General features: G+C 46.9%; 1 protein-coding gene across 1 annotated transcript; it reads right to left on the bottom strand.

Annotated features, from left to right (window-relative positions):
* Window positions 1-95,597: 95,597 nt before the first annotated feature.
* Window positions 95,598-416,473, bottom strand: ITGA2B (integrin subunit alpha 2b). Its single transcript, XM_086923897.1, has 30 exons — window positions 416,251-416,473; window positions 381,461-381,591; window positions 352,427-352,524; window positions 337,584-337,749; window positions 326,764-326,813; window positions 305,425-305,470; window positions 285,197-285,319; window positions 285,062-285,106; window positions 270,685-270,728; window positions 268,150-268,209; window positions 264,183-264,235; window positions 252,443-252,651; window positions 247,847-248,029; window positions 244,737-244,782; window positions 241,243-241,350; window positions 227,028-227,083; window positions 213,437-213,588; window positions 212,143-212,268; window positions 209,542-209,609; window positions 184,318-184,465; window positions 177,629-177,718; window positions 177,304-177,383; window positions 172,505-172,585; window positions 172,128-172,233; window positions 161,421-161,570; window positions 160,217-160,345; window positions 147,542-147,655; window positions 120,204-120,305; window positions 116,891-117,013; window positions 95,598-97,481 (listed from the first exon to the last, which is right to left on the bottom strand). Exons 1-30 carry the CDS (start codon window positions 416,418-416,420, stop codon window positions 97,413-97,415), a joined length of 3,126 nt encoding a protein of 1,041 aa, XP_086780023.1. The 5' UTR covers window positions 416,421-416,473; the 3' UTR covers window positions 95,598-97,412.
* Window positions 416,474-576,716: the final 160,243 nt, after the last annotated feature.

Below are 576,716 nucleotides of genomic sequence, written 5' to 3'. Positions count from 1 at the left end.
CGCTCTTCGGATGCGTGGGACGGCGGCGAGGGCGTGGCTGGCTGATCGGAGGTGGCGTTTGGGAGCGTAGAAGTTGATTCGGTTGTTGAGGTAGCTCGGGCCTTGATCGTGTAGGGCTTTGTGTGCGTGGGTGAGAAGACGGAAGGTGATTCTTTTGTTGACGGGGAGCCAATGCAGGTCTCTCAGGTGTCCGGAGATGTGGCTGTTTCGTGGGATGTCGAGGATGAGTCTGGCTGAGGCGTTCTGGATCCGCTGGAGTCTCTTCTGGAGCTTGGCGGTGGTTCCGGCGTAGAGGGCGTTGCCGTAGTCCAGTCGGTTGGTGACGAGGGCCTGGGTGACGGTCTTCCTGGTCTCTGTGGGGATCCACCAGAAGATCTTCCGTAGCATGCGCAGGATGTTGAAGCACGACGAGGAGACGGCGTTGACTTGTCTGGTCATGGAGAGGGTGGAGTCCTGGATGAAGCCCAGGTTGCGTGCGTGGTCCGTCGGTTTGGGTGCGGTGCCCAGGGCGGGGGGCCACCAGGAGTCGTCCCAGGCGGAGGGCGAGGAGCCCAGGATGAGGACCTCCGTCTTGTCTGAGTTCAGTTTCAGGCGGCTGGTCGTCATCCACTCGGCTACATCTTTCATCCCTTCGTGCAGGTTGGCTCTGGCGGCGGCGGGGTCGTTGGTCAGGGAGAGGATCAGCTGGGTGTCGTCGGCGTAGGAGATTATGTTGAGGTTGTGTTGGCGTGCGATGGCCGCGAGGGGGCTCATGTAGACGTTGAAGAGGGTGGGGCTCAGCGAGGATCCTTGAGGGGCGCCGCAGATGACTTCGGTGGCCTCTGACTTGTACGGTGGTAGGCGGACTCTCTGTGTTCTTCCGTCGAGGAAGGAGACGATCCATTCCAGAGCCTTCTCCTGGATTCCGACGTTGCTGAGGCGCTGCACTAGGGTGTGGTGGCAGACAGTGTCGAATGCCGCGGAGAGGTCTAGGAGGATGAGGGCCGCTGTTTCTCCGTTGTCCATCAGGGCTCGGATGTCGTCGGTGGCGGCGATGAGGGCGGTCTCGGTGCTGTGGTTGGCTCGGAAGCCAGACTGTGAGGGGTCGAGGGATCCGTTCGTCTCGAGGAAGGCGGCCAGCTGTTTGTTGACGGTCTTCTCGATGACTTTGGTTGGAAACGGGAGGAGCGAGATGGGGCGGTAATTCTTGAGTTCGGTGGGGTCTGCTGTAGGTTTCCTGAGTAGAGCGCTGAGTTCGGCGTGCTTCCAGCTCTCAGGGAAGGTGGCGGTGTAGAAGGAGGTGTTGATAATGTCCCGCAGGTGGGGTGCGATGACAGCGTCGGCCTTGTTGAAGACGTGGTGAGGGCAGGGGTCGGTCGGAGATCCGGAGTGGACGGAGTTCATCATGCGGACGGTGTCTTCGGTGCTGATCGGAGTCCAGGCGCGGAGGGTGGTGGTGGGCGTCGTTGCTGTGGTCGTGGCGTGCGTCGGTTGAATGCTGAAGCTGTTGTGTATGTCCGCGATCTTGTTGTGGAAGTAGGAGGCGAGGGAGTTGCAGAGATCTTGCGATGGGGTGATGTCGTTGTTTCCGGCGTTGGGGTTGGAGAGCTCTTTCACGATGTTGGAGAGTTCCTTGCAGTTGTGTGCGTTGTTGTCCAGCCGGTCTTTGAATGCAGTTTTCTTGGCGGCGCGGATCAGTTGGTGGTGCTTCCGGGTGGCATGCTTGAGGGTGGTCAAGTTGTCCGGTGTTGGTTCCCTTCTCTAGACTTTCTCGAGGGCTCGGCAGTTCTTCTTGGAGCTCTTGAGTTCGTCGGTGAACCATGGGGCTTTCTTGCTGGCGGGTCTGCTGGGCGGGTTCCTCAGAGGGGCGAGTTCGTCCGCGCAGTTGCTGATCCACTTCGTGAGGTTGTCGGCGGCCTGGCTGGGGTTCGCTGAGCTGGCAGGAGGGTGCTGGCTCAGGGAAGCGGCGAGCTGGTCGGCTGTGATCTTGTTCCAGCTTCTTCGGGCAACCTGTGGCTGGTGGTGGTGGATCGTCGCTCTTTTAAATGTGAAGTGGACGCAGCTGTGGTTCGTCCAGTGGAGTCCTGTGGCGTGGCTGAAGGCGATGTCTTTGCTGGATGAGAAGATGGCGTTGAGTGTGTGTCCGGCGAGGTGGGTGGGGGTGGACACCAGTTGCTTGAGTCCGAGGTTGGCGAGGTTGTCGAGCAGGGGGATGGTGTTGCGGTCGCTGTTGTTCTCCAGGTGGAAATTGAGGTCCCCCAGGAGGATGTAGTCAGCGGAGGGGAGGGTGTGCGGGCTGATGAAGTCGGCGATGTCCTCGCTGAATTGTGTGCGTGGTCCCGGGGGTCACTAGATCAGGGTGCCTCTGAGAGTGGTCTTCGGGTCGGTGCGGATCTGGAAGTGCAGGTGTTCGGCGGTTGTCAGGGTGTCGTCGGTGTAGGTCGTGATGCGGATGTTGTCCCTGTGGATGACGGCGATGCCTCCTCCCATCTGGTTTGCGGAGCGGTCCCTCCGGGTGATCTTGTATCCCTCTGGGATGGCGATGGCGATGTCGGGCGCTGAAGAGGCGTTCATCCAGGTCTCCGTGAGGAAGGCAACGTCAGGGGCTGTGGTGTCGAGGAGGTTCCAGAGTTCGATGGCGTGCCTGTGGACGGAGCGGGTGTTGAGCAGGATGCACTTGAGGTGGTTGTTGCTGGTGTTCGGCTTGGCGGGTGCTGGTGTAGGGCAGGTCCGGATGCAGGTGAACTTGCAGGCGTGGCAGCTGAAGAGTCCGTGGGCGCGACGTGGGTGGCTCGGTAGCATCCTGGGATTCGGCCGGTGTTGAGTGCGTTGAGGGAGGCGGCGGTGTACGTCAGGCGGGTGGGCAGGGGTCCTCGAGTGCCAGGGGTCCTGGCACAGGGCGCGGTCCAGGCGCGGACGGGCGCAGACGGGCTTACCTTTGGCGCGCCTTCGGCGCACAATCGGCGTGCCCGCTGCGCGTGACCGCTGCGCGTTCGCACGGTCGCCATATACAATGCAGGAAAGCGAGCACAGACCACGCCGCTCGATGGCAGGGGGCGTGGTCACGCGGCGGCAGTCAGAGCAGAGAGGCAGGTAGGCGGGGAGGCACACGCAGCAGCTGGTGGCCGTGCGGCGCAGGGGTGTCCTAAACTAGGTCACACTCACCTGCGTCGCACGGTCGCCATATATGGCCAAGTGCAAGGGGGGGCGGAGCAGCTGGGAGGCGGGAGCGGGGAGGGTACAGAATGAAGAAAGGGGCAGGGTTAGCGGCGGTGGCGGGAAGCGGGGAGCGGGGAGGGATGAGACGGGGGCAACCAACAAAATAACAGGCAAACAGGCAATATGGGGGACAAAATACAATTTGCACCAAAAAACAATTAATACAAAAACAGTGGTACAATGCAGGAAAGCGAGCACAGACCACGCCACTCGATGGCAGGGGGCGTGGTCACGCGGCGACAGTCGGAGCAGAGAGGCAGGTAGGCGGGGAGGCACACGCAGCAGCTGGTGGCCATGCGGCGCGGGGGGTGTCCTAAACTAGATCCTCCGGATCAAGACTGACCAGCTCGACGAGACCCGGATTCCCTGGCATCTCTGACCTCTACCTGCATCATCAGCCCAGCTGAGATTCGTGGGTGTGACGAGACCTGAGGGACCGGCCATCTTCAAAACCTGCGCGACGCTTAACCAGCATGACCGCTGAGGGATCCTCGAGTGAGTGCACTGGGGTTTGAGAAGCCCCAACCCAGAGCAGCTCCAGCACCGAAGTCCAGCCCCCCAGCATCCACGAGATCTGCGTGGGGCCCTTCTGCTCTTTGCTGCTTACTGCGTTGTCCGGTCACTTGCCCGTTGGCTAGTGTCCCTCCTGACGATGTACCACGACGATTTCACCGCTGGTCTGGTTGCTCCAGACTCGCCCTTGCTCCCTTCCAAAAGAGGAGCATCCCAGACCCTCCTGGTCCACTCCAGACGCCATCTTGACTCCACCGCGTGGGCTTGCCTTTGCCAAGGCTTGTTGCTCCAATCCTGGTTCCAGCATCGCCGACAGCAGACACCCTTGTGGGACAGCTCGCACCTCCAGCCTGGTCGCCGACAACGCCTCCTGGCCCGTGTGACTGCAGAGTCCAGCGTCGCCCACTCACCTGATCGCGGTGACCTCATCCGGTGCCAACCTGGTGCCCACACAATCACTGGCTAGTGATTAAGAACTGAGTCCCCTCTGCTTTCAGGTCGTCTCCATCACCGATCCAGGCTTGGATCACACCAAACATCTTCACTGGTCGCCTGCCAGCAACTTCTTCTTTCAGGCTCCATAGACTACAACGAGGATTCCCGACGTCTTTTGAACCCTATGCAGCCGCAGCCCCTGGGCTAGGTAACCCGAGCATTTCGGTGCTCCAACGCAGGTTCACTATCCAAGTGTCCAGATCCTTTTTCGTTTTAAGTCTACCTAGTCCGGAAACAGTAACTTTAGAAATACTAGCCTCCATAGACTTTGTCCCGCAACCCGCGTGAGAGTGCACACTCTGCACCCGATCTCCCTAGGGCTCCTGCTCCTAACCTTAGAGTTCAGTAGTGTAGTCCTAGCGATCCTGAAGCCTCTGGATCGAGTTACTCACCTGCTAGTATTTCGCATTCCACTTTTAAAGTATATGGTTTTTCGTGCCCCGCGGGCATTTGTGTAAATTGTGCAACTTGAAGTATTTTCGTAAGAGTTTTGTATTGTGCTTAGCTCCCTGACTCATAAAGAGTTCAGGGTAGACTTGTTATTAATAAATATACTTTATTTTTATAACAACTTGTGTGGTGTCCTTTCACTTGGTGTTCAAGGGGTATATGTGATGGTAAAACAGCTGGCTTAACACGCCCTCTAGAGTTTAGCCTGAAGACTGCTTTTGTCCACGCTACTAGGATAGCTGGTCTATAAGGTTGACTTACAACCAATCATCAATAAGGGTTCGTTTGGTATGATACACAGTGATCACTTGAATAGTGAGCACTATATATCAGGCCAACTTCTCACATTGGTGTGCAGCAGTTGGGATTTGAGCTTGCTGTTGTTTTACCTCGCACGTATCCTAAGAATATCATTTAAAAGATCACATAAGTACCAAGGTACATATAACTTAGCTTAGAATACTCTGAGTTCTACTGAACCAGCTGTTGTAGTGTAACAGGGCCTAGCACACCCTGACTACAACTCTTAGCAAGGGATCAGTAGGTAAACCCATAGTGTAGGTAAGTGCACCACTTACACCTCACTAGAAGCATGTCTACCCATGGAGAGTCTGCAAAGACTCCCCTTGTGGTTATTGACCCTCCACAGGTCATTTCCAGATATGCAGCCCTTAGCTTCCAGGAGATGAGACAATTGTGTACCTCCAGGAAACTAAAACAGGGTTCTAACCCTACCACTCCTTTTCTGATAGGTCTCTTAGAGACTTATGATGCCAGGAGGGCTTCTAACCCAGGCCCTTCTAATCCAGATGGGAGCATGCCCCCCTTAGAGGAAACCCTTGGGGACCCTGACCTCAACCTCAAAGGAACAGAAAGTGAAGAGGAGGAAGAGGTAACAGAGTTGTCAGGGGATGAGGCAGAAAAAGGTCCAGTAGTAGTCAGTAGGCTCACCAGGACCAGCTTAAGCATGCATGAGAATGGAACTGGGGGACCCCCAGGCCCACTCTCAGGTAGGTTTAACATTGGGGATAGACCAGTTAGGTCTCGCTCCAGAGGCTCTAACAGATCTATCCATACCCATGTCTCTCAGGCATCTTCTCACAGAGGGATGACATCCCCTCAGAGGAGAGAGCATGAAGCTAAGATGAGGGAAGTCAATCTGAGGACTGAGAAGGAAGAACTTGCCCTTGCCAAAGAGAGACTAGCCTTTGCCAGAGAGCAGAAATTGAGTGGGGCAGACCCCACTGGTGGCAGCATTATCCCTAGAGATAAGGACAGGAGTTTTGATACTAGACACCTGAGTAAAATAGTGCCCCCCCTTTAAACAAGGGGATGACATCCACAAATGGATGACTGCTTTGGAGAGGGCCTGCACTGTCCAGTGCATCCCCCAGAGTCAGTGGGCAGCTATTCTGTGGCTCTCCTTTGAAGGTAAAGGTAGAGATAAGCTCCTCACTACTAGAGCTGAGGATGCTAACAATTACCAAGTCCTGAAGAATACACTGATTGATGGGTTTGGCCTAACCACTGAGCAGTACAGGTTGCTGTTCAGAGATACCCAGAAAATTCAGTCTCAGGATTGGGCTGACTTTGTTGATTGTGCCACTAAGGCTCTAGAAGGCTGGCTATTGGGTAGTAAAGTTACTGACTTCACAGGATTGTATAATCTTATTATGAGAGAGCAAGTCTTAAATAATTGTCAGAACCAGTTATTACACCAGCACCTGGTAGACTCTGATCTGACCTCTCCACAAGAATTGGGTAAGAGGGCAGACAAATGGGTCAGAACCAGGATTAGGCCTAAGAACCAGGGTGGTGACCAAAAGAAAGAATCAACCAAGCCTCAAGAGAAGGGTGGGAATAAATCTTCTGATCAAACCACAGGGCCCCAAAAATCCTCTGAAAAGGGTGGGTCCCAAAATCCTTCTAATACTCAAAAGAAACCTTATTGTCATACCTGCAAACAGGTAGGCCATTACAAAACTGATAGCAGTTGCCCAAGGGCCAACGACAATAAGGAAAACATACCCCCAAGTAACACTTCCAAGCCTCCTGTTACTACTAGTAGTAATCCCCCAGGTGGTGGGAGTGCCCCCAAGAATTTGGGTGCATTTACTTTGGGAGTTACTGGGGACTCTGGCCTAACCAGGTCCCCTGACTTAGATACTCTTGTCTGTGAGACTGGCCTGGAGGTTGCCAACTTCACAGCTTGTCCCAACACTTTGGACAAGTACAGACAGGAGCCCCCATCAATGGTTCAAAAGTTGAGGCCTACAGAGACACAGGGGCTAGCATCACCATGGTGACTGAGAGCCTAGTCCCCTCAATGCAACTTATACCTGGAGCCACATACCAGGTGACCAACATTGATGGAGTGCAGAGAGATCATCCCATAGCAGTGGTAAATCTCAGCTGGGGAGGTGTCACTGGCCACAAGAGAGTGACAGTGTCACCAAACTTGCCTGTAGATTGCCTACTGGGGAATGATTTAGAGATCTCAGCCTGGGCTGAGGTAGAGCAAGAACCCCATTTTAAAATGGTAAACCTCCATGGTAAGGTTAGTGGGGCAGTGATAGCCACAGCCCCCTTCCAAGATGTCCTCCCTGAACAGGTCAGGAGGGCTGTGCCAGTCACAGCCCAATCTCAGACAGATTCCTTCCCTGAACAGATTGGCAAGGCTGTGATGGTTACAGCCCATACCCAAACTGAGTCCCTTCCTGAAAAGGTTGGTGGAGTTGTGATGGCCACAGCTCAAACTCAGACAGATAATAGTGTTGTGAAGCCTGAAACTATGGATCACTCCACTCAGACAGAGAGCATTGAGGGGGAAGAAAAATCTCCCTCCCACCAGACTTTAGGAAAGGATCAGCCTCCTCAGGGAACTGATCTGACCCCTTGTGAAGAAACTGCCCCAGAGGTAGTCAGGCCTAGCCTGGCAGAGCCTCTGATGTTAGTGGACTCTTCCAAGGTGGGACCCAGTCTGGAGCAGGTAACCTGCCCCTCTCTACCCTGCCTCAGTCAGCCCAGGGCTTTAGAGGTCAGGGAGGCCAGTGGTGGACCCCAAAGGGCCCCCTGTCCAAAAGACCTTCCCAATCAGCAGATTAAGGGCATTGAAGCTAGTAGTCCTAGCCAAGTGAAAATAAAACAGACTCCTGAGGGATCCCCCTTAAACCTAGTTAGGGACCTCCCACAGATGGACACTGCTGGGCACAGCCAAACCTGGGACCTGAGGGCCCCAAACATGACCTGTCCCTCCAGTAAGCCAAACAGAGGGACTCAGCCTCCAGCTTTAGGTAGCCAGAGGTTGACCCTGAGAGCTCACAGCAACTCAGTCCTGGAAAGAAAGGCACATATGGTGGATAGTGATTGGAGGGAGTTGAGCCCAACATTAGTGGAGTCTCACTTCAGTACTCCATCCCAACACCAGCCTTTTACTTTGCCAAAACACACCACAGGTAGAGATTCCCTATGGTGGAGACCCTCAGATACCCTTAGGGTGAGGGATTGCTTAGTGGACCATGATATAGGGGGTAACCATGCCAGTGCATATACCACCTCATATGGCCACTCAGGCAATATAGGCTTACCTGGTCAAGGATAGCCTTATCTCCTTTCGTTTGGGGGGGGGGAGGGGTGGGGTTATGTAGGAAGGTGGATATCTGACTATGGTTGCCCCCAACTTTTTGCCTGGTGTTTTGCTGGTTTTTCGACTTAGTTGACCTGGGACCCTGCCATTCAGGGCCCCAGGCCCACTGCTCTCTCTGTAAAATGGATTCCATGTACCTTAGGTACATATCTAATTGGATACTGAGTCACCTTATCAGTCCCTGTACAGTGTACCTTAGGTACCCAGGGCATAGGTGTACCCAGGGCCTACCAGGGGTTGCAGCATGTATTATGACACCCCTGGCTGGCCATCCAAATCTGACACAACTGGCTGCACGACAGCTGGGGCAAGGTGGTGTAATCACCCTTTGCTTTAGATATAGTATTCCTATATCTAACCCTAAAATGCACACATGTATTCCTATCAGTCACTCCTATGGCAGGCCTTATCAATCCTAAAGGCAGAGTGCTTGGAATTATGTGAGATGGTGCTCTGGCATGAGCTGAGCCCGTTTGCAGCTTGCGGAACCAAATCCTAATAGCTGTTCCATGATAACGCGTACCATATACTCTTAAGTGCATGATAATCCTCGCGGTTATTTGCCAACTTTGGTATCGCATTATCAAAACATGTCGAGTAAGGTGTCATACGAATTGGAATACTAACCCTTCGCCAATTCTGGCGACGAGGTTAGCATTCCACCCTTCTAGAGGGACACGACATGTATGTAACTGTGAACCCCGGTTAAAGTTAACTCGAGCCTCAGCATCACAACATGGATGCTGCCACCACAGACACAAGTCTGACCTCCTGCTGCTGGGAGTCCTTCCAGTGAGGAGAGCTCGGACAAAGGGTTTCCTGTCAGGGGCGGTGCTAGCACCATCCCAGACAGGGTTTTGTGTATCCCAGGTAGGCAGGGCAGAGAGGAAGGTGACTGCAAGTGGCACCCCCGGTGCTCACTGTGCATATGCTGGCTCAAACCAGTTCCAGGGGCACCCCAGCCCTTGAGCTGGGGGGAGTCCGGACCAAGGAGAGGGGTGTAACCACCCCCCTCCTGGTCCCACCCATGGGCAGGACCTAGTCGCGTGCCAGCCCCTTTTCTTAGGATAAAGGTAGGAGCGGGCCCTCTTCCCATATTAGATAATCTTGAATCTTGAACTACTTTCCACGAAAGGAACTCTTGACTTTCTTTGAAGACTCTCCCTTGTGGCTAAGGAGTAGCCACCCTGCACCCGCAGGTACCACCTAAGCATCGCGGTTTTGCTGCACGTCCATCCTCCGGATCAAGACTGACCAGCTCAACGAGACCCGGATTCCCTGGCATCTCTGACCTCTACCTGCATCATCAGCCCAGCTGAGATTCGTGGGTGTGACGAGACCTGAGGGACCGGCCATCTTCAAAACCTGCGCAACGCTTAACCAGCACGACCGCCGAGGGATCCTCTAGTGAGTGCACTGGGGTTTGAGAAGCCCCAACCCAGAGCAGCTCCAGCACCGAAGTCCAGCCCCCCAGCATCCACGAGATCTGCGTGGGGCCATCCTGCTCTTTGCAGCTTACCGCGTTGTCCGGTCACTTGCCCGTTGGCTAGTGGCCCTCCTGTCGACGTACCACGACGATTTCACCGCTGGTCTGGTTGCTCCAGACTCGCCCTTGCTCCCATCCAGAAGAGGAGCACCCCGGACCCTCCTGGTCCACTCCAGACGCCATCTTGACTCCACTGCGTGGGCTTGCCTTTGCCAAGGCTTGTTGCTCCAATCCTGGTTCCAGCATCGCCGACAGCAGACACCCTCGTGGGACAGCTCGCACCTCCAGCCTGGTCGCCGACAACGCCTCCTGGCCCGTGTGACTGCAGAGTCCAGCGTCGCCCACTCACCTGATCGCGGTGACCTCATCCGGTGCCAACCTGGTGCCCACACGATCACTGGCTAGTGATTAAGAACTGAGTCCCCTCTGCTTTCAGGTCGTCTCCATCACCGATCCAGGCTTGGATCACACCGAACATCTTCACTGGTCGCCTGCTAGCAACTTCTTCTTTCAGGCTCCATAGACTACAACGAGGATTCCCGACGTCTTTTGAACCCTATGCAGCCGCAGCCCCTGGGCTAGGTAACCCGAGCATTTCGGTGCTCCAACGCAGGTTCACTATCCAAGTGTCCAGATCCTTTTTCGTTTTAAGTCTACCTAGTCGGATTCGTCCGGAAACAGTAACTTTAGAAATACTAGCCTCCATAGACTTTGTCTCGCATCCCGCGTGAGAGTGCACACTCTGCACCCGATCTCCCTAGGCCTCCTGCTCCTAACCTTCGAGTTCAGTAGTGTAGTCCTAGCGATCCTGAAGCCTCTGGATCGAGTTACTCACCTGCTAGTATTTCGCATTTCACTTTTAAAGTATATGGTTTTTCGTGCCCCTCGGGCATTTGTGTAAATTGTGCAACTTGAAGTATTTTCGTAAGAGTTTTGTATTGTGCTTAGCTCCCTGACTCATAAAGAGTTCAGGGTAGACTTGTTATTAATAAATATACTTTATTTTTATACCAACTTGTGTGGTGTCCTTTCACTTGGTGTTCAAGGGGTATATGTGATGGTAAAACAGCTGGCTTAACACGCCCTCTAGAGTTTAGCCTGAAGACTGCTTTTGTCCACGCTACTAGGATAGCTGGTCTATAAGGTTGACTTACAACCAATCATCAATAAAGGTCGTTTGGTATGATACACAGTGATCACTAGAATAGTGAGCACTATATATCAGGCCAACTTCTTACACTGGCTGGCTGTTAAATCTGTTTAGTGTGGCAGTGCGCTGTGCCCCTACTGCTCTCACAGGCTTGCAGTTGAGCTATTAATTAAGGCTGCTAGCTGGGTGAAGTCTCTCACTGCTACAATGTATCGCCTTGCATCCCGCTGACTGCTGCATGCAGCTCGCACTGGCCCCGCCGGGCGCTATCAGCCATTGTCCTTAACCCCCGCCCCCAATTCAATAATGCCGGACCTGAGGGAATCTGAGAGGAGTGAGTGACCTGGGTTGCAGCGGCTGCCAGGAAAGAGTCTGCGTGTGTCCAGCTCCGGGACTCACTGGCCTGCCAGCCTAGAGGGTGACTATAAATTGAGGCGGCCGGCCGGCAAACCCAAATTACCATGGGGTGCAGTGGCTTGCGGCCTAAGTGAGCCTGCAGCCACTGACTTACAGAGAGACGGCATGTCAAGCAATTCTTGGAGCGCTACCCGCCACACTCCTCCGGACTCTGCGATACTGCCCAAGTAAGTGCCACCAGCCTGTGTGATTTACACAATGAATGGCAGCGCACGGTCAGGCAGCTGCAGCCTGCAGTCAGTGCCTGCCTGTTTTAGTACTAAGGTCAGAGGTGACAATGCGTGATAGTTTCAATTTCAAATATCCTGCTGGCATGGGCCCCCAGTTGCTAATTTCATATTTGTGCTCGATTTCTTGCAGTACACCAGACAGAATGCTTGTGAACACTACAAATCACTTCAGTTTCATCCCACACTATTGCTTGCTTGATGGATGGACTACCTATTAAACACATGAGCTGTTGTCAGGGGAAATGTGCTACATATAACATTTGCTATACTGGCGTACCCACGAAAGAGTCATTCTGTTGGTATGATGTGTGTCTGATGTAAAGTGCCCTGATACCCTACACTGGTATGAGCAGCACTATTAAACAAATGAACTGTTTGTGAGAGAGGAACCGAAAGATGTTAGAGTGCTATAGAAATGAAATAGATGATATGAGGCACATAAATGATTGACACTACACGATGATGTTGGGCCATATATGATAGACAAAGAGCATTACAGTAGAAATTAGTGCAGTCACCAATATTGAGTAACGGCAAAGCCATAGCTCAATTGCAGCAGTTTTAAAATCTTCTTAGAGTTTCTCGTTTCCCAAATGGGTGCAATTTCCTATATTTATATGCTTCCCTCGTCTTCATTGCTTGATTTTGCTTGTGCAAAAGTGTCACTCATAGTCATTGAAATGTCACTCATAAGTACAATGAAATTATGAAAATGTCACACATAAGCAATCTGAAACCTTGGCAGCTATGCTTGTAGTCTGAGACAATACCAATTAGAGTACGTTCACGCACTAGTTTTCCCTTCCTCTGCTTAAATGGAAGAAATACGGAAGTCCTCGTTCTTGAAGAACGTGTGGGATGGGCGAAAACGGGCAGAAAACATCCAAATCGCTCCTGTTCGACCGCTGAACAGTGGCCCCAGCCATTTTGAAGAAAGTAATAACTTCTGGCATTATTTTGTACTCTGTCCTGGTCGTGGAGAGACAACGCCGAATTAATGTGGTTGCGAACGCCATCAATTTGAACCGGGTTAATTCTGAAGTTTCCTACTGCACATTTATTTAATTTATTTAATTTAATTTATTTATTTTATTTAATGCGATTTTATATAGCGCAAACTTTACCCGAAGGTGTCAGAGTGCTTTACATAAGAACCAGTTGCAAAAGATAAGAATTAAGGATTACATGCGTTACATAAAAGATACAAACAGAAAAAATTGCAAATGTAAAAATAGTAAAGTTACTCAAGGAAGAGATACAAATGGATACACTCTAAGAGACACATAGGAATGGTAGAGAGTACAAAGGTCTACTACATATACTAGTGATTTGAGTTATCTCTATATACATATATATATACACATAGTAGATTTTCTCAGGTCAAGACCCAAAAAAAATCTAGAAGAGCAGAGTTCCATTAAGTGGGGTCGGAGGGGGACGCAGTCACAGCACCAAGGGAGGGTGGGAGGGATACAAGGGTATGGAGAAAAGGCAAATCAGAAAAGGGAAGAAACATTTAAGGATCGTCAAGGGGGAAACAAGGGAAAAGGGTAAAGGACGAGGGAATGGACAAGATGGTGAGTCGGGGTCCAGAGAAAAGCGTCCGAGAGCAGCAGCAAAATGGCGGGCAGGACAAAAGAAAAAGTAAAGAGGTTCATGAGAGTCCGTGGCGGGACAGGCCGCTCAGATGAAGAGTGTTCTCTGGGGGCCTGGGGTGGGTATGTTCCGGAAGGTTTGGCCAACTAGTTGCTGCTGTCATCCGGGACCTGGCTGACCTGCTGAGGTCTCCCACGCGCGGTGCCTGCTATGCGCTGGGGCCTCTTGCCTTAATTGCCTCACCATCGCCGCAGCCCCCGGGACCTTGAACTGTGAAGCACTGTTTGCCGCCAATCACCGCTGCAGCCCCGGTACATTAGGGAGGCTGCCTCGCCGCCTTCTCCTTTGCACCTGAGGCTCTGCCTTTCGCTCCGCAACGGCAATCCCTGTCCTCGCTGTCTAGGAACGGAGCAGCCTTCACCTCGCTCTTTCCCCTGCCGCCGCATCCTCACATGTATCGCGCTGCGTGGCAGTGGGGAAGTGTTGGCGCTCCACTGGTCAGCGGAGCTGAAGCGACACCTAGTGGTGGCATGTGTGTTCTACAGGTGGAGCTGTAACGAGCATTAGCGAAAACACACATACGTCACTGCAGTGGTGTGGTTGAAGCGAACTCTAGGGCAGACACAATTGGATCACTGCACCGGAGTCTACGGTAGAGATTAAGTGAGCCCTAGTGACATCACGAGGCTGCCTTCAGTTCCCCTGATCACTAATGGAGGACCTGAAAGCAAGCCCCAGTGAGGTGCACGTGTATCAGCGCACCTGTACGAGACAGTGGAACTGAAGCAAGCCCTAGTGAAGTTACATTTGATCACTGCACTGGCGGAGCTGAAGTGAGCCCTAGTGCAGTTACACTTGATCACTGCACTGGAGGAGCTGAAGTGAACCCTAGTGCAGTTACACTTGATCACTGCACTGGAGGAGCTGAAGTGAGCCCTAGTGAAGGCACATTGGATCACTGCACTGGAGTAAACAGTGGTACTAAAGCAAGCCCTGGTGATGGCACACTTGGATCACAGCACTGGAGGAACAGAAGCAATCCCTATGTGGAAAAGTGTAAATTCTATGTTAGCATAAGCCGCAGCCATTTTGTCTGTCACGCCCATTTAATTTCTGTCATGTTCATTTTACCCTCTGCTGTTCACCTTTCACCCAGCCTGTGTCCTTAACTTTAGCTGACCTCTCTGACATGGTCAATCTGATGTACGTGCTGGGGGGCTGCAGCTGCCGGTGCACCCGGTGGTCTTAAATGTTATCAATTGATTGCTTATTGCGGCCATAAACATTCCTTACTCCCCCTCCTCATCTCCTGACCACCTGGTCACCCATCTTCTCTTGTTTGCCTGTAGCTATTTCTGTGTTTAAACCTGTTCCCTCCAGTTTTCTCTCCCATGCGATTACACTGCAACAAACTGTATATAAGGGTGATGGTTTTTGTATTCAATGTACTTACCCCCACGCAGTCCTACTCATGAACATTTAATAAACTTGGTTTGTTTTACTTCACTCCAGTGCCAATCTCTCTTTTGATAGTCTTCGGACCCGTGGACGAGAGGGTGACCCTGCACCAGTGTGCCCTCACAGGGTACATTTCCACACCTAGTGAAGGTGCACTTGGACTCCTGCACTGGAGCAGACAGTGGAGCTGAAACAAGCCCTGCACATGGAGCTATAATGTTACGTAATAGAATCCCTGATCCGATCAGATTGAGCGGCAAACACAAGTGTGGCCATCTTGTACTTTTATGAGTCCACGTGTATGTGTAAATACCGAATCGATACACAGTGGGCTGCCGTTTAGTGTAGCTATGGAACTTGAGCCTTACTTATGCCGGCATAACCGTCCTAACGTGAACCTGGACATCATGGGATTGTCCTTCTATTTGATTAAGCATTTTGGACTGTAAACTTAATTAAGAAATATTGTGGCTGACTTTCATATGACTATGTATCTACTCACAAAGGTGTAGTATTGGTATTACCTTAGACACAATGCGTTGTCTGCTCAAGTTGCAATGTCTTTAAATGCTATATGTGGTCGGCGGTTCTATGGCTATCATGTTGGACTAGAGGTGCACTCTATAATGCTGGGCATAGATACATTTCAGCACTTTGATTATTGCCATGCTTTTTATTTTAGGCATGGGACACAAAGGAAATTTCGAACACAAGATCATATACTCTACATAAATGGTGAACAAGGCCATCAACACACATAGCATGTTGTACATACAAATGGATGAAAACTCCATGGACAACCATGCTTGAGGTCTTATGGTCAAGCCTGGGATATACCGCTCCAATAAATTTCAGAAATATTCAAATATTCCAAGTTAGATAGGCAGATGTTAGAGAATCTCGAGTCCTATAACATCAGAGCACTAAACTGGAGATTTATCGGAGATAATCCGCCAGCGTGTACATTTCACACAACAAGATTGAGTAAAATATTGGATTATACCTTTATGTCACTATCCTTATTTCAAGAAATTGCCTCATTTCAAATAGGGGAAAAAGCTGATAGCAACCACTGCCCTCAGGAAATCATACTCAATATTAGTAAGCCTAAATTTGAGCTATTCTTGGTACCTAAAGATTCAATTTATACCATCAACTACAAAAGGATCAAGTACTCGACAGTGAATGATGGAGGCCTGCAAGAAAAGGCAAAGCAGCACTTTGATGGAAGAATTGGCGCAAGCAAAGTTGAGAAATGGGAGAGTTTTCTAACAACTATGGCAGGTTACTCCACAATTCCAAAGTTCCAAAAGGGGCAGAACAACAGCAACACTATTCCTTTTACACAAGAATATAAAGTGAAGATAAAGTTTACAAAAAAAAGCATCTTTCACACAATGCGTCAACTCAGGTATTCACCAATGGATACGGCGAAATATGACCTTTTACGAGAATGAAAGGCATCTCTGAAAAAAACAAAATGGGAAGCGAACAGAGCAATGGAGGACAGCAAAACTACATGCAGTTACCAAGCAGAATGACGGGGCAAGATTTTGGAAAACCATCAATTCCTTTAAAAAAACCAAGGCATGACGGAGTCTCCTCTAATATCACCAAAGAAGTATGGGCAAACCATCTTAAAGATCATTTTAAACAACATAGAGACTTCAATTTGGAGACGGAAACTGATAACAACAAATCAAAGCCACTGCACGGGATTCGCTACAAACGAGAAGGCGTATTGCAACCACGAACATAGGAGTGACAAACTTACAAAAAATAACTACGTGCAGAAGAGAGGGGGCGCCAGGCCCAAATGGGATCCCTCCCATTCTTTACAAACAGAATGAAAGTGAATGGGCTGCAGCACAGGAGCCACTATTTTTGGAAATTAAATAGTTCAATATACTACCTGGTTCCTGGAATGGCTCTATTATTTCTCCAATATTCAAATCAGGGGACAAGTCGCTACCACGTAACTATAGATTGGTTGCCCTTATGGATAACGAGGAAAAGTATTTTGCTGGGATACCTTTGGAGGAATTGCAGGCATGGGCCACAGAAAAATCCCTAATTCCTGTAAACCAGACTGGTTTTGCTAAATCAGTTTGAACAACAACCAATATTTTAACTATGGGTCTGCTAATTGATAAAGCCAAAACTACTAAAATGCCAATCCACTTGTGCTTTATAGATTACAAGGCTGCCTTCGACCATATTAATCGGAATCTTTTATGGTCCAAACTGAAGAGGATACCAGGGCCATTGCTAGACCTGCTGATTAATTTGCATACTGAGACATGGATTCAGGTGAAGCTGGTCGATGGCTCTCACTTGTCAAGACGTATTCCAAACAATAAGGGTCTCAAACAGGGATGTGTTTTGGCCCCAACGCTTTTTAACTTGTTTTTAGGTGACTTTATTCCTATCCTTAATAGCTGCAATTCTCATGCACTGAAACTAGGAGGACTAATACTGCCAACGCTACTCTATGCGGACGACATAGTTCTAATCAGCCATACAAAAATAGGACTACAAAATCTTGTGGATACCACACAGAGATACTCTGATGCAAACCAATCAATGATGAATTTGGAGAAAACTCAGACAATGTCAATTAACAAGAAAGGGAAAAATCCGTACGGCTGGTTCTGGAACAACATCCGTATAGAAGATACAACAATGTATAAGTATTTAGGAGTTAAAATTGACAATGGTGGCCAGTTTATTACTCAGAAAGCCAGCATCAGAGGTAAAGGCATTGCTATAGCAATTTCTCTAAAAAAAACTAAATAGCAGACTTGAGTCCATCTCTTCTGCCCCTGTCACAAGTTATACGAGCCAAACTCTTGCCCACAATTACTTATGGGAGCGAAGTACAGAGAGGAAGAGATGCAGCGATTTTGGATAAAACTGTGACAGCTGTATATAGGATCATCTTCAGCCTGCCAAAATATACTTCCCCGGCTCAAATTAGGCTAGAGTTTGGCAGTCAGAAACAGCTACTGACAAGACAGGGGGCATACATAACCACTTGGGACAAAGTCCAGAAAGCCAAAAAGGGAACCTTAAACAACTACTTATGGTCGGAAATAGAGCGAAATCCAGCCTCGCCATCCTCTAAGTATCTGAAAAACAGCCTGGCGAACCTAGGTTTGCACCAACTGTGGGATACCCCTACTAATCATGCAACGGTAAAAAAATTAGTAAAGAAAACAATTAAACATCTTTCATGGGTTGAAGATAAGGCGTCTATTGCTAAGAGGTCACATGGATGGATAATCCTAAATTCCTACGCTAAACAGGGTCAACAGAGCTACCTTGACTTGGGGTACTCCAAAACTACAAAACTGAAGTTTTTAAAGTACAGATTGGGCCTGTTACCTTGTATATGCCATTTTTCACACTGGCTTAAGGATAAAGCGGGATCCCTCTGTCGCTTATGTGGCATGGCACCTGAGGACATGCCACACTTGTTGTGTTCCTGCGACAAATTGCAAGAGGAACGGAAACGTTTGTTAAAATTTCAATTTAACCAGCGAGGAATACGCTCACGAAGACATGCAGTTCTTGCCTGCTTTGCACCCAACGACCCGCAGTTGAACTGTAGTTTGGTGAAGTTTATGAAGGTGGTGGAAAAGAAGATGTTGAAACTTGACCCTTCATTAATCTCTTAGAGGACATTAAAATCAAGCTGAATCTTATTTAATAATGTTAGTTTAGAGAAGTGTGGCTCAAGTGGTTGGAGCGGCAGACCCTGATGCAGAGGTCTGGCCCGGACCAGGGTTCAATTCCCCGCCTCGGCGGGTCTTGGGCTCAAAATTTCCTCGGACCTGACAATTCTCGCCTCGGTGCCTATTCCAATCATGGAGTCCCACTCTGTAACTCTGGGCAATAGCTTGCTTAATCTCCACAACGGCCCCTCGCAGCGGGATGCCTGGCTTTCACCTTGGGGATGCCCAGTAATGGGTTATCTCGCAGGGGAATACCAGGACGGGTTCCCTAAGCAAGCGCTGGGACGCTTTCGGGCAGCCATGCGCTCTACAAATCAAATTTCATTTCATTTAATTTCAGTTTAAAAAGTATAAATTTTGTGAAGGTGGTGTAAAAGAGGATGTTGAAACTTGACCCTTCATTAAGCTCTTAGAGGACACTAAAATCAAGCTGAATCTCATTTAATAATGTTCGTTAAAATGTATAAATTCTATGATTTTAAATGGGTAATCTGAAATAGAATATATATTAATTTTATGCAGATGCAATTTTATGGTTATGATGAGAAATGTATTGTGTGCAGATGAATTTATTTTAATGGTGATATTGCAATGGTTTTAATTAACTATGCAAATAAAAATGTACTTACTTACTTACTTATGGTCAAGCTACATTAGATGAGGGTATTTTAACTTACCATGTACTACAAGTGTAAGAGCAGATATTGACATCTGTCATATTAGACATAAAGAGCCTGATTCACCAAAGTAAACTTACACTGTTTTGTAAAGTTACAATTGTTTGCTATTCACAAAGGGATTTATGAGTAGTATCTTTTTTGTGTGTAAATCTGTTTGTCTTTTTTGTTTTTGTCCATGTAAAACATGAAGGAAGGGAGTGTTACATACAGAGGTACAATAAGAGCAGGCCCCAGAACAAGGGGTGATTCAGGACTGTAAGGCATTGCAGTTCAAATGCAATAAGCACGAGCACTAAACTAGTTTTTACAGCAAGTTATGGATATCAACACCAGTGTGTGCACCTCTATGCCTCACATGCACATGTATATAATACAAGACCACTGTTCAACAAACATTAAACAGGGGAAATGGTGTACAACAAAATGAGGACAAATAAGGCATGGAAAAGGTTAACTGAAAGGCGAGGCACCTCCCCCTCCCATGACCCCCCGCACCCACCCAGTTCTAAATTAGCAGAGAATTGCCCCGTGTAATGAGTATGTAGTCGCCTACTTTGCAGAGCAAAGCTAGAAAATCTGTGGTGAAGGGACCTCATAATCCACTAGGGACAGTTGTGTGCTCCCAAGCTTGTCAACCCAATAGTTGGCTCCTTCTCGGTGAATGAACCTACTGGATCCACAGCATTGAACCCCTGCAGGGACGCTAGTATTGCGTCCCAACTGGCGGCTAGAGGGAATGCGCGGAGTCCCAGCAAATCTTCTCCATGTAGGGCAATGCTTTCCGCCTCGGCCAATGTCAATAAAGAGCGGCACCATGCCACTATATGCGGAGGCATAGGAGATTTCCATTTCCTAGTAATAAGAAACTTAGCGACTGCCAAACCCAGACCCAGGAAGCAGGATGTAACCTTATACCTTTTACCTATCCTAAAGAGAAACAAAATATGGGTCTCCCAAAGAAAGGGAATGTCGTGCTCGGTGCAGTAAGCAAGGGTGCTGGCTACTGTTCCCCAGTATACATTAAGAGCGGGGCAGTGCCACAACATATGTAAGAGATAGGTGTTAACCAATTGGCACCTGGGACAGGCGGTGTTGGCACGATGGAAGTACTCATTGATTTTAGCTGGGGTGACGTACGCACTGTGCTGTAGAAAAAATTGTATCTGGCAGAAGCCCTGCTTATGGGGAATTTGTGTGGGGCTCTACTGCGCCTCTGCCCACTCCCTGTCCAAGAAGGGACGATCCAAGTCCTCCTCCCAGTGAAGCTTCAAGGGGTCAAGTGTAATTGCAGCGTGCTGTCTGAGAGAGGCAGCAAACACCGCGTTAGGTGATCCCCGGTGGTCATCATGTGTAAATACTGAACTGGGAGGTTCTGTAGTCAGATCACACCAAAGGGCTGTAAGGGCTGTTATTAGAGAGCGATTTAAAAGAAAGAGACCCAGATGTAGTCCCTCCTCAGAGACAAAGCCATCAAGAATTTGGAAAAGTTAGATCATCTCCTCCACTAACTCCCTGGTCCCCCCTCAAACCCAGCAATACAACAAGATCTCAACCCCAGGCCAGATGGAACACAGAGGAACTCAGACTGATGAAATGCCACTGCAAATAACTGGGCCACAAATGGAGAATGAGCGAGGACAATGCAGAGAGGAGAGTGTTCAAATACACCCTGAGATGCTACTACCAAATGATCTGGACCACTAAATGGATTGCTTTGCGGGGCAGCATGAATGCCAGACCAACAGAAGTGAAGAAATCGCCATTGTGAAAGATTTCACCACAACAGCGGCCTCCAACTCAATCACCCCCTTGCAAGACCACTGCAACAATCTCTCTCAATTCTTCAGCAACAAAATCACCCACATTATATCAACTTCAGACTGCAACCGGACCGGAAAAACTCATCAAATTCATCCCGATCTTTATCCAAACAACCAATTCTAATCACACAGTCTATCATCACCCCAAAGAAACCGCCGCCACCATAAAGTCTATCCACTCACTGTCCCATTGACCCCTGCCCCCAGTATGCCTACCTAAGAGGACTGCAACATTTCAGCAGAATGCTTACATCGATTCTAAAAACTTACACCTCTTCCACACCCTTCTTAGATTCTTGGAAACACCCAAGTGCCCTCCCATTGCTGAAGAAATCCTCTGTGGACCATTCAACACTTGCCACTCAACACTTGCCAATTACAGACTGATCTCCCTGCTACCATTTCCGTCCAAGTTCTTAGAGGAAATCATAAACAGATTCCCAGCCAAATACCCCTACAACTACCAATTCATTGACACCACTCATTTTGATTTCAGACCCAACCACAGCACTGAAAGTGCCCTCATCACAGCTATGGATGACATCTGCATGACTCTGTATGGAGGAGACACAAAGGCCCTCGTGCTCCTGGAACTCTCTTCAGGCTTTGACATGATCTCCCACCCCTCTCATCCAACACTTACAAGGCATCCAAATCTAATGACACACACTCCAACAGATCCTCTGCTTTGTACCTGGAAAGACCCAGTCAGTCTGCCTGGCCCGGTACACTTCGCACACCCACGTCCCCATCTACGTAGTTCTGCATGATGCTCTCTGAGCTTGAACTTCTGCAATGCAAAAATGATCCCTCTATCCAGTATCATCTGCTCTCCCAACATCAACGTCCTCTCCTACGCTGACAACACACAACTCGTTCCCTCCCTCACGGACAAGACGCCCAGTACCAGGATCAAGTAAATACTTGCATGACTGAAATTTCCCAGTTGAAGAAGACCCACTGTCTGAAGCTGAACACAGATAAGACCAAAATTGTGATCACTAGTAAGCATGGGCGAATTTTGCGAATCTGGCGTTCGCGAATTTGCGTATTTGCGAACTCGCAATCCGCAAAATCAGCGAATTCTCGCGAATGTGCAGATTTTTTTTTTGTGTACGCAAGGGTTTCTGCCAGTTCGCGAGGGTTTTGTACCAGTTCACAATTGCGAACTTACTTGTCGGCTCGCAACGGTCGCGACTTTGTTGTTTCTACATCTGGTTCATCATCACAGGTTCACAGCACCCTCTGTTTCACCACTGCCACCCTCTGATTCATCACTGTAGATTATGGGGGGAAAAGCAAGCACGCCTGCCCTGCGTGAAAACTGACATGAATTAATTTGGGGTTAATTAATGTGTCACTGATTTTAAACTTCCTGTCTGGAACCTGCTTCCTTATCTGTAATTTGCTTTCTGTTGCAGTGCAATTTTTTTTCTCAGGACCTTTGTGGCCTACTTGTAGCTATTCTATGAGCCTGCTGTGACGGTCAGAGCAGGGTCATAGAATAGTTGCAAGTAGGCAACTGAACTCTGGAGGGGCCCCTCAGGAAGCACTACAGGGAATGGTTACTAATGATGAGTTTGAACTTTTGCACCTGCTGAGTGCTTTCAGTTTTGCAAAACTCGTTTTTCTGCAGAACAGCAACTGTAATGCCCCAAACAAACATAGGCAACTGAACTCTAGAGGGACCCCTCGGGAAGCACTACAGGGAATGGTTACTAATGATGAGTGAAATTTTGCACCTGCTGAGTGCTTTCAGTTTTGAAAAACTCATTTTTCTGCAGAACAGCAACTGTAATGCCCCAAACAAACTTACTTGTGAAAGTTGATTTCTAATCCAAAAGTGATCCAAAGAAAGTCAAAAAGGCCTCAAATCCAAAAAAGTGCAGGCAAATGTCAACCTGAGGAGTTATTCTGATAAAAATCATTATTTTCAGAAGGTTTATGCTGCTTGCTAGTGGATTTCTTGTGCAGAATTGCAAACTTTGTAATTTCGTGAGTGCGAGATTGTTGCTGCCCGCCGCATCTACATGTTCGCAATTGCGAACTCTCGCGATGCGTCGCCATACTCTACGCAGGACCCCGCAGCAATATCTAATATGGTGCAGCACTCGCAAAATATCGAGAAAAACAACTCGGCAAACGCTGAATGACGGTAAGTGAATGCCGCACGCCGCAATATTGTATCACCAAGCAAAAAAATCCGCTGTGTGCGAATTTTCGGATTTTCGGTAAATTCGCGAGAGTTCGCAGATTGCGAATTTACCGAAAATCCGCAAAATCCGCAAGCAGAACGGATTTTCCGCCCATGCTTAATCACTAGGAAGAGCACTTCACCATTGGAATCCTCCTAGTGGTCAACAGAGCTAGGACCGACAAGGCCAAGGATCTCTGGATCATCAACAACAGCAAACTCAAATGCCAGGATAAAAAACAACAACTCACCAGAAGACTGCAGACAATTCCAAACTATGTAACAAGAATCACTCTCAACCTACCACACCATACTCCCACATCACACCACACCTGAAGGAGCTCCACTGGCTCCCTATTCACAGACAAGCCCATTTCACATTCCTTACCTATAATTTCAAGGTATTACATAACACTGTCGCAGCATAACTCAACAATTGCATCGACGTTCCCAAGTCTTCCAGACACCACTGGTCATCAGGATTCCTACTTGTACACATACCACACACAGAAAAAATTGGAGTTTGTTATCGAATCTTCTCCTACATTGCTCCTAAAGCGTGAACGACCTGCCACTATGCAAAAGAGCCTCTTCCTCACTTCTTCAATTCCCCTAGAAGCTAAAGACCTGGCTTTTTGAATAGTCTCTCTAGGCTGCTGGTTTATCTTCTACTCACAACTGCTAAGCACCAGGATACCCGCCAGTACCCTAAAAATCTGTATAATTAACATACCATAACCTAGCCTGCCACCTTGAACAGACTCTATTTTGCAAGAACCTTCGGACATACAAAAGCAACCAATTTTGCGGAGGGGAAGCTGATTATATATATACCAACAGTGGTTCACCAAGAACTCAATTAATAAAAAGAATTATTGATCAGCCCATTTAATCACTGAAAACAATAAATATAAGGAAAATAACATTTCAGTGTAGCCTAGATCATTCAGTAACAACAAGTTTATTATCCATAAACAATGAAGACAAGGAAAATCTTTCAGTTAGTGCTTAGCACGAGATACCGAGAGTAAGACGGGTAGATGCTTAATGTCTGCAGTGATCTCACAAACGAGAGCAGAAATATAACAAACATATAGAGTATATATATATATACAAAAAACACACAATATAATTATATTAATTCAGCACAATTACTTTTAAGTAATAGTTGTATTATGACTATCATTTTTCCTTTCAACCATTCCCCTTTTTGCATTATATATGTTGGTATTAGGTATATATGTGGAAATATAAAAATGCATATTTATTCATACTATCATTCAGTGCCACGTGATAATCAAGTTAACTTGAATATACTCATGTTATTTCTTATGAGCCAAATCTCTTGTTCTAGTGATTGTTTTGAATGACAGACATGGTTTCATGACACTGTTTCATGAAATGTATAATTTTTAATCAGAAAGCCCAGTTTTACATAATGTACCTAATCAAAGGATAACAATTTTGTAAAGGTCTATAGTCAAGTGAGAAACACAAAAATAATGAACCACAAAATAATGTAAACATCAATGTGTACTAATAGATAAACTCACCACTCACTAGAGTATAAACATTATTTTATATAATTTTTATTTAGTAAGGAAGGTTCTTTTTTTCGTTTTTTTGAAAATATTCTTTGTGTACAAACGTATCTTTTTTCATTTCATAATATATTTCTACATGAGATTGTATATAATTCATAAAGATTAAAAACCATTAATAGACAGACATGGGACACAACAGGTGATTAATGCAATATGGCAAGGTAGGTCACAACTCGCGTTTCGGCTGGCTAGCCTTCTTCAGGTGGCCAAGTATTGCACTAAAGTAGGTTGCAAGAAAGCCTACACGTCCTTTCCGAATTGAATTTAGAAATGATATCTTGAAGATTAAGATTCCACCGACTTGATATAATGTGGTATGATAGGATATCAGTTTCCTTGTAGGTGTTTTAAAAAGGGCTAAGTGGCGGGCATGATGGTAATCCCATATAGTAAATATTAACCGGGTCGAAATATACAGCACGGTAATGTTGAGCACAGGCGATTATTCAGTACAGGTTCAAAGGCTCAAGGAAAGTTGCTCAGGAGGATTCCTAATATGCTCTTGAAAGGATTTTCCGAGAGTCAGGGGTCAAAGGTAGCTTGTAATTCATGTGTTCGAAACTGATGATAGATGCGGCCAGCTATGACTCTCGGTTCGAGTGCGTGACGGCGTTTCTGCAGCCAGATGCCAAGGCCTCTTTGGCTAATTGATAATTTGGAAAAATTCAACAATGAATAAACAAATTATATAAACTAAGAACAGAGTGTGAAAATGCCATAGAGTCGAGAAGAGGACATATACTGAATTGTATCAGCTCCCTTTGCAGTAGGGTGCCGGCATGCACACTTAGCCTTCACTCTGTGGGCTTATCAGCCTTCCTTTCAACGCAGATGAGAGTAGCAGATGCTGCTTTTTTACTGTACAGTGGCTTAATAGCTCAGAGGAGGCATACACGTGTGATCCATTTTTGCAACTCGGAGTTTCGCTTTTCCTCTCTTGCTAAGGGTAGCTTAGTTAGCCAAATAAGGGGGTCATTAGGATCGCGGACGGACTTGAGTCCGTCCGCGACCCCAGAGTGTGAGGGAACGTCCGCATGTGCTGCGGCCTTCCCTCTGTGCAGATTAGGATGTGACCGCCAGGGTGGTGGTCACATCCTCAATCTTTAACATTGCGGCGGGTGCAGCTTCAAGCTGCACCCGCCGCAATGTTAAAAATGCATGCACAGCATTTGCGTGCACCAAGCGGCAAGCACCCCGCGGTGCCTGCTGCATTGTGCACGCAAATGCAGGGGGGTACCATAGGTACCCCCCATGTGCACCCCCCACCACCCCTTCACCCAGGGGGCCCGCAACGGGCCCCCAAAGTGAAGGTCCGTATGCTTTTCCACGGCTGAAAAGCCGCCTTGGAAAAGCATACAATTGCAGACATCCTAATATGCCTGGTGGTGTCTGATAGACACCGCCAGACATGTTATTGCTTTTCCGCCGCGGTCGGAAGGCGACTGCGGCGGAAAAGCTGCGGACAGAATATCAGACCCACCAGCCATCCTTATTTGATGGTGGTTCTGTGGAGGCCCCGCAGTGGATTTCCCTCATCCTCCGGGCCGGCGGTGGCTTCCGACGGCCCGGAGGATGCGGGAAATCCGCAATCATAATTAGCCCCTAAATGGGGATAAAGATTTCAATGTACAAGAATTTTATAATTTCAACAATATTTTAAAAATAATATTTCCTGTTCAGTTTAAGATTTTGCCATCACTATTTTGCGAATGGGTTACCACCTACTTCAAGTAGGTGGTAAAAAGCGAATGTTTTGTGACTGTTTTATCGGTCACCAAACATTCATGCATACCATTAGGATTCTCTATTTGGAAGGAATGCCGTAAACACGCCCCTTCCAAAACCGAATCGCAAACCCATTTTACGAATCGGTAACAGGTTACCAAATCACAAAATGGGTTTTGATACATGTATCAACCATTTTTTGCATTTGCAAATGGGACGAATCAGCCCATTTGGTAATGCAAAAAGGCGTTTTACATGTATCAAAACTCATTATGTCATCCTCTTGTATTGATCGTAATCTGAAACGCATCTAATACACATAGTACTCATGGAGCACCATAACAAATGTTCTTAGTGCCAGGGTCTAGCAAACCTATTCCCAGGCTGTGTTCTGGAAAAATTATCCAGAAAATGTATTATTAGCCAGGAGTCTAGCAAAAGACATCTATTTAGCCAAATCTGTGTGTCATACTTGTTGACGGCTTTTCAATCCCTTTTAACGTGTAGAAGGCTCATCGGATGAAGGAAATGCGGGACACCTATGTGAAAAAATAGAAGGCCAATGATGTATTAAACTATATTAAATGGAAGGGCAAGAAGGCTAGACTATAATACATAGATAAAGTACCGGCACAAGATCAAGGGACCACAGTCTCAGAGAGGTGGCATCGATCGAAACCTAAAAAATACCTAAAAGTTTGGGTTTCCTTTTATGTTTCTTCTCTACTTTGTACGATCAGGGGGGATGCGAAGCACCTACCCTTCTCTCTCTCACTATTGTGTGCCTAGCACTAAAATGTTTTTTAAACATTTTGTTTGTATTCATCGTTTATGGATAATAACCTAATTTTATATATTGCGCAAACTTGACCTGAAGGTATCAGAGCACTTTTCATGAGCACCAGTTGCATTACAGAGGAATGCATTATTTTTTTAGGCACAGGGAGATTACGTGATTTGCTGAGAACCAAAGAATGTTTGGGCCTCCCGCCAGACTTGAACCTGGTTTCCCAGCTTTAAAGTCAGCCACTGTAGCCATTAAGGCACATCTGGACTGAATAATCTAGGCCAGTGTTTCCCAAAGTCATGAGGCGATTTTTGGTGGGTCACGAAAGGCCAAATAACAAATGAGGATGCCTTTAAATTCTGTATTTATCTTGTATTATTTGCCACGCTTCAAAGAGACAGAGGTGAAATGTCAGGCTATGTCTTCTGACAAATTGCTGCTTATTTTTTTAACATGGTGATTTGTGTTTACAAACTTTGTAGTCAGAGAAAGAAAAGTACAACGAAATATGGAAGATCTCGTTGGGGTAATGGCAGGGTTGGATCCTCCGTTATGGTGGAGGAGCATCACCCCCACTGCTGAAAGCCAGCAGAGGTAAAGGACAAAAATAAAATAATGATAAAATATTTGTATTACCATTTTATTTTTCATCCTGCAGGCTGCCACTGGGAGGGGCGTGGCCACCCACACTGATACTGCAGCTGCTGCACCACGGAGAAGGGGGGAGTAGTGGGCACTGCCAAGTGCGCATGACGGCCCTCTGAGGCCGGCCAAACAGCCATGCGCACTTGGCATTTCTCCACTTGAGCTGGCATTAGGAGCTGGGAACCTGTGCAGTGTGCAGAAGTTCCTAGTCGGGACGCGGACGCTGGGCGGCGGCTGTCGGAGCAGGTAAGTGCAATTTTCTTTCTTTATAATTCTGTTTTTTTGTCTGTGTTCCCTCTCCCCATTCCCACCACTTCGTAATATGAGTGGCCGCTACTGGGTAACGGTAATGTGAAAATAAAGGCTGTAGGATGTAATCTTTTTTAACACACAACATTCTTAATGAACATATTCAGCAGTTAGGAATTCAAAAATTAAGCACTTTTTTGTAATTCTGAAGTGTGATGAAAACAAATATTTTAATAGGATCAAAACAAATCAAGACACTGATGCACAAATGATCTCTTCAGCGTAACCCAATTTCAACACATTATAATTTGAGTACAATATAGTTTTATCAGTAAAACTGTATTCCTGTGCAAAATGAGTACCCATTTCAATGGACAATGTGCTGTCTGTAAAAGATGCTCTAGATACCTTAGAAAAAGCACCACCTTGTGTCCATTAAAGGTGGCAAAGGCTTTGTCGTCCTAAAAACTGTGTCGTGCTTATAAAAAGTTTAGAAAGCACTGATCTAGGCTAGACTGAAATTCTATTTACCTTACATTTATTTTTCTCAGTTTTTGAGAGAACCGTAATTATTTATTAGTAAGTCCTTTGTGAACCACCGTTGCCCGACATAAATCTGTTTTGCAGGAGGCCATCTTCATATCCCCCTTTTCATGGGTTGCCCTCCCGAGGTCTTAGTAGGGAGTACTGTGAATTTCTCAGGGTCGGGAGAGTTCGGGAGTATAAATAATATATATTTAGACTATTGAGAATAGTTTTCATTTTTATAAATAACTCCCCTTGCAGCTTCAACAACTCCATACATTTTTCTGCCATTTTGTGTGTTTTTTCTTTTTAATTCTCATATATGTGACTAATTATTACTTCAAGCCCACAGTTCTGCCTATTCAATCAACCCGCTTGTCACTGTTCTGATTCTGCCTTTAGACTGTCGCACAATCCTGGCTTAGCTTTCTTGCTCCTGGCAAGGACCCCCCATATCTTTGATCCGCCCCATCGTATCGCCCACCTAGCTCGAAGTTATATGTTTGTACGAAAGTTCATTACTTCAGACTGCAGCTTTCTCTGGTGTTCAGGGGTGGCTGGATGAGTCGTTTGTACTGTGGCCAGTAGATGTCACTAGCGACTGGTAAATAAGGATTATGTCATACAAGCGTTTCTGCAGTCTCGGTTGGACGTTAAAACATCACGAGGTCACATTGCAAGTGTCTGTGATGCCACACAATGTTTACAAATGTGTACAGATGCTGTGGTGCAGCACAAAGTGACACCATCAACAGCTTAGTCAACCTACAACCACCCGCAAGGATCTCAGTCGGCATGACCATGGCAGCAACAAGAGGAAAACAAGAAGCATTAGCAAAACCAAGGCATCTGGCTTGCACTTTGCAGAGAGCTTTCCAGAGAGCTTTCCAGAGAGTTACCTGGAGAGAGATGCCGTCAATGGTAGGAGACAGGGCAACTGCAGCTTGAAGAGTTGTTAAGCTCCAGTGTGAAACCACTGCCAAGGACTGGAGAAGATACGTCTGCTGAGGACAGATCTGAGCCAGCTGTGTGTGAAGTAAGTAACTACTCTGCCGCATCACCAAAGTCATAATGTAAAGTCAATTGCAAGCCTGTTCTAACCAAACCATCAGCGAATGCTGTGGCCCTTATTTGATCCCATGAGTGTTGCAACAGAAAGCTCCCTGTGTCTGTAGCCAGACGCTAAAAACGTAAGCAGGGCTTTAAGAGCGCCGCTTACTTCCCATACTGTCCACTCCACTGCCCTTCACCTTAAGACCTCAGCAGCAAGTCTCCCAATGTCTACAATGGATAAGCCCAGCGGTGTCACTGCGATCCAAAGGGTGTGCGATCTCCCGCGCTCTTGAACGTCTGCTACCCCCTGCATCTTGGTGATTACCATGTCTTCAACTAGCTTTTAAAGCCTTAGTAGTGGAAGACCCACTAGGAACTCTTCAACAGGGCAGCAGGAAGCACAACAGACATAGGCATATGCTAGATGTTCCCACCAATGCCACAAGAGTACCACTCTAGCCTGGAGATTTTGTCTCTCTGCGGCTAATCCCAGTGGGGTAAATACATATATCTGACCTAAGTCAGTATAGTTCTGAAACCCACTGGCTTGGTTCTCTGATCTCAGAGTTTACAATTCATATGAACTTCACGTAGTCTATTTTCTGACCTCACCATGCTAGCAGTGGGATGTCCCGTGTTGTATCTGTGCGTAAAAGCTCCTGCATTGGAGATATGGAAGAAATGTATCCTTGAAATCTGGAGTTTCTCAGTCCGTTTTATAGCAACTCTGAAAGTTGAAGGGCCTGTTTGACAAGGACTTCTTTATAAGTGTCTTACTCTAGGTGCAAGTGTAAGTTAAACTTGAATACCCGGGCCTGTTCTAAAGCATCATTCATATATGTCTAAGTGTTTCTTACTCCAGGGTTAGGTGTGACTTTCTTATACATTTTTCCTAGACTAGGACATGCCTACTCATGGTGTCTGTAAGTCAGAATGTCTGAATCCCAGCAATTACGTTTCAGAAATAATTTGTGAAGAGGCCTGGACAATCAGGTGTATCTCACATCTTGGACATGAGTAATGTACAACTACTTGTAGAAAATGTTTTGTCAATTGGTCTGAATATTCTGGTGTAATATTTAAGACAGGAGAAAGACACAACTTGAAAAAACACAGAGTGAACTGGACCTTAGGTGCCTGAGTCTCTGACGCGGAACTTCCGTGGTGCATCTAAAGCCTCATTCTGGCTCACGCAGCTCTTTCAGTGAAACAAGCAGGGTCTGCCCTCCAAACTGTGCTTTTTACAACAGTCTGGGAAGTGTCTATAATTTTAGGATCCCTTTATCCTTACTGTCAGAGAACAAGCTGCGATAAAAGCTATCTCAGTCTCACTCTCTCTATCCCTCTTGTCGCTGTTCGTGCTTGCACAGAGAACTAAATAGTTATTTATATTCTATTTATATTCTGATTGCCTGTCTCTGACAGCATACAGCCCTCCTCCTTAGTGTTTCCCAAAGGCCCCCTGATGCCTGGTTACTAACCAGAGTTCTAAGCTTCTAATGCCCTTGCTCTGCGGCCCCAGACTCACCTTCTGCTTAGAACAGCAGGGTTAATGTGGCTCATCACGAGGCAGAATATTTCTAATATACTTTGGAATACAAGGAACGACCTGGAACCCAAGATCGCATCACCTCTTACTCCTCAGACATTCAGGGAGCAAGAGGTAGGATTTGTCAGCTTGCAAAATTGCTAATAAGTATAATGATGATATAAATTGCAAATTTTGTCACATGACTCTTCTCCAGTAATGTCATTGCCAGAGGGGGGCTACCACCTGAAATCCCTATACATGCTGCAGTGTGCAGTGAGTAGAAACAGGCAGACCTTCCCTGGCAACAGTTAGAGGTGCACAGACCCATCAAGAAGACACTGAGGGGTATATTTACTAGGAAACTGTCAGAGCGTGGAGTTAGAAGGCTAACGCGTGCTCCAACAGTTTCTTAATGCAGGGGTGTGCTGAGAATACAGCGCACCCCTGCCTTTCCCTTGGCGCTGGTGTAAATGTAGCTGCCTAGCGCCAACACAGGCACTCTTGCACCATCATGCAAGGGGGCTTTCATTGCAGGGAAAGATTGTTTATGTGCAGGAAGCTGTCCCTTCCTGCACATGAACAATCAGTAATGGCATTTTGCTGTTTCTATGTGTGGTGCACAATTCAGCACTTTTGTGCAGACACAGCAAAAGTGAGGGGAAATAAATCATTTCTCCTTGTTTTGCCATGTTAAGTTTTCTCTGGTCTTAATTTGGGCTCTGTCCCATATTTATGCCACCCTTGTAAATATGAGGCAAAGTCAAAATCAATGGGTGTTGCAGTGTAACACCCACCACAACACCCATTGCCCACCTCTTTCATGCTTAGTATAGCTAGAAAAGGGGGCCTTATTCACAAGGCGGCGTTAAGCCAAGTTAAGTCGCCTAACGCTGCCTTGTGAATAAGGCATGGCCCCTATCGCCACAGGAACGTCGGAAAAAGAGATGTTTCAGTGGAGATAGGGGCTTGTACATATACCCCTTCGGGTATGATTTAAACTTCAGTAGAGAATGAGAGCCGACAGAGTACCCTCTCCACCAAAGCTAAGTTCTGTCGCCTCATTTAGAGTCTGGTGAAGCTACAATATGGAGGCTTCAGAGATTTCGCCGTCTCCGCCACCTACAAGGCCGATGGCCTGATGGAGTAAGGGCTGTCGGAGGTTTGACTGTGTGTCCACACACCCTATTTAGATTGGGCAAACACATGGCCAGTTTTTGCTTTCACATACCACCATGCAAAACATGGTGGTATGTGAAGACAAAACATTTTAAATAAACAGCCACGCCATTAGATAAAACTCTCATGGCGAGCGGGTCATTGCTTTTTTGTTTTAAAAAACAAAATCTTGCTTTAGGAATTCGTTTTTGAAAATAAATAAAAGTAAAAAATTAGCAGTATGGCTCCATCATGTTGACAGAGCCTTCCACCAAACTTTCAATGCATTACAGGAAAGGACCACCCTGACAGCGCTTCCTGGAAATATAAGAGATGTCCACAGGGCCGGCTGACATCTCTAAATTTGACAAGAGGAGTATCTTCGCCACGGTGGGTGTAAAATATTCCACCACGGCGATGGTACACACTCCATCCGCAATCTCAAAAGCCGACCTTTAGTCAATGCTCACAACCTTGCCCCCAATCACACCGAACTCAGAGGCTCACCTGCAAATTCATGATACCTCGGGCTCTTAAAAACAGTTCTGCCACTGAGCATCAAATCACCAATTGTCAAAAGATATTCGGTGCAACTGGACTCATCCTCCTTTTCGTCTCCCTCCATTATGAATCTCTTCCACCCTTCACGCTTCTATCCTTCGCTCCTTAACGGCACTCCTCTCCCCAACCTTTCTCTTCCACCCCAAGCTGCCATGCAAAATCGTGAGTTTTTCTGCACCTGCCCTTTAAACTCTGTGAGCTTGGCCTGGAATCCAGAGACCTAGCTCCACTGGTGCAACTGGTGCACTGGCACCCGTCTGCCAGTGACGTTTGAGCTACCTGCACCTGGCATGCTGGAACATGGCAGCCCATACTTACCATTTTCAAAGCAACACTACAGGTCATTGAATGAAATATGCTGGGTTGCTTGAATCCATTACATGTACCATGGGGCCACTTGGCTGTTATACACATCACATACGCAGAATACGTGCCCCACCGCTCATACCTGCACGGACCGCGGCTGACGAGGAACTGCCCGCGGGACAGCTTGCCCTTTGCAGATCAGTGAGCTGAACGACATGCACATATCCAATAATATCATCACCAGTTCTTGATCAAATAACCTAGAAAAATGGTGACCAATAATCATTTAGTGTCATTGTTAAGATTGAAATCACAAATACTAACATAAGCAGACAAAACTTGATAACAGGAAGATGAATTAAGGCTTCAGGATTGAAAGTAAAGGGTCAAAGTGTCGGTGCAAGTCTTACAACCATGAGCACAGTTGACTTGACTCCAGGGTGAAGGCCCTCAGTGCAGATGCTCTGGGTCGACTCACAGCACATTTTGACCATTGCAATGCTAAAGTAGGTGCGAAAAGAAAGCATGCAACTAATATAAATTCCCTATCCCGATTCACAGAAACAGAATTTTTGGAAATTTAAAGTCATAAGTTGCACATATGAATGCAGATGTTCTGTCCATGTGATGAATTGGCAGCATCTGCAAGCTTAGAAATACGCGAAGGACTGCTAGTGTTTCAGAGTGAAGCCTTTGACACTCGGATCCCATCTGTTGGCCTTCCATACACTTATATACCCTTACATACCCACCTTTACCTTCAACTCAGAGATCTCCAGACCTGTGCTCAGGAGCTCAGAGCACTACTGCTCGGCATAGCTCTCAGCGCTATTACTGATCGCCATCATATCAATCTCCTGCTCATGCAGATCCTTCTGCTGGCTCTCAGAGCGCATCTCCTCATTCCCTGAGCTCCTCATACACACAGGCCCTCTTCTTGACCTAAGACAAGTGTTTGCTGATCCATAAGTCTGCTGCACCGCGTTTGGTAGCCCTTGACTTTCCCTGTCAACTTTAGCCCTAAGAGCAACTTTATCCCTTCCTGGCATTCTTATGGCAACCAAACCCCTCTTTACCCACACTCCATACTGCATTAGAAACCATTGGCAACTTTCTGAGGGTTCTGTCTATTCTCAGACCAAAATGGCTAAAAGACAATGAGTAGCTAAAGGCTTCAAACAAACATAGGGCACTTGCTAGCTATACCTGAGCCCCACGCCGTCAGCCATCACTACCCCTATGTTGTCAGTAACTGTTCACACTCTGAGACTCCAAAAGATACCCATAATCATCTCTACTGGACATCAACTCTAATTTTTCTGAGATCAGGGCTGTTCTTTGGGCAGGTTGAAAAATGTGGAGTGGTCTTTAAAGGCTGCATGGCCTATGAAGCATAACTAAGAATTGTTTACTAGAGACACCTCTGTAACTAAGGCATGTATTTGTACTTTGATCCTCTGGTTCTCATCATCCTGGGGATGCTCCTCTTGCACGCTCACTTTCTCCAATATCTAGACATCCTCTTGGTCATCCTATCTCTAGTCTACCTGGTAACAGTGGTTCTGATCTTCCTGATGCAACCAATGGTCTTGTCTTGGCCTTGCTGGTGGTCCTGGTCGTTTATATGGTCTAAATCTTCCTCCTCATAGTGGTCCCAGTTCTGGCATTCCTCTTCGTCTGCCTATTCCACCAGGACATTCAGGCACCCTCTTGGTCCTCACATTTCTCCTAGTTCTGCAGGTTTTCCTGGTCTGAGTCCTGCTGCTCCCGGTCCACAAGACCCTCTTGATGTTCCTAGACATCCAGGTGGGGCTGGTTCCTCTCTACCTTGTCCTCGTCCTGTAGGTCTGGTCATCCTGCCAGTCATGGTCCTTCTCCTCCTGGTATTCCTGGTCCACACCTACTGCTTATCCTCTGCACCCTACTATTGCTTGCCTGGCGGATCCGAGTCTCTTGCTCTTGGTCCTTATGATTTTCATTCTCCTGGCCCGGATTCTCCTCCCGTTGTTTCTGGTTCTCCTCAAAGCCTCCACCTCACACAGGTCCTCCAACTAACTGATCCTTGTCTCTCTACCTCCTTCTCCTATTTATCATGATTTCCGTCTTCCTGTTGGCCCGATCCTCTTTTTCCTTGTGGGACTCCTCCTGGTCATCCCCCATCTGGTCCCCCCTGCCATGGTACTCCTGGTCGTCTTCATCCTCCTGCGCCTTCTAGTCCTCCAGTTGATGCTACTCCTCCAGGTCTTCCTGGTCTTGGTCTACTTGGTCCTGGTCTTTCTTGTGTCCCTCTTTCGTCTGATGACCCTTGGCCTGCTGTTTGTGCTTTTGCTCCTCCTCTTCCTTAGACCTCCTTGCCCTGCTCTCTCCTGGTGGCCCTCCTGGCTCCCATCTCCTGCACTTGGTCCACCTTTACCTGGTTATCTGGGTACTGGTTCTCTTCATCCTCGTGAGGTCCCTCCTCATCCTGGTGGTGCTAATATTCCTCCTCATGGAATTCCCAGTCCTCGTATTCCTCATGGCCCTCTTCCTTGTCCTCCTTCTCTTGGTCCTGTGGATCACCCTGGTCCTGATTGTCCAGTTCCTCAAAGCGGTCCTGGTGTTCCTAGTTCTCCTGGTGGCTGGATTCCCATCTCCTGGTTCTCATCTGTCTCATGTCCACCCGCTCTTCCTAGCCCTTCTCTTCATCCTCCTGGTCTGCTCCATCCCCATACTAGTCATTCTAATCTTCATGCTGTTGGCCATTATGTGTCCGGTCCTCCTCTTCCTCCATCTTTGTTCTCAGTGTCCTGATCTTCTTGGATGTCCTGTTCCTTCTTGGGTACTCATCCTCCATCTTATGGTGGTCCCATTGCTGGCCTCCCTCCTGATCTTCTGCCTCCCAATCTTCCTAATCCTCCTTATGACTTACTGGTTCTCCTAATTGTGGTATTATAAGTCCACCTGGTGATCCTTGCCCCTTTTCCTGGTCTTCATATGTTTCCTGTTGGCGCTGATTTTCCTGGTGGTGCAGGTCCTGGCCACCTTTGACCTGGTCAGGGTAAATGTAAATGTAAATTGATACTTGTATAGCGCACTACTCATCCGCAACGGTCTCAAGGCGCTTGTACGAATACCGCTGTGGAACCCATCCTGGCTTTCCCTGTGAGGCGTCCATTCCTGGGCACCCCCAAGGTGGAGGCCAGGCATCCTTAGCGTTGTGGGGGCCGTTGTGGAGATTAAGCAAGCTATTGCCCAGAGTTGCAGAGTGGGACTCCATGATTGGAATAGGCACCGAGGCGAGAATTATCAGGTCTGCCGCTCTAACCATTGAGCCACACTTCTCCGAATATCTCTCCCCTCCTTCCTAGTCTATCGAGTCTTCCTTTTCGGCATGCACCCCCTCTTCTTCGTTCTCATGTATATGGTCCTCCACTTTGTTACTTAGTCATGTTTGTCCTCTTTCTCCTTCTCCTATCCCTCAACTGTAGTTAGTTATGAACTCTAAGCAGAGACATTCTGGGACCTTTTGATGGCCCTCTCACAGCCCTGTAAACTGGGATTGAGGTTAACCTGTGAAAGACAAGTAGTTACGAGCCAGCTAGGAGGAAGGGACTGCAGCACAGATGTCCTGAAACACTCTCCTCTGGAATTACCTTTTCAGCTTTGTAGATCCTTGTAAAGATCCCTCTCAGTCTGTTCTCTCTCCCGTGCAGTCTGTTCGCTCTCCTTCTCAGTCTGTTCACTCTCCCTCTTAGTCTGTTCACTCTCCCGTGCAGTCTGTTTGCTCTCCTTCTCAGTCTGTTCACTGTCCCTCTTAGTCTGTTCGCTCTCCTGTGCTCTCTCTCTAAGTCTGTTTGCTCTCCCTCTAAGTTTGTTTGCTCTCCCTCCTAGTCGGATTGCTCTCCCCCCCAATCTGTTCACTCTCCCATGCAGGTTGTTCACTCTCCCACACAGTCTATTCATAATCTGTTCGCTCTCCTGTGCAGTCCGTTCGCTCTCTCTCTAAGTCTGTTTGCTCTCCCTCTAAGTTTGTTTGCTCTCCTTCTCAGTCTGTTCGCTCTCCCTCTAAGTCTGTTCGCTCCCCTGTGCATTCTGTTAACTCTCCCTCTAAGTCTGTTTGCTCTCCCGCGCTGTCTGTTTGCCCTTCTGCACAGTCTGTTTGCTCTCCCATGCAGTCTGTTCGGTCTCCCTCTCAGTCTGTCTGCCTTCGCTGTGTCCACTCTCTTCAGACTGGCCTCTTCTAACTCTGCTAGCCACTCTTCTGTTCACTCTCTACTCGAATCGGTCCACTCTTCCCATCTTTCCAATGTCCACGCCAGTCTCTCCCACCATTCTCTCCTCTCTCCCCCAGAATCTCTCCTGCGCATTGTTCTGCTCTCCCCTAGACTGACTGCTCTCCCTTCCAATCCATTCATTCTCTACATTCTGACCTCTATTCCTTCTTATTATCTGCTCTCCCTCCCAGTCTGCCTGTTTTCAACCCTCTCTCCCCCCAGCCCGCCCTCTCCCATGTCAGCTTGCATGCTCTTTGCCCAGTCTCTACTCTTTCTTCTCCAGTCTTTCAGTTCTTCCCAACTCTCTTCACCCTCCCAGCCTCTCTGCTGTCCCCACTTTTCTCTTCGCTCATTTCTCAGCTTTTCCCCCGACTATCTCTATCTCCCATTTACTAAACTCTCCCTCATCTTTGAGCTCTCCCATTCACTTTGACAGTTCACCCTCCCCATCTGTCCTTGTTCAACCTAAGTCTCTCTGTTCTCCTGCAGCCAGTGCACTTTCACTGAGTCTGTCTGTTCTCCACACCATGCTCAGCTCTTACCCAAGTCTACTTGCTCTTTCTCCTAATCTCTCCCCATCTATCCATTCAAACCCCCCTCTCCCTCTCCACAGTATCTATGCTCTCCGCTCAAGATCCTATGCTCTTCCCACCAATTTCTCACTTATCTCTCACTGTCAAGCCCTCCCCGAAGCAGGCATGCGACAGCAGACAGAGCATGACATCCCACAGGAGCAAGAAGGATTGCAGAGATAATGGCAGGCTTTTGCAGTCCCTTAACAACAGGCCTGAGCAGAGGTCTTGCTGGGTAGTGGTCTGGAGAAAGATGTTCCTCACTCGTGCTTGCCAACTGAGCATTGGCGAGCACAAGCGAGGAAAAAACTCAGTTCCGTTCGGAAGTTCGTGCGCTACACGCAGTGGGAAAAACTCTCCAAACTTCGCGAGTGAAGCAGAATTTCACGCCCAGGCCTACTAAACACACTTACCTCATGGCGGCCAGTCCGCCGGTGCACCCTTAGGTGGCAGTCCTCTCCTTGAAGACATGTTGGGCGACAACTTCAGCATCTCCCTCTTTCTTCTTTTTCTTCTTCTTCCTAGAATCCTTTGGAGAGGATTTCTGGAATAGGTTATGCTGCCTTATCCAAGATGGCAGTTTTTTCCATTCCTTCCTATAGGATGTTCCCAATCCAATTTGGTGACTCATTCATTTCCTGTGAAGTAATTCCTGTCTTAGGCCTGTATAAGAGGGGTTTTCTATTCTTCCATTGTGTAGCAATGCTATCAGGTCTCCTGTGGTGCGTTCCAGCATTTCTTTGGTTCCTCCAAGAATCTACTGTCTTCTCGTATTAGGTCACAGTTTGCCTTCAGTTATCTCCTCTTGGTTGGATTCTCAACCTTGGTATCCTGCCTCGAAGTTCATCTGCATCTTGAAATTATCTCTGCAGTTTTTTGACCTCAGGTTTCTTCCTCCTTCCTGGGGCCAATTCTGGAACGCACTTTCTGCCTATGTGCTTCCTATGTCGGCAGTAATGTGGCTACTGGAAGGGGTTGCTCATGTGTCTGGCAGTCAAGAACTGTGAAAACCTCGGCCTCCGGGCCAACTCGCAGCCAAAGACTCTCTGCCAGGTGTCAGCATCATGAAACTTGCTTTGACCACACTTGGTCTTTTCCCTCTCTCCTCAGTCTTTCTTCTCGGACTTGGTGCACTCCCATCTGTCCGCCTCATTCTGTTCTCTCTCCCTTTAGCCTATCCTCTCAGTCTTGCTGCTCTCACTGCCTGTCTCTTTGCTCTATCTCACCACGTCGGTACTGTTCTCACTCCCTTTAGCCTCTCTCTTTAGGCCTGTTACTCTTTCTCCGTTCTCCTCCTTGCCTCCCTCTACTGTTCTCTCGCCCCAACACTTCTCCTTATAGCTTCCCGGTATTCCTGTTTTCCCTTTTTGTCTCTCTCATCCTTGCCCTGTTCTCTCTCTTCTCAGCCTCTTTTCTCAGTCTTGGCACTCTCCCTGCCTCTCTTTTCACTCACTCCCTACCACCGTTGGATAGTCCTCTCTCCCAGCCTCTTTCCTCAGCCTCTCCCATCAGTTCTGCTGTCCTCCCTGCCACCCTTGTGTGGAAATCGAAAATAATTTCTGTTAGCATACGCTGAAACCATCTTGGTTATGGCATCCATTTGGTTGGCTTTGTAATTCTACCATTCTCTGCTGCTGGTCTTTTTCCCTGCCTGTGTTGTCTATTTTAGTTGCCTTCCTGACTCAGAAAATATCAATATGCATGCTAAAGAGTTTCTAGCTGCCAGAACATCTGGTCTCAGACTCAACTGTCAATCCCTTTCTGCTGCCATAAGCACTCCTGCTCCTCCTCCCACTTTGCTGACTAAGTGATTTCCCAACTGCCCATGTTTGTCGGTAACTATGTCTGTGTAGGCCTGTACCTTTCATTTGTATCCACGTGCTTACCAGTGCAGAAAAAACTGTATATAAGGCTGGTGTTCTGTGACTTCAATGTACTACCTCTGGTAGCACTCAAGAGTGCTGTGTGGATGCAGTCATACTCATGAGTGAGTATTAAACTTGTTATCTGAATTCCAGCTTCAGTGCCAATCTCTATTTTGTTGGTATAAGGACCCATGGACAGAGAAGGGTAACCCCTGCACCGGTGTGCTCATTGAAAAGCACATTTCCACAGTTTAGCGCCCAACGTGGATCCTCATCGGAGAGGCGGCCAACCAATGGAGAGGTCTTGACAGAAGAATGGAATTTTACTGAGAGTTGTCCTGCATGAGGAGACCCTTGTCTTTGCAGCTAAAGTGATTTTTCCGTTTTTCTTGATTTGACCCTCCAGGTGGTGGCTGGTCCCGACTGAGGTATCTTTTGGCCTACATTTTTGCAGTGACCATTTGGTCGACCAAGCGATTGGCATTTGGAGGTTGGAGACTTTTGTCTGGTAATGTCCCTGAAGCAGCACTCTTGATTTGCTTAGCAAAGATTCTGGCTTTGTTTGTTTGATTTATTTTTTGCAAAAGATAAAGGCAGGTATTGTGGAGATTTTTCTCTACTTTTGAATATTTTAGATAAGTAATATTTTACAAAAACTTGGTAGCATGTCTGTTTCCAGAACACTCCGTAGGCTGTCAACGAAAGTCCTGTGCACACGTTATCCGAGGTGTATATAAATGTCATACTATTCAAAGAACAATTTGTAATAAAATGAAACAAGGTAGACACAATTAAATGTTTCTTTTAAAAAAAAATTATTTGACCTTCCTTTCTGGAAGGGTGACATTGAAGAAAGCAACCAGCCGACACGTTTTTCGTCATGCGGGCAGATACCTGTGACTCTTCAGGGCTATAAAAGGTCAAGGGTGAGGGTCCGTGTAGCCAGTGATATTTCAGACCCGGGTTTAAGGGATCGCATAACGTGTGCACAGGACTTTCGTTGTTTGTACTGAGTGGGCCCTTGCCACTCTCTGCAGAGGTTTTGGGGTCTCCTCTGACCTTGTAGCACCATTCCATCTCTTTTGCTTTTCACTTAAATACCCACGTTACCAGTTTAAGGCGCCTCACTTCCTGCACACGTGAAAACCCTCAACAGAACCCTGACTCCGTAGGCTGTGTTGCTGTCTCGGAGGTACCAAAATGGATTTAGAAAGAAGTCAGACAGCTCCCCCAGAGGGGACACCTAATAGGCATACGCACATTAAATACTGTATTTCTTTCATAATGTATAGTATACTGTGGAACAATTATACGAAAAGGATCCTGATTTACGATGGCCTGTGAATGGGTCATTTGACTTTTAAAAGATTCAATATGTAGAGTAGTGTTTATTCAAGAAAAAAAGTCAACAAGATATGTTTGAATGTTTACGAATGTGGGAGAAAGAAGTGCACGAGAGAGTGAGGAAAGAAGAAGCTATAGCAGAAAAAGACCAGTGTAAAACAATATATCAATAAGCATTGGAATTAAAAAATAAAGAGATGATGGCAATAAAAGAAAAAGAGGAATGGGAGTGTAGTTTAGAGATAACTGGCCAGTACCCTACTAGGTGCCCCATTTATCCCACACTTAATAAACCTCAGGATGTTTCATCTTGTTAGATCGACCTACGCCCGTATAAATTTCCCTCTGCCCCTGAGAAAGATCTTTCAGATGAAGAACATCTTTCTTCCGACGAGAAAGACACAGATAAGCAAGATGGGCTGCACACTCGCTCTACTTTGACTGTTGATGAAAAAGCCACTATTATATCCACTGCTCGCAAAGAAGCTCATGGGACTACTTTTGCTCCAGACCTTATAGCAATGGTTCAGCAGTGAAAAGATTTAGATCAGTTATATTTTGCAGAGAAGTTTACCTTGGAAGTAATACTTTGTTTTAGAAATGTTTCTGAAAACCTTAGAGCTCAATGATATTAATTCTGATTATAAACAATGAAGTGATGGAACTTTCCTTTTTTCAAATATATCTGATCTAATTCGGCGACTAGTTAAATTAAGACAAGATACACAACGTTTAAAAGCAGAGCAAAAATCGGCTGGTAAAGTTAAAACTGCATAAACAGTACAGACCTCAGAGCAAAAAGAAGAAGTTTTGGGGACAGACAATGACCCTAGTGATATTGTAATTGCTGTGAAACCAATGCGTGTAGCTGCACCTTTGTATGTTCCCCCAAAGGGTGCGGACACAAATGACAATAAAGATTCAGATGATGCAAAGGGATATTTTGTCGATAATTGGGTCTATACTCCTTGGAGTAGAGCAGATGTTATGGCTCTTAAGGCTTCTTTGCTCGATCCGCGGAAAAATCCGGCTGCTTTTTATGAAGAAGTGGAAGGAGCCATTAGCTCCTGCACTATGAACTTGCGAGATATTGATATGTTTTTTGCACTTATTTTGCCTCCGGATATGTGGAGAACAATTCAGAAAATAGATGATAATGTAGCCTATGGTGATACTTGGGTGCATTTAGAAGCAATAGATGCGGCTAGAGAACCTGCGCAGAACCCACAACAGGATATTAGATCTTCCCAAAGCTATTGTACCTTAGTTGAAAACCCTCATACCCCCTAAGAAAATAGATTGGACAACGTTAGCGTCTTGTAAACAGAAAGCGGATGAGTCAGTTTCTGATTTCTTTACACAATTTGAAGAGACATTCCATGACTTTAGTGGGCAGTCATTGACAGATGATACGGATAAGCATTTGTTCGGCGACAAATTTGTCGCTAACATGTTGCCAGAAATAGCTAGTCGCCTCAAGGCCAGTGAGAGTTCGCGGACTACGTCTTCCCCAGTCTCCTTTTTGACTATGGCCCAGTATTATGAGCATCAGCAATTGGAAGCAAAAGGCAAAGAGGATAAGAAGGTTAAGAATTTAAAGACGAAAGTTATGTTGGCTTAAGTATATGGTCCAACATTCAGAGGTAGTGGTAGAGGCGGCCGTGCAGTATATACCCCTGGAATACCCCCTTTCTGTCGAGCAACTTTGTCTTGTGATCAGTGTGCTTATTGTAAAGAGATTGGACATTGGCGTTCTGAGTGCCCCTTTAGCGGGCTCAGCAGTATCAATGGGATAGAGGAAGCATGAGAGGTCGCCCGGGAAATTCGGGACAAAGGGGAGGAATAGGAAACCGTCCCAGGTTTGAGGCAGTTTAATATGGACCAAATTATTCTAATACTTTTGACAGACGGAATCAATATCAAATGTCAGATTATGCGGCTGATGGTTTTGGGGATTCTGATTATGCATTAGAATGCCTAGGATGGGGTAAGGAACCGGTTGAGGTCCCAGTAGATCAGAAAGGTCCTTATGTTGATGCAAATGTTTTGGGTTCTACTGATCGTTTCTGGTTGACACAGGAGCTACTTGTAGTGCTCTGTCTAAAAAATTGGTTCCTAGGGCTCTCCTGTCTGGGTCAATGATAACATCAATAGGATTCGATGGGACACCTGCATCTAGCCCACTGTCACAGCCACTTGCATTTAGGCTTGATGAATTCACTGCAGAATGTCCATTTTTGCTTTCCTTTAACACGCCTGGATAATAATGTGGATATCGATATGCTAAAATATTTTCGTGCTACAATGCGTTGTTCCCCAGAAGGTGTGCGTGTTATTTTAAATGATAACTATCCAATGGTTGAGAGGTCTTGTCTCATTAAAGAAGATATTGCTCTGGCATCTTTACCTAGTACTTTGTGGGCTACATCAGATACCGATGTGGGACAAATGGTTATCCCAAAAATGAAGAAAGGTGCTTCATTGCCTTAACTGCCCCAATATGTAAAATATCTCGGGAAGGCGAAGAAACATTGGCGCACAATGTTCTGGATTTGATCAAGGTGGGGGTTGTGGAAGAAGTCCCTTAGAATAACTGTAATAGCCCTATCCTTCCTATTTTGAAAAACGACACTGATACTAAAATTTACAGATTCATTATTGATTTACGAGAGGTTAACAGAATTGTGGTGCCCAATACCCGGTAGTCTCTGACATCAAGACACTTCTTCCTATGGTTCCTCCTAATGCCACTACATTTAGTGTCATTGATTTGAAAAATGCATTTTTTTTCAATACCTATTCATCCTGAATTGTTCGGCTTCACTTTGAATAATACAGATTCTGTAGAGCTCCACAAGGGTATATAGAGAGTCCTAGCATTTATAGCCAGGCATTGAAAAGGCAGCTTGATTCTTTTCCTGTACCAAAAGGGGTGGCTCTTAGTCAATATGTCGATGACATCTTGTTGGCTGCCGATACCCCTGAACAGTGTAAAGAAGGACCATTGTCCTTGTTATCATTTCTTGCCTCTTATCATCACAAAGTCTTTTGGAAGGAGTTGCTATTTTATAGATTGTGGGTTACCTATTTAGGTCACTTCCTGTCTAAGGAGGGACGTGCACTCACACCAGATCACATTCAGACCATTTTAGACACTCCTGTGCCCCGTACTCAGAAGGATGTCCATGCACTAATTGGCCTTACTTCTTTCTGTAGGCAGTGGATCCCTAACTTTTCTTACAATATTAAACCCTTGTTGGCCCTCTTGACCAGGGGTCTCCAAACCGGTCCTGGAGGGCTGGATCCATGCCAGATTTTTAAAATATCTACATGTATCTCAATGGGTATATCCCAAAAATCTGGCATGGATCCGGCCCCCCAGGACCGGTTTGGAGACCCCTGCTCTTGACTAAAGACACTCCGATGCCTCTCCCATGGACTACTGAATGCAAGAATGCCTTTCAACAGCTATGTCACGCTGTTTGTTCGGCACCAGTATTAGGAACTCCAGACTACGCTAAGACTTGAACACTCTATGTACATGAGAGGGAAGGTTGTGCTCTCTCGGTTTTAACACAGATACACGGTGATAAACAACGTCCTTGTGCATATTTCTCAGCTGTCCTTGATCCAGTTGCCCGCGCACTGCCTGGTTGTTTTCGAGCAGTGGCGGCAGCAGCTGTGTCTATACCCCAGAGTGAGGGAATAGTCTTGTCACATAGATTGTTTTTGTTAGTACCTCGTTTAGTCGATGCCTTGCTAAATCAAACAAAGACAGCATCTGACTAGTGCCCGTCAGACAGGATATGAATTGACACTTTTGGCCCCTCATATCACATTGAAAAGATGTTTGACTCTGAATCCTGCTACATTATTAACACTTCCAGCTACTCAGTCTTAGTCACAAGAGTTACATGACTGTATATCTCTTACTGAAGAACAAACAAAGGGTAGTGTTGAACTGCAAGATACACCTCTTTCTAACATTGATGGGGAATTGTGGGTTGATGGGTCTTCCCTGAAGTTGCCTGATAGCACTACATCTTCTGCTTATGCAATTACAACGCTTCAGACAGTAATTGAGACAGCTCACATCCCAAAGAAGTCAGCTCAAGCAGCTGAGTTGATAGCGCTAACAAGAGCTTGTAAACTTAGTACAGATATGCTTGTTAACATTTACACTGACAGCCAATATGCTTTCGGAGTGACTCATTGTTTTGCAACTCCCGAAGGAAAGAGGCTTCCTCACTTCACGTGGATACAAATAGTGCATGGGGAATTAGTATATAATCTCCTTACTGCCTTGCCCTATCCTAAGAAAGTGGCAATTGTTAAATGTAGCACACACAAGAAAGTGAATGATAAAATAGGAGCAAGCAATGCCTTTGCGGATCACACAGCTCGGTAGACCCCAATGCAGCGAGGTACCATATCTATGTATGTAGTTAAATCACAGGCTGAACTTTGGCATGAGACCAGGCAAGAAGTGCTGGACATGCAACAATTTGCCTCTGTTGATGAATTAGACCAATGGTCCAAGGATGGAGCATTGGATGATGAGGGCTGTTGGAGGAATAATGAAATGACAAAATGGAAGTTACCCTCAGCCTATTTACACCCTATGATTCCCATGACACTTGGGCCGGCACATGTTGGAGCATCCTCAATAGCAAAGCAACTTATGTAAGTTTGGGATCATCCAGAGATTGTAGGTATGGCTGAGAAAATAGTCCAGTCCTGTCTGATCTGTGTCCAGTATAATCCTGGAAAGGGAACACAAACTCCAACAGTAGGGTTTTCAATAACTACTGCACCTTTTGAGGTCCTGCAAAAGGACTACATCCCGCTTCAACGTTATAACAACCTAAAGTATGTCTTGGTAGTGGTTTGTGCCTTTAGTAAATGGGGGGAGGCATTCGCTACAAAAGATAATACAGCTCTTGACTCAGCAAAGGTGCTCCTAAAGGAGTTATTTCCCCTATTCGGCGTTTGCCGAGTTTTGTGCAGTGATAACGGATCCCATTTTATTGGGCAAGTTGTTTTGTATCTCATGAAAGGATTGGGAACAGAAGTTTAATGCTGCTTTTAACCCACAATCAGCAGGGCTGATGGAGCGTTACAACTCTACCCTAAAATTAAAATTGGCAAAAGTACAGGCTTCCACATCTGTAAAATGACCTGATGCACAGCCTTTAGCATTGCTATCTATTAGATTGATACCACATACACAATCGGGCCTCACACCATATGGGGTGGTTTTTGGAAGGCCAATGAATATTTGGGGGATTCCTAAGCCATGCCCTATACATGATGTATCCTATATATTGATGAATGACTATATGTCTCAGTTAACTGACACTTTGTCTTCTATTTATCAACACGTTGGGGAGACTCTTCCAGACAGGTCGCAAGGTGAGGGCCACTGCTGGCGTCCTGTTGACTGCATTGTCACAAAGTCCTTCCAGAGAGCCAGCTCCCTAGCACCGAGATGGTTAGGCCCTGAGCAAGTGCTGCTGGCTACCAGGACTGCAGTTTGAGTGATGAATTGGAAGAACTGGGTCCAAGCGACACACTGTTGGAAGGTGTTACAAGACCTAGTGAGCCCAGCTGCGTTGGCAGATCACTGCGCCATCTTGGTCACTAAGAAAGGACAAGCTACGTCACCTGAAGGACCTGAGGAAGTCTTCCCGGACCACACGATACCAGGTAAATCTCGATATCAGCTGCGACCCCGGAAGAAAGACACTTTGTTGCTGAAAAAGACTGTTTGAGCCACTCTCCTGGGTGGTTAAAGCCTAAGGGGGAAGCCTTTTAGTGACTGCTCGTCTCAACCTCAGTGAAGAAACCAACGTCAGCCCAGGACCTTAGGGCACCATCTGTTTTGTTGTTTGTCAACTAAATGAATATGCCTAAGGAGAAGAAACCAACTACTGCAGGAGTTTGTAGAAAAAGAACAATAATTGCTACTGGACTCGCTTTGACTGTTGTTATTGTTGCTATAGTAACATGGATTGTAGAGGAAGTAGCTCCCGTTCAAAATCTGCTTCCCATTGAACATTATTACTTTACTCTTCCTTATTATGAGCAGAAGCACAGCATGTCCTACCTCAATAACCCTTTCATTCAGATGTTGCACCATAAACACAATGCTACGGAACATTGCCAATTGCTGGGTATGTGGAATGATGCCAGCTCATCAGAAAAAGGGAGGAACGCCTTCATTCCCTTGCCATTTTCACATAATGGCTCCTGCAGAACCTGGTTTGCATTATTGTGGGCTTCAGAAGTTGCTAACATTACGTATGCTGATGGAGGAAGACTAAACGCTAAGTTGAATAAAAATTGTTACCCTGATGAGGAAGGAGATCCACAAGCTAATGGAACTGTATGGGAAATGGAGGAGTATCGTTGAGGAAATTTCGTGCATGCTATGTTTTCCCTAACACTCGAACATCCAAGAGAAATGGGCCTCCTGTTATTGCTGTCACTAGAGCTCGAGTGGATCTCTGTGTGAGCAGACTTGGCAGTATACCTGTGGAAAAAAGTGACTGTACTTTAGTGTTGAATATTATTGGAATAAACAATAGTAGTTTTTTGTTCTCACATAATACTTATTTTATTTGAGGAAGTAAAGGTTATTATCAGCTACCTATTGGTTGGTCAGGTAGCTGCTACGTGTCCTTTTTGCTTCCACCTGTGTTTTTGGCATCTGCATCCTACCATGAAGACTATAAACTGTATAATGACATTTCTAAGAGCTGATTCAAGAGGACAATAAATAATGATAAGGTGGATCAAACTGATACTGTACTGCAGCAGTATATTGACTTTAACTTGGGACTATTCTTCTTTGTTTGTGTGGTCTTAAACAGCAGAAAAATTAGACACTTGGCACATGTTGTAGAGGCTGTAACCAATCATACACCCATGGCACTTGAAAATTTCACAGAAGTACTGCAAATTGCGAGAATTGCGGCACTCCAAAACAGGATGGTCCTTGATGTGATCCTGGCCGACCGTGGTGGACCATGTCGCCTCATTGGGAGCAGCTGCTGCGTTTATATCACTTCTGTTTTGCTGCAATCTCCAAGATGCACAAAATAGCCACGGAAATCCACAGGATTCAGGCACTTGGATTTTGACTGGATGCCTATGGAACATGTTTACTCTATGGAGTTGTAAACTATTGTCAGCCCTATGTATAATTTTTGCTATTCTTTTTACTTATTGCCTATGTATTCAATGTGGCCCAATGCTCTGTTCCCTATGTATTTCTACTTGTACCTCACGTATACCGACTTAAACGAAATGTCACAAATGTAAATGCTCGCTTGGCAATGGGCCAAGAAATTACTGAATTAATGCAGATAGATGTGCATGAATTTTACCTTACTCCCTCAAAAGTATCGGAAGATGTCTTCAGCATATGCTAAAAGGGCTGTCTGTGGAAATCAAAAATAATTTCTGTTAGCATAAGCTGAAACCATCTTGGTTATGCCATCCATGTTGTTGGATTTGTAACTCTCCCAACCTCTCCTGCTTGTCTTTTTCCCTGCCTGTGCTGTCTATTTCAGTTGACTTCCTGACTCAGTTAAAAGCAATATGCATGCTAAAGAGTTTGTAGTTGCCAGAACACCTGGTCTCAGACTCAACTGTCAATCCCTTTCTGCTGCCATAAGCACTCCTGCTTCCCCTCCCACTTTGCTGGCTAAGTGATTTCGCATCTGCCCATGTTTATCTGTAACTATTCCTGTGTAGGCCTGTACCTTCTATTTGTATCCACATGCTTACCAGTGCAGAAAAAGCTTTATATAAGGCCTGTGTTCTGTGACTTCAAAGTACTACCTCAGGCAGCACTCAAGAGTGATGTGTGGATGTAGCACCACTCATGAGTGATTAATAAACTTGTTATTTGAATTCCAGCTTCAGTGCCAATCTCTATTTTGTTGGTCTAAGGACCCGTGGACAGGGAAGGGTGACCCCTGTACCGGTGTGCTCATTGAAAAGCACATTTTCACACTTGTTCTCTTGTCTCTGTCCTCAGCCACTTCCTCTCAGTCATACCACTCTCCTATGTCTCTCTTTTCAACCCATGTTTCGATCTCTTGCTCTCCTCAGCCTCTGTTTGCTTTCCTCCCTGTCATCTTTGTTCTTTTCTCCTCAATCTTGCTGCTCTCCCTGCCTGTCTCTTAGCTCTATCCTTCCATCTTGATGCTGTACTCTTTCCCCTACACCTCTATCTCCAGTCTTGCCAATCTGTCTGCCAGTCTCTTCACTCTCCCCCTTGCCTCCCTCTTTTGGTCTCTCCCCCCTTTGAGTCTCTCCCCAGTTTGGTCGCTATGCTTTCTTCCCTGCCATCCCCATTCTCTTCCCTCTCTTCTCAGTATTGCCACTCTCAGTGCCAGTCTTTCCACTGTTCCCTGCCACCCTTGGTCTGTTCTCTCTATCCCTGCATCTCCCCTCACTTCTGCTGTGCTTCTTGCCCCCTCATTCTTTTTTTTTGCCCCCCAGCCAATCCCCCTCTGTCCCCGCACTCTCCTCCCAGTCTCCCTCTGCCACCCATGGTTCATTCTCTATGCCCTCAGCCTCCAATTCATCTCCTCCTTACCGCCCTTGTTCTGTTCTCTCTTTTCTCAGGCTCTCACCTCAGTCGAGTAATAAAAGAGCTACCTCTCTAACCAATGGACAGGGGTTACAAACCAGAACTAAAAGAGTGTCCCCCTAAGAAAAAGTTATTACTACGCACTACCATTCAACACTTATACACATCATATACTGCATTTATACTTCTTAAGAAAATCTAAGAACACTGTGAAATAACCACACGAATATCTAAAAATATATTTAATATTGGTTTAACAAAGTATGTTAATTTGTTTGACATATATATCATAAACCATATAATTCTTTTGAAAAAATATCAGGGACATTTTTTTTAAACTAGGCCAAAATCAATAACCATTAGACTAACATCACGCCCACCAGTTGACTTCGCTGTAAATCATAAATAGGGCTCCCGGTTTTATGGTATTTATTTTTTTAACATATTAATTTTTTGGTCACCTTATTGGTTTTTATCCATATTTATTTTGCATCTTGAGAATAAACAGAATTGTAAAATGGTATATATTATTTAACTGATAAATATGCATGCGATGCCTGTCGAGTATTAGCAAATCAGGCAGCCAAATATAACAAAACACTACAACTACATTATATACAAATATATGTTAAGTAATGCCCGTATTTAAGGAATTCTCATTCTGTATTTAAACTTGACAGGCTTTGCATATGCTCAGATGTTGGCCTGGAATTCATGAAGGACAGCATGGAAAGTCCCTCACAAGAAGCACAATTGTCTGTATTTTTCCGCTTTTAAATATAAATACAGACAGAAAACATATTGTTTTCGGACTGTATTTATCTGTAAAAATCAGTCAAATCTGAAAACTGGGAGCCTTAATCATAAATAGGAATGGTAGAAAAAGGAAGATGTAGGTAGAGAATGAGACGCAGAAAAATAGGTAGGGTCTGATTCACAAGGGGCCCCCGCACTTGTGGCGGGAACCTCCCCCCCCTGCAGTTACTCATTGTGGAGGTATCCCCACAAGTGTGTGGCCCACACCACGAGTGCAGGCCCCCTGAACGGACTGCGGGGCCTCCGTCACAAGTGCAAAGGCTCTTTGTGAATTGGGATGGTAAAGTTTTATAGTGGAGTAAAGAGAAGCAGAGATAGGGAGTAGGAAATGCAATGAGGTGCAGAGGAGTTCGGTGGTACAAGGGGTGAAAAAGGAGGAGAGGAAATGTAGAAAAAGAGGTGACATAAGAGAGAGTCAATGGCAGCAAGAAGTAGGCGGAGACGAGGAAAAACAAAGAAAGGCAAGGTAGCGAGAGAGAGCAAGATAGGAAAACGGATGACGCAAAAAGAGTAGTGTAGAACACGGAGAGGTAGAGAGAGGGGTCAATGGTAGAAAAAGAAATGGGGTGTAGAGCAAAAAAGTGGAAGCTGAGAGACATAGGTGAAATACAGAAAGAGAGATGAGGTTTACACAGAGGCAGAGTTGTGAGATATACTAAAGGGTGAGGTAGAGAGGGAGGTAGAGAAAGAGGCTGAGGGAGATAGTTGAGATAGAGGTAGTGAGATGCACATACAGAAGCAATTCTGGAGGGAAGTGTTTCTGAGAGAGAAAGAGAGAGAAAGAAACAGAGAGGGGCAGAGGAGTTGACATAGAAAACAGGTAGAAGTAGTCAAATAGAGGTAGGCAGGAAGAAGTAGGATATTTAGAGAGGTGAATGAAAAGGAACAGAGAACACTGGAAGGCGGGGATATAAATAGGTGAGGTATTGAGGGAAATGTGAGTTAGAGAGATGATGGGAGTGGTGAGGTAAAGAGAGAGATGGGGTATAGAAAAGGGATCAAGACTGATTGCCATAGAAATAGGAATAGGCTACAGAGAGTGATAGAGAGAAGTAAAGTTGAGTGAGGTATATCTGTGGGCCTCATTTATGATAAGTGATGCATCGCAGCATGAAAACAACGATGCGTCACTTTTCATTGCACCCTCCTTGTAACATGCTAGATGCGTCATATTTACAGCATATCGCAAGGAGTTACACATACGCCAGTATTTCTGACGTATCTGTAGGTGCAAAAAGAAGCATTGCTGGAGTGTGTCACAAAAGTGACGCACCTCCAGCAATGGGTCATTTCAGACGGGCAAGTCCCATTTCATATGTGCCAGCGTCAGTCTTAAGCCTACTGTGAGGCAGGCGTAAGATATTGACGCATTTGCGTCCTAGAAGTGGCGCTAGATTTCACTGCGTCACTTCTATGATGCTTACTTGTGTCAGAACGCACACCCTGCATACAATATACCTGGTGCAGGTAAAATGTGGCGCAGGAGTTTACAAAGTGACGCATCTAGATGCGTCACTTTGTAAATATGACGCAACACTGCACATTTTTTACGCCGCTGGTGCATTACAAAAAGTGACGCACCGGCGGCGCAAAAGTGACGCAAGGGCTCATAAATAAGCCCCTGAGTATATTGGGAGAGAGGTGAGGTAGACAAAGGTCAAGTAGAGAGAGCTGAGATAGAGAAGAGGAAGGCATATAGAGAAGTAGAGATATAAAGGTTAAGAGAGAGAGTTAAAGTAGAAGAGGTAAAGAGAGAAAAATGACAGAATGGTTTATTTTCTGTTTAATTGCCACCAACTGCCTCGGAGCGTGAGAGTTAAGGCTGGACAGGTGAGGCACACACATTAAGTGGTAGATTTATTTTTTAGCCCAATGCAGCGCAGTCATCAAAATGACTCACTCCCCTGAATTGCACTTTGGAGTGAAAGCAGTGCAGAGCCACATTTATTAAATTGCCTAAAACCTTGTACAGCCATTTTAACTATTGTGCAGGGGTGTGTCCACTGTCTAGTTAAAGATTTGTGCTGGAAGCAAACGGTACCCCTCCTGGCCAAAAACCTGTGCCTGGATACATTCTTAGACATTTGCTGTTCTCCCTGCCAGTCTCTCCACTTTCGTCCCTGCTGCCCTGAATGTGTAATGTAAATACGGTGCTCATGTAAAGCGCTCCAGTACCTTCGGGTCGAGTTCGCGCTATATAAAATATGCAAAGAAAAAAACAAACAAACAAACCCATGTTGTGTTCTCTCAGAGAGAATCTCTCTTCCTTCGGACTTGTCACACCCCCTGTAACCCTCGTTCTTGTCTCTCTCCCTTCAGCTACTCCCCTAAATCTCACAGCTCTACTTCTTGCCGCCCCTGCCCTTTTCTCTCTGCCCTCACTTTGACTGCCTCAGAGTTCTGAAATCGGCATGGTGATATGTCACGTGACTAATTGATCACGAGATGCCTGGTTGCTAAGGAAGCAATTCTCCAATGAAAACTTAGCTGTGTGAATAATAAATAATCTCTGCTGTTCAGGCATGTCACAGGCTAAATGGCAGAAATTATATACTATTTGGTCGACCGCCGGGTTAATAGATACTTACTTTCCTTAAATGTGCTCAGATGCAAGTGACTGTAATGAAGCTCTAGCGCAGTGCCTGCTCTGCTGTCTTACGCCTTTCGCACTGCTCTCTTTCGGCCTTGTCTGTAGTGACATGCCAGAACCAGTTTGTGTACATTTATTAGGATTCAGCCTCAATGACAGCCTGTATGAGTCTACCACCAGAATGTGGTCGCTCACAATCTATATTTTATGGCAAGGCACGGAGGCCAATATTATGCTTATTTCCTCTATTTCCTCATATGCAGCAACAACAAATGAAACTCAGAATTAGAATTAGAACATTAAATATTCTGGAACGTGTTAGAACATGCATATAAGCATAGAACGTGCAGCCATCTTCCTTCTTTGTTGCTGCTCATACACAGATAAGTATAAACGTAAAGGTTCTATCTTATGTGTATGAGAGTGGTTCTTATCTTGATATGTTAGAGTTGGATGATTGAAAGGAAGAGTTATAAAATGCGCAAGACTTGCAGGCAGTATTTTGGTTATTGGTATAAGTAGAATACTGTTTTATGGCTGGGGCTGAGCACATTTGATTTTGGGGGAAGGTGTTTAACTTATACCTTGTTGGGGCTTGGAATTTGCTTTTTTTGATTGCAACGTGACGGTTATCAGTGCAAGGGCTGGCTCTGTAATGAGCCGGGTCAGCATTTGCAGAGGGGGCGAATCGCAGGATTTTTAAAGAAGGTTGCCGATTTTGAGAGTATTTTCCATTTTGGCAGAAAACAGTATTTGAATGCGCAACAGCGCGCAGTGATGAAAAGATGTTAGTCTTTGTTAAGAATGACACTCAATTAATCTTGAAGGTGTAACTTTATTTTCTGTCATAAACGACACACCAGTAAGAGAGAGCACTCCGGTCACCAGCTCACAATCATGGCCAGTTCAACTGTCAACCAACTGTCAGATCGCTATCTGACGTAATGCATGCAAATGCGGGGAGTCGCGCGGCAGGGACGGGGGCATGCAGGGGACAAACGCAAACGGGGAAAGTACCAAGGTACACATCTCCTTCCGAAAGGCAGAAAGAAAAAGAAGGAAAAAGTAGAACATATAACTGTTAGTCAAAGAAGACATCCTTGTGCTCTATGGGTCAGTTCACAAGGCGACATGTCGACGCTGGTTACTGGTTTCTTCAACATTGTCATCATCTGTGTATAGTCCAACTTCGGACCTCCAGTTGTTCTTAGTTCAGGATCACGGGTGGTGTTGCTGTCAACAAGGTCTGTTTATACCGTAATGGCCTACACTAAGTCCTGTCCATCCTCCCACGTGGACAAATGAATTTCACAGGAGGATTCGGCAGTGTCCTCTGATCCGCTGAACTTGTGCTCTCCAATAAACTCGATATGCATCCAGTCAGCTCCTAAGTTTTCTTCAGGGTGTGGACATGTAGGTGTTTGTGTGTCTCCTCACCCTCATTCTCTGACTCCTCATAGTACAACCCGCCAAAGTAATCCTTTTTGTTATCGTGCTCTTGTCCTCCCTTACTCGTACCATCTTCTCCATACAGGTCAGTGACACCCGCCTGAAGACCCTTTTCCTTGGGATATTTCCTGGACCAGACCACACTGGGTCTACGCCTACACATACAACTGGTATCTTCCCCATCGTCATAACCTGTGTTAGGTCTAACGTCGGTCCTTTTATTGTACTCTGTACCAGAGCCACTGGTAATTTTCTTCCCGACAAAATCCACTCCATCCTTATGAGTTTCATCTAAGACCTGTCCTTCCTCCAATTTTTACGAGTGAATTTCGCAGGAGGATACGGCTGAGTCTTCTGTTCCACTTAACTCGTATTCTCTCCTTGACTCCATAAGCATCCTGTTCTTTCCTAAATCAAGTTTGGGGTGTGGACATTGTAGGTGTTTGCGTGTCTCCTCACCCTCATTTTCTGGCTCCTCACTAAGTAACCAGTCATAGTGATCCTCTTTGTTGCTGCACTTTAGTTCATCTAGCCTCAGACCATCTTCCCCTTCCTTGTCTATGACACCAACATTTTTCTCCTTTACCTTTGGCTTGGTCTCAACCAGTTCCGTAGCATGCCACTCTGCCCCATTTTTGATGTGGGCAGAATAACAAAAATCCTCCTCTATCCCAATAGGTTGTGTAACGTCCTGTACTTTACAGAAGCGGTCGCTCCCTCACGCTGCTCCCCGCTCTGCCCGACTCCTACACTGCTGTCTGCTGCCTTCGCCTCTGCCACTGCCTGCACGAAGTACCGCAAGTACATTGCAGCGCTAGATAACCAGATAATTAATTAATACTTATTCGCATTTTTGATTGGTAGCTCATTGATTGAAATAACGCCTTGATAGAATTTTGAGCAGTGCTGCGCCGAGTGTTTGTATTGCTGATTGCTGGCTGGTTGTGCCGGTACCACTGCCACTTGCACCGCGTTGTTCCCGTTTGCGCCCCAATCCTGTTTGCCTTCTGGCCTGCGACCATTTTGTTTGCCTTGTTGTTGTTGTGGCTCCCTACCCGAGTCTCCACCCCCGCTCCCGCCTCCCAGCTGACCCTCCCTCCCACTGTTAGCGTTAGCACCGCTCCCCCCGCTGTAGCGCTGTGACCGTCCTGTACTTTACAGAAGCGGTCGCTCCCTCACGCTGCTCCCCGCTCTGACCGACTCCTACACTGCTGTCTGCTGCCTTCGCCTCTGCCACTGCCTGCACGAAGTACCGCAAGTACATTGCAGCGCTAGATAACCAGATAATTAATTAATACTTATTCGCATTTTTTTTTTTTTTAAACCTTTATTGACATTTAAACCAAGTACAAGTATGGGCCTACAACCCCGGGGGCCGGCCGCTAAGCAGTTAGATTAACAGAGAGCAATTTTATTCACATGCAGCACCTCGGGGAGCAGAATCTCCATGTTAGCGTACTCTTGGCCACTGAACAGCACAATTAGAACAACAGGATATAAAAGGTTTTCATTTTATAATATAAGATGGAAGGATCAGGTGCCGAACGATTTCCCAGCAGCGAAAATGGCAGGCAGAATAGTAAACGTATCGACAATAAACAGTAATCGATCAAATCAATGGCGCTGAAACAAGAGGTCAGGATGTGAAGGAATATTACGGTCAATTCGCGCCTGCAGTTACCTGCCCTAAAACCCAAAAAACACCACGAAAATTGAGGCACAGGTGAAAAAGCAGGGATTGATACCAAAGGAAACCCACTGCACTGACCCAGAAAAGAAAAAAGACAAAGAAAGATAAGAGAAGGGAAAAAAGGCCATAGAAACAAAAATAAAAATGAAAGATCCCCTCCCCCAACCCCCCACCCTGCACCCCTGCAGATGACTACGCCCCCCCCCGCAGTGTGCCTGTCGCCCAAGAACCAAAACCGAAATATAGAAGAAGAAGAGAAAAAAGAGAAAGAAAGGAAACCCCACCTAACGGGTAACGGGGAAGCGGAGGAGGGCGATAGTCTATGCACTCCCGGTCTCTCCCCCCGCCCTATCAAAGGGGCCCCCCTAAGCCAACACAAGTAAAGTTGTCCACCATACAAAAATACCCCGGGGGGAACCACAAACCCCCCGCCCCGGAATCCGTCCGTTGATGAAGCAGTCCCATTACCAATAGATCCATCGTAAACGATTCAACCCACCATCTCAGCCTTGGCCCCGTCTAACAAAGTTGCAGTGTCCCTCGGATAAGAAAAGCCACATCCCCGGAAAGTCAATGTTCACACAGAAGCAGCCGGAGCTTGAGTCAGCAATTAGGAGAGGAATAGCAGGTCCCAACGCACACAGCTTGCACCAACGATGTCCCTCCCCGTCCCCGAAGCCAAGCAGCGTTTCATCCGCCATATTGGGAGACCGATTGGGGAGGGGGTGCGACTCGTTCCGACACAGATCAAAGGGTGGGCCAACAGTGTCCAGGATGGGGGAAGCAGTGAAATGCTCCGATAACTGTAGGACCGATGTTTCCGAGAACTTAAGAGAGTCACCAAACTCAGCACACACGATGAATTCCGTTTCTTCGGGGGCAGGCACAGCTTCCAGCACCGGGTCCAAACACACCAGTAGGGCTTCCAACAGGGGGCAAGTCGGCTGCCGGGTCTCAAAGAGCAAGTCAGGGCTCGTTCCGGTCCTATGATTCCATCTGTTGCCGACAGCCAATGATTGACCTGGGCCCTCACCATCGCGTGAAGCGCCGCAACTTCCGCCATTACCATCCGCAAGGAAGGGCCACATTGAGTCCGTTCCGCCGGGTTCCATTCGGCCGCAGGCATAACGATCCCCAGGGAGAGGGTCCCTCTCCGGGGCAGGATAAGCCAGAGCAGAAACAGGCCGTGAGGGACGGGCCAGCAACATGCAGCTACGCGCGGCGGGACCCCTACCCCGGGACCCCTACCCCGGGGCACCAGCAGTGCTAGTGCCGGGCCTCCGGGCCGGGGCCCCCCGCGACACAGCACCTCGCACCACTCGTCGCCCCACCTCAGGTACAGCACCAGGCAGCAGATGGTTGCAAAGTAGTTCAGAAAATTTTTTGAAAGTTCCAGGGACCGGACCCAACCACCCACGGCCGTCCGTTGTTGTTCACTTTGGACCCGGGTAGACCAGAAATCGAGACCCTGGCTTCCAGTCTAGGTTAGGCCTCAAAACATTTTCGATGTTACTTCACACCAGAACATCAGAAAAATTCCGCGATCACACCATCGGGATGCAGACTAGTTCACCCACACGAATCCGGGGCAGGAGATCAGGATATTTGACAGGATAAGCGAGCGGAGGACGGGGGTCAGCGGAGCCGGGAGACTATGCGGCCATCTTGGTTGGTGTCGTAGCTCCTCCCCTTATTCGCATTTTTGATTGGTAGCTCATTGATTGAAATAACGCCTTGATAGAATTTTGAGCAGTGCTGCGCCGAGTATTTGTATTGCTGATTGCTGCCTGGTTGTGCCGGTACCACTGCCACTTGCACCGCGTTGTTCCCGTTTGTGCCCCAATCCTGTTTGCCTTCTGGCCTGTGACCATTTTGTTTGCCTTGTTGTTGTTGTGGCTCCCTACCCGAGTCTCCACCCCCGCTCCCGCCTCCCAGCTGACCCTCCCTCCCACTGTTAGCGTTAGCCCCGCTCCCCCCGCTGTAGCGCTGTGACCGTCCTGTACTTTACAGAAGCGGTCGCTCCCTCACGCTGCTCCCCGCTCTGCCCGACTCCTACACTGCTGTCTGCTGCCTTCGCCTCTGCCACTGCCTGCACAAAGTACCGCAAGTACATTGCAGCGCTAGATAACCAGATAATTAATTAATACTTATTCGCATTTTTGATTGGTAGCTCATTGATTGAAATAACGCCTTGATAGAATTTTGAGCAGTGCTGCGCCGAGTGTTTGTATTGCTGATTGCTGCCTGGTTGTGCCGGTACTACTGCCACTTGCACCGCGTTGTTCCCGTTTGCGCCCCAATCCTGTTTGCCTTCTGGCCTGCGACCATTTTGTTTGCCTTGTTGTTGTTGTGGCTCCCTACCCGAGTCTCCACCCCCGCTCCCGCCTCCCAGCTGACCCTCCCTCCCACTGTTAGCGTTAGCCCCGCTCCCCCCGCTGTAGCGCTGTGACCGTCCTGTACTTTACAGAAGCGGTCGCTCCCTCACGCTGCTCCCCGCTCTGCCCGACTCCTAGACTGCTGTCTGCTGCCTTCGCCTCTGCCACTGCCTGCACAAAGTACCGCAAGTACATTGCAGCGCTAGATAACCAGATAATTAATTAATACTTATTCGCATTTTTGATTGGTAGCTCATTGATTGAAATAACGCCTTGATAGAATTTTGAGCAGTGCTGCGCCGAGTGTTTGTATTGCTGATTGCTGCCTGGTTGTGCCGGTACCACTGCCACTTGCACCGCGTTGTTCCCGTTTGCGCCCCAATCCTGTTTGCCTTCTGGCCTGCGACCATTTTGTTTGCCTTGTTGTTGTTGTGGCTCCCTACCCGAGTCTCCACCCCCGCTCCCGCCTCCCAGCTGACCCTCCCTCACCCCTCCCCCTCCACCATCCACTTATGACAGATGCCTCTGCGTGCAGCGTTCACGCGCAGCGGTCGCGCCGAAGGTGCGCTAAAGGTAAGCCCGTCTACGCCCGTCCGCGCCTGGACCGCGCCCAGCGTCAGACCCCCTGGTCCTCGCAAAATCCACTCTTCCCATATAACGTACGACGCCGCTACCCTCTTTGCCCTTAACCCCCGACGCACACCTCAATGCTGCGAAGCTGCCCCAGGACTCACCCATGGTCCATTCGCCTGTCAATCCTGCAAGTTCACCTGCATCAGGACCCACACCAAACCCACTACCTCCAACCACAGCCCCAACTCCAATAACCTGAAGTGCATCCTGCTGAACACCCGCTCGGTCCACAGACACGCCACTGAACTCTGGGACCTACTCGACACTACATCGCCGGACGTCGCCTTCCTTACAGAAACCTGGATGAACGCTTCATCAGCACCCGACATCGCCATAGCCATCCTGGACGCTTACAAGATCATCCGAAAAGACCGCACCAACCAAACAGGAGGAGGCATCGCCATCGTACATATGAATACCATCCGAATCACGACCAGCTCCGACGATTACCTCGCGACCACCAAACACCTCCATTTCCAGATCCACACCAACCCTAGGACTACACTTAGAGGCACCCTTATCTACAGACCACCAGGATCCCGCACACAATTAATCGAAGACATCTCCAACTTCATCAGCCCACATGCCCTATCCTCCGAGAACTACATCCTCCTGGGAGACCTCAACTTCCACCTGGAAAAGAAAAACGACAACAACACCACCACTCTTCTGGACAACCTGGCTAATCTTGGACTCAAATAACTTGTTGACACCCCCACCCACCTTGCCGGACACACGCTCGACCCTATATTCACCTCCAGCAAACACATCTCCTTCGATCATACCACAGCTCTCCATTGGACAGACCACAACTGCGTTCACTTCAGCTACAAAAAGACCATGACCCACAACCCCCCCAACCTATTCCTCGAAGGAACTGGAACAAAATCACCACCGACCAACTCTTCACATCGCTAAACCAAAACCTTCCTGCCATTTCATCAGACCCAAACCAAGCCGCCATCAAACTCACACAATGGATCACCCACAGCGCTGACGTATTAGCACCCCTGAAAAACCATCAGATCAAACAAGGTAGCAAAAAGGTCCCCTGGTTCAACGATGACCTTAAGAAATCCAAGAAGTTATGTCGTACCCTCGAGAAAACCTGGAGAAAAAACCCAACCTCTGACAACCTGACCACCTTCAAGGACGCCACCCGCAAACACCACCAATTAATCCGATCCACCAAGAGGATCGACTCAACAACAACACCCACAACAGCAAGGAACTATTCAACATCGTCAAAGAATTTACCAACCCCACCGCCGGCACCAACGACATCACTCCCTCTCAAGACCTCTGCGACTCTTTATCCTCTTTCTTCCACAACAAAATCGCCGACATACATAACAGCTTTGAAAACCAATCCGATGAACAACCCACTCCACCCACCTCCGAACCTAAACAGTACTCTCACAACCTTTTCACCTGGAACCCAATCACGACTGAAGACACCATCCACCTGATGAACTCCATTCACTCAGGATCGCCAACCGACCCATGTCCCCACCACATCTTCAACAAAGCAGACTCCATCATCGCACCCCATCTCCGCGACGTCATCAACTGTTCATTCAACTCCGCTACCTTCCCGGATAGCTGGAAACATGCCGAACTCAGCGCCCTTCTGAAGAAACCTACAGCAGACCCCTCCGAACTTAAGAACTACCGCCCCATCTCACTCCTCCCATTCCCTGCCAAAGTCATTGAGAAAGCCGTCAATAATCAGCTCGCCGCCTTCCTTGAATCCAACAATTCCCTCGACCCTTCACAGTCCGGCTTCCGAGCCAAACACAGCACCGAAACCGCCCTCATCGCAGCCACAGACAACATCCGAACGCTACTGGACAACGGAGAAACAGTTGCCCTCATCCTACTCGACCTCTCCGCCGCCTTCGACACTGTATGTCATAGGGCACTCATACAATGCCTCAACAACGTCGGAATACAAGGAAAAGCTTTAGATTGGATCATCTCGTTCCTCGCCGGAAGAACCCAGAGAGTCCGCCTTCCCCCATTCAAATCAGAGGCCACCGAAGTCATCTGTGGTGTGCCACAAGGATCTTCCCTCAGCCCCACCCTCTTCAACGTATACATGAGGTCCCCTTGCATCCATCGCGCGCCAACACAACCTCAACATCATCTCCTACGCAGACGACACCCAGCTGATCCTCTCCCTCACCAAAGACCCAAACACCGCCAAAACCAATCTACACGAAGGCATGAAAGAAGTAGCCGAATGGATGAAGAACAGCCGTTTAAAACTTAACTCGGACAAAACGGAAGTCCTCATCTTAGGATCATCCCCCCAGGCCTGGGACGACTCATGGTGGCCACCGGCCCTGGGTACAGCACCCATACCTACAGACCACGCACGTAACCTGGGCTTCATCCTAGACTCCTCCCTCTCGATGACCAGACAAGTCAACGCCGTCTCATCTTCATGCTTCAACATCCTACGCATGCTCAAAAAAATCTTCCACTGGATCCCCACCGAAACAAGAAAGACAGTCACCCACGCACTGGTCACCAGCCGATTGGATTACGGAAACACCCTGTACGCCGGGACCACAGCCAAACTACAGAAAAAACTCCAACGCATCCAAAACGCCTCAGCCAGACTCATACTGGACATTCCCCGTCATGCTCACATTTCCGGTCACCTGAAGGATCTCCACTGGCTCCCCGTCAACAAGAGAATATCGTTCCGTCTCCTCACCCACGCACACAAGGCCCTCTACGACCAAGGACCGAATGCCTCAACACACGACTGTCCTTCTACACACCCACCCGCCAACTACGTTAATCCAATCAAGCCCTCGCCGCTATCCTGCGCATCCACAGATCCACCATGGGAGGAAGATCCTTTTCCTACATAGCGGCCAAAACGTGGAATTCTCTCCCCACTCACCTCCGACTTACACAGAACCACCTTTCCTTCAGAAAGCAACTAAAAACCTGGCTGTTCGATAAGTAATGCACCCACCCTCCCGCAAGCGCCTTGAGACCCTCTGGGTGAGTAGTGCGCTATACAAATTCCAGAACTTGAACTTGAACTTACATTGTCCTTTTTTTTAAACACTCTCTTTTCCACTCTCTCCTTCACTTTTTTTTATCTCGAATTCATCTCTTATATGTTTTCCTTTATCTTTTTCCTTGTATGTACCTTGTTTGTGTTTGAATTTATCCATTTCTGCTTTGCTTGTCCATTCAGTTCTCCTTGCAGCCCTTTTCCATCCTACATTGTCCTTAGATCGGGGTGTTCTCCCACTTAACAACTCTAAATGTGTATTTTGTGTACTTTCGTTTACAGCCAATCCATTCACTGTTTCTGTACTGTTGGGATTTAGCGTTATTCTTAATTTCCCCAGCTCTTTCCACCCCAGTACAGAGGGTCCATTTGCTGAAACGTATACCATACTCCTTCCATCTCTCTGCATCCAATTATTTCAATGTTTTCACCAGTGTATGTTTCCAGGGATATTTCGGCTTCCTTTAATTAGTTTCCTAGTTTTTCTACTAATTTACTCTTCCATATACTCTTGTTAACCATTGTACAATTTGACCCTGCATCAACTATTATATCTATGTCAACACCTCCTATGGTGATGACACACTCGGGATATTTTTGACCTTCATTCTCATTCTTTTTGGTATCTCCTTAACTCCTGTCGTATTTGTACCTGTGTACCTTGACACCCACCTCTGGCTTATAATGAGCATCCAAATCTTCCATTGCTTCCTCAAATACCCTCCTGTCTGCTCTTTCATGGACTTTCTTTGCAATGTTATTGTACACTTTCAGACCACCTGCCCCCAAACTGTGTAACAACATTTTTACTTTTTCCTCCGGTTTTAATGGTTCATTCTCCTTCTCAAATATGGATATATAACAAAAATATTCCTTCCACTCTTTCCATTTTATATTTGGTGTTCCATCCCCTTTCAGAAATGGCTCAGGTGGTTGTAAATTATAAATGTTGCTGTTAGCCATGTTTCTAATTAACAGTTCCCAGTACTATCCCTTTTTTTCCCTTTAAATTTCTGTTAATTTTGCTTTAAAATTCACTTTTTCCTTGTTATTTACTGTAAATGATACTGTTTTTTGTACTCTTCCTGTTGGTTTCGCTGTTAAACGATGTTTGTTTGCTTTGCACGCTATTGGTGATGCGTGTTAGTCTAGTTGTTCTTACTCTCAAAATGGCACCCAGCGCGATGACGTCATACGCGCCGAAGCACAGTTCGCATTCTCCTCACGTTGCTCCCTTAGTTTATGTCCGTACAAGATTGTTCGTTTGAAGTGAGAATTCCGCCTTTACACTTAACTTAAGTATATTTTTACTTACAGTTTCCTTGTATCGAATGTTTTTATATATTTTCCTTTGAGGTAGTTCTTGTTTCAATCAATGTCTCTGCCAGTAGTTTTGTTTTGTTTACTTTTTGCCTTCAGTGCTTACGCCCCATATGATTCAGGCTCCTGAATTATTTTTGATTTGTTACATGCGTTTCATTCGTCGCTGTCCCTAGTTTAAAGTCGTTTTGTTTTAGTTTTTATTCACTTTTTCAATGAAGTTTGAAATTCATTTACTTGTTTTCAGATATTCCTCACGTTTATTCTCCTTGTAACTTCTGTTCACTTGTAACTCATTTATTTATCCCTTTTATTGTTTATAAACAGTTTTGGTGCTTTTAGGTTATTTACTTCCTATCAATATTAACACACGCGTTCCATTTGCTTCACAACGCAGTGACTACCTCTCTCAAAATAGCCTCTTGACGCCAGTACGTTATCACGTTTGCTCTTGGGTTTACGCTGTAGTTCTGAGGAGAATCTCACTTCACACGCTAAATGCGCCGCTTAAACTCAATTTCAAAATGCGGTTTCAGAGTATTAACTATTGCTCCTTGCTCCGCTCACTTCTCCTCCTCCCAGCATCCAAGGCTCACCTCATACACCTTGTGCAGATTCAGTGTTCCGAAACTTTGGGTCTTCCTTATCTTTACAATTTCATTTCCTCACGATATCCCAAAGTTCAATGTATATTCACCGGTTACACTTCTTCCGCTCAGCATCAAAGGCTCAATTTATCAACTTCACTCAGATGTTACAGATATTAAACTTCAGGTCTTCATTTATTTCTTTTTGCTTCTCAAATTAACCCAAGGTTCAATCTGTACTTGCCGATTTCACGGAGACTGCTGTTTCCTTAACTCAATTTAACTTCGTGTATGTCCATACACATTTCACGATGCCGTTACGCTTCTTCCCTCTTCACTTTAAATTATTCCTCAAGTTGTGGGTTCTCCGGTGTGCCGTCTAGGTCGCCAAATTTGTTAAGAATGACACTCAATTAATCTTGAAGGTGTAACTTTATTTTCTGTCATAAACGACACACCAGTAAGAAAGAGTGCTCCGGTCACCAGGTCACAATCATGGCCAGTTCAACTGTCAACCAACTGTCAGATCGCTATCTGACGTAATGCATGCAAATGCGGGGAGTCGTGCGGCAGGGACGGGGGCATGCAGGGGACAAACGCAAACGGGGAAAGTACCAACGTAACTGTCTTTGAAAAGCATACTCACAGGCTGAGTGCGGTGTAGGCAGGGTGGGTGCGCGAATCATGGCATGGTGTGCTTGGCTCTCGCAAGGCATTGAGTGTAAATCTGTTTGGTACATTAAAGGCTGCCATAAGCTCATGTATGCGGCAGCCATTTTGAGTAGTTGGGACCGAGCCCATAACATCAAGGGTAAAATGGAGTTTCCATATTTTGGGCAAATAGCTTCAGTCAGAGGACGGTTGCCGGACAACCGTAAAGTGCTGTTTGGAGATGCTGCACATTTTTTTTTTTAAATATGTTTTTATTGCAGAATTAGAAACCATTGCATACAATAAATCAACCAGCACACTCATGGTGTCCCCCCGCATGGATCGAGTAAAGCATAGATCATACACAGCCATTCAGCCCGTATCCCGGGGGCCGGGCGGCGCAGCGTTCCAAACTTCCAGCAAGAACATCATAGTGAGCATCCCTGAGGGACAATTGGTCGATAATCTTTTCATGTATCTGCATTTTACCCCCTAACGCCTAACCCTCCCCCAACACCGTCCAGCATATTCTAACAGCCCAGTCACATGGTGATATTTGCGATCCTACCCCCCAGTCCGTCCAGTGGTGGGCCTTATCATAACAGTTCCATGTGTCCCTGCCTCTGCTCCGCCATCTATCCAAGCTCTCCAGACCCGCTAGGACAGTTACAGCCCCGGGGCTCACCGCCGCTTCCCAACCTGGATCCCGGTGCCCAACCCGCCCCCCAACAACCCCAAAACAACCCCCATCCCCTCCCCCCCCAGCAACCGCTAATGATGTGGACCATGTTCCTAATGCCAGTATGGGTCCCGCTACAGATCTACTAATACCTCCATACTCATAAGCCTCATGGAGTCCTTATGCACTATCCATTCAGTCCTCTTCGTCCACCATGGAGTCACGCAATGCCTGCACTATCAACTCCCACGCTCGCGCTGATTCTAGGCTCTTTTCATTGTCGAGCTTGACTGCTTGTCTCATACGGAGCACACTCTCGCATTCAGACCACCTCAGCAATTCATTCATCCATCTCCTCACAGACGGTCCCTCCCTGGACTTCCAGTGCCAGGTGATCTCCCAGTGCGCCAGTATCAGCCCCAGGTCAATAAATTTACTCGTCACCTTAGTATTTTTCGTGTGTGGGAACCAGAGCAACAAGCACGCCGCCATGTCAAACTCCACCTCCCTGTCGGTCACTACATTTAGGAGTTCCCCAACCTCCGCCCAGTAAGCCTCCAATTTCGGGCAGCCCCATAGCAGATGATCTAAATCTGCCTCCAATGCCATACATCTCGGACATCTCGCCTCCTGCACCTGGAAATACCGTTTGATCTTCTCCGGGGTCAGGTAGGCCCGGTGCAACACATAAAAATGTACCTGCTGAAAGCGTGCGTTCCTTGTGCCCTTCCACGTACGCTTAAGGATATGACCCCACACCGTGTCCGGAATGGGCCTGCCTATGCTAACTTCCCATTTCGATTTCAGGCCCAGGAGCGGATCCAACCCCTCATGCAACATCCTATTATGGAGGCAGGTCACCGCTTTAAAGGTGCCAGCGGCCATCACTACATACTGGCAAGCCATAGTCGTTTTCGGTTCAATGAGCCCCCCTTTCCAGTGCTTCTGCATGGCCGCCACCACGGCCGCATGCAAGAGGAAGCTCCCCTCCGGCAGCCCAAACTGTTCTTGCAGCGTCTGGAAGGGGACCAGCGTCCCATCAAGATACAGATCCCCCACCACTTGCAGTCCCAGCTCCTCCCACTCCAGTAATGGAGACCAATCGCCCCCATGCGGCAGCGCAGTCAGCATACCTATCGGTATCTCTGGCGCATACGGTCGGGACGCCTTCGCTCTCCTCAGACTCCTCTGCCAACATAACCTGAGCGTCTTCTCCTCCATGGTGAGGCCTCGCAACTCCAGTCTCTGCTGCATGATAATGTAGGCCAGGACATGGCGTTGTATACCCTGCTCTCGGTCGTGCTCTGGCCCTCTGAATACCCTAGCCACATGCTGTGTGAGAACCTGAAGCTGCGCGGCCAAGTAGTACAACTCAAAGTCAGGGACCGCCATCCCCCCCTCAAGCTTGGGACGAAGCAACGTGTTCAATGCTACTCTACGGCGACCATGCCCCCAAAGGAAATCGATGACCATCGTCCGCAGGTCCCTAAAGATCCTCTGAGGAATCCAAATGGGTAGCGTGCGAAAGTAATACAAGAGCCGCGGGAGCGCTACCATCTTCAGCAGAGCTATTCTACCCAACACTGACAAAGGGAGGGAGGCCCAAAAAGACATACAGCCTCTCAGCGCCCTTATGCACCGCCCAATATTGCCCTCCAATAAGTCCACGACCTCATGGTAGATTCGGACTCCCAAATAAGTAAAGCAAGATGGCTCCCAGACCACCCCTATATCGCGAGAGGGACATGGCACGTCCGCCCTGAGCGGAAAGACACAAGTCTTCGTCCAGTTAACCCTGAGGCCCGACAACCGACCAAACTCAGACAGCATATCCATCGCCCCTTCCAGAGCCCGCTCCGCATCCGCCATGTATAGCAGCAGATCGTCTGCATACAATGATATGTAGTGCAACTGCCCGCCTCTATCGATCCCCGCGTACATGTCTCCCGACCTGGCGCGCGCCGCCAATGGTTCCATCGCCAGTGCAAACAGAAGCGGGGAGAGGGAACACCCCTGTCTCGTCCCCCTACCAACTGGGTAAGCCGCAGACACCAGAGTGCCCAGACGTACTCGCGCCGTAGCCGAGGAATACAACACCTTCGTCCATCTACGAAACCCCTCACCAATGCCGAACTTTACTAGGACTTCGTCTAAATAGACCCACTCCAGACTATCAAAGGCTTTCTCAATATCCACAGATAACACCGCCTGGGCATCTTCCACTTCCATTGCACCGTCCAATATCCCAATCAGACGTCGAATATTAAGCGCCGTGCTCCTCGTAGGGATAAACCCAGCTGGTCCCTGTGCACCAGCCTGGTCATATGTGGGGCCAACCTGGTGGCCAAAATACGGCTCAATATCTTGTAGTCCACTGTCAACATGGACAATGGCCTATACGATTTCACATCAGTCGCCTCTCTGCCGGGTTTCAACAATGGCACTATCAACGCCTCCCTCATTGATTCGGGCAGACTCCCCAGCCTGTGAGCCTCCCCATACACCACCAGTAGTCTAGGTGCCAAGCTATCCACATACTTCTGGTAAAATTCAATCGGCAGGCCATCTACCCCGGGTGTTTTCTTCCTCGCCATATGTTTAATGGCCGCCCTAATCTCGGCGAGCGTAATAGGTCCTCCCAAGTCCTTTGCATCGTCATCGTCAAGCACCGGGAGCTGCATCGATTCTAAGTATTCAGCGATCTCCCAGGCCTCCACCCCTAACTGACTCTCGTATAATTCAGCATAGTAGGTCCGAAAGCATTCCATCACCGCTGTTTGTGAATAAACCGTCTCCCCCAGTTTATTTTCTATGCTCAAGATCGGGCAGCCTCTGAGTTCAGGATTAGCGAGCCTGGCCAGTAACGTGCCTACCTTATCCCTTTCAGCATGCGCTTTGATGGCATATTGTCTGTAATCATAACTCCGCAGCCGTTCCGTTTCGGTAGCCACCACCTCCTTGGCTTCCAATAACCGGGCTTGTAAGTCCGGTCAGTCCGGTCTACGCTGTTCCAGATCCCTCAACTTCTCCTCCGCACTGGCAAGCGCATTCAACACCGACGTTCGGGCATTCGAAAACCTACCCATCACCACCACTTTCATCGCGTCCCATTCAGTGGACCTACAGGTTGCTGTCCCCTCATTCTCATCAAAATATTGATCTATGCCCCATTGGACCGCGTCACTAAACACCGAGTCCTCCAAGGTGTCGGGCCGGAGCCGCCATGTTGGAATCGCGGAACGCGCACGCTGCCATTGGACGTGCACCAGCAAAGGATTATGATCCGAGATGGTCCCGGCCAGGTACTCCGTATGGGAGAACAGTGGGGCTAGTGATCCACTGCACAGGACCCAGTCGATCCTAACATGTAGAGGGTGGAGGGCCGAGAAAAAGGAGTAATCCCTGCTACCCTGGTGTTGTTCCCGCCACACATCCAGCAATCCCCATCTTTCCTGCCAATCCTTCCTGTGTGCAGCTAGCCTATGTACAGGGGAATCGACCAGTGGTGGGTGAGATCTATCCAAGGCTACATCTGTGATCGAGTTAAAGTCCCCTCCCAGAATCACAGGACCCGCTAAGAAAGAGGCCAGTGAGCAGGATAAACCATCAAAAAAGCGAGCCTGATCAACATTCGGAGCATATATACAGCATAAGACCACATCCCGACCATACAACCTTCCCTCCACCGCCACATATCTACCCTCAGGATCCACCAGTTGATTCAACATCTGGAACGGTACCCCCGCTCGTACCCATATCAGTACCCCTCTAGCAAACGCAGAGTAAGTGGTTCCAAAGACCTGACCTCGCCATCTCTTCTGTAACGCAATGCATTCCTGTTTCGTTAAATGAGTCTCCTGCAACATGGCAACCTGGACCCCCCGCCTCACCAAATAAGCATGCACTTTGTGGCGTTTGACCATAGTTCGCAGTCCTCGGACGTTCCATGTCAGGCATTTCAAGTTAGGTAACGTCCCCATACCAGCACAGAATGATCCAGTTCAAGTGTAGCCATGCATTGCCCACATCGTAGCAGTTGCCCCCCCCAAACGAATCATAGAAAAAACTCCCCAAACCCCACTCCCCAGGACAGAGCCCACAAACCCAATTTCAGCCCTGATCCAAACCTTAAACAAAACACACATCCGACTAATCTGTGGTCGCCACCACAGAAGGCCTTAAGGGCCCCGAGGGGGTGAGTTATCGCCGACCCAGGGCAGGCGGAGCCCGCGCCCCACGCCTTCCATCCCGCAATGTTGATGCTTCACCCTACCTGGCAGCCCATCTATTACCAACGGTAAATAGCTCAAGAGACAAAAGCAAAGACCTCTCTGAAGCAAAGTTGTTTTATATAAATTTAGAAAAAACAAGGAAAAAACGTACATTGGAATTACTTCATTCCACTAAATTCATAATAGACATTTCAAATTTGTGAATAGTGACTGTAGTGATCCAAGTGACTAGTGCAAAGCATATAGTGACACTTATATACACAATCTATATACAATAAAATCACAAGGGGGAAGAAGGGGGCAGGACAAAACGAATTGTTCTTTGTCGTTATGTGGCCAGTATTATCAACATGAATGTTCCAAGGAAAGCAAATGGTTGATGTCCACGTTCCTGGAATTAGCTTGGCCAGAGAAAAGCGTCGACGTTTCGACCCTAATTGCGCCCCAGTTGGTGGTCGCGGCGGGTCTTTTTCAAGACAGGGGGGAGGGGAAGGGGATGGTCAAAATGTTGATTTAATCCAAAGAGTAGCCCGTCGGTCAACCCTCAATGTGTTGTTTGTACAACCGGAAAAGCAGCGGTCCCGAAACGGCAGCCAACACTAAGCTGTCCGGGGAAAACGCTCGACCCAACAGAACCAATTGTTTCTTAATCATATATACCCAGGTTCTGAGGGACACAGGGTCACCCCTTTTTTGTTTAAACATCTATTACCAACAGCGCACCTCCCCGCAAGAAATACAGTGTCCCAAGTCCCATACATGAGGCAGCCATGAAAGATCTCGTCAGACGTCTGGGGGGTAACCACCGGGCCCTTCAAGCTCTCCGCCTCCGATAATTCCTCTCCAGTCCTGCCGCCGTCCTCGCCAGAATCCGTTACAGCCATGTCACTCTCCTGCTGCGATCTCGTGATGCTCGCCGTCGCTGCCAGCGCCCCTCTCTTGTCCGCCGCCATTTGAGCCTCCCGTTTTGCTCTCTGAAGCTTGTTGCGGGAGCGAATCCGCTGTGATTTCCGGACCTGAAGCGGTTTAGGCCTCCCTCGCTGACTTTTGTCAGTCCTGTCCGTGCCGGCGCGATACAATTCCAACCAGGACCACGCTTCATCAGGAGTCTGAAAAAATTGAGTGTTCCCATCCAGGATTACTCGCAGCTTGGCCGGAAAGAGCAACGAGTACTGGATGCCCTCCTCTCTCAGCTCCTTTTTCACCGCCAGGAAGGATGCCCTATTCTTCTGGACCGCCTGAGTATAATCCGGGAAAATCGTGACTCGGCTATTTTCTACCTCATATGGACCCGAAGCCCGAGCTTTCTGAATTAACAGGTCCCGATCTTTATAATGGAGGAGCTTCACCACCATCGGTCTAGGGGGGGCGGCCAAGCGCTGGCGGGCGAGCCGGCACCCTATGTGCTCGTTCTAACGTGAAGAAGGAAGTGAGACCCTCCGGTGCCACCACTGTCCGGAACCAGTTCTCCATGTAGGCCACCGCATCCTCCCCTTCAATTCTCTCCGGCAGGCCTACGACCCGCACGTTGTTCCATCTATTGCGGCTTTCGGCATCCTCCGCTCGTCTCTCCAGCGTGTCCAGCCGGTTCAGGATGTCCGTGATCTTATGTTCCGCGGTCACCACCGCCGGTTTCAGGTCTAAGAGCAGCTGCTCATGGTCCTTAACCTTGTCCGCCAACTTGGCATGATCCGCCCTCAGGAGACCCAGCCCCGTAGCGACCTGCGCAATGTCCTGCTGCAATGCCTCCTTGGTCGAGGTGATGGCATCCAGATTAGCATCCAGGCGCCGGTTCAGTCTCTGCTCCTGTTCCATCATCGGCGGGGAGGCCTCACCGACCTGGGATAGCGCGGTCGAATCCTCCCGGCCCTGCTCCGTGATGGCCGCTCCTCCCGCAGCCGCCATCTTAGGTGCCTCTGTCGTCGTCGCACGGACAGGCCCGGTCCCCACCAGGGCCCGATATCCTCCGCCCGGGGGACTAGCGCCAGCAGTGATCGTGGTAGAGTGCCTCCGCTGTGCCTGCAACTCTATGAATCAGGAGTGTCAGCACCGTCCGCTCCACTGTCGCCAGAACCGGGGGAGGGGGAGGGGGGGAGGCAGAAACGAGTGCGTACACCCAGTACACCAGTCCACTGTTGGTCGCCAAGCCCCCAGCTCCACAGGTGTGCCAGCAAGCCCCTGTAACTCCGATCTCACACAGGCGGGCCACCTCGCAGGCCGATGCCAATTCTCCTCAGTTTTGAGTCAGAGACCATCGACCCTCACCGCCGCCATTTTCTTCGCACTCCGGGCAACACCTCGGGCGTCGTCTTTCAAGGTCTCCGTGGGACTAGCGGCCCCCCAAGAGCTCTCAGCCACTCTCCAGTGGTTCCCCAACACCTCGCAGGCCAGGTGCGCCGACCGGGGGTCTCCCCAGGTGGAGTTTTCAGGAGAAATAGCGGGACCCTGCGCGGAGCTGCAAGCTCACGCCGCCATCCCGATCGGCGTCCAAGCCACGCCCCTTTGGAGATGCTGCACATGAGAGGAACGGTTTTGTTTTGTGAGGAGAGAATAAAGCAATTGAAATGTCGCTATGAAGCCAGTGGAGGATCAATCATTAGATATTAAGGTTATGGATTATGCTAATAAGGCTTTTGGTGATTTGGCAGAAAATTTGAATAGGAAAATAGATGGTTGTGTGGAAAGGCACTTAACTAAAAGGGAAGTATCTAGGAATGTGGTAGATGATGAGAGGTTTTGGTCAGTGGAGGAAGTTGAGCCAAAAGCAGGTGGCTCAAGTGTTGTTGGCCAGAAACAAGGAACACTGAGGTGCATGGCTACAAAAATGCAAGATGATCTGGGCATAATTCACCAGAATTGGGAAATGCTATAGAGGCAAAAGGCAAGGGTCCCAATACAGAGGCAAGTGACGGAACATTGAGTAGCGGAGATGTGGAATTGAGCTGTTTACCAGATTTGAATGAAACAGAGGAGGATTGTGAAAAACTAACAAAGAGTAAAGTTGAACAGATAAAGAATCAATTTGAGGATAAGGATTTAGTGGTATACGGGGGGAGGAGATGTTGTAGCAACCCTTTTGATTCAGCACCCTTTGTCACCACAGTGGATGCTGGCTGAGCATGTAGTTGGGTATATGTCATACTGGATACAGCAAGAAATACCCAAGGAGGTACAGACATGATTGAAGTCTGAGTGTTCAAGGCCTACGTTGACATAAACACCGGAGTTGGACCCTCTGATGTTGAGTTGTTTCAGTCAATCTGGCTGAGACCATAGGAAAGGGTTGGATAAGGGTCTTAAAGGTTGCCAAGATAGGCGTTTGGACATATTAGGCCAGTTGATTAAGGTGTTTGACTTGTTTGAGGAGGCTCACATTAATACGGGCATAGATGTGGTGGAAAGGAGCCAGTGGATCCAGAGGGCTATATGCCTATTGGGAAATACAAATGACACTCTGTGTTTGGAGCGGAGAAACAGTATACTGATGAAAATAGACCCAAAATTGGGTAAGAGTTTTACAGAGATATGTCAAGCTATTTGGGCACATTTAATTCTTTACCAAAGGTACAGAAAGACATCAGGAACGTTTTTGGAGGGGCAGGGAGAATGCGGGGTGGATTCCTCTGCCGTGTTCAAGGTATCACTTATGGGTCACTTACATGAGGATTTAGACCCTATGGTTACAGGCTCAAGTCAGAGCAATGTGGTTTTTACCCACAAAGGCAGTGGATAAGGGCACAAGGAAGCCAGAGTGAGAGGAGATCAAGAGGGGGAGCAGGTATGTTTAAAGGAAGACTGTTTATGTATTCATGTAAATCTGGGCATCAGACTAGCTCAATCCGTGTTACGGTGGAAGGAAATTACAAACGACCGATGGGTGTTGAGGACAGTGCAGGGGTATTAAATAGATTTTGTGGTGACACCCGTGCAGGACAGACGTCCAAGGATGTTAAGATTTCAAAAGATCAGGGGAAGTTTGTAACACGGGAAGTGGAGGCACTTCAAATGGAAGGTGCAATAGAGAGAGCAAAGGACTGTCCAGGGTGTTTGGTAAGCAACAGCTTTCTAGTGGAAAAATGGCAAAAGGTAGGAGGCCAGTCATAGATCTGAGAGTACTGAATGATTAGATGTGTTACAATCTCTTCTAAATAAAAGGCATACATATGTTAGGAGACCTTTTGAGGAAAGGGGATTGGCTGACATGGTTGGACTTAAAGGATGCTTATTTGACGGTTCCAGTATGTCTAGAAAATAGGGACTTTCTTCAGTTTTGTTGGAAGGGAATATTTTGGAGGTTCAAGAGCCTTCCATTCAAATTGACTTTGGCTCCATGGTGTTTTACGAAGGTCATGAGGCCAGTACAGTCTTGGTTGATGTCAACAGGGGTACGTTTGATAGGTTATCTGGACGATGTTCTGATTTTGGCAGAGACAAATGAGTTGGCATTGGAGCAGATGAAGTTGGCAGTGCGAAATATGGAGGATTTAGAATTTGTGGTAAACAGGGAGAGGTTGTGTTTAATGCCCAGATAGAAGATACATTTTTTATGCTTTCACATAAGGACCTTGGAGGGTGTGTTGAGATTGCATATGGAGAAAGTGAGGAAGATTCGCAGGGAGTTGAAGAGAGTAGAGTGAGCCAAATGGATTTCTTTATGCCAGTTGACAAGGTTGTTGGGTTTAATGTTGGCGTCGATTCAGGCAATTTTCCTAGCACCTTTGCTGGCAGAGCGCTTCAGAGGTTGAAGGCTTATCACTGGCGTATGGGGCGAAATATTCACTAAAGGGGAAGTTGATTCAAGTAGCAGTGCAGGAGGTGAATTGGTAGTTGATGAATTTGGAAGCATGGATGGCAGGGCAATTTTTGGAGGGATTCCAAAAGTGGTGATCAGTTTGCATGCAAGTCTACCAAGAATGGGAAGCCAAGTGTGGTTTGTTGAGGACAGGGGGACGTTGGTCAGGCAACAAGAGTGGAATGCATATCAAATGCCTAAAGTTGTTGGTAGGCTCATTCATGGTGAGGAGTTTTGTGAGGGATCAGGTGAAGTGTTGTGTGTTGTTGATGATGGACAATGTTTTAACAGTGAGGTATGTCAACAAGTTGGGGACCACGGTCGAGAGTGCTGGCAGAAATGGCTAAATAGTTTTGGAGTTATTTGCTTAGACGAGAATATCATGGTTCAGACACAGCATATTCTGGGGAAAAGCAATGTGGACATAGATTGGAACTCAAGGAATTTGAGGGATTCGTGCAACTGGAGGTTGAACAGGGCAGTGTTTTTGAAATTGAAGAGGAGATTGGTCCATTGGAAGTGGATCTGTTTGAGAACATAATGAATGCACAACTTCCAAGTTTATACAGATGGAGATCAGATCCAGAGGCGAGAGCAGTAGATACATTTCTACAGAAGTAGGAGGAGGGGAGGCTTTATGTGTTTCCTCCTTTCGCAGTGATTCAGTGGGTCTTATGAAGGTCAGGAGAGAAAGAGCAGATATGTTGTTTCTTTTGGCAGGCGCAGGTGTGGTTTCCAGATGTAATGAGTCAGTTGATATACGATCCAGTGTTGTTACCTTGTTTTCCACAGTTGCTGGTAGATGTTCAGGAAGGATATCACACGTTGGTAGAGACAGGACAGTTAATACTGATGGAATGCATATTTCAGGAGAGTTTGGCAGGTGTCTGGATTATTGGAGGAGGCTTTAGAGCTTATCGAGGGGTCTTGGTCAGCAGGTACCACAAAGGCATACAGAATGAGAAGGCATACGTAGAAAAGGTGGAGTAGTTGGAGTTCTGCAAGGGATTTGGATTCTCTATCAGCATCTGTAGTGGAGGTAGCAAATTATTTGACTGAGGTATTTTGGTAGCTGGGGTACCAGTAGGACAACAAGTGTTTACAAGAATTATAATTAAGAGTGTTCATATGGGGAATCCACCAAAACCAAAGTATTCTTCGTTACGGAAGTACACTGGTATTAAAGGAGGTTGAAATCTGGGGAGTGTTGAACTCCTTCAATAGAAGTTGTTATCTTGGAAGGTGGCTGTTCTGCTTTGTTTGGTTTTTTGAAAAGGGTGTCAGACATAAGGGCTTTGAAATAGTCTTCAACACGCTTTCAGCCACATGGTGCATGTTTTATTGTAAGATACCCAACAAAGATGATGTCAAGGACAATTGTTTATCCTAGGATGGAAGGTCATGATAATTTGTGTGTAGTGAGTTGCTTGAAGAATATGACAAAAGAACTTTAGGGTTGAGGGTTAATGGATGTACTCATTTATTGATTTCTTTTAGGCATCCCTATTGCGCAGTGTCAATGGCAACACTGGCTAGATGGGTTAAGGAAGTAATAAAAAAGTCAGGGATTGATGTGAGTCAGTTTGGGGCACATAATGCTACAGAGGCAATGACGAGAAAGGTTTACGTGGTGGGCAGTAGTCTTAGCAGTATTATGAATGCAGCTTATTGGTCAAATGATTCAACGTTTAAGAAAAGTTACTTTAAACTGGAGGAGAAGGCTGTGGAGAATATAATGGATAGTTTTTGAACATGCATAATATCGGCCTCCGTGCCTTGACATAAAATGCTGATTTTCCACAGTTTTAATGGATAGTAAATCAATATTTTATTAAAGACACGAAGGCTGATATCCCTCCCTTTGTCTACCCAACTCAATTGATGTGTTTGAATTTTGGTTTTTTTCAGGACTAAGTTAAGAAGATGTCTAAGGAGAAAGGAATTGTTATGGAAGAGGAGTACGGACAAACAACAAAAGTGGAGTTATTTTCACGAGTTTGGATTGAATTTTGAGTTATTTCGCAGCAAAAACAAGGAAGAATGCTGTGGGTTCTAAAGCTATTATGCATGATCTGAGAAGTTCTAGAATGTTAAATGTTCTAATTCTGAGTTTCATTTATTGCTGCTGTGTATGAGGGCAATAAATAAACTATGCATAATATCAGCCTCTGTGTCTTTAATAGAATCTTGATTTTTTCCCCATTAAAACTGTGGAAGACCTGCATTCTGGAATCTAAGGATGTAGCCAGCTAATAAGAGCACAGCCTATCCTTCTTCATTAAATGATAAACAAAGCTAAAAACAAACACACGTTAAAGCAAAGAAAATAAACAGCCTACACACCAACAGCACAGAAATGGTAATATGCAAGGGGCAGCCTAGGACTGCCTTAAATATGAGTCACAACACAAGTATTGTAATCAATATTATAATCCTTAAATGTATTGGGATGTTTTAGGGAAGGAATGGCATACCGAGGTATTCATAGATTTTTTTTTAATTTCAAAAATAAAATCTCGGTTTGGGTTTTCTTTTTTAAAATAAAAAAGAATGGAATGTGTGCTGTATGGTTCCGTCATGTTGACTGAGCCGCATGACACACTTTCAATGCAGTGAGATGAACCGCCATGATGGCTGTTCCTGCCAATGTAAGAGATGTCCGCTGGGGCAGCAGACATCTCTAATATTAGAGTGGCGTTACTCCATCAGAATGGCTGAGTTCAATACTCTGTCGCCCAGACGGAGTAACTACTCTAAATAAGGCCCATTGTTTTTGCCATCTCATTGCAGGTTCACCATGTACAGGTAAAAATGAGATTATGTTTGTAGAGTCCCAGGTTTCCCCAATGACTACCAGGGACACAGGTTACCGTTCTCAGGAATACTCTTTATTTATAGTTTACACACAGAGAAGAGCGCCGGTCGTCTTGCTGTGACCACGCTCTGCTACGCTCTGCCAAGGCGCGAACAGCCGTTCGCGCATGCGCGCTGCCATGCGCTCTCTCCGAGTGCGTGTTACGTCACACGCACCTCAGCGCGACTAGAGCGCCGACACCACATATCTCCTCCTTTTACACAATGGAAATGTTATAGTTCAATGTACAATGTTCATCACTCAAAGTCTCTAAGGTGTGCCGGTCTGATTATCACTCTCCCAGCACGCGTGCGCCTTACCGGAGTGGATGCTCCATGGACACCCTTGGTAGCTGGGCTCCCAACCTTTTCACTCCTCTGACCAAGTTCGTTCTTCCGGGGCGTCGCTTCCTCGTTAGTCGATGACTCCCTCACACTCGGCTCACTTAGCTCTCCACTTTCCATGCACGCTCCTTCTTCTCCATGGCTTTCACCGCCTAACTCTCTCTCTTCTGTTTCTCCTTCTTGTCCCTGAACTGTCACGCTATTTCCTTTCTCCTCCGGCCACTGCACGATCTTATTTATCTTCGCCATGCGATCTTGGGACCACACTTTGCCATCGCTAAGAAGCGCTGCTTTCCTCAGTACTGCTTACTTGACTCTCACCCACTCCCCCTTCTCCAGGACCGAATCCTTCACTTTCCTTCTCCGGTTGTAGTGTTCCGTGTACACTTTCTGGGCCTTCTCCAAATTGTGTTGGACCACGGCAGGCGACCATTTACTGGTGATGGTCTTTTCTCTCCATACCATATTGTCCTTAGTGAATGGATGCCTGCCCCTTAAGATCTGGAAGGGACTATACCCTGTTGCAGTGGGGGTGATTCTGTATGCCCACATCATCCTCTGGATCTCTGCTTCCCAGTCCTTCCCTTGCATGATGGCCGCTTGAATGGACCCCATGAGGACTCAGTTAAATCTCTCCACCTGTCCATTGCTTGCCGGATGGTACACCGAGGTGTGTTTACACTTGATCCCGTTCCTCTCAGTGTATCGCAGCCACTTGTCTGATGTAAATTGCGGGCCATTGTCTGTTAATATTGTCCTTGGTATGCCTTCCCTTAGGAACACCGAGGTGAGGAACTTGATCACTACCTCCGAGTCCATCTCCTCTTGTACATGTAGTTCTGGCAATTTGGAGTACTTGTCAACCATGAGGCAAAGGTATTTGGCTGTCCCTTGGCCGTCTAATATCGGTCCCAGTATGTCAACTGCCAGGTCCTCCCAGGGATTACGGGGTTGTTCAAATGTCCCTAGAGCAGGCCTCAAGGGCTTGAGCACTTTGTCTGACCCCTGGCATTGGTCGCAGTCTCTGACATGCCTCTCGATCTGGATGCCCATTCCTGGCCACCAGTACATCTGTTTCACCCTTGACTTGGTCTTCACGATGCCCAGGTGACCTTCATGTAGCAGGTTGAGCAGGGTCGGAATCAACTTTTACGGTGATACTACCTTGTCACCACGATACAGGAAGGTTCCTGAGTCGCTCATGGACAATTCTTCCAGTACTTCATATAGTTGCTTCTTTTAAGCGTTTCTTTTCCGGCCATCCCTTCACGAGGTTCTCCTTAACCTCCTCCAGGTTCTCATCTTCCTCATACGCTTGCTCCCACTCCTGCAAACTGATGGCCCTTTCCATGTCTTCCATCACCGCTACCATCTCCTCATTCTCTGCTACTGGTGTGGGCGCTTCCTCCATGGCTGAGGCCCTGCTGAGGTAGTCCGCCACTTTGTTGCGTGTCCCCGGGATGTACTCTACATCGTACGTGTATTCTAGGAGCTTGAGGGTCATCTTTGCTATCCGCGGGGTGGCCGTGTCGTGTCCACTGGAGGTAAGTACTTTAACCAAGGGCTTGTGTTCAGTCTGTAAGCGGAACCTTGTGCCCCATAGGAACTGTCGGAACTTCCCCATGGCCCACGTGACAGCTAGCATCTCTTTTTCTATTATGCTGAACTTTTGTTCGGTGTGCGACAACGCTCTGGACGCAAAGCTGAGAGTTTCCACGGTGTTGTCGTCTCTCTCTTGTGCCAGGACCGCTCCCAAACCTTTTTCACTGGCATCCGTGGTGAGAATGGTATTTCCCGCGGGATCATGTCCGTGTAGAGGCACGGCCTGGCTGATGTTCCCTTTGAGCTCCTCGAACTCCTTCTGAGCCTCGTCGTCCCACTGGAACGTTGATTTATCTCTTATAAGTTGTCTCAGTTTGTGCGTTTTTGTAGCAAAGTGTTGGACGAATTTGCTGTAGTACTCGGCCATTTCGAGGAATGACCGCACCTCGTCTTTGTTGGATGGAGCTCTGGCCTCGCAGATTGCTTTCACATTCTCCCTCTTGGGAGTGATCCCATGTACATGTATGTACATGTATTTATATAGCGCAAATCACCAACCGAGGTCGGTATCTAAGCACTTGCTTAGGGAACCCGTCCTGGTATTCCCCTGTGAGATCACCCCGGCAGGCTATCCACAAGGTGAAAGCCAGGCATCCCACCGCGAGGGGCCGTTGTGGAGATTAAGCAAGCTATTGCCCAGAGTCGCAGAGTGTGAACTCGTGAGTCGAGTAGGCACCGGAGCGAGAATTATCGAGTCCGTGGAATTTTTGAGCCCAAGACCCGCTAAGGCGTGGAATTGAACCCTGGTCCAGGGCCGATCTCAGCTTCCGGGTCTGCCGCCTCTAACCCCTGAGCCACACTTCTCCGCTTATCTCGTGTCCCAGATAGGTGACGGATGTCATCCCGAATCTGCACTTTTCCCATTCTGCCGTCAGTCCTTTCTCCTGCAGCACGCCAAGCACCTTGTTCAGTTTGTCGTCGTGGTCCTTACGATCCTTCCCCATTATTAGGATGTCATCCTGGAAATACTGGATGCCATTGACGTCTTTGAACAGGCGGTGCATGAGTTTTTGGAACACCGCTGCGGCGGACGCTAGCCCGAAGGGCATGCTGCGAAACTGGTAGCATCGATATGGTGTGATGAAGGAAGCGAGTTTTCTGCTTGACGGTTGCAGGTCAATCTGATGGTATGCGGACGTGAGATCTATAGTGGAGGACAATCTCACACTTCTTGTCTTAGCCAGCATTTCTTCAATTCTAGGGAGCGGGAATTTCTCTACCACCAAGCATTTGTTTAGCTTGCGCAGGTCCACGCACAGGCGCACTTTGCCATTGGGTTTCCTGGCAACCACCAAGGGGGCCAACCACTCCGAGCTATCTATTGGCTCTATGATCCCTTGTTCTTCTAGTCGGCGTAGCTTTCGTTGCACCGCTTTCCTCACGGCTATGGGCACATTCCGGACTTTGTGGGACACTGGCTGGGAGTTCTGTTTGAGAATGATCTTGTACATGAACTTCTCGAGTTTCCCTACCTTTCCTCCGAAGACCTTGGGAAAATCTCTTCTCACCCTCTCCAAGTCCGGACAGCTTTCATTGTCCGTGAGCAGCACTTGCTCCTTGCCCCCTGGGTCTAGCTTGATTCCGAGGTCTCCCTGGTCTCTCCATCCTAGTACCGATGGGCCTTTCTCTACCACATACAACTTGCATGTCGCCGTCCTCCCTCTGAACTCGAACTTCAGGCTTCGGTATCCAACCATTGGGATTGGGTTGTTTGTGTATGACACTGGTCGTATGTCCGGCGGTTCTATTTTGGGACCTAGGCTGGGTTCGAATTCCTCTTCCCATACTGACCTCTGCACGATGGTGTATGGGGATCCTGAGTCAATCGCGATTCTGATTTTGACTCCCCCTTTTAGCATGTCCGCTCGCGGTTTGTCGTGGCGCCTGGTGTCAATGCCTAGCACTTGTTCTTCAATGCACAGCACTCTATCGTCTTCATCTGATTCTTCTTCAGCACCCTCCTCAGGTTGCGGATGCTCTATGTATTTCACAACTGACTTCTTCTCTTTCCTCCGACACACTTTCTCGTAGTGGCCTACCAGGCCGCAGAACATGCACCTCACGAGAAAAGCCGGGCAATGTTTGTCTTGGGCTGCGTGGTTCGCACTCCCACATCTATAGCACGTGGACTTGACGTGCGAGAACTGTTTCCCTGCTTGTCAGGGTCTTCCCGCCCATTTGTTGGTTCCTCTGCTGTCTCCGGGCGCCATCTTGTGTCTTCCCGACGGCTCCGCGTCATCTACTTTGTTGACCACGATTCTCTGCGCACTCTCTTTCTTTGCTGCTTCAGCACAGCGCTTGGAAAGTTCGGCTTTCTTCACCATCGCGATTACTTCCTTTAGTGTTGCCTCACCGTGGGCCCACAGCTTGTCCTGTACATTCCTGTTGGTGGGGTGCATTACGATCTGGTCCTTGATAAAGTCTTCCTCCGACGCTCCATACTTGCACGTGACTGCTAGTCTCCTCAGGGCTGCTACCTAGTCGTCAACCGACTCTCCTTCTCCTTGCTTCTTCTGTTGAAAATTGTACCGATCAATGGAGACACACACCGCTGGGCGGTAGTGTGCGTCTAGATCTTCTAAGGCTTGTTTGAAGACGTCTGCATCGGCTGCTTGTCGAGGTGTTGTTGCTATGTTTGTGAACACCCTTATACTTTCTGGGCCCAGGTTGTGCAGAAATATATGCTTTCTTCTTGCGGGGGTGAATTCGTCATAGGATTCGTCTTCTAGGGCTTCTAGGTAGTTCTTAAAGTATTCCTTCCAGTCCTCCCACTTCATCTGTGGTTCCCCCGGCCTGGGTAGGAACGGGATCGGTGCCGTGAGTGAGGACGCCTAGTTACTCATTCTGGCCTGTCTTTCTGTCTCTCCCTCCTGATTCCTGGGGCAGCCGGGTGTGCTGACACTCCCTGCTTGCGATGTGTTGGAGCTTGGATTCCCTTTTCCCCCTTCCTCGTGGTCAACCCTTTCCGCCAGGGCCTTGATGAGGACGCTTGCTTGTTCCTACCGTGCTTCTGTGCAGGCTCCTGCTCCGCTGGACTCTTTGCCACGTGGTGTGTTTGTCCAGGTCTCTGCGCCTCTGCCGCGCTCTTCCTGTGCTTCCTGCGGCGGTATTTCTGTGCCTCACCACCTCTTCTGTCGGGGGCGGTGTTGGTTGGTGTGTCTTGGGTCCTTCCTTCTCTCCACTCAGATGTTCATCTTCCTTTTTTGTTTTGCGTGTTGACAGATCCCACTCCTCGTCGCCACTGTAGAGTCCCAGGTTTCTCCAATGAGTACCAGGGACACAGGTTACCGTTCTCAGGAATACTCTTTATTTATAGTTTACACACAGAGAAGAGCGCCGGGCGTCTTGCTGAGACCACGCTCTGCCAAGGCGCGAACAGCCGTTCGCGCATGCGCGCTGCCGTGCGCTCTCTCCGAGTGCGTGTTACGTCACACGCACCTCAGCGCGACTAGAGCGCTGACACCACAATGTTTGAGAGGCACACGTTTGTCTTGAAGATGTAGAGGAAATGAAAAAATATTCACAGCATACAGCTGTCTGTACATTTTGAAAAAAATATATTATGGAAAGTCAAATCCCCTCGGGTAATGTAGCATTTTGAACTGACCAGGAAAATAAATTCATAATGCACATGCAGTATGTTACTGTAGGAACTCATGGAGAAAAATAAAAATGTGTGCTAAATTAAAAATAAGCAGCCAAGTGCCCAAACCAAGATGGCGCCCATATAAAGTTCTGAAGTGATGCGGCAACATGTTTATTAAAAGGTAAGGAGGATGCGGGATAGAAACCAGATCCAAGATGGTGCTCATTCAGCAGTCTACGTGATGTAGATGAGAAGCGGGGCAAAGGAGAACGCTTGTAGAAAAACAGCTGCGTAGTCTTTCATGCGCACAGGATACAAGGGGAAATATTTACAAGCCTCTAACGCCACCGGAGAGTCACTTTTTCTGATGCGCCGGTGGCATTGCTCCATACAATTTACAAAGTGATGTAGTCACTTTCCGCCGTCAATTTCCGTAGTGACATGCGGAAGCAGCATTAAGTGATAGGTAAATTTATTACGCATTAACCCCAACAACAGTTACATCCACGTCAGTTATCTTGTAACTGTTGACAACCAGAATGTGGTTGCTCACAGGCACACTACATTGGCTAGTGAGAAAAAGCGGTGTGCTCTGGCTGCATGCCCCTGTGGCACGTCTGCTCTTATTCCGTCAGGACCCTACGTTTTGTGGTGTGAGAGGTGCGTGGTGATTGTGCATGAGGGGTTTCTGCACCATTGTATCTTTTGTTGATTGCAGCTATGTTTGCTTTTTGGTTCAGCAGCTACATGCTCAGTGCACTTCTCAAAACAGACGAATAGTGACATCTAGTGGGCAGTAGAGAATACAGACCCATACCAGTAAAGAAGTAGCTTTCATTGTAGATCTTAGGGGCATATTATCAAGGCAGGCAAAATGACATCATCGCCCTATTAGCAAGCTGTCGCTAAAATCAGTTAGCAACAGCTTTTAGGCGTTAGCGAGCGGTTTGGGGCCCACTTTGCATGTCAGCGATATTTATCGCTAATGACATGCAAAGTGGGCGTACCCAAACTGTTAGCGACTGAAAACAGTCGCTAATATCGCTATCGCCTATTATCAACGCAGGCGTAGCGATGGAAATATTCGCGCTAAGCGCGAATATCTCCAAAAACTAATGCCTGCTCAGACCAGTTCTTAGCCATTATATCCAATGGGGGGTGGATATAATGGCTAAGACCCTGTTAGCGATAATGTGTGAATATCGCTGTATTCTCAGCGATATTCACGGATTTCGCCGCTATCGCCGGAAATAATATTGCTTTTGAGATATACATTGCTAATAGCACGTTATCTCAGCGATAATATCCGGCGATGCGCGGCGATAAACAAATTGCCGCTAAGCCTACTTAGCGATAAATATCGCTAGTTGTTGGTAATTTGCCCCTAAGTTTTCCCCAAGGTAATATGGCTGTGTTGGAGACAGTGCAGTCAACCGTACAAGAACATATGAGGCAGGCTGCAGGACTGCGTGCAAAGGGTTTATTCTGAAAATCACGACACGCTACCAATGTGCTGACACTAGCAGAGTCTGGTCGCACTGACCTAAAATCTCCCAACTTATACCACTCAATTTAAAACAGAACGTTCATAGTATAGGTTTTTATGGGCAGGAAGACAGGCCACAATATATCTTCCCATTTAAAAATGAAAATACAGAAGAATGCAAACCAAGGACCTGGCTTAGGAAAGTAGAAAGAGGGGAAATAAAAATAAAGAAAGGAATATCTTACAGGACACAGAATAATAGACAACAGGAGAGGGGAAACAATTCATGTTATGAACAATGTGACCCAGAGCAATGATCCCCACTGAAACTCCAAACAGGAACAAATGCCTCTGAAATATTGGGCAAGGGTTAACTATCAATCCAGATGTTCAGGGACTGGCTTGAAGGATTCTTGTACAAAATGTGGAGAAAACATGGCTGATGACAAGGATATGTTCGTGACGTCGAAATTATTACAACCTTTCTAGTCTAAGGTGGGCAAAACTATGTCTGAGTTTCTTCAAGAAACTATAGCGGTAAGCCCCACTCGTATTGTATTTGGGGTTCTCGGGAAGGGAAGAAGGGAAAGAATGGTATTGTCCTCCAACTTGCGTAAGCTTTTGTTTTATATGATACGGCTTGCTAGGAGGGAAATGTGCAACAAGTATTTACAATGCAATGGTCTCGGCATTGTTAAAGTTAGAGCTGTTGGCATTGCTCATGACATTACTTTTATTTATGTTTTTGTTTTTAAAACATAAATAAATGGCATTGTCATTTACAATGCCAATAGCTTAATCGCCCGCAAATGCGAGACCTATTGCATTTGCACCCACACAGAGCAACACACACAGAGGGGGAACATCGTTTACGACGCGGTTTTTACACCGCAGTGTAAAAACCGCAGCTATTACAATGCAAGTCATTACTACGACTTGCGCTGTATGGCGCTGTGGGATAAGGAATCTTTCAATTTTATATTCCAACACCTTCCCTACTGTTACGGGGACTGGTGTTGGAATATAAAATTATAAGGTTCCTAAATCCACGCCCTCGAACGCAAGTCGTTGTAACGACTTGCGTTGTAAGACTTGCATGGTAAAGGCATGCTTTGTTACAACATGCGTTGTAACAACGTACATCCCACACAGAGCCACACACACACACAGAGCCCCACACACACACACACAGAGCCCCCCCCACACACACACAGAGCCACACACACAGAGCCACACACACAGAGCCACACACACACACACACACACACTCACACACACACAGCCACACACACACACACACAGAGCCACACACACACAGAGCCACACACAGGGAACAGAGGCCAGAAAAAGCGTTCTCAACAAGGGAACAGAGGCCAGAAAAAACACTCACAATGAAGGGGCAGGAGAGCAAGCACAGCCAGGGGGCAGGAGAGCAAGCACAGCCAGGGGGCAGGAGAGCAAGCACAGCCAAGGGGCAGGAGAGCAAGCACAGCCAGGGGGCAGGAGAGCAAGCACAATGAACAAGGGGGCAGGAGAGCAAGCACAATGAACGAGGGGGCAGGAAAGCAAGCACAACGAACGAGGGGGCAGGAAAGCAAGCACAACGAATGAGGGGGCAGGAGAGCAAGCACAACGAGGGGGGGGCAGAAAAGCAAGCATAACGAGCAAGCACAAACCCCTTACCTGCGTTATCCAAGCTGCGGTCCATGACCAGGAGAGACTCAGCGCCGGCTCGAGAGGGAAGTGTGCTGCACTAAGCACAGCCAGGGTTCAGGAGAGCAAGCACAGCCAGGGGACAGGAGAGCAAGCACAGCCAGGGGACAGGAGAGCAAGCACAGCTAGGGAGCAGGAGAGCAAGCACAGCCAGGGGGCAGGAGAGCAAGCACAGCCAGGGGGAAGGAGAGCAAGCACAGCCAGGGGGCAGGAGAGCAAGCACAGCCAGGGGGCAGGAGAGCAAGCACATGCCATGCCATGCCACTGCACAGTTACATTAGGCCCACCCTTCACCAACCAGTGCTGGCCGGCAGAGGGGTGGGTGGGTGCTAACCTCAGTGGAACACACACTCGCAGTGATACATAAAGTGTGGGTGACAATATTTGAGCTAGTTATCCATGGACAAGGGGTGAACTTTCCATTCTCGTACGTCATATAGCGCCAGACAGCGGGACGCCTGGGCACTGGTGGGGGGCTTCAGCTCTGCAAGCCCCAGCCATCTGATGGGCACCCTCAGAGGGGCACTCTCCACTCCCAAACAGTCCCTCTAGACAGGTTCCTTGGCTTCTGCAGCTTCGAGTCGATAGGTTAACCACCTCCTTAAACCCCCAGGTGGGTTACTGCAGACGTCGGCCCACAGGTGACCCCCGCTCTCCCGGTCTTATTCAGCCCGACCCCTAGGTGAACCCTCTCCTTCTCCTCAGCCCCGGCCCTCGGGCGCCCCCGCCCCCATCCCTCCGGTGATGCACCTCCCACCCACCTGCAGCGCCGTTCTGTTGAAGCGGTTCCTGGCGTCGGCACTGGCCCTGTCCTGCAGGAGGCCGCGGACCCGCTGGAGGTCCCCGCGGGCTGCGGCCGAGCTCAGCTCATCCCCCAGCGGCTCGGCAATCCTAGCCCATCACATCTCTTATCAAAGAGAGGCGCACATGAGCATATTCAGCCCTGCACACGGAGTAGCAATCAGCAGTGCAATGAGCATCGCACACAATCACTGTGCATTGAGTAACATGATACAGTGCTGCACTTTGCACATACCACCCTTACTGCTGATTGTGCAATGGTTTATATGCATCCTCTACTGCACAAGAAGTAGTATTCTGCATAGGACACCGTTCATCCCACATCTTCTCATACAGAGGCGCACTTGAGCATAGTCTTCCCTGCACATGGAGTAGCAATCAGTAGTGCAACGAACATCCCGCACAATCACTACACAATAAGTAGCACGATACAGTGCTGCACTTTCCACATACCACCCTTACTGCTGCATATGCAAAGGTTTCTATGCATCCTCTACTGCACAAGAAGTTTGGCATTTAGCAGGACGCACGCACGCAGTGTCCAGTATGAGCGTGCACTCACAGTGTTTGCAGTATGCTAATGCGGAAGTAAGGGGACCGAGCCGAGTGTCAGAGGTTCTGGCATGAGCAGGGGGCTTTTCCTTATGCGTTTTCATAAATACAATACCCTCCTGAATCCTGTTTTGTGCACAGCGCTCACCATGGGTGAACAGAAGTGTGAATGTGTTAAGAAAGCTGGTACTGCGCAGATATTAACGTGCCCTTTTCTTATGCCTCGCAGGATGCTGATGAAGGCAGAGTACAACACGGAGGAGCTGCGGCCGGACTGCCTGGGCTACACCAGCGCCACCTGCAGCCCCACCAGTGGCAACTACAGCATCTCGGGCAGCATCCACTATAGCGCCGGCTACTCCCCGGCCAGCTCCTGCAGCCTCTCCGGTGGCAGCAGCTTGGGCAGCAAAGAGGAGGCCCCTCGACCCACGGGGCTTGACCCGCAGGCCCCAACAGGCAGGCGATGTTAAGGTTGTAATAAGCCCGATGGAGACATTTGATTTTTGTCCCATAATCTTTTGAACTGCACACCTGATGAATCGCGTGTGCGAGATATTAGGTTCAAGGTTGTACAAGAAGTGAAAGTTGACTATCTTCCTTAAAGACCAATTCCGTTGGTGGGTAGTCCCTTGTTTTCTGACACAAGATGTTTCGCTTTACAAGTCCATATTAAACTGTGGGTCTCCTTAGCCAACCCTGCCGGATCCTACCTGCATTCTAAAGCGCCCGCTAATCTCTTCTTATTCGGCACTCACAGAGGCAGCTTGCACGAATAAATAGCAATTGCACATACATAACTGCATATGAATGCATCAGTAATGCACATGAAGTGGCATACAGCATAGGACCCCGTCCATCACATCTCTTATCAAACAGCCCACCTGACGAAACAACGAAAACAAAAAAAGCAAGGCAGAGTCTGCTCACGCTGCCTACATGCGCCAGTCGGCCCTCTGATTGGTTAATAAGGAACACCAATCACAAATGAACGCACTGGTAATGCACACGAAGAGGCATTCAGCATAGGACCCCGTCCATCACATCTCTTATCAAACAGCCCACCTGACGAAACGACGAAAACAAGAAAAGCGAGGCAGAGTCTGCTCACGCTGTCTGCACGCGCCAGTCGGCCCTCTGATTGGTTAATAAGGAACACCAATCAGAGTGCTGACGCCCCCGAATCGGAAAAAGACGGGGCTTAAAGGGAGTGACTTCCCTCTTCTCCAATGGCTGGCCAGCATTTACGAGGCCAGCCATTGGAAAAGAGGGGCGGGTTCAAGCCCCCATACTAAAAAACATTAAATCTCGGAGCGAGACTGCGCAAACGCAGCCTTCGGTCCGAGACCTAAAAACTGGATTAAGGCAAAGCCCCCACAAGATAAGACCTGGCTAGAGTTTGCAAAGTATGTAAGCACTTTGGGCTTGCGTTGTTCTAATTAGAACAAGCATTTGCAATGCAATAGGTCTCGCGTTAGTGAAAGTTTGAGCTATTGGCGTTGCTAATATTAATGGAACGGCATTAGCTCATACTTTCAGTAATGCTTTGCTGAAGTCATCGACGCCATATCATTGCGCTGTGACACTCTTATAAACATGTTCTAAGTAACAAGAACTTACTAAGAAAAAAGGTGCCCAATTTGCTTTCACACACCTTATGTAATAAAAAATATTTTTTTTCTCTAGGATTGTGCCCTTTTTCCGCACCACTAAAACCATTCAGTATTAATGTAGTACAATAAAAGTGCTACAGTACTCATTTTGCCAACTTCCGTATGATGAAACGCCGAGTCAGCTATCGCACACCATACAGGACCCCTTATTGGTGATCCGCAAGAGTTGAGAAAGGTATTTAGGCTGAGACTTGACACATTAGGAATGAGTGTCAAGGGCACCCGTGCAAAGTTTCCTACAATGCCACATTTCAATACATCCAACACAATATCCTATACAGGGACTATCAAGGCTTCACAGCATATTTGGATATGCTTTGTATTGTTAGTGGTGTCAAGAACCAGATGCAGATATGGCACATATGTAATGAAACTGACCCACTATATTGTGACATTAGGTCTTGGACGGGCCGGCTGTCGTTACAGGTCATGTTGACCTCTATACCATGGCGAGTGGGGTCTTGGGAGCCCCACAAATCGCTTCATAGACATGGCAATGCTGATGGTTCATTGATTGATTGCCATGCACTGGAAGGCCACCACGCTGCTCGGGTTGGGACAATGGCATGCAGCGACACTTATGTGTGGTAGGGCTGAATCGGTAGCGCTTAGGCAGTAAGAGGCTCAAGGGCTGCGCAGGATCCCCGTAGCAGCTGACTGGGAAAGCTTGTTGGAAGAATTACAGGAGGAGCTCCCTGCACAAGAGAATGAGGTGCCCACCCTTCTGATAAAAGGCGCCAAGCTAAGAGGCTGGCTGAGCTCCAGATGGACTGTTGTATGTGGTTCCCCTTGGGGCGTGACAGGAGGGCGGTGGGAGTACTACAAGGGTTTTATTTGAGGCACATGGGTGACTCCTTTCAGGATGGAGTGCTGCACAGCTTGGAACAGGTGCATGTGCAGGAGGACACACACTTTGATAGCTTTGTTTCATTATTTTAGGGCGCATCACACGGTGCTTCGGGTATTAGGGGAAGGTTTAAAAGAGCCTCCATAGTTGCCGGCCCTGACTTATCTGCTGCAGACTGTAACTCACCAAAGCCTCAATGTGAAACTGTACACAGGCTCGCAAGACACGAGGCTGCCAGGAGACACTAAAGATAGGATGGAATGGCAAAAAGAGTTCGGTATAGTTATCAATGATAATCAACGGACTTAGTGCTCTTCCTGAACAGCCTGCACCGGCTGATACATTTTTAAATATCTTAACAGATTGTATTACACTCCAGCCTGCCTATTACACTATGGGTCAAGGGACACATTGTGCGGCCTTAAATATGGAGAAAGGGCAAGCTTTGCTCATCCCCTGGCAGAACCATGCCACTTATGGCACTGTTGGGATGCTATATTGGGAGAGCTGTTGCTGGTGAAGCATAAAAAAGCACTGCACTGGACGTAGGGACTTCTGCTGACAATACAGGAATGGCATCTGGACAGGACATATTGTAACACTCAATCCAATGCATACGATGACCTAATGCCAATCTGAAGCCGTCTGAAGGACATCTGTAGACCCTATCAGGCATACCGGATTCTGACAGAGAATACGGAGACCAACAGCACTGGAAATGGCGCTGTGGTGATCAGTGAAGCTGCTTTGGAATGGATGCCATTAACTCCTGTGAAGCCCATGGTATGTGTGGGGGTGGCTTGTGGAGTTTCTGGGGGGTCAGTGAACGATGTGGTATATACTGCACCCCAGATTGAAAATATCGGGAATGTGTGTCCTGTAGCCCCACCCTGTATGATGTGGATGTATTGAGTGTGTGTGGCAATGCTGAAATGTTCCAAGATATATTATGCTGAACCCCTGAATGTGTACCCACTAGACATGTAACTTTAACTGCTTTAATGTGCTTTGTGCGTGCAAAGTGTGACACATGTCATTGCATTTTGTATGGTTGTCACAAATGAAAATAAAGTTTAAAAAAAGTCTCAATACATTCAAATAATCCCATCATGCAAAAGATGCAAACTAGATGCAATGGATGTAAGAAGTTGGTTGCAGTAATACAAACGAGCAGCCCACCTCTCTTTCCTACGTTCATTTAGTTGCTTCCCAGTGAAATGGATCAAAAACAAACAAGGCAGTGAGTGGTACGCGCGCGCGGGCCGCAGCGAGACATGTGGTTTAAATTATCGCGCCAGTGTCTGGGCATGATAATTGAAACCACATGGAAGCGGTGCGTGTAACCAACACCAATTGTGGAGACGTGTGGCTCAATGGTTAGAGCGGCAGACCCTGATGCAGAGGTCTGGCCCGGGACCAGGGTTCAATTCCCCGCCTCAGCTGGTCTTGGGCTCAAAATTCCATGGACCTGATAATTCTCGCCTCTGTGCCTATTCCAATCATAGAGTCCCACTCTGCAACTCTGGGCAATAGCTTGCTTAATCTCCACAACGGCCCCCACAACGCTAAGGATGCCTGGCCTCCACCTTGGGGGTGCCCAGGAGTGGACGCCTCACAGGGAAAGCCAGGATGGGTTCCACAGCGGTATTCGTACAAGCGCCTTGAGACCCTTGCGGGTGAGTAGTGTGCTATACAAGTATCAATTTACATTACATTTACAATAGGCCATGGGCGAAGCAATGCGCCCGCCTTTGGCTAAATGCTTGCTGTCTTTGATAAAAAGACACACGCAAAGGCCAATAGCGTGGGCCAAAAGGAAAAGCACACGCACGAGCGTGTGCGATTCCTCGGTCCGTTTGCAAACCCTCTACATGAGGTCTCTTGCTGCGCGAGCACTGCTACGCACTGCAACGCTAGGCACAAGACCTAAAATGTCTCAAATCTGGGACTCATTGATAAATCGTTGGACACCCATCCCTCTGAAAGTACAATGCTCATACCAAGATGAAGGGCCAGGAAGAGTACCCATGTGAGGGCTGGGACAGAAGGTGTGTCCCGTGTCTGATTGTGAAGAGCTGACCAGGCAATTGTTGCCACCAAAGTTTCCATCCAGGGTGATATAAGGACTAAAAAAAATCCAGATGTTCTGATTATGATTGTGAAGATTTAGACATATTCTTATTTTGCTATCCCTAAACGTAGCCACTCTGACGTCAGCCACTCTAAAGCATTGATCTTGTCAAGAACTCCAATCCTCAACAACTTGTCCTGTTCCTCCTTTAAGGTTTCCATCATGAAATAAAGTACTCTCCTGTCCTTATGTACAGTAGTCTTGGCATTGCTTATCAAAACTATTTTATGCTCAAAATCCTTGAGGAGTACCAGCTCTCTATAAAGAACATCAACACACTCCTGAGTGATATCAACATCCTCACTTACACTATTCACAAGGATTAATTTGTCATGAGAATTGGGATTCAGGGTGATGAGCTGCTCCCTCTGGTGCCTACATTCTAAGAGGTTGTAGCCCCATTTGGCCACATGAAGCTTCCCCACAGACTCTCTGCCTTTGAGGGAAATCTTAATTACAGAGAAACCAATTAGATCAATCTTGATTCCTCCAGAACTCCCAGGATTGGTGCCTGGAGGTATCATTCCACACAGGTTCTCCCCAATCCCATTGATACTCACAATAATGATTCTCCCTTTATTTCCGTGATTGTGCAGGAGAACTCCTTTTTTCATGTCTGGTGAAATCTTCTTTCCACCTACTACAATAAGATATGAGCCGAATTCTGGGAATCTCATTCATACCAAGGGCTTTGGATAGGCTGCATATTACTGCTATTATCCCTATATGTGGACAATATTATCCTGCACATTACAGAGGTTATACAATTCGGAGTCTATTCTAGACTCCAAATTAACTGGGCTAAGTCTGACATGTTTCCGCTAACCAACATTACTGCGTCACGTAATACTGCGTCTCCCCTGATAGAATACCCTCTGTGATAGAAAGCTGAAATGGTGAACACTTGGGCATTCATGTAACCAGAGACACATCTGAACTGCTACACAACAGCTTTAGGACCACTTTAGATTATTTCAGAACTCGTGTGGAGTGCTGATCAAACTGGTAATCCTGACCAAATTTTTACGCCTTTTTGTAAACATTCCTGTCTGCATTCGGCTGGAATTCTATTATCAGCTGCTGCAATTACTCACACGTCTTAAATTGGGAGGGGAACCGTTGTGTGTGCGATGGTCTATATTGACTCACTCTATGAAGGATGGAGACGACTTATACAATAACTACTTGGTGTCACAGGCTCACTGTGCAAACATTGGCTGCAGCCGCACCCACCGCTAATGCATGCCCGTATAGACTGTACCTTAATACTCCATATCCCTCTACACTCCGCCGTGTCGCAGGCCTTCGAGTAAGAGATAAGGTTGATGGGTGGGTATGGCATGTATGGCCTGATGGGACTTAGCGACTTTCTTCACTTGCAAAATCTACTACTCTCTGTTAATGCCCGCTATTCATAACCCTTTAGTTCACCCCACACTAGAATCCACTGCTGCTTTCATCCGCGTGAGAGTGAGGGTTTTGGGAGACTTATTTCCCAGGGGTGACTTCCTGTCTCTTCAAGACTTGATTATGAAGAAAGAGGAGGTAATACCCTCTTAGCTATTCTGTACTATCGCCAACTGCGTTCAGTAGCAAAAGCTTTACTTTCAAACTTTCCCAAGCCCCTACTCTATCAGACAAACCATGGACCTATAGTTGTGCTCAAGTTAAACATATACCATTCACCTACACACATGAATTAAAATACCCTTCAAATTCTTGCACCTCTAATACTACACTCCAGAAAAAAATTTCCAAGGTTACCCCGGATACCAGTTTTACTTGTAAAAAGCGTGGCCATCTGAACATGGGCTTTTTGCAAATGGCCTGGTCCTGCCCTAATCTACACAATTACAGTGACAATGTATTTGCAGGGATGCACTCCATGATGGGCCTTCCTCCTCTTGACTTGGACCAGAGGCTGATGCTGCCTGCAGCCAGGCGCGCAGGCAGCCCCACTCCCCATTTTCTAGACTTGCTGCTTTGCATTCAGGTGTTCTGTATAGCATTTTAGGACCCTAGTGTAATTTTCCCGATTCATGCCCTTATATAGGTATAAATCACCTTGTCCTTATTTAGGTATAGAAATCACAACCATATTTAGACATAGCCCATGCAGTCCAAATACGGCATGGCTACTTCCACTAGTTCCGAAAAGCCACAACGATTTCTTGGAAAACTCAGCTTCAGCCGTCAGGGACTTCCCCTTGCTTGAATATTGATTTGTCCAAGAACTCATGGAGTTTTCAAAGAACTAAGGGCTAGATGTAGGTAATTGTAAATTACTGATTCAAAAATACCGAATTTTACCGATTCGATATTTTTTGAATCAGTAATTGCAATGTAGATAATAATTGTGTAAAAAATACCGAATCGGTAAGATTTGGTATTTACCGAATCGGTATTTACAGATTCGGTATTTGCCATTGATTCCTATGGGCCTGAGGCCCATAGGAATGAATGTCAATTACCGATTCGGTAAAATTGGAAAAAAGTCAAGGGTGGCAGGGTGGCACTTTGACACCCTGCTGCACCCCTGATTAGTGCTTGTGTGTACATGTGGCACACATACATGCCCTAAGGGCATGTATGTCTGTCACATGGCACAGGTGTGAATGCACATTTATGCATTTACATAGGAATTCCTTATTTACCCCCAACAAATAGTTGGTGGTAAATAACGAATTCTTAAAGCCCAGAAGCACTGTTGACAGTGCTTCCTACATCTAATTTACCGATTCAGTAAATACCGAATCGGTAAATGATGATTCGGTAAATACTGAATCAGTAAAAACCGATTAGTTATTTACAGAATTGGTAAAATGGCCTCCTAAATAGGAAAAGCCTACCTACATCTGGCCCTAAGACTCTTTAATGACGTTATTATGTCCACCTTTACGTCAAACTCGCCACCTTCAAGGTATAAATATGCCCACACTTGCCCAAGCAAACACATAGTGGTGTTTGGAGCAGTTCGATTATCTACTTGCCCGACGCATCTCGCTACAGCAAGTGCTGAAGGAAGCCAACCCTCAAGCTGATGCACTGAGAGAGACGTTGTCTTTTCTCTTGACGAGAAATCCAGCTCCAGTGTTTCCAGGCACCCCTTGCGGGGTGTTGGGAAATCAAGTCCTGAGACAGAGAAATACAAGACCTCCTTCATTCTAAACCAAGGTACGGAGCTGATTAGACCCTAAGAGAAATCTTGGATAGATTCTTGGCAAAAGAATACTGAACTTATGCTACACAACACTTACTTCTTCCCTCGTACTAGACTTAGGTTAGGTACATCGGGGTAGGCGTATTTTAGAAGCACCAGTTGAGTACTTTTAGTCTTTATTTATGTATGTATTTTATGGCTTAGAAACCATACCATGCTTTTACAGTATTATTTTATAATACTCCTCCTGCTGCACGCATTATACTGTACAGCCAGTCTTACGATTGTAGCAGTTAATTTCTTCTGCATGAGAAAGAAGACCGTTCAATAAATACTTTTATTGAAAATATCCGTCTCTCTATTTCTCTGCACCTCTGGTGAAATGAAGCATGCACGAATGACTGAGTGAAATATCTATCTATTGTTTCCACGACTCTGAAGATACGTTTTATCTTGGGGAAACAAAGTTGTCATGTTTATGCGGTTGTCAGAAACGAATCCCTTCTTGTGAATTCGAGAACGTTTCTAGTGACCTCTGAGCTAGCTGGCACTCACAATTAAGTTTAATATATTCGATAGCGACCTAGTAGACATAAGTCCTATGTCACATCTATAGGATATATTATTCCAATGCGCAGAGCCTATTGGGAATATAGGAACTACACTACAGGTGAACCCAAAATGTTTCAGTACAGAAGACAGTGAAGCAGATATCACGTTAAACTTCTATGCGCTCCGTGAGGTCAAGCGGGCAATGGCTCATATGCATCCCGTCTCAAGCGGAACAGCGAATGAAGATGCTTGGCTCAGGCACCATCTCTCTGCAAGGTGCTCCACCGTGGGGTGATCCCACATCTCTTCAATTCTAGAAAATCTACACATTTCTAAGTGTCTGACTTGACTCCAGATATTCTCTTGCGTACCAATGTGATTCATAGGTTCATAATAGTTTCTTTGGTGCACGTTCTCTCTGAAATGAAGAGCCACTCAATCGAAGGTCAGTGTAATCGCCACGAGGACTACCTTCTCCAGCAGATGCTCCCTTCTCCTCTATAGCATCCTGTTGACCAAGTATCAAGAGGCCTTAGGTGTGAATGTGCATCCAAGAAAAGATGAAAACGAAAACAACAAAAAGTGTCTGATGGCCAATAGGTAAGATTTATACAACGGTTCCAGGAAAAACACAGTGAATGAGCTACGACCAGTAGTAGCTATCTTACACAGGAACTGATGGGCATCAGGAAATACACAGTGAATGAGCTATGGGCAAGAGAACTATAAATAGCAACTGGTGACCATCATGAAATTCACAGTGAAATGGCCATGGCCAACAGTGAACAACATTGTATTGATAGCAAACAGGGAATGCATGTGTGTTGAGTCTGAGAGCAGATATATTACAGTACCTTATTGTCAACAAGAACTACCCAACAAGTCACCTGTGGCCAAGAGCAGATGTCACACCCTTGACATCGCGAGATACGCACTGTCACTGAGTGAGCTGTGGGCAAAATTGGATATCAGGATATCATAGAGTTACTGATGACCAACAGGGAATACACACTGAGTGAGTTAGGGCAAAGTGAATATATTTAAAGAGCATGAGAGCCAATGATAGACAAAATGGGAACACAATGGGTGAGCTGTGTCTAAGAGGGCATCCTTCTTCACAGGAAACAAGACTGAGTGCCCACAGGGGATACACCTGGAGTGAGCTAGGGCAAAAAGTGGCTCTTTCACACCTGCAACGAAGCACACATAGTAAGTGAGTTGTGCACAAAAGGTAATATTCATACCCTGCCAGTGTGTACAAGAGAAATGCATCAGTATGTGTGTCTGAGTTTGCCACAGCGTGTGGGCCTGAGGGTGCTCCAGCAGGTGGACCAGAAGATGTCTTGACGCATGTGTCTGAGCGTGAGTGGGTTCCATCGCACATGTATCAGAGCATGGCTCCAAATGTTTAAGAGAGGGCGCTCAGTTCTGTGTATCGAACAGTTCATCCTCGTCGTCTGTTGGGGGTCTGGTCCTTTGAAAAAAGCCAATCTGCAAGGAAGAAAACAGACGCGTTAGTAATACATGTCAAAACAAACATCAACCCACAGAATATGAAGGGAGATTGCCTCTATTTTCCTGGCACACAGCTCGCATTTGGTATGCGGCTCTACACCTGCTGTAAACCATCAAGTATGCAGGCGAGAGGCTCATAGTGAGTCCAATACTTTAAACTGAATTCTGCATGAGGCCTGCAGCTCACATGTTCAAAGCCTTGCAGTGCGGACTCAATGCTTCTCAGCTCAACAAACTGAGTTCCATTAAAGTGGGTAATAGTAGCAACTGTTATTTATAGTGCTGCGAAACAGCATAACTGTGGCAGCAAGAGCTAAATAAGAAACTAGTATTTGACACCGTGACCTATTCGATATGCTCATTTTCTTGCCACCAAGATCACCTAGGGGGAAATTTACTAAGATTTTGTGCCGTGTTTGTGTCACAAAAGTGACGCAAAACACTGCAAAATCTTTTTTTCCTAATTTACTTTCCAGCGCGCTAAAAATAACGTAAAAGTACTGCGAAGCAGCACATAGTGCTGCTTCGCATTACTTTGCGCCATGGGGGCGTGCCAAGGCTGGTGCATGGGCATTCCCATGCAAACACCCACGGTTTCTCAAGCTAAACCCAATTTACCAAATACAGTAGATTGGGTTTAGCGTGAGAAAACTGCGCCCTTTTATACTAGGCGCAAGGATGCTTTTGTTTCTCCTTCCTTTTCTGACTTTGCATGCGTGCTGCACTGTGCAGCTCGCATACAAAGTGGGAAAAGCTTTCCCTCGTGTCAAGGCATAGTACTTTGTACAGGAAGGGTATCCTTCCTGTACAAAACCTATGCTGGACTCACACACACACCCTAGGGCTATGGCGCTAAGGTGTGTGGGTTGTGCACTTCAGCTGTAATCAGCGACGGCGCAAGGGAAAGGGGAGGAGAGAGCCATATCTTTGAAAATATGGCGCTCTCCTGCTCCCTCCCTGTCGCGCTACGCAGCGCAGCCTCGCGGGGGGGCGGCGCTGCATTGAGATTTGGTAAATCTCTCCCCTAGTATCAGGACGGAGCAGAGATCAAAAAAATCCTCTTGAAAATGTATTACTAGCAGCTCCTTATAGCACTACGTTAGCACACCAAGCATGCCTCTCTAGGAAGATTTCAGGGCGTTCTACATTCATAGTTTGATTTTGCTTTTTTATTTAGAAGTTCAGCATATTTATTTGTGAGTAAAATTGTAGATGTTTTGAGGTTGACATATTTTGCTTTTTTTTAAAGTTCAATATGAAGGCGTTCTACATTCAATAATTTCTTTTTTACTATAGAGCTGAGATATGAATTGAAATTGTTGTGGCACTCAGCACATTATTCAGGTCCAGTACTATCAACAGGGCCACTGGAATTATGGGATGGTGTGGCCACTGCAATATTCTGATGATTATAGATTTGCCGCAGTAGCCACATAATCCATCATCTGCTGCATAATCTGAGGATTTTAACAAAATATTATTTTTTTCTAGCTCAAACGGTTCAAAAGTTACTAAAAACATAGCAACACGTGTTGTCGCTCCATGGAAGGCCATTTGCAAAGGTTGACTGGTCACTTTTGTGTAGCTTATTGCTGGGTTTGGGTGTTAAACTGGAACTAATGAGTTGCAACAAAATCCCAGACAATGTTAAGAAGTTTAAAAAAGACAAAATAATATGAGTGATACTATCCCAAAATGAGCTGCATAATGCCACATAGTATGACTTTTCTTGCAGCATGATTTATACAACCCTGCCGCAAAATTTGGTCCTCCCCTGCAGCATGATTCCAGGAGCCCTTACTATGAGTCAACGTTTGCAACTGCTAATTTAAGATCTCCCTGTCCTGCTTAAAGGAGAAGCATCGAGGCTTGTGTCTTCATTCAAAATTGCTGGTAACACGCTATTGGCTGACGCTTGACCCCACCTCCTTTTGGCCCCACTTACTGCAGTGTAGAATTGGGCACACGATGATGTGGAGCAGAAGCGACATATCAACATACAAAGTGCGTAACAGACGTGTAGATAGAAGGACGATGGCAAGGAACGCTGCTCGATTTTGCTCCAAGTTCATAGTGCTTGATTTTATGGGAAAGTAAAATCAATTTTTTCGAAGCATTAATTTATGGCCAGAGAAAGTAAGGCAAAGTTGGTCATTAAAATTAGATGAATACTCCAATGGACCTGCAGTATCCCAGTTAATTCATTCTGGAAGCTGAGGTGCTACAGTTGAGCCAGGACTCTGAATGCCTGATACATCAACTCAGTTTCTCCAGACACAAGTCTAACAGAATACCGTCATTCAAAGGGTAACACAACTATTTATGTACTGTAAACCCAATCTCCCTCCCTCCGCTTGGGTCGTCTTTTGACATCTCATACTGTACGGTTCCTGTCAGAGAGCAGAGAGAAACCAGAGGGTACAAGGAGAGGATCGATGTGTAGAAAGAGCGGTAGTTGAAATAAGCATTGGCAAAGCCAACAGGTCTCTACTATGCAAGAGCTACTGGCTTTGCCAATGTGTTTTATCAATGTTGTAGACCAGAGTGGCTGCTGTTCAGAATGGCTAAAGGTTAGTGGCATAGAAGAGAGTAGCATGGAGGGCAGTGGAGTGGTGTAGAGTGGAGTAGAGAAGAGTGGGGTGGTGTGAAGTGGAATTGTCGTGGAGAGGAACCAATTGGAGTGATGTAGAGTGGCATAAAGCTGAGTGGATGTCGTGTCTATGAGGTGGGCACTGCGCAGCGCAATCACTCACGGACACAGGTAGGTGTGCTCACGATTCTTTATTTAATTATTGCATACAGCTGGTCACATTCACGTCCTTCTTCTTGGTCGTCCTGGTCGAATCTGTCCTCTTCCTGTCCCCTGACCGGATGTGGTGTCCGGTGACCTGGTCACCTCCCTCACGACCCACAGGGTCCTAGTGTCTGCTGTCCCTACTGTCCTGTCGCCTTGTCCGTCATCTGTCTGTCAGGTCATGACATCTCCCCCTTTGTTGCAAACAACAGTTCGTGTCCCAGTTCTACTAATCACTCCGTGTCACTACTATTTGCATCATTGCTCGTCGTTGCAGTGAGAGGGGTAGAGAGAGAGAGAGAGAGAGAGAGAGAGAGAGAGAGAGAGAGAGAGAGATTGTCAGTCTCGTCGATTTTTCTCCCCAGTCTCTGTTTCCTACTTCTTTCTACGTAGTCTCTTTGTCCCTTTGCATCCCTTTCTTGGTCGTCGTTTTCTGCCGCCATCTTTCTTTCTGCTCTTCAGTTGTTCTCCGTCTTTTCTCAGTTTGCCAGTCGCTCTTTCTCTTTGTCGTTGTTCTCTCCTCTTACTCTTCTTTCCGTCCTTCCGTTGTCCTTCTTCTGCTCTCTTTTTGCCGGCCTCTCGTCGCCTTGATCGTTGTTCTTTGACCTCCGTTTGTTTCTTGCTCCTTTCTTTCTACAGCCGCCTCCTGTTGTATTTGTTCTCTCCATTATTCTTTTTTGTTCTCTTCCTCTTTCTTTGTTCCCTGAGTCTTTTCTTTGCTTGCTCTCAACATAGCTGTTGTCTTTTTTGTATGTCATTGTTATAAGGCCCATCGTTTGGGCGGTGCTGTTGCTCATCAGGCATGGCCCTGGGACATCGCCTTGTAGAACATGAATGTCCTCCTTATTTATCTTGTCATTGTATCTCAGTTCCTCTGTGAACTTCCCCAAGTTAGTTACTTCTTTCCTTGCCCCCCAAGTAAAGATCTTTACCTTGGACGCTCTCAGGGTCGGCTTTACTTCCATTCTCTCATACTCCGATGCACACATGACATTGCAAGTTGCACCACTGTCCAGTACAAAGTCTGTTTCATGCACTCCTACTCTTATCTTTGCATGGTCTGTCTTTCCTCGGGTGCTTCTGTCTGCTGGCTGTGTTTTTTCTCCTGTTTCTTCTTCCTTGCTCTGCTCGGTGTGCACCTCTGACATGTGATATAGTCTTTCTACTTTCTCTACTTCCTCTTCTTCACCTGACCCTCGTGATGAACTCCTCCTTTCGTTGTCAACATACCTGACATGTCCTGTGGTCTTCCTGTTCTCACATTGTCGTCTCTTAATGGGGCACCTTGGCACATACTGGCATAGTGATTTCTTCCACCATATCTTCTGCACGTCTGGCCAAAGGCGGGGCATTGACCTCGGTGTGGAAATTCCATTCCGCACTTGTAGCATGTTCTTTCAGGTCATCTCCTCTCTTTTTGTTCCCTCCAGTCATTCCTTTGTTGGTCTGTGCGATATCTGCTTGTCGTAAAATGTGCGTTTTCTGTTTCAACGCTCTTCCCTCTTTCCATTTCCTTGGCATGTTCCGCTGCTCTCGCCTCTGCTCTTGCTAGTGACAGGATGTTCTCCAATGAGGTTGGTTCCTTAAGTATTCTTGCTCTGAATCCTGTGTCGCGACAGCCTTCTATGATCCGTAGCCTGATTGCTTGCTCGTTATCAAATTTATCAAATTCACAATGTATCACCAATTTCCTCAGCCGTGTCGCGAAGTCGTCTAGTGTTTCGCCAACTTGTTGACATGCGATGGTAAAAGTATATCGTTCGAAATCAATGTTTCGTTGCGGGTCGAATTTGGCTGTTAGACATTTCTTTAGTTGGTCATATGTTTTTGTTTCATCAGTCGGCAGTGTCACCAGAAGTTCTTCTACGTCGTCCCCTGCCAAATTCAATAGTAGTTCCAGTTTCTTTCCAGCTGCTACATCTGTGTCGTCTACATATCTTTCAAACCGTCTGATCCACTTTTCCCACCTTATTCCTATTTGTGGCTCCGATAGGTTAAACGGTAGTGGTCTCCTGTATTGTGCATTAGGCTTTGGATCTGCCATTCTTTCCTTCTTTCTTTATCTGTTCGTTCCTCTTTTATTTCCTCTTTTTCTTCTTCTTCTTTTGTTCTCTTGCTTTATCTTCCTTTCTCTTTTGTCTCTTATCTTCCCCTTGTTTTCTTCTCCTTTTGCTTTGTTTTATTTTAATCTTTCTACTTTCCTTTTTCTTATGTGTCTTTTTTATTATTTTCTTTTGTCTTTCTTCGTTTGTTTCTTCTTTGTCTTCTATTTCTGTTCTTTTGTTTTTGTTTCTAGCCTTTCTATGCTTTTCTTGTCTTTCCTTTATTGTTTTCTGCTCTTTCTTCTTTTTTGCCTGACTCCGTGATGGCCACTCTCCTTATTTCTATGCCTTTTACGTTTTTGTCTTTTTTCCTAAAATGGCCGCCACTCTTCTCGCGAGATTTCACGTTCAAAATCTCGCTTGCCTGGTCCCAAAATGGCCGCTTCCCCGTTCTCGCCTCTGATTGGCCTAGCCGCCTGATCCCAAAATGGCCGCCGAGACTCTCGCGAGAGCTCGCGGCTATTTTGAGATTTCGCGCGTTCCTTCGCGCTTACCCCAGTTTTGCCGGATTGTTCGTCAGAGGCGGTCGGGTGGGCTCCGATGTCGCTTCTTTTCACTCTTCTTCGCTCTTCTTCTTTTGGGCACATCCAGGGTGGGCACCTGGTTCTTCCGATGTCGATGTCGTCAGGATGCACGTCGGTTCTCTTCACACCCTTCGTCGCCAGTTGTCGTGTCTACGAGGTGGGCACTGCGCAGCGCAATCACTCATGGACACAGGTAGGTGTGCTCACGATTCTTTATTTTGTTATTGCATACAGCTGGTCACATGCACGTCCTTCTTCTTGGTCGTCCTGGTCGAATCTGTCCTCTTCCTGTCCCCTGACCGGATGTGTTGTCCGGTGACCTGGTCACCTCCCTCACGACCCACAGGGTCCTAGTGTCTGTTGTCCCGACTGTCCTGTCGCCTTGTCCGTCATCTGTCTGTCAGGTCATGACAGTGGAAGGGCATAGAGTGGACAGGCATAGAGTGAAGGGCCAAAGCATAAAGTGGAGTAAAGTGTGTAGAATGGAGTAGAGTGTTGTAGAGTGGAGGAGCTTAGAGAGTAGAGTGGCATAGAATGGAATGGCATAGTGTGGCGTAGAATGTTGTAGAGTGGAATAGAGTGTTGGCGTAGAGTAGAGCAGGGTCGCATAGAGTGGAGGGTCATAGAGTGGAAGGTCGCAGAGTGGCATAGAGTTGAGTAGAGTGGTGTAGAGTAGAGTGTCAGAGTGGAGTGGTGTAGAGTGGCATGGCATAGAGTGAAGTGTTGTAGAGTGTCATGGAGGGTCATAGAGTGTAGTGGAGTGGAGTGGCATAGTGTGGAGTAGAATAGAGTGTCATAGAGTGGAGTGGAGAGGCGTGCCATTGAAAGGAGAGGAGTGCCATAGAGTGGAGTGGCGTGGCATGGCATGGTGTAGAGTGGAGTAGAGTAAAGTGCCGTAGAGTGGACTGGAGTGCCATGGCATGGCGTAGAATGGCATAGAGTGGAGTAGAGTGAAGTGCCATAGAGTGGATTGGAGTGGTGCGGCATGTTGTGGTGTAGAGAGGAGAAGAGTGGAGAAGACTGTCATAGACTGGAGTGATGGAGAGTGGAGATGTGTAGAGTGGAGTCATGTAGAGTGGTATAGCATAGAGTGGAGTAAAGTGTAGTAGAGTGGAGAGTCATAGAGTGGAGTGTCGCAGAGTGGAGTAGAGTGGAGTGGCATAGCGTAGAGTAGAGTAAATTGTCACTGAGTGGAGTGGCATAGCGTAGCATAGAGTGGAGTAAAGTGGCTTTGAGTGTAGTAGAATGGAGTGGTGTAGAATGACACAGACTGTGGGCATGGTGTAGACCGGAGTAGAGTGGTGAAGAGTGTTGTAGAGTGGTGAAGAGTGTCATAAAGTGGAGTGTCTTAGAATGGTGCAGAGTGGGGTAGACTGACGTAGAGTGGAGTGGTGTAGAGTGGAGTGGCCTGGAATGGAGTGTCGTAGAGTGGTCTTAGAGTGAAGTTGCATAGAGTGCAAAAGTGGGGTAGAGTACAAGAATGTCATAGAGTAGCATAGAGTGGAGTAGCGTGGAGTGGAGTAGAGTGCAGTAGAGTTGAGTGGAGTGGTGTAAAGTGGAGTGTCAAGGAGTGGAGTAGAGTAGAGTTGAGTTGCATGGAGTGGAATAGAGTGTAATAGAGTACAGAGGACCAGTGGGTTGGAGTGGAGTGGAGTAGATTAATGGAGTCTGGAGTAGAGTGTTGCGGAGTGATATAGAATGTTGTGGAGTGGAGTGGCAGTGCCAGACGTACAGTTGAGTGGCATAGTAGACGGATGTAGAGTGTCGTGGAGAATAATGTTGTAAAGTGGAGTGGCACAGAGTGGAGTAGAGTGCCATAGTGTGGAGTTGCATAGTGACATATACATGGTGTGGTAGCGTACTGCCATTACAGATAATACGTTTTCAATTGAAATGACCATTACATATTTATGCACAAACATACAATTATACCGATCAAACTATACACAAAATATAATGTGTGGAAATGGCATCACCTAGTGTATTGATTTGTTTTGATCGTATTAAAATATTTTTTTTTACCACACTTTAGAATTACACGAGATGCGCTACATTAATACTTTCCTAATTCTGATATATTCTGAAACATTTGCACAGTTCATTTACAGATATTTAAATGTTGTTGTGTGGTTGGGGTGGACAGGCACTCTCCCACTGGCAACACCACTATGGTTTACTCCACAACTGGGTCTGCTGGGCTACCAAACGGGTTTTGATAAATGGGATCTGATCAGGGTGTCTACAGTGAGAGATTTGGTTAAAAAGGGGGCAATACTGACCTTTTAATGAGCTCCAGAACCAGTATCAGCTGACACAGGGGGAATTGTACAGCTACATGCAAATTAGACATGTGTTGCAGACAGCGTTCCCATCTCCAACAGACATACCGAAGTCGTCACCCCTAGAGGACAGCTTGCTCGATGAACCGCTCGACTCAAAGGCTAAATCTTTGATATACAAGAAACTGAATAATAACCTGCCAGACGATTTCCCGAAGCTTAGGGAGAGGTGGCAAAGCGACATAGGACCCATAGACGACGAAGACTGGCAGGCGGTGCTAATGTCCCCACGCTCAGCGGCAATTACCCAAAGATTTAAACTGATTCAGCTTAGGATACTCCACCGATCATACATGTCAGGGACGGTTCTAGCTAGGATAGGGTCTAGGCCCAATGATTGCTGTATAAGAGGTTGTGACCAGAAAGCCACATTCTACCACACACTGTGGTCCTGCCCCATTGTACGTCCCTTGTGGGAGGGAGCCACGACTTGTATGTGCACAGCTCTGGGGAAAGCTATTGTACTGACCCCACAGTTGGGAATCTTAAATATCTGGGAGGCCTCTGACCTGACTGAAGTTGAGCAACAATTCACTACATTGGGATATACGCTAGCAAAGAGAGAATTGGCCGGGGGAGTGTAATCCCGCCTCGTACCACCCTGTGGTTACAGATATGGACAGATGTATGCTGGTGGAGACAGAGGTATACAAGGCTCGGGGATGCCCCAAGAAATGGGACATGAAGTGGTCGAAGTGGAATAAATACAGGGGAGATCTTTGTGTGTCACCAACTGTTGAAATGGAGATGCGTCGACAGGAGAGACTTGTGGAAGAAATGTAAGGTGCACTAGTGATTAATGTTTTTTGTAGGAACTTATGGCTAAGAGATTGTACTATGTCGTCCAAATATGCACTGTATGTCTATGATTTAAATCAATAAACAAAGTTTTAAAAAAAATGTTGTTGTGTGCTGGAAAAAAATAACTTTGTACAACCTTCCTGCAGCACACCCCAAGTAACAAGCATGATTGTCACATAAATCCTCTCACTTTGAAGTCAGAGAAAGAACATTTAACACCAAGCTACCGCCGAAGACAGGGTCCGACATTTGACCTCTAACTTTGAATGAACAGCAAATGTGGCAAGAAAAGAAGACAAATTAAAGGCCTATTTAAAAAAAGTGAGCACTCCTGGAAGAATACAGTAAAGAGGATATGCTCCATAGGAGGGACAAAGACATACTGGACAGTCTAAAACATAACGCCAGCAAATAGAAAGCAAGCAAATGTGAGTTACAAACAAAAAAGCCAATGATAAGCAATGAGCTAAATGTATTCCTGGGGAAGCTTTCCAAATGTCCCCAGGAAGTCTTTGCAATGGGCTTTCACTTAAAGAGCAAGGAACAGCAAAAGAAAGTGCAAACTGCCTCCTGATGGAGGATCTATGTACGTGCATATATTTGTATGTAACATCACATGCGGTGTCAGTGTGGTCTCTGCAGCACAAATACATCTCCATTCTCTCACCCTTTCTTGGTGGAGAAACCTAGTTCATGTGTTATTTATTTACGCTCTTGATCTATTGCGTGAAGACCTTTTCAGGAGTCAGTGCCTAGAATAAGTAATGCCAATACGCTGTCGACCATTGGAGCAAAGTATTTAAAATAGAGGAACTACAGTGTTCAACTGCTGCAACTGGTCAACCTTGACTCTGCATCTATAGGCCCTGAGAAGTTCAGTCCCTTTTTCATGCAGTGCTTAGTAGTGGGAGGAGCTATTTTTAAAGAGCCCCACATATGGAGAGAGACAGTAACTTCACAAGAAACTGCATACAAAGGCTGAGAAGGAAGACGCCCCTTCATTACAATTGTAGGTGGTATTTACAAAGTTGCCCAAAAATACCTCCTGTTTCTGTTGCATTCAAGAAAAGGAGGTAGTAGTGTTAAGATGGTGTTTTTGTAGCGGTTGCTTCCCCAACTGGCTGCTCTTTAAAAACTTTTTGAAAGCTTCCATACCACTAAACTTTGACATTAATTTATGTTCAATATAGTCCAAATATCAACCTAGTGCTTAATTTTCAAAACAAAAACAAACGTGCAAGGCCCAAAGTTTTTCTCATGAGACCGCTGTAAAGTACCAGGGTTGCCGAATACTAATGCTTTGGTGTTTCAAGTGCAATGTATGTCTCTTTCTGCCCTGCTCCACATCATCGTGAAAATGTCTTCCTCCCCCGGAAAGATATCTGTGACTTTACAAATCTAAATTCCTTCTGTGATTCTTCTTCCCTAGTGAGAACTTTCTAAAGAAAACCAACAAAAAACTCAACCCTGCTGCCACTCGTTCAATGCCACTCGTGCCACTTGGCCAATGTGCGTATATTCTCATCATCAATAGATTTGTCAATGCTTGTCTGTTGGCAGGAGACGTCCCTAACAAACTCAAAACACCCTGTCATAACTCTGCTTTTGAAGAAAGCTACATTAGCCGATTACAGACTACATTTGGGCCCCACAATCACAAAAACCCTGGAAACTGTAGTAACCCCACAACTCGAGCCTATTTGGAATTAAGTTTCATAAGTGACTTCCATTCAGGTGTCAAACTTCGAACAGGGACTGACGTTACCGTACTGAACATCAGAGAGAATCTCCTCTCTGAAAGGAACAACGGAAGGGTAATGTCTTCATTTCCCTTTGACCTGTTGGCAACCTTTGACACCACTGCCCTCAGCCTTCATTCATTGTCTTCAATAGGTACAGGTCGTTCCCTGCTAACCACCACCCCCAGGGAAAATTTTGCCCCATACATCTAAAAATCACTCGTGGACAACCGCGTTTCTCATGAGTCCTTGTCGCCATGAATGTTGATGTTGCCCAAAAACACATCAGAACCCCAGAGCGAAGTAAAAATGAAACTGCACAACTACTTCCAAGGAGTGTAAAATAGAGGCCTAACAAGCTGGTTTGCTTTAACGGCACTGAAGCGGACATCTTGGTCACTCGCCCTGGATAGCTCCAGGCTCTTTACAGAGTCTGGCTCTCTAGGCGGTCCTCAAACTCATTCTAACTCTCGAAGAAACCTTGGAGTCCTTGAATACAATAAATTGTACTTCTCGACTCAGGTTACTTCTGTAACCAGGCATGTATTATCCACCCCCACTGCACACATGAGGCTCGTCTGCTGCTACAAACTCAAGACCCAGCCTTAACCCCTTTGTGTGTCAACGAATGGACTGGAGTTCATGGTTGTCTCACAGCTGAAACGTTTACCAAACTACTAAGAACACATTATTTTACTGCTCACCTCATTTTCTGTTTAGAAGGAAAGAATCATATCACCCCATTTCTATAACCACTGCACTCTCTCATCAAATACAGGATCAACCATCTGCTGGTGCCCATAGCCTTGCAGGGCAGAGACCAGGTCTACCTCTACAAATGATCAATTCTATATCACCCTATCAGATGCCTATGGCCGACTCCCAGCACGCCTCTTAGTGCTCCTACCAAGGTTGGAATGGTTTATTGGCCGGTCTCTGCACCAATAGGAACTCTCCCTCTGGACCCTCCGCCAATGCGCTTAGCAATGAAACATCAGGTCTTCTGGTCAAACAATTACAGACATCTCGGCATCTGCTTCTGAAAGACTTGTAACCGAGACTACTTTCCCTCTTTCACTTCTCAATGGACTTTGTGGTGTCCTTCGGTCAGAAAAGCACATTACACAAACTCCAAATACAATAAATAAATAAAACACCCCTGGTGGCTCCTCCCTGATCAGCCCAGGGCTCCAGCAGTCGGTCTCAGTTACAATCCAAGCTCCGGCACTCAGAGGTCCCTTCCACACAGCAGACAGCACTGGAAATACCCGAGTATCCCCATGTGATATCCAGAGATGGACACACACCTGTACAATGGAGATCAAATGGGCGTGGCACTGGGGGTGGCAAACTTCTGCCCATTCACGGATTGGCTTTGCCTCTTGCTTTCCCAGAGGCCATCACAAGATGGGCGAAAGCCAGAGCTCAGAAGTGGGTACCACTACAGAGAAGCGAGAACTAAAGTCCTGAGTTGGCGGGGGATTGACATTTTCACGACCTGGCACACTTGTGAACCAGGAACGGCGCACATTTGCCAAATTTACATTGACGTCTTCCAGGAGTAGAGATCTCTGGCCTCAAAGCAGTTACCATCAACCCCCTTTCTGCTGGGAGCTCAGGCCATCTGCACCCACCTCATCAGCACTGCGTGAGAGGTCTTGTTTTTGTACCAACGCCCCCTGCCCCCACAAAGAAATTTTGCCTTTGTCAAGGCCTGGTCACCCCTCCTGCCAGCCGCCACTCCTGCTGCCTGCCAGCTCCTGCTTCAGCGACCCAGCCGCCGCTGGGCCGCCCGGATCACCCCTCCCGCCTCCCGCGACCTCCTTCAGCTACAGAGCGACCCAGCCGCCGCTGGGCCGCCCGGATTACCCCGCCTGCCGCCTCGCCTGCCCCCGGGCCAAGGCCGCCGCCCAGAAGCTCCCGCCGCTGACTCCCTGCGGCCCCGCCCACCTCCATCCCATTCGCCGGCCCCGCCACCCAGCTGACCCGCCCTCCCAGGCTCCTCACTTAAGGGGCCAGCAGGGGAAGAGCCAGGAGTGACCACTGTGCCTTTGTCAAGGCCTGGTCACCCCTCCTGCCAGCCGCCACTCCTGCTGCCTGCCAGCTCCTGCTTCAGCGACCCAGCCGCCGCTGGGCCGCCCGGATCACCCCTCCCGCCTCCCGCGACCTCCTTCAGCTACAGAGCGACCCAGCCGCCGCTGGGCCGCCCTGATCACCCCGCCTGCTGCCTCGCCTGCCCCCGGGCCGAGGCCGCCGCCCAGAAGCTCCCACCGCTGACTCCCTGCGGCCCCGCCCACCTCCATCCCATTCGCCGGCCCCGCCACCCAACTGACCCGCCCTCCCAGGCTCCTCACTTATGACGACCCCAGAGCTACCGCGCAGCGGACGCGCGCAGCGGGAGCACCGACTGAGCGCAGAAGGTGCGCCAAAGGTAAGCCTGTCCGCGCATGGACCGCGCCCAGGGCCAGGACCCCTGTTCCCCGCATACCCCAGCCCGCCCGCCGGACGTACGACGCCGCCACCCTCAACGCACTCAACACCGGCCGAATCCCGGGATGCTACCGAGCCACCCCGAGACGCACCCACGGACCCTTCAGCTGCACGCCTGCAAGTTCTCCTGCATCCGGACCTGCCTCGCACCAGCACCCGCCAAGCCGAACACCAGCAGCAACCACCTCAAGTGCATCCTGCTCAACACCCGCTCCGTCCACAGACACGCCATCGAGCTCTGGAACCTCCTTGACACCACAGCTCCTGACGTTGCCTTCCTCACGGAAACCTGGGTGAACGACTCCTCAGCGCCCGACATCGCCATCGCCATCCCAGAGGGCTACAAGATCACCCGGAGGGACCGCACCGCCAACCAGATGGGAGGAGGCATCGCCATCATCCACAGGGACACCATCCACATCACGACCAACACCGACGACACCCTGACTACCGCCGAACACCTACACTTCCAGATCCGCACCGACCCGAAGACCACCCTCAGAGGCACCCTGATCTACCGACCCCCGGGACCACGCACACAATTCAGCGAGGACATCGCCGACTTCGTCAGCCCGCATGCCCTCACCTCCGCTGACTACATCCTCCTGGGGGATATCAACTTCCACCTGGAGAACAACAACGACCGCAACACCATCACCCTGCTCGACAACCTCGCCAACCTCGGACTCAAGCAGCTGGTGTCAACCCCCACCCACCTCGCCGGACACACACTCGACGCCGTCTTCTCATCCAGCAAAGACATCGACTTCAGCCACGCCACTGGATTACACTGGACGGACCACAGCTGCGTCCACTTCACCTTCAGAAGAACGACTATCCACCACCACCAGCAACAGGTTGCTCGAAGAAGCTGGAACAAGATCACAGCCGACCAGCTCGCCGCTTCCCTGAGCCAGCACCCTCCCGCCAGCTCAGCGAACCCCAGCCAGGCCGCCGACAACCTCACGCAGTGGATCAGCAACTGCGCGGACGAACTCGCCCCACTGAGGACCCCGCCCAGCAGACCCGGCAGCAAGAAGGCCCCATGGTTCACCGACGAACTCAAGAGCTCCAAGAAGAACTGCCGAGCCCTCGAGAAAGCCTGGAGAAGGGAGCCAACACCGGACAACATGACCACCCTCAAGCTTGCCACCCGGAAGCACCACCAACTGATCCGCGCCACCAGGAAAACTGCATTCAAAGACCGGCTGGACAACAACGCACACAACTGCAAGGAACTCTTCAACATCGTGAAAGAGCTCTCCAACCCCAACGCCGAAAACAACAACATCACCCCATCGCAAGACCTCTGCAACTCCCTCGCCTCCTACTTCCACAACAAGATCGCGGACATACACAACAGCTTCAGCCCTCAACCGACGCACGCCACGACCGAACCACCGCCCCCCACCACCACCCTCCGCGCCTGGACTCCGATCAGCACCGAAGACACCGTCCGCATGATGAACTCCATCCACTCCGGATCTCCGACCGACCCCTGCCCTCACCACGTCTTCAACAAGGCCGACGCTGTCATCGCACCCCACCTGCGGGACATCATCAACACCTCCTTCGACACCGCCACCTTCCCGGAAAGCTGGAAGCACGCCGAACTCAGCGCCCTACTAAAGAAACCAACAGCGGACCCCACCGAACTCAAGAATTACCGCCCCATCTCGCTCCTCCCGTTTCCAGCCAAAGTCATCGAGAAGACCGTCAACAAACCGCTGGCCGCCTTCCTCGAGACGAATGGATCCCTCGACCCTTCACAGTCTGGCTTCCGAGCCAACCAAAGCACCGAGACCGCCCTCATCGCTGCCACCGATGACATCCGAGCCCTGATGGACAACGGAGAAACAGCGGCCCTCATCCTTCTAGACCTCTCCGCGGCATTCGACACTGTCTGCCACCGCACCCTAGTGCAGCGCCTCAGCAACGTCGGAATCCAGGAGAAGGCACTGGAATGGATCATCTCCTTCCTCGACGGAAGAACACAGAGAGTCCGTCTACCACCGTACAAGTCAGAGGCCACCGAAGTCATCTGCGGCGTCCCTCAAGGATCCTCGCTGAGCCCCACCCTCTTCAACGTCTACATGAGCCCCCTCGCGGCCATCGCACACCAACACAACCTCAACATCATCTCCTACGCTGACGACACCCAGCTGATCCTTTCCCTGACCAACGACCCCGCCGCCGCCAGAGCCAACCTTCACGAAGGGATGAAAGACGTAGCCGAGTGGATGACGACCAGCCGCCTGAAACTGAACTCAGACAAGACGGAAGTCCTCATGCTGGGCGCCTCGCCCTCCGCCTGGGACGACTCCTGGTGGCCCCCCGCCCTGGGCACCGCACCCAAACCGACAGACCACGCACGCAACCTGGGCTTCATCCTGGACTCCTCCCTCTCCATGACCAGACAAGTCAACGCTGTCTCCTCGTCATGCTTCAACATCCTGCGCATGCTAAGGAAGATCTTTCGGTGGATCCCCACCCAGACCAGGAAGACGGTCACCCAGGCCCTCGTCACCAGCCGACTGGATTACGGCAACGCCCTCTACGCCAGAACCACCGCCAAGCTCCAGAAGAGACTCCAGCGGATCCAGAACACCTCAGCCAGACTCATCCTCGACATCCCACGACACAGCCACATCTCCGGACATCTGAGAGACTTGCATTGGCTCCCCGTCAACAAAAGAATCACCTTCCGCCTCCTCACCCACGCACACAAAGCCCTACACGATCAAGGCCCGAGCTTCCTCAACAACCGCATCAACTTCTACGCTCCCAAACGCCATCTACGATCAGCCAGTCACGCCCTCGCCGCCGTCCCCCGCATCCGAAGAACGACAACAGGAGGAAGGTCCTTCTCCTACCTGGCCGCCAAGACCTGGAACTCCCTCCCGTCCGACCTGCGCCTGACCCAAGACCACCTCTCCTTCAGGAAGAAGCTCAAGACCTGGCTGTTCGAGCAGTAGCAGCCCCCCCCCCCCAAGCGCCTTGAGACCCTCCGGGTAAGTAGTGCGCTCTATAAATGCCTTTGATTGATGCTTCACAAACAGTAAAAGAAAAGAAGACATCTAACGAGCAGAAATAAATAACACATGAGGCGAGATAGTAAAAAGAGAAATAAAACAAGAGCAAAGTAGAGAGGAATAAGTAAATGAAAATGTGAAAGGAGTCTAAGAAAGACAAACGAAAAGAACAAATGAATGTACAATATATTGAGAGACGTGGAAGGCCTGAGGTTAGATTCCTATGGCAGAAGGCCGTAGAAATATTCGGTCTTTATGTTCTGATGAAAAATCCCCAACTCCCCAAAAGATTTTAGCGCACAATTGAATGGTACTTGCATGATTTACCTTGGAAAAATGAAAAGGCTGAACAGCTGGCTGAGTTTTGAGTCTCATACTCTTGATTTGTTATGTTATGTTAATAACTTTTATTCGGCGCACAGCTGCCCCAGCGAAGGGGCGTCCTGGCGCCTGATCAAGTACCACAACACAACAGGTCAGAGCTGAAAAGAAAGGGAATCAATTAGCAGAGGCAAACAGGTGGGTTTTAATAGCGCGTCTGAAAAGAGTCAGGCTATTTAGGGCACGAATATGTACAGGAAGGGAATTCCATAGTCCAACCGCCAAAACACGAAAGGAGCGTCCTCCCATCCTACTCAGTCTGAACCTAGGCTTAATCGCCAGATGGTGAGATTCAGACCTGAGAGACCGCGTGGGGACATAGGGAGAGATAAGGCCCGCGAGGGCAGGAGGAGAGGAAAGCTTCAAAATCTTAAATGTCAGACAGAGAGCCTTAAATTTGATTCTCTGTCTGACCGGAAGCCAGTGAAGGGAGGTCAGGACAGTAGAGACAGAACACCGTCTCGGAAGGCCAACAATGGCCCGTGCAGCAGCGTTCTGCACCCTCTGAAGCCTAGTAGCCTCAGCCTGATTAATTCCAAGCAACAGAGCACTCCCGTAGTCCAGCCAGGAAAGGATAGAGGCCTGAACCACCAGTTGCCGAGTGGGAGGGTCGAAGAATTTGAGGACAGGTCTCAGTCCTCGCAGAATACCAAAACAGGTAGCTGAACTCAGTTCTTCGCAGTAGGGCTCAACCCATGAAGCAACAATACTTATGTAATTCAACACACACTGCGCATATTAATTAATTAATTTATTTATTATAGTGTTTTATATAGCGCAAACAAGACCCTTGGGTATCAGAGCGCTTTACCTTACATGAGGTAGGTTAGAGATAAAACTTATATAGTATAACGATTCATAATGATAAGAGGTAGGTAATTATACAGCCATAAGGAGATAAGCATATATATATTTACAGTGACATGTGGTAGAAATTAGGATACAGCTTGGTATCAATGTGTACCGACAGTCCTGGTTCATGAATCGTATCGTACAGCAGTTATCTCCATTAACGCCGGTGACTTTCTCTCTACTTACAATGATGTTCTGTATTGGAGCATCTATGACTCAGTGTTAGCGATGAGTTGTCTTACCTATGTAAGGAACTTACTCATCAGGAAGATCTTCTCTTCCTTCTTAAATGTTGCTGAGTCCTGAATTTTCCTAATGTTTGGAGGGAGTGAGTTCCAGATTCTGGGGGCTGCTCCTGAGAAAGCTCTATCATAAGTTTTCTTCTTCCTGAAAATGGGTGATCTCAACAACAGCTCCTTGGCACTCCTAGCTGGTCTGCTTCCTCCTGATAATTCAATATTCTGGGCAAGGTATCTTGGTGTATTGTAGTGGAGCGCTTTGTGGGTGATACATGCCATTTTTAGCTGAATTCTGGCTTCGTAGGGTAACCAGTTTAATGCTTTCAGGTGAGGAGAGATATGGTCGAGTTTCCTCGATCCGGTGAAGAGTCTTGCTGCTGCATTGAGGCATGCTTTTAGTGGTGCTGTGAAGATTTTTGGTAGACCTGCTAAGGTAGTGCATCCATATTCAATCCTCAAGATAACTAAGGATTGGACTGTCAGTTTGAGATCCGCCTTAGAGATGAATGGTTTCACTTTTCTAATGTAGTTCAAATGAAAGCAGGCACTTTTTGCCATTGATTTAATGTGGGCTTTCATGTCTAGGTTCTCATCCAATGTAATTCCTAGTGATTTCGCTGAGTTAACTAGAGTAGGGGTGCAATTTAGCGCTGTCACCAGTTTGGTCAATTCCTTCACTTCCGTATGGTTCTTTGGGGGTGAATAAGTAAGAACTCTGTTTTATGTGCATTTAGCTCCAGATGATTGTTTGTTAACCATTGCAATGACATTTTTAAGGCCTCATTCATTAACATGATGTCTTCCAGAGACGCGATCTTGATATATATTTGCGTGTCATCTGCGTACATGTGATAGGATATCTTTGAGTTTCGGAAAATTTCTGTAAGGCGTTCGACATACAGGTTGAACAGAGATGGAGATAATGTAGATCCTTGAGGGACTCCAATTGAGTTAGGGAAAGATGGTGAAAGTGATTAGTTGACACAGGAATCTTTGTGTTCTATTCTGAAGGAAGGATTCAAACCATTTCAGCACATTTCCAGACATTCCCATCCTGTCATGGAGCCTGGTCAGTAAAGTTTCGTGATTTACCGTGTCAAATGCAGATGACAGGTCCAGGAGGATCAGTAGGCATGTTCGATTTTGGTATAGGGCCTATAGTGCGTCATCGACAATATGAAGGATTGCTGTTTCCGTGCTGTGTCCTGTTCTGAATCCCAATTGGCAGTCGTCCAGTGGGGTGAAATTGGTGATGTGTTGGCTCAGTTGACCTTGCACGCATTTCTCAATTAGTTTGGCAAGTAATGGAATATTGGTCACTGGGTGAAAATTATTAGAATCTGCCAGGTCCGCTGTAGGTTTTTTGATGATGGGGACGACTTGTCCTGTTTTTAGGCAATCTGGAAGGATCCCTTGGGATAGAGAGGCATTTATTATTTTCTGTATAACATCCAAAGCCAGGCCCAGGAAACGTGCAGAACGGGTTCCAGGAGTCTGCCATATATTGAATATTAGAACTTGAAGTAGTGTAAATTTCTCTACACATTTCAAGGATCAGATCAAATAGAAATTCATTAATAAATGTTCTAAGGCTTAGCTCGCCGGATGACAAAGGGAACTCTCGCTTTCACGAGGTATAATGGCCGATCACTAGGAATTCTTATTAATCTTGGTAAATGCCACTATTATGCATACAGCCAAACTGGCTTATACAGACCTTGTATATGCAGAGGAAAGGTGGAGACAAAAAAAATTAAATTACATATTCAGAAGGGGATGGGTGGAGTGAAGGGGAGATGGTGATGTAAAGATTGGGGAAGAAGTCGGTGAATGGGAAGCCCTACTAGAAATGGGAAACCGAAAATGATGTGCAGTGCATGGGGAATCTGAGGGAAATCAGAGTGTGGTTGAACGTGGATAGAGAGCAGACAGAGTTCATGATAGACTGACACGAGCTGAAAGCACAGCTGAGGAAAATTATATTGACTATTTACTAGTGATATTTACAGTGCTTAGAAGTGTAGAAGGAAGAGCTATATAAGACACATTGTTATAATTGATGTCAAGTGTGTAGGTCACTATAGCAACTCACCTTCCACATGACGAAGATGAAGACCGCCAGCAGCAGGAGACCGGCCAGCACCCCCAAAATGATCCACCATGTGGGGATGGCCTTCTCCCCGTCCGGGTTCACCCACAGGACACGGGTGTCCGTCTGCAACAAAAAAACTGAAATAATACCTGGACTCAGGTCCGTGGGAGAGCCTGAGCCAAGTGCTCAGGGGGTGGGTGGAGGGGATGCAAGGCCAACAAGGAACAACTTAGGAAAGAGGAGAAACACAATACACGAGCGAGGAAAGACAGAGCAGACATGAAGGGGTGAAGATGCTAAAAGAAAAGATAGCGGAAGACAAAGGTGAACTGAGGCCAGCGGACGAAGGAGCTAGAGCACTGATGGTGAATCCGGCTAAGGCTATTGGAGAAAGGAGCCTGGGTACTGACGTTGAAGGTGGCTGGGGTCATTGATGAAAGGAGCCTGGGTACTGGCAGTGAGGGTAGCTAGGGTCAGAGGAGGAAGAAAGCCTGGGTACTGACGTTGAAAGTGGCTGGGACAAGTTGAGGGAGGAAGCCTGGGTACCAGCGATGAAGGTAGCTTGGGCCAGTGGTGGAATGAAGCATGGGTACTGACATTGAAGGTGGCTGGGGCCATTGAAGAAAGGAGGCTGGGTACTGGTGGTGAAGGTAGCTGGGGTCAGTGGAGAAAGGAAGCCTGGGTACTGACGTTGAAAGTAGCTGGGACCAGTTGAGGGAGGAAGCCTGGGTACTGACGTTGATGGCGGCTAGGGCCATTAAAGAAAGGAGCCTTGGTATCACTGTTGGTGAAGGTTTATGGGTCAGTGGAGGAAGGGTCTGAATACTGACACTGATGGTAGCTGGGGACATTGAAGAAAGGAGCCTGGGTACTGGAAGTGAAGGAAGCCCGGGCCAGTGGAGGAAGAAAGCCTGGGTACCAGCGGTGAAGGTAGCTGGGGCCAGTGGTGGAAGGAAGCATGGGTACTGACGTTGAAGGTGGCTTGGGCCATTGAAGAAAGGAGGCAGGGTACTGGTGGTGAAGGTAGCTGGGGTCAGTGGAGGAAGGAAGCCTGGGTATTGAAGTTGAAAGTAGCTGGGACCAGTTGAGGGAGGAAGCCTGGGTACTGACGTTGAAGGCGGCTAGGGCCAATAAAGAAAGGAGCCTTGGCATCACTGTTGGTGAAGGTGTATGGGCCAGTGGAGGAAGGGTCTGAATACTGACGCTGAAGGTAGCTGGGGCCATTGAAGAAAGGAGCCTGGGTTCTGACAGTGAAGGAAGCCCAGGCCAGTGGAGGAAGGAAGCCTGGGTACTGACGTTGAAGGTGGCTGAGCTCCAGTATCGGCCGGTGGTGGGAGTGCTGCGGGCGGGGGTGGAGCAGGGTGGGGGGTAGTAAACTATGGAACTAGGCCCAACAGAGGTAAGTAAACAAATATTTAAAACAAATTTTGTTGCGGCACTGCATCGCAATTGGCAATGCAGCGAGCGCAATTAAATGTGTTTTATTTATTTATTTGTTTACTTACCTCTGTTCAGCCCTATGCCATAGTTTACTACCCCCCACCCCACCGCCCGCAGCACTCCCACCACCGGCCGCTACTGTTGGGGTCATTGATGAAAGGAGCCTGGGTACTGGCGGTGAAGATAGCTGGGGCCAGTGGAGGAAGGAAGCCTGGGTACTGACGTTGAAGTTGGCTGGGGCCATTGAAGAAAGGAGCCTGAATACTAGTGGTGAAGGTAGCTAGGGTCAGTGGAGGAAGGAAGCCTGGGTACTGACGTTGAAGGTGGCTGGGGCCATTGAAGAAAGGAGCCTGGATACTGGTGGTGAAGGTAGCTAGGGTCAGTGGAGGAAGGAAGCCTGGGGACTGACATTGAAGGTGGCTGGGGCCATTGAAGAAAGGATCCTGGATACTGGTTGTGAAGGTAGCTAGGTTCAGTGGAGGAAGGAAGCATGGGTACTGACGTTGAAGGTGGCTGGGGCCATTGAAGAAAGGAGGCTGGGTACTGGCAGTGGAGGTTGCTGGGGTCAGTGGCGGAAGGAAGCCTGGGTACTGAAGTTGAAGGTTGCTGGGACCAGTTGAGGGAGGAAGCCTGGGTACTGACGTTGAAGGTTGGCTTGGGCCATTGAAGAAAGGAGCCTTGCTATCACTGTTGGTGAAAGTGTATGGGCTAGTGGAGGAAGGGTCTGAATACTGACATTGAAGGTAGTGGGGCCATTGAAGAAAGGAGCCTTGGTACTGGCAGTGAAGGTAGCTGGGGCCAGTGGAGGAAGGGTACTAGTGATGAAAGTGGCTGGCTAGGTGGAGAAAATAGACTGGTAGGAGCATTGGTACCACTGTTAACTGGCGGTGATGGTAGCTGGGGCCAGTGGTGGAAGGAGCCTGGGCACCGAAGTTGAAGATAGCTGGGGCCAGTTGTGGAAGGAGCCTGGGCAGTGACGTTGATGGTGGCTAGGGCCATTGAAGAAAAGAGCCTGGTACCAGGGGTGAAGGTAGCTGGAGCCAGTGGAGGAAGGGTTTGGTTACTGACGTTGAAGGTAGCTAGGACCATTGAAGAAAGGAGCCTGGGTACTGGGAGTGAAGGTAGCTGGGGCCAGTGGAGGAAGAAAGCCTGGGTACTGGCGATGAAGGTCGCTGGGTGAGGTGGAGAAAAGAGACTGGTTACTGTTGATGAAAAGAGCCGGGGGCAAGTGGAGGAAGGAGCCTGGGTAATGGTGGTAAAGGTGGATCAGGGCAGTGGAGGAAGGAGCCTTGGTACCACTGTTGGTGAAGGTGGCTGGGCCCAGTGGAGGACAGGTCAGGGCACTAATGTTGAAGATAACTGGGGTCGTTGAAGAAAGGAGCCTGGGTACTGGCAGTGAAGGTATCTGGGGCCAGTGGAGGAAGAGTACTGGTGGCGAAGACGGCTAGCCACAGTGGAGGAAGACATCTTGGTACTGGTAGTGTAAATGTCTAGGCCCAGTGGCGGGAGGAGCCTGAGAAACGGTGGTGAATGTGGCTAATGTTACTGGAAGAAGGAGCCTGGGTCGAGGTAGCAGAAGGGACCTGGGTCCAGTGGAGGAAAGAACCTAAGCAGATAATTAAATTGAGAGCAAGTTGGGTGCAACAAAGAGCCGTTCCTGTCTCCTCTGATTTGAACCCTTTCACTCCCCTATGTAACTCTCTTCCCCCATTTACACTCCTTTTTCTGCCTCTGTCACCTCCACATTTACACACTGTCTCTCACGTTTTCTCCATCCAGTTTCACCAATCAGTTTCTACTTGCCGCCATTTGCTGCCCTGCGCACGAGAAGCCCAACCCACCCAATCAGAGCTCCCAATTGGATGGACCTTACCGTTGCCGTGCCACTGTCCAGTCTTCTTGGCTTGATACTGTATGGCATACCGGTTACTCTGTAGGAAACCTGTGATTGCAGAATAAACTGCTGCAGCGGCCTCTAATGAGATGAAGAGAGAGAAGCAAGGATGAATGACTGACTGCCAACCACAAGATGCCCTGTCTAGTCTGCTATACCCAGTGCAAGCGTGCTGCTGCTCCATTTCATGCTCTAGTGGCCTTGGGCAAGTCTGTTCATATGATGCTCTCTGAGACCAGTGCAGGGCTGTTTCATACCATGCTCACTGGGCCTTGTGCAGTGTTGTCCCATTCCAGGTTCTAGGTGCAACATGCAAGAGTTCTTTATATCATGTTCTATGTGACCAGTGTATCGTATGTTCCTAATGTTCCATATGATGTCCTTTGCACCCAGTGCATGACTGCTTCTGTCATACATTCAGTCCTAGCGCAAGTCTGTTCGTTATAATGCCCTCTGTGGCCAGCGCAAGATTGCTCCATGCTACGTTGTACATAACCAGCGCTAGACTGTTCCATATAATGCCCTCCATGTCATGCTCTTTCTGACAAGTGCAAGACTGCTCTGCGTTATGCTTAATGGGCCTCATGCAGCACCAACCGATATAATGCTCTATGTGTATTTTCTTATGACCTACACCCTCAGTGCAAGAATGTTCCATGTCATGCTCACTGGGCCAAGCTCAAGACTGTTCGATACAATGCAAGTGATGACCAGTGACAGACCGCTCTATATCATGTCTTTGAACCAGTAGAGGCATGCTCCCTGTCACGCTCTCTGGGCCTAGTGTAAGACAGCACTATATCATGCCAAGACTGCTCCGTATAATTTCCCTTGTACCCAGTGCAAGACTGCTCCATGCTGTGCCCCCTACGCCATAGCATGCCCGTCGTATCTTGTGCAAGACTGCGCCATAGCATGCCTGTTGTATCCAGTGAAAGACTGCTCCAAATCATAACTTATAGATGTAGCTCAAGTCTACTCCACAGCATACATTTGTGCATAGTGCCAGACTGCCATAGCATGCTCATTGCAAGCATTGCAAAACTCAGCCACAGTGTGCCCATTGTATCCAGAGCAAGACTGCTCCATATCATCCCATCTAGGAGTAGCTCAAGACTACTCCATTGCATGTCCATAGTGTCTAGTCTAGGAGTACGCCATAGCGTGTCCTTGTTTCTGCTGTAAGACTGCACCATAGCGTGCTCTCTGTGTCTAGTGCAAGACTACTCCATAGCATGCCTGTCGTGGATCATATTGTCGGGCATGTCTCAGAATAAGGGAGTTAGAATAAGGAGAAGAGGGGAATCTAGATGTGTAGATGTAATGTAGTGGGACTTTGAGTGCGGTTGGTTATCTGCTCCAAGTGCCATTGAATATTATAAAGAAGCATGATGTTTAGCTTTTTTAGGATATTTGGGTCTGGGGGCAGCTGACAACAGGGAGATCTGCCCCCTGGGAAGGCTGGGAAAGTGGAGCAGTACTGCAAGGGCTCCGGGTTTTGGGCTTGTTTAGGCTATGAGATAGCCCAGGGTATAAAACACAGCCATTTTCGGTTAACAGCCACAATTTTGTCTTGGTGACATGGTGGTTGGTATTAGGTCCTGGTAGCGATTTTGGTCATTGCGATGAGTTACTTAGTAGGTCTTGTATAGCCCCATAGTGTGTAACATTTAGGATGTCGTCCGCTTAAAGGGTTGTGCAAGGAAGAGGCGGGCGCCTTGATCTCCTGGCATCCAGTGAGGTGAGTGGAAGACGCACGGCATGTTGGGACCCTCAACGGGTCACCGCCGCGGTGATGGCATGTACACCGGTGAGCCGGAGCTCTGCTGTGGCCAGAAACTAGGTAAGCAACCGGGGGGACTCTAGAGTAAAGAGAGTGGCCCCTAAAGTAAAGAAAGCAGGCCGTACAGTGGAGGCTGGGCCCAGGCGGCCTGCATGTAGTGAGGATGAGACAAGTGTGTGAGTCCCCTGTGGAGAGTGGTGAGGTGGGGGCCAACTTTTATGAGTGAGAGTGGCGTTTCAGGCAAGGAGAGGCCTCGTGTTCTAGAGCGGTGGGCGGGGCCGCTGTGAATGCACGTGCGGCTGCAGTGAGGGGGAAGAGAAAGGGTGGAGGGGAAAACCAGTGGGTCAGCCCGCAGTGAGCAAATTAAAATGAAGAGTGCAGCGAGAGCGGATGGCAGAGGGGACGGGCATCGCTTTCAGGCGGGCACCAGTTGGCCTGCGGGTGGAGAGGATGAAGAGTATGAAATGGATGCAGGGGAGGCAGCATAGGGTCCAGGCGAGTTCTTGTTATCTGTCGCGCTGTGGCCTGGGGGCACAAATAGGCACAGCGTTGCATGCACGGGGGCAGGCGCGCAAAGCGATGAAAACACTTAACCCCGCAGGCCACGCCTGGCCTGCGGATGTGGTGGGTACTTGTGAGTTGGCCACTAGACCGCCAACTGTTACATACCTATCCAACTCAGTCTTTTTCAAAACAAACACAGTGTTTTAAACGTCTCAACTGACAAGAGAAAATAGTCTCTGTACTTGCGTGGACCTTGGTTGGTGGTGTCCTGATGCCCTCAGCAAATAAAGTCCCTCAGTCGTTGGCTCGGCGAGGGTTCGGTCTAAGGCTGTACCGTTGGGGGCCGGTGCGCACCCCTGTGCCACCCAAACCAGTGTCCTCGGAGCGAGCCCCAAGCTGATGGGAGGGGCTTGCCTTTGTGGTCTCTACAATTCGGCCACTTCCTGATCTTTCCTCGCGGTGTTCCGTTGTGGCAGCAGTTATTGGACTTGTTTGGTCACTTTAGGTCTCTTGGTGATGTTCTGATGTGACCTCCTTGAACCATGAGATGGTTCAGGACACTTCCTCTTCTCCTCTTCGTGCAGTTACCATGGTGCAGTGGCTTGCAGGAACTGTCCAAGTGCCTGACTCGTAGTTCGTCGGTAATTTCCCTCCCGGACGGCGGTCTCGTAGGATGGCGGTCGCTCATGGACGGATCGCTCTAGAGGTGGCACAACGGCAAATGCTCGCATCCTGACAATGTCGGATCCTTCTCTCTTGGACCTCTCCTGCATCCAGTGGGGGTGATGCCCACCCTGGGCAGGTGGGGAGCAGGTCTCTTCGGGGGCCATGGAGCATGAGTGCCCATGGGCTCCTGTGAGTTGTGCAGTGGGGTGTACTTCGGTATTCCCTTAGAAATTCATAGAGTCTTTGTTCTGGGTCCGCTTGTTCAATGACCCGTATGCGGAACATCTTGTTCAAAGTGCGCATGAAGCGTTCAACATCCCCGTTGGTTTAGGGCCATTGAGGGGTGATCCGTCGGTGAGAGATTCTTCGCTGTTTGCGGAACATGGCAAACTCTGATCCTTGGAATGGTGGACCGTGTCGCTGCGTACTTTTTGGGGAAACCCGAACATGGCGAAGACCTTCTCCAGTACAGGTCCCATGTGGTTGAAAATTGCGGATACAACGGTTTCTACTATGGGGTACTTTGAATAGGCATCTATGATTACCAGCGTGTGCTTTCCTCCCGGGAAGCTCCCAAAGTCTATGCTCACTTTAGACCATGGAACGGTGCAGGCTTCCTCGGTGATGACTGGGATTGGTCTCTCGGGCCGCTTGTCAGCTGACACAGTGAACAGCATCGGACATATTCCTCTACCATGTCCTCCAGTTCAGGGACCCAAACTTTCTTCCGCATTCGTGCCTTCATTTTGGTTACCCCATGATGTCCCCCGTGGGCTAGTTGGACTGCCCGATGTTTGAGGCTTTGCGGTATCACCAGCCTGGACCCTCTCAGCAGGATGTCGCCACTGGTGGCGCTGAGCTCATGACGTATCCGCCACATTTTTGTTAGGGTGTCACGTTCCTCCAGGCTCCAGGAGTAGGCCTGACGAAGGTAGTTTGTCCACGATCCTTCATGCACAGCATGCAGCGTCTTGGTGTATACTGCATCGGTGGCGGTAGCCTCTTTCAAGTCGTCCAGCGTCATGCTCCGGGGACAGGCCGCAAGGGATATTAGGTGTGCATATTGTCCGACATCCTTGGTCTCTTCTTGCATCTCCGATGGAACGGGGTGTCTCGAGAGGAAGTCAACAGGGTTCTTAGATCCTGGTTGATATACCACTACCATTTCACACGGTTGCAGTTGAACTGCCCACTGCTCGATGCGCGAAGGTGGGTGAGGTGCCGTCCCTCTGAAAAGGGGCACGAGGGGCTGATGGTCCGGACGGGCGTAGACGGGCTTACCTTTGGCGCCGAAGGTGCGCCAAAGGTAAGCCCGTCTACGCCCGTCCGCGCCTGGACCGCGCCCAGCGCCAGACCCCCTGGTCCTCGTAATGCCCACCCCACCCGCATTACTTACACTGCCACCACCCTCCTAGTCCTTAACGCCGGTCGTTCCCCCAAATGCGTCCAAGCCGCTCCTGGACACACCCATGGACCCTTCTCTTGCAACTCCTGCAAGTTTGACGGCTCAAAGAACAACTCCTCATCTACGATCACACAACAGATATCCGACCCCAACCACCTAAATGGCATCCTGCTCAACACCCGCTCGGTCCACAGGCACGCCATTGACCTCTGGAATCTACTAGACACCATCTCTCCGGACGTCGCCTTCCTAACAAAAACATGGATGAATGCCTCTTCAGCCCCAGACATCACCATTGCCATCCCGGAAGGCTATAAGATCATTCGCAAGGACCGTACCGGCCACACAGGAGGAGGTATCGCTATCGTCCACAAGAAATCCATCCGCATCTCTACCAGCTCGGACGTCAATCTCGCCAACTCTGAACACCTTCACTTCCAGATCCACATCGACCCCAAAACCACACTCAGAGGCACCCTCCTTTACAGGCCACCAGGACCCCGCGCACAGTTTAGTGAAGACATCACAGACTTCATCACTCCACACGCACTCCCCTCTGAGGATTACATCCTTTTGGGAGACCTCAACTTTCACCTTGAAAAGAACAACGACCGCAACACCACCACCCTTTTGGACAACCTCGCCAACCTCGGACTTAAACAACTTGTCACTACCTCCACCCACATCGCAGGTCACACACTCGACCCTATCTTCACCTCCAGCAAACATGTCTCCTTCAGCCACACCACAGATCTCCTCTGGACTGACCACAGCTGCGTTCACTTCACCTTCAACAAGCCCACTTCCAACAACCACCCCCAACCCACTCTGCAAAGAAACTGGAACAAAATCACCATCGACCAGATCTCCTCATCGCTTCTTCAAAACCCCCCAGCCCACTCCTCAAACCCAGACCAAGCAGCCACTAACCTCACCCAATGGTTATCCAACACCGCCGACATCTTAGCACCACTGAAAAAAGGACAAATCAAACTAGGCAGCAAGAAGGCCTCCTGGTTCAACAATGATCTTAAGAAATCCAAGAAACTCTGCCGCTCCCTTGAGAAGGCCTGGAAAAAAGACCCAACCACCAGCACCAAGGACGCCTTCAAAAACGCCACCCGCATACATCACCAACTGATCCGGACTGCCAAGAGAGCCGCTTTCAAGGACCGACTAGATAACAACGCCCACAACAGCAAGGAATTATTCAACATCGTCAAGGAATTTACCAACCCCTCGGCCAACTCCAACGACATCACCCCCTCTCAAGCCCTCTGCGACTCCCTAGCCTCATTCTTCCACAACAAAATTGCAGACATCCACAACAGCTTCGACAACCGACCCGAAAACCAACCCACCCAACCCCCTGCAGGATCCCGACCCCCCCTGAACATCCTCAATGACTGGAAGCCAATCTCCACTGAGGACACCATCCGTCTGATGAACTCTATCCACTCAGGATCCCCCACAGACCCATGCCCTCACCACATCTTTAACAAAGCAGACTCCATCATAGCACCGCACCTCCGAGACGTCATCAACTGCTCCCTCAACTCCGCAACCTTCCCGGAAAGCTGGAAACATGCCGAACTCAGCGCCCTCCTGAAGAAACCCACAGCTGACCCCACCGAACTCAAAAACTACCGCCCTATCTCACTCCTTCCATTCCCGGCCAAAGTCATCGAGAAAGCGGTCAACAACCAGCTCGCCGCCTTCCTCGAAACCAACAAATCCCTCGACTCCTCACAATCCGGCTTCCAAGCCAAGCACAGCACGGAAACCGCCCTCATCGCAGCAACAGAAGACATTCGAATAATGGAGACACAGTCTCCCTCATCCTCCTCGACCTCTCCGCAGCCTTCGACACAGTCTGTCATAGCACCCTTTTACAACGCCTCAGAAACGTTGGAATCCATGGAAAAGCACTGGAATGGATCACCTCGTTCCTCACCGGAAGAACCCAGAGAGTCCGCCTCCCACCATTCAAGTCAGAGGCCACTGAAGTCATCTGCGGCGTACCCCAAGGGTCCTCACTCAGCCCCACCCTCTTCAACGTATACATGAGCCCCCTCACGGCCATCGCACGTCAACACAACCTCAACATCATCTCCTACGCCGACGACACACAACTGATCCTATCACTCACCAAAGACCCGAACACGGCCAAAACCAACCTGCATGAAGGAATGAAAGAAGTAGCCGAATGGATGAAGCACAGCCGTCTAAAACTGAACTCAGACAAAACAGAAGTCCTCATCCTAGGCACCTCCCCCTCCGCCTGGGATGACTCTTGGTGGCCAGAGGCCCTTGGAAAAGCACCTATCCCGACGGACCACGCACGCAACCTGGGCGTCATCCTGGACTCCTCACTCTCGATGAACAGACAAGTCAACGCCGTTTCTTCATCTTGCTTCAACATTCTTCGAATGCTCAAGAAAACATTTCGCTGGATTCCCACCGAAACTAGAAAAACAGTCACTCACGCTCTGGTCACGAGCCGACTGGACTACGGAAACACCCTCTACGCCGGTACCACCGCAAAAATCCAGAATAAACTCCAACGCATCCAGAACGCTTCAGCCAGGCTCATATTAGACATACCGCGTAAAGAACACATCTCTGACCACCTGAAAAACCTCCACTGGCTCCCCGTCAATAAGAGGATTACTTTCCGGCTCCTAACCCACGCACACAAAGCACTCTACGAAATCGGACCCGAATGCCTCAACACACGACTGTCCTTCTACATCCCCTCCCGCCAGCTACGATCCTCCAACCAAGCCCTTGCCACTGTACCTCGCATCAACAAAACCACCATGGGAGGTAGATCCTTCTCCTACCTGGCAGCTAAAACCTGGAACTCACTTCCCACTCATCTTCGCCTTACTCTGAGTTACTCAGAACCACCTAGCATTCAGAAAGCAACTTAAAACGTGGATATTTGACATATAATTCCCCTCCCTTTTTCGAAGCGCCTTGAGACCCTCTGGGTATGTAGCGCGCTATACAAATCTATTGACTTGACTTGACTTGACTTGACCATGGTGAATGGTTGTCCTTTAAGGTACAGATGGAAATAGCTGCAGCCCCATTTTATGGCTAAAGCCTCCCGCTCAATCTGAGCGTATCTCGTTTCTGTGGGCGTGAGAGACTTGCTGGCGAACGCTAGGGCCACCCAGTGGCCGGGTTCGCGTTCTTGAGCTAGCACTGCACCCAGTCCTACAGGGCTTGCGTCGACCAATACTTCTGTTCGCTTTGAGCATCGAAGTAGGCTAGCGTGGCTTCTCCTAGGAGGGCATCCTTTATTCCTTGGAAGGCTTCTTCCTCTCATGGGCCCCAGTGCCAGGTTGTATCCGTCATTGTGAGGGCTCGCAGCGGTTCTGCTTGGGTGGTCAAACCAGGTATAAACCTCCCACAGTACGTGGCCATTCCCAGGAAGCTCCGTTCTACTGTTGGTGTCGTCGGTGCGGGGGGCATCTTTGATCGCTTGTGACTTCCTTGGGTCCACTTGGATGCCTTCCTGATTGAACACATATCCGAAGAACTCGAGGGATGGTTGGAAAAATTGACATTTGTCCTTGTGTAGAGTTGCTCCATACTCGCTAAGGCGCTTCAGTGTGTGGCGGACGTGTCTATGGTGATCTGCGGCCATCGCTGAGTGGATGAGAATATTGTCGCTCACGTTAAACACCCCAGGTAGGCCTGACAATAGCTCTCGTATTGTGTTCTGGAATACTTCCGCTGCTGAGGATATTCCGAAGTTTAGACGCTTGTATCTTCGCAATCCAAGATGAATGCTGAATGTGGTGATGTACCGGCTTTCTTCGGATAGGGGCAGCTAGTGATACCCCGCGTTCAAGTCGATTTTTGAGAACAATTTGGACCCATTCACATTTGTGATGATGTCATCCATCGTCGGTGTTATGTGGCGTTCTCTTCGGATAGCTTTATTCGGTAGTCTCATGTCAATGCAGAGACGTAAGGCTCCTCGTTGCTTCGGCTTCTCGGCAATAACCATCGGGGATACCCAGGGTGTGGGCCCAGATACTTTTTCGATGACTTCTTGTTTCTCTAGGGCTTCTAGCTCTTTCTCCACCAGTGGCCGTAGGTGGAATGGGACTCTCCTATGCCGCAGGGCAACTGGGGCAACCGATTTGTCAATGTGGAGCTTGATTGGGTCACATTTCATGCATCCCAGTCCTTGGAAGAGTTCGGGAAACTAGCTGAGTAACTCATCTACTTGCAAACAAGATGAGTTTGAGATCTTCTGCAGTGTGGCTGCTCAGGAGGGTGTCAGCTTCCCTGTCAATTACATGGATGGTAGCCATTACCTCGAGGTCATCTGCTTTGAAAGGCACTGATATCTTCCCTTTTAGTGGGAGGGGTGTGTCAGTTCCATATGAGTAGATCCGGGTTTTCGACGGCACTACAAGAGGTCGAGGTCGTAGGCGTCAGAACTGTTGGAGGCCCATAACATTCACCATCGCTCCTGTGTCGATGACTGCTTTTATTTTGGTTCCCGCAACGTGGACATGCACGTTGGCTGTGGCCGGCGGCGTTACTTGAGTTCTCTCGCAAAGGATACCAGGAACACCTCTTCCTCCGCATCTTGACTTTCAGGTATCTGCCTTCGATCTCCTGACTGTATCTCCTCTGGGTCTAGTCCGAATCGCATCTACGTGTTCCGTCTTGATGGCGTTGGACTTCGCTTGCGGTTTGATCAGAGCTTGATTCATCTCATTTGCTCTGGCAGCAGACAGATTGTGTGATCTTGCTAGTATCAGCATATCCTCAAGCGTGATTTTCGGCTGGCGTAAGATGACCCCTCTCAAGGTCTTGTCGCAGCACCCCTGGATTATCTGTGCTCTGATTTCTTTTGGCTGGTCGTCTTCGGTGCACGTGCTGGCAAGCTCCCGGAGTTGCGCGTAGAAGGTGTCCATAGACTCTCCTCTCTCTGGCAGGCTTGTCTGAGCTTGAATCGTTCGAAATCAGGGTTTAGCTGTGGGTCAAAATGGCCGTTTAATGTTGTTACCGCCACCCGGTGTTGGGCAGGTTTAAAGATCTCGTCCCCGGTGAAGTGTAACAGCAAGGACCTCTTTACTGCATCGTCCATCTCCCTGGTCGCGCCAAAATAGTTGTTGAGGCACTCGATCCATATCTTCCACCGGGGGAGGCTGATGTGGGATTCTCCAATTCACTGAATGGAGGTAGGGCCCCTGAGGGCACAGGGTCAGAGCTGATTTGCATATCGCCATTGTCTAACCCGGGGTGGTGTGGAGTGCAAAAAAACGATGGATTAGGACCCGGATCTTTTGACTGGGTTGAATGTGTGACATTGATCCACATTCGGTCCATCACCTGTTGTTTTTGCAATTACCGCTCTAAGTGTACTGGGGATGCCCAGACGTGGGTCCCAGGCACTCCACACCACTGGAGTCAAGCTAGCCGGGCTGATGAGAGGTGTAACCTCGAAACCGGTCCGGTCCTCGGATGCTTGATTCCGTTCTGGGAAGGACATGGCTTTTGTAGTTCGGACTGGACTGTTCCCATGGGGCAACAGGGTCAGAGCTGATTTGCATATCGCCATTGTCTAACCCGGGGTGGTGTGGAGTGCAAAAAAACGATGGATTAGGACCCCGATCTTTTGACTGGGTTGAATGTGTGACATTGATCCACATTCGGTCCATCACCTGTTGTTTTTGCAATTACCGCTCTAAGTGTACTGGGGATGCCCAGACGTGGGTCCCAGGCACTCCACACCACTTGGAGTCAAGCTAGCCGGGCTGATGAGAGGTGTTACCTCGAAACCGGTCCGGTCCTCGGATGCTTGATTCCGTTCTGGGAAGGACATGGCTTTTGTAGTTCGGACTGGACTGTTCCCATGGGGCAACAGGGTCAGAGCTGATTTGCATATCGCCATTGTCTAACCCAGGGTGGTGTGGAGTGCAAAAAAACGATGGATTTGGGCCCAGATCTTTTGACTGGGGGAATGTGTGACATTGATCCACATTCGGTCCATCACTTGTTGTTTTTGCAATTGCCGCCCTAAGTGCGCTGGGGATGCCCAGACGTGGGTCCCAGGCACTCCACACCACTTGGAGTCAAGCTAGCCGGGCTGATGAGAGGTGTTACCTCGAAACCGGTCCGGTCCTCGGATGCTTGATTCCGTTCTGGGAAGGACATGGCTTTTGTAGTTCGGACTGGACTGTTCCCATGGGGCAACAGGGTCAGAGCTGATTTGCATATCGCCATTGTCTAACCCAGGGTGGTGTGGAGTGCAAGAAAACGATGGATTTGGGCCCAGATCTTTTGACTGGGGGAATGTGTGACATTGATCCACATTCGGTCCATCACTTGTTGTTTTTGCAATTGCCTTCCTATATTGTCTGACACTGGGACTTTCCCTCTATCTCCTCCTTTTTCTCTTTTTTTTTTCTTTTAATCCTTCTCAGTGTCTCCCTGTTGGGGCCTCTGGCAGATTGAAACTGAGTCTGGGCCTGCTGCTATGCACTTCAGGGGGCCGTGGCCAACGTGCCCAGCGTGTGGAAATAGGGCGCTTTGCTCCCTTCCCTTGGCGCCGTGTCGTATCGCACTGACCTGTTCCCGGCTCACCGCCTCGTGTGCGGCTTTCTCCTGGGTGAGGGGTGGGGCGCACACTCACAACGGGTGCTCAATTCAGTCCGCGTTGCACGGCACACAGCCGCGGCGTGCAGCTTCTGATGTGGCCGCAGTGCGGGCTGTTCTGTGTTTCGAGCGAGGGTCTGACTCCATCCACTCGTCGCCAGTGTCGTGCTGTGGCCTGGGAGCACAAATAGGCACAGCGTTGCATGTGTGGTCGATGCGTGTGAGTCGGCCACTAGACCGCCAACTGTTACATCATCAGCCCCCTTTGAATTTGAGAAGGGTTGCATGCAGGGCAAGAACAGGAAGGTGTGAGGGGTCGCTGGACCCCAGCCTCTCAGGAAAGGTGCCAGAGGGGGCGAGGGTGCAGTTGGAGAGGTAGGTCACAGGTGTGGGGGTGATGCTGTCACAGGGTGTCTGGGGTCAGGCATACCAAAGGGGGCAGGAGCGAGGGGTCCCTGCCTCCGTGCTAGTGGCAGCGTTATTGGAATGTAGCGACGGAGAGGATGACGAATGGGAGGGTGAGCCTGGAGAGATGCAGGAGGGGGTACAAGTGAGCTGAAGATGGGTGGAAGCCGTTGAGGGTATATACCAGGACAGGCCGTGGCGCTAAAGGGGTGAACCTGGTGGCAAGGTGGCCTAGCATATCGGGGGCCCAGGACAAACAGAGGGGAGTATAAACAGTGCAAGGCAAAGGGCATGGCAGTGGGTGTTGGTTGCCGATATGGGGGCAACCCCAGTTCAGTGAGAGGTAGTTACCTGCACACAGAGCCTATACTCTTTTTTGCAGGTGGAACAGTGCAGCAACTGGGTGGATACAGGAGAGCACATTGCAGCTCCAATACTCTGAGGAGAAGTGGAGGCAAAGCCTGGTATGGCCAGCCGGAGGGCGGCATTGGATAGCAAAATCACTGCCCCAAGAATGTCCATAACGTCTTCGACGGTGAAACCAGTGGGACAGTACTGTGCTAACCCTGCAGCACGGGATGCGGTGTCCTGCATCTGCGGAGAGATTGGGAGGACACGGTACAGCCCCTCAGCATACCTTGAATTAGATTGCATGTATAAGGCATGGAATAATGTCACAGTGGGGGGCCGCACAAGAGGTCACAAGGGCAGAGGAGGCAGAAGTATTAAAGGAGACAATGTTGGACTATAATGAGGTGAGCTTAGAGGAGGGTGATTTGTTGGAGGATGACGTGCCTCATGTAGAGGAAACAGATGGTAACAACATGGGGCAGGCAGAGACAGGGGTGTTCACCAGTCGTGCCACAGTGTCTCTCAGAATTCAGGCAATGATTGGCATGTTTTTTGGAGGACATGTAGTGTCAGAACAGAGGGAATAGCTGGCGAGAAGGAAGGCCCTGAAGCGAGCACCAACCTTGGCACCAGGTTAGGATGGGCGGAGCGGGCAAAACACTGCCAGAATGGTATCAATTGATGTGGATGTGAGGCAGTCCCGGGAGAGTGGAGTGATTAGATTGAGGAAAGGATTATATGTAACAGATAGGAGGGTAGGAACGGAGGAGCAGGGCACAGCCAGGAAGGTAGGCACAGCGGCTTGTCAAGGAGATAGTAAGCCAAGTAGAGGGCTTCAAAGGGAAAGACAAAGGGCAGCAGGAGCCACAGAATGAGGAGGCAGATAAGGGTGTGGAGGGGGACAAGGGGAAGGAAAAGACAGAATGGAAGACCAAGGGATTAGAGAGCAAAAAGTTAAAGATTAAAAAGCTGCCCTAGATGGAGATCTTTAGGCCTTTGGGGGAGTGCCTCGTGCTAGTGACCAAGAAGAGAATATGGAAAGGAGAATATGTGGTAATTCTAAAATTACTACATAGAGAGCTGAGGGATAAGGAGGGCTCCAAAGAGGAGGAATATGATCTATCCAAGTTTCCAAGAGTGGCACTGACCAAAGAGAATTGGACAGCGGCCTTTCTAATCTATGCAAGTGTATATTGTAAAAAATATACAGAGAAGTGATCAGTGATCTTTAAAAATATGGATGTTATAAGAAAGGCGTAAATTAACTATGGGGGCTTTGCCTTGCCCAATATGATAAAGAGTTTCATGCTCACATGGTCCTAGATTTGATGCACTATGGGGGGAGAAAGACTCAGATCTCTGGCAACATACAATGGGGGCCCCCAAAGTTGGGGAAGACTATTTTTAAGGCAAGCAGGCTACCTGTATTATACTGGCCTTTTCAGGTCTGCCTCTCCCGGCGAGAGGTGGGTTGCCAGCAAAGGACAGAGTAGTCAGACAGGCGCATGCTGGGATTTTATTAAATGCAAAACAACAGTTGATGGACAGAATGCAGAACAATGTCATACATTCACCCCAGTACAGAGATCTGGACCTTAATCCATCGTTTTTTGCACTCCACACCACCCCAGTTCAGACATGGCCATATGCAAATCAGCCTTGACCCTGTGCCTCAAGGGAACAGTCCAGCCCGAACTGCCAAGCCTAGACCGGAATCAAGCATCCTAGGACCGGTTTCTGGCTATCAGCCGTCTTCAGCCGAGATAGCTTGACTCCAGTGGTGTGGAGAGCATGGGACTCACGTCTGAGCATACCCATCCCACTCGGGGTGACAAAATGCAAAACAACAGTTGATGGACAGAATTCCAAACAATGTCATACATTCACTGCAGTATAGAGATCTGGGCCTTAATCTATCGTTTTTTTGCATTCCACACCACCCCAGTTCAGACATGGCCATACGCAAATCAGCCTTGACCCTGTGCCTCATGAGAACAGTCCATCCCGAACTGTCAAGCAACGTCTTTCCTGGACCGGATTCAAGCATCCTAGGACCGTTTTCTGGCTATCAGCCGTCTTCAGCCAGGATAGATTGACTCCAGTGGTGTGGAGAGCATGGGACTCACTTCTGGTCATACCCATCCCACTTGTGGTGACAAAATGCAAAACAACAGTTGATGGACAGAATGCAGAACAATGTCATACATTCACCCCAGTACAGAGATATGGGCTTTAATCTATCGTTTTTTTGCACTCCACACCACCCCAGTTCAGACATGGCCATATGCAAATCAGCCTTGACACTGTGCCTCATGGGGACAGTCCAGCCCGAACTGCCAAGCCATGTCTTTCCTGGACCGGAATCAAGCATCCTAGGACCGGTTTCAGGCTATCAGCTGTCTTCAGCCAGGATAGCTTGACTCCAGTGGTGTGGAGAGCATGGGAGTGGCACTGGAGAAGACAGTGGGGCCTAGTATGGTGCTGCCCTTCTTGGGAAATAAGATTGATTCGGAAGCAATGGAAGCCCGCCTGCCAGAGGATAAGACACGTAACAATGCAATTGCTTCTGGACACCATGTTGGCTAAAGCCAAGGTCACAGTTAAAGAAGTGCAGGTGCTTCTGGGACATTTGAACTTTGCCTGTAGGGTAGTGGGAGCAGGGAGGATTTTCTGTAGGTGTCTAGGGATGTCCCTGTCTGGCTTCCCATTGCCACATCATCATGAGCAATTGTCAGCAGGGGTTAGAGAAAATTTAAGAATGTTGCTCTTCTGCTTGGAATCTTTTAGCCCAGTGCCGGTAGTGGCACTGAGAGAGGTGGAATGGGATGGTCCAGATCTACTCCAATGCAGAAGGGATCGTCTTCAGGCTTTACTGCCAAGGCACATGGTGCTCGGAGGAATTGCCACGCGCATGGGAGCGAGGGGGTGGCATATCGCCCTTCTTTTTTTTTTGAAAACAGATTTTATTGACTGAAGACACATAAATAAACATGCAAAGCTCTGTCATCCAGAGACCACTGCCAGAATCATAACATCAATGTCCACTTCAGTAGTTTACACATGCGAATACCAAACGGAAAAGGAACTTAATTACCCCCACCCACCCTTCCCACCCCCCCAGGGCGCCGCTGCTTGCTCAGACCACAAAAATTTGGAACGTATACAAAATAAGCCATGTACATCAATCATAGTCGTAATATCCTACCATAGAACTCATAAGGAAGGTAATCGGGCATTGTCATCCAGTGGCGGGTCCAGTTCCAGGCTCCGATAGTCCGCCCACCTTTTCCATATTTTAAAATAGGAAAAGAGGGCAACCCCTGGCCACAAAGATGGGCAGTTCAAGCCCCATGCAGAAGTCCAGCCCATTCTTCCAGGCCGCCAACGGCGGAGCCCCAGGCGCCTTCCACGCTTTCGCAATGTCGCGTTTTGCCAGCGTTAACCCTAGCAAGAGTAAGTGGCGCTTATATCTATTGCCCCCTACCCCGGCCAGAACATGGAGCAGGGTTAATCTAGGATCCCTCTGAAGTTCCCAAGCCAGGACCTCCTCTAGGCAGCGGAATACCCCCGTTCAGAATCTCTGTAGCGCCCCACGGTCCCAAACTGTATATAGCAATGTGCCCTCCGCCATTCCGCAGCGTAGACAGTCAGGAGACGCCACCATACCCGCCCTCCATAAGCGTTGCCGAGTGTAGTATATGCGGTGTAGATATCTAAATTGAATAAGGCGCAGGCGCACGGAAATAGCCGCCCCTCTGGGACTCTCTAAGGCCTCCACCCAATCCACCTCGTCTAAATCTCCAACATCCTGTTCCCATGTAGTTTTAAGCCTCTGCAGATCCGTGGAACAGTGTCGTACTAGAGTATGGTAAATGCGGGACACCTTCTTATCGGGCAATTCCCCCATGAATAATTTAGCTTCAAGTGGGCTGAACTCAGGGAGTTGTTCCAAGCCAGCCAAGTATGGCATCAACGCGTGGCGGAACTGGAGGTACTTATAGAACTGAGTATGGGGCATCACATATTCCTTCCGCAGTGTTTCGAACGACTTGAGGACGCAGTCGACATGACATCTCCGAGGGTAGAGATGCCAATCGCATCCCAGCCTCTGAAGCCCGTCAGAGTGTCCATATAGGGCAGCCTACCATTGCGCCACAGCGGGGTCTCTTGGGTTAGCACATTCCACCAGCCCATTCGGCGTAAGGCTTGTCTCCATACCTGAAAGACCACTTGCGTGACCGACGGGAGGGACTTTCTGAGCGGCGCCGAGTATAATAGCGTGTGTAGGGACGCAGTCCCCATCAGCACCCACTCTACAACGTAGGCTGGATCCCCCTTATCTGCGTACCACCAATCATTCAGTACCAGCAGGTGGGATGCCTGATAATATGAGAGCACATCCGATGTGGCCAGCCCCCCGGTGTACGTTGACAGGAAACACGTTCGTAAGGCCACTTGCATTGCGCCACCCGCCCACGAAAACCCCGTCAACGCCGAATTGAGGCGGCGAAACCAACGGGGCGGAATCACATGGGGATGATTCTGTAGTTGATAAAGCAGGCGTGGAAGTGCCACCATGTTGAAGATAGCGGACCTACCCATTATAGTCAGTGACATTTTAGACCACACCTTCAGGTCCTCCCGCGTGCGGTCCCAGACCGGAGCAAGGTTACGCTCATAGGACAGTGCCGCGTCTTCCGACAAAAACACTCCCAAATACTTCACCCCCTCAAAGGCCAATTGGAGGCCCGATGCCCAGTCCCCAACCGTCTGCCGACCTCCTAAGAGCCACAGTGTGGATTTGCTCGGGTTCATGTATAGGCCCGACGACTCACCAAATATTTGTAGAAGGCGCAATAGGCACGGCCCAGACCGGTCAAGGTCAGTGAGGAGGAACAAGACGTCGTCGGCGTACAGTGCAATTCTATCTGCGTGGCCCACCGACCACCTGAATCCTTTAAGTTGGGCGTCAATGCGCACCCATGCCGCCAGGGGCTCCATCGCGAGTGCAAATAGGTATGGGGAGAGGGGGCAGCCCTGCCGCATCCCACGCCGGATCGGGAACGATCGAGAAACGCATCCACCCACGCGCACCATTGCTGTGAGATCTGTCTACAACAGCCGAATATAGGCCAGGAAGCGTGGGCCGAGATTGAGGCGGCCCAGCAGCGTGAATAAGTATGTACAGCTCAGAGAGTCAAATGCCCTGTCCATGTCAGCCAGGAACAAGGCTGCTCGCTCCCCCAAGTGCCCCCAGGCCGCGACCGCCACCTGGGCTCTCCTGATATTGTGGCGAGTGGCTCTCTGCGGCATAAAGTCCGCCTGGTCGGGGTGGACTAGTTCTGAGATAAACGGCTTAAGCCTATTTGCTAAGGCCTTGGCCAGTATTTTGGCCTCCCTGTTCAGGAGGGATATGGGGCGGCATGATGCATGATTCTACGGGGGCCTTACTGGTTTGAGGAATACTACTACCTCCGCATGACGCCAGTCAGGGGGGAGTATCCCGCGCTCGCATGCCTCCTCAACCACCCGTCGGAAGTGAGGGCCCAATTGCGCCGCGAACCGCTGAAAGAACTCGCTTGGGAACCCGTTTGGGCCGGACGCCTTGCCGGGGTTCAGTTCGCCCAACGCCGTGGTGAGCTGTCTGTTAGAGGATGGTCTAACAGGTCCCGCTCCTCGTCCGAGACGGCCTTCGGTGGTAGGTCGTCTATGAATCGTGGTACGACCTCTGCCTCCAGGCACTCCATGGGCGCATACAGGCCCTTGTAGTACTCGGCGAAGCTCTCGGCAATCGCCACTGGTTTGTGAATGGGCGCATTTCCGGGACCCACTATTCGGGGTAATGGTTGGGCGTGCATAATGCCTTGGCACAATCGATGCAGCATCTTGCCGGACTTGTCCCCCCATTGGTAGACTCGACTGCGTGTGGCCACCCAGGCTTGTCGGGCTTCATCCATCAGCACTGGCGCGTACTGCTGTTGGGCCAGTGCCAGTTGCCGCCTGGCGGGTGCGCCACCCTCCTCCCGGCCCCTACGCTCCAATGCCTCCAACTCCGCCTCTCGAAGCACTAGGTCTCTGCGCTTCTCCCGCCGCGCCGCCGCACACCACGAAATGTCCACCCCCCGTATCGTGGGTTTCATTGCCTCCCAGACGGTCGCCGGGGATTACACCGCACCCACGTTAGCCGTGAGGAAGTGAGCAATTTCGGAGGTTATGTGTGTGCGATAGGTATCCTGCGTTAAGTGCCAGGCCGACATGCGCCACCGGAACGGCCGTCTGGCGCCCCCCGTATCTAATATAAGGAGTAGCGGTGAGTGGTCAGACAGCGCCCGGGCAAGATCTCCACTGACAGCACTCTATGGACCAGGGCCCTGAGCACAAACATGTAGTCCAACCGGGAGAAGAAGTCGCGCGACGTGGAAAAGTACGTGAAGTCCCTGCGAGACCCGTGTTTGTATCTCCAAGTATCAACCCAATCCAGCCCGGTTGCTAACGCCTGCCGCTTGGTGGCAGCACCCCTGTCCTCCCCCCTGCACCTTGGAACACAGCGGCAGTCCACCATCTATCAATGTACTTATCCATCACATCATTCCAGTCTCCCCCTATAATAGACAGGGCCGTCGGCAAGGCATCCCAGAGGGACATAAGCTTCTCCACCAGTGACCACTGCAGCGGCGGTGGGGCATATATGCTGCCAAGGATCACAGTGTCGCCCCGGATTTCTCCCTGCACCAAGACGTATCTGCCCTGTGCGTCCGACCATGTGCGCTTATGAATGAATGGTATCCTATGGTGTACGAGGACCACCACCCCCCTGGAGCCCCTGGTGAACCCAGAATGGAATGCATGTACATAGCCAGCGTGCTGGAGGCACAAAGCGTGCGTCCCAAGCAGATGAGTTTCTTGCAGGAATAGGACATCTGCCCCAGCCCTCCTAGCATACTTAAAGACAGCTCCCTGTTTCACCTTGTCCAGCAGCCCACACACATTCCAGCTCAACATCTGCATTGTACCCGGACCTAGTCGCCCGCCCACTCCCGCATTAGACATTGGGACAATACAGCAATAATGGACACTTCCCCACCCTTATCTAGACTGTGTCGTACATAGCAACCAGCAAGAAGGAATGACAGCGCCAACAATCCTTTCCCCCCAAACCCCTCAAACCCGATCCCCCCACCCCCCAACCCCCCACCCTGCACCTCCCAACATGGAAGCACCTGTCGCGGTCGGATAATGGCCAGGTCCCCAACGGGAGACCAAGAACCACCCCTTCCAATGGATCCCCATGCAGCAGCCCATGGAACTAAGCTGTCGCTCCCTCCCCCAACTGGGCTGGATTAGACTCCCAGCCTGAGTAACAGAGCACCTGGTCATCTAAAGTCGGCATGAATAAGGTCAATGGTTCAAACCATAAATGTCAAGGCACATCCTCCTGCTGCTCCTGAGCCGGAGCTTCTTGACGGGTGGCCTAGCTGGGCCGCGAGCCACTGCCCGGGTGGGATCTTCTGCGCCTCCGCCGCTGGCTTCTGAGGCCACCCCTGGCGATACTGCTTGTGGAGGAGTCCGACTCCCCTCTCCGTGCTGTGTTAACTCAGATCTTCACTGTTTCATAAGTCCATTGAAAAACCTCCTCAGGGGTGTCGAAGAATAGCGTGCGAGACTGGAAGATGACCCGCAGCCGTGCTGGATAGAGCAATGCGTATTGGAGCTTGAGGCCCCGGAGCCGGGCTTTGGCCGCGACGAAGGACTGACGCTGTTGTTGCACTAATTTGGAGTAGTCCAGAAAGATCATAACAGTAGCGTTGTCATATGTCAAAGTGCCCTTCATGCGCGCTTGCCGCAGGATGGTGTCACGGTCAGCATAGTTCAGGAATTTAGCAATAATGGGCCTTGGACGTGCACCCGCAGGAGGCTTTTGTATCAATGCTCGATGTGCCCTCTCAACTACAAAACAGCGTGAGAGAGCGTCCGCCGGGATCCAGCTCTCCATGCATTGGGTCAGAAAGCGCTCCGTATCAGAGCCCTCGCAATTCTCAGGAAAGCCCACAAAGCGGAGGTTGCTCCTCCGCGCGCGCACTTCTGCATCTTCAGCCCGCATGCCCAGGCCCTTCTGCACTTTTTCCAGTGCCAGCACCTACTTCTTGAGGGTAGAGACGTCATCCTCAACCTCCGTTATGCACGTCTCAGCTCCGGTAATGCGCTCCACTACATTCCGCAGGTCTTGGCGGAGGAGCATAACGTCCGACCCAACTGCCCCGATTTTTGCGTCTAGCGCATCCCTCGATTGTGTGATTGCCGCTAACAGCGCCGCGTTGTCAGACACCGTAGTCTGCGAACCCCCGGGGCCCACCGCCTCCGTGTATTTGTCAATGGGGCCCTGCTTGCCCGGACTTCCGCCGGCTCCTCCACGCGTCATGGTGTCCAGTGATCTAGGGGCAGAGCTCAGCACGTCTACAGCCTACGCCTCTTCGCAGCCGCCCTGCCGCCTTCCGGGCCGTGCGTCCCCAAGCCGTCCGAACCGTGTGGGCCCAAAAATGCTGCTGAGTGTCCACCTCAGGGGGGGCAGGGGGGTGGTACTATGACCGGTTGTCAACCCCAGCCCCTTAGCTCCAGATCCCGAGATCAAGGGGGAACCCCAGGGGCACCGCCGCAGTTAATGGGGCCACTCCCACTGTCTCGGGGGCCCTGGAAGCAGCAACAGTCCCAATGGGCTCCCCGGGCCGGGGCCCGATCTGACCCCCGTGGCCCCAAACACGCGCTGCCCAGACTCACCGCCGGTCACTCGCAGCGGGCAGCGGTTCCTCCAAATGGATAGGGGGGGGGGAGCCCCAGGAGCACCACCGCTGGATATGGCGCCAATCACACCGCTCCGTGGCCCCGCAGCAATAATGGGCCCAAATGGCTCCCCATGCCGGGGCCCGACCTGACCCCAGGCACCCACATCCCCGGACTCACCGTAGGACACGCATCACCAGCTCCGCCGGATCTCTAGCTGGCCTCTCTCCGGGTCTGCACCTCAGCAGTGCAGTGTAGCAGCGCAGCCGCCCCAGCCCGTCCACAAAATGGCGGCAGCTCTCCGTGATCTCCAGGGGCCGGTCACCTCACCTGCCAGTAGGATCCGCAGCACCTCTCCACTACTTCCCGGAAAGAGGGGGCTCGTCCGCAGCGCCCACGGTCACCAGCGCTCTCCGGTGGGCGGATGTCGCAAACCCCGGTCTCCACCACCGATTGTAGCGGCCGGGCTGTTCCCGCTCACCGGGCTCCACCAAGCTTTCAGCCACGGCTTCCCAGGCCCAGGCGGGCCCTCCCGGCTCCCGCTCGTGTCTGGGCTTCACTGCGCTCCACCGGAGCCATTTTGCCGCTTTTGCCTGCGTCGGAGGATGCCCCGCGGGTCTGACAACAACCCTGCATACGATGTGCCACTTCAGATGATCAGGGCCAGGATTTTTATGCAGGATAGTTCCAGGCTGGTTGGAGCTCGTGCTCTACACGACCGCCATGCTCGCCAGTCAAGCCCGCATATCGCCTTTCTTGAACCTTTTCCCCCTGGTAGTAGGGGTGGCATTATGGGGGAAGCAGTTGCCACACAAGAAGGTCATTCGTCGGATTGAAAATATGACAGTGGTGCAGGTGGTAAACTGGCAGTTGGTCAGAGATGTTCATGTGTTGAAACTGCTGCAGGTTTTTGTGCTGAGGTATTTGAAATATGACATTCTGTTTAGAGTTTGCCTCATTCAAAGAAGGAGAGATTCCATGGGCTGACCACAGTGGAGAACAGAGTCAGGGCCAGGGTGCCACTGGAGCTTTGGACAGTAAACAAGAAAGGATGCTGCAGCTGGTGGTAGAGTCACTGGCCATGTCAACAAGAAGGGCATACAGTCAGGCCTAGTTAGCGTTCTTAGAGAGGGGGCAGAGAGGAGGCAGAACAGATGGGCTAGAGCAGCGAGATTGATGCAATTCATGTTGTTGTTAATTAAGAAAGGGCAGTCGAGAGTTATAATCTCAGGAGAGATGGTGGGCATAGCCTTCATGGGAAAACTGCTTTAGGGTTACTCTCTTTCGGCCGGGGAAATGGAGAGGAGGCTGGAAGGCTGGGCCAGGGAAGCTGGCCACGAAGGGCCAAAGAGGAGACTGCTGGTTTGTTTTTTATGTGAGCGTAAGTTTTCCCAGGATCTGCGTGGGAAGATGAAGCAGTGTTTTTCACCGCCTTGATGACATGGATTTTCTTTTATTTCATTTCGGGTGTCAGAGCTAATGGGGGGGAAGGGGACTAGTAGTGTATTGTGGGAGGAGGTACGCCGGTGCAAGGCGGGTCTCTAAGTTTAGTTACACAGGCAAAAGATGGACCAGAGCGGTCATGGCAAGACCGTTTTGCTTTGAGAATAATCAGTGGACAGTTTCTGCCCGGTAAAATGGGGTACCTCCCTCTGGGCCTGGACGCAGCTGGCAGTGAGGAGAGTTTTTCAACACATAGACAGTAGGCCTGTGACGGCATTCCAGCTGTTGCCCATCTTACGCAAAGCGCCCGCACATTTAACTGATGATGCAAAAGGCCACGGGACGCACTCATTCTGCATAGGGATGGCGATGAAAGGGGGTAGGAGAGGATGAAGGGGGGCAAACATCATGGGTTTGGGTAGATGGCCTTCAATTGTTTCCAGTGCTATGTGCGGGTGGGAGTGACTGAATGTTGAGTCATTACCAGTTTCCAATTGTTGTTGTTTTTCAGGTTCGGTTCCAGGTTCGGAGGTCGCAAGACTGTCCTTATGGATTGTAGGGCATTCATTTGTTAAGTGGATGGAAAAGTAGGCAAGACAGAGCAGTCATGGTACAAATATGGGTATTGACCCCGGCCTGTTCCACGTGCGCTGGCATGGCAAGGGGGCATGCATTGGAAGGAGCTTCTGTCCCGTTTAAACACGTTGTTGCTACAAAGGATGTGCCCAGATGTTTTGGTGTTACATTTAGGTGAGAAGGACTTGGTGATAGAAAATGGGTTGGCATTTATGAGAGCCATGGAGGAGGATTTAAAGGAAGTACAGGGTCAGTAGGCAGGGTGCCACATTATATGGATGGAGTTAATTCCCAGGAGAATATGGTGCAGGGCTAACAAACCAGCAGCAATAGATAAGGATAGAAGGAAACTCAATAAGGAGATGCAAGCTTTTGCAGGACTTGAGAATCGGAAGGAATGAGCATTCAGACTTATGGTATGAGACTGTCGAGTTTTTCCAGGGTTGACAGGTCCACTTGTTGAACTATGGCATCAAGATGTATGTATTACAGTTGAGAGAAGTGTTGGCTAAGGCTTTGAATATTCATCGGTGAGGTGCGGGAGCTAGGGCCTTTTTCTGGGTGGCATTTGGCCGAGAAGGTGGCATGGGTTAGTAAAGTTTATTGTTGCTGACAGCAGCATTCCAGGCTGAAAGGGAATGGGTAGACAAGCTCACGCTGAGACGAGGAGGGAAGTTTGTGGTTCATTAGGAAGTTAAGTTAGTTAGTGGTTAATAGTTGCAGTCAAACTGTGTGGGAGATTAAAGGTCTCGATTGCTGAAGATCAGTCCAGGAGTAGGTAGAGACTTGCACGTTTAAGTTTTGTGGGGAGGGACATTTAAGGGTGTGTCTGGTAGTTTAACATAGGTGAAAATATTGGTATAGTGAACTTTTAGTTTTGTAAGTCGAAAGGCCTAGGGTTATAAGTGATGTGCACCTGTTTCAATAAAAAAGCAGCCCTTTTCACACAAATCCAGTGTCAGTCGTCTGCGCTGCTCCCCCTCTTCCCCAAGTTATGTTGTTTTTTATCTTAAGTATTAAATAGTCTAATGTTTTAGGACTACTGTTATACTGGTTTCAATGTCCAGTTTTTCTTCTCTAGAAATCTGAACTCTCATATATTGGGTACCCGAAATGTAAAGATAATACCTTGGGTTTGAAAGTGAAATGGTCAATTGACTTTACTCATCTTGCTTAATGTACAATGAAGAAAGTTGGAATCACATTTATGTCTTTACTTGCTCAGACTGTCATTGACATAAATCTTAGTAAAAAATAACAAGCATTGGCAAAGCCAACAGGTCTCGCTTTTGGGACCTTATAAGTATTTAGTTATGCAGCACAATATCCTTGGTGCAACAACATCAACTGTTGCATGGCTAAACACTTAGAAAGTCCCAAAGGCGAGACCTAGTGGCTATGCCAATACTTGTTTCGCTACTGACTTGACTGCCTGTAAGCAGCAGTCTAAACCAGGGGTCTCCAAACCGGTCCTGGAGGGCCGGATCCATGCCAGATTTTTAAAATTACTACATGTATCTCAATGGGGATATCCAAAAAATCTGGCATGGATCCGGCCCTCCAGGACTGGTTTGGAAACCCTTGGTCTAAACCTTTGGCCCTCCCGGAAAAACTAGTTGACGGGTGCCTACAATATGTGCAAATCACACAGGTGCGGTTAAATGTCTATGCAAAGGCTTAGGTGTCCTATGAAAAATACGGTGTTAGTGCTTGTGTGAGAGACACAACTGGACAGTTACAGCGAGGATTTGTAAGCTGGTATTAGAATAAATATATAACCTCTGCTTCTCTCAAACCCAATGTGCACAACGTTGTACGGGAGTGGACGTTTCCTCGCATTGTTTTTTTCTGCTCCTCTCTATATATTATGCCCCAAATGTGTAGACAAACAAAAAATAAATTATAAGCACAACATTCCACAATTGATTGCGGAAAAATGCATACTCCTAAAAACAGGAAGAAACACGATCAGCTGTGCACAGATTTTCTAACCCCTTTTAGTGGTCATCACAATTTTACACGGGTGGGTCATGAGTTGTTAGGCTGATGTGTGGAGTATGCTTTTTTGTGTGTGTATGTTTTGGAATTCAGGTTTATGTACACTTTATTGTTTCTGTACCTATAAGTGGTTGTATGCAGGTTATCCAGAGGCCCCCTGTCACAGGGCATAAACAAGTACCCGGACTGACCTTTTATTTTACAAATTGTTTTCAGTTGCATTTAATCCATAGTTTATTAAGGGTGAATGAGGAATACAACTCCCAGGATGCATCAGTTTGTTAAACAAAAGCCTACAACTGAGGTATGCTGTTCCCTGTGATGCACATAACACATCTGAGGACATTGCGTGTGTAGTTACGGTCTGGCAATGGTGCGTTTGTAGCTGTGTGCGTGGGGTCAAGATTTGGATACAATAGAGTATTCTGTTAAATCTCAACCACTGATCCCCGTCCCTGCTTCATCTCCAGCCTTAGAAGAACAGGATCCCCCTGCTCGTGTCTGGAGACACCTGCCGTTTAATAACGGCACCTGTAAGTGATTTATTTCAAAACTAAGGATCGGAAGTTGGCAACAAAATAACTTTGGAATGTTACAAAGCAAATACATTTAAAGAATATCAGGTGTACTTCAGGATTGTTCGGGTAAGACAAAATTAGTCAAAACAGAGGCAGCTGCAAGCTACGATGTGGAGACTAGGAAATACGTTCTCATAAGATATGATAATAACGATGTAACCATACAAAACAGCTTCTTAACGAAGGAAGAATAAGTTACAACCTAGCGACAAAAAAAAGCGTGCAAAGGTGCTCTGATTTGCGGAAATACGAAGAATTTAAAAGAAATCAAATCTGGCTTATCAGTCCGTAATTAAGCTGATAATTGCGTTGCATTCGACAGCTTGCACCACCATTGACACCCACATACAAAACAAGAAAAAAAGCCCGGGAGTGCTGCTGGCATGCGTGCGCAGCCTGCTGTTTTTCTAAGCACAGAATTGTGCTTGTGGCGCGCCCCTGCGTGCTCCCACAAGGTGTATGCTGCCACAAGCACGAGTATGTGCTTAGAAAAACCGGTGAACGAAGGCTAAAGGTCTCCTATGCAGCGCATGCCCTCTGCGTAGGCGAGACCTATTAAAAAGAAATGACTGCATTTAAACTAAGTTCACTGCCCGTACAAGTATCTGTCTCTATGGTTAGCTCGCACATGCCCCTCTTATGTGTAGTTAAGCTCCTCCACCTACGTGCTGCTCCAATCTGTGGTTACTTCTGATTTACTGCTTTGCAGTCAGTTCTAATGTTCTGTTTTCCTCTATGGTTGCTTCCCATTTGCTTCTTATCTCTGCAGTTATGTTCCATTATGCACTTCCTCTCTATGGTTAGCTTTTATGTGCTGTACTTATCTATGTTTCAATCTCATATGTTCTCACTCAGATACTAATTTGTCCATGCCCCTCTCTATAGCCAGTCCTAAAATGCTGAACCTCTACATGATTAGTCTCAAAATGCTGCTCAAGTACACAGTTAGTTCCTGTAGGCTGTGGTTATTCCTCATAAGGTTCGTTACCATGTACTCCCCCTCATTATGGTCCATTTCCATCTGCTGATCCTCTACGGCTACCTCTCCTGATCCTCTATAGTTACCTATTGTGATAGTTACCTATCGTGATCCTCTACGGATCCCTTTATGGTTACCTTCATGATCCTCTATGGTTACATCTTATCTTGTGCTCCTCTATGGTTACCTCTTGTGATCCTCTATGGTTACCTCTCATTATCCTCTATGGTTTCCTCTTGTGATCCCCTATGGCCACCTCTCGTGATCCTCTATGGTTACATCTCATCTTGTGCTCCTCTATGGTTACCTCTTGTGATCCTCTATGGTTACCTCTCATTATCCTCTATGGTTTCCTCTTGTGATCCCCTATGACCACCTCTCGTGATCCTCTATGGTTACATCTCATCTTGTGCTCCTCTATGGTTACCTCTTGTGATCCTCTATGGTCACCTCTCATGATCCTCTATGGTTACCGCTTGTGATCCTCTATGGTTACGCCTCATGGTCCTCTATGGCTACCTTTTGTTTGCTGTTTCTTTCCAAATGTGGTTTCCATATACTATGTGCATCTACTTAACAGTTCGTTTCTATATGCTGCTCTGCTCAACTGTGAGATACAACAGGAGGCTCCCATTTATAGTTCGTATTTTTAATGAATTGCTCCATTTTATAGTGGCACAGATGATGCTACTAAGTACTATATACAGTTAGTTGCATCTCTCTATCGTCAGTTTCTATTTAGTTTTTCAGTTCTACGGTCAGATCCTATATGCTGACCCTCGCTAGGTTTAAATACTGTGTGTTGTTCCTTTGTACGACTACTTCTTACAAACTGTGCCTCCCTATGTTTAAGTCCTATACAGTATATACATACCTCATCTCTTTGGTTACTTTTCATATGTTTCTCCTATCTATGGGTTGATACTGCTCCACATAAGGGGTTAGTTGTGTTCTACATTCATATCAATACTTAATTCCTATATAATGGTCTTCTTTAAAGCAAATGCCCACATGATGCTCCAATCTAGGTTAGTCCATACAATGCTACTAGTAGCAGTTTCTTTCCATATCATCCTCACTCCTACAGTCATGTCCTTGACAATGTTCCTCCCTATGGCTAGTTCCTTGATGATGCTCCTTTCTGCTTATTTTCATCATTGTACACCTGAACTCCTGTTTACTCTACACATGTGGATTGGAAGGGACTATCCATATTCCTCGTACCTTCATGAAGCTGTCTACCCACAGTATTGAACGGATCTTCATAGAAACTCGCTGGCCCTTCTCCAGCCTCTCCAGGGAGCAGGTGATGTTAGTACATTCCGCATTGCTGCAATTCTGAAATGAGACACCATGTGAAAGGCTATGGTTAGCAGCCACTCTGCATTCTTCAGAAATCACATCTTCTTCTTCCTTATGTTTTTTAGAAACTCCCTTTGCTTTGATTGGAAGGACTTTTCAGTAAATGATTCTGAGTTCGGAGTTTCTACTGTTCAACAATAAAGACCTCATTCCGAATTACACGGGGTGAGGAGGGAGTGGAGAGTAAGATCCACCCCAGTACTGTGCAATTACAAGTGAAACTCATGGAATGGGGAATTACTGTGTGGGGCAGATTGTTTTCAGTTAATAAAACCACATGCAATTCCTAATACTAAGAGTATTAACACCCACGTTCACCCCCTGCTTAGAGCAGGTGAGCGCAACCTCTGGGTGGGGTGGGTGAGTAGAGGATGGAAGGCGAATGCATTTTCTAATGGGGGAGCATTGAATAGTGGAGCAGCACATAATTCTACTCTATCAGTAAAAAAAGAAGGAATACATATTTGCTGCTACAGCATCCAAGGCCTCATGCAACTTTACCATGCTGAATTCAGATGCAGAAAAATCAACACACTTGCAATCAGACATGGCAGAATTCCAAATGCCAATTCCACCCTGCCTGACACATGATGAAGGCCTAAGTGGGTTCTCACAAAGTTCTTTCATCGCCAGCCTGTTCCATCAATTATACAATCGTTTTTACAGCCTGGGTCAAGGCTAATATATGCTTGAAAGTTAATAAACTATGGATTGGGTTCTTAGGTCACCTCATGGGAGAATGTCCGTGTCATGAATATCCTCAAGGAAACTCTAGCACCACAGCTTAACAGCTCAGTTTCTGACCCTACTGTATAGAGTGACCATAGTAATAATAATAATAAACTTTATTGCGTGATTAATAAAAATCTTTGCAATGACTCTTTTAAAAAAAAACATTGGAGTAGATACATAATCAAAGGTTTTACAAAAAAAGTTAAAACAGTAAAAGAGGGTAAAAGATATGGACGAAAGATCCGTGCAAACTGATGCAATACATTGTGTTTGTAAAAGAGAAAAGCATTTTGAGATTTACTGAGTCTTTGTTAATCAAAAGAGAGTTTCTTGAGATGCAGAAGCGAGTCTTATTGAGTCAAGTTCAATCGCTGGCCTCTGGGTTTTGGATTGTGTTAACAGTTTTCATGAAGCGCACTAGGCTGCAGGCTAATTGAGTATCTTCTCCCTTGAAGCTGATCAGCAAGGCTTGCCTGCGAGTTCGCACACCTTTTTGATTCCAGAGCTGTGTTAATTTGCCGCTTCGAGCACTGACTGTCTAGAGCTTTGCAGCTACATAACAAGTGCAGAACGTCCTCCTTCGGATATTCGCAAAGCCTGCAATTGGAATTCAGTTCCAAGCGTTTCCATGGGGGAAGATGCACTTTTGACGTAATTACCCCCATCCTCAGCCGCAGGAAATCTTCCTTCACCTTCCTTGAGAAGCTGGTGTTGAGGTATGGCTGAGGTAGGGCGCTAGTGCAACCTTGGATCACAAACCACCCATGTGATCTCCTGGTTAGGGCGGCTTTGTCTTCTTCCATGGAAAGAATTTTTACTGACTTGTTGACAAGGCGCTTGAAGCACTTGTGTGAACAGCTCGAGTGCCACAGGTCTTCCAGTGCAAGGGATTTTTTAGCTGCTTGAAGGTACACTGTTGCGGGGGATCCCTTGTTTGTCTCCTGCTCTTTCCAAAGGTGGGCGTTCAAGGAGTCTGGTTCAGCATTCTTTATTTTGTTCCAGCATTTAGCATATGCACCTTTACGTGCTATTTGCTGCTTCTTATAGAGTGACCATGGGGATCTTACACTCCACTATCCCATATACACCAGCAATGGTTGTTAATAGTCTAAGTACCAAAAAGCTAGTTTCACAGTCCTTCGTGTGTGGTAATCTTCCAGGCTTGATTACTCTAACGTAATCAATGTTTCAATACAATCCTCAGAAGATTAACGTTCTCCAAAATGGTTGAACCATGGCCATAGAATAGCCAATGTTCAGGAACCTGAATTTAGGTTTGAAATGCTGGTCAACCCGCACTCCATGCCATCAGGGGAAGGAAAATGTTATTAGCTTCGTAAGTACCTGGTCGCAGTGTGTGGTGTTGTAGATTCACATGCTCTGCATGCTCCTGCTATTGGGCTCGGATTTTTGCAAGTTATTTTTTTCAAAGAAATCCCCTGAGTCACAAGATGTGATGTCACTCCTCACCCCATTCAAAAAAAGCATGGGCACTGACTCCATCTTAGATTGTTTTCACAACGGCTGTGAGAGTATATGGAGTTTCGAGTGAGCATTGCTTGGTGCACCCTGCATATAGTGCACTGTGAACTGGGAAATATAGTAAGAGATCTGCAATCATCACAAGCGTTCGGGAGGAGGGCGAGTGAATGTGAATCTACAGCACAACACACTGCGAACAGGTGCTTACAGGGTAAGTAAGAATTTCAGATCATAACGTGTGGCCGTAGATACACATGCTCTCCATCGACTGTGAAGCAGGGCCCTCCATAAGCTGTGGCTAGTGAGTAGATGATGCAGATGGATGGAACGCAAGCAATAAAACTCGTCGGACCAACCATAGCTTGCTGGAGGGCTAAGAATTTCTAGCAGCAGTACTTTGTGAAAGAGTGAAGTGTTAACCTGTTGTAAACATAACAATCAAATGAAAACGAGGTGTGTTTCACTCCTGTCTCAAGAGAACAAAAGGAGAGTAGATTCAGTGCTTTTTTTTGTTCTCTTGAGACAGGAGTGAAAGGCATTCTTGATGCTATATATGAGTGGAAGCAAGCTCGTTTTCATTTGAATGTTATGTTTACAAAAGGAAGAGGAGCAAGCTTATCTCAACTTCTCAACCTCTTGTTTTGTTTTCATGTGTTAAACTGGTAGCACTTTGCAGATGGCAGCTGGGAGGAAGTTCCCTGAGAAAGCAATGGTTTCTTATGGGTGGAGCGCACCTGGGTGGAACAGGTAGGATCTCTTAGCTTTGTGGAAGCAGGATTGGATGCACATAGTTATCTCTCTTGTTTTACCTGCTTTGGAGATTGGAATTACCCTTGTACGGTTTCACAAAGGTTACGAATAGCTGATCAGCCTTGTGTAAGGGCTTGGGCCTGTCGATGTGATATATTAGAGCTTTTTTAGCATATTACATGTACAGGGCTCTTTCCGCTATTGAATCTGGCTGCGTAAAGAAGACTGGGACCTCTATAGTCTGAGTGAGGTGAAAAGATGAAATCACTTTGGGGAGAAACTTAGAATTGATCTTGAGAGCAGCACTACCTATGTACAACTGGGGGTTCTTTCAAGGTAAGTTCTTGCAGCTCGCTAATGTGTCTGAGGGATGTTATGGTCACTAGGAAGGCTCCTTTCACTAAAGGAGCTGTAGGGGGCATGATTGTAAAGACTCAAATGGTGGCCCCATGAACAACACTAAGACTGCACATAGGGGCAGGAGGTATTCTGGGAGGTATGACTCTCTTAAGTCCCTCCATGAAAGTCTCAACTCTAAATCTTAAAGAGGGATGAATGTTCTGTGTTTTACATGTAAGTAGCTATGACAGCTATGTGTAATGATGTGTAGGTGAGTAAATGGCCCGTGTAGTGGGCCTACGAGCTTTCAGCAGAATAGTCTGGTATCCCTGGGGAAGATTTAGATGCCTCAGATCACTAGATTGTGCTGTCTGATCTGGGCTGCTCCTGATGGCTGATGGATATTCCCAGAAGCATAGAGTACCAGAACTGCCTGGCCCAAGTGGAAACCACCAGGATGGGCATCACGGATGCTTGTCTCTTTTTGCTCACCATGTACAGGAGGAATGGGACGGGAGGAAAAATGGAGGCAAAGATCCCTGACCAGTTCATCCATAGTTTATTGCCCATGGGCGTGAGAGTGGGTACCTGGAGGCAAAGATTTGGTATTTTGCATTTTCGGGGTTGGCAAACAGGTCTATTTGTGGGATGACCCAACATATAAAGTACCTGTAGAGGACTTGAAGGTGGAATTTCTACAAGTGAACTTGTTGAACTGTTCTGCTGAGCAGGTCTGCAAAGTTGTTTTCTGTCCCTGGAAGATATTCTACTAAGAGTTGTTTGTTGTGGTGGATCGCCCGATGCAAGATAACCTGCTCTCGTACAGATAGCTGGGGAGAATGCATTACATCCTGTTACAGCAGATAGTACATGGCAGTCATGTAGGCCACCTTGATGAGGACTACCTTCTCCCGAATGACCTGGAAGAAGGCTTTGAAGGCTGGCGAAGGCCAGTAGGTCCAGGTAATTGATGTGTTGGCCCGTTTGTTGAGGGGCCCACACCCAAAGTATGGTCATGGCGTTGATGTGTGCCTCCCAGCCTGTGACGGATGCATCCGTGTTAAATGTCACATGCTGAATAGGGTCTGATGAAGGCTTGTCCTGCAACAAGTTTTTGCTGTTCCACCAGTGGAGAGAGCAGGGATTGCTGACCTTTATAAGTACTAGATCATTGACATAGGGGGAAATGCATTCATGGAAACAGAAATACATTCTTCACACTTTTGAGGACTTGTTAAGTTTGCTACCCCAATCAAGTCACATGTATCCTGCTCTTGGAAAACATACAAAAACTTATGTGAATAATAGGGAATGGTATGACAATAAAGGCCTAAATGAGAAAATGGCATTGAGGGAAGCCCCGAAAAAGGCATTTAAATCTAATGAAAGAAGAAACGTTGAGACCTAAGGAAATTGTATAATCTTCTATGCAAATATAAAAGGATCCAGGTGCTAAAAAGTGTAGGAATTGGTTAAGTCTGCCTTGAGAACCAAGAACTCGAACGAGTTTTTGGGTACCTGAGGCTCACGGGGCCTCTCTTAAATGTGGAAACAGGAGTTGGCCTCAAGCAATGACATGACCTTTTCTCTTATTTATATCAAGTTATCAGTACTTATGACAGTGCCAGTTTAATACAGTGTGAATAGTGCTGGGGACCCCTATTTTTAAATAGTTAATACTATTTAAGCTGCAAGGGGCTTAAGTTGGTAGCCCCTTTGCATCGCTGACAAACACCCAGTGCAGCACCAGAGACCAGGGCCTGATATTAAAATTTGCACCCAACACAACTGGACCCGGAAGTAGACATTTGAGGCCCAGAAGAGTTAGTACCCCTGAGGATTCTGCAGTATTGGGTGTCTGCTTGCCCCGTGCAGACTTGACTTCTACCAGGACCTTGAGGACTTGAGATATGCGGCAGTATGGCCAGGAACGCCTTCCGTCCCTGCTCGTGGGCAGAGGCATAGTTGAAGACCCCCATCAATGCATCACATCCACAGAACCCTCGAGCCTTTCCAGCATACTGAATCCTTTGCATAATAACAGATAGGTATGGGTGACCCGATTTCCCTTCCGTTACCCCCCTGGTTTCCTGCCATCCTTGCATACCTCCCATCTGGTCTTAGACCACGGCCTGATAATTCTAGTTCGGTAATCGGACACTACCTAATCTCCAGCCCATCTGAAGACCCGCCAATCAGACATACCCGGCCCTAATGTTAGCTCACCACTGGGGTAACTGGCGTTAAAGCACTTCAGCAATAACCTGGTGTAGTAAGCACTACATAAATAAAAGAACGAGGGCCTGTACCAACCCACCGGCGAGCAGAGTACAGCAGCCAAGGCTCCCTGCAGTGACTTCACCAGGAGGGGGTGCCAGGAAAGCAGACAATCTACCCAAGTCCAGGTGGAAGAGGGGTGCATTAAATGCCAAGTGAACCAATACCTTACTAGACTTTCACTTCTTCAATGTGAGGTGGCACTGCACGATCATTTCTGAATGCAGTTTCACGCTGAAAACACAAAAAAACAAGCGTACACCGCCTTCGAGGGCAGCAGGGGGAGGGGAGAGAGGAGGGGGCCAGCGCGATTCCCTCGCGGGAGCAAGGGGCTAGCGCCCCGTTAATTGATAACATTTGGCGCCAGCTGCTCGCTCCCGCGAGTGAATAACCAGACTTGCACGCGTTGCCATTGGAAACAATGCAACACGTGCACGTTTTTGCAAGGAAAGCTGTGCCCATGACATAAGGTCCCTTTCCTACGCAGCGCATGCGCGCTACATAGGCCGAGACCTAAAAAGAAAGGTCTTGACCCGCTTTGTTAGTCCAACTATCTTCCTATTTCTCTTCTTTCTGTGTTCTCTAAAATTCTTGAACAGCATATTAATACATTACTCTCTTCTTTTGTAAGAACCTCTAATTTGCTTCATCCATCTCAGTCTGGATTTAGACACAGTCACAGCACTGAATCTACTCTCCTTGGAGTTACTGAGCATCTTAGACTTCAACTTGACTTAGGGGGAACCTCTGCGCTCATCCTGTTGGATTTGAGTGCTGCGTTTCACATGGTGTCTCATTCCATTCTGTTAGAACGCCTTGACACCTGTGGTATTATGGGCTTTGCTCTGAAATGGTTGAGGTCTTTTCTTTCTGACTATACATTTTAGTTGTTTTCTAACAATTTGAGATCGCACACGTTACAGCTAACATCTGTAGTCCCTCAAGGCTCTATTTTGAGCCCTTTACTTTTTAACTTATATGTTCGCTCCTTGGCTGACATTGCGGAAAAGTCGAGTCTGACTATCTTCTCCTATGCTGATGATTCTCAGATCGTCTTCTCCCTTTCTGCTGCTCGGCATCAAGATCCTTCCTTATTGCAGTGTGACTTGAGGAATGAATCTGCCTGGTTGACCAATAATGCTCTGAAGCTTAATGGTTCTAAAACTAAGGTGCTGATTTTGGGTAATAAACCTGAGCTGTGGGGTATCCAAAAGTGGCTGACGACGTGGGCCCTGTACCTGTTCCTGTGTCTAAAGTCAAGGATTTGGGTTTTATTATTGATCAAAAGCTCTCTTTTAAACCCCAGGTCTTCAGGGTTGCTTCATCTTGCTTTGCTGTTCTCAGATTAATCAAAAAAATCCTTTGGTTAATCCCATCTCAGAGAACTGTTTTGCAGGCCCTGGTGACATCCATGCTGGACTATGGTAACGTCCTTTCTCTGGGTGTTGATAAAGCCTCTTTCCATTGGCTACAGGTCATCCAGAATAATGCTGCCCGTCTTCTTTTTTGTCTGCCGAGATTCGCCTTCGCTTCTCCTCAACTCTATCAATTTCACTGGCTTAGAGTCAGTAAGCGTATCGAATTTAAGTCCCTCTGCTACATGTTTTGCATCAAATGGATCAAATGGGGCCTTGCTCCTTCTTACATTCAAAACCTACTTACACTCTATGTTCCGGTACGACAACTGTGCTCGTCCAGTCTTTCATTGTTTTCAGTTCCCAGGTTTCAGCTGGCCCGTATGAGGGGTCACTCCTTCTTTTTTCTTGGCCCCCAGCTCTGGAATTCCCTTCCGCTTGACCTCAGAAACTGTCAGTCTTTGATGGCCTTCGGTAAGAATTTAAAGACGCTTTTGTTTAGTGACTCTGTTTGACCTCTTTGTTTTTTCCTCAGTAGCCCTTTCTTTATTTCTGTTCAGATGTTGCAGCCTCCACACGTCCAGTGCCGGGAGTGACCCTGTTGGGTAGCTGTGCGCTTTATAAATGTAAAATAAAAATGTAAATGTAAAACACAGGTACAAATGGAGGTGAGAAAGATCCCTCCTCTTCTTCGCAAATGATACAGTACTGTTGGTACAAACCAAGCTAGCTATGCATCGTTTACAGAATGGTTTTGAACTTTTTTTGTGACATCAAAAAACTTACCATCAATGTGAACAAAAGAACATTAATGATCCTGTTCCCTGAAGAGAACATTCCACATCAGAGGAAGTGCCTTGGAACGTGTTTAAACCTTTGATGATATGGGCATTAGTTTCGACCATAAATTATCTTGGGTGAAATAATTGAAGAAAAAGGCGACAAAAAGTAGCCAGAGCACAAGTGTTCTTCTGCGCCTTTAGATCAATGTTGGTAGTGAGTCAATACAACTCATTCTGCAAGTATACATCATGAAAGCAGTAGCTGCATCCAGACTGTGGGGCTGTAGATGAGCAACTGAGCTACAGAAATCTGAGAACTGCTTCCTACGATGTGTGCTGCCAATCGAATGGAAGTCTTAAGATTAGACTTGGGCGTAACCAGCACTGATCAGATTATCCATTTAAACTCAGGCTCTCCTGTGCTATAATTTGGACAAATCCTGAACCTCAAGTCTATCTGAAAGCACTTCTTCATTTCCAGGGAAACAAAGATTCATCAAAAACCGAATGGCTGTAGCATATTAAACATACCCTAAGTGAGACTGGCTTGGCAGATACAGGGTTGTTAGCCCTGTACACACCCCTGGAGTATCCCTTGCAGGCCTGCTGATGGAAGATGTGCTGCTGCCTCTGACAAGTCTGCGGCTTTTCTGGCGAAGTGACATTGTTTCATCTCCTGGGATGTTGCTGTCAGTGCAGGAGTTGGCAGGGCACCCATAGACTTGCCAATCTCTGTGTCCTTTTTTAATTTTTTCTAGCATCTTATCAACTCTGTTTCCAGAGAGATGCTCCTCGTTGAATGGGAGATTGAGAAGATGCTGCAGGACTTCGAGTGTGAGCCAAGAGATGCAAAGGCAGGTGTGTTGTCTGAGGAAGGCACAGTTGTTAATGTCCCTGGATGCTATGTCCCCAGCATCGAGTGTGCAACTAATGGTAGTACTCGCGATGGACGTGGCCTCCAACACTAACTCCTTCCATCACCTTTCTGTACTCCTTTGGGCATTTTTTATGAGTTCCTGCCTCTACTTCTAACGGGGCCTGATGAACCTGGAAAGAAGGCCAGTAGAATTGGAAATGCACCAGTGTGTGCTGCCTCTACGGCTTCCCTCTTGCCCACAGCATTGTCTTTTTGCTATTCTTATCAGGAAGCAAGTCTTCACCTGTGACTTTGGTGGAGGCTCTCTTGCAGGCGGTGTGGGCGACCAGGGAATCAGTGTGGACCTGGTCCTTGATGTAGATAGGGTCGCTAGGTGAGGGCTTACATTTTTTCTCAACACTATGTGTTCCTACTTGTTTACTGCCTCTTTTAAAGTGTCTGGGGCAGGTGGGAGCATGCCTTTAAGCATGGGTGAGAACTGGACTGACCGTTCAGACATGGAAAGAGTATCCACTGGAAAGTTTTCATCCCCTTGAAAAATGTGCATGTCGATTTTATGGTGTGCAGCAGCCCTTCGAATGACTTCATGGTAGGCTGTGTTATCATCCAGCAGGGATGCCCTTACCAGGTAGTGGTTCAAGTCAGATTACCCAGGAGGGTCGACGTTATAATCTGTGGGTCCTGGGGCTTAGGGCTGGCCATATCGGTTGTTCTGATCATAAGGACAGCCTGGATCCAAAATGGTGCGTATGGACCATTCAGGTGACTCTTCCAGAGACAGAGGATGCGGTGTATGTGAGCGTGGTGATACAGGTGGTGAAGTTGGTGGCACAGTTGAGAGAAGAGGAGACGAAGGCATAACATATGGGAGAGGGCTTATAGCTTCTGAGGAAGGTTCTTCTTTGAAGGCAAGCCTTCTTTTGCAAGCAAATGTCTCCAATGGCTTTGGCAGAGGTAGTTTGCTGAGATGTTCCTGGTGACGGGGTGAATGAAGAGATGCTTCAGCCTGGGGTCAAGCTCTTGCTAGAGTCACTCCAGAATCAATGCTTTTGACTCCTCAAATCTGGCTGTCGACTACAATTTCAATGTTGATAGGATCTTTGGTGGTAATAAGATCTTCTGGCACCGTCTTGAGTGGGACATTTAGTAGAGGCTTTAGATGAGAGTCAGGATGCTTGATGTCCTTGGATCAGGTTGGGGCATCCATTGAGTATCAACACCCATCGGTGAAGCCGTAGTCGACTCTAAAGCCTAGTCTTGTTGCTGACTGCAGACCAAATTCAGTGAGGACTTTGGAGGTGGCAGTCTCAAATGTCTGTGCAAGGGGCACAATGCCAGACACCTGTGGGAGTGATGCTCTACGTCAGCATGGCGCTTTCTATGCAACCATGTTTGTCACATGGGTTTGAGAGACAAGTATGATATGTTGCGAGCCGGTGGTCTTCAGGATTGTCTTAAGGTCCTCTTCCTCATGCTTTGATGTACTAGAGGGTATTGTTTCTGAACTGGGCATTTGCTGGGATGCCGGGATTCCAGATTCCAGATGGACATGCATCTTTTGCCTTCCTCATTGTCAAATAGATCTTTATCTCCAAAAATAGGTGGAGTTTCAGAGGATGCATGTTGTTATATGCCCAATGTACCTTATGTCTTCTTTGAGCCAAAGGTGAAGCAAGACTTACAAGAAGCATTGTAGTGTTCGGGAAGATAGACAAGTTGCAACAGTTGTGGCGATTTAAACAGGAATTCTTCAAGTTGCACTAGGGGCAATTTTGGATGGAAGCCCATCATACCCTTATTTATTTATTTCCAAGGTTTTATATAGCTCTACTGGACCCGGGGGTATCAGAGCGCTTTACATGATAGGTAAACAATTACGACAAAGTAAAACAATGTGCATTAAAACATGAGTTACATAAAATAGGGTAATTGAATGTGCTGGGGGAGTAGGGGGGATGGAGATCATTAGGGGGAGGGAGTGTCGAAGTTCAGAGGGAGAAACAAGTGTAGAAAAGGGGATAGGAAGAATGAGAGGCGGGGAAGGGATTGAGGAGGAGGCGAGAATCAGGGAGCAAGGAGTGTACAGAGTCAGACATCAGTGAGGTTATTCTCTGATGCTGATGGATGAGGGATGGAATGCAGTCCCTGAAGGGCGAGAGGAGGACCCTGGTGCCCAATGAGCAGAACATCAACTGGTGGCCTTCCAAAGCATGTAAAGAACACAAACTAAGAGCCCTCTCATTGTACGTCCAAACCCAAAGGCGGAAGAGAACAATCTAAAATTGAGTCGGTAGTTAGGGGCATTGTGAACGAAGGGAGGAGTCACAGCTCAGAAAAATTACTTGCATATGTTCAAGCCCAACCCTAGATGGCAGGAGTTTCTATGACTTATGTATTTACAGCCACATATGCTACGAACAAAAATGATACTCTGCCAGTCTAACAGAATTTAGCCCTCATCTGGTTTGGTGACGGTATTAAAAATAGCAAGAGTTAAATGTTTCTCATTGGTGTAGTGTCATAGCACTCGCTGTTAGTCTGAGGCTTCACCTGCTGAAATAAACTCTGCCTGCACATTCATTGTGCGCCAACCTATGCACGCTTTAGAGGTTTACCTTAAACATCGGTCTTTGTTGGGATGAATCAATGGAGCGAGGCATGTCTGTGGCAATGACTCCACTTTCAAACACAATTAATTTTATTAATCCTCCAAGCAGAGTCTTTTTATTACAAAAATTTATGGCAGTGGATACTCTATATAAGCCAGCACCTCTGTTTTGTTTGCACAATCAGTCAGAAAAAATACAATTTGTTTTGAGCGTGCTCTATGCCACTGCACAGTGCCACCCACAGTGCCAATAGTCATATACAGAATGTTCTATATATAAACAACAATACAAAAAACATTTGACAGAGCACAGCAAAAAAAGTATGAACCTGGCTAAAGTAGTCAAGAAAATTATTTAATATACACAATGACACATGACACTTTGTTCAGCATATAGATTTCCACCCCATTGCTTGGTTGTTACAGCAATGGTACAGCCGGCACGTGTTTCGTCGCAATTTGCGACTTTTTCAAGGCTTCAGTATCTGTATGAGGGAAAATTCTCGTGTAACGGACTCGTCCTATGGTCACAATTCAAAATATACTATTTCTATGGATACCCGTCGTCCAGATCCCTGGCGCGATATCGTTTGTAGCTAGTAGGCTCAAATATTACAATTTCTATTTCACGTTTCCTTCCTCAGAACAGTGTATCCCAAAAAGCATAGGCAGACGTAACTCATCGTATTGTTAAAGCGGGTATACCCGCCAAATCGGGCTAGACTTTAATGTAGTCTCCCGTCTATCCCCCGGCGTCGTGTTTTCACATCGGTGTAGTTGGAATCGTCTTACTCCCAAGTGGGATTTGTAAAATTCCCGCCGTATATTCAAAGAAAGTTACTCGCCCATAAAGTCTTGCGTCCGTCTCCCAGTGTCTCGTGTCCTGCGCCGGTATGGCATGCTGAACAAAGTGCCATGTGTCATTGTGTAAATTAAATAATTTTCTTGACTACTTTAGCCAAGTTCATACTTTTTTGTGCTGTGCTCTGCCAAGAGTCTTTTTATTATATATCTCGGTACACACCTTACTGCTGTCCCTTGCCTTCTCACGTCTTCAAATTCTCTCATACTCTCAGGCACCCATCTAACACTGCACGGTTTTTATTAACTATACAATAAAGAATTTACTTCTGGTGGTTACCACTGAACCATCCACTCCAACCTTCCACTCCTTTTAAAATTCCATCCCTTAAGAGGAAACTAACATTAACTTCACAGCATGGCCTACCACCACAAGGACGTTGATATTTTGCATGACTAAACCTCAAATTCAACTACATGTCTTTTCAGTCACTACTCTATTGGTTCCGCAACATCATTTACTTATTTACTTACTATTATCACAGGCTCTTTCAAAAGAACTGTCTCCATCTTTGTGTCTTCCCCAGTCTTCTTTTCCTCCCTTCTCTCCCTCTTATGGTCACTCCTGTTGGGGGACTCCGTAATGGACTGGCCAATCTCCAGCTGAAGCAAAAAACACAGCATTATCAATGGCAGCCTCCACCAGAAGAGTCTTCTATATTCTGATGTGCTGATCACCAATTCAAGAGTACAATGCAACAGACCAGATTGAGAGTAAGAGGCAATTACAGAGCCTTTTTATTACCCTTGTAAATTGAAAGGATTCAGTGGATCCAGATCATGATGCCTTGGCAGATCTGTGCGGAGCAGTGGTTTCTGATTTACAGGTGGTTTATAGGCTCAAACCTGAGATACATTGGTAGTGATAGGCAAAGGGCCCAACCATTGGATTAACATGGGGTTCACCTGGTCAGCATCATCTGAAAGCTCCACAGAGAGATGTTTATATCTAAATAGTATGATTCTCCCTCAGATATTTACTTCCATTGGACTGTACAACTTTTTAGGAGAGAAAATGCTAAAATGGAAAATTATCTTAATCTACCCAAGGAATTTCATCTCAAAATAGGGAGTTTGCCTCTGAAATAGGCAAGGTTTACTGAACTAGCATTAAGGTGAATTGGGAGAGCGATGTGATGTACTGTATCAGCAAGTTGGCCATCATGTTAGATCTCAGGCACATTGGTAGAGATATGCCTCGATTATGGTATAGGGATGCGGTAGGGTACCCTTAGGGCAGGTCGGAGGTATATTAGGCGAACTCCATGTGCATCCCTAGCATTGCTTATCAGGGGGTTCATCAAATCAAAGTCAAGGTTTTTGTACACAGGTTGGAGGAGTGAGGGACTCTCTTGTATTGGATCAGAAGAGTTTAATCAGACGAGAAGTAAACTATACTAGCTGAGGGTTTGAGTTTAAGTTCATCAAAGAGAGAGAGAGAGTGCATGTGTGTTTTTTTAACGTAGTACTAGGTTGAGGTAACAGAAGCTCTTTCAAGGAGGTGTATCAATGCACAGTACGGCTACAGTAGAGATACTGCATGTCTGGAAGGTAAAACATTGCAAAGGCCAATACATTGGGCAGTTGCTTAAGTTGACTGTCACTGAATGAGGACACTCTTCAAAATTGATGAAGCCCTCCTTCAAAAAAGATTGTAGCCCTTAAACCCCCTTCTTACGTCACTGGGGTTTAGCCTCGAGCTGTTGCTACACGTGACCCCACTATCGTGATCCAGCTGTAAAAGGTACAAAAAGAAGTCGTCCTGATAGCGATCAGGAAATTCCAGTTCCACATCCACTTGAACGTCTCCTGGTCCTGCGTTGTGCAACTGCATAGAAAAGAAAGCAAACAGATAAGGATATTGGGGAGGAAGGACTTCCGGTGTTTAAGACTATACGCGAGAAGGAAGGATGCTGTACTCAGCATAAATGCACAATTAGTGTTGAAAACATCTCAGTCCAAATGTGGAGGACTCAGCATCCCCTGTCCCACACAATCTTTTACTAAACACTCACTATTCTGATGAGAAACTCACTTGCAACCTTATCACTTTACACATGTAATCAAATCACCAGCAACCTTGACATACTATATGCTCCCTCAACAAAACAGACGCAGTACTTCTACATAGTGATGGCCCAGTTACAACCAATTTCTTCCATAAAAGTAATACTGGGAACCCTCACATTGTACCTTGTAACTTTACTATGCAGCACCCCAATATGAGAAGCACTGGCACGACTAGTTACAATACTTACTGTTGGCCACTTCTTCATCCACTGGCTCATTTTTCCCTCTTTCAACATTTGACAATTGGACTCCATGGGTTTTTTATCTTCCAACCTGTCCGAAGCTCTTTCAAGCATCAGCCAAGCATCATTGAAACATCTTCCTAGCATCATCCCTGTTAATTCCTTAGATTAATACGTACATGACTCTTCCTTATCTTCATGATACTCCAATACCTTAGTCCTAGCAGTTAATTCCTTATTAGATACAATGTACACCTCTTAGACCCAATGCAACTTCTGGGGGAGAATCTTTGAATGACCTTTCTAAGACCATATCAACCCAGACCATGTTTCACATCTGAACTTGAAACACATTCCCATGCCAAACCTTAATGGGAAACTGTTTGGCTGAACTCTCTTCTTCATTTAATTCAAGCAATGGCACTTGCTCAACACTCGCTGCTACCAGCTCACCTAATCACTCTGGGCAAACATTTGCGACAGCAATTGCACTAGGTAACTTTACAAATATTGCAGCTCCATTAGCACTGTGGTGGAATATTGTAATACCCTCATAAGACTTGCCCACCTTACACAGGTGGAGGCCTCACTTTTGTGTTAGAATAGATGACTCACAGCTGCCACATGGACCAGCATTTAATGCACAATCAGCTCTACAGTCTGCTGCCAACTAACAAAGGTTTGCATCAGTTTAGCCTGATGCTATACGCTTGCAGCACTGCAGGGCCATGAGCACCTTCGCAAGCACTGCTCACATCTTGGAAGCATGCTTGAGGAAGTTATTAGTTGATTGTATTATGGACAGAGTAGTCTACTTTATTTCTACTTCAGGTTTAATTACTCTGCCTGATGGATTAGGACAGTTGTGACTACATAGCTGATGTGCCGTGTTGGTGGAACCTGAGTTATTGTATAACAGTTGGATCTCAGCAGACGTTCCGTTAAGGCACGCATGTCACCCTCTCAGTTTTAACCACTTTTTTGGGAAGCCAGCATGTCATGAAGCACATGGGTTGATAGTTTGAGGAGATATTTATTGACCTCTAGGGGTAAAAGGTATTCTGATTAAACGTAGCAAGGTGCTACATTTCAATAATGCTTGGTGGCTGAAGGGTTGAGAGCATTCGAAACATTTCCTATGCTGCATGATGGTGATGTAACTGAGGATCTGGGACTTTTCAACAGAAGATTAAAGAAAAGGGAGGACTATTTTGGTTTGAAGATCAGTAAAATGGAGGAAGGTGGAACTGGGTATCTTGGGCTGCATCACATTTTAAAGGAGAGCAGTGGATGTGAGAGATACAAAGTACTTTTAAACTTTGCAAAGCATGCCCAAATTTGTGGAAAGTTATGTGGTGAGTCTGAGGGACTTGATCACTACATACACAATTACGTGATTGACCAATGAGTATTTCACTAGCTTGCACGATTGAAAATTACAAAGTAATAATAGACTTGCTTAAGCACATCCAGAATAACACGAGAAGATAGTCCACTTTATTTATATTTTTAACACTACTGTGGTTTTTGGACAAAGGCGATGTGTCTGTCTTTAAATAATGGCATCAGAATTGAAATGAAATGAAATGAAAATTGCACTTATATAGCGCGTAACTACCCGGAGGCCTCGCAGCGCTTTAGACTGAATACTGGTGGCGGGCTCAGGGTAGATCAGCACGTCTTTGCAAACAAGTGCGTTTTTAAAGCCTTTCTGAAGGACAAGTGATTATTGATTTCTCGAAGGGAGAGGGGAAGGGAGTTCCAAAGCCTGGCCGCGGTATGGGAAAAGGAACGACCGCCCCAACCGGCTTTGTTAATTCTGGTGGCGGTTACAAGTTGCAGAGAACTAGAGCGTAAGGCTCTGGACGGAGCATAGGGTGTAGCTATAGGGTGCAGAATTGCCGGGCCAGTACGGTGAAAAGATTTGTGCACAATGCACATGGCCTTGAACTGCACTCTGGCCACTACTGGGAGCCAATGAAGCTCTTTCAGAGCTTTCTTAGCTGACTGCCAGCGGGGGATGTTGTACAATAAACGGGCAGCACAGTTTTGTGTGACCTGAAGCCTATGGGTCACTGCAGCTGGGGCTCCCATATAGAGGGCATTCCCATAATCCAGGCGAGAGAGGATCAGGGCCTGGACCATGATCCTCCTGGCCTGGAATGGGAGCAGGGGAAGCACCTTACGGAGTATTTTCATCATCCCGATGCAAGTGGAGGCGGTTTTAGTGGCTTGGGCTGAAAAATCAAGCGCTTTGTCCAGCCAGATTCCCAGGCTCTTAATCTGGGGTTTGGGAGGAGGAGGCGGGCCAAGAGATGGAGGCCAGATGGATGCTAGGGCAGATGGAGAGGGGTTGCCCAACAGCATAATGTCTGTTTTCTCCCCATTAAGTTTGAGGTATGAGGATTGCATCCATCTGGCAACAGCCTCTAGACAGGGACCTAAGGTGGAAGATGATCCCGCTGAGTGGTCAAGGGAGACCACCAGTTGGGTGTCATCTGCATAGGTAACAATACGCACACCGAAGGGATGGACTATCCTCTCTAGGGGCTTCATATAGGCGTTAAAAAGAGTGGGGCTCAGGGAGGAGCCCTGGGGTACCCCACAACTGAGAGGATGTTTAGGGGAGAGCGCCTCGCCCTCAAACACCTAGAAGAATCTATTATCCAGGAAGGAGGCAAGCCATTCCAGGGCCGTGCCCGACACGCCCAGACCACTCAACCGATGTAATAGTGTAGAGTGGTTGACCGTGTCGAATGCGGCACTGAGGTCAAGTAGTATGATGGCAGCCTTACCTCCCTGGTCCAGCACAGCTCTAGCTTCTTCCGTCACCTCCACAAGAGCGGTTTCGGTTCCGTGCTGAGGGCGGAACCCTGTCTGAGAGGCACGGAGCAGGCTATTGGACTCGAAATAGTCCACTAAGATGTTATTAACATGCCTCTCAAGTAGCTTACTCATCCATGGAAGTAAGGAGATGGGGCGATAGTTGGCCAAGTTGTTCTGGTCCAAAGTCGGCTTTTTCAACAAAGCTTTAACCATCGCGCACTTCCATGGAGGCGGAACGGTTTTGGAAGCAATGGCGGCATTAAGGACATCTAAGATGACTGGACGAATAACGTCTATGACCTTAATGAGGGTCTGGGGGGGTGCCTGGTCATTAGGGGATCCCGAGGTGATCTTAGGGATCAACCTATCTAATGAGGAGGGGTCAAGAAGAGGGAATTTTTCGAGCATACATGTGGTGGGGGGATCAGAAACAGGAGGGGAGGTGGGTTCTATGTTGTCATCACCTGTGGTAAATGAAGAATAGATAGCCTGGATTTTCTGGGAGAAAAAAGTAGCAAGATTGTTGCACCGGGTTTGTGCGCCATCTGTTGATGGACACTCAGGGGGTGGGGAGATTAAAGATTTAGCTATTTTAAAATTTTCCTTGGGCGCATTAGCAGCCATATTAATTTTCACATCGTAGAAGCAAGATTGTGTGGCATAGATTGGTTAAGCCCTGGTGGAGTGTGATGTGCTTCAGTGTGATTTTGAGGCATTTGGGCGAGTCATGCGGAGGGTGTGGAAGATTTCAAGCAGGAGAACCTTGATGAATTTTACTACAGCTAAGTCATGGATAATTTTTTCTCAGGGTTAGGGAGGGAAAGGCAAGGCACAGGGAGGGAGTTAGGGCTAGGGGGGAGTGGTGGGGGAAAATGGGGGCCAAGAGCCAGCGGGAAATGCAGGGGAAGAAAAATGGAGAAAAGGGGAAAACACTGTCACCAGAACACTTTGTCTGGAGGAGATGGTGGGCTTGTATACTGTGCCATTAATATAGTTGACATTTCATTAGCCAATTGAAATGTAAAAGTGAGAATTTCAGCCCAAATAGGACAGATGTTTGCATAAGAGCTGAAAGGTATAGGGCTAAAAATCTATGTCTTCAACAAACCCACATTGTAACAAACAACACAGTGTACTTTACCTGCTTGAGACATTATTTAGACTTTGCAGAAGGGATACACCAACACAAATGTGGAGAATATCCCGTCCACCATATTCCGAACGTATTATAGTCTATAGCACTTGTGTAATACGGTGGACGAGATATCAGACACGCTTTGACAGAGTATCCTGTCCACCAAACTCTAAATATCTTGACAACAAAATGCATCTATCCAGGGGATGGCTACATTGAGGAAGCATGATTGTTGTGAAGTCTGACACACAGCCTCTGATAATCAGGGTAGATAGGCTACTGCCCAATTTGGATGCTCTGTATGTGTACTCTTTGAATTATGTGCCATATATGGACCTAACTTGGACGATTCTGCATAACTCAATTTTTTAAGTAGAGAACTTGCATCATGGGAAGGAAAGGTCATAATATGTGGAATTTTAATTGCTCCTTGAATAGAAGCCAGGAAGTAGTGACTATCAAGGGAGGGGGCAGAATGAGTAAAATCAGGACCTCCATTCACCATCTTGTTTATACCCATGGCCTTATTAATTGATGGCTCTGCCTAGAGGGTGCTAAGCCTGGGTTCACATTCTAATTTACTCCATGCAGACAATACTCATGCTTAGATCAATTTTGTGTTCAAATGAGCTATTATCTAACAGTGTCCCAAGGTCAGCTCAGATGATAACCTGCGGATGTTACAGTTTAAGAGACTGATTCACAAAGGGCCTCCACACTCGTAGGGGAGTCCTCGCAGCCAAGGCAGAGATGACTGATGTCACCGACCACGTCATGAGTGATGTAATATGTGAGGTCATATGTAGTGCATTGCGAGAGCGTAAGTTATAGTTAGCTCAGATAACTATAACTGCTGAATTTCTATGGTTTTGTACAAATGAAATCTGAGCCTAACTATAACAACACTGTAATCTTTTTTTTTTCAGTGAACTTCTAAGGTTTTTTAAAATGTTATTTCCTAACTATAATGTCCCTGTAACTTTTGGATTTTTCAGTGTGTGAATATGTATACACAGATATATATATATATATATATATATATATATATATAGATATAGCTATATATATATATGACACAGAATCCTCAAGGTTCCGTGACCCAAAGCCAGCACTAGTACGTGGCAAGGTTTGAAGAACCCCCGAAACATTACCAGTCGACCTTCGAAAACTGCCAAGTGTATGGGACACGCACTCGCTTCATAAAGTCAATAATACAATTTTCAGTTAATTCATTTATTTAATCTTCTGCTGAACACCAAATGCGTTTTGACATGGAGAAAGCCGTGATAAATGTGTATTCCATGCCGAAATGCATTGTGTTTTCGGCAGAAGGTATCAAATAAGTAGTTATAGTTAGGACTAGGTTCTATAGGAAAAGCGTTTTTGTTTCGTTAATAACTTTCAAAACTATTTTGACATTCACTTCAGATGCTGTCTGTAAAGTGTTGGGGTGATTCATCAAGCAGGGCAAGAAAATGGGAGGGTCCCAAAAAATGTTTTCCTCATGTAATTTCCCATAGGGATTTTAGACACGATTATAGCTCGAACCGCTGAACGGAATTACACCAAATTTGGCAGAAAGCTAGATCTTGGTCCAGAAAAGCGTCTTTTATAATTTGGTGCAAATTTGTTTTAGAGTTATTAAAGAAAAAACAATTATGTATATCTAGAGACGCGGATCCACAGCAGAAAATCAGTGGATTCTTACGCCTACAGTAATGCTGTGATTGGCTGACCCCAATCTGAGAGAAAAATTGTGGCTGCAATTTTGTGTATCAGGACACGGTCCCTGTGGGGGGTGGGAAATAAAGTAGAAATAGGATATAAGGGGTCAGGCTAGATGTATCCGGACCCCATGGGATGAAGGAGGGGTCTGTAAGATATCCCTCATGGGAAATAAATTGTGGGAAAATGATCTTTTGTGTGCACGAGTATCCATGGATCCACCATGGCACTCAGCATGGCACCCATGTGAACCTGAGGCAGATCCGTGGATCCAGACCACAATAAAAAACACATATACCCTCTCACAGCTCCACACAGCTGCCACTCACACATCCATTCATACACTCACACACCCATTTGCACACACACACAGCCATTCAGACACCCACTCAGACACCTTATACAGTAACTCACAGACCCACAAATCCACTACCACATCCACTCACAGACCTACAAGGCCACTCCCACACTCAATTAAATATTAACAAACTCACACACCCACAAAGCCACTCACAGAGCCATGCACCCATTCATACAGCCCCTCAAACACCCACAAACCACTAAAATCTGAACCTAAATATAATATTGCTGTAACCTTTGTTTTTTCAGTGAGTTTTCAAATTTATAAAATCTTATTTCCTAACTACAATGTCCCTGTAAACTTTGTTTCTTTCAGTGAATTTCTACATTCGTTAATGCTATTTCCTAACTATAACCCCCTTGTAACCTTTTTGTGTGAGTGTGTGAATGGATGTGTGAGTGGATGTGTAAGTTGCTGCTTTGGTATGCAAGTGGGTGTGGTAGTGGTTTTGTAGGTCTGTGCGTAGCTGTATGGATGTGTGAGCAGGTTTGTGAATTGCTGTGTGGGTCTATTAGTGGGTGTTGTTGTGCTTTTGTGGATCTGTGAGTGACTGTGTGAGTGGCTATATTTTTGTGGGAGTGGCTATGTGGGTGTGTGTGTGAGTGTATGTGTGAGTGGGTGTGTGAATGACTGTGTGGGTCTGTGAGTGGGTGTGGTAGTGGCATTATGGGTCTGTGTGTGGGTGTGAGTGGCAGAGTGGGTGTGCACATGGGTGTGTGAGTGTCTGAATAGGTATGTGAGTAGAAGTGAGTGGTTGTGTGGGTGTGCAATTGGGTGTGTGAGTGGGTGTGTGTGTCTGTAAGTGGGTGTGGTAGTGGTTTTGTGGGTATTTGAGTAGGGTGTGAATGCCTGTGTGGGTGTGTGTGTGTGAATGAGTGTTTGGATGGCTGTGTGGGTCTGTTAGTGGATGTGGTAGTGGTTTTGTGGGTCTGAGTAGGTGTATGAGTGCTGTATGGGTGAGTGGCTGTTTGAGTGTACAAGTTGGTGTTTGAGTACGTGAATGGGTGTGTGTGTGAGTGAGTGGCTTTGTGGGTCTGTGGGTAGGTATGGTAGAGGTTTTGTGAGTCTGAGTAGGTGTGTGAGTGGCTGTATGGGTAAGTGAGTGGCCCTGTGAGTGTGCAAGTGGGTGTGTGAGTATGTAAATGGGCATGTGAGTGAGTGTGTGAGTGGCTGTGTGGGATTGTGAAGGTGTGTGGTAGGGGTTTTGTGGGTCTGTGAGTGGGTATGTGAGTGGGTATGTGAGTGACTGTATGCAGCCACTCAAACACCCCTTCACACACTCACGCACCCAATTGCACAGCCACTCACACACCCACTTGCACACTCACACAAGTTCAGGGTTATCCAGCAAGAGTCGCCTGAGAAAAGGGGGGGGGGGTTAAAAAAAGTATTTCCAATGTTAATTCCCATAGGAGTTTTGAACACGACTACAGCCCAAACCACTAGACAGAATTGCACCGAATTTGGCAGAAAGGTATATTTGCTTATGTAGATAAATAAAAAAGGAAATCCAAATTTGTGCATCGCTGGCTGCAACAACTTTGTGAATAAAAAACAGCTCGTGCAGGGATAGGCAGGGATAGGCAGAGCTCTGATTGGCTGCCAACACTTCAACCAGGAAGTGTTGGTAGCCATCTTGGGACTCTGCTTCAGCCGCCACTACACTGTACACCACTCCACTCTACCTGATTTCACTGTATGGCACTCCAATGCACACTACTCCACTGTACGCCACTTCACTCTACGCCATTCCATTCCACGCAATTCCCTTTGATGACATGCCACTTTGCAACACTACACTATATGCTATTCCACTTTACCCCACTTCTCTCTACACCACTGCAGTATTTGCAACTCCACTGTATGCACTACACTGGGCGCCAATCCAGTCTATGCCACTTCACATGAAAAGAACTATCCTGGCCCGCTGCGGAATATTTGTACAAACTATCAGTGGTGCTATGTACCCTGGCTTGGCCTCCCAACCCAGCCCTCGAACTGTCCAAACGCGGATACTGGATTGTTTTAAACAAAGGCCTGCAAAAGAACATTCCCCTACACAGTTGCAAAGCACAAGCACTTAACAAGAAAAAGAGTATTCAAAAAGAATAGAAACCAAAGTAGCCTTGGTGACTTGAAGGAGCTATTCGGGTGATATTCTCTTATGGGACCAGCTAATAGGCAATGCCAATTTGGAAATATGATAAAAAGCTCCTCGACAAAAGCTGGCATTTAACTATTGCACTTTCCCAGATTTCTTTTTACCTCTATGAGTTCTGATGTCCTTTTTTAATGTTTTATTGTAAGGTAATAGTTTTAATTAACTTACGCAACCAAATAAACAAATTATTCTCTTGTTAATTCTTGTCACTCCACTGTACGCTACTCAACTATACACTATTCCACTGTACATCACTCCACTGTATGCCATGGCACCCTACAATATTCCATTGTATGGCACTACACTGTATGTCACTCAAATGTATGGGAAACTACTATACAACACTCCATTCTATGATATTGCATTGGACGCCACTACTTTGTATGTGACTCCACAATGTGGCATTCCACTTGATCACACTGCACTGTATGCCACTCCAGTCTAGATGGCTCCATTGTATCCTACTCGACCGTACCCTACTCCACTGTACGCCACTCCACTGTACTTCACTCCACTGTATGTTATTCCAATGTATGTCACTCCACCCCACGACTCTCCAGTCTATGGTATTCCACTTTGTCAATCCACTCTTCTACACTCTACTGTAAGCGGTTAGACTGTATGATATTCCACTGTAGTCTGTTCCACTATATGCTACTCCACTGTATGATACTCCACTTCATGCCACTACAGTATATGCCACTGCACTCTACACAGCTCCACTGTACGACACTCCTCCACTCTCTAGAACTGCACTCTATAAAACTGCACTGCGCTTTTATGGCACTCTACGAGACTCTACTTCGGTCTATCCATGTACACTCCACTGTCTAACTCTGCAGTCCAATCTATGCCAATACACTCAATTGTACAACACTGTATTCCACTAAACAACACTTTCCAATACTCTACAATACCGCACTCCACTGTACCACAAAAGCCACCACTCCAATTTATAAGACTCTACCCAACTATATGCTATGCCATTAGACTATAATCAACTCCACACCTCTCTACTCTACCGCATGCTGATACACTATATTATACTTTACTTCACACTATGTTATGCAACTCCACTGAACTCTACTCCACTCTACTCCACTGCATGAGACCTTACCTCGGCTCTACGCCACTGTCCAATCATTCAATCTACGCAGCTCCACTGCACAACACACTAATGCACTATATACAACTCCAATCTACAATGCTCTACTACACTGTTTCCCACTCTACCCCACTACTTTGTCCTCAATTCCACTATACAATACTCCCCTCTACAACACTCAACTGTAAGACACTCTCATTCATTTTACTGTACAATACAAATATTAACGAGACCTTAATAAATAACACTCAGTACTACGATCTGAAAATTATTTTCATTAAAATAGTAAAAGCCAATTAAATTCTTAAATTAACAAAAGTAGAATTTGCACACCACCTTCTAATTACTATAAGTATAGCACCTACATACACAGTGTTACTTAAAACGTATATTTTAACTTAATGCACCATGTTCAAATTACTTTAAGTATGGCATCTCCATACACAGATACAGACTGGGGGGTAGGGTTACACTACGTAAATTGCTTCTTTAACAATTCCTCCCTGGGTTCTGTTTTGAGGAAGCTTTGGGCAGAATCTCTCACAAAAAGAGAATGAGATAATGGCCTCAGGTCTTAAGAGGTGGGGCCTTATGTATGGTGGTGATCAAACCCAGTAAGGGCTTAATACCATCAGTTGCAAGAACATGACAATAGCTTATCCCATGTCAGTGTCTCCTCTCTGACAACAGTCCCACAGATATACAAAAACATAATTTCAAAGATATATACATTTTTAGCAGAGGACTAATTCTTCCTGGATCCAAACCATGCAGCGGCAAACCTTGCATCACCATGAATTAACATCTCCGACCCCCTTACCTCATAGATATGCACCACCTCCTCTCCATGGTCCCTGGGTTTCTTGGAATGCTCCATGGGTTTCCAGTTGGCTAGTGGTAGCACAAGCTCGGCTGGCAATGAGCTCCTGCACAAGATGCCAAAGAAAGACTATTCTCAATGCTCAGGTTCTGGATTCAGCACAAAGCGCTACCGTGCGTCGGTGTAGCTCACATTGGTGTTCATAAACTTCTACTTTGGATGGTCATTCACATACACTGGTACTCTCAATGGCCATATATGTTGGCTTTGATATATGATGCTCATGTGACATTTGCGGCATTCTAATAGTAACCTGGCCTTAATATAAATTTTTGTAGATGGATGGAATTAATTCCAGACTTTCACTGTGGGCTTACCCCCGCAAGTCGAGCGTAGCATCAGCTGCAACCGGAATCTGCAGTGTCTCCACTTCGCTGTTGGGATTCTGACTGTTCTTGCTGAAGGAGAGCGATGTTTTAGATAATAACTTTGTGAATATAATACAATACAAAAGACTTATGAAAGGGACAAAGAACACCTTAAAATGGTCTCCAGCATCCTACATTTCATAAACTTCAATGCAATCTCTTCCCATCCTTCTGTCTTAAAATACATCAGAATGTCATCATCCAGGAACCCATCTTTGCTGGGAAATTAAAGTATACATTGAGTCAAAGGTTTCTGTTTTTCTTGCTCACCCTACAAACTGTCCTATAAAATGAACCCAAGCCCAACACTGAGGTAGAGAAGCTAGCATCCTAAATGCAAAAGAGGATACTGCTTCCGTATCAATGCAATACGCAAACACACTCTGAGATCTCAAACTAGGTGTGAAGGTTTTTAGTCTATATGAATGAATGAATGAATGACCTGTACTTATAAAGTATATACAGTATGCCCATTTATTTTTAGGCTACTCTGAACTAGAAATACTGTAAAACGAAAGGGCCTAACGTTGTGCTGACAGACTTTGCTACCAAGGCCAGACTTGAAGTGAGTTTGTATACACACACTCATACACACACACACCCACATGTGCACACATATATATATATATTTTTTTTTAGAACAAAGGAGGCGGCACAATCAGGAATCGATTTTAAGCCTTATTTATTTCAAGACTTCACCTCAGCCATATGGAGCGCGTCCATATGGCTGAGGGATCACTTTGGATGCTGACATATATATATATATATATATATACATACATTACCTACTGGCGGTCGCCAGTAGGTAGTTATAGTTAGGATTTTTTTCAATGTTAAATCTCAAAATTCTATTTGGAATAACTTTGGCACCGGTTGACGAATCTGCCTGAAAATTTCCTGAAAATGGCCTCGTCGAGCTCCTACGTCAAGCGGGGGCCGAGATAAAAGGGGGGTCCCAAAACGCGTTTTCCCCATGTAAATTTCCATAGGGCGGTCGATTTTACTTTTAGCCCGAACGGCTGAATGGATTTCCACCAAACTTGGCAAAATTGTAGGGACTGGTAGCCCGATGTGCCTTTGCTATGTCTCAAGATATGTGCTGCAGTGGATTTTGAGTAATTTAGGTGCCAAAAAATATATATATCTATAGGCGCTCTCCGGTGCGCGCACTGGAGTGCGCTCCAGGCGCGACACGCGACTTGCGCGCAGGAAGCTGATTGGCTCTTGGGTGTCTGTAAACATTCTAAACAGTCTGGAGCGGCCGCCATCTTGTGTCTCGGTAAAATCGAGACACAAGGGGTTTGAAAAAAAAAGGGGCAAATGACCATAAGGGGGAAGAGTAGACCCCCTCTGACCCCCTAGGTTTGATGTAGGGGCTAAAATAGGGTCCTGCGGGGCATTAAAATTTTTTTTTTTTTTTCGTTTTGCGCGGGGGAAGCGCATGGTACGCGCACCGGCGAAGCACGGGGAAAATTCAGGACCATATTTATGAAGGCCTTGCGCTGCCAGTTTTGCGCCTCCTGTGCGTCAATTTTTGTGACGCACCAGCGGTGTAAAAAAATGCGCATTGTTATGCAATATTTAAAAAGTGACGCATCTATCTAGATGCGTCACTTTTTAAATATAGTGCAACGAGGCACATTTTTTTACACTGCTGGTGTGATGCGTCACTTTTCTGTGCGCACTCCTTATGACATTCCAGATGTGTCATATTTAATGTATGACGAATCATGTTGCAAGGAGTTACAGATACGTCAGTATTTCTGACATATCTGTAAACATGAAAGTGACGCGAGGCAGGCGCAAGATTTTGACGCAACAGCATCCTAAAAGTGACGCAGAGAAATCTCATAGATTTCAGTACGTCGTTATTACCAAGCTTTTTGCGGGGGAATGCCCCCTCTGCATACATTATACCTGATGCAGATATAATGTGGCGCAGAGTTTTAAAAAGTGACCCATGTACCTAGATGCGTCACTTTTTAAAAATAGTGTCAGGTATAATGCATGCAGAGGGGGTGTTCCCCTGCAAAAAGCTTGGTAATAATGACGCAGTGCGTCACTTTTAGGATGCTGTTGCGCCAAAATCTTGCGCCTGCTTCACAGCAAACCTTTCACATGGTGCTTTTTCCATGTGAAAGGACACATTACTGGAGTTGCGTCACTTTTGTGACGCACTCCAGCAATGCGTTACTTTTGTGTTTACAGATACGTCAGAAATACTGACATATCTGTAACTCCTTGCGAATTGATTAGTCATATATTAAATATGACATATCTGGAATGTCATAAGGAGTGCGTCCACAAAAGTGACGCATCGCTGTTTTCACGTAGCGATGCGTCACTTTTCAGAAATGAGGCCTCCAGTTTATTCACTGTGTCATAACTTTCTTTTCTAACACTCACCTTCTTTCATTCCTCCTACTTCACTTCCTTTCACCTCTCATACCTTTCTGTTCTTTCTTACTCATTCTCCTTTCAATTATCAATGCACTATATTTCACTTACTCTTCATTTTTTTAAGAATATAGCTCTTTGATGAGAATTGGAGGTAGTTCTGAAAAGAACTTTTGGTTTTCTTCTTTTAACTGAACAGGAACAAAAACAGGGAATGGAAACTGCTCAACAGGAGCAAAAAGAAAACAAAAAAATTAGGGGTGGGAAGGGCAGCGATGGTTCTCCAATGCTCGAACCATAAGCAGGACACTTTGCTCCCCATAGGTGAGGAGTTGATTGCAGTATCTGCATTTGACGACCCCATGGTTAAATGCAGGTTGTATGTTTGCCACCTGCTCCTGCGATTGTTCTCTCCCAGAAGAAGTTGCTCCTCCGGTTGATGTAGAGGCCCCATCTCTGGGAACCTCTTGTGCCAGAGCCCTGACACTTTCCCGGGCAAAATTCTGGGGGTGCCACCTCTCCACATGGCGAATCATGGTGAAGTTGCCAAAAGAGTACTTTTTTTGGGGGTTACCCCGTGACAGGACCTGTTTGCAGATCCTGCACTCTACTTTTGGTGCATTCACCTTTTTCTGGTCTGCTGGAAACTTAAAAAATTTCCAGATGAAATGCTCTTTGACCTTCGGCTGAGGAGGGTCTTCATCAATGAAATCATTGGAGTCATCTTCACTGCTGGATGGTCTGGCAGCCATGATTATCCAAGAAATATGCAAGAGCAAAAAGGCAGGTCTTTCAGTCACAAAAGTGAAAGAAGAAGTGAAGGAAATGGGTGGGGATTTCATTCATTGTAAAAAAAAACTGTTAGCAACCAATGAAAAGTGTTATTTTAGGGTCACATGACCCGGCGCGTTTACGCTGCGCGCTCCGGAGCACTTCCGGTGCGTTTACGCAGCGCGATCGTAGGCGCTTCCGGGGCGCAAACGTGGCGCGATCGTAGGCGCTTTTGCGTGCGTTTATGCGCCGCGAACGTAGGCGCTTCCGAGGGCACTTACGTTGCGCGCCGAAGTGACGTCATCAAACTTTTACAGAAATGCATAATCATTTTCCTTATTAAAAAAAACTAATTTTATTTGTATGGTACGAAATGTTTTGCATTATTATTAACTTTTCATTCATATTTTTTTTTTCATGAACGACAGTTGCGCTCTGGGTGCGCTTTCAGATGAGCTCACGGAAAAGCTTACCGGAGAGCTTAGCTGAAAGCTTCCCGGAGCGCGCACCCAGAGCGCAAAAGAAAAAAATTATATAAAAAAAAATGAATACTTTAAAAAAAACAGAAAATTGTAAAAAAAAAAAAAAGGTTAGAAACTCGATATACAAAGGAATTAGCATTTAAAAAACCTATGAAATTCACTGAAAAAACCATAGGTTTCACACCAGTTATAGTTAGGAATTAGCATTTAAAAAACCTATTAAATTCACTGAAAAAACCATAGGTTTCACACCAGTTATAGTTAGCTGGAAATTTTACTGATATAAAACCATTGAAATTCCCACGTTATAGTTAGATGGACTCACTATAACTTGCGCGTGCAATGCACTGCTGATGATGTCTTAATAAGCCAGTTAACCAATCAATTTTTAAAAACCATCCATTTAGACACTTATTTAAACATTTATTCTTCCATCAACTTTTACATATACATATATAAAATATATTTATTTTTCAGAAAGACACACATTCACTGGATGGTGTCATCAGTGATGTCATGAGTGATGTCACTGACCATGTCATGAGTGATGTAATATGTGATGTCATCAGCAGTGCATTGCACGCGCAAGTTATAGTGAGTCCATCTAACTATAACGTGGGAATTTCAATGGTTTTATATCAGTAAAATTTCCAGCTAACTATAACTGGTGTGAAACCTATGGTTTTTTCAGTGAATTTAATAGGTTTTTTAAATGCTAATTCCTAACTATAACTGGTGTGAAACCTATGGTTTTTTCAGTGAATACATATATATATATACATATATATATATATATATATATATATATATATATATATATATATACACACACACACACACAAATGCATGCAAACCCACTCACACAAACATGAGGACAGCACATACACAAACGAATGCATGTTTGCACAAACATGAACATACCACATAAAATGCATGCATGCATGTACAAGCTAACACATCATTTTAGATCAGTGTCTATGAACTCTCTCCTTTTCTTCCAGTAGGAAACTTTTACTGAATGTATTTTGCCCCTAGAGGCAGCTACTCTGTTTGAAGGAGAAGATTACAAAAGGGGAATGTTCTGCCTCTTGGATTTACCTTTTTATCTGCAGTTGGAAGGTTATGTTACTTCCTGCCTCCTCCAGGTTATTCACACTGATCAATAGGCCGGCGTGCACCTGATAGAGGGCAGACACAAAGAGGGGGAAGGTTATATGCAGAGCAGGTCATTGTGCATGTCAGAAAAGTCAGTATTTATACACGTGTCTAAGAATGATTCAGATCACTGTCATTTCATGTATTTTTATAAGGCCTTCTTTGACCCAGTCCCAGAATTTCTCCTTGAGTTGACAAATTGAATGGGCAACAATGAGTGCCTTCTTCTGGTTATATTAAACACGTTTATCAAATACTTTGTACTCACCGTGCCCTTCTTCATGGGGTTCCCCAGGTCACACACCACCACGTGGGTGTCATTTTCTTTCTTCGGAATGCAAATCATCTTTTTGAATCCCTAAAAAAGAATTGATAATCGAGTACAAAATGTATTAAAGTGATCTCTCATTCCAGCTATTCCCTTTACCATCTTTCCCTCTTAGGGGGTCTCCTCAACCCCGGGAGAAAGCCTTTGTGACTTTTCATGGAGTACAGTCAGCAGGGCCGGACTGGGATCGGAAACCAGCCCGGACAATTACAGCCAATTGATCCGGGGAAGGGGGGAGGATGGGGAGCTGGTGGCAAAACTGCTGCTGCGCTTTGTTTACAAGGGGCCGAACAAAAACAGCCCCCACTGGTCCAAAACCGGCCTCACCCATTCAGCCCACCGGGGAAATGCCCGGTGCCTGCTACGGCCAGTCCGGCCCTGACAGTCAGTTTCTGCAATGTTGAAGACTAACATGGAGGTTCAAATCTCTACTAGTTAAATGCACTGAATGAGAGTTTCTACTATAATTGTCAATGAGAAGATTTATCCCAAAATATGTGAGAACTACCTCCATGCCTCTTACAAGTCCCTGATGGAAGTGGCAATCAATGCTCTTTAAGCAATAGCCAGAGTTACAAGCGTCTATCTCTTTGTTTGCGCTTCTACACGGAGAACTATTACAGGAAGTATCCATCCCTTACAAGAACAACTTCTAATGAAAGTGTTGGTACGACCAAGTTGGGTTTTAGAACTGGATGAATTATTTGCATAAGCGGAACCAGCATAGGAACATTAGCATTCTGAACAAATAGGGGTTATAACTGCAGACCAATAGGAGCTCGTCCTGGCACTCCGGACGCCAGTGTATGCTCTTTCCCTGCACTTCATATCTTGTTTCTCCATGCTAATGGTCAGGTCCATGTGTCTCTTTGGAGAGCTAAGGACAGAGGCATCCTTGCCCTTTTGGCGGCAGCTGATTATTAAAGTGCACATTGCTATCGAATAATGTAAGAAAACACAGATTTTTGCTGATACCCCTCACTTTTTGCCCCCATTTGGACTACTAGGTGCTGGTTTTCGACTCTGACAGTGCTCTGAAGCCTGCTAACCAAGCAGAAGTGCTCTTTACCTAAAACTGGTGTGCGTGAATTGGTAATCCCCATTGACAGAGACGTTACCCTCTTATAAGTCCCCGATATATGGTACCAGGGGTACCCAGGGTATAGGTGGTAAAGGGGTCCTCAGGACTGCAGCATGGTTTTGTGCCCCCCTGGGTTACCTGAGCAAACTACTGACATCAGGCTTGCCATTGTGGACTGCAAGAGCAGTGCAAACTGCTCAAACTGGACTGTGCACTCACCATGTGTGGCACAGTCAAATGCACTGCTTTTAGTATATGTCAGTCACCCCTAGAGAAGGCCTCCCATGCCCAGGAAGCAGTGTGCAGTATAGAAAAAGGGTAGACATATAAGTGCAAGTTTATATAGCTGTATAGTGTCTTTACCATTAAAGTACACTATAAGTAATAGGTGGTCCCCAGGGTAAGATAGGACCTGAACCCGGGCAGACCTGGGTTGCTAGCTCCTTTATTGTACCACCTTAATATGTCGAGTTTGGTGTCAAACAACAGTCTTTCTCTCCCCTGACATGAATCTGGTGTCAAGGGAAGGCTGGCATGCACGCAGGTAGCACCTTAGAGCTTGCCCACCTGCTTGCCCCAGCTTTACAATGCTCTGGCTGACCAGCCCACTTTTTCCTGTGCCTGCTGCTGCTAAGACAGGATTTTGACCTCCTGCAAGGCACATCCTGGAGTCAGAAGCAAAGGCTGGGCAAGAAGGAGGTCACACCTCCCCCCTCCCTAGCAAGCTAGTGAATTGACACATCAGAGCAATGAGCTTCAAAGGCTGCACCACCTCTGATATGCATCCTGTGATTGCACCCAGGACAGGCGGAAAACTAGTATGCCGGAGGTGTACACTTCCATGAAGGCTGGCCCCACCTCCAGGGTGAGCAGACTGAACTGTGCATCTAAAATAGGATTCTGCCATCTTTAGAAGGGAAGAAATAGCAGGTTCTGGGTAGAAAAGGTGACCTACACCCCAGATGTGGCCACCTTAGGGGCGGGTTAGCTGCAGGGACTAGTTGCCTATTTGTTACTAGCTCCCACAACCCTAACTCACATAAGTCTAGGATTTGGGGGAGTTGTAGTCCCATCCGTCCTGAAGTTTCAGGCAGCAATCTCCCTCCCCGACACCCAGTGAAGTTTCAAAACCTTTTCCTTGTGCTTACCGCTGCCAAGGTTAGTTGCTCATCAATCTGGTAATCGGCCCCCACACTCGACCCTGCATCTACAAGGAACACTGTGCAACCATCAACTGAAGTCATCAACTGTGTTTCTGTTATGTTTTCGCATTCTGCTTCTTGCAGCACTGAGTAAACGATAAAATCAGCACCACTGCGACTCCAGTTCAACGCCAAGGTCAGCCAGAACAACTCTGCACCTGGACTCCAGGGGCTAGGTAAAATTGATCTGACTGTTGTGGCCTGGTCCTGTGGCCCGCGTGACCGTAATCCTGTAAGGGCTCCACGTAACTCAAGCTGCAGGTGACTGATTGTCACTAGTGATTTCTGTCATTGACCGCAATTGAATCGTTTTCATGTATTTCTCTGCAGTCAGTTAATATTGCTTCAAAAATCTATAACTCTGGTTGCATGTATGCTATTCTATTCATTTTGGTGTCTAAATTAAGATAAAATACACTCTATTTGTAGAAATTGGTGTTGAAATTTCTGTCTAGCTGTGTAAATTACATATCGTCCATGTTGGTAGTCTGAAATGCTTAACACATGTTCTTATAGTAAAAAATGACTGCTCTTTGCCACACTACCACGACTGAACTAAGGATTTATTAGTGTGAATATGTGGGAAGCCTACCCAGCCATACCACAAAATATTCCACTTTCCTACAAATAACATCTGCTAATGGCATTACCTCTCTAAGGATCACAGAGAATTGCTAACAGTGCCATACGCCTTCAGGAAGACATGCTAATGAAAGAGCCAATGACGCTACAAAGACAGTCCAGATCCTTCTAGGGAGAGCTCCGTGTGATGGAGTTCATGCCTCTCCAGTGGCTATGGCTAAAGAACTTGATATGCCACTTCAGGTAGAGTGACTAATCAAAGTGACCATGCCTTTCCTTGGTACACTTCTAATAATCAACAACAAGGGTACATGGTAGGGAAGTGGTAGGTGCAATTAACAACGAGACAGAAATAATTTTAAAAGAAAATGGTGAAATCCAAGCAGCAGAGGGGCACTAATAAACCTATCAATCTGTACGTGGTCCATGCTCCATAAAAAAGGGATTAACACACATAGGAGGCATAAGGGAGAAAGTGAAGCTCCCACCCCTGACAAATGAAAAACAGGGAAATGAGGGTGACATGGAAGTCTAGCAATGGTAAGTATTGGGCAGGCTCAAATCCCTTTTTAGTTTTTTTTAAGAAACAAAAGATTGTTGCAAGTGCATGCGCGCTGTTGCAGGTTTCAAACTAAAAACTTGCACATTATGTACCATTTTGCAGGCAAAACTCATATTCATTGAAATTATCGAACATGATAAATTCCGAATGGGTCTGTTTCAGATTTTATTGTGTGCAATAATTCTAGCACAGGAACCAGGGCACTCATAATGAAGGTCAGTGCGGAGCACCCAATCGGGAAATTGCGTCCTTCTCTAGGAAACAGTTCCAAGAAATTAATGTATCTCTAGTCTTTGCACTTGAAATGTTGTCTTTAGATGTTGTTCACCAGAAAAGAGAGACCCACACAGTGGAAGTCTACTGACAGCTTTGGGCAATCAAGGAACGAGCGATAACAGCATACCATTGCAAGCACAATCATCCCCATTACTCTTACTCAGGCTGACCCTCACTGACCAAATACAAGGACACCAGGACTCCATGATTCTGGGTAATGGAAAATCCCAGAACTGCAAGGAAAGGGTGCCCGGAATCTCTAAACCATTGAGACAAATCAACAGTAGTAATGCGTTATACAAATACAAATAGCATAACATACCTTCCGCCTCATTCACGTGGCCTATAGTATTTATCCAGTTTATGGTACTGAGACATACTTGCTTCTTATGGATCTCAACTCTAACATCAGTAAAACGTTGTGTAAATGTATATATTATATATATTATTTAACTAGTAAATGCAAGTGATAAGAAACAAGGGGGACGATTACAATGCAGCTCGTAAACACTCCGACCTATGGTCGGAGCCCGCATCGTAATGGGCCATTCGGTTTTCTTTCCAACCGCCTCATTATGATGGAGGCAGTCGGAAAGGAAACTGCCTGGTCATTCTGGCAACCCGTCCGCCAGTCGGAATCTGGCCTGTAACCTCAAGGACAGGCCTTTCCGTCCTTGACATTACGAGGACAGTTTCTGACATGGTTTTCATGCCCGCCTGTCCGACATAGAAACCATGTCGGAAAGCGTCTTTGGAGGCCCCCAGCAGGGCCCCCTTGGGTGCACAACATCTGGTTGGAGGCCGAGGGGGCACCTATGGTGCCCCCTGTTCATCCCTACACATTGAGGTCTGCACCTTGAGATGCCTGCCACGGGGTGTAGGGATGAACCCACCTCCCATTTCACTATGGGAGCCTGCATTACAGCAGGTTTATGGCCTGAATGCATGCTGCCATAGTAAAATGTAGGAATGCGACCGAACAGTGTGGGGGTCGCATCCTAATGAGGCGGTCAACACCGCCAACCGGATGTCGGTTCATCCCATGACCGTTGCAGTGTCGGGTGGAAGTGATTCTGCCCGACATCATAATGACTTCCTAAATATGTAATTAATTCACATTAAGGGTCTGATAAGGATGGAGGATTTTCCGCATCCTCCGGGCCAGCGGAAGCCACCGCCGGCCTGGACGATGCGGAAAATCCTCTGCGGACCCACCAAGACCCACCGCCACATTAGGATGGCTGGTGGGTCCTGGTTTCCGTCCGCAGCTTTTCCTCCGCGGTTGGCTTACAACCGCGGCGGAAAAGCACTAATATGGTGACGGTGTCTCTCAGACACCGTCAGCCAGATTAGGATGTGCTTGGAAACATGCTTTTCCGCGGCGGCTTTTCCGCGGCGGAAAAGCATGTGTAACTTCACTGCGGGCCCCCTAGGTGAAGGGGGGGAGTGTGGGGGGTGCACATGGGGGGTACCTATGGTACCCACCTGCATTTGTATGCAGAAAGCGGCAGGCACCGCGCGGTGCCTGCCACTTTCTACATTCAAATGCAATGTGTGCATTTTTAACATTGCTGCAGGTGCAGCTTGAAGCTCCACCCGCTGCAATGTTAAAAATAGAGGATGTGACCGCCACCCTGGCGGTCACATCCTAATCTGCACAGAGGGAACGCCGCAGCCCATGCAGACGTTCCCTCCTACTCAGGGGTCGCGGACGGACTCAAGTCCGTCCGCGATCCTAATGACCCCCAATGTCTTTTTTGACACAATTAAAAAACACACAAGTGCAAAATGTGCGCCTTTACTCTAAGTAAGCAATTCAATTCAGGTAAGTTTACGTTTTTCCCATGTTTGTGTATTCACCTTTCTTTAATTGTATATTTTTATTTTAAAACACAATAAATGGGTGCCCATTAGAGTTAGCATACATATTTAAATAAAAACGTTAATTTAAACACAATTAATTTAGTCCATCAATGTAACTTTAATTGCAATACACATTTTAACTTATGTTGGGCGGAAAGCTATCTGGCAGCTTGTCGGAGGCTTTCTGCCCCACATCAGAGTTTTCGTCTGACTGCTGTATTATGATACTTGCAGTCGGAGGGAAACCCATGGAGGGAAACCCCATCGGGCTGGTTGTCGAAAATGTAATCTACAAATGGCAGCGGAGCCGGCCTCGGCTCCGCTGTCGGGATTACAATTTCCCTTTCTACCTGCCCTTTCACGGTGGTCTGCCCACCATGAAAAGTCAAGCGAAAGTGACTTTGGGGGACCTTAGCAGGGCACACTTCCACTTGGCCCTCCAATATGGTACCTGTGATGCCACCCTAAACATCCCTGCACTGTGTGCCTGCCACACCGTGCACAGATGTTTAAACTCTTCATGTTTTCCATTGCAGCTTGTGCTAAGAGTGGCAATACAAGTAACAAAGGAAAAAATACAGGATCCGACCACCAACATGGATATCAAAACGTAATCTGGGAAGCAGGATCTCCGACTCCAAGTCGGGCAGTCACACTTCTGCTATGATTCTGGTCAGACGTGTGTCCGACCGGCATCGTAATCAGCCCCTTAGTATTCCCTTCGCCTACAAAGTTGATGAGGTCAGGAATCCTCCCTCTCCACTACTAACTGTGTTATGGTGAAGATGAGGATGTCACGCAGGAGGGGATGTGTGGAAGGATTGGGCCACTGAAAGGCAGCCCGAAAGCTGTCAGGCAGCACTCCACCTACTGCCCCTCTAGCATCAGAAGCGTTTCCTGCAGCTGCGAAGGGCTGCTGAATTGATAAACTTCATAGGCAGTGTACTTCCTCAGCTTGCAAAGCTTACAAAAGCAGAAAACTATGCTAAGTTGTGAGTTGTCTGACTTCGCAACTTCGCATACCCCCAGTACTGACCTTGATCGGTATATGAAGCTCACCTACCTCAGTGTCGCGAACAACCTGGGAGAAGTGTGCATGCGCTGGTAGCTGGACATGGAGCTCCGCCTCGTAGGCTCCTTCCCCATCATTTATTGCAATAAACGTAATTCGCAAAATATTTTCATCTCCAATAAGAAGGGGATTCTGGATTCTGGTGGAGAGTAAAATAAAAAGTTGTTGTTATATTCGTTATTCTAAACGGTCAAACTTTTGTACCATGGCAGAGGTGGTGCTTCCCTCAACACGGCAGGCAGCATAATTTTGACACCGCCATTTTGTGTTTTTTAAAGTGGTTAATGTGTTGGTCTGATCAAGTTAATATTCTTCTGCTTATCAGCAGTGTGAAAACAGAAGAAAATCCCACTTTGCTGTGATGTCAAAGTCTTGACATGGCCATATCCATTCTCGTGAGGCACTGTTAACCAGGATGGAGGATTAAATCCACACGTGTTCCATCTAGTGCCTGTGGCATTTTTCAATAGTATGGTGCATATATATGAGACCTCAGCTCTCTTCCAGTCACTGTTTTTAACCACATCAGTGCTAAGGGAATTCCCCTCCTGTGCTGAAGAATCAGATTTACCATTGTTCATGACAAGGTCAGCTCGTCATAAGCACATGACCAGTATACTGCATGACGAGCTGACCTTGTAAATAGCATGGAAGGGGTTAAGACTAATAGCACCTAGCAGTATGGTACTCGTTTAATTTTTTCCATTACAGTTAAAGGTCCATATGTACCAGCATTCTTTCCATTTCAAAGCTATGGAATGGGTCCTGTTATCATCAAATATGTACTGCACATTGGTTCACTGACATGTCTCAGCGGTGTAAACTGTTTAGTAACAGAGGTAGTACATGTGCTAAAGGCAGTGGCTCAGCTGTTGGAAAGCATCATGTCTGTAGAACACTATGAGCCCATTCACAAAAACACCACGGGCCTCATTACAATCAAATCCCCCAACAACCCTCGTGAACCTGCTAAAGTCATAGCTACAGGGAAAAGACAGTATTCTAGTTGAGATCAGGAGAGGGGAAATAGGAACATCTGCCTGCTGATAAATGTTTTTTTGCTAGAATGATAATACTAGATCTTAGCATGGCATGTTTATATCCTGATTGCAGTGTTTGGACTGTGCTAGGGCTTGTATGGAGGGGTCCAGGGATGCCCACAGCCATGGGAGTCAAACACCAGTGTCAAATGCATGTTAAATCACCCGTAGGATGGCTCTTTTCGTGTGGCAATATGTCCTACACCCACATTGCAGCGAACCTGACTGCTGGACCATGTACCTTAACACGATTATGACTTATGATGTTTCCTTTGTATTCAGCTTTACGTTTTCGCTATGCTAGAAACACATTTCAATAGTCTAAAGACTGTGATTCTGAAATTACATTGTTATTCAAAACTTAATATATTAGTCTAGCTACATCCATAGTAGGTGTTTCTGGGTTAACTGTGTATTACACTAGGATAGTAAACAAGCATGCATGTTTAATGGTGAAAAATTAAATGAAACTTCTACTGCTTTAGCTGAATTGCTATTGGGTGTTCAGGGAACAAGAAATGCTGCTTTACAAAATAGAGCTGCTATTGACTATTTGCTTTTAATACATAACAATGGTTTTGCAGATTTTGAAGGAATGTATTGTTTCAATCTGGCTGACCATTCCACATCTATCCATTCGCATCTTAATACATTGCATGAATTAGTTAAGGGAGTGAAGCAAGATGGGGACAAGGGGTGGTGGTATTGGTTATTTGGATGGTTGCCTTATTTCGGCAACTCCGCAATATTTTAAGTGTAATTTTCAATATCATTTGTATTTTGTTATCTATTTGTTGCTGTATGCAATGTGTGCCTAACCTTATACCCTGTTTCATCCTAGAGCTATAACTTCACACCTAGAGTTATGCTAATTATTAGTCAATGGTCAAAAGGTGGAGTGTAATGCTACAAGCAGCCATACATTGTGAGATCGTGTATTGACCACTGACCCCACTTTACTCTAACTACAATTGAGAGCACGGTTTCATCTTGTGTCTGTCTGACCCTGCCTTTTGGCTCCGAACGCAGGCAGGCACAGGTTACTTGCGCACACACAGATTGTTTATGTTTCTTACTTCACCAAGCGAAAGAGATAAGCAGCTAGAACAGAGAGTGTGGGATGAGTACAGTGTCCAAGGATAAGAAAGTGAAAATGTTTGCCTCAGCTCTCATCGGAGCCTGTCCAACTCTGTTGAGTGACCTCAATGCAGAGAGTGTAGCCAGCAGCTACAGTGCAGATGAGGGGAGGGCAAGCTTCTAGAAGTCTCTCTCCATGTTAGTAAAGAGTATAAAGATAGAGACCTCTTGGCGCTTTGACAGGAACTCTCCTAAAGTGTATGCCCTCTCCTAAAGTGTATGCCCTGCCCAGGGCTTTTGTGTCCGGTTTAGAACAGACTGCCTGAGACTGCCAATAGTTTCCCCAGTCGTGCCGGGAAGGATGAACAGACAGCTGTTGAAGTATTCCAAGTTCTTGTTACTTATTTAGTTATCTTTCTATGCATTCATTCTTGTGTGTATATATACACAATATTTGTATTTATTTTTACAGGTGAAATATTGCCATTTGATATATGGAAACTTGCTGCAATAAATATTCCCCCTTTTCTTGGCAAATGAGTGTTGAGCTTTGTTTATGTTGTATTTTGGTGTTCTAAAGTGGATAGAGTCCTATTTTAAAGAGTGTTCACTTTGTGTCCTCGTATTTTCAAGTTTTGCTCAGGTGTTCTAAAGAGAAATCAAGACACCCTGGGATACTGATAAGAAGAACACACGAAGAACAGGAAATGGCATGCTACAACCAATAGAAACGAAGGAAAAGTAAGCGGCAAGCACACTAACCAATGAAAAGCAAGGGTAGGATGTAAGCCCCTTTTAAGATTTATATTTACAATAGATTGTAAGAGCACAGCACAAGCGCTGTGCAGGCAAAACCTAAATATAACAAAAAATAAAAACAACAATCCAAGATGAACAACATTAACAGAAGGATTGGACTTTGAAGGAGTCAGATTTACTATTCTAATACCAATTTAAGCAACAGTAGGGAAAGTGTTAAACTTTCAAGGGGTTAAATTTAGCATTTCAACTTCACACTGAGCAGCAGCAGGGAAAATGTTGGACTTTGGAGAAGTTAGATTTACTATTCCCACTCCACTCTAAGCAACAGTAGGGAAAGCACTGGACTTTGAAGGGGTTAGGTTTACAACTCACACTCCAATCTAAGCAATAATTGGAAAACGTGTTGAATGTTGGAGGGATTAGATCAGCCATACCAATAGTAAACTCTTTTAAAACAATCATTTAAGCACATAAAATAATACAAATATTTAAACATCTCTACATAACAAGCATTTGCAATGCAATAGGTCTCGTATTAGGAAAGTTTGTTTTGCTATGTTTTGTTATGCTTTGCTTTGTTATGCTATGCTTTGTTATGCTATGCTTTGTTGTGTTTTGCTATGTTTTGTTTTGCAATGCTATGCTTTGTTATACTATTCTATGTTTTGTTTTGCTATGCTTTGTTTTGTTATGCTATGTTTTGTTATGCTATGGTATGTTTTGTTGTGTTTTGTTATGCTATGCTTTGTTATGCTATGCTATGTTTTCCTATCCTATGCTTTGTTTTGTTATGCTATGTTTTGTTATTCTATGCTGGTGAGGGTGAGTGAGGGTGGGTGGGTGAGTGAGTGAGGGTGGGTGAGTGAGGGTGGGTGAGTGAGTAAGTGAGTGAGGGTGGGTGGGTGGGTGAGTGAGGGTGAGTGTGCTAGAGCGAGGGTGAGGGTGAGAGGGTGAGAGGGTGTCGCTCCCTTCTGCCCTCGCTGCCTCCCACTCAAAGCTGCCTGGTATCGTGTGCTTTGCGCTGGTGAGCTTTCCCTATCCCCTGAAGTTGCTTGCTCCACTGCATCTGCATGTTAGCCTGCATAGCGCTGCTGGCCTCACTTAGCGCTTTAACGTGCCTGCCTGCTTGTGCGCTCGATTGTTCCTGTATCTGTTCACTGTGTGTTCTGTTTAAAAATACTTTTGCCAATTACCTCCGCATTTCCCCCAACCCGGTCTGCCCTCGCGTTGCAGCCGCCATTTGCTGTGCTGTTGTTGTTGTCTTGCCTTGAGCCCGCCCCCTCCACCACGCACCCGCCTCCCATCGGATCCTCCCTCCCACTTAGAGTGTAGGCTCACCCCTGTCCACTCTAGCGCTGTGACCGCCTCGACTACGTTGGGAACGGTCGCTCCCTTCTGCCCTCGCTGCCTCCCACTCAAAGCTGCCTGGTATTGTGTGCTTTGCGCTGGTGAGCTTTACCTATCGCCTGAAGTTGCTTGCTCCACTGCATCTGCACGTTAGCCTGCATAGCGCTGCTGGCCTCACTTAGCGCTTTAACGTGCCTGCCTGCTTGTGCGCTCGATTGTTCCTGTATCTGTTCACTGTGTGTTCTGTTTAAAAATACTTTTGCCAATTACCTCCGCATTTCCCCCAACCCGGTTTGCCCTCGCGTTGCAGCCGCCATTTGCTGTGCTGTTGTTGTTGTCTTGCCCTGAGCCCGCCCCCTCCACCACGCACCCGCCTCCCATCGGATCCTCCCTCGCCCCTCCCCCCTCCCCACCCTCTTATGACTACTGCTGTCGCGCGCAGCGTTTACGAGCAGCAACCGCGCCCAATCCGCGCCGAAGGTGCGCCAAAGGTAAGCCCGTCTACGCCCGTCCGCGCCTGGACCGCGCCCAGCGCCAGACCCCCTGCCCCTCGCGCTCCCCAGCCCTCCCGCATTACCTACGATGCCGCCACCCTCCTAGCCCTTGACCCCGGTCGCGCCCCCAACTGCGTCCAAGCCGCTCCTGGACACACCCATGGACCTTTCTCCTGCTACTCCTGCAAATTCAGCGGCACCGACAACATCTCCGCTACGATCACACCACAGACTCTCGACCCCAACCACCTACAGTGCATCCTTCTCAACACCCGATCGGTCCACAGACACGCCATTGACCTATGGAATCTACTAGACACCATCTCTCCAGACGTCGCCTTCCTAACAGAAACTTGGATGAACGCTTCCTCCGCCCCAGACATCACCATTGCCATCCCTGAAGACTATAAGATCACTCGCAAGGACCGTACCGGCACAGGAGGAGGAATCGCTATCGTCCATAAGAAATCAATCCGCATCTCAACCAGCTCTGACGCCAACCTCGCTAACTCCGAACACCTTCACTTCCAGATCCACATCGACCCCAAGACCACACTCAGAGGCACCCTCCTCTACAGACCACCAGGACCCCGCGCAAAATTCAGTGAAGACATCACGGACTTCATCACCCCACACGCGCTCCCCTCCAAAGACTACATCCTTCTGGGAGACCTCAACTTTCACCTCGAAAAGATCAACGACCGCAACACCGCCACCCTCTTAGACAACCTCGCCAACCTCGGACTTAAACAACTAGTCAATTCCCCCACCCACATCGCAGGTCACACACTCGACCCCATCTTCACCTCCAGCAATCATGTCTCCTTCAGCCACACTACGGATCTCCTCTGGACTGACCACAGCTGCGTTCACTTCACCTACAACAAGCCGAAACCCACCAACCACCTCCAACCAACTCTGCAAAGAAACTGGAACAAAATCACCACGGACCAGATTTCCGCCTCGCTCCTTCTAAACGCCCCAGCCCACTCTTCTAACGCAAACGAAGTCGCCGCCAACCTCACCCTATGGTTATCCAACACCGCCGACACCTTAGCACCACTGAAAAAACGTCAAAGCAAACCTGGCAGCAAAAAGGCCTCATGGTTCAACGATGATCTTAAGAAGTCCAAGAAACTCTGCCGCTCCCTCGAAAAGGCCTGGAAAAAAGACCCAACCACTAGCACCAAGGACGCCTTCAAAAACGCCACCCGCACTCACCACCAACTAATCCGAAAGGCCAAGAAAACAGCATTCAAGGATCGACTTGACAACAACGCCCACAACAGCAAGGAACTTTTCAACATCGTCAAGGAATTTTCCAATCCCTCGGCCAACTCCAACGACATCACCCCCTCTCAAGCCCTCTGCGACTCCCTAGCCTCATTCTTCCACAACAAGATTGCAGACATCCACAACAGCTTCGACAACCAACCCGGAATCCAACCCACCCTACCATTTGCTATACATTCTCCCCCCGTGAACACCCTTAACGACTGGAACCCAATCTCCACTGAGGACACAATCCGCCTGATGAATTCCATCCACTCAGGATCCCCCACAGACCCATGTCCTCACCACATCTTCAACAAAGCAGACTCCGTCATAGCACCGCACCTCCGAGACGTCATCAACTGCTCCTTCAACTCCGCCACCTTCCCGGAAGACTGGAAACACGCTGAACTCACCGCCCTTCTGAAAAAACCCACAGCGGACCCCACCGAACTCAAAAATTACCGCCCCATCTCGCTCCTTCCATTCCCGGCCAAAGTCATCGAGAAAGCTGTCAACAACCAGCTCGCCGCCTTCCTCGAAGACAACAAATCCCTCGACTCCTCACAATCCGGCTTCCGAGCAAAACACAGCACTGAGACCGCCCTCATCGCAGCAACAGACAACATTCGAACTCTACTGGACAATGGAGACACAGTCGCCCTCATCCTCCTCGACCTCTCTGCAGCATTCGATACAGTCTGCCACAGCACCCTTTTACAACGCCTCAATAACATCGGAATCCAAGGAAAAGCACTTGAATGGATCACATCGTTCCTCTCCGGAAGAACCCAGAGAGTCCGCCTCCCACCATTCAAGTCCGAGGCCACTGAAGTCATCTGTGGCGTACCACAAGGATCCTCACTCAGCCCCACCCTCTTCAACGTATACATGAGCCCCCTCGCGGCCATCGCCCGCCAACACAACCTCAACATCATCTCTTACGCGGATGACACTCAACTAATCCTTTCTCTCACCAATGACCCCAGCACCACCAAAACTAACCTACACGAAGGAATGAAAGAAGTTGCCGAATGGATGAAACAAAGCCGTCTGAAACTGAACTCAGATAAAACAGAAGTCCTCATCTTAGGTACATCCCCCTCTGCATGGGATGACTCCTGGTGGCCGGAAGCCCTCGGAAAAGCACCCATCCCGACAGACCACGCACGGAACCTAGGCGTTATCCTGGATTCTTCACTATCAATGAACAGACAAGTCAGCGCCGTATCCTCTTCCTGCTTCAACATTCTTCGCATGCTCAGAAAAACATTTCGCTGGATCCCCACCGAAACAAGGAAAACAGTCACCCATGCTCTGGTCACGAGCCGACTGGACTACGGAAACCCCCTCTACGCAGGCACTACCGCTATACTCCAGAAGAAACTCCAACGAATCCAAAACGCCTCAGCCAGGATCATATTAGACATCCCACGCAACGAACACATCTCTGGTCACCTTAAAGACCTCCATTGGCTACCCGTCAATAAGAGGATCACTTTCCGACTGCTAACCCACGCACACAAATCACTCTACGACATCGGACCAGAATGCCTCAACTCACGACTGTCCTTCTACACCCCCTCCCGCCAACTACGTTCTTCCAGCCAAGCCCTCGCCACGGTACCTCGCATCAACAAGACCACCATGGGAGGCAGATCCTTCTCATACCTGGCTGCTAAAACATGGAACTCACTCCCCGCTTACCTTCGCCTTACCCAGAACCACCTAGCATTCAGAAAGCAACCTAAAACGTGGATATTTGACAAGTAATTCTCCTCCCCTATCTAAGCGCCTTGAGACCCTCTGGGTATGTAGTGCACTATATAAATTCTCTGACTTGACTTGACTTGACTTGTGAGGTTTTGTATCCTATGTGTAGGAGAGTAGGGTCTGCAATCCTATGATCACCCAGATTTTTTGCTTTTGTTTCACTGGTTTACGACTTTCTCTGGCTGTGGGCCTGCCAATCAGACCCACAGCCTAGCTGTTCTCTCGCTAAATTGACATGTGTACCTCTGGTGCATTATCCAATTGGAACTGGGCCACCTTGTCAGACCCTGTAACTCAGGGCATCGGTGTACCCAGGGCCTACCAGGGGCTGAAGCATGTATTATGCCACCCCTGGATGGCCATCTAAATCTGACACAACTGGCTGCACGACAGCTGGGGCAAGGTGGCGTACTCGCCCTTTGCTTTAGATATAGTATACCTATATCTAACCCTAAAATGGACACCCGAATTCCTATCAGTCACTCCTTTGGCAGGCCTTGACAATCCTGAAGGCAGAGTGCATGGAATCGTGTGAATTGGGCTCTGGCACGAGCCGAGCCCGGTTGCAGCTTACGGAACCAAGACCCAATGGCTGTTCCATGATAACGCATCCCATATCGCTAACTTCGGTATCGCGTTATCAAGACATGTCGAGTAAGGTGTCATACGAATCGGGATCTTGACCCCTCACCAATGCTGGCGACGGGGTTAGCCTTCCACCCTTCTAGAGGGACACAACATGTACGTAACTGTGAACCCCGGTTAAAGTTAACTGAAGCCTCAGCTCCACAAAATGGACGCTGCCACCACAGACACGAGTCTGACCTCCTGCTGCTGGGAGTCCTTCCAGCGAGGAGAGCTTGGACAAAGGGTTTCCTGTCCGGGGCGGTGCTTGCACCATCCCAGACAGAGTTTTGTGTATCCTGGGTAGGCAGGGCTTTACAGGAAGGTGACTGCGGAGTGGCACCCCGGTGCTCACTACGCATCTGCCGGCTAGAACCAGTTCCAGGGGCACCCCAGCCCCTGACCTGGGGAAAGTCCGACATGGGAGAGGGGTGTAACCACCCCCCTTTCTGGTCCCACCCCTAGGGCAGGACCTAGTCACGTACCCACCCCTTTCTTTAGGATAAAGGCAGGAGCGGGGACCCTTCCAAATTAGATCATCTTTGAATCAAGAACACTTTCTACGAAAGGAACTCTCGACTCTTCTCAAGATTTCTCCCTTGTGGCTAAGGAGTAGTCACCCTGCATCCGCAGGCACCATCTAAGAACTCTGCGGTTTGCTGCACGTCCTTCCTCAGGAATCCGACTGCCCAGCTCGACGAGAACCGGCTTCCCTGGCACCTCTGACCTCTACCCACATCGTCAGCTCAGCTGAGATCCGTGGGTGCGAAGAGACCTCGAGGGACCGGCCATCATCAAAACCTGCACGATTTCTTAACCAGCACGACCGCCGAGGGATCCTCTGGTGAGTGCTTTGGGGTCCGAGAAGCCCCGACCCTGAGCAGCTCCAGCACCGAAGTGCAGCCTCCCAGCATCTCCACGATCTGCGTGGGGCCCTTCTGCTTTTGCCGCTCATCACGTTGTCTGGTTACTAGCCGCTGGCTTGTGGCCTTCTTGACGACGCCCAACAACCAACGCTGCTGGTCTGGTTGCTCCAGACAGGCCCTTGCTCCCTTCTGAGAGAGGAGCACCCCGGACCCTCCTGGTCCACTCAAGACGCCATTTTAGGTCCACCACGTGGCCCTGAATTTGCCAAGGCTTGTTGCCCCAATTCTGGGCCCAGCGACGCCGACAGCATCAACCTTCGTGGGACAGCTCGCACCTCCATCCTGGTCGCCGACAACGCCTCCTGGTCCGTGAGACTGCAGAGCCTAGCGTCGCCCACTCACCTAGTCGAGGTGACGATCATCCGGTGCCCTCCTGGTACCCTCTGACTACTGGCTAGTAGTACGAACTTGGTCCCCTCTGCTTTCAGGTGTCATCCATCTCTGATCCAGGCTTGGATCTCTACGAACTATCTCCACTGGTCGCCGGCCAGCAACTCCTTCCTTCCGGCTCCTGGCTCGTCAGCGAGGACTCCCGACGTCTGTAAAGACTTGTGCAGCCGCAGCCCTTGGGCTAGGTAACTTCGGCATTTCGGTGCCCGCATAGCCTCCTTATTTAAGGGTCCCGAGTCCCTACCGCTTCCGACTTGCCTTATCGGGTCCGCCCGAGACCACTAAACTTTCCGTGCCCTCGGGCACTTGTATTGATTGTGCACTTGAAGTATTTTCCTAAGAGTTTTGTTGTGTGCTTAGTACCCTGTCCTCATAAAGAGTACAGGGCTGTTGTGATTCTAATAAATACACTGTTTATTTTCATAACACTTGTGTGGTGTCCTTTCACTTGGTGTTCAAGGGGTATGTGATGGTATAACAGCTGGCTTAACACGCCCTCTAGAGTTTAGCCCGAAGACTGCTCGTATCCACGCTACTAGGATAGCTGGTCTAAGGTTGACTTACAACCAATCACCATAAGGGTCGTTTGGACTGATGCATAGTGATCACTAGAATAGTGAGCACTGCATATCAGGCCAACTTCTCACATTGGTGAGCAGCGGTTGGGATTTGAGCTTGCTGTTGTTTTACCATGCGTATCCTAAGAATATCTTGTGAAAGATCGCATAAGTACTTCAGGTACATATAACTTAGCTTAGAATACTCTGAGTTCTACTGAACCAGCTGTTGTAGCTCCTCAAGGCTTAGCACACCTTGGCTACAACTCTTAGCAAGGGATCAGTAGGTAAACATATAGTGTAGGTAGGTGCATCACTTACACCACACTAGAAGCAGCATGTCGGACAAAGGAGGAAACACTGAGTCTCCCCTTGTGTCAGTCGACCTTCCACGGGTCACTTCCAGATATGCTGCACTTAGCTTCCAAGAGATGCGACAAATCTGTACATCTCGGAAGCTAAAACAGGGTGCAAACCCTACCATTCCGCTTCTGATTGGTCTCTTGGAGACTTATGATGCTAGGAGGGCTGGTAACACAGACCCTTCTCATCCAGAAGGGAATATGCCCCCCCCTCGAGGGAACCCTAGGTGACCCTGACCTTATCCATCTCTCCGCAGGTGAAGAGGAGGACGAGGAGCCAGAGACATCTGGGGACGAGGCAGACAAAGGTCCAGTAGTAGTTAGCCAGCTAACTAGGGACAACTTAAGCAGGCACGAGAATGGTACTAGGAGACCCCTGGGGCCACTCTCAGGCCAGCTTAACATTGGGAATGGACGAGTTAGGTCTCTGTCGAGAGGCTCTAATAGATCCGTTCGAACCAATGGCTCTCGAGGCTCTTCTCGAAGAGGGATGACATCCCCTCAGAGGAGAGTGTACGAAGCTAAAGAGCGGGAAGTCAATCTGAGGATCGAGAGGGAAGAACTTGCCCTGGCCAAAGAAAGACTCGCCTTTGCTAGAGAGCAAGAATTGAGTGGGAAGAACCCCACTGGTGGCAGCATTCCCCCACGGGAAAACAGGAGTTTAGACACTAGACACCTGAGTAAGATAGTGCCCCCCTTTAAGCAAGGGGATGACATCCACAAATGGATTACTGCTTTGGAGCGGGCCTGCACTGTACAGTGCGTCCCCCAAAGTCAGTGGGCAGCTATCTTGTGGCTCTCCTTTGAAGGTAAAGGTAGAGATAAGCTCCTCACTACAAGAGCTGAGGACGCTAACGATCACCAGGTCCTGAAGAACACACTGATTGATGGGTTCGGCCTAACCACTGAGCAGTACAGGTTGCTGTTCAGGGATACCCGGAAAACTCAGTCTCAGGACTGGTCTGATTTTGTCGATTGTGCCACTAAGGCTTTGGAGGGCTGGTTGCTGGGCAGTAAGGTTACTGATTACACAGGATTGTATAATTTGATCATGCGAGAACAGATTTTAAACAATTGTCAGAACCAGTTGTTGCATCAGCACCTTGTCGACTCAGATCTGACCTCTCCCCAAGAATTGGGAAAGAAGGCAGACAGATGGGTCAGAACAAGGGTTAAGCAAAACCAGGGCCAGAACCAGGGTGGTCAGAAGAAAGCAGACCAGAAGGGTAAAGATTCTAAAGGTGAACAAAATGACCAGAAGTCTTCGACAGGTCCCCAACAACCCAAAGAGGGGGGGGGTCAGGCTTCCCAGAAAAAGAAGAATCAAGAAGGCCAATCGAAAAGGTGGTGCCAATACTGTAAGAGTAAAACTCACTGGTTTAGTGAGTGCACCAAGAAAGGAGGGCAGACTCCTGCTACTGCAGCCCCTAATGCACCTGTGCCCCCTAGTACAGCCAGCAGTAGCAGTGCACCTCCCAAGGGACTAGTTGGGTTAACCTTGGGTTCTAAGGGGTGTGACAACTTAGTTAGCACACTCACTCAGGCTGTCCTTGTCTGTACAGGGGATGCGGATATGTCCCCTGATGTCAGTCCCAATACTTTGGGCAAATACCGACAGACGCCTTTAATCAATGGAAGAATGGCTCAGGCCTATAGGGACACTTGTGCCAGTGTCACTATGGTGACACCTAACTTTGTGGACCCTGGACAGATCATGCCAGGTACAGATTTCCTGGTGACCAATGCCAGCAACGTCACTACCAATCATAGTATGGCGATTGTTGCTTTCTCCTGGGGAGGGGTAAATGGCCAGAAAAAGGTTGTTGTTAGTTCAGACCTCCCAGTGGATTGTTTGTTGGGCAATTATTTGGAGTCATCACAATGGTCAGAAGTGGAGCACCGGACTCACATGGAGATGTTAGGCTTGCCAGCACACGTGCTTGCTGTGACTAGGTCACAGGTCAGAAGATGCCCCACTGAACCGGTGCTGGATCCTGGAACAATGGACCAGACACCTCCCAAGAAGAAGAGCAGTAGGGTTAAGGCATCGCCTTCCCCCTTGCCCCAGGTTGAGGATCAAGTCTCGGAAGAGGCTGACCTACAGGAATTGAGGGAAACTGAGCCTAAAGAACTCGAGCTTGATCAAGTTGCGTTTCTGGGATCAGGGGGACCCTCACGAGAAGACCTGGGGAAGGACCAGTTAGACTGCCCTTCCCTTGAACCCCTCAGACAGCAGGCTGCTGCTGAGGCTGCTGGGAACGCCACAGGTACCCACAAGGTATACTGGGAGGATGGACTCCTGTACACTGAGGCAAGAGACCCCAAGCCTGGCATGACCAGGAGGCTGGTTATCCTCTTGTCTCAGCGTGGTTTCCTTCTTACCTTGGCCCACGAGATTCCCTTAGCAGGACACTTAGGCCAGACGAAGACGTGGGACAGGCTTGTCTCACACTTTCACTGGCCTCACATGAACGAGGATACCAAGGAGTTTTGTCGCTCCTGTGTCACTTGCCAAGCCAGTGGTAAGTCAGGTGGCACAACAAAGGCCCCCCTTATACCAATGCCTGTGGTGGGGGTGCCCTTTGAAAGAGTGGGGATTGACATTGTCGGTCCAATGGAACCCCAAACAGCATCAGGGCACAAGTTTATACTGGTGGTAGTGGATCATGCCACCAGGTATCCTGAAGCTATTCCCCCTAGGACCACGACAGCCCCTGTTGTGGCAAGAGCCCTAGTTGGAGTGTTCTCCAGAGTGGGTTTCCCTAAGGAGGTTGTCTCTGACAGAGGTGCAAACTTCATGTCGAGCTACTTGACTGCTATGTGGAAGGAATGTGGTGTCAACTACAAGTTCACTACACCCTATCATCCACAATGCAATGGGCTTGTTGAAAGGTTCAACAGGACCCTAAAAGGGATGATTCATGGACTACCTGAAAAGCTCCGGCGTAGATGGGACGTCCTGATTCCCTGCCTTTTATTCGCTTATAGAGAAGTCCCACAGAAGGGGGTTGGCTACAGCCCTTTTGAACTTTTGTACGGGCATCCAGTAAGAGGACCCCTGTGTTTGGTGAAGGAAGGATGGGAGAGATCTCTCAAAAAGCCTGCAACCAGCATAGTGGACTATGTACTTGGTCTCCGCTCTCGGATGGCTGAGTACATGGAAAAGGCATCTGAAAACCTTAAGGCCAGCCAAGAACTCCAAAAAGCTTGGCATGACCAAAAGGCTGTCCTGACTGTTTACCAGCCTGGACAGAAGGTGTGGGTGTTGGAGCCAGTGGCCCCAGCAGCACTCAAAGACAAATGGTCTGGGCCCCACACGATTCTTGAGCAAAAGGGAGAGGTCACCTACCTGGTGGACCTCGGAACTCCCCGGAGCCCCCGCAGGGTGCTCCACGTTAACCGGCTCAAAGCATATGTCGACAGGAAGGACATGAGCTTGCTCATGGCCATAGATGAGGGACAGGAGGAAGAGAGTGACCCTCTCCCAGACCTGCTCACTCAGAATCCTGATGATGGATCAGTGGACGGTGTTGTCTTTTGTGGCAGCCTCTCTGAACATCAACAGAAGGATTGTAAACAGGTTCTTCAATCCTTCCGGCATATGTTCTCTCTAACACCCAGTCAGACCAATTGGTGTACCCATGAGGTTGACACTGGCGACAGCTTGCCCGTCAAGAGTAAAATCTACAGGCAGCCCGATCACGTTAGAGACTGCATCAAAACTGAAGTGCAGAAAATGTTGGAGTTGGGAGTCATTGAACCCTCGGATAGCCCTTGGGCTAGTCCCGTAGTTCTAGTGCCGAAACCTCACACCCAGGGTGGTAAGAAAGAGATGAGGTTCTGCGTAGACTACAGGGGTCTCAATGCAGTCACTAAGACTGATGCCCACCCAATACCAAGGGCAGATGAGCTTATAGATAGATTGGCTTCTGCCAACTACTTAAGTACGTTTGACCTGACAGCTGGGTATTGGCAAATCAGGTTAGCTGAGGACGCCAAGCCTAAGACAGCATTTTCTACCCCTGGTGGGCATTATCAATTTGTGGTAATGCCCTTTGGTTTGAAAAATGCACCTGCCACCTTCCAAAGGTTGGTGAATCACGTTCTCACTGGGTTGGATGACTTCTGTGTGGCGTATCTTGACGATATTGCTGTCTTTAGCGCCACCTGGGAGGATCACCTGGTCCACCTGAGGAAAGTGTTAGAGGCTCTGCAAGCAGCAGGTCTCACTATCAAGGCCACCAAGTGCCAGATAGGGCAGACACAGGTTGTATACTTGGGCCACCTTGTAGGTGGAGGCCAAGTTCAACCACTGGAGAGCAAAATACAGTCAATCAGGGACTGGGCTCCTCCAACCACCCAGACTCAGGTTTGAGCTTTCTTGGGCCTGACTGGTTACTACCGAAAGTTTGTCAGAAATTACGGATCGATTGTGACTCCGCTTAATGAACTGACAAGTAAGAAAATGCCCAAAAAGGTTCAGTGGACAGCGAGCTGTCAAAAAGCATTCGATGACCTAAAACAGGCCATGTGCACGGCACCTATCCTCAAGAGTCCAGACTACTCCAAACCATTCATTGTCCAAACAGATGCTTCTGATTTGGGTGTGGGAGCTGTTCTATCTCAACTGAATTTTGATGGTAATGACCAGCCCATTGCTTTTATAAGCAGACGGCTGACCCCCAGAGAGAAAAATTGGTCAGCTATTGAGAGGGAGGCCTTTGCTGTGGTTTGGGCCCTAAAGAAACTGAGGCCATACTTGTTTGGCACTCATTTCAAGATTCAGACCGACCATAAGCCCCTCTTATGGCTAAATCAGATGAAGGGTGAAAACCCCAAACTGCTTAGGTGGTCCATTTCCCTACAGGGGATGGACTTCACAGTGGAGCATAGACCTGGCACTGATCATGGCAATGCAGATGGGCTCTCCAGGTATTTCCACTTAGAACAAGAAGACTCACCTGGTCAAGGTTAGTTTATTGTCTCAACGTTTGGGGGGGGGGTCATGTAGGAGAGTAGGGTCTGCAATCCTAAGATCACCCAGATTTTTTGCTTTTGTTTCACTGGTTTACGACTTTCTCTGGCTGTGGGCCTGCCAATCAGACCCACAGCCTAGCTGTTCTCTCGCTAAATTGACATGTGTACCTCTGGTGCATTATCCAATTGGAACTGGGCCACCTTGTCAGACCCTGTAACTCAGGGCATCGGTGTACCCAGGGCCTACCAGGGGCTGAAGCATGTATTATGCCACCCCTGGATGGCCATCTAAATCTGACACAACTGGCTGCACGACAGCTGGGGCAAGGTGGCGTACTCGCCCTTTGCTTTAGATATAGTATACCTATATCTAACCCTAAAATGGACACCCGAATTCCTATCAGTCACTCCTATGGCAGGCCTTGACAATCCTGAAGGCAGAGTGCGTGGAATCGTGTGAATTGGGCTCTGGCACGAGCCGAGCCCGGTTGCAGCTTACGGAACCAAGACCCAATGGCTGTTCCATGATAACGCATCCCATATCGCTAACTTCAGTATCGTGTTATCAAGACATGTCGAGTAAGGTGTCATACGAATCGGGATCTTGACCCCTCACCAATGCTGGCGACGGGGTTAGCATTCCACCCTTTTAGAGGGACACGACATGTACGTAACTGTGAACCCCGGTTAAAGTTAACTGAAGCCTCAGCTCCACAAAATGGACGCTGCCACCACAGACACGAGTCTGACCTCCTGCTGCTGGGAGTCCTTCCAGCGAGGAGAGCTTGGACAAAGGGTTTCCTGTCCGGGGCGGTGCTCGCACCATCCCAGACAGGGTTTTGTGTATCCTGGGTAGGCAGGGCTTTACAGGAAGGTGACTGCGGAGTGGCACCCCGGTGCTCACTACGCATCTGCCGGCTAGAACCAGTTCCAGGGGCATCCCAGCCCCTGACCTGGGGAAAGTCCGACATGGGAGAGGGGTGTAACCACCCCCCTTTCTGGGCCCACCCCTAGGGCAGGACCTAGTCACGTACCCACCCCTTTCTTTAGGATAAAGGCAGGAGCGGGGACCCTTCCAAATTAGATCATCTTTGAATCAAGAACACTTTCTACGAAAGGAACTCTCGACTCTTCTTAAGATTTCTCCCTTGTGGCTAAGGAGTAGTCACCCTGCATCCGCAGGCACCATCTAAGAACTCTGCGGTTTGCTGCACGTCCTTCCTCAGGAATCCGACTGCCCAGCTCGACGAGAACCGGCTTCCCTGGCACCTCTGACCTCTACCCACATTGTCAGCTCAGCTGAGATCCGTGGGTGCGACGAGACCTCGAGGGACCAGCCATCATCAAAACCTGCACGATTTCTTAACCAGCACGACTGCCGAGGGATCCTCTGGTGAGTGCTTTGGGGTCCGAGAAGCCCCGACCCTGAGCAGCTCCAGCACCGAAGTGCAGCCTCCCAGCATCTCCACGATCGGCGTGGGGCCCTTCTGCTTTTGTCGCTCATCACGTTGTCTGGTTACTAGCCGCTGGCTTGTGGCCTTCTTGACAACGCCCAACAACCAACGCTGCTGGTCTGGTTGCTCCAGACTGGCCCTTGCTCCCTTCTGAGAGAGGAGCACCCCGGACCCTCCTGGTCCACTCAAGATGCCATTTTAGGTCCACCACGTGGCCCTGAATTTGCCAAGGCTTGTTGCCCCAATCCTGGGCCCAGCGACGCCGACAGCATCAACCTTCGTGGGACAGCTCGCACCTCCATCCTGGTTGCCGACAACGCCTCCTGGTCCGTGAGACTGCAGAGCCTAGCGCCGCCCACTCACCTAGTCGAGGTGACGATCATCCGGTGCCCTCCTGGTACCCTCTGACTACTGGCTAGTAGTACGAACTTGGTCCCCTCTGCTTTCAGGTGTCATCCATCTCTGATCCAGGCTTGGATCTCTACGAACTATCTCCACTGGTCGCCGGCCAGCAACTCCTTCCTTCCGGCTCCTGGCTCGTCAGCGAGGACTCCCGAAGTCTGTAAAGACTTGTGCAGCCGCAGCCCCCTTGGGCTAGGTAACTTCGGCATTTCGGTGCCCGCATAGCCTCCTTATTTAAGGGTCCCGAGTCCCTACCGCTTCCAACTTGCCTTATCGGGTCCGCCCGAGACCACTAAACTTTCCGTGCCCTCGGGCACTTGTATTGATTGTGCACTTGAAGTATTTTCCTAAGAGTTTTGTTGTGTGCTTAGTACCCTGTCCTCATAAAGAGTACAGGGCTGTTGTGATTCTAATAAATACACTGTTTATTTTCATAACACTTGTGTGGTGTCCTTTCACTTGGTGTTCAAGGGGTATGTGATGGTATAACAGCTGGCTTAACACGCCCTCTAGAGTTTAGCCCGAAGACTGCTCGTATCCACGCTACTAGGATAGCTGGTCTAAGGTTGACTTACAACCAATCACCATAAGGGTCGTTTGGACTGATGCATAGTGATCACTAGAATAGTGAGCACTGCATATCAGGCCAACTTCTCACACTATGCTTTTTTTGTTATGCCATGCTATGTTGTGTTATGCTATGCTGATGAGGGTGTATGAGGGTGAGTGAGTAAGGGTGAGTGAGGGTGTGTGAGGGGGTGTGAGGGTGAGGGCGAGGGTGTGATGGTGTGTGAGGGTTGGGAGGGTGAGGGGGTGTGAGGGTGAGCATGTGAGGGTGAGTGAGGGTGTGTGAGGGTGAGGGTGTGTGCGGGTGAGGGGGTGTGAGGGTGAGGGGGATGAGGGTGTGAGGGTAAGGGTGTGTGAGGGTGTGAGAGGGGGTGTGAGGACGAGGGTGAGGGTGTGAGGTTGAGTGAGGGTGCGTGAGGGTGTGAGTGAGGGTGTGAGGATGTGAGGGTGTGTGATGGTGAGGAGGTGTGAGGGTGAGTGAGGGGGGTGAGGGTGTGTTAGGGTGGGTGAGGGTGTGTGAGGGTGAGAGGGTGTGAGGATGTGTGAAGGTGGGAGGGTGTGTGGCTGTGTGAGGGTGAGAGGGTGAGTGAGGGTGAGTGAGGGTGAGTGAGGGTGTGTGAGGGTGAGTGAGGGTGTGTGAGGGTGAGTGAGGGTGTGTGAGGGTAGGAGGGTGTGAGGGTGAGAGGGTGTGAGGATGTGTGAGGGTGAGAGGGTGAATGAGGGTGAGTGAGGGTGAGTGAGGGTGAGTGAGGGTGTGTGAGGGTGAGTGAGGATGGATGAGGGTGAGTGAGGGTGTGTGAGGGTGAGGGTGTGTGAGGGGTGAAGGTGAGTGAGGGTGTGAGGGTGAGTGAGGGTGTGTGAGGGTGAAAGGGTGTGTGAGGTGAGAGGGTGTGTGAGGGGGTGTGATGGTGAGTGAGGGTATCTGAGGGGGTGTGATGGTGAGTGAGGGTGTGAGGGGTGAGGGTTGTGAGGGTGGTGCGGGTGTGAGGGTGTGTGAGGATCAGGGGTTGAGGGTGTGAGGGTGAGGGGATGTGAAGGTGGGTGAGGGGCTGTGAAGGTGAGTGAGGGAGTGAGGGTGGGTGAGGGTGTGAGTGAGGGTGTGAGTGAGGGTGTGAGTGAGGGTGTGAGGATGTGAGGGTGTGTGATGGTGAGGGTGGGTGAGGGTGAGTGAGGGTGTGAGGGTGGGTGAGGGTGTGAGAGGGTGTGAGGATGTGTGAGGGTGAGTGAGGGTGGGTGAGTGGGTGAGTGAGGGTGGGTGAAGGTGTGTGAGGTGTGAAGGTGAGTGAGGGTGTGTGAGGGGTGAAGGTGAGTGAGGGTGTGAGGGGGTGAGAGGGTTTGAGGGTGTGTGAGGATGAGGGGGTGAGGGTGTGAGGGTGAGGGTGTGTGAGGGTGTTAAGGTGAGTGAGGGTATGTGAGGATGTGACGGTGGGTGAGGGTGAGGGTGAGGGTGAGGGTGTGAGGGTGGGTGGGGGTGAGTGAGGGTGAGTGAGGGTGGGTGAGGGTGTGAGGGTGAGTGAGGGTGAGAGGGTGTGTGAGGGTGAGTGAGGGTTGGTGAGGGTGTGAGGGTGAGTGATGTGTGTGAGGGTGAGGGTGTGAGAGTGAGTGAGGTTGGGTGAGGGTGTGTGAGGGGTGAAGGTGAGTGAGGGTGAGTGCGGGTGTGAGGGTGTGTATTTGCATCTTTTATTGTTTTCAATGTTTCACTGACAAATGCTTTCTGTAACAGTTGTGTAAAGGAGCTCAAGTCCTCGCCAACAATGTAGAACAATCAAGCAATGCACCACGTGAGAAAAATGTGCGTTCTTCAGTCATATGAACCTCCTATCCACTAGTTTGTAACCGACAGAGAAAAAGCCTTTAAACTGCGCGTTAGAACTCTGACTCTGCATTAGCACTTAGCCTCCACTACAAAACCATTATATTGAAAGAAGCTGCATACATCGAGTCTAATTGATGTTACTCAATAATGAGCTAGATAGTTCCTCAAAGCACCTGTGTATAAATAATGACTTAGAACTCAGAAGTTTTTCCGGTTTTACGCTCTTCAAACAATGTCTAGCTATAGGAGGTCTCTTGTTGGGAATAACCAGACTGGTGGCAAATGAACCACAAAAAGCCCATCATTCACTGTGACATCAGCATCAACGGGAAAACAAAATACAGCCACTTTTGTGCTGCTTCCATCCACTCTACAATAATGTTGGAACATTATTTCAGATATTTATTTTTATACAACTGTCTACATTGAAGAAGAAAAAAACTAAGAAACGTATTTCCCTACCTGCACATATAATATCACTATGTCCTTACATTACAGCCAATGCCCTCCTGCTACACAACGTCTATTACTTTGGGGTTACAATGTTTCTCATTGATATTATGCAATTTGATATTGATAATCGAATTGTATCAAGTAGGATTTTTGGTTAAAACAGCTATCCTGATGCCAATAGCCACGATTGAAGCACTGGGTGGCAATTCTGTTCCGGGCCATTGACAAACAAAAGCACAATCAAATGCAAACTGCTTTTCAGAAATGTAATTAGGGGAGCAGCAGCCTTTGATGTGCCGGCCAGGCAGCGTTGGGAGGGGGGCTGGGCACGAAGGAAGGAGAAATGCGAGTGTGAAGCAGTGGGCGGGGAAACAGATCCCTGAGAAGACCAGGATTACATAGGAAGGAAGAGAAAGGAGACAAGACATAGACAAGCATTGGCCGCGCGGCTGCCGCGCGCCCGCGAAAGAAAGTCTAGCAAGAGGCAGAAATAATAATTTAAAATAGTCAGCCCAGGAACCCTCCAAACTAGTTAATCTGCTCACGGCGGATCCCCCGCCATATGAGATTGTTATTTCACTCGCAATTATACAGTGTTTAACAATGATTTATTATTACCACTGTTAGTCACAAGGTATCAGCTTGTAGACACGCGCATATGGAGCAGGATTACTGAATAAACAATAAAACCAGAGAATGATCATGTTCCTGTGCAGTGCGACTAAAAACGTTTTCAAGTTCAAAGTATTTGGAGATGTAATTAAAGCTGAAAGATGCATGATTTTCTGAAGCCTCGTATTCCCATGCCGGGGAAAAGCCATTCTGTCTGATGCAGAGGAATAAAAGCGCTCGCCCGGTAGGTACATGGCTGGGAGACAATCACACGCCATATAAAACAAGCATTGGCCGGGCAACAAAAAAAATAACAAGCATTCGCGGCCGCGAAATGAAATTAAACAAGCGGAAAACGAAGGCCGTGGAAAACTACATGTGCCGGCCGGCCAGCAGTGAATAATTAGGGGAGAGAGAGGGGAGGTGCTGGGGAACAGATGGCCGTGAAGCAGGAGGCGGGGCAGCGGAACCCTTTGAAGTCACGGCCTACGGCCGTGAATAAGTGACGGCGGGGGGCGGTTCAGCGGAACCCTTTGATGCAAATGCTGCTGGCAGGGGGAGGCCTGTGGGGAAATGCAAGCTCGTGCACGAAGGAGCTTGTGGTCCCGTGATTTCACGTGAACTTTTGATAATCCGGATCGTAAAAAGTGGATGGACGGCATTAGGTCTCTCTACGAGACCTAAAAATGTGTGTATGTATTCGATAAAATGAAATGTCATACAAAAATACAAATTTCGTATTACTAAAATAAATTAAAACATGCAAAACAAATTAAAAATATTTAAAATATATATATTATACATTCCTTATTGACTACCCAAAAATGAACACCAAACAAAAAGTGTAAATGAAACCTATAAATAAAAGAATGATAATAAATTAGAATTAAACAAATCAAATTAAATTGAAAAAAATAATAAATAGAGAGCTATAAAACCATTTAAAAACAATCACAATTAACGACACTGATCAACTAATTATCAATTACAAACAGCAAACATTCAACATAATAGTTAGTCAATTAAATAATTTACATAATTAGCTATAATCTAAACGAATCTATTACATAACATAAAATATCATTATAACTAAAAAACAATAATTAATATTTTCATTAACTTTCTACACTTAACACCTACAGACCCCAAACCCACTACTAAATAAAAAATTACTGGTGAAACTCTAGAACATTTATGAGAGAATTAAAAATCACACACTTTACTACAATATCTGGAATCATAATTGATCAAAGAAATAAAAATACAATTAAGTACTAGTTAATTATTTAACATAACAAGAAATACAAAATAAAAGATTCTTTGTATTTAAAATAACTTTCCACCCTGATCCCCTCCAAATCCAACAACCCGATCCTAAATTAAAAATTGTTAATTCATTTTAAAACAATGACACTTTAAAAATGACAAACTATGCTAAAATATTTAAACTAACAAGCAATTAAAAAATATGAATTGCCAATTAATTATTAAATTGACCTAACAAATTATTTAGAACTTAAAACAATATTTTATATTTTAAATGACTTCATACTCTGATCCTCTAAAAACCCAACAACCTGCTACTAAATACAGTTACTAATTAAACATCAAAAATAATTACACTTTAAAAGTTACACAGAACACTAAAAAATGAAATCACAATTATAATACTTGCACCTACAAATAATACAATAAGATATATATATATATATATATATATATATATATATATATATATATATATATATATATATATATATATATATATATATATATATCAAATTAATTGAAAACAACATTTAATACTACTATATTTAAGTAAACAATATTTTAAAAACCAATATTTTTACCTTCAATAATATGTCCTAGGAGATTTTTGACTTGATAATATTCTTGACTTGATATTCTAGTAGCTGGATATTTTTTTGTCTATATTTTGGTCATTCACTGCCTATTCTCCTGAGCAGTCTTGACAGAATAGGCAGTGAATGCCCTATAGACTGTACTCTAGAGGAATAAAGCCCTTTACAACGCATGCGATTACAATGCGGTAGTTAAAACGACCGTGTTGTTACATCAAAGTACCATTACAACGCAAGTCGTTACATCGACTTGCTGTAGGGGGCGCACAGGATTTAGGAATAGTATCATTTACTATTCCAACTCCAGTGTGCACATCAGTAGGAAAGGGGTTGGAATAGTAAATTTTACAATTCCTTACGTTAGCGCGCCTCCTACAGCAAGTCGATGTAAAAACTTGGGTTGCAATGGTACTGCGATGTAACCACGCGGTCGTTGTTAACATTGTAACGACTGCGTTGTTATTGCTTGCGTTGTAACGCATTCGATGTGATGGCTGTTTCACACTCCAGAGTAATAGTTTCAGCCTATGATTGGTACAACAGAGGGCTTCCGATTTTCACCATCCGTTCTAAATCCAGCCGACCAGATTTCTTAAGTGACAGCAACGGCTTATGTGAATCATTTCCAAGTGGTGCGTTTTCAGACCTGTACCACCTATGCCACTGCAGAATTAGGGCCTGATTATGAGTTTGGTTATGTGAGAGCGGGGCGGAATGCCAAACTGCCAAACTCCACAGCTCACCGCCTGCTGCATTACAAGTTGTAATCCGGGAGGGCGGTCCTGTGGCTGCTGACCCCCTGTGCTGCCTTTCAACAGCTCATAGGAGAGCCTTAGAAAGGCAGCGCCGTGGGACAGCCACAGTATGGCATGGACTGTATAGTCAATGTAGTGCTGGAACAAGGGATGCATGCAGACAAGGGGTATCCCAAAGGCCCTAAGGCAACAGGGGGCCACTCTTTTCATTGTGTCTGACTGCCATAAAAAGGGCTACTGACCACCAAGCATATTGTGGCAGTCGCAATACGGTCCAACCACCGTAGGTGTAATACAGTGGTTGAACCACAGTGTGGTGGGTCCCCGACAACCACCACATCTCCCCCGCGAGTTTGTCGGTCCTATGGACCGTAAAACTCGTAATTAGACCCTTAGTGACGGATGTACTCATACGGCATGTGCTTCTGAAAACCCAATTAGAAATTCCTTTCTAACTGGGCAAAAGCCATAGAATATGTCCATAGAAGCAACAACAAAAAATCGACAGCTTGAAATACTTGTAACCCAGGACAAATGAGTCTATAACTCTAGAAATGCCACAGTGCAAAAGGATATCATGAGAAAGATACAAAACTATATCAAAGTGAAGATAATAATACATGAAAACCTTTGGCAAACTGATACAAGTGCCTAAAACCTGCAATCTGGATGGAGCACAAAAGTTGTACATCACAGAAGCACAAATCAGCTTCTGGCCTTGGAAGCTTCTCAAATGACCTGGCTGCTAGTCAACCACAGATGGCTTGGGTCTGATTGTATTACTGAATATGGACCTGCAGATTACCATGATAAAAGAATATCAAAGAAAAGATTTCCAAGGACAAAATATAAGGTAAGTGCATATGGAAAACTATAGATTTACTAATTCTAACTCCACATCTACGTATCTTGAAGATATATGTAACACGTAGGTACATTTATGAAAAGCTAGGGATAGAAGATTTAGACTTACTTACCTGATTATATATTTTTTTCGATACTTGGTCCTCAGTCTTTAGCCCCTTCGATATCATGGGGCTGATATTCAAGGAGCACACCAAATTGTGGCTTAAACCTATCTGTGATAGGAGTGTTTTTGGTGACATGACATTTCAGTGTGTGATGATTTACCATAATGCACAGTGGAGGACTGGGACAAACCAGTGACCAGTTTGCAACTCCTCCTGATAGCAAAGTATATACAGTCTTCTGCCCTTGTGGCAGACATTGATTGTTTTTGGTAACCCGGAGTCAACTCCTGGGAGCTATTAGGCCCTCATCCACAGACACTAAGCAACAGGTCATGTTCTCCCCAGCAGACTATTGGCCTTCTGAAGAGTTCAGAAGAACGAAACACTGATGTCGATGGATAACAGCACTGGCTGCGCTTCAACACTCAAGAGACCGGAAGCAAAACTGTAAGTTATGGACCACCATGACCTGCATTTACCATAATGCACAGGGGAGGACTCGGACGGGCCGGTGACCAGTGTGTAACTAACTCTTTTTGATAATGTCCATCTCAACTACAATAGCACATTCATGACAAGATTTGCAGTGAGACAGATAACACCTTCAAAAGAACATCCATGAATTTGCATTAACAGACTTACCTTTAATCGCGACCAATAGAACAAATGTGTCAGCCCGACCAATAGGAAAGAGGTACAGCAGAACACTTAACTCCACTCACCTGTCAGTGAAGAGATTCAGATCAGGAATGCAGACATTATCTTCTCCACAGTCCAGCAAGATCCGCGTCTGGCATGAAAAATGAAATGCATCATGAATACACGGCCCAGGAGCAGGCAGAAGCTTGGAAGAAGGTGGCAAAAGAATGCACCGAGACTAAAAATATCAACGCAGCATATTCCTTACAAAAATAGAAACAGAGCGCTGCAGGTTATGGTTAAGTGTCTCACATTTTTTGGGTAGTCTGTAGATATTTTTAGGTTTCCATGAAAACATCAAGGGCCAGATGTACGACCCGCCAATTTGCGAGTTGCAAAACATTCTTACAGAGCTTAAGTAGTCGCTATTCGGAAGGGACTCCCTTGGAACGCCCCTTCCTAATAGCAAGTCGCTAATCCTATTTTGCGAATTGCAAATTGATTTGTAACTTGCAAAATATGATTAGTAAATAGGCCACATGTTTTTTGTGGCCACAAACAGGTCTAAAACCCATTTGCGCGCGCAACAAACCTTTGTACATCTGGCCCCAAACGCCTAATTATGGACTTTTAAATTATCACACAGAGTAAGCACTTTCTCTGCCAGCCATGCACCTTCCTTTCCTGCATTTGTCTTGCAGGAATATCTCCAAGTCCCCCACACTAGCTCAAGCCGTTTTAAGGCAAGAAGGTAAATGCCCAGAGCCCCCACCTTCCATGGGTTTCCCTTTTAAAAAGATCAGGACAGCCTGGATTCCTGCTTTACCTTAATAACATATGCATACAGAACAGATTCCTTTTAAAGTAACAGCTTCGCAGAAGCTTAGTGTGCGTGCCTGGCCTGCCCAGCCTTTACCCTCAATCACCCAGTTGCTCAATTAAATAAACATATCTTTCTATCTTTGCCATTAATTCCACCTCAGCTCTTGTACCCACCCTTCTCGCTTGACTTCACTTTCTCTGGCTGTGTCTACATCTGTATACAAGCCCCATCTCTCGAACTCTTTCGACCCCACTCTCTCTCTCCCACACCTGCCACCCTCTTGATGTCTACCTCTCTCCACCACTCTCTGCATCCACTAACCACCTCGCCACTATCTCGGGATCTCACTGCTCTGTTTCTATCCCATCTCCCAGGCAGCGTCTCTCTCCTCTTTCTACTTCACCTCTCTCAATTTCACCCCTTTACCCCACAATGCTATCTCCTTTATCCCACCTAAACTCTCTCTCCGCCTTTTCGCTACATCCCCCGTCTCTCTCTGTGCCATTTCTGCCCATCACATCTCTCCCTATCTCATCTGCCTATTGCACCTACCTGTATAGAACTACTTATCCTCACAATTTGCTTTACCAGTTTCTAATTATTCACCTCTCTACCATTGTTTCCTCTTCCTCATCACTCTACCGTGCTACTTTCTCATTGCCTCTCTTTCTCTACTTCTACCACATTTTCTCCTTCATTACCTTTTCTTCCTCGCCATCTCTCTGTGCAGCTCCTTTCAACTCACTCTCTCTACTTTGCTTGTCTCTATTTCTCGATCCCATTCTCTCTCTAGAATTTTTCAACATAACCTTTCGTTCTCTACTACATCTCTCTCTACTTGATCTTTTTCTCCATAGAACTCTTCTCTCCCATTTTCCCTTAACTCCTGTCTATCTGCCTTTCTTATTGCCTCATTATTCTATTTACCTTACTTTTTACAGTATTTCTTCCAAGTTTGCTCCTCTTGCTAGCCTACTCTCTTTTTACCTTTCCTCTCTACAGATATCTTGATATTTCACTTCTTTACACCTTTAACACTCCCTGTGGAGTGGTGTGGTGCAGCAGCCAGGGCAGCTGACTTTGGAGCACAGGGCTCACGGTTCGACCCCTGGCTTGGGCGGCAGCTCGGCTGAGCACCATGTGACACTGGGCAATAGCTCACTTAATTTCCACAATGGTCCCCAGCGCCTTGAGACCCGTAAGGAGTGAGTAGTTTGCGCTTTACAAATACTGGATTTATTTCTCTACCATTGTTTACTTACAGGTGTATCCTCAATCCCATAGAGAGAAATCCTCCATTAAGGCCCCATGTCCCAAGACGTAGACATTTCTCCATTTCTACTCACAGGTGGAACTTCCCAGTCAATAGCGTTCTCCTGGAGGCTCAAGTCACAAAGGGCCTTTTTTCAGCTTAGCAGATGTTGGACAATCGCCAAAAAGTATTGGATGTCTCGTCTGTCCTATTTAGAGTGCATTGACATTATTGCACTCTAAATGGGGCAGGAAGGACATCAGTTAAAAAGTGACATTTGACTGAAATTCCAAAATTGTCAAACTCCAAATATGGCCAAAAACAACAATTGTGAAAAAAAATCAGTGAACCCAGTTCCAGCTGGATTAATTTTGAGGGAGGAGTGGTGAGATACTACTACTGAATACCCCAAAGACACTTAAAATTGCATCTACTGTAGTAATTAGTTAATCAAAAATGTAAGGTGAGGTGCATAAGTGGAAAACTATCTTCTCAACCAATCTACACAAAGTCTGTGGTGTGGACTTGCCTATTTTATTTATGAAGCTTGATAGCACTACAGCAGCAATCCTATACCTAGGAGAGAAGCGAGTAGTCTGGAGAGCTCACCTGTTTTTGAATGAACGTCTGCCCATGGAGGATGGGTGGCAGATCGCTAGAAAACGAAGTGGGCACAAGCGAGAAGTTGAAACTCACAATGATGGGGCTCAGCTTATCCTTAAACTCAGATTCATCCTGTGCAAGAAAGAGGCATCTATCAGTAGGGGAAGCAAGGAGCACTCTTACAACCAGAGAACATGTATCAACCTGAAGGATAATGACAGATCTTAACGCTTTCCTGGTTCAAGGGACAAGTGACTGGGAAAAGTAAAAAAAAAAATAACAGAGGGTCAATCTTCTCACGAAAAGCAACAAATAGCCTGGATCAGGGAAAGCATGATGTCCAAGACTGCCCTGCCTCTTATGAGGGACAGTGGAAACTGTTCTTACATGGGAAAATAGAAAACCGCCTAAAAAAGGAAGACGTCACACCTTCAGTGGGGAAGCACCAGATTCATGAATTGTAATGATTGATATTTTCAGCCTTTATAAGACCTGTTCTGATGAGGCAGAACTGTAGGGCTATCACACATTTCCATGACCAGCACATGATTATTCTGTGCAAGTGCAAAGAAATCAGATGGTATCCCCAAAAATGGCACAACATGTGGATTCTTAGACATTTTGTGTAATATTCAACAGAAAATCATTTTGGACAATTTCATGCAGCTTTATTCATGGTGGAAAAGAAGGCGAGTGTTAAGGTAAGGGGAGAGCAGGGAATTCAGCGACTCCATTCTTGCGGCAGAAAGGATGCACAAGTACTGGCTCAGAAGACTAAAGAGGAGTTTTACAATCTCTACAGAAATAGAAGAGAGAGATGAGAGCGAAGAAGGCGTAAAACTGGCCATTGGCAGCAAAGAGGATTTACTAGTTCTGGAGATGATCCAGTGAGATTGATATATATACAGAGACGTACCCAGATACAGACAGACAGTCAAGACTAGAGCAACTGAGAGGGAGAAGGAGAGAGATTGAGTCACAGGCTTATCACTTAAATCACCTCTTCCCAGGAGACAGCAATGGTCAGGTCTGATTTTAAAATAACATGAATCTGTGATGGGAGCAATCGCACAAACTGCACTGATATCCCCAGGCATCTGAATGTGTGAATTAATGTAGAGGGCGAATGGAAGTCAGTAGACCCAAGCCTCTCATAGTATGTGTCAGTAGGAGGTTGGATTTAACTTAAATGTACATGCTGTCTTTATCTCAATCTTCCAGTTCATTACCCCATGGCAATCAATAGATGGTTCCGGCCAATTGACAGTGTTTGTATTGGGTGTAGATGCCCGCCCCTTACCCTCAGGTAGGCAGACACATGGCTGCAGACAGCATCTACGTTCCTGGAGACTTTCAGCTGGAAGGATCTGGATGGCTGGAGTGAATCTAGGAAGACAGTTCTTCTGGCAAAGCGCAGCTTCATCCGATCCAGCTGTAGTTCGGCGTTCAGGGCTGAAAGCGGTAAAGCAAATTAAAGGGCAAATGACTAGAATGCAATCACTGCAGCCAAGGACAAAATGCTTGCAACGCCTCAGTTCTGAGAAGCTTCTTTAATCTGTTGAGACATGGTGATGCTCAGAGATTAATTGGTGAGGCACACAATGTATGTATATATTTAGGGAAGAAACACCAGTAATTCCTGATTTACACTAATGTTCAGTGAGATGGACATTCGATTACTTTCCCAGCGACTGATGATGGTCGCTATCGAATACCCTGAACATTTATTAGAATGCATGATTCCACTTCTGTCCAAGGGTCTCTGAAGCTTGTGAAATATTACATACTCGGGTTTACACTGTGCATATACTTTATCCCCAACATTTTGAGTTAACATCATGGTGGACTGCAGGTATTACAGTTAATTTTGAGCTTCATGCATTAATGGAAATAATGGGCCAGATGTACTACCCTAAATTGCATGCGCAAACGGGTTTGCCACCCGTCTGCGCATGCAAAATGGTCCTGTGCCAAGTACAATTCCTAAATAGAGAGTCACAATTTATTTGCGACTCAGAAGTTAGGAATTGCGAGTCGCTATTAGGAAGGGGGCGTTCCCTTCCTAATAGCATCCGCAATTCAATGTATGAATGTTTTGTGATTGCAATTATGGTCGCAAAACACTCACAAATTACCACCCTCTTCAAGAGGATCCCTTCCACTTTGTGACTGCCTCTAAAAATATTTTTAAGGGTAGGCAGTGGTCCCAGGGACAACTACCTGCACTTAAAAAATGAAGCGAAAATGTTTTTTTTAAATGCATTCCATTTTCCTTTAAGGAAAACGGGCTACCTTTTGTTTTAAAACTGCTTTATTTAAAAGCAGTCCCAGACATGGTGGTCTGCTGAGCCCAGCAGCTCACCATACCTGGTAGGGCCTGTCATTCCCAATGGGCTTGCAAATTGCGAGAGGCTCATTAATTTGTATTTGTATTTGTGTACTTGTAGAGCGCAGTCCTGTCACCCAAAGGGCATCCTGGCGCTTTGAACTTAAGCGGTTGCACTTTTCGCTACTCAACAGTTTTAGGAAACAAATGCGTTTTTAACGCTTTCCTGAACGGAAAGTAGTCCCTGTGGCTTCTCAAAGAGTGGCAGGGAGTTCCAAAGTTTGGCCGCTGCAACGCTAAATGAGCGGCCACCCATCCTAACTCTCTGAAACCTCGGGACTACCAGCAAATGCGCTGAAGAGGAGCGGAGAAGTCGCGGGGCAGAATACCAGGTGAACATGTTCTGCAGAGGTACTGGGCCCAGTTGATGTACTGCCTTAAACACCAAACATGCGGCTTTATACAGCACTCTCAGGTGTACCGGGAGCCAGTGTAGCTCTCTCAAAGCTAGAGTAGAAGAGCTAGACCTAGGGCGTGAGAGAGCCAACTTGGCGGCCATATTCTGCACCCGTTGTAACTTCCCCACCAGATTTTTTGGGGCCTCTAGAAGTAGCGCATTGCAGTAGTCTAAACGACTTAGTATGGTACCGCACACTACTTCCGGCCTAGCTTGGGAGGGGAGAAGGGGCAGAACTTTACGCAGCATGCGTAACAGCATCATGCACGTAGAAGTGGTTTTATTGACGTGCATGTCAAGCTGTAGATTTGGGCCGAAGATCCCCCCCAAGTTGCGAGCAAATTCCGCCGCCGACACTGGCTCAGGAAAGGTGGCAGGCCAGAAATTCTCTGGAAGTGCCCGCGAGATCCGATCTGTGGAACAGTAGAGCACCTCCGTCTTTGAGCTGTTAAATTGTAAGGAGTTGGCCCGTAGCCAGTCCGCTGTGGCTGCCATGCAGCGATGAAATGTCTCCAGCGGGACCGCATTATTACCCTCCAGGGCGAAGACCAGCTGGGTGTCATCGGCGTAGTTAAAAGCCGAGACACCAAAAGATTTTATAAGCTGGACCAAGGGGCGGAGGTACAGATTAAAAAGTATAGAGCTGATGGCCGAGCCCTGTGGGACCCCCTGCCCTACTTTCCTTGGCTCAGAGCGAAAAGGAGGGAGCGAGACCAACTGTTGCCGACTGTCAAGATAGGATATCAGCCAGTCTCTTGCATCCTCTGTGACCCCACACTCCTCCAGTTTCCTGATAAGGGTCCGGTGGCAGACCGTATCGAATGCGGCCGACATGTCGAGCAGCACTAAAAAGGCTGCCCGACCACTGTCGACACGCGAACGAAGGTTGTCCAATACGATTACCAGCGCAGACTCCGTCCCGTGCCCGGGGCGGAAGCCAAACTGTGCCTCGTCGAACCATCCGATGTTCTCCAGGAAGCCTGAGAGCGAGCAAGTCACCCATTTTTCCATGATCTTGATAGGAAAAGGGAGCAAGGAAATTGGCCTATAGTTGGAAAGACAGGTCGGGTCCAGCGTTGGTTTCTTGAGCAGAGGTGACATTACTGCTAGCTTCCAGCACTCGGGAACAGATGCCAACTCCAAAGACTGGAGGCAGATGGAATACAAAGGTTGAAAGAGTTCCACCTGGAAAGCCTTCCAAAATTTGGGAGGCAGTGGGTCAAGCGGAGAGCCAGAGGACACCGTATTTGCCAGACTGCAGAATTCCTCAAAGGAGGGACGGGGAAAAAGTTTTAGTTGGGGTCGACTGGAAAAAATATCCGGAGCTCCCAAGCTAGAAACTGGGACGCTCCTCGGCTGGGGTCGACTGGGTGGACTGTCCGGAGCTCCCTGACCAGGGCCAGAGGCACCCGTCTGGGGTCGACTGGGCAGGCCAACCGGAGCTCCCAACTCGAGGGCTCCTAATAGGAGAGCAGAGTCAGTCGGCTGGGGTCGACTGGATAACCCGTTCGGAGCTCCCAAGCCAAGGCTAAGACCAACTGGCCGGGGTCGACTGAGCGGGCTAGCCGGAGCTCCCAAGCCGAGAGCAGCGGGCAGGGGGTGTTTTAGGCCCTCTAAGATCTTAGCAGTCTTCTCTTCAAAAGCACCCGCCAGGGAATCGCACAGGGCCTGCGACGCTGGGACCGTGTTAGCCACACAGACAGGGTGGGACATGTCCCTGACAATTTTAAACAGGGCTTGAGATTTATTAGGCGCCTGATTCAAGGTGGATTCCAAAAAAGCCGCCTTAGCCAACTTAATCTGCGCCTTGTAGCCCTGCAGTGCGAGCCTGAACGAGGCCTTTGCTGATGGTGAATACTGCTTCCTCCAAGCTCTCTCAGCACGTTTACAACTCAACTTCAGCTGTCGAAGCTCTTCCGTATACCAGGGAGAGGCCCGGTTCACTCTCCCTCGAGACTTACGAAGGAGAGCAACCTTGTCTAGCGTGTCGGTAATAGACCGGCACAGAGTCAAATAGCTTTCCTCCACCGAATTACTCAGACAAAAATTGTCTGGTAGGAAAGAGCGCAAAGGGGATAAACTGAGTAGGCGAGACCAAGGTCTACCCAGTTTCGACAGTCCTACCCCGGCTGCCTCAGAGGTATGATCCCCTATGCAGAGGGAGAAAGCCACAAGTGCAGGTCGGTCCAGCATTGGCATAAGATATCGTTGATCACTACTGATTGATGGTCAGCGAAAATCAAGTCCAAGACATGACCTACCCTGTGAGTCGCTGAATAGACCAATTGCTGCAACTGAATGTCCCCAAAGGTTTGGCAAAGTGTTGTAAACGCCCCATCCAGTGGACCCCCCTGCCATAAGTTTAAGTCTCCCAGGACCAACAGCTTAGAGTGAGTGTTAGATAGATCATATATTAGATCAAGGAAATCTGATAGGGAGGGTGCCGAGCCCGGTGGACGATAGCAAAGCACAGCTGTAAGCAGTGTTCTCCCCAGATCTTTAATAGAGAACCCCTTCAGTTCAAAGCCCGAAACCTCACCGATTTTAAACTGAAAAAGACCCAGCTTTTCTCTGTAAATGATGCCAATTCCACCACCTCTGTTCTTCGGCCGAGGGGTGTGAATGATTTTAAAGCCTGGGGGGCAAGCCAGTCCCAATTCAACTAGGCAGTCCTCCCGAGTCCAAGTTTCGGTTAGAAACAACACATCCAACCCAGAGGATTCAATATTTAATATTTAATATTAATGAGCCTCGTAATTTGTAACCCGATTGGGAATGACACTGTATATTAGCTGATTTTGATATGCTGTGTCAGGTGCTTTGCCATGTGATGGGCTAAAAAAGGCGATCTGAGCATACTGCAGGAAGCCCTTCATGGAACAGTTCTTGGCAGTTTCATTTAATGCTCCATGGTAAAATATTGTCTTTCTCTGTATCGTAAAGCTGGAGGAGCATGTTGTCTCATCCATTGGCAATAGGATGATTCTCTATGTAGAATATTAAACTGAGTATACTTGAATCTTGCGTTGCATGATACTGTGTGTGGATACACAAGTAACCTGCCCCCTTCCATGTCATGTAATACTCTGCCTATATCAAACACCCATTACTCCCGCAGGCCCTGCAGGGATATCTGTGTATATAAAACTTGGCAAAACCTGAATAAAGGCCAATGATTGCCGCTGCTATAGTGAAGGATGCACATCCCAGAGAGTCCCATTTGAAGGGCCAACTTTGAGTGTTTGGAACTCCAGGGTTCTCATTCAGATGACCATGGGGGTCCATCCATGTGTGGAGTGTCAGACTTCATTGAGACCTGGTGGGGGCAGTGCACCTAGCGTGGAGCACGTGTGCCAGCACGTTAAGCCGTCCCTGTCCTCTGCAGCCCTGGAAAGGTGACCCACCGCGTCCATGCGCAGTGGGAAGTTTATCACTCCATGCATGGAAGGACCCCCATGGTCATCTGAATGAGGACTGGGCAGTGTTTTTATATATTGTTTTTAACCAGGGCTCATTTTGATCTAGGTCGAAAGTGGACCAGCACGTTAAGCCGCCCCTGTCGTGTGCCAGCACGTTAAACCGCCCCTGTCCTCTGGAGCCCTGGAAAGGTGACCCACCGCGCCCATGCGCAGTGGGAAGTTTATCACTCCACGCATGGAAGGACCCCCATGGTCATCTGAATGAGGACTGGGCAGTGTTTTTATATATTGTTTTTAACCAGGGCTCATTTTGATCTAGGTCGAAAGTGGACCAGCACGTTAAGCCGCCCCTGTCGTGTGCCAGCACGTTAAGCCACCCCTGTCCTCTGCAGCCCTGGAAAGGTGGCCCACCGCGTCCATGCGCAGTGGGAAGTTTATCACTCCACGCATGGAAGGACCCCCATGGTCATCTGAATGAGGACTGGGCAGTGTTTTTATATATTGTTTTTAACCAGGGCTCATTTTGATCCAGGTCGAAAGTGATAACATCTGTTCGCCTCACCCTAGAATGCTGCTTAGAGCCCTGATGAAGTCCTTAAGGGATGAAACATGTTGGCTGGGCTGGAAACAAGTGTGAAGAATAAATGTTTTTGAAGACTCAACATTATTGCCACTTTATTATTTATCCGGAGTATAATATAGCATGGCAGTGGGAGTACAGATAGAAAAAGCTGCCGTAAATGTGGTCAAAAGGCGGCTGATATTTTTCATATGTTTATTCATGCCCTAAACTATCAGATTTTTAGGAAAAAGTCACACAATATACTGGTCAACATCTGAACCTTGATTCAACTATATCCTTTAAAGAAATTATGATGGGGTATAAGATATGTGGTGATCCTTATATGGGATGTTTAATGTCTATTTTATTAGTGGCAGCCCGTCTCTGCATAGCTAGAGAGTGGATCAGCTCTAATCCTCCTTCATTATTCGATTGGCTGGTTCTTATGAAGGATATTTATGAAAAAGAACGTGCATTAGCCAAAACTCGATCCATTCGCTCAATGTTAAGATTCAATTGTATCCGGAATTTCCTCGAATGGTAGCCTGATATGCTACCAAACTGATTGAGGATGGTCTTGGATTGTCTCTGTATAGGTATTATTTATTTTGAGATCTTTCTTTTTGTGGCTATGGCTTTCAATTCTGTATGGCTGTTTCATTGAAGGTATAACATATGTTTGATTATCAATACATGTCTGTACACCTCGCCAAAATAAAAACGAGTAAAAATAAATTAATTAATTAATTAATGAAGACTCAACATTATGGCTCATGTGCATTAATGGACCGAATGAAGGATTATCTATCTTGAGGGACTAGTTTGTGCTATTTTGATAAAAATTATAATTACTTACTATATACCCATGTGATACTTTGCAGAGCCCCCTATTTTGGTTAGAATTGTTTCAAAAATTGTCAGGGCTCATTAGCAGTAGGAACCTATGAGGTCAAGCATCATTGATAGATTAAGGATTATTGCTTGGGCGGTTTTGTGAGGCTGGTACTGCTCTTCTTATAGGTTTTGTGACACTGTGACATAAGAATACCAGTGACCCTTCAGAAAAATGAACACAGTGTGACATTGGTATGCTAGTGATCTTCCAGACAGGTGAATAAACTGTGACATAATTATGCAAGTCACCCTCTGGACAGGTGAACACACTGGGACACCGGAATGCCAGTGACCTTACAGACAGGTGAAACAACTGTGACTTCAGAATGCCAGTGACCCTCAAGACAAATAAACAAACTGTGACTTCCGAATGCTAGTAGCACTCCAGAAAGGTGAACACGCTGTGACTTAAGAACCCTCCAGACAACTACTACATGCACACACTCCAAAATTAGGCACGTAGGCTAAACGCATACTCTGTGCTTGCTGTACATAAAAATTATAGCAAACATTAATACACAAGTCCATTAAAATACTTTGAAGGGTGTCCTTTAGAGAACAAAATGACAATGTATATGTTCACAGAGAAGCTTGATTGGTATGCTGGCATCTAAACTTGGTGTCAGGAAAATTGTACCAAAATATTCATAACAATTGTATAGGGATCTCACCGCCTCGGTTCGTGCGGCCGGATGCTGCTCGGCCCCCTTCCCTATCCGCAGAAGTACGAGGCAGGGGTGTCCCCTATCCCCTCTAATATTGGCCTTAGCAATCGAGCCCGTAGCTGCGTGGGTATGCCAGGACCCTGTCCTCAGGGGACTGGACTGGTCGCCAGAGCACTGGGACTCGATCGCCTAGGACAGGATCGCCTTCTACGCCGACAATGCCCTATCTTCAATGTCAGAACCTTGGGTCTCCTGGCCTCGTGTCATCCAAATTCTTCGAACCTTTGGGGAGACTTCAGGAGTATGCGCCAATCCATCCAAATCTATCCTGTTCCCTATTCATGGCGAGCAGAGAAATCAGGCCTGGGCCTTGCACTTAAGAACCTCGGGGTCTTCATAGCGTGGTGTCCCTGCGACGCCTGGACGCACAACATAGCTCTGTTGCTGCCCGCCGTCCAGGGATGAAACGACTATCTGGTTCCAACTACCTCTATCGTTGTACCGCAGGTCCACAATTTTTAAAAAGGTGTCTCAGTCGCGCTTGCTTTACAGCCTCCAGAACTACCCATACCCGATTCCCCGGTCATGGTTTCTCCAAATAAATGCACTCCTGAATAGATTCCTCTGGCAAGGGGGTGCGATCCGCGTGGCGCTTGCAACGTGTATTGCAGAGGTATTGCGGAGGCAGTCGTCCGCACGTACTACTGGGCTTCGCATCTGCTTGTGGTCAATGACTCGTGGTATGGTTCCCAGACAGATCCGGCCTACGCTGTGGAGCGGCTAGCCATGGCCAGCCGGGTAGTTATTCAGACATGGAGGTGGGTGGTTCGGTCCATGGATTGGTGGGGTACGTTGACCAGCACCACTCCCCTCTGGCAGGGACGTATCTTCAGCCTATCTCGTCACTGGTGGGGTTTTGCAGATGGGACGATATTGGTATGTCTACTCTTGGAGACATTATGCAGGGGACCACTCCTAAATGCTTTCAAATGCTACATGTAAACTTTGACCTCTACAAAGTTCCATCGCTATTTGCAGCTCCGTCATGCACTAACCCCCCTGATTTGGCATCTCGAGTTGTTACCTGAGTTTCACCCACTGGGAGGTCGATTATTACTGGGAGATCTGGGAGCCCACAAAATCCGACAAATGCATCAACTCTCACTACACACTCCAAGACCACCATTCACTGCACCCGGGCAGCTTGGGAGGCAGACCTGCCAGCCCTGACGGACGACGGTTGAGCCAAGGCGCTGGCTAGTCCTCGGTACGCCACTAATTTCTACCAGATACAGGCTAATACAATTTAAATACCTCCATAGGATATATTACATGCGTCTCCACCTGTGGAAGATGGGGGCTATTCAGTCCCCCATCTGTCTCCACTGTGGTACAGACGAAGGGTCATTCCTACACACGATGTGGAGTTGCTGGGCATTGCAGCTCTTCTGGTCTGGTGTGTTGTCCTGCATGGGGTGTGTTTTGGCATGGGCTATCCCGACTGACCCCAGACTGACGCTCTTACACAGCACAGAAGACACCGGGGGGAACAGGTATAAAAGACATCTTGTTTTTGGGTCTCACATTGGCTAAGCGGGACATAGCACAGCACTGGAAGGATACGTCCCAACCCTGTATCACTAACTGGAAAAAGGCCATGGATAGGTGCATGTCAGCGGAGGTTTCTGTGTTCCAGGTGAGGGGTTGTCCACAGAAGCATGTGAAGATCTGGTTTTGGTGTGCCAAGCAGAGGGGTATTGATCTGTCTTTAATGTTGCAGCCTGCCACCCGGGAACTTATTGAACGGCTAGTGATGAATGATTTACCAATTTAATGTATCAATGCTACAGGGACGTAGACGGGAATTCCTTAGTTTTGTATATATAAAAGTTACTACAGTATGTATGGTGGGTGCTCGGGGGTGGGGAGTGGGGTGTTTTTCTTGGTCTGATGTTCCGCAGACCGTTGGGGTGAGTGATATACAGTACCTAGAGATTTTACATTCTGCATTTCAAATGTACTTTGCTTGCTGGGCTCTGCCCATCTGATACACTGAAAATTCAATAACATCTGTTGTTAAAAAATATATATTCATAATCAGATTGTTGCATCTAACAGCACAAAATATTTAATAACTTTCAAAACATTAGTAACGTTTATGCCTAACTATAGGGCAGTTGACAGACTGCTTCATTGGTAGGCATGCTTGCACCATTGTTGGATTCCTGTGGCTGTCAATGCCTATAGCATTCCAGACAACTCTTTACAAAATAAGCCAGTCAAAGAGAGAACCTCTGATGTTCATGAAAGGTCAATTTTCAAGGATACAATCAGGCCGTAGTGACCAGGATGAATACCCTGTTGTCTATAAATGTGGCAGAAAGAGGTGAAAGTGCGATTGACCATTATGTCCCTGATCTAGAACCTCCAAGGTACCCTCCTCCCATCTCAAGGGGTATGGGTAATCAAACACTGATGCAAGTACATTTTAAAGCAAAGACCACGTTTAAATAGGTTCTGTACAACTAAATTCCATGTAAGCTGGTGATTTCACATTTTCCCACCTGTATCTATGTTTATGGCCAAACCAAGGATATAAGTGGATAACAACTGTTTAACGTTTTGTTTCCCGTCCTAAGACAATGTGCGAGAAGATGATATTCCCGATTTATCCGCTCTGTCTAACAGAGGTATCCAATGAGCCTGTAATCATGTAGAAGAACTTTCAGGAGCAGCCTTTTGGCTCTTCAAGCACATTTATTTTTTCATAATTCATACAGCTGTTCCTAGCTGATTATAACTCCTGTACAAATTCCTGTCTCTTCCACCTCTTGGTTGTGGTCACAACAGCTGACAAAGCTGCAGATAATAATAGGGAAGGTTGGACCGAAGTTCTGAATCGCACACTGCTCGACAAGACCCTAGCAGTCTGGCTTAAGAAAGTCAATTGACAAGTTCCTTTCAGTCACTAGCTCTTCTTCCCACCTGCAACCCCTTGAAACAGGGTGCAAAAATGAAGCATACATGTACAATCTGCAGTCTTCTTTTACATTACATCACAAAGAAAAGACATTAATTCACGAACTTGACCTCCTTCCATGAAATGTAACCACCAAAAGTCTAGAAGAGGTCTCACTTCCTGGTTTGACTAACATTAGTACTACTATGGATACTAGATCTTTTACTGCCCTCTACCTAAACACCAGATCTATCCCTAAACATGCTCTTGAGCTTTGGAGCCTATTGGATAACAACAAACCTGATATTTGTTTCCTTACTGAAACTTGGCTCCATAGCCAGGCTCCGTCAGACATCGCCACGGCGTTCCCTAAGGAATACCATCTTATTAGGCAAGATAGAGTAGGAATGCGAGGGGGGGGGGCTTGCAGTGGCTGCTAAGGCCCCCATCAAGATCACCCGGCTTGAATCTTTCTCGAACGAAATGCTTGAAATCCCGATAATCAATATGAAACTTAATACAACGTCCTTTGGAAGAGCAACCCTGATATATAAACCTCCGGGAGAGAAGTCGAACTATCTGTTAGACATTATAGCGTCATATGTGTTAGCCACAGATAATTTCATCTTACTAGGAGATTTCAATCATCATGCAGAGCTACCATATGATACTGACTCTTGCCACTTAATTACGACCTTGGAAACCTTAGGCCTAACACAAAGGGTACAAGGCCCCACCCACCAGGCTGGTCATACGTTGGATTTGATCTTTTCCAACCTGCCTAACCTAATCTGTGAATCACCTATGCCGATGATCTGGACCAATCATTTTCTAGTAAATTTAAAATTTCCCAAACCTCTCGGTTCAAGGACCATTATTCATAAAGACACAGCATCTATACGACCTTGGCGCAAACTGACTCCTGAGGCCTTTCTGATGCATTTCAAACCTCCTAATAATAGCTTTAATAATATTGAAACTATGGCTACTCAATTGGAACTGTCCATCAGTAACACTCTTGATAAAATTATTCCTGAAACCAAAGTTAAGGTAAAAAGTGTTGCTTCACCATGGTTTACTGAGGATTTGAAAAGAGAGAAAATGGACAGCAGATCAGCTGAAAGACTACGGCGAAAAACTAGAACGCCGGAAAACCGCAGGAACTACAAATTATCTCATTCTAATTACTTAAAAAATATAAAAGCGGCAAAAACACTCTATCTCACGCAAAGAATAAACAAGGCGGCCCATTCTAGTAAAGAACTGTACAAAATATTGAAGGAGTTCACCTCCCCTTCGGTGGAGCAATCAGTATTTATTCCTACCGCGGAGTGGGTGAACTCTCTGTCTTCTTATTTTGACAATAAAATAAAGCTAATTTACTCTACATTTCCAGCCCCCCTCCACGATGCGTCCCCACCAGATGTGGCATCTCCGCGTATTGTGTCCACTCTGGAAACCATTGAAACACCGCTTCTCACTGAATTCAAGCCCACCACTACAGATGAAGTGCTAGAAGCACTTAGAAAAATTAAATCAGGTTCCCCCACCGACTCACTGTCCCCCCGAAAGTGCAGTGAGATACTCCCGCTTCTGGTCGGCACTTTGACTAACATCTTTAATACCTCCTTTGAGAGTGCCTCCATTCCCAGTAGCTGGAAGTTGGCCCAGGTGAAGCCCATCCTTAAAAAGCCCAATAGTGACACTCTAACTACAGACCTATATCTCTACTGCCCTACTTTGGGAAGGTATTAGAACATCTAGTCAACAAACACGTTTCTACCTATATTGAAACCCATGCGCTTCTTGATCCTTCGCAGTCTGGGTTTCGAGCTGCCCATGGTACGGAAACTGCAGAAATTGAGATAGTGGATAACATCCGACTAACTCTGGATAGAGGTGAGGCGGCCATTTTGGTCTTACTGGACCTACCGGCGGCTTTCGACACCATCTCCCAGTGCATTCTGAAACTTCAGCTGTGGGAGATTGGTGTCAGGGGCAACGCCCTTGCCTGGTTTGAGAATTACCTTGCGGACCGCCATACTTACCTTAAGATGATTACCCCTGTATCTAGGAACACTCCTCTTACTGTGGGGGTTCCACAGGGGTCGATTCTTAGTCCCCTATTGTTTAATTTGTGTCTCACCCCCCTGGCCAATATCATAAAATCATACGGCTTTACTACAGTGTATTATGCAGATGATACGCAGGTGCTTATCACTTGTAGCTCTGAATTCCTCGAAACCTGTACTAGATTTAAACAGTGCATGGTCCACATCAGTAAATGGATGAGTGATAACAAACTGTCACTCAATTATAGCAAGACCGAAATTCTGCTATTTGGTAAGGCCAAGACTATATGGTCTCAGGATTGGTGGCCACGTGAACTAGGACCCTGCCCTGAACCTAAAGAAGTTGTACGCGATTTAGGCGTCATGCTCGATAATGCTCTCTCCATGAAAGCGCATGTTAACCAAGTATCAGGAAAATGCTACGGAATTCTGCAGCAACTGCGAAAAATCTTTAAATGGCTTCCTCTAGAGTCCAGAAAGCCTCTGGTTCAGGGGCTGATTGTAAGCCGTCTAGATTATGGAAACGCAATGTTCGTCTCAATCAACGAGTGTCTGCTGACAAAATTGCAAAACCTTCAGAACGCGGCTGCTATACTAGTGTTGGGACTGCCCCCAAGATCTGCCTCCAAACCCAACCTCAAAAAGTTGCACTGGTTACCTGTGCGCCAGAGATGCCAATTTAAGATGATAAGTTTAACTCATAAACTCCTTTATGGTACTGGTCCTTCTTACTTAGCAAAAAAACTGGTCTGGTATAGACCATCCAGAGCGCTACGCTCCAGCTCGAAATCCCTTTTATCTCAGCCTCGGGTCCGGACATCAAGGAATGGATGTCGGTCTTTCTCTTACGTAGCCCCACAGCTTTGGAACAAGTTGCCTGCTCATCTTCTGTCCCTTTCCAATCACCAGGAGTTTCATAAGAGCTTGAAAACCTGGCTCTTTCCCAATTAATTTGTCTCTCCGCCGACATTTTATCAATCAAGGATGCTGCCTTTCTTTTTGCCAAGCGCCTTGAGACCTCTTTTGGTGATAAGTTGCGCTATACAAAAGCATTTGACATTGACATTGACATTGAGGATGGTTATGGCATTTGCATATAAATACAACTGCATTTTTGATAGTCTGTTTCTGAAAAATATGGTTATGCTTTCGATAATTTTGAAATATGACTGCAGCGAAAAATTTCATACATTTTTAAACCCTTCATAAAGAATAAATAAACCATTGACATTTGCGCTTTTCACAGTTTTGTGGGAGCATTTCAATTTCTGCATTGGGCCGTGCAAATGATATCAAATTTGGATACAATGAAATATTTGGGAAAACCTTCATCTGCTGATTTTGCTTTTGAGTGTGAATTCTGTTGGCAGATGGATCTCAATTTGCTATTCATTAAATTGAACTAGGATATGGGTTATAGTACGCCCTTGAGTTCCAACAGTGGGTGACTGAGAGGTCTTTTAGTGATGACCTTCTGTTGTCGCCCGCCCTCTGCTTCTCACCAACCAATGGCCTTCAGAAGCACATGAATACTCACCAATTGTCTTCGGAATGTTCAGCCCTGACACGCTCACGCACATCTGGAGATCAAAGCTGGATTGAAAAAGAAAAGCAACAGTTATTTGAGAGAAAGTAAAAAAAAGGTACAATCGCCAACCTATCGCCATACCTAAAACTTATATAATTAATTTGTAGAATAGCGGGTTTAGAGCCAGATGGCGGGAAGTGTACATGGGGAGGAAAAAAGAATGGCAGAATGATTCAAAATATATTGATTAAGGCTTGTTGAGGTCTGTTCACTTGTTTTGTCACCAGGTCCCTGCTAAAGTGATGAGACCACTTCATTTACCGTAATATTTTTGATGTGAATGAACTTCAAATCAGGGGAGGCAAAGACTGGACACCAACCACTTACAATACATGATACATTTACACATTTCTTACTTTCACCAGAATGACTTATTAATGTGATACAATATAGTGAAAGCCTAATATGGACATGAAGCTGTTATTTTTTGCAAGTGTAATTTGGCGACAGAGGTTTGTAAATTTTTAGCATCTGACGCCTGGTGTGGTTTGCTTTTGCAGCTGTATTTTGGCAGAGGTCCTGCTGGTTCATGCTGTCCCCATCACCACTGCGCCAGCAGATCAGTTTCCTCATGGCTCTCACCTTTGTTTTTGTGTTGATGACCAGGCTGCTGGTTTGCACTCTACCTCTGGGATCCACTTCCCTCATGCAGCAGAGAGGGTGCATGTTCCTTGCAAGTAGGTCAAAATGATGAGGGCAACCCAGAGCTGACAGTATGATGGCAGCACCTCTGGTCCAGATGCAAGCACATATAATATCATTACCACCACTATAACAGATAAATAGCTGCTACCGCTGGTGAGTCAGAAACATAGGGTGAGATGGGAAAAAGGAAGCAGTGACATTGGGTACCTTAAGGGGCACTGGGAGTGTGGAAGACTGCTGCATTGTGAAGACACTGACTGCTACTACCTGACACCAACATAAACCGCTTTCTGTCTGCTGTATTACCTTTACATCTGGAAGAGTTACTGCGCTGCTATTACACGGCACTACACAGCGCGTAAATGCCGGACAAGGGCATGGGTGGGTAAAGTCAGCTAAAAAGCGAATCCCTTTACTGTATACGTGTCAGAATGGATTTTCAAGTTATACAGCCTACAACCTCTGCCACCAAGGACATGCATGCTCATACGACTCCAGTCAGACATATCAGGCATCCAACGAAAATCACAGATATGTTGACCACCGTGAAGCTAGGGTCAGAAGCCTGTGAGCTAGAATTCTCAGACTCACTGTATGAGACAGAATCGCTCAGGAATTCAGAACTCTGGAGCTCAAAGTGAATGATCCATCAGCCCTGGCTGTAAAGAGTCATAACTCCAAATGTATCCTCCATTGTAGCCTTGGTACAGGAAGGAAAGAAAACAAAGGTTAAATCTATAACCAAAGGTTAAGGGTATAGAAGAATATTATGCATAAGGAGGACAATGAGGGAATAGGAAGAGAGAGAGGAAAGATTAAATTATTTAAAGGAAAGACTTAGAAGGGGTAACATGTGTTTAGTTTTACCTCAGAGGGGAGTGAATTGAGGATTCAAGCAAAACTGTAGAGGCGTGGGAAAGAAGTGAAGAGGATGAAAGCATTGACGAGGCAGTGCTCCAGTCTCATCTTATCTGCCATGTCAGAGAAGAGTGAGTGAGGCTACACCACAGATATTCATCAAATTTGTGAGAAGATTCATTGCTTTCTAGGGATGGTCTTGCAAATGTAATCCTAAGCCACCGTCCGCTATAATTCAATGGAGGTGCCAGCCACAGAAAGAGCATCAAGAAGTTAGGCACAAAATGTACACCCAGCATAACTCACACTGAGTGGGTATCTTCGAGAGGCTCATTAAGAGGAGGTTAGCCCCCAGTAGGAAACGTATCGACCAGCAGGTGATGACAGCACATCCACGAAATTTATGATGTAGTGTACCACATGGACAATCTTGACAAATTCACCTGGAAATAACAGGTGAAAGCCTACGGAAGGTCAGCAATTAAATGTAAATCCATATTACCAGTTGTTCTGGCTAACCACACTGTGTCAAGATGTATTAACCTTGCAATCCAGATCCAACAAGAGTGATGTGAGCTTCTACTTCTTCTCAGAACTCACTGCCAACTTTACTATCGTAAATAGTAGAACTGGGGAAAAGGGAGTGGGACAATGGAGAGAAACAGAGAAAGTGGATGTTGTTGCACTGCCTGGTGGCACAGTTGGGCTTGGGTTTTAGTATGGCTCTGATATTGACTTTGGCATCTAACGTCTCATACTGGATATCATATACCTGCTGACACTCTCTATATCCAACTCTCTATTATGGAATAAAAGTCGATATTTTTCATAAGCTGAAATATAAGGAAAGTTGATTTGACAACTGTGAACAATACTCTGAGTTATTATTAATTGTTTGCTAAAAAAAAGCTACCTTCAATAGCATGTGATAACTTCTCAACAGTAAAATCCTGCTTCAGCAACTATGATCCTCATTACGATGTTGGTTGAGTCAGACAGTCGCGGTCTGACAGACATCTGGTCCCGTGGTCCGACTGCCGCATTATGATGCGGGCGGTCAGAGGCAGGGGTGGAGGGACCGACTGACGCTTCAGACTGGCTCAAGAAACGTAATACCCTTAAATAGGGGTGCTGCCAGGTCAGGCAACACCATAGGTATTACGAGGTCCAACCGCCGTAGAAAGGCTGTCGGAAATGGACTCTGGAAGCCCCTAGCAGGGCCCCGTCTCTCTACGGCCACTGCTTCAAGGCCTGGGGGGCACCCGATTGTGCCTGCCACACGCTGCATGGATGTTTAAAAAGTGCAGCCCACAGCACAAGCCGCAATAGGAAATATTCACTTTCTGACTGCCATGAAAGCGGTCACGTCTGAATTTGGGAAGCCGGACTACTGACTCCTTGTCGAGCGATCCTGTTTCTGACACGATGCCGGTCGGGCGCTTGTCCAAGCGGCATTGTACTTGGCCCTATGTATCTCAATTGCCAAGCATAGATGCTAGGGAGACGGAGAAACTCATACATTCAATATGTCCAGCGCCATTTGCAAGTCTAGTGAGAGATCCGCAGCTCCATTGGACATGTAGTCCTTCTTGCCCTCACTCAGGTGTTTGATAGCGCATCCCTCTGAGACTCAAGGTTTCTGTCCAGGCTGCACCCATAGTTTATCCACATCTCCATTCTTTTCTGCTCCTTAAGACATACACGTTCTTGAAACTTGGACTGTCTTGTCTCGTCTCTGCATGGGACCAGGGCATAAAGGCAAAACCTCACATGCAGCATCCTGACACACTGTTTACGTCATGTTAATTTAAACTTATAGAGACCAACAAGAACCCCCATGTCTCTCTGTACTTAAACAGCAAGGAGTGAAGATAATTCTGTTTACTGAGTGAAGAGGTGGGCTTGAGTCTTTTCCTAAAGAAAAGCCAGCACAATAGTGGACTTACCTCCGCAGGAAGAATTCTTAAAATTTGGAACAAGCAGTAAACGCTTGTGTTGGAGGGCCATACAGGTTTTGTGGGCACATCTTTTATTAGCCTAGAAATGGGGAAATGTGGAGCTGATACGTTAAGGAACTTGAACAGAATGCAAAGAGCCATAAACTAAATCCTCTTCTGAATTGGAAGCCAATGAAGCCTCTGTAAAGTAGTATCTCAGCCAACCAGGGTAGTCAGTCTTACAGCTTAATTCTGCATAACTTGGAGCCTATGGATTTGGCACTTAAATATCCTGTGACAAAGAGAATTACAATAATCAAGCTTTGCACCTATAATCCCTCAAATATTCATATCCCTGCCTTCTTCTGCAAGCATTTGGAGAATAGGCATCAGCTCATGAAAGTATAATTCGAAGGCCCAAACCACTGAAGAGATTTAAAAATAAAAAGAGAATAATAGTTAAGATGGATATGCAGTTTAACTCTGAGTGATTTGACCACTTTCTCTGGGACGGGAAAAGGAGCACGAGGGTCAGGCCAGACAGATGGGGACCAAACCAGAAGGATACTGCTCACTAGCAAGACCTCTTTCTTGCCCAAAGTCATCTTTAGCCAATTATGAGTCATCCATGTTTCTAACATCACATGGGTAGCTCATCACCGTGTGAGAACCTGGTTCACTGAGCTGAAACAGCCACTACATATCATCTGCATTCTGCATGCATGCACACTGGCAGCAAACTTAAAATTCTTGGGGTAAATCTATGCTCAACAGATAAAGCTCCAGAAAAAGCATCAAATTAGTTACTTAAGCACTAATCAATACAGAAATAAGCAAGAAATCAATGTGTTGTTCATTTTGGTATTGTTTTACCTACCTCAATCTGGACTCATAAGCATGCTTTTTGGGTATATAGGCACATAAATATTTTAATTGTGCTCATGATGCTAGATTCATATACACCCAGAAAACGTTATCTTATATAGCAGTTGTCCAATAAAACCATAGCCAATCCCATTTGTTCTTACTGTGGGTATCTACAGCTGCAACAAAGCTGCAAGCAGGGTCAGGGGGTGGCCCCTGACCCTGCTTGCAGGCCAGGTCGCACCCCCTACTGCCGAACAGCACCGCCTGTGTGCGCTCGCCCCGCTGCTGCCGCTTCTGCATGGGTTCTAGACTCGTGTGCCCCAGGACCGTTGTGCCGATTTTGGTTTGCCTTTCAGTTTTTTGACATTCCTGTGTATTTTTAATTTGTGCCTCCATTGCTGTATTTCTTCCACTGTAGCCCGGTACTGTTCCCTCCCTTTTCTATTTCTGTGCTCGCTCTCTTCCCGCCGCTGACTCCACGGCCACGCCCCCTCGCCGCCCCGCTCCCGCCTCCCAGCTGCTCCTCCCTCCCCCCCGCATTAAAAGCTGGTCGCTGCCAGGACGTGCAGCGGGCACGCCACTGGCGTGCCAAAGGCAAGCCTGTCTGCGCCCGTCTGCGCCTGGACCTCGCCCAGCGCCAGAACCCCTGGTCCCCGCACACGCCACAACGCCAGACTCCGATACAACGCCAATACTCTCCACGCTCTCAACACTGCCAGAACCACCAAAACCCCAAGGACCGGACCCAACCACCTCCACTGCATACTCCTCAACACTCTCTCCGCACGCAAACACGCCGTCGAGCCCCGGACGTTGCCTACCTGACCGAGACCTGGTGAAATGACTCCTCGGCACCCGACATCACCACAGCCATCCCGGACGGCTACAAAATCTCCTGCAGAGACCGCGCCAACGGGATGGGAGGAGGGATAGCCATCGTCCACAAATCCACCCTCCAGGCCCACACCTTCGCAGAGGACTCCCTCAACTCCTCCGAACACCTTTACTTCCGGACCCAAACCGACCCCTGAGGAACACTCATCTACAGACCTCCTGGACTCCGGACCCTCTTCAGCGACTCCGCCGCCAACCTCGCCAGCACCCAAGCACTCGCCTCCACGGACTACATCCTCCTCGGAGACCTGAACTTCCACCTCGAGAACAACAATGACGCCAACTCCACCACCCTGATCGCCAACCTCGGCCTCCGATAATTCATCACCGAACCCAACCACGCTGCCGGCTACACGCTCGACCCCGTCTTCTCCACCAGCACCTACATCACCCTCAACCACACCACCGAACTCCACTGGACTGACCGCCGATGTATGCACTTCACCTTCAAGAAACCAACCACGCACCACCGCACTCAACAGCTGCTTCACCGCTGCTGGAGCAAAGTCACCGAAGACCAGCTGACCTCCACCCTGACCCTGAACCCACCCATCGACACAGACGCCGCCGACCGAAACTTCAGACAGTTGATCAACGACTGCGCTAACACCCTCGCCCCGATCAAGAAACCCTCATCAACCACCCCAGCAAACTAGCCTCCTTCTTCCATCGCAAGATCACCTTCAACTCCTCACCTGCCCCGAGCGCAACAGACCACACCTCGAACGCCTCAAGCACCAACCAGATGACCTCCTGGTCCCAAGTCAACGACGAAGAGACACGAAAGGTCATGAACTCCATCCACTCAGGATCTCCGTCAGACCCCTGCCCACACCACGTTTTCAACAAAGCTGATGCGACCATTGCACCCCAACTACGGAAGATCATTAACATCTCCTTCGACACAGCGACATTCCTGGAAAGCTGGAAGCACGCCGAAATCAACGCCCTTCTCAAGAAGCCCAAGGCGGACCCAAAAGACCTCAAGATCTTCCGGCCCATCTCCCTGCTCCCCTTCCCGGCGAAGGTCATCGAGAAAATCGCCAACTCACAGCTGACCCGTCACCTCGAGGACAACATCTTAGATCCATCCCAGTCCGGATTCAGACGCAACCACAGCACAGAGATTACCCTCATCGCCGCTACAGACGACATCAGACAACAGTGAAACTTCAGCCCTCATTCTCCTGGACTTGTCAGCCGCTTTCGACACGGTCTGCCACCGCAAACTAAAAACACGCCTCCAAGAAGCCGGAATCCAGAAGAAGGCCCTGGACTGGACCACGTCCTTCCTCGCTGGCAGAACCCAGAGAGTTCGCCTCCCCCTTCCTATCCGCAGCCACCGACATCATCTGCGGCGTACCCCAGGGCTCATCCCTCAGCCCGACCCTGTTCAATGTCTACATGGCCCCCCTCGCACAAGTAGCCCGCCAACACAACCTGAACATCATCTCCTACGCCGACGACACCCAGCTCATCCTCTCCCTCACCAAGGATCCGCACACCGCCAAAACCAACCTCCACGAGGGAATGAAGGCCGTGGCCGAGTGGATGAGGAGCAGCAGTCTGAAACTGAACTCGGACAAGACGGAGGTCCTCATCTTAGGTCCCACCCCCTCTGCGTGGGACACTCCTGGTGGCCGACCACACTGGGAGCAGCTCCAACACCCACAGACCACACACGCAACCTAGGATCCATCCTCGACTCCTCCCTTTCCATGTCGAAGCAGGTCAACGCCATCTCCTCCACCTGCTACAACACCCTCTGCATGCTTTGTAAGGATCTACAAGTGGATCCCAACCGAAACAAGAAGAACAGTGACCCAAGCCCTCGTCAGCAGCAGGCTGGACTACAGCAACGCACTCTAAGCAGGTATCCCTACAAAACAACTGCAACGACTACAACGCATCCAGAACGCCTCAATCCCGACTGATCCTCAACGTCCCCCGCCACAGCCACATCACCTCCCACATAAGAGACCCCCTTCAAACTCCTCACCCACGCACACAAAGCACTCCACAACACCAGATCAGCCTACCTAAAAGACAGACTCAACTTCTACACCCCCGCCCGCCAGCTCCGCTCCGCCAGCCTTGTCCTGACCACCGTCCGCGCATCCAACGAACGACCTCCGGCGGCGGATCCTTCTCCTACCTCGCCGCTAAGACCTGGAACACCCTCCCCACCCATCTACGGCAGACCCAAGACCTGCTCACCTTCAGAAGGCTCCTCAAGACCTGGCTCTTCGAGCAGTAGCAGCACTTCACCCCTCAGCGCCTTGAGACCCTGTAACGACCGGATTTCCGGACCAGATACAATCAGCTCACCAGAGCACCACCAACCCAGCCGAAACGTAATCACCTCCCTCCTTAGGACCTATTTACAACAGGTATCTATGTTTCCTAACCAAGGATGGGGAATTAGCAATATACATGCTTAGCTCTTCTACAATACCACATTCATACAATATAGTCTCGCGGCCACACGGGCCCAGACTAATCTACCCTAGGGCAGTACTGATTGCTTACCATTACACACTGACTGCAACCAGTGCTCTCATTAGCCACAATCCTATGGGTATCTACACCAGTGTCCCCCCTGGTGCTCTCACCTTCATACAAGCCACAATCCTGTGGGTATCCATACCAGTATCCCCCCTGGTGCTCTCTCTAATGCCCAAGCCACAAACCTGTGGGTATACGCACCAGTGTCCCCCCGGTGTTCTCATTAACGCCGCTTTACAACGACGATCACTTTCCTATAAATACCACTAGCTCTTCATGTTGGGGAATCTCTCATTATTTACTCGAGGTACAATACTACAATATTATGGATCACACAAGAATGGCCGAATTACACGGTGTACAACTTATTCTCTATTTCAAGGGCTCCTCTCTCCCTCATTATTCAGTTACCATTTACCTGATCGGGGGGTAGCATCCGTTCATATAATAGCACCTGACTAGAAGAAAGGTTAACTTTGCTGTATAAGAACAAGATATATACACACTGGTTCATTAAGAACTGGGGTATCTTTATTCACTAATAACATCAACAATATAATACTGCACTATAACACATAGCCTGAAAAGTAAAAGGGGAATAGACACATACACAGATCTGCAGGGTCTCGTTAGTATAATGGAAAGCTTTATTACTATAACACATCCACATGTAATTGACAGGAACTGTAAATAGCTAAAGAGGGAATGGATTATACTGCACACCGCTGAAAGGAAATGGATTAGCAATACAATAGGGACAAGGTTAATGTTTAAATGTAAAGCAAACTAATATAACAGGACAGATATCACCTGATTAGTATGAAGTCTTGCTCTAGCTGTCATCTGGGTTCCTCTTTCGTCTGTGCCTTAGCTCGTCTTAGATTCTCCCTTGCACTCTTGGACACTCATCTGCGCTGATCACTCTGCACTGGATTCCTCTCCCCCACAAACTGTCTTCACCTTCCAGCTTCAGTCTAATAGTTTCTGCCGCTCTGATAACCGTTCGCTCCACTAGCTTCTTCACTCTGTCTGATTATCTCAGCTCCAATGTCCAACTCACTCCAGCTGCTCCCACAGACTAATCCACGATATAACTTCAGTCTCTTCCAAAAGGCATCACTTCAGACTCCAGCTGATCACAACTCCTTCTGATAAGTAACTGCTTCTGACTGCTTTCTTCAGCTCCAAACATCATCTGCCTTCTCTCTGTTCCAAACACCGACTCACTTCTCTCTCCAGCTTCAACTGACTTCTCTCCCTCCAAGCATTAACTCACTTCTCTCTCCAGCTTCAACTGACTGACTGACTTCTCTCTGTTCCAAGCATCAACTAACTGACTGACTTCTCTCTGTTCCAAGCATCAACTAACTGACACTCCTCCTCTTCTGTACTTCACTAATATGGAATACTCTCCCCTCATGGAAAGTTCCAGCCAGTAGCCTCCTCCCACCGATTCCATGCACCAGGCTCCCTGCTCCAGACGCCCCCACAGTGATCAACTGCTTGTTTCGTCTAGAGACCTGAGCCCAGGGACATTTCCTGATTAGATTCAGCTCTGGCCGGTTCTCTCCAGTTTGCAAAGAGCGAACAACACCTCATTACTAAAACATCACCTTTACCCTGCAAGCATCTCAGTCTGCAGGGACAGAAAGCAAAATTGAGTCTCTCTAGTTCTGGGCCTTGTAGGCCCGAAAAGGATGAAATAATACTTAGCTCTGTCAGAGTACATACACAAACCATACCAATATGTAAAATAAAGTCAGGACTACAGGATCCACCCTCTACTATAGGTAGGATGATGAAAGGACACATAATTATGCCAAAGCCAATAGGCAATAGATGGATTAGAGTCAAGAATAAGGGATCTATCATCATATAAAGCAGCTATCCTCTAGTTTATGCTTCTAGGTCTGGAAAAAGTCCTGAAAAGGACCAACACAAGGCAAAAATAGGGAAACAGGATGGTAGCAAGCTTAAAGTCACCATCACTCAGAAATAGAGCCAAAAACACGGTCACTACAGACCCTCACGGGTAAGTAGCACGTTATACAAGTTCACTGATTGATTGATTGATTTGAATGTATAGGGCACTAATAACAAAGGGAACTTACATTATTAATTCATGTATTAGTTCAGGCTGTTTACAAAATTAAAGTTCAGAGTTACTCAAAAGTGTAGACTTACACATTTCCACCACGGAAAAGGGAGGTGGAGCAAAACTTACAAGTGTATGTTAATATTGAAAATAAAGACAGCAGTAAATTCAGCTTGGCCAGCTGCTGGTAATATAACACCCTCCCATAGAAAATAATGGAGGCAGGTACATAAATCTAACCTTCCCCCCATAGTACATAATGTCATATCAAACTTAATTAGTTAAAACAGTTAAAAATATAAATAATTATAATTTAATGTTTAAAATATATAATATTATATTTTGTATTTAATAATGTTTTACATTTTTTCTCATAAATAACCTTTTTTTAATTTAAACTATACATTTTATTAAAATTACTTTCAATTAATTCATACATCCCTTTTAAAGATTATTAAGGCAAAATAAAAATGTTTTTTTTAATTTAGGTGAGTATTTATACAAATGTATACAAACTATACAAATTGGGAATACAGAGCTTTTATACTGTTATGCATGCAACTATTTTACTAATTCAGTGACAGCCACTAATGAGCACCTGTGAAACCTGTGAGATATGCTATGAGAACTGCAAAATTAAATTATCAGTGGTGCTACCCAGGTGTCCCCAGATAGTGCGCCCGAGGGAAATGGTGTGAATTTGACCTTGGCTTAAAACTCAAGGGCAAGCTTATTGCTATTTGAAAAACTAAAACTGCGTCTAATACATGGAAGTCAGTTAGGCGTGGTAGGCTGGTGAAGCGGCTACTACTGCTGGCGCTGCCCTTCCTGCCCCAGTCCCCAGACATCATAAAAGGAAGAACAGAAAGTAACCAGGGCTCCAAAAGCCAAGTCCAATGTCAGTAGTTTCCCTCCCTGCTTTCCCCTAACTCATCCGTCCCTGTTTTTCCCATATCTCCTCAGCAGCAGAGAGAAGGCTGTATCCGAGCCAAAGGTGGGGCAAGGAGTCAAAACCTCTGATGCTAACAAAGGTCGCAGGGTCTGTGAAGTCACTTCGGCTAACCCTGGTATTTTGGTGAATCGACGCCCATTGGGTAGGTGCCTCAAAAGGCTCGAAGTGACTAGGCTTTCTGGATTTATGAGAAGGCGGGTGTGCCCTGTTCTCTAGTTATGTTATGTTAATAAGGCATTTGTAAGCGCACTAACACCGATTGGTTTCTTGGCGCTAAGATCAACAGTAACACAGGCATGGAAGATAGATGGTAGAGTTAATGGAAAGCTTGTCTGTAGAGCCAGGTCTTCAAAGCTCTCCGAAATGAGAGGAGGTCCTGGCAGGTCCGGATCTCAAGAGGGAAGGAATTCCACAAGTGAGGTGCCAGTGTTGCAAACCTACGGCCTCCCGAACGTTTGAGTTTAAAAGAAGGTATCTGGAGGAGGTCAAGATGGGAGGATCGGAGGTTGCGAGATGGGACGTACTTTGTAATTAGTTTGTCAATAAATTTAGGGCTTTTGCAGTGCAAGGATTTAAAAAATCATACATCCTGTTTTAAAAGCACAGCGCTGAGCCACTGGAAGCCAATGAAGCTTCATGAGTAAAGAAGTGGCCGCATGCCACCTAGGTTGATTCAAAATCAATCTAGCGGCATAGTTCTGTACCATTTGGAGGCGTTTTGCAGGGGAGACCTAAATAAATAGAATTCGCATAATCCAAATGGGACAGCACTGTGGCGATCACAACCTGGGTCATCGCATCCAAGGTAAGAAGGCGTCGGACCTTTCGGATCTTTTTTAGTTGAAAAAAGCATTTAGAGACCACCTGGCTTACTTGTGCTTTTAGTGAGAGTTCACAGTCCACAGTAACCCCAAGTGTTCTAGCCGATGGTGAAGGGGTCCGGGCTTGACCCAAGTCCGATGGCCAGTAGTGGGGGCCCCAATACTTAGCGCTGCCTCCGGTGAGGATCAACTCGTTTTTTCCCGGGTTTAATTTTAGCTGATTTTGGTCCATCCAAGCTTTAATGAACCACATAGTCGCTTGGAAATGCAAGATAGAGGTTTCATAGTTATCGACCGTGAATAGCAGCTGTAAATCGTCAGCATAATTAAAAACCTTCACTTGCTCCTCTCTAAGGGCTTGGATCAAGGGGAGGATGTAGAGATTGAACAAGTGGGGTGACAGGGACGAGCCCTGTGGGACACCACAGGTAATGGACTGTTTTAAGCCAACTAGGTCTCCAAGACGTACTGCTTGAGTCCGATTCTCTAAAAAGGACATCAGCCAGCTGGCCGCCGTGGCCCGGATTCCGGCCTGTTCGACACGGTCGATCAAAATGTTATGATCGACCGTGTCGAATGCAGCTGACAAATCCAGGATACCAGAGCTTGAGGGGAACGTCCATCGGCACAGTCCTGTAGCGTGTCCAGCACTGTGGTGACTACTGCCTCGGTTGAGTGTGCCGGCCGGAACCCTGCTTGATGGGAATCAAAGCAGCCGGAATCCTCTAGAAAGTTGGAGAGGCATTTGGCAACGTGGGCCTCCAATACCTTAGCCAGAAAAGGCAACAAGGAGATGGGCCGATAGTTTGCTTTACAAGATGGATCAGCTCCAGGTTTTTTCAGGAGCGGTATGACCGTGGCTTCCTTAAACGCTATAGGGACTAAGCCAGAGGTATGGGAGTTATTCAGAAGCGAAAGAGCAGGGTCCGGGAGGGCCGAAAAGCACTCTCTCAGAATATGAGGGGGGCAGCTATCTGAAGGGGCACCAGATTTGACTCTTGTTAGCAGTTCCTGGAATAAAGCCTGGTTTATAGGTGGAAAGCTACACAGAGTGTTAGGGTTCTTCTTAATAGCCATTCCAGAGGTGATTAGGGTCGCGGACTGGGGGATACTGGCTTTAATATTTACAATTTTCTCATTAAAGTAGGTGTTAATGAGTCACATAGGGACTGGGTAGGGATTGTCTTAGAGCGGACATTATCCAAGTTTGTAAGTTCATTAAAGATCTTAAAGATGTCCTTGGATCTATTAGAAGATTTAAGGATACGGGATGAAAAATGGGCCGCCTTCGCGACAGAGATGACATTCATGTATTCCTTCCTAGCCCTTGTATATTTGATCTTTGACTCAGGGGCATAGTCGCGACGCCATTGGCGTTCAGACTGGCGCAAGGCCAGTTTCCTGGATTTTAAATCAGAGGAGAACCATCTGTGAGCGTCAGCTCGCCGTGCCAGTCTGATTTTTTTGTAAGGGGCGTGCAAGTTACTAGCGGCTAGTAACCAGCCGGAAAGGGTGGATTCTGAGGAGTTAATGTCGCCATAAAAGGTGGGGGTAGTATTAGCTAGTAATTCTAGAAATGCCACTTTATCCGTGGCGTTCCAATTCCTAGCTAGGCCACCTGTTGCCGGTGTAGTAGTCCTGGCGGGAGCAAAAACGAGATTGAATTTGATAATTAAGTGGTCAGACCAGAGACAAGGGAGGGTTGTCGGAGTGGTTACCCAGGTAGTGTTGGACCACACCTGATCTAGGATGTGGCCCTTATCGTGAGTAGGGGAAAGCACTAATTGAGAGAAGTTTAAGTTGGACATAAGTTCAGTTAGTTTGACCGATTGCGGGCTTTCCATAGGATCATTATACCAATAAATTAAATCGTCTACTAAAAAGATCCTAGCATGCTCCATAGCTAAATTAGCAATCTGGTCACAGAGTGACATAGGGAATGTTGGCATCGAGTTAGGAGGTCTGTACAGAAGAACGCATGCCATTGTCATATGGGAAAGGTTGATCTTAAACACTAAATTATCCGTGTTTAGTAGTGAGAGGCAGGTCAGAGTGGTAACTTCCAGGCTCGAGTGGATAATTGCCGCAACTCCTCCGCCCACTTTCCCCTTGCCCCGATCTGCATGAAGGATATAATAGTTGGGTGGAAGAGCTGCTATTATATCCGGAGCAGAGTCTGGGGTTAACCACGTCTCGGTGAGCAGGAGAATATCCGGTTTCTCCAAGTCCAGCAGAAGGAAGACATCTATCTGGTGTTTCACCAGGGAGCGAGTATTTAAATAGAGGATTGTAAGGGAATTGGGGTGTGGCCCAAGGTTTACCTGGCAGTTTGCGGGGGCTGCTAGAAAGCTGCCCTTAATCAAGATGCCGTGTTTATGAGCCCGTCTGAGTGTATCCGTAGGCAAGTAGTCCTGGCCCGTACTATATTCTAGCAATGACTTCTAGCAGTCTTAGGTACTAGTGCTCGCTTCTTCCATTCGAAGCAGGGAGGTACTTTTTAAGATGGCGTTCACGACTACAAAATAGATACTAGTCGAATGATGCCCTGTGGAGTAACCTGTTAATGCACCCTGTTCATCTGTACACTTACCAGCTAACAAGAGTTGCTGATTCGGGCAGCTTGCATTTCTTAACATCTGGATTTAACACATCTGGGTTGAACAGAAGTTGTGCCTTAGCCATAACAACTGGCTGGGCTCTGAAACAAAACAAAACAAAAATATGCACTTGGATAACACAGGAGAATTTATATTGGCATTAACTCAGACAATCTATGGCACTGCACAGGAATTGTAAATAAAACTGCAGATGTCATGCCAGTACACCTTTTTCCAGAGCAGCATACAACAATAAGCTCTAGTGATCACAAGCAAACAATTCACCAGTGCGAGAATAACCTACCCCTGCGTGCATGCTTGTCTTCCAAAATGCTCAGCAGCACTACTATATCTACTGCTAGCACATACACATACATGAAAGTCACGTGGTGTATGTGCATGTGTGGTCCGATGAGTAATACATATGTAAATCTCCACTCAGAAAACCGTGTCAGCCGTTGGCTGTAGATTTACGAACTTTTTTAACTAAAGTTCCACAAATACTGCTGGAAAGCTGCAAACGTCATGTCTTAAGCTTACTGGGACTATAAGCAATTGTCAACAGTTACACGTGTGTAATTGAGTCCAGTGCATAATTAAACATGTGAAAATGCAGAGCATTTGCTCCCTGGGAAAAAATATTTTTCTGGGTAAAGATAGTACTTGCCTAACACTCCTCCCAATTTTGTCGGTGTTCCCTGCCCGTTCCTACCCTGAATTACTCCTGCCACTGACATGAGTAAAATCTGCAACCTGTTCCACAGTGGGACCCGGCTAAGAACACGCTTTTGAATACTCACAAACAAGTATGTTTGTGAGTGAGAGCAAACTTTGCAAGGCATCTCACCCAGGAACGTCCACTACGGAACCCTGGGAGCAGACATACTGTCACATCACAGTGCTCTGCAATTGCATGCTTGTAATCAGTGGTCGAAGTGGGCGGGATCTCAAGGGCATCACAAGGGGCTTACCAGGTAAGCCGTGAAGCCTGTGCTTTTAAAGGACAGTTATAAAAAAAAAAAATGCAATACATACAGTCTTTGTATTACTAAAATTTTGGAAGCCCTTTTTTTATTTTAAACCTTTTTGCACATTTTGTAGCAGCCTATCTTACACTGTGTGTAAAGCAAGTTTAACCCCTCCCGCGCTTATGACGGAACCGCTCCGTCACACCCCTCGGGTGGGCTGTGCTGGTGACGGAGCGGTTCCGTCATGGCCCGCTCGCCGCGCCTGCGCGGCGCTGATTTCCCGCCTGCGCGGCGCGTTTCATTGAGCGGGCGGGGCCATGACGGAACCGCTCCGTCACAAGCACAGCCCACCCGAGGGCCGTAACGGAGCGGTTCCATCATAAGCGTTGGAGCGCCGCGTGGCCGTACCACCCCCTTAGCGCTGCGGAGGAATTGCCGCCGCAGCGAAAGGGTTAAAATAATGACTTACATGTCTACAGTTCTTTCTGTCACAGACTGGGACCTCGCAACACTAAACATAAACAAGTGACTATTCTCTACTACACCAACTAGGACACAATTATGTTGCTCTATGGTTGCAGACACAGACCTCTGCAGTGCATTAACTAACAGAGGTTTCATATGTACAATATTGCATTTCACACTGATTAACTTGACTTGCATTAATTTTTTTATAAGCTGTGCCTTTATTTTATATGTGAGTTACCCGAAGGTGAAAGAATGAAAAAAGTTAAAGAATATTTTTTACCCACGCCTTTGACTCTGCCCCTGAACTCACTCACCCTGCCTCCAGTGCACACAGCATCACAGTTCCAATACTTTTATTAATGCACTTCAACCACCGTGTGTAAAAGGCTAGCAAGTGCTGTTCTGTGAACTCTGAGAAGGTGTATTTTGACTTGAAAGTCAAGTCAATTGCAAACTAAAGTAAAATCTAGGGGCGCAAATGGGCGTGAGAATCACACTGAATGACATACAGGGTAATGTGGAAATGTATGCACCTAATGAATTTGTTCATTCTATAGTGAGGTACACTGGAATGCCGCACGCCGTTGCTAGGATAGGACCCAGAGCAGAAATGGTACCCTCGCTGCTGCTCTAAATGGTATGAGGCAGCAGGGGAGGATTTTGTGCCCACAGAGCAGTCACTAGGGACCATATGTATTGTTATTAGACATAGCGAGGACCTAATTGCGATTCTCTGCGAATCACAATTAGGTAATCGCTATTTGAATGTATGAAACTCCATGAGTTTTATTTAGTGTTTCCTAACGGGTCATAAATTGACCTACCTCATTAATATTCATGAGGTATGTCGCAATTTGTGACCCATTAGAAAAAGCAAAAATCACAGGGATGGTGGCCTGCTAGGGTTAGCAGACCACCATGTCTGTGTTTTAAATGCAGCCCGTTTACTTTCAAGGAAAACTGGACTTATTTAAAAAAAGAAAAATGTTAAGAATTAATAAAAAATTAAGAGTAGGCATTGCTCCATTGGTCTGTGGGACCACTGCCTGCTCCAAAATACGTTTTCACTACCATTCACAGTGGCGAAGGGGTCCCTAGGGGATCAGATTCCCTTTTGTGAATGTGTTACCAGCTACTTGAAATAGGTGCAGCCTACATAGAGAAAAGTCAGAGTGCGCATAACTGGTTTGGTCAGCCCCAGAGAGCCGCCCAAATAGTCAGGGTCCGCAGTACTAGGCAAGCCAGTCCTCCCTCGACCCGTCCGGCCCCAACCAGGCATAGCCTTCTGCTTTCTCGCAGTGTGAGAAGCTGAAACATAAAAACGTATTTAACTCCTTTCATGCTTATGACGAGCCCAGCTAGTCATGAGGCACAGTGGAGCTGAGCTCGTCACGAGCACCGCTGCGCTGCACCCTCCCCCCCAATTCCACCCTGCGCTGTGGGGGAATTACCCCGTGGCAAAGGGCTTAAAATACCATTTTATGTTTCTGCTTCTCGTTTCTGCTTCTAGTACTGATCCTCCGCCTTATTTGGCCAAGTCGCCCCTGCCCAGCTCGCCCATGCAAAAAGCCGCCCCAGGCCTAGCGAATCAGCAACATTTTCCAGATCCACTTTCACCTGCCATGCATGAACAAATGGAAGGGCAGGTAATGAACTACCCCGCTCATGGGCAATTCATACAGGTCTACCTGGACCACGATTCAAAATTCACTAACCTCATGAAATGCGCCTGTTTCTGTGGTTAGCCAGCAGAATGGATGTGGGTGTTTTTGATTGCCTAGTTTCACTCAGCAGTAAGATTGAGGAAAAGGGTGTGTTCCAACAGTTTCAAAATTTAAAACATGTTTTTCCTCATCCCACTCCAGGATGCGTACACAGTACTAACACAAGCAGACAAACGAGGAGTGCATAGCGTGCCCAAAACACACCCTTTGAAGTTCCTGTGTACATGCCCCACACAGCCAGGAAAGGGTCGAAAATTTGATGTGGCAGGGAAGGAGGGAATCCCCTTTCCACCCTTTGAATGACGTGCTCCCTCCATCAACACTCACCTATAAACCACGGCTTTCCCAGCTCCATGCGCTCCGATGATCAGATCTGCAGGGGAGAAACGGACAATTGGACAAAATTCAGGAAGCAGCCGAGATTGGCAAAGTCTGCAGTGTGCCCAGTCCCATGCAGTCAGGGGAGCTAAGATCTTCTTCCACCATTCTTAAAGATTTGTGACTGTTCAAAACTGGCACAGGATAAAGCGGGTGGCTAGGGACTGAGATAAGCAGTGAAGCTTTGTGACACACAAATATGAAATTAAATGAATTCGTACTTGTATAGCGCACTTATACCCTGAGGTGTCTTGGCGCTGTACGCATACCGCTGTGGAACCCTTCCTGGCTTTTCCCTGTGAAATGCCCACTCCTGGGCACCCCCAAGGTGAAGCCAGGCATCCCAGCGCTGTTGGGGCCGTTGTGGAGATTAAGCAAGCTATTGCCCAGAGTCACAGAGTGGGACCCATGATTAGAATAGGTACCGAAGCGAGAATTATCAGGTCCGAGGAAATTGAGCCCAAGACCCGTCGAGGTAGGAATTGAACCCTGGTCCCGGGCCAGACCTCTGCATCAGGGTCTGCCGCTCTAACCATTGAGCCACACTTCTCCAAATACACTGGTGAATCTGGTCTTCACCATTTTGCGATTGAATGGGATTAAAGAGAGCATAACGATGACTAAAACCATTGGATACCTTCTTTGCCCTGAAATCAGGTCTAAGAGGGCTGGAAGGACAAAATGCTCATGGCAGCATCTGCATTGTCAATGCGTAGTACCTACAAAAATGTTGAAGATTAAGTAAATCTTATTCCTAGGTAACACTGGTGGGCATCTGCAATTGACAGGCACAAGCTGCTTCATGATACTGGAGCCACAGTGGTGTTGTTTTGCACTCGAACTCACATCTGATGAAGGTTTAATGGCCTTAACAGGTCTTCATCGGAACATAGTAAAGTTGGAAGAATCAGCCATTTTGAATATGCAAAGGTGGGTGGGGCCGAGTAGTATGGAGGTGTTTGGTTAGTTAGTACACATCTGGTTTGGCCTCCTTTGGGGTAATATATCCAGTTCTGGAGGTGACATCGCCAGAAGGATGTAGGCAGAAAGAATGAATGAAGTCGAGATGGGTGGAAGTTTGAAGACAATATTGCAAAAATATTTTGAGAAAATGGGGTGGGGCAGTTACTCCATGAAAAAAGCAAAAAATATTAGACTCAAGAGTAAATGAATATATACACAGTAACAATGAAAGGTGCTATGTTGTGACAATTTGTATAGCGCACTAACCATCTGAGAGGGTATATAGGCGCTTGGGTAGGTCATGGGGAAATACCATCTGGTGGTAAAGAACATGAAAAAAAACAATACTGACCCCCACCCCCTTGCCATTCGTTATTTTGTATTTGAATAACAAGTTCCCGCTTTGTGAGATTGCTTTTGGATAACAAAACACTTTTGAAAAGAATTTACAGCCATCTGCCATGGGTGATGATACTGTCTATTGAACCTTTCCTACATAGACAGGAACCACCATAACAACGATTTCTGTCAATGTAGAGATTTGTCTGCAGGGATAGAGACACACTATACATTTTGGCAGGCAAAGGTTCCTCAGTATGGTGCAGGTATTGTCCTTCGATATCCTGACGAAGCAAACTCTGACCCTCAAACTCAAAATCAGGCATGTGTCTCTGTATTAGAGGGACCAGCCTGCACTTCCAGCCCCAAAACTATACCATTTCAAACTCCATTTTAGAACACTAGATTGGAACATAAACATTGCAGAACTAACCTATTCAGATAGTTGGCACAAATCGTTACACATTGTGCTAACATTATATTAACAAAATAAAAACACAAGAAGTGGTTCCATACACATCTTTAAAGAAAACAATTATAATAATAATAATAACAATGGTCATGTAGTGCTGTATCAGTATAGATGCCATCAAGCTCAAAATGTCTCTTAGTCATTTAACCAAGTTGGTATATTCTTAATTCTTTTTACAAACACATTATGAGTCCACCATCCCCACTCCACACATTTACTACAGGGTATTTAGTTAATCATGCAGGCAGGAACAGGCGCTAATTTTATCAGGTCCACAGTTTAAAATCGGACATCTCTAAAAAAACACACCCCACAACTCTCATCAAACGCAATGGACAAAAAGACATTTTTTAGACGTTTTTGACTCTCTGCCCCAACCTTACTCTGGCACAGTCAGCAACCTTTAAAGGTTTTCGGTATACATGACCGGCTGCCTGTAAATGATGATCCACACATTTGCCTTAAAAACATCCAGCATTGCTTCAAATAAGAAAAGCCGACACCAACGTCCTAATCGTGAACCTTCAGTTCTCTCCTTCGCACAATGCTAAGTGTAGGCTTTCTTTTGCACCATGTTTCAATAGTCAATGGATCTATTGCTTCGAGGGCAGTGCAGAGTAGTTCTCAAATGGAGCACTCCTAATTTGTACAAAAAAGTCTTTATTATTTCCAAAATTCCACAGATACTAGTTTTACAACATTATTGGTGACTATCTCTGCTGGAACTCTTCTCTAAAAAACAGTATTTTCTAGGATTACACCTTTGAACATAAGGATCTTTGTCTCAACATGTGCAACAAATTTAGTTTCAGGCCAATGTGAAAAATAATCAACAACCAAAGCATGTATTGCTCCATCACTCAGATTCAATCAACCACACGGCGTTTCCACTTCTTGTGACACGTTACAATTTGTTTTAACTTGTCACTCCATGCACAAGAGATACAAAGTCTAGCCATCTTTTCTACACATGTAGCTTTGCAGGGCCCCAAAAAAATCATCTCTCTACCTCTTTTCATTGCACTGAATGGAATCAGTCATTGTAGGTAGAAGCAGCCCAGCTCTGAAATAAACTAACTTTCAGCACGTGGCACTAAGAAGCAGAAGTTCAGGTAAGACATGTAAACAAATTGTTGCTCTGCCAATAAATGCCAAAGATGACTGCAAAACAAGTATCCCACGTCTCTAGCAATGATTTGGGATTTTGTTTGCCAATACACCACATTTAAGGTGAGCGCTGCAGATTAGAAATGGTACTATAAAGTTAAAAAGTGTCACTCCTTACCTGGGTATCCATTGCTGTCTACATCAGAGGCTCCCTTCATTGAGAAGCCAAAGCCAGACCCAGGTAAAAAGGGGCTCTCCAGAACTTGAGAAGGTTGAGTGTTGATCCCCTCACTCTGGCCACTGTAGATGTATACTCTGCCACGCCCATCCCTGCCACCAAAGGGGGCTCCAACTGCTATATCTGGGAAGGAAAAATAAGCCTTTACTAAAGCAAAGTCATTGTGTAGAACTAGTGGGATGGCATTGAAGGAAAAGAAGAAGGTGGGTGGTAGAGAGCTAGAGATGAAGTGTGTAAAAGTGGAAGGGAGGAGAAGAAAGCGAGACCTGTAAGTGTATAGGGGTACAAAATGGAGGGAACCAGAGGTGGATCAGAGGTAGAGAAGGGGTTGAGCTAGAGATGATGTCAGAGAGAGGACGATGGGGAAAGAGAGGTGCGGGAGAGAGGAGGATAGGAAAAAGAGAATGGTGGGACATGGAGGAGGAAAGGATAATGGGAGATTGAACAGGATGGGAGGAAGAGAGACAAATGAAATAAAGGGATGGCATAATGAAGAAAGCAGGATATTGAGCGAAATTGAAGGAGAACCAAGATGGAAATTAGTGTGAGAATAGTGAGAAAGATAAGTGGGTAAATGGATGAGACAATGATGTGGGAGAATGGTATAAAGCGTATGGCAAGGAGTAGAATAAGAGTGGAAATGGAAAGTAGAGTAGGGCAAAAAATATATGTGGTAAGACTTGGCATGAATACAGAAGGAGGGGGACACGTATGGCCCTGGGAACCGCCATCCCCCATGGGTGGCTCCTGCTATGTCCCGTGGTGCCATACCTGGGACATAGCTGTTTGCTTTGACTTGGTGGGAGCTTTGACAGCTCCCATCAAGTCAGAGCAAACACGAACTCCACTCCAAGCAAGCGGGAGCTGTGTAAGTGATCCCGCTTGGTGGGAGCTGAGTTTTCATCTGTTTCCCTGCCTGCTGTTAAGCAGACAGGGAAGCAAACAAAATGATTGCTTGCACACACAGGGAGCTGCATGTTTAGCAGCTCCCTGAGTGTGAGAGCTATGCCAGCTCCTGAAGGAGGTGCGGAGCCTGCAGGGACTGCAGAGACATTCAGGCTCCTCCCACGGCCCACAACGGTGCAGACTGGGTGCCTTGGGCCAGCTCCAGGGCATGCAGAATTTGAAGGCCAGGCCTCGGGGTCCCCTGTGTTGCAATCACCCCATGGAGGGGGGCCACATGCCCCCCGCATTCAATTGTGACCAGGCCCTGGGGGGTGGGGTCCCCAGGGCTGAAATCGGGTTGGGGAGGGGTGCCCCCTTGCATTTTCCTTACTAGTATGTAAAGGTCTTCCCCCTTTTCCCACATTCATCAACAGCTCAACAAAAGGCTCTCTAGCACGTTTCCAGCCATTTTGGTGATGCGAAAAAAAACAAAGGTTACAGGGACGTTATAGTTAGGCTCGGATTTCACTAGTCCAAAACCATAAAATTCAGACTTTGGAGTTACCTGACTTAACTACAACCTACGCCCCCAAAATGCACTGCTTATGACCTCATACATTATATCACCCATGACATGGTCAGTGACATCATTGATGATATCTCAAATGATATCACTGATTACAATATCCACAGAACTACTCATACACCCGATACAGTCTCTCGCACACCCACTCCCACTCAACTGCTCAAATACCCCTTCACAGGCCCACACAAGTATTCACAAACCCACTCACTGATTCATAGAAGCACGCACACATCCACTCACTCATACAGCCCCTCACACAGACAGCAACTCTCCCATACAGCCGCTCAAGCACCCACACACTCACCAATGCAGCCACTCACACATCCAGTCATACAGACAGAGTCTCACTCATACAGCCTTACAGTCACTCATACACTGTTAGTCACCCATAGAGCTACTCAGATACCTACTCCTTTATTTACACTGCGAAAAGCAGTGGGGAAACGCCACAGCATAAATTATAGTTACCTCAGGTAACTATAAGTTATGAAATTCTATAGTTTTGTATGAGTGAAATCTGAGCCTAACCATAACATCCCTATAACCTTTGGGTTTTTCCGTGAATTTTTAAGTTTTTTAAAATTCTATTATATAACTATAACATATCTGTACCCTTTATTTTTTCAGTGAATATATATATATATATATATAATATATACCATGCATGGTTCCATCATACAACCTTTTCATATTATTCATTCTATTCAGACAGTGTGTCACTTTGCTGACACTATTGTTACTCTTACTCAGTATCTATTCTACTACCATTACGGTCTCTTAGACCATCTCTTAGACCCATAGATCCAAAGTAGGGTATATTCCTAGTTATTGTTCGGATGTCACCCTTTGTTGCAATTGTGCCCCCACTTTCTTATTTTTAACAGAGAAGGAGTAAACCTACATTCAGATTTTCTTACAAGCTGTTGCTTAACCAGTACAAGATCTCCAATTTGATATCTCTGTTCTCATACATACTGTTTACAGTCTGCGTATTATTTAGTTTTACCTTTGGCTTTTCTATCTCTTCTCATAACCTCATTATGTTCTGTTTGAGATTCATTGGAAAATGTAGTAGGCGAGTGGGTCCTGCCTGCCCAAACATAAGTTCTCAGGGACATTTTCTTTTGATTCTGGGAGAGGTTTCATGTAATCCCTTAATGCCTGACACAAAGATGATTTTCCAATACTTAAGTTAATTTTACACCGTGTTACTGCCTTCTTGATAGTGACTATAAATCTCTTCACCACAATGTTACCCTGTAGCCACATAGGTGTTATTTTTTAAAGAATTACTCCAATATTGTAAGAAATTCTTAACTCACTCATTAAGCAGTGATCCATTGTTCATTTTAAATATATCTGGTATGTCCCTGGCCTAAAATTGTCATCTAGGACAGGAAGTACTACTGATGTTTCCTATTCTATAGGAAATCGAGAATACTTATCAATGATGGCAAAGAAACATTAACGACCCATAAAAATAGACTGCCACTAAAGACCACACTACATCCAGCAGCTCAGACATATGCAATTCTTCAGTTTTTGTTCCTTCGTAATGCATTGGCACAGATGACACGTCTGTACAATTTCGTCAATTTGGCTATCCAGCTAGGGGAACCACGCCTTTTTCACATAGATTATTCTTTGTTGCAGACAAACTCCTTTGACTTTGTGTGTAATGTCTCCTAAATGCTTCTGCAGGGCATGTGGGATTGCCAACCTCGTAGTTGTACCACTTTAAAAGAGGAAGAAAGTAATTTTAGGTAGAGGAGGATGCTAAGCAGACAAGGACATACAGTAGAAAAGGTAGAAAAGATGGACGTAGAGGTGGATGGAAGGAAGATCAGGCTGAGAGGTAGACGTGAGTAGCAGGTAGAGAAGGTTTGGGTATAGTGGTGGATGAGAGGTAGAGGACAATGGGAGGTTGAGATCCTGGAGAGGTAGAGACAGGTGGGAGGTAGAGGACTATTGGTGGTAGATATGTGTAGGAAATAAAAGGAATAAGGCAGACCCAAGCTGAATGATGAGCGTAATTCGAGGAATACTCTAATAGGGGATAGCAGAAGATAAGAGGAAAGGAAGTGGGGCGTGCTGTACGAAAATGAGGAAGGAAGAATAGAAATGGATAGCACAAGGTCAACAAGGTGGATGGATGAGATAATTAAGTAGATGAAGGTTGGTGTGGAATGATGAGATAAAGACAAAGATGGGAAGTAGAAGGGGATGGCAAAAGGCTTCATAATAAATGCAAGGAGAGAGAGTTAGAAGTGTAGGGATGAAGAATAAAGGAGATTGTGGTAGAAGGGAGGTAGAGTCGGAGTGAAGGAAGACTCGCATTGGTGGTATAAGAGTATGTGTAATAGAGTATGATGGGAACTATAAGAGGAAGATAATGTTGAGACGTAGAGTAAGATGGAAGGAAGATATGGATGGGGACAGATGAGACTGGCAAGTACAGATGCACTGGAGCTAGAGGTGGATAAGAGACAGGAGGAAGAGGAAGGAGGAGCCTAGAGGTATTCACTCAGACATAGGGTAGGATGGAATTGGTGTAACATTGAAGGACTGAGGAAGGATGCATGTAAGTTATGTAAGGACCTACTTGACCAGTCCAAGTGAGGTTTGGAGGTTGGATTAATAGTGTAGAGATGAGCGCGAGGTTGGGAGGGTTGAGGTGCCATCGGAAGATAGAAGAAGCTTTGGGAGGTGAACATGTCAGAAGATGGAGATTACATTTGAAAAGAGGAGGGAGAGAGGAACAGGGGTCGAAATGGACGAAATGGAAACTATGAACATGGTACAAATTAATATAGAAAGTAGTGAAGTGATAAGGTATACACAGAGAGGAGAGGATTCCAGAAAAGTAAAAGCGATGGAATCAGATACATAAACTAATTGCTAGAGTAAAGGAGGAAATATTAATATGGCTGAAATGGTGGGAAGCTAAAGTAATACAAGAGAAAAACAGGCAGAAGAGATAAGACGTAGATTCAAAAAGAAAAGGAAGGGGCACAGAACAGAAATGGAGGGACAGACTTAGTCAGGACTTCCTGGAGCTTCAGTACCATTATAGCCATCCTGATCCACGTCACCCAAAAAGGCAATTGAGGAACCAAACTGCCCGAAAACCTCTGTGCCAGTCAGAATCTGTGGATTATTGATGAAGCGTGCTTTCCCCCTCTGCAAGTAGAGGTACACACGTCCCAGCTCAGTCAGCTTCCCGCCAGGCCGGCGCTCCATGAATAGGGGCGCTCCCACCAGGAGATCATCTTTACTGCAAAGGTATGGGACAAGAGAGGACAGAGGTTACAGTAAACCAGAAAGTAGTCTAACTGGTGGGCATGTTATGTATTAGAGAGTTTCCATCAGAAATATAGCAGCACCAATAGAGAATCGATAGGGCTGAAGGTTTTGAGAAATAGTTTGTCAGGATTCTATAACATTTTAGACATCCAGTCACTCACAGAGTTGATAAGGTCTGTATATTATGGAAGACAGGGCAGTAGAGATTGAGCTCATGCAGACACTTGACCACACAACACATTACATTTAACATCTTCACTTCCAGGATTTAAGTGTGAGAGTCAGTATTGAAAGCCTTTTCAAGATGGAGAACAGAGAAGATGCTTGACCAAGTGTTGTTTGGTTGATGTGGTTATCTGATGAGAAGCCCCGTTTATCCAACCGTATTTTTTTTGTTTTTTTACCCCCTTGCAGGCTTCCTATTGTTAGAACTTTCCCTTCATTCCCTTCTTTTTTGGTCTTTATCTCTGTTCCTTGTGTCCCCCAGTTAACTGGTTTGGTTCACAGCTTGGAACCTGACAGTCTTCTGGCATCCTGGGTTTCCTTCCTGTTATCCTGGTCTGATAGGAGCTCAGTACAGCACATTCCACCATTATGATGGGTAAGCCTCATTCTAATTGTCTGCATCATGTTTTCAGACTTATCGTTATGCCTTACTCCATATAACTAATTATTGTATTCTACTTACCTTATTGCTGCCTAGAATCCATTAAAGTCTCAGATGTTCCTCAAAAGTCGTCAGAAGACTGCACTGATTTGAACAAACACAACTAGAGGGCATATTCAGTCCTGGATTTCTCTTACCCCTTTTCCCCTGTTTTTCCCCAGCTCCTCTGACTAGGGTATCCATGGTGAATATTGGAAAGTACAATGGGCCCTGGGTGTTTATGATATTGCAAAGGTTCCTAGAAAATGGGCGATAGTAGAGGGTGAATAGGTGTTAAAGGGGCGTTTCCCACGGTTACAGTGCGTGACAGCGTCAGGAACCCATTTTAAATATGTACTATAGTGTGGGATTCCCTGAAATGTGTGTTTTATAATCCACGAGTCCCTGGTAATAGGTGAGGCTCACAAATGCGTGTGATTCTGTGGAGGACCCAGTAGAATGCGTGTGAGGTTGGGAGGCCCTGGCTGAACATGTGATAATGTCAAGGCCATTGATTAGTGGAGAAGTGTGGCTCACTGCTTAGAGGAGGCAGACCTGGAAGCAGAGGTCAGCCCGGGACCTAGGTTCAATTCCCGGCTCGGCGGGGTCTTGAGTCCTAAAATGTCCATGGACTCGACAATTCTCGCTCTGGTGCCTACTTGATTCACGGGTTCACACTCTGCGACTCTGGGCAATAGCTTGCTTAATCTCCACAACGGCCCCTCGCGGCGGGATGCCTGGCTTTCACCTTGCGGACACCCTGCCGGGGTTATCTCACAGGGGAATACCAGGACGGGTTCCCTAAGCAAGCGCTTAGAGACCGGTTGGTGATTTGCGCTATATAAATTCCTGTACATTTACATTTACATTAACATATGTGGTATTGGAAGCAGCCCTTGAAAATGTGTCCATTAATGTAATAGCTTATGATGAATTCTATGATGTGTTGTGAGAGCCAGTAGTGAATGTATGCAGTGCTATTAGGCATACATACTGCTAAATGTGTGCAAAAGTGGGATGGCACCATGTTAAAATATGTTGTAGTGTGAGTGCCCCCAGAGAAGGTTTGAGTTGGTGCAATAGGGCCCCGATAAATGTGTGCGATAGTGTGAGGACATCATGTAACATTGTGTGATCCAGTAATGGACTTAGTTTAAAGTTATGTTATTAATTGAAACAAAAGTATAAAATAGTGTGAGGTTAATAGGTAAATGTGGGCCTGGTGTAATGGCTGTCCAGGCATACTGTAAACAACCTTGGCATACTGCATGTATTCTTCACATTATGATGGTCATACCTGGCATATTCACAGACATCTCAGACTAAGGGGAGGTTGTACCTAGCTTCAATTGTGCACTGCAAAATTGTCAGCATCCTGTGCTTAATAATGGTGGTGATGAGGCATGGTGGTGGTTCACCAGAGGATAATGAGCACCCTGACATAATACAGTCACCCTTGCAAAGCTACCCCGTCCATAGTGATGGCTTTCCTTGACATATGAGGGCATTGGTATATTTATGGCCACCCTTAAATATGATGACCATTTTTGGATTATGGTGGGCATCCCTGAAAAAAAGTGGGCACTCATGGGAGTTGGTGGACTTATGTTTTTAAAAGAAGATACCCATACCTCTTATCTTGTAGTACTGCTTTAAAATAGTGATCATCCCGAAGATGATGCTTACATCATATTCCGCACAAAAATCTGACCATCCCATGATTATAAATATATCACTTTTTGATCTCATCACCCAGCTACTGTAAAAAGTGTCAATTAACAAAGTGTAAATGAAAGTCCAGTATTGCTGTAATAATATGGTCCCAGCTATTTCTACTTCCATGGATATCGCTGAATGGTCCAAATCCAGCATTGCTAAAACAGAGTTCATACATAATGGCACTAAAGCAGTAGAAATATATATAAGTGGTCAGACTTATTACTATTAATTGCGTAAGCAACTGTCTTCTGCAGATATTTAGCTTTCATGCATTTCATATTCAATATTAACTATACATAAAACCAAAATCCTTTCTTAAATTTCAGGATAATATCCTCTAATTTGTCATCTTGTTTTTTTCTTTTTCATATTTGATCCGCCCCTCCTGCTGCAACCTCCAATCATCCAATTCTCAAGAAGCAACCATGAAATCTATGACACACAAGGGCATCTTCTACCCAAAACACCATAATTATGTGGCTTAGACAATAGCTTGATTTACCTAACTAAACTCCAACATCATAAAAAAAGCCCAACCACGGTTGGCATCGGAATACATCTCCTTGAGTGCACAACAATGCTGTACACCAACCTGATCTCTCGGGGCGAGTCAGCCGCCTAATCTCCGCTCCTTTCCCAGTTGGCCCAGGCAACGGTCAAGGCTGCCCTTTCTTCCCTATCTTCTTTGCCATCACCATGAAACCCCTAGCTATCTGCCTTAGAATGGAAGGAGAACAATCAGGGATCCCGTTACATGGGAAGACCCATGAGGAGTTGCTATACAGCGACAATCTGTTGTTGTACCTTCAAAACATCATTGTAGGTGCTAAGGCAATATATGCAACCCTTCAGGATTTCAATGGGGTGGCGGGCCTACCAGGGAATTGGACAAAGACATATCTCTTCCTCCTCCGCCACAATGAGCTACCACAAGAACTCTGAATATGTGGCACCCACCTGGCCTGGGCAGGGGACACGGTTAGCTGACTCTGAATCCAGCTATACCATTCACAGCACAATCTATTCTAGCGGAACCTAAAGTGGGCACTCACAGTCTTCAAATCCCAGACCATGTTTTGGAAGTGGCTATCTCGGGTAAAATCGCCCTCTTCAAAATGGTAATTCTCCCCCATCTATTGTACTACTTTGTCTATGTTAGGTATGCCCACCCAGACTATTGTTCCGAGAGCTGGAATCCATTTCTGGAGAGCAGATCTCGAATGGCAAGCGGCTTCGAATAGCTCTCAGCAAAACGTAACTACCAGTGGGACAAGGTGGATTGGGGGCTTCCTTGTGTTACCTAGCTGCTCAACTCCAGTGGGTAGCAGTAACTTATAAGAATTCAATACCGGAGATGGGCATTTGCCATTAGATATCCTCCACCAACTCCTGCTGTCCACAGTTAAACTGCACTGCTCGTGATCGTTACACGTCTGGGTAACCCACAGATGCATAGCTTGGATTTTCCAGCTGGCACGCTATCTCCTGCCCTATGTACCCCCGAGATTCCTCTTCGAGGCTCACCAAGATTCTTTCATCATAGAGGACTTCACCACCTGGCACAAGTCAATTGATACAATAGGAAATCTATTCCAAGACCACCACCTGCTAACATTTGACCAACTACAATGGGACCACGCTATCCCTCCTGGTCAATTCCTTATCCACGATACCCACACCACCGTCAATGAACTTACTAACCTGAATACATGGGCGGCAACTGCCCATGGGATCTAAAAACAAGGGAAGAAACACATGCGGGCTTACTTTGTAAATTTAGCCCTACTACTTGCCAAACAGACCTTTACACTGCACTGGAGGGCTCCTGAACTGCCAATGTCCATACAGTGGCAAAAGGTACACCTCCACAAAAGGCGCATAGCAGCAGCATGTTTAAGCAGTTACAAGAATTGCATGTGAGGACGTTCTCATCCTCCTCCTCCATGAAGGTCTAATATGGAACCACCCCAGTGCCCCATGCTCACCCCGCCAGCCCTAACGCTTAGCTTTGGGAGCGAGCATACCCCCAGCCCATATCCACCACCTCGACCTCAAACAGACATGAGGCGGCCCAGTTCTTCCCTCGTCACTGGCCTGACCTGCTCCTGAACCCTCCAGTCACTGTCCCACTTTTGTCACAATGCACTTCTCTCATGCTCATGCTGCTGCATAGTTAACCTCTCACCCTGCAGTTTAATTTTTGGAGGTACTTGACCATAGTCATGACTCACACGATCAGGATATCCACTCCAAGCCCTGACATGGGTCCACTTCATACTTATGGAACCCAAATCCGACAACCTGACAGAGTTACAAAGTGGTCTAGAACTCAAAGATTACTACTTTTTTAAAATGTATTTTAATTTCTTTATAGCGGTTTTTAAGGTTTACTCCACATGATGGTACAGTAATACTTTACAGACAACTCTAAGCAGTAAGCGCACAATCCCTGTACAGCAGATGGTAGTCCAATTTGGGTTGCCTTTGATGCTTATGCCGAACCAGCAATTAGTACAAACATTGTCCGCATCAACCGTATGAACTTTTAACTGAATCCCCCCCTCCCAACATCACCCCCGTTCATACCAGGCCCACCCACCCAGAGGATTCTCTAACAACATTTCAATCAGGGGTATCCTCCTGCTCCTGCCCCCCAGTCCGGGGGATGCGGTCCCCATGCAACTAACTTCAGTCAACATTGTCTGTGTGGAATCCGGGGAGCTCCTCCCTATCTCCTGAACCATTAGCCCCCATGCCTATAATACTTCCGGGAGTTTGGCATCCCTCCTAGTACTGCGTATGTGCCCCTCCTCTGCTAGTGCCCATTCCTTCAGATCCGCTTTGTCAGCCAGTGAATTGCTATTCGTTGCCTGGCTGTAACTAGGCCCAACACCAGGAACTTCCTGCTGGTTTTACGTTTAGGGTCCCGGGGAATCAGTCCAAGGAGACATGTACGTATGTCTAGGGCAACTCTCCATCCCGTTATTCTGTGTAAGTCTTCAAGGATAGCTGTCAAGTATATCTGGATCACTGGACACAACCAAACCATATGTGGAAAATCTGCCTGTGCATCGTGGCATCTGGGGCACCTTGGATCTCTCGAGCTATCTATGGTGTGGAGGTGCTTGGGTGAGAGGTAAGTCATGTGGATCATGTTGTATTGTATCTGCTTAAATCTTTTGGAAACCGCCAATTTATGTGCACCCCCATGAATTTTTTCCCAGTCTCGTTGTGTGATCTCCTGAGGGCTCACCTCCCGCCATATGTCTTTTATTTTGAGAGGTGCACATTTTCTGTCATCCCGCAACGCCCTGTACAGATGAGTGACCAGTTTCCGCCCTCCCGCCATAGCTATTATCATGACCAGAGTGTATGTGTGTGTGCTCTGGGGCTTCCGGGACTGTAGGCCATAGATGTCGTGCCAATGCCGCTAGTTTGGCATATTGCAGGAATTGCCCTGGTCCCAGCTTGAAAGAGTCCACTGCTTCTTGGTATGCTATAAACCGTTGTTCAGGATAAAGGTTCACCAACATAAGACAGCCTCCCGCCTTCCATTTGTCGGTAGACATGACCGGGTCAAAGAGCGCGAAAGGCGGCATTAGCCAATAGTCTGCTTCCGGGGCAAACAGTCGTACCCTTATAAGTCGCTTAACCATCCTGGTCCAGATGGCAGCCAGTAGTCTGCCCAGTGGAGGGCACTGGACCTGCCGCCCTTTCGTATGCCAAAGAAGCGCACCCAGCTGTCGATCCCCATATGTGTCTGCCAGGAGCGACCGTTCCCACGATGGGTCCGTATCGAGCCAGGCCACTGCGTGCTGTAATTGGGATGAAAAATAATAAAGTTCAAGGTCAGGGATTTCTAAACCGCCTCTACCCCAAGTTCGCTTCATTACCTCTAGGCTCACCCGACAACATTTACCATTCCACAAAAGTTGAACCAGCATGGCATCAAGGCCCCGAAAGACCTAGTGTGGGAGTTCAAAGAAGGAACCCTGCATGGTGAAGAGACAGCGAGGCAACACCACCATTTTAATCAGGGCATTCTTCCCCATCAATGAGAGCCTGAGTGTGTTCCATAGGTCAATACTGCCGCGAAGACCCCTAAGTATCCTTCCCATATTGTGTTGACTTCTTTGTCCCTACTGATCCAGATTCCGAGGTAGCGCAACGTAGCTACCACCTACGGAAGCTCCTTCTCCGGTAGTGGAACCCTGCCCCTCTCAGCCTCCGACCTGACCGGATACTGTGCGGAACCTCGCCACCGGATGAGTGTGGAGAAGTCTCACCCAATTCACAAACCCTTCACCAATCCCCATTTTTAGGTGCACCCACCACAGATATTCCCACCTGAGCGAGTCGAACGTCTGTTCGATATCGTGGAATACCAGAGTATTCTGTTCAGCTCTGCCCTCTAGTGAATGCATAACATGGGCAAGACGGTGGATATTCCGCAGCGCGTTCCGTCCTGGAATAAAACCGGACTGGTCGTCATAGACCAGTTGCTTAAGATAAGGGAGTAGTCTATTGGCCAGGACTTGACTAATAATCTTAAGGTCGACATTAAGCATTGAGATTGGCCTATAAGAGGCGGGTAGTAAGGGGTCCTTCCCCGGCTTAGGGATCATCACTATCAGCGCTTCACGCATGGAGGCAGGTAATAACCGGCCTCCATAACAATGTCCAGGAGCTTAGAGACCAGGACTCCCCCAAACTCTTTGTACAACTCCGCCGCCATGCCATCCATTCCAGGGGACTTAGCTGTTTTCAGATGAGCGATCGTCGCTCTCACCTCCTACCCCCTGAAAGGCTCCCCAAGGGATTTCTGACTATCCGGGTCCAGGCAAGGTAGCCCCATCTCAGTAAGCTAGGCTTCCAAAGCCTGCGGGCGACATTGGACTCGGGATCAGAATATATGCTTTGGAGATGTGTGGCGAATACTGTATTAATTTCATGCTGGGTGTAAACCAGTCGACCCCCATCGGCCTGTAGGGCTAATATCAGGAAAGGTTGTGACTCAACCCTAATCAAATGCGCCAGTAAGCGCCCGGCTTCGTCACCCTCAGTGCACCACCGACGCCTGCTCATGGTCCTATTGTACTTGCCCAATGACTCCCTTAGCTCCCCAATCTTTTGTCGCTGCTCCGTCCATTTGGCTCCCCCCCCCGGATCTGTGGGAAGGCCTGTCTCTAGGGTCTTTAAGCGTTCCTCCTGCTGTTTTAGGTCCCGTTCTAACACTCTGCGCACCCCCACCTCTGTGGACATACATATCCTCCTCAACACCACTTTTATTGCGTCCCATTCAAACTCCCTGGAGCTCGCAGTGTTCCAATTTACCTCAAAATAACCTTCCAACCCTGCCGTGATCGCCTCTTTATAAACTGGGTCTGTCAAAGCCTCAGTGTTAAGTCTCCACAACAGTATTTTGGCGCGCAGGTGGCCCAGAGAATAGGCCACGAGCAAGGGGGAGTGATCGGACAGATATCTTGTCAGGTACTGCGTCTCCAGAATCCGCCCGGCCACCGTTTCCTGTATGAAACAGTAGTCCAGCCTGCTGTATGTATTAGCTGCCGGAGTATAACAGGAGTAAACCCGACTATCAGGGTTGTGATGCCGCCATACATCTAGTAAGTGATAGTTGCTAATCATCTGGCGCAGGGCTTCCCGCGTCTTGGGTTTAGCATCCACATTTGGGGGATGTCTATCCCATTCCCCATCTAAGGCTCAATTAAAGTCTCCCGCTACAATGAGTTCCATGTCCGTCGTCAGATCCAATATCCCCAGGACCCTAGCCAAGAAGTCCCCGTCGTTGGCGTTTGGAGCATAGACGTCCAGCGTCTCTTCCACCACCACCACATATCTCCCTTCGGAGTCAGGACTACATTTTAAAACCTTAAAGGGGACTTCAGGCGCAACCCATATAAGTGTCCCCCTGGCAAACCCAGAGTAAGACGTCGCAAAAAACTGGCCCCGCTACTGCTGCAGGCAATCTCCCCAAAGAGGGGACCCTGGTTTTGGGGGGGGTCAAGGGAGTGGTGGGCTTCCTCCCCCACAAACATCTAAGAAAGTCGGAGACCCTGGAGGGCGGTACGGAGCAACTCCTCCAGGAATAGGTCCGCTGCCGGCCCCTCCGCCCGGTCTGGAAAGCCCAAAAAACAGAGGTTGTTTCTCCCCGAGCGCCCCTCTGCATCCTGCGCCCTATCTTCAAGCTGAAAGGTGTGCTCCTTGAGTGCAGACACCGTCACCTGCAAGTGCTGGACCTCCATTCGTAAGGAGGCCATGTCCCCCTCCGTATTAGTGACCCGAAGGTCCAGGCGTAGGTGATTAATGTCCATGGCCATACCATCCATTTTGGATTTCAGTGAGTCTCGGATGGCCTCTAGGATGTCAGCCTTATCCAGGGCCGCCGATCCCAGCGGCGGTCCCCGCTCAGGGCTCGGTCTGGTACGCTCCGCCGTCGTTGGACCCGGCACTGTATATTGCATAATCTTATTCGTTTGTGCTCCTCTCAGAGGCCTGTCTTTCCCCATAGCCAGTACAGGTTCGTCAAGGTTGTTTCCAGGGCCCATCACTCTTCCATCCCAGGCCAAGAATGAAACCCCTGTCACGTGGCGTCTTGGGTTCTGGAGGGGTGTGGGTTCCGCGCTGCACCTTGGTCAGTCCGTCAGCTGGGTATTAGCGAGGTAAATTGTCCCCAGGGCTCTCCACTCCAGGCACCAGGGCCACCAGGGGCCGTCGCACGTGTCGCAGTCCGGCCGTGGACCCCTGGGCTCCCTACTGAGTACATTAGGTGGTCACTCCAGTCCTCAACCGGGCCTGTCCTGGGAGTTAATGGTGTGTTTGGGACTGCCCCCCTTTAGGAGTACGCCGGCCAGTGGGGATCCAAGCTTCTTCACCCAGCCGCTTGCTGGCACGGACTGAGATCGCTTCGCTTCATTGGGTCCCCCAGGTGGGGACGCAATCCGAGCAAGCCCGGGTCGGCCCCTCCATTGTCCTAGGCTCTCTTGGGTCTGTGAGTTTTCACCTCCCCACCCCTCTGGATGACAAGGCTCCTCACTTCACCCGGCAAATATCGGGCCTCCAACCACCCCGCAGCATAAGCCTTTCCAGCAGGGCCTCCCCCCCTCCCAATGTCTCAAGGGGCAAGGCTCAGGCTTCCCGATGTGTGGGCCCCCCATGGCTTCTCTGGCTGCACCGCTTTAGAGCCCGCACTCGCGGGTCGCGTCTTGTTGGTCTTAGCGCTCACCAAAATATGTCCAGTTCAGGTGGGCCTATCGCGACCCTTCCGAAGCCCCGAGGTCACGTGGTACACGGCTCCGGGCGCTCTCCCAGGATACAGCAGCCCTGTCCTTGCCGCACCACACCTCCGTGCGTAATCCTCTAAGTGCTCCTCATCCAGTGCTGGCCGCGATTAAATCTTCCTAGGTCCGCAAGGAAGGTCATGGCAGGCGTTCGGGGGCTGGGCGGCAGACATTCGCGGCCATTTTACATGAAGGGGAGTTGCCGCCGCTCCCAGGGAGACCAAGTCAATTTCCCGGTTTCCCCGAAGGCGGAACCGTACTCTGCACAGCTCCTCAGGACCGGGGGTGTTCCGACCCCTCCGTCGAGTAAGGTGAGCTATACTCCACCAGGATAGAAGCAGGATTATGTTGTTTTGGGGCCGGAGCTACACAGATCAGCAACTAGCCCGCCATGCGTCCAGGCCACGCCCCCCAAAGATTCCTACATTGTACCAAACTGTAACAAAAACCCTCAATAAAAGAGTTTAAAAAAATCCTAAAAATAAAAAAATTAAAACAATTTAAACATTTCGCAAATGTTAAATGTCAGCCAAAAGCGAACAAAAGAACATGACAACAGCAGAGTGAAAAGCAGAGGCATTGCAGCACTGCTTGGAGGGCTCTATCAATTGCTGTTCCATTTCATAATTGATTTAATAAAGTCTGATCTTGGGAACTTCACGAGATACGATGGGGCTATTAATCCTTGTGACGGAATAAATGTAACATAAAAATAATCACATAGGTCAATATAGGTCGTAACCTTGAATCACCAGAATGGAGATTTGATGGGAACTTTATGGGCTCTTTAAATTTCCTAGTAAAATCCCATCATTACCAATTCAGAAATACACAAGAGGGTTGATTGACTACAAACGTTTTCACATATCTTTCATTTGCTTCTTCCCTGGTTTCAATGATACAGCGATAAGACTTACATTGACAATGTTCTAAGTCCTCTAGTTTGTTCAGAATATTGTCTGCTTGGTTAAGTACTGTCTTAATTACTCAGAAATTAGTGATAGCTAACTGCTCTATGTATCCAAGTCTTGACTCAAACTTCTCAGATCTGTTACACATGCTGGTTATATGCTAATTATAATGCCAACAGAGCCCTGAAGTTGGCTGCTTGCAGTTGTAGGAACTTGAAATTTAGCATTCACTTTTTTCTTCGAGTTTGGGCAGAAGATTCAAAATAGCTGCAGAGTAGGACTTTTGCTACCAATATATAAGATAATCGCAGCAGAGTTCCATTGTACTGACTCATGAGTTGCACACTGCAAAGTTTGCAATGTTGTTATAAATAATTTGTGAATTAGTACACACTTACTGGATAGTGAGTATTGATTTGTGATGACCACTAAACTCCACTCAAGACAGAGAACTTGTAACTTTCCTGCATGGCCAGTTTCAGTTCAGGGAGCATACATCGCGAATCACAGAGGTGGCAACACCACTACAGGCAGAGCTAAACTCTCTTAATACCTATCAAGGCTTGTGTAAGTCACCCATATAGTGGGAGACTGCCACGATGCCATGCTGTGCAAATGGCAGATAATGGCTGTGGTGCATGTTACTTACTCTCTTTTCCTGGCAACCACGGACCTACTCAAAGAAAGAAATACCATGGCATTTATAGTGTTTTGGATCCCCCATGTACCCTTTAATCTATATCGTCCTTATTTCTGCTCAAATTGCCCTAATATTTACCCGGTCACCACCCCTCATCCATACTATTCACCTCTACTTAGACTTCATTTATTCAGACCCTATCCTTTTCCCTCTTCACCTAATTTTATGAATCACTAGTTGATTGCAGGATCACCTCTCACCCTTATGGGTGAATTACACAGTGCTTACCCGTCTTTGTTCATGTCAGCCACAGCCACAGCATGACCAAAATATGATGCCACCTGCAAGAATACAGGACACAAGCACATAAAATTGTAATATCATCAAAAGAAAAAACATCGAAACATTTTAAGAAGTACTTCACAGATGAATTTTGTTTTCACCTCATGACTTTGCTGTTTGAGCTCATTTCTATTACACAAATCACCCAGGAAAACCATGGTGGATCAGAACAAACAAGCAATGTCAGATATCGCTCCAAAACATTGAATTAGAAGTCGTAAGCAAGCTAACATGAATCCCAGAGACTGTAAATTCCAAGTATAATATCCAGGCTGCAATCAATTAACGAAAAAAATAATAAAGCACATCAACCTCAAAAACATACAAATTACACAAAAAACAACAACATACAAGACAAAACCTAAAACTAAAATATGAATTGAAGCAAACACGTCTAAAACCTAAACTAAATATTAAGATCACAAAGCGATACCAGTGCCACCCCTTTTTCATTCAGATATCTCAAGAACAAAACATATCAGAAGTTTTGATAGGTATCCGGCTGGATATTGTTGATAACTATGAATTAGTGCCTCACTTTGTCAGACCTCATCTAGGGATCACGTGCATGCAAGGGGGTAGTGGACCTCAGTTGTGGGGACTGGGGTCATTTGCCTCTGATATCACGTGTCCATCCTACTCTGGCTCTGCAAACGGAGCCAACTTAAGTGCAACCCCTTAACCCCTTCCCCGCAGGGCTAATTCCCCCGCTGTGCGGGGGGGAGCGGGGACGCGCACAGCGCTACGATGCTCGTGACGAGCTCAGAACAGTGGCGCTGTGCTCATGACGAGCTCAGCTCGTCATGACCACGCCCGTTTTCAAAGAACCCTCAGCACAGCGGGGGAATTATCCCTGCGTGTGAGCACAGCGCGTGTCATTACGAGCTCAGCTCGTCGTGAGCACAGCGACACCGTGACTCATGACGAGCTGAACTCGTCATGAGCACGGAAGAGGTTAAGCGCTTGTCTCATAGTGGTAGTGATGGCGAGTGCGGGTGTACACAAACTCAGAACTTGCGTTTTCACTCACTACCACTTAAGGGAGGAGATACACCCTTCACGGTATCAGCCTCTGTCAGTCCAGGTACGCTGCGGCGAGCAACAACAGTGGGGCCGCCAACCGAGGTCCTCCAGCATGAACACATATTGAGTAGCAGGGGCCCAACAGATATTGGGCAGGTCTCTCTCGACTTCTAAACTTCTTGTTGTTCAAATACTGATGCATTGTAGGTGGGCCAAACCAGCTGTACGGGGGTCCGAGCTGCACGATGGACAGCCTCGTGAGCGCTTCTTGATCACAGCGGCGAGGACTGCTGTGGTGGCACTTCTTGATCACGGTGGGAAGGACCTCTGCCGGCACTCTTCTAGTCACATCGGCGAGGTCAGCAACAGCAGCACTTCTTTACACAGTGGTGAGGTAGTCTGTGGTCATATTTCTTGCAAGCATTTTTTTTATATTTAAGGGAGTATCTTTATTTGTGGCTCATGACCTCTACATCTCTGTGTGTACATAATTTGTAAGTAATATGTGATAATAATTTAATAAATAATGTAGTTTCATATATTCAGTGGTAGAATTGTCTTTTTGCAAAGTTTCAATTGATGTCACTTCTTAACATGCCCAGGGAAATGTTATTGTTATTCTTTTCTTTGTTGTGACCCTGTCCCCTTGGCTTTTGAGAGGTCTCACTCTTTGGTATCTCATCATTGAGGACATTTTACGCTATACATCATAACTAGTGAATTTCAGGGTTTTTTTCAGTGCTGTATTCAGTGAAATATAAGTGACCTTTTCCTGTGTCGTATTTTCAGTGAATTTCAAGGGTGTTCTTTTTAAGGTATATTGCCTTAACATGTCATGTACCCATTCTGTGCTCTGCATAGCCTTCGGCCAGGCCTTGCACACAGCCACCTTCAGCCGTTGGTTGCAGGGCTCACCTGACTTTGCAATGGGCTTCATTTGCTAGCTACCAAATGTCATGCAAAGTTGTGAGTGAATACACTTTATTTGCTCGTCCATTTATCTTTGCCCCCAACGGATCTGTTCAAAGATAATCAATTTTCAATTAAACGTCTGCCAAATATAGTGTGGCTTCATCAAAAGGTGCTGAATATATTAGCACCCGATTTGAAATATGAAACTGTTCAAGAGTAGGCTAAACAAGCCATGTCGCTGGCAAATTTCGTGCAGATCTATTAAACGGTGCCAATTTTATTAGTAAATCAAAAATGTTTTGACTATCCCTCTTTAACTCCACAACTCCATCATTGAATCCACACAAAATCCGAAACACCTTTAGATTCATCTAACACTGCTAAAGTTATGAGAATTTTAAAATGTTATTGCCCCTCCCCTTAATTCTGCCCCCCTTGACGAAGTGGCACAAAACTTTACAATGAAAAATCAAGCCTTCCAAACATCTGCCAAATTTTGTGCAGATGCGTCACACAGTGTCAATCATGTTATTAGCAATTAAACACTCCCCCGCCCCTTTTTAACTGGCCCCTCCTTGGTGCATCTAAACAAGCATACAAATCGTAAATGATGGTTAAATGTATTGTCTCTGCGAAATGTCATGCAGATACCTCTAAAAGTACCAAAGATATTAGTGAATCAAAAATATTTTTGCCGCACATTTCACTAATGTTACACCCCCCTCCACCCACTCCCCATTGGATGCACAAAATTTGACACTACAGTAGAATACAAAACATTCCTAGTTTTGCCAATTTGTGCGCATATTCATCACAAGTGGCAAATGTATTAGCAAATGAACACTTTTTGCCTCGCCTTTTAGCTGGGGGTCAACCTTTATTGAAATACCCAAATTGAAAAATAGTACTCTAAACGTACAAAGCATGCATATTAGTCAATGTGGCAATGTTATAGGCATAAGAAACAATTGATGGACGGAATGCTGGACAATGCAAAGCTTCACCCCCAGTCACAAGGATCTGGGTTTAATCCATCATTCTTTTGCTCACCACACCACCCCAGTGTGGATTCAGCCATATGCAAATTAGTCTTGACCCTGTTCTCCATTCTGTCCATCAATTGTTCTTTTTGCATTTGTCACTCCGAGTGGAACGGGTATGCCCAGACGTGGGTCCCGTGCTCTCCATACTACTGGAGTTAAGCTATCCTGGCTGAAGAGGGGTGAAACCCCGAAACCGGTCCTAGGATGCTTGTTTCCAGTTCAGGGAGGACTGGACTGTTCCCATTGGACGCATGGTCAAGGCTGATTTGCATATTGCTGGGTCCAAACTGGAATGGCATGGTGGGCAAAAAAACAATGGATTTAGGCCCAGATCTCTGTACTGGGGTGAATGTATGACATTGTTCTGCATTCTGTCCATCAATTGCTCTTTTTGCAAATGTTATAAGCATATCAATAAATAGATTTTCAATTGACAAGATATACGCAATAGTTAACCCTTTTAAGTCCACCCAGAAACTTTATCAAATGCTAATATCTCAATCCCTACTGGACAGATTTACACCGAAATTTCAAAACTACACTTTCTGAGTAAAGTTCTCCTTTTATGCCAAGTTTGGTGTAAATCTTTTCAGTGGGTTTAACTGTAGGTCCAAGCAAAATTTCCTATGAGACATAAATGGGAACACATCCTAACGTTTTCCCCTGTACAGATGTTCACAAAAGTTGGATGCCAAAGATCAGCTGACTAGGCAAGTGAATTACGCAATGTTAGTCAAAAGTTATCATTCCTCTGCCCCAGACTCCTTGATCTCCAGTTCTGCTGTTAATTAATAAGTCATCTCTAGTGTTTTGGGAAGGTCCAATTGCACTTGATATGTTAAATCATCTCATAGGGAGCAATATTACACATACAGGGGAAGCAGGGTTAGTTCCTAAACACAACACAAACATCCCAACAGAGGAAGGTTATCTACCTGTTCTCCTTTGACACGGTAGAGAGGCTGGTCCAAGTCTTTTTTTCTGTAGATTTCCACCTGTCAGGAGAATAAAACCATCATGCTTAAATCATGTAGACCAGGCCATTTTCTCCATCCTACACATATAAGCCATTAAAAACCAAGAGATCAGTAAGAGACCATCGCAGCTCTCTCCCTGCACCACAAACATGGTACCCTATCAACAAGCTGAAAGGTAACTCACCATGACCTGATAGACAACAGATGCCTACCATCACTGTAACCAGCTCAGATTGAAAGTACATACCAAAACACAGATAGGATAGACATTTACTTATCTTCCTTTATATATTTCCTTTACAGCCCTGAAGAAGTTCATTGCTGTGGACGAAACGCGTTGGCTGTTTCTGTTCTAAACATTGGCGACATATATTTTTATACAAGATTACAATAATACAAAACAAAAGCACAAAAAATAATAAAAAGAAGAATTTCATACATTTTAAAATTGTACATGGAAAATGTATTCATACTGTAATTCATGTGGCACACCACTATTGTGTTTTACAAATAGGAAAGAGACCTGAATACCCTCACATATACACAAACCATGACTATCACCAGGGCAAACAGAAGAAACAGTAGACTACACAGATAAAAAAGGATACCCCAACACACATGCAGACATAATACCTCCAAGGTGATTGCCAAACACAAACAAATTAGCATGCTTATAACAGTTCATGTGTGTGTGTGTGTCAGAAATGAGACTGGGCGTCAGCGGCCTCTTCTCCAGTTATTTTGCCATTTGTGTTGTGAAACTTGCAGCTTTTTAGTTTGAAGCTCATATCCAAATTATGGACAATTCAAGGTTCAGTCCTGACATATTATTTAGCTTTCCATTGAGATCATCAATGGAGTACAGCCTGAAAGGAAAGACAGAGCTCCTTCTTCCTGGCAGGAGCTCCATCTATTGGGGTCCACACTTTTGGCCTTCTGGACTCGGCCCTCCCCCTGTCCCTGTGACATCCGTGAAGAGCTTGGGTGTCATCATTGACTCCGAACTCTCCCTCAAGGCCCAGGTGGGGGCAGTGGTCTCCTCCTGCATGTACCAGCTCCGCAGGATCAGGAAGGTTGCCTACCTCCTGTCCCCCGCAGTCCTACTTCAAGTCACTCTGGCCTTAGTCCTTTCCCGTTTGGACTTTTCCAATTCTCTATATCATGGCCTGCCAAAAACCTTGCTCTACAGGCTACAGGTCGTGCAGAACCAAGCGGCGCGACTTGTATTTAGGACCCCTAAATGGCAGTCGGCCAAGCCCCTTCTTGCTAAACTGCATTGGCTCCCTATCAATCTCAGGGCAGCCTTTAAGACCGGCTGCCTAGTATTCAAGTCCCTCACTGGCCCTTCTCCTAGTTTTCTGAAATCTCTTATCACTCCGTACTGCCCCCCTCGCACTCTCAGATCCTCTCATCTTCACCTCCTGGTCATCCCACCCTTTAAGCTTAGGAGGATGGGAGGCCGAAGTTTCTCATATCTTGCCCCCACATTCTGGAACTCTCTTCCCCTTTCTCTCAAATCTGTCACATCACTCATCCTTTTCCGTAAGTCCCTTAAAACCTGGCTTTTCCCCCAATCTGGATAAACTCTAATCTGCCACTTTCAGTATCCCAATCAGCGCCAGGAAACCTACGGTGATAGTGCGCTCTACAAGAACCTCCTAACATAACATAACAAAGATTGTTCTGAACTCAGTTCAACGATATCAATGGATTGTACCTGCACATCTGTTCTTACAAGGCAGTCACTGCTTGGTGCGAGCCATCTGGCCTGGAAGACCACAAGTTAAGCACACAAAATGTGAGGAGTGGCATTTTCAATTTACATAATATTGTTAAAATACTTTAGATGGAAGGTTATGTAATGGAAAACATGATTTGAGGGTTGGGGGCATGCCTTGTATGCATGAGGCCCAAGCCCATTACAGGAAAATATGAGAGAAATATTATGAGCACACTGATTGCTGCCAAGGGGCCACGAGTACATATACAAAAATGCTATTACTCTCATCAGATCAGACTGAAGAGATTCTGGAAAACAAAGATAAGAAAGAATAACACCACAAACTCATGTGAACACAGACACAGCCACTGGCTCGAACAGAAGAGACTCCACCTACTACAAAGATGATAAAAAGAGACTCTAATGACAACTATGCACAAAACATAGCTGAATACCATCAGGGCAAGCAGAACAAATTTGATGGACTTACAAATGGAAAAGGATATCTCCCACATTCATAGAGACATACAATCACTGACACCAGCCCAGAAGAAGGACATTCCAAGGACACAAATTAGAAATGGAACATTCCCGTATGTTCTCAAACCATCATACGATCACTGCCACTCACTTAGCCACAGAAAGAGACTCTGCACAATATACAAGGACACTCCAACACACACACATATAAGGGTTCTTTTCTATCTTGGGCCCAGAAATGCAACAGATTCCCCAAGCTAGTCTAATAACATAAGAATACATCTCATACTCACCGATCCTAGGGTTTCACCGTAGTTGGGCACACCAATAACATACTCTGTAACACATAAACAAACAGCTTCATCTTTCAGTTTTTAACCTCCCCTCATGCAAACAAAATGGCACCACCCTTTCTGCAAAGCCACACATTTTCTCAAGACCCTCATGCCTGCTAAAGTCCCCTAGATGCAGGAATATGCCATTTAAATTTCAGTACATTTCAGAAAGACACAATAGCAGACAATCTTCTTCATTGAATACCATTTCCAAGGCAAAAACTTTATGTATCTTAACAGAAGCCTCACTTCCTCTTGTGCAATACATTTGTGACTTATCTTTATAAAATGTTTTAGGAAAGATCTTAAAGACTATGTCTATCATTAACCATAGATCTTTGATCCAAGCCTAAATTCTAATAACTCGAAGTGTTCCCACAGCCCAAAATAACCCTACTCTTCTCTCTAAATGTTACTCAGACCCTAAACTGATCCTTACCTTGATCTACGCCCTAACCTTGATGCTTTCCTTTACCCTTAGCCTGACCTTTAACCAAGCTCTCACTCCGTTTCACATCTGTTCCTCTTCCTCTTCATTGCCTTCTCTAACTGTGACTGTGCCAGGCCAACCAGTCTCATCGCTACTGGTGTTTCCATGCAGATTCGATGAGAATGGGTCCATCCTCAATTATTGGAAGGTTACCGTTACTCCCTTAAGTCCTACAGCTGTCCCTTCTCACAGGTGTCTACTCCATCCTCCTAAGCTCCTCATGTGCAAGCTGAGTTCACTTCAGAGAGTAGGTGGCCTCTGGCCGCACAGTATAACATTGTTGGAATTGGCCCAGTTTTGGGTTACAGGCAACTTCATGTCATGAGGTGCGCCATAGTCCAGTCCAACATTTCCTTAATAAAACAATTTAATATAGGACTTTAGCCCAATTTATTCAATTGAGGTGAACAACAATTCAACTCTCAGGATGTACACTGTTGTTACTTGACTGGAACATAGTGCTCCCGAGGACATTGAGCCACAAAAAACATGAATCATGAAACAGACCTTTTTGATGATTTCAGTAAGTAGTTGGGTGGACCTGTGGATTATCCCTTAATCCCTTTCATGCAATATGTGTCATCCTGTTCATGAGTGAATTGACACCGAGACTATTGAGGGTACAAGATAGTGGTTACAGAGTCACGAAAAGGGAATAATATTAAAAATAGGGATATAGAGAAGTGAACCACAGATTTCGTCAAGTATTATTAGTGGAAACATGCATATAGATTCTCTTTTTTAAGTCATAAATACTTAAAAAATGCAAAACTTTAGGACACTACAATCCCTGAGCTGTTATGAGCTTGCGATCTGCGATGTTCCTTGTTTACTCTGACTAACTTGTGTGCTCTATGCACCAATCTCTGGTTATTAGATAATTGACTCACAGAGGACTAATCAAACATCTAAACACAACCCCCCTCCTTTCCCCCGAGTACCACCCGCCGGTCTCATACTGCGTCAGTTATGTGTGACCCCATGCCCTCAATCCGTATATTCGCACACTATTGTATACATTCTATTGGCATGACTGCACTGTCATACCACCTCCAACAGCCATTGATGTATTGGAAAGTTTTTTATTGCCACAAAAGTTAATAAAAATCATTTGAAAAAAAAATCAAACATCTAAACACAAAACGTCTTGCTTAAAATTGAGTTCTCCAAAAAATCTTTCATTAATTTGAATCTAAAAATGTCCAATTCAAATGATCCAAATATTAAATATTTTACGACCGAACTCCCACTCGGCCCGTTATACAGAACTAAAGTTATTTCCTATAGGTGATATTACTACTGTCTTTCTACACCTCTAACCCCAATGACAGTATTGGGATTAAAAGAGGTGAGAGTGGAAAGGAATATTCGCGGTTGGCTGTACATTATTTCTTTCATGATTGTACTTTACAATTTCATTAGTATTCATTTGTCAAGTGCTTGTGACTATGGCTCCTACATAGGACAATGCACAACGTATGAAAGAAATGTAGTTACTGAAAACAAATTCAACTCGAAGTGGTAGAGTTGCTGAAGGTAGTAGCCGGCCATTACCGTGTGCTCTCGCAAAGTGTTGTTGTTTAGGACAATACACAAGGATGATAGGGAAGGGAAAGGACCAACAAATGTAGAAAGGCAGTTTCAAAGCTTGCGAGCCAGCAGCGAGAAGGCCTACGAGCATTGTGAGTAGGGAAAAAGGATGCAAAAGCAGAGTTTGATGGAAGAAACAAATAGGCGGAGTGGTCATGAAGTGTTATCAACTACGGCTGATAGGAGGCATTGGGCAACGTATACATTTAAACACAAGACTCAAATGGAGTGAGATTAGATGTGTAGAATGTCAACTTTAAGGAGGCCTTGCATCATAGTCAAGCAGAAAAGATGAAAACAGACTGGAGAAGTTTAAATAGCAGGATGGGTAGTAGGCAATATGGTAGATAGGGCTTTCATGGCGTGGAGGGAGATGATAGATTGATTTTTCAGAGCTTCTACAGCTGGAAGCAGGAGTCATGGTCAACAACAGTGTTGGGAGAGTAGAAAGGTCGAGACGTAACAATGATGATGGCACGGCTCAGGAAAGAAGGGTCGAGATAGATTGAATGAGAATCCTTTCAAGAACTGACAGCAGTGAGGCATCTGGAAATGGTTCCTGAAGAGAAGGGCACAAGGAGGACAAGGAACGAAGAACAGGGGTGTCATTGACTTAGAAAGTAATGAAAGAATCAGAACAAAGTCTGTAAGTATTGTTAAAGAAGAGCAGAAGGCACCAATCCAGCTCCATCATGGGACTGACTCTGTGAACTCTTGCCTGATATTTCCCGGGCTACACAGGAGATGCATTTGTACCAACTGGAAACAGCTGTGTGGGAAACACCTGCAGGGACAAGCACTACCATGCCATCAATGCTGCCATGCCATGTTTGTGTGTCGCTGCCAAACTGTCATCAGCCTGCTTGTGCTCAAAACCGGATGCAGGTTTATGGCGGTCTAGCTGTTTGGAAAGTACTGTTGAGCAACATTAGGCGAGCAAGAGTGGAATCCAGAGGATACCACATACTCTGACACAGAGTGTGTGCTGACCACTGTGGGATGCCAAGCTGGGTGCTGCTTAATTGGGACGTGTCTAGACGAGAAGAGCACTCCTACTGGGGATTAGCATGAATAGGCACTCACATGGGCATTGCCGTGTATAGGGACACATAGTGGGGATTGGCAGGAATGGGAATTCCCATTGGGAATTGGCAGCAATGGGCAGTCGCCCTGGGAATGGGGAGAGAGTGTGAGGGAACTGCGAGTTAGCATCATATAACATAACATAACATGTATATTTGTAAAGCGCACGTTCACCATGAAGGGAATCTTTGCGCAGAATAACAGACATTTATTGTTATCCAATGCAATGATACTCATTTTATCAACCTCAGAAGGATAAAAGGGTAAGTAGACCCAGCAGGATTTCAACCGGTGACTCTGAAGTCAAATGTAGGCCCCTACAGTGGATGCATTAGTATACTGAGCCACCAGACCCAGCAGGAAAGTTGTGGGAGCACTGCTGACTTACAGCGGCAATCCCATTCAGTCAAACTCTAAAGGCCCTCCCCCCACTAGCCAGTGGTGACAATTATAACACATTGAGAAACCTTTCCTATGCTTTATGGATGTTCCACATGGTGGGAGTGAAGAGGCTCTTTTTTCCTATCCAGCTACCACACATTCAGCTCCAAGGGACATAAGGCTAACTCCTTGGAGTGAGAAGTATAATAACTACAGTGTTCGCTTTCAGTGAGGACACTACTTAATTCATCAATTGAATTATCCAACTATTACCATTCTTCTAGCTTCAACAAAGCATAATTCACTAGACTGGCTGGGCAAATGTACTTTTTCAGGGACCTTGTGTCACCATACCAGCCCCACGGAGGGGATGCCATACAGCCAGCCCTCAAGTGGACAACACTGATGGCAGTACTGTAGACACAAAGGTCCTTGCATTGCTTGGCTATATCCACCACCTTTTCCGCTGTTTTCTTATCCACATTACCTACGTCTCTGAACCAGCTCCCCCATCCTTGGTTACAAATCTCTTTCTTCCCATAGTTTACCATATCATTCTACCCTTTCCTCTAACCGAAGTACCATGTATCTTAAAACGTCAGATCTACCTCCTGGTGGCTCCTGTACTTCAAACCTGCTCAATACTTATACTCCATCTACTTTGCCACTTTCCCTGACAGCACCTACCCTCATGCACTTTCTTACCTCTCCTTCTCTATTGCCTCTCCTCCTTTCAGCTAACACTTCTCCTTCATTTTATAATCTCTTCTAATCTGTCCTCTCTTGTGGTAAACAATCCATTTAAATCTTCTTTCATGCTCTTCGAATCCACCTCTCAGCCTGAGCTCTTTACTTTCTTCAAGTGTACATAGTAACATTTGATATATCCTCCTCTCCTCACCCACTCCAGTATATCATTACTCACTGTCTGTGCAGACAACCCTACCTCTCCTTTATTAACATTTGATCCTAGACTTGGTAAACGTCTACGTACTGTCATTTCTGCCACTTTCCTACCACCTCTCAATCTCAAGCTAAGAAAAGCCACAGCCTTTTGGGTGCTAGGCACCTACTAACCTTCTTCTACCTACCATAAGACACACACTTAGCATCAATGTCACAAAAGGATCAAACGAGGCATTCATGCTGCCTTGCTCTCAACTACCTCATTTGCCTCAACAGTTTGAGCATGATTGTATGTTTACTGTCTCCAACTACTATATCTAATACACTGCTCTTTACTTTCCCACACACTAATTGCCACCACCACCTTCCCGCACCTTATCCGACCAAGCTAGTCTCTGCTCATCCTTCTTGAGAAGGAAAGAGTGACTGCTAATGAGGGTGCTGCCACCTCTATGATCTCATAGAATCTATCACCTATCTCACACATCTCCCTCCATCATCGCACTTCTCATCCTAACCAGGGCCGTTTCTAGGTGTTTTGCCGCCCTACGCGAAAATTGAAAAATGCCGCCTTCTCCCTTTTACTACGATCTCCATCGCCCCCGTCATCCAGGCTAGAGGAATTATTCCATGTACCTGGAGAACACTGTATAGGCAACAGACACTACTACATACATTTCCTCTCTCAGCATCATTGTAAATGAACCAGCCAGAGCGAACCCTTCCCAGCTCTGGTAGAAGGTCGAATCATGTGAGATCTCCAGGGATACCTTTCTGCCCACCCTTTGCACCAATCACTACTCTCTAAGCCCTATTGGTTCAATATCTCCATGTCTACCTTATTTTATTTATTGGGCCTGGCTAAACGCAGCAGCTTCGGAAAGACCTATTGTAGCCAAGTCTACAAAATATCCACAGAGTAGCCCGGAGGAGAATTTCCCTCTCCTACCTCTTGCTACTGGATGTTTAATGCATCACTCCTGCTTCCATTGCGATGCAGGACGGATTATTGTACATCTCAAAAGCACAGGGAATTCTTGCACATTATTTTTTTCATTTTATGTGTGCATTGCATACAGAAAGAAAATCGTTTTTTTTTCTGTGCATCAGGCTTCTTTGCTCTTTTTGTCAGGAAATGTGCATGAGTCATACACACACATATTTTCAAAAACTTCTATCCACACAGCCCAGGAATCTAAAATATAATAGCATTGGCTAAACGAATAGGTCTGGCATTGCATGAAGCACAGGCACTCACACATACAGTTTAAATATTTTGCACGCATACAGTTTAAATATTTTGCACATTAACATCAGTTCTATTGGCTTTGCCAAAGCTTGTGGCTCAGAGGCTCGCTATCTTCTTTTTATTTTTTTCGGATGCCTCCACGCACGTCTTTAGTGCTAGCTAGGAGCAGCTTCGCCTTATTGCCTCCATGTTTCCATTCCTGGCTTTTGTTTTAAAAAGTATAATCAGGGTTAGGGCCTGCTGCTGCAACAAACAAATGAAACCCACGCCAACATCAATATCCCTCACAGTTGTGCGCCCGTCTCTGGGGCAGTGAGGACCGAGATGAGTTCATAGACTCACTCACAGGCCTCTTTTAAAATTACAAGTAAGGACTCATTACAAATATTTTGCATGTTCGCAGTCACATGCAGCAGGCCTGAATGATGATGTTCTAACTTCTTACTCACCTGTGGTCACATCCACACGCAAGTCCGCTCTAGCAGAACAAGCCCTGGAATCAGATGTACAGTTTGCAGGCTCCGAGGCTCGTGGTGCACTGCTGGCTCGTGGTCCTGCTGCTGCCTGCATGTTTTTTGCTGCCCACCACCTTTTGCCGTCCTAGGCGGCTGCCTAGTCCTGCCTAATGGCAGAAACGGCCCTGATCCTAACCTCGAGTAAAGTTTTTCTTGACCATCACCCCTACCTACCTTTCCTCCTCCCCCTCTCAGCAGCCCTCCCACTTAAACTGCTTGCTAATCAACATACATTCAATGCAGAAGACTTGATATTGAATCAGCTCTTCTTTAAAAAAAAAGATGCTCGCAACCCTGGCATCATACTTGACTCTTCACAAACCATGAACCGTCAGGTCAAAGCTGTGTCCTCCACTTGCTTCAAAACACTCCCCATACTGCGCAAGACCTTCAAATGGATCCCCCCAACACCAGGAAGACCGTCATCCGCGCACTCATCACCAGTAGACTGGACTACGGAAACGGCCTTTATGCCGGAATCAACAAAATACACCTCGACAAACTCCAGACCATCCAGAACGCCGCAGCCAGACTTATTCTCAACATCTCGCAACATGACCACATCACCCAATGCCTCAGAGACCTCCACTGTCTCCCTGTCTAAAAAAGAATAACCTTCAAATTACTGATACACACCTACAAAGCCCTCCATAACACCGGACCCAATACCTCAATGAACGGATCTCCTTCCACACCCCCAAGAGAAACCTCTGCTCTGCCGATCTAGCCCTAGCCACGGTCCCCCATATCCACAAGGCCAGAGCAGGGGGCAGATCCTTCTCCTACCTCATGACCAAGACCTGGAACGAACTCTACCACCGCATCAGACGAAGCCTGACATGGCACCAATTCAGAAAGGACCTCAAGACCTGGCTTTTCGAATGATCTACGGAGCTGCTCAAACCCCCCCCTCCATTCGCTTTGAGACCCTGATGGGTGAGTACCACGCTTCAAAAACCCTGATTGCTTGGCTGATGGAGATGACACTGTACCGGAATTCAATGAAGAAGTCTTATTATGCTACAAAATGCATACACAAAACCGCCAGGGAAAAGCCAGTACAGAAAAATCACTAAAAACCAAAAGTTTGAAGAGCTAGATCTGACAGACAGGTCCTTTTAGTGTGATGCACATCTTCTTTCTTCAGTAGATTCTTACTAATAGACAAATCACTGCCAAACCATAGCGCATTCACAGGCACCCTTCCGGACGCTATACCAAACATCTTGATCACATATTAAAGCATGCTCTTCACAGGCACCGACAGTGGCAGCCTGGAAGAGGGACATGGATTTGAGTATGTTCAGAGAAAAGGCAGTGTATGTGGCAAGGAGATGCCCTAAAACGTGGTTCCATATATGGAATGATTGGAATGTTTATGGAGGTAATATCTGTTACCCCCCACCGTGATATCGCATGATGATCCACCATCGCAGTGATTAAAGTTACCAACTAGTAATTATGACTTATGTGCCTACCTGACAGTAATTGTAATACGCCTAAAGAACTTCTTACTGTGATGTACCTTGTGATGTTGATTCTTATTTATTAAATAAAAAGAATTGTTAAAAAAAAACATAGAAACATGCTCTTTTTTGGTAACGTCAACAATTGGTTTGACTGACCGTCAATCCCACTGACAGGAATCTTCACCAAGAACCCAGAAGCTCTAAACCTCGATTAACCAGTCACTAGTGCTCTTCTGGTGAGCATGCGCATTTAAAAGTTTCTCTTGAAATTTTGACGTAAGCCTGGCTGTTTTACCACTAGTATCAATTCTGATTATTAAGGTTTCTCCCTGACTGATGTGAATTTCGTAGTGTCTTCATGTTAGATGTAAAGGAGTAATGTAACTGATCCTTTAATATCTTGTGTTCTGTGTTACCCTGAAGAGGCTTAAAAGTCAACAACTATAGACTATTTCGTTCAATGTCTTTATTCATGCCTTACTGGCGTCTCATGTAGTTGTGCACAGTCTCCATTAATAATTGTAGAGTTTTTTTCTACTGTTGTGTATTTGTTTAGATTTGTTTGTTTTTTATATAATTTATGCTCTGATATTAGATGTGGCTCCTTCCTCATTTTGTATTGGTATAACTGTTTCAAGGTATTATTTCCAGCTTTCTTCTTCTGTATACAACTTAAATAAATTACATTTATATTCAGTCTGACCCCTCACTAATATTTCTAGTTTTGTAGCACCAGTATGCTAGCTAATTTTACTGCATATATTTTAAACAATAATGTTCTAATGTCAGGGGTTAGGCTACTGTCTGATCCAAAGTCAAATGATCCCTCTAGCAGTAATTACACTTTTGTATACACACACAGTAGTGACCACCAACTAATCGCTTTCACCTATAGCTTTCCATCAAAACCTTTTGCCATTAATGTCCACAACCTACAGACGGTGGAACAAATTTGACCTCATAGAGTTTGGCACTCACCTATCAGCGTGTCTCACCATATATTTAACCAATGGTTGTCAAACAGTAATACAATTGGCTCTAAAAGCTTTCGACAAGCTGTAACTCCATTGAAGACCACTGTCTGGCCATAGCCAATATGATTACATTCCATCTTGCTAACAACACACCAAGCCCACAGCATGCTGGGCACATGACATAGGTAGACTATACTGAAGACAAATGATTCCGCACTCTCATCACTCAAGCAGCACTCACCTTTGGTTTTCCAAGAACTGATCTTGGCCAGTGGGCCTTTAAGCTCGCCATCAGACCGATTGTCCTTACAAACCTTAAAAATAACCAGCTATCTACCAATCATGCAACACCAGCAATAATCATCATCATCAACAGTCCCTTATACATAGTCACCTTTCCAGCCCAACTCAAAATATTATACATATGACTACTCATCAAGAAGAACAATCTTGGCTCAGTAAATCCAGCCAGCTACTGGCAATTTTCAAATTACCCGTTCCTTAGAAAACCGATAGCAAGAGCATATTGCTATCAGTACTGCAAATTTCATACTGAAAACACGCCGCTATCAGACCAACAAACTGGGTTTTGCCCAGAGAGAGGCACCAAACTTGTCCTGATCTCCATCTAAGATAATATAAAAACCACTGCAGATAGGAATTGTGTGGTGACACCTCTTCTACTGGACCTATCCTCCACTTTAAACACAGTTTTGAAACAATCCCCCACAGAGAGATTTTTAAACATGGGCATAATGGGAAGCATATTTGACTGGCTCTCTTCCTAGCTTACTGTTACTTCATTTACCTCCCCACTGTTCATCAGCAAGATACGCAAATTTATATATGCATGTATATTTGTAGAGCACAAACCTAGCCGACAGCAGTGGAGCACTGAATGGCTGGCCACGTCTCCGAGAAGATACAATTATTGGGGAAAGGTCACGGATAGACTGTTGGATCAAATTGTTTTACTTTGGCATACCTCAAATATCAATCAGTGCCCTACTCTTTAATGTCTACTACATCCCACTACATGAAATACCAGATTTTCTGTAGCTTGCTGTGCACAATTACACAGATGTCACTGTGATCATCTATTGGAAAATCCAATAAATCTGGATAGCTCAAGATTACTTGACTGTCTGGGACCACTGACACTGTGGATGTTGGAGGAAAAATCATCCCCTGGCTCCAGAATCCTGGACAACCACAAACAACATTGACAAGAGTGAAAAAATCAGGAGTGATCATGCAATCAAACCATTCTATACCTTCACAAGTAAATCAAGTCATAAGAAGTATCTTTCACACATCAACACTTTATGAGGAATTCCACAAAAACTCAAAGTGACAATGCACTTATTGTACTACCCACAATATTGAATCTACTTAGATATATTTAATACTCCCCCAACCGCTTCATGTGACTATCTACCACTTGATGTGAATATATTTCTTGTGAATATCATTCCTAGAGACTACAATTTATTTTAAGTTAATTCCTCTTATAAAACTGATAGTGCTTTTCCTAACCATATGACTAATCTCAATGTAGCAGAGTAAAAGTCATCATTACCCATTCAGATGGGATAATATTGGACTTAATCTTTGACAGCTCCAATCTTCTTGATGTAAAACATCTGGCTATATGTAACTGGTTGAAACATTGTTTTATATTGTTAGTTTGCCCCTTCATTAGCTTTGATCTTCTTACTAAAGCATTGTGTTACCAATTTATGAAAGCCAACTCATCCTACATCAGCAGCACTTTTTCTATACATGCTGATAACATCTCCTAGATCAGGTGCATCACACACAGGGCCAACAGAATAGTCGCTCCTCCATACTTGGCAGAAAATAACTACCACAGGAGGCCAGTGTAACACGGGAAACTAAGATATCACTAGACTGTAAACCAAACCTGCAAAAATGAGACAAACAGAAGAAAACCCTTTTCCAGCTATGGTCCCCGGATCTGGAACAATATACTAATTGCCAAAAGAACGACACCAAACCTACTGCAAATCAGAAAGGAAATGAAACCCCATGTCTTCAGAGAACACTCCATCATCACAAAATAGGAGTCACCTACCACAAACATATTTAGTCATTGGAACCAATTCTAAATTGACACAGTGCCTATGCTTGTGCACTGTTGCTCTCTAGCTATGTTTGCACTTTTCAAATACCTATATATACATACATACATAAATAACTGCTCACAAGAAACTTCAATGAACATCATTACAAATTGAGGCTACTTCATCTGAAATTAAAATAGCTCCAAATAGTTGATTACTTCAGTAAAACAATCCATGACTCCTAGTCCTCCTTTGATATACCTATCTCCTCTTCTAAAGCTCTGTCATCAAATCTCTTCATTTATATAAAGAATAATGTAAAGCATTCTAAAATTAGTGACAGCATCTGAATTCTGGTCATGTTTCTATTTCTAAATCTGATAATACATTTGATATTGGAGAAGATTTTTCGCTTTTCAATATTGACGATTTGTTTCACACTCCAAGCTCTATAAAGGCTACATTATATTCAGATGATGTAGTTAGAGCTGCACTCTTGAAGGAAATTCCAATCACGCTCTCCAGATTTTAGCTTCCGATCATAAATATCTCTGGGAATGTTTCCAAATTCAGGGAAGACCAGCCAAGTATTTGCAAATGTTCAAAAAGTCTTCCTTAGACTTTAATGATCTGGTTAGGATTTGGGCTAATATTGTTCTTAATTTGTTGGGTAAGTTTCATGAACACTATGCTGCTCTTACCTACAGAATGATATCACTTAACACAATTTGTGATGCTTCTCTCAATCTAGTTTCAATCTTTGATGCAGCACTCAGCTACTGTACACAACACAAACTATGGTGTGTGTGTGTGCTTGTATGGTGGTTCTGCTCAATCTCTCTGCAGTCTTTGATATGGTTCACCTTGGGGCGCTTTACAATCTTTCCATTCACATGGGTTTGAGTTATCAGGGTGGTAGACTGGTTTAAAAACTTCTCCCAACATACCCAGTTTATTCAGGTGGGTGCTCAAGGGCCAGACCCTCCACATGTTGCACAATACTCTGCATTCCATCCATACTGTTCTGCATCTACATGGGTCAGCTGGGTAAAGTGGTAGCCAGCTCTGGCACGTTGATTCACCAATATACCAATGCCGTCCAACTCTATGTTAGAGAGTCTGTGGAGGAGGTTCATAATCTAAGTGACTGTCTTATTGCAGTAAAGGATTACGATGTCTAAATTATTTAGTTTCAATCTCTCAAATACTGAATTTAGTATGTTTACAACTGCTACCACCTTTTCCCAGTTCAAAACTGGATAGATTTAGTTTGCCTTTGACACATACATTTACTTGAGAATGTTCTTTGCCAGAGCAACGTATCATAGTCTATAATTGGATCATCAATACTGAGAAAATCTGTAAAGGAGAATATGATGAATTATCAGGCTGAAGATGACATTTGTGCTAAACTTTATTGAATGTGATGATGCAGTCCTCCGAGCTTGAGGGAATCTTATGTGTACCTCCCAAGAAGGACTGAATTACAATGTGCTATTTTTGAAGGCTGGTATTTCAAGAAGTGAAGACTCTGTACTCCACAGAGAGCAGAGTGCTGTCACTTAATCTTGAGAGTACCAATGACTGAACTATGGATTTGAAATCCTGTTCTGGAACGACGTTTCTGATCAGTTTTAGAAGCCTGAGCTGGTATTATGCATTTTTAGCTAGATTATTGTGTGCTTGAAGATTGATTGGATTGTCATCAAGAATAAAAGATTAAAATAAGCAGAGTTAGCAGAGTTGAGAGCACGCAGGTGATCATCCACTCTTTTAAGTTAAACAGTCTCAGTGCAGTGCTGCATCCTTAAGCAAATCCGAATTAAAGATCATCTACAATATTACTTCTTTATGTATTTCTTCAGTTGTGAATCCACAGAGCTTTCCAAAATGTTTGTCAAGAATTGTAAACATGGGCAGACATTATTAAGATCCTGTGAGTTAGCTGTTTAAAAAAAGGGATATCTGTCTTCTGGACTTCACCCTGTGTAAAAGAGGAGTGATAAGATTATTCCACAGTGGTCCAAAGTAAAAACAAATACATTTGAAATTTGTCCAAGGTTGCTAGAAATGTGTCAGGAAAATGGTTGGATGGTCTTGGATGGTAAGGATCACTTAAAATCTGCAGATATTATTAGTCGGCTCACAGTTATTGGAAGTGTCTCCGTTTTTATGAATGAATTAATCTTATTATATTTTGTCCTAAGAACACAACAAAGTTCTGCAATTTTTGTTCAGCAGCTTTTTGCACGTCTAATCTTTCTTGTAACATATCTCTTCTCAGAGTTTCAAGATTAGAGTTTTAGGGATACTCTAGCCATACTCTTTCCTTAGCCTTAAGAGCTTTCTTCTCTTCATAAGTGCCCACATGCATCAAACTCCCGTTTTGCGTTTCCAAATTTGCGATTTTTACCGAATCGCAAATATGGATTCGCAAAACGGGATGCATCATAGAAAGTGCTAAATATTTCTGATTTGGTAAAAATCGCAATTTTTACCGAATCGCAATTTTTACCGAATCACAAATATTATGCGAATTCAAAATAGCGAATTCGCTATTCCCATTGATTCCTATGGGCCAAAAGGCCCATAGGAATCAATGGAAATTGCGAATTCGCAATTTTGAATTCGCAAATGTTGATGCATTCCATGGGTGCAGAGGGGGGGTCCAAAGGACCCCCCCCTGCACCCCTGAAATGTATTTTCAAATGGATGTTTCACACACACATGTCCTAAGGACATGTGTGTCTGTAACATGACATTGTTTAAAATGTAAATTAGAACATTTTAAACATTTTTCGCAATTTACCACGAGGTTCAACCTCGTGGTAATTTGCACTTCCAAACTTTGTTTTCGCAATTTGATTTCAGAATGATGCATTGCATTTAAGGAATCGCAAATTTGCGATTCCTTAAATGCAATCGCATTCTGGAAAGTCGCAAAATTAGCGATTGTCATCACAAAATAATGATGCATCTGAAAAAGCATTTTTGGAGTCGCAAACGGCCGATTTTAAGGAATTGCACCGTTTGCGACTCCAAAAATGCTTGATGCATGTGGGTGTCAGTTCTTTGAAGTAACATGAGGGGCACTGTTTGGAATTCACTGTAGTGTTTTCAGTGTTGCAATGTCATCCTTGATGTACCACGAAGAGAGATGATAAAAATAAGATATGTTACAGGAGGAGTGAAGTTTAGAGGGAATGGTTAGGTTTCATGATGCTTTTGTTATCTCTGATTCATATCTCTAGCATTTTGTATTGATATATGGTCTTGTTTTTAAGATTAAGTCGTCTGACCAGTTGTTTGACAATATGAGGTCTCATATAGAACCCTTTGTATGACTAGGAACAGAATAGCGATGACTCAGGCCTTTAGTCAACAGGAAGGTAGTAAGATGTAAAAAGGTATTGCCTTCAGTAGCTCCCTATATCAGACTGATATCCCCAAAACAGATTTTGTTTCAGGAAAGTATGAGACTTTGGGACACCAGGGATAAATAATAACACCCAACACAGATTTCGGACCATAATGTCTTACTGTCATTGATAGAACCCAGAGAAAACGACCCACAAAGAAACAGAAATCACATACCTGGCACAGAGTCTTCTGTAAACTCTCCATAGGTCACAGAGTATCCTGTATAAAAATGATAAAGTTTCATCACACTGAAGGAAGAAGTCAATCATATGTTATAAACAATGGAAATTAGGTGTGCGTTCAGAGTACCTTTGTAGGCGTCATTGTAGATTTCTCCAACGTCTCTAGAAAGCACCTGGGTCTCCCATTTAAGGGGGGTGTATGAGCCGAAGCTAGCAGTAAACTTAGACAAGTGAACAGATGCAATCAGTCCTGGAGAGAGAGGGAAGACCAGAAAACTATTGTGAATGCACAAGCATTAAAGATCAGCCTATCGTTATGTTCGGTATGCAGACGTTAAATAGAAGGGACCGGCAGAAGGAGATATTGAAACAAAAGATGCAAGCATGAAAAGAAATAAAGGTTTTGTAAAGCACGTGTTTGCCGAGGCATCTTAGAGCTAGATGTCAACGATCTATACCATAAGGTGATGGTAACAACTATGGTTTTGAAGCAAAAAGCCATGTTTTTAACGACTTTCTAAACAATTGTCTGTTGGTTTCATTTCTAAGACTGATGGGCTGTGTGTTCCATAGTTTAGGGGCCAGATGGAAGAAACTTTTGCCACCCCATGTTAAGGTCCTCACACTGGGAACAACGAGTAGAGAGGCCAACGATGACCTGAGGTTGCATTGTGGGGCATGCCATCTGATATGCTTACTGAGATAGGCAGGCCCAGCCCCGTGCAGTGTCTTGTGCACGATGCACATTGACTTGAATTGGATCCTTGCCTGGACTGGGAGCCAATGCAGGTCTTGAATAATTTGGGATACAGGACTGAATTTGGCAATCTTAAGCAGTAATCGGGCAGCTACATTTTGTGGTGTTTACAGCTTGTGTATAGTCCTTTTGTTTGCCTCTAAGTAGAGGGTGTTGCAATATTCAATTTTTTATAGCACCAGAGCAACGATGACTGTATTCCTAAGATCCATAGGAATGAAAGGTAGAATTTTTCGTAGAATCTTCAGTTTAAAGAAGCACGATGAAGTGATGCCGTTGACCTGATCAGATAATGATAGGTGGTCATCTAAAGTGACGCTGAGGTTTTTTACTTTTTTACTGGCAATGGGCAAGGCCCGGCTGCTTCCGGCCACCAGGAGGAGTTCCAGAGGAGATATCCTTACCAAAACAATACCATTTCGGTTTTGTCGGTATTCAACTTTAAGCAGTTATCACGTATCCACCTGATAATGTGAACCATGTGTAGGGAAGTCGAAGAAAGACACGGAGAAAGGTTGAAGTTGGAGACGTAGTTTATTAGATCCTCACGTCTCAAAGTTACAGCTTGTAATGCCCATCAACAGATGCAGCACAACCGAAGGCATTCTGCAAGTTCAAACCATAACATGTGTAAACAGCAACACAAGCTTGTCACGAGCAGCCAGACACACCTGAACGCTCGTGACAGCTCGAGTCACCAAGAATACGTTCCCAACACACCTTCCCCCCTTAAAAGAAAACCAAAAACAAAAAAAAACAAAGATCAGTTCATCACAAAATCATTAAACCTAACAGGTAAGCGGTGAGAGCGTATAGCCCTGGTATTGTCAGAATCACACATGGCTTGAGGACATTCGCCATTATCACTCATTCTTCCAACATCATAAAAAACATTGCTGTCCGAATCTTCCACCGATGGACAAGGCCCATTAAACAAAGAAACCCTGCTCAAATTCCAGACAGAACCGCCATCAACCCTGACCGCATTCCTAAAAACTTCAATGACCTTCTTAGGGTTTGACCAAACAGGAAAACCCTTACTCACACCCTCTTTCTTTTTGATGCGAACGAGATCACCCACTTTGATAGAACGACTAGACGTTGAACCAATCCTCTTGACCATATCACGTTTCATCCTTTCCTTATATGACTGAACCCTGTGTAGGACAGCTTCAAAATCAACTTTAGAACAATTTTCAAAACCAGCTAAGTTTTTTTTTAGCCACCAAGGAACTAACTTGGTACTGGGCTTTCGCCCTCTTAGAAGCTCAAAAGGAGAGACCAAAGTCACAGAATTGGGAGAAGTTCTATAGGCCAATAACATGGATTGCAAAGCATTCCTCCAATTCAGATTACCTTTAATAGAAAGCTGTATGGCGTCTTTGACCACACGGTTGAAGCGTTCAACCTGACCGTTTGCCTCAGGATGGAAAACTGCAATCTTCCTATGGACAATACCACATTTAGCAAAGAAAAGTTCCATCTCCTTACTTACAAACTGTGGGCCGTTGTCAGTCACAATTTCTTGGGGAATCCCTTCTCTGCAAAAAGTCTCATCTAAAAATTCTATAACACGACCCGAAGTAACTTCCCTAACCATTTTGACCTCAGGCCATGCAGCCAGACACACCTGAACGCTCGTGACAGCTCGAGTCACCAAGAATACGTTCCCAACACCATGCAATCGTTAAATTTGGTTGCCACATTCTCAGGCTTTGAGACACCACTATTTGAGTGTAATCAGCAAAACAAATGCCAGTATAGCTGTGAGAGCATACGAGTTTGGCCAATGGGGTGCCACAGACATTGGACAAAGTTGGAGCTAGTGAAGACCCCTGGGTCACCCCGCCCGGCAGGGCGTAAGGGTGAGATTTATGTTCTCCCATCACTATAGTTTGTTCTCTATCAGTAAGGTAGTTTCTAAGTATATTGGAGGCTTGGCCTGTGATCCCTATTTCGGACAGGCGATGGATGAGTATTTGGTGATTAACCATATCAAACATGGCTGAGAGGTCAAGCAAAATCAGTATAGCTTTTCCTCCACAGTGAGGCAGTAACAGAGGCCATTGAGTTGGGTGGGGAGTAATAATAATGCTAAAGTTTAGACACAAACAGAGTACGCTGAAATTCCAGAAACACAGAAAATGCTGGAGAAATTTCACATTTCATGGATGAGTGTATGCCACTATAGGATGGCTGTAGTGTGTTTTGGTCAATCTGTTGGTCGTAAACATGCAAGTTGTGGGATATACCGGCTAATATAATTGCCTGATATTAACAAAACAATCCCAGATTAAAACATCAGACAACTCATCTTGTGCTGTGAATGTCTAACTAATTTGGTTAATAGCTGGACAAAGGAAGCACCAGACCTGAAGCCAGATGAGGGTAGGAAGGCCAGGTCCATACAAAGAACCCCAGGCCCACCAAATACCCATTCACTACTGGACTAACACAACTTTATTAATGTATGAAGGCTTCTCATGAGCCTCTGTGCCTTGAACTTTAAGGAAAGTAAAAGTAACAGCTCAGAATTGTGGCGAAGGCGGCATCAATAAAAGCTGTTCTTATCATATCGCCCTCAATAACTAGAAATCTAGAATATCAGCACTTCAAATTAAAAAATAAAAATACAGAAACAAACTCCCATCACAAAGTAATGGTAATTAAAAGACTCATATCACAAAACATCGTCCCAGAAAAAAAGTTTTTCTTTTCAAAAGAATGTACATAACATTTGCCTGAAATTAGAACTTCTATCTTATAGTGGAGATTTGTTGAATTTTCTCTGCATTGGGGAACCATTCATAACAGATTCGTCAATTAAACATAAAGGGCCTGATTTAGATTTCGGCGGACGGATTACTCTGTCACAACAGTGAAAATATCATGTCCGCTGAATTATAAATCACACATTATCCTATGGGATTTATACTTTGGCCGAGAGGAGATACGTCAAAGTTGTGACGGCATAACCCATCGAAATCAAAATCAAAACCAAAGTACACAAAAGATATGTTACTTGGTTAAACTGTGTTTCTTTAATTCTAACTAACTTACATGTGTGTATAACTACGGGTATAGTAGCCTGCAAGATATAGCTTCTTGTTTAGAATTTAAAAGATGGGATACTCTGTCACAAATGTGGTGTATATGCCGTCTACCAAACTTTAGCTTCTCCTGCTCTATTTAGAGTTGCGAGAACTGCTTTGTTTCCGGCGGTGGAAACTATTCTTGCTTTCCCAGTGGAAACTTTAGACCAGCGGCCTGATGGATATTGAGCAAGCAGCAAAAGTACCTCCTAAGACCTTCCGCCTTATTTAGAGCAGACATTGAAACTTATTAGGTCTCGCTGAGTCAGCGCGCATGCTTTGCTCGGAGAGACATTTAGTAGCGGCTTTTGGAAGTGCTCCCAAAGCGGCCACCAACTTGCTAGAACGCGCACAGGCGTGCGCGACATGCACAGCACTTTTTTCACCTCGCACGAGCGCACCACTTGCGTCACCACTCGTGTTTTTTTATATATCGCCGCCACGTGGTCAATGCTTGTTTTTTTAAGCACTGGCCGCATGCACACACAACTCCTGCTTCTCCCCCTCCCCCACCGCGCGCGCGGCCAATGCTTGTTGTTATTTTATGTTCTGCATTGTTAATTTTTGTTAGTTTTTGTTTGGTGCGCTCTACAGTCCAGTTTTATGGAATTATTAAATTGTTCTGTGTTGTGATTGGTTATGTGGTTGGTTTTCTGTACAGATTTAAAGTTTTACTTTTGTGTTCCCACTCAAAAGCAGCACGTTCCAGTTAGAAGTTTGAGAATAAAATACCACTGTCAAAGGTAGTAACAAACTGTAACATAGGCACTACAGCTTCTCAATACACTCTAAAACCTTCCCACAGCATTCTGATAAATAACTCTTCGAAAGCCATACATGTAGAAATGATTTAAATTAACTTAGAATGTCATAGTCCATACTTTAGAATTGCTCTTCCTAGACTCGCTTTGTGCTATGACCTATAGTATCTAAACACTTTTGTTTTGATGGCGATGTACTGAGTTCGAACACAATGAATGAAGGGGTACGGTTGAATGCGCAGATTTGGGCATGGCCATCATATTCAGTGACCCATGAGGAATTTACACTGCAATGAAAAGGCACATCTTGGGTGTGTGCTGGAAAAAAGATGGTGTTTTTATAGCAGTCATTCGTCTGCACTAGTTGATGCCTAAATATCTGCTGCCGCTGCACTCTAAGTCATTTGTATTTTCCAAGATTGTTTTTTCGAAAAAAGAGGGAGCATTTGGTTCATTATTTTTCTTGCTCTCCAACCTTTTGCATAGGATTAAATGTATTTATTGCAGTTCAGCATGTCAGCTGTGCTTTATCTGTGGGAGTTATCTGCTACTGCGGTTGTTTTTCCATTCACCCCTGAGGTACGGTTCTTAAATTAAGTGTACTTGCCCATAGCATTACGTCGCAAAATTAACCGTTTCCCTGTCCAGTACTTTAACTACTTAAATGGTTTTGATATTTTAAATCTCCCTATTGAGCCTTTGTGTTGTAAGTATTTTCCCAACTGTAAGCATTATTGCTGACCCTTTTCTTTGTTAAAACGTTTGAGTCATGAGAATTTCAGGGTTGAGTAGTGTGTTAACTGTCCCAATCCTGAGTATTTTATTAAAAGACTGTGATATTTTATGAGGCCAGAGATGCAGTAAGTAGTAGATTGGTTTTACTTGCAGTTACCCTGCCGTACATGAATTTAGCTACCTGTGAAGTATTTTGTTTTATGGCAAATTACAAGTTATGTAGGTCTGACAAGTCATTTTGTCTCCTTGCAGTCATCAGCCAGACAAGCCTGCTAATAGAATTCTCAAATGCTGGGATCCCTGTACATTTAGACATTGATAAATGCCACTGCAGCAGATATTCCAGTTCATGGCATTTATGCTATACAAAAAACAATGACTGCTGGGACACCAATGTCCCTTGCAAGGTGGATAGTTGTTTTCCCTCCCGAAGTACCCAACTGTGAAAATCTGGTATTCTGGTTTTTAGATTTTTGGCCACAGCCTCGTGCTAATCTAGCATATGCATGAAGGCCAGGTCTGTCCCTTGACTTGAGTGTGGTCCTGGACTTGGACGGATGCACCAAGGGCATCCTATTTAAGGACAGCGGACTACCGTCCCTATTACAGGTATCAGCCTGTAAAACAGTGTTGGTCGAATATCGTGGCCAGACCTTTGTCACTGGATTGGTGGCCTAAGGGCCCACTCACCTAAAGTTCTGCTGCTATAAGCAAGACCCAGATCCTTGTATGCCAATGCTTGTTTCCTGTTGGGACCACCAGCGAAATGCTTTCTGTCCTGAATGGTAAACCAAATAAATGACCTCCACGCAGTGGATTCAAATCTTCCATCGTGCCAGGGATTTTTTTTTGTTTTTCAGTAAGAAACTCCCTCTTTTGAAGTTCGTTTTTTAAGAACAAAAACACTTTGCTTAGAGGGGGCATTAAAAATTGCACCCATTCATGGAGCTGCCGCGATGGCGGCTCTGCTGAAGGCAGCAGAGATCTCCAAGTACAGCAGTGGATCTTCAACCAGGTTAGCGGAGTATATACCTTCACTGCCATGCCTACTCTAAATCCACCAGGGACAGCTTAGCATTTCATATCTATGAGATGGATAAATGAGCCCGATAGACCTGATTACAGGCGCACTTTTATTTGCAGTGCTAAGAAATGACAAAATGTTCTGACTCCAGGAGCTGATTTAAAAGTAACTATATATTTATTAACTGAAAAACTAAAGTTTTCACTGAAAGAATCCTTAAAATACAATAAACGATGCATGTTGCGCGTTGTGATATGTTACTGATTACCTTGGTTAAAGGTTTTGCAACACTATGGTGAGATAGCTTGTAAAAGACCCTTAACTGCTGTATTTGGTACTGTGAAGGTTGCTTTTTTCTACTATCTCTGTAACTCCTATCAAAATGTTCTACTACGTAAATGGTAAACATTGAGCAAGTAGAGTTATGAAGTACTGTTTTCCCCTGAATTTCTATGAATTAATTGATGTTCCATTCACCTAACAGATCATTGGTTGATGGTAATCTTATTCAGGCAATTTAGACTGTTCATTTGTTGGTGTTTGACAGAAGATGCGTTGGTTACAGTTTATGCATGTTCATATACTTACATTTCTATATATTCCGTATAACTGGGAAGGACGATTCAACACCGGCGCTGTTTTATTTTTATCCAGATACTCATTAAACTTGTATTTGTGACACTTAACAAAGTACCTGTCCGAGTTATGTCTTCCTGATATTTAAAGAATGTTCTTCACTAGTTCTGCTAACATGAAAATCATAACATTCTCATTATATCAAAAATGTTTTTATCAAACGGCTGACTCCATTTTCAAAGAGTAGTGTGTGTACATGATATCTTTGTTGAAACGTAATATGTTTTAAAAATGTGTGCTTTTAGGTGTTCTGTTTAGAAACAGTATTAAAGCAGTGCTCACACATTTACTAAAACATTTTATTTATCAAACCGTTGACTGAATTTGATTTCATTTTGCATATGTGAGCACTTGTGTATTCCAGAAGACTATTTAAAAATTTGGTGAACTTTAGTTGCTTGTTAAAAGTTATAGCAAAGGGTCTCGATTGGTGCATGGGCCAAGAGCAGCCTATGTTTAAGGCGACAGGGTGCCCTCAAAAGCACTATAAAATTTGGAAACGCTGGCCGGATTTTAGGGGTCTTGATTTGGAGCCACCTACTCCACACCCTGCAGACAATTAAACTATATAGAGGGGTAGCATGGTCGTTATTTATGTTTCAATGGTCCTGGGGCTTGTCATTGGGTGGACAGGGCATAACAGGAGTTTGGTTTTACAATCTGTGACACAGTGTGTTAAAAGGTTTGGGGCTGTTGTTTATGGTCTTCATTAGTTTATGCTCTTGTTTTATAACTCTCATGTAATAGTCACCAGCTTGATATTCTATACGTGGAACATTAAATGTATCCATTGCTGTGAAATGTTTATTATTACTCTATCAGCTGACTAAATATAAAGAGTTTTGAAAAAAAAGTTATAGCAAAGAATCAGACTACTCAACATATCCTTAACTTCAGTGATGCACTGTAGTATTTTTGCATCTGCAAACACAATGCAAGATGTAGGGCTTGGTGTTTATGCTACTGAGGGTAAAAACAGGCCATGTTTCCCCTCTGGAACATTATAAACATTTTGGGGAAATTACCAATGGTTGTGCCAATCATATCGCACACCTTCCAGAATTTTATAGTTTTAGGTTATTTCCAGTAGTCTTTGGCTAAGCCAAAAACATATGCAAAAACTTAGGGCCAGATGTAGGAAGCCAATTTGCGATCGCAAACGCTGAAATTTGCAGAATTTCAGCGTTTGCGATTGCAAATTAGCAGTGTGCAATGTAGCACACAAAAACCCTCTTGCATAATAAGGAATCGCAAATTTTGTGATTCCCTATTTTGCAATTACATTTAAGGAATCACAAAATGCGATTCCATAAATGCAATGTAAGATGCACAAAAGAAAGTACGATTTGGCCTTAAGGAATCGCAAATTACCACCAACTTCAAGTTAGTGGTAATTTGAGATTTCCTTAAAAGAAGACCTTTTTTGCTATTTTAAAAGTGCCAAGTGGCATACGTTCAATTAGGGTATGTACGTGCGCCACATGTGCACAGATGCACATTTCAGGGGTGCAACAGAGTGTCCCTCTGGAATCCTTGCACCCTTGAAATTGTGCACGCAATTTGCGAGTATTTATTGGGCCCATAGGAATGAATGGGAAGGGATTCCTTGATTGCGAATCGCAATTTGCAATTTGCAATTAAGGAATATTAAGGAATCGCAAAACATATTGCGATTCCTACCTACATGGAATTTTGTGCTATTAATGACTCGCAAAAGTGCTTTTACCTACATCTGGCCCATAGTCTTTATGCTTTCACAGTAAAGAGAATAATTCAGGACCACGTGCTCTGTTGAACATTAACACGAATTAAAGAATTACAAGTAATTCCTCAACATTTCTTGATATTGGGCAGCTGATATTAAACTGGAGGAGGCTTGTTAGAAATTTGAACTTCCAGGTGTTTGTTACAATCACATTACTTACCAACATTCCTGTTGTGCATGAGGTGACAAGGTTATCAATGGATGTAAAGGGTGAGCTAGATATATTGATCACAGCTTCAATTGATGTTTATATAAATTCCCACCCGCATTTGTTAGCACAGATCAAGATTGAGCAGGGTTCAAATACATTAGTGAGTAGAGAAGCAAGTGAAAGAAGGAACACAGAAGGAAATAAATCATTGAAAAGAACCTGCAAAAGAAAGCACTGTCAAGCAGAGAAACACAAGAGACGAAAGTTCTGCAGTGAGTGAACTAGGCTCTGAAACTAGCCGTAGTAAATTCCACGTTGCTAAAAGGCCAGCTTGAAAGAGAACACCAAATAGCATATCTGCATCATCTGAATGGGTATATCTAGCTACAGTGTCAGAAGAATAATTAGAGTGATGGGTCTACAGTCCAATAAATCGTTGTCAATACAGTTTCAAAAGTGAACCACCGAGACATTTTTTAAAAGACTGTTAAGATCAAACCTTCCAGTTGATATAACTGAAGAAAGTTACTAAGAAGATGAACTGAAAGAACATTTTGGGAAAAAAGAAAACAATTTTAAGCTTAGTTTTGATTATTATTTTCAAAGAAATAAGGAGATAAAAAGTAATCTATTATTTTTTAAGGAATTTTTTTTAAACTTTTAACTTTACACTCAAATTTTAGTTTAAATTACAAATGGAGTTCAGCAAATTCTGTAAAATTATTGGTTCAATTGTTTTATTAACACTATTAAAAGTGTCAGTTGGCCTGTTGTTGTGCTTAATATCTGCGGTGGAATATGTCTCCACAAGAGTTGAATTAGCTACAATACATTAAATGAAACATAACACATTTAAACATAGGGAAATGTTAGTCAGTGGATTTCAAGATAACATTTATACTACTGTGATACAGGAAAATTCTGACGTATGGAGGAATTGCTCTATTTGCACTTTTCTTACTTCTTCTGCAGGTGATGGTTTCAAATATACCCAGTTTCCAATTTCATATAGGTTGTTGTGTACAGTATTTCTTAGTATTCTTAATAATACTAATTTCTTGTCTCCTTATATGTTGAATTTCAACGTGCTGTTGAAGGATGTGTCTACCTCGGAGAACAAAGAATCTAACAATGATATTAAATATGGTAAAAAAATTTATAAGAATTCACAAATTAAACATGAAACTGAAACTATTAAACAGGGGGTTTGTATGGTTTGAAGGAAGAAAAATATGTATTTATTAAAGAATACAGGGTCATATGTAAGAAGGCATTTTGCATTTCCTAACAGCGAGAATCACAATTTCAGGCCATTAGTAAATGCAAAATTTGCATTTCAGAGAATTACAATTTCAGGCCATTAGTAAATGCAAAATTTGCATTTCAGTATGTATGAAAGGCATTTTCGATGGTGTAATTTACGATTTTCTTCATGTAGAAATCACATTTTTGGAATTTCTAAATAGGAAATCACAACTTGGCAATTCCAAATAGCGAATCGCTAACGCTATGTACAAAGAATTTCCTAAGAGTGAATAGTCGCAAAATGGCCATTTAGAAAATCCAATTACCATCAATGTTTATCAGATGGTATCCAGGCGCAAACTATGAAAAAATGCATTTGGCTATTTCAGAATGGATGGTGGCTTTGTATGTCTTGGCGAGGAGGATGAGGATTTCGGCTGGTAGATGGAGGAGAAGGAGAAAGGAGAGGATATTTAGGGTGAGGATCACCCTGTTTGAGTAGATTGAGATGTATAAGAAGTACAGACTAAGTGGTGATGTAAGTTTAGATTTAATTGCTGATTGATAACCTCATCTACATACCGCAACGGTAAGAAGCAATGCAATCCCACCACATGTGTGGGTATTGTGTTTCTACACCTTTTAGCTTCTGGCAGTTACCAGGGAGTCATAAAAGTAGCTGGGTGAATGTCACAAAGTTCTTTTTCTAGGTTTTTTCACAGGTTTCTGGACATCATAGTTAGCAAAGTGAACCAATATATATATATTTTTCCAAAGATTCCAAATACTCATCAACATTTACAACAGACCAAACTAATGTTTTATCAGGTAGCAAAGTTTTCCAATGTAATTGGTTCTGTTGATGGCACACATATTGCCATATGTCTCCAATCTGCAAATGAACACATTTATAGAAACAAAACAAACACCCATTCACTCAATGTACAGGTAGTGTGTGATGCGCCTCATGCATCATAATTTACCTTGTAGGCAGATTCCCAGGCAGCACTCATGACTCCTTCATGTTCCACCAGTATGTGAACACGAACATAAGAAAGTAGTCTCATAAATCAGAGTGTCTACAAAAAGCAATGTTTATGACCTCTGGCATTGGTTGCCTTCTCAGCAGAACTAGGCTCTAGGGGTGGTGATATATCTGTTCCAGATGCGTGTTGGCGTGTTTGCCTTGTACCTCATCCATCTGGCACAGATGGACAGTTAACGGCACAGCTCCTTACAGCATCAAGGGTACAATCCTGCCTGTTTACCTATGTCTTTCACCGTTTTGACCTTTATCAGTAATCTTTTTAACTGTGTCCATGCTGTATAATAGCATGTGTTGCTGCACGTCTGCATGCCTCCATGGCAATGAGTGGGGTTGCTTTCTCCCTTCTATGCTGCGATTTGTGCAGCGCTTAAGCGTCTTTTCGCAAATTAGAACTTTTGCTTTCTGTAAGGAACTCTTTGTAGGCTGAGATTTCTTTAATTAACCTCCTCCAGTTTCTTTTTGTAAAAACCAATCGCTATCTAGTTTTTAGATGACCCTCGCTTATTTTAATGTTTAATATAATTGCATCTGATAAGTGTTTGACAGTATTGATAATGAGGCCTAGCCAATCGCTGCTGCATTATGGACCAATCTTTTCCAGTGGTGTCCTGTACTTTCAGCAGGCGGGGGTGGTCGGGGTACAAAAGCATATGTAAACACTCACTCACACTCATGCATTCACACACGCACGTACACACACACATCCATTTACAACACTCACACCCAAATATTCATTCACATACGCATGCATGCACGCACGCACTTAAAAATTAAATCATACTTACCTGCGCAGCCCCCCACAGAGATTTCAGAGTGATGGGGCCAGTGAGGCTGCTGACCCCACTCCACTCTGTGACAAGGTGTCAGTGACTGACTCTCGGCGCTGGGCACTTCAGAGCTTATAACAGAAGTGCCCAGGTCCAAGGCAATCAGTGATGCTCTTCTTTGTCATGAGGGGGAGCCTCAAAGTGCTTTGTCAGACTGAGAGGTCACTCCCATAGGAGCTCTGATTTCTTCAGGCCAGCAAAGTTCAGCTCGGGAAGTCAGGAGCCTGCAAATTTAGTGCATGTCTAGCTCCTGGCTGCTTGACCTAAAAATAGAGAGTGTCTGTCAGGCTGACCTATGCTCAAAAGGTGAGTAGGTGTGGCCCCTTACTCTATTAGATGGGCCGTGGATGGTCTTTTCTAAACTGTTTAACATCTAGAAAGATTATTGGCTCATTGCTGACATTCAATCCCATTTGGGCTGTGTTTGACTTTAAGGTCCTCATTATGATGTCGGCCGAAAAGCATCCCTATCGATTCCTTGTTGGAATTGTTTCCTACCGACTTGGGTTCGGGGAGTCCGACAGACCGATTACAATGATTCCAAACACCGTTCGGTCGGAATCCCATTGACTTCAATGGGAGCCTGTGATCCGACCGACAACACAGTCTTCCATTAAAAACCAGGGTAGTTGCAGAAAACCTTGCATCCTGTGGCGGGCCCCAACTGGAGGCCTCAGGGTGAAGGGGGCTTGATACGAGTCCCCAAAGTCAGGTTCTGACAGCCTACCGGTGTCGGACAGATCAATTCGGAAGGGCTGCCGGGCTCTGACATAGTTGGTAGGAAACGCGGTTCGTTGAGCTGTACGATTCGGCTCCACCCACTCGGACTCTTCAAATGCCAGTCAGATCCAATTCAGACTGACCGATCGGTTACCTTGTATTGTAATCGCTTGGTCGGAAATTATTCAGAGTCGGTCAGCTACATGGGTTTCGACACGGGTTAGGTAAAACTGATTGCCATTTTGGAGCCTTTCTGACAGACATCGTAATCGGCCCCTAAAAGTTTAGTCATCACAGATCCATATAGAAGTGTCCTAACCTGTGCTTTTTAAGGTTGCTCAGGGTGCCTCATCCCTGTACTTCTGCTACGGCCTGGATTATATTCTTTTAGAGAGTCAGACTACCTTTGTTGATCTCAAAACCCACAGATATCAGCAGCAGAGTGCCCCAGGACTCCTCCCTGAACCCACCCTCTTCAAAGTCTACATGGCCCCCACTCGCAGCCATCATCAGAAACCATGGACTCAACATTGTCTCCTACTCCAATGACACCCAGTTGATCCTCTCCCTCACCAATGAACCCAGAGCCACTAGAAACAACTTCCACAGCTCGATGAAGTCCGGTGCCACTTGGATGAAACACAGTTGCCTCAAACTCAACTTGGACAAGACCGAAGTCCTTATCCTGGCTCCACCCCTCAGCTTGGGATTACAGTGGCACCTTTCAAAATGTCACAGTAAGACTGGTCCTTAACTTCCCCCGACGCAACAACATCCTCGAACACCTTTGAGAACTCCACTGGCTCCCAGTCAACAAAAGAATCACCTTCAAGCTACTCACACAGGCCTACAAAGCCCTCTACGAGGCTGGGGCCAGCATATTTGAACCACCGCCTCTCATTCCACGTACCCACCAGACACCTCCGCTCAACCGTCCCTGGCTACCATCCCACGATTCTACAAGACTAGAATAGGAGGAAGATCCTTCTCCTACCTCGCCAACAAAACTTGGAACAATTCAAGAAGGATCTCAAGACCTGGCTCTCTGACTGAACCCCAGCACCCAGACGGAGCAGCACCCCCCCACCCAGGGCCTTGAGACCCTCACGGTTGAGTAACTGCGCTATACAAACCCCTGATTGATTGATTGATTGATTGATTGATTGATTGATTGATTGATTTATCAGGTGGTTCCGATAAAAGCTCTGCTACCATATCATCCATGTAGACAATGCCTGTTTCTTCTGTCATTTTTTCCTTTCCATTTTTTAATTAGAAACTAGTCCAATACTATAAAGCTTGCTTTCACTGTTTATTAGAATCACTATTTGAGGTACTATATATCATGCACATATATTATTTTTCCCTTTGCAGCTGTATGCTTGGCTTTGCACTGTTTTTCCTTTTACCCACAAAATTGTCTAGGGAGGGAAGAAAGATTTTTTGGGAGGAAGGGAACAGGATACTGCCTCCCTATTTGTAACACAAAATCACAAAAGTATCATAACACCCTTTTGACCAAGTCTCTCTGATTGACCCAGATCCTTTTTACAAGGGTGCAAGAGTTGTAATACCTCCAGATATACACCCAACTAGTTAGGTTTTTAAACATACCAAAGGCACCCAATAATAAACGGAAGCTTGGGTGTCTTTTAGGTATTTTTATCCAGACAAAAAGACCGCATTGGGAAATAAATCCAAAGTACTCCCAGGAAAACAGTTGAGCCCGCCCTGGTTTATAAAGACCAGGGTGAGACCCAATAATGAAAAATAACACCAAAAACCTCTTTGGATCCATCATATAAAAAGGATTCAATCAGAGTAGAAACTCGGTTTAAAGGGTGGTAAGATACTTTTGTGATTTGATAGGTGGCATGCATTCATAAAATAGTTCTCAATACACTGAAGAGTCTTGAGGAACACTGCAAGTTGCACTTTTGAAGAAACCAATGTAATCTGCAGGCTACAATTGACAAGAAAGGCTTGAGTTGACCCAATAGCTCTGTCTTCCTCTCTGGATATGTTCTTGAGGTAGTCCAGTCTTATGCCAAAGCCAACAGTATCATTAGCTGCCAACAGCCTGAGTAGGTTAAAGACTTCTATAGACCCATACCCATGGACACTGCGAGATCTTCCCTAATATCTATTGGGTTGTCTTGAGCCACATTGCAAACATAAACACTGATTGTGGAGATTTTGGCAGATTTTGACATACTGCTGCAGTTGTCTTGTGACCTCTGCCACCATGCTTTTGATGGAGCGAGGTGGCAAAACCAAAATTTTGTAAACCACTTGTGAAGTCAATATTCCATAACATTAACTTGACTAATGGTGTTTTGTGCTGTAATAATCAACCATAGTATAAGATTCATACATAAAATACACACTGGAATACTAATCTTGCTTGCATGAAGCAAAATAATTAACTAATTTGTATTGTCATGGTGATGTGAACTAATGCACAGCTTAAATAGAAATAAATGCAGCATGTGTGTGCTTATTGTATACGTTTTGTGCTACAAAGTCGTCGGATATGTAAGTATAAAACGCATTTATGTGGCTTATTTGCTAGGTAATAACTAATGGGGAAACTTTAGTATGGTGGGAGGTAAACCGAAGGGCCTTAGTTCTATATATAACATGAATTTGTGTTTGTTTCTACGATAGTTCCAAAAAGTGGCCTCTGAGGCCTACCGTGAAAATGGCCGCTCTGAAGAACTGCGAGCGAATGCTAGACTGCACATGTGCCTCCAAAGCCTGCAAGTGCGAGCGAGCTGCCTGTGCTCAGATGGGGAGTTCAAGGTTACCGTGTCCTGAAAACAAGGATGGGTGCCAAATTATGGACATTTGAATTTTCTAAACGTGGGAAAAGGTCCTAACGTTCCAAGTTGCTGACGTGACTAGGCCAAGACTGACCTAAAACAATAAGAATATTATGAATCTGCTGAATCACTGTGAATATTATGTTGTAATGGTGAGGAGATGCTCACCCACCCCAAAATTGTCCAATCAGAACCCGAATTGGTGATGTTAAATACTTTTTAGATAGATTAAGTTAGGAAATTAGTGTATAAAAACCCCTGATTTTACTTAGAGGCATCGCTCCTTTCAATTTTCTCTGGAGATGCTGCCGGACTGAAGATCGATTCCTGGATGTAAGATCCCTTCTGATTATTTGTTTTCTTTGCAGGACTGTTACGATAAGATGAGGGTGTTAGCTAGGGACAGTGGCGGTTTTACCATTAGGGCGTTTGGGCGTTGCCCCACCTATAATTATCAGGCAATTTATTCGAGCGGCGCGTTAATAAAAGTATTATAAATTAACGCGCCGCTCGAATAAATTGCCCGATAATTATTGCCCTGCGGCCATAGTGTGTGTGTGTGTCATGGACATGGACAGTAGTATGCACTGTCTGACACTGGGTGGCGCTGGACTGACTCTGTGCCTGCACAGTGCGCACTCACTGCGCATGTGGTGTTTGCCCGGCAGGGCTTTTCCAACTAGTAAACTATGTGGCTTTAAAAAAAACAACGGATTAGGGGTTTGCCTGCCTAATGCAATGTACCCCAGTGCTGAAAAAACGAACAACGTTTTTTTAAGGCTCAGCCCAATCCTGATGCTACTCTCTTTAGAGAGCAGCTCTCCTCTAAAGAGAGCAGCATCAGGATTGGCTACTACTGTGTCTCGGCAAGTTGGCAGCCATTACTAATTAGTCTAGGCGCCAACGGGACCCCAGAGCAGAGATGGTGCGGACCCGGTCAAGTGAAGACAAGGTAAGTTTTTTATTTTATTTATCCCCACCCCCCTTGCCCCCACTGTGAGCGAGCCGTGACTGGTCACGTTAGACCATACAGCAGATGGATGTGTTTGAGGACATGCAGCGGTGATGTACGGGTTCGGACTCCAGGATAAGGTGGGTGGGTTGTTATGTTGGTTATGAATGGGAGAAACCTGACAACTAAGTGTGAGTATTGCGCACGCATGTGAGCCGCCTCGAACACATGATTGTAGTGTGTGCTGTCTCGAAGTACAAAGTGCGCCGTGGCTGAGGCTCCCATATGAAGAAGGTACTTAGTGTTCTGCGTGTGCACAGTGCGTCTCTACTTCTATATTGGCAGCCTGGCTGCAACGTGAATGTTGGATGAATGTCCGACCTGCCTAATTACTCTGAGTGAGTATGTATTATTTTGCTTGTGTGTGACATCATGGCAAGAGCAGAGCTGCCTACTTTAGTGCTTCCAAAGTAGTCAGGTCTGCTCTGCACCTAACGCCGCCATTACTACAGTGCACACGTTGCACACAGACACTCCCTCCAAAGTCGGCAGCTCAGCTGTGCTTGCTCTAGCCAGCATTATGGCCATACTTCGATGTTTGATCATGGACTTAGCAAAATCCAATCGCCAGGATGTAAAGCAGACAACGGCTGCAGCTCTTAATATGTTCGGTCACGTTTCCGCTATATAAACATTAACAGTCTTTGAAGTGCAGAGTGACTCTGCACTTCCAAGAGTGTTGATGTTTATATAGCGGAAACGCAGACAAGCACAGAGTTGCAGACATTCGTAAATGTATCTGATGCTAGGCCCAGCCATCTCGAGTGCTCATGAAATTACCTTTCCGTCAGCAATACAAGCGCAGCTGCGCAACATTTACATGCATTTTAGTATTGTAGGGGTATATACATTTGCAGTCGGATGTGAATAAACTACTAACTTTGATGAACAACAGTACATTACCGCAGTACATAAGATGTATAGATTTGAATAAGCACCAGCTGGAGAAAAGCGGATGGGGTGAGGTGTGGTTAGTACATGGATGAGACATGCACATCATCTCAACCTCTGTGTGGTGATAAAACACATTGACAATGTGTCTAGTACTGGTGGAACTGGCAGAATTTATATATTACTTTGCTTTCTCCTCCCCCCCCTGAGCCTCGTTCGGTCATTCTGGCTAGATCGCTATGCTTGTGCTCTGCGATTCGCGCCACCGCACATTTTACGCCCTACCACCTTCAAATGTCACCAGCCGCCACTGGCTAGGGATGTTAGGAAAGAGTGAATTTGGAACTATCCGTTTCTTTGCTAAACTTCCCAACTGAACTTTAAATACATGTCTATTTCTGAGCTCTACAATAAATGATCATTTTTGCTGAAATAAAGATTTAAGAATTTTCTTGAATAAAGAATTAATAAATGCCTTAATATTAGACATGCTGAAATCTGTTGATAATAAAATAAGAAAGTTGGAAAATTAAAGCTGGTCTTGTATTTTCCTACGCCTATTTTCTACTAACAGGTTCATCGCCACTATGGTGGTGTGTCTGAATAAAATTGATGTTGATTAAACCATGGTAAACTGTTTTAAACTGCAGGTATAAATAATAACTATTTAAGATAGGTTTCAGGCACTCCACCAATGTTACAGCATTTACTCCAGATAGATGTCACCAAACCCTGAAATAGAGTAATAGTGAAGAGAGTACAGTGTTATGGGCCCCACTGGTGAATGAATGAATGTGTGATTGAATATTTCAGGGAAGCGGTGATGTTGGGTTTAGAAATTATTTCTGAAGTACCGCTGCAACACTTTCAGAGGGGATCAGTAGTTGCAGGGTTCTTTTTGATTTGTTGTTGGCTTTTTTTAATTGAAAACAAATATACTTTAAAGGCACAGGAGAGCTGGCATCATTTTTAAAGCACAATAGTAACAGTTCTGTTCAGGCTTGCAATAACTTTAAATGGCACGGTGTCAGCATTTCTTTACCGGGAAATCATGTCTTCTTAGGGACCAATACTGGAACTTGTCAGACAGGATGTTTTATACTTAATGGTTCTCCGCCAGCATTGATCTGCACTGGAACAGCACTTAAACTTGTCAGAACTGTTAGGCTTTTAAAGGCACTTTCCCGACATATCACATCAGGGCTGCAGTACCTGTTTAAAGGAGAAATCCATGACTTACCTGCAGGTAATCTATTACTGTAACAAGAGAGAACCATTGCTTGAACCTGAGGGATGTAGTAAACATTTTCAAAAGATGTCAGTGGTACGCCAGCTGCCCAATACATCAGGGAGGTTCCCCACACCTGTGTGCTTGCTTCGGGTAACACCCCTCATATCATTCATATCATTACGAAAGCCGATGATGGCCATTTTACTAGCCATATAGCACACTCATGTCTCCACACATGAAGTGTAGCCAGAATCTGGACGATGCTTGCCTTAATGAAAGAGCAGAGGACTCCCTTAGACATCAAAGAGGAACCCATTACCTTTAATGGTGAACTGCCACCTTTTAAATTCAGGTATCTCTTCACAGGAAGGGGAAGAGCGTAGTGCTTAATGGGAACCGGTGGGTTTCGGGGTTGGCACTGGCACTTAATTGTCAACTCCAGCGCTTGTTGACAGTCTGTCACAAAGTGACACTGTCTTGCTAATTTAGAGATGATCTCAGTGTGTGATGGTTAGTAGTTGGGTTGTTACTATCATTGGCAGCACAGCAGAGGCAATGTCTGATGCAGGCTGCAGTGGCCTCCTGATGAGAGCCCTGGCACTTATTTTCTTTTACAAATTAAATAACGGGAAGAGGAACGCACCAAAACTCCAAGGTTGAGTACTGGATCTAGGTATCCAGCATGGCTCTTTATAAGTAGTGGCATAACTTGTCCTGTTGCTGGGCACTCTTATGATTGAGGGCACAAAGACAGACACAAGAAAAACAACCCTGACGTGGTCTCCCGTGGTATAGGCAGATCTTGAGTACGATAAGATGCACATTCTAGGGGTACAGAAGCTAGAATAGCCTTCAGTCTTTTCATTGGGTCCTCTTTTTAGAGGGTCAATAAATTAATCAAGGATACTGTAGTACATTACAGGTTAACAAGCTATCTCTATTACAAGTTATCATTCTAGTCTTTGTCGAATTCCTTGCATGTATTCTGTATTCTACATTCTGTACTTTGTATGTTCAGTATTCTATGATGTGGCAGTTTACTGGTTGCTTCTGCAAGGAAGGGTCCGCTCTTGACCTACTCTTTATCTTGAATAAAGAACCCTTCTCACTCTACCTACTTGGCCATTGGAACTTATTTACTACAGATACAAACTCTACCTTTGCAAAACTCACACCATACCAAAGAGAATTGTCCCAGTCCCTGATCAGATTTTGAGCATGAGAGCTATGAGGCTCATGGACTCAGGGTTCAGTGGAAAAGAGCTGTACCCCTGCACTCTATCATAAGGTGAAAACACGACCTCCTGGCTGTATGGACTACAAACTAGGGCCTGTCCTGTTTCTTAGGACTGTCAGTTTTATCCAGACAGTGTGGCCGGAGGAATGGGTTATTGAAGTGTTTGCAGTGATTTTCCTATAACCAGACGATTTGGTGCTTACCTCAACAATTTCACTTCTAGACCACATCACCTGCCTCGTTGCTTCTCCATCCCTCCACAGCCAAAATAGATGCTCAAGGACAGACATAAATCTTCTGTATGAACTTCAATCAATACCTCTCCCAAACTCTTTTTAACTCTGCTCCTCTGCTTGTTGCCAGGTGGAGAGAGACACCCACTGAACAGAAGCAAAACTCACCTCCAAAAAAATAACCTCCTGGGGCTCCGACCACAAGTGTCCCATCCTGAAACAAAAAGCAGTCATAATTAGATTGACTAGAGATTTGATTGGCATCAAGGTAAAGCAGGGATGAACACATGGAAGAATGGAGTGGGGGAACCACTAAATGAAAAAGAGGTGTGCATGTGTAGAGGCAAAGAAGGCGAAAATACCCAAGCAGAGGACCCTAAGGACAGAGCGGGGCAATCACCAAGTCACATTTCAGAGCACGTTTATGCCACATACTGATGATTGCTTTCTTAAGTTGGTCTGCTGAATCGACAAAAACTAAAACAATTATACATTTCTACATTGAGATGAAATCTTACTAGTCATATGTTTACTCGTAATACCCTGCTAATGGGTTCGTAGAGGGTCTAGTCCCCCAAATGTTGACAAAGGTAACACATGCTCTTCATAAGCTGTTTGGAAGATTGAGGCTGTTTGCTTAAGTTAGGGTTCAGACGGATCCACAGAAGAGATAGAGCTTTAAGCCTGCCTCAGGTATAGGGTGATGTAAGTTTAACACATGCCAAGTTTTAATGATAACCACTGACTCTGACTATTTAAATAACGTTCATTTGCAGTCCTTATATAAACAAGTGACATGAGTATGTTCTAAAAATTTGAAATGGCCCCTCATAGATGAATGCTGACCCTCAGTAGAGAGAGAGATATCTCTCTATTTATCTCCCTCTCTCTCTGTATATATATATATATATATATATATATATATATATATATATATATATATTCACTGAAAAAACCATAGGTTATAGACCATATATAGTTAGGAATTAGCATTTACAAAACCTTATTTTACTCACACAAAACCATTGAAATTCGCATATATAGTTAGTTGCACTACCTATATATCGCGCACCCGCAATCCACTGCTGATCATGTCACATATTACATCATTCATGACATGGTCAGTGACATCACTGATGACATCACTGATGACATCTCAAATGACATCACTGATGACATCACTGATGACAACATCCAGTGACTGTATTTTTCTGTAAAGTTAAAATATGTCTTACATATTGAAGAATGAGTGGATGTATAAGTGTCTGGATGAAGGATTTAGTAGGTGCATGACTGACTGTATGACTGAGTGATTAAATGTGTCTCACTGAGTGCATGGGTTAGGGACTAAACTGTCTTAATTTGTGCATCATTATGTCTGTTGTTCTGTAAACTGCTGCATGTGTTGATCAGTAGCTATATGAGTAACTATATGGGTTATTGATTGGTTGCCCAAGTATTTGTATGGGAGACTGAGTGTGTGTGTGGGTGGCTAGGAGGTGTATGACTGTGCATAGATGTGTGAGCAGTTGATTCACTAGATGTATGGGTTCAAAAGTGCATGTGGAAACAGCTGTATGGGCGGTTGACTGTGTGCATGAGTGTATTGGTGAGTGAATGGATATCTCAGTGCTACATGTCAAAGTAAGTACATATGTAAAACACAGTACATGTGAGAGTTGACATATATAAATAACTGTGCATAAGAGCCAGTGAATGTGTGAGTGGCTGTATAGATCATTGTGAACTTGTATCAGGGATTGCATAAGAGAGTAAATATGTGTTAGTATATGTTTGAATAAGTAAGGTGTGCATAACTGTATAGTTGAGGTAATGGAGGTGTGATTGATTCTTTGCATGACTGACTAGGTGTGTGAGTAACTCCATGGATGAGTGACAGTCTGTGAGTGTCTGTTTACACTGAGTGTATCTAAGGTTATATTAGAGTCTGAAGAGGTTCATCGTGTTATCACATGAATGATGCAAACACAACAGGTGATGGACCGAATGTGGATCAATGTCACACACTCAACCCAGTCCAAAGATCTGGGCCCAAATCCATCGTTTTTTTGCACTCCACACCACCCGGGTTAGACAATGGCGATATGCAAATCAGCTCTGACCCTGTGCCCCATGGGAACAGTCCAGTCCGAACTACAAAAGCCATGTCCTTCCCAGAACGGAATCAAGCATCCGAGGACCGGACCGGTTTCGAGGTAACACCTCTCATCAGCCCGGCTAGCTTGACTCCAGTGGTGTGGAGTGCCTGGGACCCACGTCTGGGCATCCCCAGCGCACTTAGGGCGGAATATGCAAACACAACAGGTGATGGACCGAATGTGGATCAATGTCACACACTCAACCCAGTCCAAAGATCTGGGCCCAAATCCATCGTTTTTTTGCACTCCACACCACCCGGGTTAGACAATGGCGATATGCAAATCAGCTCTGACCCTGTGCCCCATGGGAACAGTCCAGTCCGAACTACAAAAGCCATGTCCTTCCCAGAACGGAATCAAGCATCCGAGGACCGGATTCGAGGTAACACCTCTCATCAGCCCGGCTAGCTTGACTCCAGTGGTGTGGAGTGCCTGGGACCCACGTCTGGGCATCCCCAGCGCACTTAGGGCGGAATATGCAAACACAACAGGTGATGGACCGAATGTGGATCAATGTCACACACTCAACCCAGTCCAAAGATCTGGGCCCAAATCCATCGTTTTTTTGCACTCCACACCACCCGGGTTAGACAATGGCGATATGCAAATCAGCTCTGACCCTGTGCCCCATGGGAACAGTCCAGTCCGAACTACAAAAGCCATGTCCTTCCCAGAACGGAATCAAGCATCCGAGGACCGGACCGGTTTCGAGGTAACACCTCTCATCAGCCCGGCTAGCTTGACTCCAGTGGTGTGGAGTGCCTGGGACCCACGTCTGGGCATTCCCAGCGCACTTAGGGCGGAATATGCAAACACAACAGGTGATGGACCGAATGTGGATCAATGTCACACACTCAACCCAGTCCAAAGATCTGGGCCCAAATCCATCGTTTTTTTGCACTCCACACCACCTGGGTTAGACAATGGCGATATGCAAATCAGCTCTGACCCTGTGCCCCATGGGAACAGTCCAGTCCGAACTGCAAAAGCCATGTCCTTCCCAGAACGGAATCAAGCGTCCGAGGACCGGACCGGTTTCGAGGTAACACCTCTCATCAGCCCGGCTAGCTTGACTCCAGTGGTGTGGAGTGCCTGGGACCCACGTCTGGGCATCCCCAGCGCACTTAGGGCGGAATATGCAAACACAACAGGTGATGGACCGAATGTGGATCAATGTCACACACTCAACCCAGTCCAAAGATCTGGGCCCAAATCCATCGTTTTTTTGCACTCCACACCACCTGGGTTAGACAATGGCGATATGCAAATCAGCTCTGACCCTGTGCCCCATGGGAACAGTCCAGTCCGAACTACAAAAGCCATGTCCTTCCCAGAACGGAATCAAGCATCCGCGGACCGGACCGGTTTCGAGGTAACACCTCTCATCAGCCCGGCTAGCTTGACTCCAGTGGTGTGGAGTGCCTGGGACCCACGTCTGGGCATCCCCAGCGCACTTAGGGCGGAATATGCAAACACAACAGGTGATGGACCGAATGTGGATCAATGTCACACACTCAACCCAGTCCAAAGATCTGGGCCCAAATCCATCGTTTTTTTGCACTCCACACCACCCGGGTTAGACAATGGCGATATGCAAATCAGCTCTGACCCTGTGCCCCATGGGAACAGTCCAGTCCGAACTACAAAAGCCATGTCCTTCCCAGAACGGAATCAAGCATTCGAGGACCGGACCGGTTTCGAGGTAACACCTCTCATCAGCCCGGCTAGCTTGACTCCAGTGGTGTGGAGTGCCTGGGACCCACGTCTGGGCATCCCCAGCGCACTTAGGGCGGAATATGCAAACACAACAGGCGATGGACCGAATGTGGATCAATGTCACACACTCAACCCAGTCCAAAGATCTGGGCCCAAATCCATCGTTTTTTTGCACTCCACACCACCCGGGTTAGACAATGGCGATATGCAAATCAGCTCTGACCCTGTGCCCCATGGGAACAGTCCAGTCCGAACTACAAAAGCCATGTCCTTCCCAGAACGGAATCAAGCATCCGAGGACCGGACCGGTTTCGAGGTAACACCTCTCATCAGCCCGGCTAGCTTGACTCCAGTGGTGTGGAGTGCCTGGGACCCACTTCTGGGCATCCCCAGCGCACTTAGGGCGGAATATGCAAACACAACAGGTGATGGACCGAATGTGGATCAATGTCACACACTCAACCCAGTCCAAAGATCTGGGCCCAAATCCATCGTTTTTTTGCACTCCACACCACCCGGTTAGACAATGGCGATATGCAAATCAGCTCTGACCCTGTGCCCCATGGGAACAGTCCAGTCCGAACTACAAAAGCCATGTCCTTCCCAGAACGGAATCAAGCATCCGAGGACCGGACCGGTTTCGAGGTAACACCTCTCATCAGCCCGGCTAGCTTGACTCCAGTGGTGTGGAGTGCCTGGGACCCACGTCTGGGCATCCCCAGCGCACTTAGGGCGGAATATGCAAACACAACAGGTGATGGACCGAATGTGGATCAATGTCACACACTCAACCCAGTCCAAAGATCTGGGCCCAAATCCATCGTTTTTTTGCACTCCACACCACCCGGGTTAGACAATGGCGATATGCAAATCAGCTCTGACCCTGTGCCCCATGGGAACAGTCCAGTCCGAACTACAAAAGCCATGTCCTTCCCAGAACGGAATCAAGCATCCGAGGACCGGACCGGTTTCGAGGTAACACCTCTCATCAGCCCGGCTAGCTTGACTCCAGTGGTGTGGAGTGCCTGGAACCCACGTCTGGGCATCCCCAGCGCACTTAGGGCGGAATATGCAAACACAACAGGTGATGGACCGAATGTGGATCAATGTCACACACTCAACCCAGTCCAAAGATCTGGGCCCAAATCCATCGTTTTTTTGCACTCCACACCACCCGGGTTAGACAATGGCGATATGCAAATCAGCTCTGACCCTGTGCCCCATGGGAACAGTCCAGTCCGAACTACAAAAGCCATGTCCTTCCCAGAACGGAATCAAGCATCCGAGGACCGGACCGGTTTCGAGGTAACACCTCTCATCAGCCCGGCTAGCTTGACTCCAGTGGTGTGGAGTGCCTGGGACCCACGTCTGGGCATCCCCAGCGCACTTAGGGCGGAATATGCAAACACAACAGGTGATGGACCGAATGTGGATCAATGTCACACACTCAACCCAGTCCAAAGATCTGGGCCCAAATCCATCGTTTTTTTGCACTCCACACCACCCGGGTTAGACAATGGCGATATGCAAATCAGCTCTGACCCTGTGCCCCATGGGAACAGTCCAGTCCGAACTACAAAAGCCATGTCCTTCCCAGAACGGAATCAAGCATCCGAGGACCGGACCGGTTTCGAGGTAACACCTCTCATCAGCCCGGCTAGCTTGACTCCAGTGGTGTGGAGTGCCTGGGACCCACGTCTGGGCATCCCCAGCGCACTTAGGGCGGAATATGCAAACACAACAGGTGATGGACCGAATGTGGATCAATGTCACACACTCAACCCAGTCCAAAGATCTGGGCCCAAATCCATCGTTTTTTTGCACTCCACAATGAATGATGTCATCAGTGATGTGATCAGTAATGTCAAATGAGATGTCATCAGTGATGTCATCAGTGATGTCATTTGAGATGTCATCAGTGATGTCATCAGTGATGTCATTGAGATGTCATCAGTGATGTCATCAGTGATGTCACTGACCATGTCATGAATGATGTAATATGTGACATGATCAGCAGTGGATTGCGGGTGCGCGATATATAGTTAGTGCAACTAACTATAAATGCGAATTTCAATGGTTTTGTGGGAGTAAAATAAGGTTTTGTAAATGCTAATTCCTAACTATATATGGTCTATAACCTATGGTTTTTTCAGTGAATTTTCAAGGTTTTGTAAATGCTAATTCCTAACTATATATGGTCTATAACCTATGGTTCAGTGAATATATAACATTTCTATGGCAAAATGAAACCCCTCATTTTGTTCCTTTGCAAATTAAATGTTTTAAGTGTTAACACTTTATTCCAATCAAGATGACTTCAGGTGTGCCATACTTTGTCATAAGTAAGACTGTTAGCGCTCTAGTTGTTCTTTTGAACACTCTGGGACATTCTGTCACTGGGCTATAGTTGGGCTACATCTGGCTGATATTTGGGCTACATTTGGTTTTTTTTGTCTCTGGTGGCCATCTTTGGGCTACATTGAGCTACATTGGGCTATATTTGGGCTCTAACATTTATATAGCCCAATGTAGCCCAATATATATTTTTCAAAGTTAATTTTCATAAAAACCACTGGAGCATATATCTTGAGACATAGCAAAGGCACATCGGGCTACCAGTCCCTACAATTTTGCCAAGTTTTGTGGAAATCCATTCAGCCATTCGAGCTAAAAGTGAGTCCAACCGCCCTATGGAAAACTCAATGTTAAAAACACGTTTTGGGACCCCCCTTTTTTCTCGGCCCCCGCTTGACGAAACCCCCGCAAACTTTCAGGGGACGCTCAGAAACAAAATGTGCCATTTTTCTGAAAATTTCAGCCAATTCCGTCCATCAACGCCAAAGTTATTCAACATAGAATTTTCAGAAATCCCTATTCAAAAAATCCTAACTATATATACCTACTGGCGACCGCCAGTAGGTAATATATATATATATATATATATATATATATATATATATATATATATATATATATATATATATATATATATATATATATCAGCTCCAAAGTCCCTCCCCGCGATCAAACGGGAATCAGGAAGCAGCACTCACAGGGTAAATTCACAGTTGTTTATTTTCTCAAAGCGCGCTTTCGGCACTCGGCCTTCCTCAGTAATGAAACGGGAAACGCGGCAAACACTTTCCATTTAAACCATCACGTGTCAAATCAGCTCGACATAAAAATAGGACTCGATGATGGAAAGATAGCCACCATCTTAGAGTGGGTCTGTGCCTGGATACTGATATAACATATATAAAGAATACCACAAGATACATGCAATTCATAAGTATCTAAAAATCAAATAGATCGCATTATGGCTCAATAAAGTGTACTATCCGTATCACGCCCAGAATGGGCTATACAATATATACACTACTATCATCATACCCGCACCAACGGTGCTGTTATACTGCCCTGTATGGGCTGATGATCATCCCCATTGAGATAACGTGATGATACAATATATCAACCAAATTATGTATAACGTTCAACAATTCATCATATAAACTAGAACCTTGGAGGAAGCAAAGATTATGGTTAATCATCCACATTTCATGTATATCATTTCAGTTACATTAAATGGACAGCCAAGTCCTCATGCATGTTAAGTCCCATAGGCATTTTGCTTTGCAGATCGATTATATATCGCGATTCAAGTCGCCTGAGTTTTTGTAATCTGTCCCCCCCTCTCACACTAAAGGGGACAGAATCTAGACAAAAGTACGATAACAGATCCCTGTTACGTGCATGTTCTTTGTCGAAATGTCTAGCTACAGGATAGCTCACATCTGCATTCTGGATCGCTCTTTGGTGTTCCAAGATGCTCAATTTCACTGGGTTCGTGGTACTGCCAACATACCTTCTGCCACAAGGACATGTCAGACAATATGTATGGCGTGGTACAGGTGAGAAATTTTTGTATTTTTCTAGGCTGTTTCACCCCTGGCATATTATATTGTACAGTGCGTTTACTCGCTTTACACGCCTTGCAGCGACCACAGGGAAAAAAACCTTTCATGTGTTCTGACTTGGGTTTAGGTTTGAACTCTTCATGGTGACTATGGACTAAATAGTCTTTCAGTGCTCTTGCTTTCCTAAAAGTCACCAAAGGATAAGAGGGTAAGTCTTGTTTTATGACATTATCCGTCATCAGGATATTCCAATGCTTGCGCATTATGCGTTTAAGGTCTGCAGCATTACTAGAGTAGGTCGTTATAAGTCTTAACGACCCCCCATCAGTTTTTGTGTCTTTTTTATCTTCTAACAGCCCTTTCCTTTCTAGATTGTGAACCTTGCTCAAAGACTGCCTGAGTAGCCCATCTTTGTACCCCCTTGCTTTGAATCTTTGTATGCTGCTGCTCGCCGCTTTACGGAACTCCTGTTCCTTAGTGTTATTCCTCCTTATCCGAAGTAATTCTCCATACGGTATACTATTTACTAAACTCTTCGGGTGGCTGCTGGTCGCAAATAAGGTGGAATTCCCAGCGGTCGCCTTACGAAAGAGTTTAGTTTGTAAACTGCAATTCTCAACAAAAACTGTTAAGTCGAGATAATTGACTTCATTTCGACTCACTTCCCCTGAGAACTTCAGATTATTGTGATTGGTATTGAGTACCTCAATGTATTCTTTGGCCAATTCGACTGATCCCTCCATAATTATAAAGAGGTCGTCGATATACCGGTACCAACATTTCACAAGATCATTCCATTTCTTATTAGCAGGCGGCCAGGCTACCTGCTCCTCCCACCACCCCACGAATAAATTAGCGAAGCTGGGGGCGGAGCAGGTACCCATCGCCACTCCCGTAAGCTGTTTAAATAAGTCCTTACCAAAGAGAAAAATGTTGTTGTTAAGGCAGAATCGTAGAAATTCGAGCAGCATCTTATTATGCTCGAAATATTTTACTGGTCTACTCTCCAGAAACCAGGAAATTGCTGCCAGCCCTTCTTCGTGCGTAATACACGTGTAAAGGCTGGTAATATCAATAACCAACATAGTATACCCATCACACCAATTGATGCTGTCAATACAGTTCAAAAAATGTTTCGTGTCCTTAAGATATGATTTAAGATTAACCACATGGGGAGAAAGGAAAGAGTCTATATATATCGACAAATGTTCTGGGAGGCTACCTTGAGAAGCTACAATAGGCCTACCAGGGGGATTCAATAGGTCCTTATGTACCTTAGGTAGGTAGTAGAAAGTAGGAGACTCTTTCCTGTTAACAGACACTGTCATTAGATAAGATGTTGGCAGCTCAAGTCGAAATTTCATTAATGTTAAACATTGAGATGCAATCAGTCGCTTAAGTATATGCGAGAATTAGTAAACCCAGTCTATGCCAAATAACTTAGCCGATACACGGCGTGACAATGTGATTGCAGAAATGTGCGCGCAATTTAAAATTTACATTCCGCGCGTAATAAGCTTTGATTTTTGTGCTTATGATATAAATTGGATTTGGGCCCAGATCTTTGGACTGGGTTGAGTGTGTGACATTGATCCACATTCGGTCCATCACCTGTTGTGTTTGCATATTCCGCCCTAAGTGCGCTGGGGATGCCCAGACATGAGTCCCAGGCACTCCACACCACTGGAGTCAAGCTAGCCGGGCTGATGAGAGGTGTTACCTCGAAACCGGTCCGGTCCTCGGATGCTTGATTCCGTTCTGGGAAGGACATGGCTTTTGTAGTTCGGACTGGACTGTTCCCATGGGGCACAGGGTCAGAGCTGATTTGCATATCGCCATTGTCTAACCCAGGGTGGTGTGGAGTGCAAAATAATGATGGATTTGGGCCCAGATCTTTGGACTGGGTTGAGTGTGTGACATTGATCCACATTCGGTCCATCACCTGTTGTGTTTGCATATTCCGCCCTAAGTGCGCTGGGGATGCCCAGACGTGGGTCCCAGGCACTCCACACCACTGGAGTCAAGCTAGCCGGGCTGATGAGAGGTGTTACCTCGAAACCGGTCCGGTCCTCGGATGCTTGATTCCGTTCTGGGAAGGACATGGCTTTTGTAGTTCGGACTGGACTGTTCCCATGGGGCACAGGGTCAGAGCTGATTTGCATATCGCTATTGTCTAACCCAGGGTGGTGTGGAGTGCAAAATAACGATGGATTTGGGCCCAGATCTTTGGACTGGGTTGAGTGTGTGACATTGATCCACATTCGGTCCATCACCTGTTGTGTTTGCATATTCCGCACTAAGTGCGCTGGGGATGCCCAGACGTGGGTCCCAGGCACTCCACACCCCTGGAGTCAAGCTAGCCGGGCTGATGAGAGGTGTTTCCTCGAAACCGGTCCGGTCCTCGGATGCTTGATTCCGTTCTGGGAAGGACATGGCTTTTGTAGTTCGGACTGGACTGTTCCCATGGGGCACAGAGTCAGAGCTGATTTGCATATCGCCATTGTCTAACCCAGGGTGGTGTGGAGTGCAAAATAACGATGGATTTGGGCCCAGATCTTTGGACTGGGTTGAGTGTGTGACATTGATCCACATTCGGTCCATCACCTGTTGTGTTTGCATATTCCGCCCTAAGTGCGCTGGGGATGCCCAGACGTGGGTCCCAGGCACTCCACACCACTGGAGTCAAGCTAGCCGGGCTGATGAGAGGTGTTACCTCGAAACCGGTCCGGTCCTCGGATGCTTGATTCCGTTCTGGGAAGGACATGGCTTTTGTAGTTCGGACTGGACTGTTCCCATGGGGCACAGGGTCAGAGCTGATTTGCATATCGCCATTGTCTAACCCAGGGTGGTGTGGGGTGCAAAATAACGATGGATTTGGGCCCAGATCTTTGGACTGGGTTGAGTGTGTGACATTGATCCACATTCGGTCCATCACCTGTTGTGTTTGCATATTCCGCCCTAAGTGCGCTGGGGATGCCCAGACGTGGGTCCCAGGCACTCCACACCACTGGAGTCAAGCTAGCCGGGCTGATGAGAGGTGTTACCTCGAAACCGGTCAGGTCCTCGGATGCTTGATTCCGTTCTGGGAAGGACATGGCTTTTGTAGTTCGGACTGGACTGTTCCCATGGGGCACAGGGTCAGAGCTGATTTGCATATCGCCATTGTCTAACCCAGGGTGGTGTGGAGTGCAAAATAACGATGGATTTGGGCCCAGATCTTTGGACTGGGTTGAGTGTGTGACATTGATCCACATTCGGTCCATCACCTGTTGTGTTTGCATATTCCGCCCTAAGTGCGCTGGGGATGCCCAGACGTGGGTCCCAGGCACTCCACACCACTGGAGTCAAGCTAGCCGGGCTGATGAGAGGTGTTACCTCGAAACCGGTCCGGTCCTCGGATGCTTGATTCCGTTCTGGGAAGGACATGGCTTTTGTAGTTCGGACTGGACTGTTCCCATGGGGCACAGGGTCAGAGCTGATTTGCATATCGCCATTGTCTAACCCAGGGTGGTGTGGAGTGCAAAATAATGATGGATTTGGGCCCAGATCTTTGGACTGGGTTGAGTGTGTGACATTGATCCACATTCGGTCCATCACCTGTTGTGTTTGCATATTCCGCCCTAAGTGCGCTGGGGATGCCCAGACGTGGGTCCCAGGCACTCCACACCACTGGAGTCAAGCTAGCCGGGCTGATGAGAGGTGTTACCTCGAAACCGGTCCGGTCCTCGGATGCTTGATTCCGTTCTGGGAAGGACATGGCTTTTGTAGTTCGGACTGGACTGTTCCCATGGGGCACAGGGTCAGAGCTGATTTGCATATCGCCATTGTCTAACCCAGGGTGGTGTGGAGTGCAAAATAACGATGGATTTGGGCCCAGATCTTTGGACTGGGTTGAGTGTGTGACATTGATCCACATTCGGTCCATCACCTGTTGTGTTTGCATATGATATAATTTAAGCATAAATTGTAGCGGAATCAAGTAGATAAGCTACTATGGCATTATTAGTGTACTGGAACAAAATGTGACTTACAATGCTAACAACATCCAATATGGTGTATGATTTTAGTCCCTTGTTTGTTTTTGCCACCAAATCAGGCGAGAATGCTGTTAAAACATGGCGCCTACCATCAATGTTTGTAACATTGAGGAAGGCGGAGCGCCGAAACGCGTCTGTTGCGAACTTTAAAATAAACATCTGAGAACTACCCCCGGAGTGCGTGGTTTCTTTGGCGAACCTGATGGAAACCTTTAGCGGTATATTTTGCGGGTCCTGTAACCGCATCACACACCCGTCTGCGAGTGCTCTCGGAACCTGCAGGGAACTGAGCGTGAATATATATATATATATATATGAGAACACTGGATTTCCTCACTCTAGCTCTGCGTATGCGGACACAGCCTCCACGCCAACCACAGGAAGGAAGAGACGAACCACCAAATTGGCAGGCAAATAGTGTTTTTATTTTCTTGCAGTTCGCTCAGCCATACATCAGCGACGCGTTTCGGACACGGATGCCCTTGCTCACGCTGCTATGCAAAGAATAAAACAATCACAAGCCGTTTTTAAATGCATGTCACCTGTGTAGGTTACCACCCCCTGGTGGTAACTTCCTGTACCACGTGAAAAACATAAGTGTAGAAAGACTATCGCTGCTAGGGGATTATTACTCAATAAGCACATTTTAAACACATATATAAATGCTCGAAGATGTCCACCTTTGAGTAGCACGCAAACAGCAGCTTGGTTTATGTATAGGTGAGGGCGGGGATCCACTCGTAGATGCCGCTCCGTACGGGATCTGCCCAACGCGTTTCGAAGCTCCATTTGCTTCTCTTCAGGGGCTTTAACGGAAGCGATGTGCGCAACCGCCGACCCACTTCCCCATTTAATATATAACACACCCACCGATGGGAGGCTCAAATGAGACTGTGCATTCTGGGAAGTGTGGTCCGGGAAGCACACAATCAAGTCCTGTATGGACTCCACAAGTGGGCCCGTCCTCGATTCCAAGTACGACTGCTGCTTCACTGTAGTGACCCCCAGGGTACCGGGGTGGTGCATACTCCGCGGATGGACGGTCGCGTATAAATTAATGCTTGAAGGTGTCCACCTTTGAGTAGCATGCGAACAGCAGCTTGGTTTATGTATAGGTGAGGGCGGGGATCCACTCGTAGACGCCGCTCCGTACGGGATCTGCCCGACGCGTTTCAAAGCTCCATTTGCTTCTCTTCAGGGGCTTTAACGGAAGCGATGTGCGCAACCGCCGACCCACTTCCCCATTTAATATATAACACACCCACCGATGGGAGGCTCAAATGAGACTGTGCATTCTGGGAAGTGTGGTCCGGGAAGCACACAATCAAGTCTTGTATGGACTCCACAAGTGGGCCCATCCTCGATTCCAAGTACCACTGCTGCTTCACTGTAGTGACCCCCAGGGTACCGGGGTGGTGCATACTCCGCGGCTGGACGACCGCATATAAATTAATGCTCGAAGGTGTCCACCTTTGAGTAGCACGCGAACAGCAGCTTGATTTATGTATAGGTGAGGGCGGGGATCCACTCGTAGATGCCGCTCCATACGGGATCTGCCCGACGCGTTTCGAAGCTCCATTTGCTTCTCTTCAGGGGCTTTAACGGAAGCGATGTGCGCAACCGCCGACCCACTTCCCCATTTAATATATAACACACCCACCAATGGGAGGCTCAAATGAGACTGTGCATTCTGGGAAGTGTGGTCCGGGAAGCACACAATCAAGTCCTGTATGGACTCCACAAGTGGGCCCGTCCTCGATTCCAAGTACGACTGCTGCTTCACTGTAGTGACCCCCAGGGTACCGGGGTGGTGCATACTCCGCGGCTGGACGGCCGCGTATAAATTAATGCTCGAAGGTGTCCACCTTTGAGTAGCACGCGAACAGCAGCTTGGTTTATGTATAGGTGAGGGCGGGGATCCACTTGTAGACGCCGCTCCGTACGGGATCTGCCCGACGCGTTTCGAAGCTCCATTTGCTTCTCTTCAGGGGCTTTAACGGAAGCGATGTGCGCAACCGCCGACCCACTTCCCCATTTAATATATAACACACCCACCGATGGGAGGCTCAAATGAGACTGTGCATTCTGGGAAGTGTGGTCCGGGAAGCACACAATCAAGTCCTGTATGGACTCCACAAGTGGGCCCGTCCTCGATTCCAAGTACGACTGCTGCTTCACTGTAGTGACCCCCAGGGTACCGGGGTGGTGCATACTCCGCGGCTGGACGGCCGCGTATAAATTAATGCTCGAAGGTGTCCACCTTTGAGTAGCACGCGAACAGCAGCTTGGTTTATGTATAGGTGAGGGCGGGGATCCACTCGTAGACGCCGCTCCGTACGGGGTCTGCCCGACGCGTTTCGAAGCTCCATTTGCTTCTCATCAGGGGCTTTAACGGAAGCGATGTGCGCAACCGCCGACCCACTTCCCCATTTAATATATAACACACCCACAGATGGGAGGCTCAAATGAGACTGTGCATTCTCGGAAGTGTGGTCCGGGAAGCACACAATCAAGTCCTGTATGGACTCCACAAGTGGGCCCGTCCTGGATTCCAAGTACGACTGCTGCTTCACTGTAGTGACCCCCAGGGTACCGGGGTGGTGCATACTCCGCGGCTGGACGGCCGCGTATAAATTAATGCTCGAAGGTGTCCACCTTTGAGTAGCACGCGAACAGCAGCTTGGTTTATGTATAGGTGAGGGCGGGGATCCACTCGTAGACGCCGCTCCGTACGGGATCTGCCCGACGCGTTTCGAAGCTCCATTTGCTTCTCTTCAGGGGCTTGAACGGAAGCGATGTGCGCAACCGCCGACCCACTTCCCCATTTAATATATAACACACCCACCGATGGGAGGCTCAAATGAGACTGTGCATTCTGGGAAGTGTGGTCCGGGAAGCACACAATCAAGTCCTGTATGGACTCCACAAGTGGGCCCGTCCTCGATTCCAAGTACGACTGCTGCTTCACTGTAGTGACCCCCAGGGTACCGGGGTGGTGCATACTCCGCGGCTGTACGGCTGCGTATTAATTAATGCTCGAAGGTGTCCACCTTTGAGTAGCACGCGAACAGCGGCTTGGTTTATGTATAGGTGAGGGCGGGGATCCACTCGTAGATATCGGCTTAAATGGAGGCGGGACAACATGGTGTCTCATGGACTGTATGCCGCCGAGGAAGGGAGATGCCCGAAACGCGTCTGGATGAAACAGCCCACATCTACTGGCAAAAGCGAGTGTTTGAAACTGAATAAAGCTTTGGGGAAAAGCAGTTGCGGTGCTCGAGTGCTTCTTACTTGTTGGACACTCCCCAAAGAGCGTGAATATTTAGCGGCTGTCCTGCCGCTGAGAGGCACCACTCGAGAGAAGGAGGCCACGGAGCCGCACACAGGAGCTTCAAGTGTGGGGCACTGCAACAAGGATGTTAACACGCCGCTTTCGCTGGGGCTCATCGTAGCTTTTAATTATTAATATATGAGCACCACAATCACATGGACTACGCCTCCCATAAAGCAACGCATACGATCATGCTGATCAGCCAATCCCTGGCATGCGATATCGGCTTAAATGGAGGCGGGACAACATGGTGTCTCATGGACTGTATGCCGCCGAGGAAGGGAGATGCCCGAAACGCGTCCGGAAGAAACAGCCCACATCTACTGGCAAAAGCGAGTGTTTGAACCTGAATAAAGCTTTGGGGAAAAGCAGTTGCGGTGCTCGAGTGCTTCTTACTTGTTGGACACTCCCCAAAGAGCGTGAATATATATATATATATATATATATATACATATATAGATATATATATATATACACCCACATATATATACACATATATATATATGTATAAATATATATATATATACACACACATATATATATACACACACACATATATATATATATATATATATATATATATATATATATATATATATATATATATATATATATATATATATATATATTTATTACCTGCTGGCGGTCACCATTAGGTAGTTGTAGTTAGGACTTTGTTTCTATTCAAAAAATGGTTTTTCTTTCGCCAATATCTTTGGAGCCGTTTGCGAAATTTTCAAAACTAATGGACCACTCACTTGAGCTGAAGTGTTGAGGTTTTCTGGATGATTCGTAAAGCAAGGGCAGAGAAAAAGGGGGGGGTCCCAAAATGCTTTTATATATACAGGAAATGTTTGTGTTGCTAATAACTTTGGCACTGTTTGACGAATCTGCATGTAACTTTCCAAAAAGGTTTTGCTTTTTGCCTATTTTGTGCATGGAAAGTTTGGGGTGGTCCATGAGGTGGAGTCCTAGAAATAAGAGGGGTCCTAAAACCCAAAATCCCCATGCATTTTAAATGGACTTCTCTAAGAAGCGCCACTGCAAAACCTGATGAACTGAATTAAACCCAAAGTAGGCAGTATGCTAGATATGTGCCCAAACATTGTGCTCTTTCTGATTTCCTATAAATCCATTCAGTAGTTTATGAGAAATTAAGGTTAAATAATATTTGTATATCTAGACAGCTGGGTTCAAGGATCTCTCACGAGAGTCCCTCATTTGCAATTTTATAAAGTGTTCTGATTGGCCCAGGGAGCTTCTTTTTCCTTGGTCTACATTCCTCCCGCCAGAGTCAGACTGCCAGGGCGCTCTGATTGGCTGCCAGCAAGACAAGAAAAATGTTGCTGGCAGCCATTACAGGACTCGGGGACTTAGTCCCCTGTCTTGAACTTTTAGACAAAAAATTATATAAGGGAGCAGGATAGGGATACCCTGCCCCCTTAGGTCGCTTGGGAGGACCCAGAGGGACCCCACCTGTGGCCTAAATGTAAAGAGAATCAGCAATTCTAGCAGTGGACTTCTGCGGGATTGCAGCAAAGAAAATGGCAGCTTGGGTCGCAATGTTTAATTAAAGGGAGGGAGCCACGTGGGCCCCTCCTCCCGAAGCGATATTCCCTAGGGTGCGATTTCTTAATCGGGGGGAGGGGGTGCTGTCCTCCTCCTCGATCCATATCCATCCCCTGGCTCCAATTTACTAAATATGGGGAGGGGGCACACAGTCCCTCTCCCAAAGCTGTATTCAGCCCAAGGGACCCCATCCCCGGGACCCAATGCATTTTTTAGGGCGTCCCCACTCTACGATGCTTTAAAAGGTTCTGGAGACCACATCCCCAAAGGCAGTCACTTTTTGAAAAGGGGAGGGGGACCACGGAGCCACCCACCCTGAGCCTTCATTGGTCCCGGGGAGCCATCCCCGGGGCCTGCATGATTGCTGTGTCCTGGGAGCCCACCACCCAGACACAGCAGTTTCCCTGCCCACATCGGTGTGGTCTGGATAACTTCTGCTTGCTCCTGCCTGGTGGGAGCATTTTTAAAACTCCAGCAAAACAAAACCAAACACAAAGTGCTAGATTACGAGTTTGGTAGTCCATAGGACCGCTAAACCCACATTGGTGTGGCAGTCACCGCCGCACTGGAAGTCTAACCGCAGAATTACAACTTCAGTGGTCGCACAACCATGGGACCGCCGCAACCGCCAGTGGCGCTGCAGTGTGAGACTGCAATATACTTTGCAAGTCAAAGCGGCCAAGCATATACTAGATTTCTCACTCCAGCGGTCTCATGGCGGTGTTCACGCCATGAAACTGCTGGTGGTGAGGAAACTAAAGGGGCACTACAGGTCCCTCTGGTGCCTCAGACTATGGGGAAGCATGCATGGGGGCACATGGTGACCCCCCTGTCTGCATGCATGCTCGTTCCTGCACAACATAGACTTAACAGTCCATGTCGTGCAGAAAATTGCTTTGGCATTCCCACCTGGAGGGAGCAGCATAAATAGCTGTTCTCTGCGGGGGGAGCAATGTTGGCTTCAGCACCATGTGGGGAGCCGGATGTGGCCGTGGGACCCCTAGGACACACCGCGGCTCCCAAAGTGGTGTTTGGTAGATGCCACGGGTGGGCACCGGGGTACCCATCCATTTAGAGGTCCCAGGGGGTGGGTTTCACAGACCTAAATAGGCATGTGGAGGGAGGGTTGTGTTGCTCCTCCCCTTAAAAAAAAAAACACAGCCCTTGTGGATGGCTAGGAAAGGGGGGGACACGCACCTCCCCTTTAAAATAAATATGGCCCTGGGGGATGGGCTACGCTGCGTGTGACAAAAGGCTGTGCACAACGAGAGGTTGGCTGTCTATGGGGGGTTTGCTGCAGCGCTTGGCTGCCGGTGGGGGATTTACGTATGGTAATTAAATATTACTTTGCATACAAAATTTTTAAAAAAGAAATTCACTAAAAAAACAAAGGTTAAGCTAATGTTATAGTTAGGTATGATAAAATGATTTATTTAGTAATTGTAATTCCCTGAAAAAACAAAGGTTAAAGTGACATTATTGTTAGGTGAATATGTCAGTGACAACATTAATTAACAATAACTAAAAAAGAAACACAGAAATTCACTATTTATAGTTAGTAGAGCGAACCATAACTTGTGCCCCGGCCATGCACTGCTTATGACCTCACATATTACATCACTCATGACATGTTATATGACATCATTTATGACATCACTGATGACATCTCCAGGGTTTTTTAATGTAAAGTGAAATTTTATTAAACCTAACTATGAAAAAACCCCAATGGGCGCTCAACCCTACGCCTGCCATTGCATTCAGCTAGGCCCTGTGTCCAACCCCTCAAGCACCAAACCCTGCACTGCACATGGCTTTCGGCCGTTTGCAATGTGGGGTTGGGTGCAGGGCCTGACCAAACATGTGCGGCCAAGCCTTCAGCCCATCCCCCGCGAGCACCCAACCCTCGACCGCGCAAACCTTTGGCTCGCAAAGTATTCAGTTGAACACAAGGCCTGGCCTGCAGGCAGACCCTGCACCCAACTTCAGATCCCGAGAACGCCCAACATTCTGAGCACATAATAATAATAATAATAATACTGAAATTTATGCCACAGTTTCATCTTGGCTGAGTTTGATAAGAAAATTAGGGGAGTTTTATATAGCACGAACTCGACCCGAAGATATCGGGTATCAGAGCGCTTTACATGAGCACCAGTTTTGTTACAGATGGGCACATTAACTTTGTTACGCACAGGTAGATTATGTGATTTGCCCAGAGTCACAGGATGTTGAGCGACCCTGCCGAGACTCGAACCAGGCTCCCCAGCTTCACGGTCGACCTCTCTAGCCATAAGGCTACATCCTCTCCATCCTCTACCTTAAAATGCACTGAAAATGTACGATGTGCAGAAAAACCTTACACTTTAAATGAAGCCAGAAATCTTCACGGACTTCACAACCGGTGAAAATCAAGAATGTCTTAAAACTCTCCAGCCATTAACACAACTTTTTCAATCATGCCTCTTTAGAGTTAACTTCTCTGAAGCTGAAATATGTTGCAAAACCCCGCAAGAGCGAGATAAAGAGACAGGGGCCCTTATTTATGAGGCCTTGCGTCAGTTTTGCGCCGCCGGTGCGTCACTTTTTGTGACGCACCAGCGGCGTACAAAATGCGCCTTGTTGCGCCATATTTAAAAAGTGACGCATCTAGGTAGATGCGTCACTTTTTAAACCCCTGCGCCACATTATACCTGCGTCAGGTATAATGTATGCAGAGGGGGCGTTCCCCCGCAAAAAGTCTCGTAATAGTGACGCAGTGAAATCTATGAGATTTCACTGCGTCACTTTTAGGACGCTGTTGCGTCAAAATCTTGCGCCTGCCTCACAGCAGGCGTAAGACTGACGCAAGCCCTTTCACATGGGGCTTTCCCCATGTGAAAGGACGCATTGCTGGAGTTGCGTCACTTTTGTGACACACTCCAGCAATGCGTCACTTTTGCGCTTACAGATACGTCAGAAATACTGACGTATCTGTAACTCCTTGCGACATGATGCGTCATACATTAAATATGACGCATCATTGGTGTCGCAAGGAGTGCGCAGTGAAAAGTGACGCATCGCTGTTTTCACGCAGCGATGCGTCACTTTTCATAAATAAGGCCCAGGAAGTATAGGATGCTAGAAGAGAGAGAAACGAGGTGGAATCAAACTTATGCAGCCCACAACAGCATTCTTAAGTGTTGGTGGGAGCCTAAAACATTGAGCCCACTCTAACATATTAAGCACTTTTATTAGAGTGTTCAATAACATACGCAATATAGTTTGCCATCATTGACATTTAAAATATATATATAAATATGTCGTTTTTAAATAATATCTTACATTTTTGTTATGTTACCATCATTTTTATAATGTTTACACCTATTTTCATGGAGTCAAAGCACTTTGCTTTCACAATCTTGACGCCTTTTCGTGCCGATTTGGGAATGCAATAGACCAATTGTGTCTGCTGGTTGATTTCATGGGTTTTGTAGAGTTTGTTGAGTAGTAAGTAAGTTTGGAGCTGGATTGCGCAGGTTTGTGTGATAGTAAATTGAGTTTTCACATAGAAGCCAGAAACATATGAATGTAAATTGAGAGATATGTAGAGGGAGATAGGTATGCAAACGGGCAGCCAACAAGAAGGAACAGGCCATTGGGGTATTCAAATATAGGCTGGTAATACGCAAAGCAAGAACAGAAGGACAAAGGCACAGTAGGCGAGGTAAGTAGAGGTGCGTGGGGTGCTACGCACCTCCAAAATAACCATGACAGAGTTCAGAAGGTGAATGAGGAATAAAGATGCCTTTAAATGTAGTTTTTATCTTGTCACATTTGCAAGTGCGTTCAAAGACAGAAATCAAATGTCTGGCTATGTCTTCTGTCAAATGTCTGCTTATTCTTCTAACATGCAAAAGAAACAATTGATGGACATTTTCCTTCTCTAACTGCAAAGTCAGAGGGTTTTGTAAAGTGAACTATGTGACAATCTTGCTGTATATGGAGTGTTAAAGGAAAGCCTGTAGGATCTCAATTTGTTCCTAACACACACCAACATTGAAATACCTGTAAATGAAATGTACACATTATTTAAAATATAGCAGTAGTTAGGCAGGCACAAATACAGCACATGTTTTGCAGTTCTGAAGTATTATGGTAACAGCGATTGTAATACGACCAAAAGAAATTAACGCAAATGTGCAAATGATGAACATTTGTGCCTGGTTTCCACACATTGTTTGTGTGCTGTTTAGTTTAATCGGTAAAACAACATGCCTGTGCAAATGTAGATGCAATTTCAATGGGAAATTTTCTGTATGTAAATAACCGTGAGCTTTCACACCATGCTTTAGTAATATATGTGCAAGAGTGTGCTCTAAAATGCGTCAATGGCTACCTACCACAACCCCTACCACTCTCCTAATAAATGGGTGCGACTGATTTGTTACACTTGCTCTTAGAGTACTGCTTGGGTTTTTCACAATCCTATGACTTCAGTGATGTAACATTGATGGCAGCAACCGCTTCCTGAAAATTGTTCCAGCACCAATGAAAGGAAACAATAGGCGACTAGAGAACATAAAGACCATGGCGAGGAGTGTAAAGTTGAGGATTGAGTGCCTTGAAACAGGGGCCACAGAAATGAGTTGGCACTTTTTCAACCACTGCCTTAAATGAAAGGAAGGAGAGAGAGAATGAAAAGCAGAGATTCAGAGTAAGACAAAGCAGATGTAAAGAAGAGAAGACCTCTGAAGACACATTACATACAGTTTAAGTGCATAGGCAAAGTACTAGATACTCACACCGGTGATATCTATACTGAAACCAACTTCGCAGTACCGTCTGTCATTATCTGTAGAAAGGGACAATGAAGGGTTAGAATTGTGTAATTGTGTACACTTCCTGTTGTCATCACACTCTCCTACTAGTTCTGAATATCTGAACTGTTGAAGAATCAAACGTTTTTATTGAGAGGAGGTAACAAAGCTTCCTGTCTGGGAAATGGGAGTTGGGGGGGGGGGGGGTTGTTTTACCTGAGCTGTTTAAATCACTCATAGCAAGAATAAAGATTCCCTTGTGAATGCTCTCCACAAGAAAAAGATAACAACCCTGGTAACATCTGCCGTCCCCTCAAACACTGCAATTGAAAAACAGACAGTACCACAGTACATCTATGTCAATTTATCACATTGTCCAATAAAGCAATGAAGCTTCACTAGGTGACTACAGACAATAATGAGTTTTCACAAAACCCAAATCAATCTTTCTGTCTCTCTCTCTCTCTGTTTCACACACACACACACACACACACACACGCACACACAGCCCAACACACACACACACACACACACACACAAACACACACACACACACACACACTGACACATATCCCCCTATTTGTAGATGTGCAGGGAGACAGCCAGACTAAAACACAAAGAGGCACACACACAAATGCAAATGAATTCAGACCTATCACCAAACAGTCTTACACTAAGATACACACCGAAAAAGTGAGTGCCAAACACACATTCATTTATATGCCCCCATACATCTAGACACACAAGCAAAGACAAACCCAGATACATGTACACATCCACATATCCATATAAACATTTATTTATTTATTTATTTATTTTGCGGGTTTGTAGAGCGCTTGAATAGACTCCCGAGGGAGTATCTCCGCGCTATTTGACTGCTGAACCTGCAGGAGATCGAATTCCAAGGCTCCAATCTAGTTCCTAAACTGTGTGGTTAGACCTGGAACAAAAACGTCTTCAGCTTTTTTCTGAAGGCCAGATGATTTTCAAGCTGCCTAAGCTGGAGAGGGAGACCATTCCATATCCTTGGTCCCTTCACAGACAGGGCCTTACCCCCTTGCCTCACCCGCTTGATCCTAGGAATCGTGAGAAGCATTTGGTCACTGGACCGTAGAGCACGAGAAGGAACGTACGGCACAAACTTGTCTGCCAGATAGGAGGGACCCAAACCATGAAGTCCTTTGTGGACCGTACAACAGATCTTAAAAACAACTCTCTGACGGATGGAAAGCCAATGAAGCCTGGCAAGAAGAGGTTTTGAAGGTGTTCTCGGGGGAGCATTTAGAACCAGCCTGGCTGCGGTGTTCTGCACAACCTGTAACCTATCCAGGTCCTCCTCATTAGCGGACATAGAGAGGTGCGTGCCTATCTGTACAGGCACACCCACAGACAAACTTACACCATACAACACATGCTCCCACACTCCCGCATAGGCTGATAAAAAGAGGCCAGTGTGCAAGAACGTCTTTAGATGGTTATCTAGCCCCCCCATCTCCTTTCACTGGAGACAATTTTGTAGCCAGTCTGTCCGGCCCTCAGCAGAACCAAGAAAACTGAATAAATAAAGATCATCCAGTGAAATCATGAACACTGAGAAAGAGCCAAAATACCAGACAAAATCAAGTGGTAAATAAAATGATAGATAATTTTTCTTCACCAGAATGGACAGCGAGAGACTGCAAGACCAGTTGCATTCTCCCAAAGTCCATAGTCACAAACAAGAGAAACTGGCCCAATTGAAGACAGAAAGGTGTGGATCCTGTTCTAAGAAAGATTTAGGGCCACATGCATCATTGTAGGATTTTGCATTTCCTAAATTGCGAAAATTAAGAAATCGCAATTTAGGAATTGCAAAATCCTATGCATCAAGAAATCCTAAAATTGTTTAGGATTTCTTAATTTTCGGAATTTGTGATTCCTTAATTGCGAATCGCAATTAAGGAATGGCATTACATTGATTCCTATGGGCCTAGAGGCCCATAGGAATCAATGCCGTTTTGCATTTCTTTTTTTAGGAAATCGCAATTTGTTGATGCATTGCAAGGGTGCAGAGGGGGGTTCAAAGGACCCCCCCCTGCACCCCTGAAATGTATTTTAAAGTGCATGTTTCACACACACATGTCCTAAGGACATGTGTGTCTGTAACATGACACTTTCAAAAATGCATTTTTGTGCTTTTTTAAAGAATTTCGCAAATTAACACAAGGTCAACCTCGTGTTAATTTGCACTTCCTATTTCAAAATTCGCATTTTTTTCAAAATTGATGCATTGCATTTAAGGAATCGCACAAATGCGATTCCTTAAATGCATTCGCATTTTTAGGAAATGCAAAAAAAAACGAATTTTGAAAAATTGTTTCATGCATCCCAAAAACGTATTTAGGAAGTGCAAACGGCCGAATTTACCGATTCACGCCGTTTGCACTTCCTAAATAGGTTGATGCATGTGGCCCTCACTCCCTAATACTGGTTGGGTATTCACAGATATTGAGTAGATGCCTCACTCCCTTTATCGTGACTGCTTCCCCATCAGCGCCTATTCACACCCTGGGTGGGTGGTACCGCCAGGGCAGACTCAACCAAAAGAATGGGAGTTCCTTAGATAATATCCGGCTCAAAAACCAGGGATCCAGGAAAAAAGGGAAAGTTAAAAATACCTACAGGTATACCCAAAGTGAATTTGTAGGGTACCTGGGGTATTGATAAAAAAGGTGACAACACGTAGGTGAACGAGTGGTGTCAGATCTTTGATGAAGTCATTAAAGAGTGGGCGCTTCGTTAAATTTGATTGGAACAGAAAGAGAGGGGAGATACAGAGTGTAGTGATTTCTTTACAGAGGTTACCATGATAACACCAGTGTGATGTGCAGGGATGCAGTGCAGTGCTAAGCAAATGAATAGCAAACCCTGGGGGCCTATGTGTTTATGACAGCTAACAGACTTCCCCATAGCTGGTAAATTGGCCTGAGTGTGAAACTCCACTCCTCTGGTGGAGTTTGCGAAATGTATCCCACTCCCACGCTCCGCATAGCGTGGGGAGTGCAGAAAGAGTTTTTTCCTCTCTCGCGCTTGCCAACGTTAACTTGGTGAGCGTGAGCGAGGCAAATCTTAATCCGGACCACCTCCCGGCAAGATTACTCAATGCGGGCAGTCGCAGATGGCCGCTACAGCTCGCAGTCGGAAACCTTCCATTCGCATTACGGAAGCTGTCGCTTCGAGTAAACATCTACTCATACAGCAGAAAGAAGCAGCACCCTTTTGTGCTGCTCATGGTGCAGTTTGCGCTGGTTTTCCAGCGCTAATCACTCATTGCTAAAAATCAGCACAAAAGGGTGGCCTAATGCTCTCCCCTGCTTACGGTACTCCTCCTAGTGAAGCTGAGTTTTTTGGTCACTTCGCAGAGTTTGGCATAGCAAAACTCTGCGAACACTGCCCTGGCCTACTGGCAATTGGCCTCCCCAAGTAGGAGCCCAGCAGATAAAGTGTTTTAATCACATTGCTCCAAACAGCACAGCAGCAAGGTGTTAGGAGTCTCCGAATGTCATATAGAAAATGAAAATACTACATGAGCCAATCCATTTTACCTAGAAAATGAGACCTTATGATTATTAACACAAAAAAGACGCTTATAGTTACTCGTTGAAGAAGTATTTGCCTTATAAGACGGATTTCTGTATAATACCTTTCTATCTGCCACTGAAATGTAGGATAGTATTACCAGCCCTGCCGAGTATCACGCATCAGGCGTGATACAAACGCATTTCAGTGTGGTAATCCGCATTACCGCACTGAAATGCATTGTCACGCATATCTGTATTGTATCTCAACCTTAATCTAAAGCTCCTAGGGCACATAGCAGAAGCGTGCCGCCCGTAGCGTGAACTTTGCGCACTGTGCTCCCACAGCAGGCGTTGGCTCTCGCACTGGGAGCTAAGGCAGTGTTGGCAGGCTCACGATGACAAATGGACTACTGTGCCTGATTTATGATGGATTCTACATCATATGTGATCGTGGGCGCTGGGCAGGTTGTGTCCAATGAGACCACTAAGCTGAGCCGCCATTTTCTAGATAGGAATCACACACCCAATGATATGAGGTGGACTGTAATTGAAGCACTCCATGGGACAACTAATATCACAAGCAGACTCTTTGAAAAAGAGCAGCGCTGGGTGTATCGTCTGGGCACCAATACCAACGGCCTCAACGATGACATTCCATGGAATACTGTATTATCTTGAGCAGGATGTCTTAGCACCTGTATGACAATATGATCTACCTATCTTTTTAATGATAAGGCTTTTTGAGGAATGCCTCTCGGTGCCCTCTACTTTTAATTCCTCAGTATAAACCTGTAATGAGAATCTGTGATACTTGCCTGTACCTTAAAGAGCAACAGGTTGCCTAGCATTCACACCCCTTACAACTGGTACACTACCATATTAACCATGGTGTAACCTTCAGTGCACTATCTATAAATTATGACAAGCGCTCGTTTTTTCTTTTTCTTTTCGCTTGTCAAAAAATTCGGAATCCATAATTCCATAATCAGCCGTTATGCCGACTGAATTCTGCATATCTATTTGAGTATTCAAGCCACGTCCCTCCCATACAGGGCGGGCGCGTTTCAAGCCTCTACCCGGTTTCAAGTCGCGTCACTCCAGCAATGAGCGGGCGCGTTCCAAGCCTCGTTTTGGCTGGACACGCCCACCCGGAAGAACGCGACGCGCAGCCCGTCTGCCTTAATACTCAGTTACCGGCCCCGCTCTCCATCGTCGGGGTCCGGTTCTGAGGCAGATCCTAGGTTCCAAGTGGGCTGAGAGCGTTGAGGGCGTGAGTGCACCCGGATCACAAACATCGCCGATCTTTCATGAAACGAAGCTAAGTACCGCCCGTATATCGGGGATCTAATGGCTAAACCTCTTTCATTTTCAGGATGTGCCAGGCACGCTCCAACCCCCCTCCCGAGACCCATGGTGCAAGTAGCGCCAAATTTTAAAGTGAGATATTTGTGTGATATTACCATCGTAGGGGGTCAGAGACCTTTGGTCCATTGATCCCTTCAGAAGGAGTACATAGAGTGTGTTTTTAACCATTTCTTCCCTATCAATGGAGTTTTTAAGACACCCTTATCACCCCACTTCCCAGAGTTACCGATATCATCCCCATAGGGTTATGTGGATGGTGTTAAACCTAGTGTTTACTTTGGGCACACAAATTATGCCACATTATAAGGAGCACTACGACCAAACGCAATGGCATTTATTAATTGTTGTCTGTTTGTGTTTGTGTGTGTACTTTCACTCCACAGGTGCTGATACTCTCCTGATTTTGGAGGATTTTTGGGATTGAGCTATTCGCTCTCCTTTTTTCATGCACTTTTTTCACCTTTTATAATTTTCACTTTCACGCCCCCAGGTTAGGGTGGACGATTAGAGAGTCCATACCGCCGGGGTATAGTCCTGATGAATGCCTTGGTAAATTTATACCTCCCATATGGCAGAAACATGTTGACTGACTGATTTATTGTATTTCTCTGAATTTTACCATTCCTAAACCTTGGCAATTAAATTCAGACACATAATACCTGTAATACGTGTCTTAGGGATCACCTATTAAAATGTTTTTCTTGATACCCTCTTAGACACTTTTAATTTCACTCACCCTCACAACACGCCCCTCTTCACACAACCAGCTCCGCAGTCTTTCTGGCGTCGTAGCACACCAAAGAGGCACTCGGCCTCTTTGGTGGGGCCCGATGATGAAGCATGACACTGACCAGGTCGGTGTGTGAGGGCCTTCCTATTCACCCAAAGTGAGTGTGTGATCCTTATCTATCTCGCTCCAACTTAGTGGCAATTCTGAGACTGATTTGGCCTCTCTCTTTTTGTTTATTTGATATGTCCAATGAGACCAGTCAGGTTTTCTATTACAAGTGCGCCAAGTGGGACGTCACATTGATTGTGCTGCCGGGGAGCAGGAAGTTTGGAGGAAGGCGCAGCTAGGGTGACCAACCGTCTGTAAATTTCACGGACCGTCTGTAATTTGGAGCTCACGTCCGTTGTCCGTGAGAATCCCTTTTACGGATGCCCTTTGTCTGTAATTTAGGACATTGGCTTTGGGAACATCACTGTTCCCCTGCCACAACACTCAGCTCTGTTGGGGCGCCTCACACTGCTCTGAGCACACACATAGCGCCCCACCGAGTACTTCACAGGACTTTAAAAGACCAATTACGCATTAACGAGACTTTGTTGTTTTTTCCTCCCCTTCATCTCCACACTCCCTGCCTCTTGCTGGAAGAATTAGCCCCCCACCACGCCTCCGAAATTTGTAGTAGCCCTCACACCCCCTTCCTCACCCGCTGAAAAATTTGGCTATCGTTGTGCCTCTGATTGTGAGCGACAGGTAAGGCTTGGCTGTTTAGCTGTCGATGCTGTATTTGGATGTGTTCTCTGTGGGTGGTCTGAACATTACTGACACGAATAGGCCTCGAAGAACAGTGCTCCCAGGGACCTTGATCCGAAGCATATGGATGACAGCGTTGGGGTGTAAAGGGCAAGGACAGCACAGGACTCTGGGGGGCATGCCTCTGTGTGTTGGGGGGACAGGCCCATGGAATGTGGTTCTTGTACCTCCGAGTTGCAAAGTGTAGGGCTCTGAGGCCAGTGGTGGGTGTATGGCTGCAAAGTGACAGTGTATGGAGGGCATGGCTTTTACAAAGTAGAACCTATGACGTGACCCAGCCAAAGCTGTCAAAAGGTCCCATGTCATGTATGAAAATCTAAACCAGTTCTGGCCTTTTAGCTAAAAGCATTATAAATACGGGCATCAAAATCCCAGCATGGAGTATTTTATTGGATGGAAACAAAAAAGATAAACGAGTCGCCTTCCTGGTAGCTGTGGTACCCACGGAGGAAACTGCACTACGGTTCAGAGCGACGGGTAACGTCACATACAGTGTGATCAAATTCTTTACTTTGCAACATCCTTGTACAACTAATAAAGGTCATGTGCGGGAATGGACATACTGATGCCTGATCCCAGGTAGACTTAACCGTGATCGAGCTTGATGACAAGCCTTGCAGCAAATGACCCCATGATGTGACCAACCCGGGAGCAGAGCTAAAAAAGAAAGGCTACCAGTAAGCCACCCTTCATTTCAGTCCACCCCGAAACCCACCTCAGAGTCCTCCTTATCAGGAGTTTCAAATTGACCAAAGATGCATATGTTTGTCCGTCATATTTATTATTTTAGTCTTTTCTGACTGCACCTTTGACATTCCTTAACTTAAGGCGTTTGGCGTATGAATAATTGCCACTATGTCCAGACATGGGAGGGGGACAAACAGAGTGGACTGAGAGGGCTTGCTATACAGCCTCCAGGCTTTTAATCCCCACACTCCCTGAATCTTGCCTTCCCGTAGAGCAGAGGTCTTCAAACTTTTTGATGCCAAGACCCCCTTGTAAAACCTTTTTAGGCGTAAGGACCCCCTACCGATAAAAGTTTCTAGAAACTGGTACTCCTCATCAACAACTATCGACAACCATAAATGCGCCTGTTAGACCTCATCACATACATCCATCCATCATTCGTCCACCCACACTTTCACACATCCATCCATCCATCCATCCTTCATCATCCACCCTTTCATCCATCCAACCATCTATCCTTCACCTGTTCACCCTTTCATCCTTCCATCCATACATTAATCCTTCATCCATCCACCCTTTCATCCTTCCATCCATACAGCCATCCTTCATCCACCCACCCTTTCATCTATCCATCCATTCACCCATCATTCATCCACCCACCTTTTCACACATCCATCCATCCTTCATACATGCAACCTTTTATCCATCCATACATCCATCCTTCATCCATCCACCCTTTCATCCTTCCATCCATACAGCCATCCTTCATCCACCCACCCTTTCATCTATCCATCCATTCACCCATCATTCATCCACCCACCTTTTCACACATCCATCCATCCTTCATACATGCAACCTTTTATCCATCCATACATCCATCCTTCATCCATCTACCCTTTCCTCCTTCCATCCATCTATCCTTCACCCGTTCACCCTTTCATCCTTCCATCCATACATTAATCCTTCATCCATCCACCCTTTGATCCTTCCATCCATACAGCCACCCTTCATCCACCCACCCTTTCATCTATCCATCCATTCACCCATCATTCATCCACCCACCTTTTCACACATCCATCCATCCATCATTCATCCATGCAACCTTTTATCCATCCATACATCCATGCTTCATCCATCTACCTTTTCATCAATCCATCCATACATACATCCTTCATTCATCCACCCTTTTGTTCACCCATCCTTCATCCACCCTTTCATCCATCCATCCATTCAACATTCATCCACCCACCTTTTCACACATCCATTCATCCTTCATACATGCAACCTTTTATCCATCCATACATCCATCCTTCATCCATCCACCCTTTCATCCTTCCATCCATCTATCTTTCACCCGTTCACCCTTTCATCCTTCCATCCATACATTAATCCTTCATCCATCCACCCTTTCATCCTTCCATCCATACAGCCATCCTTCATCCACCCACCCTTTCATCTATCCATCCATTTACCCATCATTCATCCACCCACCTTTTCACACATCCATCCATCCATTATTTATCCATGCAACCTTTTATCCATCCATACATCCTTCATCCATCTACCTTTTCATCAATCCACACATCCTTCATTCGTCCACCCTTTCGTCCATCCATCCTTCATCGTGCTTTACTGGTGGGACCCACAGCTCCAGGCGCGCAACGACCTTTGAACTCAAAGGGCTACAGCCTCCTCCCCGAGCCACCCCACCCCACCCCTCCCAACCCCTCGTGTATGTGAGCCCGGCTGAAACAGCTTCACTGGACACACACAAAGCCACACCCAAGTACTTCACAGGTCTTTAAAAGACCTTTTACTTGTTAATGAGGCTTTGATTTTTTTCACCCCTCGGTGTGAATTAGGCCTCCATCAGCTCGGCGCCACTAAGGCAAACTGACAGAATCTGTTCTGCGGCCCCCTTCCCAGGACTCCACGACCCCCCTGGGGGTCGGGCCCCACAGATTGAAGACCTCTGCCGTAGAGGAACCTGGGTATGCAAAGACCCCGGCCTCTCACAGGAGCCACTACATATGGGAGCAAAGGATAGGTGTAGGGAGGGTGGGATCTTCTGAAGAGCCGTTTCCCTGTCAATGGATAAGAAAGAGAAGCTGTGCGTGAGATCTCTCTTGGGACGATTAAAGCCCTTTCCATGTTCTAATGTGAAGGGCTATCACAATGGGAGGGCAGAGGAGGTAGTATGCCCCAGGCCTGGTGAAAGACTGAATGATGGATCAAAGAATGATTACACTTTGTAACCCCCATCATCTTAAGTACATTTCCTATAGATTGTATTGTATTGTATTGTATATTAGATTTATATAGCGCTTATCATCCAGGGGTCTCTAAGCGCTTGCCTTGGGAACCCGTCCTGGCTTTTCCCTGTGAGATAGCCCCTACAGGGCATCCCCAAGGTGAAAGCCAGGCATCCCGCCGCGGGGGGCCGTTGTGGAGATTAAGCAAGCTTAATGCCCAGAGTTGCAGAGTGTGAACCCATGATTAGGTCAGGCACCGAAGCGAGAATTATCGAGTCCGTGGACATTTGAGCTCAAGACCCTGCCGCGTCGGGAATTGAACCCTGGTCCCGGGTCTGACCTCTGCTCCAGGGTCTGCCTGCTCTAACCAGTGAGCCACACTTCTCCACATGACTTTCACATTTATATGAGTCATTGTCTGTATATAACATGTGTGTGATGTAACTCATGCCGACACCCTGTCCTTCTTACTTGGGATGAGTAGCCCTATAAAATAAATTAAATACACATGAGAGGGGGCCTATGTGAAGAGGAGGGTCACCATTGGAGTGTGGTAGCAAGCCCGGACTGTCCGTACTGGGCATCGGGCGTTTCCATGGGAGGCTGGAAAGGTGGTGGTGGGTGGGGGTGGGGGGGGGGGCGGTTTTGTTAACGCAACTTGCACATTTATTCAAAGCTGCGCGCATACTGAAAAGCCATGAAGTGCACAATTATCTCAACCTAATATAAACTTCTTTTGAGTTGTACTTAAGTGGTTGTCTATTTACTTACTTGCATACTATTGCGCGACCTCTTCTAATGTGTCTGTAAAACGTAACTTTTGTCCTGAATTTTGACCTTCTGTCCTGAATTTTGACCCTTGGTCCTGAATTTTTACACTCACCGTCCTGAAGTTGCACCTATGCCAGTTGGTCACCCTGGCTGGTTTGCCCGTGGCGCCGTAATAAAAAGAATGCAAGAAAGAAACCTCGAGATTCTCACGGAACCAGGGAAAGGGCATAACTCTGAACAGATATCAGCCTATCAGTTCGAGTCTGTCAGACGGTGGACTAAATTTCGGAGAGATCAGAGAGCACGTATGGAGGGGGCTACCATGAAGGCGTGAGCGAGAAGATCTACTCTGCAGCAGTAAAAGAAGCTCCGCTGCAGGGCGAACCGTGCAAAGAAGCTTGTTCTAAAAACAACGGTAAAACATAAATGCGGCAAGTTTCTTTTTTAAATGACATAAATGGTTCCTCATTGCTACACATGCATGCAGTTGTCTTATTGACTCATGAAAGTAAGTTATCTGTGTTAAGTATTGGCGTATGTTGCTACACTAAAAGTTAAATAACATATAGCTATTTTTTAAAGTTAATTATGCAGCAACGTGTCGCTCCGGTGTGCATTATTGACACCTACTGTAGCCGGTGCTGGCATAGAAGGCCTCTGTCCTGTCATTACGGCAGGGCGAATATTCGACGAAGGCCTTCAGGTCCTCGGTGGCGATGTAGCAGGCTCCGACAGGTGTCCTTCCAGACGCCTTCCCGTTTTCTCGAACGTTCCAGTGCTGATACGGAGCACAGGCCTGGACACCAAAGAGGGAGAAAAAAAATCTTGTCTGCTTAGGTCTGTTGACTGTTAGTACTCTGCCCGATTCTTATAGACAGACGTAAATCTCGACATGCAGGTCTATGGCCTTGCTTGGGTGCAATTTTAAAGCTTTCGCAAATTGACAGATGGTTCCTGAAGGATGCCTGAAAACCTAAGACCCTAATTACAGGTTGGAAGTTAATTCAGTCCCATGCATAAACCCCTGCTTACGCTCGGGACTGAATTTCGAGTTTATTTTATTTTAAGGCAGCATCTGATAATTATCAGATGCACTAACTAACCCAACATTCGATCAATTTCGGCAGGTCAAATATGCTGCATAGCTATCTGCGCCTGTCAACAACTACTGCATTAAACCCTCCACATAGGTATGCGAAAGCTGTTGAGCAGAATTTGCTTCCACTAGTAGCCTTTCTGTGGTTTCATGCAGCTGTTCTTAGACAAGGACAGTTCATTGATCTCCTTCCCCACTGGATAAACAAAGCACACTTTCTTGCTTTAGATATCTTAAAACCGAGAAATCCTAATATTTAATGAGTCCACTGCCTCCCCCAAAAGATCAATGTGCTATAACACACTTACACTGTGTACCACTTACCAGGGATGTTTCAGGGTTTGGTATAGCTTGAGCTCTCATGAAATGTTTTTCTGTGAATTGGTTTCATGAAATTAACATAATTGATATAGGGACTGACTATACCCTTTCCAAATATTTTCTTTGCTTTACTTAACATCAGTCGATGTGAACTCTTAAGACGCAAGGCTCCCTTCAGAGGGACCCACAAAATATAGTGACAGGGCCACTGGCAGAAAGTAAAGAGAGCAGATAAGTAGCGGGAGGTAAACAAGGGGAGAGGTTAGCTGGTGAGAAAATGATGAGTGGAAAGTAGAGATTGAGGGATGCAGAACAGAGAACGAGAGACAGAAGGGAACTGAGGAAAACCAAGAAAGACAAGGGGCAAAGACGATGGGGCAAAAGAAAACGGATGATAAATGCAATGAGGGGGCTAGAGAGGAGCTGAAGGAGAAGTGTGAAGTTGGAGAGAGTAAGAATCAAGCTAGAGAGGAAGCAACACAAAAATGAGGGACAAAAAGGGGAGAGAACTGAATAAAAAGAAGAATGAGGGTGAATGAAAGGAATACATCAGACAGAGAACAGGAGAAATGAAAGGTAAGAAAAAAATGCAGAGAAAACCAACTTTGTCACTGTGGCAAATACACTGAGATTGTGAAAGGGACAGGTGTGAGCCAGCACACAGGAGGAAATTGAGAGTGGGAGAGAAATTGGGCAAAGGGGTAATAGAGCTCTTACTTATTCATTAAACTGTTTTAAGTTGAGGCCAGGATTATGGGTGTGCTATGCTTTCAAACAATTTTGCACGGCTTTCTAAGCATTTTCTGGTGGGGGCAAAAATATTCCTGTAAAATGGTTGCTGAAGTTTTCCACATGTTGACCAATGTTTTAAGCAATGTTAATGATCTTGCGTGCTACTATATTTACAATCTTGTATTCATTTTCAATGGGTCAAAAGCACACAAATTCCACGTCGAGCAATGTTGACTAGTGTTATTGGACAAACATTGCTTGTTGGATAACCTCTTAACAACGGCACTCCCTCCCTACCACTTTACTTGCTAAGATACTGCTTTGCTGTCAAGTGTTGTTACTATCTCATTACAAACATGGCGGCCATGCCCAGGAGTCTTGCTGCTGTCACTGACATACTGCTTAATGCTGATTCTCCTCTGCAGGTAAGATGATAGTTACTAATGTATATTGAAACTTGGTCACCAATCAAAGGCCTCACACCATGAAGCATGGGCTGCATTTGTGCAGCTAGTAAACCCCACTTATTTCCCTACCAGAAAATCTTATCTTTTTCTGATAAAGAACGCAGCCTCTTAGTTTTCTGCAGTCACTGTAAAGAAAAGTAGCTCAAATCAGACCCAGCAGGTGCATGCTGTCCAAGCAAGGTTAGATGCCTAGAGCGCTAGCCGGGGGGTTTCTGACCAGGACCACTGCTGAGTGTGGAAGAGAGGGGGAAGTCTGCTTTTACTGAGAAGGTGGTCCCTCTTCATCACCTGGATGGAAAGCACCATGGAAGCCGCAGCAGCTTGCTTTCCTAGTGCAGGGTTCTATGAAATGCCGTTCACAGGCATTAAATAGGATTGGGGATTTTGGCTGGTTGCCCCTGGTCTTGTGACTGGCTGACGGGCCACGGCAGGGAGGAGAAGTGGTGGGCACTGTAAATGGACATGTCGGTTTGGCCAGCCGTCTTAGGATGGCCAAACAGACAGGCACACTTAGGTTTTTCTAACCTCACTGTGTTCCACAGACGTGTGGAGAAACGGCACAGACTCCCTGTGCCTGAGCGAGCGTCAGACCAGCCCGCTCAGGGCAATCTCAGCAATGCTCTCGTGCTTGGTAATAGCATGAGAGCAGCATCTGGATTGGATGGGGAGTCAGTAATGCACTGGGACTGCCGGGAGCAGGCGAGCAGAGGAACACAGAGGTACAAGGCAGCATAAGGTAAGTCTTTTTTGTTACATTTCTTATTAATTCCCCAAGCCACCGCCCACCACTGTATATTAGCAGCTGCTGTCACTGCCTTGTTCTAAATGTGTTTGCTTCCACATTCCATTAGAAGATCAGAAATGAACACATTAGTTTGCCCTCCCCTAAATAGAGGTGTCTAGCCTTTTCACCACTGTCTGCAAAGTCTAATCATATTCAAGTAATGCTATCTGCCCTTAAACACAAAAAAGTTTAATGTGCAAGGACACACTCCTCTTCATCTATGAGCAAATGTGTCCCCCCCCATGATTAATCTCTCACTTTTTACACTTCAGTTAAACTCGTTTTCTGAAACCCATCAAATGTTATCAACCCACACCATTGATAACCACCCCTATCTAGGAGTGTAACATAATCTAGTAATGGAGATCAATTAACACATGGTTGTCAAAATTAACGATTCAAAAATGAAATGTTCTCTTGGTAATTTGTTCACAAAACGGAAAAATCAGTTACAATAATTGAACTGCATTGCAGACATTTGTAACGTGTGCAAGAGACCAGAGTTTTGTTGTTTGAGAGACCATGGGATGGGGTGGGGGGTCCTCATAGTGTAGGTTTGAACAATTGGTATATTACATATAATATTAAGCTTTTTTAAAACATTTTTTATTATTATTTCGTTGTCAGGAATTCACATACATCAATAAACATCAATCGTTTCCATTTGTGATTAATCAGTACATTACACGTTTTACTGCGTACATGACAAGTTACCTTAATACATTTTCGAGTTGCCTAGCAGTTGACATCAATCTCACCGTTCCTCCCCTTACCATGACATTAGAGTTTTGTTGTAAACTAATCTTGAGGCCCCCTCTATATTCATGGTCTGTCTTCAGGGGTTGATGACATCCGCGGATGTTCACAAACATTGCCACAGGATTCATTCCACTTCCACCATTTTCTGGACCATTTTTTGGGACATCCCCTGTGTGTATAAACCGCTTTTTCGGCCATCATAGCGACATCCATGTCATTTTCCCATTGCAGCTGTGTAGGCACCACCCCGGAGCCCCAGTTCCTGGCTATATTCTGCTTAGCCGTCACCATCCCAAGCGTTGCCCAATTCTGTAGTCCCAGGTTAAGGTCCGTAGACTTCCAAATATTTAGTAGGCAACACCCAGGGTCTCGCTGGACCTCTACCGCCCCCACCTCCGAGATCCCAGTTAACACTTGCTCCCAGTAGGCTTCTATCTTTGGACATTCCCATTGTATATGAAAGTGTGTTCCGACTTGTCCGCATCCCCTGAGGCAGAGTGGATCGAGCGCGTGCCCGAGTTTGCGCAGCTTGGTGCAAGAGTAATATATGCGATGTAGCACTTTAAGTTGTACAAGCTTTAGCCGAGATGGGATCGCTGCCTCTCTGGCCGATGCTAGCGCGTCCATCCAGTCCGAGTCCTCAATGTCTCCTAATTCTACTTGCCACTTGCTCCTCAGGACTACCATAGGGTCCAGGAGATTATTGAGTAACTTACTGTGATATGGCTTTTTTGTCCATATAGTCTGTAAGAAGTCTATCTTCAAGGCGCAAAGAGTCTGCTAATTTGGTGCCTAGGGGGATAGCACTCTGGAGGGCGTGTCTGATTTGGATATAACGGTATAGTTCAGTGTCTGCCATCCAATAATTTCCTTGTAGAGCTGCAAATGTAAGGATTTCCCCCCTCACCCACAGATCACCGATTTTCGTGATGCCTATAAGGTCCCATTGCCTGAACCCTTTAGTGTTCGCCAGGGTCCCCAGGCGGCGCGTCTCCCAGAGTGGGGTAGCCAGTGTTAGCACTCCCTCCCATCCCAGAGCTCTCTGTGCTGTGTGCCAAATTTTGATCGTGTGGGCCGTGGGACCTGTGAGTGCATGTCGTCTCTTGTTAGTGTAAAGGGCCTACATCAAGCGGTCTACTGGTAGTATACTTCTGTATAATCTGTATGCTGGGTCATCCTGCGGGGCGTGTAGCCATTGATTAATGATCGTCAGTTGTGCAGCCCAGTAATATAATTTAACGCTTGGCAAGGCTATTCCCCTGTCATACCAGCTACGTACCAATTTAGATTGTGCTATACGGGCTGGTTCCCGTCCCATAGTAAGGAGGAAATTTCAGCGTCAGTTGCTTTGAAATAGGAAAGGGGGACCGGGAAAGTGATATTCTGGAGTGCGTAGAGGAACCTGGGAAGTGCAAGCATTTTGAATAGTGCTGCCCTTCCCAGAAGCCTCAGCGGGAGGGATCTCCAGTGTGTAATGTCCGATCTAAGTCTCTTTAGGGGTTTCAGTAGGTTTTCTTCCATGAATACAGAGTCTTGTGGGGTGACATATATTCCTAAGTATTTAAATCCTCTGGTTACAATTTGTAATGCACAGTCAGGAGGGAGTGTTGGTATTGGGCCGTGTGATATGTATAGCAATGATTTTGTCCAGTTTATAGTATACCCTGATACTGTTCCGTATGCCGTAAGGATGCCCAGTAGGACCCCCAGGGACTTCGTCTGGGACATTAAATATATCAGTACGTCATTCGCTTAAAAAGCGAGATGCGGTCCTCCCAGTCTGTCTCCCATGTTATCCTGCGGAGCAACGGATCAGAGCGTATCCATGTCGCAAGTGGTTCCAATATTAGCGCAAAGAGGAGCGGGGACAGCGGGCAGCCTTGCCTCGTCCCTCGTACCAATGTGATCTCCATTGATATATGACCATTTGCTACTACTTGGGCTAGGGGCTCTGTTAACAGTAGTTTGATCCACCCTCAGAATTTGGGGCCAAAACCCATCTTACGGAGCACTGCGAATAGGAACGGCCATTCCATGAGGTCAAGCGCCATTGTAGCATCTAACGAGAGGATGGCCGCATCTTCCTGGATCAACTGAGTAAGGGCCAGTACACCGTTGAGATGCCTTAGGTTAAGGGAGGTGTTTCGTCCAGGCATGAAGCCAGACTGGTCGGGGTGGACCAATGTCGTAAGGTGTGGTTACAGTCGGAGCGGCAGTGTTTTAGCCAATATCTTTGCTTCTGCATTTATTAGGGAGATTGGGCGATAAGAAGAGAGCTGGTCCGGAGATTTTCCGGGTTTGTGTATCACCGCGATCGTAGCTAACCTTTAGGTCTCTGGGTAGAGTTCCCTTGCGCTAGACAGTCAGTATACATGCTGAGTAGGTGGGGCATGACCCTGCTTGCAACCTTTTTGTATAGCTCTATCAGTAGGCCGTTAGGTCCCATTGCCTTTCCGGTGTGAAGTGCCGCCAGCGCCTTCCCCACTTCCTCAGCCGTGAAGTCTGCTTCGAGTGTGTGCATGTCTTCTAACGGCAGTGTGGCCATTGGTATGTCGTGTAGAAATTGCATGCAGTCATCTACTGTCGCTGTAACGCGTGGAGTGTATACCTGTTCGTAGTAGGTTGCCAACTCCTCCACTATAAGTTGGGGATCTGTAATGGTAGTACCGTCCGCTAGTGTTAGTTGTGCGATCCATCTATCCGCCTTTTCCCTTTTTTCCAGCCATGCCAGCATTTTCCCCGTCTTGTCCCCCAGCTCGTATACTTTATGTAGAGTGTTAGTGTGTCTAGCTTTTGCCATATCCTCTGCATAGGCTCTGAATTCTTGGGATGCTAGTGTCAGGGTGGTGTCAGTTGGATGCATGGTGTGGGCCGTCTCTGCCCGCTGCACTGCTGCTTCTAGGGTCTCAAGGTTCCGTCTGTGTTCCTGTTTGTGTCGTGTAATGGTCGAGATAGCTTGCCCCCTAATTACTGTTTGTACGCCTCCCATAGAGTGCACGGTGAGTCTACGGTCAACGTATTTTCCGTAAAGTAGTGTTCAGTGGATTTTATCAACGCCTTGGCAATCTTATGATTCTTTAGGTAGCCTGGGTATAGTGGGTAGATTCTCTGCCTTCTAGGGAGCTGTGTGGTGTAGGTAAGTTGAATCGGGGAGTGGTCGGAAATCCCTCTTGGTAAGTGTTTGACCGCAGTTATTTGTTCCAGGGATATTGCTAACGTCAGTATATAATCTATGCGGGAGAGACTGTTTGTGCCCCAGAGTAAAAGGTGTATTGGTGCTCAGTAGGTTGTTTAATTCTCCATATGTCAGTCAGTCCCATGGCGTCCATGAATTCCTTAAGGGCCTGGTTGGATCTGTTTGCCTCTCTGGGCGGTTTACGGTCTATAGTCGTGTCAATTACGGTATTTAGGTCCCCCCTATGATCATCTCTTCCTCGGGGAGATCGAGCAGGAGCTTCCCAAGGTCTTGGAAGGCTGTCTGGTGGAGTGTCGGGGGGAAATATACTGAGACCATGTTGTATATTCGTCCCTCCCATTGCAAGGTTATTGCAGTGAATCGTCCCTGGTCATCCGTCCAAAATTTCTTGATCACCAGGAGAGAGCTCTTATGTATCAGTATACCGACCACTCAGGATCCAGAGGAGAACTCCGCATGGGCAGCCATTCTGAACCCCCAACAGTTTAATGCTTTGCAGGCTGTTCCTGTTAAATGTGTTTCTTGGAGTAGAGCCACAGTGGGGCCCTTCCGCTTTAGATATTGCAGAACCAATCCCCTTTTAATCTTGTGTCCCAACCCGTTGATATTCCATGAAATGACGGTCGATCGTGGCGTCTGGGAGCAATTATCTTGAACCTCACGTCTTGGCATAGTGTGTGGTCTGATGTCAGCCGCGTGACTGCACTTCCTGTCCTATCGAAGTCAAAGTATACGCCATGTACATAAATGCATTCTACTGTTACGAAAAATTGTCCTTTTCGTGTATATACTGTCAGTGTAGCTATCAGTGATATTCCAAGGAGAGACTGTGGAACCATAAACTCAAAACATAACCTTACAAACTTCTCAGTACACAAAATCCCTACCCCCCACCCTGCCTCCCTGCCCGGCGGATCCAGAACCGTCCACCTCCCCAACTGAGCAGAGCGCTTACAATCCCTTACAACCTGCATAACACGTGAGAGTGAGTCTTCTGTGACCCTTGTAAAGCTTCCCTCTACAATACATTCCAGACATTGCTGCTTAGATTCGGTAGATCCTACCTGTCGGAGTCCTCAGTCCTCATTTCGGCACTACCTGCCGTATTTTGCAGTAGGCCCTTTGTTCATTGTTTCAACTCGCCCTCCTGTGTAGCGCCTCACTATGGGTCATGTCCAGGTATCCCTGCAGAGCATCAGAGATATCTGTTGGGACCTTTTAAGCTGCAGTCTGAAGAGGTACCGTACTTGAAGTTTGTCTACAGACGTTAATTCTCTGTCTGTCGCCTTTCTCCACTGTGATTGTTGTGCGTCGCATCCCGGTTCCTGGGTCCTCTAGCTGGTCGCCAGCCCTCCAGCCAGTCTCTTGCTTCCCCTGGTGATCCAAAGAACCACGTTTTCCCTTCCGACTCCACGTGTAGTCTTGCTGGAAAAATCATAGAGTATTTTATTTCTCTGACGCGGAGTTCCTTCTTTACCTCTGTGAAACTTCGCCGTTGTTGTGCTACTACCGGGTAGAAGGGTAGAAGGTGACTTCTGAGTTGTCGATTTTGATTGGTGGGGCAACTCGTGCGGCCTGCAAGATGGCGTCACGGTCACGAAAGTTGAAAATGCGCGCCAAGATCGGACGTGGCAGAGCCCCCGGGCGCGGCCTGCCTCCAAGCACTCGGTGGGCCCGCTCCACCGAGAAATAGTTAGAGAGCCCTCTCGGTTGGAGCTGGTTCTGGATAAGACCCTCCATGAAGAGGTCAAGGGCTGGGCCCCCTGTTGTCTCCGGTACCCCTACCAGGCGTACATTATTGCGCCGGGATCTACCTTCTTGCTCGTCCAGCTTGGCCTTCAGCAGTGTATTATCTTCTTCTAACTTGTGCACTTTGGTCTGTAGCTCTGTTGTCGTTTTCTCAACATCGCGTAAGCGATCCGACATTTTGGCGAGGTCCGCGCGCATGAGGGAGATGTCCGTGGAGATTGTACCCATGGAGGACTGCATTGTATTCAAGGCTGCCATTACATCCTGGAGAGAGACCCCTTCAGCAGCATCAGGGTTGTCGGCCGGGCGGGCTGATGGTTGCAGCGTATCTCCCTTAACAGGGTCTGTAGTATCTTTGGTGTATGCGTATTTGTCTAGTCGGGGAATCTGCTGCGTTCTTGACCCCCTTCCACTCATTGTTCCTTATTGTAGGTGTAGAACACGGAGTCCCATGTGATGGCAATGCGCAATTGGTGTGCAAGTGGGCCCCTGCGCCACCCCCACTCTGGTGTCAGTAGTCTGGGACCAGGGCCTCCAAGTGCTATCCGGAGAGCATCTTCGTTGTTCGTGCAGGCTCTCTTCTGGGGATCCCCTTAAGTCGCTTGGGTGTCCAGCCACTATCCCTGCAGGTCGGGTACCAGTACCGCAGGCTCTGCGTGTCCACACCTCGGCCCCGTCCCCTTGAAAATTATGGAGTTGGGCAGTGGCGCTACAGGGATCCCTCACTACTGCTGGGCACCATATGGTATTGTGGGCCGCAATGGCAATGCTTCACCCACCGCCATCGTGGCTCAGTGTCTCGCCAGTCCTTTGTGTGGTACCCGCTTCTGGCCAGTCAGACGATTCGTGGGGCTCCACCGCCACCTGTCCCCGCGGCCTGGGAGCTCTGTCAGGGCACCGTCGCCTCCTCCGTCCCAGATCCGGGCCGGCGTGTGCCCCCACCGGCCGCCGAAGGGATCCCGAACCGTTTTTGGGTTTAGGCGTGGGGTCCCGGTTTGTGTCGCCCCCTCGTCCCGGTCTCTGCGGTCACTTCCGGAGATCACACTGCCGCACTAGTCGGCGCTCCCACGGGTCCCGTCTGAAATTTAGGCCCCAGCTCCGGCGGCCCCGCCAGGCCGAAATCGGCTCGACGGTGGAGCGTCGCTTCAGTGGGGAGTACAGCGATGCGGAGGCTTTCCCGCTTCAGGATTTAAGATGCAGCACCGTCGTCTGGCAGGATAAGTAGACGGATATTGTGGGGAAGGCCCTGTAGGTCACAGAGCTCCGTTAAGCTGCGGCCATCTTGGCTGGTCGCTAGCCACGCCCCCCTATAATATTAAGTTTTGACTATTTTTAAAATTCACTCGAGGGGGCAAATTGGTGGGGAATTTGGCAGACAAGAGAGATATAGGGGAATCCGCCATATTTATGCATGAAAATATTATATTTATTGTATAAGGGAATTCGGTTTTGTATCTAGATGCTTAATATGGTAAATTTCAGTAATGAGAATAATTGACCATCTCTGCAGTTTACATTTTTTTTCCCAAATTAAATTTTCAAACAAACGCTACTTTTCATTGAGTCTATGTAGCCCAAAAAAATCAAATAATATTTAAACACCTCTGGACATCAGATATTAGTTTCTAAATTGGTGCCAGTAGCTGAGGTACAAGAGGCTTCTTTAATGTGGGTCTTAACTTTCAAACATCTAAAGTATAAGACCTCTTCGAGACTTCTTAAGATGCGTGGAGTTACAAAGTGGAAGGACGGTTTTTACAGATTTGAGTTGATATCTATGGTCACACATAACGTGGCATCTTGACACCTCAGGGTGTAAAACATAATCCATGTGATGATGTTGTCTAGCTCCATACCATGTGGATCTCACAACGAGGGAAAGGATAAACCGGTGACTAAGCCTCAAATTTATATGATCATAGCTGAATAGACATTTATGGTGAAGAGCTTAGGATGAGTGCATGCTGTGTTCTGATTTAACTGCGAGGGTCTTGGAGGAAAGAATAACAGTATTCTGTGGCACTGAGGCATTTGAAAGAGAGCCAGTCCAGGAAAGAAGGATGAAAGATTGCCCTGGTGGCCCCGTCTACAATGGAGAGTGCTGGACATGTAGTCTACGGCTGTTGCTTATACTGCAAGGTGGTATTTCCTTCAACATCTTTGGCTTGAATATCTTTCAAATAGCCAGTGATAATAAAATAATGAAAGGTCTTTGGTCTACCTACTTGAGACAGCTAATGCTTCAGCTCCTTGTTCAAACCTTTTGAAAAAAAAAGGAAAACAGAGTTGAATCCAACCAGTCAGTTTCTCTCGTGTGGGCTGTACATTTTAATAATACAAGTTTGAAGTTATATTGCCCCTTGAGAATTTTCCAGCAATCCATCCTGTGCTGAATACCCTTGGTCTTGTCTTTAAAGAACAGCATTAGAGGTATGTAAGAAAGAAGAATAACTATCCAAAGGAGGGCTTCCTTGCGCCATCAATAGGGTAGGTGATGCCAAATCACTCCCATATGTATTACTGACTGTGAATTCCACCGTAGCATGATCAGAAGCATGACATGGATCACACAAAAATGGAGCAATTCCTTACACTTTGCATGATTTCCATTAAATTTATGTTCAGGTAGTCGGGATAAGGGTGGATCCAATAAACATTGCTACAGCACTGCCAAGGAATCGCACTGAGTTGCCTTTTCTGTCAGGAGTTGAACTTGGGCAATCTAAGATGTCACTGCAGCAAGAAGATCTTGTGTTTTTGATCCATTTCGTGTGGCAACCTGTTAAATGCAGGGATTTTTGGTGACTCATGAAGGTCTTCTTAACAGGTAGAAAAGGCCAGCTGCTTTCCTTTCCCACACCAGACACCAGCTTCGGAAATATGGATGAAAAGATGAAAGCAACTTGAGAAAACTCCAGTTCCCCAAATGAAAAAAACTAGAGATAGCATAAAAACTCTGGGAATCAGGCAAGACGTCAGGTAGCAACAAGCAGCAGATGGAAGATCAGCGAAATAAAAGGAGCTTGGAATTGAGGAGAGGACAGGAACAAACTTGAAATCCTGGAAGCAGGTAGCCAGCTAACAAGCGACATTGTGACTTAATTCCTAAGAAGAAATAGAAAGCACTTTCTTCCATAAAGGTTTGAGTAGGAGAATAGAATTCCAATGGATTTAGGAAGCAGTTTACTGTTTACTGTCACATCCTCGACAGCTTCAACAACCAGGCCCCCCCCACAGCTTCCGACACCCCATAATCACCGCCCCCCAGCCACGCCGAACCCCTGCTCTCCTGGACCCACATCAACAACTACGACACCATAAAAATCATGAACACCATCCCCTCCGGCTCACCATCAGACCCCTGTCCGCATACCATCTTCAACAAAGCAAGCCCCATCGCACCCCATCCCCGCAAGATCATCACCAGCTCCTTCGAGACCGCCACCTTCCCGGAGAGCTGGAAGCACGCCGAGATCAACGCCCTACTCAAGAAACCCAAGGCGGACCCTAAAGACCTCAAGAAATTCCGGCCCATCTCCCTACTCCCGTTCCCAGCGAAAGTCATCGAGAAGATTGTCAACAGGCAACTGACCCGCTTTCTCGAGGAGAACAACATCCTAGACCCGTCCCAATCCGGATTCCACAGCACCGAAACTGCCCTCATCGCCACCACTGACAACATCAGGACCCGGCTGGACTACGGAGAAACCGCGGCCCTCATCCTCCCGGACCTCTCGGCCGCCTTTGACACAGTCTGCCACCGCACCCTACGCGCACGCCTCCACAACACAGTGATCCGCGACAAAGCACTGGACTGGACCACCTCCTTCCTCACCGGCAGAACCCACAGTGTCCGTCTCCCTCCATTCCGATCTAAAGCCACCAAGATCATCTGCGGCGTATCCCAAGGATCATCCCTCAGCCCGACACTTTTCAATGTCTACATGGCACCGCTCGCCCACATAGCCCGACCGCACGACCTCAACATGATCTCATACGCCGACGACACCCAGCGGATGTATGTCATCATAGCGCATGCTTTTACTACACATGCCTTTACAACGCAGGTTTTACAACGCAAGTTGTTACGTGGATAGTAGGGAAGGTTTTGGATAGTAAATTAAACTATTCCCTATCTTGCAGCGCCCCCCAGCGCAATTCGTTGTAATGACTTTCGTTGTTAAACCTGCGTTGTAAAGGTACTGCGTAGTGAAAGTTGTGTCGTAAAGGATGTTTCCCCACCCAGCTTATCCTCTCCCTCATCAGGGCCCCCACCACCGCCAAAACCAACCTCCACGAAGGAATGAAGGCCGCCGCCAAATGGATGAAGAACAGCCACCTGAAACGGGACTTGGACAAGACGAAGGTCCTCATCCTCGGCTCTACCCCCTCTGCCTGGGACGACTCCTGGTGGCCGGCCACACTGGGAGTTTCACCGACGCCCACCGACCACGCACGCAACCCAAGGTTCATCCTTGACTCATCGCTATCAATGACCCTGCAAGTCAACACCTTGCATGCTTCTCAAGATCTACAGATGGATCCCCGCCGGAACCAGAAGGACTATCACCCAGGCCCTCGTCAGCAGTAGACTGGAATACGGCAACGCCCTCTACGCGGGAACCTCGGCCAAACGGGCAAAGAAAGAGAGTTCTCCCAAGTACTTTTAGGTCCAGAGGGGGGAGACAAAAGCAAACATATGCGAAATACCTCTGATAATGACCTATATTGCTTTTTGACTAAGAGTAAATCTTAAACAATCTTTATACAGAGAAGGATGTCAGAGAGAAAAGCTAACACTTGAAGGTATTATCAAAACATATTTTTTATTTTATTTATTTTTTATATATACTTTATATCGTTTATAGAAAATGTTTTATGCATCTGCATATTTCGTTTTGTCAGTTAACATATTTTACAGAAATTCACCAGTGTAAAAGACATTTGGTGTGAACAGAGAAACTACAGAAGTGAAAAAATTTGACTTAAGAGAAAAAGCCCCTAACAATATATTCAATCCTAACACTCTCACATATAAACTTTCATACCATACATACCATCATAGTTATAAAAAAACATTCCTAACAAACATTAGAAAACAAACTAGACACAATGAGACAGAGAGACCCAAAAGGTGTACTTGGTAGATTGCAACAAGAACCTAGATGAGGTGGTTCTACCAGTTTAGAAATTGGTCTGTGTAGATTTGACCAAACTATATCCAGATTTGTGGATGCTGGGCCGACGTACGTTTCGGTGACAGTGTCACCTTCCTCAGGGCCAAGGAAAACATATAACAAGATAACAAATATTCTTCACACAGGTTAAAACAAGAGGGGCATTGCACAGTAAATTTCTGTTCTGAAAGTAAAGAAAACATGTGTAAATTTACAAATACTATTTATGTAAAATTTTGCATTCTTTGACATCCTCTTTAGTGCATCTTTGGCATTAAATTATTATTTACTCAGTTATAGGCACCATCTGCTCAGAGTAGGCACAGAGAACCTTATTAAAAATAGAATCTAAGAAAGGTGAAATTTAGAAAATGCAGCAGAAGGGAGTTTTAGTATAAAGGAGACACCTGTGGCAGACCCAGGACATTGACCTTCAGGAGACTTCTCAAGACCTGGTTGTTTGAGCAGTAGCAGCACCCCCCTCACCCCCCAGCACCTTGAGACCCTCTACAAATGATTGATTGATTGCAGTAATTTCAGAACAGAATAAAAAGGGTATTAATTCATTGGATCAGGACTCAGGACGGGTATTCGAATTACACTATGCCAAAAAAGGCTTCATGCAAATCGTGAGTAAATTCAATAACAGGAAAAACCTATTACCAGAGCTGCGTCAAGCAACAGACACCATGCGTCAGCTAGCCCAGAAGTTACAAAGGGAAGCCCAGAAAGATGTGGGCACAAAACACCGCTCCATACTCGATCAGTCCACAGTAGGACTGGCTCACCCCTCTGACAAGAATCAGGCAAGTGCCAGGGATGGCGCCTTTTATCGCCCAGTGAGATCTTTGGAAGGGGAGACGGCTGGAAGAGAAGAAGAGGGGCTTGATGAGAACCATAGCTGAGACAATGCTAGCCAGGGAGCCCATCTCAGCTTCCTCACTGTGGCCCTTGGGGTTGAGGTGTAGTTTTCATCATCCCTCCCAAGAGGCTGCAATACATTTTGCATTTATGATAAGAGGTCCTGTATCTTCTGTTACTGCATGACTGTGGGTACAGAATGCATTGTCGGTCTGGTCTTGGACTGAGTGGCAGAGCCTGGTTTCTCCATTTACAGGTCCTGCACTGGGCACTATTCCATCTGCCGCCTCACCTCCAGATATCCATATTGCAAACCATTCCCAATACCTACCACAACCTTATTTTTCCAGGCCTTGACAGAGGCTCCCATCCACTGCTGGGATTTGTAGACTTCCATTGTCATGGAGCTCTTGTTCACCACTCGATCGCCTGCAGGGGACATTAAACAACTTTAGTGTTTAAGTTATTCATGTAATTCATCTAAGTAATAGTAAAGCATGTTATTTACAGCACCTAGAATCGGCAGACGTACATGAGAAGTGCTAAATACAAAATATTATTATTGTGTAATCTGAACTAAGATGCAACATGCAGTCTTTCAGAGCAGACAAATCAGTAGGCCTTTAGCAACGACAAAAGTCGTATCCAGAACATACCATCCCCTCTCAAACACAACCATCAAGTCGGTCCCAACCGAGGTGTCCTGCTGCATTCTCCCTCTCTAGGCCTCAAGCAGGCTCTCGCCCTCCCGAAGTTCCTCACATGATATACATGCACATTCAACACTGACAGGCACCTCCAGGACTCTTCCAAGCCACCTCTTGCCTGAACCCGTTACCCCAAAAGCATAGTTACAAGCGACAAACGTCCAGCTGCCCACTCACACCCCCACACCCAGTCCCCTTCCCCTGGTTCGTCCATGAGTTCTCAGTTTGTTACCTCTTCCTATTTTTCTTTTTTTTTTTTTTAAATTTTATTGAGCAAACTTTAAATTTACAGCAGTAAATAGTAATTAACATATATAGTATCGTCATTCTAATATAGTGGGGGGTTTTTCCCCAAATTGTAAAGGAACGCAAAAAGGCTGTACATAATACATTAAATACACTCAATAGTACAAATTGTCTTTGTGTTGTATGTGACAGGTATAGTGATATATAGATAATAAAGCAGGACACAGTTTTGGAATAGATATTCGACATGCACTATACCCTCATTATCTTACTCCATACTTCTATATAAATTAGACAAGTATTCCAACAAGGTTCAAGTGGGTTTAAAATCAGGCCCTTTGCTGATTATACCAACTAGCTATAGGAGCCCAGATCAATTCCCCTTTAGCTCTGGATTTTTTCCCTCTAGTTTTATATATTGCTGTTTCTAGCTTGTATGTAGCAAGGAGTCTATTCATCCAGCCCTGGAATGTAGGTGCCTCTGTATCCTTCCATCGGGCTGCTAGCATAATTCTGTATATAGCTGTGCACAGATAAGTTGTATATATTTCTGAATTATTAAGTTCTAAAGAGCTATCATAACCTAATACAACCAAGGTAGCTGATATTTGGATCTCCCAGCCAAAAATTTCAGCCCAGAATTTACATATTCTCTCTTTTAGTTGTTCGAGTTTCGGGCAATCAGAACATATGTATTAAATCTGCAGGACCGAGCGCGCATCTAGGACATTTATCATGACTAGCCTTACCCCATGAGAACAATTTAGCCGGTGTATAATATAGATTACAAGCCGTTTTATAAATTTGGGCTTTTAGGTTACTTGCGAGTATGACTTTAGAGGATAATTGTAGCACCATATCTATATCCACATTGGGATTATTAAGTTTGTTAGCCCAACTTTCCTCTATTTTCCCTAGGTCATCTGGGTGATTGTTTATAAGAATCCCGTAAATATCACTAATTCTGACCGACTGTAAGTTTAAACTTGTGGCATAACTCGTTGAAAGTGATTCTGCCATCTGAATTTAAGAAGTCGCCAATAGTAACGATGCCTACATTTTCCCAGCGCTTAGTAACATTATCATTTAGATATTGCGGGATTATAGAGCTACGCCATAAAGGTGTATATTTGGTGTATTTAGGTATTGATAGTACTCTAGTAGCTTTAGTCCATATTTTGAATGCGTCTGTCACTATTTTAAATTTAATCTTTTTATAATATGATGGCTCGATTTGTCTTAGCAGTAGTCCGCGCGCAGTATCTCCTAATGTAAGTTCATAGATAGAGGGAAAGTCATGAGGAGATCTTATTCGTTCTGGAATTTTAGAAGTGGTTAAGACGGACATCTGTTGCAGAATGGCGGCCCACATGTAGTAGGTTAAGTTTGGAACTGCTAATCCGCCTCGGGATGTAGGTGACACTAATTTAGTTATAGCCCGTCTTGTCTTCCCATAATTCCAAATAAAAGCTTTATACGTAGAACCTAAAGCCAAAGTCCTGACGGGAGGTTGCGAGTCTGAAAATATAGACATTCAGAGAGGGACTCGACAAGGGTGTCCGTGCTCACCACTTCTATTTGCCTTATATATTAATCCCTTAATCACTAAATTATTAACCTCACCAAGGATAACCCCAGTCAAGACTAGAATATATAATACTAAAATACTTGCCTATGCCGATGACGTAGCGATCCTAACAACTAATCCTACTGAGGCTATAGAGGAAATAGGAGTAGTTACTAAAATATTCGGCCAGTACTCAGGGTACTCATTAAATAAAGACAAAACGATGGTTGTCTGCACCGATAACACGCCATATATAAGTCAATATAGAGTTGGACATGCAAAATATTTAGGGGTCAACATCTCACCAAATACTAACGAAATGATTACAATTAACTACGATCCTGTAATCACAAAAATAAAAAAAGATCTTGTTAGAGTCAATAACCTTCACTTATCCATAATTGGTAGAACTAACTATATTAAAATGACAATCTTTCCAAAACTACTATACTTATTTCGTGCAATTCCCTTCCTTATTGATAATACTTATATAAAGAAGATAGACCAAGTAATAACATCATTTATTTGGAACCTCTTCCTATTTTTCACACCATCGGACATACAAGGAGGAGGGGGGAGGCCACCGGTGGAAAGCAAGTTCCCTTGAAGCATCATTTGACCCCTTCACACTGTAAGTTTCTATTCTTAGCCGCCTGTAACCATGATTTAGTACTTATGATATGTCTTCCGGTACTATACATGTAACGTTGGTAAATAAAAATGTGTAATGATCCTAAAATGTGAAAACCCTTATAAAATGGTTTAAAATAAATAAATGAACACAACCATCAAGACATATTGAAATTCCAAACAAAGGAGTCGCACAGATTCACATTAACCACTAAATGCTAAAACATAAGCTAGCTGACAACTTTCGCTCATTATTAATCAATCAATCAATCAATCAATCAATCAGCGTACTTGTAGAGTGCGCTATTTACCCTTAAGGGTTCTAAGGCGCTGAGGGGAGGGGCGGCGGATGCTGCTACTGCTCAAAGAGCCAGGTCTTGAGGAGCCTTCTGAAGGCGAGAAGGTCTTGGGTCTGCCGTATGTGGGTGGGGAGGGTGTTCCAGGTCTTGACGGCAAGGTATGAGAAGGATCTGCCGCCGGAGGTCGTTCGTTGGATGCGAGGGACAGCTGCGAGGGCGAGGCTGGCGGAGCGAAGTTGGCGGGTTGGGGTGTGGAAGCTGAGTCTGCTGTTCAGGTAGGCTGGTCCGGCATTGTGGAGTGCTTTGTGTGCGTGGGTGAGGAGCTTGAAGGTGATCCTCTTATTGAGCCAGTGTTGGTCTCTCAGGTGGGGGGTGATGTGGGTGCGGCGGGGGACATTGGCGATCAGTCAGGCGGAGGCGTTTTGGATGCGTTGTAGTCGTCGTAGGTGTTTGGCTGGGATTCCTGCATAGAGTGCGTTGCCGTAGTCCCGTCTGCTGCTGACGAGGGCCACCGTCACCGTTCTTCTTGTTTCGGTGGGGTGTTGTAGCAGGAGGAGGAGACGGTGTTGACTTGCTTCGACATGGAGAGGGAAGAGTCGAGGATGAATCCTAGGTTGTGTGCATGGTCGGTGGGTGTTGGTGCTGTTCCCAGTGTGGTCGGCCACCAGGAGTTGTCCCAGGCTGAGGGGGTGGGTCCGAGGATGAGGACCTCTCTAGTGTCAAAGTTCAGCTTCAGACGGCTGCTCCTCATCCAGTCGGTGACGGCCTTCATTCCCTCGTGGAGGTTGATTTTGGCGGTGTATGGGTCCTTTGTGAGGGATAGTTTGAGCTGGGTGTCGTCGGCGTAGGAGATAATGTTGAGGTCGTGATGGCGGCCCACTTGTGCGAGAGGGCCATGTAGACGTTGAACAGTGTCGGGCTGAGGGATGAGCCCTGGGGGATGTCGCAGATGATGTTGGTGGCTTTGGATCGGAAGGGTGGGAGGCGGACGCTCTGGGTTCTTCCGAAGAGGAAGGACGTGGCCCAGTCAAGAGCCTTCTCTTGGATTCCGGCTTCTAGGAGGCGTGTCTTTAGAGTGTGATGGCAGACCCTGTCGAAGGCGGCTGAAAGGTCCAGGAGGATGAAGGCTGATGTTTCGCCGTCGTCTAGTTGGCGCCTGATGTCGGCTGTGGCGGCGATGAGGGCAGTCTCGGTGCTGTGGTTTTGTCTGAATCCGGACTGGGACGGGTCCAAGATGTTGCTGTCTTCCAGGTGGCGGGCCAGTTGCATGTTGAGGATTTTTTCGATGACCTTTGCCGGGAACAAGAGCAGGGAGATGGGCCGGAAGTTCTTGAGGTTCTTGGGGTCCGCTTTGGGCTTCTTGAGGAGGGCGTTGATTTCGGCGTACTTCCAGCTTTCCGGGAATGCCGCTGTTTCGAAGGAGATATTGATGACCTTCCGTAGTTGGGGTGCATTGGCAGCATCTGCTTTGTTGAATACGTGGTGTGGGCATAGGTCAGACGGAAATCCTGAGTGGATGGAGTTCATGACCTTGCGTGTCTCATCGACGTTGACGTTGGACCAGGGTGACAGGTGGTTGGCGCTGGTGGTATTCACAGGGGGGGTGGTGTCTGGCGCAGTCGGGGTGGTCGTGGTGTTGAAGCTGTCGTGGATGTCAGCGATCTTGCGGTGGAAGAAGATGGCTAGTGAGTCGCACAGTTCTTGTGAGGGCGGGATGTCGTTGGTGTTGGAGTTGGAGAGTTCCTTTACGATGCTAAAGAGCTCTTTGCGGTCGTGTGCGTTGTTATCCAAGCGGTCTCTGAAGGAGGATCTTTTGGCTAATCTGATGAGGTGGGGGTGTCTGCGGGTGGCGTCCTTATGGGCTGCGTGGTTGTTTGGTGTGCGTTCGTTGATCCATGTCTTCTCCAGTTTCCGGCATGCACGTTTGGAGGCCTGGAGCTTGTTGGTGAACCAGGTGGCTCTCTTGTTGGTGTGGCTGTTGGAGGGTTTCTTGAGCGGGGCGAGGGTGTTGGCACAGTCGTCGATCAACTGTCTGAGGTTGCGGGCTGCGGCGGTTTGGGGGTCAAAATTGATTCAGCCTCACATGGAAGGATCAAATAAAATGTGTGGTAAATAATTTTCTCTTCCAACTGAGGTGCTGAAGCGAATTATTTATTGTGTCAGCTATCACCTGAGACATATTTATTTATTGAGTTTTATACAGCGCAAACATGACCCTTTCGGGTATCAGAGCACTGTACATCATGGGGGCAAACAGATAATATACAAAATGACCCTTTTTGGAATCGGACCACTATAAATCAGGAAAAGTAAACAGATAGGCGTATACAGGTGCATGTACACAACAAAAGTGAGCTTAAGAAAGTAGGCTGATGTTCATAGAGTGTTGATTCGGCAGGGTCATTTAAATAATACGTGTGTCATCATAGGAAATAACAAAGGGCACGGTTTGCGGCCAAATAGTCTTGTCGGAGGGCAGGCCATGGAGAGAAAACGTTTGTGAATCTGTTTGTATTTGCCAGGCTGGTCTACTGCAACTGTATACACCTGGATGTGGCTTGAAAATCCCTGAACAGATTGTGTCCAAAATGCAAGGGCGAGACTGGTTCTGAATATCAAGAAACCTGAATCCATCTCTCCTGTGATGGGCAAATTACATTGGCTTCCAGTTAATGAAAGGAAAACATTTAAATCCTTCAGCACTTTAAGATAGCAGGTGTAGCCCTTTGTCAATGAAGTTTTATTTGTGTGTACCAAGATGCAGTGTGAGATCTGAGAAGGCCAACTTACTCAATGTGGCTAGATTGCCACCAGTTACCTTGGGTGGGCGCGCTCATGCGGTGGCTTTGGAATAGTCTACAGTAACTTCAGGGGGACCCACTGCGGCTAATGTGTAGGAGGCTTCTAAGAAGCTGGCTATTTCCTATATGTTAGTCCACAGGTTTGCTGTTTGTATATATAAGCCCCTAGCCATGATGAATCAGTTATAAGAAACGCCAGGGTACCTATGGGTGTATGTGTGTGCTTAATAAGTAAAATATATTACATTAAATTAAATAGCTGCCTGGCTGGCTGAAGATGCTGTACATTCCTTTTCCTGTAGCTGCAGTGATTTGTAATAATAACATGTTTAATAAGTAAACGCACAGTTGTTATGCTATTAGTCTGGAGTGTGTTAACTGGTGCAAAGACTGTTTTATCCCTATGTTTAGTCCATGAAACCCTACCTGAGTTCTCCAATAGGTGGTTGACACTCTGTACCCTGGTCTGTGTAGCATGCCCGTTTTACAATGGACAAAACTCCCCAAATGCTGTGCTTGACTTTGCCCATCCTTGACAGTCACACAGCTGGAGAAGGGGTTTATGGGGTCTGTACATTAAACATACATGACAGGGGTATAAGGGAGGGAACGGTGTCCTGCGGTGGCTTATAGTAGCGGGCTGCCTGTAAAGGGTTTTTGTTCCATATTTGTGGTAAAACATGTAATGCGTTCTTCTATGGTATTTTCTCTATGTTTATTGCTTTGCAGAAAGTTCCATGTTCTTTGTAATACTGCTGGCGTGCGCACCTTCAAACATGTTTATGTTTGAAGGTGCATCGCTCGTGGTACAGTTTTCTAGCAGAGTTAACAACTGTTGAATCGACATTCAACAGTTGTGCTTTGAATGCCGGGCCCCGGGGGAAGCACAGTCACAGACTAGTCTTCTCCCGGGGTCTTTCGCTCAGGATAGGGCAGGCAGGGGAAGGGGAGGAGTTAGGGGGTGGGTATATAGGCGCAGGGGAGGAAGGGAACTTCCTCTTCCTGCGCCTGGCACCATCGGGAGGGAGAAAGAAAGGGATAGTGTGAACAGGTCAGGGTCAGTGTTAGAGTAGGCCGGGGGTGATTTCTTCGATTTGCTCATGTCGCGTGGCTGTCCAACGGCAGCAGGTCCAGTTTCCCACGCCGGCCGCGTGAGAATCGGCAATGTCAGGAGTTTCGTCGGAGGAAGTGCGGGCGGCCCTGTTGCTGCAGGCGCGCGCCGGGAGAGAAGATCTCCTGCAGCCAGGTGTGTTGGGCCAGTCTTGGGTCGGGTGCTCCAGGACCCCGCGCGCGGCCTCGGCGAGGGTCGCGGCGGCGGTTATTGCATGCCAGGAGGACGATTTTTCGGGGAAGGGTGCGGCGGCTGGGCGGAGCACCGAGGGACTCGGCGCGGGGCGGGAAACGAAAGAGCCTGCCCCCGCGAGTCTTCTCCCCGCTCCAGTTCTTGCCTAGGGCGTCTGGGATTGTAAAGGGGGGCGTGGAGCCCCAACAGGAGCAACAGGTTACTGCCCTGGTGCCTGTAGATGTAGGGGAGGGGGCAGGGCCGGGCACCCAGTTGTCTGCTGATGCTTTGGACCTCCCTGGGGCTGAAGGGGCGGTTCAAACCTTGGAGGAAGGGGATCATGTAGAGGACCTGTCCTTGGGGTTGGGCAAGGCTGGGGGTACAGAGCCTAAGGTCGTGGGGCAATGGGATGATGCCTCCATCGACCTGTCCACGAGTTCTAGGGCGCCCACCCCTGCCCCTGCGGGACGGGAGTCGGCTGGGAGGCAGGTAGAAGAGGGGGTGTTCCCTGGGCCTGGATTCCTGGGTGTTGGGGGGGGGGGTGGGCTAGAGTCCTGTCCTAGGGGGTTGTTTTCCGCCCGGGGTGGGTTTCATGGGCTACTGCCCGCCTCCACCTCGCAGATCTGGGGTGCCATGTCCTGGGAAGACAGGAACAGGGAGCAGAGGTTCCTGGAGCAAATCCGGGAGGTCCGGTGGGCTGAGGAGACCAGGGCCAGAGTGGGAGCAGTGTGGGGGTCCGAGATTGAGGGGCCTCCTACCCCGACCTCTGAGGAGGAACGGGAGGCCGAGTTAGAGGAGGCGCAGAGACGTGTCAGGGCCAAAAAGGCGGTGGAGGGGTCCCCTAAGAGAGTTATGGCTGGTGTAGGGACGGCCAGGACGGCTTTGAGGCCAATGGTGCTGGGGCCCACTCAGGCTGGAGCGACCTGAGGGGCGGGAGTGCCTGGCCGGGCGCAAGACGGCTCCAAGACGCAGGACAGAAGCAGCAGGGCAGTCTGCGGCGGCTGTCCCTCCTCCGAGGGCGAGGGCTCCGGCGGCGCGTGTGGAGACTGGCATGCGTGCGCATGGGGTGTGCAGAAAGGTGTCAAGAGAGCCATGAAAGAGGTGGAGGGTGCGCGGGTGGATCTGGAACCGGTGCTTGAATTGGATTACAGAGTGGAGAGTGATGAGCTTGAAGAAGGGGAGGTGCGGGATGACGCAGAAGGCTTAGGGGGCGCTGCGGACAACGGCGACATTGGTGTTTTGCAGGCCCCGACGGTGACGAAGACCAAGGCCGGGACAGCGGCGGTCCAGGTGGCGGTGCCCAGAGGAACGCCCAGGGAACGGACCTCGGCACTCACAGGTGAGGGATCCTGGTGAGCTGCTTGGGATGACGGTCCACGGGGGGGGGGAGGGACGTAAGAGGACTTGCAGGTCAGTGGGAGTTGGCGATGGTTCGGTGCGGAAGGTGGAGAAGCCATCGGGCGGTCCACCTGAGGATGGTGAGAAGGTGGACGGTAAGTCGGTGACATTGGGGGTGCAGACGGACAAAGGAGAGGGTAAAGAGGAGAAAGGAGTGAAGGTGCCGAAGAAGCTACCGTACAAGGGTTTGGCAATGCCATTGGGCTCGCATCTCTCAGAGAAACTCAGGGCATGGATCTGGAGGCATGAATTTGTGGATGTCTTTAAGCTCCTGCATAAAGAGGTGCAGGCTAAGGAGGGTTCCAAAGAGGAGGAGTGGGAGCTGACGAGGCGCCCTAGGGTGCCGGTGACGATGGAGAACTGGACGTCAGCATTCTTGATTTATGCCAGCATTTACTGCGAAAAGTATTTGGACAGGGCGATTGCGCTTTTCAAATATATGGACATCATTCGCAAAGCTCAGATGCAGTTCGGGGGTTTTGCCGGGCTGAGTTATGATGAGGAGTTTAGAGCCAGGGTCAGTGTGAATCCCGAGAAGAGTTGGGGGGAGGTGGATCAGGAACTGTGGGTGCAGTGGATGGCGTCCACGCACTCCACTGCGTCCACACACATGGCCAGCGGCTTGCCGGTTGTGTATCGGTCTTTTCCGCCGCGTCCCGCCCAAAGCGGGGCGGGTGGAGGTACAGTGCCCAGCACCATCGTCTCGGGTCAACAGTCCAAGCCAGGGGGATATTCCATGGGGGCCTGTTGGAGCTACAATAGGGGGTATTGTTCCAGGTATCCCTGTAAGTTCAAGCATGAGTGCTCGAAATGCGGCGGGAAACATGCCCTTACTCAGTGCCTCACCCTTGCTACTCCCTCTGAACAGTGGAGGAACACCAAAGGGCGGGGCCACCCTGGACGGAAGGGCGCCTACACCGGTTAGGGTGGAAGCGATGGCCCCGTGGCTCTCGTGCTACCCAGATCAGGAGGCTGCGGCGCGGCTTTTCTGGGGTTTCACAGAGGTTTTTAGAGTGGGCTACCAAGGTCCTAAGGAGCGCCGTTGGGCCGACAATTTGAGATCTGCTAAGGAATTGCCGAGTGTGTTGTCTGCAAAATTGAGGAAGGAGGTTGAGGAAGGAAGGGTGGCTGGCCCGTTTACTGACTGGCCTTTGGATGATCTGATCATCTCTCCATTGGGGGTGGTGCCAAAGAAAGAGAAGGGTGAGTTCAGAATGATACACCACCTGTCATGGCCGGAGGTTCAGTCTGTGAACGACTTTATTGCAGAGGAGGATTCTAGAGTGCTATATGCGTCGGTGGACGACGTGATCTGTCTGGTGAAGGTGTGTGGGGCGGGGGCCGAATTGGCGAAATGCGACATCAAGTCGGCCTTCCGTTTATTGCCTATTCACCTGGCGGATTTTTTGCTCTTAGGAATGCATTTTGGGGGGGCCATCTATGTGGACAAGGTTTTGCCCATGGGGTGCGCCATCTCCTGCGGTCTTTTCGAGCTGTTCAGCACTTTCCTGCAGTGGGTCATGGTGCGAGTCAGTGGGTGCCGCGAGGTCACTCACTACTTGGATGATTTCCTCTTCCTGGGGAGGGCGGGTTCCGGGGACTGCGGCAGGGCCCTGTCGCGATTCCAAGGGATGGCCCTTCAGTTTGGTGTGCCTCTGGCACCGGAGAAGACGGCTGGTCCCAGCTGCTGCCTGACGTTTCTGGGGATTGAGCTGGACTCGGTGCAGTGGCTGGCGCGCCTCCCTGCGGCCAAAGTGGCGGAGATACTGGCATGTTTGGAATGGGCCATTGGGGAGAAGCGAATTCCTTTGCGAGCGGTTCAGAGACTCCTAGGTTTCCTTAACTTTGCGTGTAGGGTGGTGCGTGCAGGGCGGACTTTCTGTAGGCGGCTCGGCATGGCCATGTCGGGGGGAGTGCTTCCACATCACAGAGTCAGGATTTCCATGTTCCATGTTCCAACGTTAAAGTCTTGCATTCCTGCAAGACTTTAACGGTGTGTCCCTGGACTTTGATGAGGAGAGGGCGGTCTGGCAATGCCAAATTTACTCTGATGCGGCTGGGTCAGCGGGGTTTGGTGTTTTCTGGGACGGAAGGTGGTGTGCGGAGAGCTGGCCGGCCTCATGGCTCAAACAAGGGAGGAGCATTGCTTTCTTGGAATTCCTCCCTTTACTGGTGGCACTGGAGGTGTGGGGGGAGGAATTTCGAAACAGGTCGGTGCTCTTCCATGTGGACAACATGATGGGGGTGGATCTGGTGAATCGTCAGAGGGCAAGGGACCTGAGAGTGCTGCGGCTGTTGCGGAGGTTCATGCTGGCCTGTTTGCGGTTGAATGTGGTGTTTCGAGCGAAGCATGTCCCTGGGGCGAATAATGACATTGCGGATGCTTTGTCTCGTTCGCAGTGGCAGCGGTTTCGGCACCTGGCACCGGGAGTGGATACATGCAGGACCGAGCTGCCAGCCGGCATCTGGGCCTTGGGGGAGTGAGGATGATTGGCCTGGTGGAGGGTTCTGTAGCAGACACCACGAGACGGACGTATCGTTTGGCATGGTCTGAATTTAGTGCTTTCATGGGTTGGAATCCGGATTGTGTTGTGGGGGTTGAGTCTGAGGTTGAACAAGGGCTGAGACGGTTTGTGCTGGACTGTATTGATAGGGGTTTGACTGCGGCCACGATTTCTGGTAAATTGGCAGGGATATCCTTTTACTGTGCCTTGTTTCTGGGTTTTGATCCGACTAAGGATGTGATCATGAGCAGGATGTTGCGGGGTTGGGGCAGGGAATGCAGGAGTGGGGGGGGAGGGAGGCTGCAAGAAGCGGTTACTTTTGAGTTGTTGGTCCGGCTAGTTGGGGTGTTGCTGGAATGTTGTTACGACCTGGTGGAGGTTGGCCTTTTTCGATTGTGTATGGTGTGGATGTTTTTCGGGGCGATCAGGGTGTCTGAGTTGCTGGGTACAAGGAGTATGGCTGGTAGATTGTTCGAGGAGATTTGAGTGGATGGAGGTCGCTTGGGTATTTGGTTGCGGTGCTCGAAGACTGATCAGTTGGGCAGGGGTAAGTGGGTGTTGCTGAATGAGACGGAGGGTGGGAGAGTATGCCCTGTGGTTGAATGGCGGACTTTCCTGGGGACGGTGCGTGTGGCACGTGGGGAAATTTTCTGTCATGCATCAGGCGCGAGACTGACGGCGGGACAATTGTTGGCTGTGTTGCGCAAGGCTTTGCGGCTATTGGGTCTGGATGCGTCTGGATTCGGGACTCACTCCTTCAGGATTGGGGCTGCGACAGCTGCGGCCAGGTTGGTGTGGTCCTGGGATAGGATTAGGAGGATTGGGCGGTGGAAGTCACGCTGTTGTGAGAGGTATGTGAGGAAATGAGATGGTCCCAGGTAGGCTGTTGGTTGATTCATGGTTGCTGTTCTTGTTCTAACATCTTTTTCTTCGTAGGTTGCGTGGGTGGACCGGGCAGTAAGACGGTGACATGGATTGTTGGGCACTCCTTCGTGCATTGGGCGTCCAAATATGCGGAGCAACAGGTTTACGGCCGTAACCTGGGACTGAAAGGACACTTGCACGAGGTACAATGGTGGGGCAAAGGTGGAATGCGATGGGGGGCACTACTGCCCTGGCTCGCGAAGATGATCCCACAAAGGGGATGCTCTGATTTGTTGATAATACATCTGGGAGAAAATGACTTGGTGCAGCTGTCAGGTTTGGCGCTTTTACAGCTTATGCAACGGGACCTGGAGGTGCTGAAATCTAGGCTTGCAGGGACCTGCATTGCCTGGACAGAGTTGGTCCCCAGGAAAGTGTGGAGAGGGGCTATGAAGCATGGGGCGATCGAAAAGGCACGAAGGAAGCTCAACAGGGCAATGAGACTGTACTGTGGTGACAAAGACATCAAAGTGATTGCACACGGAGGGATTCGACTTGAGGAACCTTTAGTTTTTAGGGACGACGGAGTACACATGTCACAGCTGGGCAATGCTTATTACATGATGGAGATGAGAGATGTAGTGAGCAAGTTATGGAATGAGGCTATCTGGTGTCGCAGGGAGTGAGTGCGGGTGTGCTTGTGGCGGGCTGTCAGACCTGAGAGGGGGGGGGTGGGGCAGGGAACCGCCCTACAGGGGGTTCCCTGGTTGGCGGTACTTTAAAGGGACAGTGGGTTCAAGAGCGGGCACACCCATCCCTTTGGGGGGAGTTCGAATGGCGGTTAGAGGCATGATTGGAAGGACGCAAGGAGTGGGCTGGATGACAAGTGATTGAGGAGCAGGAATAAAGTATGGTATGGAGCTTCTGGGGGTTTTGATGAGGTGGAACGAGTGAAACGAATGAGAGGGGAGTGTGAGTGGAGGAGGCATCGCCATCGTCCACAGGAACACCATCCGCATCACGACCAACACCGACGACACCCTCGCACCCGCCGAGCACCTGCACTTCCAGGTCCACATCAACCCCAAGACCACCCTCAGAGGCACCCTCATCTACAGACCCCCAGGACCACGCACACAATTCAGCGAAGACATCGCCGACTTCATCAGCCCGCACGCCCTCCCCTCCGCTGACTACATCCTCCTCGGGGACCTCAACTTCCACCTGGAGAACAACAACGACCGCAACACCACCACCCTGCTGGACAACCTCGCCAACCTCGGACTCAAGCAGCTGGTCACCACCCCCACCCACTACGCCGGACACACACTCGACCCCGTCTTCTCATCCAGCAAGGACATCACCTTCAGCCACGCCACCGGACTCCACTGGACGGACCACAGCTGCGTCCACTTCAACTTCAGAAGGACCACGATCCACCACCACCAGCAACAGGTTGCACGCAGAAGCTGGAACAAGATCACAGCCTACCAGCTCGCGACCGCATTGAGCAAGAACCCACCCACCAGCGCAACGAACCCCAGCCAAGCGGCCACCAATATCACGAAGTGGATCAGCGACTGCGCAGACGACCTCGCCCCTCTGAAGACCCCGCCTAGCAGACCCGGTAGCAAGAAAGCCCCATGGTTCACCGACGAACTCAAGAGCTCCAAGAAGAACTGCCGAGCCCTTGAGAGAACCTGGCGCAGAGACCCAACATCGGACAACATGACTGCCCTCAAGCTCGCCACCCGAAAACACCACCAACTCATCCACGCCACCAAGAAAACCGCATTCAAGGAACGACTGGACAACAACGCACACAACAGCAAGGAACTCTTCAACATCGTCAAAGAGCTCTCCAACCCCAACGCCGGAAACAACGACATCACCCCTTCGCAAGACCTCTGCAACTCCCTCGCCTCCTACTTCCACAACAAGATCGCGGACATACACAACAGCTTCAGCACTGAGGAAATAGAAATTTTCAGGTATCCAGTGTGTCCCCCACTCGCACCCTATCCATGCACCTGTGCCCCATGTATGTCATGTAATTCCCTTCCCGTGCCCGCCATGTTAATGCCTCTGTATTTCCGTCCAATGTTAGCATGTCAGTTAGTAAGCCCTTCATGTATAAAGTACTGATTCCACATTTAGGCCTACGTTTCCAATGCATTTACATGGTGCACTTTTAATATTGCAAAGCACACGTTTTCCACGTTTTTCTGGCTCAGTCGAGCCAGGCCCTTAATTGAGGCTCCGAGTCTTTTCTGTCTTTGAAAGCTGCAGTTTAGGTATGCATCCCTGACCTCTACCTTACTTCCTGCCCAGCGAAGCGGTGCCCGGCTCGGCCTGGCCTGCCTGCCAAGACGGTATTTTGCCTACAGTTATCTGCTCAGCCTCCGCGAAAACACATTCCAGTCTAGTGAAATAGGTAAACATATTCCCGGCTGCAGAGCAAAGGGCCCTGCTTTCCTGTCTCCTTGCAAGTGATTTACCGAGCCCATGGCCCCGTACATGCATGAAGAACAATTTGCACGCACTAGCATTCAGTGATGTACGGCCTCTGCCCGAGAGACCTTTAACTTCAGACAACACATCCTCCAAACACAAGATATCAGATATGCTATAGGTGCAGGTCGTTCTGACATCCCAGACACCAAGACTCCTCTACTAGTGCTAAAGTCAAGCCCCCCAGCTCTCCCTAGTTACACGTCATGCTCAGTTGCGCACGCATCCAGGGTAAAGGTTTCTGCTGACCCTGCAGAATTTCTCTATGCATCCACCCACCTATGACACTTCTGTGACGTTTCCAGTACGCACCTCCGTGTATGCCCCTGTACACGCCTTCTTTTACGCCCATGTGTTCTTATCTCTTCTCTTTTCACTTGTTACGCCTACTGTATTCATTTCAATTGTACAGTTTTACTATATATAATGTGTGATGTTAATAAAATTTTGAATATCCCTTCCTGAACCTTAGTGGTAATGGAACCCGATGTCCAGTGTCTCGAGCCACTTAATTAAAGCCCGTATGACTCAGATACCACGGACTCTGCCTCTCATTTATTGAGCTATCCTTATTGTCATTTAATGTATAGAAAAATAGTTCCGGTAATTTTATTTACCACATAATCTGGCGCCCGAATAGGGACCCCTCCCCTTCCCCACGCGCCGGCGATGTAACGCAGGCCCTTGACCCCTTCTACAGCCGTGACGGACCCCTTTCTGTGCACACCTGCGGGTTTTCCTGCTAACTCCCTCAGGCCCACGGAGGAGACGGAGACTGCGGTCCGGCATCCAGACGAGGCGGTGAGGAATGCGGAGAGTCCCGACCAGAGTCCAAGCCGAGAGAGCAAGGTCCGAGGTATCCAGAGGCCCACCTGTTCCGAAGCGCATGCGTAGTAGCAGCCAGACGCCGTAGCAGTCCAGTCCAGTCCAGTATCGAGTTTCCGAGGCCTTCAGTTTTGCTTCCCGGTGAGTACCGTTGTTGGGAACGCATCTAGACGGGTTCATTAATTTGTGCCCGGTCAAGACGGGTCTGGGTACACAGATGCGGTCCAGACGTGTTCACTTAGGTGGATACGGTATGACGTGTCTCTTTATGGGACCGGTATGTCTGTACTGTTTTAGCAGTGCATCCAGTGATCCAGTATTCTAGTTTTGTTTCTCGACATTTTCAGAATTATGTTTTTCCTATGTACCAGGTAGTATCTGTCCGAAATGTTTTAATGTGTTTAATGTCGTGGTGTGAATGATTGTTTGCAATTCATTACTGTGTTCATTGTGTTCACGTTCAAGTAAATTCAAATATGCCGCTGTTCTCGAAATTACGTCAGATAGGAACCAGGAAAGGGATACTCGAAGAAGCAGTTCCCGTCCCGCCTAGGGACACTCCCGGACATTTTATGTACCATAAACATGGCTTAGATGCCATACTGTACTTAGACTTATGGGTTGACTACACCAAGGATCTGGAAGAGAAATATAGATGGCCTGTTTCAGGGACATGGGATGCTGAATGCATCATGAGAGTAGAGGAAGCACTTTGGAAAAAGAAAGCCAGACAATCCCAGAAAGATGCCATAGAATTGTGGCGTAAAGAAGCGCATAGAAGAACAGAGAAAGAAATTAGGAAAGCAGAGAAAAGCAAAGAATCATCAGAAAAAGCCCAAGAAAAAGAGTTACTAGAAGAAGGTGAACGAGTCAAAGCAGAACAATTAGACAGACAAATAAATGCCCTTATTAAAGGCATGTATCCCCTTCTCGCCGAGGGCCTACCTAAGGCGACCCTGGAAGTGCCCAGTAATTTGCCGCCACCATTGGTCCCGACTAAACTTCGTCATAAACCGCAGCGGAAATTTTCTTTTCTTCTTACTTATATGACACTGTCCCAGAATATGCAAATCCTCCTCCTCCAAATGTTCATCCTCACAACCCTGTTCATGACACGATTCCCCCCACTGTTTCTCCTGCCACTGGTCCTGGCAATCCTTTTAATCCACCCGCAACCCAGGGCCAACCTACATTACCTACACCTACTTTACCAGCTACACTACCACCAGCGACAGCGACAGCACAGCCAGTAATAGTTGACGATCACACATCAGGAGGAGCAGTAGGAGGTACCCCTATCACCCCGCCTCAAGTTAAACGAACAACACTAAGAGAAGCAGCATTACAGCGCACACCAAAAGTAGCTACATACGCAGCCCTTAAACAGTACCTTACTGATTGCAGATATGATCCAGTACCAGGCGAAGACTAGATGCTTATATATTCAATACGTATACGACGTGTTACAAACTATTTGACTATTTTACCAGATATGAGGGAACATTTAGACAACATATATCATTTTATTAGAACGGGGGAGAGACCAGAAAGTATTCACGAGGCCATGGCACACAGGAAGGTGGAGACTCAAAATATGATCTTACAGTTTTTGATAAATTGTTTGATAAGGGAACAAGATCAGCCAGGTAAAAGCAAAGAAGAGATGAAAGTCCTGACTAAATGGAGTGACAACATAGCTGATGGTAAACATAGTAAACAAGGTTGTATAGAATCCATGTATAGAAAGATTTGTAAAGAAATTCTAGACATACACGAAAGGGAAAGAGCAGCGAGAGAAGCCGAGAAAGCGGAGGATGAAGTCTCAGAAGACGATGATATAGAAACCGAGAACTCGACTAGAATAGCGTACGTAGGTAGGGCGAGACCCTTTGACAGACCGATACACCCAGAATGCAAGAAACGTTTTCTTTCTCCCCTACCAGAACAATGTTCTCTTGAGCATCTATTCCAAGCCACGGATAAATTACTAAAACAACGAATAGGTTACAGTGAACTTAGTACTATGCATGAACAGGAACTAGCCTGGTCAGCAGTACAATGGGCTGGCAATACTAGTGTATATAAAGATGACTCAGTAGCGCAAACATTTTTGAATCTTTCCCCAGACGAACAGCGATTAGCTGGTATGTACATGATTCAACATCTCGTTACATTGTATGAGAGTCAGCATTCTGATCCAGGCCCCCTATATAATATATTGGAAGAGTTACTCCTAGGTAGATGGAGAGGCCTAGGTACCGATTTAATTAATATCATTCTAGAACAGCGACACAAGTACAGAACTTTCCTGACTCCACATTTCGTTCCTGTTCCACCCCCAGTAAGGAAAACATTTTACATAGACAGACAGAATCCCTTACGAGAAGTTCATCCCGTCCGGAAGACAGACGGTGAGCTTGAACGAGTATTCGTATACACACCCTTGACGAAAATAGAATTATTGGAAATGAAAAAATTAGTACCCTGTCACGATAAAGATCCAGCAGGGTTTCACCGAGAATTAAAAGACATGCTCCGCATGGGGGAGTATACGTATCCCGATATTATTAAAATGTTGAAAGTTCTGTTGCCTGCAGGGATTTACGAAAAACTTAAAGAAAAAGAGTGGGAGGTGGAAGAGAAAAAGATTGATTGGGCAGAATTAGAACACGAAGAAAATACACAAGTCCCTGGTACTGGTCTTGGGGAAAAAGCTAAAGCATTACCAGAAATATTAGTACAGGTCTTGCCGAGATTACTAACTACTAAAAAGGAAGACTGGGATGCTATCTCAGCCTGCAAACAGAAACAAGACGAAGACACTAGCGATTTTTATTCCAGATTCGAGAAATGTTTTATTATTAATAGCGGCCTGAAAACAAGTAGTGAATCATACCCACATCTTTTTGTGACCAAATTAGTAGAGAATTCCTTACCACAAGTTAAAAATAGAGTACTGAAGGTTGAGAGCACATGGCAAGCAAATAGCCCTTCCCAAATGTTACAAATGTTACAGTACCACCAGAACCGAATTAGAGAGGAACACGAACACGAACAAAGACGTATAAAAGATACGAAAATGAAAGTACTAGTTGCTCAGTCTGTCCCAGCTGACAGTCAGAAGAGGGGTATGGCACCGTCCAGTCATTCTGCAGCTCCTGTTAAAGGGAACTGCAACTACTGTAAACAGCCAGGTCACTATATAAACGAACGTGCAGTCCTGAAACACAATATAGCTACAGGCAAAACGAAAGAAAGACCGCGTCCACCTAGACAAGAATATGTTCCACAAAATATTCCGCAGAACACGCAACCTCCACAGAACGCACAACAGACCGTAGCTGTACCCCAACCCCAACCCATTTCTGCCACACAACATGTCACGCAACAAATGTACCAGTATGCACAGTCAGACTACCCAGATTATCAGCATTACTCATGAAACAGCCTAGAGAGGGAGGTTGGCTTGCCCCTTATCGAGGTTCCTGTAGATCAAGAGGGTCCCTATGTACATAGTCAGGTATTAAGGAAAGACAGAAAATTTTTGATTGACACAGGGGCGAGCAGAACTACCATCAGTCATGACGAGGTTCCAGGGGCACCCCTCTCAGGCTCACAAAATGTTTCCCTGGGATTTTCAGGAAAGCCTATTGTTAACGAAGTGTCAAAGCCAGTTTCCCTAGAAGTTGGTCCATTGTCCCGTACTACAGACTTGTTACTTACGAAATCATGCCCAGAAAATCTGCTTGGTATAAAAACGTTGAAAGCACTAGGAGCAGTGATTTGTTGTTCTCCGGAAGGAGTGAGATTGTTTTTACGTGATTTTAAAGGACATTATGTGTTAAGAGATTTTGATCCAAGATTGCAGAATGTACCACAGCATTTATGGGCGCAAGGTCCAACTGATGTAGGTTGTATGCACATTACACCATACCGTGTCACTCTCAAACAAGGAGTTGTACTGCCCCGAATCCGACAATACAAGTTACCATCTGAAGCTGTAGCAGCCTTACTGAAAATTATTGACGAACTCATTGCACAAGGAGTGGTTGTAGAAACTGACTCCAATGTGTGTAATTCTCCAATCATCCCTATTCTTAAACGAACTGACCCTAATGCACCACCGGTCTACAGACTGGTGATTGACCTTCGAGAATTAAACAAATGCATAATACCCCAGTACCCAGTGGTCCCAGACATTTCTTCCTTATTGACTGCCATTGATTCAGAAGCGACGTTCTTTACTGTGATCGATCTTAAGAACGCCTTCTTTAGTGTCCCCATTCATCCGGAAAGCCAGTATCTTTTCGGATTCTGTTTAAATGGCCGAAGCTTCAAATTTGCACGTGCTCCTCAAGGGTTCACAGAAAGCCCTAGTATTTACAGCCAAGCACTGAAACGACAACTAGACAGTATTCACATGCCTACTGACACTGCCCTACTCCAGTATGTTGACCATCTTTTGATCACAGCACAAACAGAACGTGATTGCGAGCGTGCATCACTGTCAGTCTTGTATTTTCTGGCCGAAAAGGGGCATAAAGTGTCCCCTTCGAAGCTACAATTCTGTGCCCAGCAAGTGGTTTACCTTGGACACTTGCTGTCCAAGAGGTGTAGACAGTTCACACCAGATCGTATCCAGTTAATTGCACATCTTCCACAGCCCAAGACACAAAAGGAAGTACGGGCCTTCATTGGCCTCACTTCTTACTGTAGACAATGGATTCCCCAGTACGCATATCTAGCCAAGCCACTCATACAGTTGACAACACAGGAGGCAGCGTCTTCGACTGTCCTCCCTTGGACTCAGGAACATACACAAGCTTTTGATGAATTGAAGAAAGCCTTATGTCAAGCACCTGTTTTAGCGACACCATGTTACAGTAAACCTTTTACACTTTTTGTCACTGAACGCGATGGCACAGCATTATCTGTTCTCACACAAGATCAAGCAGGAAAACACAAGCCTTGTGCTTATTTTTCTAGTACATTGGATCCAGTAGCCCAGGCTCTGCCTGCGTGCCTGAAATCAGTTGCAGCAACAGCTCTAGCTATCAGACAAAGCGACTCCATAGTATTAGGACATCCCTTGACAGTACAGGTTCCACACTCCGTGGAAGTTCTCTTAAACAGGACACAGACTCAGCACTTGACCATAGCACGACTGACAGGATATGAACTGACACTGTTTCAGCCACACATAGAGATCAGACGTTGCAACATATTAAATCCTGCCACATTGTTACCCTCGATTACAGCAGACCCTACACCACATGACTGTGTGGAAGTCATTAACACAATTACGAAACCAAGACAAGACTTGACAGATATTGCATTACCCGATCCAGACCTGACACTTTATGTGGATGGTTCATGTATGAGAACAAGTACAGGAGAGTTAGTGGCCGCATATGCAGTGACCACTGAAACTAAAGTCATAGAAACACATTGTATTGACACCCTGTCCGCCCAAGCAGCAGAGCTCATCGCTCTGACCCAAGCCTGCATACGAGCCAAGAACCTGAAAGTAAACATATACACAGATTCACAGTACGCATTCGGAGTCGTTCACGACTTAGGAGTCCTGTGGCAAGAGAGAGGTTTCCTGACCTCCCACGGAGCCAAGATCCAGCATGGTCCCCTCATTCAAGCTCTGTTAGAAGCAATGCACTTGCTTTCAGCCATTGCCATCATGAAGTGCAAAGCACATACTAAAGTTACTGACATTATTTCCCAGGGTAACGACCTGGCAGATCGAACAGCCAAGCTTACAGCTCAGACTCATACAGACATTCCGACTGACACGACAAAGACCGAAGTAACTCCACTGACGCATTGCATGACAGTCAGGGATCCCACACAAGATGTACTCGACATACAGACTAGGCATGAGCGGATTTTGCGGATTGGCAATCCGCGAATTTGCGGATTTGCAAACTCGCAATCCGCAAAATCCGCGAATTCCCGCGAATTTGCGGATTTTTTTTTTTTTTTGTGTTCGCCCGTGTTTCTGCCAGTTCGCGAGGGTTTTTACAATTTCGCAATTTGCGAACTTACCTGTCGGGTCGCAAGTTTTGCGAACTTGTTGTTTCTACGTGTCCAACCTGTTTGGGACACTCTTCTTCATCACTGCCACTCTCTGTCACCACTGCCACTCTCTGACTACTCATGCCACCCTCTGGCCCACCCATGCCACCCTCTGTTTCATCACCACACCCTCTGGTTGTCCAGTGTACATTATTTTCGGCAAAGCAAAGCACACCTTCCCTGCCTCAAGTGACCTGAATTAATTTGGGGCTGATTAATGTGTCACAGAATATTTTTTTAGCTGGCACCTGCTTCCTTAGTGCGCCCTGATTAGTGATCTTTTGCACTTGCTAAGTGCTTTCATTGTTGCAAAATTAGTTACAACACCTGCCCTGCCCCAACTGACAATAATGAATTAGGGGCTGATTAATGGATTTTAACTTCCAGCCTGGCTCCTGCTTGTCTCCCTTAGCTGTAATTCAGGACCTTTGTGGCATATGTGTAACTATTCTGAGGTTCAGAGCAGGGTCACATAATAGTTGCAACTGGCAACTGAACTCTGGAGGGGCCCCTCAGGAAGCACTACAGGAAATGGCTACTAATGATGTGCCTGAACTTTTGAACCTGGTAAGTAGTTACTTTCAGTTTTGCTTAGATCGTATTTCTGCAATTTCGCACTTATTCGCGGGGCGCGAACTCACGCGAACAGTGCGAGCAGTGCGAGCAAAATCCGCTGCTCGCGGATTTGCGGATTTTGCAGGAAATTCGCAAATCTCGCGGATTGCGGATTTCCCGAAAATCCGCAAAATCCGCGAGCGGAACGGATTTTCCGCCCATGCCTAATACAGACACATGCTACTCCAGACGAAATCAAGAAATGGACTGAACAAGGAGGGGTCCAGACAGATCAGGGATGGATGACGAAGGGAAAAGCCACATGGTTTCTCCCCGACTCTATGGTTCAAGTTATCATTAATACAGCACATAGTCCAGCACACTTAGGAGAAAAAGCCATGTTAGACAGCATCCAGAACCTTTGGTTCAACAAGCATTTACGTGCAGCAGCAAAACAGAAAGTGCGTACCTGCATGATCTGTTGTCAGTTCAATCCAGGCAAAGGCATTCCCGTGGAACAAGGTGGATTCCATCCTCCTGACCATCCTTTTGAAGTCCTCCAGATGGATTATATCCAGATGGATCGATGTCGTGGATTTAAGTACGTCCTCGTAGTTGTATGTGCCCTATCCAGATGGACAGAAGCTTACCCAGTCCCAGATTACACTGCCGTAACCACTGCCAAACAGTTGGTTCATGAATTTTTCCCGCGATACGGTTTGCCCCGTGTCGTGTACTCAGATAATGGACAGCCATTCTCGTCCGAACTCATGAAACAGGTATCACTCCTGTTAGGGTACCAGTGGAAATTTCACTGCGTACGACATCCCGAAGCAGCCGGTCTCATTGAGAGACATAATCAGACTCTGAAAACACGGTTAGCAAAGGTCTGTGCAGAAAAAGGTGTAGATTGGATGGTAGCCCTGCCGGTTGCCCTCTTTTACATGCGTATGGTAGCTCATTCCAGAACCGGACTATCTTCTTATGAAGTAGTCTTCGGCAGACCCCCAAATATGTGGGGTACGCCTATGCCGCGCAAAATAACTGATGTCGATAGTAATATGCTGACAGATTACCTGGCTTCCTTGATGTCTGCACTACTCTCTTGTCGTTCACAGGTCGCGGCTGCCTTCCCGGACAACACCCAAGTGAAACCGCATGAAATCGTTCCGGGTGACCTGATATGCATACGGAACTTCGATCGCTCAAGCCCTCTGGAGCCCAGGTGGAAGGAACCGAAACTGGTGTTGATGACCACGAGGACCGCAGTAAAAGTAGAGGGAAGGAAAGGCTGGCTCCATTCCAGCCACATCAAGCGTTTTCATGGACTGTGTCCAGAGACATTTCCCAAGGACTGCCCTGATTCCGATACCGACTCTAAACTCCCTTTGTTAGAGAAAACTCCGCAACAGGAGTATAAAACAAAGTTAAGGTCTAGTAAGTCAGACAGCGTTTAATTGTTTAAGTCCCCCTCGGGTGAAGTGGTTAGACAGGTTTCTGACATGTATGAGATAGACCCAAATAGTGAGAGAGATAGACAGAGAGTCAAGAAAATGAAATACTGTAAAAATTTACGTAGCAGATGTATCGTTACATTGCTTTTTATGTTTTTTCTGAGTATTACGATCATATGTATAAGCTGGACGTTACATGTTTTCTTTCCTCCTCTTGGCTCCCATGTACATACTTCTTTCAATGACACTATAGAGCACACTTTCAGTGACCTGCCACCTCACGAACTATCCTATCGACTAGCACTGCGCAACAACACTTTTATCCGTATGTTACACCATTCTCATCAGACCAGCAATGTCACGAATTGCTGGGTATGTGGCCGACTCCCACCTTACCAGAAAATGAAGGGAGTTCTGCCCCTCTTTCCCTACCCGTTTACACATAATGGTTCGTGCGGAGCATGGTTTACTTTAATTTCCTCATTAGACAGTAAGTCCAAGGTTTCCCAAGGCAATTGGATATGGGGGACCCTGAATACAATTATGAATAAAGCATGTTTCCCAGACAAGGAAGGTCTTCCCCAAAGGACAGGGACCGATCTAGAAAATGAAGTGTATAGATTAGGACATTTTTCCCTTAACCTCATGATCCTGAACGTTCAGTCCGAGACTAATTCGGACTTGCCGTTTATTACAGTTTTACCAGTGAAAGGTGAATTATGCGTTAGAAAGAATGGTTCAGTACATCTAGGACACAGTGATTGTAATACTGTGGTCGGATTCAGTGATAAAGGAAAGTCTACTTTCAAAGCTTCCCGCCATTCCTATTTTATATGTGGTCAGACAGCCTATGTACGTCTGCCATTAGATTGGGATGGAACGTGTTATATTGCATTCCTACTACCACCTGTTTTTCTAGCCCCATCCGATTATCATCGAAATTCACACCTTGTACATATGAGACATAGAAGGGAGATTGAGTCCCCAATTGTCGATCAGACTGAGACAGCGTGGGAGCAATATACAGATTTCAATAAAGGATTCTTTTTCTTTGTAGGTCCTGTCCAAAACAGTAAACTGATACGCAAATTAACCAGAACTTTGGAAGTAGTAGTGAATGAGACTACTTCTGCTTTAGGTAACCTGACCGAAGAGCAGTCTGCTATGAGACTTGTTGTTCTTCAAAATCGCCTTGTCCTTGCCGTCATCCTAGCCGATAGGGGCGGGGCTTGTAGAGTGATCGGATCTAGTTGTTGTGTGTTTATTCCTAATAACGCACCGTCAGTATATAAAGCAATAACAAGGCTTCATACAATAGCTCACCAGATACACCAGAATCCAGGCACCTGGACTTGGTCCGGTTGGTTCTGGAGCGTGATATCAGCCTGGGGATGGAAAGTACTGTCATTCCTAGGAATAATACTGCTCATAGTATTCAGTTGTTGTCTCTGTCTGCATGTGGGCCAGCGATTTGCGGCTTGTGCGCCACGTCTTGTATTCCCCGTCCAAGTTCACGTTCCCGTTCCCGAATGAAGAAAGATGAGCAAATGATGTTATACGAACAAATAGATGGTCTCATGAAAATAGATATATCCTAAAGGGCGCAGTAGGGGCCAAGGAGGGAATGAGGAAATAGACATTTTCAGGTATCCAGTGTGTCCCCCACTCGCACCCTATCCATGCACCCGTGCCCCATGTATGTCATATAATTCCCTTCCTGTGCCCGCCATGTTAATGCCTCTGTATTTCCGTCCAATGTTAGCATGTCAGTTAGTAAGCCCTTCATGTATAAAGTACTGATTCCACATTTAGGCCTACGTTTCCAATGCATTTACATGGTGCACTTTTAATATTGCAAAGCACATGTTTTCCACGTTTTTCTGGCTCAGTCGAGCCAGGCCCTTAATTGAGGCTCCGAGTCTTTTCTGTCTCTGAAAGCTGCAGTTTAGGTATGCATCCCTGACCTCTACCTTACTTCCTGCCCAGCGAAGTGGTGCCCGGCTCGGCCTGGCCTGCCTGCCAAGACGGTATTTTGCCTACAGTTATCTGCTCAGCCTCCGCGAAAACACATTCCAGTCTAGTGAAATAGGTAAACATATTCCCGGCTGCAGAGCAAAGGGCCCTGCTTTCCTGTCTCCTTGCAAGTGATTTACCGAGCCCATGGCCCCGTACATGCATGAAGAACCATATGCACGCACTAGCATTCAGTGATGTACGGCCTCTGCCCGAGAGACCTTTAACTTCAGACAGCACATCCTCCAAACACAAGATATGCTATAGGTGCAGGTCGTTCTGACATCCCAGACACCAAGACTCCTCTACTAGTGCTAAAGTCAAGCCCCCCAGCTCTCCCTAGTTACACGTCATGCTCAGTTGCGCACGCATCCAGGGTAAAGGTTTCTGCTGACCCTGCAGAATTTCTCTATGCATCCACCCACCTATGACACTTCTGTGACGTTTCCAGTACGCACCTCCGTGTACGCCCCTGTACACGCCTTCTTTTATGCCCATGTGTTCTTATCTCTTCTCTTTTCACTTGTTACGCCTACTGTATTCATTTCAATTGTACAGTTTTACTATATATAATGTGTGATGTTAATAAAATGTTGAATATCCCTTCCTGAACCTTAGTGGTGATGGAACCCGATGTCCAGTGTCTCGAGCCACTTAATTAAAGCCCGTATGACTCAGATACCACGGACTCTGCCTCTCATTTATTGAGCTATCCTTATTGTCATTTAATGTATAGAAAAATAGTTCCGGTAATTTTATTTACCACAAACCGACGCACGCCACGACCGAACCACCGCCCCCCACCACCACCCTCCGCGCCTGGACCGCGATCAGCATCGAAGACACCGTCCGCACGATGAACTCCATCCACTCCGGATCTCTGACCTACCCCTGCCCTCACCACGTCTTCAACAAGGCCGACGCAGTCATCGCACCCCACCTGCGGGACATCATCAATACCTCTTTCGACACTGCTACCTTCCCGGAGAGCTGGAAGCACGCCGAACTCAGCGCTCTACTAAAGAAGCCATCAGCCGACCCCACCGACCTCAAGAACTACCACCCCATCTCGCTGCTCCCGTTTCCTGCAAAAGTCATCGAGAAGACAGTCAACAAGCAGCTGGCCGCCTTCCTCGAGACGAACGGATCCCTCGACATCTCGCAGTCTGGCTTCCGGGCCAACCACAGCACTGAAACCGCCCTGATCGCAGCCACCGATGACATCCGAGCTCTGCTTGACAACGGAGAAACAGCGGCCCTCATCCTCCTAGACCTCTCCGCGGCCTTCGACACTGTCTGCCACCGTACACTAGTGCAGCGACTCAGCAACGTCGGAATCCAGGGGAAGGCACTGGAGTGGATCATCTCCTTCCTCGCCGGTAGGACACAGAGAGTCCGCCTCCCCCCATTCAGATCTGAAGCCACCGAAGTCATCTGCGGCGTTCCTCAAGGCTCCTCGCTCAGCCCAACCCTCTTCAACGTGTACATGAGCCCCCTCGCAGACATCGCACGCCAGCACAATCTCAACATCATCTCCTACGCCGACGACACCCAGATGATCCTCTCCCTCACTAACGACCCCGCCACCGCCAGAGCCAACCTCCACGAAGGGATGAAAGAGGTAGCCGAATGGATGAAGAACAGCCGCCTGAAACTGAACTTAGAGAAGACGGAAGTCCTCATTCTGGGATCCTCACCCTCCGCCTGGGACGACTTCTGGTGGCCCCCAGCCCTGGGCAGCGCACCCAAACCAACAGACCACGCACGCAACCTGGGCTTCATCCTGGACTCCACCCTCTCCATGATCAGACAAGCCAACGCCGTCTCCTCGTCGGGCTTCAACATCCTGCGCATGCTACGAAAGATCTTCCGGTGGATCCCCACCGAGACCAGGAAGACGGTCACCCAGGCCCTCGTCACCAGCCGTCTGGACTACGGCAACTCCCTCTACACCGGCACCACCGCCATACTCCAGAAAAGACTTCAGCGGATCCAGAACGCCTAAGCATGACTCATCCTGGACATCCCCCGCCGCAGCCACATCTCCGGACACCTGAGAGACCTGCACTGGCTCCCGGTCACCAAGAGAATCACCTTCCGACTCCTCACCCACGCACACAAAGCCCTACACAACCAAGGACCAGGATACCTCAACAGCCGCCTCAACTTCTACGCTCCCAAACGCCAGCTTCGATCGACGGCCACGCCCTCGCCACCGTCCCCCGCATCCGAAGAGCCACCACAGGGGGACGGTCCTTCTCCTACCTCGCCGCCAAGACATGGAACTCCCTCCCGACCCACCTCCGCCTGACCCAGGACCACCTCGCCTTCAGGAAGCAACTCAAGACCTGGCTGTTCGAGCAGTAGCGGACCCCCCTCCCCTAGCGCCTTGAGACCCTCTGGGTGAGTAGTGCGCTATATAAATGCTGTGATTGATTGATTGATTGATTGATTGAGTGGGGGTTTGATGTTATTACCTGTTATGTTTATTGTTATGTACAGATTACGCAGCCTGGTCTAATAAAATGGCCTTTTACGCTGACACTGCGTGGTCTGTTTATTGCGCGATGCCGGACCCCGGGGGAAGCACAGTCGCAGACTAGTCTTCCGCCGGGGTCTTTCGCGCAGGATAGGGCAGGCAGGGGAAGGGGAGGAGTTAGGGGGTGGGTACATAGGCACCGGGGAGGAAGGGAACTTCCTCTTCCTGCGCCTGGCACCATCGGGAGGGAGAAAGAAAGGCCACCCACCCACCCGGCAGTTGGAGGTGCGGTTTTGGGTCTGTCTATAGCGTTCCCAGTTTAGGCCAGAGCTGCTTTAGGCAGTACTTTGAAGGGACAGGGGGGTCAAGAGCGGGCACACCCATCCCTTGGGGGGGGGGGGTTCGAATGGCGGATAGAGGCATGACTGGAAGGACGCAAGGAGTGGGCTGGATGACAAGTGATTGAGGGGCAGGAATAAAGTATGGTATGGAGCTTCTGGGGTTTTTTGATGAGGTGGACCGAGTGAAACGAATGAGAGGGGAGTGTGAGTGGGGGTTTGATGTTATTACCTGTTATGTTTATTGTTATGTACAGATTACGCAGCCTGGTCTAATAAAATGGCCTTTTACGCTGACACTGCGTGGTCTGTTTATTGCGCGAGAGAACAACAGTATCTCCCGTGTTATGCTGAAACGGAGATTACATCTATGTTTGGATTCCACTTACTTCTCTGCGTGTTTCATTGGATTTATATTACAATAACCGCATTTTTACATTTGGCGAAAGGCGGTTTTTCAGCATTTCACCATTTTGACAGATTTTCTACGATTGGAGCATACAACAATTTATGGTAATCTAAGGATCCAAAGCTACCTTCATTTCTTATTTAGGGGATAAAACGTGCACAAAGGCCCTCTACTCTGCAGGCTTCCTGTGCGAGTCCTGAATCCTAAATGTGAGAGTGGAAGGAGGTGGGTGGGTGAGTAGACACGCAGTAGGGCTAAGGGTAGGGAGCAGTATGTTCGCCAGACACCAAGCAGATGAAAGGTCGTAATGTACCACAAACTTGGGACTCCACAACATGGACGAATAGGTTTGCTTGTGACTTATGCTGTTTCTGAACTGGGTGTAGGAGGACTCACCTGTCTGGTCAAACTCTACGGCAGTGCAGGCGGTGCCATTGAGCTGCCAGGGGCAGTGGTACACGGTCCCTGCCGCGCTCACACCTGGCTGCGAAGTGTTCATCTTAGGGGCTCCAACCAAAATATTCATCCTAAGGGGACAGAGAAGACTGGGTGTTACACAAACATGCTGCTGGCTCTCCTGTCCAATGTCTCAGGCCTTTGACCGTGGATTCTCACACATCTCGTTACCTGATCATTGAATGTGTTTGGCATTCAACTCTGACCCCCGCCACAATGCCAGTATTTGCTAAGTGCAGCAGCAGAGATTTAGGAATAGTGAAACAGAGTGTTTGGGGTGTTGTGCACACCTTTTATATTAGAAATGTAGTTATCAGTGTTTTTGAGTATAGGGTTTTGTTCTTGGGTGTGTTTGGGTTCTTTTGTGCCGGTCTGTGTCCTCACCTCTCCATGCATCATTGCAGTCATATCCGAGCCACGTCGCTTTAGTGTCTCTGCTTTTTAGTCCGAATTCTAGATCTTGTGTCATTGTGTAAGGCATCTTGTGCTTGTTCTTTTCCTGTGTCACTGTCAGAAGTTTTGTTAGTGTCAGCTCTCTTGTGTCTGCTTTGGGTGAAATGGTCGTTGTGTGGACGATTGACAGGTGGGAGACCTGGCTGCCGCTCTGGTTGTGCAACAGGAGCATCTTTGGGTTTGGAGGACTAAGGCCACGCCTGCCACTGGCAGCCCGAGCAGGGTACGGCCACTTCCCGCCTGTGCAGCCTGAACACCTGGGGAGGAGATGTGTGCCCTCCACCTCACAAAAGGACCTGTTCCATCTAACTGTATGGACAAAAGCCAACGTCCACCATGTGTTTTTAAAGAGGACACACAAATTTATGTGTCACAGCAATGGATCTATATCTCACATCTGCCATACAGTGACCTAAATCACTACTTTAACTGTGATGTATGGTGCTGTGTCTGCTTATCTAACCCTCCCACCAGTTACCGGAGGACCTGAAGAAGGAGAAAAAGGTGAGGAAAAGATGGCAGAGCCTCACGGGAGTAAATCCATGGAAGGTTACAGGCAGGTGCTCTCCTGTGTCCTCAGGTTCTCATCATTAGCACCTGCCAACTTGAAAAAATAAATAGATATGTGGTGTATGTGCTACGTGACCCTATAAGGAGTCCCGGGATCTGGCATAGAAACCCGGAACACCCTAGTTTAAAAACGAGCTAGACCCACTGGCTATACTATTTTATTCCTTGCTGTGTGTCTACTCAATTAAAACCAACATGTTTCATTGTCTCACAAAAATTTTCGGCAATTTCATCAGGGTTAGGGTCAGCGTCCTCACTGCACCTCTTTTCTCCGTTTATTGTACCTGCAAACAACAGCATACCACATTTCATCAACATATGTGACAGACATGCATCAAATTAAAAAGATATAAAAAATATCTTTGGGGAATCAACAATATCTCGTGTGATATATTTACCGGGTAGTTGCCCCTCATCGGCATACCTGCAACCCCGTACGAGAAACTATTTTGCACACTGTAAATTATTTACAGGTCCCGTCTTAGTCACTGCAATAAGTCAATCTGTACAAGAGAGATAAAAATCATTACAATACTCATTACCCTCCCTTTACATACATAGTGCAGTCAGCCATTCTGAGAGTGCCCATCAGGTCAGAACATACATGTCGCTGTGATCCCCACTGCTTGTTTGCGAACTGTGTGTATTTCCCACAAGTGGGTGCGTGGAGCTTCCTTCGTGTGCTACAACCTATTTTTCGTGTAGCACCGCTGGAAGACTCTCTGCCTTTTCTAGGCGCGCCCTGTCAAGTATAACCCCATACATGCTAGAGTCACTAATTACCACTCCATATAGTATAGTCCATCTGTCATCTAGGATAGTGCAGAACTCTCGCTGCTGGTACAAACGAAGCACCAAGGCTCACAAACGGCTTGACAGAGCCCCGTGGAGCAACTCCACCACTTATTGATAAATAGCGATGGACGCTTCCCGTGTTTAATACAGTGAACTTGGTCTCCCCTTAGTGCCCCCTCCTTACCGATTAGACGCGGGTATCTGGCCAACGCTCAGTCCCTCGTCTGCATCTAGCTTAAGGGGTCTATATTAACAGCAGCGCGCGCTGCCACCAGCTCTTACGACCCCCCCCTACTGCCGGTCCGGTGTCTGTATACAGGATTGCACTCTGTGGCGGCAGCCATCATAGAGTATGATAACATAGCCCAGATACATCAAATGAATAGATATGTATCACGCTTGTATTTAATAACGAAAATATACCAAGGATCTACATACTTTCTCATCTCTTTTCTACTAGTCCATTACTGAATGGCATTTACGGGGTTCTATATCAACAGCAGCGCACGCTGCAACCGGCTCCCAAGACCCGCCCTACTTTTGGTCTTGGCGCCTATATACAGGGTTCCACTCTCTGGCAGCAGCCATCTTAGAGTGTGTATGATTGCGTGGCCCAAATATATAAAATAAATGGATATGTATCACATTTACATTTAATAGTGAATGTAAACCAGGAATCTACATACTTTCTACTCACTTCTACTTGTCCATTATTAGGTGTCAACCCCACCCATTACAGATATGAGTGTTGTGTATCACGCCTGCATGGTATGGTACACTCAAAGGCGATCTATCCCTCATACTAGGTACACACTCACTCCTTATAGTACCTGCATGCTATTTTCATTCAATTATCATAAACTCAGCCACGGGGAGAAAGGGCAAAAGAAAACTCCCCCCATCTGTATTGGACTAAAGGCAGACGGATGCACATGAGAAATAAGGCTTTATCCAATAGTCGGCCTAGAATGGTGCCACTTTATTCCATTCTATCAGGTCGTTCAGCCCGTGTTGATCTGCCCGCTCTTGATATATCCACCGGGCTTCTTTCATGATTAATCTGTTCAACATATTGTACTGGTCACCTAGTACCTTTTCAAGTACCGCCCATCGTATGTCCCTGGGTTGATGTTTCTGGGTGACAAAATGTTGGACAAGTTTCGTTGTGAGTTTACCTGACCTGAGTGTACTCACGTGTTCCTGAATTCTGATCTTGATTTTTCGTGTTGTGAGGCCAATGTAGTGTAAGTCACATGGACATGTAATTCTGTAAATTACGTTGGTCGTATTACAGTTACTAAACCTATTAAGGTGCCAGATCTTCCCATGCATTAAAGTCACACTCTTAGTGGCCACTGTCAATTTATAAACTGTACATCCCCCACAAGGGTAGTGCCCTGGAGGTACGCCAGATTCTCTAGATTCCTGCACTGGTCATGTATGTACAAGACGGTCCCGAAGGTTAGGGGACCGTTTAAAAGCAAACCTTGGTTGGGGCATTTTCATAGATGCAGTGCTGAGCAGATGCCAGTGTTTTCTAATGAACTGCCTGATCTTCGTTGGACATGGTCCGAAGGTCGTGACCACTGGAATACAGTCATTGCTTGCTTTTTCATTCCTTTCCAGTAGGGCATTCCTAGGTGTATTAAGGGCCCTCTTCTTACCTTGTCTGATGACCTTTTTAGGGTAAGCACGATCCTCCAGTCTTTTGACAGTTCCTCTGTTTGTTCAACATAGCTCTGGGTGGACGTGCAGTTTCTGCGATATCGCAGAAATTAACCCACCAGTAAATTATCTTGCAGCTGATGGTAGGATGGTAGATGGTAGGATCTGTAGTGGAGTAGCAAGTTTTTATTGGTAGGTTTTTGATGTACACATGTCCTCAATTTGTTGTCCTTTGCCTGTATATCTAGATCCAGGTACGTAGCTGTATTTCTGTTCACTGTCCATGTGAATTTGAGACACTTGTCCAAGGTGTTCAACCAGGCGAGGAAATCATGTAGTTTCCCTTCCGTACCTGACCAGATACATAGGACATCATCAATATATCTCTTACAGAGGACAATGGGGCATATCACCAAGCAATAGCGATAATTATCGCTATTGCTTGGTTAGAGACAAAAATTTACAGCTGAGCTGCAGTGATTTTTATCGCAGATAAACCTTGGTATTACCAAGGTTTATCGCAAATGCGATAAAAATCGGCCGCAATGCATGAATATCGCTGAAAAGTCCGCGATATTCATGCATTACCGAGCTAATGCTCTTAGCCATGTTATCCACCTCCCATTGGATAACATGGCTAAGAACTGCTCAGGGCAGGTGTTAGCTTTTGGAGATTTTCGCGCTTAGCGCGAATATCTCCAAAAGTTGGTAATAGGAGATAGCGATGTTAGCAACTGTTTTCAGTCGCTAACATCTTGGCACGCCCACTTTGCATGTTATTAGTGATAAATATCACTGACATGCAAAGTGGGGCCCAAGATGGTCGCTATCTCCTACTAGCTGTCGCTAACTGGTGTTAGCGACAGCTAGGTAATAGGGAGATAATGTTATCTCCGCTTTCTTGGCTTTTAAAGCAAAAAAAGCAGAGATAAACCCCCTTGATAATATGCCCCAATGTTCCTCCGGAAGAGATTGGTGAAATGATTGATGTAGTTAGACTCAAACTGGCCTACATGGATGCAGGCCAGACTGGGGGCAAAAGTAGCCCCCATTGAAGTCCTGGAGATCCTCCAGGTATAGCTGATCTTTATATGCAAAGAAATTGCACGTTAATGCAATCTCGATGCATTGCATCACAAATGTCTTGGAAGTGTCATAAAACCATTCGTATTTCACCAGGGCACGTGCTGCTGCCACCAGTGTTGCTTCCTGGGGAATGCTGGTGTACAGCGACTCAATGTCGATGGTCACCAGAAATTGGTGGTTTGGGTCATATACCACGGTATCTAGATGTCCAAAAATATCCATGGTATCTGTATGTAAGACGGTTGCGAGATAACCCATTCTCTTAAGAAAAAATCAGAAAACTGGGATAAGGGTTCAAGCAAAGATTGAATCACGGATACTATGGGGCGCCCGGGTGGAGGGCGCTGGGCTTTGTGTATTTTGGGCACAATATAAAATGCCGGGACCCTAGGCTTAGTATTGATCAGGAATTCAGCCTCTTTGTATGTTAGCCATTTCTTCTCTCTGGCTTCAGACACCAGCTTGGATATAATACTTTGTAATTCTTTAGTGGGGTCCATTGACAAGGGTTTGTAGTGTTGCTGTGCTCCTAGTAGTCTTGAGACTTGAGACTTCAGTCTCATAATCTCCTGTGTTCATCACCACCACTGCCCCACCCTTATCAGCCCGTTTGATGGTGATGGAGGTGTTACTTTGTAAAGATTTCACAGCTTGCTAGTCTGTTCTGCTCATATTACTATGAGATGAGTTGTTCAGATTGCGTTCCAGGTCTGTAATATCCTTAAGGACCTTTTGTACCTTGGGCCTATCTGGTTGTTTGGGGGGGCAAAAACGTGAAGGGCGTCGCAAATTTGATGAGAAAATAGAGGGAGATTCTTGTTCCTTACCCTCAAAAAAGTTTTTAATCTTGATCTTCTTCATAAGTCCATTGAACACTCCTCTAAATTTGAAACTGTCATGTTTTGGCGTTGGAACATAGCCAAGACCCTTGTCCATCGCTTTTTATCAATAAGTGGTGGAGTTGCTCCCCGGGGCTCTGTCAAGCTGTTTGTGAGCCTTGGTGCAGCGTTTGTACCAGTAGCAAAAGTTCTGCACTGTCCTAGATACCAGTTGGACTATATGGAGTGGGAATTAGTGACTCTAGCATGTATGGGGGAATACTTGACAGGGGCGCCCCTAGAAAAGGCAGAGTGTCTTCCGGCGGTGCTGCATGAAAAATAGGTGGTAGGACACGAAGGAAGCTCCACGCACCCACTTGTGGGAAATACGCACAGTTGGCAAATAAACATTGGGGATCACAGCGACATGTATGTTCTGACCTGAGCAAGGTTCCAGGAGAGGTGAGGTACACTCCCTGTACAATACAGATATAAATGATACTGATTGCTACAGAGGAACATGAAATTTGGATTACACGTATGTATCCTTTAATTGGTTTAGTTATTTTCCACTTTTTTGATATGCAGTAGCAAACGTTTAGGACTGTGGCCCTGAAGAAAGCCGTGGGATTTGTTTCCCTTTAGGCTGAAACATGTTGACCCTATATATGCAGTTATATGGTTAGACTGCTTTCTTTGCACTGTTCTTGTTTTTATTAAGGGAGAGATCAAGTTATATTAAAGTTGGTTGTATTGATCCTCTGTCCTTTTTTAAACTCACCACACTTTATTATTTATGCACTGCACTTAATCCCATCACGATCATTAAACTCATGGTCTTCACGGTGATTGAGGATGTGACCCAAATGAGTATGGGCTATGGACCAGTCTCAATGATAATGAGACATACCATCCCTGTTTGGATGACCAAATGAGAATATTTGATCTACATTTGACATTGATGGGAATCCAGTATTTTCTCTGTATGGGTCTATTCAACAATTGCAGTGAGTCCAAGGATATGGGTTGTTCTTTTGGCACTTTATGAGGTAGTTAGTTGTATCTAGCCCCTTTACACGCTCACTGATTTATACAGGAGAGCGCGTATTTTCGGGAGTCTAACAGGCTCTTATATAGACCCCCAGTTTGTTTTTGTTATGTGACTGACCTGAGAACAATCACAAAAGGGCTGTGGACAACCACAACCTAAACGGAGCACTGCGTGATAGACGACCCTGGTCGTCTCAATACATTACTCATAAATCATCACCATTGACTCTTTGCTCAAAGGCATTCCAATGTAATCAAACCTTGGTGTATGCTATGCCATCACCAGCAAGTATCTGTCATTAATACATTATTACAAACAAAAGTCATTATATGTCACATTGAAGTTCATCATGGAGTTCCTTACAAATCATAAAAATGACCAAAATCAATAATTTGCAAAATACCCAGCAAATTGCCAAAATTTAAGCACGAAAGTCCCAATGCATTTCGGGTTCTAACACCAAACCCTTCATCAGGGGATACATGTCAAACGTTCGTAGAAAACAGGGGGTATCCAAGTATCCTGGCCACAGTAACCTACAACACAATAAATATCGTTTTGATACAAGATACTGCATTTCCTCATATCACAGTGAAGGTGTTACGTAATTATATTTAGAATTTGCACTCTGAGAGACCTTAACAACATATAAAAGAACATGAGAGTAACAGAAAGGAGCCAGGAAACTAAAGATGTGCTGATATCATACTAGTGTGTTTAAAGTGCATGCCTCTGTCTACCAAATTTAAGTGAAAGGTGATCATAACCTCACGTATTGATCAAAAAATGCCCCTATTTGGCCATGTGAAATGCTAGATCACTAGCGGTGAAAATCTTACCGGTCAGTATGTAAGGATCCTAGTATTGCGGTATGGCGTATAAAAAGTTGTTCCCCAAGGTGCACCAGTTATGTGCAGTGTCCGTCAGACAGTGAGCGAGTAGTTCGATGTTAAACCTCACAAGGTTTAAATGGGCTGTAAAGGATAAACGACTCGCTGAAATGTTTTTGAAATATGTTTAAAAACGCTGTGTGCTAAACCACATTGAATAGAAAGGCTTACCACTGAACTATGAGTGAGTTGAATGGCGACCATCTGCCGTGTTGTACTCAGAACGCTATCCCAAAAACTCCAAAGTGTCTGAAAAAATCACAATACAGCGTGTTCTAAGGCTCAGCAGTATTGAATACACCGCAGCCCGTGTGACAAGATTTAACTCCCCTTACCGATTCTGTAAGATTGCTGAAACGCCGTCCGTGATTCAATTTCACTCGCCTCTCCCTTCCCCGATCGTATACAAGCTATTCCAGCCTGCTATGCGCTTTTAAAGGCGCTTTGCCGTATTTCTAAAATATGAAGATAATTCGTTGAAACGAGGCGGTATTTTCATTTATGCCCAGCAAAGGATCTGCGTGGTGCGCAATCCACTATGGGATGCTCAAAATAAATAAAAATCCTGGGGCATATTATCAAGGACAGGCGATACATTATCACCGCTTTCATCGGCAGGAAACTGCCGATAAAGCGGCGATAATGGCCTTGATAATATGCTCTATGAATTCCAATCGAAGCCCATGTTAGATGTGAACACATCTAACATGGGCTTCAATTGGAATTCATAGAGCATATTATCAAGGCCATTATCGCCGCTTTATCGGCAGTTTCCTGCCGATGAAAGTGGCGATAATGTATCGCCTGTCCTTGATAATATGCCACAATCCTAACCGCTGGATAATTCAAAGAAATTTAAGAGGCATGTGATATGTGGTTCGAATTTGAATCACAACTTTATTGATCCAAATTCAATGCCAGTAGGACAAACAGCGATATTTTAAAAGTGAGTCAGAATGGCGATGTTCCTAGGATATAAACAAGGTTCACAAAGGGCAGACTCTTCAAATTATATAGTAGAGAAAGAGTAATGTACGTGCTGATCGGTGCACAAGCACCATTCAGAAAAAAGCTAGTCAAAATGATGCGGTTTTAGTATTCCGTGTGAGAATCCATTATAATGATAGTGAGGAATGTGGCCCAATGAATTTATGTGCCAAAGTCATATACATCATTATATAAGAGCTAATTGTAAGTGTGGATATAACCAAAATAACCGGTGAACGCTACAAACGAAAAAAGAAGAGAAGAAGGGAAAATATAGGAGTGCAAATTCTGTACATAGTCAAATCCAATCACACTATGTCTCACAGAAAACATAAAATTTCATAATGGTCATTCAACCCTCCGGGAGTCACAGTTCCTAGAATTTTGATCCAATGTGTCTCCCTACGAGCTAAGACAATGTTTATGTCAGTCCCTGAACTTGTGGTGATATGTTCTAAGACCGTGAAACGTAGTTGTGGTATGGTATGCGATGCCTGCAGCCAGTGTGCAGCTAAAGGCAATGTGGTATTCTGATTGCGTATTCTGCTCTAATGTTCTACAATTATAGTTCTAGTAACCTCCCATGGTGTTACTCCCGTGAGTCTCTGCCATCTTTTCCTCACCTTTTTCTCCTTCAGGTGCTCTGCACGCTGGTGGGAGGGTTAGATAAGAAGACACAGCACCACACATCACAGTTTTTAAGTTGTGATTTAGGTCATTGTATGGCAGATGTGAGATATAGATCCACTGCTGTGACACATAAAATTGTGTGTCCTCTTTAAAAACACATGGTGGACATTGGCTTTTGTTCATACAGTTAGATGGAACAGGTCCTTTTTTGAGGTGAATTTATTGAGTGGGGGTGCGACCTGTTCTTTTTCTACCCCCTTGGCACCTAGTTGTGGATAGAGGAGATGTGTGTGACTGCTAAGCAGGAGATACTTCCGGTCCCTGGGAGTCAGGGCCTGGATGTTAAAACGTCAGAGGTGAACTCAGCAGAGTCTGAGGGGGCCCACCTGATGGAGGCCAGTCCGGAACCGTGTTTCTGGAGGCATCACATAAGTTGTGTGGGGAAGGGAACTCGGACTCCCCGTCGCCTGCCAGCATAACATCCAAGATAGGCGCTTGACATGGTCTCCTTGTTTGAGTCCCTGCAGGACGGTTTGGCCCCCGCCCATCTCCAACAAAGAATGAATGGCTCGTCTTTTTTCCATGAAGAGTTCACAGCTCTGGCCTGCTCCTCGGGATTGTACAACCGGTATTTCCAGTACAGTACTGCTTCTAGCTCAGTATCTTTCAGACGGAAATTCTTCAACAAAACTCAGGTTTTGAGACCTACTGCTGCACTGAGGTTTAGATGTACCATCAGCCCTTCTATAATACAGTGACGTACCAGTAGCCGGATCTAAAAGTAGTAGAGAGTATATCGCTGTGTAGCGGGGCAAGAATATCTATTTTTTTGTCCTCCGACTTCTGTGCAATGATTAGTATTACAGAGATTATTTATTTGCTCTCTGTTGCCCACTACTTGATTGGTACAGTATGGTGTGGGTTTTTATTTAGGTCAAAGCCTAACAGACAGCCCAGCTGTCTGGTTGCTAAAACTTCTTAGTGATATTCTGAAAGCTGACCTAGGAATGCATTCCACCCATTGCTTACCATTAGCTTTGTGGTTTGTAATTCACATTTGCCTGTTTTTTATTTGTTGGCTTTATTTGTTTTAGGCTGTTCAGCATGTCTTTGTCCCACCCGTGGAAAATAGGCTGTTTACTATATTCTGAACGCTTGCTTTCTGCAAACAAGCCATTACATTTTGTTCTTATCTTGTCACACTTGCTGTGCATTTAAAGACAGAAGTCAAATGTCAGGTTCTGTCTTCCGAGGAAGTTTGGTCTTTACTTTTCCTTCTCTGATTTCAAAGTGAGAAGATTTATCTGACAATCTGGTTGTGTGAAAGGAAAGGCTTTTTCTAGCAGCAACAAAATGTAAATGTCCTTAAATAAACTGTGCAAGTATTTCACCATATATATCAGAAATAGGAAAGCACCAATGAAGCAAATTTTGGGGGGAATTCTGAAGAGTGGTGGAAAAAAATATTGTAATATGATCAAAACAAATAAAAGCACTAGGTGATGCCATTCCTACACATTATCGTTTGTGCACTGAATAGTTTCATCATTAAAAAGGTATGTCTGTGCAAATGTAACAGTCACTTCAATTGAAAATGTGTAGTCTGTAATGGTAATGCACTACCACAAAATGCAAACTCCACTTTACACCACTGCACACTACAAACACTTTACGCACTCTATGCCCCTCAACTCTATGCCACTCCATGAGACTATACACCACTCCTCGCCACTCTACATTACTCTCCACCACTCTATACCACTCCATTCTACGCCACTCCAATGTGCTCCAGGCTCTACCAGTCTACTCCTCTCTATGATACTCCATGCCACTCCACTCTGACACACTCCTCTATGACTCACCTTTATGACACATTACTCTATGACAATCTACTCTATGAAAATCTACTCCACTCTATGCCGCTTCACTCTATGCCACTCTACTCCACTCTATGCCACTCTACATCACTCCAGGCCACACTATGCCACTCCAATTTATGATACTCCACTCTAAGACGCTCCACTCTATCCCACTCCACTTATACTCTTACCTACTCCACTGTATGCCGCTTCAATAGAGGTGACTCTACTCCTTTGTATGCCACTCCACTCTACAACATTCCTCGACCCTCCTTTCCACGACACTCCACTCTACGACACTCGTCACTCTATGCCACTCACCTCTAGTACACTCCATGCCACTTTATGATATTCCACTCTATGACACTTTAAGCTTCACTATGTCACTCCACTCTACCTCAAACTCCACTGTCTAAATAATGTTTCACTCACATTCAAGGCACTACATAACTCAGGTCCCACCTAGCTGAACAGTCACATCTCCTTCCATTAACCATCCAGACACCTTCGCTCTGCAGGACTCCTACTCACACACGTGCCACACATGTACAGAACCAGAGCAGGAGGACAGAGGTTCTCTTACATCACTCCTAAAGCATGGAACAACCCCCCACTCCACATCAGAGCCTCCTCCTCTCTTCTTGATTTCTGTAAGAAACTGAAGACCTGGCTTTTCAATGAACCAACCTACCATAGGCTGGGCTAGGCACACACACCCGCTCAGCCCCAGGATATCCTCGAGGGTGATAGCTATGGACCTCATTTGGGAGTAGTCAAGATTTGCCCCCTCTGAGGCCGGGGGTCGCAAAGGAAGTACCAGGAGTAGCAGGGAGCAAGCTAGAGGTCACAGCTGCAACCCCTGACTACTCCCAAATGACATCTATGGTGATAGCGTGCTTTACAAATACACATTACATTTCTAGTATAGGTTTTTAGTGGAGTAATACCCTTCCTGTATAAAATACTATGCCATGGCAAACTTTAAAACTTTTCCCACTTTGGATGCGGCTATAGAGTGCAGTACGCATGCAAAGTGGGAAAAGTTTAGAAAAATAAAAGCATTGTCCAAGTTAACGTCAGTGTCAAAGAAGTGTTCTTTTTTAACACAAAACCCTGTCTACTATCGTTAGTAGACAGGATTTTACAACAAAAACGATGGGTGGTTGCATTGGAGTTACTATGTCCCACCCATGGAATGCACCTAGACACAAAGTAATGCAAAGGGTGCTTTGTGTAACTTTCAGGCAGATTTCCAGCACAAACCAATTTATTTTACTGGAAAGAAAATTCGAAATAAACATTTTGCGCCTGTTTGTGTCAAATATATGAGGCAAACCTTGCACAAAATGTTAATAAATCTGCCCCGAAGTGTAGGGTGGTGGTGTAAGATAGAGGCGTGAAGTGGAATCAAGGCTTGGCACCATAGTATTGAGCAATAGCGATATTCTGCAGCACCTGTATATATATATATATATATATATATATGTTTTTTTACCAGTGAAACACTGGAGCGCAGCTCACAAAGCAGATGCACAGATTGTGATCCTGGGCTCTGGACAGCAGATTCACCTGTAGGTGAACTGTTGGTTCTTATAAGCAGGGCCGGGGGGTCAGGAGGCTCTAAATGCGTCTAGCCTCTTCCTGCTGGAATCAAGTGAGACCCACACCAGACCTCATTCTGCAATTTCGTGGGATACTTTCAGCCCTCCATAAGGCACATCCTTCAGGGGCCCAGCATGTATAGGACGTCTGGGAGCTCAGAGGGTCACAGCTTCCAAAGTTAGCAAGACAACTTTTTGAATACCAAAATTTCAAATTTAAGTCTTTCTTCCCGATTTAAAAACTTACAGGAAAAAAAACAGGTTTTGTGGTTTTTGTGTGTTTTCGGCCAGATGACGGTAGCCTGCCACAAACATTTTAAGAGCAGATCTACTTGGACATTGTCTCTGAGAATGGGCGCAATATGACAGGTAGGGTTTGTGGCAGTTCAGCAGCCCCTCCCCAACAACAGCACCGTCGCCACAGCATGTTCGTCATGGGATGCAGGATCTGACTGTTCTGGGGGACCTTCATGGAATTTGGGAAAAGGTGGTAGATATAGCAAATCATGATTATCCCCGACCCAGATGAGGCCTTTCTCATGTTTTTTTCTATTTATTTACTTTTGTTACAGCGGCAGCACCTGCACTTTAAACATCTTAAGCTAAGCACAGATGCTGCAATTGCTTAAAAAGTAAAGAAATAGAAAAAAAATGCTTTTTTTTCTCTTTTTCAAAACTTTTGAAGCGCTTGCTGCACCCGTGCTTTATCTTAGATGTTTAAAGCTTACGCACTGGTGCCGCTATTTTAACAAAAGTCAATAAACAGACAAAAGAGGCATGCAACCGCGTGTGGCGCCTCAAATAACAAAAAAAAAGACACGGCTGCCATTATGTTAGGTGATGCATGCAGCCCTGGGTACATTTTGGTTTTTTTAAATGCGTTGCGAGTGAGCGTTTCCTGCCTGCAGCAGGCAGGAGAAAGCCATGTAAGAAAATAGTGCTTGAAAGGCTGTAATTAAAACGTACCGAGTAACAACACATGTAACAGGGGGTTTCCTCATGGGAGGTTACAAAAAGAGAAGGAGATACTAAGGATGGACTACTAAGCCTATTGATCAATAAAAACCCACCATTTACAAAGGACAGTGACAGGAGCCAAGTAAAAAGATGACGGAAAGTGGGTGAAGCTTCATGCCCACATCCTGAATACTGTTACAGCAAAGAAATGATGGACGGAATGCTGACAATGCAAATATTCTCCCCCAGTCAAAAGATCTGGGTTAAATCCATGGTTCTTTTGCCCACTACGCCACCCAAGTTTGGACCCAGCCATTTGCAAATCAGTCTTGACCCTGTGCCCCACAATGGATTTAACCCAGATCTTTTGACTGGGGAGAATGTTTGCATTGTCAGCATTCCGTCCATCATTTGTTAGCGCTAAAAAAAATCCTGAATACAGCATGACTCAAAAAGACTGTACAAGCGCTGCCTAGGCGAGACCAAACTCAGTGAGATTGGAGTGAGGAGATAACATGCAAATGGTTTATTGTGCAAGCCCAGAATCTGCGCTATTTGTCTGCATCTACGCAGCTGTTATGAGGCCTTTACTGCCCTATGAAGTGAGACTTGCACCTCAGTGAGGGAAAACTAGATGCTTGTTTGCTTCCTGTGGTGTTCTTTTAGTGAAGTTTGCCCTCTCAAATAATCCTCACGCTGTAACATTTATATGAAGGAGAACTAGAACTTTCCGATCATGCAGTATCTGTTAAGTTAAGCATTATTGCTTCTCTCCAAAGTGGTAACTGTTTGTGAAAGCGACTTACACAACTCCTACCCAGAAGTTTTATATTTTCTGTGAGGGTTTGCAAAATTAATCCCCATATCAAACCTGAAATGTAACAGAGTGAGGAAGGACCATGCGCAAATGAACAGAGGGTGTAACAGAGAGAAGAAACAGGAACTACAATGAGCTGAGACATAATCTGAATGCGGGAGTTAAGAGTAGAACTATTGCAATAGAGCATCATGATAGAGGAAGATTGAATCTGGAAGATAAACGTGACAGAATATTTAAGGTAGTGGTGAGGTAAAAAGGAAACTTGGAGATATGAAGGTGAGATGATATGAGAGTGGTAAGGAAGGAGAAATCTACTGCAATACTGGTTAGAGAATGAGACTATTAGAACTTGTGTGAACAGTGAAACTAAAGCCATAAGGATAATTAGTAGTGAATAGCGAAAAAAAAGAGATAAGAATGATTAGTAGGCAAAGATAGTGAAATCAAAACTGAATGGTCTTGAGTCAGGCGTGCAACGCCCATTGGGCCGAAAGGGCTTCAGCCCCACCTCCGTTGTGTGTCTCAGCCAGGGCTGCTGCAGCTCCAGCTGCTGTGAGCTCGGCTGGGCAGTGTCTGGAGTCTTCTCTCCGGCACACCCGAGTTTTTCACAGGGCTTTAAAGACCATTTGCATATTTACATACCTTTGTAAACGGGTTACGGAGGCTTCGTTTTTTTTCTGGTTCCAGTACCCTCAGAGCCCCCACTCTGTCTATTCCTTACATTTGTATTTAACTTTTCCTGCCATTGTGTGAGAATGCATTTCATGAATAAATAATAAATACATGAATAAATAGTATATATTCATTTGTAATGTGACTTCTCTGTCTCTTTCCACTTTAATTATCAGTCATGGATCATTCAGGCAGCCGTAGAACACAATTAAAAATGCTTTCTCTTTATATTTGCCGTTTCAAGAAAGCACAGATAAGTGCTGAAAATAGGCTTTAGGTGACTTCTTATTATTGTACTGTCAGGATATCACTATAATGAGCTGGCAACACTAATCACAAGACTGGAAGTTTGTTGCAGATGAGCACAATATTTTTCCCCCCACCCACGATCCCTGGACCCTGAATAATGCTACAATAGCAATAGTTTAACTTATATCTGAAACCCTACGCCAGCCCTCAATAACATGTTGAGTCACTTCAAATGTCTGGGAATGCACCCTGCATTCAGACAACTAACTCTCACCCTTCACTTTCACACTCACCCTGCACTCACAGCGAGCACAATGTACTCACACTGATCACCATGCACTAACCATTTACCCACTCACCCTGCACTCACAGTGACCACAATGCACTTATGCCACTCGCCAAGAGCTCACACCAATCTCCATCCACTTACCCTGCGGTCACATGAGCACTCACAGTGATCACTCTGCAATCACAATGCACGTGCGCTGATCACCCTGTACCTCACCCTGCAGTCACACGAGCATACTTCTCACTCTGCACTCAAGTGACACATCACTCACCTGAACCCCTCACTGCTCACTCTGCAATATCACTCAAACAAGCCCACCACTAACCATACACTCTGCACTTACATCCACACCCAAATTCATATGGTCATCTCACCCTGCAGTCACTCCTCTCACCCACGCTCACACTGTTGCATAGCTCATCGTGCACTCACATGGGCACTCCTGTCACACACACAGCACAGAGAGTTAATGTGCCTGCCACAAAGAACGTGTACTATGCAGATCACAGATTGGCAAACAAGCATTAGCATAGCCAATAGGTCTCGCTTTTGGGACCTTATTAGTATTTAGTTTTGCCACACAATATCCTTGCATGGCTAAGCACTTATAAGGTCCCAAGGGCGAGACCTATTGGCTATGCCAATGCTGTTTGACTTGCGGCTCTCCTAACTCGTTGTTTTTTGGTCATATGACTCACGCTTCACCTGTAAATTGTGGACCTGGCTGTGTGTTCTTCCGGTGAACTTTATCTGTGCCCTGCCAACATTTGTGCAGAAGAACTGAGTTGCAATGGAGCTTTTGCATTGCTTAAGTGAAAAACTAAAAATAAACCAAAGTTGAGTGAACTTGATTCAAGCAAGGCAGAGCGAGTGTTGTGTCAATATGGCTTTTATGCAGTAGACTCATGCGGGGTATCGCTATTTTGCAAGCTGATGCTCTGTACTGCATTGCTCACACTCGCCTTGTACTCTGTAATGTCGGGTTGAAATGCAGGCTCTAGTTTGCCGTATGAGATAGCTAGTTTTTGCTGCAGACAAACATGGGATCGCAGTGCAGAAATGTTTAATCGAAAGGAGACAGATTAATAAAGCCAAGTGCTAAAACATGCAAATATATTCTGAGCTACATTGTAGTTTTGCTTCTGTATGGGAGTAGTTCCAATTTCCTGATGGCCCCTCCTCGTTTCTTGACGAAATGACTGACGACGTGCCCAGATAACCGCTGCAGGCAAAAATGGGATCGCAGTGCTGAACATTTTAATCGAAAGGAGACAGATTAATAAAGCCCAGTGCTAAAACATGCAAATATATTCTGAGCTAAATTGTAGTTTCGCTTCTGTATGGGCGTAGTTCCAATTTCCTGTTGGCCCCTCCTCTTTTCATGAAGAAATGACTGACAACGTGCCCAAAGGTGTCATACTCACACCTTCGGTCACGCCAGCTCTACCTAACTGTCCCCTCTCTATAGGAACAGTTCAGCAACCCTCTTGTTGAATAACGTGCCCAGACAACCATCGTTTGTCAGAACTAACCGACCTCTGCTCGCTCGTGATGTAAGGCACGTTACCCGTTCGACTAAAGTGACTTGTACATTCCATAGAAAGACACCAGAGAGAAATGTGCATTACGTAGATTAGTGTAGCGCAGGTGAATGGGCATTTTGTTGTGACAAGGCTTTCTATTTCCTTAAACACAGGTCATGTCAAGCTGGCTAGAAATGTAATGGGAAAAAACAGGGGTGGCTGGGCCCAATGGGAAGGAGGGTAGGCAGGGCCACACTAATATGAAATAGAAATAATTGCCTATGCCTCCAAACTAGTTAAAGTACACACTAGTTTAAGTACAAGTAAACCACAATTTATTAGTTTACCCAGAACAGTTTATGTTTTCAATTTGTATTCAATTTACAAACACGAAGGAGAAATTCAGAAAACACAGAACTAAGACCACTATCAACTTCATGTCTTAGCCATACACAATTTCACAAACACTTTATACATATATACAGTGAACCAAACATATAATTGACATTTACAAAAAAGTGACTTTTTACCAAAGAACAAATATCACCGTAAATAAATTCTAACAGATGGACACAAATAACCTTGTACATTTGTGAATGAAGGAAAACTTCTTACAAACATTTACTAAAACACGGGGAGAGGAGAGAACAAAGTGTTTTCAAAAATAATTCAACTCCCACGACCTGAACAGGATATAATCAATTGAATATCAGGAATATTGCCCATTTCTGCGTCAATAACAATGGCCAACTGGCCAAGAGAGAAGGGGGGTGCCGACGCGTTTCGAAACCTGATTAGTGACTTGCAGGATTCTCGTCAGGGCAGTGTGAGTCTAGTCCATGGGAACTGTTTAAAATAAAGAACAAAGCAAAGTGTTTATTAAAAAGGGGTCCTCTAGCCACTACTCTTAGGCCAACGCGAGTGCCGGAATAAAGCATACCTTGTGTTTATCCTGCCCACGGTCAGTCCTGTTTATGTAGAAATGTCGTCTAGGCTTTGTGGTTTGCACTGCAACAGAGTAATGAGTATATTGAGTCCCGTGTAGATACACGGGAGGGCCTAACTTAGGCATGGATGTCGAACTACTGTTTGTTTACCTGTGTAAATCTTGGGGTCTTTGCAACTCTGTGCGATATCTTAGCCCACTTGGGGTTATATTCGTGCTTTCTGAAACAAGTAGACAGAGCGCGTTTTAATAAACTGCTTGCTTGCTGACAAACTCGTGTACCAACATTGGAATATACCATAACTAGGTTCACTTACTTGGACATCGGTCCGCGGAGACCGCAGTTGGGGTTCTAGTTCTGTAATCGTTTTAATCCATAACAGTGACCCGCTTAGTGAATCTATGGGATTAAGGAGAGGAACGTATAAACGCATTGATACGCTGTTTTCTAAGCTTGAATTTGCAGAGTTCGCAGTCCCAGTTGTCGGCGACTACCATGCTTACCGCAATTACTCCAAAACTCCGCTCAGTGTACTCGCTCCAGAACAACAGGCAGAGGGATGTGAGTGTCCCTGGCAAACGCCGGTTTGGAGATCCCGGACCATGTGATTCGTAACGGGCCAATCAGAAAAACGGCCGAGTTGTGGTGCTTTCTGGGGCCTGTAGTTTCAGAGAAAACACAGTCCATTCTTTTAAAGAAAATACAGATGCATTTTGGGGCATGTAGTCTCTAAACGGGGAAAGTTATGCCCTATTTATTTCGCTAAGGCTATTCAGGCCTTTGTTAACACTATCAAACTTGAGGATTAAATATGCCTCCCTACGCAACAACATTGCGTCCACATCTTGGAAACGTTTGGGGTCAATCCATGCTAATGTGGTCCATTTGAAGTCATTCTCGGAATGGCCGTTACTGATGAAATGTTCCACCATGGGAGCAGTCAAGACTTTTTTCTTGAGACGGGATCGATGTTGGGTAATCCGAACATTAATGGGCTGGTTAGTTTTGCCTATATATACTCTGTTACACGGGCAAACCACCGCATAGACGACATTACGAGTTTTGCAATTCGTGAAGCAATCATGCTTCCATCTGATGCCATTGTTCATGAATGTATCGCCTTCTAGCGTACTGGAACATGACACACAGTTGCCACATTTGTGGTGCCCACATATTGGTTTGAGCTTCCACTGTGCAACAAGGTCACTTTTGGGTGCTGTGATGTGACTGTCCGCTTTGATTAGATGTTGCCCTATGCTTCTATTCTTACGCATAGCGAAGATGGGTTTAGAGAGGGGGTGCTCCAAAGTCTCGAGTAGGTGCCAATTGTTCCGAATTATATTCTTGAATTGGTTTGTATGTTGGCCAAATGTTGTAACGCAAACCAATTGTTCCAAATCTTTCTTTTCTTTCTTTTTGAATAATGTCTCTCTTGGAGTAAATTTGGCCCTGTTTTTTGAATGTTTTAGCAATTTTTTTGGGTATCCTCTCTCTGCCATCTCACTGCAGAATCTCGTGGTGTAATGCAGAATTGTCTTGAATGACAACCCTTTCTCAGGCCATATTACTCAGTGGCTGAGATACATCGATGACGTCTGGCTCCTGTGGCAGGGGAGCCAGGCGGATCTCGAGCACTTCCATCTGTGGTTGAACTCCAGGCACCCAGATATTCAATTCACACTGAATCACAGCCCTAAAGAAATGACATTCCTGGACGTTACTGTAGGAACTAGCGAATCTAAGTTGATTACCTCCTTGCACAAGAAGGAAACTGATCGCAATACAATTCTGCATTACACCAGTTCGCATCCTCAATCATTAAAAAACAACTTACCCTACGGACAATTGTTGAGGATTAGGCGAAATTGTACCAATTTATGTGATTTTGACTGCCACGCCATGAGATTCTGCAGTGAGATGGCAGAGAGAGGATACCCAAAAAAATTGCTAAAACATTCGAAAAACAGGGCCAAATTTACTCCAAGAGAGACATTATTCAAAAAGAAAGAAAAGAAAGATTTGGAACAATTGGTTTGCGTTACAACATTTGGCCAACATACAAACCAATTCAAGAATATAATTCGGAACAATTGGCACCTACTCGAGACTTTGGAGCACCCCCTCTCTAAACCCATCTTCGCTATGCGTAAGAATAGAAGCATAGGGCAACATCTAATCAAAGCGGGCAGTCACATCACAGCACCCAAAAGTGACCTTGTTGCACAGTGGAAGCTCAAACCAATATGTGGGCACCACAAATGTGGCAACTGTGTGTCATGTTCCAGTACGCTAGAAGGCGATACATTCATGAACAATGGCATCAGATGGAAGCATGATTGCTTCACGAATTGCAAAACTCGTAATGTCGTCTATGCGGTGGTTTGCCCGTGTAACAGAGTATATATAGGCAAAACTAACCAGCCCATTAATGTTCGGATTACCCAACATCGATCCCGTCTCAAGAAAAAAGTCTTGACTGCTCCCATGGTGGAACATTTCACCAGTAACGGCCATTCCGAGAATGACTTCAAATGGACCACATTAGCATGGATTGACCCCAAACGTTTCCAAGATGTGGACGCAATGTTGTTGCGTAGGGAGGCATATTTAATCCTCAAGTTTGATAGTGTTAACAAAGGCCTGAATAGCCTTAGCGAAATAAATAGGGCATAACTTTCCCCGTTTAGAGACTACATGCCCCAAAATGCATCTGTATTTTCTTTAAAAGAATGGACTGTGTTTTCTCTGAAACTACAGGCCCCAGAAAGCACCACAACTCGGCCGTTTTTCTGATTGGCCCGTTACGAATCACATGGTCCGGGATCTCCAAACCGGCGCTTGCCAGGGACACTCACATCCCTCTGCCTGTTGTTCTGGAGCGAGTACACTGAGCGGAGTTTTGGAATAATTGCGGTAAGCATGGTAGTCGCCGACAACTGGGACTGCGAACTCTGCAAATTCAAGCTTAGAAAACAGCGTATCAATGCGTTTATACGTTCCTCTCCTTAATCCCATAGATTCACTAAGCGGGTCACTGTTATGGATTAAAACGATTACAGAACTAGAACCCCAACTGCGGTCTCCGCGGACCGATGTCCAAGTAAGTGAACCTAGTTATGGTATATTCCAATGTTGGTACACGAGTTTGTCAGCAAGCAAGCAGTTTATTAAAACGCGCTCTGTCTACTTGTTTCAGAAAGCACGAATATAACCCCAAGTGGGCTAAGATATCGCACAGAGTTGCAAAGACCCCAAGATTTACACAGGTAAACAAACAGTAGTTCGACATCCATGCCTAAGTTAGGCCCTCCCGTGTATCTACACGGGACTCAATATACTCATTACTCTGTTGCAGTGCAAACCACAAAGCCTAGACGACATTTCTACATAAACAGGACTGACCGTGGGCAGGATAAACACAAGGTATGCTTTATTCCGGCACTCGCGTTGGCCTAAGAGTAGTGGCTAGAGGACCCCTTTTTAATAAACACTTTGCTTTGTTCTTTATTTTAAACAGTTCCCATGGACTAGACTCACACTGCCCTGACGAGAATCCTGCAAGTCACTAATCAGGTTTCGAAATGCGTCGGCACCCCCCTTCTCTCTTGGCCAGTTGGCCATTGTTATTGACGCAGAAATGGGCAATATTCCTGATATTCAATTGATTATATCCTGTTCAGGTCGTGGGAGTTGAATTATTATTGAAAACACTTTGTTCTCTCCTCTCCCCGTGTTTTAGTAAATGTTTGTAAGAAGCTTTCCTTCATTCACAAATGTACAAGGTTATTTGTGTCCATCTGTTCGAATTTATTTACGGTGATATTTGTTCTTTGGTAAAAAGTCACTTTTTTGTAAATGTCAATTATATGTTTGGTTCACTGTATATATGTATAAAGTGTTTGTGAAATTGTGTATGGCTAAGACATGAAGTTGATAGTGGTCTTAGTTCTGTGTTTTCTGAATTTCTCCTTCGTGTTTGTAAATTGAATACAAATTGAAAACATAAACTGTTCTGGGTAAACTAATAAATTGTGGTTTACTTGTACTTAAACTAGTGTGTACTTTAACTAGTTTGGAGGCATAGGCAATTATTTCTATTTCATAGAAATGTAATGGAGCATAAAATTGCAACAAGCCCGGCTTTGAAAGTGGTGCGGGTGCGAGCACCCACTGCAGCGAAAGTGAAAGCACATATGTTTCAAATGAAGCTGACAAGGAGGGAGTGGGAGAAGGGAGGGGTTAGGGGAGGGGATTCAAACGCTGAAGGAAAATGAAGCTGACAAGGAGGGAGTGGGAGAAGGGAGGGGTAGGGGTAGGGGAGGGGATTCATGCGCTGTAAGATTTACTGAGCCATTACAGAAAACCAGATGGCAGCTGTGCACATCCACGCGTGCGTAACCGCACGCTAGAGGCCGGCAAAAGCCTTTGGTAGCACTTTGAAAAGCCAGTTACTAAACGTCTCGCCAGAGCAGCGCATGCGCTGGCTCAGGCGAGACCTAAAAAATGTAATGTTTGTCAGAAAGGGGCTATAGTGAGATGAGGTTCACTGTTGGCGAGTGGCAGTGAGGGAATTGATGGAGAAGGAGGAAATGGGGGAGGGGCGCCAAAAAAGACTGCTGCACCGTGCACGACCAGTGTTAGGGCCAGCCCTGGCTGGGAGTCTTAGCGCCCCCCGAAGTTCAGGTCTAGTTGCACCCCTGGCTTGAGCTGAGACAATACAAATTTTGCAAGTGAAATTGAACAGATTGCACATGAGAATTGTTGGACTTGGCCCTTCTGGCAGGTTCACCCCTAAACTTTTTGCTTTGTGTTTGTGACCCAGTGGTAGTGATATTTGGTTTCTGCGCACTTTCACTGTGTCCCAGTGGAAAGTGCATGCGCACTCTGAGTACATGTGATGAGATAGGCCTGCCCTCCCATAGGAATGCATGGGGAATGTACGTTTCCCTGGTAGTTCCTGATGCGTGGGGTGTACATGTTCGAATTTGATATGTGCAAACTCGTGAGAGTGAATGCTTCGCAATGATGTATGTGGCATGAGTGTGTCTTGTGTACAAATGCCACTTCTAGGAGTTGGCATATTAGTGTAAAATATGCCTGGCGTGTGATTGGCTGGAGCTGGCTGGTGAGCCTGGCTCCAGGAAGGCTGGATGGGTCTGCCCGGTGGTGAGTGGGAGATTAGCATGCTGATGGCGGGGGAGGAGTGTACCTGTGTCCTGAATGAGGCTGGGTTTTCCCCAGACAATGCTGGCTCCGCCCCCTGTGGTGCGACTGATGACCCTAGCCCTGCCAGTGAATGAAATGGGTGGTTGAGCCATCAAGAGTGCTCCAAAACCAGCTGCGACTGGTTTCTCCCCCACCCTGCACCCTTAGACAAAGGAATGTGGTGTATAAAAATGGGGCTGTGTCCCCACAGAGGGTTCTCTTCCAGGATCCTGCCTGAGGGGGCTGCTGCTGTTGCTGGGCCAGAGGACCGCCACTTGGACTGTCTCCCTGCCTGGAGACCCAGTGAGCTGGCTCTGGACCCAGCCTTGCCCCCCCCTGCCTGCCTAGAAGGACTTTTGCTGGACTTGGGTTCCCCAGAAGTGCTTGGAAGCGCTTTATCCTGTCTGGTAGCGCTGGGAGCGCTTGACTGGTAGCTTTGAGTGCCTGGAAGTGCTTGTGTGCTGTCCCTAGCGCTTTGGAGCGCTTTATGTCCCGCTAGCGCTGAGAGCGCTTTGTTTTCCAAGGCCGGTGCCCACCCGGCATTTGTCCAGAGTGCCTCGAGTGCACTTTATTTATTTATTTACGGGACCCGTTTTTAGGTCCCTTGCGAGTTCCTATCTCGCTTATATAATTATATTTTAATTCGAGGGTGCCTACCACACTTGCCCCGGAAAGAAATCACCGCCGCAGCCCTGCTCCGTGAAAACCGGAAGTCAGGCACTTTTGACCGAGACAGGGGCGGGGCCTGCAATCCGGCAGGAAGTCCTGCCCGCCGCCGCCGAGGAAGAAGTGAAACCGGCCGACTGATGGCCTCTCCGCAGCCCGGGGCTCCCATGAGTTGAGGAGAGCCCCGGGGCTGCCAACAGCAAAACAGCCAGAGTGTTGCGCGGCTCCCAGGTGCTGGAGGGAGCCCCGGAAGTGAAGTCCTGCCGCCTGGTGCCGCGACGAGACGAGACTGCCGCAGAGAGGAGCCCGATCCCCAGCAACAGCCCGGTGAGTGACCGAGGAAGTCCAGGGGGGAGGAAAGAGGCGAAGTCAGAGCGCCCCGTACCGGCAGTGGGCCGCTCCAACGAGGAGATGGTGGCCGAGAGGGCCCTACGGGGCCCCCATGTCTGTGGCCATTTTGGGGCGTGTTGTCGGTGCCAGGGCAGCCCCGCTTGCGAGAGGACCGCCCCAACGACCGGGGGCATATTTGTTTAAGGAGCCTAGGTGGCTCCCCGCCCCCCATTTGTTTAAAGCCCCAGAGGCTCCAGATGGGCCCGAGTTCTGGCCAGAGGGCCCCCATTGCTTTTAGAGCCTAGAGGGCTCCAACGATGGGCAAGTGTTTGTGCCTAGAAGGCTCCCAGCTTGCGCAGCCTTTGTGGTGGAGGAGCCAGAGTGCTCCAAGGGGCCCAGTTCTTCAAGAGCCTAGAGGGCTCCCATGTCTTGGCGCATCTTTTTCCCAGAGGGCTAGTGAGAGCCTGTCGCAATTCTGATTCCAGCTGCCCAGCAAGTAGTGGGCAGCTGCACCGTTTAGGTATTTTCCTTCCTAGGGACATGTCTCTGGACTTAGGAGTGGGCGCACTCCGTTCCCTATTTGGCCTTCCCCAGCTGCGCAGCACTTAGTGCCAGCTGCAGCGTTTAGGCCCTGTTCTGTCCCTCAGCTGCCCAGCAAGTAGTGGGCAGCTGCTACGTTTAGGTTCTGGCGCAAGTGGCGCAACCTGGACCCTGGACTTTGATGTAAGTTCTGTGATAATGTGATTTTTGCGAAGTGTTCTTTGCTGCACCTCTGAATGTGTTGTTGATGCATCATGTGCCTTGTTCCTTACACCGCTGAACGTGTGTTGATACGTCATGTGTTCCTTACACCACTGAATGTGTTGTTGATACATCATGTGTTTTCCTTCCCTGCACCTCTGAATGTATGTTTATGCATCATGTGTTTTGTCCCCAGGTCTATACCCCTAACTGTATGGTGATATTTAGTTGGTTGTTCTTGCTAGTACAGGTGGTGCTAGTGAGGTCCTGGTTACCAGTAGTTACTGGTTGTGTACTTCATGTTCTATTTTGTGCTACAGTGATTTATATTCCATGTTCTAAGTGCTAATTCTACCTAGCGCTAAGTTCTAAAAGTGCCTATTCCTGACAGTGGTCCAGGTGGCCCTGTATTGTACATATCCCCTGTAAATTCTGCCCGTGCCTGTTGGCACATTGTAAAGTGTGTGTTTTATCTAATGTGTTTTGGTATAATACAAAAGCTATTTTTATATATAACCTTGTGTGGAGTTTCCTTTGTGGTGGGCCTTGGGTGTTGTTGCTGGGGTGCGTGCGCAAATACTTAACTCACATCGCCTCCAAGTTTAGCCTTGCTGCTCGCGCCACGTTACCTAGAGGGTGAGCAGGGGTTATCTTGGCGTGTAACTCCCTTGCCCTGACTTAGGAGTGGTGATCTCTGACAGGCTTTGGCGCAAGCCCTGGCCAGCAAGGGATCCCATTTCTAACAAGAATGATGTGCAGTTTGGAGAGAAACTCAGAGAGATATGGGTGAGTGAGAAACAGGTAGAGATAATGGTGAAAGAATGACATTGACAGAGTTGGAAGAAGTAGGCTAATTGAGAAAGAGGAAGGTAGCAAATGAGCGAGGCTGAGGTACAAAGATGCCCAAAGAAAATAGAGAGAATAGTAAGGCTGTCAGATAAAGATGAGAGAAAATGTAAAAAATGGTAGGTGTGTTTGTAAAGGTGTATATAAAGAGTGTGAGAGAATGAGTGATAGCATTCGGAGGGACATAGGTGTGATAATAATAGATGTAGATTTTAAAATAAACTGGAAACTAGAAGAGTTAGGTGTACCTGGATTGCAGAGTTACTATTAAAAGGAGAGAACAGGGTGACAGAAGGACAAAAAACGGGCAACATAGAGCTGGGTATGACAGAGGAAGGGGTAGAAGTGAGAGGACGACAGAGAAAACAAGCATTTACAATGCAATGGTCTTGGCATTATTAAAGGTAGAGCTATTGGCATTGCTCATGACATTTTTTTTCATAAACAAATAAATGGTATTGCCATTTACAATGGCAATAGGTGTGCATTAGAGAGTATTCGTGGACACAGAGCCACACACACACAGACAGAGCCGCGCACACACACACAGACAGAGCTGCGCACACACACACAGACAGAGCCATGCACACACACACAGACAGAGCCACGCACACACACAGACAGAGCCACGCACACACACAGAGCCACGCACATACACACAGACAGAGCCACGCACACACACACAGACAGAGCCACGCACACACACACACAGACAGAGCCACGCACACACACACACACAGAGCCACGCACACACACAGACAGAGCCACGCACACACACAGACAGAGCCAGCCACGCACACACACAGACAGAGCCACCACACACAGGCACAGAAAAACCGGGATGACAAGCAGGGAACAGAGGCACAGAAAAACCGGGGAAACAGAGGCACTAAAAAAACGGGGGAACAGAGGTAGAGAAAAACCGGGATGACAAGCAGGGAACAGGAGTAAGAAGCAGACTAGAGAGCTTCATGGAAGGAGTAAGAGAAAGGCAGTGGCACACCATGAGTAAGATGCAGACTAGAGAGCTTTGTGGAGGGAGTAAGACTTGGATTAAAACCTGGGATGACGAGGCTGGGCTCATAACAGTAGTATCTGAGTGGAACAGTGGTGTCACAGCAGGAGCATGCACACTGGCAGGCAGGATCTATCCATGTTGAGGCAGAAGAAAGCAAAAGCACACATTCGAAAGGACAATCTGAAATTCTGGAGGAAAGGGTATTATTTGATGAGGAATAAGGTGTTTGTCAGAAAACACTTCTCAGGATAGCAACGGGTAGGTGTGAGGGAGAGCAAAGAGCAGTTAAAGGACTTAAGCGGTCTAAACCATGGACATTCCAAGACGAGAAGAAACATACAAAGGGTCCAAACCAGAGAGAGATTCTGAGGAAGAGAGGAGCAAAAGAGACCCAAGGCACAGTGAGAGACTATGGGACAGGGAGAGACATGCACAAGATCAAACCACAGAAAGGCTCCAGGATAGAGAAAGAGACGCAGTGAGTGGCCCAAACCACAGAGAAAGAAGCAGAAAAGACACAAGCAATGAGAGAACATCAAGTAAACTAAGAGGTACAAGACGAGCACACACGGACAGACACCATGACCGGGGGAGACTCAAAAGGGGTCCAAGCCACAGAGACGTTGAGGCAAAGACAGCAGCGTACGAGATACAAGACATAGAGCTGACCAACCCACTGATGTGCCAGAGACACCAAGAGGGAAGACACAAGCACACACCGCCCCCGCAAGCACTGACTCGTAACGGTGACACCGACCCCGTGCTCCTGGCCCCAAGTACTCACGATAGTGATGCTGGCCTTCAGATATAAACTGTTCCCTCTCACTGGGCCGGCGGGCAGGCAGTCTGTCTGTCACTCTCTCCGAGGCGGCTGCCAGGCTTTCGCTCCTGTGCCTTTAGGGAGGGCTAGAGGAATAACCTTGGCACCAGCGCTACAGGGCTCTACGCCGATTCTCTCACCGAGGCCAGGCAGGTGAACAGAAGCAATGGGTGCAGTAAATCTGGCTGACGCCATTGTTTACATTGTCTGTGGCTCCGGATTCACTGAGTGGATTTTCTGCGGATTGTTACCTAGCGGGGAGCGCTTGGCGCTGGGTTGAAAGAAGGCAGTATAGACAACATTACTAAATTGGGTCAACCCCTGTTTTTGTAACAATTGGGTTGAAAGAAGGGGCTTTGGAATTCCAAGAATAGCGAAAGCGGAGGTGCCCAGGGGGAGCCTTCAGGGAGCCTGAGTCGGAGAGCCGTGTGCGAGGGAGGGCGTGGGGATGAGCACGTCCTGGTCGGGTGACTCCAGAGACACAGAGTGCAGCTGAGGGACACTTGATCTGGATGGGAGAGTCGGGGTACAGTTAAGCATGAGCGAATTTTGCGGATCTCGCGTTCGCGAATTTTGCGGATTTGCGGATTCGCAATCCGCAAAATCCGCGAATTCCCGCGAATTTGCGGATTTTTTTTTTTTTTTTGTTCGCCCGTGTTTCTGCCAGTTCGCGAGGGTTTTGTACACTTTCGCAAATTGCGAACTTACCTGTCGGGTCGCAAGTTTCGCGAACTTGTTGTTTCTACGTGTCCAGCCTGTTTGGGACACTCTTCTTCATCACTGCCACTCTCTGTCACCACTGCCACTCTCTGACTACTCATGCCACCCTCTGGCCCACCCATGCCACCCTCTGTTTCATCACCACACCCTCTGGTTGTCCAGTGTACATTATTTTCGGCAAAGCAAAGCACACCTTCCCTGCCTCAAGTGACCTGAATTAATTTGGGGCTGATTCATGTGTCACAGAATATTTTTTTAGCTGGCACCTGCTTCCTTAGTGCGCCCTGATTAGTGATCTTTTGCACTTGCTAAGTGCTTTCATTGTTGCAAAATTAGTTACAACACCTGCCCTGCCCCAACTGACAATAATGAATTAGGGGCTGATTAATGGATTTTAACTTCCAGCCTGGCTCCTGCTTGTCTCCCTTAGCTGTAATTCAGGACCTTTGTGGCATATGTGTAACTATTCTGAGGTTCAGAGCAGGGTCACATACTAGTTTCAACTGGCAACTGAACTCTGGAGGGGCCCCTCAGGAAGCACTCCAGGAAATGGCTACTAATGATGAGCCTGAACTTTTGAACCTGGTAAGTAGTTACTTTCAGTTTTGCTAAGATCGTATTTCTGCAATTTTGCACTTATTCGCGGGGCGCGAACTCACGCGAACAGTGCGAGCAGTGCGAGCAAAATCCGCTGCTCGCGGATTTGCGGATTTTGCGGGAAATTCGCAAATCTCGCGGATTGCGGATTTCCCGAAAATCCGCAAAATCCGCGAGCGGAACGGATTTTCCGCCCACGCCTAGGTACAGTGCCAGCCAATGCAGCAGTGCCACCAGAAACCGAGCTGGCATTGGCACGGCTCCATGAGGGTTCAATGAGCGCATGTGCCAAGATTCGAGACTGGCCGTCTTGGCAGTCCAGGGTTATGTACATTGGCACGGTTTTGTTGACCTGGTAACTAAAGATTTTAGGCGCGGGGAGACAGCAGAGCTTTCCCACTGCGCTCAGGGGTGAGGTGCTGAGCTAGAGAGGGGCTCGAGCTGGGAAGTGATGCTGAGATGGGGGAGTGATTCACAGGAGGCTGAGTTCTGCAGGGTGTACACTGTTCAAGTGGCAGGCAGAGAGTTAGGAAGTTGGTCGAATAGAGGAATATTGCTGAGCTAAGTGTCTGGGGAGGGGTACAGTCCTGTGGGTACATGTGGGTGAACCGAAACATATAGAGGGGAAGCTGGACCAGGGCCTGCCGGACTATGAGAGCTCGTACACGAGCCTAGCCCTAAAACTATTTGACATGTAAATCATGCAAAAAACTTCGGGTAAAAATATGATAACTTCTCTTCACAGTGTATTTTTATACCAAGCGGTAGCGTTTCAATGTAGCACATTATTTTTTTGCACTGCATTACTAATTAAAGAAGAGGTGGGAAGAGACGGGGAAGGAGGAGGAAACCAGGGGAGGGATCGTGAAAGAGCCCGGTCCTTTTCAGACTGGGGGCGTGTTTTTTCATGATGACATCACAGCGCGAAAGAAACGAAAAAACACGCCCCCCCAATCTGAAAAAGACAAGTCTTAAACGGAGTGACCCCCCTCTCCTCCAATGGCTGGCCAGCATTTACGAGGCCAGCCAATGGAGAAGTGGGGCGGGTTCAAGCCCCCTAACTAAAATTCATTAAATTTTCGGACCGAACTGCGCAAGCCCAGCCCACGGTCCTCGACCTAAAAAGGAGATTGAAATTACTGCTGTGGAGGTTAGAGGGAACTCTGAGGCACAGCTGTGAGAGTTAAAGATGGTGAACCAAAAAGATATGGTATGATACCATCGAGGTAAAAATAACAAAGCCCGGCTAGGGCTCAGTGCCTGTTCTGAAGTACTTAAAGGCCTTTGTCTGTACCTCAGCTTTTTGTCATTTAATAACTGCACACGGTCGGTAATGGGTACACCACTGACATTTGTTATCAGTACACTGAGTAAAATATTAATGTTTACTAAAATAGGCATATCTGCTTTAAAAAGCCTTCTGGCATTTAATTTATCTTGCAATTATTGTAGATTTGTTAACCTTAGTGATGTAATTCATATTAAGTCATCAGGGACAGTGGGCATATGGCATCATTTCCTAAGAAGACATCGGATTAGGTTATGTCACTTCCTGTAAAGTCATAGACGTCAAAAGATGTAGGATGCTTCTTTCGCTACCCCTGGCATTTTGGTGAATCGGCCGCAATGCTTCAGAAGTCTAAGGCTTATTGGGTACAGATCAGAAATACCAACCAGGTGGGTCTTTGGGGGAGAAGAAGCCCCGGGTGGAGAAGATGCCACGGGTATTCACAGCCAGAATGTTCCATTTCACAGTGCAGTCAAAAGACAGCCAGCGAAAATTTGAATAAAGAGACGACTAATGAGACAGGGACAGAATCGAACGGGATGAAAACTAGAAAAAAGAAAACAGACTGGGCAATGAGGAAACGAGAAGTAAAGGGTAAGATCGACTGGAGTAAAATGGGCAGAGGGATTAACAAAATAGGGGAAGGAAAGAGAAAATGGGAGTAGTAAAGAGAAAACGGGCATAGGAAAGAGAATATTGGGATGGGAAAGTAACAGGATAGGATACGGAATTACAAGTTGAGAGTTTTATAACAGGAGAGCAAAACAAGTAGTAGCAAAGCCAATAGGCCTAGTGTAGGTCACCAGCCTTTTGACTTTGTCATTGATTTCGTTTTGTCATGGTTTAAACAAAACGTTGTTGTTTGGGGAAGCTGCCAGGTCCTTGTCGATCTAAAAAAACACATTGGCTAAAAGCAAAAATTTGTTTTGAGGGTTTCAAAACACACACATTGCCATAGTAGTCCGTGGTACTAAAGGGGACTTCTTTGTGGATGTGCTCCTGTGGCAGGGTAGTGGGCCATCACTCACAGTGAAGTTAGCCAATAGCTGAAGTGGGCTGACCCAATGCCCCATGCTGCAGTGGGCACAACAAGAATGCGAATGACGCAATAACAGACCAGTGGATGAACAGTGCTGGCTGGAATCCCTAATACATAAGAATATTACTCCTACTATCTAAGTAAAATCTAAAGGTTTGGGCTAATGCCAGAACGACAGATCAAAAAATGTTTTGGCTAATGCCAAACGTAATAAGTAGTAGCAGGAAGACACTGGTAAAAGTGGGAGGATAATTTGCAGAATGGAGAGATACACAGGAGTGGAAACGACAAAATCATTGAGAGACAACTATAAGGAAGGAAAAAACTAGGGACGATGAGAGAACCCATGATAAGGAAAGAACACTATGGGAAGGGGAAAGAAAACTTGGGCAGTGGACGGGAACAAATTATAGAAAGGATAAGGACACACAGGAAGTGGATAAAAAACTGTGGAAGGGTAGATCCATCTGCTCGTGAAACACTGATATTACCAAGACCACTACATATGAAGCTGTTAAAGATGATAACTTTAGTTTAGCAGATGGATTCACAGTGACAGTAACGCCTCAGCTGAGCTGTCTATTAGCAGAGCATCCACTGGTAGAGGACAAATGGCATTCGAATCCCCGGCAGAGCGTGTCTTTCGACTGACTCTGCACCGAATCTTGCAGCCTATCAGAGCAGGCACCAGCCTGCCAAGAAACCTGATTATCTAACTAAGGAATCCTCATCTATCATAGTGACTCCTGCCCCCACAGAACCCATCCTCACCCATGGAAGCAACACGGCAGGCAGGCCGAGTGTTCAGTTTAATATTGTTTTGATTCAGCATCTCTGCCCTGTGTGTGCCAAAATCCCGGTTTAAATGCCTTGTAAATGCGGAGTTACGTAGTGATTGATCCTTGCAGACACCACCTGACCATCACTCCCGGCGCTGGCAGAGCAGGTCATTGTAAGGGGATATGCCCAGGAACACATAATGCGTCAGGACAGAAGGCAGAAGACTCCAGGATTCAAGGTTCCCCGGTAAGCAGTTTAGCGCTAGACGAGTTGTGATAACGTCCCTCGGCGCTTTGGAGAACGGATAAAGCCGGAGGCCCCGTGTCTCACACTTCTTCTGGAACCGTAGCACTGCCTTCAATTGGCGTGAGTGTTCAGCCCCTCCCAGCCTCTGCTCTACAACACTTTATGCTGAAAAGTGATGGGTTTTGCGCATCAAATACTCTGTCCATCATCATGTATGCGGTTATTCGTCTCAGCCCTCTGCCCCAATTCCCCTGTCACCTTCACGCTTCTCTTACAAGGAGGAGGCACTGATCCATAAACAGGGTCCACTGTTGGCTCCAGTGTCCCAGGCAGGGGCTTTCAGTGTACAACCCAGTGTACCCGTGTGCTTTGGTGCAATGGAATCTATGTAAGTGATGATACGTCCACTCCCACAATGCACGTGAAAGGGAATGGACGAGGAGTTCACATCACATCACACTTGATGTCATGGAGCCGGATACGCGCAGCACTGAAGCTGGTTAAATTCAGGCAGGTAAATACAGGTGACTGGACAAGTACATAGATGGTTCTTAAGGGGTTGGAAGGCAGTGTGGCCGAGTACCGTCCTGCAAACTGACATTCCACCTGCTTTCATTAAAGTCAGGCACGCGCCATGTTTCTGCCAGCTGTCCCCCCCTTGGCTCGCAAGAACCCTTAGACTGATGGCCTAACAGATTTGGGCCTCAGGTGTAGGTACTTAGGAAGCTTCTCCCTATTTAGTGGGGCCGTTCTGATTACTTTTTCCCCAATCATGATCTCTGGTTAAGGCCTGTTGGTCCCAACCAGACAAAAATAAACCTAACCCCCACACCCTAAGAGAAGATGCCAAGGGTGTCAAATCCCAGGCTTGCGGGTCATTAGTTTACTGTTTTTTTTAATATACTACACTTTGAGAGTGTGATTATTTTTGTTTTAAGTTAGCTGAGTGACCCCATGAATGATGTCAGCTTAGCTAACCAGCAGATGCACAGGGCCTTCGGCAGAGCCATGGTGGCTTCTCTGAAGAGAGAGAATCCCTTTGGGAATTTATAGCATAAACCACACCAATCTTAATTTTTCACATAACCCAAACACAACTGATACAAACTCACTCAACCAATAGGAGCTCCCAATATTAGCCAATTGATCAAAATGTAAGAAGTATTTTCATTTATTTATACCTTCCAAATTCATGGTATAATTAAAATCACAACAAAATACAGGTTATAAATTCATTTGTTAAAAAAACAAAACAAAAAGTGTGTGACAAATCAATGTCCATGTGCAATTAAAAACTTAATGATACACAATCTCAAAAACATTAATGTTTCCAAAGGAACCATATATCTATAAAAGTGACCAAGAAGCGACGCGTTTCGGTGGTCTCACAGGTCCAACCACCTTCGTCAGGCTTTAAAATATGACACAATTGACATCACAGCACTTTCAACATCTATAAAACACAAAACATATATATGTTTACATCTATACACAATCCAATATGATCATATTCATAGATAAGAAATATACACAATACATTTTAGAATCATTATTTCATCAATATCACAGAGCTTCATAAGCACTGATTATCAAAAGATATACATTAGAAAAGTATAAAACCGATACATTGTGATCAATGGACTAAATAATTTACCCATGCTCCTACATACCACATTCACACATCAGAGCTTTATATGTGCCCACTGATTGACTATCAACTCTTCAAATGTAGCAGGTCTCTCTTAGCCATGCCACCATGCACTCAAAAGATATGAGCAACATAATCCAATGCCACTAGCTGACAGCTGCTTTATTCCTTCAGGTGTCTGATGGCTGTTAACTGATTCTTTTGGGGACCCATCTGCAGGTTAGAACCCACTTGTACAAAGGGACATCCAGACCTCCTTACAGTATCTGAGTAGAGGGATAATGGGTTAAATGGATAAACCATTTATTGGGGGCTCCTCTCTAAGTACACCCCACTCGCTGTAAGGGATAAATGCCCTGAAGTTATCTAACATGTAATCTTATGTCAGTCACAATACCTGCAAAGGATGTGTACCCCCATCATACAAAACTGTCCCTCTTTCCTGATACATCAAGTCTCATATTTGCATTATGGATTTAGTGAAAAATTAAGATTGGTGTGGTATATGCTATAAATTCCCAAAGGGATTCTCTTTTTTCAGACATTGTGTCAAGTGGAGTCCTGTCCCTTTGGTAGAGTGGGACCCCTCTCTTGTGTGTTTTGGCTTCTCTGAAGAGAACGGGGATCTCAGCCAGGCAGGCAGAGCTCTCTGAATACCCAGGGTCCACCCTGAGGAACCAGGCCTCTGCCCGCTGAGCCGGCCTCTCCCCAGGTGCTAGCAGAGCCGCGGGCCCCAGGGTGCCCCTGGTGCTAGCAGAGCCGCGGGCTCCGGGGTGCCCCTGGTGCTCGCAGAGCCGCGGGCCCCGGGGTGCCCCTGGTGCTAACAGAGCTGGGGGGCCCGGGGTGCCCCTCTGGTGCTCGCAGAGCCGAGGGCCCCGGAGTGCCCCTGGTGCTCGCAGAGCCGAGGGCCCTGGGGTGCCTTACCTGCCGTCGCTGGCCCGGTAGAAGTCCAGGGAGAAGCCGAAGTAGCTGCCCTGAGGCCCGGAGTACACCTGGGCGTGTTCCACCGCTAGATTCAAGGCGAGGGCCACGCGGGCCTGCAGGAAGCAGAGAAGGAGCGGACGGAGAGGTGAGGACCTCCCGGTGGCAGCCATGCTTGTCCGGGCAGTGCCAGGCGCGGATCTGAGGGCTCTCTTCCTAAGGGGTGACTGAAGGGCCGTGGCCCGGATCCAGCAGACCAGGCATGACCAGCTTCCGGCTCCACTCTGTTCTGGGGACTTCTATCAGACAGGAGGGAGGAAGCGCTGCTTATCACAAGGACCACAGGCGTCCGCGGCCTGGAGTAAAGCATCCAACGCGGCGGAGGGGATGGAAGAAAAGCGCCCTGGTTGAAGCTGGGGGGGGGTTCTGTGCCCTCTCAGCCGAGCTATGATCTGCAACCCTAGCCCTGTATAGAGCAGGCTGACAAAACACCCACAGCCTGGGCCTTCGCCCCCAGGCACTGAAGACACAATCAGTGCTTCGTGGGCAGGGCCGTACCTACAGGGGGTGATTGGAGTGTCACAACCCCCTACAAATGTGACCTGGAGTAGAGTTGGTACAAGGGCTTTCTGTCGGCTATGATGAAGTGTCTGTCGGATTTTACCTGGGATTTTTACATGTCAGCACTCCAAAAAACATAAAACACACACTCTGTCTCTCACCTCTCTCTTTAGAAGGCCTTCAAAAATGTTGATTAGTTTGAATCATGTGTTTTAAGTGCCCACCTGTCTCGTTCCACTGCCTGTAAGTCCCCTCATTCATTTCTTGCTTCTCCTAGAATGTTTTATCAAGATATCCCAGCGTGGCCATTGGGAAGTCTGAAGCTCACCCCCACTCCGCCCCCCAAAAATATTATTGACCGAGCTAAGCCCCTGTTCATTTGTGCAGGTGATAGGCACAACGCTCATTTGTTTAGAGACTGCAACATATGTTTTTTTAATCAAACTGTCACCCAGTGCATGGCAGAGAAAGGTTGAAATGGACAAAGAAAAAGGAAGGGGAAGGAAAACAATGACAAATGTAGAAAGCAGGGATGAAATGAACCTGCAAAGACCAAGATGAAGAGGCCGGTAAGTGTAAGGTGGCGGGAGAAAGAGGCAAGAGGCAGAACTATGACAGGGCAACGCAGGGTTTTTGCAATGCCAGCATTAGGGGCTACGCCAGCGGCTCCTGAAAGCTCATGTGGCCCCTGCGTTCTTTTAAAGAAATGAAGCATCGTTCACGGCCCACTTACAAACTGCAGTAGCTCACAGCTGAGAACACCGAGGAGCCGGGAGTCAGATGCGTTACTAGAAAATGCTCAGGCTACGAGGATGCACACCCATAGGTTACTGTCTCCAGAATAGACTGCAATGCAAGCCTCATTGCAAACTCCATCAGGATAGCTGAGTGGCTTCCGTGCCTGCTGCAAATATATTTGGCCAACTTACTGATAGCTGCTTGATTCCAGCAAAGCCTTTTTAATTTCAAAGTTGATAAATATTGAGGGGCAGATTTACATGCCCCTTGCGCCACATTTACGCCGCCATTGCGTCACTTCTGTGACGCATCAGCGGCGTAAACTATGCACCATGTTGCGCCATATTTACAACGTGACACATCTAGGGATATGTGTCACGTTGTAAAGCCCTGCGCCACATGAAACCGGCGTAAGGTTTCATGTGGGCGTTCCGGCGCAGGGTGGGCGTTCCCTCGCAGATACACCTCGTAAAAGTGATGCAGTGAAATCTACAAGATTTCACTGAGTCACTTTTACGGCCACGCTGCGTCAAAACCTTGTGCCTGCTTGTAGCAGGCATAAGGAGTGACACAGCCTGTTAGGCATAGGGCGCCCCAAGCCATGATGGAGCCGTGTCGCGCTTGCGACGTGACTCCAGCAATGCGCCGCCTTTACGCCGGGGGATGTGACACGCATCTGCACATCCATGCGCCACGGCGCGCCGCATTGTAAGTGCGGCGCATCAGTGGTGGCGCACGGGTGGTTTTGCGTGTCGCAAGTGTTGTGCCGCATCCCTGCTGATTTGCAGAGATGCGCCAGACCTTGTAAATCTGCCCCTAAGTTATAAAGGGCGCGATAACTAGAAAGCGCCAAGAGTCAGTCTAACTTACAGTGTGTGCTATATAAACTTTTCTTATGTTTACATTATTATTATTCCTGGCTGTATGAGCACCGCGTTCCATGAGCTCTAGGAGAGCATAAAAAAGCTGCTTATATCACCGTGATGCTTAAGTAGTGCTTTAACAGCAAAACATGCTTTATTGACTGAAATGAACCTCCCTCGACCTATTTCATGGCCCGTTTTAGGGCTGTTCTCGTGCTGGGCTGCAGATAGAGATCTTTCTCTTGTAGATGGTTCACGCCGTTGTCTGAAGCCCCACTGTTGCTACCACTAGGGAAGAACTTTTAAAAAGGCTGGAGGACAGCTTCCACTATGCTTGGCTGCTGGAAACATTGCAACTGCAGAGAGCCACGGCCCAGAACAGGACCTCTGCGGGGGTGAAAGTCATCTCTGCACAATACCGAGTACAGATTGGAGCAGGAAGAATGCACCCCATTTTACCAGCCTTAAAATCCGAATTAAACTGATTTAAATCTGTGTGGAGCAGGTTTCCCGGTGGTTTCCACTCTGCGCAGTTAATAGCGGGTCTGGTGTCCCACACCCAGATTTATTTGACACGGAAACAACGCACTTAATTACATCAGCCAGAGGACCCAACCTGTGAAATCGACAAATCCCTAAAGAGGAGCTCGTGATTGAAGAACAAAACAAGCATTTACAATGCAATGGTTTCGCCTTTGGAAAAGTTTGAGCTATTGGCATTGTAAATGACAAAATTTGTATTTATGTGTTGGTTTTGAAAACAGATAAATAAATGGCATTGTCATTTACATTGCCATTAGCTTAATCTCTCGCAAATGTGAGACCTATTGTACCCTACGGACGAGCTCAGCAGACAGCAATTACTACCACACACACCCAGAGCCACACACACACATAGCCACACACACACACACCCAGAGCCAGCCACACACACCCAGAGCCACACACACACACACCCAGAGCCACACACACACACACCCAGAGCCACACACACACACCCCCAAAGCTACACACACACACCCAGAGCCACACACACCCAGAGCCACACACACACACACCCAGAGCCACAAACACACACACACACAGAGCCACACACACACACACACCCAGAGCCACACACACACACACACACACACACAGAGCCACACACACACACACACACACCCAGAGCCACACACACACACACACACACACACACACCCAGAGCCACACACACACACCCAGAGCCACACACACACACAGCCACACACACACACACACACACCCAGAGCCACACACACACACACACACACACACACACCCAGAGCCACACACACAGCCAGAGCCACACACACACCCACCCAGAGCCACACCCACCCACCCAGAGCCACACACACCCACCCAGAGCCACACACACTCAGGGGGCAGGAAAGCAAGCACAGCGAGGGGGCAGGGAAGCAAGCACAGCGAGGGGGCAGGGAAGCAAGCACAGCGAGGGGGCAGGGAAGGAAGCACAGCAAGGGGGCAGGGAAGCAAGCACAGCGAGGGGGCAGGGAAGCAAGCACAGCGAGGGGGCAGGGAAGCAAGCACAGCCAGGTGGCAGGGAAGCAAGCACAGCCAGGTTGCAGGGGAGCAAGCACAGCCAGGGGAAGGGGAACCAGGGGGCGGGGGAGCAAGCACAGCCAGGGGGGCGGGGAAGCAAGCACAGCCAGGGGTCAGGGAAGCAAGCACAGGCAGGGAAGCAAGCACAGCCAGGGGGCAGGGAAGCAAGCACAGCCAGGGGGCAGGGAAGCAAGCATAGCCATGTTTTCAGTGCTTGGCTATTCTGAACAAACCATTGGTATCCGGCCTGCCACTCAAACGAAAACAACTCCCAGAATACCTTAAATAGCTAAATGAAACCTCAGAAGTAGAAACATTATGTCCTGACTACACGAGAGTAGCTGCAATTGTAACTGCGAGGGACAAATACCACCTGAACCACACAGCGCGGATCCCTTACAAAACGACAAAGTTAAATTGCCCCTGTCCAACTACCTTGCCAAGTAGCGATATTTGCTTAAAATGTTGAAAGTGACTTTGCATGTCAGAGTGTATTGCTCAGTATCTAAATATAAAAATACAAGCACGCAGATGTAAGCACATAGGCTCTGGGCAAGAGCTCGCTTAATCTTCGTGACGGCGCCTTGACAGCGCAACAGACCTCCACGGCTACTACTTACACACAGGTACTACTCACTGGACACGTGGTCCCAGTACCTGTGCCTCACAGCGCAACAGCACCTCCACGGCTACGACTTACTCACGGGCACTACTCACAGGACACAGGACATGTGGCTCACAGCACGGGCGCTCTAAGCTCCTACTCACGGTGCGTGCATTTGCACAACCACTGCAGAGAGCCAAAAGCACCGGCCACAGTACGCGCTGAGCCCACACAGACACTTCTTACAGCCCCGACACTGGCCTCAGCACGCAAGCACAGCTGCCGCTCCCAGCACGGCCAGGACTGCCCAGACACTGCTCCCAGCACAGACCTCTGAGGCCGATACCTCTGCAGGAGTACGGAGCCCCGCATGCACGTATACTGCTGGAAGCACAGACGTCACTCACAGCAGCAACTTACAGCATTTACACGTGCTCAGACCCTTTTTTGTACATACAGAATCTTACCACAGACGACCCTTTTTAGACACTTCTCTGCACGAGCAGGGAGTGTGCCGACTCCTCTATGTGCACAGACGCCTACCTACCTCTCCGGGCACAGACTTGTCTCTCAGCAAGGATCCCTCGGTCTCTCTCTCCCGCCCGCCCGCCCTCTCTCTCCCCAGACGCCTTTCCACGCACAGACAGACACCAACCCCAGAAGAGGATTATGCCCACACCTCACTGTCTGTACCGCAGTGCTACGGCCAGGCGAAACCTAAAAAGGGGATTTGATGAGGTTGAATTTAGGAGGGGCAACACTTGGACTAAGATTTAGTTTTTCCACGGGAGCGATCGCTTAGTTTCCTCTACCTGTAAGAATCTTTTGAAGGGTTGTTTTGGAAACTGAAATGTTGTCACTAAAAAACGAGACTCCGGCTCAGACCTTGTCAATAAGAATTACTTGATAGCTACGGTTTTAAGTTTTAAAACCGTAGCTATCAAGTAATTCAGACCTTGTCAATAAGAATTACTCGATAGCTATGGTTTTAAGTTTTAAAACCGTAGCTATCAAGTAACTCTTATTGGCAAGGTCTGAGCCGGAGTCTCATTTTTTAGTGACACAACATCAGTTTCCAAAACAACCCTTCAAAATATTCATACAGTAACTCTAGTGCAATGGGTTCTAGTGGAAGTTCACGGCCGGTCAGCATTTTTAAGGCAGAACACCTCTCCCCCAACCCCCCCCCCTCTCTACCGTTTGTTTCAGAACCATGTCAATGGCTGTAATCCGTGCTCTGCGTTTAATTGCGAAGTAATTGTAAGTGCACAAACAGGTAAATGTGTATCACCTTCTGTATTTACTTTACGAATACGTCGGAATATGCAAACAATAAAAACCTATTCTGGGCATTACTATACTGAAGGCGTGGTAAGATCATTTAGAGTCAGTCTTGACAGAAAGGAAGGATGTCGCAGTCGAGCAGCCTGCAGGCGTAAAACACCATAGGCTTATCTGCCTTTGAGCTCTATACGTATCTCCGCATCAAAAGAAAGAGACCCGCAGTTACTCCTGCGACTCGTTGGCCAGGCTGGTTAACTCAGCTCCTAGCGCTCTGCCCCAGTGCCTGTGGAGTAAAAGCTTAACATGGGGAGACCCTGTACGTTACAGAGCAGTCAGGGTAGATACAGGGTGTACAGTGGATTAGCTAGTCTGCACCCGACCAATGCAAGATCAATTAAACTCACTCCGTACCTTGTTGTCGAGGCTCAGCTCCCCCCTGGGCCGGCGCTGCACACTCAGCAGGATTTAGTTGCCATCGTCCAAAAATCGGTCCATCTCCACGCGTGTGGCTAGCGCCTCCACAGCCTCCTCCTCGCTGCCCGAGAGGCCGAAGTAGTTACGAGTGGTGCTTAGAATGAAGCGCTTTCTGGGGTCCTCCATGCTGCCCGGCATCTTTTCTGCTCAAGCATCAGCACACTGGCACTGGCCATAGGAACCGATCACACTGTAGGCCAGACGCAAACTGAGTGCCCAGCCGCTGTCATGGAAACGCGTCATTACAACTAGAGCCGTCACAACAGGCTTACCAAATGCAATTGGAATGAAGAGCGGCCATATTAGGTGTGTGCAAATCTGGCGATTTAACAAGACTTTGACCACACACAGAACAAGCTGCCTTTCACTCGTTAGCCGGGCCCGCCATAACGTATGCCCTGATGGCTAAATTGGGCAACAATTGATGGTGCATGTATGATTGCACTAGCAACCAAGAGTGGAGTCGGCCCCAGCACTTCTCAAGACAACAGCTGAGCAGCAGGGAGAGGAGCGCTTGCTATCATATGACCCTGAGGGCTCTGGCTAATAGTGGACGGTGGTGAGACCGCGGCGGGAGGGAGGAGGCACGGATAGTGGGCGGGCGGGAGGGAGGAGGCACAGACAGTGGGCGGGCGGGAGGGGGAAGGCACGGACAACGGGAGGGAGGGCGGGGGATAAACAAGACGAGGTAGGCTCGGATGAACTTAAGAGTTCATAGAGAGGTTGGACAGCATCGAACATGGACAGTGGGCGGGCGCGAGGGAGGAGGCACGGACAGTGGGCGGGCGGGAGGGAGAACTTCGAGAAGGCACGGACAACGGGACGGCGAGAGGGAGGGTGTGGGGGGCGAAACTTAGAAAAAGAAACGCCCCTGAATTGCGTCGTGACGGGGGAAACAGTGATGGACAACCATGTCTTCCAATGGCTAGCCTCCATTTATGGAGCTAGCCAATGGAAGAGCAGGCGGGACAAAGTCCCCGTACTGTTCTAACATAAGGATTTCGCCTGCGCAAACGGTGCTGCGCAGCGAACGCCAGGTGAAACCTAAAAATAAACGTCCCCGACTCACTCAGAGGTCTTTTCTCCCAGCAGGTTGGGGCCAATTGATGTCTTCCTGTTCCAGACCACCAGGATGTCCCTGGCATTCCCAAACAAGAAGAAATATGTTGAAATACCCGCCTGATATAAGGCCAATGTCAGTCTGAGTAGAGGAGCTGAGGAGACACGACTCTAGACACAGCAGGCACCTGGGGGTTTGATGCACAGGGACATGCAGTGTTCACAGAGCAATGCTATGATTGCTAGGAACAGGAAGGAATGAACATTCATGGTAATAATTCCCCTGCCCACGCCACTTGGGCTGGCCCAGTGAGTCGACAATATGAATTATTAGGAGGTCTGCACAGTGAAAAGAATCACCATTGAGCGTAGGGGCACGGTCCAAGACTTAGATAGCATCGGATCACGTATAGCTAGAGTGAAAGCAGATATACATAAGTTAAACAAGCATTTGCAATGCAATCAGTCTCACCTTTGGGACCTTGCATGTTTTTAGCTATACAGCATATTATCTTGGATGCTAGGAAACATAAGAAAGACAATTTTCTTTTTGAGCCCATGATGAAACTGTTAAAAGGCCCTACAAGGCCCACAATGCAGCGAGCACATGGTTGAAGAAATCTAAAACAGAAGATGGTATCCTCTTTTCTGAGGAGGGAAGAGAGGCCATCACACGCTGTACTGTGTGATGGCCGACCAAAATGCTCTCTGAGTAAAATCGCTGGAAAGAGCTAAACACACAAAGGAGGGACTTTTACAGAAATGCACCAATAACAAGCCATCATTTCTGAATGCTGTAGGAGAGTAGGGTCTGCAATCCTATGATCACCCAGATTTTTTGCTTTTGTTTCACTGGTTTACGACTTTCTCTGGCTGTGGGCCTGCTAATCAGACCCACAGCCTGGCTGTTCTCTCTCTAAATTACAACATGTACCCTAAGTGCATCTACCAATTGGTACTGGGCCACCTTATCAGACCCTGTAACTCAGGGCATAGGTGTACCCAGGGCTGCCAGGGGCTGCAGCATGTATTATGCCACCCCTGGCTGGCCTCCTAAATTTGACACAACTGGCTGCATGACAGCTGGGGCAAAGTTGTGTAATCACCCTTTGCTGTAGGTGTAGTATACCTATACCTAACCCTAAAATGGACACACAGATTCCTATCAGTCACTCCTATGGCAGGCCTTGACAATCCTGAAGGCAGAGTGCTTGGAATCATGTGAGATGGTGCTCTGGCATGAGCTGAGCCCGTCTGCAGCTTGCGGAACCAAGTCCTAATAGCTGTTCCATGATATCGCATACCATATACTCTTAAGTGCATTATAATCCTCGCGGTTAAATGCCAACTTTGGTATTGCTTTATCAAAACATGTCGAGTAAGGTGCCATACGAATTGGAATACTGTCCCCTCGCCAATTCTGGCGACGGGGTTAGCATTCCACCCTTCTAGAGGGACACGACATGTATGTAACTGTGAACCCCGGTTAAAGTTAACTAAAGCCTCAGCTCCACAAAATGGATGCTGCCACCACAGACACGAGTCTGACCTCCTGCTGCTGGGCGTCCTTCCAGCGAGGGAGGCTTGGACAAAGGGTTTCCTGTCCGGGGCGGTGCTAGCACCATCCCAGACATGGTTTTGTGTATCCTGGGTAGGCAGGGCTTTACAGGAAGGTGACTGCTGAGTGGCACCCCGGTGCTCACTACGCATAGGCCGGTCTGAACCAGTTCCAGGGGCACACCAGCCCCTGGCCTGGGGAAGTCCGGCACGGCAGAGGGGTGTAACCACCCCCCATCCTGGTCCCACCCATAGGCAGGACCTAGTCACCGGGTCAGCCCCCTTTTTTAGTATAAAGATAGGAGCGGGCCCCCTGTCCAAATTAGATCATCTTTGGAATCAAGACACGACTTTCTGCGAAAGGACTTCAAGATTTCTTCATCAAGATTCTCCCTTGTGGCTAAGGAGTAGTCACCCTGCATCCGCAGGCACCATCCTAAAGAACACTGCGGTCTGCTGCAAGTCCTTCATCACGAATCCGATGACCCAGCTCGACGAGACCCGGCTTCCCTGGCACCTCTGACCTCTACTCACCTCTACAGCAAAGCTGAGAACCGTGAGTGCGACGAGACCTCGAGGGACCGACGATCGCCAAGACTGCACGACATCTTTACAACAAGCCCACAGTGTCCTCCACTGGTGAGTGCTTTGGGGTCCGAGAAGCCCCGACCCTGCGCAGCTCCAGCACCCAAGGTCAGCCTCCCTGCATCTCCACGATCTGCGTGGGGCCCTTCTGCTGTTTGCTGTGCACCGTGTTGTTTGGCTAATAGCCGGCTGGCTTGTGGCCTTCTGAACGACGCCCGACGACATCACTGCTGCTGGTCTGGTTGCTCCAGACTGGCCCTTGCTTCCTTCTTGAAGAGAGGCACCCCGGACCCTCCTGGTCCCCTCCAGACGCCATTTTAGGTCCACCGCGTGGGCTTGAATTTGCCAAGGCTTTGTTGCCCAATCCTGGGTCCAGCGACGCCGACAGCTTCTATCTTCGTGGGACAGCTCGATCCTCCTTCCTGGTCGCCGACAAAGCCTCCTGGTCCGTGAGATCTTCGAGCACAGCGTCACCCACTCGCCTAGTCGAGGTGGCTACCATCCGGTGCCCTCCTGGTGCCCACTGACTACTGGCTAGTAGTCTCGAACTTGGTCCCCTCTGCTTTCAGGTGTCATCTTCCATCGATCCAGGCTTGGATCCACCGAACTTTCTTCACTGGTCGCCTGCCAGCAACTTCTTTCTTCCAGGCTCCTGGTCCGTCAACGAGGATTCCCGACGTCTTTTGAGTCCTATGCAGCTGCAGCCCCTGGGCTAGGTAACTTCGGCATTTCGGTGCCCCAGCATAGCCTCACTATCCAAGGGTCAGAATCTACTTTCGTTTTCCTCCTACCAGGTCGGGTTCGCCCGAGAACACTAACTTTGCAAATTCTAGCTACCATAGACTTTGTCCCGCATCACGCGTGAGAGTGCACACTCTGCACCCGAGTCCCCTGGGTCTCCTAGAAGTAATCTAACAATTCTATAGTCAAGTCCTAGCGATTCCAAAGCCTATTAGTACTGTACTTACCTGCTAGTAATTTCGCATTCCACTTTTCAAGTATATGGTTTTCCGTGCCCCTCGGGCATTTGTGTATACTGTGCTAACTTAAGTATTTTCGTAAGAGTTTTGTTTTGTGCTTAGTACCCTGTCCTCATAAAGAGTACAGGGCTGTTGTGAATCTTAATAAATAACTGTTTATTTTCATAACACTTGTGTGGTGTCCTTTCACTTGGTATTCAAGGGGTATATGTGTGGTAAACAGCTGGCTTAACACGCCCTCTCGAGTCTTTAGCCTTAGACTGCTCGTATCCACGCTACTAGGATAGCTGGTCTATAAGGTTGACTTACAACCAATCATCAATAAGGGTTGCTGGACTGATACATAGTGTTCACTAGAATAGTGAGCACTGCATATCAGGCCACCTTCTCACATTGGTGGCAGCGGTTGGGATTTGAGCTTGCTGTTGTTTTACCACACGTATCCTAAGAATATCTTGTTGAAAGATCACATAAGTACTGTTAGTACATATAACTAAGATTAGAATACTCTGAGTTCTACTGAACCAGCTGTTGCAGCTCCTCAAGGCTTAGCACACCTTGGCTGCAACTCTTAGCAAGGGATCAGTAGGTAAACACATAGTGTAGGTAGGTGCATCACTTACACCACACTAGAAACAGTATGTCGGACAAAGGAGGAAACTCTGAGTCTCCCCTTGTGTCAGTTGACCCTCCACAGGTCATCCCTTCAAGATATACTGTGCTTAGCTTCCATGAGTTACGACAAGTATGTACCTCTAGGAAGATTAAGCAAGGGGCTAACCCCACCACCTCCTTTCTGATTGGTCTCCTGGAGACTTATGATGCCAGAAAGGCTGAGAGACTTCTTAGCCCTTCTAATCCAGAAGGAGGCATGCCTCCCCTTGAGGGAACCAGAGGAGACCCTGACCTAATCCTCCTCTCAACTGAGAATGGAGATGTGGAGGAGGATGAGGATGAGGATCCCTCTGGAGATGAGGCAGACAAGGGACAGGTAGAAGTCAGTAGACTAACCAGGTCCAACTTAAGCAAACATGACAGTGGTACTGGGGGACCCCTGGGGCCACTATCAGGTCAGCTTAACATTGGGAATGGACGAGCCAGATCTCTGTCAAGAGGCTCTGGCAGATCCCTTCAAACCAATGGCTCTCAACACTCCTCTCAGAAGGGGATGACATCCCCTCAGAGGAGGGTGTATGAAGCTAAAGAAAGGGCAGCCAATCTGAGGATTGAAAGGGAAGAACTTGCCCTGGCCAAAGAAAGGCTTGCCTTTGCTAGAGAGCAACAGTTAAGTGGGGTAGTCCCCACTGGTGGCAGCATTGTACCTAGCAATAGGGAAAGGAGTTTTGATACAAAACACCTTGGTAAGATAGTGCCCCCCTTTAAACAAGGGGATGACATCCACAAATGGATTACTGCTTTGGAGAGGGCCTGCACTGTGCAAGGTGTTCCCCAGAGTCAGTGGGCAGCTATCTTGTGGCTCTCCTTTGAAGGTAAAGGTAGAGACAAGCTCCTCACCACAAGGGTAGAGGATGCTAACAATTACCAAGTCTTGAAAAATACACTGGTTGAAGGGTTTGGCCTAACCACTGAGCAGTACAGGGTGCTGTTCAGGGATACCCAGAAAACTCAGTCTCAAGATTGGTCTGACTTTGTAGATTGTGCCACTAAGGCTTTTGAGGGCTGGTTGCTGGGCAGTAAGGTTACTGATTATAAAGGATTGTATAATTTGATGATGAGAGAACAAATTTTAAACAATTGTCAGAACCAGTTGTTGCATCAGCATCTTGTTGACTCAGATCTGACCTCTCCCCAAGAATTGGGAAAGAAGGCAGACAGATGGGTTAGAACAAGAGTTAAACAGAACCAGGGCCAGAATCAAGGTGGTCAGAAGAAAGCAGACCAGAAGGGTAAAGATTCTAAGGGGGAACAAAATGACCAGAAGTCTTCGACAGGTCCCCAACAACCCAAAGAGGGTGTGGGTCAGGCTCCCCAAAAGAAGAAAGAAGGCCAATCTAAAAGGTGGTGCCAATACTGCAAAAGTAAAACTCACTGGTTTAGTGAGTGCACCAAGAAAGGAGGAGGGCAGACTCCTGCCACTGCAGCCCCTAAGGCACCTGTGCCCCCTAGTACAGGCAGCAGGGGTAGTGCACCTCCCAAGGGTTTAGTAGGGTTAACCCTGGGTTCTGAGGGGTGTGACAACTTAGTTGGTACACTCACTCAGGCTGTCCTTGTCAGTACAGGGGATATGGATATGTCCCCTGACATAAGTCCCAATACTTTGGGCAAATACAGACAGACACCTTTCATAAATGGAAAAATGGCTCAGGCCTATAGGGACACTTGTGCCAGTGTCACAATGGTGACACCTAACTTTGTGGACCCTGGACAGCTCATGCCAGGTACAGAATTCCTGGTGACCAATGCAAGCAATGTCACTACCAATCACAGTATGGCAATTGTAGCTTTCTCCTGGGGAGGGGTAACTGGCCAAAAGAAGGTTGTAGTTAGTTCAGACCTCCCAGTGGATTGTTTGTTGGGCAATGATTTGGAGTCATCACAATGGTCAGAAGTGGAGCAGAGGACTCACATGGAAATGTTAGGCTTGCCAGCACATGTGTTTGCTGTGACCAGGTCACAGGTCAGGAAATGCCCCACTGAACAGGTGATGGATCCTGGAACAATGGACCAGACACCTTCCAAGAAAAAGAGCAGTAGGGTTAAGGCTGTGCCTTCCCCCTTGCCCCAGGTTGTGGATCAAGTCTCAGAGGAGGCTGACCTACAGGAATTGAGGGAAACTGAGCCTAGAGAGTTTGAACTTGATCAAGTTGAATTCTTGGGTTCAGGGGGACCCTCAAGGGAAGACCTGGGGAAGGACCAGTTAGACTGCCCTTCTCTTGAACCCCTCAGACAGCAGGCTGCTGCTGAGGCTGCTGGGAACACCACAGGTACCCACAAGGTATACTGGGAAGATGGACTCCTGTACACTGAGTCAAGAGACCCCAAGCCTGGCATGACCAGGAGGCTGGTTGTACCCTTGTCTCAGAGAGGTTTCCTACTTACCTTGGCCCATGAGATTCCCTTAGCAGGTCACTTAGGCCAGACAAAGACTTGGGACAGGCTTGTCTCACACTTTCACTGGCCTCACATGAATGAGGATACCAATGAGTTTTGTCGCTCCTGTGTCACTTGCCAAGCCAGTGGTAAGTCAGGTGGCACAACAAAGGCCCCCCTTATACCAATGCCTGTGGTGGGGGTGCCCTTTGAAAGAGTGGGGATTGACATTGTTGGTCCAATGGAACCCCAGACAGCATCAGGGCACAAGTTTATACTGGTGGTAGTGGATCATGCCACCAGGTATCCTGAAGCTATTCCACTTAGGACCACCACAGCACCTGTGGTGGCAAGGGCCCTAGTTGGAGTGTTCTCCAGAGTGGGCTTCCCTAAGGAGGTTGTCTCTGACAGAGGTGCAAACTTCATGTCAAGCTACTTAACTGCTATGTGGAAGGAATGTGGTGTCAACTACAAGTTCACTACACCCTATCATCCACAATGCAATGGGCTTGTTGAAAGGTTCAACAGGACCCTAAAAGGGATGATTCATGGACTACCTGAAAAGCTCAGGCGTAGATGGGATGTCCTGATTCCCTGCCTTCTGTTTGCTTACAGAGAGGTCCCACAAAAGGGGGTTGGCTACAGCCCTTTTGAACTTTTGTATGGGCATCCTGTGAGAGGCCCCCTGTGTTTGGTGAAGGAAGGATGGGAGAGACCTCTCAAAAAGCCTGCAACCAACATAGTGGACTATGTACTTGGTCTCCGCTCCAGGATGGCTGAGTATATGGAGAAGGCATCTGAAAACCTTAAGGCCAGTCAAGAACTTCAAAAAGCTTGGCATGACCAAAAGGCTGTCCTGACTGTTTACCAGCCTGGACAGAAGGTGTGGGTGTTGGAGCCAGTGGCCCCAGCAGCACTCAAAGACAAATGGTCTGGGCCCCACACAATTCTTGAGCAAAAGGGAGAGGTCACCTACCTGGTGGACCTTGGAACTCCCAGGAGCCCCCACAGGGTACTCCATGTCAACAGGCTCAAAGCATATGTCGACAGGAAGGACATGAGCTTGCTCATGGCCATAGATGAGGGACAGGAGGAAGAGAATGACCCTCTCCCAGACCTGCTCACTCAGAATCCTGATGATGGATCAGTAGATGGTGTTGTCTTTTGTGGCAGCCTCTCTGAACATCAACAGAAAGACTGTAAACAGGTTCTTCAGTCTTTCAGACATATGTTCTCTCTGACACCCAGTCAGACCACTTGGTGCACCCATGAGGTTGACACTGGTGACAGCCTGCCAGTCAAGAGTAAAATCTACAGGCAGCCTGATCATGTTGGAGACTGCATAAAAACTGAAGTGCAGAAAATGTTGGAGTTGGGAGTCATTGAACCCTCAGATAGCCCTTGGGCTAGTCCAGTAGTTCTAGTGCCTAAACCTCACACCCAGGGTGGTAAGAGAGAGATGAGGTTCTGCGTAGACTACAGGGGTCTCAATGCAGTCACTAAGACTGATGCCCACCCAATACCAAGGGCAGATGAACTTATAGATAGATTGGCTTCTGCCAACTACTTAAGTACATTTGACTTAACAGCTGGGTATTGGCAAATCAGGTTAGCTGAGGATGCCAAGCCCAAGACAGCATTTTCAACCCCTGGTGGGCATTATCAATTTGTGGTAATGCCCTTTGGTCTGAAAAATGCACCTGCCACCTTCCAAAGGTTGGTGAATCAAGTCCTTACTGGGCTGGATGACTTCTGTGCAGCATATCTAGATGATATTGCTGTCTTTAGCTCCACCTGGGAGGATCACCTGGTCCACCTGAGGAAAGTGTTAGAGGCTCTGCAAGCAGCAGGCCTCACTATCAAGGCCACCAAGTGCCAGATAGGGCAGACACAGGTTGTATACCTGGGCCACCTTGTAGGTGGAGGCCAGGTTCAGCCACTGGAGAGCAAAATACAGTCAATCAGGGACTGGGCTCCTCCAACCACCCAGACTCAGGTTCGAGCTTTCTTGGGCCTGACTGGATACTACAGAAAGTTTGTCAGGAACTATGGTTCCATTGTGACACCATTAAATGAACTGACAAGTAAGAAAATGCCAAAAAAGGTTCAGTGGACAGCAGGCTGTCAAAAAGCATTCGATGACCTAAAGCAGGCCATGTGCACAGCACCTATCCTTAAGAGTCCAACTACTCCAAACCATTCATTGTCCAAACAGATGCTTCTGAGTTGGGTGTGGGAGCTGTTCTTTCTCAACTGAATTTTGATGGTCAAGACCAGCCCATTGCTTTTATAAGCAGAAGGCTGACCCCCAGAGAGAAGAATTGGTCAGCTATTGAGAGGGAGGCCTTTGCTGTGGTTTGGGCCCTGAAGAAGCTGAGGCCATACTTGTTTGGCACTCACTTCAAGATTCAGACCGACCATAAGCCCCTCTTGTGGCTAAATCAGATGAAGGGTGAAAACCCCAAACTACTTAGGTGGTCCATTTCCCTACAGGGGATGGACTTTACAGTGGAACATAGGCCTGGTACTGATCATGGCAATGCCGATGGGCTCTCCAGATATTTCCACTTAGAACAAGAAGACTCACCTGGTCAAGGTTAGCTTATTGTCCCAAAGTTTGGGGGGGGTCATGTAGGAGAGTAGGGTCTGCAATCCTATGATCACCCAGATTTTTTGCTTTTGTTTCACTGGTTTACGACTTTCTCTGGCTGTGGGCCTGCTAATCAGACCCACAGCCTGGCTGTTCTCTCTCTAAATTACAACATGTACCCTAGGTGCATCTACCAATTGGTACTGGGCCACCTTATCAGACCCTGTAACTCAGGGCATAGGTGTACCCAGGGCTGCCAGGGGCTGCAGCATGTATTATGCCACCCCTGGCTGGCCTCCTAAATTTGACACAACTGGCTGCATGACAGCTGGGGCAAAGTCGTGTAATCACCTTTTGCTGTAGGTGTAGTATACCTATACCTAACCCTAAAAATGGACACACAGATTCCTATCAGTCACTCCTATGGCAGGCCTTGACAATCCTGAAGGCAGAGTGCTTGGAATCGTGTGAGATGGTGCTCTGGCATGAGCTGAGCCCGTCTGCAGCTTGCGGAACCAGGTCCTAATAGCTGTTCCATGATATCGCATACCATATACTCTTAAGTGCATTATAATCCTCGCGGTTAAATGCTAACTTTGGTATTGCTTTATCAAAACATGTCGAGTAAGGTGTCATACGAATTGGAATACTAACCCTTCGCCAATTCTGGCGACGGGGTTAGCATTCCACCCTTCTAGAGGGACACGACATGTATGTAACTGTGAACCCCGGTTAAAGTTAACTAAAGCCTCAGCTCCACAAAATGGATGCTGCCACCACAGACACGAGTCTGACCTCCTGCTGCTGGGAGTCCTTCCAGCGAGGGAGGCTTGGACAAAGGGTTTCCTGTCCGGGGCGGTGCTAGCACCATCCCAGACATGGTTTTGTGTATCCTGGGTAGGCAGGGCTTTACAGGAAGGTGACTGCTGAGTGGCACCCCGGTGCTCACTACGCATAGGCCGGTCTGAACCAGTTCCAGGGGCACACCAGCCCCTGGCCTGGGGAAGTCCGGCACGGCAGAGGGGTGTAACCACCCCCCTCCTGGTCCCACCCATAGGCAGGACCTAGTCACCGGGTCAGCCCCCTTTTTTAGTATAAAGATAGGAGCGGGCCCCCTGTCCAAATTAGATCATCTTTGGAATCAAGACACGACTTTCTGCGAAAGGACTTCAAGATTTCTTCATCAAGATTCTCCCTTGTGGCTAAGGAGTAGTCACCCTGCATCCGCAGGCACCATCCTAAAGAACACTGCGGTCTGCTGCAAGTCCTTCATCACGAATCCGACGACCCAGCTCGACGAGACCCGGCTTCCCTGGCACCTCTGACCTCTACTCACCTCTACAGCAAAGCTGAGAACCGTGAGTGCGACGAGACCTCGAGGGACCGACGATCGCCAAGACTGCACGACATCTTTACAACAAGCCCACCGTGCCCTCCACTGGTGAGTGCTTTGGGGTCCGAGAAGCCCCGACCCTGCGCAGCTCCAGCATCCAAGGTCAGCCTCCCTGCATCTCCACGATCTGCGTGGGGCCCTTCTGCTGTTTGCTGTGCACCGCGTTGTTTGGCTACTAGCCGGCTGGCTTGTGGCCTTCTGAACGACGCCCGACGACATCACTGCTGCTGGTCTGGTTGCTCCAGACTGGCCCTTGCTTCCTTCTTGAAGAGAGGCACCCCGGACCCTCCTGGTCCCCTCCAGACGCCATTTTAGGTCCACCGCGTGGGCTTGAATTTGCCAAGGCTTTGTTGCCCAATCCTGGGTCCAGCGACGCCGACAGCTTCTATCTTCGTGGGACAGCTCGATCCTCCTTCCTGGTCGCCGACAACGCCTCCTGGTCCGTGAGATCTTCGAGCACAGCGTCACCCACTCGCCTAGTCGAGGTGGCTACCATCCGGTGCCCTCCTGGTGCCCACTGACTACTGGCTAGTAGTCTCGAACTTGGTCCCCTCTGCTTTCAGGTGTCATCTTCCATCGATCCAGGCTTGGATCCACCGAACTTTCTTCACTGGTCGCCTGCCAGCAACTTCTTTCTTCCAGGCTCCTGGTCCGTCAACGAGGATTCCCGACGTCTTTTGAGTCCTATGCAGCTGCAGCCCCTGGGCTGGGTAACTTCGGCATTTCGGTGCCCCAGCATAGCCTCACTATCCAAGGGTCAGAATCTACTTTCGTTTTCCTCCTACCAGGTCGGGTTCGCCCGAGAACACTAACTTTGCAAATTCTAGCTACCATAGACTTTGTCCCGCATCACGCGTGAGAGTGCACACTCTGCACCCGAGTCCCCTGGGTCTCCTAGAAGTAATCTAACGATTCTATAGTCAAGTCCTAGCGATTCCAAAGCCTATTAGTACTGTACTTACCTGCTAGTAATTTCGCATTCCACTTTTCAAGTATATGGTTTTCCGTGCCCCTCGGGCATTTGTGTATACTGTGCTAACTTAAGTATTTTCGTAAGAGTTTTGTTTTGTGCTTAGTACCCTGTCCTCATAAAGAGTACAGGGCTGTTGTGAATCTTAATAAATAACTGTTTATTTTCATAACACTTGTGTGGTGTCCTTTCACTTGGTATTCAAGGGGTATATGTGTGGTAAACAGCTGGCTTAACACGCCCTCTCGAGTCTTTAGCCTTAGACTGCTCGTATCCATGCTACTAGGATAGCTGGTCTATAAGGTTGACTTACAACCAATCATCAATAAGGGTTGCTGGACTGATACATAGTGTTCACTAGAATAGTGAGCACTGCATATCAGGCCACCTTCTCACAAATGCCACAGATAGTAATCAATGGCAATCAGTGGGTTTGCCAAACCCTACAGAAGAGATCTAACAGGTCGATCGAAGCTCAACCTAAAAAGGAGGGTCGAATACTTCTCACGACTGCAATCACAATTGTTTTTACATTGAGATGTCCTAGGGTGATCTGGGCTGCAGAAGCACAGAGAATCAGGAGAACCGTAGGGGGGAGAGCCTGGAGCTGCTTGTGTCTACAGAGAGAAATCCGAGAGCTACAGTAGCACTTTAAATGCTGAAACCCACGTCTTCATTGAAACTGTGAGCAGTGGAAAAGAAACGAAAAGCTTGCTTTACTTCCTCTGCTCTGAACAAGTTTGCTCTGCCTTTCCAGCTTAACTTTGATTCCTTCAAGTTCTGTTCTGCACATAACTCTTTGAAATGCCTTCCCTTGCTCAAAGTTTTATTGGCACAGGAAAAGCTTTTTTAACGTACTCCGTTGAAGATTTCCTGCACAGGTGCTCAGCTCGGAGGGAACATGGCTAACACTATATACACATTCTGCACACTGAGCTTGCCAATTTTACCATCATCACTCATTTCCTGACTATAGAGCCCCATTCACCAAATGACACGCCGGTGAGGCATTGAAACCAAGTCACCCTATTGATCCTGCCTGTGTGAACCAAGCCTCATTGATCATGTCCTAGTGAACCAAGTGACCCATTGATCCTGTCCTTGTGAACTAGGCCCAATTGATCTTGTCCTGACCCATTGATCCTGTCCTTGTGAACCAAGCCCCATTGATCCTGATATTGTGAACCAAGTGACCAGTTGATCCTGGCCTGGTCAACCAAGTGACCCTAGATCCTATCCTGGTCAACCAAGTGACCCGTTCACTTGGTTCCTCACTGATTCTGTGAATCAGACTCCAAAATAAGGTAATAGTGCTGAACTGTGGTTTATCTTCTTGTCATGCGCACCCACGCTACACAGAATGCCAGTCCAACATTCCTACAAATAAGCTCACACTTTGTGATGGGCGCATATACATATATCATGGGTAACATTATGAGCATGGTCAGTCTATCCATCCTAGAAAACTTTCATAGTAGCCTGCATATCTGTCCTAGGAACCTAAAACCCTAGAAACCCTGTCATACCTACCTGGTCTTAGTGCCTGTCCCAGTGGGGCCTGCCCACCCGTGAATGCAGTTGTAACTTAAGCAATGGGTACCTAGCTTACAACCACATACAGTATGCGGCATGTGCCCAATAAACTCATTTGAAAAGTATGAGGTGCCAAGCCGAACCTGCCCCCCCAAACACCTACCCACCTACCCACACAGCGTGGCCCGCAGAGAGCATTCATAAGCCACAGTGGCCAGCTTGCAGTTTGTAGTTTTCTAAATAAACCTTTTGTAAATACACCTTGATGCCTGCTTATGAGCAAATTAACAGTGGATTTCCAGTGTGACATGGGTTAAGTGCAGCTAGAGGCTGACTCAGGTTCCAGGTTCAGCACAATCTGTGTATCACCCTCAGAATTGCAAGCAGGGCTGAAAGACTCAATAAGATAATGCAGTCGGCCTCATGTAGATGTTAACAAGTTTGGCAGGATCACATAACCCAGTGGTATGCCAGAGATGAATAGGCAGGCAGAGGGGTGAACGCTGGGGCTAAGATTATTTGGAGATGTCTAGAGAGGAAATATATAATTGAATACAAGTCTTTGTCTTTAATTCTGACTCACAGATGTGCATCATGAGGGCAGGGGATTAACTGTACCAAAAGTGGTTGCAAAGTATGGGTGTCACAATCCTATTCTGGTACATTTGTGTCGTAAGGTCATCCGATGTGGAGCTGATGGAGGTTTTCAGCCTGTGGGGGAGGGATGATGACCTAGACTTCTTTTTGGAGGTCCCTGGGCTCACTGTATTTATTAAGTTCATGAACGCTGACCTTTCAATGAGCGTACACAGGTCAGGGCCCTTTGCAAGTGATCTAGATTTGTCTAGGTCACTGGATCCAAGCATGGAGTTCTTCAGAAGTTGTTTTTATACATGTGGGTTTCACAGTATCAAGGATGATTCTCTGTATAAAGGTTGAAATTGCTTTAAGCCAATGAGGAAGCAGAGTAGAACATCAGGAGCTTTTTGCAGGTTGCTGGAGGGAAAGGATCAGCTGAAGATCTTAGTTTGCAGCACGATGCACAAAGTTTGAAGACGCCAGAGTTTGATAAATCAGAGAAGAACTAGAACAGTGAAAGAGGATTGTGAAGCAAGGGCTAAAGAAGGGTGCTGACATTTTGCCAGAATGGGCATATGTGTGACCAGTCAAGAGCCACATCACTGTTGAAGATGTGGCTGGCTATCATATTCGAAATAGTGAGTGGAATTTATGTTGCAGAGCTTGGATCTGAGTAGGAATTTCAGACAGGACTTTGAGAATTCCTTGAGCTGGGTAGACAGCATCAGAGGCAATGGTAGTGCCTCCTTTGTATTTCTATTTGATATTCTGGAGTAAAATAGTTTTTTAAAACTATGTTTTAATTTTTTTTTTCATATAGATACACAAACCAACAGAGACATTACAGTCTCACACTTTATACATCACTGCCAAGATATAGCTGTTAATAGAATAGTAGAAAGTTTTATTTTGAGATGCTTGACACACCAGGTAGGTCACACGAGTACACCATATGTGAAAAATAGAACACAACAAACCTCGCAGGTCACCCTTTTATCTATTACCGGAGACTAGGAGTTTGGCCCTGTGTCACACCAAGGTCTCCCTCTAGGGACCCCAACTCATAATGGGCCCTCCATAATCCCCCTATCTTGTAAAACCTGCGGGGACAACCCCTACTATAGTGCGTCACTTTTTCTGCTGCCATGTAAAGGTCCATCCCTCTCTTCCATTCTTACATGGAGGGTATCTCTGATGCACCCCAGTACTTGGTGACGTCTCCCTTGGCCACCACCAAAGCCAATGACCTGAAAAGCAATTGAAAATGCAGGAGATCCACGTCACTGCGGATCTCCAATAAGATAAACCTCGGTTCAAGCAGGAGAGAGACCCCCAAAATGGTGAAGAGTTCCTTGAGGATCGCTGTCCAGTGTGATTGTATGCGGAGAGAGTCCCAGAGCCTGTGAATAAAAGTGCCCATAGTGGCATCACAGCGCAAGCAGTTCGGGGTAGACGCCTTTCCAAAAGTATGTAGCTTGTGATGATCAATATAGACCCTGTGGAGTATTTTGACCTGTATCAGACATAGACATGATTTGATAGCTACCGCGCACAGGTTCATCAATGCCGCCTCCCAGTCTATGTCTTCAAATTCGCCCACATCCTGTTGCCACCTCCCATGTAACTAGCCCAGGGTTTCCGGCATGTTGTTGGTAATCTTTCTATATTTGGCGGAGATTGCTCCTCTCCTGAAGGACTGGGCTATTCTAAGGCCCAGCAGTGCCAGGGGACAACACCTGAAACCTTCGTGGGTTACCTGTTCCGGCGTACAAATCACAGAGACACGGGACACTTCCTTCGGCATCAAAGATCAGCGTTTATTTACTGCAGGGATACAGAGATCGCAAGAAGTACACAAAGTGTAGGTTATGAGAGACAACTTCAAATTGCAAAAGTGGATCGCTCCTTTTATACAAATTTTCGTCATTGCACAACATGGCGAACAAAAGGTTACAACTCAGTTCCCGCAGTAAACTTCAAATGGGTTGCTTTCATGTTTTCAGGAGCCCGGAACATATTTACAGTAGCATCGCCGGTTCCCAACTGTAAAAGTACGTTATCCCACCATTAGGTACATTCCATTCTGGCTATAAACGAGTTAAGAAAAGAGACAGAAACAGGTGCAAGGAAGACAAGAATAGACAACAGATTGAAAAAGAGTGTAGGGGGCAATATCGGAAGCATGATTGCAGGATCAAAGGATTCGTGCCTAATGCATGCACGGCTGAAACAATAGACCGGCACGGCAAGATAAGCCTCGAGTGGAGCCATCTGCCTTTGCCGTGTCATCCCCCTAGTCATAAAGACACACTCAAAGGACATGTGTCTTCCGCAAGTGCTTGGGAATCCCAGGGTCACGAAGCGGACATTGTCCGTTCGCTGGCTACTTGAGGGCAAGAAACAAAATGGATGCCGTATCTAAAATGGAACCCGTGGGTTCAGATGGAGAAACCCACGAAATAGGACGAATGATGCAAAGTAGAGTAGCGAAAACGCGTACACCCACTAAACTCGTCATTTGCGGTTCATAGATACCAAACTCGTCCATATTCGAACAAGTCAAAAAGACGCCATTACGATTCTCACGGAACCTCAGACGCTCCTTTTGCCCTCATGTAGGCAAGCACTAGTCGATATCAAAATCGATCTCGATATTCATCAGATCGTTCAGATGTTGCTGTAACATTATTCTATCCATCAATGCTTCTTTGGTAACAGATGGCCGTCTTATACACGTTGTAGCACAGAGGCCACATAAGGCAGGACCACACTGCACGCAAAGACAACACGTGAACAGAAACGTCACAACAACCCCGACGATCATCAGAATTTTCCAACCCCAAGTCGACATCAGGCCCCAAAACCATCCTAGTAGCGTCCAATCACCTACGTCCACGTGTATGGACTCGGAGATCTTATGCAACTTCGAGATGGCTTGATATACAGTTGGAGCGTTATCAGGAATGAAAATACAGCAACTCGAATGGATCACCTTGCACACACCACCTCTATCTGCAAGAACAACATCTAGAACCATACGGTTCTGCAACGTCATAAGTCTATCCGCCTGAAGCTCTGCTGTCAGATTACCAAGAGCACTTGCAGTTATGTTAGCAGTTGATTCTACCACACGAGTCAACTGTCTCAGGTTCCTACTATTAACCATAGGTCCCCAAATCGGCAGGAAACCCTTAAAGAAGTCTCCTGCTTCTTGACCGGCAGTGTCCTCTTTGCTAATAACGCCTCTCACAACTCTAGTCTTGTGATAGTCCGAGGCAACTGTGAAAGTTGGTGGCAAAAGATTCGCAATATAACAGGTGCCCGAGAAGTCACGGGGCAACCACGTATACGCGCGATCATAACATACAAAATAGGTACCCTTGGCAGTCAAGAAAACGGGGGAAGAGAGCATTGGTAAGACATACGTTTCAGTACAAGCACTCTTCCCAAGCTGAGCTCTCGGATTTCGACCAAGACCTTGCAAGCAGAAATTACCGAGGTGGGGTACAATCCAGATTGGAGACGAGCTCTTAAGCTGTCTATCACCCACTGACATGCTATACTCAGCCTCACTCAGATCCTTGTATGCTCGCACCTCTTCCTCCGGAATAAGCGATGCATCAAAAATATCTCTATTTAAGTCAGCAATCACTATTACCAAAGTCTTGTGGTACGGGCCAGGACCAAGGTCTGCAGAGCGTGGCTCTCGACGGGGGTAGGAATCTAGTGCACTACGGAACATAGTTTGGAATGCTCGAGCTGACCCCTGGGAGCTGTAAGGAAGAACCAAGTACGGAATACCCTTATCCCTGGTATGTGGCATTAACCCACACACCCAACAGTTAGTAGTATTCATCACCAACTGATGCTGATGTAGAAGTTGGACAAAGGAGTTGTTCATGAATTCCGCACGTCTAACCTGTTCATGTTGGGGCAGAGGATGAAAGGAATGTGGAGAAACAGTGGGAACAGAATTCAGTTCATGAGAAGGAGAAGTAGGTGAAGTGGAAGGCAATAATGACTGAATTCCAAAATACACTCCACCCACCAATAGCATAGAAACAGTCAGAAACAGCAGGAATACCTGAAACAGAAAACATTTTGTTCGTACAACCTTATGCAATTTTGATCTTTGCGCCGACATCCTCTCTACTTCCGACAGCTTAGAGAACTCCATCCTCTAAAAACTGTCCGTAACGTTCTTGACGCACTTCGTTCTGAGTAGCTATTATCAATTCCCAGGAGTTCCCAGGAATCGACAAAAGTAACCGACCTAGTGTCAGAAACCTGCTAAACAGAAGGAAGTACCCGCACGGCCCGACGGTCAACCCGGATGAAAGGTTTTCTTAAACAAACATTCAATTTAACACAAGTCTCTTAGCTGTACAAAAAGAGGAACACACGTGAAAAAGAAATCCAAAGTCAATAAAGAATGCAATTGTTCATAATGTTCGTAGCAACAGTAGGGGGGTAATATGAATTCAAAAACAAAAAAGGGATTTTTTTATTAGTCTTTGTCACGTGAACGAAGAAAATATCGACTTCTTCCAGGTCGAGTTTGCTCTTCAAATAACTGTTCAGATGGCAAAACAGTGTTCGATCGTTCTGATGACAGTTCAGGCCTTGAATTCTCCAATGCTGACGATTCAACAGATGTATCTGGCTGCGATAAATTGTTTCCTATAGGTTGAGCGTCACTGAACGGCACATAACGTAGAGGGGTCTCGGTCTCCGTTGCGGCAATTCCAGTTCTGACCCACTTATCTGCTGGCAAAGGGATTGGGACTTTCTTCGTGTGGGTGGCATGCACCCAGTTCTTCCTGCCTTCCAAACGAACTGCAGTCCTTGTCGCCAGCAGAACTTGATAGGGTCCCACAAATCTCGGCTCGAGATTACGCTTTCTCCCAAAATTGCGGGTGACTACCCAGTCACCCGGTTGGAGCCGATGTCCAGGACCCTCTGTCTGTGCCGGTAGAGCTTCAAAGACCTGTTGATGAATTAAACTCAATTTAGCAGTCAGATCATAAAGATAGTCAATCAACATTGGGTATTCAAGACTGTCGATTGCCTTAGGCCTCGGGACTCCCCAAATGTTCGCAGGACGGCCGAACACAATCTCATATGGGCTAAGCCCTACTCGAGAGTGCACAGTCACCCTGGTCGACAAGAGAGCTAGAGGGAGTGCATCGGGCCATGACAGACCAGTCGTGGCTTGAATTTTAGCAAGTTTCAGTTTCAGAGTGCCATTGTACCCTTCCACTAAACCTGCTGACTGGGGATGATTGGCGCTATGGAATTTTGGGCGTATTCCAAGGCCCTTACACACACTCTTCATCACACTCCCCACAAACTCACTTCCGTTATCCGACCATACGATCCATGGCATTCCATACCGAGGAAAGTATTCCTTCAGTAGGACTTTCGCTGTGGACAGGGCAGTAATATCTTTAAGAGGGTAGGCCTCAATCCATCTGGAGAACGCGCAAACCACAACCAAAACATATTTCAGGTTATTGCATCTCTCCATATGGATGAAGTCCAATTGGATGACTTCAAAAGGACAAGTAGAAGGAGCAAAATGACCAGGTGGAGTGGGGGTGCCCTTGCCAGGATTATACATCAAGCATACCATACAGTTCTTAACCACTCTCTCAGCACACTTAGCAATCCCATCATTCTTCCATACAGGAGACAACAACTTACATATACCTTTCGCGCTAATATGGGACATGCCGTGGGCCATAGTAACAACGGCAAGCACATATGCATCCGGTAACATCCACCTCTGACATTCTGACAAATCAACCCAACATCCATGCGCGTCTAACTTTCCCGTGCTTTCTTTCCACTTAGTCTTTTCAGTCTCGGTAGCCTCATTCTGAATCGCTTTCACACTCTCAACAGTGTCCTCACACATACCAGTCTCCGTCGGCCATCTCACTGAACTCATAACATACATTCGAGTTGTCAAATCCTTAGCCGTTTCCTTAGCAATCTCATCCGCAAACGCGTTACCACGACCAACATCATCCGTAACCTTTCGGTGCGCGCTGCATTTAATGATTGCCACCTGCTTAGGCAATGTAAGTGCATCCAAAAGATCGTTCACAAGCTGTCCGTGTTGGATCTTCGTGCCATGCGATATCATAAATCCTCTTTCTCTCCACAATCGACCAAAGCTATGAGCTACGCCAAACGCATATTGACTATCCGTAAACACATTCACTCGTTTTCCTTTAGACAAAACACACGCTCTCGTTAACGCAATCAACTCTGCCGCTTGCACTGAATTCTGACTCAATCTTGCAGTTTCCACAACCGTACTCAACGTTACTACAGCATACGCGGTCGTCACATCACCATTCGGCAACTTGAAACATGAACCATCAACATACAGAGTACCATCGGGATCTGCCAATAGAGTGTTTTTTAGGTCAACACGATCCTTCGTTTCTTCTTCAGTTCTTAGATAACAATCATGTGGTGCTACATCATCTGATTCCATATTAATCGGCAACAATGTCGCCGGATTCAGCACATTACAACGCTTTATTTGTATATGACTTGCCAAAAGTGTCAACTCGTAACCGGACAACCTTGCGCTCGTCAAGTGTTGAGTTTTTGTTCGATTCAAAAGAGTGTCAACTGCATGCGGAACCATCACCGTAAGCATATTATCCATGACCAGTCCTGCAGATTGCCGAATGGACACCGCAGCTGCCGCTGTCGCTCTTAGACAACTCGGCAATGCTCTAGCTACTGGGTCCAAGGTCGAGGAAAAATATGCACATGGACGCTGCTTACCACCAAATTGTTGCGTCAAAACACTCAACGCACAACCCTCTCTCTCGTGAACGTATAGTGTAAACGGCTTACTGTAATCAGGAGTGCCTAACACAGGAGCCGAACACAACGCATCACGCAATTCAGAAAAACTTTTCTGACATTCTTCAGTCCATGGCAAAGGAGTCGGAACATCCTTGCACGTGAGGGCTAAGAATGGCTTCGCTAGCAATGAAAAATTTGGAATCCATTGCCTGCAGTGTGACGTGATACCTAGAAAGGCACGCACATCTCTCTGAGTTGTTGGCACAGTCATTCGAGCAATCGCTGCAATTCTTTCTGGGGTCAACCTTCTTCCCTCCTTTGACAATAAGTGACCTAAATAGGTTACTTCTTGGCAACAATACTGTAGCTTAGAAGGTGACACCTTGTGATGTAAGTCACATAAATGCTGTAACAGCGATACTGTAGCAGTTTTGCAAATCTGCTTAGTGTCAGCAGCCACTAACAGATCATCGACGTACTGAATCAAGGCCGCACCAGCTGGTAACACAAACGCGTCAAGTTGACTCTTAAGGGCTTGGCTGTAGATCGATGGACTCTCACAGTAGCCCTGAGGAGCGCGTTTAAACCTGAAGCTGCGACCACCTAATGAGAAGCCGAATAGATCTCTGCTTTCCTCAGCAATCGGAATGCTAAAGAAAGCATTCTTCAGATCAATTACCGAGAACCAAGAGGCAGAGGCTGGAATCAGAGTCAACAGAGCTGTAATGTCAGGCACCACAGGAAATTGTGGGATCACAATTTTATTTACCTCTCTCAAATCAATGACAAAACGGTACACAGGAGGCTTGGATGGATCAGTTCGTTTTAAAATAGGTAACACAGGACTATTACACACATTTGCCCGAGTTTCCTCAATAACATCCTTCTTGATCAAGTCATAAATGATCGCTAATAGCGCTCGTTCACCATCAAGAGAGATACGATACTGGGGGATACGTGGTAATCGCACATTCGATTTCAATTGGACAACATAAGGTGATATGTCCAGCAGGCCCACGTCATTGGGACCTGTTGCCCACAAAGACTCAGGAAGAGAACTCAATTCCGGTGGGAGCTTATCAGTTGACAAGTACATAGGAGAGATCACTCTCTGACCCAATGTAAGCTCCACTCCCGCAGGAGAACAATACAGAGTCGCATATAACCGCTTCAACAAATCCAGGCCCAAAAGATTCTCACCACAACCAGTAATTAAAATCAGAGGAGCTTCTAGCTCACGCGGCCCAATTGTAAGGGGCAAAGGGCTAGAAACCGGATTGCTAACCGGGGCGCCAGAGAATCCAACGGAAACATTCGTTAAGCCAGACAAAGGTGCGCCAGGGAGTTTCGAATGCATGATGGAACTTTTCGCTGCACCAGTGTCCAACAGAAAAGGCTCAACTACGCCTGATGTAGCAACTGCGACGTAAGGCCCTCTCTGATCAACCAGAACTGATACTACCCCCTCTCTTTGTCTGTGGCTGTCCTAGTAATTACCATCAGCATCAATGTCATGCTCAACATAATAGTCATCCACATGATACTGTGCACATCTACCAGACGATGAATCGCGCTGATCAAAGCAATTGTTCGAGTCCCATGAAGTAGTAGAACGTTCATTCTGATTTTGAGAGACACCACGACCTCTACCGCGAAAGATGCCTGTTGAGGACCACTACGACCACCTCGGGCCAAAACACCATTATTTCGGTCACGTAAAACTGGACAATTAAACTTCAAATGGCCCTCACCCCTACAATATGTGCATTGATTATACCCAAGCATAGATCTCGGTGTAGAAGAGTCAGTACGCGACTGCGACCTAGAAGACTGCGATTGTGATCGATTTTGCTGTTGTGAGTCATTTTGATTCGAGCGCGGAGGATACGCTTGCTGCAACAAAACCTTAGTTTTAAGCTCCTTCGTTTTCTTATCTGCACGTTCACTTTCTTCTTTTTCTCTATTTTCATAATATTGAGCCGTGGCCAATATTTGAGCAGTGGTCGAAACAGCCCACGAACTTTCGGAATTTTTCAATTTGTTGCTTAGCTCAGGCAACAAGTTTGACACAAATTTATCGACAAACAGTCGCTGACCTCCCTCAGTGCTCATATCATGACCACTATGATCGATAAATGCCTCCTCAAATCTGGTAAAGAGATCGGAGACACTCTCGTCTTTCTTTTGCTTGCACGCAGACAATTTATCCCAGTTAACTCTCATTGCTGGCATAAGTGTCTTCATAAGAGTAATGATTCTTTGAGGCAGAGCCGTAATTACCTGCTCAGGCTTAGCCCCACCAATCTGTAGTGCGTCAGCCGCTACAAGTGCAGCCCAATCACCGCCTAACTCAGCTACGGGATTCTCTTGACGGATTTTCGCCCAATTCGGTTGCGGTACTACATTACCAAACAACATGTCAATATCGGCAAGGTTCATAATAGTAGCATCCACAAGTTGGGATAACTCCTTATAATAACCTGCCGGATTTTTCCGGGGGTCAGGCAAAGATTGTTTCACCTGCAAAACGTCTGATCGCTTCCATGGGAGGTGTATCCAAACTCTCTGGAAGTGTGGCGGAATTGCAGGATTAGCAGTAGCATCACATGGCATCCACACTGGGGGAACTTCTCGCATGGGATACTGACCAGGTTGTGCTTTCCAATCCTCAGAGTCGTTGTCAAACAACACTCGAGGATGCACTGTAGATCTAAAGGCTAAGAGACGCTCTAAAGCACGTCGGACATTACCACCCACAATCATACCGTTCGAAAACGGATTCTGAAGTTCATTCATATGGGCGGTACATTATCTACCTCATCATTATCCCACTCCTCTTTCAAGGATTTACACATTTCCTCAAACACGAATCTTTGTGTGGGCTCATTAAATTGAGAGAACGTATCGTAAACTATGCGCGGAGTGTACTTAGCGGGATTTCTAATCCATTTACGCGTCATTTTCACTAACGTCTCACTCTCCCTACCACCAGGAATTTGGCTTCGTCTCTGAGAGACATCGGAAACATCGGACCCAAGTATCAGTCCGAAAAGTGGAGAGTAAAGATTAGCAACAGCATTAGGTATGCGACTACGAACAGAAGGAGAAGAGGAGAGAAGTACAGGAGCAACAATGTGAGGACTGAACGTAGGAGCAGTAGGAGTAGCCAAGATAGCAGAAGTAGCAGGAACAATAGACTGAGAAGGGATAGGCAGTGGAGCAGTAGGAAGAAGGGCAGGTAAGGGAGTAGGGACAGCTTGAGGAACAAAAGGATTCGGAGGAACAGGACCAACGACAGGCTGACCAGCAGCTGCCGGAACAACGGGCTGAGGGACAGGAGGAACCACAGGGACTGTAGTATCCTGTGCATAAGGAGGTGGTGATTTCAGTAGATAGGACAACAAAGGGTCCTCTACCGCTTCTTCTCTCTTCTTATCAGAACTTGACGGCAAAACCGGATAACATTTATCCACTGCCATATGATGCAGTCTAGTAAAAACTTCCTTTTCCTTCTTGTCTTTGTCTCGCTGATATTGTTCTGCATTTCTCATCACCGTAATGATACCTTCTCTCTTATTTTTCTTAATCTGTTTGATTTCTTTCTGCTTGGCCTCTTTGCGCCATAACCGAAAGGAATCAAAAATGGCCGGCCTAGCTTTCTTTTTAAACAATTTTGCTTCGAGATTATCTAAAATTGCAGTTTCGAAGCTACCATGGGGTGGCCAACTAAGGACACCATCATCTTTAGTATAACGGATCCAATATTCATTATATACGATAGGACCCACTCCGTGTCGACTATAGAGCTCATAAATCGGAGTTCCAACTGCAGGTATCGGACATGAGTCCTCCAACCGGGAATCCGTACCGCAACATTTAAAGAAACCAAACTAAGTACTACGGCCAGGCATCGTGCACACTAACCGAGTTTACAAACTTCAAGGGTTATCGAATTACGATGTCCTCGCAAAAATGCAAGACCCTCGGTTTTTGGCAATTGCAATCGTCAAATAAAAATCCAACTACTAAGAACCAACAACTAAGAACCACAAATGCAATGGAACCATGCAAAACAACCAAGTTTCAACTACAACAACCAAGGTTTCTGGGAGCGACCCACAAATACTTAACTGAAAGAACAATGGCGTCACCAGGAAGGCCCGTCTATCGTCTCGCCGTACAAAGGACTACGCCAGGCGCCAAAACAGGTCGACAATCAGGGCATCAGTCCGTCGCAGCCGTCAGGAGGCGGGAATCTTCGCGGGAAAAGTCTTCGGGCCACTTGTTTCGACAACAGGATCGATGAAGCGGGGTGCACCTTCCCTCGGAGATTTCACACGAAGTTCCTCACGATCGTCGGGCTTTGGACCGGTACCGCTGATGTCGCCCAACGTTGGGCGCCAACTGAAGGACTGGGCTATTCTAAGGCCCAGTGGTGCCAGGGGACAACACCTGAAACCTTCGTGGGTTACCTGTTCCGGCGTACAAATCACAGAGACACGGGACACTTCCTTCGGCGTCAAAGATCAGCGTTTATTTACTGCAGGGATACAGAGATCGCAAGAAGTACACAAAGTGTAGGTTCTGAGAAACTACTTCAAATTGCAAAAGTGGATGGCTCCTTTTATACAAATTTTCGTCATTGCACAACATGGCGAACAAAAGGTTACAACTCAGTTCCCGCAGTAAACTTCAAATGGGTTGCTTTCATGTTTTCAGGAGCCCGGAACATAATTACAGTAGCATCGCCGGTTCCCAACTGTAAAAGTACGTTATCCCACCATTAGGTACATTCCATTCTGGCTATAAACGAGTTAAGAAAAGAGACAGAAACAGGTGCAAGGAAGACAAGGATAGACAACAGATTGAAAAAGAGTGTAGGGGGCAATATCGGAAGCATGATTGCAGGATCAAAGGATTCGTGCCTAATGCATGCACGGCTGAAACAATAGACCGGCACGGCAAGATAAGCCTCGAGCGGAGCCATCTGCCTTTGCCGTGTCATCCCCCTAGTCATAAAGACACACTCAAAGGACATGTGTCTTCCGCAAGTGCTTGGGAATCCCAGGGTCACGAAGCGGACATTGTCCGTTCGCTGGCTACTTGAGGGCAAGAAACAAAATGGATGCCGTATCTAAAATGGAACCCGTAGGTTCAGATGGAGAAACCCACGAAATAGGACGAATGATGCAAAGTAGAGTAGCAAAAACGCGTACACCCATTAAACTCGTCATTTGCGGTTCATAGATACCAAACTCGTCCATATTCGAAAAAGTCAAAAAGACGCCATTACGATTCTCACGGAACCTCACTCCCCAATTCGTCCGATAATATTCGTCCCTCTAACGGAGCATATGTGGGTTGCTCTGCCCCTTCTATCTCTTCAGTGTGACAGGCATGCCTCAGCTTGGCGTACTTTAGAAATTGTGTTGGGTGTATAAGGTATTCCTTCGATAATGAGGAAACCCACCTTGGAGATACCTATGGAATCCCACAGTTCAAAGCCTTGCAATTTCACAAGCTCCCGCACCCAGTACGCTTTCCAGAGGGGCGATTCGCTGGTGATCTTATGAGCTCATCCGAGAACCTTTGTGGCTTTACTCCATGCTGCCAGTGCGACCAATGTTGCCGGTGGCATCGCCTGAGAGTCCCTCCCTCCGTCAAGATAATGTATATGGGGACTGTGTTCCAACAGAGCAGTTCAAGGCAAAATGTAGGATTTTCCCACAGTGCATAGATCCAATTATTTATATTTATAAGATAAGCTGCCCAGTTGCATCCCTCAATATCCAGGCGCGCGAGCCCTCGATTGTATTGATTACGTTGTAGTGTTTTGAGCTAACTTCTTGGGTAGCGCTTATCCCATAGCAGGGTCCTCAGTTCTCCATTGATCTTAACAAACACCCTCTGGGAGACTGGATAGTTGGTTTTCTGGAGCGCAGAGAGGAACTTGGGGAGTGTAATCGTTTTGAATAGGGCCGCCGATCCTATCAGGGTGAAATCAAGCCCCTCCACCTTGCAACGTCAGCCAGAAAAGCAGGGAGAACCCTACCCATGTTACAACCAGACCGGAGTTCCCCCTGTGATGGTACAAAAGTCCCCAATTCTAGGAAACCATCTTCAACCACCCTCAGACCATGTGGCAATGGCAGTGGGTCTGGGAGGCTGCTTCTGTAGTATCATAGTTGATTGTATAGAAGCTTCTCAACTGGTTGGTAAAGCACAGAGTTGGATGGTATACCATTTTTGGCCATAGTTACGACTCCTTTTTCCATTAAAGAGAATGCTTCTTTTGAAGAACTCGAGGACTTACTAACAAAAGCAGGGTGGACGTAGCATGATTTGTCCCACAGTCTGACAAATATGCGATGGGTCTTCTTGTTCAGGTCAGTCTTTTGGGAAACAGCAGGAGAGAGACCTGGATGATGTAGCTGTCAGACCAGAGAATTAGGTACAGTTTAGAACTTACGTGGCTTGAGGAGAAAATAATGGATCCCGGTTAAGGCCAACTGATTGGATAGGCCTGCTGTTAAGAGCCTCCAGAAAGGGCATTGTTTGGTTTGCCACAGTTCTATCTGGTTGGACAAACCAGATATTGAATACACACAGGATAATCAAGGAAGAGCAAATGAAAACAACTCGCAGGTACCATGAGAACTGATAACTAAGATTTATAGACAATAGCAAGCCCAAAGGCTCTTTTGTTTGGTTGATTCCGGGGAACCACTTACGGCCAAGAGGGATTACTTCATGCACGAATATGGTAGCATCGCCCCCCAGAAAGGCCTCAGTGATGAAGAGAAGTTCAGGACGGAATTCAGTGAGAAGATCATTTAAAAAAAAAAAAAATGTTTGAGAGTTTTATATTTTGAGAGTTTTATATAGCGCTGGCTAGACCCGGAGGTATCAGAGCGCTTTACATAAGGTTCCACAGGAATTACAAAATTACATCATTTACAAGTTACATCAGTTACTAGAAAAACAATTCAAAAGCATAGAAGACGAAATAAATGGAGCTTAGAAGGGTAAGGAGGTGGGGTAAAGGGGTAGGAGGTGGGTAGGAGGTAGATAGGGTGGAGAAACGAAAGGAGAGTCTGCCCAAAGTCCGGCTGGGTAGGTGACGGCCGAGAATGAAGTCCACAACCCATCTCCTCTTTAGCTATCGGGTAGCTCCACCAGGCATCAGCCAAACAGCTTGGTCTCAAGTGGAAAACAATTAAAGAGCAAAGAGGAGGGAAAAAAAAACAGAGCGGGGAGAGTTGGAAGTCCAGAGGAAGGAGGCATCTGCGGAGGAGAAGACGAGACAAATGTCTGAAGACCGGCTGGGTAGGTGACGGCCGAAGTGGTGTGCCAGAGTCAGTCTCCCCTATAGCTGTCGGAGCAGCTCCACCGGGGATCAGCCATGCGGTTCGGACTCCGCCGGCAGAGGGTGAGGAACAGGGGTAATTCGTGGTTGTTGATCGCTGTGGCTCTGAGACAGGGGGTTTTCAGCCACGAGGCTTGGCCATGTGAGATCAGTGGTGGCCATTTTAGGGTCAGGCGCTGAGTGTTGTTAAGGTCCCCGTTGTTACCCCTTGTCTGCGCGGCGAGTTTTCGCTCTGTGCAGCCGTTTCAAAGAGTGGGCGGGATCATGACGGCCCCCAGCCGTCATCAGCACGCACCCACCATGATGCATGACGGCCAGGGGCCGTATTCAGCATGGAAGGAGTTAAAAGACAGGCCAGCCATGTTTGGCCACAAATGTAACCTTGACCATAAACCATCTGGGGGGAAAAACACAAGCAAAAAGTGTTTGTAGCAAACTGTCATGTATAATACTAACAGATCAGCTATCTCTCCTCTTAGTGGGAGACTTCATCACTGCACAGTGATCAGATCACAATCTGGGCCATATATTCATATCATCTACTCGTACAGATAAACCCACCTTAGCACTCCTGCATTCAAGCTCTGCAGGCCCCGAAACACTCCCCGTTGGTCCTTTTAATACCGTGTCTAGTCCCTACGTATAACATTTCCCTCACTTCTTTCTGCTCACATCCTGTAATCCCCTAACTAAGACTCTTGACATCTATTTGTGAAGGCACAGGCATGTTTCTGAGAGTGAGACAACAACACTTGGGTCACACCAGTGGCTGCAGTACACTACTCAAGCAACAATAGCAAAATGGTTGTGGTCCCATTGCATGCATCCAAAGTTTGTCCATTGTGGTAAATGAATGATGCACAGTCCACTGTGTAAGTTAAGATCCTTTATTGCAAGTTCCTTCCAAGACAGGTAGACATGTCAAGATCATAAGTAAGACCCCACCAGGAGCCAGCTGTTAGCATCTCAGCCTGAGATGACCAACTGCCACAGTAAGTTAGAGAGAGGCACTGTGAGCCAGAGGGACACCCAGGCATTCTATGATGTCACAGATATCATAGTACAGTCTATCCAGAGAAGAACAGTGGAGAGGACATTTACTACACATCCTCTTCCCTTATGGAGTAAGAACAGAATAAAGAAACAATCGGCAAAATACCTCAAATGCAACATCAGCAGGAAAGTACAAAATTGAGATGAACCAAAAGTAATAATGTACAACATGAGATGACGTTAGCATGAGGTAACATTAGCAGAGAAAAGAACAAAGAAACAACATTATGTCACAATATGCCTCATCCCCCTCCCTTAACGAAACAGCAAGGTTTCGAAAAAACAAGACGAACAGCTAAGTTAGCTGGTGACACTCATAACCTCCCCACACATGGGTACACCACAGGGTAAACACCCTAGAAATAAAAATGAGTGTATACTGGGAGAGACACAATAGGGGAAAGATACACTTAAGATAAACCAAGAGAGCAAACCCCTTTAACAAGAATTCACCAAAGAAAAAAACAAACTACCCCTGATAAAGATATGCTGACACTAACGTATGGTAAATACACAGCTCAAAATCTTACCAAAATGAAGCCCTGGCCAGTAGCTGCAAGAAGGTAAACTTCAACATGAACATAGTGCACAGACAATCTCCACCAAAAACAGGGAACAGCGCAGAGTGTGGAGAATGGACTACTCGCAAACACTCAACCTCCCCAGATAAGGGTACACCACAGGACACTAATCCTGGGAATAAAAATGGGCGTGGACTACCCACAAATAATCAAACTCCCCTGAAATGTGTACACCGTAGGGTAAGGACAATAACTCTGGCACAAAAATGGTACACCACAGGACAGTAATCCAGGGAACAAAAGTGGGGCATGGACTACCCGCAAAAAAAAAAAAACCTCTCCTGTGGGCATGGACTACCCGCAGATACCCAACCTCCCCTGAAAAGGGTACACCGCAGGATAAAGACAGTAACCCTGGGACAAACGATGGGGCATGGACTACCCACAAACACAAACTTCCCCAGAAAAGGGTACACCGCAGGATAAACAAAATAACCCTGGGACGGAAGATGGGGCTTGGACTACCCGCAAACAGCCAACCTCCCCAGAAAAGGGTACACCGCAGGACAGTGATCCTGGGAACAAAAATGATGGGGCATGGACTACCCGCAAAGGGTACACCGCAAGGTAAGGACAATAACCCTGGGAAGAAAATAAAAAAAATTGGGCATGGACTACCCACAAGCAGACACAGAACCTCCTCTAAGCAGGGTACGCCATAAGACACAACATCCCCCTAGAAGAAAAATAGAGGAATGACTACACACATGCACACAACAATGGGGCATGTACTACCCCCAAGGACCCAAAGGGTACGCTACAGGATACCAACTCTGACCATATGGATGGACATTGACAACCCAACAAGCCAAATCTACAACATCCCCAACGCAGGATATACACATGCCAAAAGAGCACCACAAAATATGCCATATTAAAACACACACCACTTTCACAGAACAAGACTGTGTAATAATATGCAGTGATAAGTTAACAGGTACGCAAATAGGAAAATAACATTAGCTGCGGTGAGCAATTTCTCACCCGGGATCCTCATAGACTGCACCAGGTGTTGATAAGGATCGAATGTACAAAGCGACGTAGTTAAGATTTGAGAAAAGCTGAAAACTTGCAGTGTTCAAACAATGAATAAATCCATAAGATTGAAAAGTCACGTAATCCTTGTGAACCATCCATACTCGAATGAGATACATATCTGATCTTTCATTTGCAGAACATCCTTTTCCCAGCTCAAAAACACCTTCACAGCACCAAAAGTATTTCACCACACCAGTCAGATTGAATCCGGCGCGGTGAATGTAATCAAAATGGCATGGCGTCACGTCCATGCCGGATGGTTCGCAGCAAGGGCGTGCTGAACGTCGCAAAGCAGCGGCAACAAGCTGTGGCAGGGACTCAGACGTCATAGAAGAAAGAAGCCGGCACCACGAGACCGGTAAGGTAGAAAGTGTTTGCGCGCAAGAGCTCGTGACTTTTTTAGAAATACGGCGGTTCAACTGCCACAAAGAAAAGATTTCTATTGTGAGTACACAACAACTAACAAAGGTGTGCCCACTGACTGATAAAACATCCTGCTTCCTTCTCACTCTGGATAGTGTCCTCAATTTTGCTGTATGTCTTGTCAAAATCCAAAAGCTTCACGAAAGTAGAGTCACTTTCGCACCCAAACGAAACTCGACGTCTGCCTCACACCAGCTCGTGTACAAGCGATGCCTGTAACTCCACATGAGACATTTCTGCAGTAAATGCCAGTTTGCGCACATATGACAAAAATAGTGTAGACACCAACTCGTGTACATGCGACACCTCTCAGCAGACTTCCGAGGGGCAGAGACTGAGCGTAGGTTTAAACAAAATGTCACTCAAGTAAGCGCTCGTTTTTACAAACAGGCAGAGTAGACAGAGGCTGCTGTAAAGTGTCTTGGAACCCAGAAATATCTAGGTTGCATGCTGTATATAGACAAACGAACTTCAAAGTAAAAGCAGGCGCCCAGGGTGCAGGCTGTCTAGGTGGAACAGGACACTAGTGGGGTCAGCTGGGCGTTACTTTTAAACTTAAAAATAATTTCTGAATGTCTTTAGTTTCGTTACCTTTTCGCTTTAGTTTGAGTTCTCAAAGTCTATGGTTCCTTTCCTTGTAGTTGCTTCCTTAATTCACACGTAGGTTCATCCTTTTCAAAACGTCGCCAAGTTGTGGTAAATGAATGATGCACAGTCCACTGTATAAGTTAAGATCCTTTATTGCAAGTTCCTTCCAAGACAGGTAGACAGGTCAAGATCATCCCATCCTCGTCACCAAGTTGTGGTAAATGAATGATGCACAGTCCACTGTGTAAGTTAAGATCCTTTATTGCAAGTTCCTTCCAAGACAGGTAGACAGGTCAAGATCATAAGTAAGAACCCACCAGGAGCCAGCTGTTAGCAGCTCAGCCTGAGATGACCAACTGCCACAGTAAGTTAGAGAGAGGCACTGTGAGCCAGAGGGACACCCAGGCATTCTATGATGTCACAGATATCATAGTACAGTCTATCCAGAGAAGAACAGTGGAAAGGACATTTACTACATCCATCAATCCAATGACCTTGCTCTTCCCCTATCCTCACAGTATCTGAATATGAGATTATAATGATTAGGCAACCTTAAAGAGTGGACAAATGAAACTCAAGTCTGCAGTTTAGTCTGACAGAGAGTATTCTTTCCTTTATAGCTCACCGTAATGAGCTACAAGGCCTACTTACTGTGTGATAGATGTGAGAAGATTCACTTGCACTGTGGGCAAAGAGAAACAAGACGCAGAGATGGGGCCAGAAACATGTGCCTGCCTGGACATGTCTGGGTTGGATGCTGTGTTTGGATGAGACACTTCCCTTAAAACCCTGCCTTTTCACTATTGTGTGCTCCCACCATTGAGTCAGAAGGTCTGGGTTTTTTTACTTATTACTCTTTAGTGCCCTTAGCTTGCATAGCTGAGTCATCTGGCACTGGCCCTTTGCAGTTCACAGCTTTGTGTTGTCACCACCAGTTGGTTGGTCAAGTTGGTTGCTTGTTGTTGTAATGTGACTTGGTTTCTGCTCAGGCATTGTTAGCATTCTCGCAGGCAGCACGCGCGTGAGTGTTCCTTTCAGAGTGTTTCTTTCATTCACCCATGTGTTGTACATTCTGTGCTTGCCAGAATGTCCATGCTATAGACATTCTGTTTTCCTTTGAAACATTCTTCAGCGTGAGGCCAGCCTTGTTCTGTTAGAAGATGCATGTTTCCCTTCAAATCTGTTGAGCTTTATTTATACTTCTGAGACTCACAGTTGAGTCATTTGCTCCTGGATTTGATTGCTGCCAGACCGGCTGCTGCGGGCTTCTTGGCCATCCTTGTCACCAAAATGTGGTACTGGATTTCCAGGAAAATGGCACAACAGCAAGAAACTGGAGAATGGCTATCTGTTGTAATGTGCAATTCATGTTTTAATTGGTTTGTACTATGACATATTGGTGTTCTATTTCTTTCTACATTCTTTCTCCTCATGATTCCATATGTGAGATGTGTTTTGGAGCCTGTGGGAGTTGGAAGAGTTTGAAGACGTCTGTTGGTGATGTTCATCCATTAAATCTACAATATGAACAATCCTGGAGTGTTGATCTCTTTCTAACACTAGCGACGATTGGAAGCTTGGAAGGAACAAGCCACATCACCACTCAACCCTGAACCCACCTTTAACCTTGGATTTTCGTTTCCCTTTGACTTTGGATTTTATTGGTAAATATTCTCTTTTAAAAAATTAGACTATTGACTGTTGGATTTTTCTTCCAAAGCGTTTTGAGGATTTGCAACACTGTTTTTACTGGATTTGGATTTAAAGAAAAAAAGAGAATTGGACTTTGTTTATACTCCTCGGTTTGAACTATGGATTAATTCTAACTGCATCGCTTAAGTTTCCTTCATTGTTGGTAACCGGAACATCGTGGATTTATTTCGTAATTCAAGTTTCTCAAGGTAAATTAGACTTGAAGGTTATATGTTTACCTTCGATTTGTAACGGCTACTCTTACCGTTCTTAAGCGCGCTTTGGACACTACCTCGCTCTGCCTTCTCACGCAGCTCCATTACTGAACGCGCCGATATCGCGCTGTTCTTACTCGCGCTCTCCTTTGTTTACACAACTTCCTGATTCTTGGCTGGCTATGCATTTGACGTCAACACGTCATACGTCACACACACGCATGCCGCCATTTTAGCATTACTGTTACCTGGTTACCGTGGACTGTTTATTGAATATTTTACCGAAGGATTATCGCGCACACGCAAGACTTTCAAGGTTCGTTTTTTCGACGTTGGATTACTCGTTTTCACTATCTTCAGATTTCTTGCAACTAGAAGCATCGATGTATTGACTGTGACTGTTCCTGTTCTTTCTTCAACTGATTGAGACTTTGTATCATTTTTACCATTCTGTTTGCTTTAGTGATACACACACTTTTTTTTTGTTTATTTTATTGACAATTGTTTTTTTTTCTTCTCTCCTTTCATAATATTACTGTTTATACTCAGATTATAATTTTTTTTGCTTAATAATGAGTTCTACTTCTATGACTCAACCTCCAGCTTTTCTTTGTGAGAAGGGTGAACCCCTTCTTCCATGGAAAAGATGGAAAAATGTATTTGATTCTTATTTAGTGGCTATAGGGGGGGGAGAAATTTTCTGCTTTAAGGAAACAGGCTATTTTGCTTCATAATTTAGGTGTTGAAGGTCGTAATATTTATGTTAGCATTGATGAAATACCTTTGGGTAATGGTTCTGGCGATACACCTTCGGATGTCTTTCAAATGTCTTTAAAAATGCTAGAAGATTACTTTGGTCCCAGAATCAATGTCGTTCTAGAACAACATAAATTATTTATGAGAGTGCAAGAACCTAAGGAGAAGGTCGGCAATTATGTAGCTTCATTGAAAACTCTTGCACGTACTTGTGAATTTGGGGACCTTACAGATTCTTTAATACGTGACCAGTTGGTCAGATGCACTAATAGTTCAAGAGTACAGGAGAAGCTCCTGTCAAAAAATCCTTCTCTGAGAGAGGCTTTGGCTATTGTTGAGGGTATTGAAAACACTTCTGGTTGGGGTAAAGAGATGAAAGAGCATAAGGTTTCGTCAGATTGTTCTTCCAGTTCCAGCAGCATTCATGAAGTTACTCAATCCGTCACTTCTAGTCTTCAAGGGGGTATTCAACCTATTACTTCAGAAGATAGTATTTGTAAGGTTATTCAAAACCCAAAGGGAAAAGTTCCTTTTGATCGCAGTAAGATTAAATGTTATCGATGTGGTAGTTCTAATCATTCTTCTTCCTTTCCAAATTGCTATGCCAAGTCTGCTACCTGTCTTAAATGTGGTATAAAGGGACACTATGCCAGAGTTTGCAAATCCACTAGTAAAATACACTCCATTGAAAGTGCCGTATCTACACAAGATAGTCCCAGATTAGTAATTTCTAGTGTCACTAGTGATGGTATTATTGATGCTGATCCCATTACTATGCCTGAATGCAATGTGATAATTGGGGGCGAAGATTTTGTATTTCTAGCTGACTCGGGTTAGCCTTTCACTTTAATTGGTAATGAAAATTGGAACAAGACCTTTCCTAAAGTAGAGTTGATCAAACCAGATATTAACCCTGTCAGCTATATTGGTTCCCGTATTGATGTATCAGGTTATACAGTTATGAGAATTCACTTCAAAGGTCGTGAGACTGTTGGTAAGATTTATGTTGCTTACAGGGGTGATAACCTTTTAGGGTGGAGACATCAGAGGGATTTGGGGATTATTCTCAATCCTAATGCTCTCAAACCCTCTGATCAAGTTATGTTAATTGATCAAATCTCCTCTTCTAATAAGTTTTTTGATGATTTCCCTCATGTTTTTTCTGACAAATTGGGTTTATTAAAAGATTTTGAGCATCGCATTATTTTTAAAAAAATGCTATTCCCTGTGTATATAAGGTTAGAAAAGTTCCTAACTTGATGTTAGCTCCACTTAAACAGGAACTTTCCAGACTTATTGAGTTGAATGTCATTGAAGAAATTGAGTCATCAGAGTGGTTGGCCCCAGTGGTTTTGGCCCCTAAGGATGGGGGAAAGAACATTTGCATGTGTGTGGACCTTAGGGGGTTAAACAAATGCATATGGGTGGATCGCCAACCACTCCCAAATATTCTGAATCCATCACTATGCTGTCTGGGGCTAAAATATTTTCAGTACTTGTACCAGTACTTTTCAGCCTACCACCAGGTGCCGCTTCATCATGATTCAAAACATCTTACCTCCTTTGTTACACCTCTTTGAGCGTTTCGTTTTGTGAGGATGCCATTTGGGTTGGCATCCGCAGCGGCATGTTTTCAAAGGATTATGAAATTGGTGGTGGGTGATGTTTCTAATGTCATCTTTTTTCAAGATGATATTCTTGTTTTTGGTAGAGACAATATTGAACATGACAGTGTATTGAGATCAGTTTTGACTAGATTGGCCGATAAGGGTTTGACTGTAAACAAGGCTAAATGTAAAATTGGTGTAACCTCTGTAACCTACCATGGCCATGTGATTTCTGGGGAAGGAATACAGCCTAAGTTGGAGTTAGCTAAGAGTATTGATGAAGCTCCCACTCCGTGTGACAAGGATCAAGTTAGATCTTTCATTGGTCTAGCTGAATTTTACGCGAAATTTATTAAAAATGTTGCATCTGTTGTTGAGCCTATTAGGAACCTTCTTAAAAAGGGAGTTCATTTTGAATTGAATGCTGGTTGCAATGATGCGTTTTTGGTTGTTAAGAGGACGATCAGTCAGTCGCCTAGTTAGGTCATTTTGAATTTGATACTAAGAAAAAGACTTTCTTAACTACTGATGCTAGTCTGTCTGGGTTGGGAGCGGTTCTTTCTCAGTTGGACAATGGTGAAGAAAGAGTTGTGGCATTTGCCTCTAGAGCTTTGAAGAAAGCTGAAGGACAGTATTCTTGTATTGAAAGGGAGGCTCTTGCCATTGTTTGGGCAGTCAAGCATTTCAAGTTTTATTTATGGGGTAATACTTTTGTAGTCAAATCTGATCATAAACCGTTGATACAGGTGTTTTCGTGTATGGAGAGGGAAAGGTTAACACCGAGACTTAAATGCTGGAGGGAGAGTTTGGAGGAATTTAATTTCATTGTGCAATATTTTCCTGGATCTTTAAATAAGGCTGCAGATTGTCTTTCGCGGTTGCCTCTACAAGATCAGACTGAACATCTGGAGTTGGGTTGTGTCAATGTGTCTTAGGTGAGTGAAGGTGCTATTTCTTTGGAGGATTGGGTTGGTGCTCAATCTGGTGATCAGATGTTTCCTTTAGTAAAAGATTTGGTCATTAATGGTTGGCCTAAGGACAGTAGAGGTATTAGCAAGGATCTTTTGCCGTTTTGGTCTGTTCGTGATGAACTTACTATTGTTGATGATGTTGTGATGAGAGGTGAGAGGTTAATTCCTCCTTCTTTAATGAGATCAAAGTTGATCAATCTTGCCCATGATGGACACATGGGTAGAAGCCTTACCAAAGCCCGGTTAAGAGAGAGATACTGGTGGCCCAATATGGATGGTGAAGTTGAGCTTGTTGTTAAGGACTGTTATAAATGTTCAGTTAATGATAAGTTTAAAGTTGGTAGTAAGGCCCCTTTGTCACCTGTTTGTATTCCTGATCAACCTTGGTCTAAATTAGGCTTGGACATTATGGGTCCATTTGATTTGTTGCTACCATCTGAGAGATTTGTAATTATTCTTGTCGATTATACATCCAAGTGGGTGTCCACCAAGTGTGTGGGCTCAGTTACTTCTAAAGTGGTAATTGATTTTTTGCAAGATGAATTTGTGTCCGAGGGGATTCCTAAGTGCATCATAACAGACAATGGTGTGCAATTTGTCTCCACTGACATGGAGACCTTCTTGAAAGACCATGGTATAACGCATCTTAAGACTGCACTTTATGCACCTCAAGCCAATGGTCTTGCGGAGCGGATGAATCGTGTTGTCAAAGGGTGTGTTCAGAGAGTTATTGATATGAAAAGTCTCCTTAGTGATGAATAGCGTGATAACTGGTGGGCGCATCGTACCACTGTTAATTATGTTACTAAGTTTTCTCCATTTTTTTGTTACGTGGAAGGCAAGCATGTTCTAAATTGAATCCTGCTTGGCTTCCTTCTCAATCATCTCTCTCTTTGGATAAGGGGGATGTGGAGGATAGAATTCATTCTTATCAACAAAAATATAAAGAATGTTATGATGAGAAGAATTCTACCAAAGTTAAATTGTGGAGTGTGGGAGAATGGGTTCTTGTTAAAAAATCCAGATTTTCCAAGAAAGGTGTCTCTGAATTCATTGGTCCTTTTATGATCACTGATATTCACAAAAATGTTGTTACTATGCAGAATGGCTGTAAATGGAGCATGTCCAGGCTCGTTAAGTCTTCTGATGTGGTTTCTCCATCTTCTTCCAGTCCTGATGGGTCTACATCCACTTCCTCTTCAACTGGTCGTGGTGTTGTTCCTTTTAGGAGGTTTCCACAGAGAACTCATCGTGCTCCTATACGTTTCAGAGATTATGTCTAATTCTTGTGTTAAGTTACTCTTCTTACTGTTTTGCTATACTTTTAAGGAATTGCCTTTCTTTGCTACATTTATTGTTCTTTTCTTTTTATTTCTTTTAGTATAGGGGATGTGTTGTAATGTGCAATTCATGTTTTAATTGGTTTGTACTATGACATATTGGTGTTCTATTTCTTTCTACATTCTTTCTCCTCATGATTCCATATGTCAGATGTGTTTTGGAGCCTGTGGGAGTTGGAAGAGTTTGAAGACGTCTGTTGGTGATGTTCATCCAATAAATCTACAATATGAACAATCCTGGAGTGTTGATCTCTTTTTAACACTATCCGGTATATTTAAAAGTAAAAGAGTATTTATTTTCAAGTGTAATCCAAGAAGCCCACGGCAGCAGGTCTGGCAGCAATCAGCTGCTGTGTGTTTTCGCAGTGCAGGTGGCAACCCCCTTGCACGTTTAAAGGGGAATAGAGATCCCCTTGCAGGCGGGTGTAGTCAGTGACTGCACCAGCCTGCAAGGGGATGTCTTGGATATCCATAGGTCCCCCTTTATCCCCTGCAGAGGGTCGCTTTTAGGTGGCGCACTGTCAGTGACCCTCCTGGGTGCTTCATTGCCTCTGCGCCCACGTTGGTATTACGGTGCCGGCACAGAGGCAAAGGGATTCCCCCATTTGCAAGGGACATGCCCCCATGCAAATGATGGAATGCCTCCTTGAAAATAGCGCTGGCAGTTTATGTGCGCCAGCGCTTTTAGTATGTATATACAGAAGGTATTGCACAAGCGTCTGCAGCCCCTTCTGTCATACCAAAGTGGCCCGGGTCGTGCAAATCAGGCGCAAATTCCAGTTGCACCCCAGGGCACTTTATGTAATATGGCCCTAGGGGGGCAGTAGTAAGGGCACACAGAAGACCAGAGCATGAGGACTACATTACCTAAAAGGATCATGATGAGGAGAACCGAAAACAGGGCTAAGTTGGTCATGAAGATCAGGACCTAGGGGAACAGGGCTCGGATTACGAAGTGGTAGACAGCAATCATTACAGTTAGCAAGGCAATGGTGAAGAGGATTGTATGTAAGAAGGCCAACCAGAATCTTGAAGACCAGTTGGACTAGACAGCGGTGGCCAGGAGAACCAGGACTAAAAGGACAAGGCTCAAGAGAACCCGAACAATGAGAACTTGGATCAAGAGGACCTAGATTAAAGGCTGCAGTACCAGTAGGACTAAATAGACAAGGAACTGATCCAGGAGAACCAGGACAACCCAAACCAGGAGGACATACACTAATGGCGGCAAGAAATGAGAAGCAAGATGGATCAGTTCAGCGGTACCTAGGCTATGGGACTGATGGTGAGGAGAACCAGGATGAGGTGACCAGGGCTAAAAGGGCCAGAATGAACAGGGTCAGATAGACCAAGGCTGGGGAACCAAGAAGCACCATAATGGCCAAAAGGCAACAATTATAATACAAGTAAAGAGGAGAAGGAGGTCCAGGGTGGAGAGTACCAAGTGGAGCAGAAAGACCAGGTCCTGGAGGTAGCAGGACCAGGGTGAGGAAAATCAAGAGTCCCAGAACAGCCAGTGCCAGAACGACCAATGGGACAGGACCTGGATGTTCAGGAGGACCAGCACCAAAATAGTGTGGCTCAGAAGGACCCAAAGAGAACCAAGACCAAGAGGGCCCAGACCATTGGGTGCAGTGCCAGAAGGACAATGAGGACAAGGCACAGGACCATGAGGACACAGATGATCCAAACTAGGAAGACAAGGGCTAAGAGGGCATGGCCTAAGAGGACCAGGACACAAGAGGCCAAGAAGACTGAAGAGACCAGCAGGACCGGGAACTAGGGATAGGATGATCAGGGTGAGAAGGATCAGAAGGACCAAGTCAAATGGACAAGGGTCAAGATGATCAGGAACGAAAAGTAAGAGCTAGGAGAAGTAGCCTTAAAGTTCCGGGGTGGCCAGGAGGACCAGAACGAAAAGGATTAGGCATGCAAAGACCTGAACGGAAGGACAAGAAACCAAAAGATTAATCCTATTGGGCAGAAACCAGGAAGAGAACATGGATTGTGCGGATGAGGAATAAGAAGACCATTGCTAGTCAAACTATACTGACAGGGTGGAAGACCAGGAGAACAGGACCTGAAGAATCAAGAGAAGATGGCCAGGCAAACAGAGCCAGCAGGACACGAGCTGAAAAAAGACCAGGACAAGGAGTACCAGTGGAACCACAAACAAGAGGAATAGGAAGCTCAAGTAACATAGGCACAAGAGTATCAAGACCTGGAATAAGAGGACAAGCATGACCAGGATGAGGAGGAAAAGGAGGACCAGGACAAGGAAAACCAGGATGACAGGAGCAGTGATTACCATGTTGGGTGGCTAAGAACAGGATGACCTTAACACAGAGGATCAGAACAAAGTAAACAAATTAGCTCAGGATGACAACAAACAGGAGGACCAAGGCCCAGAGTATCATGACATGTTGGAGGAGGACCCGGAGATCAAGTCAGGTCAGAAGAAGTTGGACTAGGACCATTAGGAACAGGGACCATATGGGGGAGAAATAGGTGGACTAGAAGAATCAGAATGGGCAGGAACAGGGCTAAGAGGACCAGAGAGGTTCGAACAAAGAGCATGATATTCCAAGTGGAGCAGCAGGATTAGGAACTCGGGTCGTAAGATCAGGTTGGTGAGGAGCAGAGGAGCCAGGACAACCGGTGCCACGAAGACCAGTGGGACCAGACCAGGGCCAAAATGACCAGGCCCAGCCCAAGATGATCTAATATGGAGGGCAGGGTCAATGGAAGCAGTACCAGGTGTACTACTTTTGACATGGACCAAAGCAAGGAGAATCAGGGTGGGCCAAACCAGGAAGACTGGGCACACCAGTCCTAATAGAACCAGGTCTACAGGACTAGGTGGATAAGGACCCAGAAGACCAGCATGATCAGGATCAGTAGAACCAGGATCAGAAGGCCCAGGAAGAACCAGGATCAAGACCAGGAAGAACAGGGCCAAGAAGGACTACAACCAGGTGCACCAGATTCAGGAAACGTGTACCAGTGTAACCTGAACTAGTTGGGCCAGGGCCAGGATGATGATCAATAGGACCAAAACAACCCAGAAAAGCAGAATTTGGAACAGGTCTAGAAGGGGGACCAACGCCTAAAGGCTTAGAAGGATCTTGAAGAGAAGGGAGCTGGAAGACATCTATGTGATTCTAGCATGTGTGTATTTGAACATCCCTTTTAAAAAATGGTTCTTATACATGACTCTTATGCAGCCCACCCAAAGAATCCCCCACCTCTCCAGCCCACATATAGCACTGGTAACTATTTGCTGAAAAACCAGAGCATGCAAAGTGATTAAAAAGTCAATACTGTTAAACTCTGAGTGATAGAAGACGCTTCCTGATGCTGGAATAGCAGTCAGTGGGGTGATGTGGGGGTAGAGGAACTGAAACTTGGCAGAGGAGTTTCATGGTGGATGGGTGAAAATGAGTGTGGATGGTAGAAAGGGTTGGAGAAAATCATATAGCTGAAGTCAGGGAAAAGGATTTTGGGGTCAGAGGGCTATAGCAATCAGCAAAGGGGAGCTCACAACCATAAGGCGGCTTGGGGCATGGCTTGGCCACCAACAAGAATGGATGTGCGAGCACGAAGCTCCGTGCCCACCTCCAGGTTATCCTGCTTAACTTTGCCCTGATGTCCCTTGAAGGCTGGAAATAACAGCCTTCACCTACGCGGACCCGATGGAACTGCCTCGAGTGGCGGGATGTGGTCCCCTGCGTTGGTGCTCCGGACCTCCGGTGGGCTCTCTGAGACGGCGTCAGCCATCTTTTGCGGCCTGTGCGGCCGCGCTCATCCCCGGCCTCGCGTAGAGGGGCGGCTGGGCCGGAGTGAGGGTCGGCTGGCTTTGTCTGTCGGTGGGAGTCAGAGCTCCGGCGACGGGCCTGGACTGCCGCGAAGGGAGGTGAGAGTGGCCTTGAGGCACCCGGGGGCCCCGACGGTGCCCGGCATGGTGTTCCCCATGGGCGTGGAAGCACATGAAGGAGGTGACTGCGGGACCTGCTGACTCCCCGGCGATCGTGGGGGCCCCGGACGACTGGAGGGCCTGAGGGCCCGGAACGAGCAAGGAGGTGGTGGCGACCGGCAATGCTGAGGGGGGCCCCCAGATGATGTCGTGGGGTGGCGCTGTTGGTATATACAGCCCGGAGTGTGTGGTCTAGTCTCTGGCCTGTACACACAGGGGAATGGACGGCAGTGGTGGTTGGTCGACCCCGACCTGTAAAAGAATACAGGCACTCCGGCTGCTGACCCGGATTGCCTATGAGGACAGTGTGAAGGGCGGGACCAGAGGCGGTCGGCAGCAGACCCCCCCTGCAATCAGAAGGTGGCCGGAGCGCGCCGCACTCGCTTCCTGGCACTCTCCGGGGGGTGTAGGCGATCTGCCCCGATCCCGCAGTGATAGCTTTGGATGAGGTTTGAGAGGGGCCAGAAGCCGACCTTGGCGCGCCGCGATATAACGAAGAGGGGCCCGTGGACATTGGCAGGATCCCGCCTCCCTACCTGGGGACAATACCAACGGGGGTGCAGATTCTGGACCCTGTGAAGGGGAAAGGTATCGGCTTTGCAGGCTCTGAGACCCTTGGCGGATTCAGGCGGGCGTAGCCACGCAGCTGGAGGGTGGATCACGGCCCATTATCGCCTCGGGGCTGTTGCGGTGATGCTTGATTAGGGCAGGCACAGGCGCTGGAGAGTCTGGACTGTCTCTGGCTCTGATCTTTGAGGTTCTGCGAGGACTCTGGGGCCTGGCATGCTCTGGGACCTTCTTGGGGCGTCGGATCTGGGGTGCCCAGGAGGGCCAGGCAGATTCGGAAGTGGATGACATTGGAATCCTGGCGAGGAACAGGTGCGGCAACGGGGGGCCTGCTGACGGGAAGAGTACCATCGCCTCCGTGGTCGGGGAGTACGAGCCGCCATTGTTGTAGGATACTCCTGGAAGAACTGTCCTGTGGGAGATTTTTGCGGTCACAGGACCTGTGTACTGAATGACAGCCAGCACAATGGGGAAGCTGCGCCAAAAACCGGGCTCAGCGCCTCCCGGTCATGTAGGGGAACTGTTTGGTGACCGCGATATGGATCTGTCCGGAGACTCCTCAGCGTGCCTACTGCAGCGTCAGATGGACCAGATTCTGAAGGCCATCACCGACACGAGAGAGGCCCTACACCATGACATCACCCAAGTGTTCACGCGCTTGGGACTGTTGCGGGCAGACCATGGGAAGTTGGCAGATCGATTCAAACAGACCGAAATCAAGCTAGACCTGTTGGAACCAGCCCAAAAGGAGACAGACACCACTCTAGGAGATTTGCAGAAGAGGATACAGTTGCTAGAAAAGAGGGCCGAAGATGCAGAAGGTCGCAACAGGCGTAATAACATACGAGTGGTGGGGCTGCCGGATAAAGTTGAGGGGGCGGACATGATGGACTATCTTGAGACCTGGTTACGAGAGGTGGTTGCCCCGGAAGGGCTGACGCAATTTTACACGCTGGAGCGGGCTCACCGAGTCCCGGCACGTCCACCAGCCCCCGGTGGACCCCCTCGACCGGTTGTAGCGCGCCTTCTACACTTCAAAGATAGGGACACTATTTTGCAGAGGGCACGAACAATGGGGCCCTACCAAGTGGATAATGCACGGGTTTCCATCTACCCTGACTATTCTTTCGAAGTCCAACGCCAACGCATCTCCTTTTTGGCAGTTAAGAAAGCTCTTTGGGATGGCGGTATCCGATACTCTCTCTTGTTTCCGGCTCGCTTACGAATAATGGTGAATGGCCAATCCTCCTTCTATAACAGCCCTGAGGAAGTGTGGAACTGGTTGGGGTCTTACAAGGCCGGGACGGATGCCCGCACGGCGACCACAGAAAAGCAGGACGTTGCACCAAAACCTAGGCGGAGCCGATGACACAGGAAGCAGCCGGCGGCTAATCGGATACCCTCTGTATCGCAGACTGAATTGGAATGCAAGGAGGCCCTCAGGGTGGTCTCCACTATTTCGAGGGCGGTAACTTTCGCTTCTGTGGTGGACTCAGGATCTCGCAGGGGATCAGAGGATGCAACGTCCGAGGGCTCAGGAGGCGGTGACCAGACTTTACCCCATGTTACGCCAAGGACTGCAGATGGCCTTTTGGATGAATGACCCCTGTATCTTTCTCTTTGTGGTATAGTAAAGGACTGTGATTTCATGTGTGGGGCAGGGGGAGAGATGTGCAGCTTGTTCCCGTAGGGGTTTGCTGAGCTGGTTAGTAGGCGGATCCAAGTGGCTTTTGTGCAAGAAACACATATTGACCAAACTGAGGGGTGTGCTTTCCAGCGCAGATGGAGGGGCCAAATGTTTTATACTACCTTTTCTGCCTTTGCACGGGGGGTTTTGATTTGGGTGAGAGCGGGAGTTCCATTTCAACCCCTGACAACAGTGATAGATCCCGATGGGAGGTTTGTAGCTGTACAGGGCCGGCTGGACAGGAGGGATTTGACGCTGTGTAGTGTTTATGCCCCGAATGTAGAACAAACTGCTTTTTTTGCACGATTGTCTGGGAAACTAGCAACAGTCTTAGCTGGCACAGTTTTAATTGGGGGAGACTTGAACTCCATTGTAGATGTAGAATTGGATAGGTCACACCCACCTCTAGCTCAGTCTGCAGTCCATAGGGTAGCAAAAGGGAGACGGGACTGGCAGGACACGTGGGGTCTAGTTGACACGTGGCGAACACAGCACCCTGCCGAGAAAGATTATTCATTTTATTCCACTCCCAATGATCTACACGTCTGGCTTGACAGTATCTTATGTTCCCCAGATGTTCAGGGATTGGTTCGCCATAGTAAGTACATGGTGCGAACGATCTCTGACCATAATCCCTGTTTGGTGGTGGCCCAATAGATTAAGCAGTGACAGGCAATTCCCACTTGGCGTTTGAACCCTCTGGCGTTGGAGGACCCGGCTTTTAAGACGGAAGTGCAGGAGGGCGTGGAGCGCTACTTTGCTGACAATGCAGATACGGCCTCAAGCAGAGCCCTGGAATCGAATGCTTTTAAGGCAGTGATTCAAGGGGTTTGTATCTCCTCCATGGCGGGGGCTCGCAAGACCCTACTACAAGATCTTGCGCAGGGCGAAGATAGGTTACGTGAGGCAAAGCGGGCCAATCACGCGGATTCAGTGGCTCGCGTGGCGGTTCTGGCCGCACGTGAAGAGGTCGCAACGCAAATGGAAAAGCTCTGTTGTTTCGAGCTCACGCTGATCGTGATAAGGTGGGCTCCCTGCTAGCCTGGTTGGCTAATCCTGCGGCCCGCTGCACCCCGATACTGTCCCTCTCTACGGCAGAGGGTCGCATGGTATATACTCAGAAAGAAATTCATGACCAATTCTTTGCTTATTACGAACAGCTCTATAGGAGCGCGATGCCAAATATTTCTGGGGAACTTGAAGATTTCCTAGCCGCGGCTCGGCTACCGTGCCTAGACCCAGGAATGGTGGATAGATTGGGAGGAGATATCTCGATAGGAGAGATTTGCACAGCGATTAAACATATGGCTCGTCGTAAAAAAACACCAGGTGCGGACGGTTTGTCGGTCGAGTTCTATGCGGCATGCGTAGATATTTTGGCCCCACGATTGCAGGATATATATAGGGAGGCTTGGGGCACTGCGAGTTATCCATACCAATTTGGTAGTTTTATTTCTTCTAATTTTATATATTCACATGCCACTCTCACTGAATTTTCACAATTGAGAGTGCATGGTACTCTTGTGCTATGGTGTTGTGTCATGCCTGATTCCCACTGGCATGCGAACCGCACAAGGATTACAGTCACTGATGCATCTGTTGTTAATCTGTTTGTCATATGCTCTCCCTCTTTCTTTAACAGGTATTGACAGTCACAACTAGAAGAAGGGTAATATAGTATTGTTCCTCCCTTCACCCACTAGTGTGGTAGCCACATGAGCAGACATACACCACACTATAGGGTATTAGCGTAGACAGTTTGTTGCACCATTAGATACTTGCTAATTAGTCTCCTGGGTCCTGAAGAATCGCTAGTCAACCTTACAGTAGCGAGAAACATGTTGACCGGACTACAATAAATTCTAGATGATAGCTGGAAACATTACTTTCCACTACTCTCCTCTAGAAAATAGTTTTTAACTAAAGCAGTGGGCCTCCTGAATAAAGTATTCCCAGTACCACTAACTTTATTTTAACTCACTACCCCACGTCTACCCTTTAGTTCTGGCCCCATACCCGCACTTCATCTATACGGCTGTTGGAAAAAGATCTCCGCCAAAGAGCCCCTCTATGAGGTGTCGCCCGTTGGGTATTGCACCACCGACCCAATGAGGAGCAGGCCCAAATGATGAAGCATGACACCTGAAAGGGTGTGTGAGGGCATTAAATCCAACAAAATGGATTCCCAGGGTTACCTCCCAGTCACCCTGCCTTAATCATTTGCATCACAGACTGTACCATTTCCTCTCCTTCTTTAGGAACAGCACGGCAATTTTTTGTAAAGACACTGGTGTGCTGCCCATGACCACTCGGGAGTCAATTATAATACCCTTACGAAAATGAGGGGGAGATGCCTGCTCTCACTCGGCTTATCGACCGTTATCTATGCTTACGGTTGATTATGAAATTCTGAGCAAGGTTCTCGCGACGGGACTCCTAACATATATGAGGACTCTGATCCACCCAGATCAAGCGGGCTTTATCCCCCAGCGTACTACGGCGACGTGTATACGTCGACTCGTCCGGATCTTGGGGGAAGATTTTGAAGGGCTCCCAGATGCTGCTGTGCTTTCCATCAATATTGAAAAGGCCTTTGATAGCATAGAATGGCCCTACCTGTTCCGAGTTTTGAGCGAATTCGGACTGGGTGATAGGTTTGTGAAATGGACTGCGTTGCTTTATAATTCTTCTACGGCCAGAGTGAGAACGGGAGCCACGATATCGGCCGCATATCGGGTGGGCCGCGGGACGCACCAGGGGTGTTCGCTGTCCCCCTTGTTGTTTGCGCTGGCCATTGAACCATTAGCGTCTCTTGCTCGTGCGGGACAGGCCTATGAGGGTTTAGTGTTGAGGAGTGAGAGCCATTATATATCCTTATACACAGACGATTTGCTGATGTTCTTGGCGGATCCGGGTGACTCACTTTCTGGAGCCAAACTCCTGCTTCAGGAATTTGGTAAACTCTCTGGCCTGAGGGTCAACTGAGGAAAGACTTGCATGTCCCCATTGACCTCACGGGAGCATGCGCCCCAGGCCGTGGGGAACCTCCGGTGGCAGCATCAGTGTCTCCCGTACTTGGGCACTCATATTTATCACTCTCAGCAGGACTTGCTGGATGGCAATGTGAACAGGGCGATCAGGAATCTACAGAGTAACATGGGGTTTTGCCGCACCTTGCCCCTCTCGGTGGCGGGGAGGGAGGCCTTGTTGAAAATGGTGGCGCTTCCTCGCCTCTTGTATTTTTTCCGCACATTGCCGGTATGGATCCCAGCGTCGGTCTTTCGAAAACTTCGGTCTTTGACTACAGGGTTCATCTGGAGATCGGGTAGGCGGCGGGTCGCTTTGACCACTCTGCTACGTCCCAGGGCAGAAGGAGGACTGGCAGTCCCTGATTTCGAATGGTACTATCTGGCGGCGCAGTTACAATGGCTTACTCAGGCGGTGGCTCGGGAATTCAGGGGACCGGAGGGGCCACAGGGCAGACTAATCCCCAGGCATGTACTATCTTTTATGGTACTACACCAGAAGATTGACTTGGATCAGCTCACTCTAGAGGAACGCACTCTCCGTCTCTGCTGGAATCGGTGTCACAAACGATCGGGCACCGTACGCCCGTATGCCCCGGAGATTCCTCTGGGCATGTGTACGGCTCTCCCGCATGGCGGCAGTTGGGCAGCGTTGGCTGTCTGGGAGGACCTTGGGCTGCATATGATTGGAGATTTGTATCGGGATGGAGCCCTGTTGACTTTCCATGAGTTGCAGAATACCTATGGGCTTCCGAGGGGTGATTATCTGTTGCATGCCGCTCTGGTGGCTAGTATTCAGAAACAGTGGAATATGGGGCTCTCTGAACCGCCGACCTATCTAGGCTGTCAATACGTAGTTATGGCAGCAGGTACTTTCAAGGCCGTTACATGCCTCTACGGGCGGCTATCGACAGAAACTTTACTGCCTTTAGATGGTTTGCGAGGTAAATGGGAAGTAGATATTGGAAAACCCATCCCAGAGACTACGTGGCCTGGTTGGTTCGACGCGCCTGGAAGGGTACTCAGAATGCTCGATTTCAATTGGTTCCATTTTTTACGTTGCATCGGGCATACCTGACACCGGTAAGCATGGGCGAATTTTGCGAATCTCGCGTTCGCGAATTTTGCGGATTTGCGAACTCGCAATCCGCAAAATCCGCGAATTCTTGCGAATTTGCGGATTTTTTTTTTTGTGTTTGCGCGGGTTTCTGCCAGTTCGCGAGGGTTTTGTACACTTTCGCAAATTGCGAACTTACCTGTCGGGTCGCAAGTTTCGCGAACTTGTTGTTTCTACGTGTCCAGCCTGTTTGCGACACTCTTCTTCATCACTGCCACTCTCTGTCACCACTGCCACTCTCTGACTACTCATGCCACCCTCTGGCCCACCCATGCCACCCTCTGTTTCATCACAGCACCCTCTGGTTGTCCAGACAGTGTACATTATTGTGGCAACGCAAGCACACCTTCCCTGCCTCAAGTGACCTGAATTAATTTGGGGCTGATTAATGTGTCACAGAATATTTTTTTAGCTGGCACCTGCTTCCTTAGTGCTTCCTGATTAGTGATCTTTTGCACTTGCTAAGTGCTTTCATTGTTGCAAAATTAGTTACAACACCTGCCCTGCCCCAACTGACAATAATGAATTAGGGGCTGATTAATGGATTTGAACTTCCAGCCTGGCTCCTGCTTGTCTCCCTTAGCTGTAATTCAGGACCTTTGTGGCATATGTGTAACTATTCTGAGGTTCAGAGCAGGGTCACATAATAGTTGCAACTGGCAACTGAACTCTGGAGGGGCCCCTCAGGAAGCACTACAGGAAATGGCTACTAATGATGAGCCTCAACTTTTGAACCTGGTAAGTAGTTTCAGTTTTGCTAAGATCGTATTTCTGCAATTTTGCACTTATTCGCGGGGCGCGAAGTTGTACTGGGAAGCCGCGAACTCACGCGAACAGTGCGAGCAGTGCGAGCAAAATCCGCTGCTCGCGGATTTGCGGATTTTGCGGGAGATTCGCGAATCTCGCGGATTGCGAATTTACCGAAAATCCGCAAAATCCGCGAGCGAAACGGATTTTCCGCCCATGCTTAGACACCGGTTAAGATTTCACAATATTTTGGTGGCGTTGCTTCACAATGCCCGAGATGTAGGGTTGACGGAGCTGATTTCTCCCATAAGTTCTGGTCTTGTACAGGACTGACTGAATATTGGAAAGAAGTGGTAACATGTTTAAACACTGTCACAGGCCGCAAAATAGAAGTGGACATGGGGATCTGCCTATTGCTCTGGTTCCCACATACTTCCCGAACAAAGGTTACTAGCAAATTCTATGACTTGGGTTTGATTCTGGTCAAGAGGGAGCTTACCATGCATTGGAAATCGACTGTAGACCCCAATTATTTAAGGCGGAGGGCGAGCCTACTACATTGGGCTCAGAGCGAGGGAGAGCTTCGACTACAGCAGGCCAGGCGCTTAGATAATGATAAACTGATAGAAGTGGCAAGAGCATGGGAGGCATTGGTGACAGTGCTCCAGATTCCCATAGAGAGTTCCAGTGGGGGGGGGGGGGAGGATACGGATTAGGATTTAGTAGCCAGTTGGGCCCGGTAACAGAGGAGGGAGGAAAAGTGAAAGTTACAGTGATGAGTGTGTCTCGGGGAGCCATCCCTTCCATATTAACTGGTACAAAGGACTTAGATTACTAGGAGGGTACTCTTGATTACTGTGTTTATTGTGTATTGGTCACAGGCGCACTGACAGAGGGGAGATACGGGGGGGGGACGTAATTGTTTGCCATGGGGATATGAGTATCATTAAGTACTGTGACGATTATCTCTGAATGACCTTGCTGTAATACTGTATATGATGCTCAGTTTGATTCGCAAATAATAAAATATGTTAAAAAAAAAAAAACATAAGGCGGCTTGGTTGAGCAGAAGAAGGGTGATGGAGGCTCCAGATAGATCATCTCAGAAAGCCCAAAGAGAGATTCTGTGTGACCCACAGATCTTTGCCATTACATTCTATGGGCATGTATTTGCAGTGGGTATGTAGCAAGTGCATAGTAGTAAGACTCGTGTGATGAAAATCTAAGTGCATAGAACAGTGGGATTCATTTAGAGAGTAAACACAGCTCCCCTGCACAGTAGACGTATATTGACTGCATCCCGATGGAGGGTGGCAACCCAGAAGAGAAGTGAGAGAGAATGGAGAAAAGGATATCCAAGAAATTCTTTGAGGTCCTTTTTAGTAGGAGTCTGCTGATTAGTTGTTCCTGAGTGATGCCATAGGGTAGATAGTAGGAGTAAGAGGTAGGTGAGAGTTTTTTCTTGTTAATAGTGTCAACATTTCTAAGCAGGGCTGCCCATTTGTCTGTGCCTGACAACTGCCAAGGAAGACTGAGTTCTCATGCATCCTGGAGTCTCCAACCAGTAGCTTGTGAGCTACTGTTGCTCTCCTTGTGCAGCAACACTGACGACGCCCTGTGCAACAATGTCTGTTAACGCCCCCCATCCAATGACCACCTCTGCCATGGATTCCCTCACTAACACCCTTTAACAGTGCCCCTCATGTCTCCATAACCCATGTCTCTCAGATCAATTTAGTTTTATAGCACCACTAATACCAGTGTAAGGTGTCAAAGCACTTTACATCACACACATGAATGTAAATCAGTGTATAGGAAATGTAACATCAGACTACAGGGTGTAGGAGTGGCATGTCATCGATACTCGTAGGCAATAAAGTTTAAGAGTCCTCATTCTGGAAAAACACAAATTCAGAATGTAAAACGTAACATTATTGTTTGGGGTTCTCTCTAATAATAATAATTGTTTTCTACCCATATGAACCCTTTTCGCAAGATTAGGATGATGAAAGACTGGGCAAAAAACATATAGCTCTAACATACACCTTGCAGTTTGCATGCAGCACTTTGATGACAGATAAGAGCTCAATGTTCTATATTAGGATTTTGACTTAAAAAAACAACAAATTACAAAAAGAGCTCTCTTACAGAAGCAGTAACCTACTGACCTATTTACATTATATGCACTTTGTTATTTGCATAGTACACGCTCTTAGCAGCAGGCATTTTAACCCTCTGCACTACCTTAGGCCAGTCAAAACTTCCACTAGACAAACCTCCGTTCTCAGTCCAGGGAGACGATTAATCACCAGAGTTATCGTGACATTTTAATTGATGCCTGAAAATTGCTGAAGGCCATGAACAAGGCAGCTTTTTAAAATGATAATATACTTGTAAAAATGACACCCCCACCTCAAGTCAGCACTTAGTGCGGTGGTACCGATCGCACCGCCCTTGAGCCGGCCCAATGCTCAGCCCAGCTTATTAAATGAGATATCTTTTGCTTGGTTGAATCAATATACTTTTTTTTAAAGATTATACAACACTAATAATATTAGTAGCTCTCAATGTGTTTCATTGAACATAAGTAGCTCTCAGTACAGAAAAGGTTGAAGACTCCTGCGCAATGTGTCCTTGATTTGGATACTTTTGCTTGGAGTCAACACCATGGCTACTGCTGTGAGAGCCATCATCTAGCACAAATGCCGTGTCTGGGCAACAGCCAGAAAATATTATTTGAAAGAGAATCACCTCAGATCAGTTCTGAAACCTCAATAATGGATTCATATATCCATTCTAGAATGGGTATTAAAGTGGAACTGTGAAATTATTGATCCATAGGCCACAAAAGTGAAGGTAACAAAATGTCTCTGTTTATTCACTGTCTTATTTTTTACAATAGTTGTAATAAAGTCAGTGAATATGGATCTTTGTGAGTTTCTTTTCTCTTGTGTCTTTGATACCAACATGTCTGATTTCCTGGGAAAAAATAATTCATATTTCAATGACATTCAGTTGGAGGGCGTGGTTATTCACATGTATGTCTTTGGAAAAAGTTATCTTATAAATACTTGTAAAAACGGTGCCCCAGGGGAAGGGAAAGGGGAAGTGCAAGGAAATTAGTGGTGGGTAAGGTTTTTTGGGGTAGTGACATTAAATCACACACAATACTGGTATATGGAATGCGTATATACCACATATGTGTACTCTGAATATTAAAAACACTAAGCCATTTATCACACATTAAGTTACAGATAATTAATCACTGTTAAACAGATGATGGCAGATTTTCCGAAGTCGACGTTTCGACCCCTTGTCTGTAGGTGTTTAAGCCCTTACTGTTGGGGTCTTCAGCAAGACTGGTGTGGTGTGAAGGGGGGTACACCATGAGTGATGCGACAGAGAAGACGGGCCCACTCTCACAGACCAACTGTTGGGAGTAGGGGGAGGCTTCAAGGCTCTTCGAATATGTTAAGCGGTAGAAGGGAGACGAGACTAATCGTGCAACTGAAAGATACACAACCGTGAAGGTGGTGAGTCAATTCCCTCTGAATCGAGTCCTCTAAACTACATTGAATGGGGCTGCCGGATTGATTCCGGGGTGTGTCCAGGAGTAAATCCGGGAGTGAAAAAACAACCGCGTCCTCCAGGGCTTCCCGTGTTACTGGCAGCCCCTTGACGAAACTAACGCTTACAGCTGATGTTCTTAGGTTCCGAAGTGAATGGAGGCAGGTGGATTCTCTGGGTTCTTCCTGTGAGGAAGGAGGAGATCTATATGAGAGCGTCTTCTTGGATTCCAATGTGGTGACATCTCTTGATAGGTGTGTGGTGGGATATGATGTTGAATGCTGCTGAGAGTTCAAGGAAGATTAGGACTGCTGTTTCGCCCCAGTCCAGGAGGGTTCTGACGTCGTCTGTAGCAGCCCAGAGGGCAGTTTCAGTCCTGTGGTTGGAGCATAATCCAGATTGGGGGGAGTCCAGAAGGTTGTTGTTCTGTGAGTTGGCAGTTGATGGGTTTCTCAAAGACGTTTGTGGGGAAAGAGAGATGGGACGGTAGTTCTTGAGTTCGCTGGTGTCTGCAGAAGGTTTCTTGAGAAAGGGCTTCATTTCTGCATGTTTCCAGTCTTTGGGGAAGGTGGCTGAGATGAAGGATGCATTGGAGATGGTGGTGAGCTCCTTGCAGATTATTTTGCTCTGAGATGGAAAAAGTGGTGGAGTCAGGGGTCCGTGGGAGCTCTAGAGTGAACATATTTCATGATGGCAGTGTTGTCTTGTGTGGTGAGCTTGACTCAGGTGGTCAGAGGTGGACTCAGCAGATGTGAGGTGGCTGATGATGTCAGTGTAGAAAGCCTGAGAGGATATGATGATGTTGCTGGTGGCCGCGGGGCTAGAAAACTCTCTGACAATGTGCAAGAGTTCTTTGCTGTGGTTAGTAGTGGCTTTGATGTGGTCAGCACGGGGCGCTCCTTTAGTCTCCTTCAGGAGCTGGTGGTAATGGGCCAAAGAGCTGTGGGGAGAAACAACAGAAAGCAAGGAGAAGAACAGCAGCAGTCAGAAAAGAAGCAAAAACGCAACAGAAAACAAGTAACAAAAAGCAGTAGGGAGAGCGGTTAGAAAGCAAAAAACAGTAGCAACCAGATAGTGGCAACAGCAAACCAGGCAGAAGGCGGAGGAGGAGAAGGTAATTACGTAGCAGAAAAATGGGCAGCAAACAAGAAGGTCTGCTTCTCGGCAAGCAGGGGGAGTTTTTTCAGGGACTTGCTCAGGATGGAGGAGGTATTGTCCTCTAACATCTGAAAGAGTTAATTCTGTCCTCTAAACTCTAAATCAGACCCATAGTTTTTCTTGCTTGTGTCATGAGATTGGCCTGAAGCCTCTAAATTATACTGCGTTAGTCACTTCATAAGGGGCCCGAGGCAATTGTTTTTATTTTGATAAAATCACCCTAAATATTAGATGGCTTTATGTCACTGGGATAGAACATTTACAGTTCTGGTTTTTGCTTTTACAAATCATTGTTTTAATTTTTTTAGTCTGATTTGGTTAATTGAACTGAACCAGAATTAATAATTCCAGAATGCACTGATTTATTGCAGAAAAAGAGTTGTTAACATGGAGCCTTTGGTAATTCTATACCTGGTTCTGGTACGTTCCTATGGTTTTGAGAGGTTCGGAGCGAGAACATAGCTTCAGTACAGTAAACAGCTTTAAGCAATCTTGGAAAGGTTCTAATCATCTTAGTTAGTGCCTGCACAGTGCACTTAAGCCAGTTTTAGCACTAAGGGCCTCGTGTTGCATAATCACAGGTTTGTGACCACAAAAGTGCTTATTGTTTACAAACCCCTTTTTATTTCTTTGGAAATCATGCTGGCAGCCTCCAAGGGGAGAAGTTTCATGAAACTGATTTTTTTTAAACCAGCACTGGTTACATTAAGTAACACAGGCTGCTTTGGAAAAAAAATATTTTCCATTTTGAAATGCAGTCAGATAAATGGGGTCCCTTGAGGCCACCATCCCTGTGGATACAGTCAGTCACAGAGGATCGCAAATTGGAACCATCCTAATGAATATTAGGCAGGTCGTTCTGCAATACCCGCAATTTAGTATTTTGTGAACCGGCCGAAGAGTGCATAGTTCGGTTTGCAAAATAATATACCATTCACAACAAGTATATGCTGAATTTGCTATGACGTTTTGCTTATAAAATAATAATACATCAGGACCCTAACTTTGATAAAGAGATGGATGCTAATTCTGTTCACAACTTGTTTGCAGTGCTATCTGGTGTTAGGCCTGTTTGAATATGTATAAAGCAAAATAGAACAAAATGTAGGCTGTTTAGACAGGAGCTTGGTGAATAGCAAAGTTCCTCTGTTATTTAGCCAAGTTGTGCATACTGTCAACTATTTAGCCAGCCACCAGGTGAAATTTATTTTCTAATTATTTGCAAAGCTGCCGGTACCTCGTGACATAATTTCTGCTATTTAGCAACTTCCGGGTAAATATTAACTTATTTAGGTACTTTCCAGGCTATTGGTCATAAAATATATAATTTCTGCTATTAATCAGTGGGCACATAAATAATCAAGTTTACTTCCTATTTAAGTGGCTGCTGGCCTAATTGCTCATGCTTGCTGCTTTGTCAGTAGGTGGGCAATGAGTGAACTCTTGTTGTTTGCTTGCCTGCTGGTCAAGTAGTACAAAACCTCTGCTATTTAGCAAGTGCCCAGGTAAATAAGGAGGGTGCCTTGTTATTTGCATGGCTCCGGCCAAACTGTGCAGAATCTCACTATTTAGTGTGTGGTCGGGTAAATAGTGAAGTTTCTCTGCTATTTACAAGGCCGCTGGTCAGATAGTAAATAATATAATTATTTAGCCTGCAGCCAAGTAAATAGAAGGGAAAATTCATTATTTACCCAGCGGCCGGGTAAATAGCCACTACCTTTACATACATGGAAACTTGTTTTAGAATACGTAAAATGAAATACTAGAAACATGTTTACAAACACATTTTTTAGGTCGAGCCTGGGCAGCATATGCGCTGCTCTGTGAGCAATGCTGTATTGGAGTATGTACTTGATGGCCCGCTCACTCTCCACCCATATTTGTCATTGGCTTGTGTCATTGTCCTTTGTAAATTATGGCTTCTGATTCGTTATTAGGCTTGTAAGTCCCTCCTTAGTTCCGCGTTGTCTTCATTTGTAAACTCGCATAAGGACTGGCCCTTTTACTTCGGTTGTTACACGGTAAGCCTTCTTTAGTCTGTAAGCACTATTTTCTTTAATGAGTTTCTCTTACTGAAGGAGGGTCTCTCTTGCGCAGTTGTGTCCACTGGCTTTTTTATTTAACTCACAGCAAACAGGTAGCTCTTCAGGGGCCATGGGAGTCAGAAGCGGTCATCTCAGCGATGCCTTCCAGCATTTGGAAAGCAATAGCTCTTGCATTTGCAAGAGGTTAAGCTATTGGCATTAAAATTGACTTTTCCGAACTTAAAGATGCCAGGGTTTGCCATAATGTGGCACTTTTTTATTATAAATGCTTTTTATGCACGTAAAAGTATTGGTTTATCGATATAGTTATGACCCCCTGACTTTTTTAAAGATTTTGAGCTGTCTTTTTAAATATATTTTATGCGTTTTAAATGTCATCAACTTTGGCCCCATGTTGCAGACCATGTGTCATCTGATTTGTCTTTTATTACTTGATATTTTTCATGTGTAATGCAATCAGCTTTAATGTATGCACGTTTTCAGATGCGATCAGTTTTGGCCCAATGTTGCACATCAGATGTTATCTGTTTTGTTTTTTATGCATAATGCAATCAGTTTGGATGGAAGTATACTTTTATGGTTGTTTTATACATACCGAATAAAGTTTTTGAACTGACAATGACTTTTATTTATGTTTTATAAACCAAAACATAAATAGTAGGCATTGCCATTTACAATGTCAATAGCTCAAACTTGCTTAAAGGCGAGACCTATTGCATTGCAGATGCTTGTTTTTGCTTTTCATGGATCTTATTCGATATCATATGAAAGTCATCTAGTCACTTTAATCCAATAAGTTCCCTTCAGCACCCTGGCATTGAAACAAATCCATTGTAAGTGCAAACTATGCATTGTGTGGAATATATTTTAGCACATTTACCTTCTAACCAGAAGCACCACACCAGTCCCACAGTGAGATTACAAAGCCTTCACTTTAAGGTTATCACTATGCGCCAGGCCTAGTTTGTTTTGAAGATAGGGGGGTACAGCTACGATACTTGTTAAAATGGCCGCCACATTTGTGTTCCCACAGAGGACTGCAGATGGCGGTTAGGGCTGCGTGGAAACAGCGTCAGTGTAAAAATAGAGCAGTGGGTTTCCTGTACATCCTGCAGGAGTGCTGGCGGTGGGAGATAGTCCTGCATGTCCCCTAGTGAGGAACTCAAACGGGATCTTTGGCCTGTGAATCATAAAACGGTCACCGTTAAGGGAGGCAGCATTTAAAAGCAATCTCTAAGAAGGTTCTAGAGCATTGATACTCAAAGTACGGCCCAGGGGCCGCATGTGGCCCTCCTGACCTTTACATGCGTCCCCTTGACCAACAACAGCACTGGGCTGCCCTTCTCTCCACTCATCACTGACAATAAAAATATCTTGAATACACAGGCAAGCATATAATTAAATGTTAATTGATGTTAATGAAAGGATGTGGCTAGGGAGTCCTGCACCGCCTAACTTTAGGAACACCTTTGTTTTCAAAGACATCTTGCAACAAAAGTTTAAAAATATGACAAAATCCCTTCAAAATTCAAAAATGTATTTAATTAACTTGCAAAACCACCTTTTGACCTTAGTACATCAAATTATATCAGTGCATTGACGAGTATTAATTTAAAAGTGGGGGTTGTCAAACATGATTTTAGAAACATTTATTCTTTCCCCCACACTGATAATAATTCCAGTAGTGAAATAAAGAGGTAAGTCAATTGTTATGCGAACTCTTTGGGTGGCCTGGGTTCCTATTGTACATGAACAACATTATAGTGTATTAAATCAAACACTGGAGCAGTGTTTGTACAGCACACATCTTGAAGTCATTCATTTTGGGATCCTCTAATAAATGATAATGAAGAAAAAGGAGGAAAAATGAAATAGCACAATTTCCTAGAATCACACAATTTGGTAAAATGGGAAAGCCGGGTTTAACCCCATATTTTTTGGTTTCACATTGTTCAATTCAGCCGTTAGATGTATATGTTTTGGTTACCCTACACTCACCATCCCACCTATCCCCCTTGCACCCCCTAGCACGACCGCCTCCCAATAGCCCCATTTCGTCATTGGTCACATCACAGACCTAACATTCTGGCCCCTGGGAAAATGTTTGCGAGTACCCATGTTCTAGAGCAATGGTCTTCAGACTTTATCATGCTGTGTCCCCATACGTAAAATAATTTCATCGAACTTCCCCCATAATTACAAACATATTTTATTTCAATTTATACCATAAAATATTAAATCTTGCAACGAAGCTGGAAAAAATCAGTGGGACAAACGTGCTCTCTGCGTACCAGTTAATAACAATGCTGATATGTTGCAGTGCCGTTCAGAGTATAGCAATAAATATATATCATGTAAAACAAAATAGGCCAACCTTTCATGGGCGACTTCTGGGAATGTTCACAGAATAGATCAAATGCAATATTCTGTTTTTTTCTTCTTCTAATAAAGCCGATATTTATTTTTTGATTTCAAGAATTTTTATTAGTTGTTTTCAGAAAATAAAAAACAAACCATTTAAAATATATTGTCCCAAACCTGTCAAGGACTTTTAGAGGGCAACCATGAAATTTCAACAAAAATGTATGTTTTTTGTAGATTGTTATATTTTCCCATTATCACACTCAGCTGGCAGTGGGACCTGTGTCCCATGACACCTTCTGCCTGTGCTGACCTTTTAGGCAAAATCATCTTTCGTGCTGACAGTTTTTAGTCCATTCTTCAAAAGTGCAGGCTCTCAGATGCAATGCACTGATGGCTAAAATTTCAGGACTGCAGTTAGGTTTAGTTATCGTTTTTCAAAAGCACAATACATGATTGCCAACATGACGTTGTCAGACATTTCACCCCAAAAATATTGACTCGGTGATCCTTAAACAGAATTATGGGGGTGAGGCAACAGGGCTAATCTGTAGTTCCTCATTTACTCCCCACGCTTAGCCAGGCAATGGATGACAAAAGATGTTGCTGTTGACTATTATGGGCTGGTTCATGGTCGTCTGTTTTCTTTCACTATTTGAAAGCACTTGTTCTAAGAATTATGCTTGCATGCCTACTTCAGGGACAGGGTAAGTGTCCTTCTTTTCCAGAGCCTCGCGCTCTACTTGACATTCATTCGAGCCACCAAGGGCCCACTACACAGCTTGAACCCCACTATGCGCTATATATGTATGCAAACCTTTGTCCCTCTTCTATTCCTCTGCTACCCTTCTCAATTCAAACAACTGACTAACATCCACCACTCAAATTACTTTCAAATTTCACTATACTAATTCAGCACTAAACTTTATGGGTTCCGGAGTAGCGTGCTACTCGCCATGAAGTGCTTCAACACCCCATTTGGGGTAACAAGTGCTATAGTAATGCTAACCTTTTTTCCCTCTTCTATCCCTCCTCTATCCTTCTCAGTCCAAATAACTGACTAATAGCCGTCATTACAATTACTTTCATATTTCACTATACTAATTCACCACTAAAACTCATGGGTTCCGGAGAAGCATGCTACTCGCAGAAAAAAGTGCTTTAAAACACCATCAGGGGTAACAAGCGCTATATAAATGAAAACCTTTTTCCCTCTTCTATCCCTCTGCTATCCTTCTGAATCCAAATAACTAACAAACCTATCCACCACTCAAATTACTTTCATATATAACTCAACACCAATCCTTTATGGGTTCCAGAGTAGCGTTCTACTCGCCAAAAAAGTGCTTTAACCCTCGTGAGGGGTAGTAAGTGCTATATAAATGCAATTACTATACAATACAATGCTATCTGCAGCACAGATTCTGAACCTTTCATTGATGTGACACCATTGGCGTTTAGTAAATAGGTTGTAACCTGGCTACATCCCTGATTTAGCCTTGGTAAGTTTGGCTTTACTTACAATAGATAACCCAGATCTACTAGAGGACTCCTTTCCAATGTCTACCCACCTTACTTCGCTCCATCTACATGTTAAAGAATTGCTCCTTAAGGCAAGCACAGACATCTGAAGGACCCAACAGCGCTCCAGCCGGACAAGCTAAAGCCTACCTTGAGCCCCGTCACTCATCACAGGCCCTCTGGCTGACACCTTCCACCTTCTCTAAACAGGAAGAAAATGTCAGTAGCGTTTTCCCCTGAACTGAGAAGAAATGCACAAAAAGGCAACAGTCATTACAGTGTCTGTGTAGTTACCTCGTCACCAGCTGCCTTGACTACGGCAACACCCTCTATGCCAACATTTTCCCCCAGCTCCTCAGAAAGACTCCAGACCGTACAGAACGGCAGTAAGACTCATCCTGGAACTCCCCAAATGAACCCACAATACCCCCCACCTGAAAGACCTCCAGTGGCTCCCCATCCAGAAGAAATGCCAGTTCTAGATCCTCTCCACGCCTACAAAGCTCTCCACAACCTAGGACTGGTCTACCTCAACCACCGACTGAACTTCCACCATCCGATAGACACCTGCGCTCCTCTTCACTTGCCCTCACACACAACCCCGCGGCCACAGCGGTGGTCACTCCTTCTCCTATATGGCTGCTAAGACCTGAAACGACCTTCCCCTAAAGCTATGTAAAGCTCCCTTGCTGGAAGACTTCAAAAAGACACTCAAGACCTTGCTCTTCGACGGAGACACATAGCCAACATACCCCTAGAGGGGACAGTGTAGCACTTTACAAAAGCTGTCTGACTGAATAATATCCCATGCAGTTATTGCCATTCTAGGAAGAAAGTTGTAATCACTGTAATTTGGTGCACAAATGGGTCAGAATCAGAGATTCTTGTTCCCCAGTGTTGCAGCAACAAACACAGTGAGAGCTATAGAGAGACAAAAATTGCAGAAATTACAGAACAAGTTGACAAAATCATGCATGCCTCAGTGGTTTAATTTCATTAAAATGCCAGGGATAAGGAAGAACTATGTGGTGGTCCTTGAGTGCCCACCTCTTGAGCTGTAGGAATGAACTCATTTCGTGCTTGGACAAACTCTTAGGTGAAAGGGTGAGTGAAAACAGACAATCTTGTTATAGTACGACCCTGCATAATATGTTACCCTAAGCATAGCTGTAAGCTGAAAGGTTTACATAAAAAATATGTATTAGAGATTTTGAAATAAAACTTTGTTCAGAGTTATTTCTCAATAAAAGCAGATTTGTTCACGTTTATACAAAAATCTTTCTTTAACCGTCCATAACAGTTCATTTTTTCAATTTCTTAATGTACAATTAATCTTAATTTCTAATTGTATTCATGTTCATTCAGTGTTGCCTTTTTTTGCCTCAGTGCCCTTTGTGTATGTAATACTCTTTACCAGGAAACCTTAGCAATGATTTGCTAAAATAGACTGCAATGAACTGTTGAGACAATAACTACATAAACCGGACAATTTACACCTTCATCTTATCTGTAAATATTTTCTTTGTGATTCTGACATGTATAGCAACTGATGTAAAGATATGGCTGTCCGCCCAACTCAGTGGTCTGATTATTTACAACACTTGTTATACATGTCAGAATCACAAAGAAAATGTGTACACTTTCTGGATGTAGATTTCAGATTTATGAGTAGATTTCAGAGTATGGTAGATTGGCTTTCAGAGGATAGCTATTAAAACCATTGTAATGTGACATATTATTTAAGTTTGTGGGTTTTGATTATATGTTGTTCTTAATGCCATCTTCATTGATTGTTAATTCTATAGAGGAGTCGTTGTTTTCCGCCCGGTGCAGGTAAGAGCGGGGGGATTCGACAGACAACTTAATCTCAGTGGGGGGTAGTCGACAGATAACTTGCCCACCTCTGCGGCCACCACCCCCCAGCAACGCCACTGTAATTCTATATACAGAAAACATATACATTTTCTTTGCATGTTGAGAGGTGTTTTTCCTTTAGCTGTTTAATTTTTGCGGTTCTACTCCTGGACATCTCCATATTAGTAATTTGTCATCTATAAACCTTATGTAGAACATCATTTTTTCAGTCCACGTTGCTTCTACATACATATGGTCTTCTTCAATTTTGATCATGTATATGTTAGCATAGGAGGGGGTTGTGGAAAAGCCTATTGCAGTTCTGTTTGTTTGTAAAAAATATTTTTTGTTGCTAATCTTTATTCACCAAAAGTCTCTTGTACACATGTGGAAAACAGCCAACGTGTTTCACCCTACAAAGGGCTTCTTCAGGGCAAAAGTAAGATGCCCAGATTCACTTGTCGGCGTGTAGAATCCAGCAATGAGTATTATTATAGAGTGTCACCGTTAGTGGACATTGTCTCCGCAAATGAAGCCTATAGCATGTAAAAAGTATCAGAACATATCGTCTCCAATGACGAAGAATTAGGTCTTATGGTGTAGTTAAGCATCCAGTGTAGTACGCTAGAATACTTAGATATATCCGTGTGTGTCAAAGAGTGGGCCCGTGTCCAGCAGCAGCAGCATTCTTCAGCATGCCTCATTTGTCTAGGGGAAAACGGGTTGGCTGTTTTCCACATGTGTTCAAGAGACTTTTGGAGGATAAAGATTTGCAAAAAAAATCAAAACGCCTGCGGAATGAACTTTGCTTTGCGTGCACTATAACTTTCAGATTTTTTGTGTATTGCCTCTCATCTGCTTTGCCCTTGAATCTATTTGTGGCCATGTGGCAGCTGGCCATTTGAGGTGGGCGATACGAGCTGAAAGTACCTTTTGTGACTTTGTAGCCATTCACCCTTCTGCCCTTTGCTTTTTTGAAATGTAAATAATATTTGTTGCCATGTTCATGTCCACTGTAAGTACTACCCATGCAGCAGCTCTCATTGTGGGGTATATATCTATATAAATTGCCCACATCTAAAGTTCACATTATTATGGTTGTTGTGTTTGTCATAGGGATGCTTTGTATTTTCATCAAGACGTCACTGGTGTCCTTGATGTATGATCGTCTCTTTTTGACCATATCATGTAGAAAAAAACTGATATTTTCCGTTGGGTTGCAAAATGGAATTGACAAAAGATGATTATATGTAATGGTGAATTGAAGCTATATTTGTGAATTTTAGAAGCATGTGGACATTCATAAAGCAGGGTTTTTTAATTCTCAATCTCTTGGTAAAGTCACCAAATAAGTTTCCCCACTGGTTGCATAGACCTTTGATTGTCGAGTTGAAGTGTGATAAAAGAGCTAACATCAGCAATACATTTTAGTTTCTGTGACGTCACAAGAATTGTTAATAAACCTTAAGGGGTTTATTAACAATTTATTCAGATTACAAATTTAATTAATCAGCAAAATTGGAGAGAGTACATCATAAGAGCATCCATATTTAAATGATTATGCAATCGGAATATATATTATAAGAAAGAAAATGCTAAATAGTATCAAATGCAGCAAACAAAATATCCCCCTAGCAGGTTCTATCAAGGGAGTTCCTTATTTTAAATAAAGTATCAAAAGTGGTAATGGGAAATTTTATGAGAAAGGTGTCAGAATGATATGAACCAGATTAAAGGTTCAAAGGAAAGAATGTTGACCAGAGTCGAGTCTTCTCTCAGCGAAAGTCAGGATCTGAGTCTGATCTGCTGTTCCAAGAAGCGCACAATTAAAGCATGAAAGAAGGTTTTGGAAATCTTCTACTTATCGTTTCCACCACAAATCAATCAAAAAACAGTGTTTTCATGGAGCAAGTAAGGTTACAACCCTTCCCAGCTTCCAACAAGGGAGCGGTCATCTAATCGACCTTGGATGTAACATCAGTCTGGTTAGCCTGGTACAGATGGACTTTCACACTGTTTTAGTCTCCAGATCCGAAGTCAAATTTTAATTCAAACTCAAATCCTCCCCTAATCTAACACACTGAACAATAAAACTGTTCTAACTTAACAAGAACATTGATAAGAGAACTGCAGAGGACATAAAAACAAGAACCTTGCAAACTATTTTATGGAAAAGGTAACATGCAGTCTGAGGTCTATTCAGAAGTTAGGCCAACTTTAGATTCGGAACAGGCTCTACATGAGTGCAGTTAGGACACAAAGTGCACTGCAAGAAAGGCATACATTTTCTTTCATGATGAATACATTTATCATAAGTTGTCTAAATATGTGGGTGGCTTCCAGTAATGTGAATATGTAGCCACTTACTAAAATTGATTATTAAAATGCACAGAGAATAACAAAGTTAAACACATTAAGTATATATTTTGCATATAAAGGGGTGGGGAATTATATGACGCTGCTCCAACACAGTGGATGATTTCGTAATTCTTTAGTTTTCTTCGAAATCAAACCTTTTTCCATAGTTTTCTGCAGGATTTTCATTGAACTGCTTCTGAACACTACATTGGGATTGTTTTCCAAAGTGAATATGTTTCACTGTTCATAAGATAGCACTTAACTACTGTTTTATAATGTTCAGTATCCATTGGCACTATGACCCTAACCTTGTCTGTCATTTGAGTGTGATTTCTTTCCTCTTAGAAAGTTCGTGGAGTACTAACCTTTCTTAATTGGTCAAATTGTAGTGCTGTTTGATGTTTTTAAACACAACTTGGTTGAAGTTCCTTAATACAGAGATTGCAAAGGTTTCAAGTACAGAAGGAGTAAATGTCAAATTGGGATTAAATTCAATATATTTAGATGTTTCAGAAAAAGTAGTTCTTGAGTGTTAAAGTTCTCATAAATTTGTGGATAGTTAGCGCTGTCACTATGAATTTTGTACAATAAGTAGGAACAAATGATGTTTATTTTGTAGAACACGTGTTTCTTATTTGTTTAATTCCTGCAGAGGTGTTTTTATGATTAGGTTTTAGTTTGACTTCTTAGAGTTTTTCTGCCTTCCTCTTGAAATGTGTTTCTTTCTCCTGGGCCTATATCTAAAAGCTGTATTTTTCGCTGTTTGAGGGCACTGCTTTATTTAAGTTTGTCTTAGGGGGTATTGGGCTGTTTGCCTGTTCTTTCCTGTGTTCATTCTGGCTGTAGAGGAAGTGGCATTACAAAGCCTTTGAACTACGAAGACATCACTGACACAGCATCTTATTAAATGCTCTTTGTAGCCAAAGTGGGTAGGTGGTTTGCAGCCTTCAATTTTAATTAATGGTGAAGAAAAGTATTTGTTGTTAGATACATGGCCCAATTTATAAATCTCCTTAAGGCCTAAACCTTACATGGCTCCATTTGAGTCTGACAACTGTCCAACAAAAGGACATAGTCAGGCTTAAATGGTTTTACTAGTTTGTAATTCTCCGTCATGAGTGCACATCTTTGCACAGTGGTGAGCCTCAAGTAGCCCAGCCCAGTCAGTTTGTGAACCCCAACATGGCATATGGCATTCTCAGTAATACTATTACTATTTACAAATGCTGGGGTAGCTACAGAAAAATGTATTGCATAATGGATGCGCTCTTACTTGAGCAATAATAACACCGAAGCTGTGTCTTGAATGAATAAATGAATGCAAAGTTTTGTTAAGGGTTTGGCTACTCAGCAGAGCGTCCCGGCACTGAGGATATTGGTATAACCCAAAACAAAAAGGGAGCTCCCTAGGGAGCAGAAGAAAAGATACCAGTTTTCAGCTTCCTGTGAAAGACCTCCTCCAAGGGAAAGATCTGGAAGTTAATTCCAGACTTTTGTTGCAAATAACGAAAATGCTTTACCTACCCTCCACATGCTCTCGTGCGAGGTACTACCACCAAGGCTGCCAATGCCTATCGCAAGGATCTGGCGGGACAGTAAGAGAGGAATCGGTCTGTGAGATAACCAGAGTTGCCTTGGAACAATGCTGGGTGGACCAGAGATAACGATTATTAAAGGGCACCTTGTGGAGAGGTTTTAAAAAGGGGAATATAAATCCGCCTAGGAAGTCTCAGAATGAGCTGAGCAACAGCAGTTTTTCATAACTGAAGATGGCCCGGCTGAGCCTCAGACACCCCCAGATAAAGAGCATTAGCGTAGTTCGACTGAGATGTGACCAACGCATGGATCATCGTCCTCTTACAGTGTATAGGAAGGAGATACAGACAATTCTTGATGGTCCGGAGCTACCCAAAATAGGTACCGACAACAGCCAAAATCTAAGTTTGCAAGGAGAGTTGATTATCCAATTTAGTTCCCAGTTTTTTTGCCACTGACGATTGAGGTGGAGGAGCCGGCAAAGCAGAAGGCAAGGTAGCCTCCCACCAGTTGGCCGAGGGGAGCCGAAGAGAAGGATTTCTGTTTTCTCTCAGTTGCATTTTAACTGGCTACCATGCATCCAGTCAAAGACTGCCTGCATGGAATCCTTGAATTACTTTTCTACCGAGGAGCAAGCCCCCTCGAAAGCAAAGAGCATCTGGATGTCATCCACATAAGAAATAATTTTACATCCAAACGATTACACTACTGCAGCTAGAGGAGAAATAAAGACATAAAGTGGGTCTCAAAAAGGAGCCCCGCAGCACTCCCTGCTTCACCACCTTAACAGCAGAAGTAAAAGGAGCCACCCATACCGACTGTCTTTTGGAATCAAGGAATGTCTTCAACTGGTTCCACACAGTACCCCCAGTTTGGCAAGTCGCTGAAAAAGAATCATATGTGGGATGGTATCAAATGCTCCTGAAGGATCGAGTAAGATCAGTGGCGCATTTGTGCCTTGATTCAGAGGCATCTTTTTATGGTCAAATATTTCTAATAGCGCAGTCTCCGTACTGTGGCGGGGATGTAACCCTGATTGAGTAGAGTGCAAAAATGTGCCCAGTTCTAAATATTCTGAAAGTTAAATATTAACCAGTTCTTCCAGCATTGCAGCAAAAGATGGCAACAGAGAAATGGATACTAAATATGTTTGGAGCTAGAGAGGGCTATAGAGCAGAGGAACCACCTTAGCCAGCTTCCTAACAGTTGGCATAGTGCCGGAGAAATTGAATACTCGATTAGTCACTGGATTGATCACCTGAACTGCAGCTGCTAACATTGCAGGAGGACAATAATCCAAATGGGAGTCAGATTTGCAATTCATAATTGCCTCTACAAATACTTGAGTGAAAGTGCGGTAAACTGAGCAAAATAACAGTTTTTATCACCCAGGCTTAAAAATGAGGGAGCAGCATTTGGAGTAGGAAGATTACTTTGGATATCAACAATCTTAAAACAAACAAGAGGACACTATTTCAAGGGCTGGATGCAGTTTAGTCATCCATATCCCTACAAAAAAGGGGAAAAAAGAAACTGAAGTTCTAGGCGGGACGGTCCCATTAGACAGGGGAAAGAACATAGCTTGCCTCTTGTTGCCCTCACACACCCCAAGAGGTGTCATGCTTCATCATAGGGCATTGCTTCTCGTTGGGACCAGCACTGCAATACCCAACGGGTCCCCCGAAGGGTCACTTTGTCGGAGATCTTTTGAGGCATGCCGGATGGTGCATGGGGGTGTGTGGGGTATGGGTCCTATATGAGGGTAACATAAAAAGTATGTGCATAGTAATTTAAAACTGACAAGGGGTGACCTTAAAAAAGGTAAATGTGGTTAATTACCCCCTTTGACAGAGTAAAAGGCTTCGAAGAGGAGTGTAATCCCAAAAAGGGCACATTGTGCCTTGATTGATTTGTGGAGAAGTGTGGCTCAATGGTTAGAGCGGCAGACCTTGATGCAGAGCGCTGGCCAGGGACCAGGGTTCGATTCCCGCCTCGGTGGGATCGGGCTTAAATTCCTCTGACCGGATATTCTCGCCTCAGTGCCGAATCTAAGCATGGGCCCCACGCTGCAACTCTGGGCAATAGCTTGCTTAGTCTCCACAACGGCCCCCGATACACAAGGGATGCCTGGTTTCACCATGGGATGCCCAGGAGTGGACACCTCACAAGGAAAAGCCAGGAGGGGTTCCCTTGTGGTAGGAGTACAAGCGCCGGGATGCTTACGGGTTACTGTTCGCGCTATACAAATACAACACATTTACATTTCAAAAAACGGTCAACATGTTTCGCGCCTCTGTTGCCGCTAAAGGTCGTCGGCACTTCATCAGGACCAGGATTATATAATTGTTGTGAAGTGCACGTGATGATAGTAAAAAATAATAAATACCCATAATGTATGTCAGGGCGGGCCAATGTGCTGCTCCTGATTAAAACCTAGAACGGAGAGAAAAAGACAAAGACACATACAGGATGTGCATTAGACTAGCTTAATGCTACATAGTGTGTCACAATTGTGTGCACAACAGACCTGTGACAGAAAGAAGTGGAAGAACACAAGACCAATAAGAGTTAAAGACTCCCCTAAATGAGCTTGGGACATATTGCATGACCAAAAATAAAAATAAATAAGACGGGCAAAATTACTCAGAGGCCCAGGTTCACAACATCCTACTCCCATACTAGTCATGCTCTGCAAAATCACAGAGAAAAAACCTTAATCACATTGGTCCCCACAAGCTCATGACCTCTCGCATCAGGTCTGTGGATAGGGCTCTGTCAAGATGTGTCTTACCTCCCGACTGGCCGAGAGTTGCTCCAGTATCTGCGATTATGAGGCGCCCGTACCTTGCTGGGCAGCTAGGAAATGGATGATGGAAAACAACATGGGTAAACATATCCCGAAATGCAATCAGCGTGTTGGAAGCTAGATGGCTGCGCAGTTGCACGCGGTTAGCTGTTTTGGTGCCAAATCTTGAGCCAACCAAATGACTCCTGAATAGAAATGAGAAAACAAAATGATGCTCACCCAGCGTACACAAAATGGCGTTGTAATGGAAAGCTGTAAAATTAGCGTTGCCGTTAACTTATGTAAGATATGTGGGAATCATTGACAAAAATTCACATGCAACTTAAAATTTGAGGTGATCCAAATGTCCAATTTTCAGTGAACAATGTCTTGATCCCTTTGATTTTTTTTAGATGCCATATCAGAGCTTTTTCACATTGTGGGGAACAATTTCATATATTATATTCAAAATAATCAATATAATTTCACATGATCAGTTTTTTCTTTAAAAAGGTTGCAGTCTGGTTAATTATTTCATGTTAAATAGTTCAATAACTTTATCACTAATCGCTATTTGCTTTAGGATTACACAAGAATCTTCTGTGAGAACTTAATTTAAATAACTTACTGTTGAACATTTATTCTGACACAACATAGTAACTCACTAGAGGTATTTTCATTTTAATAATATTGGATGGTTTTTTAATACTATAGTGTACAGCTATTATTCAGTACTGTTAAAATGTTAATAATAACTACAACCAACATTCTGTACTGCTGTGCACACTTTTAACAATTTATATTTATCTCTACTTGATCATTTTTTTAAAGAAACTTGATAATTTTATTGGATGCATAGAACAGTGGAATAGTCTTCCAATTTGTTCTTTGGATAAAATATGTTGTTTTCCAGTAAACACCCCATTGTGATTTATTCTTTGAAAGACAAATTAGCTGTAAGCAATATGAAAAATGAATTAATTCGAATGAAATATTAATGAAGTCTAATTATATATTACTACTGTTATTTTACATGACCCACTTTGCCCTTGGCCTGACGATCTGAGACCCCTCCTGAAGTATCCAAGAAAGTAAGAAACCTTGGAATTAACATGGACTGCAAGCTATCAATGAATGCCCAAGTGAATATGTTCACAAGATCAAGCTTCATTGCTATGAAAACTCAGCCATGCATCTCTACCACCAAGCATCTCTACCCAAGGTCCAAGCTATGATTTCTCTAGTACTGTCTAAACTTGATTACACCAATGGCCTCTACCATGGATCATCTTTATCAACTATAAAAAGGCCTCAACAGATTCATAACTCTGCTGGCGGACTTCTACATGTGAAGCCACAAGCCAACATCTTCCCTGCCTTAAGGGCCCTACATTGGCTTCACATTGCCAGACGATCCATCTTCAAGCTGCTTTGTGTTTTAAAAAAATGTCTTTATTGGCATTTATACACGAAACATCATATATTACACAGAATGCAGCAATGGGTATTATCAAGGAGTGAGTAATCAAACATGGTCCACTTTGCATACAAAAATAGTGTCTTTCAAGCAAGTCATGCAATGGAAACAGAAAGAAAGTGTGGCATGTGAGACCATTTGGATAATAACCTAAGTTGACGTAGTGCATCTAATCCTATAGAGGAGCAGCCTAAATGCCTGTAGTAAAATAGAACAGACTAACAACTAACAAAATACTTCGGGTGATGCCGCTCCAGGCAGCTTTCCTGGAGAGCGGTGAGAGGCATGTCAGAATCTCTTCGTCAGCCCAATGTGCAGACACGTCATCCCTTGTGGGCGGGGAAGGGAACAAAGATGCATGCAATGGAGACAACTCCCATACATTGTGCATAAACATGGCTTCTACGTGTCCACAGCTCGAGCTGGCTAGAGACACCCCCAGGAACATTTTGTGAAGGTGGTGCGGTGTAAGGTAGGTTTGATGTAGATATTAAAATTGTGTAAATTGCATGAGATGCATTTCACCTGCAACAAGGCCATGGCCCATTACTTGGCTGCCTAAGAACTCATCCCATTTGAGTTTATCTCAAGTCAGGAGATCAGTGCAACCTGTTTGCAGTGAAGCGTACAACTCTGACACCCAGTAGTGGCTGGTGTTGTGGACGAGTGGTGTAGCGGGGGACATGGGCTCGAGGGACGACACAATACAAAAAATAATAATAATAATAACTTACCTGCAGTCTGCCATGTCGCGCTCTTCTGCTCCTGTCCCCCAGGCACAGCCTCCCAGACTTCTCATGTCTTGAGAGCAACGTGAAGATTGGCCCGAGTGCTCTGAATTTGCGCTCCCAGTGAGACTGGGAGCCTGTACTTGCTGTTTCCAACCCAGCAATGCAGCTCGGGTTGGAGAGAGCTTCAGTGCGCATGACGGTTTGGCCAGCCTGAGGCGGCCGGCCAAACCATCATGCGCTCTGACCACTGTGCCCAACACTTCTCCTGCAGCCTGTCATCCCTCATGGCCCCACCACCAAAGACTCATCAGTAAAGGAAAAAGAAAATTATAATTAAGCGTGTTTATTATCATTTTATTTTATCTTTCCTGCTGTTTTGAGGCAGCTGGCAGGGGGTGCGACGCTCCTCTGCCATAGCAAAGGAACCGCTGCTGCAGACACAGCCAGACAGTCCAATCCAGGTGTTAAGAAGCTCTGCAAATCAGAATTTAGTGGTGACATGGCTTGTCCTGGCAACCATATATCCCAGATCATAGCCATGTTTGCATTATGTACAAGGAAGGGGCCTGGCCCCAGTCCGTAAAGTTCCCTCAGACCCTGGAAGGAGAGTGGAACGGCACGCTCCAGAAGAGCAACAGTTGTGCATAAGGGACTGGTATGTGGTGAGGTTGCATGTAATGGACTCAAACAAGTTTGGCCACATGTGCAAGCCTGCACGTTCCCTTATCTGGACCTCCCGGTAAGAGCAGCCATTCTAATATATTCACATCCCTTAAAGAGTTTACCCTCCACAGCCTCATCCTCAGCCCGCCATTGCACGGGCCACTGCAATTGGGCTGCTGCAAAATTCAGCTCCAGGTCATGGACCCCAAGCCCTCCTTTGAGCATAGGGCACTGAATTATTGGAAGCAAAACTTGCTTTCGAACGAGCAGGTCCCCAAATGAGCTTCAACTCTAAACTTCGCAGAGCATCAGAAAAGGATCTAGGGGGAATCTCCAGCAAAGCAGCGAGAATATATAAAATCCTCGGAAGAACAAGCATCTTTGCTGTTGACACCCTACCCATGGAGGAGAGGGGCAGCCGCGTGCAAAGATGCAGGGATTGACAAAGCAAGGTCAGAGTCTTGCCATCATTTCTGTTGAGTCCTTGTCTATATGATAGACGTTCACATCCAGGTAACAAAAGCTTTCAAAGCTCCAGGGGAGACGCCCTGCTACCGCCCCCTTGCGATGTTCAGGCTCAACTAACACCGTGGGAAAATACAGGACTTGCCCCTGTTTACCCATGTTGTGTTGATACAGTGTACCCTCATGACTACCTTTAAGGCGACCCAGTCAAACCAAGTCAAGTCGATCTTTATTACGGCCAACATGGCCCAGTAAGTGCAAAGACGAATAACAGCAATGTTAAAATGACATGTTAAAAACACGATGATAAAAGTAATAACAAAAATCCTGTACAAAAGTTTAAAATTTCATATTAAATAAGTTCTATCTTTCATCGTTAATTATATGCCATATTTTTCGAGATCACAAGCTATTTAATTCTCCCCATTATTCTTATCAGTAGTAGGCCATAGAATCTCATTAGGAAAAAATAAAGTGCATAATGCATTAACCAGCCTATCTTTAGACTCCTACAACAATCCTTTCTACTTTTCCCTTCCATAGTTGTGATGTACATGTTGGAGCAGCTTGGAATACGGTACATCATAACTTTTAAACACATGGGGGAATCGTATAGCACATACATTTGTGTAAATTAACGGCCAGTTCTTATCTGTTGTTAGCATGTAAGGGCCCTTCTTGTACACCACATTGAGAAAAGAAACCCCGCTACACAGTAAACAATTGGGGTCCTGGAATCAGTTTTCAGGATCCTGAAAGTTTCTACACATCTTCTACTACCTAGATTCCTGCAAATCTGGACAAGCCATCTCTTCCTTGCTTTGTTATAACCTGGACACTCAAAGAAAACATGGAGTTCAGTTTCATCAGAATGATTGCAGACAGGGCACCTGACCTCATTCTGAGCTTTCTATTTAGCAGTCACGCAGCGTAAGGGCAGGACTCCAAATCTGAACTGTAGAAACAATTTCCTGGCTGTCGGGGGCTTAATGAGATCGATGGCCCTTTCAAAGGCTGGAGTGGTCTTAATTTCCAGGAAGGTTTGAGAAGAATTGCACAGATTCGGATTAGAGTGGAGCAAGGACATTCTATAATCCATGTAAATGGTCTTTAGGTGATTTTTTGTAACGCTGGGGCATGATACCTCCGGGTCAGACCAACAGTCCCCCATCCTCATACTAGTTAGCAGATGCTTGACATGAGCAAACCAAGGGAGCTTTACTGCGCCACTAATAGCTAAAACATCCGACAGTTCCTCTATATATATTAGAAGCTCCGGGGTCGACCATAAGAGTCGCCAATATAAAAGTGGTCTGAGGCTTAAAACCGCCTCCATCTCCATCAACCCCAGGTCTAAATGGAGGGGGACTACGGTAGTACTGCGCGGCATCCTGAAAAGATTCCTAATGCTCAGACTGGATTAGGGTTTTAGGCTTGCAGTGTCCCCAGAGTTCTGCTCCATAAAGGGCACCCCCATATGCCTGAACTTTATAAATTTCCAGTGCCGGGCTGGCAGCACTCCTACTTGTATTATTAAATACCTTCATTATTCCCCCGGTCGATTGGGTTAGCTTTAGAGATGCTTTCCCTATGTGAGCCCTCCAGTCCATGGTGTCTGTAATTGTGATTCCTAGATACATAAAAGATGTTACTCTTTCTAGGGGTTCCTTTTTTAGAATAGGGTTTTGCCGTGTACCCTTTGGCTTATTGAAAACCATGAATTTCGTTTTCTGAAGGTTGATCTCAAGCCCTCTCTCCTCACAGAACAACTGGAATCTGACCAACACCCTTTGGATCCCCATGGGAGATTTCGATACCAAAAGCGTATCGTCAGCAAACATCATTGCTGAAATTCTTCTCCCTGTTAATTTGGCGGCATCTAGGTCTTTCTCTTTTAACAGGGCATTTATCAAATCATTTATGTAAAGGCTAAACAAAGTTGGGGCGAGTACACAACCCTGGCGCACACCTTGTTTAATTGGAATAGGGGCCGAATGACCGCCGTCTTTACCAAATCTTATTTGTGCAAAGTTGTTTTCATGCAATCGCTGGATGAGGTGGATAAGATACGCCGGGGCCCCTAGGTCGTGTAGAACGGACCATAGTTTAGCCCTTGGGACCAGGTCGAATCCTGACCTGAGATCAACGAATATCAGGTACAAACTGCCCCTCTCAAGACGAACCTCCTTCCAGTGGAGTAGTTGCAGTCTTAGGACCTGGTCCAGAGTTGATAGTTTCTCCCTAAACCCAGCCTGGAACGGGGAGAGAATACTTTCGTTGTCCATCCAAGCTTTGAGTCTTAATAATAGGATTCGTGCAAAGATTTTTTGTTCGATGTCAATCAAACTAATGGGTCTGTAATTACCCAGGACTAAGGGAGAACCCTTTTTAAAAATGGGGATTATTTCTGCCCCTGATCAACTTGTGGGGATCTTTATCCCTGCCATGATTGCATTGAAAGCAACCCATAGATACCGGGCCCCCACCTTTTGGCTCGCTCCTATAGAGGTCCCCCGGGGTTTTATCTAAACCGGGTGCTTTGCCAGGGGCTACTCTCTCTATTGCAGCTTTTACTTCCTGCAAAGATACGGTGGGCATACAAGCAGCCTCCAAATGATGAACAGGTAGAAAAAGCTTATTGCTCTCTAGGTCCTTTTACAGTGATTCAAAATGGTCCTGCCAGACCTCTTCTCCCAAAGTAGGTTCTAATGCTTTCCTTGGTACAGTATTCCCCGAATTAACAATACCCCAAAAAGATTGCATATCCCTCTCCCCAAGATATGTTTTTAGCGATTCCCATTTTTCCAGCTCCCAACTTTGTTTAGCTGCATAAACCGCCTCTTTATATACCCTTCTTCGCACTTTAATATAGGGGCGATTATTTGATTTGATTTAAGCCAACAGTAAACTTTTGGCCTTTACGGCAGGTAGAGTTAAACCATGGATGGGGTATAGGTCCAGAATTTTTACTAGATTTACTAGGGAAAAGGAATTCTGTTACTGTTTTCTTTAATTTTTCACGGTTTGACCCAATCGCCTCTTTGTCCATACAATCCTTATTTATGTTGTATAAATTGGATGCTTCCAAAAAGACAGGTAAGAGACGTCATATAGGGAGCCCAGATTTTCCAGCTTAGTAGCAAAATTAGCCCACCAGACACGCCTCCAACAGTTGGTTAAAGTTAATTCTCGAGCACTTTGCGCAACAACACCCTGCTCGGTTTTAGGGGTGAATGGGTGAATCTCAACTGTTAAAGCATCATGATCACTATCAATGCGGGGAGTAATTTTAAAGTCAACCATCCTGTCCCAGTAATTAGAGTTTAATAAAATATACACCAGTATGGACCCTCTATCTTTACCATGAAACGTAGGGGCAGATGAAGTAGCAGAGGAGGATCTCCCGTTACATGCTCTCATTGAGAAATTTAAAATGAGGCGGTTCATCTGGATTACCAGAGGTGTCCATTTGGTTACAAACGGGCAGCCAGACTTGGGGATTCCAAGGAGGGTGTCTTCCTCACAGATTGCATCACAATCCAGCCCTTCTAAGGGCTCATATTGGCAATTGAAATACCCGCCCAATATAACCATATTTTTGGGGGGAATGGAGGTCAATACAGAGCCAAGCTCCTCAAGGTTGACCGACTCATTGCCCTTAGGAGTGGGCCTTGAATAGATGTTAATTATCGTGATGGGACTGTGTTGTGGAAACTCCAGCTGTACACATAGAATGTCCCTAGATAGAGTTTCTATTTGCGTTACTTTGCATCCAAGGTGTATACCCACCCAAACGATCAGTCCCCCTGAGGGTCTTCCAACACCTGCATGAGTGGCCAGTATATGGTATGAGGCAAATCCTTGCACACTGACTTCACTCCTGGCCCAGGTCTCCTGGAACATACAGATGTCATGTTCTGCTATGAACACTCTCCAATCGGGGTCGTCTAATTTGCTATATATCCCTGCTACGTTCCAGGATAGTATTTTAGTAACTTCTGTACTGGAGATGGTTACCTTGGGTTCCTCTATAGTCTGTGGATACCAGATCCCTGGGTCAACACTTATATTATACTGTGCCAGCTCTGCATTCCTCATGCCTTGGGGGCTAGTTGGGTCCAATAACAAAGTCAGCTCATCTCCTGCCGGGCTCCTGGGGCGGGAGCCGCACAACTGCTCTCCGCCCAGAGTTTCCTGTCTAGGGAGATGAAGCTCAGTGGAACACACCCTAGCTTCAAAGTCACATAAGTTTGCCCTTGTCGCCTCCTGTGTTACTTCTGGAGATGCTAGCTGTCAATCTACCCATTCTAGGGGGCTGAACCTACTACCTGTCGATATGTTAAAATGCATGTTTCTCCAGCCTTGGCCGATAAATGTCATGTGTCGATTATGCTCGTCAAGTTTCCACCCAAAAACATTACCCTGCTGATGTCCCTGCTGGGCTCTTGGGGGGTAGAAAAAACCTAAGGGCAGTAAATGAATTCCACCCGGGTGCATACCTTTCACAGATCCTAGAATTCTTTCAGCTACATCTGGGTTTCTAAAATTAATAACAATACAATTACCGTTAGTGCATTTTCTGGTCCTACCGATCTAGCCCACCCTTCTAGTGGTTAATACGTCATCTGAACTTTCACAACAAAAGTCGGTGTGGTTAGCTAGCAAGAATAAGCTTTTGTTTTTTAGCTCTTTTGCTCAGTTTGACCCCATATTAGTTCGGGTACCCCTGCCAAGATCAGCACATATGGAGCTGCTGCTGGTGGCAGATTTATATTGGGGGGTTTACAAGCTAGATCGGTTTGATCATGCGACGATCGTATGCCTGTTTCATTGCTCCCTACCAGCTTGTTGGTTTCTGCATTAGTGCCTGTTGAAGTTGGTTGTATCCTTTTCCCCTGCACTAAATTTGAATTGGGATTATCTTGGACCTTTTCCTTAGTAGCCTTCGCCTGTAGTTGTGCTCCCGGGACTATGTTGATAACTGGTGATAACACTCTTCTATTTTCGCTAGTTTGGGGTTTACCCCTCGCTGGTTTATTTGCAGGGTGTGGTGTTTGGAGTTGACTGATGCCTTGGATTGAATGTTTGGAAGTGTCCACAGCCAATGCTGCAGAAGTGCTGGTCTTCAGCAGCGGTGGTTGCGGACCAACTTTACTCAGGTTGTTAAGCATGGATACAACTTTGTCAACTCGGCTCATAAGATTTTTGAACTGTGAGCTGATAAGTTGTTCCATGTGGGTTTGCAAATCAATCAGTAGGTGGGAAGCCCAGGGCGGGGGCGCTAGTGTAGAGGGAGTGGGCCCCACAGCCACCCTAGGAATATCTGTAGTAGGTCTATTTTGCCCAACAGCTTTTTTACTTTTAGGAATGGGCTTCCTTTTTTTGGGGCGGTACTTGGGTGCCACAGTGACCCCCCGACGTCACATGGGAGACGGAGAATCAGGGGTAGGGTCAGCATCCAACCCCGTTGGTGCGCTGGGTGGCTCCACAGTGGGGGAAAAAAGCAACGGATCAAGAGTTGGTACGCAGGGGAGTTCCGCAAAGGAAGACACTAGCAGCGAGTCCCTGGATTTCTCTACTGCCAGGGAATCGTTCACAGATATCAAGGGATCAAACACAGTAGCCACCGGAGAAGGGAACAAAGTTGGGGTCAAGGATAGGCGTCTCTCCGTATTCTCAATAGCATTAGCTACAACCCCAATTGTTTTTTGTAACATTTTATCTATGGCAGTGAGGGTCCGGATTTTGGCAGTTGATGCTGCCGTTTGACGGGTATTAGGGCGGGTTGTGGGGGGATTGCCCTTGCCCATAGTTCTCGTCCAAATGATACCACTAGAAAAATAATTAAATAATGTTTTCCTCTGTGGGGGGTATAGATAAAAGGCAAGTATAAATTAAAAGCACTTACGCTAAAGAAGAAGAAGATAATCTGGAATGCAGTGGATTTATAATCTAGCGAGTCAACTATACAGACTGACTTGTTTACAGGTAAAATTAATATAAAGGTAAGGGGTATCAAGAGAGGGAGTACCGGAGTCCTTTTAAGTCACCAAGAGATGTGGCCCAGCCCGGCCTCCTTCGGCCCCGGATGGCCACAGATGGCCCGCCCTTGTCCCGGGCTTCTCCCGGCGCTGCCCGCGCGCGTTCCGCGATGCGGGAGGCGTTCAGAGATTTTTTATTGAAAACAGATTTTTCCTGAATGGGTTCATATACATTTGAAATTATTAGCAATTATGTTGTCTTTTACTCCCTACTACTTGTATCAGCACTATATAGACATTTATTAAATAAGTATATATATTTCTATATATTTCTTTTATAGGTGAACATATTTGATAGGCCTATATAGTTTCTGTGCCTCGCTAAGCGAACCCCCTCCGCCCCCATTCATAGTACAGTACCATGTGAGGCAGAAGCGAACACTACCCTTTCCACCATTAGGGTGTCATTCCATCTGAGGAATTAAATTGATTCTGCCAATTCCATGACTTAAACAATGTCACAGGGGGACCCAATAAATGTGCCTGATGACTTTAAAGCGGATAATGTCCAAAACGTTGCATTCGACTCAGACAGCTCAGCACTGGATCGTAGCCTCCAAAACTGTGCCCAAAAAGTCTATCAGTGCCTCTTCAGAGCTGTTGCCCAACAATTAAAAACATTTTTGGCAGGACTTCCTGAACCCACTTCCATTTTTCCACTAACAAATCCAGTTCCAGAAAAAAGTAAGAAAAGCTAGCAAAGCAAGACACTATAGAGAATTGTAAAAACTTTACTTGAAATCCTTGGATAGAATCTCAGATGAAGCAGGCGTGAAACATCTTTCTCTGATATTATAGAAGTGGATGTTGAGTCTGATGCCTCAGTGGACAAAATTGTCCATTCTTGGCTTCCGGTTTCCAAGAAAAGGAAACACAAGATCTCGGATTCAGGAGAGGGCACGCCCAACTTACAGGGCACTACTTCCATTTTGCAAGACACATTTGTTCCTGAAGATATCATTCAACCCCGTTCTTCAGAGTGGACTTCATCCAGAAGATTACAGCAAACCAGACTGTGGAAATCTTTGTCTAAAGAAGTCTGTAACAGGCTGTGGTCAGAATTCTCATGCCTCTCCTTGGTGGGAAAAGTTCCCATGACACCGGCCCTCTAAATTATCTGCAGTTTCAGGGAAATTTATGAAGGACCAAAGGAAACATATAGACAGATACTGGAAAGCTTGCCAGATTAAGCTGTTAGATATTTCTGCCCCCCTTGCCAAAATCCTCAATTTGGCTTTTATGACAAAAGGTCAAACCACCCCGATTAATTAGGACTTCATGGAAGGTTGAGCGCTATGTCCTGTTTGCCTCCTGGGGAACATAAATTGTGCCCAATGATCAGAGCGTTTAAAGTCCATTCTTTTCAGACTAGACCCTAAATTATGAGATTTGGCACCCAACAAGACTGGCCCATCTGCAGATGGTCTTTTATTTGGTGACCCGTTGGTCAAGGAGGTGGCTACCTTTCTAAACACATTTAAGTCACCAGACAAAGCGCAATTGACCGTACCTTTTTCCCAGGTCTGGTAGAGACATGGGCCTCTCCTCCAGTTACTTCACCTACCAGACTCTCACATACAGAGGAAACCTTCGGAGTCGCTCCTGAAAGGACAATCAGTGGGGAACCCCCGTATTCCTTCCAAGAGCCAGGAACAAGAGTAGCCAGTTCCAAAGTGCAGGCTTCAACGGCTCATCTTCAAATAAAACCTTTCAAGAGCTGGGAGGACAAATCCAGTGCTTCTTCGTGTTTGGCAACAAATCATACTAGTTGTGTGGGCCCTCCAAACAGTCCAGAGGTTTCATCTTAAATTTTAAGCGACCCTGTGCAAACATATCCACCCAGGCAGACCATGTTTTTAATTCAGAAGAAGCCAGTAAGTCATAGATCAGGAGGTTTCGAGTCTACTCCGCAAACGAGTCACTTCCTATTGTCAGCCTTACCCTTGAGGTTTCTCAAGCGATGTGTTCTTCCTAGACCAAAAATACAGATGCTTTCGTCTGCTGATCAGTCTCAATCACTCAATGCTTGGATCCTTAACAGGGACCTTAAAAAGGAAGTGATATACTTGTTGAGAAACCTCTTAAGAGAAGACGACTTCGTGTCGTGGTCCAGCTATGTGCATATGTCTTATTTTCATATTATGCACGAGTTTTTGATGAACTGGTCTTCTTTCTGTTTGTAGTCCTGGAGCAAGAGGCATAGCATTCCAGCTTATGCCAGAGATGGGAACTGGAAGCTATGCATAATGGCATTGGCTATGCCCTACCACAAGAGGAGATTTGAACTGGTAAATACACTTCTCATGCATGTCCTGGGATTTTATCTTTTGATAAATACAAGAATCATGGACGAGGATGTTGCTCATGAGGCATTCCACAGTGTAGACACTCAAATCAGCCTTAACTCGAGATACCCAAACAGAGTTGCAAAACGGGCACTGTTTAGACATAAAGAAAATACTGATGCTTCCCATGTGTCCCTAGTATTCAGGAGTTACAATACAGACCTGACCATTAGTATTTAATTGTGCATTCAAGTATCCTTATCATGTAACCTGTGGGGTGCCTCCTCATAAGGACCAGCTCTAACTTTGCTTCCCTTTCCTTGCTAACCATAAATGACATGGTTTTCAGGTAGGACTCAATTAAAGCCAAAAAAAAACCCAAAAGTGATTGAATAAGAAAACAGTGGCGTATTTTATTACATGCCGTTTCCATCACAGAGTAAAACCAACTGGGTCACTCATGCTTGCCAAAGTAATAGGAGTTAATATCCATGAGCAATGTCAGCAGATCTGTCAGCACTAAGAAACTTATGACCCTTTGCTGACACAGGCCTAGCCGAGATAAGGGGTCCTATAACAAGCAGTCCTTGTAATATGGCGTAAGGAGATTCCAGTACATTCATTCGCTGTGATCTGATCTGTAAGACATAGCTGGGCGCGCCATGACCACCGCACACTGGGGGGTGCTCTTCAATTAAGAGAAAATCAATTTGCGTTGTCTAACTGCAAATTCGTCCATGCAGGAAGAAGTTGGCTACCCTTCAGAAAGAGTCCACCACCACTACAGACTGATCTGGGGCATTCCCAGACACAAGGGCCTTCATTACAAGTTAGCCAGATAAGGCTGGGTTTTAGATTCAGTCAGTATCATTCAACCTCAATCCAGACATTACTAGTTATCCTGGAATGGGGGATAACTATGTGGACCTGAGAATATGGAGTGAAAATCCCCAATTTCCCCGAATTCAGGGACTATTCCACTGATATTGACCAACTGCGTTAAGGTTAATGTGCTCAGGGCCTTGGCAGACTGTTACCTAGCCTGGGTAAGTGTTGCCTCTTCCTTTCTGTGGTGCTGCAGGAGGTCGAGCTGTGTTTATAGCCCGTAAGCCCTGCTCTGTGTTTTTTTTTCCCGGTGTAGACCCCGGTTCGGTCTGTACTCAGTTGTACCAGGTGCCGGAACATTCGGCCACTCATGCTCGGCCGGACTGATGCTCCACCAGTGATACAATTGACCGCACCCCTAACACCTAGACGTTGATGGTGTCTGAATGAATCCAGATGGACACTGCTACTGTCCTCCAGGCAGGTGTCCGGCTCCCAATGACAGGCCCTTATGTGTAGCGCAGGCCTGCTGGCGGACCCACAAAGTAATAGTCCATCCCTACTTGACAAGAAGGTGCAACTAGGACTATAGTCAGCAGTGCAAGTTCAGTCAGGGAGGATCAAGTCTTGGTAGCTGCACCTGGGGCAGCTGGGGCAGCAACATAACTTGGGTGCACAGAACCAAGGAGCTCCCTCTTGTTCACCTTTGCAATTTTATTATCCAGCAAGGAGTCCCAGGAATGTAGTGAGAACAGCACAAAAGCAAATCCTGCAGCCTTTTCCTCCAGTTGCTCCTGATCTATTATCCTGTAATTCCAAATTCATACCCTGAATCCTAACAAAACATAATCTCCTGCAGCTCATCTAATACCACCAACCAATGCATGAACTCCCCATACCTCCTCCCCACTAAAGATCCAACCTAATGCCTACTAATGTAATCTTATCTACCACATTGAAACTGCAGTAAAGGTATAGAATAGTTCCTGTAGAGTGCAAGACTAATCCCAATAAACAACAATAACTACCAAAAAACAATAACCCCGGGACACAGAGCAGTGTGTTGCCCACCGTAAAAGCACAGAAACGCCTTGCCAGGGTCTCTAAGTGCTATATTAGGAAATTGCAATACAATATATAACCCCCACCTCACTGTTGCTATCCCCTCAAATGTTTCCAATTAAGACTAGCGTAGCAAAGGTGTACAATACCAGGCAGCAGTGCGGGAAAGACCCGGGGGCAATTCCAAAAAACCCTCAACATACAGCAATTAATAAAGGTGGGAGGAAAAATAAAGGTTGTAAAGCAAGGAAAGTAAATCCATCTACTGTGGAACAACCAGTTGTAAACCCTCCTCAAGGGTTGACAGACTCTTCCCTACCCAGCAGGGTGACCCAGGCTATGGATGGGTCACCAAGTCACGGAATGCGACAGGGGGTCCGGTGGTCGAGTCTAATGCCATCTATGACACTATCAAACTCCTATTAGCCCCTTTGGAAGAAAGGCTGAGCAAGATTAAGGTCCATTTAAAGAGGATTGAACGTGATGTAAAGGGCCTCGCTGGACCAACTCTAAGAGTAATTTTGCCCCCGGCTCCTAAATTATCTAAAGCCCGCAAGTGAAAGGTTCCAGCTCCTGCTTCTAATAAAGAGCAAGCTAGCGTAAATACAGCCCAGCCTGTTTTACCTGTTTCTGTAGTAATTCCTACTGACAAAGAAATAGCTTGTCCCAATGTCAATAGTTCAGGTCATCATAAGAAGACCTCAGAGCAAGATATGTCTGGCGGGGGGGCACCGAATACATATTCTAACACTGGTAAAAGAGCCTTAACCCCTTCCATGCTGGTGACGAACCCCAGCCGTCATGCACTACGGTGCTCGTGTGCTGATGACGGCTGGGGTTCGTCATGACCCGCCCCTGTTTGTTTGTTTACCGCACGGGGGCGGAATCGGGCCAGCAGGGAAGGGGTTAAACCTACCCCCGGAGGTTCGCCCGTTTGTGGTAGTCCTAGCAGGGGCTCCAGAACTGGGCAGAAATGAGAGGGAAAGCCCTACAAAATTATGGAATAGAGTTGTACACTGGCTCAACACGAATAGACCCTTGCCCCCGCGCTTAGTTGGTAAAATACTCATGATTTGAAGGACACCATGGGTGGGACAACGGCCTAAAAACGTAAGGGGTGATTGTATTCTGATTAACTTTAACAACCCTAGAATTGTTGATTATATCTGTAACTGGAGATATCCTAGCACAGGCCCGACTGTACGTCCCCTCCCCCTGACTTACTTTTATCCCCATGGCCATTTTGCACCCCAACTCGATGGATGGTCAATGGTTCCCGGTCGCGTTAGGGGCCCAGCCCAGGGAGAATGGCCTATGACCCCCTTCAACATTGATAGCTTCTTCCATCATAATCGTTATGACTGCCTGGAGGCAGTCGATTGACTTAGTGAAGTAGCAAGAGATTCAAGCATTCCCTCTTCCCCTCGGGGTGGTTATTCCCTGGACCCACCTGTATTGTAACAATCAGGGGGTTTAAAGCCAACCGATACAACTTTGGATTTCGGGGATACTAGTAATTCCGACACCAACCAGGCCTCAATTGAAACCACAAGTGTCCAAGTCCCCGGTAAGGTTCAGGTAGGCAGTCTTAAAATTGTTTTGTGGAATGTGGCGGGTCTGCGAAACAAGCTTCTGCTATCAGATTGGAACAGCTTTATTGATGGGTATGACATTTGTATGTTCCAGGAGACATGGAGTCTAGAACCCCTGTATAAGCAGGGATTTTCTTGTTTCCATGTACCTGCTACTTCGGTTGGACGTGGCTGTCCCTCTGGTGGGCTTATGGTTTGGGTAAGGGTTGACCTTAACCTCGAGATCACTCATCACACCTCCACTGGTCCGGATATTTTGAGACTCCATATTGAGGGTACAAAAGGTGCCCCCGCCTGGGAATTTTTTAATGTATATGCTAGGGGCACGCAGGGGGGGCAAAATCTACTACCATTGATATTCTAACTGACTTCTTGAGGCTGTGTGCTCCTGACTCCTTAGTACTGGTGGCTGGGGACTTCAACTGCTCGTTTGAACCTTTGGCAGAGGATGATATTCTGGGAATATATGAGGATGACGCTCACTGGGGCGTTCCGTCTCTCTCTCTTAAGCCTGTGAGGAGATGGTCTCCAGTAGTCACTCAGTTGAATGCTCTAATGATTGAATCAGGTTTAAGAGCTGCCAATGGCCGTACCATCTACGATGCTCAGGGAGCAAACACTTTTAATAGAGTATCGTGTGAGAGTAGGATTGACTACATAATGGTAGACAGGAGGGCATGGAAGTCAGTGGTGGATATGGTCATCATACCTTCGGTGGAGAGTGATCACAACCCCCTGTCCCTTATATTGATAGATCCATGGTATAAAAGGGAGCGTACATCATCAAATAGGGGAGGTCTATTAACCAAGCAAATATTACCATCAAACTGCAATAGATTCCTTAAGTGGCCTAGATTCTGCCTGGATGAACCTAGACTGATCGCACTGGATGGTATTCTTGATGAGCAGACGCTAAGCCTATCCGCAGCATGCAATGAGGGGGCTGGGCCACCAGAGGTTGAAGCCATCTACACTGCCACTATGGATAAGATTAGCAAGTTGTTTACGGTCCCAGCCAAAAAGAGTCTGGCAACTACCAAACCAGCTCATAAGTGGTTTGATAATAACTGTAGAAGGAGGAAAAATAATCTAATAATTGCCGTTAAATCTTCTAATCCAATATCTGTCAGGTTGGCCAGGATGCACTATAGACAGGCTATAATAGCCGCCAAAAAGGCTTGGGAAGAATCCCATTGGGAAAACCTCAGAGATGCAAGCCAAACTAAGGATGGTTACTTATTCTGGTAATTAGTTAGAAAATCAACCGGCTGCGACTCGAACCAAATCCCAAATCACATTACAGATAGAGAATGGTTTGAACATTTTGCTAAACTCTATGGTGGGAATGAACGGCCAGGAGCCCCAGGGCATTTGAGCGGTGCTCTGGAGGATGGTTCCCGGCGGCTCGTACCAATTAGAGTTGATAAAAAAGAGGTCCTTATGGCTATAGCTAAAATAGTACCTGCTCAGGCCCCCGGACAGGACGGTGGGCCAGGTGACCTTTTAAAGCCAATTCTGGCGGTTGGGCAACTTATTTCACCACTCTGATAAATGCACTGCTAGCAGGTTCTCCTGTCCCTAACTTACTGAACCGGCATGCCTGGTCTGCAAGCCCACCAGGGCCTCGTGCTCCCTTCTCTGGACCTCCATATCACACAACACCCAGGACAGGATGGGGGAGAGGAGCACTGACCGGGCACCACACTAGAGCTCCAGCTGGCTGTGGGTGGAAGCCTCACACCAGGCTCCATACCCAAGTCCGCTATGTCACAAAGCACCCAGAACCGGCCCTGCATGCCTGGTCAGGCTTCCTCTGCTGTGCCCTGGCCCGTACTTGGCCTTGGGGTTGGCACCCTTTCGTCCTGGGCTTGTTTCCCCAGCCTGAGACGTCAGAAAGGACCTAGGACATGGTCCTGTGGAGACTTCCCCAGTTCAGTCAGGCACAAGAGCTCTGGCCAAGTTCAAGAGCTCTGACTGGGTCCTGGGTTGAAAGCCCAGTTCCTGGGCTCTGTGTTCCAGCTCGCCACATGGCAAAATGCCCAGGACAAGGTACCAGAGGCCTGGGGATCTCCCCCCTGGAGGCTCAGGCGGAGAAGCTATGAAAATGCCCCAGTTCAGGACCCCAGGCCTACCCTCAGGCAGTAGCCCCAGGGCCCCGGACTTCTACGGCTCACTGCCTAGGCAAAGCACCCAGGACTGGAACCTACGGGCCCCAGTAATGCTTCAGCAGCAAAAGATGCCACTGGGCTCCACCAGGCCCCCCTCACCTGAGGCCAGTCTCAGAGTCCCTGTCCCTTCCAAGGGCAAGCAGACATTTTCATTAAGGGACGCTGTGACCAGATGGCTGTACTTCGAGCACAACCATCTAATCACTCTGAGCCCTCAGGCATCTGGTTGTGCGCTGTCTATTCCTATGGTGCGTCAAGATGGCCGGACAGCCCTGGAAGTCCCGATTAGGGTCCAATTGCTTCTTCAAGCCCAGACAGGGCTCCAGGGGATGTCCCTTCTGTGACTCGGTGTTCATGGATTACAATAAAGAGGGTAGCCTTCCTCTGGATTATTAGGGATAGGGTACTGCAGACCTCCTTGCGGTCCAGTTGTTCTCCATGTGAGGGCCACCAGGGCCCAGGTTGGCCCGCCCGGGCTAGAGGGGCACGGGACATTTTCTGCCTACTAGCCCTGTTCGAAGGGTCGTTCCTCTGAACCTGCCTCATAGAGAGCAGACAGAGGTGCGAAGCCTGGCATCCCTGCACTGGGCAGCCTGCCCCGGAAGAGTCTGGCCAGCACTATACTCCGATCCATTGGGCACGCTTGGTCTATTTAGGTATGGACTGCTTGGCTAGCCTCAGCGGTTTCAAGCAAAGAACTTTCACTGTTCCAGGGACCGTCTGACTCTAGGGCCTGCCTTTCGCAGGGACCCTCCCCAGCAGAGAGAAGGCAGGGTAATCAGGCATCTAGTACCCCACAGTAGCCTGCCCAAAATTGAAGGGGTCGGGTTTGGGCAGGACCCGGATTCCACCTGGCCATCTGGGCCCCACACACCATGCCATTACCCACCTCCACCCAGTGCATTTCCACAGCAGCTCAGAATGAACGTTTCAGAGACAGTCTTCCCCAAATCAGGGATAGAGGCTGAAACATCTGTATGATAGCCTGAATATCATGGACTTGCAGGTCGGGAGGATAAGGCTGAAACTGCACTGTGTCCAGAACAGCTCAGATGAAAGGAAGTGTCCGAGAGGGAATCAGGTGTGACTTCAGCACTTTACAGTGAACCTCAACAAGTGCAGAAGGTTCACCGTAGGCTGGAGGTGGAAGACAAAAGCCTGGGCAAGCCCACCTTCAACAGCCAGTCATCGAGATAGGAGAAGACTGTCAAACCTGATCTCAGCAGATGAGCTGAAACTACCACCATCACCTTGGTGAGCACCTGAGGGGCGAGGATAAGGTCAAAGAGAAGCATGGTGTACTGAAAGTGCTCGTGGCCTACTGTGAACCACCCGTAACCTCTGCACAGTCAGGACAAGAATGTGGAAGTAAGCGTCCTGTAATTCCAATGCTACCATCCAGTCTCCAAAGTCCAGTGCAGACAGGACTTGAACTAATGGTAGCATTTTGAACTTCTCCTTAAGGAAGCAGTTGAGAGGACACAGGTGTAGGATAGGACAAAGGCCTCCATCCTTCTTGGCACCAGAAAGTAGCAGGAATAGCAATTACGACCTTCTGGAGTCGACACCATCTCCAAGGCTCCCTTGGACAACAGAGCAGTCACGTCTTGGCTGAGAAAAGAGAGGTGTTCCTCAGTCGGTCTTTCACAAGTGAGTGGCAGGGTGGAGGGAACGTCGTGAAGTGTAGGGAGTAGCACCTTTGGACCATTTGAAGAATTCACTGGTCTGATGTTCTATACCGCCAGTGGGGCAGGTGATTGCGTATCCGGCCTCCCACTTGGTGCCCATTATGGATTACTGGCAAACTAAAGGGGTTTTGCGGCTGCAGCTGCTGGGGGAGTGGTGGGATGGCCGGACCACTCGCTGCTCGACCCACGGGGTCTATGGGTACCGTGTCTTCAGCCACATTGAGGCTGAGCAGCTTACTCGCTTTGGTAGCTGTGCATGTAAAGATGCAGCTGGGAGCCCCTTCCGTGGCCACAAAAGGAGCAAAAGATGGCCTGGGGTTGGCGAGGGGACACAGATAGACAGACCCAAGGATCTGGCTGGAACATTACTATGCTTGAAGTGCTCCAACGTGTCTCCCTGGTCTCCGAAGAGACAGGTGCCATCTAAGGGCATGGTCATAAACAATGCTTGGATATCCCCTGAGAGGGAAACAGCCTTAATAACGAATCTTTAAGAACGAGTGTACTAAACAGCGATTCATAAATAACGACCTTTCCATGAACCACGACTTCCGAAACCACGACCTACACGAACTAAACTACGATGTACACCAACGACTAAATCATGAATTTCGATAAAAAATGGCCAATAGATGGCACTGCAACCCACGATTTCGGAAGAGAATGAGTAAGGTACCTGCCAGGTTTATATGCTGTCAAGTTCTGTATCTTAGATCTGCTGCATTGTGTTTTGGAGGGAAACAGCATTTGTTCACAGCATGGACAGGTGAGTAGTAAGATTACAGGCTTCAATCAAGGCCCTGCTTCACCGTAGACCACAATGTATATGGTATTAACCAATCGGTGTCCCAAAACGGTCTCCCTGCAAGAGGGTGATCAATAAAGCATCACTGGTAGTCCTTCCCTGTTTTGGACAATTCCATGAAACGACTAAGCTGCGGAGAATAGTAGAACACCATGAGGTAAGGCACTCCTAGAGCCACCCTTTACACCAATTTAAATCTTACCTTACCTGCCACTCTCAAATGTGTGCCATCCTGATAAAACCACGCAGAGTCGCTGGATTTACATTAGCATTTGCCAGACAGCCTGAATGGACTAGGCCTAAAAGAGAATCAACAGATTCTGCAATATTATGATGTTAACTGTTACAGCTTGGTCTAGACAAGATAAGTATTGATAATGGTACTTTAGGAGTCTTTCATGCAGGGACTTCAACAGCGAAGGGTAATTCACCCCTTAAGAGTCAGATATGGCAGCTGCTAGATCTACCCTCAGATATTTTACAGTCGATGAGTCCTGCTTAAAATGGGAGTAAGTGTTGAATCGGAACTTGTCTGTCTGTGGGATATTGATGCACAATGCTTCTGGTTTTTGCATTAAGGAGCACGTATTTATAGTGAGGAACTGAAGGTTAATAGGGTGATGTGTACAGTTAGGGGTGGAGAAATGACAGATCTGAGGGTGGGTGAAGGAGTGCAGTGGAAACAGGTGGGTGTTCAAACTCTTCATCTGTGATGGACATCCAGATGATTAAATGTGATGAGGCATTGTTTATAGAAATTGGGGTTCAGATCCTTGCTAAACAATATAAGTGAAGTGGCAGTGAAGATCAGTCCTCACATATATTCATCTCTATTATATTAAATGGTAGTGTGCCTACACTGGAAAAACGCATAGTAACAGATCCTGCAGCTATGGCGGACGAAATAGTGCCTTCTAGGGCCTCATTTCCAAAGGCCTTGGGACGTACTTATCTTTTCTTCTCTCAAAAATATGAGTAACTCTTGTTTTCTACACTCAAGTTTTATGCCAGCTTTGTGTTCACACAAAGTATTTGTTGTATAAGGGGATATACCGGCTGCTTATCGCAGGTGAATAATACATAAGAATGCCACACAACTGTTTTTTCCGACTTCTTTTATTATGCAAATATAGATTTTTCTCATTAGAGCCTGTTAGAAGGGGCGATCCCAGGGGGGCCCAGAAGACGTCTTCCGACCACCCCGTGACCCACCTCTCCTAGGAACGCTGCCGAGCACTGGCGGGAGACCCTTCAGGGGAAGAGTCTAGTATCTAGGATCGCCCGCGCTGAGCTCTCACCACTCGACAAAGGGACACCACACGGTAATTACTGAAGAACAGGTTCTTTATCCAACAGAAGTATTAGGATCTTTATGATCTACACGTGGTCAAATATTTATATTCAGCTCAAAAGGTTCATAAAGTCATGGTTGCAAGGGTGTGGGTAGCGGGACAGTCTTGGTACCTAAGGTCAGTGCAAAGCGTATCCGGCGCACGGCTCCCAATTCTCGAGCCGGGGGATACGGTAAGGTCAAGGGTCCAGCCGGACCAGAATACTCTCCGAGCTGCGACCAAGTCAGCAGGGCTCGAGTAGGAATGAACGGAGGGTCCTTCGGTCTTTGGGGAGCCGCGATCCAATCAGCAGGGCTCCAGCCGAGTTGTTCAGGTGTTCTCGGGGTTCAAGGGAGCCGCGACTACGTCAGCAGGGCTCAGATGGTTACAGGCAGATGTTCGCCTCTGCCGAGCTTGAGTCGCGACGATGTCAGCAGGGCTTGCCAAGATTCCAAAGTTCAGGTAGCGTTCTTCTTCGATGATCGTCGAGCCGCGACCAGGTCAGCAGGGCTCTCTTCGTCCAGGATTCAACTGCCAGAGAGTTCCAGAGCACCCCTTGTTATAATCCTGTTTCCCTTTGAAGTTCGGAGCCCTCGCAGGCCGGGGTCTGGAGCCTGGGGGTTGCTTGTCGGGTTTTCCTGCCACCCGGCCCTTTGATCCTTTGAAGTTGGGTCCGGGGGATTCCAGACACCCAGCAGGGCGTGGGGCAGAGCCCTCAGGGAGGCCGGAGGGGCGATCGAAACCAGTCTTCCGAGGGGAGGCCAGAGGTGTGAACGAAACTGCTCCTCCCTATCTCGCTCCCTATCTCGCTCACGGGAAGTCCCCAGCTCCCAGCCGGGCATGGCGTGTCTAGGGCCTAGGTTTCGCTGGGGCCAGGGTCGGCCATTTTAGGGTGGGGGAATGGTTACTGGAGGCCTTCGGTGTGATGGGGCGTACAGCACCGGGAGGATAGATGGCGGGTACGGGGGATTGTCGGGCGCTATAGGTCAGGGAGGGCCACGCCGCCACGAGGCCAGGTCTAACAGATCCTCTGTCTGCAAGCACTTCTATTTCCTTCTCAAAACAAATTAAACTTACTCATGTGACAAATCACAAACACAATTTACACATGTCCGACTTTTGGTTTCATACATGGTCAGAAACAAAGATATAACTCTTATGGCGAAAATAATACACTTACATTTTGAGTATCTAATTTGTAAGATGACTGTGCTCTGTGAGATATCGAAGACCATTTACGCGATAATTTAAACATTCTTCACTTAAAATTGTTTATTATAAAAGGCATGTTTAATTTAATGACTTTTTTTCTTTGTTTCAAACATGTGTTTTCTTAAGAACATTGTTGTTTATTCGGGTAATGTGGCAATTGATTATTTTTCGTGGTTTAGGAAGTCGTTTTTAGGTCGAGCTATTTATAGCTCTGACTTATTTTAGGAGAAACAAACTCTTTGACCAAGCGGATTCCAAGCGGATTACGTCCAGTTTATGTGGTGCACTCGTGTGAGACGCGTGTGCACAACAAAACCCATCAGCCTCGCTCCCATTCATCAAACCCATCAGTCTCGCAGCACCAGACTTCACGTGCACTTCATGTTATCCAGTCGTGTGAGACGCGCATAGCCTCGCACCCATTTGCTCCCAAGGAATCCCTTCCGCTCCCCCCCCACCTCACAAACCACCATTTGTCGCACGCATCAGAACCGCCACAGCGAGAGCTTCAGACTTCAAAGGAATGCTCTCCCCCCCTCTGCGCAATGCCAGTTGTCTCTCTTACACCACTAGACATCAAGGGCTGCTGCTCCCCTGTCCACCTAAGCCCCCCCCCCCCCCACAGCAATGCTGCATCCAACAAGCGCAGCCTCTACTCCTCTTCCAAAACCAATAAAACCAGTGAGTGCAGAACTTCATCAGTTCCCAACAAGAATGCTTGGCATGTTCATTCCACTTAAGGCCCTGTCTGTACCTCTCCCACCATTATCGGGTGCTGCTTACTCTTTCGTTCTCCTGCTGCCCGTCCGCTCACGTGCCCTCTCCCTTACCCCCTGGGTTTCTTGTGCGCACACTTCAAATGTGAAAGCATCAGGTTTCACTGGTTGACGAGCCTCTGTGAGGGCTTTAAACAACTTACTTTCTTCCCTAAGTTAAGTGGTTGCTTTATAAAGTTCCATGTGCCGTTATATTGATTTTCACTTCACGCTTTGTTTTTATAAATATAAACCTTAGCTTAGTGCAACTCTGACAGCACGACTCTTCTCATTTAGGTGTGTACTTTTTAACAATCTCGGCATTCACTTACTGTTGTTACGCACACCTCTATTATTTTGGAACCCTAAATTGCATTAGAGCTATTGAATGATGTTATAAAAAATACACAGGTTTGCTCACCTGTAACTGTTCAGAGTTATGCTTTTGTTTTGTAAAGCATAGATTTGGTATCCTTAAGCATCATGTTCACCCACAGTACAGTTTAAATACTTTGTTTAATGCATATTGTTCTGTCTACTGCTCATGAATAACCGCTTTAATTAATTCAGATGATTCAAAAAGGGGGGTGGTGATGAGCAGAGTGTCTGAATTAAGCAGACCACTCTTACCCAGTCAAGAGATCAGGGCTTGATCCATCACCGTTATTTAGCTCACTGCATCACCCCAGTTCAGAACCTGGCTATATGCAAATTAGTCTGTCCCTGGCCCAGTGCCTCATGGGAACAGGGCAGAGCAAACTACCAAGCCAATTCTTCACCGGAAAGGAGACAAGCTTCCGGGGACCGGTTTCTGGCATTTCAGCCGTCGGCGGCCCGGCTTGCTTGAATCTTGGTGGTGCAGTGAGCAAGGGACTCATGTCTGAATATACCCTGCCACACTTGTGGTGGTCAAAAACGATTCAAAAAGGGGGGTGGTGATGAACAGAGTGTCTGAATTAAGCAGACCACTCTTACCCAGTCAAGAGATCAGGGCTTGATCCATCACCGTTATTTAGCTCACTGCATCACCCCAGTTCAGAACCTGGCTATATGCAAATTAGTCTGATCTAGTGCCTCATGGGAACAGGGCAGACCAAACTACCAAGCCAATTCTTCACCGGAAAGGAGACAAGCTTCCGGGGACCGGTTTCTGGCATTTCAGCCGTCGGCGGCCCGGCTTGCTTGAATCTTGGTGGTGCAGTGAGCAAGGGACTCATGTCTGAATATACCCTGCCACACTTGTGGTGGCCAAAAACGATTCAAAATCGTTTTTGTCAACCATAAGCGTGAAAGGGTATACTCAGATGTGAGTCCCTTGCTCATTGCACCATCAGGATTCAGGCAAGCCGGGCCGAAGACGGCTGAAATGCCAGAAACCGGTCCCCGGAAGCTTGTTTCCTTCCCGGTATAAGAATTGGCTTGGTAGTTTGGTCTTCTGCCCTGTTCCCATGATGCACTGGGCCAGGGTCAGACTAATTTGCATGTAGCCGGGTTCTGAGCCGGGATGGTGCAGTGAGCTGAAAAATGATGATGGATCAAGCCCTGATCTTTGGACTGGGTAAGAGTGGTCTGCTTAATTCAGACGCTCTGTTCATCACCACCCCCTTTTCTGAATCGTTAATTAATTCAGAGACATTCAAATATTTTAACCTTATCACGTCGATACCTGCTGTTAATATGAGATGCCGGTTAATTTTCTCTCATATATCGTAGGACAAAAATAAATAAGCATTGAAAATCACTTAATCAGAATGTGTCTGTCTGTAATGCAACTAGTGCTCTTGTAAAGCGCTCTGATTACCTTTGGGTCAACTATTCTGCATCTCCACGCCAACCATTCTTTCACCCCTCTTCTCACCTTTCTCTTTCCTACCCTCCATCTATCCTCCTTATTAGCTTCCCACAGCATTACTCAACGCCACAGCATCACTCAGCACCACTCAATGCCACAGCACCACTCAACGCCACAGCACCACTCAACGCCACAGCACCACTCAACGCCACAGCACCACTCAGCGCCACAGCATCACTCAATGCCACAGCATCACTCAGCGCCACAGCATCACTCAATGCCACAGCATCAATCAACGCCACAGCACCAATCAACGCCACAGCATCACTCAGTGCCACAGAATCACTCAGCACCACTGAATGCCACAGCACCACTCTATGCCACACACCACTCAACGCCACAGCACCACTCAGCGCACAGCATCCCTCAATGCCACAGCATCCCTCAATGCCACAGCATCCCTCAACGCCACAGCATCCCTCAACGCCACAGCATCCCTCAACGCCACAGCATCCCTCAACACAACAGCATCACTCAACATCACAGCATCACTCAACGCCACAGCATCACTCAACGCCACAGAATCACTCAGCGCCACAGAATCACTCAGCGCCACAGAATCACTCAGCACCACTGAATGCCACAGCACCTCTCAACGCCACAGCACCACTCAATGCCACAACACCACTCAACGCCACAGCACCACTCAGCGCACAGCATCACTCAACGCCACAGCGCCACTCTATGCCACAGCGCCACTCTATGCCACAGCATCCCTCAACACCACAGCATCACTCAACATCACAGCATCATTCAACGCCACAGCATCACTCAACGCCACAGCATCACTCAACGCCACAGCATCACTCAATGCCACAGCATTGCTCAATGCCACACCATCACTCAATGCCACACCATCACTCAATGCCACACCATCACTCAACACCACAGCATCACTCAGCACCACTCAACACCACAGCACCACTGAATGCCACAGCATCACTCAGCACCACTGAATGCCACAGCATCACTCAGCACCACTGAAGGCCACAGCATCACTAAGCACCACTGAACGGCACAGCATCACTCTGTGCAACCATTCAACAACAACTGGTTCTAATATGTTCTCTCAATGTTTCAAGCTTTATTACAAGTGTCACAAAAAGATGTTAATATTTCACTGCTGTTAGATTTTCATAACAATAAAATACACTGAACATAATCTTCCAAAAAGTTATTTTCAAAAGTTTTAGCTATTGCCATTTAAGTATTAATTATTAAAAATAAATAAAAGCCATTGTTATTTGTAATATTACTACATCTAAGTCATGTAAATACAACACATATTGCATTACAAATGCTATAGGTGTCACGTTTGCGAAAGTTAAAACTATTGGCAATGTAAATGACAAAGCTATTAATTTCGCTATTTTCAAATCCAACACATAAATAAAATATTTGTCATTTACAATACCAATAGCTCAAACCTTCGTAATGTGAGACCTATTGCATTGCAAATGCTTGTTAAGAATGTAGTGGTTTGGGTTTTCTCGTGGTTTAGCTTTTGTCGTTTAGGCATTCAGTGTTTAAGAAGTAGTTGTTTAATCATACATCCCCCTTGAAAAGCCAATTGTCCTCAGCCGGTGTGTTGCTGTACGTCGATGAATCTGCTCTGCCCAGCCAATTGTTGGTGTCCAGTCTACATCGAATGGTGAATACAGCTGCATCTTTCCTGTCCTTAACAGGTTGGGAGAGTACGGCCCAGGACTTCTCCAGGGCCATTGGAGCACCTGCGCAACCAGGTCCCACAGTGCACGGGAATAGCGGCCCAAAAGTTAGGCAGTGTTCACGGACTGCAGTGCTGGGCTGGCAGAAGAAAACATTTTCTTTCCCAACGTATCCAGCCTCTTGGATTCCCTATCCGATGGGGTGGTAGGGAATGTGCAAATTAGAATCTAGGGGTTTCTATTCTTCAGGGTCCAATGACCTCTCATAATCCTCCCGAGCCCCAATCCAAAGGAATAGTATTCAGTATCCGACCTGGGAGGCAAGGTCCCAATAGGCGCCTGCATCTGACGATGCCGCTCTGCCTCTGTGGATTGCAATGGGGATGGCCCGCCGGGGGGTGGGTGCAGGGGGCATCTTCAAAACCACCAGGGAAGGCAAGGGGTCCATCATATTCGAATCCAAGGGGCCCAACTGGCAACGCAGGTGAAGAACCAGTAGGGGTCCCCTCCAGAACCTGTGGGGCCCAAAGTCACGTCAAAGGGAACAGGCAACTCAAATGGCGTCATCATTCTCTAAGTTGGGAAGGAAACTCAGGAGAGGCGCATAGTCGGCCTAGGTACTGGCTCAATCACAGAGCCAGGCCTCAAATGATGGCGATCCCTCATGTCGATGGATGACTTCAAAGGATGGTGTTTTACAGTTTCTACAAATCTATATAGGATATGTGCGTTTAGACAACATAAACTAAGGGATTGGTGTCCAGACTGATTCCAGACACCCCCATAGGTTATGTTAGTTATGTTAGTCTGTAGACCAGCTAGCTCACAGTGCCACTAATAGTCTCTGGCAACTATCGAATATGACAACCCTGACCCCTCGGTGTTCGTGAAAACAGTACAGTACTTTTCGCACAGTCACTTGTGTTCACTTTGTCTCAGAGAGATACACAGATTAAACTGTAGGGCCATTTTCAATAAGTATTTATTGAACCAGCGTCGTTCTAGTATAAAATGTGTGCTTCGACAACCATGAAACTGTAACAGATATACACTGTTAAAAGTGCCAGCGGAGTAAAGAAAAGGTAAAATTCTACCATTGTGCTAAAAAAATGAATATATGCAGGCACATAGATATGACTATGATAATGCGTACTCCTACGATGCAATGCTGACTAGAAGTTCCCAAATGTACCCAGCATGTATGGAGGTGTATAGCCAAGAATCCCCCTAGGAAAGAGCCAACCCCATTACCTGATGTGAGAGAGCATGGGACCCCATCTTGATCTCGAGTTAAACACCCCATGAGGGATGTAAGATCACTGCATGCTGGAGTATCTACGGGCAGGGACCTCAGCGTCTCGCGCCAGCAGGAAGCCTGTCTTCTCTTGTTTGCCCAGCGAAGATGTGGTGCTTACATACCTAAAAGGTACCTAAAAGGTATCCTAAGGGGTTCTACCTAGATGTGTCACGGTACTGTGGGCATGTCGACGAGGAGGTCGATAGTGGTGACCCTTATACAGAGTTATTATGCAGAAGATGGTAATTCTGCTGTGATACTTCTTATGCATAATAAGGAAGGTTAGTTTTCAGAGAAAACCACACGACATTTATGCAGCACCTAACTAGGTAAAAGGTCAGCACCAAACCAGTTCTCTAGAACAATAGTAGGACAAATGTAGGTAAAAGGTCCTGCAACTACCTAGGCCTATATTGGGGTGCATTTGGGTTCCTAACACCCACTCCTCATCCGACTAGACAACAAAGTAACAAATGCTAAAATATACCTGTTTAAAATGCATAAAATAAATTGCTTAAAATATCAGTTTAAAAAACATCTAAAAACATGGTATATGTAGAAAGTGATGTAAACGTAACATTTGCTTTTTAAGTCCTCTGAATAGTCGCTATACTTTTAGACTAACTGAGCATATTGAAAGCCATGCTGCTCAGCGAGAGCAAGAGAGGAAAAATAAAACAAAAATTATGTTTTCGAATTCCAGTTTAAGTTGTTCTCGAAAAAGGCCAAATCATTCCCAGCACACTGAGCACCAAATGTTTGTGTGTCCTGTGCAAGAGACTCAACATCACTGTTGCTTGCCTTCGGAGACGACGGTCCCTGTAACACCTCTTGGATCAGGTAAATGGAGCAAAGGTGATCTTCTCCTGTGCCCACAGCCCTTGCTGAGGAAGCCTTTGATGCCTGTAGGCCTGGTGCGAAGCCGGTGTCCAGTCCAAAAGGAGCTGAAACATCTCATGGTGACTCTAAGAATGCAGACATCAGGATTGGAATATGCAGAGGACACTGTGCTACAGGGGTCCTTAATGGGTCCAGTAGTATGTCAAAGTCCAAAGGTGCAACCGATGGAAGTGTTCGACAGATGTCCAACAGGCATTATTGTTTTACAGAATAAGCAGCAGAGTACAGGCAAGATGCAATCTACCCAGACTGATCTAAACGATAGAAACCAATGCTTGCTTAGATCCTGTAGTTGAGGTGTGCCTAGATGGAGTACCATGTGTTCACGACAACGTGGCCCCAAGAGCGCTTTTTCCATCTCCTTGGAATTGGGGACATCCATTGCATAGAAGAAAAATTAAAACCAGGATACCCAATACCAGTAGCAGAATCACCGGAAGCCCTCCAAAAATGCTTCTGAATACAGAGTGTATTAAAAATTGAATAACTCAGAAAATCGCCTGAAAGGTGTTTAATAGCCCAGAACCTATAGTCTTAAATAGGTGTACTATCCCACTCGTATCAGACATGTTAAAGATACAATGTACCATTTCTCTGAAATGGAGCGGGAAGTTAGTTCGGACTAGAGCCTCTATCTCAGCTAAAGACAGTGCAACCTGGAGATCAAAAGTCTCTCAAGCTGAGGTTAAGGCCCCCTCCTTCTGTAAAAGCATGGCTTTCAGTCTGCTCAGAGAATCAAACCGTATAAGGGTAACCTTCAACCATGGCCATAGTGGTGCCTCCTTGACTGTGTCGGTTGGTGGAAACACTACTTGCATGCAACAAGTAACCCTGGAACAGTGACCAGATATGCGATGCCTGGCAGCATCCAACAACAATCTTGATTATTCAACATCAAAAAACTCCAGTTTTAGAGCAGTTTGAATACTGGATGAATCACAGCAGGGGATCTTTTCAAGTCACAAGATAGGTTTGCAACCAAAGCGTTGCAAGCTCTGTGAAGCATAATATCCTGACAAATTAGTGACCCACTTAACGACTTCTTGCAGTCTGTTTTGCTGAGGAATACTTCAGCATTCCCATTCCTGCATCTAAATCGGTATGGTAATTCCCAAGATTCATGGATGTATTCCTTTCCCAACGCTTCATACCTGCCTACTTGGTGGCATTCTAGGCAACATTATAATTGGAATGTTGATATTGGCAATGTTATATGGCCATGAATTAACTATTGTGTTGACAGTGAGTTATCCACGGTGAAAGGCAATTGGTCCAATTTTTCTATGTGCAGCATTGTATATTTTGCATCTCTTCGTGCCATTGTTTTATGCTGTTCTGTTAAACTATAAGCAGAGAACAATGATGTACTGCTAATATATCACCAGGGCACATAACCAGAGCACAATGATCGTAGCGTCCAGCTTGATAGAATGGATCGTAACTGTGATTGCCTATGTTGTAGGATGAACAGATCTTGTTCCATTATATCTCTATAGCAAAAGACATAATGTTGCCCAGTGAGTAAATCCTGGATGTTAATGTGGCCATGCCATTGTCGAACACTGCCAAAGCCTTCTCTAGGTTAAACCGGTCAATTTCACGCAATCTATCCCCAGTTTACTGTTGAGATCTTTCCAAACTTAGTTGTAAACAGCCATAAGATGCGTTTACAACGTGGATTCCGAGAACTGAGCAAAAAATCCCTTAAATCCATGTAATTTGAGAGTAAAGACAAGTGTTGTTTCACCAAGGACAGTGTTTAGGTTCTTAGCCAATCTAGGCATAACTTCCCAAAACTGTAGGATGTCGCCACCCCCGGATGTTCTCGTTGTACGAAGCGTTGGTCCGGCCTATGGATACTAAACCCTTTGGTGTTACCCTTGACCTTAGCTAGGCCAAGACAAGAAGTCTGCTGGACAGTTTTGTTCAGGAAGATAATCTGCTGTGGAATGAGGCATGCTCTAAATAATGCCTCAGTTCTCTGAACATGCCAATCTTTACTCCCCTTGACAGAGTTTGTGTCCATGGTGTCCCTCCAGAAATTGAAACCCTGTAAAGACAGCTGGGAAATAAAGGAATCAGACTAGATCTGTTTCGTATTAGTGAGCATATTTTTCCTTCCTGGTTTAGGTGTAACCTCATAATAATAGGAGGTAGAGTCTGAAGGTTTTAAACACAGAAAAATAAGCAAACTTGTGAACTACCTTTCGGTAGTGTTGGGCAGTGTTCCCATTAATGGTAAGTAAAAACATTGCGTGGGGTACTTGTTTTGTGCAAGAAATGATGACCATAGGACTTTGCATTGGCTGCCCCTGCACAAAAGGATTTTGTTCAAAATCCTGTTGACCACCTTCCGTGCTCTCAGTAACATGGGCCCAAGGTATCTTTCAAGATGATACAATCGCTATAATCCCACCAGAGTGTTGAGTTCAGAAGGTTGTAACCTAATTAAAATCCCAAATTCCATTACAAAACGAAGGGTGGGAAGACCCTTACTGTCTTGGCCTCCAAAGCTTGTAATGTCATGCCTAAAGAACTCAGACTCCTGGATAGAGAGAGTTTTTTTAGGAGACAACTAAAAACTTGGATTTTCAATTTACCTGATGCCTATCTAATGACCACCATCTAGCTCTCACGAATGTTGTCTTAGTCCTCCTTCAGCGCCAGGATGCCCCTTTCGGAGCGACAGTTCACGCTATATAAATACTGCATACAAATACAAATACAAATAGTGTTGGTAACAATACAATGTGATAAAATCAGATGTATCATCATACAATTTGTGTTTTGAAAATGCAGTAGATTGTTCTAAATCAGACAGCATACTATTCATTCTTTCAAAGTCGCAATCGTCAGAGAATGTACTGGAGGTGATGATATCATTAAAATAAATTTTACATACTTGTGGTATTATTAAAAAGTTCAGTGGGATTAAATACATTATACGAAACCCCATCCAATACTATTTCCTCAGGAATAGGAACTGCTGTAATGTTCAAAAAGGACAGGTGTCTTCGTTCACAATGAGATGACGTATGTGGTTTCAGGACCAAGTTCAAATGTTGTACTGCAGAGCATTATGGGAGATAATGTCTATCCAGGAGCAGGTAAAAGACAGTCACTACACCTATCCAAACGACTAGGAACAGTAGACCAATTCCAATCCAGAGCTGTAGCCAAGGAGAAACAAAGTAAGTCTTTTTCAGCCAAAGGTAGATGTTATATATTTTTTTCTTTGCAGGAAACAGAAGCTGGCGGCGACTCAGGTTCAGCCAGATCCAGTGAGAAGGGGTAAAAGAAAAAAAAAAAAAAATCGATGAAGTAGCTAGACGCTGTTCGATCTATCTTTGATAGCTCAGCAGGTTTTGTTGAACTTGCAACTAACACGTTTTGAGACATATTTACATAGATGTTAGTACTAGGTTGAATTGAGATCTGTGTTTCATTTGTATTTTGTTGCTCTTCAATTTCAACTGTTACGATTTCCATTCCATTGCTGTCAACTCAGTTACTTCATAAAGTAGAATCTTCAAACGTTATTAGTCTTTTTGTCTGAACTTCCTGTATGGTAGCGAGAGGAGATCGGCGGCCTCCCAGGATCCCACACGGCCTGCTATTCAGTATCGGCCACATAATGTGAATTGATCAGATCAATGGAGCCAAATCTCTTTTCTTTTTTGCCGGCAAGAGGTGGAAGCAGCACTGTTCTTGTTCCTTTGACAGCCAGGACAGAATTTTTTCTTGTCCACAATGTTCTCTCTGACCAGGTCACCAATCTTTGGGACCCAGGCAAGTCTTGCCGAAACTGCTTTTACTACCCCTTGGACATTGCTTTCTAGTGCCCTAAATTCATTGAGTTCCTGTAAAACAGCCAAACGATCATTGATGTCAAATGCTTTTTTTATCCGCCACTTTGCTGCCACACTTAAGGTTGGTTACCCACATTCTTGTCCCAAACAGGACCTCATATGGAATGGGAACTTCTTGGCATGTTATTTAGTGCCCTCTGGACCCCATATAGGTGATTGACCCAACTACCACCCAAGCCTAATACCATTGCTGTTAAGGACTACTTTAAGTCCTGATTTTACCTCTCCTCAATCAAATTACCTTCGAGATGATAGAGAGAACCACCTCAATGCAACACCCAAACTACCCATGGCTTCCTTGTATTCTAGTATAAAAACCATATGCTGCAACAACCGTGAGACAGAAACAGATGTATACGGTAATAAGCACCAGCAGAGTAAAGAAAAGTTAGAATTCTACCATAGTGCTAATACAATGAATATATGGAGGCATATAGATACAGGACAATAATAATGCAGTCCTGACTAAGACGTACATAAGTGTACCATAGAGGTGTATAGCCAAGAATCCCCCTAGGAAAGAGCCAACCCCATTACCGAGCTGAACACCCCGCGAGTGATGTAAGACCACTGCATGCTGGAGTATCTGCGTGCAGGGACCTCAGCGTCTTGTGTCAGCATGGAAGTCTTTCTTCTCTAGTTTGCTCAGCGACTATGTGGTGCTTATATACCCAAAAGGTACCCTCATGGGTTCTACCTAGATCTGTCATGGTACGGTGGCATGTCTGACAAGGACGACAATAGTGGTGATGCTTATACAGCGTTCTTATGCAGAAGATGGTAATGCTGCTGTGATACTGAGAATCCTCATGCATAAAAAATTAGGCTGTTTTCTGAGAAAACTTCGACAATTGTGCAGCACATAACTAGGTAAAAGGTCAGCACCAAACTAGTTATGTGGTGCAATGGTAGGAAGAATGCAGGTAATAAGTTGTGCAACTACCTACGCCTATATTGTGGTACATTGGGATTCATAACAATGAGGGGAAGTTGAAGACCGTTTCGACTCATCGACTTCTTGTGGTGGGATTTACCAGAGTGACCCACAACTTCGAATGAGACTAAGATCTTGGACTCCACAAACTATCCCAGGACCTTCCTCGCAACCAGGATTTAGATCAATGTGGCGTTGCACATGAAGCCGCCAAGAGCTTGAAGGACCGTTCCCTCAAGGCCTTTGGGTTCATGGCACAGCTGTCGACCCTGGTCTTAACATTGTCGTCATGCTAGTGGCACCAAAGGCAAACAAGGTGAGGGTCCATCACAGAGATTGGTCTGTGACAGCTGCCACAGGGCTTGAAGCCAGCCTTCCAAGAGAATATTCATGCCACACCAGGAGATAAACTTCACAAAAAGCTTCAACAAGTCAAAAAAAGCTCTGTGAAAAAGTGAATGAGGGGGTAGTTCCCAGGGCCAAGATGGCGTCTGAGTAAGACCTCAGTCCCCTACCTCCGCCTCTCCTCAAACCCCTGACGAGTGCTGATGCCAAGTGTGGTCCAGAATGCACACTGATTTTGACTTCTGGTCTCGATGGACCGACTGGCGTGAAGGAGAGCAAGCACCGAGCAAGAAGAGAGCCTCCGGGAGGGCTGAGCGAGGCTAAGATTGCTGTACGCGCTGAGAGGCGTTGGCTCAGCTGCTGCTGACGACGGTCTCCGGCTGGGAAAGCTTCGACTGAAGCCGGCTGGGGGCTCCTAGCAACGGAGACGCCCGATTCACTGGGGCTCAGTGCAGGAAAGCCATGGCAGCACGAGGAGAGCTGTGTAAGACAAGCTCAACAGTACACCCGAACTAAGCCTCAGCACGGTGAGAAACTGACTAGAAATCTGACACTGAACTGAGGATGTCAGATCGAAGCGCTGGTAAGAAAGGCAATAATTTGAATGCAAAAAATAATAAGACATACGGAGTAAGCAGCACAACTGCAGGGAAAAAGCAGACTGTCATTACGAGTCTGTTCACCACAAAGGGTATGAATACTAAAGGGGGGGCAGATTATGGATCCAACAAACATTTCTTCAGTTAGTGAGAAGGCTGGAGAAGCTCAGATGAGTATACAGGAGAGCATCCCTGATCCAAATAATGAGCAAAGTGTCATGGGGGTCAAACTATGAGAATACCATATTGAGCACACATGAGGCACTCGTAAATGCTCAGCAAGAGAGTGAGGAAAGGGATAATGGTAAAGAAAACGATATGTTGCAGGCTCCCTCCTCCGGCAAAGAGAAGTTTGAGGCGGAAAAAACAGGAAATACAGTGGAAGAGATAAGTAATTTAGGTGGGAGCCAAGAAAAGAGGCAACCTCCCCCTGCTATCGAACAAGGCGTGCAGGAAAATACAGAGTTGGGTTACCTCTCCCCCGAGAACTTTTTTTCGTTGAATGTGGAATCCGATGAATCTGATGTCATGGATTCAAACAGTGGCAGTAGCGATGATTATTGTGCGGACACCTCGACAAGTAATTATAGTCAACAAGGAGTGAGAAGAGTACCCAAGAAGTTGAAGAAGCTTTCAGAAGGGAAAAAGAGTGTGCATAAGCAGAGTGGGGGGGGGGGGGGGTGAGGAGGGTGAGCTTGGATGAGATTACTCTGACACGCAGTCTCTTTCTCTGTTGGGGTCGCACAGTATGGAGAGGATGGTTAAGAAATCGCGAAGGAGCATGGTGGGACATAAAGATCTGGAACAGTCACTTGAACCCACATTATCCATGATCCTACAATCTCTTAGATCATTCCAAAACTAGGTAAAAACAGAGAATCGACAAGCCCGAGTAGCTGCACAAAAACTACAAGACTCAATTCGTAAAATCGGGAAGACATGCACGGAAATTGCTGAAAGACTGAGCATGGTGGAAAGCCGGACGGAAGCCTTAGAAACTACAGTGGATGCCCTAAAAACACAGGCGATGTTTTTAGGGCATCCACTGTGCTCTGTGAAAGACATCATGTGGAAGCTTGAAGAGGCGGAAAACCGCCAACGTTGCCATAATTTAAGGATCCTAGGGATCCCGGAGAATAGTGAAGGCCACAACATTCGAGCATTCACAATAAACCTGCTGAAAAATGCGTTTCCAGAAATAACTCAATGGGACTGGGATAAAGAAATCCAACGCGTGCACAGATTCCCGATGACAATATCAAAGCGCCCTCAGAACGATCAATCATATCCAAGAGTTATATTAGTATACTTTGTTAACATTCTGCTCCGACAGGCCGTATATGAGCTGGCAAGACCTAATAAAAGATGAAATTGGGAGAATTTTTCATTTTTTGCAAAACCAGGCTTCACTCATGCCACAGTGGAGTGAGGATGGAGGCTCAGGCAGTTGATTACACCATTACAAAAAGCAGAAGCATTGGCTTTTCTTCAGAACCCTGTGAAACTAAAAGTAATCTCGCAAGGACAAACTTTGTTTTTCACATCAGAAATACAAGCTGAAAAAGCACTAAAGTAAATCACAGCAGGGAAATCTGGGACCGCAGAGAGTAACCGTTACATACCCTTGCTGGTGTGTATTATCTATAACTGTGTGTATATTAGTTTCTTCACTTTCTTAATCAACTGGGTCAAGAGTCGGGGAAGGGGGTGCGGAGAGTGGGTGAGGTAGGTTTATTCGCTCTCACAAAGGCTCAGGATTGAGCCAGACAGCCTAGATAATGGAGGGGGGGGGGAGTGGGAGGGCAGGGAAGGGAAGGGGGGGTTCAGACACAAGGTGAACATGAAAGGTGCAGGGAGGAGGGGTCAATGTGAATTTAAGAAATATTAAACAAGGGCAAGTGTTGACCAAATTATGGGATACAATCACTGATCGGTATGGACGGGTTGAGCTGGCATTATCATGGCTAGGTTGAAAATTCTGATTGCCAATACATGTGGCCTTAATGATGTAAAGAAAAGACAGAGAGTAGCTGTCATATTACAGACGACCAGGGCTAATATCATATGTTTACAAGAGACACACATTGAGGGCTCACAACGATATTTGCTCAATACATTAGGGAGGCGGTTCCCAAACTGTGCGCTGCGGGTTCCTGGTGCGCCGTAAGGAGTAGCCAGGGGCACCGCGCACGATGTGGGAAAGAGCTTGTGCCGAGACAGCTTGTAATGATGTGAGAATGTTGCAGCAATTTAAAAAACGTGCAATGTGTCTCGAACTATGTTTTATGTTTGTATATACAATTAGCAACAAAGAACACGACATAACTCCTGTATCCACTACAACCGTAATAAAAAAATGTAATGCTGCATATCGCGTTTATTTAAAATGAAAATATCAATAAATAAGAAACTGTATTAATTGTATGTCAACTTACGTGTCTCAAAATGGTATTGCTACCACCTCTGCTGCCCTGCGAACATGTATTTTGGTTTGTGCCGTCCACCCCACCAGCCACCCACGAGTGCACTGTGAATTATGGTATGGTTGTTTATGCACTTTTGTGCGCACAAATATGAGTGTACATACTTGTGTATATGCGCCTGTGTGTTTGTGCACGTGTTCCTCTGTGTCAATGTCTGCGCATTTGCATGCATGTGTGTGTGTCGGAGTGAGTGTTCCTGTGCGTGTCAGCTCGTCCGTCTGCATGTCTCTGCACGTCATGCCCCGAGAGGAGTGCATTATTCCGGGACATATTCAAGTCATTAAAAAGATTTTTAAAGTCCGCCGTGTGGAAGCGCACCTTGCTGTCGGTGTTGGGGGAGCGGGGCTTGAACATTAACTGCAGTCCGGCACCGAATAGGCTTGTGGGGGAGGAGGCGACAGAGGTCAGGCACTGATGGCGCGAGAGCAAGCTTCACACAAGCAGAAGGCGCTTCCTCCCTTCACATGGACTTTTCCAGGTGCTGGAAGGAGCCGAGTTGTATCTGCATTCATCTCAGGAAGATTTGGGATGGTTTGGGGAACTAGAGGGTCGACTCAGCCATTCATCCTTAATGTGTTGACATTATCATAAATTAACTGGTTTCTCTATATTACATGGTCTGGTCACCAAGGGCCTGGTAACTCCATGCACCGGGTCACCAGGTCTAGTCAGCTTATGTCCTGGTACTGTAACCCTAAACGCAAGGTCAGAGAAACTCTCTTACACAGAAACTCATGCAACATACACCGCACACAAGCCTGGTCCCTGTTACCCTTCAGTCGGCTCACTCACTTCTAAAGTTAACACCAACTTATAACAATGTACAGGACAGCAAGAGGCAGAAAGACAAGGCTGGCAAGAGATGGACCGGCTGGGCCAGCGGGTATAAGGTAGCGAATGGGAAGAGGCACTCTTCCCTCCCTCCCACTCTAGTCTGTATTTGTTTGTCTGCATTATATTTTTTCCTAATTTTATCTGCATTTATACGTATTTAGTGTTTTCTGAAACAATGAACCAGGAACTAGTATGTTTCCACTTTTCTTTCACCGAAAAAGGTACACTTGAAATTGGATGGCTGATGGGTTTTACAGATGCTATAAGAGGCCATATATAATGCATCACTAATAGTTAAAATATAGATATATGACATTCGAATTTTGGTACAAGCACACCTGCAACTGTTTAAAGCTTCACTGGAAAAAAAATGTCCCTATCCTCATTGGTCTACACAGCTATTGGCATTGTGAGGGGCAGCACAAAAGATCCGATTGCCTCTTTTCTGTGTGTTTTCATATGTCACAATAAATGTAGACAGAGAAATTGTGTTCTCTCTGTATTTTCCGTTTAAGGGTGGTACTGTACTTCGAAGTGAATGACAGAATCACAGCCGCCTTGTTTATTTTGGAACAGATTATTGAATTTGCGGCAATTCCAGGGGTTAATTTTGGCCGGTGATTGAAAGTGGGGCCCACAGGCACACATGTTTTTGGGGACTGGCGCTTGTTTTTCCTCAATAAACTTTTATACGGGGCAAGAGACAGAGAGAAAGACGCAAAAGGGAAAAGAAAGAGAAATACAGAAAAGCCATAGCAAAGGGAGAAAGTAGGAATGAAAAAGAACCTGCGAGTGTGAGCTAAAAGGGGAGCCACGGCCAACTGCCAATTAGGTGGAGGGGGCCAAAGGTCAAAAAAGTTTGGGAACCACTCCATTAGGGTATAGACTTATTACCGCTACAAAACAGGGGGCGCGAACCAGGGGGTGGCTATCCAGGCAAAAGGGGACGGTCTCCAATTCACGCGATCTCTAGCTGATAAATTTGGACGGTGGGCGATTACAGAATGCCATTATAATAATGGGGAAAGTAAAATGACTATGTACAATTTATGGTAATGTCAGAGATGACCCGGATGTATTGGCTGTCATATCTAATGAACTGGTTTACTGGTCTCTCCGTTGATAGTGTGTGGGATTATAATCTAAACCTGCTAGGCGACTGATCGTCGGATCCAGGTTTTAAATATCAGGGCAGGAAGCCGAAAGTCTTCCAGGCTCTGGAAAATATGTATTGATCGACGGCTGGCAAATAGAGCATTCAGGGGATCCTGGATTTACGTGTTTTTTCAATCCACATTCTATGTATGCGAGCTTAAATTATATGTTTGTCTCTAGCTCCTTGAGATCTGTCATCACAATAGAAAAATTGCCAGAAGTGCTATCGGACCACAATCCTCTTATGTTAAATTTAGAATGTGGTGTAATGAAATCCAATGTGATGATATGGATGTTTGAAAGAACACTGAAAATTAATGAGAAATATTGTCACCATATGAGGAGATGGATACTGGGGTTTCTAAAGGATAATTTAGGTAACAATAGATTTATTCTGGGATGCTCTAAAGGCTGGCATCAGAAGGGAGACATTACAATTCTCTCTTAGTTCTAATAAAGAGGCTAAACAAAAAATGGCTGTCTAACAGCGAAATCTGGGTAAAGCAGAGGGAGAACTGATAAAGGCCGTTCAGGAGGGGTGCTACAACATAGAGTTGGGACCCCTTTTTTTTTTTACTTAAAGCCAGGGAATAGAGAAGAAAATAGCAAAACAAAAGAAGAGAATTCCCCCGCGGCCTAAATGTTATTCGACTTGTGACATTGTTCAAATACTTTAAGAAGAGTCCTTCAATACATAACAGGTACACATATTTTCTGTTTTATTTTCAATAATTTATTGATTTTTTGTATGTATTTTCTGTATAATTTTCTTTTAGGTTCATTATTTTCTCTTAATCATATAAACATTAAAATCCAACACATCATATTACTATTTCTTACTATTTGGGTACTGGTTATAGAGGATGCCTCTGGCGACACGTTAATGATAGCTATTTTAAGGTTAGATTTAAGACCGTCTACCGCATATACAAGGCCTGGAGAAATGTAGGAAAACTGCTGGGCCTTGGGCGATACTGCCACTATACACCATTATATAACAATGAAGACCTCCCAGAGATTTTCAGGGATAGTTGCATGGATAGGTGGATACAGGCAGGGATTGTACAGCTTAGCTGTTTTTATACGTCGAGTGGGCTGAAAACATTTGAGGAATTACGTAATGATTATAAACCTAGCCATAGGGACTTCTTCACATTCTTGCAGGTTAGTGATTTTTTGACAAAGAAAGGGGGAAAGGCTAAAATTTCAGGCAATTCAAATTATGGAGAATCTGAATTAACTATTGGGGAAGTCTATGAATTCTCAGTATCCAGATGACATGGAGAAACTGATGGCTAAGTGTCAGGTCAAACTTGGACTGCTGCCCCAAACTCCCCACCGATCTTATGAACTATCCCAGACTTGCTTAATGTCTATAAAACTACAATCCCAATTCGATAAAACCTTTTTTTCCACTGCATTATACCCCGAATAAAATATCAAAAGAGGGGACTGGAAAAGGAACTACATGTCCACGATGTGCAATGTTTGAGACTGATATTGTGCACTTGTTCGCCTCATGCGATGCATTAACAAATCTGAACTCCGAAAAATCAGGTTTTTTTATCAGAAATATTAAAACAGGAGCAATTATCACAACAGAGGAAATACTGTTGGGTACAGCGAACGTTAGGCAGCCAAAACAGATGCAAGGGTTTATTTTCGTGGCAATGGCAGTGCTAAGGTTGTGTATTGCTTCGGCATTGGCTAGACCCAAACCCACCGGTGTTCCTGCAATGGAGAGCCCACTTATTGGCAACATGCAGCTTAGAGGTGGCCAACTATAAAAGAAAAGGGCATAATAAACACAAAAAAGGCATGATTATATGGGATCCACTATTACAATAGGTACAAAGCCACCCCGGGGATGGATAGAGGCTCCTGATAGACCCGTTGTATGATGAGGAATGTCAGGCCAGAGTTAAGTACGTAACATAAGATTGGATCGTAAAGTATATTTGATGAACGGCTCTGGTTCTCTGTATTCTATGTTTTGTTTTCTTAATTTTGATGTACTCTGAAAAACAAATTGCTTCTTTGTGCGGGTATGGGTAAAGTCTGAAAAGGGTGGGGGGATGACGTATATGTAAAAAATCAATAAAGATATAAAACAAGCATTTACAATGCAATGGTCTCGGCAATATTATAGGTAGAGCTATTAGAATTGCTCATTATTTTTTTATATCCCTAAATAAATGGCATTGTCATTTGTATTGGCATTAGCTTTGTTTTTTGCATATGTGATACCTATTGCATTAGCAGAGAGAGAGTGAGATAGAGAGAGCGAGTGAGGTATTGAAATAGAGAGAGAGTGAGGTAGTGAGAGAGAGTGAGGTAGTGAGAGGGATGTTGTGAGGTAGTGAGATATAAGCATAGAGTGATGTTGTGCTGTAGTGAGAAAGAGGTAGTGAAAGAGAGAGTGAAAGTGAGTTAGTGAGATAGAAAGAGTGAGGTAGTGAGAGAGAGTGATTGAGGTAGTGAGTGAGTTTGTGAGGTAGTGAGATAAAGAGGTCGTAAAAGAATGAGGTAGTGAGGGTGAGAGTTGTTGGTCTGGTGGATGGGGACTGGTGGTGGTCTTGGGGGGTACAGGGCATCATTGGCAGCCTAAAAGAACTGTTGAGGGGAAGGCGAGGCTCGGAAAATGGCAGGGGATGTGAGGTGCTGTCGGAGGCTGTTGGGGGAGAGCATTTTGTTTCCGAAGTACGGGAAAGGCGGGCGATGGTCGCGTGTTAGCACCACTTGGCGCAGAGGTGCCAACTGAGTCCTGGGTTAGGGGCGTGGGGATGCTCGGGGTGTGGAGTGGGAGCCCGTGCGTGTGGGGTGGGCACGGGGACCACGCGGGGCGTGCGGCAGCTAGGCAGGACGTGGGCCGCACTCCGGCACACTATTCGGTGGTCAGGTCTTTCGATTGTCACTTTTGTAATGCACCGTTTCCTACCTCTTGTATTTGTTGGCTCACGATTGTCACTTTTGTAATGCACCTTGCAACAGCTTGTCTTTGTACATGTGAGAAGGGAGTGATGGCTTGGAGTCATGCGAGAAGACAGGCAGCAAGGTGCAAGAACCAGTCTGTTAACAAATTGTTTCCTGAGGCATGAAGTAGTGCTATGTTTACGTTGCCAGGTTAATGACTCTGAAAACAATCGGGTAATATCGTTATTTTTCAATAACTGCCTTCGCCCAACCAAAAGAACAACGGGTCTGCTGAAGGCCAGCGAGCTAGCAGTCGCAGGAGTTGACAGTTCCTTTTTAGGTAAAGCATGACTGCCCATAATGACATTTCCGGTCCGACAATAATGAAATGAAAAACTACTAGGCTAGCTAGCACCAGAGGCTCGAACCACCAAACTCCCTTTCTTCAAAAGGTAAACAGGCGAGTTTAGTTGCATACTAATGGAAGGTGTGGGTATGCCACTCAGTTCGGTATTATATAGTAAACGTATGACATCACCCTAATATGATAGTATCAAAGAATAGAGAAGGTATGACCACCTTCACGAAGTATATGATAGACACCTTAATTCGAGATCGCATGTAACAATGCATCTTGCAATCTCCTTACCGGGCTAGGGATTCATTCTGACCAACTACTGTGCATATCACTTAGACACTGCGACTACTGTCTTTTCCAACAGGAAAATACTACAGGGTACTGGACAACTACACATGTGCTGCTTTCCCTTACAAATATACTCGAAAGACTCTAGGGTAAAGAGGTCTCGTTCATTTTTAAATTTGGATTACATGATTCCCAGGCTGCAAATGACTTGTAATTAATTCTCATTCCCCCATTCTGCTGCTGCATTTCAATATTATTGAATTATGACAATCAAGAATGAGCCGTCTATAAAAAAAAAAGCAGCGGGGTCAATGTGTGTGCAAAATGGCACACCACGAGTCAGGCTGGCGCACAGATTAGGATGTCGAATAGAACCGTACAACATACCTCACCTGGGCTCAGACGGCACACGTCCTCATAGAGTCAGCTGTACATCTTCCCACCTCCGCAATGCCCTTCAGACGCTATGCCCACCCCTCAAACAAGGAAGCCCTGCCAGATTGCATGCACTCCCTAGCCTCAGCTGCGTTGCACCCCATCACTTCAGAAGCTGCCCTGGCCTCATGTCAAACGACCCCTGCACCATGACATCAGCCTGGTGCAAAGGATATTTACACGATCCCCCTTCTGCATTATACACATTATATAGGCTGCACACTCCGCTAAACTGGACTGCACTGTATTCTCAGACACATTAATTGCCCCAAACTCATGTGACGTTCTACTGTCGTTTGCACTGCACTATGTACATACAGGTTAACTGTATCCCATCTTGTGCATGTTGTTGTATCCTTCGGCTCTACTTGTCGTCCCCTTCCCTGCAGAAGGGGAAGGGGTGCAGTTACCTCTTTTTTTTATTTATTGCGATTTTCTATAGCGCGAACATTAACAGAAGGTGTCAGGGCGCTTCACAAAAGAACCAGTTGCGATACATACGGACTTCGGATTAAATGCAAATGTACAAGTTGTAAAGTCACACAGGGAAGAGATACAAATAGAAAAAAATGCAAATGTACAAGTTGTAAAGTTATCTAGGATAGCTGCACCACTTGGCTTGCAACACCAGCCCCCTCGCTCACCTGGACGGGCGGTCGTCACGGGCCCCACTCTCGTAGTATTCCTGCTCGGCTGTCGTCTCGTCGTCCTCCACTGTCACATCAACACCTGAGCCGGGGAGGGAGCGGAGGCTCCGGCTCTCGCTGGCACCTTCCCCTGGGAACGCATTGACAAGATCCGCCGCCCAGCGCAGCAGCCAAAAGGTGAGCAGAGTCACCCGCAGCGCGGACCGGCAGCCCATGGGCACAAAGCATGGGAGCACCTACGAGCCCCCGAATCCAGCTGTCACCCACAGAGGCGCGCGCCCGCCGCCATCAGCGGCACCCGCACAGATGCCACACCATAGGCATGGACGACGGACTAGCCTGAGTCGAGCCTGGTGACGTGACGTCACTTCATACACCGGCGGGGAGGGGGCTACCTTGAAATGCGAGAACTGTTTAGACATGGGGTTCAACGGAAGCATAGCAAACGCCGCTATAGGAATGCTACACAATAGTGGTATGGTAATGTTACAGCTGATATTAAGATTGTAGGAGAGCGCAAATGAAAAAAAAAATCATAATTCAAACGGAGGTATAACATAATTTGTTTTCCGCACTAGAAAAGTAAAAATAAAATAATTTTGAATCATGTTCTTTTCATGACCGACCTCCGGAGGGCTCGAAGCGAGCTTCAAAATGGGAAAATACACGGAGAGCGGGAGGGGGTGGGAAACAGACCGGGGGAGACGCAGAGACGCCCACCGAAACAGACAGGGGAAAGAAGGCACACACGGACATCGGGCACGCAGGAAAACAGAAGCACACGACCCAAACCGACCTCCGGAGGGCTCGAAGCGAGCTTCAAAATGGGAAAATACACGGAGAGCGGGAGGGGGTGGGAAACAGACCGGGGGAGACGCAGAGACGCCCACCGAAACAGACAGGGGAAAGAAGGCACACACGGACATCGGGGCACGCAGGAAAACAGAAGCACACGACCCAAACCGACCTCCGGAGGGCTCGAAGCGAGCTTCAAAATGGGAAAATACACGGAGAGCGGGAGGGGGTGGGAAACAGACCGGGGGAGACGCAGAGACGCCCACCGAAACAGACAGGGGAAAGAAGGCACACACGGACATCGGGGCACGCAAGAAAACAGAAGCACACGACCCAAACCAACCTCCGGAGGGCTCGAAGCGAGCTTCAAAATGGCTGCAAAAAGCCCCGAGATTTTTTCGGATTTGGGGGCGTGGTTTTGTGGTTCTGAGTGACGGACAACGTCACTGTCTAAAGAACGCAAAAAATCACGCCCCCAAATCCGAAAAGGACGGGGCTACATTGGAGTGACTGATCTCTCCTCCAATGGCTGGCCTCCGTTTAGGAAGCCAGCCAATGAAGGAGAGATGGGGCACGGAGGCGGGACCTTCGGCACTACTCATACTCATTAAATCTCCGGCCTAAGACTGCGCAAGCGCAGCCTTTTAGGCCTTCGACCTAAAAAAAAAAAGAAGGGGGTAGTTCCCTCTGGATCTGCTCTGACAGGCTCAGAAAGAAAAGAACAGACGTCAGGGTGCTGGGGTGGCACATATATAGGCACTGCACACATCACTTCCAGCGAGAACGACGCTGCGTGGAGCCGATAAACGCCACTTAGCAGCGCTCGGGGGTACTGCGCAAGAAAAAAATTCTGGATCCAGCCAGGCTCCAGGAGAGAATTCAAAGGTAAGGACTGTCAGATGGGTGACTGATTGTCCGATGTGAAAGGGAGTCACAACTTTCAGTAGAAAGGTGACTCTAGTCTTTAGCAGATAAAAGGTATGGTAGCTGCATTGATAAAACTTGAAGCTCACCTACGCGACAAGCAGAGATTATTGCGATGAGGAAGTCCATCATCAGGTTCTAGAGATGTACGGACCGACTGCGCAACCGCTCCAATGGTATACATAATGAGGAAAAAAAGATTACATTGAAATTATACTATGGAATTACAAAGTTTAGGAAGGCTTAGCTGCTGTGACTGAAAATCCTCCCTATACAGCAGCCTAATCGGAAGACCGATGCTCATGCCCAGAAGTTATGGGTCCTACACTTTCCTTGTCCAGTCCGAAGACACTATGTTGACTTGGGTCCAGACGCTCCTGATCTTCAGAACTGAGGGCAAAAGAGGTAGCAGTGGGAAGGCATACAGAAGGACCATGTTCCACTATAGGCCGAATGTATTTATGAGAGAGAAGCTTTTTGGCAATTTCAATGCCACGCATTACCCCTGCCGCCCTCCACATCTCGGTAGTAGCTAGGAGATGATGGCACCACTGCTAGAAGACACCCTGTGCAACTTGGGGGAATAACTAAGCCATTGATGCCTAGCTGATCAAAAATTGCAGTTTGTCAAATCTGGTGTTTAAAAATCTCACCAGATGTTGCACCATCAGGGAACTGCCCAGAAGATTCAGCCAGTACCAGAGATGTAGGGCCTCCTGGAACATAACATAGGACCCTACCTCGCTTAATGCAATACCACATGGTGGTGGTGTCCAGGACCTGAACCAGTCTCCCCTTGATGGATGACAGGAAGGCTTTCAACACGAAGCAAATGGCCCACGACTCCAGCAGTTTAATGGAGGATAGGTTTCTGCCAAAGACAAAAGTACTCGGATTTCACCTCTCCCAGATTACCTCCACAACCCAGAAATGATGCGTTGGTCACCACTGTTGGCTCTGGTTGGGATAGGGAGAGGGGTCGGCCGCTCGTCCAATGGCAACTGAGCAACCACCACTGCAGATCTTTTGCAGTCTCCTCCAAAACCTCAATAGTATTTAACGGGACCCCCCTGGTGCTGAGCCCACTGAGCCTTCAGATCCCACTACAGAGCCCTCATGTGCCATCTGCTATGGTTGACAAACTGGATGCAGGAGGCATCCCTCGCTGAGACCTAGCACCAAGGATAAAACATGGGGAGTGGGGGGAGGGGGCAAGAGAGGGGGAAATTATAGCCTGAAATCCTGGACTTGATCCGGCGGGAGGACCCAAAAGTGCTGTCTGTATGAAGGAGTCAGGTGTGACTTTGTATCACTGGGCTTTACAATCAACGTGCCAAAGCGGTTTACCGCCCTCAGGTAGTGGTCCACAAATGACTGTGGTGAGCGCCCATTTAACAGCTAGTTGTTGAGGTAGGGGAATCATGGTACCCCAAACTTCAAAGATAAACTGCGACCTTTGCCATCATCTTCATGAACACCTGAGGAGCACTGGTGAGGCTAAAAGGAAGCCCAGACCTCCTTTGTAATGCCTCAATGGGACCTTAATCTGATCCTCATGTTCACGATGTGTTCTTCATTTGAACCGCTACACAGTTTTACATTGCAGCTCCCGACTCCCAAAACAGTCTTTTTAGTAGCCATTACATCGGCCAGGAAGGTCAGCCAGCAACAAGCCAATCATCAGCATTTTTATAGCGCGCTACTCACCGGGAGGGTCTCAATGCGCTGGAGGAGGGGGGGGCAGGGGGGGGGGGGGGGGGGGGTTTGTTAGTGCTTACTGCTCGAAGAGCCAGGTCTTGAGGAGCTTCCTGAAGGAGAGATGATCCTGGGTCAGCCAGAGGTGGGTCAGGAGGGAGTTCCATGTCTTGGCTGTCAGGTAGGAGAAGGATCTTCCCCGGCGGTGGCTTTGCGGATGCGTGGTACGGCGGCGAGGGCGAGGCTGGCCGATCGTAGCTGGCGGGTGGGCGTGTAGAAGGTCAGACGGTTGTTGAGGTACTTCAGGCCCAGGTCGTGGAGGGACTTGTGTGCGTGGGTGAGGAGTCTAAACGTGATCCTCTTGCTGACGGGGAGCCAGTGCAGGTCTCTCAGGTGGCTGGAGATGTGGCTGTGTCGGGGGATGTCCAAGATGAGTCGCGCGGAGGAGTTCTAGATGCGCTGGAGTCTTTTCTGAAGTTTGGCTGTGGTTCCGGCGTATAGGGGGTTTCCGTAGTCTAGCCGGCTGGTGACGAGTGCCTGGGTGATAGTCTTCCTGGTTTCGGTGGGGATCCATCGGAAGATCTTGCGGAGCATGCGCAGGGTGTTGAAGCATGATGAGTAGACGGCGTTGACTTGTCTGGTCATCGAGAGGGAGGAGTCCAGGATGAAGCCCAGGTTGCGTGCGTGGTCCGTTGTATGGGAGTGGTGCCTAGGGCAGGGGGCCACCAGGAGTCGTCCCAGGCAGAGGGCGATGATCCCAGGATGAGGATTTCCGTCTTGTCCGCGTTCAGTTTCAGGCAGCTGTCCTTCATCCATTCGGCGACGTCTTTCATCCCTTCGTGTAGGCTGGTTCTGGCGGTGGCGGGTTCGTTGGTGAGGGAGAGGATCAGCTGGGTGTCGTCGGCGTAGGAGATGATGTTGAGGTTGTGTTTGCGTGTGATGTCTGCGAGAGGGCTCATGTAGACGTTGAAGAGGGTTGGGCTGAGTAAAGATCCTTGTGGTACGCCACAGATGACTTTGGTGGTCTCGGATCTGAACGGGGGGAGTTGGACTCTCTGGGTTCTTCCGGCGAGGAACAAGATGATCCACTCCAGTGCCTTCTCTTGGATTCCAATGTTGTTGAGGCGCTGTATTAGGGTGCGGTGGCAGACAGTGTCGAACGCTGCAGAGAGGTCCAGGAGGATGAGGGCCACTGTATCCCCGTTGTCGAGCAGGGATCTGATGTCGTCAGTGGCTGCGATGAGGGCAGTCTCGGTGCTGTGGTTGGCTCGGAAACCGGACTGCGAGGGGTCGAGGGATCCGTTCGTCTAGAGGAAGGCGGCAAGCTGTCTGTTGACGGTCTTCTCGATGACTTTGGCAGGGAAGGGAAGGAGCGAGATGGGGAGATAGTTCTTGAGGTCGGTGGGGTCCGCTGTTGGTTTCTTCAGGAGGGCGCTGAGCTCGGCGTGCTTCCAGCTCTCCAGGAAGGTGGCGGTGTAGAAGGAGCTGTTGATGATGTCCCGGAGTTGGGGAGCGATGATGGAGTCAGCCTTGTTGAAGACGTGGTGAGGGCAGGGGTCGGTTGTTGATCCGGAGTGTATGGTGTTTATCATGCGGGTGGTGGCTTCAGTGCTGACCACTGTCCAGGCGCAGATGGTGGTGGTGGGGGGCGTTGGTTCGGTGGTTGGGTGCGTTGTTGGTGCGCCGAAGCTGTTGTGTATATCGGCGATCTTGCGGTGGAAGAATGAGGTGAGTGACTCGCAGAGGTCTTGCGAGGGAGTGATGTCGTTGTTTCCGGCGCTGGGGTTGGAGAACTCTTTGACGATGCTGAAGAGTTCCTTCCTGTTGTGGGCGTTGTTGTCCAGTCGATCTTTGAATGCTGTCTTCTTGGTGGTGCGGATTAGCTGGAGGTGTTTGCGGGGGGCGTGCTTGAGGGCCGTCATGTTGTCTGTGGTCTGGTCGTGGCGCCAGGCTTTCTCGGGGGTGAGGCAGTTCCTCTTGGAGGTCTTGAGTTCATTGGTGAACAAGGGGGCTCTCTTGCTGCCAGGTCTGCTGGGGGGAGTTCTTCAGTGGTGCAAGATCATCTGCGCAGTTGGTGAGCCACTGTGTGAGGTTGTTGGCTGCTTTGTTGGGGTCCGTTGTGCTGGCGGGAGGGTTCTTGCGGAGGGAGGTGGCGAGCTGATTGGCGGTGATCTTGCTCCAGCTCCTGTGAGGGATTTGTTGCGGGAGGTAGTGGGTCGTGGGTCTTCTGAAGCTGAAGTGGATGCAGCTGTGGTCAGTCCAATGGAGTCCGGTGGCGTGGCTGAATGAGATGTGTTTGCTGGAGGAGAAGACGGGGTCAAGCGTGTGGCCGGCGTTGTGGGTGGGGGTGTTCACCAGTTGCTTGAGTCAGAGGTTAGCGAGGTTGTCCAGCAGGGTGGTGGTGTTGCTGTCCTTGTTGTTCTCCAGGTGGACGTTGAGGTCCCCTAGGAGGATGTAGTCAGCGGAGGGGAGGGCGTGCGGACTGATTAAGTCGGCGATGTCTTCGCTGAATTGGGTGCATGGTCCCGGGGGTCTGTAAATGAGGGTGCCTCTGAGGGGGGTTTTCGGGTCGATGTGTATCTGGAAGTGGAGGTGTACGGCGGCAATGAAGGTGTCGTCGGGGTTGGTCGTGATGTGGATGGTGTTCTTGTGTACGGTGGCGATGCCTCCTCCAGTCTGGTTGACGCGGTCCTTCCTGGTGATCTTGTATCCGTCCAGGATGGCTATGGCGATGTCTGGCGCTGAGGAGGCGCTCATCCAGGTTTCTGTGAGGAAGGAGACGTCTGGTGATGTTGTGTCGAGCAAGTTCCAGAGTTCGACGGCGTGTCTGTGGACGGAGCGGGTGTTGAGCAGGATGTACTTGAGGTGGTTGCTGCTGGAGATCGGCTTGTCGGCGGGGTGGCTCAGTAGCAGGCGGGGGTTCGGCCGGCGTTGAGTGCGGTGAGGGTGGCAGCGTCGTAAGTCCGTCGTGTGGTCTGGTGACGACGGGGGCCAGGGGTCCTGGCGCTGGGAGCGGTCCAGGCGTGGACGGGCGTAGACGGACTTGACTTTGGCGCGTACACGCGGTCTCCATTTAAGGCCAAGTGGGAGGGAGGATCAGCTGGGAGGCGGGAGCGGGGCGGCCAGTGGGGACACAGCGAGAAAAGGGGGCGGGGCCGCGATGGAGCAGCGGCAGGAAGCGGGGAGCGGAGGGGGGGTCACACAGGGCGAACCACCGGCGATCGCTAAACCTGCTAACAGGAATAGAGAATTACAGGGCAAATACAATACAAAAACCAAACGGAACAATACAGAGGCACAGGAGGGCAGAGGGAAGGAAGAACGAGCAAATAGAGAATTACAGTGCAATACAATTCAAACAGAACGAAAATAATGCAGAGGCACAGGAGGGAAGACGGAAGGGAGTCGAGCAGCAGTAGCGGGGGGCACAGAGGTCACGGGCGGACCAGAGGTGCTGGGCACAGACTCGCCTACAGCTGGTGGGCCGTGCGGGTGTCCTGAGGTCAGGACACCCCCACGCCAAGCTGTCAGTCCACCCTCCTTACACTATTTTTTTGCCTGACAAACTGGTCCTTTGGACTTGTGCCTGCTCCCTGTCGAAGGTCGTCACTAACCCTGGGTGTAGTTTGAGTAGTAGCACTACACGTAGCTACGTGATTGTACAGTGCAGACAAGCATCCTGTACTGTGCAGTCTTTGCAAACGGCATCTTGCACAGTGCAAGCGGTCGTTTACTGCCGCTCAAGTATATTTGCACTCTAGCGGCAGCTTTCTCAACGTGGACTGGTAGTTTCTCATCGCGAGCATATGCTACCACTCGCAATGAGAAACCGGACGTCCCCGTGTTGATAATCTCTCCAGGAGGTTTATTTTCCATGCTCGCGATCGGCAACTTGATGTTGCTGATCGCAATGAGGAAAAAGTCTTGCCAGGATGTTGATTTTGCTCGCTCGCGGTCGCCAACTTGACGTTGAGTACCGCGAGCAAGCAAAAAATGCCCGCTACATGTTTATGCACAGTGTTACATGCAATTCACCTAGCACGTAGTAGCGCAAACTACGCACGCTCCACGAGCGTAGCGTAATCCTACACCCGGGGTTAGTCATCACCCCTTTGATGTCCTCCAGAGTATCGCACTGCCTACCTTTTACACCTCATCTCATTCCTAGACCGAGATGACACGATCACCTAGAGCTCTTTCAATGTATACTGATTGAGCCAAAGATCTAACATAGGACAAAGTCCTCAGTCATTTTTTTGGCACCAGAAATAGCAGGAATAGCAACCACAACCTACTTCCGGTGCAGGGACCTTCTCGATGGCTCCTTTGGCCAAGAGAGCCTGCACTTTCTGACAGAGCAAGCAAAGGTGGTCCTCCGTCAGCAGTTTGTTGGATGGTGGCAAAGGTGGAGGATTTCCACGAATGGGAGGGCATACCCCTTCCGCACAATCTGAAGGAACCACTTGGCGGAGGCAATTGCAGACAAGTGGGACAGGTGGGGCATGATACTGCCATCAACAGAATGGCTGTGTTGGATTGAGGGTGTACTAAAGATGCTTAGAGGCATGGGTGGGGGCCTGGACTGCTCGCAGATCTTGGCTTCTGCATCCTCTGTGAGATCCGCAGCCCCGTCCACGAAAGGACTGGCAGGTACGGCTGGTATAGCAGACGCCCAGAGGTGCCCAGACCACATCCGTGGTAGGGGTGAAAGGACTGCTCCTGAGATCGGCCAGACAGAGAAAGCCAGAAAGATCGGACAGTGACCCAGCTCTCGACTGCAATGTCAGCTTCGTCGTAAAATAGGCAAAGCTGTTGAAGGGCATGTCAATCAGGGATGGCTGGATATACACCCCACCCACCCCGAGACGTCACTTCAGAAGCCAATGTCAGCTGATCAACACCACCTACCAGGTCACAGAAGTAGTGCTCGAGATTTTCCAGATCCAGTTCGTGGTTAGAAGTCCAGTCATGTGCACTATCTAACATGCTTGCAGTAATAAAGGAGTTGCCCACACTATCTGCTCAATATATTTGAGTAAGATTAGACCGTAACAATGAAGAGATTAAAACTGAAATTCTAAGGTTATTTGCAATTGTATTGTTGTAGAGGTTCTGCCTCACATGCATTGCTAAAGCCAATAGGTCTCGCGTATGCAGAACGTCTCTGCTCCTCGACGGACCTGTCGCTTTTTTTCTGCTTTATCCTGGCTTTGCCCTCTGTCCCTTTCACCCTTTTGCACTCTGCCTTTTTTCTCCTTGTGCCTTTTTGCCACGCATTGCCCCTGCCGCCCTCCAGTGCAACTTTCCTGCTCCCTGCGATTCCTGCCTCCCAGCTGTCCAGCCCCTCCGCAACACTACTTAATGGCGGCCGTGCTGCAGGCATGCCAAAGGCAAGCCTGCCTGCGCATGGACAGCGTCCAGCGCCACGGACCCTTGTCCTCAGACCTTCCACCAATACAACGCCAGCACACTGCCGCGCCCTCAACAAACAAGTTATTTCCCTTCAGTAACTCCTTATCTGGTAGAGACTCATTCTAGCTGCTGATTCCTTAGCTTTGAATTTCCCAGGCGTCAGACTGGATCTGGAAACTTTTGCTCATGCAATACCCCTTGCCAGTGTGCAGATGAATGGCTCCATTCAGCTCTGTGTAACATCTTAGGCGATAGCATCGGTTATGATGTTGCGGTCATTTGTATAGGCACCACTCAGGCGCGTAGACATTAGTACTTTTCCTTTTGTCCACAGCAGAAGTGCAGAGCCACAAAGTAACGGACGTAAACGCTTGCAGAACTATGGCCCTGAAATGGAGAGTAACCCTAGCCCTAATAAAATCAGTCCACAAAGCAGGGCGGCATGGGTGGAACTGTAAGGAATCTGCAGCTACATAGTCTACCAGATAATGAATTACTAAAGGTAAGTAATTTGTTCATCTGATAGACTTCTACCTGCAGATTCCTTACCTTTGAATTAGATACCCAAGCCTTACCATCCCAGTGGTGGGTTGTAGACCAATATCTTACACTAGGAAGTCCTGTAGGACCAGACGAGAAAATGCCAGTCCCTGCGGACCCAAATGTCCAGGCAGTACTGCTTGGCAAAAGTGTGCAAGGATGCCCATGTTGCTGCCTGACAGCTGTCCAGGACTGGGACACCCCCAAGCCAAGGTCATAGTCACAGCCTTTCCCTTGGTGGAATGGGCCCTTAATCCCTCGGGTGGCTGCTTCTTAGCCAGGGCATAGCAGATCTTAATGCAGAGAACGTACCAGTGAGAGATGGTCCTTTTCTGCACTGCCTGCCCCTACTTAGCTCCCAGGTAGAGTTGGTTGTTCACAATGCTCTATTTGGTTCCAGGAGGTGGGGATGCTCCTCTTCCTTAGAGGGATGCAAGGGAGCAAAGACGGCGGACAGCATGATAGACTGACCCACATGGAATGGGGTCACAACCTTCGGCAAGAACGAAGCACCACTTTGGAAAAATACCATGTACGGAGGCGTACAAGATGGCGTCTGCAACTCACTCACCCTCCGGGCAGATGTAATTGCCACTAGAAAGGCTGTCTTGATGATAAGCAGCCAGAGGGGACAGTTGTGTAAAGGCTCTAAGGAAGCCCACATAATAAAAGTGAGGACCAAATTAAGGTCCCACTGTGGCACAACAAAGGGTGTGGGCAGAAACAAGTGAGCCAGCCCCTTCAGAAACGTATTTACAATTGGAAATCTGAAAAGAGTGGATTGGTCTGGCAGCCGCAAAAAAAGCAGATAGAGCAGAAATATAACCCATAAGAGTACCCAACGCAGTGCCCTGATGAGCAAGGGTTAGAATGAATAGAAGAACAGTAGAAAGAGAAGCAGAAAGAGGGTCAATAGACATTTCTGTACAGTATAGTACAAACTTCTGTCAATGGCAGGCATATACCGTATTAGTGGAAGTCCGCCTGGCCTCCAAAACACTGTTGCATACTTCAGGAGGAAGGTCAAAAGCCATGAACTACCGCTGTTCAGTCTTCACGCAGGGAGCCTCAGAGTTGACAGGTTTGTGTGGAGGACCCTCCCCTGCTGCTGTGACACAAGATCCTCCCGAAGGGGCAGGCTGTTCGGAGGATAGATGCTAATTTTCAGAAGCTCTGGATACCAGCCTCTCTTTGCCCAGACCAGAGCCACAAGAATGACTTGGGCTCCGTTGCTCCTGATCTTCTTCAGAACCCTGGAAAGGAGTGATATTGGCAGAAAGCTGTACAGCAGGCCTTAGCTCCACTCGTGATGAAAGGCGTCGCCGAGCGATAGCCACCTTAGAAACTCCAACGTGCAGTTTTGCTGACACTGTGCGTTCACTTCAGAGGCAAAGAGATCTAACCAAGGATCTCCTGAGTACTGAAAGGGACCATGCACCACCTCCTACTGGAGACACCATTTGTGATCCGCTAAGCATCGACGGCTGAGTTTGTCCGCCCAGGCGTTCAAAGAACCAGCCAGGTGTTTCACTACAAGGGTTATGGCCTGTTCCAGCCATGTCCAGAGATGCATAGACTCTTGAAAAAAGGTCCCCGACCCCACCCCGCTTGTTGCAGTACCACATGGCAGTGGTGTTGTCCTTGAACATCTGCACTAACTTCCACTTGACGGAGGGAAGAAATGCCTTCAATGCCAATCGAATTGCTCAAAGCTCCAACAACTTGATGTGGAGCCCTAACTCCGCCGGAGACTAGTGTCCCCTGATCTCCACCTTTGACAGATGCCGCCCCATCCCAGAAGTGACGCATATGTCATGACTGTGAGACCTGGTTGGGGAAGGGAGAGGGGTCTGGGTTTGACCCAATCGCTGTTCGTCAACCTCCACTGCAGATCTCTTGCAGTTCCTTCTGAGATCTGGACCACGTCTGGGAGATTTCCTAGATGCTGTGCCCATTGGTACTTCAGGTCCCACTGTAGAGCCTGCATACACCACCTGGCATGCTTTACCAACAGGATGCAGGAGGCAATGAAGCCCAATAGTCTCAGAGTCAGTCTCACCAAAATCCAGGATAGAGGATGAAACATTGGAATCATAACCTGAATATCCTGAACTCGCTGCTCAGGAGGCTAGGCTGGAAACTGCACTGAGTCGAGAACAGCCCAGAGGAAAGGGGGCATCTGAAAAGGAGACAGGTATGACTGCAGTACGTTTATAGAGAACCCCAACAAATGCAGGCGGTCCACCATAGTCAGAAGTGATTAATGTTTTAGAGTCCTCTACTACGTCAATGTAAGAGATACTGGTATTCAGGCTGGTAACCCCAGACACTGAAACCCGGGGAGGATCCCTGGTCTATAGACCCCCTGGCCCAAAAACCAACTTTGTTAACCAGCTGTTAGACATTATAGCATCTCACGTACTAGCAGTCGACAATTTTTTATTAATTGGGGACTTCAACTACCATGCGGAACTAGTGCTGGACCCCGACACTTACCACTTAATCCAAGCAATGAACACACTTGGACTAACACATAGGACAGAGGGCCCTACTCATCTAGCTGGACACACGCTAGATTTATTATTCACAAACACATCCAAACTGATTACCAAATCCCCAGTTCCTCTATTATGGACCGATCACTACCTATTGAAGATTGATATGTCCATAAACCTTAACAGGAAACTAGGTCCCAAGAGTAACACTCTAGGGGGGAGTGGCCAGCAGCATGGCCAGCTAAGACGTGCCTTCGAGTAGCTCCTGTCGAGCTGCTAAAAATACGGCTGAAAAACTGCTTCCCCATAGCCTGAAACAGACTCCTGACGTGGCATTGAGCCCCTGTGCCTCCCTGAGACCGATAATCCCAGCTACGGCTCAAAATTTACGGGAAACGGCGAAAGCAGACACTGTACCGAGCGCGGCCGCGGACTCCAAGGCGCCTGGAGGACACCGGAGCACAGCCGATCACCTAAGCAACACTCACGGGTAAGGGACAGATATCGGGAAAGTGCTGCGGCGCTGAGTGGGCTTTGGCCGAGACCCCTGAGCCTGTTCCCCCACCCCCCGCTCTCGGGGCAACGGAGGATCGGCGCCTGGACTGCACCCGCCTGGTTCGCGGGCACAAGAGAGGTGCAGACACCGTCTGCTGCGGGGGGCCGGACGGTGCGTGCGTCGGCGGCTGCAGCGCATACGGGACCTCCTGGTACAGCCGGCTATCAGGTGAAGAGGAAACTCCTCCTGCTGCATTGGTGGCGCGAGAGTGGATCTGCCCCTCCGGGGATCCCATACGGACCAGAAAACAAGTTGTTCGCTACACGGGCATAACACACGCCCGCCGAGGAGTCTGGTGGCGGCTGGTCTTTCCCCCCACCCCCTCAGGCCATTAGAGCAGGAGATCGAGGGAGATGGCACAGCAGGGGCTTCCCTGAAACCACGGCCTGGATTTTGAGCCTGCCCGAGACAGACGGGAGTGAGGTAGGGTGACCAACTGGCATTGGTGCAAATTCAGGACGGTGAGTGTAAAAATTCAGGACAAAGGGTCAAAATTCAGGACACAAATTCAGGACAGGGGGTCAAAATTCAGGACAAAACTTCAGGACAATAGGTACATTTTACAGGCACATTAGAGGTCGCGGAAAAGTATATAAGTAAGCCCAGCCATTCCAAACATATACAACCATTTGCAAACCTATCCATCATGTATCCTTTCATCTATCATTTCACTCATCCATACCTTCATCCATCCCCTCATCCATCCTTTCACTCATCCTCCATTATCCATCCATCCATCCCCCCTTTCACCTTATCCATCTGTACACTTATCCATCCACTCTTCATCCCATCCATCCATTCACTCATCCATTCAGTCATTTACCCTTTCACCAATCCAGCCATCCTTTCACTTACTAATCCTTCCACCCATCCACTCTTTTAGTCATCCATCCATCCCCCCTTTCTCTCTCCATCGACCCTTTCACTTAGCCTTCCTTCCATCCATCCATCCATCCATCCACCCACCCATCCATCCATCCATCCATCTACTCATCCACTCATGAATCCATCCATTGCCCTTAACACTCATCCATCTATCATTTCACTCCTTTACACATCTATTCATCCTTTTGTCCATCTACCCTCCCTTTCACTCACTCATCCATCCTCACACCCACCCTTTCACTCATATCTCCATTCATTCACCCTTGCACTTATCAATCCATCTATCATTTCACTCATCCACCTACCCCCCATCATCCAACCACCCACCATCCACCCACCCACTCATCCATCCTTTCACCCACCCACCATCCAATCCACTGATCCATCCTTTCACCCACCCACCATCCACCCACCCACCCATCCATCCATCCTTTCACCCACCCACTCATCATTCATCCATCCATCCATCCTTTCACCCACCCACTTATCCATCCATCCATCTTTTCACTCACTCTCCATCCATCCTTTCACCCACCCATCATCCATCCATCCATCCATCCATCCATCAATCTGTCCTTCCCCTCATCATCCATCTATCCATTCCCTCATCATCCATCCATCCTTTTCCCTCATCATCCATCCATCCTTCCCCTCATCATCCATCCATCCATCCTTTTCCCTCATCATCCATCCATCCATCTGTCCTTCCCCTCATCATCCATCCATCCTTTTCCCTCATCATCCATCCATCCATCCATCCATCTGTCCTTCCCCTCATCATCCATCCATCCTTCCCCTCATCATCCATCCATCTGTCCTTCCCCTCATCATCCATCCATCCTTTTCCCTCATCATCCATCCATCCATCCTTCCCCTCATCATCCATTCATCCTTTCACCCCTCATCATCCATCCATCCATATTTTCACCCACCCCCTCATCATCCATCCATCCATCCACCCTTCCCCTTATCATCCATCCTTTCACCCACCCCCTCATCATCCATCCATCCATCCCCTCATCATCCATCCTTTCCCGTCATCCATCCCTTCCCTCATCCATCCTTCCTTTCATCCATCCTTCCCCTCACCCATCCATCCATCCCATCCATTTATCCTGCCCCTCATCCATCCACCCTTCCCCTCCATCCAACCATCCATCCTTCTCCTCATCCATCATTCTTCCCCTCACCCATCCATCCATCCCATCCATTTATCCTCCCCCTCATCCATCCATCCTTCCCCTCCATCCAACATCCTTCCTCTCATCCATCCTTCCTTTCATCCATCCTTTATCTCACCCATCCATCCATCCATCCCATCCATTTATCCTGCCCCTCATCCATCCATCCTTCCCCTCCATCCATCCATCCATCCATCCATCCTTCCCCTCATCCATTTATCCTTCCCCTCATCCATCCATCCTTCCCCTCCATACATCATCCTTCCCCTCATCCATCTTTCCCCTCATCAATCATCCAGCTACCCTTCCACCCATACATCCAGCTATTTACATTTCTCTCCATCCTTCCCCTCACTCATCAATCCATCTATCCTCTCTCATCCATTTATTAAATCTTTCATTCATCCATTCACCCTTTCACTAATTCATCCAGCCATTCACACATCCCTTCACTTACTCACTCGCCGACCTTTCCATATTAATTTTGAGCTGAGCCCTTTTGAGAAGAGGCCCATCAAGAACTTCACCCTCGCTGCAGGAGCCATTCCAGGACTGGGACAGAAGCCACCCAGGGCGGAGACAGGATCCACCACAGGGGGGACAAGAGCCATCACAGGCGGGGGTGGACTGGAGCCACAACATGGGGGGACAGGAGCCCATCCCAGGCGGGGGGGGGGGTGGACTGGAGCCACCACATGGGGGACAGGAGCCATCCCAGGCGTGGGGTGGCCTGGAGCCACCACATGGGGGACAGGGGCAGGAGTCATCACAGGAGAGGGAACGTGATCCACCAGGGTGGGCACAGGGGTGGGCATGCAGTATTCTAGTATCATCTTGGGCTTCTCGCCCCCTCCTGCACAAGACAACGAGAAGACAGGCTCTCTGTCCAAAATGCCATCCCCCACTGTGATGTACTGAACTTAAAGGGGATGCTCCAAGAGAACTGATTTAACTGATTGTCCTCCATACTTTGTTAATCAGTGTGGGTGCGATTGTGCCATTTCTTTGTTGTATTACATTATGCATGTTTGAAGAACCGAGGCTTGCTTACAAATTAGTGACAGTAATTAAGCTCGGTGAAGAGAAGCAGGTGCTGCCTCGGTGTAATCAGGGGTGTAATCTGGCCGAGTCTCGGAAGTTTGGGGCCCTGGGTAGAAATGGAATGTGTGAGCCCCCCTCTAAATAGCAGATACAAGACGCTTTCAGGGCTGTTTGCATGTGAATGGATGCCCCCTGCTCCTGAACCTGCAGCCCCTCCCTCTGTCACCTTCAAGCACCTCTTAACAGCTCATCAAGGGCTGGAGGTGTGAGGGTTGCCATCCCGCTGTGCCTCTACAGTGCTGCTGGGGGTCTGAGCTTTTGTACTGCCTCGGAGCCTCGTAGCAGCATCGCAGTCAAGAAGGGAGGTGGGGGCACGCTGTGCCCGGTTAAAATTACGGACAAATGGCGTCCATTAAAGAATCCTTCACGGACAACGGACAGACAGCCAAAATTACGGACTGTCCGTGAAATTTACGGACGGTTGGTCACCCTAGAGTGAGGCACGATTTGCAGTGGCAATACACGTGGGAGTAGCAGCTGTAAGACCCCGGTGATAACGGTGGGGAGACAGTAGGGTGCAGACGGAGGCTGAGACCCTGTTCGGGCCAGAGGCGAGAGCTGCAGGACGCAGGTCGGCGACTGCAGGAGTACGTCTGATCCATGCGCAAGACGCTACCTGACATCATCAGCCATGGGAAAGAAAGATACGTTCCCGAGACCCGCCAAGCAGGGCCCCATGGATAATTTTGCAGCGCCCCGACCAAACGTAGAAGTCGCACCCACAGACAACAACCCGAGGTCCGACATTGACCTATTGATGGCCGCCATCCAGGCGTCCAGGGCTGACATTCAGGAGTCCAGGGCAGCATTGGGGGTGAAAATTGGTGAAGTGGGATCGGAGGTGGCGCTGGTGCAGCAAGACTTCCGAAAACTGTCCGACCGGGTGACCACAACGGAGACGCGTATAGGAGAGGCGGAAGACTATCTCCACGTTGAGAAGGGACATGGCGGAACTCCAGGCCTCACATCGTCAGCTGTTGTGGAAGGTGGACGATGCTGAAAATAGGGCACGACGCAACAACCTGCGCTTCGTTGGATTTAGAGAAGGGATTGAGGAGACGGACATGGTGGCCTTTCTACACTCTTGTCTAATGAAAACCTTCTCGGCGGTGCAGTTCTCAACCGGTTTCATCATCGAAAGGGCGCACAGAGCCCTTCTGGCTAAGCTGCCCGAGGGAGCACGGCCCGACCAATCATTGCGCATTTCCTCAACTTTGCGGACCGTGACCTGATTCTACGGGAATCCAGAAAAATGGGGGAAATCCGCCTGGAGAACGTGAATATTATGATTTTCCCTGACTACAGCCAGGAAGTGCAAAAGCAATGCAGATCCTTCGACGCTGTCAAAGCAAAACTAAGAGACATGAACATTACCTATATGCTTCTATTCCCGGCGAAGTTGAAGGTACTCTACAAAGACAAGGCACACTTCTTTGCCCATGTGGAGGATGCCTGGCAGTGGCTGGAGGAACGTCCCATACTACGTAGGCAAGACCACGATGGGAGGGGCAGACCAGATGGACCGACTCTGCGCAGACAGCAATGGGAGCGACCGAAGACCCAACGTCCAAAGACACAGAGGAATAGGAGGCAGACGCAGACTACACCCTATCCGGGACGCACTCGAGGGAACAGACGAGGAGGACAATCGGCATCCACTGGCGGGAGAGGCAATATAGAAACAGGTCTCAATCGTCTCAGCAGACCCACCCGCTCGGAAGGAGAAGAGAGAGAAGACTCTGAGGTACTCTCGTCGGGGGAGGAAGAGGGTGGAGCACGCTCTGTCCATCCACTGGAAAAAGCGATTCACGAGTTAGAACAGGACGGTTCGGGGCGACTGGATGATCTACGCCCAGACACGCAAGACTCACACTCTTGAACGAGAGCTGAATGGGGAACCGAGAGTGCAGCTCGACGCTAAAGAGGACACGCAAGTTGTTTAACCCCCCCCCCCCCTTTTTCTTACCCTTTGGTTTTCTGGAACACGAACTATTGTGTAAGCATTTCTCGTCTTTGTCTTTTAAAACTATTTACTGGAGAATGTGATATATATTTTGAACTGAATCTGTTCGACTAGGTCGAAAGCAAGGGGGTCCTGTGGGAGGGCGATAGACTTTCTCCTACTCTCAGTTCTACCTCGAGGAGGGATGGGACTGACAGGGGGGGGAGGTGGGGTGAGGGGGAAAAGGGGGGAATCTCAGTTATGTTAAATCAGAAAGTTGGGGGTAGCGAACTGGGAGGGGTTGGGGGAGTTGGGAGGAGTTGGGGGGGGGAAGGGGAGTGAGGCAATCCAGCTGCATACCACAACAGTGTCTTGGGCGAATGCACACGAATGGCAACACATCACACCGCGATCGGTTAGAGGCTGTCTCACACTATCGGTCACATCATGTGGGCTACTGGCTGCTGTCCCACGTCAGACACTGGTACAGGCCCCGCAAGACCCGCTATACACTCATCACCTGCATTATTATGGGGGAGCATGAAAGGGGAGTTTCCTGCGAGGGGAGCATTAAGGTGATGACCTGGAATGTCAACGGCCTAGGCTGCAAAATAAAACTAGGTCTGGTAAACAATTACATCAAGAGGTCTGGGGCAGATGTAGTACTCCTCCAGGAAACGCATCTGCAGGGTAATAGATGCGCCTTTTTGGCAAGAGGACAATACAAAGTTTTGGCGCACGCAGGGTTTTCCTCGGGGTTGAGGGGGACGGCGATACTCATTAGAAAGAACCCCCCAATGCGAGTAACACAGGTGTGGACAGACAGCCGGGGCACCTATGTAGGGTTACGGGGTCATGGAGACGGTGGGAGTACACATTCATATCTGCATATGCCCCACCCAAGTTACAGACCGATACCATGAAGGGGATAATGTACATAATCCTCAATACATCGGACACGATTCAGATCCTTGGAGGGGACTTTAATGATGTGATGAACACCTCCGCAGACAGGTCAGGTGACAGAGATAGGTCGCAGAACAAGACCCCTCTAGCCAGATCTATGGAGGTGCTGGGCCTCCTGGATGTCTGGCGCTGGTTACATCCAGACTCCCAGGCCTTCTCTTTTTTCTCTGGGGCTCACAAAGTTTACTCTCGACTAGATTACTAGAAAGTCGAGGGGTCCCAGAACCCTGAGACTCTCGGCCTGGGACTTGCAAAGTCCAGACATTAGGAAGGGACTAAGGTGTTTTTGAAAGAAAATGAAGGATCTGTAGACTCCCGAGTAGTCCTGTGGGAGGCGCTAAAGGTAGTGCTCCGTGATAGAGCCCACTGTAGACTAGTTGATGCTAGAAGAAAGAACCAGACTGAGATACAGGCCCTAGAAGCGCAAATACTACAATTAGAACAAGAACATTTACTCACGAGAGACATAGGGACGCAAAGACGCCTTGCTGATACCCAGGCGCAGTATAGGCAGCTGGTGACCGGGGAGGCCAGGATGCAAGCACTGGCAACCCTACACCGCATCTATGATGTAGGTGATAAGTCTGGGAGACTATTGGCCTGGCTTAGTAGGAAGGAGAGGGACGAACGCTGGGTTGAGAAGATACGGGTGAGCCCGGATTTTTGGGCCTGCACTGACGACAAGATAGCGGACGCATTTGCCGAATATTATGAAACCCTATACGAGGCCCGAGATCTGGGCTCCAAAGAAGAGGTGCTGCAATATATGGCGCCCATCGCCCTCCCAACGCTTGCGGAACCAAACTGCGACGATCTAGAGTCAGACGTCACAGAGGAAGAGGTTCGAGTGGCGCTGGCCAGACTCCGCACAAGAAAGGCCGCAGGTCCCAACGGCTTTCCTCCAGAACTTTTTAAGAGCATGGCTGATCTTTTGACTCGCCATTTGTTGGGCTTGTTTCGGGATGCCGAGGAGGAGGGACAATTCCCGCTGGATCTTAGACAGGCCACGATTATCCCGATCCATAAACCAGGGAAGCCCCCGGAGGACTGTGCCTCATATCGCCCCATTTCATTACTAAATGTGGAGGCTAAGATATATGCAACCATATTGGCTCTGCGCATGAGAAGGGTCATCCCGGACCTGATTCACATGGACCAGACAGGGTTCATTCCGGAGAGGGCGACCAGGTATAATTTGAGGAGGACACATAATTGGCTGCATGTGGTAAAAGACAGGGCCGACCCCCATTGGTTCATGTCCCTGGACGCCGAAAAGGCGTTAGACGCTGTCCACTGGCCCTTCCTGGAGGGAGTATTAGAACGCCTGGGTTTTGGACTCAAATTCAGGAGGAAAATTGGTCTATTATATGCAGGCCCTGAGGCCCGGGTAAGGGTAAATGGAGTGATGTCAAGGACCTTCTCCATACAGCGGGGGACCAGGCAGGGATGCCCCCTGTCACCCCTGCTATTCGCCTTGACCATTGAGGTAATGGCCTCTGCAGTCAGACAAAATGAGAGGATTGTGGGGTTCTGTATCAGTCAAACAGACACACGCTATGAAAAAAAATCCCTTTAGGCAGACGACGTACTCCTCTATGTTACCCGGCCAGAAAGCACAGTACCAGCAATATTTGATGTACTGGCGAACTATGGCGCAAGGTCAGGTTACCAGATTAACTGGCACAAATCGACACTTTACGACCCCCGAGGGCGTGAGGAATGGCCTCAGCTGCCACGGAATCTACAGACGACCGGAGAAGGCTTCCAATATTTGGGGATATTCATCACGGCTAACAAAAGCACCTCCTACGATCGTAATATCTCTCGAATGGTGAATACTTTCAGAACTGACGCAGATAGGTGGCGGTCTCTCCCCCTGACGATACTCGGTAGAGCGACAATGTTCAAAATGGTATCGCTCCCAAAATTCCTTTACGCCTTCCAAAATGAGTATTACCAGATACCCTCCAAGACGTTCCGAGACATACAGGCAGACCTCCGGTCATTCTTATGGCTGGGGAAACACCTCAGGGTTGCCCTCACGACGTTACAGAGACATCAATACGAGGGGGGAATTTCGCTTCCTGATCTAGAGACATATTATTGGGCGGAACATCTAGCCCCCATAAATGATTGGCTGCATGCACCCGCCACCCACCCCACATATGCTCTGGAACGATACCAAATGGGACCGCATTCAAGTCTGTACTACTTATATGGGGGGAAGGGACAGGCAGGCCTACTGGCGGCAACAAGGATTACACGAGGGGCATGGACTAGAGCCACAAGGGTCACCGGGTGGGCGCACAGGGCTACAAGACAAACGCCTTTATGGGAATGCTCCTGGCTTAAAGAGTTACGCAAATTGAAGAGGTTCCAGGGTTTGGACGATATCGGCATCTTCACGTTAGGGGACATCACACAAAGCAGGGCGCTGAAGTCGTTTGCATCTCTGCAGACCGAATTTGGGTTACAGCGCTCTCAACTATACAAGTACATACAATTTAGACACGCTTACCTGGTGGAATGGACACTACGGGGCCCGCTCCCCGAATATGCGCCACTAGAGGGTCGTTTGCTACAAGAAAAGATCCCAGGGAAGGCGGTCTCACTGACCTACAAAACAATTATGAACAATAAACCGGACACACTGGCGGGCCTCAGAGACATATGGGAACGGGAAGTGGGTGAGATGGACGATGTAGACTGGGGAGGGGTGTTGATGCATCCCAGAGAAGTGGCGATCAAGTCTCGCCTTCGCCTAATTCAGTTTAAGAACCTGCACAGGGTCTATTATGACAGAGTGAGACTCTGTAAAATGGGGAGGACACCAGATTCTCGCTGCGTGAGATGCGGGCACGAGAACGGGACTTTCTTACACATACTATGGTCATGCACACATTTACAGGCCTATTGGAACGAGATCGCTACTGAATGCGGTGCAGTTCTGGAGATAGATATTCCACTGGACCCGAAGTTGTTCCTACTGGGAATGACCAACGATATAGATCTGGCCCGTCCACAGCTAATATTCCTAGTACTGGCCTTGATGGTTGCTAAGAGGGATGTAGCTAGGAAGTGGGGAGCGGCTGACACACCTCAGATTGGGGAGTGGAGGAGGGGACTGGACCTCTACATGGCGGCAGAAAGAGTCACATATGAAGCAAGAGGCTGTCCGAGGAAATTCCGCAGAGTGTGGAGTAAACGGAGGCAATATCGTGGTCTAGACTGAGGCCTCTGAAGGGTCCACAGCACTTACAGGATGCCCTGTGAATGGGAGGGAAGTAGAGGCACATGAGATGATGGGCAAGAAGCGTAGAGAGACCTGGCATGGATGTCCACATGGAATGTGATACAAAAGACTTGTACTCGGACGGGAGTGGGTGGGATGTGGGGTTAGGGAGGTAAGGATTACCGACTGATGTCATGCACGCTATGGATACTGATTTGTGGGTAAAGTGATGCAAAGGTTTTATAAAGACTGTATTGACAATCTGCTGGGGCCTCCGGGGGTTATAACAGTTTACATGGTTGGGGCTGGGTGGGAGGGAGGGAAGACAAAGAAAATGCAGATGTAAGACTTTCCTGCTGAACTGTCGCGTGTAACATTTGCCAAATGTGCCTCTTTTGTTTTCTACGAGTAACGCCGCCCGTCCTCCGGGATGTGGGCTCACGGGCTGTATAGTGTTTTGCTCCGCGACATAGGCATCGATGTTGTCGGATGCAGGAATGTTAAAATGTAAGACTATGCACGTTATGAATCTGCAACAAAAAAAAAAGTGTAACACTCTAATTCGTCCTTGGCGTAAACTTACCCCTGAAGTGTTCCTCACTTACTTTAAACCTCCACTGATCTCCCCTTTAGACACAGTGAAACAGGCCACAAATATGCTGGAAACAGCTATTGTGGCTGCTTTGAATAAAGCTGCCCCGCTGTCTAAAGTAAGAGTCAAAAGTAAAGCCTCTCCCTGGTTCATGGCTGCACTGAAAATTAACAAGCAATGAAGTAGAGCAGCTGAACGCCAGTGGAGAACAACAAAAACTGAGGAAAATCGGAAGACATACAGGCATTTTCACCGTAACTACGTAAAAAAATATTAAATTAGCAAAAAAGTCCTATCTTACCCAAAGAATAAATAATGCTGCTCACTCAAGCAAGGAACTGTATAAAATAATAAAATAATTCACTGCTCCTTCTGTGGAACAGTCCTCCTTCTCTCCCTCCCAAAATTGGGTAGACTCCAATTCATTTTTCTTCGATAATAAAATTAAAACCATCTATTCTTCCTTCCCCCTTGACAATTCAGATTCTCATTATTCAGTCAACGACCTGCCCTTGTTGGCCATACCTTCGGAAACAACAAATGCCAATGTGCTTAAGGAATTTGAATCCATAACCACTTCCGAAGTATTAGAAGGCCTGACAAAAATCAAATCAGGCTCCCCTGCAGACCCTTTCCCCCCTCGAGCCTGCACCAAGCTCATGCCTCTAATTGCCAATGTTCTAACCCAAATCTTTAACATGTCACTACAGCAAGCTAAGGTTCCTCTGATATGGAAACAAGCGCATATCAAACCCATCCTTAAGAAACCTTCAGCAGACCCCAACCTTCCAGCCAACTAACGCCCAATTCCCCTCTTGCCTTACTTTGGGAAGGTGCTAGACCATCTTATTAATAATCGGCTAACTGTCCATCTGGAGAAACACAATCTACTCAACCCCTCACAATCTGGCTTTCGGGCCTCCAATAGTACGGAGACTGCTGTTGTTGAGATTGTTGACACTATAAGGCTTACCCTGGAGAAAAAGGAATCAGCTGTCCTGACTCTCCTAGATCTGTCTGCCGCCTTTGATACCATTTCCCACAGCATTCTGAAACATCGGCTGTGGGAGGTGGGTATCAGAGGAAAAGCCTTTGCGTGGTTTGAGAGCTATTTGGCCGACAGGTCTACCATCGTAGTTGCCGACTCGATGACCTCCTGTAGTTACCCTGTAACTGTTGGGGTTCCTCAGGGCTCTATACTCAGTCCTATGTTGTTTAACCTTTACCTTACTCCTTTAGCTGGGATCATCAGAGCACATGGCTTTCAGACCGTGTCCTATGCTGACTATACCCAATTGTTGGTCACCTATGACTCTGAACACGTCGGCACCCTAGCTCGCTTTAAGAACTTTATGGTTCAAATCAACAAATAGAGGAGTACAAAAAAGTTACAATTAAATAGTAGCAAATCTGAAAGGGGCGAGGAATTTTGGTCGCCGGATTGGTGGCCCTCAGAACTAGGCATGTGCCCTCCTTCCAAGCCATCTGTGCGTAATCTGGGGATTACCATGGACAATTCTTTGTCCTTGAAACCCCATGTCAATCAGGTTCGGGGGGATCTGTTATGGGATCTTGCGTGATCTTCGCAAGATTTTCAAATGGCTACCAATGGAAGCAAGGAAACCGCTGGCGCAGGGTCTTATTAGCCGTTTAGATTAGGGAAATGCCTTGCTTACAGCTTTAAATAAAGATCTGCTTACCAACCTCCAGATTCTTCAGAATGCTGCTACAAGGCTGGTCCTCAATCTCCCTCGGAGAGCCCCATCTGCCCCGAATCTTCAAACCCTCCATTGGCTCCCGATTCGACAAAGATGCCAATTTAAAATCTTGAGTCTTGTTTACAAGACAATGTATGGTGCAGGCCCAAACTACCTGAAAAACACACTGAAATGGTACTTACCTGGTAGAACATTAAGGTCATGCTCCAAATCGTATCTTGTTCAGCCCCAAATTCGAACCTCACGCAATGGAGGTCACGCTTTCTCATATCTCGCCCCCTTGTTATGGAATAAATTACCCGAACACATCTCTTCCACAACTGATCACAAATGTTTACGCTAGAAACTCAAAACCAGGCTTTTCCCTTAGTAGCCTACTAGTTTCGGATTGCTGTCTGACTTACCGTTTCGTTCGCTGCCAGCGCCATGAGACCTCACGGTGAGCTGCGCACTATACAAGACGATTTGACATTTGACAAGGTGGGAGACGACAGCCTGGGGTAAGGACGCCTTCAACAGCCAGTCGTCGAGGTAGCAGAAGACTGACATCCATAACCTGTGACCACCGCCATCACTGTGATGAACACCCGAGGTGTACTGGTAAGGCCAAAGGGGAGCAGGGAGAGCTGAAAGTGCTCACGGCCTATTTTGAACCGCAGTAACACCTAGGGCCTAGCAGGATGGGGATGTGAAAATACGCATCCTGAAGGTCCAATGCTACCATCCAGTCTTCTTGGTCTAGGGCAGACAAGACTTGAGCTAAAGTGAGTATCTTGAACTTCTTGAGGAAGAGATTGACGGTCCGAAGATATAAAATGGGCTGCAACCCTTTGTTGTTCTACGGAATCAGAAAGTGGCGAGATTAACAGCCACTGCCTACTTCTGAATCCGGAACACTTTCTATAGCTTCCTTGGCCAGGAGAGCTGTAACCTCCTCTTGGAACAATTTCAAATGATTCTTCACCAGCCGTTCTCGATTTGGTAGAATGGGAGGAGGAAAAGAAAGAGAATAGCCTTTCTGAATGATGTGCAAGACCCACTTGCCTGATGTTATGGACCTCCAGTGGGGGAAATGAAGGATTCTCCCACCAAGTGGTGTTGTCTTGCAGAGTCAGACTAGGAGTGCTTGGAAGCTGCAGCTGCCGAGGGCAGGGTGGCCGACTACTCCTGCCTGCCATTCCTTGGTCGGAAAGAACTGCGTCCACGTCCCCACACAACTTGGGAAGTCTGAGCAGGACGGTGGCTGGGAAAGGGCTGATGCAGCTGTAAACCCCTTCTGTTGCCACACAAGGGGCAAAAGGTAGGCTGGTCATGAAGAGAAGAAGAGAGCCCCAAGGATCTGTCCGTAGCTCAAGAGTTCTTGAATCGTAATATGGCTGAGCCTACCATCACCCCAAAAAGACAGGTTCCATCAAACGGCATGCCCATTAAGTTTGCTTAGACATCGCCGGAGAAGCCAGCTATCACAAGGCCACTGTTGATGAAAGCGCTCTGCCTAGCGAATCAGTTTTGTCAAGGCCACAACTTATGGCGAATTTTTCTGCATCCCTCTTGTCCTTAACCGCCTGAGAGAGCACAGCCTAGGCCTCCTCTTGGACTTGTGGCAGCACATGCGTAACCCTCTTCCAAAGGGAGTGGGAGAAACGGCCCAATAAGCATGAGGTATTTACCGACCGCAAATGCCAGGCTGGAGGTAGAAAACATTTTCTTTCCAAGTGAATTAAGGCTTTTGGATTCCCTATCCAAAGGGGCATAAGGGAACGCGCCCTGGGAGATAGAAGCCTGTCCCACCAAGCTTTCAGGGGTAAGGTGTTGGCTGAGGAACCAGGCATTGGCAGAGTGCAATTGTCCTATTCACAGGAGTCCCTGTGATAGGCTTGGACCACAAGCCTAGAAGGACATCAGTAAGTGCTTCATTGAAGGGCAAAAGGGGTTCAAAGGTGGAAGCTCCAAGTTGAAGCACTTCGGTCAGGAGATTAATCCTGACCTGCACATAGGGGCAACTGTGGTCAGAGGACCTTGGCTGCCCTCTTAACCCCCATGGCATAAGATGGCATAAGATGCCCCTCCTCTGTAGCCACATTCGGCGAAGAGAACATGCAAGTATCTGGAGAAGTGTCCAGTCTCCTGGCTTCCCCAAGTTCCCCATACCAGTCAATCTGTCTGCAGAAACATCCTGGTGTTCTAAAGGACCCATAGACCCCTCCCATCCCACCTAAAAATGTTCAATTGACAACATGGAGCCCCTGTCTTCTGCAGACGTTTGAATTGTCATCAAGGTACACCTTTCCAACTCCATGTCGTCGGGGATAAGGAAGGGGCTAGCACCGCCAGTGGGAACCGGCACACAGACTTTGGGTCTTATGCCAGGGAAGGTTGCATTGGCACAACCAGTGTCGTCCCGGGTCTGGGATTGGATCCTCGAGGCCCCACCAGGACCTCAGCCGGAGCCAAAGACTTTGAACCTGTTGGGGCCCCTTCAAACCCTGCAGGGCCCGACGGCTCACCAGGGGTCAGCCCGCTCAAATACGTGGTGGATGGCCTTGTAAAAATCTTTATTTTGAACGGGGTCGCTCCAGCTTCTGGAGAGGGAGGGAGGTGCGAAGCTGACTCAGGCTCCGGCTCAGCAGAATCGTGCCTAGCGCATTGGTGCTCCTTACCTTGTTGACGTATGACAGTTGAGGTGAAGATGAAGTCTTCTTGGACTTCTTGTGCTTCTTTCCAGAGTGTACCAATGACCTTGAGTGGGTCACAGAGGACTTGGGGCTCTGGGAGAGGTCCCGCAACCACCTCTTCTTCGACCAGGACTAGGACATCCGCAGAGTCTCGCTGGTTGGTGTCGACTCCACAGCCACAAGGAGCTTCATAGCCCAGTCTTGCAAGGCCTTCAGAGCCATATCCCGACAGTCCAAGCACGACTTTGAATCGTGGTCACGCTTGAGACACCAGAGACAGACAAGGTGGCGGTTGATCACCAACATCATACGGTGACAGGCAGCGCATGGTTTAAATCCTGTCTTTCTCAAAGACATCCTCACACATGTTGAAAAAATCTGAAGTCGACAAAGTCAAAAAAGGCCTGTCAAAAAATGCCAGAGGGGTAGCTCTTCCAGGATCTGTACTTTACTGATGCAGGAAGAAAAGAACGGACGTCTGCGAGCCTGGGTGATGCCTAAATAGATGACTGCGATGTCAACGTCACGGAGAGCTGTATGAAGCCACCCGATGGTGCATTCAAAGAGTATTCCTCAAGCAAAAGTTTCTGGTTCCAGCCTAGCACCTGGGAAATTCAAAAGGTAAGGAATTTGCAGCTAGAAGTCTATCTGGTACCGGACGCCACGCTACCCGGCGTTGCCAAAGGACACCCAAGGACTTTTTTCCTGCCAAAACTGCAGCTGCACCATGTCCCACCTCCACACTCCAGCTCCTCCTGCAGCCCAAGACCAGAACACCACATACCTTCTAGAGCACCTCGCCAAAGTAGAACATAAGCAGCTCGTTGCCACTCCAACCCACGCTGCAGGACACATGCTTGACCCCCGTCTCCAACATCAGCAAAAACATCACCTATAGCCACACCACCAAACTCCTCTGGACCAACTACCACTGCATGCACTTCACCTTCACCACACCAACAGCACACCAATGTCTTTACCGCCCCCTCTGGCCATAACTGGAACAAGGCCACTGAAGAACATTTCACTGCCTCCCTCAGCACTACCACACCGCTGACATCCGTTGACACTAATACCGCAGCATGCAACCTAAACCAATCTCTAACTGTTCCAACACTCTGCCACCCCTCAAGAGAGCACACAGAAAGCAACACTCCAAGAAAGCCAGGTGTTCACTCCAGCCCTCCACGAGGTTAGTTGCACCTGCGGACAACTAGAGATGAAATGGAGGAACCCACACAAACTTATAAGCCGCAATCACCGCACACCATCTCCTCATCAAAAAAAACCAAAAATGGCTCTCTAGGGCATAATCAACATCCACACAAACGGCAAAGAACTATTTACCATTGTTAAGGAGAATTGCCAGGCCCAACAGCGAGACCACAACAAGACCTCTGCAACAAACCCAGCACCTTCTTCCACCACAAGTTCAGGTAGTTCTACAACAGTTTCAACACTCAAGACCCTCCCACCAAGCTCAACACCACCACACCCAAAAGACCCTGCACAACTGGACCCCGCTCACCACAGATAACACAGTCAAGACCATGAAGAGCATACACTCCAGAGCCCCCGAATCACATCTTCCATATAGCAGCCACAGCCATACCACCTGAGCTTCGCCGCACCATCAACTGCTCCATCAAGACCGCCACCTTCCCCAACCACTGGAAACACGCAGAGATTAACCCTATGCTGAAGAAACCCTCCGCCAACCTAAAAGACCTCAGAAACTTCAGACCCATCGCCTTGTTTCTCTTCCCAGCCAAGGTCATTTAGTAGGCCATCAATGCCCAACTGAGTATATCGAAGCAAACCACGTCCTGGACATCTCTCAATCTAGATTCCACAGTAACTAGAGCACCGAGACTGCACTTCTCACTCGCAGCCATTGTCAGGAACTGTGGTCTTAACATAGTCTGTGTAGGAAAGTTGGATCTGCTTTCATGGTCACCACAACGTTTTGCTGGGGTCATTGTTTTTCTTACTAGTCTGACTGGGATCCTGATAATCAGGACCTGTCATTGTGCTTGCTCCCTAAATTGGACTTAGTAAGTTCTTTTCGTACCTTCCTAATTGGCTAAGGGTATATCCTTATAAGTCTCTAGTATATGGTATTAAGGTACCCAGGGCACAGGTACACCACGGGTCTCCCATGGGCTGCAGCATGTATTGTGCCACCTGTGAGAGACCACTCAAACTGTGGCTACAGGCCTGCCATTGCAGCCTGTGTGACATGGTGCTAGCACCACTCAAAACAGATGTTTCCTTATATTGAAGGTCACTACACTTAAAACCTATAAGTCACCCTTAAGATAGGCCCTTCAATCCTGAAGGCAGGGTGCTTGATTATAGGTCTGAGGGTACTTGCAAGAGCAGGACACCCCCTACAAACCTAGGAGTCAATCCTCCCGGCTTCTTAAGTGCAGTCAGCCATTTTAGATATAGTGGACATCACGTACATTTCAAGATGTCTAACTATATATTGGCTGCACCAAAACCAGTCGAGTTTGGTATCAAACATGTTATGATCCTACATCGAATACTCAAATATCTGTTTGGGTAGGATTCCATGTACTGGGGGGTCCCCTAGGGAGCCCCCCTGTATTCCAGGTACCAGCCTTTCTGGGTCTAGCAGCCAGCTTGTGTTGCTGCCTACCACAGACCCAATTCAGCCCTCCTGCTGCCAAACCAGGCTCGAACAGTGGAAGGTAGAGAAGAACAATAGTTACTTACCTGTAATCTGTGGTTCTCCAGTATTGGTGTCTTTCATAGATTCACATGCCTGAATCATTCCCCGTCGTCGGAGTGGGAGTCCCACGGTATATAAAAAAGCAATAATAAGCCTGTAATAACCAAAAAACCTTGGTAATAACCAACCAGGAAGAAAAGTAGGCTTAGCTTACAGGAGCAAAAGCTCCCACACTCATGACTATCCTAGTCATTATGTTAGACCAAACTGCAGCCAATCAGGCGACAGCACCCACCAGAATGTTCTCCCCAGAGGCTCAGGCTCTCAGATTTTCTCGCACAGGAGTGAAGCCAACACAATTTCCTGAGGGAGCCTCTGAGGGGAAGGTGGGCGGGTTGCATGTGAATCTATGAAAGACACCAATACTGGAGAACCACAGATTACAGGTAAGTAACTATTGTTCTTCTCCAGTATTAGGGGTGTCTTTCAGAGATTCACATGCCTGAATCAGAATAGATAGCAGTACACATGAACCAATGCTCTGAGACGCTAACAGTATCACAGTATACATGCAAAACATGGTAAAGCGTCTAGAAAAGAGCATAGAGGAGGCGGGAGAACAGAGGCTCACCTTATTGGAAAAGATTGCGAAGAACTGCTCTTCCCACCGAAGCATCTGCATCACTCGCTGAGTCCAGACAGTAGTGCCTCGTAAAAGTGTGCCTGCTGGACCACGTTGCAGCTCTGCAGATTTGTTGAAGAGGCACACCAGCGAACAGAGCAGTGGAAGAGGAAACTGCCCTTGTGGAATGCGCTCTTGGTAAGGCCTGTAAAGGTCTTCCTGCTTGTTGATGACAGAGTCCAATTGTTGACGAGACCCATCTAGCAATAGTCTGTTTGGACACTGCACAGCCCTGGCGCAGTCTGCCATAGGCCACAAACAACTGATCTGTCTTGCGTAAAGTTGATGTCTTTGATAGATACAATTTTAGGCACCTCTTAATGTCCAAAGAGTGCAATGCTCGCTCAGCCGGTGTTTGTGGATTTGGAAAAAATGTCTTGAGGACTACCGGCTCATTTAAATGAGTCTGATGGGACTTTAGGCATGTACCTTGGATTGGTACGGAGTACCACCGAATCAGATGTAAATTTCAAAAAAGGCGATTTAGAAGTGAAAGCCTGAATGTCACTGACCCTCCTGGCAGATGTTAAAGCCAATAACACGGAGACCTTCCAAGTGATAAACTTAAGGTCAACCTTATGTATCGGCTCAAAGGGGTGACGCATGAGTTGTGAGAGTACTACATTCAAATTCCAAACAGGAGGTGGCCGACGGATTGGAGGAAACATGCGAAACAAACCCTTGAAAAATTGCTGGATTATTCTTGATGAGTACAAAGAGTTTGATCCGTCTTGACGGATTCGGGAAATGGCTGCCAGAAATACTTTCAGGGTAGAATGCGCCAAACACGATCTAGCCAGATGTAGGAAGAAGGGTAATAATTGCTCTGGTGTAGCATGAAAGGGGTGCAGATCGACAGTCTGGCATCAGGCACAGAAACGTTTCCACTTGAGTTTATAAGTCTTGATGGTTGACGGTGCTCTGGCGTTAGTCAATACCTCCTGACAGTCGTGAGGAATGTCTAAGTGGGCGAACTCATTGTGCTGAGGAGCCAAGCTGACAATTTCAGCGAATCTGGATCCGGATGGTACACCCTGCCCTGTTGAACTGTGAGCAGATTCGGTATTCGAGGCAGTTGTATTGGTTCGCACTCCGAGAGGAGGAGAAGCTCGGTGAACCAATATTGTCGGCCACCTTGGAGCAATCAGGATTCGACGACATGGTTGGCTCCTCATCTTCCTGATGATCTTGGGAATTAGCGGAATTGGCGGAAAAGCGTAAGCAAATATTCGATACCAATTCATCGAAAGGGCATCTCCGCACGAGTCCTTGTGGGGAACCCAGCTTGCAAAGCGTTGGCATTTCCGGTTCAGGGCTGTCGCAAACAAATCCAGGTTGGGATGACCCCACTCTCGAATATCTGATCCAGGGATGGTTGATGGAGTTCCCATTCGTGATTGCTTCCTGCAGTCCTGCCGAGTGAATCCGCTAGGACATTGGCAACCCCTGGGACATGGACCGCTGACAGATTGATGTTGTGATTCAGGGCCCAATTCCAGATCTCCTGTACCTGACGGGACAACCGGGCCGATCTTGTGCCTCCCTGCTTGTTCAGGTAATGCATGCTGGTAGTGTTGTCTGTTCGTATCAACACTGTTGAGCCCTCCAAGGTCGCCTGAAAGGATTTCATGCCTAGAAAAATGGCTCTTAGTTCCAGCAGGTTTATGTGCCATTTTTTCTGGTGAATGTCCCATTTGCCACTGACTGTCATCCCTTGGAGATGGGCGCCCCAGCCCGCCAGAGAAGCATCCGTGGTCACGATGAATCTGGGTCCTTCTGACAGGAAAGCGCATACCTCCTGCAGGTTCACATCTTGCCCCCACCACTGGATGGAGTTTTTCATACGAGGAGTTATGTTGATGACGTCCTCGAACGAGCCTGTCACTTGCACCCACTGACGACTGAGTTCCTCTTGCAAAGGTCGCATTCGCAGGCGACAGTTGGGGGTGAGCGGAATGCAGGATGAGATCATCCCGAGGAAAGACTTGAACTTGCGAACAGAAACGCACTTTCTTTGTAGCAGTGATGCGGACATCTTGCTAATCTTCACTTGTCTTTCTTTTGATATGAACACTTGGGCGAGTCTTGTGTCCAGTGTGGCTCCCAAGAACGACTTCCTCTGTGATGGAGTTAGGTGAGATTTTTTTAAATTTACTGAAAATCCCAGGTTCTGGAAGAGTGATAGACATCTTAAAATGTGCGTCCTTGCCAGGCCGATGGAACTGGCCTTGATAAGGCAGTCGTCCAAATATGGATAAATTTGAACTCCTTCTAGTCTTAGGCATGCGGCCACCGGGGCTAACATCTTTGTGAACACTCTGGGGGCCGAACGTAGTCCAAAGGGAAGCACTTTGAACTGGAAGTCTCTGCCAGCCACTCTGAACCATAAGAACTTCCGGTGTCTTGGAAAAATGGGCACATGGAAGTATGCGTCCTGAAGGTCGAGTGTTGCCATGTGATCCCCTACTGAGAGAAACTGGAGGATTTCTTGAAGTGTTAACATTCGGAAGGATAATTTCATGAGGTACTTGTTGAGGGCACGCAGGTAGAGGATGGGGCGCCATTCCCCGACGTCTTGCGGATCAGGAAAAATCTTGAATAAAATCCTGTTCCCCTTTGATGTTGAGGTACCCTTTCTATTGCCCCTTTCCGAATCATTGAGTGAATTTGGGGAAATAGCTCCTTGAGATGAGCTGGAGGTGGACCTTTTGGGGGAGAATTTGGAGGGGCTTTGACAAATTCGAGAATGTGACCTCTGGAAACTACGTCCAGAACCCATCTGTCTGTGGTAATTTTGGACCAATTTGAGTAATATCGGGATATTCTTCCTCCAATTTGTTTCAGGCTGGGACAACGTGGTGGCAGGATGTGTTTCTCACTTGCTCTTGTTGTCTCTCCCTCGATAAGAGGTCTTTCCTCTTGGTTGAGCGTAATTATTCCTCCTTTGGCCATATGTTTGCTGACAGTATGGCTGGTACCTCTGGTTCCCTTGGTTGTTACTGTAGAAGCGTTGCTGGTTATAACCTCCTCTGTTCGAGTAGTTGCCTCTTCCTCTTGCGCCTCGACAGGAAGACTTTCAAAACTGGAGAGAGCCCAGCGATCGTGCCGTCTGTGTCTTTCTTTATTGATTGTAATGCCTCGTCTACATGTTGACCAAAGAGGAACTCTCAATCATAGGCCATGTCCACGATTTTTGTCTGGACTTCTAAACGAAATGACGTAGCCTTCAACCAGCCTTGCCTTCGGAGTACAGCTGCTCCTGCTAGCTGCCTAAAACCTGTTGCTGCCACGTCCACTGCAGCATCAATTATCTCAGAGGAGACGCTCCCTCCCTCTTGCAGGATCTTTTTTGCTTCAGTTCGATCCGGTTCTGCAAGCTTCTCGATATAGGGTGATATGTCGGACCACATTTGCCTATTGTACCTGCCAAGTATTGCCAGTGAATTTGCGGCTCGGACCGTGGTTGCCGCAATAGTAGACACCTTTTTCCCTATTGAATCAAGACGTATCCCGTCTTTATCAGGGGGGGTAGTGATTTGTGTAGACGGATTCTTGGCCCTTCGTTGTGCTGCTTGGGTGAATACTGACTCCGTCTTAGCTTGACCAACCAGGCATGCCGGTGATGAACTGGGTGCTCTATATTTTTTATCTACCCTAGGTAGCACTGCGGGTAGAGAATTTGGCGTCTTCATGATCTTTAAACCTTCTTTCCATATAAAATCAATTATTGGAATCGACCAAGATTGTTTTTGTGGCAAGTCCTTAAAATCATAAAGGAAGCATTCTTCCTGTTTAGCCTCCATGGAGATGAGGAATCTCTTTGTGGCTCTATCCATAATCATATGGAAGCTGGCAATGTCTACCGGAGGAGATTTCGCCGCAGGCTGGGCTGCTGAGGAGTTTGTGCCTGATAGTCGTCCCACTCCGACGATACCGATATGTCGTCTAATTCTCCATCCTCTCGTTCGTCCTCAGACGAATTTTCACCCTCTGCCTGATGAGATTGTATTGGAGAAGAGGGTGGTGCAGAGCGTGCATCTTCCTCTGCCCCTTGAGAAACTGATTCTTGGTGCCCTAAAGTCGTAGTAGATGCTCTTGGCCTCGGCGTAGATACATGAGAATCGCCAGATTCTGAAGGTGGAAATCTGCGATAATAATCGCTTAACATGCATAGGTATTTTATTTTATTCCAGCATATTATTAGCATTATACGTCCACTTTATTCTGCATTTGTTTGTAACCCACATCGAATTTCACTTATATTCCTGTAATGTACCAATTAATTCCTCACTCACCAAATACGCTGCAAAACGCTTTAAACACAACTTACTGAGGTCCCACCCTGAAACCCCCTTTGCAGACACCTACTTCTCACCGGTCAATGGTGCCGTAAACATTGATTTTTGTTTTTTGTTTTTTGTTTTTGGAAGACCTTTATTGTACATAACATCGTTGTCATACATCAAACATTTCGTGTCATGCATGGGCCGGTCGGGCCATGTATAAATAGCAGGGTCCATAATCGAATGACACAGCCATTTAGCCGGTAACCCGGGGGTCCGGCGGCGATATTCAGAAATATACATAGGCAACAGTTTGGCATTCAGCTGTATAAAGGTTAGGTCTACATTTTATATTTTATTATGAACATAAACTTTGCAGAGTAGGTCAAGCATTAGTGCAGTTGTATTCAGTGCTCAGGTCTCCCCTGAGGATCCGTGCGCTCGTCGTGGAGAAATAATGGTGGGGGAGCTGTTCCTATGTGGTAGCTCAGGTGAGTGTGAGTAATGCTGACGCGGGTGTAACAAAATGCGCGATAGTATAGCTCACTGAGGAGTAGAACAAGCGGTGAAATTAGGCATGGCATGCATAGAGCCATTGTGTGTACGAGGACCGGGACGTCTGATGGCGCAGTGTGCAAGTGATTCTCCCATGATATGAGTGGGAGAGCGCAGTGTGAAAGATCGAGGGGCGGTGTAAATGTATTGTATGTCCTGGTCATATATGTGAGGTACTAGCGTGTGTCTGCATCTAGCTGCTGTCCTTGGGCGCTGTCGCAGCTCGGTAGGCAGCAGGTGGTGTAAGTTCCGTTAGAGGGCCGCTTCTTGTCAGTTTCATGATGCAATGGTCGCTTCCTTCTGCGATAGGGGAGGGGGTCTGGTCTGGAACTTGACCAGCAAGGTAACTAATCCCTATATCTTAATAACTGTGGGAAGGAGAGATTACCGGGAGTAGGGAAACAGGTGAGATCAGGGGAGGAAGGGAGAGGGGGGGGGGGGGGGGGGGGAAAGAGCGGAGATCATTAAGTGTCTCATTTGGTGGCGGCTGGAGCAGGGTGGGATGCAGCTGGCTGTCTCGTAATGTAGTGCATAGGGCATGGGGGGGGGGCACTCAGCCATGACTTTTGTGGCCGTCCATGTGCGTCGTTGTGATGGCAACAGGGCTTGTCGCCTTACGTTATCCCTCGCTCCATGCAGGCGCGCTGGTATGTCTTGAGTAGGTCATCCCAGAGCTGAGCGATGGGGAATTTCCGAAGTCCTGCAGTTTCCTCCCGGAGAAGGACTGTGCTTTCTGCGCGTGCCCAGTTGGTGAAGGAGGTGCTCCAGTGTCGGATGTGCGGAGGGGTCACGGCTTTCCAATGCTTAGTAAGCAAGCGTTTCGCCGTTATGAGACCCATGTCCCAGAAGCGCGCTTGTACCTTGTTAAGTTTCGTGCGTCTATATAAACCTAGGATGCATGCCTCCCAAGTGTGGGGCAGTTGTTCGTCGGCGCCCTGGTTGAGTAGTGCTGCGATGCCGTCCCAGTACGGACGAATATTTGAGCAGTGCCACAGCATGTGTAGGAGGTCAGCTCCGGGCAGGGAGCAGCGTTTGCAGGTAGCAGTCGTGGTCGCGAAGTATCTGTTAATTTTGTCAGGAGTGAGGTAAGCGCGGTGCACTATGTAAAATTGAATTATTTTAAAACGGGGGTTGCGCGGGATGTACGTTGGTCCAGCCAGGATCATCTCCCATTCTTTGTCGGTCCAGTCCCGTCCTCTGTCTGTCGCCCACTTCGTCCGCAGCGGTGTCGTCAGTGGTTGTGAGTGCGTCTGCAGGGCTTGCGCTAGCCAGTGGATGACATGTGAGCCATTACCCATAACGTGCAAGTATTGCACAAAGGTGTGCATCGGCAGCTCCTCCGCCATGTCGCCCCAGGAAGCGGTGAGCGTCCGCAAAAGGGATGCATGTACCAGGAACTGGCCAGCTGGGAGGCCCGTGTCAGCCGCCAGGGTCGCGAAGGGGAGCAGCTCTCCATCGGCATACAGGTCACTAAGTGTGTCAACGCCAGCCTGCGTCCAAGCTGCTAGGCGTGCCTCCGTCAGCGCGCCTGTCGGGCTCGGAGTGCCCAGTAGGGGCAGTATCGGGGCATATGGTGTCGTTGATCTCGTGAGTTTCAGACATCTCAGAAAGCACTTACGTGCTACTGCAAGGTGCAGCTGGGAGGGGCAGGGAGCCTTGGTGAGTGGGTGGAACAGTGTGCAAAGTTGGGGTTGCGTCCAGGCAGCGGTGTCCGAGGCAGTATCATCCAGGTGTTTGCCGCTTAGCCATCCCGTCACCCACTGTATTTGCGCCGAGAGATAGTACAGTTCCATGTTTGGAACCGCTAGGCCCCCCGAGTCAGTGGGCATATACAATTTGGTCAGCGCCACCCGGGGACGGCCAGAGTTCCAGATGAGGCTCCTCTGCAGGACCTCCAGGTCTCTGAATACTCTGCAAGGCACGTACGTGGGAAGATTAGCAAAGTAGTATAGCAGTCTGGGCAGTACAATCATTTTGGTCAGCGCTATTCGGCTAGGAACATTGAGGGGCAGGGTGTTCCAGAAAGTGATTGGTGCCCTGATCGAGGCGATCGTCCGCAGAAGGTTCCCCTCCAGGACGTCCGTCAGATCTCGGTAGATTTGTATACCCAGGTACCGAAAGGTGGTAGGGTACCATTGCAGTCTCCCCCCGCCCAGGCAGATGTCACACTCGGGTGTATCAGAACTGAAGGGGTAGGCCCCAGACTTGGCCCAGTTGACTCGTAGACCCGACATCTCCTCGAGCGTGCGGAAGACGTCAGTAAGGGAGGCCGGGATGTCAGTGATGTCTGACATACAGCAGCAGATCGTCTGCATAGAGTGACACTGCATGTAGGCCGTCCGCCAGCGGAATCCCCCATTCGGGTCCCTAGATTCTGAGAATCGTGGCCAGGGGTTCCATTGCCAGCGAGAACAGTATGGGCGATAAGGGGCAGCCTTGTCTGGTGCCCCTCCGAACCCGGATCACGTCAGAGAGCAGCGCGCCTGTGCGGACCCGAACCGTCGGCCTATCATATAGGAGGCCCACCATAGCCACGTAGTCGTCTCCCAGTTGGCACTTCTCAGTAACTGCTCTAAGGAACGGCCACTCGACCGAGTCAAAGGCCTTTTCCAGGTCCAATATCAGGCACCCTGCCCTAGGCCATTGCTGAACAGCGTACTTTTGTACCCGGGAGAGGCGACGGATGTTGTGGGAGGTGTGCCGCGTCGGAACAAAACCATTTTGGTCTGGGTGAACCAGGTGGGGTATGTGCGGAGCCAGTCTACGGGCTAGTGTGGAGGCTAGGATTTTGTAGTCCGTATTCAGGAGCGCTAGGGGGCGGTGCGAGCCCATCTGTGTGCTGTCTTTGTTTGGTTTAAGAATGGAGATTAGAGTGGCCTCGTTTAACGTAGGGGGTAAGGCCGCGTCCTCCACGGCAGCGGCGTACATTTTCAACAGTTCCGGGACAAGGATGTCAGAGTTAGCCTTATAGAATTCTGCTGGAAGCCCGTCCGGGCCCGGGGATTTGCCGTTGGACAGGTCGAATATCGCTTCGCGAATTTCATCTGGGTCAAGTGTGGCCCCCAAGTCGGTCTGTTAGGCAGGTGTGAGCTGTGGTATGGGAAGGGGGGAGAGGTAGCCAATGATGTCAGGGCAGGGGGTTGCTAGCCGGGAGCGGTATAGTGTTGTGTAGTGGGTGGTAAACGCATCGTGAATGTGGCGCTGAGTATACAGGAGGCCTTGCCCCTCCACGTGTATAGCTGTCACAGGGGTCACGCGGTTTTCCTACGAAATCAGCCAAGCTAGGAGCTTGCCTGGTCTATCGCCCAGGTGATGTGTTCTCGCCGAGTGTGCTGCATAATTAATGTTGCGCAGGCGCTCCAGCAGCCGCGCGTGTTCCGTCTGTGCTACCCGTAGTGAGTCAGCATCCCCCTCGACAGCTCCCTCCTCCCTGTCAAGCAAGTCGGTTTCCAGATTGGTTAGATCGTTCTCTAGTTGGTGCCCTATGCTTCCCTGGGTTCTCAAGCAATGGCCCCTAATCACCACTTTAAATGCGTCCCATTCTACCTGGGGGGAGGACGCCGTGCCTGTGTTTTCCTCGAAGTATTGGGCAGTGCGTGTGAGGAGGGAATCGCGGAAAGGCGCATCAAGTAGTAGTGCTGGTTGTAGCCGCCAGGTGGGTACAGGGGGGCGTGGGCATTCCCAGGACAAAGACAGGAAATGTGGGTTATGGTCCGAGTGTGTGCGGCCCATGTATCGTGCATCTGTCACTAGAGGCAAGAGTGTGGCAGACGCCATGAACCTGTCAAGGCGGACATGTAGGTTGTGGGCGCCAGAGTGGTAAGAGTAGACTCGCGTGCCGGGGTTGCGCGATCGCCAAACATCTTGGAGGTCCCATTGTGCAGCCCAGCCGAGTAAGGCTTTCGTGACGGCCCGTGTAGGCGCGTGAAGTGCGGGTGGGGAGGAGCGGTCCAGTGTCGTGTCTAGAGTACAGTTATAGTCCCCATCCAATATCCATGGGATCGCATGCCAGGCCGCCAGCGCGGTGGAAAGGCGCGTCAGGAAGATACCCTGATCGACATTAGGGGAATATAGAGAGACCAGGACCACCTGCCGCCCATCCAATCTGCCCTGTACAGCAACAAATCTACCCTCCCGGTCTATTATGGTATCAGTGACTGTCCAAGGGGTGCCAGGGCGAACCCACACGAGCGTACGAGGAGTAGTCCGTGGCATAGAGCTGGCCGCGCCATCTACGGTGCAGTGCGTGTACCTCTGCCTTGTTCAGGTGCGATTCTTGGAGTAGTGCAATGTTGATCCTGTGGCGTTTCAGATAGGAGTAGATTTGGTAGCGCCTGGCCGGTGTGTGCATCCCCCTGACGTTCCAGGTGCATAATCGTATATCAGCCATAACTGTCTAGTATGTGGTGTCCCCTATCCCCCCCTGCGCCGCAGCGTCTCGCGTGTAACCCCCCCCGCCAAAGCCAGCGCCCCGCCCGTGATACAAAGAGATTACCAGCTTTAAGTGCATAGCAAATCAGTCTCCAACAAGTTAGAAGGGGAAGGTAGGGAGGGAAAACAAATGGCCTCAACATGGCAATAAAGTCGAAAATACCAAAAGGTCGGCTGCACAACATGCCGCCGTCCAAACACTCTAATGAGCTTGTAAACTATACAGTTCTGGGGGGATTCGTGTGGCTTATACGTGCAAGAGTAATAGTCACAGCGTGGTTAGTGGGGAGTGCTGCGTCCCTCCCGGGCGTGTGAGAAAGGCCGTCGCTGTCTGGCGGGTGCCCAGGCCTCGCCAGCCGGTACAATGTCAATGGCATGTTCCAAGTGTCATTGGTGGGGGGGTCAGGGCCCCCGGAGGGAGAACTCTTTCCTCCGGCAACCAGGGCAGTGGTGTCTTGGTATGAGCAGCACTGTAAATCGATCTCCAGTGCCCGGCAGTGAGCGGTCGGGCCAGGTGTAAGAAAGAAAAAGCAAACGAGTACTCACAGTGATTGGTGCAGCCCTGGTCCGTCGGGCCGGGGAGGCTGAGTCCATGGGTGAGCGCACAGGTTACCTGCATGGGGGTGGGCATCCATACAGGCGTTGAGGTGCGCTAGTGCTGCATGCTGGAGGCGCATCATTTGTCAGGCCTCCTGGTTCAGCCAAAGAGGTCTGCCGTCTGTGGTGTGATATCTGGGAGTCCCTCAGAGCCTTGGGTGTCCGGCATTCCGTACACTGCCTCATCATCTGTCAGGGATGCAGTCGGGCTGGCGTCCGGGTGTGGCGATTGGGAGGGTGAGTTGCTAATTTCCACCACCTTGCGTAGGGCGTCTCGTTGGTCCTGTAGGATTTGGTCCATGGGTGGAGAGTGTGTGGGCGCTTCGCGGTTTCGTGGTGATGGGGGAGTCCCGCGGCGGCGCCGTCTTCTCGATCCTCGAGTCCGTTCCGTGGTGGCTGTTCCTTGCGCTTTCCTAGGTACGTCCGGTTGTCCCGCATCAAGCCAGGCCTCTGCTTCCTCCGGGCTCGTGAAGAAGTGTGTTTTATCTTGAGCGACAACTCTGAGTTTGGCCGGGAAGAGCAACGAATATTTGAGATCTGCTTGGCGTAGGCGTCTCTTCACCGCCAGGAATGAGTGTCTTTGTCTTTGCACTTGCACAGTGTAGTCAGGGAAGAACATCACTGTGGCATTGTCTATTTTAATTTCCCCCAGCTTCCTGGACTCGCGTAGTATTGCATCACGGTCCCTGTAATTGAGGACCCGGAGAAGGAATGGTCTGGGGTTCGAGCCAGGCGGCAGTGGTCTCGTGGGCACTCGGTGGGCCCGTTCCACCACGAAGTAGGGCGACAGTGTGTCTTCCGGCAACAGATCGCGCAGCCAGTCCTCTACGCGGCGAGCAGGATCCGTCCCTTCCCATTTCTCCGGAATGCCCACCAGGCGGATGTGGTTCCGTCGCGCCCGTCTTTCCGCATCCTCAGCCCGGTCCTCTAGGAACTCCACTCTGTTTAGGAGATCCCGTATGTGTTTGTCCGCCTGGGTAACCTTCGGTTCGATGGTCGTTGCCGTGCTCTCCAGCGTCGAGGTCCGGTCTTGGAGTTTTTTGTGGTCGGCTCGTAGGTGCGTCAGGTCGATGGCCACATTATCAATCCTGGTCTCCAGGGAGGTGCGTGTCTGTTGGAGGGATTCTTCCATCCTTTCCATGGCCGCCAGTACGCTGTCCAGTTTCGACGCCACCTGTTCCGCATCCATCTTGGATATTGCTTTCGACTGCTTTCCCTTCGTTGACGCAGTCCCTAATCTAGAGCGCGATCTCACCCCCGCAGACATGGACCGGGCAGGGCATGCAAGTGGACCCCACTGTCAGGAGGAGGATAAGCAGCAGCACGGAGTATGTATCCGGCAAGAAAGGAGAACCTCCGTGGGCTTCAGGCTGTCCCCGTAGGTTGCCACACAGTGGCCTCAGTCCCAGGCTTTCGAGTGTTGTGGTGCAGGCCTCTTCTGCTGCAGCGGCGGTCACGTCAGGCCACAGAGGGCAATCGTCTTGCAGGCGGGCGTGGGGCCTGTCCGCGGCTCAGTCCGTGCTGCACAGGTAGGAGGACCTGGGGTGGGCGAAAGCGTAAGGCCAATCCCTCAGCAGGCAGTGGGGGCAGGTCTGTAAGTTATTCTAGGTAGGTAAGTGGGCTTCGCAAGTCATATCCCCCAACGTGCAAAGTGTTGTGAATTGCGGCGTGGTCCGGTC

This window comes from Lissotriton vulgaris, chromosome 5 (genome assembly GCF_964263255.1).
Source record: "Lissotriton vulgaris chromosome 5, aLisVul1.2, whole genome shotgun sequence".
Classification (NCBI taxonomy): domain Eukaryota; kingdom Metazoa; phylum Chordata; class Amphibia; order Caudata; family Salamandridae; genus Lissotriton; species Lissotriton vulgaris.
The sequence above is the reverse complement of the archived record's forward strand: the minus strand, read 5'-3'. Positions and strand labels throughout refer to the sequence as shown.

Bases quoted from the DNA above. Each gene is read 5' to 3' on its own strand.
- ITGA2B (XM_086923897.1), bottom strand. From the start codon at position 416,420: ATGGCTGCCACCGGGAGGTCCTCACCTCTCCGTCCGCTCCTTCTCTGC. The intron at 285,107-285,196 runs GTACTCTGAACG...ATTTTTATACAG, and splicing joins CTACAATGACGCCTACAAAG to GATACTCTGTGACCTATGGA. The intron at 184,466-209,541 runs GTGAGTGGAGTT...ACTCTCCACCAG, and splicing joins CTGAATCTCTTCACTGACAG to AATCCAGAATCCCCTTCTTA.